Source organism: Micrasema longulum, unplaced genomic scaffold (genome assembly GCF_059751315.1).
Source record: "Micrasema longulum isolate JH-2025_06_02 unplaced genomic scaffold, ASM5975131v1 h1tg001307l, whole genome shotgun sequence".
NCBI classification, from domain to species: Eukaryota; Metazoa; Arthropoda; class Insecta; order Trichoptera; family Brachycentridae; genus Micrasema; species Micrasema longulum.
The window spans coordinates 1-483,905 of NW_028278494.1; the positions used below are offsets into that span (position 1 = coordinate 1).

Sequence of the window (483,905 nt, forward strand, 5' to 3'; positions counted from 1 at the left end):
TCTGGCCCTCGTTACGTCAAACGGGCCCATCTAATTTATGCATCGCTTGTTATTGTTGCGCGTCGGGAGTCGGGAGTGTCGCATGTCGCCTTCGCGGCACACGTCCTATGATATGATATGCAACTTCAGCGGGAGTGACGCTTCACGCGGGATTTTAGTTCTCAGCAGCGAGGGCTAATAAACCGTCCACTTTATTTTGATGCGATAACGTGTTGTCACGTTGTGCGAAGAGCGAACATTTTATTTACCCGGTTATCCTGTATTGTGATGACTAAAGCGTATTTTATACGCTGGAGATGTTGCAACTACATATATTATATATTCCCGACGGCCAGTTTTGCCTTTAATAATATTGACCTTTCGAATTTTTACGAACTGATATTAAAATAATGTTCGTGTCATATCAGGTTTCATTCAAGAACTGCGCCAAACTGGATACTCTATATGGCTGTATCTTTTATTGCAAAGCCTTCGGAAATCGCACTGGAGTGTGAATCGCGATTCCCTCTGAATGTATTATTCCTCTCAGATACATTATTATGTATGCATGTTTGCTTGCAAACTCAGCACAAGGATCACTCAACTTCTCAGCTACATAATAATATTGTGTATATTGGCGACCATCCAAGATATTACAATATATCGACAGATACACGGGTAATCAATTCTAGAATTAAAAATAACTCTTGCTTAGTATTGTACCCACACAATTATTATAATACATACATCGAGTTCCTAAATATTGGTGAATCTGACTTCGAACTTCTAACCGTACATCTTGGCCTATAAAAATGCCTATATTATAATATTTATTATGTATGTACTCGTATCGAGTTCAACAACGAATCTCTCACGAATCTTTATAAGTCGACTGGCAAAAAGTAATTGCGTACTAAGGTGAAATTCTACTGCAAATAAAATCGGATCATTAAGCTACGCGTATTGGCAATAACAAAACAACTACCAGCAGATGCAAGAAAAGCAGTATAAAGGGCCATAATAGGTTTCTCTATTCCTTTAACTGCGTTGTATCTCAAGTATGTTTATATTATGTATGTATATGTGTTTGCTTTCGTGCAGCTAGAAACAAAACTCAGCCCGATAAAATATGTAAGTCGTGATCAGAAGGTAACGCCCGAAGAGCTAATGTTAACAAATTATTTATCTTTCTGTTAATTGGATGCTGGGAGCGTGCGCGGATTTACTGTCCACGTGGAAACTTAGTAATTGTTTCGGTTAGAATTTTCTTTCAACATTTTCGTTTTAGTACTTTACTGGAGAAGAGGTGTGACGCTACCCATTACGATAGCGAAGAGATTAGGAAGTTTAGAGCTTTGTTCGTTACGCGTGTAAGGATAATAAAAACTTCGATAACTCGCGTTGTAACAATTAAAATGTCTGTACTTGGCAGATTACCATGATTCATGTAATCACAAATAAAAAGACCGTTGTAGGTTATCTAGTTTTCGTGTTCGGTTGAATCAGCGGTACTTATAATACTTATGTTTGTAGTCTGTATGTATACAGTACAAGTTGATCAACCTCTATTGGCTGTCTGCAGAATCCCACACGGAGATAAAATATATAATACAGTTATCTGGTGCCAGCCTGCCAGCCATCGACAGAATCGGGTGTCTCGCGATGGCGGCGCGGCGGCTAGTTCCACAACTTCCACCGTAATTACGAACACCTAGATGGAAACGTTTAATTATTATTATATTTGAAGCCGTGTGTAGTTTTACCGATAAGGAGTTCCTAGACCACTTTGAACAAAAGGTTAGGTATATTAAAACAAATTGCATAGCGTCAAAAAACACCAGTTAATAAGCCAATCGGGTGAAATAATTAGGTTTCTTTCCACGATATAAAGAGCCGATAGCCGATGTAATAAATGACGAGGATGTTATGGTCAACCAGTATCTCAATAGTGTAGGAAACTACGAAAGAAACAAGATGTTAAGACTAAATGGTTTTAGTTCTTCTATTTCCCTTGGCTATCTACTATATCTACATACTGCCTACATCTACACGTATCGCCACAATCGTAGATCGCAGTCAGTTCGCGAACCCTGAGCAGTGTGATGTCTGAATGGGCGTTTAAATATAACTCCTTCAGACAACTCACAATCTGACTTATGTTTCCTTCCCGGGATGCCGCATGCCGACTGCCGACTGTGGCTCGCAAGAAATGGCTACAGTATGTGTACCTTTACAGAAGATGCTCAAATGGATTCGGAAATCCTGGTCTAAAAATGTACATTTTCCAATCTGTTCAAGTCTGGGTGTGTTCAAATTTAGTAGAAACGAAGTAATTAAAATGAGATATCTAATATTGTTACTATTTAAATTATTCGTAGATATAATAATAGAAGGTTGAGGTGCGGTACATTTTACAATAAAAATAATCCACTTGACCTATCTGTCGGTATCAATAATTTTGCTAATTATCCCAACGAAGGGGTTCTACCATAGGTTCTACCTTTTATTATTTTACGCACGCGATTTGAGAATAATTTCGCTACGTGTTCTCTAAGCTTGACTTTCTCGGAGAATAATTAATCAAAAATAATTGTTTAAAAGAGAAAGAATACCATTTATTTTCTATATGCTTTAAGGCGCGGATAAATTGCTCAATAAAATAGAGCGGCATTAACATTCTTCGAATTAGGTTAGGATTCACTATTTCTAGAAGGCGGAGAAAGTTCCAAGCAGGGGTCGACGTTATAGGAATATCGATAGAGAATTAAACCAATAAGAGTCAACTTAAATTAGATTTTAATAAATTTCGAGAATTCTTGTCAATTGGCACGCGATTCTAGTTTCGTGCGTGTGAGCATTTAATAGACAAATAACGTCTCAAGTAGAAAACACATCAAAATAAATGTTGTGTTTGGATAAAATTTAATTTTAAGTTGACGTAAATACATAAATCACTATATTTAAAAGAAAAAAAATAACAAATTTCTGTAAACCGGCAGAAAATTTGGAATACAAAAAAGTTTTAAGTGATTTATGAAGTGTGGTTTATTCGTGAAATCACCAAATTAGAGAATCAAATGTTGAATCCTTCACCGAGGCTTTCTAATTAAAGGTCAATTGTGATGCGATTATAATATATGAGACTTTTGACATTTTAAAATTTGCGGAAGTCGACCTATGAATACGCAGTAGACGCGTGCGCCAAGCCGGTATACTATACGAGTATACTTCTTCTAAGCTAAAAGGCGTCTTGTAATAATTAGAAAACGGGAATCAAGTTGGAATAGAGTGTGGCTTAACCCTTAGACCTCGGATGCTTGAGTCCGCTAACCAGGGACAACAAATGGATTCAATTTTCACTGTTGATAATAAAGGAACTAATATCCTATAAACTTACATAAGTTAAGTTTATGTTGCCGATAAGGAAAAATATATGACATCACGATATAATATTATCCATTTCTCTAAAATACACACAATACCTTTTGTATACTATATATGTAGGTACAATCGTGATGGAATTTTCCAAATATTTAGTTTTAATTATTTAATATCATAAACAGCCGAGTAATTGTTATCGGCATCGCGGTGTAGTGGTCAGCGTGTTTGCCTACCATTCACGAGGTCTCGGGTTCGATTCCCGGTATGGTTGACATGAAATATTTATTTAAAAAGGTGCTTTTACACTAGAATATTTTATAATCCCTGGACTGGCACCCGAAGCGTAAGAATGATCATCTTACATTCATGTAGTAAAAAATATCAAGATACGCTGCGATTGGTGTACCAATGCGCAGTGCCCATTAGGTGCGGAAAGGGAATGATGATGATTTTTTAAGTCTGGTAATAATTAAGAGAGTTCATCTATGGATTTAAGAGAAAAGAAAAATACGCCTTTTTGTCTATGATTTATGTCAGTTTTTCTCTAGATGTACATACTCTAAGGTTTTTCTGGTGTTTTGTAAAGGTTATCATAAAAAAAATTCAGGTATTATAATCTTTTCGGAGCAAAAAAATACATAAATGTTAGTATTCATACATACATATAATATATATATTGTGTTAAAAAATAAAATTCAATAAAGTAATTGTGAATTATAGTACAATGTAAATTTACATAATCATGTTTTTTTTTTTTTAATATTTTTTTTTATGACATTAGGATTTAAAAAAATATTTTACGCCAAATACACCATAAAACATTTTTTTACTGCAATACAAAAAATCTTGCATTTTAGGGTTAGTATTCATAAAATGGTGTACATTTAGTGGAGTATTTATACACTTTGGTCTAACAAAATAAAAAAAGTATTCAATTAAATAATCCATTTATTTGACAAATTGTAGTCTGCATTTCTTTACCCATTAAACCCGTTAAACCCATTACACAAAGCAGACTGTAAATATAAGTTAGAAGTTAATGAACAGATAGCAGAAAGCTGAATTAAAAAACTTTGCATGATGATAAAAATGAGAGAAAGTTCATTAGTTTTGCAAATATAATCGTAAATCGTAATTAATTATGGAGATATTTTAGTCAAGGAGATGTAGTAAACTTATGGAAAAGTCGGTCGAAGTATTCCGTGAAGTTCATATAGGTATGTACACGTTCATGGCCAGAAATAGTGAAAATAATGTAACGTTTGAAAGACACAAGCGTAGCGTGTGGACATACATACTATTACAGAATGGAGGAAAACCTGATAAATTGCCGCCTATAATTATTAATGTTTATGAGCTAAGTACTAAAATCTCGCCGGCCACAAAGGGCGGACTCACAGCCGGAGCTTGTAGCTCAGATCAGTTCGGTACTAGCTTACTAGTTCACTTTAAACGTGCCAGATATCTCGCCAACTTAACTCAATTCTGCGCGAATAATTCAGGCTTTGATTTATCTAGCGCTCACTTAAAGGAATTCCGTATGCCGAAAGAGGAAACAAACCCGCTTCACCGGTCGTAAATTACTAGCCTTCCGTGTCAAGATGTCACGGCTACATTTTGGTAAACAAATAAGACAACCTGAGTAACATCTCTTTAGTGAAAGATTTGCATATTCAATAAATATTTCATTTTGGAAAATCTGTTTTTCAGAATCGCGCGATTCCTATAATATAAAAAGAACCATTACGAAACGGTACAGTGTTGTTGGATATTTTAAAAATTACAGTAAATAAACCAATATATCATAATCATTTTGACAGGGCACGGGGCTATTAATTATTTTAAAGGTTATATTTTATTTGTAAAAGTAACAACAGAGTACTAACCTGATGAATGTTTTCCGTCAAGTCGTAGAGACTGAGATTGTGTATCGCGTTTCTGTAAATAAAAAAATACAAATAAAAAAAAACATATTCTCAAAATATCAATAAGATAAGATGGCTTCCATAAGTGACACAAATAACCCTGTTCATGTAAACAACGGTCAAGAGCGTTAAGCCATAATGGAATAAAACAGCGTCCGAGTTCTTTGTAACAAAGCCAGTTAGTAGAGTCCCGGGAAACAAAGGGACAATAAAAAGTGAATGAAAACAGTTTTATAGAGTTTTGCACGGAAGGGGCAGATGAGTGCACTCAGCCATGTTGGGGATTAGATTTACCGTATCAAGGCTGAAGAAAAGGAAGGAAATTCAGTCCACATCCTAAATTTAATATAACGAATGAAGAATGTTTGAATGTGTCGACGGATTGTAGAAGTATAATGTACTTAAAATAAATATAATTCTATGTTGCACCTCCAGACAGAGGTAATAAAATAACAAAATATTCACCCAAGATCTCCATATAATTTAATGTTTGAATACATGGAATTATAGATACCCATAAGCGTTTTGAAACACGGTTATATATTATAATACTGGTACAAAATTTTCATTCATAAGTACATAGTACACGGGTACAAAACACATTATTTGAATTTTTATAATCGTGTGAAAATTATGGCGCATGTTTTGAGATCAAACTAAAATATTCATATTAATTATAAGAGTAGTGGGGCTTACCTCGCACTAATATTATTTAGAAATTACGATATGAAACAACTTGAAAATACGTAATTCGTATTGTGGCTCAAACAGTAGTAAGGGGTGAGATCAATGGACCAGGTAAGTTATGTGCAATCAGAACAGCATGTTTACGAAACAGTTTGCTCCATATTTCTCAAGTACTCCAATCCTATTGCGCCAACAAGTCTTAATGAATCTAAACTCTCGTAACCTACTCTACTACTTTAGCTAGGAGTGACGATGATGCGCTGCAATTTGGCAAGATTCCTCTCATAATATTCGCTCAACATTTAGAGCCCTAGACTTGATGCTTACTTCGAAGTGACTTGGCTTACTGACAAACAAAAATTGCTGCCAAGTTTAATCCGCGGTACTCAGCCTCTTTTTGGGAGATTCATCTTCCGCGCGGATGCTCTCGACGATTTCAGGATAATTATTCGCACACGGCAATCCAAATAAACTGTTTAAGATATAAATTTTTAAGCGAATAATTAATGAAGGTGATGAATTTGACTTAATAAGAAAATTATTCAAGTAATGCTTTTATAAATTGTAAAAAATTCCTATACTTTCCTCGAAAACTGTAGTGCGTAGGTTTCTTTTTTGGTCGCGAGTAAATAATGAGCTACGGAGTTAATCTGACTGTCATAAAGTATGTCGGGCACATTTAAACTAAATTAAACGCTGTTAAACAGTGACGGAATAATATAGCACGACTGGGGAGGGCTTAATCGCATAAAGACATTTTTAAATACATGCAAATCCGTAATCGTAGTAGAATTATACAGTGAGGTTCATTACAAAGAGGCGTCGCGGAGTGTGGTCGCCTTTGGCTTTGAGAATATTATTTGTCTGCGGGGATTATGGAGCGGAGTACTTACCCATCGTTGGAAATTTAAACCAGCACTGAAGATGTAAATTTGACAAAGAATTTTACTGAGAAAATTTACAAAAAAAACCGTAGTGTTACAATTATTACTTCATTCATAAATATGATTTAAACTAGATTCGTTGGTATTAACCAATCCTATTAAGGAATATTGTTTTCAGATAGATGATTTAATAATAATTAATACTGGATTGATCGTTACCTGCCACCGATGAGTATTGAGTAGTTGTCCTTATCTAGAACTTTGAAGAAATCTTTGGCTGTTGCGTTTCCTAGGAACTGGTCAGATGGTTCTTCTCCTGAAAAATAATATTTTATCAGTTAAACGATAGTAATTATAAATTTGATAAGATATTAATTATAATACTTTCGGTAAAATAAAATTAAGGGATAACTCATAATCTCTCTTAGTGATAAAAAAAGAATTTAAAGGGCATAAAAATATTCAAAGCAAAGCAAGAAGATAAACAAGTTAGATAATCAGAGTTATGTAAAAAAGAACAATGTGATTTTTTTGGATAAGAGAATATCTAAGATGTCCTACATTTCTGTTGTGATATTTAACAATTTCGATAAACTTCCTAGAGGGTAAAAATATATTGTCCGATAAAAAAAAAGGAAAGACAATTAACAATACAAAATAAAAAACGTATCATTTTTATGAGCACCAAAAGTAAAACAAAATGGTAAAGGTTATGCGCCATTCGAAGGAAAATTTCGAAAATAGATGTCCTACATTTCTGTTGTGATATCCAACAATTTCGATAAATGGAAAGACAATTAACAATACAAAATAAAAAAAACGTATCAATTTTATGAGCGCCAAAAGTAAAACAAAATGGTAAAGCTTATGCGCCATTCGAAGGAAATTTTCGAATATAAATATCCTACATTTCTGTTGTGATATCCAACAATTTCGATAAACTCCCTAGGGGGGTAGGTAGGGGGGTAAAAATATATTGACCGATAAAAAAAAAAAAATGGAAAGACAAAATTAACAATACAAAATAAAAAAACCTATAATTTTTATGAGCACCAAAAGTAAAACAAAATGGTAAAGGTTAAGCGCCATTCGAAATAAATTTTTCTGCTCGATCATACATTGTGTTTCATGTGAAAACATGACACAGTCAGCTCATGGTTCGCACGTGTACAACGGTCCAGCATCCGTGAATGTATTGTAGTCATTTAGGGGGTTTGCTGGTTTAAGAGATCATTTCACGCAATGTGTGTAACAGTCACGATTCTGTCAATTTTCCACCCTTCTGTCACCAATTTGCCACATTTCTCAAATTATATCTTTTGTTGATTTTTCTGAGGTAAAAGAGCCTCATTTCTTTATGGACGTGGGTGAAATTTAACAGAATTATTTCACATTCGAAAAAAAACTCATAAAAATATTTTTCGATTTGTGTCTGTTTTTTCCCAAACAAAGAGAACAAGAGGACAAAAAAAACGAAATTGACAATAATGTATTATCCTTCATTATTTTACTGCAAAAAAGTCAATAATTCATATCACCTTCACCGTGCACTACGTAAACATCGCGAGCAGCTTTGGTAGCTTTTATTCCTCGATTGAACGCGAACAGAACGAGGTGTCGAAAATGCTCACTTTCGTCAACTTGACATTCTATTTTGAAGGCTTCTAATCGAGTAAACTGATACGAGTATATGTGTTAAGATATTATAACAGGGACGAAGAACATTTTAGAAAAGGGAATATATAAGTCTGGGCATCTACAGGGCTTATGACCTGTAATGGCTGGTTTAAGTGGCCACTTTACACATTGTGTAACATTCACCATTCTGCCTATATTTACATACATCTATATTCCTTCAATTCTTCCATCCGATGATATTCATTATGTTAAAGAGTATCAACAGATGGAAAGTATTTTTGAGAAGGAATATGGAAGTCTAGGCATTTATAGGGCTTATGACCTGGTTGGCTTGTTTAAGTCGTCACCTAACACACTCTGTAACATTCATAACTCTGCCTATGCTTAAACATCCACATTTCCTCAACTCTTTCATTTTTTGACATCACGAAATTTTGTGAACATTCGTCACGTTTTGTCAATTTTGTGAAATAAAAGAGCTGAAGCTTTTGAGAAGTCAGCAGATGGAAGAGTTGAGGAAATGTGGAAGTTTAAACATAGGCAGAATGGTAAATATTACACAGTGGCCACTTAAACCAGCTAATGGCAGGTCATAAGCCCTGTAAATGCCTAGACTTCCATATTGACTTCGCAAAAATGTTTTCCCTCTCTGTTGCAACAAAAAATAGATATAAAAACCTACTCAAAACATTGCTGTGTAAATTTCTATTTTGTCCGCCTCTTGCTCCACGGTCAGTGTGTTTGCTTACCATGCAAGAGGTCTCGGATTCAATTCCCGACCCGGTTGACATGAAAAATTTTTTTTTGAATTGGTGTTTTTACACTAGAATATGGAGTAGCATCTTGGAGTGGCACCTGTAGCGTAAGACTGATGATCTTAATGTAAGAAAAAATGATCGAGATACGCTGCGGTTGGTAATGCAGTGCCCTATGCACAATTGGGTCCGGAAAGGGAAATTATGATGAAAGATTTCTAAATAACCTTAAGACAAATTCCCCTCAAGCCACCTTCAAGAAACGCTTGAAACATAATTATATATTCCCAGGATTCTGAACTTAAGTATATATTTTTATCCCTTTCTCTCTCCATCCAAACTCATTATCTGATCCCACATTCCGCATCATTTAATATGTATAACATAATGTACTTTATTGTGCATTTTTTATTAAAGTTAATATGTGCAAGCCAACAAAAAAAACGTCTAAAAAAAAAACCGCTGTCATTTTTAATTGAAATAGTTTTTTTTTGTTTTATGTATGTTTTTTTTTATATATATTTATGGTTTTTTAGTACAAATTTTTAACTAATCTCTCCTTTTGATCAGTCTGTATTTTTGTTGGTTGGAAGATATTGATTTTTAAGTCCGCCAACGTACTTATTCTTTGTACTTGAAGTTTTAAATAAATAAATAAATTCTCCGTCTCTATTGAGATAGATGTAACATTTAATGGTGCTTTTAACGATTCCAACCTTTATTCTATTGCGGAAAAACTTTTCGCATTAAATCTCATTCGCAAGAATAAGTCGGATGTGTTTTAATTTGTTTTGTGCCGCGAAATCGCGGTGGTTGCGGCCCGGCAGCTTTCCGCGTCGGCATCGCGACGGCGACGCTAGGAAACTTTTTATGAGCCAGTCACGGCTTTCTAATGCAAATCCAGGCAACTTCCTGCTGAATGTGATCGGAACTCCACGGAGTCAAATGGGAAATCAGCTCAGAGTTCATAAAAACTATTTCCCGCCTCCTTTTCACGGAGGGGAGTTCTAACGAGTGGAAATTAGGAATAATTCAGATATCAACAAAGCAAGGGAAACGTTTCGATGATGCTAGTCAAATGTAATAATTTCTAATTAAAGTCAACAATATTTTGAGTTCGTCTTATTTTCTGTAGTGGGATTCCACCCGCTAGGGAGTTAAAAAGATCAACATATTACAACAGACATGTAAATCATTTTAGAGAAGGAAATATGTCATGTAATAAGTCTAGACATTTTTACAGGACGTATGACCTGTCTTTGGTCACATTAAGCACTGTGTAACATTCACCATTCTGCATGCATTTAAACTTATAACATATATATTTCTTCGATTCTTCTAACTGTTGATTTCCGTGGAGTTATTGAGCTGAATCCTTTATTGATGCGGGTGAGATTTATCAATAATTCAGTCCGATGAATCTCACCCGCAACAGTACCTATAGGTTTCAGCTCTCTAGCTTAACAAAAATAAACATTAAAAGCGCTCCACCCACTTACCCGGATTTTTTTTAGAGGCTTTTTTTTAATTCGCCCATTACAAAAACATTTTTTTTTATTTTAGCTTTAGTGTTAGGTCAATGATTTTTTAAATATTTTAATAATATTCTTTGTTTGTAAAATATTTACGTTTTATTAGAATTTACAATTGTTTAAAAATAAACAGAGAAAGTACTTCTTCCACATACCCAAAATCGTTTTAAAAACCGTAGGTCTTTCTGCCGGTATTACTCATGCAAAAAAGCAATGTTTTTTTTGTCAATAAACCAGTTACTTTATTAAAATGTTCATTTTCATATAATATCACGATTTGAATTGAATTAAACTACCCTCTTTCTCAGCGTGTTTGGCAAATTATATGGAGAGCCTTTGTCGGATATTGTCGTTCATCCCCATGCCCATATTGCAAACACGATAATTTTTGGTATGGGATGGTAGCAAAAACTGTATTTACGCGTTTCACAATAGCCTATGTCCATTTTATGTACAAATATCAACAAATGGAAGAATCTAAGAAACACAAATGTTTAAACATTGGCAGAGTGAATGTTACACAGTGTGTGAAGAAGTCATTTAAATCAGTCAATGACAGGTCATAAGTCCTGTAAATGCCTAAACCTCCGTATTCCTTCTCTAAACTTAAGTATTGTTGTAGGAAAAAAAATATACGGGCTCTAGATTCAAGCATCTATTGCAATTTTGTGTCTATTTTCAATTACGCGTGCAGAAATATATAGATTATCGGGTGTTTTTTAAGGCGTAATAAAACTTTAAGTTGAAATAAAAGAAGCGTTGTATTGAATTTGTTTTTATTGCATTCGAATGAATGAAATAACACTTGGCTCACTACTAAATACTATTCTATGCACTATTGTCGACAATCGACTAAGTCGAGTTGTTTTATCGTCTCTTTGTACTCGAGACCCTGAAGGATATGTTACTCTATAATAAACTACAATGAAAAAACGCGTAATCGCATACTTGTAACATAAACCTTTTGTTTTATTGTTATTTGTTTTTTCCGGTTACTTGGAAGAAATTGCTCGTGGCAAAAGGTTGGTTATGTTTTCTAAACAACAAAGACAAAAACACACAATTGTGTTTTGCTTCGGTACAAACGGACAAATATAAATTTCTTTAACAGTGATTAATGATGCACACGGCAATAAAACATATTTATTTCACTATCAAAATAAAATAAAAAACAATAACAATCGATATCACGAAGGGGAGGTGAGGCACTTACGCTTCAGGTATCATCTTAATAATATAGTGGTAAAAATCGATACTATACTGACAGAATGCATAAGATCAACAGTCTTATTATATATATACATATTTTTATTTTATTATAAAGTTATTTAAATATAGGTGTAAGATGTTGATTTCTAATTTAATGCCTAGAATAAAAGTTGGTCATTTGAAGCTTAGAAAAAAATTGTCGGAGATATAATTCGTTGAAAGAATAAAAAAGCTTTAAATGCGATTATCTCGGAACTTGTTTTAATGACTAAATGCATTCTGTCAGTAAAGCCTCGACATTTAACACATTTTTTTAAAAGTCCAAATCGGTAATGAGGAAGTTCAGTGGTTTTTTATTCTTTTTTAATAAATGAAAAAATAATTTGAAAAAAATCTAATTTTTCAATTTAAAATAAATTGCTAAATTGAAAATATTTTAATTTGAATACAAATTTTCATTGAACTATTATCGAATTTATATATATAAACGAATCATTATGACTATTTTTTTTATTTATTTCAACTATTGTATGGAGAACTATTCAAAAACAAAAATTTAAAGAATACAGGTAAAAATTAAAGGTCAAAGTGTAATAATAATACACAAAAATAAAACATTTTTTACACTATAAATGTAATTATGACAAGTAAGGAAATTAAGGAAACGGGTGTAAGATGAGAGTTGTAAAATCACGAAAATAAAACGGATAGACTCAAAATGCAAGTTTAATTTCAGCTGAATAACATCCGAATTTCACCATGGCAACTAGTGTGTAAAGATCATCAAAACATTGGTAGGCAGATTATTAATAAACTTAACGAGATAATCAAATTCATGTTTATGGTAATTTGATATTCGCCATGCGGTATGAAATAACATTTTCATACTTATATTGTGGTTTGAATATCAGATTGCAGAGAGGACATACAAAATGAACGCAATTTCTTCCCCTATCAGTATGATCTATGCTGAATACGAGCGTAATGTGTTGGACCATTAAGTGCAGATAAGACCGCTTTCTGTCTTACTCGAAGGTTTTTCTTTATTAATTAAACCCTCAATTGCAAGACACCGGCATACAAAACCAGTATTCGTCATGTCGCAAAGAGAGACATCTCTATATAAATATTATTTTATATTATACAAGTAAATTTTACACAACCAAATACATTACTTAAGTTTACTAGCATTACTAATTACTATCCAACATTGCTCAGGATCGATTTAAATTCAATTTTCAATCGTTACAATTTCAAGAATCCCTTGCAGAACGGCAAGGGATTCTTGAAATTTTTGTCGCTACGACTTTCCGTTAATGAGTTTGATTTTTTACCGATTACGAAGTTGATATTTTTTTTTAATACGCGTTGCAGATTTTTTCATGTACCTATTAAAAATTTATAAGACGTACAAAACATAATTTTAAAAAATTCGCTAAACTGCGAGACTGGCTTGTTGCCATGTTTTTATTTTTTCAACAGATATAGATGTAAAAACCGGTTTCATAAATTAAAATATCAATGTATACATAGCGTAAGAACGAAAAAATACTTTTTTTTATTGTACTTACAAAACATAGTGAATGTGTAGGAATGGCTATAAAAGAGACAATAATTGTCCACTAGGCGAAAATATTAATTAATCAAATAAAAAATAAAAAAAATATGAGACATTATTACATTATATTAAAATAAAATTGTAATTTACTATAATATAAATACCAGTTTTGTTAATAATTATCAAATTAATTAAGAGTCAAATTATTTTTTCAATTTAATTTTTACTTCGTATTATTTATAAAGCCTTCTTATCAATTGCTCAAATATATTAATTTGGCGTACATTTTCAGTTAGCCGTATAAAGTGGAAAGCGAATCTAGGACCTCTCACCTGAGCCCCGATTACAATGGGAAGTTAACATTTATCTTCAATTTTATCTACAAAGTTAAATTGAGATTTCTGTATGAAAATCAGAATGCGTATACAATTTTTTCTTCTAAACATGTTCAATTATAGGTTACCGACGAAGACATTTTAAATGTTCATGCAAATATACTGATTTTCGTACACAAATATCGGTTTTTCTTTATAGTCGAAGATAACTCTGTTAACTTCCCATTGTAATCGGGGCCCTGGAAGAAAGTTTGTTGTTGAAAAAGTCGTCAATTAATTTAAGGAAAAAAATTATTTGGTTATATATTCAATATATATACGGCCTAAACCAATCACAACAGTTATATGAAGAAACATATGTACAAGAAACTGAACAAAAATAATAAAACTATGTGGCATATATACATAACACCTATTCTCCTCTACGGATGCGAATTGTGGCACCTCACTAGGAAGTAAAAAAACAAAATACTGAGTTTTTGGAATAGGTTTCTCAGAAGCATCTTGGATGTGCGGTGGTTTGACTTTATATGGAATGAAGTAATTAGAGAACGGACGCAGCCAACTCCGGTGACAACTTTCATCAAGCGGAGGCGATACGGTTGGTTGGGCCATTTACTACGGATGCCTCCTGAGAGCCTTAACCACGCTTGCCTACTTTACAAGGAATCAGGTTCTCGACGTCCTGCACGTCCGCCGCTGACGGTTCGTCGGCAGTTTATGTCAGAATTACGGGACGCGAACCTGACTTGCGAGGACGCACAGGAGCTGGCAGCCGATAGAGGCAAAGAGGCTCTTTATGGACACCATATGCTCCAACTAGGGAGCGGATATGGAATGATGATGATGATGATATATTTATAATAACACTCAACATGTAAGACTTCGAGCTAACCCATGCCAATCCATCTTCATCCCACAATGTGTTAATGGCGAAGAGATCTACGAAAAGTAGCAAGATCTATCCCAAATAATTTAAAGTTGTGTGACGAATCAACTAATCTACGCATTCTTTACGTAGTTACTCACAGAAGATTTAATAAATAGTAGATTTTGACTTCTGGTGACACGATTGGGAACACGAAAAGAAATTCAATGCAACAATGATGCAAATTATAATTATAGGTATTTGCAAACACAGTAAAAGGCTAACTATTATATTTAAATATGTACTTTTAATTTTAAGCTCGGTAAAGTTTGCAGTCACAGAAGTATTTTTAAGTTTTCAGAGATGGTTTTTTTAAATAGCAATTTAAAGCATAAATGGCGCAAAAATAGTCACTTTTTATTGATCGACAAAATGTCACTTGCACAATGCTTTGATAGGGGCGTGGGGGTATTGTCAATACCCCTAGGATTACGTGATGCGGGACAAATTAATGAAGTCGGATGGAAAGAGATCCATGGATACATTTAAAACATTGGAAAAATTTGGTAAATTCAGTTAAATGTTAAATCTTGTTACAATGTTCTAGAGTTTTGAAGTAGATAAAATGAAAATGGCCGGCGCATTGTGGCGATAATCAGGAACGACCCAGTACCTGTATTTAATATTTAATTGAAATTATTCCAATACAAATTCTAATAGAGATGAAATAATGCTTTGAAAAGTTGAAAAGTATGGCATATTATTATGATTAAAGTTATATTAATTTATTTTGTGAAAATAACAAAAAAAAAAGTATAATGCAGAGATAATAGATTATTAAAAAAATATAAATGGTAAAAAAAAGTATTCATTTATTTTCCACAATAGTAATGTTTAGTAGTAAAATTAAAAGATCATTGATAAAATTTGCATGACGCAATATTTATAATAGAAAATATAAATAATTGAAAAAAAAAATTAATTTTAAGGATTTTTTTTTTCTTTTTTCAAACAACAAAACACAATAATTGACATACAACAAAGTACGTATTTGAATATTAAAATAACAATGGATTTTATTGTAAATATAGAAAATAAGGAAAAATCATAAATTTTAGAAATGAGGAAATAAAAAAAAAGTATTTTATGTTTTTTTTTATTCAATGCTAATGTGAAATTCAAGTAATTTTTGGATTTCAAATGTAAGACTTGGTCATGCCTTTATGAATCAAATAATCAAGATACAATATCATTCGATATTTAATAAAGATGTTATTTATTAGACAATTATGCACGTAAAATGTTGTTTTACCATAAAACTCCTTGATATTAATTTTATATCTGTCATGTAAAAGCCCCGTGATCTTATATTAATAATAAATGAATTAATAAATTGGAGTACCAATGCAATGCTCTATGCACTAATGCGATCGAGTTGATAGGGAAATGATGGCAACCATAGTATAAACAAATAACCAGACTTAAAACATGAATTATTGCAATGCAGTATCTCCTTTTTCATCTATATTTTAATTAAACCCGGGACCTCAAATATGGTAGGCGAACGCCCTAACCATTAAACTTCGACACCAACAGACGAACAGATCTCCACTTGATTTCCTCATCAGGGATTTTTACTTGAGAGTAGCTATTGCGCCGAAAGCGCTCGTCCAGGATTCTGGTTTTATTTCACACACATAATTGTATCTTTAATCCGCCCGGACACAGATAATATTATTTTAAAAAATTATCAAGTTTTTCTTTGCATGGCGATTATACGAGAACATATACGAAAGTAATGTGTATACAGGGTGTTCATTAAACCCTGTCACATCCGAAACCACGATGATCAGTGTGAGTAAGAAGACATATTGGCATATTAAAATATTTTTTTAGAATAAATAAAATTTAAAAAAATTAAATATTTAAAAAAGCAAATGGTTGCTTACTTCTGCAGGGGAGTAACGAAGAGGCGGAGGGGGGAGTCTGATACTGCGCCGCGCTCCCCCCACTTCTCCCCTGCAGAAGTAAGCAACTATTTGTTTTTTTAAAATTATTTTATTTAAAAAAAAATATTTTTCATAATATTTTTTTAAATATGCTAATATGTCTTCTTGCCCATAATGATCATCGTGGTTTCGGATGTGACAGAGTTTAAGACCTCAAAACTTCAGAGGAACAAACCTCATAAACACTCTTTTTTTAAAGATTTTTTTATTGATAAATTCTGAAAACGGAGTAAGTCCCTATTTTTTTGGACTAGCATCCCTTCCACAAACCCCTAACCCTCCCCTACCCAGTCGCTTCCCTTGTCCGCGTCCGGTGCGTATCGCTTCGCTGGTCAAATACATTTCTTATGATTTTTTTGTAGGGAAGGTAGGGGTTAGTGGAAAAGATGCTAGTCCGATAAATAAGAGATTAAATAAATTTTCAGATTAAAAAAAAGAGACGGAAAAAAATAGGTTTCCCATGAGGAATGAACTAAAGTTTCGCGGTCTGGCCCTAAAACACGTGTATATAGAGATGCGGTAGACATTATACAATGTGGTAAAGTAAGTTGTGCTAGTTTTCTCCAGGGTGCGATATAGTCCGGCTGTAAATTGCCGGAGTACGATTAATCAATCATATTACATACAGACGTTACAAAAATATGATCTCGCCTGTTACACCACTAATACTTCCGTCGATAGTAAAAATAATATTCCGTGGCGACGTTTTTATTAATCCGAATTTTTGTAAAAAAAACTGTACATTGTATTAAAATAAATATATATCAAACGCATTATCATTTGAACCATTAACTTTTCTATATCTAACGGTTTCGATATGCATGCGTCCCTTCGTCAGGACACTAATTTTGCTAACGTGCAAATCGCACTTATTGCTGGATTCAAGATCAAATTACTTTTAATTTGACTACTTAATATTACTGTTGCATATTTTTTGTAATTATATATGATAATTTGATATAATACATGTTTTTTTTTTATTCATGGCACCCTGAAAGTTTTATAATTGTTAATTTCATTTAATTACGAAGTATATTATATTGTAGTTGATTAATAATTCAGAGTAAGTAAATATATGATAGAACTAAAAACTAAGCAATCCAAAGAGATTTAAAACGTTTCGAAATTTCCCTGAAACCGTTATCAAAATAACAAGAGCAAAAATAAAATAAAAAAATAAAAAATAACCAAAATCCATTAGGCATTTTGGGTATGTAAAAGGCAAGCTACTACAATGTTTTAATGACCTACTATATTTATTTATTTGGAATCTTGAAAGAGGGCACACATAAATAATATCATTGAATAATAATTATAAAGTCATTGAGAATAACTGATTTTTCCGGATAAGAATATCGGGAACACATTTTAATGCGTAAATTATTTTATTAATTTGTTTATAAACGCCATTAGGGTGTGTAAATGGACTTATTATAACAAACACAAACATTATAGAAATATAAATGCAAACTCAATAGAGTTGATTTCAAATTATTTATTAAATCAATTTCCTTTCTTAATGACAATTTAAATGATATTTAAAATATAGTCATGATGCGGCGTGTAATTTTCTTCAACTTAACATAAGAGTGGTTTATTTACACTTTATGTCACAACTTGAAAAAGTCCGAAAATACATAATTTAATACTTTGGTTAGTTTTATATAATATCATTTATATATTTTTCCAAACCTAGAATATAAAGCCTTTATATAAACTTATAAAGATCAAATATAAAAGAAAGTCAACGTCGACTTTTTCGTACATTCTTCATTGTTCTACGATCACGACGATATATTCATTTATAAATGAAAAAGTCAATTAATAAAATAAATAAATTGTTTATTTTAATTTTAAAAAGTTAATAAATAAAATACTAATGAATAAAAATATGGCCAATTCTCGTAAATTGCGTAAATAATGCGTTAGAAGATGATGTCTCGTGCTTCTAGTAAGAATTCGTAAATAATTTAGTCTCAGCAAGTCAGGACATTCGATAATATTGTTTAATATCATAAATAACAAAAATAAATCAAATATTGTTACTGTCTTACAACCTTATTAATTTCATCTCGCTTTGTTGTGCATTGGAATTCTTAATTTGTAATTTATTGTTTTAAAAAATATTTTAAACTCTTTCAATATTTATGGTAGTCTTAAAAATCTAATTTTATTAAAATCTCTGGAAATCCTCAATATGAAACTGAGTATTTTTATTCCTGCTTTAGCAATGACATTTGCGTACGAGCATTTAATAAACAATCATGTTTGTAAAATAATATCGATATCGGTCTGCATTAAGATTATTTTTTAAAATTTTGTTTTAGGCCTAGAGACCTAATTATAATAAAAAATAATGATTTACAGAGAGGTACATTAAGGTTGTGAAAATTCCGTTTATTTCCGAATCGAACCCAAGTTTGAGCATTATTGTCTTTTTTTGTTTTATTTATTATATATGCAGCCTAAGCCAATTACAACAGTTAACGTGAAGAAACATAAATACAAGAAACTGAACCAAAAGAACATAAAACTATCTAGCAAAGACCACAAGGACAATATAATAATGGTATACAATATATTCATAAAAACGAAACACATAAACCATGCCAATCCAACTTCATCCCCCACTGTTTTAGTCGCGAAGAGATCTACAAAAAGCCGGAAGATCTATCCAAAAGAATTCCAAGTCGTGTGATGAATTGACTAATCTACACATTCTGGACATTACGGCATAAAAACATAATAATACAATAGAATAAATAGCAGATTTTGACTTCTGGTGACATGTTTGGGATCATGAAAAGACATTGATTGCAACGGAGTTGCAAGTATTTTGAAAATGCATATAAGGTCCATCTCAGTTCTACGTTTCTCCAATGAAGACAGATCAAGAGATTGCTCTATTTCAAAATAGGAATAATTACCCGTTGTAATCCGAGCAACTATGCCACTTTTCTTAGAAAACGGTGTTGGACAGACTCTGTAGAATGGAGACCAAATACGAGAAGCGTATTCTTGATGTCACAAGGATGCCAAACATACATTTTTTTTTAAAAGATAAAAAAACACATAAGTGTTTCAAATATCAAATGTTGATTGAAAATATTCTTAATTCTTCGTGAAGTAGTTGTATGTATGTTAAAATACAATAAAGGGTAAAAGACGAAAAATTATCTGTGATGGTGATTTCTTTGGTAATTGGATTTTCCTTTCAAATCGCTTTCTGGAAGGTTCTCGACGTTTAAAACGTTAATTCTAGAATTTCTTAAGCGTTCTTGCGTTTTTTATTATTCACTACACGTGCGGGATTAGTGCTTTCTTCTGGCCACTGAAGGTTCGAGTTCTGGAGAGAGGTATGATGGATGATTCTGTAAACATTTTAGTGGTCTGAACAAACAGAGTCTCCCTACAACGTACTTAACTCGGGCCTCACCCCCCGCAAAATATTAACGATATAGCCTGCGAGGGGTTGATTGTTGACGCAGGCATTGAACCAGTAACCTTTGCTGGCTCGGCAAACAACTTAGCTACCTCACGTTTTATTGATAATTACTTGAGATAAGCGGAGGGAAAACTTCTTTAAAACTATTAACTATTGCAGTATAAGATTGACAGGTATTTCAACCGAGCTAGAGAATCATTTTGAGGCGGTATATGGAAGTTTAGGCATTTACTGTGCTGGTTCAGTGATTAATCGTTCTGAGTATGCTTAAACGTCTACATTTTCTAAATTCTTCTGTCTACTCAATAAATGGGGATGTACAACAAACAGAAACGGAATGGTGAATGTTACACGGTGTGTAAAGTGACCAAATAAACCAGCCAATGACAGGTCATAAGCCCAGCAAATGCCGAGGTTTTAATATTACCTTTGCTAAAGAAGTTCTTCATCACTGTCGTAATATATTAATCATATACTCATCCGTAAAACAATCTGAGACGGCTCGTAATCTCGTGGTAGTGTCGCAGACTCCTGATCAGGAGGTCCGAGGTTCAAACTCCGCTCTACCACAAGGTTATTTACGACTAAAGTAAAACAATTCCGTAAAACATATGAACTAATGAAGAAGTTCAGCGCAACGGGAAATTGGATATAAAAATGTTTTCTTACGCGCGGTAAAAATTAGAGCAATATACGGTGAAGTTTCTTGAAAAAAACAATTTCGAACGTCACTAGTTCTCCAAAATCAACTAATGATAGAGTATTATAATACAATTCCGGTTACCGGGAAGTCAACCCACCAATCAGGACAACTCACCGCAGAGAACTTGAGATGTCACAGGCGGAGAAATCACAAAACTTTAAAATATTATAGCGCTAACAATACGATACATAAAAATATAAAAAAACACTTTTTTGGCTTATTTTGGAAGTCCTTTAACAAATAAAAAAACACTGAACTTCCTCATTAAGGACTTTGCAAGAAGAAGCGGCTAGATCTGATTTTTTACCGTTATACTTTTTTTCACCTATTTGTAAAAAAAAACTATCGTTTGATGCGCAAGAGTGTTAATTCCGTTGAAAACAAGCGACATATTACGAAATTTAGTCACCATGTATGGATGTATAGTGCATTATATACGATTATTGATTTATTTATGCTTTAATTAAGTTAGTTCATAACATCTTAAGAACAAATATAAACTTTTAATATCATTACATTTTTTTTATCAAAATTTCTCGATAACATATTTTTTCAAATTAATTTGAAATATTTCGATCTTTCCTATCCCCTTTATTCCTTCAGGTAACTCACTGTACGGCTTCAATCCCTTGTACAATGAGTTTAAAGATTCTGTTTTTCTCCTCATTGGTAATCTTATCTTTTTTATATCCCTTGTTTCATATGCGTGACATTGTTGGTTAAATTTTATTATTGTTTTTATGATGATTCATTTCATTGATTGTAGTGCTTTCACACTTATAGATCACGCAGACAGGGTATAGTCTAAGCTTATAACCGAGTTGCACAGTTTAAACCCGCGCTGTGCCAGCGGGTGCCCTGCAAGATATCGGACCCTCCCAGTGCAATACGGAAACAAATCCGGATCTGCCCCTTTTTTGTAACAATCAATGATTAACATAGCGTGAACGAATGATTTTTGAAAATAAAAATACATTTCTATTTGTGTGGTGGTCCTTTTTACATTTTGGTGCAAAAGGGGGTAGATCCAAATTTGAAACTTGCCCGAAGCTTTAAATAAGTTATAGTAACTTCAAAAATCATACTAAAAATTGGTCTATTTTTATTTTGTGCATAATTGATAAAAGTTTTTTTATAATTTCCTGAACTTTTTGCAAACTGGATCTGCCCGCCTCTTCATGCAAGGTCCTCAATTATGACGACAAAATTTATTGGTACGGTTAGATTCTTACCATAATTGACGTAAAGCTTGGGACTGGAATCGGGAGACCAGGCCTCGGTAGCCAGGACCAGAACCAGGAGGAGGAGGGGGGAGGCTGGGGTCGCCATGGCGCGGGAGGGGGGGACTCCTCCTGCTCCTCTCACCACCCGACCCTTGCCTCTCCCGATCCACTACTGGACATCCTGTGAAAAAGAAAAAATCATTAAAAAACAGAAAACATTCAAACAGGCATGTCAATATATTTGTAGTCAATATGTACTTAATTTCAACGCCAATGAAACATTAATAAATACAATAATAATCAACAATTATTCGAGTATGTCCAAATGTTGGTAGACATGCTGCATTTCCTCCCCAGGGAATTATTAATATCTAAATTTGTTGCAACAGAGAGGGAAAACATTTTTGAGAAGGGTATTTAGAAGTCTGGGCATCAACAGGGGTTATGATCAGCCAGTTATACCAGCCAATGACATTTACAGGGCTTAGGACGAGCCAGTTAAACTAGCCAAAGACAGGACATAAGCCATGTACATGTAAATGCCTAGACTTCCATATTTATTTATTTATACTTTTACAATGTTTGTATTCTTTTTTTTTTTCATGATAATGTTCCCTCACTGGTGTGTCCCGTGCCGAGGGAAACATTTTACAATAAGTAAAACATGCCTTAAATTAGTTATTTAACAAAGTTAACATAATAATAAAGAAAAAAAAGTAAATAATCTAGTTAACCTAATTGTCATTAACATAATAAGCAATTGAAACTAAAATAATCATAAAAAACATAACCAATTTATATGGACCTGTAGACCAAATTTCATAAACAGTACACAAATTTTTACCTATTTGGCTTGATCCACTCATCGATCCGTGCGCAACCCACGTCCACTATCCATTTCTTTAATTGTGAGTACTTACTAATTGTCCTTAAGGATAATGGAAGTAGATTGTACACTTAAAATGAGTAGTAGACCAATCCTCTTTGACCGAAAGTTGTTTAATTTTTAATTGTTTTTGCAGCATCAGGGTGGAGTATCTAGTAACTATTATATTTGTGGAAGGAGTTATGGTGGGTAGAGAATAATGTTTGTGTGCGTACAGTAACAGAGCTTTTACATAAAGTTGTTTTACAGATGTTTCATTAAGATTTACGAATATACCGAGGGAGCTAGTTCTGATTGGGACTCTTATATATCTTCACAAAAATGTTTTCCCTCTCTGTTGCAAAAAATTGAGATCTACAATAATAATATTTTTCCTACCCGCAACCAATGGTACATAGGGAACTCGCGAATACAGTATCCTATGCTCCGTCGAGTGGGCATAGAGTTTTAATGATGATGATGAATTTATATTCTAAAAATGTTTTTACATAGAACTTTTCATTATTTATTTTTTAATGTTTCGAATGAAACCGTTTGACTACTTACAAAGAAAAGTTTTTATGCTCGATATAAATATATACTAAACATATTACAAAGAAGGTGGATAATATTTAGGGCAGCGCTTATGACTAGTCATTAGCCCATCTTAGGTGATCAGTAATAGAGTAACGATTGCCAGGATCTTCCTCAAACCTTTAGAACGGATAATGCCTAAATAAGAAAGGACGGGCTAGCAGGGGCTAAAATACTGGTTATAAGTCAACCCTGTCTCCGTGGTGGTCAGGTTTATCTTTCTGCCGTAAAGGGTTACTTTTAGTGTAAACATGGTTGAAAAATGTTGATAAGCAGTATTCAAATTAGCTTAATTTGAGCTAACGCACCTTGTGTGTGTTTTGCCACGTGGCGTAAATATTTACGCAGAGAAGATGAATTTCAATGATAAACAAAATTTTGAGTTTAAGTTCTTATATACAAGAACTGGATCTCACACCCTAGGCTTAAGGAGTTTTTAAGGTCATTTTTTAAAACCGTAACAGGTCAGGAGGCCCAATTACAATACAATGGTGAACGGTGAAAAACCGCATTTATTTTTTGTGTTTTCACCGGGAATCAAACCCGTAACCTTTCGCGCGTGAGTTAAATGTGTTAGACGTTTCACCATGGAGGCCGCCATGTGTTAATTTTCGCTGAATCTAGTTTTCTCAAAAATATATTCAGTCGTTGCCCATAATGTAATATAAATAATTCAGTCAGATGATTCTCTCCCGCATCAATAAAGGTTTCCAATCTTTAACGTCACCAAAATCAACAAATTAAATAATTTAATATAAATTGATGTTCAAACATAAGCAAAATGGTGAATGTTACCAGTGTTCAAAGTGGACAATTAAACCAGCCAATGACAGGTCATAAGCCCTGGAAATGCCTAGACTTCCATATTCTTTTCGTTTAAATGTTCTCCATCTCTGTTGTAATGTGTTAAATTGAATTTACTCAGAGGATAAATATTTAAAAAAACTAAATAAAATAAAAAATGTAACAGGAAAAACGTTATAAAGCTGTAGGAATATATTTTTACAAAACTAAAATTATGAAACAATGTAAAAAAACCTCTGGAAGATACCGTCATGATTGTAGAACAACGACGCATATGATTTTCTTCAACGTTATATGAGAGGGGTTCAACTTTTTTACATATAATGTCATTACTTGATAAGTACAAAAGTATATCCCTTGATATTTGGGTTAGTTATATATATAAATATACACGACGGGCCAATGCCAACGTCGCGAATCTGCATTTTTGAGTTAAATATACCACGAAAGTTCATTTTAAACGAAGTACGCACTACGAAAAGAGCAAATTTGAAATTGTGTAGCAGAACCCAGATCTGACAACCAACCATTTTATCAATCTGACTAAATACTCATCTAAGCAATGCCAAATTCGCGAATATTTCTTTCGAAACTTTGCCATTAAATGATCAAGTATAAAAGAAAGTCAAAGTCGCATTTTTTCGCACATCCGTCGTTGTTCTACGATCACGACGATATACGAGTATGTATAGTAGAAGCGCATAATATGTTGATAGAAAATACGACTCATTAGAATTCGCTACGGTCCTATAGATAGATTTTGCACAAATGCATGCAAAAACCTTAATGACAGTGGTGAATTACGGCATAAAAAGGTAGATATGAGAAAAATAAATCAATTATTAAGATCTCAATGGGAGTAGAATCCAGAACCTTCACGAGTTAGACGAACGTTTTACCCATTTAACTTCAGGAGACGTGAATGCTAAAAAATATTTTTAAATACCGATATTTTGTTTTGAGGAACATAGAGGTAATATAATTAAAAGAGGTTATTAATAATAAATTAAATTGTTGAGGAATGATATTTTACAAGTTTTGTTTTTAAATTTGTATAAATCATCCAATTTTTTAGTTTGTATAGTTTAAATAATAAAACGAAATTTTAGACGCATCATATAAATAATTACTACTGACTTCTTACTATTGCGTATGCATTTATAAGAAATTGTAATATACATGTACACATATCGAAAATCTTAGATTATTATTTTGAATTACATAATTCATTTACTGTATTTATGTGACTACACGTGAGTAGTTTTGATGCTTTGAGAAGTTTGGGTACCTACTTAAAACGGGATATTGTGCTAACAATTATGTAAATTATCTATTTATATGATACAAGAGCGGTAAAATACCGTTCCGAGATTGCCGGAAGAAATAAACTATATGTATGAACGTAGAGACAAATAATACTCGATTCCGTTAGCTTGTCACACCTGTCAAATGAACACGTACGAGAAAACGCTGAATACGATTAGCGGCACGCTTCTCGGCGGCTATCAAGTGCATGCATCGTATTCATCTTTAGTTCACTTTTAGGATTCTAAAATCTGCAATTCGAAATATAATATATAAATTAATTCGAGAAGCTGTACCTACTAAGAGGCAGGGGCGAAAATATCTATGAAGTGCGCCCAGCGCCCAGTTCGTTATCGGTGAACGATGAAACTACCCGATTACCCCAGCTTATTCTCCATACAAAAAAGTACACTATATTTTAAGTCTTTAACCAAAATCACCTTTTTTAGAACCGAAACAAGCTTGCAGATTACAAATATTCTTTGAAGATTCTCCATTTGGAAACTAGTAGTACCTACTTAGAACATTATTTCCGAAGGACTATTTTTCTTTGAGGATACCGTTGACATATTATGTATCACATAGGACATGTGGCATTCGCAGTGGTCGTTTTTGGCATTATTACTTTAAAAAGGAATCAGCCACTATTATCCACAATCAATTACTGCTTAATGTCATTGTGGTATTTGTTAATAAACTTTTGTACAAGAATAGTATTAAAATAGTGTAGAATAAAGCTACGTTTATCGCGTGGTCAATAATATTTGTTGTTTGAGTTGATTTTCACAGAACCACAGAAAAAATAGTCGTTCATAATTATATAACTTACATATTATGTAATTATATGTTGGTACAAATTAATGGAATTTTTTGTAGGTTACCTAAAAAATAAATCACGGCTCGCACTGCTAAAAGGCAGAACGAGAATTGTTTCAGTGTTCTAAAACTAATCTTTTGATAAACATTTATATGTATCAATTACAGCGTAGTAGAATTTCAATAATGCCATTTGTCCAAAATTATCAGATATAAATATTACGAAGAATCGATAAACATTAATATTATTGCAGTGCGTTCGATTATTCGGTAAGCCCATTGTTCGCGGAGCAGTCGTACCTCGCAACGCGATCGAGTCGATCTCGCAACTGAGAAAGGATCTACAAATCAAAATTAATAACAATGTAGTCCCATTTGGTGCGACAAAGCGAATTGATAGTCGTATTATCAATAAGTCAAATAAGTGGGTTACGATAGGCGAATAGACGACTTCATAGACATTAAGCATTTAGCCACGAGTTCATAGTAAAATTACACAGGCACGTTTACCAAGTACCCGAGAATGTCGGGTTTCAATACCGGTCAACTACTTAATTTCAGAGTTCATTGTGAAATAACGCCATTAAGCAATAACTCACGATTATCGTTATTGAAATAAGAAAAACGATAAACAATATCGTCACTCGAAACACCTGTTTGGTGGAGTCAATGGGAAACTAGCGATATTACGTATGAAATGATATAATAAGTAAATCAAACCGGTTAGCAGTTAGTACCATTCTAACATCAGTAAATGGTGAATCGTTGTGGGACCACACGAAGTCAAGCGATGACAGGAGAAATGGTCCCGTACGCAGCACGGTGTTCCGAGAGCCGAGCGACGAACAGTCGTAATTATGCGCGGAGCGTCATATCTCACAGGCACGCCGCGGCCTCCATTGTTGTAGGCTTTGCGGAGATACGAACCAGTGCGCAGATAGTGGTGCGAGCGAGGTGCAGCGCGGGATGAGCAACGCGCCGCGCCGCGCCGCAAGCCGCCTCGGGGCGTCACGAAGCGGGCGCGGTGTCAGCCGACAGCAGGGTAACGTCGCACAGATACAGAGAATAGAGATCGTCGCGTCATAGACGATTCGCTTAAGAAGGTGCCTTTTATGTGATGGTAGACTATTCAATATCATTTTGCCAAAATAACATACTACCGGAGAACCTTGGCGGAGAATCACAGTGGCGAATGGTGATTTTATTTACAGGTAAGCTATAAAAAATATCATATATTTGTACCTACATAGAAGGTAAATAATATAATGTAAGTCATATTTACTATAAATTCATATTTTTCTGTGGTTCTGTGTGATACAACAACTCTCATCCATGAAATCAAATCAAAATAAATAAAAAATACCACTATGAATTCAGTCGATATTAGGTATTCAATTGAAATGTTAACTGGCTGCATTGTTCTAGTAATTAATAGTGCTAAAAACGGCCAGGTGGAGCGCTATATGTCCTGCAATATGACGCATGAAAGTAATTATGGTCTTATGTCAAAAGTACCATCTTAAAGAAAATAGTCCTTAAGAAACAATGTTTGAAATACTGTTTTCCATATCAAGAATCTTCAAATAATTTGTGTAATCTGCAAGTTTAATCTAGGAGAAAAAACCCGCATTGGGGTTAATACATTAAAAATAAAGTATACTTAGTTGTATGAAAAAATAAGCTGGAGTAAGGCTAGTTTCTTGGCTCACCGCAGGCGCTGGGCGCGCTTTATTAACATTTATATTTATATTAGGATAAAAATACAAACGGTGGAAATGATTTAAAATAAATGTTAATTATTTATTTGTTTTTCTGTAATAATAAAGTTACAATAAAACATTATTATGGTTAGTCAAATATAATGGTAAGCTGCGCATAATCGCTTCTATACACGGTACGCCCCTGATATATCACATATATGATTCTACTAGAATACTTAACTAAATGATATTTCATTAATGTTTGTGTTAACTGTAGGTACATTGTACATACGGAATACTCAGTAGGGTACAAGTATGTTTTATAGTTATTAGCAGAATTTGAGCTGAAGGAATAAATACCCGAATTGATGATACAAGTCGGCCGGCGCGGCGGCGTGTTCGACCCTCGCCCGCGTGTAGTGCGGCGGGCGCGGCGCTTCGGGGCTCCGGGAGTGCGGGGCTTGGCGCTCGACAGATCGGTGGATTGTGTTTCCGACGAGGTGAATACTCGAGCTTTATTTTCTCCATAAAGAATACACCGTCTGCAACCGCAGATTTATTACCGTCTAGTACGGACGAGCCTGAGCTATAAGTAATTTCGCACGAGAACGAAACAAACGAGTATTCATTACGATGGAAAAAGTACAACCGAAATACTAACCCGAGGTGACAACGGTAACAATTTCGGTATATTTTGGGTAGACAAATATTTTTACATTCCGGTTTATTTTTTCCTCAGACTTACGGATCCCTTTTGCTCGAACATTTGTCACGAGAAACAAATCGATTTTGGAAACTACTCGAGTTGGAAGATAAGGTGAAACTTGTCTCATATTATAATGCTGGCATTTCATTACGATAATGTCAACGTTTCGCCGCATTTATCTTGAGGAAGGAAGAAATTTTTCGGGTTTTCTTACACCCGAGATAGCAAATTCTCCAACCAGGATGGTGCGGATGGTCGCTGGGGCGACACATAAATAATCGGCCAGGAACTGAACACAATTTCATTTCGACCGACGGCGCTCCGCTGAATGCAAAAAAAGTCCTGACACTAATTACGTGAACTCGACTGTGATCAAAAGAACAGAAATTTCGGACGAAAGCTCAAAAGAAATTGAGAGCATTAAAGTTGCACTTATTATGAATGATAAATATATTTAAATGTTATATTTGAAGTACTAACTTTGTGGTTATTAATCATAATAAAATAAATAAAACAACTTTGTTTTTAACAACTATTTAAAAAAATAAAAAATATCAGTATGCTGTGAAGGTAAAATAAAATGAAATAGGAAAGAATTTATTAGTAAAGTATTCCTTGAGAAAAAGGCATGTTTAGCTTTGAAACCGGTAGGTGGAAAAAAAATAGCGGTAAAAAAAAAAATATTGTTTTATTATTTATGAAAAATATATACATATGTTTATTTTATTTAAATTATTTATTGACAATTCTTGATGGAATTCTATTGTAATGATGTAATAAGTTATAATTAATTTTAAAATACTTGGTACACTTAAACTTATTTATTTTGACCAATTAGCGCTTTCACCCTCTAATGACCAGTCTGACCAGACTGACCAGTCTGAAGATTTTAAAATTAATAACTTATATGTAAATATAATTTATCACATCATATACATATGTATTATAAATACTCAAAAATTGAAAAGCAAATCAATATATTTACACGCTAAGGTTTCAGGAATTATCGAGTAATGGAAATTCTAAATAGATTCGAAGAGAACTTAAAAAAAAACTGAAACTGCCACGAAGCTTGTAGGATGTTTTTTTTGCTAAAGAAATTTCCAATACGAGTCAAAAGAGGCAAAGCACCCACGTCTATCACCCACGCTTAGAATCGAACAGGGAACTGTAAGACTACGAGTATAAGAGATCACGGTAACAACATGTGTGGTGAGCGTCGAGCTCCAGTTCTCAGTTCCCAGTACGTCACGACTCGACTCTAGAAAGACACAACATTATATGTGATAAGATGAATAGTGATTGATAGCGGCGCAAACATGAGAGGTGCCGGGCCTATGACACGCTAGCAACCAGCTACGATCCAGCGTACCCAGCTACCCAGTACCCAGCACCCAGTACCCACGTTATGGGGTAATGTTTTCAGATTATCTAGCACTTTATTTACCGAGGCGGGCAGGTACTAAACTATTAAAGTTCAAGTTTATATTTTAGGGTGATCATAAATACACTATTACGTGACTGGAATCTGATTCTCGTAAGAAACGATTTCACTCGACATTGTTACGTTGATTTGTTATCACTTCCTTGGCGTAGGACTAGGAAGGATGAAGGAGGAAGGGGGCTTCGATCATTTTAAGGGTAAGGTTGTCATAACTTGGGAAGATTTATACAAATAATAATAATAACACCGGCCGAGTGAAATCTTTTCAATGTACCGGCACGTTACGGCAATACAAAACCGTTTTCATACCAGTTAATGCGCCATTAGCTCAAGTTCTATTCAAAATAATATTATATTCATAGAATTGATTAACGTTTCAAATGCTAAAACTAATTAAAAGTATTACCATATTAAATTAATAAAATAATTGTCATTTATGAAATGAATGGTCGTATCGTGATTCTGTCCAATTTCATTTATGGCGATGTAAAAATATAAAATGTGTGTAAGTAAATAGAGCCTTCCTTTTTCATACGGGAAAAATAATAAAAACATCAAAGAAACATATGTCATATACGTATTTATTGAAGACGCCGTATATCTTAGGCGTATAGGGAGCCCGCACTGACCGAAGAAATGTCAATATTGCGAAAGATTTACGGCAGTGGCTGGGGACTATAGGGAAAACACATGTTTCTGCTACATATTACTATTGATAGCAGTCAAAGGGAAAATTTATTTATTTATTTTACAGAAACAAACAGTCGACAATGATATAATAACATAAAAAAGATACGGTTTAAAGACAGACCAGCGAAGTTTCTAAATAAAAATTATACATATTAAATTTTGGTACAACAAAAGGGCGTGTTTATGTGTATTTGTATAAGAGTAAGTGTAGAAGTGTGTTTGTGTGTATTTGCGTGGGATTAAGTATTCAGGTGTGTGTAAGTGTGAGCATCATTAAATAGCAAGTGGAATCGTATTGCAACTAGAAAGAATGAGTCTGAATGAGTTTGGAGGATTAGCAGTGAGGAGAGAAGAGCGGCGCACAGAACAACTACACGCTGAATAAAAAATTCGCCAATTCAATAAAATAATCGATTTGCGGTTCGATTAAGAATACAATTAAAATAATAATGAAAAAAGCAAGGCGGGCAAAGAAGGTAGATAATGACAACATTATATCATATGCATGCTAAAATGTATCAGTAAATGAAGCACACAATGGCGTAGACACGATGGGTTCAGATCTTTCTTTTTATTCTCAGGTCCACAAAACGGTAAGTGCAGGTTTCTTCCATCTCCGACAAATCAAATCCGCACGGAGAAATATTCCTACAAACGCAACTGAACCTCTTGTGAATGCTTATGTCGTTTTGCGTCTAGATTACTGTAATGGGATATACGCAAATCTCCCAAAATATTAAATAGATAAACTTCAATCTGTTTTCAATGCAGTAGCGAGGCTTATTACGGGAGTCAAAAAATGTTCCCACATCTCACATCTTCGAGATTTGTACTGGTTAAAAAACCCAGAGAGAATCAAATATAAGCGTTGCTGGACAGTATTCAAATCCTTTCATGAAATGGCTCCAAGATCTACTCTTAGGTCAGCATTTGATTCAGGCAGAGAACAACTTGTTGAAATCCGGCGCTCCCCAAACACTAGGTTCGGAGATCGTGCTTTTGCCGTTGCCGGCACCTCTACCTGGAACCAATTGCCTTCAAATTTACGAATCATCGATAGTCCCTGTCAGTTCAGATCTCAACTAAAATCTCACGTCTTTAGTTTACCATACCCTCAATTTTAAATCAGAAAATATAACATGTAACTTAAGTTTAGTTAGCATGTCAGTTTACGAATGCAATTTTTTTATTTTTTATATAGAAGTTGCATTTACCTTGCTTATAATATACAAGGTTTATATTTCAAAAGGGGATTTTAATGCAATTAAATTTCTTTAAATTTATCTTAACTGTTGGGATCAGGAGGGATATACTAATGTGGGCCAATCAGGAACTTCTCAGCATTTGATCATGTGGAGAGGAAACCACTCAAAATTCTTCAGGAGAAGCCGGCCTGTTGGCAGTAGTCAACAGGCCTTCCGTTTCACTAGAGGAGTGTTCGGCATTTTTTTCCCTACTTTGGTTTAATTTTAACAATTGCCTGCACTATATTGACCATGTATAATACTACCTCTCGTGTGAGTTCTTTAATGCAATTGTAAAGCGTCCTTGGGGTGATTTTTCACAAAAATGGCACTTTTTAAATCAGCCTAATATTATTATAATTACAATAGTAAAGGTAGTTCATACCTAATATTATGACTCACAATACAGAGTTTGGTAGGCGTCGCGTCGAGTTTTTGTGGTAATAAGGCGTGAAGTGTTTGGCAACTTTAGCCCCTGGGTCGGATAACGACCTCGGGTCATTGGGTTAACAGGTAACTTCTTCCTCCAGGCGGGTAAGTTTAATGAGAACATTTTAAATACCGTGTCACAATGCCATTTATTACCGTCATTTTATTTACATGGATCGCACACCTACGAACGGGTAAGCCCATCATAATAAAAATTACGTAAGTTTCTTTTCACTTTCCACGCTGATGTATTTGTTAATAACGCTCCACAATAAGCACGCGATTTCTATATTTTACGAACCTCAATCTGACCAATTAATTAAAATACTTATAATTGTTGTACAATAAAGGTGTAAAAAGATTGCGTATTAGGAAAGGGAGACTTGTTGAATACAAAGTTAGTAATGCTTGTTGAAAGTTGAAACCTTTTCCGTGTCCGAGTGCTAACATTACCATATCAATATTTTATCTCCGCGTGAGAAAGTTATGCCGAATTATTATCAGGGGTGAATTAAAGGAATTAAATTATACCATAGGCGATGACATTTTTTGAGCATACCAGCTAAAGTCAGAGGCGCGGTCAACCACAACGATAGTTGGCATGAAACGGCAAAAACCCGTTTAATTATTAATTCGCATAATAATCAAATCGCGTGAAAGTAAAACAAACCGTGGGGTAAGGTGGAACATAGAACGGGCGAGGCTTTAAGTGAATTATTATCGTACCTTTTGTGGTCAATTGTAGCGCTTTCCCGGGGAGCTAATGTGATTAAACGCGATACACTTCCCCGCACGATTGATATTCCACACATAGGAGAATGCTAATATCCTCTTAATTAATTGATTTAAGGGGGATGCGAGTGGATGTGAAAGTTAATACTTTAGACTGCGCAAGCAAACCCTACGTTATACAGCGCGCGTATTCAAAAGAATCTGAAGAAAAACAGTAACAATGCGAGAGACAAGATATAACCTTTGTAGTACTTCAACTATGAAGTAAGATGATGTGTTAACGGAATTTCAGAGTTATTATATTTCCTGGATGACCAAACTTAAAATCAAGATATTCGTCTGACAAGGGAAGCAGATACATCTCGCAGTAGATTTTTCTTTACCCGATTTTCCAAATGACCTTTAAAAATCCGATGTAACATTAACGAAACTTCGATTAAAGGGCGAGTCTTTTGTAATCACATAGAAAAATGATAGGCTGTAAATAAGTTCTGGCAGAATTTGGGCGCTGCGTTGTGGTAAATAATGATGGTAGAAAAATGAATATAGGCCTTAAGTGATTCCCCAATTCAATGGCATGAACATATGAGGTATCTGACAAGCAAAGGACGATTTTACTAAAAATACACAATAAAATTATAATTACCGTCGAACATTAAAAAAAATATATATTAATAGTCTATGGGTAGATAAGAAAAAAAATATCAGATAATTTATATAATGTTGAAAAAAAGGCTTCGTAGGTGTTTGGATTCAGACAGTTAAATATTCAGAAAGCATCTTCCAAAATACAAAAGGAAGATTTAATTGACTTTTTATCGTAATGTCGCTTTTAGTGTAAATTATGTCGATTATATCAAAAGTAAATGGTGCCATTTGGCAGGAAGTCAAAGGGATAAAGAAACAATAAAAATAAATAATATAATTTGAGAGCGTTCCTCGGGTGGATTCAAATAAAGAGATATACAAATTTAAGCGTGGGAGAGTCAAATATAATATTGTACATTTAATGTACTTGTATGAATTCAATTTACTATTTACACAAACATTCGTGAAGGCAAGTAAACAGAATTACCATCAATTTAATAAAGTATCAAACAACACAGAAATCTAAATTTATTTAAATTGTTAAATACGTTGTTTATTTATAAGGGCACCGTTAAATCTACTGTTTTCATAAAGCATATTTGTCTTCTGAATATTAATTAGGGAAACGATTCTGGATTTTTTCAAAGTAATCCGCATTTATGATAGAATTTTGTTTTAAAGGCGAACGGAAAATTTGTATTTTTATAAAAATATACTGAAAGTGATGAAAGCAATTTTTCGCAAGCTGCAACATTAAATTATTTTCTAATTTGTAAAAACACGATTAATTAAACATTTTTAAAAAATCAGTTACAACATTAAACCAGTATTCGTATTTTACAAAAATTAATTTGTTGTTGAATTTTTTTTGCACTTACACTTACTTGACATACTGAAATAGTAACGTAATCAAAATATAATTTTCATTTGTGGCTACGATGTGTGTACCTTTATAAATTTATTTAAATTTATATTTAATCCTTTACAATAATTTCCTATACTATTTTAATATATTTACTATGAACGAATCAACATTCACCGGAGATGGATGTAATCAAATAATATTAATGAAGTATATCAAATAAAATACATAACTTTAATGAATAATTGCCGTAATAATTTTAATAAGCTGGGAAATTTCTTATTAAATGTGAATAAATTGGACACCGAATGTATTATGGGCGAATAATTTCGAAACATTCCACAAAATTAAGTTTTTAATATGCTGTTTTGATAAGTTACGTAATTATATCGATGCCTACACAGATATTAGCATAATTAAACAATAATAATATGATCATCCGAAGTGTTGACTATCGTCCAGAGATAATAAAATCGTACACATAGTAATTCAGTCAGTGTTGTATGCGCAATGTTAACATTTCCAAAGACTCGTTATGTCCATTAAGGAGAAACGCGACAACTCTTTCGGAATAGCAGTGACATTTGGGGTTATTATTGATTTTCTGTAATTTATTAAAAGGCGCAATCATTATTTCTCGGAGTGACGCCCGGCACGGATTGGCGCGGGAGCTGATTCCGAATGTGAGAACGGCCATTTATCAGCAGGGGATGGAGTAAGATATCACGGTGGCTTTAGTCAGAATGTTGACAGCGTAGCACCAGCTTCCGGATTGATTGGCATTTCCGGAACCCGACTCGTAAATTACAAGAATGTGTGGAGAGAAAATGGCTCAGCGAGCATCGTCCATATTTCAAGATAACGAACCAAAGCTCGGCTTAAAAAATGTATTAGTGTACCTGTGCAAATATAATTGGAGTACTAAGATTTACAACTAAAAATATATAATACAAAATTAAGGTTCGATAAAAACATGACATTCATAAATTGGTCAAATGATAGAAATATTTAAGATGACGAGAATTGTTAAGAGTTTTTGTTATGTTTTATTATATAAATAAAAGACGAGTGATACTTTGATCCACAAATTTCGAATATCCAGTGACCGGTTTCATCGCTTTCGCAACATCTTCGAGAATAAAATACTTAAACTCATTAAAATAGCATTATATCAACTCATCACCCAAAAAAAATTAATGATAATGATCCTTAAGATAATAACTTTATTTAATTTACTTTCATATAATTTTGAATTATCTATCCTTGCCTCTGTTTTGTATAAATACATTGAACTCCTTAATAAAGATACCAGTCTCGAAGATGTCGCAAAAGTGATGAAACCGGTCACTGGATATTCCAAATTTGTGGATTAATATATCACTTGTAGTTTATTTTACAATGAATTACAATGAACTTCCATTAAGAATTTTCACTTACAAACTTAAATGTTTTTGTTATGTATAATATATTTGGTGATACGTACATATGTTGTTACAGTTTTACACATAAATTCGTCCTAACTCAACACAGGACTTAGGTTCAATGGAGTAAGGATTTTTGTCTCAATAAATGTTACATAAATACACTGTGAATAAAATAAATAAATAAATATTTTTTGAAGCAGAAACGTTATAAAATATGAGATGTTTATAAATTTTAAGTAAACAATTATTTGCGTCTAAAAACATGATTTTTTAAACCATTTGGCAATGTGAAAGGTCGACATTTAGGATATAGGTCGACATAATTTTTCTATTTTATTTTGTAAGCATCACCCCATCCGATTATTCGAAGTTTTTACGTACCTAATTTATTTGTATAAAGTATGTAACCCGATTCATCGAACCGTGCGCAGCTTATGGGTGCATGGATAATAAAAGCAGTAAGTTTCCCTATGTCCTTACCGAGTTTCCGTGGCCTCCTTCTGGACCCCCTTCGTCATTCATCAAGCTCAGCCCTAGCGAGGATTATATCTGTCTTCACCATTAAACATTCTGGAAATTCGGTCGCGCCCCCCCGTGCGGGGAGTGTGTAGGCCCGCGCCCCCCGAGTCTCCGCGCCCGCTCCGGAATAAGATCCCGATACACGAGCGTTTATGTAAAGGCGGGATAAGCGGCTAATGCTTTTGGCGGAAAGAATGAATTATGTAACTTCTCTCTCTGGATATTTTTATGTGAGCTGCGAGTTTGTTTTTGACGTTTAGTTGTAAGCCATTTCTTCGCAATCTTGACGAGGATTTGGGAGAACGTCGCTGCATTCAGAAAAATCGAAAACTCGATCATAACGTGGAAATTCCAAACGTCGATAGAATTATTCATGAGGTTCGTGGGAAATTTAGTATCGCGAAGATTGTGACGTATGAAATAAACTCGGTATTTAAAGAAAAAATAAAAATAATATTGTATCGGAATATTTTAATAAAAAAATAATAAACGTAAAATTTTCATTCAAAAATACAGAAACCCGACGGAGTTATAAAAATTTATATGTTGATCAAAAGACTGAAGAAACAAAGTAAGATAGACATTGTAAACCCTTAAATTATTAGATAGGTCATCATTTATATATGATCGTCCATTTCCAAAATTCATGTCTAGTTTTTACCAAAAATGAACAATAATGATAATCATAGTTTATTAACAAAATAACAAATGCTTTATCTACTACATACACACTTAGGTAATAGATTTCTCTGGATCGTGTCTAGTCTGCCTAACTAGGTACAACCTGTTTTAAGGCAGATATTTTTATGCAAAAATAAACAATAACTTCACTACCTACTAGTTACTTTACTTAACAGTTATACAATATCAATTTATACCATTTATTATTTAAGAATGTATTTTGAGTAAATTTTCCGATTTTTCTCGACCCAGTAACCAATTTTTTACATTTTTAAAAAATTGAATCCGGGTCATGGTTTTACAATGTTCGGGTAACATATTAAATATTTTGGGGCCCAGAAACCTGAAATTTCTTTGCCCAAATTCAGAGTTTGTGGTAGATCCCATGACCAATCCTCTTGTTTGACTTCTGGTAGTGTGGGAGCGTTCCTTTTGGGAATTGGTAGAATAATTTGCTTCCACAAACATTATTTTTCTAAAAATATGTAATTGCCTTATATCTAAGATCACAAATTCCTCAAATAACTTGATGCTGGGGTACCTGAATATAAATGAGTATGCCATTTAATTGGTTATTATAAAAGGTACATACATTAAATAAATAAAAAAAACTAGTCTTCTACAGTCAGTATAACGGCTGAAAAACGTAGTCCAATTCCCAAACGCATCTCGTACGTTTGCTCTCCATCTTCAAGTAATATCATGTTGTCTATTTTGAGGTTAAATATTTTGCTTACTATTGTACTTGTGTGTTTGTGATATTATATATGATATGATTTGTGATTATGATAAATAATAAAATGAACAAAGTTATATTTTCTCTTCTAAAACTACTTTCGAAAATATTACCATAATAATGTCCCTTTAAAATATTTCCAAAGTGGCATAAAACATACCCATACAAAAGTTATCTTGATGATATTTCCTCAAAAAATAAAAAAAAACTATACAACTTTAGAAATGTCGAGTTTTTTGCTAACGCTATATTGTATTCAATTTAATTAGATATTTTTTTTCATATTAATTTGTCGTTTTTTTTATATACTCAATATGTTGAACTTTGGAAGTGGGTGACTCAAATATAAATACTAACGGCCCGATATAAGTGTAAGAAAGACAAGTGATATGTAGCTTAACATATTACAACAGAGATGAAGAACATTTAAGAGAAGGTAATATAGAAGTCCAGGCATCTACAGGGCTTATGACCTGTCAATGGCTGGTTTAAGTGGCCACTTTACACACTGTGTAACATTCACCATTCTGCCCATATTTGAACATCTATATTACTTCAACTCTTTCATCTGTTGATGTTTGTGAAGTTAAAGAGCTGAAACCTTTATTTATGCGGGTGAGATTCATCTAATTGAATTATTTCACCTACATACAAGGCAACGCCTAAAATTTTTATTTTTTCAATTTCTATACTTCTTCATGGACCAGGTTGTCTACAAAAATTTGGACAAACTCAAAATATTGTTGATATGTAGCTGTTTTGAAAGGTGTACACGGTATTATATCCAAATATCGCATACTTGTAGAATCGCTGCAATCAACATTAATATGTAAATGCACGATTCCTAGTCAAAACGTAACGGCAAAGTTAATGCCTTCCAATAGAGAGTCGCCTTTTCTATTTTAAGGAAACGAGCCATAAAGCGGAGGAAACCATTTAGTAAGATTGTTAAAAATATCTGTAACTAATGTAATGGTTTTTCATTGAAAGTGATGATTGAAAAACTGATGAAAGAAATACAGTTAAGTGCACCGGCCGATGAAAAATGTTTCACGTTGGTCTTGCCAACAAACTTGTGGAATAAAATAACAGCATCAAATAAAATGAAATTTAATTTAAAAAAACGCAAAATAATAAGCTCGTACTTAATTGAAGGTTATTCTGTGTCCAGGCGGATAAAGAATACAGTTCTGTGTGTGGAATAAAACCAGAACCCTGGGAAAGTATTTTCGATAACTTTTTGGTAGAAATCCTGAAAAAGAAAATGTTGTTGGAATAAGTTCACCCGGTTGGTGCGTTTGCCTACCTCGCTTGAGGTCCTAGGTTCAATTCCTGGAGGGTCGACGTGAAATATTTTTATAGAGCAATATTTCACTGTCGCTGGACTCGCGCATGAAGCGTTTGACTGATAACCTCACCATGGGTAACAGATGATCGAGATACGTTACATTTAGTGTACCAATGTAGTACCTTATGCCCCTCCAGGTGCTGATAAGGGAATTATAATAATATTTTATAATACACAAAATTAATCAATTGTTTTGTTACAATATTTGAGTTTGTCCAAATGTTCATAGACAAAAGACTGGACTTCCATATTCCCTTATTTAAGGTATTCTCCACCCCTGTTGTAATTTGTTAATTGTTATGTCATGTTTTTCAACTGGGATTTTGTAAGCACTTTAATAAGGAAAAAAATATTCGTTAATTCAATCAATTTCCCTTACATCAGTATAGTTGTTATGTAACGGATGATCATAATATACTGCATTTCATGTTTCAATGCAGCACCCTATATTTAGGGGTTTTGTAGATATTTGCCGATACAATTTAACTATAAATACAATGTATCAATAAAATTCCATGTTTTAATTTTATTTAAACATTGATCACTTTTGTTTTAGGAGAGATCTTCAGGAATGGTGATTCCATTCCAAAACCATGAATATAGAAATAAGTAAAAAATACGTTTTTTGATACTTTGTATCAAAATTATTAACAATACTACATACGAGAACGAGTACTACATTCAATTTAAAAAAACATCAATTCCTCAAATGACACGTTCTACATAAATATACCGATTATTATTAATGCCTGCGAATTATTTATCGTAACAACTTTTACCGATATTTTCCAAACATAAAATTTCATCAAAAATTCAATACGGTTGATTGAAATGATGCGTAGATTCGGCACTGCAATACATTTTATAAAACATTACTAAAATAAACATATTTTTAAAAGCTATCAATGAAATCAAAACCAGAGCTCGAGAAAACGCATTTTCAATGAATAAAATTGAGATGTGAAAATATACACAAAAAAATACTCATAATATTTTTAGTTGTGAATAGATTACGCAAATAAAGAAAAACTGAGAAAATCCGTATTTTTTTTTTAATTAAAAAAAATAAATAGCGGGTTTAATTTTTTTGACACTCACAGCTCGATAAGCACAAAAGTTCTTTGCTGCTTCGGTTAGTTATATATATTTTCAACCCAGGAATATAAAGCCTTCATAAAAGCTTTTCAAGATCAAATATAAAAGAAAGCCAATGACGTGTTTTTCGCATATTCGTCGGTGTTCTACGATCACGACGATTTGTGTTCTAATCCAAATATTTAAATTTTGGGACCATTTTCTTTTAGTCATAAATAGCCGTGGTAGAAAGCGGGAAACAAGTTGTGGTAGAAAGGGGTTCGAACCTCGGTCCTCCTGATCCGGAGTCCACGACACTACCAACGGGGCCACACCCGTCTCAAAATGAATAAGGGTCAGTTGCACCAAAAAAAGTTTGACGTTAAATAATAGTTGTGTTTTCGTCAAGAGAAAAAATGCGTTGTATGAAAAAAGTAAGATAAGACGTCCATCTTGTCAATTTTGGCCGAAACGTTTTAAACTTTTTTTAAACTTTCATCATCTGGCGCAACTACCCTTAAGACAGCAGAAACTTTATGGAACTTTCTCGAAATTTTTATAAGGTAGTATTGTTTACGTAAGTATCCATTAATAAAAAAATATCTGCTTTTCTCAGTTCATACTATTGTCTACGAAATAAAACATTCTTTAATGTGTGAGTAATTTGGCAATTACTCGGCATTAAGACACTTATGCAAATTACTAAACATCTCATTCTCTAAATGTAAATAATATCAATGCGCGATTCTTGATTGAATTTAAATTAATTCTCAGTATTTAAGACATTTTTTAAATAATCCTTAGAAGCGTTGTCTGCCATTAGACAATATTATGTATGCAAAATGTACACGCATGTGTCGGGTGTGGGCGTTTATTACCGAACTTCACCTGTTGGACAATATTAGCATAGTTTTGTATACGAAATAAATCATTTTACGCAAATGCGAAATCTATTTAATGTGTACCGCCTAAAAATTCCCGCCAAAACCTGCTGATGAATGAAAATATTTGTTTTAGAAAAAGTTTTCTCGCATAAATCGCCCAAGCGTAGGAATTATTTATTTATGTTTGGTGTGTTATATTACTTTTATCTTTTTATATCTCGCGAAAAATACAAACCATAAAAATTTACATATTGCGTAGGTGAACAGTATTTTAAAAATTTATCAAAAACCCGTCGTTATATGTTGTAGTGTGGATATTTCAAAAGACGAGATCAACAAATTTAGCTGATTTCTTATGCCTTAATCAAGCACAGGGAAATAAAATCCATAATTGAGGTAGAGAAATTGATTATCAATCCATCACAGCTGATAGCAGGAGTATTGAATATTCACATTATACTGGCTGACATATAAACTCTGCGTCCAGGCGGATGAAGAATAAAGTTTTTGATGTGAAATAGAATCAGAATCCTGGACGAATGTTTTCTAATCGATGGCAAATCTCAGGTAAGAAGCAAAAATATAAAGAGATAAGTCCGCCTCGTTGTGTAGTGGTCGACGCGTTCACCTACCATTCTTGAAGTCCTGGATTCGATTCCTGGCCGGATGGAAGTAAAATACTTATTTTAGTGTTTTTTTTAAACTGCTACTGTCTTTATTTTTTATTTTATTTAATGCACAAAATACACAATTTTACATAGACACAATTATATGTTTTTTATGTCCCGACTTGTTAGAAAATTCCGTGTTAAGTCGGGACTCTTCGGTATATTAATCAAAAATATTTATTTACATATTAAAACAATATACAGGTAATTAAAACAATATGCAAAATAATCAAAACAATATACAAAATATACAAAATAATAATAGAAAAATAAAAATAATAAAAATTTATAATACATGTCGAAAATGGAATCAAAAGTTATAAAATAATACGTATGACAGTGATGACATTTATTGTTCCTGGACTGGCACATTAAGAATAAGACATACCACTTTACCTTCATGTAACATACAATCGAACTACATTGCATTTGGTTTACTAATGCAGTGCCCTATGCACCACTGGGTGCGGAAAGAGGGATGGTGATGATTATACTGGTTGATAAAGGTGGTGAAATTATAGTCTTACCAATTTCGACATACACCAAGCAGAAAGGTAAATAACAAACCGAATTAGTAATTTATTATATAAATAAAAGACGAGTGATACTTTAATCCACAAATTTGGAAAATCCAGTGAACGGTTTCATCACTTTCGCAATATCTTCGAGACTGGTATCTTTATTAAGGAGTTCAATGTATTTATACAAAACAGAGGTAAGGATAGATAATTCAAAATTATATGAAAGTAAATTAAATAAAGTTATTTTTATCTCAAGGATCACTATCAATTTTTTTTCGGGTTAACTAATGAGTTGATATAATGCTATTTTAATGAATTTAAGTATTTTATTTTTTGTATACTTATATTTAAAAAAATTACAATGAACTTCCATCAAGAATTTTCACTTATTTCACTTAAATGAATTAGTAATTCTTATTTAATAAATAAACGATGGAATTATTATAAGATACGCACAGACGTACAGGTATTTGTATGTAATTCTCGATCGCGTCGAGATGGGCAATATTATTACCTCTAAACATGGACGCCTTGTCATATTACGGGGGTGTCGGATCTCAGATCATAGATTCAGGAATCCCCGGTCGCATTATAATTATTGACAATGCATAGCGAACGTCTGGCGTGTTCTGCAGTCGAGTTTAGCACGGAATGACGTGACGCCATTCCGCTGAACAGATTTCCGGGAATCCTAATGTCGGAGAGGGTGCACCGCCGTACCGCTGATTCACCTGCAACAATGGTCACCTGACCGCCATAGTGTCGCTTCACAATAGACAGTTGCAATTAGACGCGGGCCATAGACAAATGCTATACTGCCGCGCCGTAGTAAGGCTCAAGGAAATAAATGGACACTAACTCACACGAGCTACAAGTGCATCGTGCTTTGCAATTAACGAAGGACGTACATACTACGTCTTTTTATTAGAGTTTAAATAAGAACATAATTACCATTTGATTATGAACAAATGAGCAGTGAATAAATTGACATTTTCAATGAGAATGTTGATGTTGATAAAAGGAAGACATCGAAATACATGGTAGACCAAGTCCAACAAATATTCGAAGATGGACATGACAGGGTGGTGCGGCGTTCTATCCTGTCTGCCTACTCCTATAAGGAGATGGTTCGTTATTTAATTAAATTTAATCGGATTTTGGTCCCGTGGCTAGTGTCGTGGACTCACGGATCAAAGGTCCGAGGTTCGTACTCCCGCTCTATCACAACTTGATACTCATTTTCTAACAGTGGCCCCTGAAATTGAAATATTTAGGAAAATCGAAAGAACTCAAATGTTTCTTTTTTATATGAAAAAATGTTAATTAGATCCATTTGTATGTATAACTATCGTTCTTTTTTTTAAAAAAATAAAAACCTTTATTAGCATAAATAAACAATACATTCAGTTAAAAAAATGGAACACTTAAGGTTAAACTTGCCAAAAAAGAGTCTAGCTCTTGTGCTTGGCAAGTTTACAAAATAACATAAAAAAGAAACAAAAAATGCAGAATAAAATAATAAAATCAATAAAAAATTAAACAATTTTAAAATTTGAGAAAATATAACACTAAAAAATATTAAATAAAAACACAAAATTTATAAACACAGGCACATATTAAACATATTTATTATTTAAATATTAAACATATTTGCATTCATTCGGATTGTTGCATTTTAAAGAAATGAATTAGCGTTTTATATTTTAAATAATAAATATAATGACGCAAATATTTATACTATAAACAAGATCTGATTGATTCACTTTTAAGAAAAAGATAGGTGCCGCTATTTTTCTAAGTGACAAAGTTCCCAAAATGGGGGAAAGTAATCGTAACACGAAAGCAAGCAAGAATAAGATTGAAAATATTATGTATGAGGGATTCAGGACACGTTTCCTATTGCTCGCAATATGACATGCACCTGAAGATATTTGGAGTAGAAAAATGACGGACAGACAAAATTGTGTTGGAGAATTTATGATATTCGATAAAAAGTAAAAAAACTTTGCCCACGTTTTTCATTTTCCCGGCAATTCTGAACTTCTGAACAACAATGACGAGGAAAAAGTAATTTATCAAAACGAAAATTTCTTTACAAATAGGTGCCTAGCTTCATTACGGCCCGAGGAAGAGGCTTCTAATCGTCTGATTAATGTGATTTATATCACCGACGCAATCCATTTTGTATCGCGGAAATACTGAAATAATATTTATCTCCTCACGGTGTATCTCGTGTGCATAATTAAACCATTACTATTTTTGTACCCGGTGATACTGAACAGAATTATTTATTACTTATTAACATAGACGGAGAAAGAGATATGCCAGTTTATATACTTTCCATTTCAAGATATTGTAGTAATGTATAAAGCAATGGCTGTCCCATGAATTTAAGAGGAATTTCCCGATGTAACCGTGGCTATTTTACGTTTACTAACTAGGAGGAAATTGTATTAGAGATATATCGCTCAATGGAAGTATCTGATTTGAATGTAAGAATGATTAGATTCGCAGTACACTAGATAAATAATTTGGATTATTTAATCGATAGACATCGTCCAATATACATCTATCGCATGCTGGGCCTATCAGTGTCAATCATTAATACAAGATGCTCCGGGTAAATTAGTTAGTGTCTGTCATATTTTACAAAAAACTTAACTCTGCATATTACGTACGAGGGTAGGCTGAAAAGTGATGCACAGATGCTTGTAGAACACGAACAAAAACAAATAGCAAGATCGAGCAAAAAGTACAACTCCTAAGCTTTAAAATCACAAATTTAATATTCAATCGTCATCAGCAAAATAGTAATCATATTTCACCAACGTAACAAATATTTGAGGTACAGTGCAATAGCTGTTACAGTAACAGTGCACAATCAGATACGGATTAGAAGAAACCAAAGGATACGTTTCATATTGTTCAATGATATATGTTTGTTTTAATGAAAATCATAACCAAACAAACAAAGCTTTTTCCTAAAGTCGAGCATTTTATACAAGGACTCATCTCTTAAATTTTTAAAATTGAAATAATAAATTGCCAAATGAATAATATTCGTCCGAATGTTATCCGTGAATCTGAAACAACATTGTCCCCAAAGCTCTCGCTCGGCGGGGCGTTGAATAGTTAGCAACTCCCGTTAATTAAAACAACACAAAAAATAATCAGAAGCATCCCTCGCGGTGATATTTTATTCAGGTTTGAATTGAATTATTAAACTGGTAGTAAAGGCCCTTGAATTTGAACCTGGAATGGAATATTACGTAACACAACACACAATGAGTCTCTATCGACGCATAACACACGGAACGAATTTCAAAAACGAGCTCACAAGCCAAGGTATCCAACCATTAGGTGAATTGTAATAGCCGAAGAACACAAATATTTTATTTGAATTGAAAAAATAGACACATGGTCAATTTATCTCGAATACAGGAAGATTCCCTGTCTTGCATGCTTTTCTCAAAGAAATTATCCATTCCTCGACATACTACAGCAATTTATTTATGTTTAAGCTACTAGACTCTGAAATGAGCTACCTCTTCATGTGAAAAATGTACTTTCTTTACCATCTTTTAAAAACGTTTTAAATATTTTATATATCCTTAGAACCCTTACTTTATTCCTCTTGTTTCCTAGATCTTTTAAATGTTTTTTTCCAAATTCCTTGCCCGATTCCACATTATGTGTAGTCCTTATCTTATAATGTAAAATGTTACAGAAGTATATGTACAAGCTTTATCTGCCCATTTAAGATAACTGTAATAAAAAGTACTTTTATATAGAATAAAATAGAAAGTGCAAATCTTGAATAGGTTTTTTTTCCGGTTGGTTGAAAGATATAACTGTTAGCAATAAGCCCCCAAAAATGCATTTATTTCGTACGCGAAGTTCAAAATAAATCAATAAAGCACACACAGCATTATAATAGAATACAAAGACAACCAATCTGAGAAACATGTACCTATATATGCTCATTATGTTAATGATAATTAAGTTTAATAGATTAATTAGGTTTTTTTTTATTATCATGCTGACTTTGTTAAATAATTAATTTAAGGCATGTTTCACTTTTTGTAAAATGTTTCACTCGGCACGGGACACCCCAGTGAGGGAACATTATTCTGTATTAAAAAAAATACAAACATTGTAAAAGTATTAGTAAATAAATAAATATCTTTAGAGATACCTTGACTTAATTCAAAAGATTTTTTTTCTCGTATTTTAATTGCCACATTTTAAAATATGTTTTGTACGCTTTAAACAAATGTAAAGAATCACTACCCCGGCGATATTTTGTTTTTTGTGTGCTAAAAAAAGTTTACAATAGATATTAAATAAAATTATTTTAAGTGGCATCCTTTATTGGCAACCTGGGGTCAGAAACGATCCCTGTCATTCGTAATTTTAAATGTCGCATAGGGCACAAAGGGTCAAATGTCAATTGACAAACATGTTGAAATGTCTATTATTGCCTTTATCACTTAATGTATCGCAAGTTTGTACGGTCCGTTGCTTGCTAACTAAATTAAGCCATGGGGGCAATCAATTCCTTCAAACGCCAGTGCCAAGTATCTAGTTTAAAAATGCTAACGAAGTGAATAAGAACTAAATGAGTCACAGTGAGAATGATTTACGTAGATTGCTCAATACATTCCGATAAATACAAGAAATATAGAGAAAAGACTCGTTTTGAAGTGCAGAAGCGCTTGCTCTGTTTAAGTCTTGCGAAAGACACGTTTTTAGGCTGATTTACGTAAATGGATAAATTTATGTAATCGCTTGATTTAAAATGTAGCATAAAAACATTAAATTTTAATACCAAAAACTTAAATTGAAAGGAAGCGTTGAAGCGTAATTAAGATAAGCCGTAAAAATCGTGAACAATCCAAATTTATTACTTAAGAAATAACGTAGATATAAAATTGACAGAAATAATTCGTGGATTTAAGCCACGGTAAATAATGCGACTCCATTGTGAAGAAAAATATATTCAAAGCGATTGTCCGTGAAATATTATTAAGAAATTGAAGCGGATCGGTGCGTGCTAAAACTCACACTATTGTTACAACAGTTATGGTCTTGACATTTTACTTATATTTAGATAATCTGACTATGTAATAATACATTCGCAAAATTAGTGGCACTTTAAAAGCAAACGGACTAAAGTAACCAAACTTAAGTGCAATAGTAATAGGTACGCATCGATTAATTTTTATTCATCCGAATTAAGATTTTTACTCTTTAATGAGGACGTTGTTATTAGTAAGTGCTGGTTTTAGGAAATTCCAGTATTTTATGGCATATTTTATTTATATTAAAAAAACGTTGATTCATCTATTTAAGTCGGGATGTGATTCCGTGGTTGCGTTGTGAATTCGTTCCCCGTTTAATTACAACTTGATTGCTATTTTCAACTAACTAAAATGGCAAGGATTCAAAAAATATTTGAGTAAATTATAGCAAATATTTCTTTAAAATACAAAACGAAATATTTACTTTGAAAATAAAAAGTTACTAGCAATCAGTCTGTCACAAGCTACCTGGTCTTACCGGTGCCATATTCCGGAGGAAGTAATGAGCCCAGCATCAGCAAATGAAAGCTAATACTGGAAGAGATCATACAAAAATGAATCTTTTGAATACGAGTCACCATTGTGGACAGCGTCAGGGCCTGTAATTAATAGAATAATAATTACATTGATAGATTCGTTACTTTACGTTTCGGCACGATTGCAATCGGATGTCTGATAAAATCCAGTACTAGATACCTTAAAACGGTACTAATTTTGAAGTAACGAGGGTACACAGTTAACATTGGCCTGTAATAAAAAATAAATAATTAATTTACTTTGAAACAATATACAAAAATGATACAATGTTTTTATTCCGTGACTTTGTGTTGTGTTAGCACGCCAGCGGGTTTCTATTTTAAATACATTTAATACCAGTCAGCTTAAATAATGGAGTTAGTAGAAACAGAAACGACAGTAAAATGTGAAATGGATAGAATATGAATGCTGAGCTATTTTTACAAGGTGCCAAGTATTGTTTATAAAATTTCCGATGACAGATTTATACGAAGCGTGCAGAAGATGAGCGGTATGGAAGTATAGAGGTGAGAGTGACCCACGGTGGTATTATCCTCAGCTGCAGTTTGCTTTGGAGATAGCATTTAGTACGAATCAAATTAGCATACTGCAATTTGATTATTTCATTATGAAAGGAGTTCTCATTTGTTACGACCTAGTAATTTGCTAATAATTAAATATAGCAATAGCCTAAAATCCAAAATGTGGACCTTAAGGCCTACCTTATACAAGCATTATATACTAATCAGAAGATTCGTGGTGTAGTGGTTAGCGCTGCTGCTGCGCGTTCAATTCACGATAAAAATAACGTAAAATGTATTATAAGAAAAAGCGTTACTTCTAGCGTTTTTTTGGGTAGTTTTAGTATCGTATATTGATAATGGATTACTGAGAGAGGGTATAATTACCCATAAAAACAACGTTATTACTACGTCGCCTAGTTCTCGGGCATCTATCTATGGCGAATATATTTTTCTTTCGCCATATGATGCAATTAGTTAATTAATACAGTGCCCTATGCATCATTAAGATTTTGATAAGGGTAAGAAGAACTAGATTGTTTTAATGGGACAAGTTGTAGTCTTATGGTAGTTTTCCGAAATATGGATTATAGGCCAGAGGATCGAATCCTGTTTAATCATATCTTTTTAATACAGGTTTTTACTAGGTGAAAAATTAGGAAGAAACATTTTGTCAGTGGAATTTATTCCTTTTTATTATATGTTACGCAGCAAAAAATTGAAACGGTTCATGTAATTATGGGTACCTGTATATTTATCACATTTACGTACTTCAAAATTTAAATACTGTACTTTGCGGGCGATAAGACGCACCGGACCATGAGACGCACCCCAATTTTTGGTTGAATTTTCAGAGCAAAAAAGTGCGTCTTATGGTCTGAAAAATATGATATTTGCATTACAGTGGAATAGCGTGACATTATTTTCAGGGACGTAACTTCGTAGTTAGAAGAGTTTTTGTGTTTTAATAAGAAAAATATAACGCGAGATAACTCTGCTACGATTTATTTCGGATAGTTTACTTTAGTTTCGGAATTCTCCCGGAGTATAATAAGATTCTCAAATTCCTCCTGGCATAAATCATTTACCGGTAAAAAGAAACGAGGTGGAATTGTAGATTTTTAATAATAAATAAAAACACCGAGTCGAAAATTCGTGTTCGGAAAGTCAACACCGAAGTTTAATACTAGTTTTATGCTCTTACATGTGACAGAAAATGTTTCAATATCTTGTAGAAGATTTTACCCAATAAATATTAATATGGTGGAATACACGAGTTGGCTGAAATTTGTGGTCAAATTTATAAAAAATACAATACGTCTCTAGCAAAAATTAAAAACTGCGTTTTTTTAATGCCATCTGATAATTATAATCCTTTTAAACAATTTACTGTTGTAAATACACAAAAAAAATTCAATAAATAAAAACAACTTCGTTTTTTACCCACTATTTTTTTATTTTTTCTACCGACCGGTTTCAAATCTATGCACGCTTTTTTATCGAGGTATCAAGGTATTTAGAAAAAAGTGGTTTAAAACAAAAATGTTTTTTATTTATTTTATTATAATCGTTAATGCTTAAACATAAAAAAAAATATTTCAAAAAATACTTTTAAAATGTTTTGAAAAACATGCGGGAAAGTATACCAAACACATGAAACCTCCATTTACTCAAAACTTTTTAAATGTTGGTTATTGACTTCTTGCTCAGAATGGGAGTACTATTTACTGTTGCTTGTGTCACAATATGTAACCTCGGTCTTTTTTGTTTTACTGCACTTTTTCACTTGACGCTTGTTTTTCTCTTCTTGAAATATTGATTTTCAACAAGGTTCACGACCCATGTTGTTGTAGAAACCTGATGTTGATTATTGACAGCAGAACAATATTTTTGGTTGTAAGTAGTCGCGTCGTCACAAGATGGTTCGTTTTGTCAACTATGAACCTGCCCGTTATCTGTCATGACGCCGAAAACATCTACGTGCTGCGCATGCTTAGGCGCATTATTCGATCCCAGAAACTGCCCCATGTAAAACAGCAAAAGAAATTTGGCAAAATAATGATTGAACAAGAAACTTGCACAAGATCTATACGAGCTTTATATTTAACTCAGTGACATCTAAATAAAAAAACATATTAAATTTGATACAAACATATGTTTTATTTACGTCGTGACCGGTGATTTTTTTTATTTTTTTTATTTTTTATTTTATTAGGGAAATCAACAGTTCTACATACATATTTTTAGTAAACAAACAGATATAGTGTATAAACTCAGAACTAATAACAGATTTCCACATAGTATACAAAGTTAGTAAAGAAAATATATATTACATATCAAATAAACACATACAATTTATACATATAAAAATGTTATTTTCATGTACTCAATAATCAAAGATTTTTTAAATATTAATTTTAAGAACATTAAGTTACTGTAAATTGGGCGGGATAAGGACAAAAATGCTTGAAGAGAGGATAAGGAGGGGGGGGGGGGGGAGATGTACATATTTATTATTATAATGTCTACTAAGTTACATAATACATTTTTAGTGTAAATTTTAAATCTGACAGAGTGATGTTTGTATAATCTATATTTTTAAATTTTGTATTGTACATTGAAAAAGTCCTACGAAAAAAAGCATTTTTAACATACGATGTTTTACTTATTGGTACATGAAACAGGTGGTACCGTCTACAAATCCTGGCTGGCACATGTATTGTTATTAAACCAAGCAGCTCTGTACAGTCAACCATTCCTGTCACAATTTTGTAAAGCAGTAGTTGGTCCGCACACACTCTGCGGTATTGTAGAGAAATGATTCCATGGAAGGTGGAGGCAGTGAGAGTAGATACATAAGAAATACCGGTTTTGTATTTAAGGTACTTTATAAATTTGTTTTGAATATTTTCTATTCTACTTATATATATGGCATACTGGGGATTCCATATCTGAGAGGCGTATTCCAAATGGCTTCTGACAAATGTATAATATAATGAATTAAACAATTAAACATAGTATTTGAATTTGAAATTCATTATGAGCAAGAAGTTATAGGTAACGAGGTTAATTAAATGTCTGGTTTATTTATAATTTCTTGATTACGAAAACAACCTTTTTGGTAGTGAAAAACATAAATAACCAATCTGAAATATTTGCCATTCATTTGGAAATCTAAAAGTTACAAAAACCGCATAAACACAATTACAATTGAATTCTTAACTTCCCAGAAAACAAATTGAATCTGCAATACATTCCATTCCATTTATATGCCTGGTAAAGTAAGCGGATTATGTACATATATTCCCATTTCAAAATAAGGAAACGAAAAATATTTTTAATTTAATTGGAATCAACGTCAGAATTAACAACGGCGTATTAGTCGACTTTTGACGGAAATATATTTTGAGGAACATTCTTATTTGCCTCAGAACATTATATTAAATTCAAAGCTCAATAAGTTGAACGCGCGTGCACGAATTTTCATGAAAAATCAAAGAAAGTTTTATAAGTCAACACGAGAACTTGATATGACATGTTGACTGCTGTATGGACACATGATTGATTGATATAAAAAATATAAAAAAAGCAGGTAGGGTTTGCCTTAAAAATATTTTCGTATAATAATTAATAACTCTATGTCGATGCCGCCAATACGCGGGAGGTTAACGTGGAAGACCTCCAACCGGCACAGCTCTCAAGCCCAACAAAACATATTCGATCAGTTATATTTTTTGATAGGCTCATGAGTGTATTTATATACAATTTGAAGTGTCAATCAAAATGGTAATCGTATAAAAACTACAAGATGGCAATCTCAGCGCTTATGTATGTGCACGATCCTTATTTTATAGCAAGAAACGCCCACACACGCCCGCAAGAATGAACAAAAGAGTTAACTTCGCAAAATACTCACCGCAAATAACAAAAAAAGGAGTCGCTTTAGCTTTTCTTCCCAGGTTTTCTTTTATTATGAAGTGCGGTATTTTTGTAGAAGTGCCTCGTACGTGATGGTGTGGTTTCGTAATATCGAAGATTTCAAAGGTCACAGGGAGATATAAAGTTTTAACTAGATCAGCAAAAGGTTGTGTTGCTAGTATAAGACGTAGAATAGTCAAACAGGATAAAATGTGTGTTTTCATTCAGGCTCCGTAAACGTTTTCAATAAGGATATTTTGCGACGGTTTTAGTTCCAAAGAATAGCAACGGTGGATGTGACAGGAGTAGTATACGGGTCGGGTGATAAATGACTCGGCTTATTAGCCACAACTCGATATGGCAGTTCTTTCTAGAGACGGTAATACCAGGCCAATGTATAACACGATGTATTTTTGATCTTGACCGTAAAATATAAAATCGAAATTGCTCTAAAGTCGTATCTTAGGATATTGCTACAAGTTGCTATTCGAGAAGTTAGAGCGGCTGTCAAATTTCAAAACCCAGTATGGGACAAAATTTTAAAAATCCATGTTTTTACTATTCTGTAGTTACTAGGTTATAATGTGGTTATAATTCACATCGCTGTTAAAATTTTCATGAAATCAAATCGTATAAGGGCAAATTTAACTGTCAGAAATCTAGCATGGAACATTTCATTCCTCGATGGCAAATGTAAAAGCTAGTACGTCAAAACAAGAACATTAAAACATACTAATAAACGTTGACTTACTTGGTTATGAAATTTCTACAGGTACTTCTTGCGATTTCCACTGCTTTCGTCAATAATTCAAGTGAATTCGTGTCGATAACATTTTTTCCTGAGCCATCGAATCATTGGACATGGATGATTGATTTTGAAGGTATAGATATCAATATTTCATTATTCCTGGACTGGCACCTGGAGCGCAGGATTGATCCCTTACTTTCTATGTAATAACAATAATCTAGATACACTGCAATCGGAGTATCAATGCAAAAATGAACCTTTGTTGATTTCTGAGGCAAATATGAAATTTTATAAAAGTGTTTAAAAAAAGTGATAATTAGAACAAATTATAAATTCAAATGGTTCAGCATGCACATTCAGATATTAAAACCTAGTTATACTATATAAAAATATAGATATTTACAAGAATTGCAATATTTTAAATTTACAAATTATTTTCGAATAGCCGTAGGCCAGGTTTGAATGTTTTTGAAACATTTTCCCTTAAAACACTAGGTTTTGACATTTAACAGCCGAGATTTACGCATTCGAAATTTCAGTGAAAGATTTCGTTTTTACTTCTTGTATGTTTCGTTTCAAGGTTGCACACGCAGCAGTGGCGTGTGAATACCGAACGTGTTATGCACATTTATTCCACGTTTAGGAAATAGTTGACAGTCTTGCCAAATATTTAGAGAGCGCAGATGCAAAGGGTAAGTATCCTCATCCGTGAGGAGCGTGCCGGAAAAAGAATTGTTTACGAGACAAAACTGCCAAGTAGAGGAACGGAGTAAAAATTTACGGACAAAAAATGCCTGAGTAAAATGGAATGTTTTCGTGGGTTGGTTTATTTTTATATTTATTTTGCGAGCATCTGTATTGAAGGGTAGACACTTCAACATATTAAAGACGTAGTAAAACAACAGTATTGCATACTAAGAACATAAAAGAAACTAAATTACCTTCAGTTAAAGGTTAAGAGCTCGTAAAAACTGGAGATTTCTACAAAAGATCACGTGATATAAGCCGAAAGTTGCATGTTTTGCAAGAAATTAATATTTTGGTTAAATTTACGTGAACACCTTTTATTTTCAAAGCGGTTTATTTTTAAATTATCATTTTTATATGCACCGCATACAATCCGATAAGATTTATCATACATAATGTGTTTTTTTCAGTCAGGTGAATATAACCATTTGTGAAAGTATATGTTAGGAAATTATTTGCAGAAAATTTCATTCAAACACCATAGTCAACAAATAAGTTCCTTATAAGCTTTTGATAAACGTCTTAACTGGTAAAAATATCGCATACATTGAGCGTTAATCTCAGAAATACCATCTAACTCTACTTTTAATGACTAATTGCTTTTAAAAGTTCTACCGCTTGGTAGACGCGTATTTAATAAATATTACATTTAAACATGAAATTATTACGGCACGTATTTCTATTACACGCATTTACTCTGTATCCTAACTCCCGAATGTCCACTGTCCATCCATGCGCTCTGTATTTATTTATTATCTGAACAGCGTTCGGTGGTTTTACAAGAATGGCGCTTTATAATTCTTATATATTATTATATTAATTTATATAAGTTTAAACGTTACTATTTATTTGAACATAATCACATTAATTTTTTGTGTTCTCATCGCGAAAGTGCTCGTTGGTCAAAATAGAACAAAGTTAAAGTTAGGCAAATAATTTTATTTATGTTTTTTATCAAAATTATTAAAAACATTTTGTTTAACATAATTGAGATTTGAAATATAATATAATGTTATTTATAAAGTTCGCAAATATCATATATTGTGAAAGCGGTATGTAATTTCGTCGGATTTGTTTTGTATTCATTAGCAGTTTTTATACCCCAGCTGGATTTGAAATATAAAAATGATAACGATTCGCACTGTTTGCCAAAAAGCCACATGTTCTTTTTTACACCCCCCCCCCAACCAGTCAGCACTTGAAAGCGGTTTGGTTGGGACTTTTTGCTCCGTTTTTACTTGACTTTTTCGTATTTTTTGTCTTCTGTTCTCTCTACTTCAGAAATGTGAAGTGTGAACGCAAAATGCAAAGTGGCCAACAGTGAACGCCTCACACCGAGTCATGGTTCAAACGGGAAAAAAACGTTGTCAAGGTGTGCCACTTTCAAGTGATACAGTTTCGATATTAATGCATTGGACCATTCTTGTATTTGAAGGAAACCGTAACAAAGGAATAGCATTTACTATTACATATACGTTAAACAACTTTTACAGACGCTACGTCACATCTCAAGTAGCAGGTATTTAAAACCTGTATATTTAATTAAGGTTATTTAATATCACGATGCCCAGTAATTCATTCGCTTTACATTTTATTTTCAAACTATTATTTTCATTAGAAGTTTTAAAAAGTTCCGAATAAAATTAAGATTTAAATGCAATTTTATATTTATTTTCAGGGATTATAACCAAGCATTTTAATATGAGTATAGAAAATCTTCTGGTCATTTTGGCTAACCTAAACCTAAGTTTATCTAATGTGATTAGAAGGATAAATAAGATAGAGATTTTTTGTGTTTTGAATGATCATCACTTCTGTACCAATATCAAAAGATCGTTATTAAAAAAAAAAAAAATTAATTGTAAGTAAAATCACACTTAATCATAATACGCTATCGTTCTTATCACCAGTACAAATTTGAAATAAATATGTAGCCCTTACAAAAATAAATAATTACGATAATTATTATTTAGTAAAATGTACGATTACATTTTTAATATACATTTTGAAAAATTGTGTTGAAAACTGAGCACCCTTGGTAAATATTCCATTTGATATGAAAGCGAAACAGTATATTATTTTTACTCGACTTCATAAATTAGCTTGTGAAATATTTGCAGCCATACAATGCTTAGGGGTTGGCATTTATGTTTAAAAATAGGCCTATTTATTACGTTACGTCCTGAACTTAAGCCGCTGGAATTTTTGTACTTATAAATTTATATTATATCCGCTGAGGTAGTGTCGGATGTAAAAAAATAATTAATGCATGGGAAATTCAAGTGTAAAATATGTAACGTTACGGTAGGAATGGTTCTTCTCGTAAGTACAGAATGAAATTCAGAATATTGTCATATTTGTAGTAAAACAGTATATCAACAATGTTTCGAGTTTTTCCAAATGATTGTAGAAGGACTAGATTTTACCCCATAGGGAGTTATTAAGATTATAATGTTAATCTTAAAATCCAGTATTTTTCTACAAACATTTGAATAAACTAAAAAAAGTCGATTACAACTGGCCCAAGAAGAGGCATAAAAATTAAAAATGTTGTCAGGCGTAGCATGTAGATGAAATAATTCATTGGAGGAATCTCACCCACACCAATAAAGGATTTAGCTGTTTAACTACAGAAAAAATAACAGATGGAATAATCGAAGAAATATATGTTCAAACATGGGCAAAATGGTTAAAATTACACAGTGCGTAAAATGGCCACATAAACCAGCCAATGACATATGCCTATCGCCTCATATGTTGAAATTGGAACAATTCTATCTAGTTTAATATGACGCTTTTCCATGCATTTAATGACAAGGGAATTTATCAATGTTATTAATAAATCTTTATATATTTTATATATTAAGATGAGTAGAATTTTTTTCAAAATGTAAAGTAGCAACAAATATGGAAAAAAGACCACTCAAATATGTGGTTCCAGTTGTGTTCAATTTGTTGATAAATCAACCTGTTCTTCATCTCTGTTGTAATCTGTTAGTATTTATGTTATTAAGAAAAAAATACCTTATAGCTGAAATTAACATTAAACGTAAGTAAAAGAAATGTTTATAAATTACAGTGACGAAGGAATTATCGATACATCAACACGCCTCGAGGCAATCGTGTTAGGTTAAAATTGTTAAGTGCATCAAAGTGCAATCTTTAGTTTATTGAATTCGTGTCAAATAAACAAAATAGAAATATCACCAACGTAAACTTTTACGATTTGGCGAAATATCCATCGAATAGAAAAAATATCATCGAAGCTATCGAACAGGTTGTAAGATAATGTTAAGAGTAAACACAATTGCTTTCAAATCATATAAGATAAGCAGAAACACTTGAAAAATGTAAAGTAGCAACAAATATGGAAAAAGAACACTAAAATATGTGGTTCCAGTTGTGTTCAATTTGTTGCTAAACGATCTAATCAAGAGAGACAAGGTCAAAATAAGAGAATAGCCATTCGATCGGGAGATTATACATGAATAAAATATGTATAAATACATAGAAAGAATGTTAAAAAAAGCTTTATGCCTATTATCCACATATTTCTATTTTAATTTTTGGTATTCCCGTTTAGCATTTTTTCACTATTTTATCTTATTATTGAAAGATCGTGTATCTTTTTAAATTTATTTAAACATCATTCTTACAAAAAAATATGTTTCTTATAGTTAAGTTGGCAGTTATTATTATTATACAAATAGTGTAATTATATGTTTTTATGTAAAGGATTTTCACCGACATGCCATATAAATTGGCTCGGTGAGTCTTGTAATTAAAAAATAAATATATGTATAACTAATGCTTTTAATGTATCAAAAAAAGTTTGCGTAAAACAATTTTTTTTTTTAAAACCTGTAAAAAAACTAATGAAAGGCATGTAAAGAAAATATACCATAATCGAATTCTATGAAGGGAGTATCTACATATTGTATTAAAAAAAAATACCCATTTTGTCAGATGTTTTGTTTTCAAAAAATAAAATTAGTGGACTTAAATCTGTGTGTGATTTAAATATTAATATTGCAATATTCAGTTTTACAAAATAAAATCAATAATTTAATAAAAAATACCCGTTTAAAAACAAGTTTTTTTCGACACTTTTGAATTAAAGGGGTTTATACAAATTTAAAAATGTTTTTGATATAAAAATGTGTTTGATCCTGTTTTGACAGTACCTAAATGACTAGACCAAATAACTGCTGAATAACATTTGTATAAATAACCTGGGATGCATTAAATCATCAGTGCGGTCACATATGAAACAAAGTGTAATCGCACGCAACAAATAAAAATTCGCAAATTTCTTTTTACTCTGCACCGCGATAGGATTCGAAATCGCACCCCAGGGGTAGTATTCTGAATTTTTTCTACCCCCTAGAGAGTGGTTAATTTAGGGATTTTTATTTTTTAATACGACGACACTTTGCTTCATATAATGGCCACACTGATGATTAAACGTTAAATGATGGATAAACCTGTAAAAATACTGATAAAAACGAATACGGTTTGGTCAATTCAATTTAAATTAGTGTTTCGGGTAATGCTTAAGGTCGCAACAATGTTCAAAATGAAAAATATATGAAGAATAAACTAAGAATAAATAAATGCATGAAAAAAAAAAAATCCAAAATTAATCACTCTCTAGAGGGGATTCGGAAACTCACCTCTGTTATATTATTAAGGGTGATTATTTGTCTTAAATTAATATATAATTTCATTCTTTAGCTGTTACGTGTGTTCACATAATTATATAATAATATGTTGTACATGTATGTTTGAGCGACAGTCTGACGTGTTTTTTCAGGATGTCATTCACGAAAGATTCCTTTCAGAAAACGCCTTTTCATTTCTTATAAGTTAGTAGAACTCTGGGAAATGTCAGTCAGCTTTTTGTTCTTATAGAAAAAGTGGTCGGCGCGTTTTCCCAAGCTTTCACACACGATTGGCCCTTTGTGAAGCGGAAAAGGAAAGCCTTCGGACGCAGCCGGAGAACAAATTGAATCACTAAATTAGAAAAGGACACATCGAAGGACAGTTTGGTGTTTCGATACTGGCCAGGTTACTAGCAGTAGAATGGGTGTACATATTCGTGTGCAATATGTATTACTGAGAGAATTGTTTCCGAATGAGCCCTTTTCGAGTAAAGAAGGTAAACATTTGGATTACTGAAGATGTGTTCGTGATAGGGAATTATTATTTTTCAGGTCAGGAAATCTTACTAATCCTGCGATGTCTCAGCACAGTACGAATAAAATAATGTACCAAAATATACGCCACATTTTTTTTATTTACCTTTGGAAGAGCGCATTAAGCTCTCAAGGACAAAAAACATTTTCAAGAGAGGAGTTAAGGATTGGACTTTCCTTAGTGGGAGAGATTTGAGTGGGAAACTCCTTGATGATTTTCCGAATGTTTGAGTTTGAAGTTTACCATATTGAAGTGCCGTAATATTTTGTTTTTAAAAAAAATATATATTGTTATGTTTCTGATCCTACATAATATTTGTGATGATATACTCACGTGTCTGTGTCAACTAGGTAATTTGACGTCCCAACTCAACGCAGGACATTTAGTCCCATGGAGTTGGGACATATGTCTCAAATAATGTGTAGTAAAAAACCCAAAAGTAAATAAATAAATTTAGGTAGAAATCCATTTGTAATTCTATTTTCATGTCACGGACGCTGGTCGAGGATCTGAGCAATATAAACAGCTCCAGTTTAATCCAGTCCCTATCTACAAAAATTTGGACAAACTCAAAATATTGTTGACTCTAATTATTGTTTAGTTTGCACTCAAAACCATGAAGATCCTAATATTGTCTAAAAACAGCAAACGTCACACATACATGATATTTCATATTTAAATATACATACAATATTTATATAATGTTAAATTTCTATACAGTGCATTTAAAGTATATCCATGATTTTATTTCATTAACAATCATATTAGGAGGGTCCGATGTCTTGCAGGACACCCGCTGGCACAGCGCGGGTTTAAACTGTGCAACTCTGTTATAAACTTAGACTATCCCTGTCTGCGCCATCTATAAGTGTGAAAGCACTATAATTAATGATGCGAATCATAAACGTATATATATTAAAAGATAAAAACAATAGTAAAACAGTGGTATTCAGTTTAAGCATTCTCTTGAAAAATTGTTGGTTTGTGACTTTTGACGTTTTTAAAACAAGGTTTTCAATTGCTGTACAGTTCCGTACGGCACAGGATGAACGAGTGTGGGAATTAATGATATGTGTCCACGGTCGATTTAGTTATTAAAACGAGCTTCTGAACTAGATTTCTTAGGACGTTGTCCACTGTCCATTCACAAAGTGCGCACGTGGGCGTGCGCGTGCGGAGTGCAAGGGCGGGTTATACCGGTACACGCGCTATACGAGCCGAGTGGGAGTACTATATGTGGTGATGGAAATTATTGCTATTTTTACTCAATTTCATTTGCATAATATCAAATTTATTAGCTTAGCATGTGAAATAATTTTGCTACTCTGAAACGTTAAAATAAATCGTTGTGAATTTATTGCAACACAGAGGGGAACTATTTTTGAGAAGGTAATACGGAAATCTAGGCATACTGGGCATGACCTGTCATCGGCCGGTTTAAGTGGCCACTGTGTAAAATTCACCATTTTGCCTATCATCTTCAAACATCCATATTTCCTTAACTCTTTTATCTGTTGACTTTTGTGAAGTGAAAGAGCTGAAACCTTTATAGGTGCGGGTGAGATTCATTTTGCTGAATTATTTCACAAAAAACAATTCAATTTTAATACTTCTTTTTATACCAGTTCAACAATGTTTTGTCCATATGTTTGTGGACAGCCCGTTTATTTACTGAAATAAATGTATCTCTCTCTTTCCACATCCACTTCTAGGCGGAGCATGTGAACATCACCAAAAGCTTCCGGAGACGTCCCTTAGTTCCATCGAATGAAGCCGAATGATCGTCATCGACGGCCTTCCAGGACGGCGGGACCCCGCAGGTGTGAAGAAGAGGCAACTAGGGTTTAGGTTCCCCTGAGGCATGTGCAGCACGTGTCCAGCCAGGTCCACCGCCACCCTCAAAACGCTCGTTATCGGAGGCTGCTGCATCCGTTCTCGGACCAATGTTAGTTATGAAACCGAACCGAATATTTTTTCTCAAGTACATTTTTTCAAAGCTCAGAAATAAATTAAGATCTTAATAATTCCATAGGGACTGAAATCCAATCTGTCTACATACGAGTAATAAAAATATCGTTAAAATTTTACAATACGAAAACCTTTTTTAAAGTATCAATTTAAAAAAGAAAATTACACCATTTCTTCGAAGTGGTAGGCGGATAGGATAGTACGCCACATCACTCTGTCATTGCATACAAACCATGTTTCCTCCACATTCATTCATCTTTTCACGCACGCCATTGACATGTCCATCTTCAAGTATTTGTCGGATTTTGTCATGGCAAGGACTTTTCGGTTTTTATCGTTTTCTGCATCCATCAACATTCACATCGTAAATCGTTTTGGCCGTTCTTTCGCTGTCCATACGCTCTACATCTCCAACATAAAACGGCATTTTTTTCGTGATTTCGTCGATAATGCTGTCAGCCGTACATAATGCACGATATCGAAACTTTACGGGATATTTCATTTTTAGAAAAAATCGATAAACACGATAACCGTTTAAAATTACATTGCTTTATGAGGAAAAATTTGCTAAGGTAGAATTGCAAGAATAACATACCTACTATATTTTTAAAAACAAATAAAATTAGCAAGCATTTTTCGCAGTTATTATTTTAAAATTTTAGTAACCTTTTATGTACAATTTTTGGGGACAGAAACACTGTTTACAACTACACAATCAGGAACGACCCATGCCTGTGAACCAGCCCCGAATCGCTAGAAAATCGGTGCACTTACAATGCATTCATAAACATACACACACATACATACAAACATATGTATTCACAAATACATATGCATGTTATAATTTAAACATATATATTAAGTTTTTATTATACTAGCTGAACCCGGCCACTCATCGCTGTAGCTTTGTCTGATTAGTAATTATTAGGGGAGTAAATAAAAATAGTCTAGCAAATATACATTTACCGAGAAAATACCTTGCTTAATTTATTATCTTTACTTGCGTTGCTGTGATTATGCTGTAGAATATAAGGAAAGAAAATTGTAACTTTGGCTGAATTTTATAAAATGGTAGCACTGTGTAGAACTGTCATTCAGTACTTATTAACTATGACAAATTAAGAGCCAATTTAAAACGCATAGAATGTTCTGTTTCCGCGGAACTTCCGAATAAAAAGTAAATAGAAACACTCACATATTAAAATGCAATGTTCTGTAAAATTTTTGAGTAAACCCATCGATTACTTTCGGAGATTTGCGGCCACAAACATACGGAACCGAATTTTTTATATATATATAGATTATTTATTATATTTTTCATTACACTTTACATTTATACATACATATTGGTCATTCCCCAGTTATTCCACATTATTATTGTAAATAATTTATAAAACACACTGTGTAAGCAAAAACTAAGTCAGGCGGTTTGCCCACCTTCCTTCGGTTAGTTTATTACCAATGTGGGAGAGTGGAGAGAAATCGCCGCAATCCAAAAATACTATTCTCTGATATGGGTTCTATTGATTTCTGAACATTCACCTTAATCGTGAAAAGATTATTTCTTAGATAACAGCCGAGTCTCGCAGTTTTATCCTTGAAACGAATTTCTCGATAAATCAAATCTCCAGAGAGAATATTACCAACAGTTGTTTAGACAGCGCAGATATATTTATTTACTTTTTTTGAGTATTAAAACGAGTACAACAGGCGTTGTATGTACAAACACATAAGATAGGTATTCAAATCCGAAATAATAATGTGTTATTTCGTGAACGTCAAGGCTAAGCGTATTAAGGTCATTTACTTGCATCGAACACATAGATAATACATACAACACTAAAGCGAGAGGTCAGAAGTAGTCGTGCGTTAACTCGGACCAAAGCTAGAAACTATGTTCCGACCACGGGAGAAGCGATTATCTGCGGATTCTCGTGTCCTGTGAATAAATACAGATCGTGTGTGTTGTGTTGTGTTGGGTTGTATGCGTACGCATACGCTGCCACGCCGGAAAAAACTATTTTCTGATTCAAATGTCAACAAAGAATAATCAACGGTCATGTTTTCAAATTTGTTCCGCTTTTCACAGACAATCATGCTCTATTCGCTCCACTGAAGCGCCGCGTGCATCCTCAGTAATGTGACATCATCTTCCGCGTATCGCGTGCGTGTACATGAATCTTTTGTCATCGTTTGATTAAATAAAACATAGAAGTACGGAATATTTTTACGGTCTTTTGAACACGAAAGACATAAATCGCACAAAAACGGTCGTGGTTTCGAAGACATTCTAATCCTATCCCGTTTATTTCGAATAGGTACCCTAAATACGTACGATTCCGAAAGATTTCCCTCGCTATACAGTTGGACGGGTATGAATAAAAGAAAAACATTAGCAACCCAAATTGGCGACATTTACTGAAAAAAGAACCCCGGAGAGGAGAGGGATGTTTTTTGTTTATTTAAACAAGGCCGGTTTTCGCGTTACCGTATATTAATCGTGTTTCACGACTCCTAGGATAACGAGTCCTGACGGGAACAGACAAATTACGGGAGAGGATTTCCAGCGAACAAAGTCATTTGTAAAGCTTAGCTCACTAGTCAGTCATTATACTTACAACATTTACTTTTGGCGAATTGGTCGTTATATTCATTTTTCAGCACATCTACCAGAGATTAATTTACTTGAAATGTCAAGCTCGTTTTTATCCCTAAGTAAACACGCCTTACAATAAGCACATTTTAACTGTTTTCAAATTAAAATAATTTTCTAAATGTTAAACCAACCGCTCCACAATTGTACAATTCTAGCGGTTAGCTTATCAATTACAACAGTTAATTTCTTTACTGTTTTCTAAGAGTTTTTCATTTATTTTTGTAAATTAAAGGTTAATTCAAAAAAACAAAATTCGTAATATGACACTATTTTACAACATGAAAACGGCCTTCACTTGTCTAAAACAAGTCATCGATGTTGTACAAGTACCTTCTCCGAAAAATGGTTCGAATTCTTGGATAGTTACCAAATTCAAGACTAAAATAAAATTTTACATCGTGTTAACAGAGGCACGGCAATTCGATGCATGTTTAGAAACACGTATTATAATGTTGGCTGACCTTTAAATAGAACTAAAAAAAATATGTTTTAAAGCACAGTAAAGTCATGATACGACAATGATATTGCAGGGGACATGTCGCTCGCAACAATTGACCAGTGAAAATAATTATTTTGATAGCAAAATTTATTTGATTAAAATACTTGTAATGCATATCCAGGACTGGGAAATAATAGGAATAATTAGGTACTGGTGATGGTTTTTCTGGATGCCGTGTGTCATTTGTCTTTTTTGCTGATGTTTCGAACGGCATAATTGAGTTCATCACTTGGATTTATGACGGTATAATGAAATAAGTGTGAAAATCTAAAAACATGAGTATTTATGTATTTATATCAAAACGTTGTATTGTGGGCCAGGATGAAACAAGCAGTTAAATAATTAATAATAAATTTGATTAAAATTGTTTATTGACAATTCTTGATGGAATTCCACTGTAATGATGTAATAACTTATATTTACTTGGTACAAAACACTTGGTACACTTCGCTTTCGACAGCGCCAATTGGTCGAAAAAATTAGTGGAAGTTTACCAAGTATTTTTGATTAGTAACTTATATGTAAATATAAGTTATTAAATCGTAATAAAAAAATGTTGGATTATCTCTTTGTATCGGATTAGAAGTTGCAATAACGTACGAATAAATGAAAGGAAAACAATAATTATTTTGAGCTAATACGTGTAATAAATAAAAGCTGAATGTAGATATATTTTTGGTTGGCTGGAAGATGCTGCCCTTTTTTGAGCTTGAAGTTATAAATAAATAGGTATTCTTTTATAAATAGTTAAAATATGCAAAAACAAAACAATCATAGGAGTAAGGAACTATCCGAATGATTGATCGGTAGGATAAGTTGGAATAGATTACTATTACAATAAATTAAATATTGGCTACTTTTTTCTATGTTCTGTATCGAATAAATATTTTTTAGACATACCAGTAAAACAATATTTGGATGCATACCCTCATGCGAACTAAATTTAGTATAAAAAATCATTGGTATGTAAGTATACACTAGATGCAGCAGTAAGTATCTGTCCCGTCTTGTGTTCCATTCAACTTAAGTTCCAGAACTTAAATTGTATTCAGTAAATGTAAAGCAAGGTAAAACAGTAAACTGGCATGGACAGTTAGACTTTTTTACTCTACTACACGTTTTGCATGGCAGCGTAGACGCGACTACGCTCATTTTTAGAACATAAATTCAAACTATCGGTCTATAAAGCATTTAATTATATCTCAGCGTAAAAAAATACTTTTGTTTTATTAAATACATTTAATTATTTCTTAGTGATTATTTATTATTATCGATGATTGTTAGGTACAGAGCGCAACGTAGGAAATCCTTAAATAGACTGATCGTCCATAAACAAGTCAATCTGATATCTTCGTGTCTTGCATTAAACATGTTATAGGTAAAAATGCATAATTAGGTTTACAATGTAAACATTAAATTAAGAAAATTCATCATTAACTTGTTTGATAAAAAAACGTGCAAAAGGTAATAATATATAATCTAAATTAACCCATTTTGTAAAGTTATGAACATATGGACGTTAAGACATATGATATGCATGATCATATACAGGGTGTTCTTTAAACCCTGTCACATCCGAAACCACGATGATCAGTATGAAGACATATTGGCACATAATTTTTTTTTTTTGAATGAATAAAATTTAAAAAAATAAAATATCAATAAACGCAAATGGTTGTTTACTTCTGCAGGGGTGAAACGAGAAGGGGGAAGGGGGGTGTCTGATACTGCACCGCGCTCTCCTTACTTCTCCCTGCAGAAGTAAGCAACCATTTGTTTTTTAAATATTTTATTTTTAAAAATTTTCTTTGTTCTTAATATTTTTTAAATATGCTCTTCTTGCCTTTACTAATCATCGTGGTTTCGGATGTGACAGGGTTTAAAGAACACCTGTATATATATATACATTTTACTGTATTAAGAAACACTGTTTTATCTATACATGGACAACTGTATGAAAGAGATAGAATGTATGGGAGTGGATCCAATCACCGTTGTTCAAGCGATGGCGCGATATGTTAAGACCACCATAAGTGCTGCAATATAAAATTTTATTTTATGTTTATATTTATGTTTATTGTTATATTTATGTTTATTGTTATTATTATGTTTATTGTTATATTTTTGTTTATATTTATATTTATGTTCATGTTTATATGTTCATATGGTAGAATTGGGCTCTGCACTTTATAGCCATTTTACTGGAATAAAAATTTAAATAAATAAATAAATTGGAGCAAAAATGGATAATTTTTCAGTAAGCTGCTTGTTGTATGCTGACGATGCAGTTCTGTTAGCAAGCAGCAAGGCTGATTCGCAGCAAATAGTCTCTAGAATGTATGATGTATGCTGGAGAGCGAATTAGCGATGAACGAAAGTAAGTCAAAAGTGATGGTATTTGAAAGGGATAGTGAGGTTACTGACTGCATAATAAATGTAAACAACGAATGTCTCGAGCAAGTAGAAGAATTTGTGTATCTGGGAAGCATGTTTTCAAGAGATGGAAGAGTAGAAAAAGGTGTTGAAAGAAGAGTGAATGCGGGCAACAAAATGAACGGAGCACTAAGCACAGTAATTTCTAATAAAAATATGTCAATCGAAGCTAAACTGGCAGTGCACAACGGAGTTTTAGTCCCAACACTTATGTATGGAAGTAAAACATGGAACTGGCAGAGGAAGGATGAAAGCCGAGTGAACGCGGTTGAAATGCGATATCTTAGACGAATGTGTGGGAAATCAATGTATGACAGGGTTACGAATGCTGAAATCAGGCGAGAGTGTAAATCTGAGACAAGTATAATTGATAAGATTAAGAAAGGGTCTCTGAGATGGTTTGGTCACGTAGAACGAATGGACGACGAAAGGATGGTAAAACAAGTATATATGGCGAAAATGAACGGCAACGTTAGACGAGGACGACCAAGGAAGACGTGGCATGATCAGATAAACCAAAATCTTAAGTCTGGTCATGTGAAAAGCAGACAGAACCGAAGGGCGTGTATGACAAGATGTATGAATGTGGAAGAGACTAGGATTGTATGCCAGGATAGACGTGTGTGGCGGTCCATTCTCTCTGCCTACCCCTACGGTGAAATTGCGTGATGGTAGTAGAAGAAGAAACTCATAATTTTTCTCTTATTATTATATTATATGTATGTATATTATTTATAACTTTTTTTTAAATGTGTAAAATCTACTAGGTGTAATATAAAGATGCGGATGTAATTACATCAATATTAATATAATATAAAGATTTTATGGGCTTACTTTTATTGTAGGTAGCGCCGAGAGCTAAATATCTGTTATCCCATATTCCAAGAATTTTACCTGCAACAAAAAAGAAACAAGTGTTAAATTAATTAACATACTGACTTAGTACTACAAAATTCACAAAACAAGGCATAAAAAACATCTCAATCGAACTACGAGGAAATTTTATTTAAAATAACATCACAATATTTTGTCCGCTTTCGGGGAATCAATTATTTACTTGCCTAGGCAGGCATTTGAATAAATTGAATTTCCCGTTAGTCGAGTCGCTTAGTGCTGAGACAAGGAAGTGCCGGGTCATGGTTTGTGTCGGTGGAGACAATAGGAACAAGGCTGTAGCTTGTGAAGAGACGCTAATACATCTCACCGACGCGCAAACCACGACTCTATCCGTACTTCAGTTCGTTCTGCAATGAAGTGACTGCAGGTAAGTGCAGTATCGCGTGTCCCCGTAATAATCTGTAAGGGATTATATTAATACAAATTATAAAAAACAGTTTTCATTTACGATTTTCGGATTTATAAACTAGCACCTACAAAACGGCTCGCAGTTGGCTTCTCGTCATTTTGACGCCACACGTCATGCTCACCGAGTGCTTTTCTAACAAACATTGCGTAGTGCGTACTAGTATGACGCAGTAACGTAATGTTGTAAACGTTTGCCCCATAGGACGCAAAATGATTAGTTTTAAAGTAATTTGGAAAATGCATATTTTAAATCTTAGTAAAAAAAATATCCGGAAAAAAATAATAAAACTGTTATAATTTTTATTTTTTTAATTTTTACTGATTTGGAAATAAGTATAAAGAAAAAAAAACTGAAAATACCCTATTGCTTTAACTAAGAAGACGCTTGTTTCACGTACGAGGATTTCTTTTGATTCCCGGAGTGATTTTTTTTCCAACTCTCTCAATTTATTGTGCTGCAAAAAATAATGATATGCGTAAGATTTATGTGCACGTGCTAAAAAATACAGTAAAACAATTTCGAAGTAACAAATCAATCAATTTTAAAATTTTAGGCAAAAAAATGAATAAGGAAAAATAAATATTATACAGGGAAAAAGTGCTAAAAGTTATTTTACAAAGGTTCGCAACTTAATACGTACCCCTTAGAAACATAAACATAATTCTAAGAAGATGCCAGCAATCCTCACGTACGTTCGCGGGAAAAAACTGCTATAAATCAACCCTAACAGATACATAAAGAAACTCGGTTGCTCTGGTCGAGGGGAGTGGCACAATTACAGCGGAAAGAGGTTTTTTCCTCTTCGGCTGTGTTCAATGGTCCGAAGGGCGACTTCACAGCTACTCGAGTAAGGCACTCGGATGAAGAAAGGGTCATCTCGGGCCTGGACCAATATAACACGACCAATAGGATCACTGCCATAGCTCGCAAACTGTTCATTACAGAGAAAACTATTTTCTTTTACTGGACCCTTTTACGTTTTTCTGTTACGGAAGTAATGTGAGAAAAAAAATCGATAAATTTGACTTTATATACGCACGAGGAAATGTAAAATGGTCGAATATACTGCGAACATTATTACACAATGAACGAATGCTCGCGATCGAAATAATTTTGTAATAAAAAATATATGCGAATACTGCTATAACGAGAGCGTTGATTTCATTCATGTATGCGTTGTGCCGGAACGAACGCAGGCATTGTGGACAGCAATTTAAAATATCGCAATAATTTAAGATGCAAGGTAGAATTAACTGGAAGCAACAACAAACAACGGTTTCAGGCATTGTAATCGACTCCAAAATGTTAAACGTGCGAAGCGTTAACTTATAAATGGAAAAAGAAAAAATGTAACGTAATCAGAGGCGGTTCCTTAGTATGTGCATAAGTGCAGTGCACTGCAAAAGTAAAAATTTGTGTAAATAAATGAATAATTTTATTGATAGTAAAAATATGTTATAAGTAGGTAGAAAAAAACAGGGATTCGTTGCAATATTATACTCGTAAACATCATAATATTCAATACTAGCGCCGAAAGATCTAGCGAAATCGACTCTAGCGGACGATTTTCTCATCTTGTCTACGCATGCGCAATCGTCCCAGTGCATATTCTGTTTTGCACAATCTTTTACCGTTAATTTGTAAGAACTATATTATATCAACTAAAATCGTCATTTAAGCGAGACAGACAATGCTTCATACCGATGAATTGTGCGTTAGAGGGAGAAGGTAATACACATATTCCGGGCATTGCCGACGCATGCGCAGATTTAGAGTTCGTTTGAAACGTCACTTTGAACATGCGTAATGACATGATATTACTACAAATTTAGTTAACTATAACGTGCTTATTATATTGGGCGCATTTAGCGTTTCTAGTTCCGATGCGCGGGCTGTCATACTAGTACTCGTTTATCACGTCAGACCTATCGTATATTATAATATTATTGAACTGAATAATATACAAGTTGACAAAATGTAAAAAAATGCACTGCCAATGTTTTCGGTCAGGAGCCGCCAGTGAACGTAATCGATTATTTGAACAAAGATAATTCATTTTATTAGCGGATGGACAAAAATAACTAATGTACTTTTCGCTTCGTGTTTAGGTGTCAAAAATCAATAGTGTTCATCGCGGCCATTATATTACACATCGCTTTGAATTTAAGCGCGTCGGTCAGTTAACACGGTTTTAAATTCGTGTCTTTTCTTCACCGTGGACGGAAAACACAATCAGAATTATTAAGTTTAGGCTTAGCGGTCCAAGCAAGGAGAAGCGGCCACCATGAAATCCTCTTTGCCATGGAAGACATTCACATGCAAAGCAACGAGCGGAACCATTGCATAATCAGGGGTATGAGACTAGTGAATGCTTATTTACGGAATCCACAGAGCCTTCGTGCTCACATAACTAAGCTTCGTTAAGCCTAATCGCGCACGAGAGTCACTCGGTATACAAATATAGAAGTCACAATGAATAAACCATTCATTTTTGGGGAACCAAGAGAAACGTATATATTTTTATATCAAGTAGATGGAAGCAAAACTGTTTCGGAATGCATTACAAATATCCTTATATAATCGAAACGAAACCGAAAAGGTTTTCTGCCTCAACCAAAAGTCGAATTACACATTGTTTCTCTGATTCGGTTCTTCTAAGTATTCCCGTCACGTAGTTTATGAAAATTTGTTTTGCGTCAACGTTTTCTGCGCTATGGGAAATGTTAACAAAGGAGTGGTGGTCAGAGCGACAGTAAGGAAGTTCAGTGGTTAAAAAAAATAAATTGTTAAAAGACTATCAAATTAAGCACAGTTCAAGATTTTTTGTACCGTTTTATTATTGCTATGATTTATTTAAATGTTTTGTAATTTAGGAGTTAGACGTAGCGTAAAAGTACACTAATTTGTAAAAGTACACACATCTGTCAGTGTGTAATAAGTTTATGTTCCTTTAATTATTTTTATTTTATTATAATATCAAAATTTTGAATTGGTCAACTATATTATGAAAATCCCTCTCCTCCACTCTATTTCCTCACCCCTTAACCTTCTTTCGAGCTCTTTTTTTTTCATGTCTTATATCATATATTCTTTTTCTCTTTACTGTGTAACATGTTCTCTCATTATATTTGTGAAAAACTTTACCTGGATGTATGTACTGTTTTTTATATTTTGTATTCTTATACAACAGCTGTTGTTTTTCCTTAATAAATAAAAATTAAAAAAATAAACGGTGAAAAAAAATGGGCTGGAAACCGGAAATCTATCACAGCACATAACACCGCTGTAATTGATTGGTTGATTTTAAAGAATTTGTGACGTAGTTCACGTAGTCGGCCTCGTGGTGTCATGTTCAGCGTATTTGCCTACCATGCAAGAGGTTTCGGGTTCGATTCCCGACATGGTTGATATGAAATATTTATTTGAAAACGGGGTTTTCACACCAGAATATTTTATAGACCCTGGACTGGTAGCTGAAGCGTAAGACTGATAATCTTACCTTCATGTAACAAAAAATGATCAAGATACGCTGCAAATGGTGTACCGATGCAAAGCCCTATGCACCATTAGGTGCGGAAAGGGAATAATGATGATGAGTTCAAAGTAGTAAATTTTTCATGCATTTAAAAAAAATTTCGACACACAATTAAATAATATAATTTTTACCGCGCGTAAGACAACATTATTTTTTATATCCGATTTCCCGTAGCTCTGAACTTTCCCATTGGGGGAACGTTTGTTATATTCCTGTGCTGGTGAACTTTCCCATTGGGTGAACGTTTGTTACATAAGAAAATTTCAAAAAAGATTTTCTTCCTAGGAAGAATTCGAAAAAAAATAAACAAAAAGAGTGCAGAACTTATATACAAAACAATAATTGCCCCTCATTGGAACTATTGCTCTACTATATTATATTTAGCTAACGAGGGAGACATAAACAAGTTTGAAATACTACAAAATAGAGCAATGAGAATTATACTGAAAAAAAGCAAATATAATAGTGTTGAAAAAATGAGAAAACAATTGAACTGGATAGGAATAAAGAAAAGACTATTGTATAATGTATTTGTATTTATATATAAAGTGTTTAATAATCTCATGCCAAAGTATTTTATAAGTGAAATTATATTAAATAGAAATGTACATAAATATAGGACAAGAAATAGAAATAGGATAAGACTACCACTTAAGAAAAAAACAAAATCACAAAATAGCTTAATGTATAAAGGGTTAAAACTGTATGATGAGATGCCTGAAAGTATGAAGAATGAAAGAAAACTTACGGATTTAAAAAAAAATGTTATGTTTATTGTAATAATGTAGTTATGTAAGAAATATTTAATAAGTATTTGTTATAATTGTAAATATATTAGTTAATATACAATGTAATATTAACTAACTTAAGTAAATAAATAAAATAAAATAAATATTCCTGTGCTGGTGGACGGTAGGCGGACAGTACACAACCATAAAGCACACCAGCTACCTTCGCGGCTAGCGAAAGATTACAGCGGTTAATTGACAAAAGTTTATTCTCCACTAAAAACAAAAGCTTTCAGAAATATTCAATCTTCGACGTGATAAAAATTGTTGTATTCCGTCTGATGTTTTTGTTACTTTTAATTGGAATTCCTCATAAAAACCAAACCATTTCTGAGAAGTCTGTCATGTAATGGCGTAATGACGCAGATAGTAGCAACATTTTTTAGCGTGGTTAACAGTTAACTATTTTTATCTTCTCGAATTGAGCGATCTCGCAAATAAGAAGACGTAGGACACGGAATAAAACTGTCATGTCACTCGAGTGTGAGGTCTAAGTAGGCTTACCATGCGTCCCGGTTTGACCGGGATTGTGCCGGTTGTACGCACTTGTAACGGAGTCCCGACCGATTTCGCCTTTTGGCCACGCGAAAATTAAAAAAAAAAAGTGAAATGCTGAAAAAAGTACATTCCAGGGAAAATTGGTAACAATACAATACAAAAGTAAATAAAGTTTATTCGCGTTAAATATAGGATGAAGAATAAATGATCTTCATATGTTTTACGTGTATTTGTCGTTTTAACGCATTTGACTAGAATTACATAGATACTTAATTAATAGTAAATCTAAACAGACTATTATAAATCTTGCAGAATAGTAATAAATCCAGCTTTTCAATTTTTTATTATTTTGATTTTATTGAAATTTAATGAATCATGAAGTAAGACACACATAAACATATTCTTATGTGTGCTCTAATAATAATAATATTTTATTTAAAAGTTGCTCGTTTAACACATAATTGTGTTGAGTTTTTCTACTGACATTTCTTGGTGGAACTGCATTTTAGTTATAATAATAAAAATACTTTATAGTTTTATTCCACTTTTATTTATAATTATTTTATGATTTTTTTATAACTTTTTTTACCAGTGACCGGGTTTCGTCGTGACCGACATCACCAGTCTGACGATGATAAAATAATTATAAATAAAAGTGGAATAAAACTATAAAGTATTTTTATTAACATATTACAAATGAGATGAAGAACATTTCAGAAAAGGTAATATAGAAGTCTAGGCATCTACAGGGCTTATGACCTGCCATTGGCTGGTTTAAGTGGCCACTTTACACACTGTATAACATTCACCATTCTGCCCATATTTGAACAACTATATTCTTTCAATTCTTTCATCTGTTGATGTTTGTGAAGTTAAAGAGCTGAAACCTTTATTTATGCGGGCGAGATTCATCTAATTAAATTATTTCACCTACATACTGAGCAACGCCTGAAAATGTATTTTTTTCAATTTCTATACTTCTTCATGGACCAGGTGAATTTATCGCCAATATTTTGAGTTTGTCAAAATTTTTGTAGACAAGGACTGGATTTAACTCCCCGGGGAGCTGATAACATTAACATATTATAACAGAGATGAAGGACATTTTAGAAAAGGTAATATAGTAGTCTAGGCATTTACAGGTATTTACAGTATTTTTATTATTATGACATAATTATGTATTAACATTAAGTTTGAATTTGAATTTTATTTTTCTTCATAAATATTTTTTTTCATGTCAATATTTTTTTACTGAATTATATAGAATTTAATTTTATGACTTCACCTTTCCTACGTGGGAGTCTGATTTTCACCTTTTCTCTGGTATTGTGATCATGTTCATGTTGGCTTTAATCAATTACCATGCTGTGTATCTATATATTTACAATAAAGCAACATTCGGGGTTTTTTTTATTTTATTTACTTCCCCCTCCCTCCATGGCGACAAAAAAAATCTGTCCCGGTTTAGAGATTCGTAATTATGGTAAGCCTAGGTCTGAGTATTGTGCGCCATCTTCGACGCTAACATGAACTCGGACAAGGTACGCGACATAACACATAATACGGGGTACTTGGTACTTTACGTTTAGTACGTGGGCCACGTACAAACAGTCGCAAGTCGCCATTCGCGCACACACGCAAAATTACTAGATGTAAAATTCCCAACAGACTCTCGGAGAAACGTCTCAAATATCAACAGGCTCGTAAACTGCGAACAAAACGATGCTTTTTAGGCGCAGAACTGTCAAGACACCCGAAACAGGTTATAGGAAAGCGCATACTACCGATATATTATCCCCGAACTTCTGACCAGGTGTGTGTGTTAACAGCTATGATTTCGGCCATTTTGTTCAACTCGATTTTCCAGTTAAAATGAAAAAAAAAACAATTTCGTATCGACTATAGCAAAATCAAATTGTGTACAGAAAATATGAATAAAAATGTTATTCAAAAAGAAAACTTTTCGTGTAACGACAGTATTTGTGTTACGGGCCGCAAATTTTTAAATTTCGTTTAAGTTACTTTTATAAAGCACTTATAATTTGTAATGAAATGAAGTTTGGTAGTACCTATTGAACACTTCAACTTTCACGTCAACTTTTTACTAACAAGACCCTGTTATGATAGTGGTTTCCATTTAAAATTTACGCAACAATGAAATTAATGAAGAGGCGAAAAGATTCGACAGAGAATATATTTCATATAAAACTAAAGAGCGATAAATCTCTCGCGAAGCTCTGACCAATAAAAGATAATTATCAAAGATAATTTACAACAGATGACTTCTCATAATTATTTTACATGCCTATGGGAATTGAGTAATATTATTGATAGTTAATTGAGAAAAAAGAAGGCGATGAAGACTAAGACTTATCTTGTTTTGTGCTAAAACCAAACTTTCACATAGATATTATGTAAAAAAAAGCATTATAAAATCCATTTGATTTGTATCAGCAAGATACGTAATTATTGTAGATTAAATCTTCATCATGATTTGTGATATGAAACAAAATTCTATCATTTTCTAATTAAGTAACGTTAACACTTTTTTTAGAATTTAACGTGAACTTAGTTTAAGAGATTATATCATCATTGTCAGTAAAAATGACTGGAAATGGGAAAATGCATTCACGGTCGTGAGAAAATACTGACATTTTTCGAATCAAATAAAGTCAAACATATATTATGTTTGTACGTTGTACAAGGATACAGAAATAATTTATTTTTACATTGCCGATTTTGTAACTTGTAACATCAAACCCCTTTATTGTATATATACGGATTTGTATATTTTTGTCAAATCAAGATTTTTAAACTATATTAAACGACACTGGCAATGAGGTCACCAAATATTAATCACTGGAAAGAACAGTAAATACAAAAATATCCCGCCTTTAAATAGACGCCAGTACGGTTTACAACACAAAGGAATATTCTCGACAATGTTTTAAGAAACAACTATTAGTGCAGAAACCAAAATCCATATACGAGTACAAACATAATCACTGGGCAAACATTATTCTAAGCCAATGTTTGAGAAGACACTCAACACAAATACGTAGAATCGCTTCAAATTTTGCTGAATTATCATAACACTTAAAAAACAATCGGGTAAACTTACTTATCTATGCGTCCGAGAACGTCTACTCGGAAATATTTATTTAAAACAGGAAGATATTACTTTCCTATGCATTCGAGAATGTTCACACAGAGATAAATATTTAAAATAGGAAGATATTACTTACCTATGTATCCGAGAATGCCTACTTTGAACTATGAAACCTAATTCAAAATAGGAAGATATTATTTTCGTATGCACTCGATTTAAAATAGGAATATTTCTACGTATTCAAGAATGTCTACTCAGAAATAGTTAGGTATTTATAATGCGATACTCGGACAAAGCTTTTTAAAGAGGTTTGGAAAAATGTAAATATTTCCAATCCAATACTACAAAAATTTACCATAACACAATATATGTATGAGTGTACGTCCTTCTATTATTGACAAAGCATTCATAAAACAATTAGACCTGTGTACCTTATTTTAAAATTGATTTTTTAAACAATGAAAAACATTATAGGTATTAGGTACTTTGAGTTACAAAATAATTAACATATCAAAATAAAACAATCGTTGATCCGTACCAAAAAATTGGCTTTTGTGTTTGCGAGGGAGTCATATAACAGTATTTTTATTTCACAGGGATAGAAGACGGTGGGGTTTAAAGTTAATTCAATTAAATAAATGTAGGGAAAATATAAATAAGAAAGTATTGAATATAAATAAGAATTTTAATCAGGTATTTGAGATGATTTCTGCATTCCGTTTGGAATTCTTATTTTCATTTTGGTATCGTCTCCTTTTTATTAGTTACGTCGAAAATACATTCATTTTATTTAAAAATAATTTCAAAAACTAATATGGTTACAAAAAAATATAGATTTTTTCTCCTAATACAATCTACTTTAATATAACATTTAGTTAATCTCAAAACTGCAACTTTTCAAAAAAGAGACAAGATCTTGTGCTTGGAAAGTGGCACACATTGTTTTAGTTATTTAGTGGATTTGAAGTTGTATAATTTAAAATCTTAATATTTAAAATCTCCCCATAAAGGCACGACGTCAAATACGGCAGTTTTTGCTTTATTTTGTCTTTATGATGGTTGTTAATTATAATTAAATACGCGACATAAGTTTGAATAAATAAATTATGATCAATGTAAAGTGGTGGATCGCGAATATCCATTAAAAAGATATTCAATTGGTATTAATAACAGCACATTGATGCTGTGTTCATTATTTATGACTTTTTCCATAAACCTATGTTTATATCGTCACCGACCTCTGAATGTCGACATTTAGCTGATGTCGTTATACTCCCCGTTTATCTATAGTCAGGTGTGTCACGGACAGGTTGTGAATCTATTTTATCGGAAGAGTAAATCGTATCTATGAAAGAGCGGTATTTATGTCCGAAAATACCATTGACAGAAATACAGTGATTCGGAGAATAGAATGAATACATAAATAGGCAATTTTCGAATGAAACTATACTTAGAATTTGAAAATTATTTTACATTTATTTTAATTATTTTAAATAACTCTATAAATACATTAATCGAGTACAGAGACATAGTTTATAGTGATAAAACCAGGAACGACCCATGCCTGTGAACTTGCCTCCACTCGCTAGAAAATCTGTGTTGAGTCGGGGCACACTGCAAATTGGTTGTTTTTAAAATAACAATTTCTTCTAAATTTGAGCATTCTTTGGTTTTTTTTAAAAATAAGCTTAAAATACTGGGTGAAAATATAACCATTTTTATGTCAATGTATGTATTTGATATTTTAACATGTATAGACCATTGTTTTGGAGTGTAAGCATATAATTCAATTCTTGACGAATATGCCGATACAGTGTCTTTATAATGGATATACAATGCATACTCGCATTATGCACTGAGAAGTAGAAGTAATCCCATTGGGTAATGATTTTTTAATTCTGACTTCTGACACATTGAAGCTTTTTATTGTCGTCGTTTTTGTTGGTGATAAAGTATAGATGAATAGGCGCTTCCTTAAATGGCTGAACTCCATCGCAGTAGGGAAATTATAATTGGATTCGGCAATTTATTAGTTTTGAAGCCTTTTTTCGCCTCATCCCAAATTGCCACAATCACTTACCGCCTGGCAAACTGTTTATAATGATGTGCGCTTAGCCGCTTAATGTTGCCTAACAGAAAAATGCCGTGACATTTAAAAGCTAATCTTAATTACATATGTCCAGATTCATCTGAACCGCGCGGGCGATAATGTCACGATTAGAGGCGCAATAGAACCACCGGTACTGGCTATTCTCTTCGCGTTTCGGCCTTAAAAACTCAATTACCTTTACTGGGTGAAAAACTCGGTGAACATAATTTTAATTATCTCAATAACATCGTAAATATTAGCGTAGCATTCACTTAATAGACTAAGATATTTTCTGACTGAAAACATTTGGTAAAACCGTGTCAGCTGGTTAAACTGATCAATACTAGGAAACCCTCCGTTAGTTTTTGAAGTCTGGAATTCCGTGAAATAGTGGCAAGAAAACTTCTGGGCCTCATAATAAAACTCTATCCGTGGAAACAACTGAATGGTCCAAACATAATTGTTTCTCTCAATCTGTGATTATTGTAGAATTTCGATAAAGAATAATCCCACCTCGGATTAGATACTATGTTTAATTATGTCATTGTATAATATGTAAATATATGTATTTGAGTTTATCCCCGTTATGGCGATTTCAATACAATAGAAGATGATGCATATTATATTATTTGTTCATGCTTCACAAATTAGACAAGGAAGTTAGGATTGTATTGTAACAATGCTAGTGGGAAAGATGCACGCACGACAATTGTACAATTTTGCGGTGAAAACTTTCTAGTCAGTTGAATATAAGTGACTTCTTCAAGATGCTTCCTGGTTCTCTAGTTAAGTTTATAACCTCTGTGACACCTTACAAAATAGTGTCCTGAACCGTAATTTAGAATGTTGTATGAAGCGAGCGACCCTGCATATGTACAATGTACACAGGAATATTACATATGCTAAATAAATTCAAAGTCAAGAACTAAGTATTTATTTACAAACCGGAGAAGTAGATATTTACTTTATATTTTATACGAGATAAAGCCACGACAAATCGATAAATTTATTTTACCAGTAAAAATGGATTAATAAATATGCAAATAACAATAATTTATAAACATATTTTTCGAATTGAGAACTGTAATACTTTAATTAGAAGCACGAACAGCACGAAAACGATGGTTGACAAAAATTCCTCAAAAATATGGAAATATTATATGATAAGAAAATTACCAAGATACTATGTTATCTAGATTGAAAAGTAAAGGAGCTCTTTTGCACTTCGAATTTTGATTATATGAACGCAAAAATAAATGGAACAAATTTAAACCAACAGATATTTTCGATTTATTCACATTTCATTATTGATTAGCTAACGAATTGGATAGTTTTTAAAGTGTCCATCGAAGTCCATCGAATGTCCCCGAAGAAATGGTTCAAATCTTCAATTCTTCCGTCTGACAACTGTTCCTTTACACCACTTACACTGTTGCGTTGGTTGCAAGTTGCAACTTAAAACCATGCAATTAAGAAAATAAGCGATCGTGCACGACACTGTCGATAACATTAAAATAGATTGATGTGTTTACTAACAGAGTAGTAGGGTTTTAACTGCAAGAGGGTCGACCTTACCCATCAAGCCAAAAAACTGTTAAAAGATTTTATTTTCGACCATTTTCTGTTCATGTTCTAAGCGTGGCAATTGTGGATTGCGTGTAAAACAGTCATCTCAATGAAAATAAAATAAATATTACGCGAATGAATCCAGAACATTTTTTCCATGAACGGTGGTCCATTTAAACGTATTTTTTTTAACAGCGTTACCAAAGTTGTGTAAAAGTCTAGAATTTAAAATTTAGATAATGCGTAATACCATTATCTACCTACGTAGATATAACGTAAAAATGTAGAGCAAAGGGCAGAATTGAAAGAAATGGCGTCACCTCAGTGTCAATATTGAAATAAATCGTCGGCATTACCTCGAAAGCGAAGTATCAGCATGTTCTAATACAGAGAAAGGGAGAACAGGAAGAACAAAGGGAAGCGGGTGTTACAGGTTCCTTGATTGATATTGATGAGGTCAGGAGGATTGGTGACAATAAATGGAGTGCGAAATTAATCCAACTTCTACCGGAGTAATATTAATTTTTCTATTTAAACTCAACGTGGAAAAAACAGTAAAGAAAAAGCGGAAGCATTCCCCGAGGCACGAGAACAACCGGAAAACCAAAACATAAAATCGGAATTTCAAAAAATCTATATTTGATAACAGGAAAAATATGTTTGTAAATACGCGGAGATTTGTTTTTTTTTTTAATAAAGGCTTCCGCGCTGAATGCGAAGGAGACCCGTATTTTTCCCGAGATATCGGTTTTCCCTTTTCCCGAAAGGTGAACACAGGAATGTTTTATTTGTTTTTGTCTTACAGGGATTGCTTATTAGATTTGTAAATGACCGGCGCCACCGGTCTAATAAATGTCCACCTCTGTTATGTCTCGTATATGTCCAAGAAGTTGTGATAAGGGTATGTTATCTGCTGTTTGTAGTTCTGCTGAGAACATGGGATCGAATTACGGCGGGGGCGGGCGGGGCATTATTACGACTTAACAAACGGTTAAAGGTTTGAAGCTAGGTTTAGATTAATTTCTTTTACTACCGTTGGGGTAGTCAAAAGGGAGCCACGAACGACTCGGTGTGTTCGGTTTGATAACTACAAGTATCGTTTGAGTTCGATTTAACATTCATCTATTATTTATTATTTCGTAATGGAAGAAGTTGTAAGTTTCGGCATCAGCTACAACGAATGAAATACCGTATGTAGTGTATATAAAGTTGTAGTATACATTCACATTACACATACTTTATTTCACTTTTACAACCGAGTTAATTAAGATTTTGTTGAATTGATTTGTATAGTTTTCTAAATAATATAATGGCGTATTACAAAACATAATTAAATTATTGCATTCGCTGAAATATACATAAATCGTGTTGCAAGTCTATCGAGTATGTTATTTCTTATGCCAGATATAATGACTTAAAATGGACGATTCATCACGTTCTAACATAGAGCAAGTTCGTTATTTAGTTCCAACATTAATCTACTTCTAACCTCACGGTGCCCGAAGGAGAAGGTTGAAGGTAAAAAGCAATAAGACCCCACTAGAAGGATTAAATAGATCAAATATAGGCAGCCGGCGTAATAGATATTTTGTGTTTACTTAAGCTAAATACTGAATTAAACCATTTTGCCGTCGTCACGAATCCATTATCCATTAAGCTCAGTGTATCAAACTTTCATTATTCTCGCAACAGAAAATCTATAATTATTATGCTTTAATAAGATATACTGTTCAAAGAGATATATGTGCCCCTTTTCTTAGCGATTATGACAAGCGGAGTTACGTGGACGTTCACTTTATTTCATACAAATTATGCAAACTTCATTCTGTCTGAATTTGATGACTCGATTGACTAATGGGTAGTATAAAATACGAAATGATATTAATTTTACGTGAACTATAATATATCAACACGAACAGAAATAAAAATATGACAATCATAAACCTTTAATGGAATTTAATTCATTTTTGTGGTTTCAGAATATTAGGATTGTGTTTTTTTGAGGTAAACAGAAAACATAAAATATTACATGAAAGTTATATTAAACTACCGATGAAAGAGTATAATAAATGAAATAGATACGTCATTCCTATTTCCTATACTCATCATCATTCCCTTTCCGCATCTTCATCATTTTTGTTACAATAAGGTAAGATCAGTCATACACTTAAGATAGCAGTCCAGGGACCATAAAAGATTAGTGTAAAAACATATTTTTAAAATAATTATTGGATAATATGTCAGGAATCGAACCCGAGACGTCGTGCATGGTAGGTAAACGCGTTAACCATTCGATCACGAGGCGAAATCAGTAAAATTCTAAAAAATAAACTTTAGATGTAATCAATTATCTACTTAGCCAATAAATCGGATTGTATTTAGGAATGAATTGATATATCTGCATTGTTTTTCACAGTTACAATGTAATTAAAGCAATTTCTCATCACACGAGGCGGCATTATTATTCATAGCACGAAAGTAAGTTGGAGAATGAAGGCAAGGAAGCCAATTACCCACGAATTAAAATGCCACATATTACGCGCTTGTAACTTTATTTATTTACTTATTTTACAGAAACATACAGTCAACAATTATCAAATTACATAATAAAATAAGGTTTAAAGACAGACAAGCGAAGTTTCTAAATAGCAATCATACAGATAGGATGAGTCCTAATGTATTTTTTAAATAAATTAAGAGGCAAGTTAAATATTTCAATAGATGAAAAAAATGGAATTATAATTTGAGAAAGAACGATGGAGGAGAGAGTTGCGCATAGTTAGTGCTACAGACTGGCAGATGGAATAAATATTCATTTCTTGTCACGCGAAAGGAGACATTAAAAATAAATTTGGAGAGTAGATTTAAAGAGTTTTCTTTATTATTTAATAATTTATATAAATGGCATAGTTCAAATAAAGTGCGTCTATTTTCAAGGGTGAAAAATCAATTTTGTTTAGTAAATAAGATTTATTTAACTAACAACTATAATAATAATAATGTCCCGTTTGTGAAACATCGCCTCTAATCTAACTTGTAAAATGTGTATATTTAACACAATATAGGTACAATACAGTCAAATAATTTCAACGGGTACCTACAAACACTTATCTCCCATCTAATATAGTGAAATACAGTATACATGTGCGTATATTGAGACACAATCCTATTAAGTAGAAGCATTTTGATCCGTCGATCAGTTTGAATCCTTACTTCGAGATTAGGTACGCCTAAATAAATATAAAGTACCCCCAGGAAGTCACATATGGCGGGATGGCTAGGAACTACCGATGATCGTAACAAAGCAACATTTGGTTAAGATCCGCGGTGTTTGGAGGGCAGAACAAGATATCCCGCTTTGCATAATCTTAAGAATCAGCATACAAACTGCGTGGGGAGGAGAAGCAATGGTAGTAGAGAGTTGAACGTTTTCTGTAGGCAATCGAGTGTACCAGGGCCGCGATTACAGTAGGAAGTTAAGTACGTCATACCTTCACCGTGACGGTAGAGTTGAAGATAAACTCTCCCGAGCGATTACGAAGATACATTACCGAGCCCCCCCCTTCATACATCGATATGTAACAAGAGGAAACGTGCGCCACGGTTCACATATTTTATTTATTTTGATAATATATACAGCTAAATTGTCTGTAACGAAACTTACAATATGAACATATTTGGTTTTATTATTTAAAAAAATCTTTTTACACAAGATTTAGAAACAAAAATTAAACCTAAAAATTAAATAACACATTGAATATTACATATCTACGCACTAAAGTGACATACCTTCATTATGACGTCATAGTTGAAAATAAGTTCTCCCCAGCGAATACGAAGATACACTACCGACTACCCACCTTCAAGTTATGAGGTAGGTACATCGGTTTGTATGGACGGGTCTAGTACCCCTTCAGTACGCATACATAGGCATTAAGTGTCAAAAAATTTATTCCACCGAGCAGTTTTTGCTTTGATTATGATGTATTTATTTTTTTAATCGTTCTGAGGTGGCCAGTTTTTTTTCTTTTAAGTATATTTTAAATATGAGAGAGACGTAAGTAAATTTTGAAGTAGAATTAAATTCTCACATGGATATCAGTTTTGAAAACGAACGGCTAGATGCAGAGTTAATATGGATAAATTCTGCCCTAATTGTATTTAAGAGCATCTAGCCGTAAAAATGTTGCCACCATAAAAAAATAAATTTATTTTAATTACATTTTTTCCACCACCTATTTTACTTTCTTCCTGAGTGTGCGTATTGAGATTTCAAAAGAACCGGCTTTGTAATCCATCGGTAGTCAAATACAGACGAAAGTTAAGTATATCGTCTAGGTAATTGTCAAAAGTAATATGAAAATCGTGTTCAAGCGAATTTTTTTTCTTGGATTGGGATTTATTGGAGATTATAATCACTTTGAAGTGGCCACTTTTTATCACAGAAACCTTTTTAAAATATAAATTTTAATTTAGTAAGGAACGCGGACTAAATTTTTGGGGTCATTCATTAGTTGGATTCGATCATATGACGTCAAAATGACAAATCTGTAGAACATACCGAGGTAGACAGAGATAGTTTGTACTTACTTCTGTAAGTCGGTATACCGTCTCGGTATGTAGCGATCAAAATAGCCTTTATAATCGCGGCCCAAAAGCTAAACCATTATACACAATAGAAGCTAAATCTCATTTGGATTAGCTGCACGGGTTTGCATATGCTAATGGTAACTGAATTTCAATTCGACAGCGTGGACTACCAACGTTTTGGAAACACGAATTTGATTTGAATGAGCACATGCATTGTATGCAGCTTGGGGATAATTTTATTAAACTGTCTGTTAAATGTCATAGAGATCTAAAATCTAGGTTATCAAGTTTCGCGATATTATATTACGGCACGATAGAACAACAGTTTATTAGAAGTACAAAAACAACACGATCACAACCACAATAAATATGAATGTAGGAATCAGCTTTTCAAAACAAATTCAAAATGTGTCAAACTAAATTAGTATTAAATCCGAGGTTGTGTCTTAGACAGTTAGCTGGAACTTGGAAGAAATCGTTGAAAACATGATTAAATCAGAACGATAAATGAAATAGTATCCGAGTAGCGCACAAAAAATTGTAAAACTATATCATTTAAACACGACAGGCAGAAATGGACAGAACATGACAACTACAGCCATGACTTGATACATTCACCGAAATATCGTAATTTACTAATTTGCTTGACCTTTCGTGTTTAGTTTCAAACAGCTAATTACTTTAAAATGTTTCTTTCACAGACTGTCCTGTTTTATTCACAAGTTTTATCGCAACAATAAATAAATAAGAGGTAATTTGGGACGTGAAATACAAAAACGGCTATACAGCGAAACTGCGATATTAAAAAAAAATTAATAAACAAAAATTTTCTCAATAAAGTTGCATGCAATATTTTTTTTAATTTATTGCAACAGAGATGAAATACATTTTTTAAAAGGAATATGGAAGGAGAGGTATTTAAAGGGCTTATAATCTGTTTTTGGCTAGTTTATGTAGCCACTTTACACACTGTGTAACATCCATATTCCGTCAACTTTTCCATCTGTTAAAAAAATGTAAATGCCGAAACTTCCATATTCCCTTACGAAAAATATTTTCCCTCTGCGCAAACAAATAAATTTTTCATATCTCTCTGGGGAGTGGAATCCAGCCATGTCTACAAACATTTGGACATACTGAAAATATTTCATGACCAATGTATATTATACATAAATTAATGCAATATAATAATTTTGACGTGTTGTTTGATGTAACTGTTTTATAACTAAGGACATTAATTTATTGTATGACAAGGATAGGTTTCAATTTATAATTATTAAGTCATCCCTTTTGGGGTATTCTGACATAGCTCGTGATGTTTCAATTGAAATTAGTCTTAATTTACATTACTGTTGTCCAACCCTTGTTCTGATGTTGGATTGGTCAATAGCCATAAGATAAATTCAACTGTTTGAGTAATAAAAGCAGATTGAATACCCGTAGCTCAATATTTATTACTAAGCCTTCTGACCCTAACTAAGCGTTGCCGAAGTATTAATTAGACAACAATTGAATTCAACTATAGTACACTGAACACCATTATAGAATTAGCGAATGCGTAATCCTCTGGAAAATGTTTAAAAGTAGGTAATTGAAAGTAATATTTCTCTAATAATTAACAAAAAGTAAATAAATGAATATTTTGTCTGCGTCTGAGCGGCTGAACAATACAGTTCTGCGTAAAAAAGAACCATAATCCTGGACGAGCGTTTTTGGCTCGATGACTACTCTCAAATGAAAATCATAAAAAAGAAATCGAGTGCAGAAAAGTTCCTCACGCAGTGCAGTGGTTAGCGCGTTCGCTTACTATGAACGGTATTTCGTTTCCTGGGTGGGTCGACAATATGAAATACTTGTTTGTACGGTGGTTTAACACTACCAGCGAATTATCAATATTTTACTGTTCCTGGACTGGCACCCAAAGTGTAAGATTGATCACCTTACTTTCATGTAACATTGTTTTTCTTTTACACGGCTTACCGCCACTTGTTGTATATAGTAATACAACATTAAATATACTCACTATATTGGTACACGAGATGTCAAACAAACAAATAACATTATATAAACCGAATACAATTAAGAACCAAATTAAAATAAAAATGAAGATACAATACAAAATACACTTGTATATGAGAAAAAAACTAAATATTATTAACGTAAATTTAAAGTAAAAATTGGTTTCCAGACATTTTTTGATTTGTGAATCACTCGTGTTAAACTTATCAACAATATTTAACTATGTCCATATATTACCAATAATTGCCAATCTATTAATAACGTTATTGTAATTGACATTGGTACGGCAGCTTTCTTTAAGAAATAAGATTTGTTGTCTTGTACGTCTTTGTGGTACATGAAACCTTATTAATTGTACATAATCCTGGGTTATCAAACAGAGTGTTAATTATTTCATACAGTAACATTAAACTAAACATTTTCTATCATATCGTACTATGGAGGTAGTTAAAGTTCTGCTCGTAATTCTTTATATTAATCATATCTATTAGGATGTATTTAGTTTTTATTAAAGTTTTTTTATTGCTTACTTCTTGGCATGAACACTTGACAAATTTATTACTATGCTGTATGTTTACGTTATTTTTTAAAATTTATTGATATAATTTTAAGTTGCTAGAATTCCACTCGTCCGTGCGCTTTGTAGCTGCACGTTGCGTGTATTGGCAATCGAGCTTACATATGTCAATTTTATCAACTATAAAATACCAAAATGTTGTAAATGGGATCTAGAATTCCAACCGTCCATCCGCTTAGTAGCTGCAAGACGTGCTGTAATCTTACTCCGTTTTAGTAATATTTACTTTTTTGAAGTTCAATTAATGCACTAAATTTCTTCGTCAATTTTTAAAATGTGTAAATGGGGGCAAGATTTCTTACCGCCCATGCGCTCTGTAGCTGCAAGACGTGTGTATTCAATCTCCTATCTATTAAAATTTAAAATGATCGTAATTGGAAATGAGGAATTAGAATCCCAACCGTCCATGCGCTCTGTAGCTGCAAGACGTGCTGGGATATTTATTTATTGTACAGCGCCCTTGAGGTGATTTTCACAAAAATGACGCTATTTAAATTATATAACTAAACATATATAAATACATACATTTGCGCATTTGTTATTCCAATGAGGAAGTTCAGTGGTTTTTTATTATTTTTTATTTGTTAATAGACTGTTAAACTAAGACAAAAAGTTTTTTTTCATCAACGCTATAATTTTTTAATGTTTTGAATTTCTGAAATAACTCCGAGTGTGACGTCAGAGGTTTTCTTCCACTTATTCTCGATCAGTTCTGACCATCGGTCCATTGACGGCAAGGAAACCGGAAATCTTCTGTAACTCTCTTATCATTGGTTGATTCATATAAACCAGTGACGCCGTTCAAGGTAGTTCGTTTTCATTAAAATATTTTTTATTATTTTTTCGTGCATTTTTAGGAAAGTTTGCCGTTTCTATTTGTACCGCTCGCAAGAAAATATTTATTGTCTCCAATTTATTTATTTATTTATTTATTAACGGACATTGTCCATGTATACAATTTATAAGGTTTAAATATTACAATAAAAGAATAGTTCAAAACATTTAAAAAAAAAAAGAAAGAAGCATTGACAAACATAAGGGACATCGAGACAAGATCTGGACTATTTATTTAGTGCTCGTTTAAATCGTTGTAAACTTAAACCAAAAAAGTCCAGATCTTGTCTTGAGTTAACAATACGACAAAGGCGGGTCATTGGAGAATTTAGGCCATAGTTTGTTCTATGCTGATCGATGAACAGTACTTCATTGTTTCTCAATCTACGAGTCGGAATATTGAATTTTACTTGTCCCAGTAATGATAGAACATCGATTATACCATTATACCAATTTCCCGTAGGGCTGAATTTCCTAATCGTTTTTTTGCACAGCATCGGAGAGGCGTCTGCGAGAGAGTGGCCGAAAAACTATATTCAAAGATATATTTATCAAACTACTCTTCCACCGCATATCCTCTTAAGTATCTCATAGACTCAAAATAACTAAAAAATATTTTTTGCATATTATTTTTCGTATAAAAAAACGTCCACTCAAAAAAACTTATTCCGAATCACGTGACTTTTGAACTGAAAGGTTAATTTTACTAACGATATAATGCAAAACGCAAGTAAAAAGAATTAAACATAACCGCCTTTCCAATGATAAAATTTAAGCTCCTAAATAGTAATTTTAAAATATGTTAATGCATAATGCGTTTATTGGGAGTTTTTGTAAAGTTCGTGACGTAGAAGACGAAAAAAATGAATAATTTCTAAAGGAAGATTTTTTATATGTTCTTACGTAACAACCGCACGCTCGATAATCGTTTAAAGAAGAAAAAAAAAGACATGCACATTAAGCGTAAAAAAAATAAAAGCATTTTTATTTCATTCAAGATCTTCGGTTTTTCAGAAGGCACTTTTTAAGCAATCCAACAATTTAAAACTAGCAAATCAAATTTGAGAACGAACTTTTTACCCGGAGAGTCTTGACATCTAAGTACACCTGCTTTGAATACTATCCGTAAGAAATAAAGGTTCACGACTTTATTTCAAAAACTTTATTGAAAAACATAGTACACGAAAACAAAGTGGAGTAATTTGAAATATGATTTTTTGCCACTCTTCTAACGGTTGTTAAGATTTTTTGGCTACGTGGCTCACATTTCTCTAACTTCCCAAACTACACGTTTGGGAAATTCACATTAAGGTTTTGCTCGCGGACCGTAAGGGGCAAAGAAAAAAAGAGTTCAATGAACAGCCGCAGTGTGCTGACTTCATTTTTCAGACAGAAGATAGAAATAGAGTTTCAACAATTCGGAATGGATAACTTTGCGGGTTGATTGTAAAACGGAAGCACGATATGCACGACCATTGGACATTTTAAATATCTGTTTTATCGAAATAGACAAAGCCATTAAGCTATTTATATATCTGATTAATTGTAGTAAAATAAAACTCGGAATTTGAATAAAAGGCTCAGCAAATATACATTTTATTTTATTTAAACGCGGAGAATCCAAATGTGGATAGAAAAAAGTAGAGGTCGAAATATACAATAATAATACACAGAAATAATATTACTTTTCCTCGAATAGCTTCCTTCGAATGTGCTTATTTGTCATAAACACTGTTTATGTTCACAATGTATCGGGAAAAGCACATATCACATGCCTTTCTTTGGATAAAAAAGATTTTTCCAATTTCTAGACAATATTCTTGTTTTTGGGTAAATTACTAGACGTTTGTTTTGCGACCAATTGCAATTTTTGGAAATGTCCGAACATTTTTAAAAAAAAAAGGAAAATTTATCAAATTCATCAACAACAACAACAATTTCTGGTGCTTAATTGATTTTTGATAGTAATGCTTCGTTATCCGGTGTAGTTTCAAATGAGTAAATGCGAACAGTAATTATTATTGGCTTTAAAATACAAAATAATTGAAGTGTATCTTACAAATTCAGACAGTTCTAGATACGAGTTCTTGTGTGGGCTTAATTTACACACTAATTACGGAGTACTTTTCATATCGTCCGTAGACTTCGAGTTTAGGCTGTGCTCGATTCGAGAGAGCCACGACGTAAAAGTGCGATTCATGAACTTGGGTTTTTGTCTTCACGGTCTATGATGAGGTTTTCCTTTCGAGAAACAAAGGTTCTCGTCGAACGTTTGATGAGATGCGGACGAGATGCAGTCTCGAGGCTTTTCTTCACCGGTGGTCCCAAAGCGAGGGTTAATGCCGGGGAAGCCGTACTATGTCAGTATGGCAAACGAGATCCCGCAGTATCCGCTGCACGCTTCACTTGTTAATTAAGCGAAGAGCCAATTAGGCATGCGACTAGCAAACTAAAATATCATATCAAACCTTCCTCACGAATAATATTGAATATTAATAGGCGTTGCGAACGTACGGAGGTAAATTCATCAAAACATCCAAAGTTGGTTTACTGCTCGTCTTAATTATAATATAATCTAAAAATTGCTTTATTCAACGAAGTGTGTCATAGGTGGAAGGTTCATACTAACAGAATAGACACTGAATAACATAATTTAATACCGCTGTAATATTTCAATATTTAAAGTTATTTATATTGTAGGTTTTCGGTATGCACCTCAAAAACAGAAACGATTCCCGGAAGATGCGCAACAATCTCCTACGTAAGTTCACCTCCTCGCAGAAACGAGATATTATTATATTACAGAAAAGTTCAATCTCTTATGACATCTCGCACGACCCAAGATTATGCAATGTGATGAAAAGTCACATTAATCGAGCGTGCGAATGGCAAACTCTCCTTAATGGCTGCCGGAGAAGTCTCGAGCTAAAGCTTGGGAAGTAGACAATTTACCCTCCCTTTCCACGAACGAAACCTAGAATTATTCCGTTTCATAAATCTAAGAATGATCATTTCGCCTTTGTACTTTTCTTGCGGGTCAGAATACTGCGGCGATGTTTTTATGTTCGTAAGAGTATGTATATACATATTTGTACATTAGCTTGTGAGTGACTTGTCATTGTAAACAGGTACCGCGTATTACAAAAGTAGTCGCTCCAAATATAACAGGTTGGCAATACTCTATAGTCTGTAATGAGAATACGATACACACATGCGACGCTTTTCTGTGTATTTATTCGATGTTCGGGTTCGGCTTCACAAAAAAGTGCAAAGAGAAAGTCCACATGCTCGCGCAAGGAGGCGTTGCCAGATCCATCTGAAGTTGCCTAAGGTAACATAAAGCAATAGACGAGAACGTCATACTCGAGGGAAATAATTATTTAACTAATTATTAGTAGCGGCTTGATTTTTAAACCAGACCGGTGAAGCGAACCGTAATTTGGCAATTAAAATAATAAACGTAATTAAATATACTTAAATGTAGCAGCGCTACAAACGGCGACATCAATTATTTATACCTATATATCTAGGCGAATTTTACTGTGTATATTTTATAATCCAGTGACATTAACAGTCACAATATAACATTTTAAATTGCCGACATAGGAATAATAATATTGTACAATCAAAATAATTGTATATGTTGAACAAATGTTTAAAGACATACAAGGAATAGAAACGATATCAAAATTGTAGAACTAACAGTTGTCGGCTGCATAGAACAAACGACTATAAATATTTATGTTTGTTTAATATTATAGGAAATAAACTATCAAGTATAATATATAACTGTTATTGATTTATGAAATGCACACATCGTGTGGGATAAAATTCGTAGAAATATTCAGTACTTTATTTTTAAAAATTAAATTACATTCCGAAATAAATAGTATTGACAAAATAAAGAATCATATAAAACGCACTCCTCGCTAACTTCCACGTTGTATTAATTGATTCTAGTAATAAAAAAAATAATTTGAAATGATTTAAAATTATAAAAGTTACATACAAAAGTCATCATCATCATCATTCCCTTTCCGCACCTAATGGTGCATAGGGCACTGCATTGGGACACCAATCGCAGTGTATCTTGATCATTTTTGTTACATGACGGTAAGATGACCAGTCTTACGCTTCAGGCATCAGTCCAGGGACTATGAAGTATTATAGTGTAAAAATACCTCATTAAATACACATTTCGTGTAATCCATGTCGGGAATCGAACCCGAGACCTCTCGCATGGTAGGCAAACGCGCTGACCACTACACCACGAGGCCGACATACTAAAATTACTATAATAAAAATTGACAGCGAACTTCCTTTCTAAAAACAAGCATCTTGCTCTATTAGTGAGCGAATTCGCATACCATCTGATAGAGAATAATCATAATTATAATAAAGACACAAGAGTAAAGGTATCTGCATGTTGAAATAAAACATTAAAATGAGACAACTTTGAAATCTAAGAAATTTTAAAAAAAGGTGAAAAATAAGAAAAAAAAACATATTTCTTATAGTCAACAAAACAAGTGCAAATGACTAAATTCCAATCTACCTTACCCCTCACTCCATACCCTTACAAACACAAAATACTACTTGACAAAGACTTGGCTTAGCGATTGATTTCCACATTCATGGAACGAGAAGTGGAGGTGATTTTAGGAATCCTTTTTTACTATTTACTATAAAGGATTAAACATATTTGAGTTGCCAGAAAGTCTCAGGGAAGCTGGAAGCACCTCCACCTTTTGAGCGAGATGCTGTTTGTATATTAGGGAAAGAGATAATTAATTTGTGTATTATGTAGATTTTTAGATAAATTTAATTAAGGTATATTTAGTTAAATAATTGATTAATCAAAATATTATCATAGTTATAGTTCTGACTAAAGCTCGTTGAATTATACATTAAAAGTGATGTGAAAGAAAATTTAATATTATTAGGAAGCTTTCGTCTTTGATCACTTGTATTTTTTACACCGAGTTGATTTCGGCATCATGGCACGTTTGCCTGCCATGTGAGAAGTCCCGGGTTCGATTCCCGGCATGGTTGACATGAAATATTTATTTAAAAGGGTGTTTTTTCACTAGAATATTTCATAGTCCCTGGACTGCACCTGAACGGTAAAACTGTCCATCTTACCTTCTTGCAACCAAAATGATCGAGATATGCTGCGATTGGTGAACTAATACAGTACCATATGCATCATTAGGTGCGGAAAGGGAATGATGATGATGATGATTTAAAAGCTCGCGCATATAGTAAAATGCGAGGTAAAAACGTATTTGCGCATGCGTAAACTTTCAAGGCGAGAAGAGTCAGCTAGAAGCGATTTAACTAGACTTGTTGGCGAGAGAATGAATAAAAAATAAATATACTCGTATCTACATCTATTTTATCTCTGGGTAAGTATTCTGATGAGAAGTTAAAATTTATCTTCAATTTTATATCTACAAAGTTAGGGTATGAAAAATAGAATATGCTTACAATTTTTTTTCTAAACATGTTCAATTGGGTAGGTGGTAAGAAATAGCCCTAAGGAAATATGCCCGCCCTTATATGTATATAAATTGTATATGTATGTAAAGTGTAAAATAAATTAATAAATTACCGGTTACCGACGAAGATACTTTGATTTTCATACAAATATACACACATTCGTTCATAAATATCGATATTAGTTTATACCGTCTCAGTATACACCGATGAAGATAGCCGTTCATAATCGCGGCCCAAGGCCCCGATTCCTATGGGAAGTTAACATTTATCTTCAATTTTATCTACAAAGTAAAATTAAGTTTTCTGTGTGAAAAGCACAATATGCATACAATTTTTTCTTCTAAATATGTTCAATTATAGGTTACCGACGAAGATACTTTAAATGTTTATGCAAATATATTCATTTTCTTACACAAACATCGGTTTTTCGTTATAGACGGTCGAAGATAACTCCGTTAACTTCCCACTGTAATCGGGGTCCATATGCCCTCTGTTATCCATTTTTATTAATATTCATTATTGTTTGTCCACTCCACCGACGAACATACAGAGAAATCGCCTCTGGTGATAGATATATTCAGGTATAATGCGGTGGTAGTTAACATTACCGGATATCGGTAATAGCTCAGGTGCAACCGATCTATACCGAGTTTATGTAAAGGAGGAGGTTTGGTTCCATTCAGTAGCCGCAGGGAAAATGAAATTAACCCGGGCCACCAAATTGCAATCACGGACGATAACTGTGCTATTATTAGGTATCTGAATTTAAATATTGACTTTCGTATTAGAGCGAGACACAGGTAATCGTTTAACTAATTTGAATTATTTATTGCTGTCTGAAACGATTTCTAGAATAAATTATTTTAAATCATATAATGTATTTATTACATTATTACATCATGCTCTAGAAGGACTTACCTAAGCATTTTACTAAACAGAATAAAAAATAAACAATCGTTATGAAAAACGAGTCAATACGAAGCGTTTAAAAAAAATAAAACAAGTAGGTGGGTGATTTATATTACTAGTTACTGTGGACGTAGTAAAAAAAAGATGATGATGATCTTCATAAAAAAGGTTTGCGAAGTGATGTCAGCATATTATGTTTGAAAACATGAACAGGTAACAGTATCAATAGAAAAAATATAAAACTAGCTATTCGTATAAGTGAATATTTTTTACCTAAGAATATACAACCTTTCTACCTGTTGCGAACTATTTCAATACCGATCTGGTTAGGTTAGTTATTTAATTGATAAACCGATAATTAATCGAGTAGTTTATTAGAAAACTGAGTAATTTCAGGTAGGTGATAATATTGAAGGAGCTGAGATGTTCCCACAGGTGGCAGCCAGGATAGGATAGACCTGACGGGATCATTAATCAATCTATCAATTAACTTTAATGAACCTTCTAGTTGGCGATCTTAGTCTATTGACGTAACATACTATCTAAATAACATACACGTGGATCAAATGAACGCGTAAACTTTATAAAAGAAAATTAATAATTAAGACAGTACGAATTTAAAACAATCACATTATGTAAACAACTAAATCTTATAGTTTCCAACAAAAGCTTTCTACCGCGACATAACTTGTGCGCTGAATTTATATTTGAAGAGAAAAAAGAGGGCTAAAAATCAAGCAGCTTAAAATCGTAAATCCATCCACAAAACACGCTCCGATAACTTCGTATCACAAAGCGGGCTCCTAAATCTTAAGTATAGATAATCTTTATTTAGTAGGAGTGTTAATGATTTTCTAAGGAGTATAAAATTTCGCCCGATCATCAAGTTCGGATAAAAAACGGGCTTTCGTGAAGCTAGCTAAAGGAACTGGCGGCAATTTATTAAGGTTTAAAAACAAGTCTATGCTGTCCTATGCTGTCCCGGATGGCCATAAAATTTTCTTCCGTTAATTCGTTTGAACGGGAACCTTAGAAGAAATAATCCTGTCTGTAAGTCGACTTATAACACTAACACATTTCACTCGTGAGCGGTGAGAACAGAGCTTCGGGCTATTCGTGGATCAAGGTGTTGATCCTTACTTACACAGATTGGGTACTATTCTAATTAAGGACATAAAATACTGAATAGTGTACACAGTTAAAAGCGTAATATTTCAGGAGATTAGCCAGCTTTGTTGCGGCGAAGTTTTCATTAAACGAAATTCGGAAGATTTACACGCTGATATAATTGGAACATAAATAATTACTTTCACGTATAAATCACTAGAGACCGTTTGTAATGATATCTTGGTGTTATTTTAAACTTTAACGCCCAAAACACAGCGAATAACGCTTACTCATCGACAGACTTCGGCCGGTGTACGAAAACCCATTTAAATAAATCTAAAAAAAACCGCTAGTAAAAAGTTAATTCCTGCATCCCCATTTTGAAAACTGAGCTGTCTGCTGCAAAAGCATTTTTATTGGAAACGGAAATTTATCATGAAAGTTGTACCGTCGTGTGCTTTTATAAGACAAATTAAATTTTCCTGAAAATGGTATTACTACTTAAGAAGAACGGGAGCAACTTTTTTGGCAGAGGAAGCGGGTTATGTTTCCGTCTAGCTTATCAATAAATGACGTAAGCCGTAAAACTTGAATAACGAATGGCTCCGAATTCTGCAAAATAAGATATGAAACCTTTCTTGGCAAAGAGCCAATAAATAATATCGATGTCGTAAAGAGGTTTAAAATCGAAAGCAATTTTAAATACCAATTGAAGTCGAGATTCGGCGCTACTTGTAAAATCACACAACAAGAATTATCAAGGCACAATCATGGATCATCATGTTCAAATGGGTTTGGTTATGTAAGTGATATAATAATAATAATTGTCGGCTTTTGAATATTTTATTTCATTCAAAATATCTATATAATTATTATTGCTATTAAAATCAATCTCCACGGCTAAAAATAATCTGAAATAAAATTATGGTTTTAATAAAGTCTTTAAGATATAATGAGTACGCGTGGTTTTACAGAAAAAAAATCATATGGAACTTTGTGGAGACGTTAATTTGGTTTCCAAGGACTGTGATCAACTCTAGAAATCAAATAAAGGATAAATATGTAAAATATTACCACAAATACGCACTGTAATAAATGTTTATACTAGCTTTCAACACGACTGTGTGATTTGAAAGATTTTGACATTTGGACATGTTAGTAACATTGATCGATGAACAATATTAGGATCAGGGTTTACATTAATGTCATGTTACTTTCCATCGAACTCAGGTTTTCATGTTGCGATTTCAACACTGCAGCTCGAATGCGATTTGTTGATTCCGTGCTAAAAATTTTGCACGCGAGACTTGCATATATCCTCGGGGTGATGGGCCTCACTAATGTCCACGGTCCACGTACGGTGGAGTTTCAAGGCTCCGAACGTCACAATGTATAATGAATAGCCGTGAGCCGGGAGCGAGCGTGAGAACAAAGCATAAACAAACTGAAGATAACAAAATGGCGGCGTAATTCACTTTTTTCTTCTTATTCAATCTCCTTTACCCGGCTCCCATTTTTTAAAGGAACGGCGGCGATAAAATAAGAGTATGCCCGCGGAATGCGTATCGAAGTGTATTTGATTGAAGCGGTAAGATGGGTCGGGCGGGCGGAGAAAAAATGTTGGTACATCAGTACTACATACTAGGTCTCCGGTTATCTGGCAATGCCGGGTATTCTACTTGGACATTGCTGGGAAGGGACGCGGATGCCTGATGTCCGTGTCAGGTCAACAATGCGCGAGCACATCGGGTTAATGCATAGCCCGCGTCTGTTTAGGATGCCTCTCTAACTTCGTGATGTAAATTACAAACAAATTTCTCCATTAAGTTGTCTTTATTTAAAGCATTCGTAAAATAAACACGTTAGAGAAACAACATGTAAATAGTATATTTGTTTAATCGCGGTTTTAAAACAAAACGTGAAAATTTATGTCAGTTTACCAATTTAAGCGCACGGTCAAAAAACATTCTGCGATGTATTTAGGTTCCTAGTACTCAGTATACGTGAGGATCCCACCACGGCACGAGTTTTGTTAATAAATCAGGACGCTATTGGTGTTCCACAATTCTCTAGGGTCCGTAGGGCATTTAAATAGGTACAGAATTCAACTGCTAAATAATTCAATTCTCTAAGCCCTTAAAATTAATCCACAAATAGATGAATTCGTTCCTATTGTTTAAGGAATTAGACAAGCTTTCTAAATTCAAGAACGATATTATATTCAGTTTATAAAATTATTGAGTTCATTACTTATAATATATTAAGTGTGTAAGTTTGCGCGAACAATGGACTAATGATTAATGGAGAAAGCCGTTGAGCACATTTATCAAAAACTTTTTCATATTGAGAGAGATAGTAACGCGCGGTATGTATAGCGTTCTGATAAAGAAACTTGGTTATATTTTGGCTGGATAACCCGAATTTGTCGATGAAAGAGTTGCCCTTAAATTAATCACGATAAACTCATACATTGTTTCGGAAGCGTCGTGGGGCAATTCTGTGAACACGGTTAGAAATTTTTATAGAACGCCAACAGTTACTGTTTAGTAAATTGCTTTAAGGTCTACAGCAGAGGAATTCCCATTTAAACTTCAAAATATCCCGGCGATTTAAATGAGGTATGCTGCAGAAGCAAACCTACTTTTCAGCTACATACATAATATTATATTGTTTGTGATTGTTCGAGTAGTGATTGAGGGAGGTATTTGTATAGTTCATTTCCACTAGCCCTGAATAATTCCTGAAAATTTTGAATTATCTCCTTTTTTGATTAGGAAAATCGACGAATTTATACAACGTTGAAGCAATTAAAAAAGGCGATTCGAAAACAAATATGTATATTTGTGTATATTATGCATAATTTTTTTAATGTACAAATTTATTTCTTTTTTACATTTTTGGTTTTTGAAAAATATCGCCTTTAGCAATAACCCAGCCAAAGTACATAATTTTTTGTATTTGAAGTTTGAATGAATAAATAAATAAAAATAGAGAATTTACCCAAAAGCTGCAACTTTAGACGATTTTCTGTCTGATGAACCGTTATTTTATAACATGTTTGGAATTCAATTGAGCTCACTGACCTGAAAACAAGAGAAAAAACAACTTTATTACTGTAATGAAATACGCAGCAAATTTTCTAATGATTATAAAAAACAATAAATGTATGCAGTGTTCGATTGGCACACAGTAAAAGTAAATGTCATCATTTGTAATTTTTAATACAATAAAATTAATATAATATGTAAATGAAATAATCTTGTAAGAGTATTTCGCACAACAAACAGGCGTGTACCGCCTGAACAGTAATTGCAAAGTAGAAAGTATCTTCTTATATAAATTACACCATTTGCGAGCCAATAGTAAATTATATCAAATAAAAAGGTGATTGATAAATACATATTTTAGGTTCATAAGCGGTGCTGAAGGCGAGTTCGGTGACCCGAGTCTTTAAACTTTCACTCGCGAATTATACTTTACACATAATGTGTAATTAATATTCGCGAAGAAAACTTATGATGTGATCTCAGCGCAAAATGGCTAATGAAAGTTATATTTTTGCCGACAGCATTAAATAATGAGATGGATAATGTTATTTAATTGCGCATAGAAAGCAGAGAGATCGGGAGATATTAGAATTCCAAGTCTCAAATTATTCTTCATCTACTGAGAGATAATTAGCCACAATAATATTTAACAATTAGCTATAGAGTACATAATAATGTTTTGAATAATTTTGAAAATATAATTCCGAAGTTTCAGCGGTTCGCCTACTAATATTATTATTTGGTTCTTCGATATTATTATTTGTTATTCGTGTTCAGAGAACATCAGCAAAAATGATAATGCAATTTGTGGGGCACATCTCAGATCGGGTGCCGGTTTTTTTGGCAGGGCATTATTTGTCGTGAAAAGAACAAGCGCAGTTTGCCTCTGATTTTACGTGGATATTCATAATGTATAGTTAATTGTTTGGATATACACAACAGAACAAGTAAACTCACGATACGTTCGAAATGTGCATACGAATAAATTGCATCATATAAAACATTATTTGGTTTTGCGAAACATCAATATCTTATTTCTATTATGAATCAAAAGTACTTCAAATCTTTCAAACTAGGTAAATCCTTTAATAAATCAATTTTATTTTCAAAGATTTGTAAGAGATCATCGTTAAAAGGGTATTCGCCAAGTTTTGCTTTTGATTTAACAAAGCTCAGCCGAAATCGAGTGAGGGATATCACTAGAGCACTTACAGGGCACTGCAGATTGAACTAACCATCTTGCTAGAATGAACCTTTCTGAAACTTCTAGATGTAGGTTCTGCAGTGCAGATGAGGAACACCTATACACATTATATGTGAATGTGATGCTTTTCATTTTTATTTTTTTTTTATTTTCTTTTATTCAGGAAACATACAGTACAGTTACAAAGTTTAATATTTTACACAATTAGACTTAAATTTAATGGACCAGTGAAGTTTCCATATTAAAAAGCAATTATATGTAAGGTTATTTATGAAAGTATAAAAAAGAGAAGGAAAAAGAAAAAGAAAACATAAATGAAAGTTGTTTAAAAATTAAAATTTAAGTGAAAAAAAAAATATTTTAAAGTTTGTAGTTTGTAGTGAGTATTTACAAATGGAAATAATATTAAAAATGAAGAAAATTTGTAAGATTAATTAAAAATTAAGAATGGAAATAAAGAATGAAAAACATGCTCAGATGTAAAAATAAAATAAAATAGTAATAACATTTTTTTTAAAAAAGGAAAAACATATACACATATTTATTTTAAGGGATTCAAAGAAACGATGAGAAGAATCTTTAACCCTTACGCTGCTACGCAGTTTTTCAAGAATCTAATCAGAAATCTTATTATTAATACATTTTAAAAATATTTTATCGAATACGTTGTTTTCCAAACACACTACTGTTTTAAAAATTAATAGCAATTCCAAGAAAAATCTTCCATTTCATAAATATCTAATTCAAGCCCAGTGGAGTGAGCGAGATAGACAATTCGTGCCGCAAATAGACAATTTTCATACAGCGGTTGTAAACCCTTTCTTAATTGAAAATAAAAACAAACAAAACTGATCTCGTACAGCAATCTCAAGGCGCATTGTTTGAATAGTTATTATTGAAACGAAATAATAATGATAGTTTTTTGCTTATTGCGGGGCAAAGTGCTCTGTTATATATTATCAAACCTACCACTTCCATCAATGCATGCTAAACAAAAATTGTGTAAAATATATCTTGAAATTAGTTGCAACAGAGAGGGAAAACATTTTTGCCAAGGGAATATGGAAGTCTAGGCATTTACAGGACTTATGATCTGTCATTGGCTGGTTTAAATGACCACTTTACACACTACAAAATATTCACTATTTTAGGGGTATGTTTACACATCCACATTCATGACTATTTTTACATTACCTCAACTCTTCTCTCTGTTGACTTTTGCAAACTAAAAGAGCTGAAACCTTTATTGATGTCGGTGAGTTTTACCTGGATAAATTATTTCACCTAGGTAATGCCTAAAAATACTTTAATTTTTTTATGCAAGTTATTTTAATCAACAATATTTTGAGTATGTCCAAATGTTTGTAGGGAGTTATTTAGATTGAAACTTAAAAGTAACCGGTAAATGTACTAAGAAGTGATATTATTTCTTGGTAGATGTTATAATATAATTTTAAAAAATAATGTTTTTGTACAACTGTCTCACAAATTGATATCTCTTCTAAGAAAAATATTCCGTTTTACTAATAGCTAGTTCACGCATAATGGATTGAGCGAGATAGACAACAGTTGACGAAATTACAAACAGCTTAGGTAAATTACATATTTTTTACATTTGAATATATTTTTAATCTTACTTTGTTACTCTAACTAATAATTTTACTCTGCAAAGCGTCCTTTTTATTGTGAATGAATTTACAAAATATATCATTCAAAATGATAACGGATAGTGAAAGTGATAAAGAAATAATAGTACCTCACCGAGAAACTCAGAGGCTTAGCAGCTAAACCTATTCCGAAAGTGAATTAGACAATAACGATCATTTTTTAAGTGATAGTGATAATAATTTATAATATGACTCTTACGAAGAGCACGAAATCGAAGAAGCTTTTTCTAAAGTATTTTTGGATCAATATCGAGCTGATATACCTCATTTACGTTTTGTTTGTAGAATAGAGTTTGTATAGTAATAATTACGTTTTGTTAGTAGAGTAATAATTACTACCTAATGAACAGCTAAAACATTTGAATTTCCCATTGCTATGGGCACCCATTATAATAAATGAACTAATGTTTTTTTTATATTCAAACGTCCTAATTGACAATCATTAGGTTCCATGGTGAATTATTTTTATGTTTTATGGCTCTTTAGTTATTTGTTTATATTCTTAATTATGGGGTTTTCCGGTGATATAGGGACCTCACTAGATAAGATTTATTATATTAAAAGTAAAGTATTTAATTAGTTATTCATTACGGAAGTACATCAATATTTTCTTAATTATTGGATCGGGTTTAATCGCGGGAAAAACACCGAATGCAATTATTTTCTTCAAATATTATTTAAGTGATTAAATAACTAACTATTAACATTAATTTATTTTTCATTTGACTGTTTTTGCAATGTAAAAAAGTTCACTGTTTCAGGTCCCGACTAGCTATAAGTTTCCTGTGTTTAGTCGTTTCTCTTTTCTTAAAAGCACTGTGAATTTAAACATCATAAGTAAATTTATAATGAGGATGTTTAGTGGTTTAAAAAAAAATTGTTATTTGACAAAGCTTTTTTAATTTTTATGTATCGTATTATCAGCGCTACGATCTTTTAAATTTTTGTATTTCTGACATTAACCCGCGTGTGACGTCGCAAGTTCTCTTCCGCTTCTTCTCGGTTAGTTCTGTTAATTGGTCCATTGACGATTAGAAAAACCGGAAATCTTCCCCAATCCTCTTATCATTGGTTGATTCATATGAACAAGTGACGTCATTCAAAGTAGATCGTTTTTATTTAAATATTTTTTATTAATTTCAAGAAACTTTGCCGTACAATTTAATGCTCAAATTTTAACCGCGCGTAAGAAAACATTTTTTGTGTTAAATTTTCCGTGGGGCTGAAATAGGTACGAAACTAAATGATAACCCGTCGAATAAGTAATTTGTATGTTTTGAAAATGTTTTATACCACTGACGGTTAAGTGCAACAAGCAGTTCCCGAATTCATTTACCCTTTTGGGGATTATGACGTCAGCATCAGTCTAGTTGGAACTTTATGATAGGGATTAACAACAACGATATATCGTTGTTTAGCAGTATAAGGGTTAAGTGAAATATAAGACAATAAATTTAGGTTAATTTAAAAAACATCTTCAAAAAGGAGCCTCACCCTCGGGGGACCACTGGTAAAACCCGAGGATGTTAAAGAGCTCGCCCCCTACTTAATAGCCCGATACTTCACGGATCTGGGCTTGGAGGGGGAGATTTAGCAAAATGTAAACTCTCGAATTCCACACAGTAGCCAAGCTCTTTATAGACCTGGGCTTGGAGGGCGAGAACTATTCACGGGAACCCGTCACAATAGATCTTCACAGGTAGCACTGACCCTCACCACTAAAAATAAGAATAATAAGAAGAGATCACCGTAATTCCTAACAACATGTGGCATTGCGCTCGGAACAAGGAAACATTTGAAATGTTTTATTGTAGAAAAAAACATATTTATAATAACGCTATTTTTTGCGACTGACGCTCATTAGATTTCAGTAATACGATTATACGTGATATGGGTAAATGAATTATGTACTATTGGTACATAACTCCATTGTCTGCAAATGTTCTTGGCATTTACAAAAAACCTCGTTAAAGATACATAAAATTAGTCATTGATATTATTTTAATTGGCTAAAATAAAAGTAAAAATAATTATTGTCCGGCCTTGAGGAACAAATACCTTTATTACTCGGGACTTAGAAACAATATCGTAGTCGTGATAGTGGGTTCGATCATTAGAAACTAATTACAGTGATCATCATTAAGGGTATTGAACTGGATCTACGGGTAGTCATTAATACAATATAACATCGATAACGTGTTCTACTCTTCCTAGGGTTTCAACTTGACTTAGGACACAATAAACAGACCAAAATAAACAAGTTTATTATCTGAGTTTGTTATATGAACTCAGGTGGAGGTAACTTTATATGAAACTTAGGGATATTTTGTATTATATTATGTTGACTACTGTTCTGTGCTAAACGCGATGGATATTTATTTACTAGAACCGAATATGTACGAGTAGAACTCTACTTATTTATAATATTCCCATGGAGTAGAACCAAAGAAAAGAGACATAACAAATTGTCATGTTATGTACAAGTAAAAGCAAGCGTTGTCCATCGTGATTTTTTTACAAATAATGGGAATAAACGATGCGAGAAACATAATGTTATGAAGTTTTATAGTAAAAGTGTATTTTTAACAATAATGAAATTCATAAAATATTCATAATAATCACAATTTAAATGTTGACGTTAAATTTCGTTTCACTTGTTTTTTATTGAAGTAAATAAACGAATTGTGAGAAAAAAACGTGATTCACTGCTGTAATTCACTACCTACTTAATAAATTGTAACTCCTTGTAGCCTGCTGTGGTGAAACGTAAAAATAAAGATAAAGTAAAATATTTTCAAATAGACATTCGATTATTTGCAGTTGACAGAAGTAAACTTTGACAAAAATAATAGAATCACGTTATTACAAAATAAGAGGTTTATTGTTCAATAGGTCGTTAATAGTCTATTGTTTGGTAAACACCGAAACAAAACGTTTACAGAAAATAGTCTTATACGCTTTAGAGTTATTAATCTAATCTTATTAAATTGTTTAAATGTATTTCACATACCCTGATGTAAGTTCAATATATATTGGTAGTTACATTTTCCTATTTCCAATCTCGAAACACCACAGTGACGTTACTGTAGTTTCGATTCAATTGATTCTGTGGATTATTGAAACAAGGCTGAAGTGGATATAAAAATAGCATTTGTACGGTATCAAATGATGGATAAAATCAATCGCGAAAGTAACGAGAAACGAAAGCAGTAGAAAATCGTGTCATTCGCATGAACAAAAACCGCTTTAAAAATAATACACCCTAGAATGAGTGAATTCGAGCCATTTTAAGTCAATTGCAAAATTAAAATATTAACGCTGATATGAAAAATGAATAGATAATACCACGAAACATGCCAAAAACTTTTCCGGTGCTTGAAAAAGAAAATCCCGGAAATAGAAACGTGAATGGCGATAGATCGCCGGAACAAATTTGTGATATCGTTTTTCATCAACGTCAAATGCCAGACTTTGGCATTTTTAGGAAACGCTTTTCCTATCTCTGTAATTTATCAATATCGTTTTTCATAAATGCTTCAATGAATAGAACAAATTCACGAAAGTAGGAACACGGGCAAAAGCCTTTTAGCGGCTTTGGAATATGGTTTCCCTTTAAAATATTCACGTCACTAACTTTTGACGTTTCAGTTGAAATGGCTCTGACTCAAATAAGAATAGTCACAATTATTTCAAATAACAAGGGAATCATTTTAATGGGGACGGAATTGCGTGCTGAATTTTTATATCATTACAAATACAAACAAGCACTGTAGATACATACGTTTACATATCACATATTCAAGGTATATTTCACAGAGTCCAGATATTTTATTATTATTATTATTATTATGGATAACTTATAAAGCGCCATTTTCGTAATATAATACCAAAAGGGCGCTTTACATAGTGATTTTATTGTTAAATAAATTTAATTGAAGCTTTTAAATTTGTAATTTAATTAAAGCAATTTATTTTGTTGTCACATAATACGGATTTATTCAAATGATTTAGAGAACAAGTGGGTTTTAAGTTTTTTCCGAAACATCACTTCACTTTCACAGCCTCGCACCTCTGCTGGGAGAGCATTCCATGCCATAGGGCCTGCGACCGCAAATGCGCGTTCACTAAATTTAGTGCGCTGTTTCCGTAGAGGTATAATAACTTTTCCTCTCGCCGTAGACGTAGCTGATCTAAGCGTGAGACGCCTGTCAGCTAGTTCATCTGGAATGCATAGTTCCCTTAGATATTCCGGAGGAGAGTCGTGCAGTGATTTATATTATACATAATTCTTACTTAAATAAAACTAAGCTTAAAATCAATGTATGACTCCGCGGTGCCATGGCTAATACGCCTGACTCACGTACGGAAGGCTCCAGGTTAGATTCTTGGGGAGAACACAAAAATTAAATATTATGTTTCTAAGGCAAGGGTGTTTCGTGTTGTGATTCACCGCTGTTATTGGACCTCCTGGCTTGTTGTGTTGCAAAAGAATAACTGAAATTGATTATTAGAAAACATAACATTAATTTCTCATCGATTTTAAAATACTACAGATAGCCATTGACCGGAATTTGTAAAAAAATATCGAGTTGACTTATAAACTCTTTCAAAACTTTGCGGAAAAACTTCATTTTGAATTATTTACGTCTATGTGCAACATGTTGATGAAAACTTACCGCAATACGAGTAAAAGCGTTTTTCGAATACTCGGTTGATGCCGCGTGAAAAACATAATAAAATGCATTTCGTAAATATTTAGGTCAATGTAAACCAATCTGTTGTAAAATGACTTAAAAAACAGCCGGCAGGGCAAATTATGACGAAACGCTGCCATATTTGCGGGTAAAATAGGGGAAAAGTGATTCCAAGGCCAGGTAAAGCCAGGGTCGTGACAAAGTGGCCAGATTTCCTAAGTATCTACCTCTGCGTCTACCGGTTCACCTCGGGGACCAACTTACAACAATTTGTCACGATTTCTTTGGACCGCTTCAAATCCGCCCTATCTAATTGAATTATCAAACCGAAATCTGACTCGTTGGGCTGTAGAAACAATAAATTATTTTTTCGTTAGAAATAACTGTAGTTTTACTTTGATATAATTTTGACACGATACAGTTATTAAACCGTGTCAAATACCAAACACTGTAATCACAAGATGAGTGAAATTTGAGTTAGAGGTTTTAGCAAATCGACCTTTTTTGCTGCTCTAAAATCTTAATGAACCTAATGCATTAAGTTAAAATACTGTTGAAAAATATCATTAGGTTTGTAATAACAATGTAACGTCTGTTTAACTAGCAAAATAATAATCATGATTTTATAAATACATGTTAGAATACACATATATATATATTTAATAATTTATTTATACTCTATTCGAAACAACTTTACTAATCGTCAGAAGGTTTAACAAGTTTTTGGTGTTCAGTAAAGAATAAAACTCAACAAAATATTAAAACAAGATATGCAACGAGCATAAACTTTGGGGTACCACAAAGTAAAAATTCCCTTCTCAGGGGTATTTCACAATATTAAGCCCTGGGGTTTTTAACACGTTGGACCCATATAAGAAAATGGTGAACAGGTGGATTAAGAGTAGACCTCTTTATATCCTGTATATTATTTCTATGACTAAAAATTGAGTCTGATTTAATTATTAAATATCTCCTTGTTATATTTATTTATACATGTATATTATATGTTTCGTAATTTATATTTGTTTTAATTGTTATTATTATTAGTAGTATTTACATTTATGTCTAATTTTTTAATTATCAATGGCATTTTTTCTAATTTATATATATGCTTTCATTTTTATTATTAAATATATGTTTTCTAATTTATATTTATTTCGAAAAACTATTAATGAGATATTTTCTTATAAATATTTACGCTTCAATTTGAATTATTTTCGGTATGTTTCCCTATGTATATTTATATTAGATTTTTTTATATTATTACTTTAATTATTTAAGCATAATTTTATTCGAAAAAACACGTAAAAAGTAAGGTCCTGCTAAAACACGGGAATTTCTGAGTTAGTCGGGACCCGAAACAAAGAACTTCTGTACATTTTATAACTGTTAAATAATTAACGATTGAGAGTCATAATTAAGAGTTAATTAATGGTTGTATAGTAATAGTAACTTACACAAGTGCGTAAGAAGACATCAATTGAGTTTTATAATAAGATCTTATATTAGAAGTAACCTTAGACCAGTGTTTTGGTACAGTTTAGTTAACATTCGAAAAATGATTGACGCCGCCATAGGTCAAACGATCAAACGTAAGTATTGAAAAGCGTAACGTAAAAATATGTATAATTTGTTAACCCGGGCGTCGGCAATTCAGATTTCATTAAAAGCGAATGGTTTATACATATGTAGTTTGAAAATGTTTGGACGTGTTCACACGCCGCGCCACAGCTATTAATTCTCCCAAGTATCGAGGCGTTGCACAATATACTGCGGAGGTAATCATATTAGTGAGGAATTCTCAGGCGATGCGATGATAGAAGAGGTCGCAATGGACAGACGTTATCGGACCGAGGACTGAATACTGCGCACGCGACACGGACACGACATGCGACCTAGATCTTAACATGGCAAATATGCACGGCACGTGTGATACAGTCAAATATGAAAAAAAACACGCCTATATTTTTCGTCAAAGTTAAATTTTGGATGCTAACAAAGCAAAATAAAAGAATTCATTTTCAAACACTTCTTGGAAATTATAAGACTCTCAATTTGATAAATATATCTTTATTTCACCTTTGTGCCATAAAAGTTGATGGATGTAATAAAGAGACTCATGGCTTGTGTGTATTACCGATCCAATTATGGGGAAATAATGAGGAATAAGTTTTTTTTTATTTAAAACGTTAGTTTCGGGAATTCAAACTTCGCATCGTGCCGCATATATTATGTATCTAATTGTTCTAACTGTCCACGCATCAATTTTATACCCCCGCCTTCTACTACAGATAGAATTGAGTGCCGTCAGTTTTATAAAGCGTAAAAAATACCAACAATATTTTTCGGGCCGATTTTATGCAAAATGAAATGAAAATGTTTTTGAGTATTCAAAATAATGCCGATGGTAAATCACGCGTGATTTCTATTATTCACATTTGAGAGAGCAAAAAAGCATTAACCGACATGACAAGGCGTGATTTGTTTTCCTTAGAACATAAACGTATTTCATGCAAAATGCCGTAAAATGAATTACAAAAATATTTCAAAGAGTAACATACGAGTATAGGTTGAATCGTCAATCGACCGAATGTTTATCGACCTCGTTTGTCGGTCAGCGCGTTAAAAGGAAAGGATACGAGAAAATATTGTTAAGTGATGATCGCTATAAATTTAGGAATACTAGAATTTTCATTGGTTTTGCACAACACCGATAAAAATAAAAACCTATGAAAAAAAAAATGCATAAAATACAATAATAGCTTGATTGTCTTCTTAAAACCGTTATAATAAACATGATATTCAAAATATTATAAATTATTACATTAATATTAAAAATTCTGCATGTAAAATTTATTCATTTGCTCTTAATTTCACACGTGCAAAGCGCAGAAACCGTTTTTGACCAGGTTTCATAAATTTAGAGATGAATAATATAATTTAATAATGTAGTTATAAATTGCACATGATGCATATCAACGTTCAGAATGTCAAAATTATAGAATGGAATTTATAGACGTTCAATTGGAACGATTCTCCAGTGTGTAGAATGGAATGACATTTATTTAGTATGTGATTGGATCCGTTGAATAAAATAAACAGGACTGTAGTAGAAAGATTAAGTAACCTTTAAAAATAAGTAATATTTATTTCGGTTTTACATTAATTATATTATTATTATACTTTTAGTACGTCGACGGCAGTTCCTTTTAGTTCAGAGTTATATCACAACATTATATTATAAAAGCACTCTTTTTCAATTCTAAAAATGTATAACTCTTAAAAAATATTGGTTTCCTCTTGCAAGACAGATATTTTCATTTGGAAATAAATAAACTTAACAATCTCTCAGTTTAAAACTAGCTGTTTCTATTTATAGCTGTATGGAACATGGCACTGAGCTATCGATGTATTAATTTACATTAAAAAAAAAGTAAAACCTTAGAATAATACATAATATAATATATACATTAAGAATACATAAAAATACCTAGATGAATTTTCTGACATATCTTTTCTTAAATTTTATTTATTATTTTTTGTATAAAATTTTATTGTTAGGTTATTTGTAATTATTTATAATTTACATATCAGAATGATAAGTCCGTAGTCTGTAGGATTTTGATAGACACGTTATCATTTGATTTGTGTGTCATCCGATGTCGTCCACGGTCGAGTTTATCCGAATTCATCTCTGGTAAACGGTTCTATTGTGTTCCCGTGTCACACGAGGCCACCTCATCTCGTCAGAGTCGGAAGCTGCCGGGCAATTGACCCTCGGACCATCAGTAATTGACTTCCATTGATGACAAACCAGGCCGTCAAATCTGGTACGTGATCCAGCCTACCAGGCTGGACACGTTTCCAATAAATTCATAATAGACATGCGGTCTACCGACCACTGGAAACTATCCTGGGACTTCAATATGGATCTTATAAATCATTCGTTTTCCTGGATTCTTAATTTTCTTTTATCTGGCGTACATACGTATACTTTTCAATATCATATTCAATTGTTAATATTAATGCAAAATGCACGTAAAATAACCGCATATATTAAAATAGTTTTTCAATTCCATTACGATGTGCAATGCACTTTGAAAATATTGAGCATAGGTAGTGTTGTATTAGAAAATTATTTTTGAAAAAAATATGTTTTAAAGTTGTTTTTTTAGGGGTAGAAAACATAATGATATGAAAATAAATAATAATTTAATATTTTAATACGAACCTAAATGAAAATTTATTTGGAATACTCATTCCGTGGTCATTAACTTGCAGAAGAACTTTAAAACAAATGAATAATATTTACCTACCTTTCGAACTATTTGCAAAGTTAAAATGAAACTTTTTAAACTCATTTTGAGAGTTTAATATTCAGACAGACACGTAATATTGACACAAATGCGTAGTTTCGATCATTTTTACTACTTACTCGTATATCATATTTCATTTAAATTTTAAAAATCAGTAAAATGCATCAGACTGGCTGAAGATACTCCGTTCTGGTTTAGATTTAGAGTGATAAGTCAGAGCGGCCCATAGCTGAAGTTGTCAGGTAGATAGTGGCTATCCAGATTTATCGTACAGAATCGGAGGTTTGACATGGAGAGGAGAAACCATCTATCTTTGACAGGTTCAGTTAGAAGTTTGGCTGCCATTTGGCGCAACTTCCGAACTTCAATCCACAGAGATAAACAGTAAACAGTCCCTCGGGTCTTCAGATAGAAGTTTTACTAAATTTGCACATATTAAACGAAGATCGACTAAATTATGTAATGTAATAACGAAAATTTATACATAAAATCATATTCGATATATAGTATTAATTTAAATTTGTTTTTTTTTTAAATTTGTACTGTTTTAGTATTCCGCCATACTGACGGTGATAAAACGAGGTTAGCGGTAAAAAAAAATGAGCACATAAAATTACTTACAAAAACATTTCAATGAATATCAAGTAAGTAATACAATACAACGGATATTTCTTCAAAAAAAAACTGATAATAATATCACTTTTAAAACACTATACCGTTTTGCGTGATTAAATTTATTTTAAATCAAAATGATTACATATATGATACTAAATTAATGGTTGCTTATACGTTTCATAAACTACTTATACTCTAACATAACTCAAATACTGTTATTTTTACTTACTTAAAATAATCCGAATCGTAAATAATTGATAAATTTTAGAGCGATTTTAACGGAGCACAAGAAAAAAAAATACCGTACGAACATTCATTATAACTGAAATATTGGTGATTTTATGAAAGTTATGACACTGCTGGTAGCTGAAGGCAAGATTACATTGTTCTCGTGTGTTGTGGAGTGGCGTGTTGTCGAGGCGACTCAATACGAGAGCAATGTAATTTTACCTATACAATATCCATATGAGCGCTAGATGGCTCCCCAACACACCACTCCACATCACACGAAAAAATGTAATCCTACCTTTAGCCATGCATTTGAAAAAATCCATTTATTGCAAAAAAAAACTGAAATTATCTATCGCCTAAAAATATCTACTGATCAGATGTAAAAATATTCACAGGCTATAAAAAGGCTGTTCTGACGCTTCCAAATAAATCGTAATATTCAGAAACCCTATTAGTCAATAGAAGTATTTTTAAAGGGTCTACAAAAAAACTACTTACTAACTTTTTTGTTGCATGAAGGTTTCTACATTTTTATAACGATTTCATAGAAAAAAATAGAATTCCCATTTTATTTTTAAAATCTAGACTGTCAAAGAATTTTGAGTGGCTTGACTTGTGACATTGGTTAATGATTTAAAGGGTTTCCGAAAACAACAATTCTAATGAACTGACTGAAACCAATTAATTAAACATATAAATTTATAATAATTTCAGAAGTTTTAAATGAAACGTATGTATATATGTTATAAATAATGTATATATGTTATAAATATATAGTGTATATATATATGTTTTATATAGTGCATATATGTTTAAAATATATAATATTGGAACCTTAGAGTATATACATTGGAACTAACTTCATAACGATGTTTCTAACATATTTTTTATTTATTTTTATTTATTTCTTTTATGTATCGTTGAATTTGTTGTTTAATTGTAAATCGTCACTTTTTGGTTATATTTTAGTTTTATTCGGTTGTTTTGTGGATGGCTCGGTTCCATACGGAGATATCTAGAAATTACTAAGTTTTAGTAACGGCTGACTAAAGTTTCGACAGATCTAAATTGATTTCTAACAAATAATTATTTATTTCATCTAAAGTGAGATTTAAATGTATATTGTGTATATATATTTATGTGAAATATATACAAAAGGTTACTTGTTTTAGGATTATCACAACTGCAATAAGATGCAAATTATCACAACGTTTCAATTAGTTATGGAGCTGAGTTTATTTATTTCCACAAAACAAGATAAAACCAATATTTTTTTAGAGTTATACCATTGTAGAATTATTTTTAGAAAAATAAATATTTGCGTTCTTATAATTTACGCAAATATTTAGTTTTGAGGGCCATTTTCAACGAGTTGGAAATTACTCATTATTAGAAAATGGGAATAAAGTTGGGGTAGAGTGGGATTCGAACCACGGACCTTTGATCCGTGAGTCCGAGACACTAGCCACAGGACCACAACCCGATTTTAAATTTTTAGTTATTCCTCTATGGAACTGAGCCATCGATATGTAAGGTTGATATTTATATTAAGTGCTAAATTTACCGAATTGATAGACATTTCCTTATAATTTGTTATGTTGTATTACAAAACTTATGTTTATTCCCCAGTATGGATATATGTAATTTGTTGGATAATACAAATATTTTGTGATCGAGAAGAATAGGTAATAAGTACCTTGGCAGCGTACAATTGGCAGAGAACTTTGCCCTTCCCGATTGGAGCAATCTCACCCGTCTTTAAACGTCGACAAATAACAACTGGTACCTAACAAATCCAGATTGATGTGATTCGAGTCGGTATTTGTCCTCGTTTCGGAGCTATCACGCCAGCTGTAGGCGCAGGCTTCCTAATTGAATGCAAACGGCATAATCTGTTTACTGAGTGAAATAATACTGTCGTTACTTCACACTCCTGGGCGGGGTTAAGGAAGGCTGGAGGAAGCTGAGCCCATTATCTTTAATATTTCCCTGGCGGCTCCAGACTGCTGATTGCTGCTAGAAATTTCTAGCGTTTGACATTGTATCTGCGCAGACTTGGCGCAATTCGCTTCTGGATTACTTGTCAGCGGGATTCCGCGGACGTACAATAATCGTGATCAAATTAATTTCAATTGTTTGAGATTTTATCAGCTTCAAGTCCCAGATTGCTTAACCTATATTTACAATAATAATTAATCCCGTTAAAACAGTAAGAAATATGTCTTGATTATTTTGCAACGCTTTTCACCGGTTCGCGCGCCTGTTTCCGTTCATTCGGATATCGCACAACTGTGTAAGATTGTTAATTATGAGGTATGTAGTTAATTTGTACTTTTTGAAAAACGTGAATTCGGTTATATGATTTAAGAGGCCAAGATATCGCCGTTAGACAATACCTAGACTATGGTAGATGAATTGTTTCTAAAAAGATTATGTAATTCGATGGAAATTTGATTGGACTTTTATAGCTTTGTAAAAATATACGACCGTTTTAACTGGCATTATTTTTGTGATGTATCTTACAAATCCTAATTTGCTGTGCCCGAGGCTTTATATTTATTACATGTGAAGCAAGACTACCTTGTATTATAATTTTATAGTAAAAACATCGAAATATTCTGTGCATGTACTTTTATTCATATCGAAACAATAACACTTATTACTGCGATATGAAAGATCGACTATTGTTGATGGCGATAAAATTCACATGAATTATACGATATTTTATAAATACTATTTAAGGTTGAAACAATTAATTACAATATGAGAACTGTTTGACGGCTTTTTAGTGGAGGCGGTACCGTGACACCTATTATATATATCGAGTACCTACCTACCTAACCCACCTACTCTGTGGTATTTTCCAATTTGAAATCGTATAATCATACCTTCAATACAATTGTTGGAGTTGCAAAAACCTGTAATTTATTTCTGAATGGTCAGCGAAATTGAATGGCAATTTTCAATTTACAGGCGCGAGGAAAAGTGCATACATATTATCGCGGCTATTGACATTCCGACCATTCCGAAGTATGGTTTAGAATTAGACGCTCCTCTTTTTATGACGGTCGGTTCAAGATTCTTGATGGATACTGGGGGAAATATTATTATCTCTAACCATTAAGGAACGTCATAGTGCAAGCCAATGCAATGTAAAGATTTCCAGGCAAAACAATCCTGCGAAAAAATGCAAATTCTATTGTTGACAAAGACAGAAGTTAATAAAATAAAAAACACATGCAGTTACCGCTATAATTGCAAGAGATCGCGTTCTCACTCGCTGCGAAGTAATATGCATTTATTTCCTTAAAGATAAATTAAATAGCAAATAGGAATGAGTGATTGTCCAGTTTCTTGTGTTTGTTTCGCGTTCAGAATGTTCGGATGAATTACGCGGTGTAGAATTAATCGGGTCGGCCAATTTCTACAGTCGCCTTAATCTGCTAGATGTTGGGCCGGGGGCGGCCATTTTGAAGCTCCGACGCATCGCTCCGATTTAAAATACGGCAATTTGTATCGAAACAGAGTGGAAAGGATTAGCCATTAAGAAAGAATTAGTACCTAATCGGCCCCCAATTTCCTCGAGCCGCGTGTAGTGTAGTGAACCGCGGACGTACGACAGTAAATTAAAATTATAACATTTATTTCACGGACCACTATCGGATCAGTGCGGCTGCGGGCTAAAGGTGAACGGGCCTTATTAACGTAAGTATCTTTACATAATAGAAATGGACCAGCATTGGCCGAGTCGCGAGGGTTCGCATTAATTTACGATCAGGATTAGATAGCAGGAAGTGGAAGGTTTTACTCATAATTAATTCTACGATCGATTTAACATCTGACCTCATATGTTTGTATCAGAGGGAGGATAGTAACGCGAGGTTTACGCCAGATGGGAAGGTGAAAATTAATGATGCGTAAAAAATGGTTGTTTGGTTAGGAAACTCGTGGTTTTGCTATACTTCCCTATTCGGGTTCGAATGCGAAGAGGTTTTCTGGTTTTCATCGATTAAGTCGAGGTTAAGGGTCATGTTTGTGTGGATGAAAACTAAGGAGGAGAAATTAACAATATAATCGGTCAAGCTGCCGAAGTGCGCATTGCGTAGTACGAGAAGAATGAACCGTTACAAGTCGGGTAGTCTCGGTAGATTCTTGTTACAGGCGCACCTTTGTTCCTAATAAGCGTGCTGCAATAACAACAGTATTTCGACTACTGTAATAATTTCACATCAATATCTGATATTGCATACTTGCATTCATTATGGCAAATTGATTGTTTCTATCGTGGGCGCTTGATATAATTTGCGAGAGAAAATAAAATGCAAGCTGGTGTCTGCGTACTTTGTGACCAAGTAACGGTAAAGTGGGTAAAGTATCAGGTTACCAGTTACCACTGAAGGCAATTTGAAAGTTGTGATGCGAAATTGATATGCGTTATTATAATCGAGGTAAACCCATAAACAAATACTGTATAAACAATAACCTACTCTGATATCTATAAATATATTTTAATTCGTTGCAACAGAGAGGGAAAACATTTTTGTGAAGGGAATATGGTAGTCTAGGCATTTACAGGGCTTATGACCTGTCATTGGCTGGTTTAAGTGGCACTGAGTAACATTCACCATTCTGCCTTTGTTTGAACATCCACATTTCCTCAACTCTCAAGAGCTGAAACCTTAATCATGTGGGTGAGATTCATCCGGCTGAACCAATTCACCTACTAGGCAACGCCTGAAAACAATTTTCCAATTTTTTATACTTCTTCTTTTACTAGGTATTTAAATCAACAATGTTTTAAGTATGTTTTCCCTCTGTGTTGCAACAAATTCAAATGTTTTCCCCCTCTGTTGCAACAAATTAATATGTGAACAACTCCTTAGGGAGAAAATCCAACCAGTCTACAAGCATTTGGACATACTCAAAACATTGTCTATAAATATAAGCTACTTGTGTGCATTAAAAGCAAAAGTATATACGAATATTTTTTGGATCATTTATCAATTTAGTACATGTTACTTAAAGCGAAAATCGAGCTATTTCAGAATAAATCTTTGTAAATGTTCGTACCACGTAATAATTTTTAAAAAAATACTTGTATTTTCATTGAAAAGATATTTCCTTTCTATTTTTATTTTTATGCACATAACACGAAATTTTAAAACTCAAATAAAAATTCAACTCGTTTTAAGACTTTGTAAAGCAACGATGTAAAATTAGTAACACTTGAAGAACGAAGGCTGATTGATTCCTTGTTTTTACAATAACGTCATCGAATAAACATCGAAGAGCTAAAAAACCATAATAAACAATTTAACGCTCTTATAGATCGATACAAATCCGACCGTTAAGTCTGTGTCAAGTGACGCTCCACTACTAAAGTGCGGAACTAAAGTTTGACATTCAAACAATATTGTTTACGTTTTGGCATTAATGTGCCCATCCATCGATCGGTCTTTAGAATCGCAGCAACTCAAACAGTAAGCCGTAAACAATACCATTATGTAATCAATAGTCCATATTGATAATGCGCCAAATATTATACACACCCGCTAATGTATTGAAATCATGTACAGCGGAGTCTTCCGCAACAGAAGGCTAAAACAAATATATCATCACGAGTGGCTTCAAATAGACCAAATGGCATGAAAAAAATATCATATTTTGTAATCATGTTATGCCAGAACCGCGGAAATGCACTAAGAACCTCAAGCTGAAGAGGTTACCGACTGCTATTCTTAGTACAATTGGTCGCAGAGTCTGAAAGGTTATACATGAAACATGTTTTTGTTTGAATTGTTATTTTTTGTTATTTTTTTTTTAAAGTACTTTATTATTTTATTGTGCAAACAGTTTTAAAAAAAAGAGTTTTTTATACATATAATGTATTTTACATATTACTGTGTTTTGTAATACTTGTATGTATAGTAAGATAAATAAATATCAATATATGCGGAGCATTAGCTTTTATGTTCCGGATAATTACCTTAGACAGCGTCAGCATAGACTGTTTCACATTCCAATATACAGGACCAACCTGCCAATGGTTATGCCTGTTGAAAGGGCTATCTCTATGTTGAACAATATTACTTTAGACATTGACATTTTTCACGTCTCTGGGGGAGTTTTTCGTTACAAGATTCTCTTACTTTTTTAACATATTATTCTCTGGATATTATAATTTATTTTTTTAAATAAATATTTGCGTTCTTATGATTTACCCAAATATTTAATTTTGAGGGCCATTTTCAATGAGTTGTAAATAACTCACTATTACAAAATGGGAATCAAGTTAGGGTAGAGTGGGATTCAGACCTTTGGTCCGTGAGTCCGAGACACTAGCCACAGGACCACAACCCGATTCTAAATACTATGTGTTTTTTTTTATATATACCTAATTTTACCTAATTACTTTAATTATTTCTATATGTGCGAATTAAGATATTCCATTTTGTAATGTATATATATAAGAATAAATAAAATTGTAAAAATTTAAAATTGAATTACCAGGATATACATAATACGATATTTCATTTGTAATAATATAAAATAAAAACTATTTATTTAGTGTATTAAAATGTCCGAACATAAACAACCCTTGTACTGCATTTATTTCTTTGCATATCAAATTAATTATTGGTAGTGACGCGGTGAGTTGGGACTACAGAAAATTCGGAGTTTGAATAGAGGTTTTATGTTTTTCTACTTGTTTGCAAATATATTATTTTTTAAACAATTTGCTCAGCACTAGTCGTAATTTTCGTACGTGCAAAGTTTCGCAGATAAGTATTATTTAGCTAACTTCAGCTTAAGAATAAATGTCTGCCTGCACTAATAATACGCATTTTAAAATGAAAAGCAAAAGACTCGGCAGCCAGCAGCCAGCAGCCAGCAGCCGCGTAGACGATGCCCAGACGTAAATTCTAACTATACAAACAAACATGAAAGCGAAAAACCAAAATGTTTTGGCAAGACTTGCTCGAATAAAACTAAAAATAAAAACCACAGATTCGTATGACGATGCGTCGCTATTATTGTATCGATGTTCACTGAAAATGTAGTTACAAATAGGTGCGTGCTGTTTCTTCATTACTGCGTACGCTTTCTGAGATGTAGCGCCATGGTACAAATTACACACAGTCGAAATATATTGTCACTGACTTCGCGTACTGTCGGATTCCTACAGAACTAGTATTATACGAATATTCAATCAAATACGAAGAACGTAAGCGTATTTAAGTATTGAGATTCTAGCGGAAAATGTAATAAGGCACATTCTCCATGATTTATTTATTCAGAAATATTTTTACACGTCTACTCATTAAAATTGAATGTATTTTTTAGCTTTGAATGTATTTTTTTCCCTTTAATGATCGCCCTTTGTAACCACGCAAATAAATTTAGAAAAATAATGTTTAACAATAAACAAGTTTTAAGCCCTCAAAAAATAATTATTATTTACTTTAAGTACTGAAGCGGGTGCATTGTATGCCCTAATCGGATCTCCCTTGCCACTAACCCTAACCATTTACAGCGGACCTTTTTGGAATAATTCCTCGGGAGTGGTTATCCAATTATTGCAATAAATGGAATAGCGATAAAAAATTGAATAACAGGGGATGATCGGATCGATTAAACAAGGGCCCAAAACGAACGATAAAATAATTTACATTATCGAGCAGATGCTATTACTTATCGAATTTTTTCAATAGGGGTGGAAGCTTTGCGTTAGCTTAAATGAAATAATAGGTAACAGGTGGTATAATTCAAATGGCAATTTTGTACTTTGTTTTGGTCACGGTATGAATTCGAAACGCGTGTTTTGCTGGGTGAATCATAATTGGAAATTGAAGATGGAGGTGTGATTTGCAGGAAGAATGGCGAAGATGGCGCTAGATCGATATCGAGCTTCCTACAACAATGGGAACATAACGGTGCCGGTTATTTTCTCCAGGAAGCAGTAAAACTTGATTGAATATAAACTTTTATTGCAGTACTATCATTATCGCCAATAATTGACTTTTTACGCCGCTACGACAATAGCAACACAGAGTCTAGTCGGCGGGCAATTGGCAATAAGCTGGTCAGATATAACTACGAGAAGACTCGTTATGAAGATATACTTATATATTTTACACTAATATTTTTATGAAGCATGATTGGTGTTGGCTGCAGCGAAGTAGGTATGATTAGAAATAGTAAATAATAAAATTAGAATATACATCAACTACACATTTTCGGGTGTATTACGATGGAACTGTATTTTTAATCAGTGCAAATGGTATATTGAATTATCTCGATGAACAAGAAAGGTGGCTACGGAATACATGTAGAATCAGTCCATAACTTCTGAGACTACAATGGCAATGGTGCAACGTGCACTTACAGGCGAGTAAATGTCTCCCGAAGGATCGTAGTTAAGAGTTCGATTGAAAACGATTCATTAAACCGGGGACTTTGGGTTCATTTCGTGCTCAACCATCCGAAGCAGGAACAAAGGGACTGTAGGTATCAAATATTAACATTCCCAGGAGAACGACATTAATGGATTGTCGTTTGATACCAGTACAATACCACAGAGAGAAACTATCATAGATTTAATAGTAAATCAAGTTTTTGAAACTATTATTTTAAAATAAAAACGATAAACCGACCTTACTTCTTAAAATAATTATAATATTCTAAAAAATCATTTGAAAGTAAGATATATTATTTTCTTTATATCAATGTTTTTTTGTAGATATTTATTGTTAAAACTCCACAGTGAATGATTTGGATAAAATTATCAATAACACTTCTTGGTTTAGTTTCACTTTTATTTAATTTGAGCAACGAGCGCTTTGGCCTAAGAAGGCATCTTTAGTACTGGTAAATTGTTAACAACATTTTGAACTTATATAATATTTGTTACAAGTTTTGGACACAATAAGTTTTATTGATAAGTTTATTTGAATCATTATTATTTTCTTACCTAATTCGTTGTCTTTAGAACGTATTTATACGTAACGTAGAACGTAATATATATATATATATAATATTTTTTGTTACATGAAGGTAAGATGATCCGTCTTACGCTTCAGGTACCAGTCCTGGGACTATGAAATATTCTGGTGTGAAAACACCCTTTTGAATAAATATTTCATATCAACCGTGTCGGGAATCGAACCCGAGACCTCTCGCGTGGAAGGCAAGGGCGCTGGCCATTACACCACGAGGTCGACTTTACGAGGTTATTATCCCTGTATGTAAACATGTTAAACTTGAATGATCTCTACACTCCCTTCTCTAAAATGTTCTCCATCTCTGTGGTAATATGTTAATTTAAATATGTAGGATATATAAAAACGTCTTTAATATTTAATAATATTGTTCGCATGATACGGTTTCTTTAAAAATAAATAACCGGTTCCCCGGCATGTTAAGGTAGGCAAATCAATGGAGGCAGTATACATACTAGTTTCAGTATGTTATATAAGTTTTAAAACTTTCAATGCATGACGATGTTGACATTGACTCAAATACTACAATTTCACATGATTATTATGCAGATTGATATATTTTAATATTTGTAACATCAAAAGATGTGCCCGTTTTCAGAGGTGCAGTACGGACAAGTACAATGTTGATATGAAATGCAGACCTAATGCATGGCTAGTGAGCAGTGAGCAGTGAGCGCAATCTGCGCAAGCCACGACGATGTGAAGATTCTGATAGCGGAGACTGAGGGAATGCTAACGAGTTTCCAACGTGATGTTACATAGTTGATAGGGTGATGAAGGGCAAATATAATAAACAAGGTGCGATGCAATGAACACGGAAACATTGCGATAATTCAGCCAATTGTGCGCAAAGAGAAATAATGCATAACTAATTTAGAACGTAATAAGCTAAACCTAAGCTGAAAGTAAATCCGTTAACGGCAGCCTTACTTTATACACAATATCTCGAGCGATATAATGTGAAAACAAGTTATGTACGCATGTATGTACATGTATAATGTCTACAAGCTTATTATGTGTTATGTTTTCCAATAGTCCCTTCGTAGATTGATGTTCCGGTCTATAAATAACGCGGGCGAGTGATGTGAAATTCTTAGAAAATGCCTCCGAGCAATACTGCACTGAGATATAAAATGATAATGAAAGAGACTTGAAAAATTGGAACATTCCAGACGTCGGGTATCGGGGGCGGACATTATTCATTTGATAACCCCGAGGTTCATCATTCTGTACGAGAAGGGGTGGTTTACAAAGGAACAAATGACGGGAATAAAATAAATCTGTAGCACATTCGGGGTAAGAATGATCATCCTCACGGAGGGAAATCAACTAAGGTTATGATCATCAAATATGTTATCTCGTGTATTTCACCACATTTCGGAATAAAAACGAGCATAAAGCCGGTAATATAAAAGTTACTTTAGACATCTGCTGGAATATAGAGAAAACTTTAAGAACGAGAGTTCATCAAAGAGCATGGGAACAACGTGGCTGTATAAAGAAGTTGTAAACAGCGAAGTAAGCGGGACTCAGTGTTAGTCAAAAACAAATACGGCAAATTAAAGGCAGTGCATTGTGTTCTCTTCCGTTAAAGTTTAGTTAAACAAGAGAAGTGCATTAAAGTTCAAATCGCATCAACTTTTCCCGAAGTTGGAACACAATTGTATACACTGACACGAGTAATTCCGGAACTAGTTCAGCGCTAATCGGCTGCACCAACATGACATTCTCTATTCTATAGCATTCGTCGGGCAGATTTCGTTTCCCGACTGCCTTTACGTGTCTTTCTTACGCAGATTTATGCACGAGTCATGCACGCGTATGTGTTCGCAGCAATTGTATCCGAGAGAGAGTGATAGTGAAAATAATTTACGTGGCGTGTTTCTATTTGATAAGTTTCAGTATCGTGGGATTACACAAATGTAGACATAGGTACATACATCTGTTGAAGCCAGTTGACAAAACACACAGCGAAGTAACACAATTAGTCCGTGTAACCGGCGCTTTGTGATTAACGCAAACCTGGATTTACAAAGCAACCGAGCGTCTAGTTTTAAAGTCGTTTGCACTCGTCAGTTGTTGTATTGTTTGGTTGGCGGCTCCCGAGGGCGGTAATCGCACAAACACAAGAAAAGCCTTTGTCCAGGTTATAAGCTACATAAAACGAGGGGTTTCTACTAATTTCATGACCAATTCGTCCACCTTATGAGGCGACAGGTGTAGAGATACAATTATAGCATTTGGACCAAAGATGGAATTCATATTTTGAACACGTACATTTGTTCCGAAATCCGCACATTTTTCAAACGAGCTAACGCGAGTAATTAAAAAAGGTACCCGCAGTTCACGCGTTCACTGCGTACAAAAGCATCAATACTGATTTTTTTCATCAGAAGAACGTGAGTTGTAAAAGTTACTACGTTGGTGAAAACCGAAATTATATTTTTATACTAAAAATAAACTACTTCGTTTATGTTTATTGCGTTTTTTAATGTAAACAAATATACTTACACCACAATAAATATCGAAATCCTCAAAGCTCGAAACAACAGAGATAAAATCTACTATTAAGAAACATACTTTGAGAAGCCGGAATAGTAAATCCGAACGTTAAATCTACCTGAGTCAAAGTTTCTGGCAAAAGAAAGACTTTACGATCATAGTGCTGAGGTACGTAACAAATAACTAGGTGTGTAGACAAAGTCGTACAAAGAAATCCGCTGTTCGCTCGCGGGCCGTTTGTTATCTCGGCTCACTGTATACCGCGTACTACAAATATATGTATGGTATGGACAAACGCTGCAAAATACTTCAAAGGGCTGGAAAATTTCCCTTTACATTTCCCGGGACAAAAAAGCGCTACGCCACTGTTAAAAGAAAAATTGGTAGAGAAAGTTTTCATATAAACGCAGTGTTGTTCAAAAAGAGACGATTGTTTCCACAAGAAAACAAGTGTCAAAAAATATAGAAGCGTATTTGGTGAGAAAGTTCCAATTAACTTGAATGATATACATTTGCAGTTATTGTAGGCATACGAGCTTACAATATACTATAGATATTTCATAAAACGTTCTACACTTTCGCTGTAGTATGTTAATCTTGATAACTCCGTTGGAGGTGAAATCCAGTTTTATTAAAAATAATACGTCCATCTACGGTATTCGGACAAACTAAAAATATTGTAAGTACAAAGTATATTTATTATAATATAAACATTATATTAGTCTTTATATTGTAAATTAGATTGAGCAAACGAGAAGCTTAAGGATAACATAATATTATACATACAAAATACCATACAGCATCCATTATATGTTTACTTTTGAATGGGTACTATTGTGTACCATATTTACGTGTATACTTATTTTTTTAATGTCTTTAATTGTTATTATTATAACAATTTTTTTGTATGCATATTTTATTTTTGAGACATAAGAATTTTATTGTTTCTAATATATTTATATTTTGTACCTCTTGAAGAAAAAAACAGATATTTTTTTTCCTTTTAAAATTTTATCTGCACACATTGTTTAACATTATATTGAAGTGTGTATATTATTTTAAAAATGTATCTTTGTAAGGTAAAAGGCACTGAGTGCCGTGTATATTAATAAATAAATAAATGAAACGGTTAAAAAACAGTACACTTTACCAACGTTAATTCAACTCGCCTATATTATGTAATATGAGATTAACAACGGATTTTAAAAAAATAACCATAGTATAATTAACTCATTTCTACTTATTGTTGTTGTACTGTTGAAATCCCGTATAAAAAAATAAAATTAAAATAATATTGCTATGCCCAACTGTTATCGAAATAAGATGTAGGTTAAAAAAAAGACAATTGTAAAAAAAGAGAAACTAAGCTGCTGGGTAGTAAAATTCACATGTTAAGAAAAATCTTGACCGTCTACAAAAAAGAATAAATTACCTAGCACAGTTTACATTTTTACATCCAAGTTCCTCACAATCCTCTTGACCTGCAAACCGGATACCACAGCAATTAAGGGCCAAGCGCCTTACCCGAAGGACATGCTGAACATCTTGTCGTCTCTGTCTGATCCCATTGATTAAAGGGAGAAGTCCTCCGAAGATGTAGTCGCGTCGGATAAACTGTTCGGCTAACGTGTGTGATATGTAATGTACCAGAGGACCGGTTACGTATGCCAACAAACATTATATGTTTCTCAATTTTTTAAACAAACAATATTTAATTTTACAAAATGTTTCAAATTTAAGATGATTTTATTTTATGAATTATTAACACCATTATTTCTTTATACTATCTTTATGTTCCCTGGTCACAGCATGGCAGCTTACATCAGTGACGCGAGGTGTCGAAGAGTAACTTATATTAATTAATAATCATCTTACCTTCATGTCGCGAGTCGAGACTGAGAGATAATAAAGGCTTATGTCCAAAAGATATGTTTTTAAGTTAAGTATCCAGGAATGTTTCTAAATAAATATCCTATCTGCACAACTAACAACACGATTCTTAATAATATTCGTATTGCACTAAAAGTAAAAATATCAGTTTTATACCATACTATATTTTTTTTTCTTCGAAAACATTTAAAAATACGAAGATGGCACAAGTGAGTAAAACTTTCAGTTGTGCCATTGTTCTTGAAAATTAATGTCAGTTTACTGATGCGCAGGTGTTTGTAAAACTGCTCTCGCGTAAAAATGAGTTCTGTGAGTTGTGTCACTATTATCCCGGGTGCGATGTAACCAAACAATTGGTCCATTTCATACGTATTGTCCAAATTTATAAGGGATGGAAAAATAAGGGTGGATTGACATTTATTATTTTATTTTGTATTTATTTCAAATTTATTGAGAGCCGCACTCAGGTAAAAATGCTGCAAAAGGATATCGAGTGGAGATTAGTCGGCCTCGTGGTGTACTGATTATTGCGTTTGTTTAGCATTAAATAAATAAAAATAATTATTATTCAATAAATATCAATTATCTCTTTGTTATTTTTATGTATTTGCCGTGTGGATTTTTACCATGGTGCAAAATGGGCTATTATAGAGATAAGTGCAACTGGAATATAGAAAATGGACAAAAGACGCAAAAACCTAAATGATTTCAATAAAACTAGATGTAATTATCAAGCCACAGAAATGAAAAAAAACAATAATACCACTTAATTCTGACCAGGGCCTCGATTATGATGGGAAGATAAAGACGCCATACCTTCACCTTTACGGTATATTTGAAGATAAGTTCCCTCTAGCGATTATAAAGATATACTATATTACGACTACAAAGGCATAGTACCTATACTCCCACAATCAAGTTTTGATGAAAGTACATCATTTTATACCGATGGGTCTAGAACCCCTCGATACGTTTTTTTACGCATTAAGTGTCAAAAAATTTTGTTCCACCGAGCAATTTTTCCTTTGATTATGATTTATTGAAAATTTTAACCGTTTTGAGGTTGGCACTTTTTTTCTTAAAAGCCTATTAAAAATATGAGAGAAATAAGTAAGTTTTGAAGTTGAATTAAATTCCGACATAACTGTCACATTAATAAAACGAACGCCTAGATATGAAAATAATGTCGCTAGGTTATGTCCTATTAACAAATAAGAGTATCTAGGCGTCAGACACAGATTATATGCGTCAGAAAGTTACCACTCTAAAAAAATAATTTAGTTATTATATTATTTCCATCAGTTTTACTATCTTTCCGAGTGCATGTATCGAGACGTTAAAGGATCCGGCTTTGTAGTCGATCGGTAGATACATACAGACGATCGTTAAGTGTACCGTCTAGGTGATTTTCAAAAGTCATGCAAAATTCATGTTCAAGCGAGTATTTTTTGCTTGAATTGGGATTTATTGGAGTTTATAATCGCTTTGAAGTGAGCACTTTTTATTACAGAAGCGTATTTAAAATATAAATGAGAACTATTTTTATTGTTAAAGACGTAAGGAACGCGGACTAATTGTTTGCGGTCATTCCATTGGCTTGTTTCGATCATATGACGTCGATATGACAAGTGGGTAGAACATACCGAGGTAAGATACAGATAGTACAGAAGTTAAGTATACCGTATATATGATATATACAGATGAAGATAGCGTTCATAATCGAGGCACAGCATTCGGTACTAGAAGCACGAATAAAAGTTTGAGAAACTATGGAGAACGCGTATTATCGATGCGGTCGTTGTTCGCTTGAGATCAGTGGACGAGTGGACCACGACCACTCTACAAGAAGGGATAGACCGACATAGGCACTACGCAGCATCTAGCTACTCCAGGTCTGGGCAAACCTTTCGAATGAAGAGCTGCATTAGCAATAAAAAATAAACGGCGGGCAACAAGCAAATTATATTTATAAGATATCAGTAGCGAGCGGTTATATTTTTATAGGTAACCTACAAAAAAAATCATAAATTTGTACCTGCATGTATGTAGGTACATATAAGAAATATATTATATATGGCTATTTTTTTTGTGGTTCAGGGAACATTATCTCGCAGCTGATGACAACAGAAGATTATTACCAATAATCTATCGACTCAAACAGCAATTATTATTTTAGCGAAATATGTAGCTTTATCATACCAGCACTTTTGCTGTTTGGGAATATTTCGTACAAAAAAATATGTAATGTAATGTAATATGTAAAGTTAAAAAAAGCGATGTAAAATTTTTTTTTTTTTCTAAGATTATTATTATATATATTATCTAAGTTTATTAAACAATATTACAATGACATTTATGAGATATTGTTTTCATTATGATTGAAATGTCTTCACGAAGCTTTGTGCCGACTCCTAGAAATGGATGTCAAAAACGACCACGTCGAGCGCCACATTTCCCGTGCCATATGTCAACTGTATAATATTAAAGGAAAATAGGCATTTTTCAGAAAAAAGAAATCATGTTCGAACAACAATTTTTCAAATAGACAATCTTCAAATTATATCTGTAATCTGAAAGCTTACTTCAGGAGGAAATAACAGCAATTAGGTTTTACAAATTTAAACATAGTATACATACTTCTATGAAGAAACAAGCTAAAGTAATCTGTCAGTTTCTTCATTCACCGGGAACAGGCTGGGCGCTTATGAATATTTACGTTAATTTTCGAAAGAATATATAAACAGTGACAGTAATTTATAATAAACTATTTTACTTACTTTCCCAGAAATATAACTACTACAAAACATTATTATCAATAGTTAAATATAATAGTAAACTGCGCATAATCGCTTACATGGATAATTCGCCCCTGTAGGATATACATAGTTTGTTGTCATAAAAAGGAATTTCAATGAAAAAAAAAAAAACAACAATTTAATAAGAAGAATAGAACTGGTTTACATCTATTAACATTTTTTTTTATTTCAGGTGTTTAATTTTGTAGTTAGTCGAAGATAGATTTAGCTGAGTCAGAACATGGTTCATAATTTTTTTCCCAAGAAAAGGGCATACTACCTAATTAATATTAAAACTTCATTAAGTGATATTGTGGTAGATCTTTTTAGGTGGTCTTTATTCCTCCCTACCCTGTGATCGTTCGCTATAAAGATCGGTAAAATTAAAATATTTTTTTAAAGTTTAAAAGACAGGAAAAAGACACTTTTTAAGAAATACGATTATAGCTCACGGACCGCACAAAAATGCGAATCAGGCCGTATGCGGCCCGCGGCCGCAGTTTACCCAGGCCTGGGCTCATCCAATCACAAAACGTCACATCAAATCAACAGAACAATGAATATTTATTCAGTATTTATATGTATACATGTTTTTGTTTTCATACTCTACAATACACTGTGTATTTATTTGTATGTTTTGTTAGTAACTTTAGAAAAGCTTCAAAACCACATTGAAAATAAATAAAAAATAAAAAACACTATATTTCTCTTATCGTTTTATTTATAATGTGTTACTATTAAAAATCGGCACGAAATGAGTATTTTAGCCATCCTCGTGGTGGTAATAGATAAAACACTTGACCCACGGAGTAATCCGGGTTCAATTCCTGGTGAGATCAGATTACCTGTTATATTAATTCACCACTGTGGAAAATATACATATTTTTTAATAAAAATAAAATAGTAAACTGTGAATTAAACTGCCCTATTTTGAAATTGGTGTATCGTTTATGTTTATTGGTACTTTTCATTATTTTTCTTCTTTTATTTCCCTAAATTAATAAATGTATCATCATCATCATTCCCTTTCCACCCCTAATGGTGCATACGGCACTGAATTTGTATACCAATCGCAGCGTATCTTGATCATTTTTGTTACATGAAGGCAAGATAATTAGTCTTACGCTTCAGGTAACAGTCCAGGGAAAATGAAGTATTCTAGTGTTAAAACACCTTATTAAATGAATATCACATATCAACTATGTCGGAAACGAAACCGAGACCTCTTGCATTGTAAGAAAATGCGCTGACCATTACACCACGAAGCCGACGATAATTAAACGAAAATAAATTAAGATTAAAATGTAATTTCCTAGCTGAGAACGGGGTATTAAGGCCTGAGGCCCTGTTAGGCGGGCATAATTTCAAACAAAAAGTGTGAAAATGAAATACAAAATAAATTACACAAAAAAACCAATGTACTTTTCGTCATAAATTACAAGCAAAACGAAAAGAGAAACCGAGTATTATTTCATGAGAAAATTTAGTTTAGAATCAACAAAAATGTGAAAAAATCTCAGAGTAATAACGCGCTACCGATATAGAGATGCAAATTTTGCTCTATTGCATGAAAAAAAAGCGTCGAAATTTTTCCGGTTTAACAACAAACGTGTAACGGACGATTTAGTCAGTGTGGTTGCTATTTTATCACATATTTATAATAGAAATACTTTGAAAAACGGAAGTAATTTAAAAGAGCTGTATGGTTTAATTAAAAAAAAAACTGAGCGCTATATTCAAAGGATTAGTAAAAAATATACGAATAATATTTTTAGGGTGGCAGATTTATATGGCACAATCTTAAATCTATTTTGGGGCAAGCAAAGTTCCCGATTGAGCGAATGTTTACGTGCTTCACAATAGTAATGCTCCAAAGTTTCATGTTTATGGGAAGTTAAAAATAAGTCAATTTTAATATGCACTCATTATAAACTCGCTGTTAATAAAGTTATTACGCATTACAAACTGTAATCTAACTTAGTTGTTTAAGACATTACACTTAAATATAATGTGTTCAAATTTTTGTGGGTAAAATAAGGAAAATTCCACATTTTCGCCAAGAGAAGCTTCCATATGTAAAATTTAAGGAAACGTCGTTCAGAAAAATGTTTCTATTATTTAATGTACGTTCTGAATAGTGCATGTATTTTTATTTATTTTATGATTTTTTCACGCCCATAAAGCTTTTACATGAATAATAGTTATATAAATCACGAGGATATAAACAAAATCAAATTTAAAAAGTACAAAGAATTTTTTTTTAAAACAGTGTTCAGAAATATAGTTGGTATAAAAAAATTAATATTAGAGAAAAAAATGTACGAGACACTAAAAATAAAAAAAATAGACCTTTTTTAACATGGGTTGTTTTTAGATCGTTACGAACTTTAAAAATTATCTACAAAGCAGGGGCATGCGGTGAGGTTTTCGATTAGGGAATCAGCCACTTGCTACGAAGTACGAGTACATAGATACAATGTATACCTACTACCGACACAGTAATTCAAGGTAAGTGCTTTGAAATAAACGAAAAAGTAAAATAATTCTATTTCATAGGTCAATATTATAATACATTCGTGTCAACTGATTTAAGTGTTCTTATTTGTTATAGAACCAGCTACTGGATTGGTTTGTAAGAACTGTGAATTCAGCACCTACTGAACTCAGATCCTTATTCTAGAATTAAGCGAAACGCACTTGATTTGGTTACAGTTAGCGCGTAACTGGGCAGGCGCGTAAAGTTGTGTGAACATCGAGCTCTTCTCAGATTACTATGGTCAACAACCAACCAATCAAAAAATATGTGTTGTAGTTGCTAAAAAGATTAGTTAAGTCATAGCTGAAGTCAAAAGTCAACATTTTAGGGAAGCATTGGTTTCGTCCAATCTATAGACGGACCGCGCGTGCTTCAAAGTACAGACCTTAGTTACTTGTGGATTAAAAAATAAATAAATAGCGAAGCGTGTGTTCAAATCTTACAATCCAATCAAATAAGTTAATTTTCAGTGAAATATATTAATAATGCCGGCTAATAACTTAAAAAACTTCACTTTTTTAAATTTCGGTAGGTTAGTGAGTTAGTAAATCGTAAATTTTCTGTATATTTGAATAACATCCGGGCCGAAAGGGTTAAGCATAAGGCGTATTAACATTTCGCTATTTAAATTGTTAGTCATGCGTTATTCCATTGTTGTGAACGTAAAAAAACGTAAGTAGTACAATCATTAGATAGACTTGCCATAAACACCATAAAGGTGAAAGGTGGTGTATTGTAGGATCTCATAGCCCGCGATGGATTGGACTCATCTCTTCCTCGAAACGCTTACCTGCAAATAAAAGGAAAATGTTATAAATAAACTATTCTGCGAAACGAACCGCGATAGATCTGAAAAAGAGTATTAGAGAAAAAGAGAAAAAAAACCACCTCATGGAAATTTACAGTAAAAATACACGTACATATTGTCGGACTGCGAGTTATTACATTTTTGTATTTATTTATTTTGCCTTTTACCTTAAAAAGATACTTATTCAAAATAATATAAACACTTCAATATAATGTCAAAAACTTCGAAATTAAATTGAAAAGTATTATGTTACATAAATAATATATTAAACACAGCAGTTTTGTATAAAGAACATATTTTTTTATATTTTTTTTATACGCCTCCACTCGTTTGCGAGTGATTTTGGTAAAAGAACATATTTAGATATAGAAAATAATTAAACAGTGTGTTCAGATAAAATTTTAAAAGGAAAAGAATTTGTATATTTCTTTATTTAAGAGTTACAAAATATGAGTGTATCAAATACAATAAAATTCTTTTGTCTCAAAAAAATAAAAAATATAGTAATAATAATAACAATTTAAAAAAATTAAAAAATAAGTATACACGTAAATATGGTACACAATAGATAGTTTATAAATGCTTGTTTTTGCGCGACTATTATTTGACAAGCCGGCCTCGTTGTGTAATGGTCAGCGCGTTTTCCTACCGTGCAAGAGTCTCGGGTTCAATTCCGTGATTGACAAAAATGTTCGAATATTCTGCTTTTCATACATAAAACTTAATTTTTACTTTGTAGATAAAATGGAAGATAAATATTAACTTCCCATTGTAATCGGTGCGGCTCAGATAAGGAAACGATTGCGAAAATAAGAGTCTCTTAGCTTGTTGAGAGGCTAAAAAACGGCAATGTTCTGACGCCGCATATTATGATCGTTTTTTTGTTATTACATATGTTGGTGATTAAATTTTAATTCGTGTATTAAAAACTAAAAAAACGTAAATAAAGTAAAAATTAATTACTGTAAGTTCGCCTCGTGGTCAACGAGTTTGCCTACCATGCAAGAGCATTCGGGATGGTTGACATGAAACGTATGTTTGAAAATGTGTTTTTGCACAAAAATATTTTATGGTTTCCGGGCTGGCACCTGAAGCATAAGACTGAAACTGAATACAACAAAAGCGATCAAGATACACTGCGGTTGGTGAACCAAAGTGTGTCCTTTTTCGCAAATAGCGCAAGGGCACTGTACCGTATTTGCGGAAAGGGAATAATAATGACCTACCCAAGTCAGATATTTTATGTAAACATTTTCCAGTCCATGTTAAGTTCCTAATTATTTTACATATTATAGTTCAGTTAGCCTTTCTCTGTTTTTGTAGGCTTCAATTTGATGGTATTTTTTCGGTCTCATATTGTACGATGTTGCATTTTTTTCAGCTAGTGTTTAATAATTCATGCTCGTCCATTTTGTTATTTTATGAGTTCATTTGAAATGTCTTTATTTTTGGAATTTAAAAGAAAACTCAAAGCCATATTCAATATTTTTTTCGTTTTAATCACACAGAAATCGATTATTGATTAATAAAATATAAATGCTCATTTAATGGAGTACGCCGATGATTCATTTTATTTAGATTAAGGGCCCTGTAACAATACCGATAAAACATTTTCCATAAAACAGTTTTTATTTTTCGCGACAGCGCAACGAGTTCGTGACAAAAGAAAATGAAAATATGGACCCGGAAGGCTAAAGAAAATAAAAGGCGCGCCAACAAAACCGGAATAACACTGAAACCCAACACAAATCATAAAGACAACCACTAAATATAGGCTCGCTACTGCTACTGGGAGGCTGTAGGAATATAAAGAAAAAAAAACAGAGGTTGAAATATTATTACAAATCCCATGTCCGGAAAAACGATTTTTTCCCGGATGCAGTAAAAGAACATAATTTTAATAACAAACATCTCACTTCCTGCGAACGCGACAGAAAAATAACTTAACGTTATCCGTAATAAATAAATTGAAAACAGGGTACTGCAATATTGAAGCGCAACCGCCTGGCCGCGCTGCGCCGGTTGCAGGGTTTTGTTATTGTTATGGTAATATTTGCTTCTATATAATATCACGAGTATATGTTTATTTGTTATACACTAAATATATTGCTCTGAACTGATAAGTTTTATAAATTTCAGTGTCCCCCATAGACCGACTAGACTTATTTTTTGTTTCACAGTAATTATCACGACACATTTGAAAAAAAAAATTTTTATTTTATTTATTATTTATTTATACATTTTATCATATTATATACATTTTTTGTACACTATGCCCAGCTAACAAGGGTACATACTTCGTTCCAAGAAAGGCAATTACATTTTTATGCATAAAAATCATTAACAAGTTAAAAGAAAGAACAGACAAATAAAATATAAACTTACTAGTATACACATACATACAAATGTGTATATTTATGCATAATATTAATTGATTTAATTCATCATTTACCTGTGGAGCGGCTTGAAAAATAATATTGAGATGATTTAAATAGTACAAGTCCTGTGTACTAAATAATGAATTGAGAATTCAAAGAATAATTAGATTATTACTCTCGTGTTTTTACTTTATTTATATATCTGCAGTGTTTTGTATTTATATTTCATATAGTAATACTAGCGGACCCGACAGACGTTGTCCTGCCCGAACGTCGGCTTGTCTGCTATTACCTCGGAAAAAGTACCTAGGTACTTGTTAATGATAGAATTTTAAAATTAAAAATTATTAATGTTCAAATATTTCATTTAAGTAAGCTCTTCTCACCAACGGGGGTGCATGAATGCGATATTCAAAAATGTATTGAATGGCATTTAATAATATTTTAGTATTACCAAAAATCCAGTAAAAAGATATAAATGAGAAGAAATTAAAAGAAATGTAAGGAAAAAATCTGATTGGGATCCATAAAAAGCAAATATTGTTTGTAAACATTCAAAAAAAAACTTTTTACAAAACACAAAAAAACAACAGACTTCCATTTTTTTGTATTTACATTTTCGTCGAATGCAACCCTGGTAGGTCGATGAAAAAAATATTTGTGCTTTGAACTTTTTTTTTACAGATTCGATTGAAAATTTTAATATCTACGAACACGCGCAGCGCAAAGATCTACATTTCACTGAAAGCCGCACGTAAATCGGTTAAGCCGTTTAGGAGGTCAGTTACATCACACGTACAGAAGAATTATATATATAAAGATGGGTGTTTATAAATAAATAATCATTATAAAAAGTTGTTATGAATCATAGGAAACATTTAAAATATAATAGTGACCACTTTTACGTTAATCAAGATGAAATCTAATTTGAGACCTTATGTACAGTGATTTTAGAAAGTACGGCAACGCTATGAGACAGACAAAAATAAGTAAAAACTGCCATTTACAGCCAATATGTCACAGCCTTGTCAATATAGTACACAAAACTTTCAAAATACTTAGAAGAATTTTCTGAATACCCTGTAAGTGATATAAGTAACAAGACACTTCCGACGCACTTTATACGCAGTGAAGGCAATAAAAAGATAGTGGCAAAAACAAGTTCAGATTCTACAGAATGATGTAGACGGATGAAATAAAACAGCTCTATATGGAAGGGAGGAACACAGATGTCGGCAACAAGTACAAAACGATCAATTTTATACGATAAAGGCGGATGCAGACATCGGATAGAAAATGCCTTGTGTTTAGATGCTTTATTTTGTGGCCTTCCTTCCAAAACGAAATAGCTAAAAAGGAGTCTATACCATATTCGCAAACATGGCCTTTTGACACCCTTTCCAAAATCTTGTAGATGTAGAGAGAAATGTGTCGCGGGGGCTTTTTTATTGCTTAAATCAAATATTGTCAAGCAATTTTAGATATATGTATAAGTGTTTAATAATTGCGCTGTAGGAAGTAGGATGGCTCGAATACAAGGTAAATACGAAAATTGAGAATTCAGTGAACAAAATTCAAACATCAAGAGCATCGGCGCAGAATTCGTTAATTAAAAAAAATATGTGTAATTCTAATGATCTCGAGTCACCTAATGCCAGTGCCTCGATTATAAACGCTATATTAATCTGTACATATTGAGACGGTATACTTAACTCCTGTACTATTTGTATCTACCTCGGTATGTTCTACTTACTTGTCATCTTGACATCATATTATGATCGAAACCAACCAATGAATGACCTTTATGATTTAGTCCGCGTTCGTTACTACATTAACATTTAAAATAGTTCAAATTTATATTTTATATAAGCTTCTGTGATAAAAAGTTCCTCTTTCAAAGCGATTGTGAACTCCAATAACTCCCAATTGAAGCAAAAAATGCTCGCTTGAACATGATTTTCATATGATTTTTGGCAATTACCTGAACGGTACGCTTAACGATCGCCTGTATTTACTCGATTGATTACAAAGCCAGCTCCTTTAACGTCTCGATACTTACTCTCAGAAAGATAGTGAAACAGATGGAAAAAATATAATAATTAATTATTTTTTTATAGTGGCATCTTTCTTACGCCAAGATACTCTTATATGTTAATAGGGCAGCATCAAGCGACATTATTTTTTGCATCTAGCCGCTCGTTTTCAAAACCGACAGTTTTGTCATAATTCAATTCGACTTTTGCTCAACCTGCCAACCTCAGAACGATTAAAAATGTAAATAAATTGTAATTAAAGGAAAAATTGCTCGGTGGAACAAGTTTTTGGAATTTTTAACGCGTAGATAAACTTATCTAGACCCGTTGGTACAAACTGATGTACTTACATCAAAACTCGATGGTTGAGGGATCGGTAGTGTATCTTCGTAATCGCTCGGGAGAATTTTACTTTTATCTATGATGTCATACTGAAGCTTTGTCATTTTAGGGTGTAGATATGTGCACCGTGACGTACCCTTTTTCTTGTTTCATATCGAAGTACCTACCCAAAACTGAAGGTGGAGGGTCGGTAGTGTATCTTCGTAATCGCCAGAGAGAATTGATCTTCAACAATACCGTCAAGGTGAAGGTATGGCGTCTTTATCTTCCCATCATAATCGAGGCACAGAGAAGAGATTTATCAGTACCATATACTAAACCTCTTATCTTTGAATGTATGTATTATGACATGTACTCACAAGAGGAAACTATAGTTTGTTATTTTTATCAACGGAAATTACCCTATTTGTAAACTTGTTTAAGATAAAACGAGTGTGCATCAATTTACCAACTTACTTTTTGTTAGTGAAATGCATCCGTTTATTCATGATTTTTTTTAACCTATTTGAAATAACGATTACATTGAAATGTCTTTATATGAATCAAGCGTTTGTGAAATGTATTGTGCCCGAGTTGCAACTTTTATTATTCACTGGAAACTCGCGCGACGCCGGCGTTCACCCACATACGTATGTATTAGAAACTACCCAGCAGACTATTAAAACTACGACTTCTGTTCGCATTCAAGTTTTCCACTTTCCCGGAAGTTGTAATGGGAGTGAAAACTTTTCGCAGCAACAATTAAAAATAATGTAATAATCTGAATCAGGCGGGAATTAAAAACAAGCACTGGGAGATCTCATTAAGGCAAATGAAATAACTTTTGGTAGTAGGCTTCGTCTAATCAGTGACTCAATGGTCAACGGATTAACTTTTTGTGGAAAAGTTAGCGATCTAACATGGTGTAGACAGCTTGCGCCTTGAGAACTCATGATAATATCATGTTCGTTTTTATTTTTAAAATTAACTAAACTACAAGAATAAAATTTTAATAGATGCGTAACTCACGGGTTTCAGGGAAAACCGCAAAACTTCTGAGTAATATTCCTCATAGTAAACTTCCTGAATCCTAAATTATTTTTTCAAAAAACTCTTTTTTTATGTTTTGTTTTTTATGATTCGAATAGAGTAAATCCTTAGTTTCTCGGACTAGCATCTCTTCCTACCCTCTCCCACCCAGCCGCTTTCCTTGTCCGCGTCCAGTGCGTATCGCTTGTTGGTCAAATAAGTGTTTTATCCCAATTTTTTAGAGGTGGGGTAGGAGTTTGCTAATCCGAGAAATGAAAGATTTTCTCTATTTCAAAATATTTAAAAAAAATTGTGATAAAATATTTTTGGAAAAAAATATATCAAGTATAACGGATAAGATTAAGAAAGGGTCTCTGAGATGGTTTGGTCGTGTAGAACGAATGGACGACGAAAGAATGGTAAAACTAGTATATATGGCAAAAATGAACGCTAACGTGAGACGCGGACGACCAAGGAAGACGTGGCATGATCAGATAAACCAAAATCTTAAGTCTGGTCTTGCTAAAAGCAGACAGAACCGAAGGGCATGTCTGACAAGCTGTATGAATGTGGAAGAATCTAGGAATATATGTCAGGATAGACGTGTGTGGCGGTCCATTCTCTCTGCCTAACCCTACAGGGAAATGGCGTAAAAAGTTTACCATGAGGAATGTTCCTCTGAAGTTTCACGGTCATGCTCTGAAACACTGTATAAGAATTAAAATTCGATATTTATTGTTCCAGCAGTTTCAAAAGTATAATACTGAATAAACGGGGTTAGACGAGCACAGTTTGAATGGAATAGTAGTTGGGAGGACTTCACGATTAAAGTTCTATTGTAATTAAAGCAAAACCGATACGATTAGTGATACCGTTAAATCCCAATTTGGCTTGCAGCCTAAATGAAGCCAAATGCATTAAGGGTCTCACACACAGTAGTACAACAATCCCACGTGGATAATTGCAACGGATGATAATTAAAGTTATGCACACAAGCAACGCGCACTTAACACCGGTAGAAATCGCTGTTTGTTCAAAACAAACAGTGTTAATCCTGCCGTTTAAATATGATTAGACCTTCTGAACAAATTGATGGTTAATTTGAGCGTTTCGGGAGATGTGAAAACTGGAGCCGTAACGAATGTCAGCGGGTAAGCGTTCGCTTTCAGTTATTTCAAGGAAATAATATATTCTAACATGCAAATACTAATATACACCGTAACAAATACAGGTGAAAGAAAACTCATAGGGAATATATAAATGATTAAAAATCAAATGGAATTAGTGCATGTTTGTTAAGAACCGGTGTTTGTCGCATTCCTTAACTGTGCATGTAATAAAATATTTTCGCGAGTACTAATATATTCTACCTCAAAACATCCAGTTAGGAAATGTAACAAAAAGATAAATTTAGAGGTTTTTATGTAACCAGGAAACGTGGGTAGAATTTTAGAGTCCATATTTAAACAAATAGGTCGAATTTATAATATAATACAATGCGAGAGTGACTGTTATTACAAAACTGCCATGGTAGGATTGCGCGTTGCCAGTTTTTAAGGCCATTAAGAAAATCATCGTTTCCAAAAACCCATTCGATTGCCATTTGGCCAAGGTGAAACCGGAGTGATCAGTTTTCCATTCGCCACATAATATCTCATTTATTGCTCAACTCCATTAGCGCGAAACAGGTTGCAAAAATTAAACGACAAGTTGTTAGTCGCTTTAGACTAATGTGTTCATTGCATATCCAAACAAAGTGGATAGACCCAAAGCGAACTCGACTGTATTTTCCTCGACAAATATTGTGTATTGCTGAACTTACACAGGACTAAGGATTGTTCAGAATTATGTTTTATCCTTACGGATTTGTGAGATACGTCAAAACATAAAATTTGAAAGATAGCTCTTAAGCAATAAGAAGTGGGTGTTTTCAAACACAACAAAGGCGTAGGTTCCTCTTCATTACCCATTGAAACAATTAGTACATTATTTACGAATGCTACTTAAGGCTGTCGTCTGGTAAAACGAACGCAAAATTAGGAAATCATACGATTTTAAAACGAATAATAAAAAATAAAAAAATTAGACAAAAACAATATTTTTTAAAGGTATTTCTGTTAAAAAATATATTTAAAAGTTTTATGTCACTAAAATGTAATTACTTTTAGACCGGCAGATTACGCTATTTTAAATTTAGACTAACTTAGGTATCTGAAATCTCAATAAAAACTAAGTATTGAACTAAAATTTGTCGTAATAATTTAAAGACAATAAGTTGAACATAAAAGTGGTCTAATTTTATTTTTTTTGATTTTGAAAAGAAATACAAGCATTTTAAATCACACACATTTTTGTGTCACTTTCTTTTATTTATAGGTAAAATTATGCCTTCGGTAATACTTAAAAAATATAAATATTGAAATATTTTAGTTGATTTTTTTTTATATATAACTGTATTATCTTTTTTTTTAAAAAGAAGATAATTCTGGTTGTAATATTTTACCGAAACCCATACCAAAAACGATAAGGAAATACGATTATAATATAAACTAAGAAAAATTAATATTATTGCCGTGTCTCGCATAGACCAAATAGACTTTTTTTTATTTATTTCGTAGTCATCATCATAATACTAGTTATTCAATAAATTGCATGCAGCGGCTTGCAAATTAACATACAAATTATTCTAATCTGTTTTATATCTCGCCGCAAATAATTAAGTCCTGTTTTAAAAAAAATCAATTATGGGGAAATTTTCAACTAGTTGTAAACTCACTATTAGAAATTGATTAGGAGTTGGTGTAAAGTTCTGTTGTGTTTTTTGTTTTTGAACAGCCTTTCGTATTTATATAATACTTATATTATTTGTGTGTGCCCTATAGGCGTTTATAAATAAAACAAATGAACAGAATTAAAAAAAATAGTGTGTTAAATGATCACTAAAACTAGCCAATAATATATGTAAAATAAATAAATAAATAAAGATCTTCTTTATATCGAATTTATTTTAAATGAGACACTTTGTAATTTATACCATATAATAAAATATAAACTTTTAAAGTTTGTATTTACAACTGATGATGGGTAATTCAGAATACCTGAAAGTAGTTGTATTATAATATATTTGGTTATTTTATTTCTTTATTAAGTTAGTTTATAACATTTTAAGAAGTAATAAACATTTTTAATAATATCACAATTTTTTATAAAATTTTCTCAATAACATATTTTTTAAAATTAATTTGAAATATCTTGATCTTTTCTATCTCATTAATTTCTTCAAGTAATTCATTGTACAGCTTTAATCCCTTGTACAATACGTTTAAAACTCTCATGTGGTAAAAATTAAGAAGTGTTTCATTTTAAATAAATTCAAAACGTTTTTTCCACAAAGTAAATGCTAAAACAATAAATAATATACTTTTTTATCTCTGTCTAAATATTCTGTCATTCTCGATAAAATGCTGAAATCTAGTAAAACCATACTTCAAACTAAATATTTTATACACAATACGTTAAATCCATTCGCCGCAAGTTAAATCAGATATGAAATTTCATCTTGTTACGCTAGTAATTAAAACGCAGAGGTATAAATGGGTATCTCCTCAGGAATTGAAGTCATTAAATGTCAGTTCTGATGATGACAGTAAAACCTTAAGTGCCCCGTGAGAAGAATATGCAGTTCTCGTCTTATTCAGGACACAAGCGATGCGTCAAATACTCGTTTGGAATCATTCTCATACATCAACGAGTTTAAAAGAGCTGGTTAACGAAACAGGCCTCGAAACACTCACCCTCGCCAGAAACACGATATAGAATTGAATCATTGGTAAAATGTGATTCACATTACTATGATTATTCGTGATTCAGACAATATGATAAAAGTAAAAATAGAATTGAAAACACTCCAATACATTCGGATGCTAGGCACTGATTTTTTCTGGGGTTTAGGATTGGTCGATGTTTAACTTATATACTTTTTAAAAAACGTAGAAATACAACGAATACATTTACTTCCCGTGACAACTGTCATCGAGTGAACGTAGTTATGCAGAAAGCCATAGAAAAGTGAAACTGAGATATATATATATGTTTGGATAATTTATACAGCGCCATTTTTGTGAAAATCACCTCAAGGGCGTTGTACAATAAATAAATATCCCAGCACGTCTTGCAGCTACAGAGCGCATGGACGATTGGGATTTTAGTTCCTCGTCTCTAATTATGATATATAGGAGCCAGATAACAGCACGTCTTGCAGCTATAGAGCGCATGGACAGTAAGAAATCTAGCCCCTATTTACATTTTTTTTATTTTTTTATTTAACAGTGAAGTTTAAATTTAAATGATATTTAAAAAACGAAATAAAAAGAACCTTTGCGAAAAGAGTAAGTAATTCAATCTGCACAGCAGTTGGAATGTTTTTGACTTTGACAAATGATAAACAATGAATGTATTAGTTTTTTTATATCACAAACAAGAATCAAATAATGTATTTAACCACTTTTAATGATTTTTAAAGTACCGTAAAATTAAAAAGAAATACCGTTTTTGTAATCGACACTATGTTCAGAAGGTGATTATTACAGTTTTTTTTGGATAAAAGTGGTCTGGCTGTTTTAGCAGAACATAGAATTGACCTTACTGCACCCGATAACACCAATATCGCATTTTTTCAAAATTGTGGACTGGCTGCTTTCTGCATAACTACGTTCAATCGGAGATGATACAAACACTGGTTTCAGAAGGCCTTAGCCATTAGAGTGGGCCGATGATGTATGAACTTTTTAATTTTTTTAGACATCAAAGTGAAAGGGGTCTAAAAAGTTGCATTTTGGATCACTTTGAACGTAAAAATTATTTAAAAAAATATTCCATACTACTTTTGGCCCTCGACCGAGGTTTGAAGTTTATCACTGTCTGAACATTTTGTTTATTATCTACATTAATGATGTATTTTTTTTTGTTAGCAAAGATATAACTTAATCACATTACAAATTCGAGCACGTTTTAAAACTACCGAAATGCAAAAAGTTTACACTCCGCGGAACTGATTCCGTTGAGCGCTTGGCTAATATTGACGAACACAATGGCTCATAAAAACAATGCTACCCATTTATTACAAAACAAAGTGCAACTCACGCCCATAGATGCTTATTTAATAAGGGTTAATTCACATTTTATTGGACTGATTTTATTACTTAATTACGAAATGAGAGCCGGTTTAGCGCAAAAAATCGACTTCTACGAAAACTTTAAGCTCTGGTTGAGGGCCAAAAGTAGTATAGAATATATATTTTTTTAATTTTTGCATTCCGAGTAATCCAAAAGGCAACTTTTTAGACCCCTTTCATTTAAAATTGGAAAAAAAAAATTATCGGTCCACCCTATTAACCATGTTTGCCCACTTTACATGGCACCAGGTTCTCGGCGTTCTAGATGTCCACTGCTCGTAGTAAAGTTCATGCTCCAACTCGGGAATGAACCGAAATGATTAACGTACTACGTAAAAGGTATTAACAATGTTTTTCATAAAACAAAATTGTAGCACCGTTAAACTCCGCAGATAAAAAAGTTTGACTGCGTTTTAAATATCCCGTTTTATTATCATTACTGCACGCACAGTAAAAAAGGTTTTTTTTTAAAATCATTAAAAAAGAGGCAATATCACAGAAACGTAATACAATATTTGATCTAAAAGCTACGAAAAATCGTGACCATGGTCCAACAATCATAAAGCACTTCGCTAATCTTCGCAAAGCTTACTAATGTTGTCCATAGCTGGTCCAGGAATAGTTGTAAAGGTAATTCGGAGAAAGAACGATAATGCAATTATTATACTGTATGAAACACTTAAGCCGGGGCATTAATAAGACATTAGATTTTTTTAAAAGGCTATCATCATTTGCATGTGGGGAAAATAAACGAATTTGCATGTTACGGTCTACAATAAAAAATGCGCAAAAGACGTTGAATATAGTTGTGTGAAATTGAAATACCGTATTTATTATGAATTTTCTTTGAAAAAAGTTAATTTGTTGTAAACCGGGTTCTCGTGCCATTAAAGCGCATCGGCGAGAGAAATTTGTTTTTGTCAAAATACAGTGGTTCAGTTTTTGCCCGTTATAATTATTTGGCTTCAAAAATGTCATAATTATGTACAGAAGATAAGGTAATTTTCAATTAACATTGTTTTTGTTCAAGAATCAGAGATATTTACATAGAAGCAAAAAAAACAGACCTACAAAGAAGGCATCTCCAATTTACTCGAATAGAGTTTCGTAATCTTGAATTTTACAAGCGTATAAATACATCGAGCGTTTACTTATACTCCAAATAAATGATATTGCAGTTGATAATTTTCACGACTAATGATATTGTGATCCATGCATCGTAACATAATTAAACTATAAAAATACATGGACAATATTGCGTATTTTTATCTCCGTTTGTTGTATTTACAATGTAAACAGAAAAGACCTTTAAATCACATTACAAAAGAGAAGCCTTCGTCATTAAGTACGCTGTTTGAACAGTGTTTCCGCGTAAGAACAATAAATTATTAATCTTTAAGAAACAAACGCTTCTTGTTATTAATTCATATAAAGCTATCAAGTGTTTAGACCCGCTGGCGCTGTCGGAATACTGTTTAGAAGATATTTTTTTTACAAAATGTACCATTTGTGCGCATTTTCAAAGTTTTATTTATTTATTTTATTTTATTTGTTTATATATGGGCATTTTTATGGACACATTTATACATAGAAAATTATTATAACAAAATTAGAAAGACTCAATGGTTTATAGTAGGCTTTGTGGGAGTGGAAGCGGGAGAGAGGTGTTTATAATTGAATTTGATTCAGTGATCGTTTGAAAAAATAAAAAATAAACAGTTAAGAAAGTGTCAAAATTAAAATCCTCTTTACCTTCATCGCATAGACAAACATGGAATACGATAGAGAACGTGGAAATACCTTAGCGATCATATATTACAAATACAAACCTTCAAATTTTACCTTCATAAAAGAGTAAATAATGCAGGTTGTTTTCGTTTCGACTATTGCAACAAAAGCACGGTCGCACCATTAGTACTAATGATGAAGGTACACACAAAACTAAAAATCCCGAGTAAAAATAACTCATAAATCTTTCATTCCTAAGTGAATAAGTTGTCCTTTATTCCTCGCTACGCCAAGTCGCTGGGCATATGCAGGGTCACGTCCGTTTTATGATGGCGGCTATTGAATGTTCTTTGTATATTATTTCTTAATGGCTTTCACACAATGACGAGAATCGCAAACCGTGGCTAGATAGAAGGATAAATGAGAAAGCAATGGCTATAGAAGCGAGCCCGATCAAGTTCAACTTTACATTGCGCAAGTTGCACCGGCTACTATATTATAGTGTGTGCCCTGTGTGCTTCCATTATTTTCCAGGTAGGTGTGGTAGTCAGTGTTATCTTACTTAAAAAAATAGCGAAAGTTGAATTGTGCAGATATAAAAATACCCGCGGGCAGATAAAAACAAAATTATTTCTTACTTGTACAATCGACAAAAATAACAAGAGACCATAAATATAAGATATGAAACTCGAAACTAGCAATAAGTGAAGCGAAAAACCTTTCTACCCCACATTTTATACATATTAAATTATGCCTACCGAATACATACATACGATATTTACCGGGTACACGAGACGAATCGAAATACGCCCGGAAAACAGAAGTCGTAGTAGATTGGAAGTTTTTTCCGTTTGGAGTAGAATTGTTTCCGGAATGACGGATCAAAACGTCTTCTGCTACTCTGGTAGAGCGACAAGCGGCGTCACACTGGGATAGTAACATTATTATGGGAACAGTAACAGTGAGAACACACGCACCGAGGAACACACAGACTTAAAAATCGTCTACATGTTTGTAGCATGTCGCACGGTGAAGCGGTTCTCGTAATTGGACGTTTCCTGAGTAAAACACTGTGACGGAAGTATGCTAATACAGTAGGCACAATATCTTCCATTTATACTGCCTTTCGACGATACAGTAATTAAAAATCCGAGACGAGGATCTGCATAGCGAATGAACGAAACCATTAATGTACTAAATTATTATAAAAAGCTATATTTCAAACAATTTATCATTTACATACGTGCATTAATCATATTAAGCAGGTACTTACACAACGACAAAATTAGTTTAAAAATCCCGCTGCGATTCCGAACAGAATGAAAATACTGTTACAATTATTTTTATTCTGTTCTAAACTGTTTTAAACTAAAGATATGCACTCTTTTTTTCTATGATATATTTTGTTGCCTTTTAATAATAAATAATATTTGTATGTTTTTTTTTTCCTTTTTTAATTATAGAATATTTTATTTTCTCTTTCTTATGTCACACTAAAATATTATAACTGTCCATTATTTATTATAGGAGCAAAAACTCATTAACATTTTCTTGTATACCCACGAACAGGCCATGCCTTTGTGGGATTTTTTCGTTTACTATTAATATATATTTCATTTCTATGTAATTATGCATAATTTTTTAAATACTCTGTTTTACCTCTTATGTATTGTAAAAAAAAAATATTAAAAAAACCATTATTTTTTTATGCGTTTCCACATAAAAGCAATGTTACAAACAGTTATATAACAAAACCTAGTGCATTTTTTTTATATTGCATAGTAAGCGTAGCGGCAGTCATAAAAATAAAACAATTGAAAGCGTGCATTCACCTTGATTATTATTATAATATTGTAACGTACATATAAAGTAGACGTTTTATATAAAAGGTCAGAAGCGCGGTTCAGTCCAATCGAGCCACGCGTCATTGACCGTTATTATACATAAAGGTGCCCCGAGGACTGGCCACTTAGCCAATTTCCGAAATGTTATCCGCTCTGTTGACTTTACCTGAATATAAAAAAGAAAGATTTTTAGTCTGAGGGGTTCGGGGCGCCAGACCGTAACTTCGCCTCAACCTGATGAAGCAATTTCTAAACAAAAATACGACACGGAGTCGAACAGACCTTCTTTACAAGTGCAAAAATCTTGATAAGCCTTTTTAGTAATTTTCTAATATTATTTTTTGTTGTTCCAGACGGAATAGTTTCAAAGGGCTCTGCATTATGGCGAAAGACAAAAAGGCTTTTACGTAAATATTTTATAAAATGATACGGTGGTGGAAGAGGTGGCAGTTATGATCCGCTAACGCTAACTAATAAGAAATTTACGACGCATTTCAGAAATTTGGTAGCCATTTTTTTTTGTAATTAGGAAAACACACAGTACAATTGACATAATTTAATAGTATTGAAAATTAACATAATTCTAATTGACCGGCGAAGTTTCCATATTATATTGCATGCTAAGGTTATCTACTAGTTAATTACACGAATAATATTATAAGTGGAAAAAAACAATACAAAAATTAACAATTAGAAAAAAAACAACATTTAAAGTAACTAAAAAATAACAGGTCAAAAGATGTATCAAAAGCAATCAAAATTAATGTTTTAATATGAATTGATAATGAACTATTATTAACTTATAATATTAGAAATCAAACACTGATTTGAGTCTACTGAACACTATTTTTTATTTTTACAAATATTAAAAATATAAAAACCAAAATTTCGTGACAATTGTTTCGCCTTGTTAGGGAATTTTTAAACGAATGCGAGAATAAAAGGATAAAATGACCTAATATATAATATATATATATCTGGATTATTTATATAGCGCAATTTTTGTGAAAATCACCTCATAGGCGCTGTACAATAAATAAATATCCCAGCACGTCTTGCAGCAACAGAGCGCATGGACGATTGGGATTCTAGTTCCTCGTCTCCAATTATGATATATTGCAATTCTGATATATAGGAGCTAGATTACAGCACGTCTTGCAGCTACAGAGTGCATGGACATTTAGTAATCTAGCCCCTATTTGCATTTTTATTTTTATTTTATGTGACAATAAAGTTAAGAAATTAAGTGATATTTAAAAAAAACTAACTTAAAAACAAATTTATTAAAACAGAAGTTAGATTACAACAAGTCTCGCAGCTACTGAGCGCATATAATTATATAATTCAAGGTACTTAAGTAGAAAATAAAAATAATCTTATGAACTATAGCATGTAGATGTAGGTACATATCATGAACTATTATGTATTATACTTAATGCAGAAAACGTCAAAACGCTAAATAGAATTCAAAGTTATTCAGTTACCGCTAAAACTAGTAAATTCAGCTTGCCGAAATAATGAAGTAGCGAAACAAGCACAGATGCTGCGGTTCGGTGCCGATTCTCAGCTCGCAGAAGTGTTCATGAAATAACTAAATTTTAACACGCTGTGAAAATAAATACAGCCATAGTTTCCTGCTGACGCGGATGCAATAGGCGCAGGAAACCTTTTAACGAGTTACCAAAAGGCTCGAGGCAGTTCTTGTCGCCGTGGGGTCGAGTTTATCCAGTAACCATTATGCACCCACGACTGCACTCGGAAGTGCACCAAACTTAAGTCATTTAACTGGCAGGAACCGGCAGAGCCTAATAAAGTTGGCGTCAGGAGTTCAGGAAAGCCCACTTCGATCAGGACTTGTGCATTTTCAACCTGCGACGTTTGTTACTGTGATTTCGAATCGACTTTTGAATAAATTTGCATTAACAGCTCGGCTATGACCTATTTTCCAAAGGAGTAAAACCACTACCTTAATGATATATTTAAAAAAATTGACGCATAAATTGATGTATGTGGCACGCAAATTGTTCTCATTTGAGCGCTATTTCGAAGTGTTTTTGACAGTAAGGATGATTTGGCAAAATGTTTGAGTTGTAGATCTTAATTATATTATTGAAAAGTGTTTTTAAAACCTCCCACAAACTGGTCAGCTTCGGATGTAAAGGCGTGTTTTATTTTAAGGAGTCGGAGAAGACAGCTTAACAATCGAAAAAGTAAACAACTTAAGTAACGATTTCACTAAAATGTTAGACTGAGACTTTAGTTTGGATTATGTAATTACACAGTAATATTAATAGAATGGTAACCATTAATCAAAAAAGTATATTAACGTGTCTTAACAAAAAAAAAAAAAAAATCTGCAATTTTATAAATAATTGTACGAGCATGTTCAATATATTATTATAAGTTTCCATGTTATTTAGCAAAATTAATGAGCGCAAAAAGTATTTTTTAAAGTCCACGAAAAGGAAGGGAAAGTTCTGACAAGATGTGAAGCGGACATTAAATTGACACTCGTGACGTTTCTGCACCAAATAATAATAAGCATAATATAGTAATTACAAAAAATACCGGACAGGCTTCGGGTTATTAACCTCTTCCGTGGAATGATCCCGGTGCTGTATATTTGTTGTTAATTACATCCGGTTTAGTGGATAGGATTCTACAATAAAAACGGAAATTGATAAATTGTATTACTAAATAAACAAACAATTCAGCGGCGTAATCTGAATGATTTTAAAATTAAAAATGTTTCAAATTTAAATTCTGGAAGCGTTGCACTATTTAAAAAAAAAAATATATTATTTTATTTTACGAAGTTGGTCGTAGAAGCATTAAAAAACTCGAGAAATTAAAAGTCATAAAATTATTTTATAAAAAGCACAGGGAAGCAAAAGCTTAAAGTTTGTGTCAATAATGAATTAAATTGAATTTCACAGTGCGCGGATACCTTCCTTATTTTTAATACCACCTAACTTTTTCTTTAGAATTAAAATGTTCGTAACAAAACAAAGAAACCTTTTATGTAAATGAATCTAGAGTGTATATTGTAAATAACTGGGCCAATGGAGATCGAATGAAAGTATAATGAAACGTGTTTTCAAACGAATATTCTGATACGTACCGTCTATAAAACCTGAATCCAACGATCCGTAAAAACAGCTTGAATTATAACAATTTCCTAAAGACATTTGTATGTTAAGTTTATTAACAAGCCTGACATAATAAATTTTTTGGAGTATTTACAGTATATTTTTTTACTTTGATTGCATCTTAAAGTGAAATATGAACATACTAAGGTAGTCATATTAATTTATACTGACAGATGTACAGGTACACAGTAGCGATAAATACAAATGTGTCGAGAAGAGGCCTAACATTTGGGCTTAGGACAAACGGAAAGAATTAAACTGTCTACCTGCTTTTATAAAAAACATTTTTTGTTTCCTTTTTGGTGCATTCCCACGACGTAAATGGATTTGGAAATTATTACTATAGCACCTGTCATCTTAAGGTCTTGGGGAATTTGGAAAACATCATAAAATAATAGTAAAATATTAAGAATTTAACACCAGAGTTTCCAAGCTTTTGCACGTGGGAATTTATTTCGAAGGTTTACGAAAGCCCGTTATTACGGCTAGTTATAAATTCAAAATGTCGTTTATTTAAATCTATTCTTAGAAAAGCATTTACTACAGTTATAAATTAAAGAAGGTCGCCTAGAAGTCATCAAAACAAATATAAAAATTTATATCGTCGTAGTTCTAGCGGTTATTTTACGAATCGACTTTTAAGTACGCGTTTCAATTTCGAAAGACCAAACAAATCAGAGGGGAGGCCAAAAACCCATTAAGTGCAGTGAAATGTGCATCGACCAAAACGAAAAAGTTTATAGTCGGCTAAACATACTTAATATCGTATGGTGTATGGCTGGAAGGCTCCGACTGTGCATCGCTTTGGATAATAATACAAAATGTTATACAACCTCTCTACTGAACTCCGCTACCTGGAATTAGTGCCATCCCCTTTCAATGGACTGAAAAGAGAGGAAAAGAAGGACTGTTGTGCGAGTGTCTACAGTCTACAGCATTGTGGGTGAGTTTTGAATACTAAGAATCGGCAGGTAACCAAGCAATAACCCTGGAAAAGACACGATCAGGGTTGGTCCCAAAAAACAAAAGAAAATAAAATGAACGCACGAGTAAAAAGATTCCATTTAACAAAATAAACGAAAAAAAAACGCTACACGTAGAATAATAGTCTTTTGCGATTGACGTTACCAAGTTTTCTACATATAAAATGACTATGCTTGAATAAAGATTTTTGACATTATTTTACATTCACGTGTGATTTAAAAACGTCAAGTATTTACATAGAATTTAGAAACCATGGGGAAAGTTAAACATATTTCACGTTAAAAGCGGTGGGTTTTGAAATTATTATTAAATAATTCAGATGAAATATCTACAGTGCACTCTTGGTTTGTTTACAAAAAGGTTTCTTCCGAAGACAGGTAAGTTGGCGAAGGTAACGAGGGTATTTTGGGATTAGAAGCAGGAGCAGGTATATTTTATTGCGTCGCGTCGTTTTGTGTTTTGAATATGGCTGCGATGCGATGGTGACATTGTTTGGGACAGCGTCAAATAAACACTTAGGTATTATTTTTTTACGGTTAGCCCGTGTGTCAGCATACAGATATAATAAATTATAATAATACTAGCGTAGATGATCTTTTCCTCCAATACAATCGACTAAAATACCGGTAAGACTTCCCTTATAACAATTTTGTATGTTAGTATAATAAATTTTGGCAAAATGTTTTCTAATTTCCAAATTATTATAGTCAAAACAAGTTATCAAAAGTGTGTATTTAATTGTAACAAAACATACATTGTAGTTTTTGTTAAGGTAAAAACTTTATCACGTGTAGAAAGGGCAGAACAATATATAAAGTAATCAATCAAACGATATTGTGAATAATGGGTCTTTGTACGCTTTGTTACGTGATACTTAAAGTACGTAAAATGTGTGAAACACGAATTGTGACAGAAGTTCAGTGGCAAGAATTCGTTATTCAATTAAACTAAACACTAATTCTAGGAATACCGATTATTCATTGGATTCTCACACACTCATTCTTAGTCAATAACTCATTCTTATACATTTTCGATAGATTGATAAATTAAGGTATTTCACCTCAAGATCATAAGTGGATTTTAGTAAAATTGTTGAAAAAATTGCAATTAAGTATAAGGAATTTTATATTTAAAGTTACTTTTTGGTATATTATATTGGGAAACTTTACCGACGAAAATGCAGCCGTGAAAATTTCGCGATTGCCAAAATTTTTCATTGCTATAAATTACAATTTGCTTGTTTTAAAAATTTTCGCTGATTAATAATTTATTTTGAAATCTACCTATGAAAGGGACTAATAAAGAATGATTTAATTCTAAAATACTGTATTGAAAATAGAGTAAAACAGAGTTATTATATTGTATAATTACATCCACAAGTAGAATTGTATTCATACCTACAATGTCAAATTTTAGTTGGCAACAACCTTAGGTAAAAACTGTATGCTTTCGAACGAATTTGATTGGAATTTACCTTCAATCGTGCTGTTAAAGTTATCGTGCACCCAGTACTAATTACTTCTTGACACTATGAATAAACTGGGCTTCGAAATATAAGGTGATCGTTTAAAGTGGTTTCAGAGAGCTAAAGGTTAATATTGAGTCACGCAAACAATTTGGATACCTTCGGCGATTTTAATGGAGTCAATAAAGTGACCAGATATGGCTCGGAGTAAATACTATAAACGTATTATATTAACTTAATTAATATAAAAAGATGATTTCGCTAGATGCTTACAATTAAAAATGGTGTGAAGTGATATATTCTTTAATTGTTATTCCGGTGAGATAGTGATTAAAATAAATCGGTTTTAAGAAATATTTACAAATTTAATTAATTATATGGACCAGTGGAAATTTATTTCGCAATAACGTTTTTGTGCAACAGCAATAAAAATAGTGCAGTTTCATTTATCTTTCGCGTTGTTTTGTTCTACTTTAGTTTAATTCAAACATTGCAGTGGGTTATAAGCGAGTTAACCAATAACTGTCAGGTAGTAACCTAAATGAGAGTAATTGTTTAGCGGTTATATAATATATTCTAATATTACATTCGGATCCGTAGTTTTTCAAGTATTTTATGCAACGAACTTGTCAGATACAAGTCAGATAAAGATCCTCGGGGTAATAAATATTCCATAGACTCAAATTGTTTCGTTACCGAAATTCCGGAGGCTAAAAATGCCGTAACATAAATCTTCGTTCAGCTGACGAGACGGGAGCATTTTTCACATGCTTATCCGATTTGCCTCCCACTCGGTTAAAGTAAGACACGCATTGGTGATGGCGGTTCCTGATGAAGGTAGGAAGTACCGCACTCTTAATCTGGAGAGAAAGTCGGGAGCAATCTTCCAGTTGCGAACAAAGGAAAGGAATCTGCAGCGATACACTACGTGACAAATGGAGTTGTTAACGTATAAAAATGGGAATTTGGATGGCGCATTCCGATAGCGGGTAGCCTTATCTGGGACAATGAAAAGAGGCAAACGGGGGATGGTTTCCATCTCCTCGATCGTCTCGAAACCCACGGCGAGATGTCTGACAAAGGCAGGAATTCTCGACGATACATTACGTGACATTTGCTAAGGATACTGAACAAAGTATTTTACACATTGATGAATACCACGGAAATTCACTGTAGCCACTTAAACGAATTTCAACATTACATAAAACGACAAAGCTATCGGGTGAGTACTGTATGTATGTTTTTTGAATTGACTTAAATTTATTGTCTTATATTTCACTTAAAGATTCTTCTCGTCGTTTCTTTGAATCCCTTAAAATAAATATGTGTATATTTATGTTTTTCCTTTTTTTTTTTAAATGTTATTACTATTTTATTTTATTTTTACATCTGAGCACGTTTTTCATTCTTTATTTCAATTCTTAATTTTTAATTACTCTTGCAAATTTTCTTCATTTTTAATATTATTTCCATTTGTAAATACTCACTACAAACTTTAAAATATCTTTTTTTCACTTAAATTTTAATTTTTAAACAACTTTCATTTATGTTTTTCTTTTTCCTTCTCTTTTTTATACTTTCATAATTACATATAATTGCTTTATAATATGAAAACTTCACTGGTCCATTAGAATTAAGTCTAATTGTGTAAAATATTAAACTTTGTAACAGTACTGTATGTTTCCTAAATAAAAGAAAATTAAAATAAAAATGCTGCGTCGGTTCGAAAGCGAATATACTCTTAAGCTAGGGTTTCCTAAGACAGCGGTGGCCGGATTTTAACGGCCGTAGTGAACGGTGATGCGGTGGACAGCCGTCGTAACGATGACTAGAGTGTGGTTTCCTAGGAAAACGGTGTTATCAACACCATTTAACACCGTTTCCCTAGGAAACCACTCTCTAGACGACGTTACGACGGCTTCCCACCGCATCACCGTTCACTACGGCCGTTAAGATACGGGCACCGCTGTCCTAGGAAACCCTAGCTTTAGTGGTATAGAAACATTCGGTACATATTTCCCTGTTTGTTATTATATATATATTGTAACACAAAAATCCGCCCTTGTTTAAAAGATCGATGATTCGTGCTGGGTGAAATGTTAATGTATTTACATACCGACTAATTCTAACGAGTTCAGTGGCATTATATTCAAATTAATTCACTCATTCGCTATCAAAGGATTCGTGAAATAGAATGCCCGTACCCGGGAAAATGATTTCCTTTGATAATGGTGTGAAGTACTCCGAACATGGTATTAAACATACCAGGCATGTATCACATACCCCGTAGATTAATAATATCAAGAACGAACAAATTTACAGAATAATAATATACCAGACTTGTACAAGTTCTAGAATGACTCAACTCGCGTGACTGAAGTTCTTGAAATATATTAAGTTGTTAATTTACAAAAAATATTGTAACACGATTAATGTGTTGGATTAGTACGAGTCTAAAACGTGTTTAGGGGAAATTAAAACTCGGAATAGTTTTGAAGTTTTAGAAATGAAATAGCTGTTCTTGATAAATAATTATTGTTGATTTACGAAATATGTAAATCATTTGGGTACTTTAATATCATGCGCGGTATATTATCACCAAAATTATTATGTAAATACGAGAGTAGGAAAATGATTAATGAACGAAAAGGTAACTGAGATCCGAGAACGCGATATTTGATAATATTATCATATTGGAAACATTCATTGACAACTTGTAAAATAATGAAAAGAGTTCAGTTTTCGTTAAACATAATTACTATATTTGAGCAAGAACAAATATATTGTGGAAAGTTCGTTTTTGTTTATGCTTACAAAGTAAAACGACGTGACAGTCACGTGAATAAAAAACCACCATTATTACATATTTCATTTGACGATTTTGCAATTATTTAGAGGATTATTAATTATTCCATTTGTATTGTAAATAAACTCCTGTGAGGTCGCACATCCCAAAATCTCCACCACAATTATATATCAAAAGAGAAAATATTTACAGTTAAAATACAACAACACAAAGCCTTATTTAAGTCATTTGAATGCAGAAAGATCCGCTTTTAAAATAAAAGAAAATTTGTAAATGCAAGTTTCAAAGAAAGAAGGGTTAAAACGGCTTTACACGAAAATTTTTGACGTTAAATCAACGAGGTGAAAAGTTTATGTAGATTTCATAATTATTTTGTGAATAATTTATATAGTTGAATTCCCTAGGCACAAGTTACTAGATCCCAGCCTTACCAGTGGCACCGCGAACCAGCACGGTTCGTATCGCGAAAGGTGCATAATAAACATTTACTGAAGGTGACTTGGTGAAAAGTTATGAAGGGGTTGTTTTAAATGGCGCGGTCACACACGAGCTTTAGTACAATTTAAGGGATGAAACAACTTCACAAAATACGTACGTACATTTTAAGCCACGAAAAAAAACGTGATTTTTTTTTCAACACCATATTTATCACACTATTTAACGCGTAATTTTTACACAAACGTAAGCTATAATATTACTAGAATAAAAATAAGCTACTTTAAAAAAAAATTGTTTACAACTCTGAATTAGTTGATAAATTAGAACGATTGCAGAATATTTGTATGCGTTATACCTTTGATCTTCGCAAATTTGACCACATAACCGAGTATCGCACGCAACTACACTGGCTCAGTATCAGGTATAGAAGATACATTCACATTCTATCACTTCTTCTCAATATTTTAAATAATCCCACTTTGCCGGTTTATTTAAGAGAGCTCTTCCAACCTCTTTTACAACACGGACTATCTCTTCGTTCTAGTAACGAGAGAACCCTTTTAATACCCTGTCATCGCTCTAATTTTCTTGCCTTCTCTTTCACAGTAGAAGCCGCTCAATTGTGGAATAATCACCCACTAATGTTAGAGACCCTTCTTTCTTTACATTTAAGTCAAGATTGAAATGTCACTATTTAAATATTCAAATTGTTCCTTTATCCTTCTTTTTTCCTTCCCATCCCCTCTCCTCTCTTCATAGAATAGTGTTAATTTTTTATATTTGTAGTAAAGTGTTAATTTTTTATTTTGTTAATCTTTGTTTTTAATTTTTGTATAAAATTGTAAGATTCAATATGTCCATGTATTTGTAAATTTCTCAAACTGAACGGTTTGCGTTGGTAGGAAAAAATTGCCTTAAGGCAATATGCCCGCCCTTATATGTATGTATATTGTATATGTACATAAAGTGTTAAATAAATAATAATAATAAAATTTATTGAAATATGATTTAACCGAATTTTTATTGAAAATTGCCCCAAAAGTAATAAAAAAAATTAGTTTTTATATAATATAATATACGATATATGAAAAATATCACCAAAGTCACGAATCATCCGCATTAGATGGATATCGAAAAACGTGTTCAGTAAAAATGTGAGTTTACACAAAACAAATCAATCGGTGTAAATGTTCGATTCGAAAAAAACAAAATGGTTTATTCAACCATGAGTGATTTTTAGAATGAAAAATGAACCTTTCATAGAATACAGAAAGTATCAATGTCAATATTAACATAATATATCACAGGGAGTTAATACTTACGGAACATTAGGCGGGCATATTATGAAAGGTTGTGGCCGAATTCGGTGACAGGGGCCACCAAATTAAAAGTGAATGTCAATTTTAATCGGGTAATGTATCTTGCTGTCCGGTTAGGTTAATCTATCAAAATACGTGTAATCCGATTGACTGGCAGCCTTTATTACAAATAGTAGAAGATAATATTTATCGTTAATATTAAAGTAATTGATAGAGAAAGATACTCGTCGTGTGCTATTTTTATTCGAATATTATTCATAACGCTCGATCGTAACGTATCTCTCATAAAGTCAAACATAATATTGTTTATAAACTTAGTTTTTCTCATCTAAATGAGTGAAATGAGGATAGAGCTGTCATATCCAAAATCTGATCAAATTCGTGAAAAATTCGAGTGCTTGTAAATCGAATACCGTACGCGTTGTATAACATTAAAATTAAATTAAAAGCAATTTTCAATAAAATATTTTTGACTGTTAGAATTAGAATTTTCGTTTATTTTTTTCAAGTACTTTTTGTAGCAACCCTGCTTAAAAACAGGGTTGACTCATAATGTATAAGGGGTTGGATGTCTGATTCACGACTACTCGCTGAAGGTACCTACCATTAATTAATGTAAAATATTATGCACGCGATGAATGATGGCTCACCTACTGCAATAAATAAACAAATAGTTTCCTGGAGATATTTTTTCTCGTATGTATCATTATTCTATGGATATTTTATTTTTTTCACATTATACATCTATACAAACATTTCAATTCAATTTTCAATTCAATTTATTTATTTTAAATATAACATATACATTACAAAAATATATTCAATACGTACATATTATAAAAAAGGAAAAAAAAATACACGAAAGAGACTCATGTCAAAGGAGTCGAAGAATCCTGCTCCGGAAAACCCCTTCGGATACATGGAATAGATCAATATCCAGAGCGATGTTGTTCAACATAGCGGTAGCTCTTCCAACAGGCATAACCATAGGCAGGTTGGTCCTGAATATCGGAATATGAAACAATCTATGCTGACGCTGTCTTAGGTAATTATCAGGAACATACAAACCAATGCTCATCATAATTTCAGAATTACTGATCATACCGCGCAACAATCGATAAAAATGTGTGGTCAAATACACATTCCTTCTAGTCTCTAAACTGTTGTAGCCAAGCATACCCTGGAGAAACTCGGTCGGGTAGAGCCAAGGATAATACCCGCACTCTCTCATGTAGAGATATCTCAGAAACTTCTTTTGGATTTTCTCTATCATAAGAGAGTACTTCAGTTCATGTGGCCCCCAAATCATCGAGCCACTCTCGAGTCTACTTCGCACCAAGGAGTTGTAAAGAGTTCTCAGTACGCGGGTATTTTCGAAAACCCTGGCAGTACGCAGAACAAATCCTAACATCTTCAATGCATCACCACTGATTGTCTCTATGTGTTCATGAAATGTCAGAGTGCTTACAAATCTAACGCCCAGATCCTTAACATTCGATGTTCGTATCAGATTCTGGTCATTCATTTTGTAGCGAAAAAAAAGAGTTTTTTGGGCCCTAGTGAAGGACGTGACCGAACACTTGGAAACATTAAACCCAAGTTTGTTTCGCCTTCCCCATTCAGATATATTAGATATATCCGCTTGGAGAAGACGAAAATCGTCAGAAGTTGTCACCTTTAAAAACAGTTTTAAGTCATCCGCAAACAACAGAAAACGCGAGGTACATCATCAATGGCGCTACAGCCCGTTATGGGCCCTGACCTCCCCTAGAATCTGTCTCCATTCCTCCCTGCACTATGTGGCTCTTCTCCAGTTCGTCAGGCCAATTGCTCTAATTTCACTTTCCATATTATCCTGCCATCTTAATTTTGGTCTGCCTCTGCTTCGTCTGCCTTCCGGGGTGGTATAAATAATCTTTTTTGGGGTACAATTATCATTCATTCTGTGCACATGGCCCAACCACGGTAACTTTTCTTATTATGAATTGTGCAATGTTGGGTACGCCGTACAGTGCCTCTAATACATTGTTAAACCGTCTTCTGCACACTCCGTTTTGGTTGACAGCACCAGATACCTTCATTAATATTATTCTTTCAATTACTAATACCATGTTTTCATCTCTTTTGGTCACAACCTAGCATTCGGCACCATATGCAATGATCGGTCTATGGAGAGTTTTGTAAACAATGGTCTTAGTTTTTCTAGAGAGCAATTTGGATCCCAGATGTTTAAACAAGCTATATTACATCTGTTTGCTGCCGATAGCCGTGCTCTAATCTCAGTTCTATAATTGTTATTATTATATATACATACATATTGGTAATTCATCAGTTATTCCACTTTCTATGACAGTGATCCATTTCCGTAGGTTCATAGTTTGTAAACCTTATTTAAATGACGTTTTTGCATTATTTTCTAATTTCAATGATTCTGTGTTATTTCGTATATTTAATTATGTATGTATCTAAATATGTACATAAATATATATTGGAGAAGCTTGTTGTGGAAGGTAGCGTAGATGGAAAAAGAAGACGAGGGAGGACTTCCATGCGCTGGTTTGACCAGATAAAAACTGCAACAGGCCTTTGTGACAGCTCTCAGAAATGCAAGTGCCGAGACAAGTGTAGGACTGCAGTTTCAAGAGTAAGACATGGTAGTCACGATCCTCTCATGAGGAAGAAGAAATATGTATAGTTTTTGTATGTATATTTTATATATGTAAATTGTAATGCTTTTATTTAGATTGTTGTAAAATAAAACTAAAACAACTAGTTACGAGTATAACTTACATTATAATCAAAATATATAAAAATAATTTCAGTTACTATATTACAAGTTATAAGATTCCTAATTATTATTTTTTTCGTATTTTCCATTCTTCATTTGATTGAATTCTTTAAGTAGCTTTGTGCGTATCTCCCCGTTTTTGAAGTTCACGCAAGGGTTGTTGTATACCACTATTGGTTTGTTCGATTAAATTACTATTTGCATTCGATTATTTTTTATGTTATTCCGATTTTTGGATTGTAATTCTTTGTATTACTATTGTGTTTCAAGTAATTATTATATATTTATTTGAGTTTACCATGTTTTTCTAGTCAATTATTATGGCTTAACACGGCCACAACCTTAAAAGTCATAATAAGTTCGTGAATTTGTAAATGTAATTTTAAATGAATACATAATGAAAACGGAACAACGAATGCGTCAAAACGTTAGTAATCAAAGGTTTTGTTTAAAAAAATTCGAAAAGTTTCGAAAATGGCAGTATTAGACGGATATAAAGTACAAAATACGCCTTTAGCCTTTTCCGGATAACCTTCAAGTCATTTTTTTTCTGGTCTGGAACCAGGGATGCTGTAAATAATTTTCGACAAATTCAGAATTCCGACTCTGACAAAAATTGATATTGAGATCAATAACATTTTAGAGAAGGAATAAAAAAAATCTTTTCATTTACAGGATTTATGACCAGGAATAAAATCCGGAATTTTCTACAAATATTCGAATATACTCAAACTGATTTGATTTTTATTATAAGTACGAGTATGTAACGAATAACCATAAAGCTAATGTTTCAAACGAAAATCTTTAAAATTGGATTTGGAAGTTGTTTAAATGACGTCTTTTTGCCGCTTATTTTGTTGTATGGCGCTTAGAGCTTTTATCTACGCTGAAGTGTCGATTTCGATTCCCGATAAGTTGTAAATGAAAAAAATATTTCAAATAATGTGTTAATGCTACATATCGCAGTTTCAATTAACTAGCATTGGAAGCGGAAGGCTGATTATACTACTTTTATGTAGCAAATAATCGAGATACACTGCAATTGGTTAACCAATATTGCGTGTTTAGCATAAAACAGCGTTTATCGATATTATTCCTGGGTACGTATTCAGATGGGAAGTTAAAATATATCTTTAATTTTATCTACAAAGTAAAATTAAGTTTTCAGCATAAAAAATATAATATGTTTAGTGTTTTTTTCTAAACATGTTCAATTACCTGTTACCGACGAAGATATTTTGAATTTTTATACAAATTTACACACTTTCGTACATAAATATCGATATTAGTTTTACCATCTCAGTATATACCGATAAAGAAAGCCGTTCATAATCGGGGCCCTGTTCGTCCTTGACGGAAGTAGAAGATATTCAAAAATAAAACGTTTGGATTTGGAACAAAACAAACATCATTTTGACATTGCATTAATCATTATCATCATTCCCTTTCCGCACCTTATTGTACATATCTTAATTTTTTTTTGTGACTTGAAGGAAAGATGATCAGTCTTACGCTTCAGGTACCAGTCCATGGACTATGAAATATTTTAGTGCGAAAACACCCTTTCAAATAAATATTTCATATCAACCATGTCGGGAATCGAACGCGGGACCTCTTGCATGGTAGGCAAGCGTGCTGCCGATAAACACCACGAGGCCAACATTACATTATTTTTTTTGGAATCGTCGCGCGTCGTTTGAAAGTTATTAGAGTAAGTCGTGTATTATCATAATTCATACTGAACTTTTATCATCCAGTGCCCAAAATAGAAGAAAATCCTCATAGCATCAAAGGTAAGTCCATTTCCGTGCTCCTTTCCTTTCTCCAAATATATCCGACCTTTTACAAAACTAAATGAAATGAGATTTTTCGCTACAGTCCGCTTTTCGTAAACAATGTGTCGTAAGAAAATAAACGGAAATATCAAAAATATAGTTTGAAATTATAAAATATTCAGGAATGACCTAGTGGAAGAGTGATTAGCCCCCGATTTCCTTAATGGAAAGCAAATATCACCCAATTTTATTCAGGCATGCTGTGAAAACATTATTCGAATGTTACTTGACTTGTCCAAATTGCTATCGCAGGTCAATGCTGGTTTAAAAATAGCTTGTATTTACCAACCACAGACGTCATTTCAGTATATTTCTATAAAAGGCGTCGCGACGCCAGTCACATGTAGGCATTATGCATTTGGCAATCGGCGCCGGTCAAACCCCCGAAGGAGGTTTCACCCTGACTTTATTAAGCTATAACACCGAGTATTGGCGAATATAATATGTATAAAAAAAACACACACAAATTAGGTGGTTTAAAAAAAACGCATTGGGGTTGTGATTGTTTTCTAGCAGATGGCATGCGAATAAAGAAAAAATATTATTATTTAGGCACCATAAGTGTCATTTTAATCTAATATGAAAGTTTATTTTAGTTTTTCTAATGTAGATTGAACGCAATAATTACAATTTAATTGGTATATGCCAGATAAATTATATTTAGGGACTTTATCTTTGTGATTTTTTAACAATGTTCCTAGATAATTAGATGTGTAGAATGAAGGTTTTATGTGTGATGGAAGGGAATGAGATAATTGTTTAGAAAAATTGATAATCGGTCGGCAGAAAAAACAAAGAATAGGTGGCTAAAAAAAAGTTATTTTATATTTATTTAATTAAAACAAAGAACGGTGTCAAACAAGGAAACACAAGATCGCCCAAGCTCTTTACGTTAGCCTTAGAGCATGTTCTTGAGTCAGATGACATAGTGGTCATAAGTAAGGACATGGATGAACTAGGCGAAATGATTATGAAACTACATAAGGCTTCAAAGATTATGAGTCCAACAGGGAGAGACATTTTCATTAACAATAATAAAATCGAAGTGGTTGATGAATACATATAATCTAGGACACAAAGTCTAACTTTGTAAAAATAACCAGACATTGGAGTTACCAAGAAGAATAGGGCTAAGTTGGGCTGCTTTCGGCAAACTAAAATATATTTTTGAAAATAAAGAAGTCCCTATATGCTTAAAAAGACAAGTATATGAATCGTGCATATTACCGGTGACAACATACGGACTAGAAACCATGTCTGTAACACAAAAAAAGAGCCAGAAATAATGCACACAACGATCCATGGGAAGACAGATGCTCGGTGTATGTCTAAGAGACAAGAGAGTAAGAAATGAAGAAATAAGGCGCCGAACCGGAGTCGTGGATATCATGGATCGAAATGGCATTGGGCAGGACACTTGGCGAGGCAAAATGATCGCAAGTGGACACCCAGAATAACAAAGTGGAGACCATCGGCAAACCAAAGAAGTATTGGAAGGCCACAGAAAGATGGGTCGATGACATCGCCTCTATTGCCAGTAAAACATGGATGATGAAAGCGGGTGATAGGAAGGAATGGAGACGTTTGGAATAGGCCTTTATCCAGCGGTGGAGAAAATAAGGCTGAAGAAGAAGAAGAAAGAAAGATAACAAAGAACTAGTTCATAAAACAAACAATTTATTTTATTACGTGTAAAAATAACTGATTTTGATAGTGTTTTTAATGCTTTGTAGGTAGGTAAGACACGCGTTGTTTTTTGAGTCGCAACATAATTCTTGGTTAATGTAGATATAATTTACGGTTACTCAGATTATATGGGTGTTGTATTTCTCTGTTGTGCAACTATTTGCTGACACCTTTGACAGCTATTTTAGTGAGTTGGATCATAAAAATGATTTCACTGCTAGTTATATTGAGTCATTGTGACTATATATACAGATAATGTAATCCTTTCAAAAACAAATGCAGGAAGTTGTCCTTGAGTTACGTGCGAAGGTAAAATATGTGATTTAATTTCGTAAAAAGTTTAATTTCACCAAAATTTTAAGCATGCCTAAATTTTGAGATTCTACCGTATGGGATATTTAAAAAAAATATAAAACAAAGTAACCGAAAAATTGACAAGATCGGTTAAAATTTGTGAAAAAAAAGTGGGATTTCACAAACGATGTTTCAGCACTTTTACGTATGTAATTATAATCCACAGATAAGAGACTGAATGTTCAAATATGGGTAAATGGAGAATGTTACATAAAAAAGTAAGATTACTTAAACTATCTTTTAACAGGTCAAAAGCCCTTATAATGCCTTAACATCCATATTTTCTTTTCAAAAAGCTTTTCTATTTCATTCCCGCGTATGTTTAAATTTTTTTCACTCAATAAAAAAAAATATGTTTCATTGTTTAATTTCTAATAGCTCCTTAGTCTTCGATTTTAATGTGAAGGTATATTTCTCGATGGTCAACATTTAATCCATATATTATCAACTATTTAAGTCATGGTACCAACAAAATGTTATTTAAATGTCAAACGTTTGGCTTGGAAAATTATTCGTTAAAACATTGAGATATAACATATACAGATGACACTCCATACAAATCCGAGCTAAAAAGTCGTCCCCAAAGGAGAGAGAATGGCCAGCGGGGGGTGCAAGAGTTATCACGTCATATAACATCGGCTTTGGCTAGCAAAACACGTAGTACAGTAAAAAGCACGGACTGTTTATATCGGTCTACTGTGAGTTCTATTCAGTATGTCGCTCCCTTCCATGAATCTTTTAATTTACGCCCGAATAGCTGAGAAGGACAAAGACAAGAGACAGCTCACGACTAATAAGTACTGGTAACAGTGGTAACAAAAAAAAAAATAACATGAACATAGGTATTTTAAACAAATATTGACAAAGGTAAAAACATTACTTACGGATGAAAGGTTGTGCCAACACTTTTTCTATCTTTTTTATTCTATTTATTTATGAAAGAAATTTGCAAATTTTTCAAAATTTATTTATTCATATAAAAATACTTTTTACAAACAAATAATAAGTAAACATAAATTTTAATAAACACCTGGACAACACGCTAAATTGTATGGTGTAAAAATAATTATAACAAATGTAAAGATTCCACTAACCATATACCAACATAATTATCAGTGGATTTATATGTTGTAAGTTGTAACTACAATCAAAGTAATTAATCAATTGTAATTATGTATTAGTATGTTTTGATATTTTCAATTGAATTTCAATATATTGTCGCCGTTCAGGCAAAAGTCACTAACTATAAAACGGTCAATTTTGAGTTAAATATGCCATCGAAGCGTGAAATTATGTTTTTCAAGAGGCAAACGTTACCAAGGTAACTAAGTTAGATAAAAATTGTATAAATCCGAATTATTTGTTATTTACTATGTGATATATATATATTTATACATTAAAACATAAAAAAAACATGTTAAAAAACTTTTCTTTAAATTAAAATTCATTTTTAACCACAACATTATAATAATTATTTCTAATACATACCTATGTGTATCCTTTCACTAACTCTTATAACTTGCATTCATCATTCAACCTTCCAAACATTTTTTTATGTATCTGAAGAAATTTTTTTCTTTCAAAGCAATGAAATTTATTATAAATACACGAATGAATTATGTTGTGTACATAAAACCCCAAAAACAGAAAGAACAGATTTTTTCTTGGTCTCCAAACTTACAAATTGCGATTTCCCAAAATGACGTTTTTTGGGTTAGTGTTTTTTGACTGATCGGCGACGATATACAAGCAAATCTTATAAACAATTATTTGTGGAAATCAAAGCATATACATATGCATGTATTACATGAAAACAGTTTTATTCTAAAAGCAATGTCTAGTTTTATTAAACATGCAGATTAAAGGGGTGAATTAAACCCTTTTAATGGAATGAAGGGGCAGTATATCAAACAATATACGGCCTAATGCAATTGTGCGTTATATGGATTAGTGAGCCGTATAAATAATGTACTGCATATATGATATATGATATATGATACTCGTACATGTCAAGAGGATTTGTATAGTACACTGACACGTTTAATGAGTTTTTCGTTAGTGTCTATGTTATTATTTTATTTGTACATTATTTTATGTTATTAGTCTTTATTTTAAAGAACTTAAACTAATGAACTACATAACGGTTTAGGACTAACTACAGGTTTACGGCTTGAATTATATATATATATATATGTATTTTAAAAATATTTTGATGTTTAGTATAATTTTTTTTCTTTGCATATCTATATGTTCCTTCAATTTTGTAACCAGCAAATCTACGATTTGTTACCCTAAGAACAGGCTTTTGTCTAGTTGGGCGGAAAATTATCTATTAAAAATGTAAAAAAATATATATATATATATATACATATGTAAATTGTTTAAATAAATAAACGTCTAAGAATTTCATAACAAACTGCTAGTTAATACTTTTTCGGGATGAAAAAATTAAGCCCAGTAAATGTCTCCCTAGAGGAAGCTGTGAAAAAGAAATAAGATCCAGAACTTGTCAACAAACATTTTGACATAATCAAAATAGTGTTTATGAATTACATACACGGATAAAAGAATCAAGACAAAATGTAAATAATAGATTAATAACACCTTCATGAATATTAATATATTGTTCAATGATAAATAGATTAAGAATGTTTACTGCGGTAGAAACCCAAATGTTCATATTACACAAAATATGATAGTGCCTGACTCGTTTGTCAATACAATATTCGCAACAATCCATTGTATTCATATTAGCAAGTGGGGTCAAGCAATGATTGCCTTTTACAAACAAATATAATTAATAAAATAATCATTTTGAAAAAAAACAGATATACGAGGGTAAAGTCGATGGTAAATGAAATGAAATTATTAACATATAAACAAAGAATATTTTACAATACAATGATATTTGTTCATAAAATTATAAACTCTTATAAAAAAACAGAATTTTGGAAAAAAATTGATCAAAAAAGAACAAAATTAGACTTCCATTTAGGAAAAAGGCAAAGTCACAAAATTCAATTTTATTTAAAGCAATTAAAAAGTATTACGAAATGGAAAAAAATATTTATGAAGAAAAAAACATATCAAAATTTAAAATAATGGTCAAGACATATGTGATAAACAATTTATAAATTAAATATATTTGCAATGTTATTATTAGAACACACATAACAATATGTATGATATGTGTGCCCTATTTTAAGATTTAAATAAAAAATAAAAAAAATACAATTTTTATTAAATGACAGGTTGGCACATTAATATATTTTTTGAAACACCAATAACCTGTTTCATGGCTTCCGCAATATCGTCAGACGGATCCGGTTTAAAAAAAACTATATTTGTATTGTGAAGTTTAAGTAGGTATGTGTGGAGGGGGGATTATGTAAAACCAGTTTAAGCAATTTTTTATGTATTTTTGTGAAATCATTATTTTTAATATCGAATACTACGATTTGTGGGTTTGTCAATGTTGTTGTTATTACAAGATTTTTTTTAATACAACAAAATTTTTGTTAAGTATGTCATTATGGTGCTTTTAATTTCACTGGCATTTAAAAAAAAATGCAATGAACTTTCACAAAGAAATTTCACCAATTTAAATGTTTAAAATAAAGCTAACAAAAATGTGAAAAAATGAAACTAATACAAAAACTTAATTTCTGACGATGAGGCAGTAACCTCAAAACCGGTCGAAGTATAACTCAAAATTAAAGTGGTTTATACAAATTTATAAACATTAAATTTAATTAATTATTTATTATTTGAAGTCTTTGATTATGGCTTTACTAATTTTTAATCGTTCTCAATTGTCTAAACCATTTTTATTGACATGCAAAATGTCTACATCATGTTTCAAAAAAGACAAATGTACCCCGTGTGACCCTACAAGATAGGAAGTGTAATTAATCGAGTAGGCATTGCATTTGCATGCAATCTCTTCGGACACAATATGAATAGATACGAAAAGATTATATTATATTTGTTTAGTTTTTATTTGATAAATCGTCATCTGCCAGTGTATGATTACAGATGTAGGCGTTCAGTTCGTTACGAACTCCAACTTAGGAGCGCTGTGATGAGAGAATTAAATGATCGACGGTAATAAATTATTAAGGTTTTATTTTCAATTCATATAAATAAGAACATCGGTATTATAAAAGTAAACGCCATTTTAGTAGCGTGTAAAGAGGATAAATGTAAGAAAGTTTAATCATCATTGAAAACAATAAAATCACATGGTAAAAAACACAGTTTTAAGATCAACTAACAAGAATTTACATTCAAGTATGAATATTTAATAAGTATAAAATTTATATTTGAAGCACTCATCATCATCATTACCTTTACGCTCCTAATGGTGCATAGGGCACTGCATTGACATACCAATTGCAGCGTATCTTGATTATTTTTGTAAATGAACGTAACATGACCAGTCTTACGCTTCAGGCACTAGTCCAGGGACTATGAAATATTCTACTGTAAAAACACCCTTTTCTATAAATATTTCATATCAACCATGTCGAGAATCGAAACCGAGACCTCTTGCATGGTAGGCAAACGCGCTGACTATTACACCACGAGGCACTCACTTTGTGGTTATTCATAACAATAATAATAATAATACAACCTTGTTTTTGACAACTTAACCGACCGGTTTCAAACAATCTTATTTATCAAGGTATAATTTACTAATAAATCTTATCCTATTTTATTTTTACCAGTGTCTAAAACATATGGAGCTAATAAGTCAAGTCTTTTTATCATGGATAAGATTCATTTGTAAATTATACCTTGATAAGGGTGCTTCTGTAGCTTTGAAACCGGTTAGTAGAAAACAAAATGGTTAAAAATAAAGTTTCACATTTAAAAAAGATCATTCCCCTAGTAAATAATCAAACATCTTTTCAATATAGAGCACTTTTTGATTTATAAATTAACCAATTATGTAACGTTCAACCTCTTAGCCCCTCCCCTTCCCTAACCCCCAACCACACACATTTTGCAACATATTGGTAAATATTATTAACCAAAATTTTAGTGCATTTTCGGACATGGTGGTGTTTGTATCCTTTTTAACTCTGCACGAATTATTTTTTTTCGTAAATAATATGCATACTGAGGTGATGGTAAAGTACACGTACCAAAAATAATGTTGTGATGGTAAAGGTGAAAGTGTATTTTATTAGTTGCATATTAGTGTAGTGAGTGTCCTGACGAATAGACGGGTGCGTTTCGAAACCGGTAGACATAAAAAGTCAGAAAGTGATTAAATACTAATATATACTAACATAAGTTAACAACAGCGTTCTTTTATTACTGTTATTTTATAAGTAGTTGAGGAAGAGTTTGTTCAAGTTTGTAAATAACTGCTAAGCGAAAGAATCGACAAAATAACCTGCCCGTATTACCTACTAATTGAATTGTGTCCATCATAAAAACGAAAAAACAGTTTTATTTAAAAGTAAAATGGTTTATATAGCAACAAGGCACCATTGCATATTGTGAAATAAATAATTCAATAATACTATAACATTAACTTCTAGAGCTTTGCCCAAAAGTTTTTGTTGAATTACTATAAAAATAAACAAAATCGAGCATCTGTTGCGACATTTTAATCGTTCGAATTTTTTTCTCAAAGAGTTTATTTTAGAGTTTTTAGCCTCGAACATCAATTTGTCGCGCCCGCCACAGGCCTCGTGCGTTGTGGCGTTTTTCATACGTTTTCGTATGTTTGAAATTAACGCGCCCGCTGTCGCCGCCGCCCTAGGCCCCCACTGTGGACGAGCCCTTAAGCCCGATAAAGCATACTAAGTGAAGCATGTTGACATCACCAGTTACCTCCAGGAGACCCTATCGCCAGCCAGCACTCTCGCCTCCTCCTACGCCAATACAGCGCTGCGCCCCTTAGGTCCGCCGAATAATGTCGAAAGATCGTCATCGACGGCCTTTCAGGACGGTGTGAGCCCGAAGGTTTAAAGAATAGGCAACTTTTAGGTTCTCCCGAGGCTTGCACAGCACGAGCCCAAGCCAGGTCCGCCGCCGCATCCTCAAGACATTAGTTATAGGAGGCTGTTGCGTCCGCTCTTGAACTTCAATGTAAGTTGTAAAATCGAACCACCTTAATATTCTCCTTAAGCATTTACTCTCAAAACTCAAAAGTTTGGCGTTCTGAGCTTTGGTAAGGTGCCAAGATTCGCACCCATATAGAAATACTGGCATTATACTAGAGTTGAATAAGCGGCATTTCGTTTCGACCGAGTATAGATTAGAGTTCCAGACAACGCGTCAATTGTTAAAGGTTGCTCAAATTACATGTTAAAGAACATATAGAACAGCATCTACAACACCAATGCGCAAAAATTGTGTAGATTTTTTTGCAAACACATCCGGATCATAAATTAGTCTGCAAAGCAAATAACCAAACGATTAAATGTCATCACAAAACAATGGTTGGTAGTTTGCGTATTTACACAGCAAAATACAATATGTCAATGTTTTTGGTATAAATTGCATTCGCACATCCACTCGCAATCACTTTACCGGGGTTAAATTTATGTGACAGGCGTAGCAATTTATTATTCAGCAACAAAATGAACCAACGTGACGTCCAATAGAGCTGCAAAAGGAAATCTAAAGGTAAACATATCACATCCCCGTCAATAGTGCCCCAAGTCTAAATGCGTCAAACTGAGAAAAACGACTTTGGAGATTTTAACATTCGCAATTTTGACCACAAATCAATATGAAACAATTTACTGAAAATAAAAATTATTCAATAAAAGATAACTTTAATTGTTTATTTTTTTACACTTAATAAATATGGTTGACCGCAACATTTCGGATTATGGCAGTCTTGACGAATTGTAAAAGATTATAGATAAATTTGATGTTAATGCCATAATGCACCCCGTATGCGGTTATAACCTCTAGCGTCCCGGTATTTTTTTTCCAACATTGTAAATGATTTTTTTTACTAAAAAAACTTTTACACAACTCTGATATATTTTTTAAGTGCAAAAAGTCCACATAGCATTTTTTCAGCAGATTTTTATTATTATTATTCTTCCCTTCAAAAATTCTCGAGTAAGAATCAATAAAAATGGCTTCTAGTTTTGCAACTTTTTGCGTTTAGTAAAACAACACAGTAGTTAATAACGAGGATAAGAAAATGGAACATAAAATTATTCAATTGACGTTACATAAATTGAATAGTTTTTAAATGCACAATGTTTGAGTATGTCCAAATGCTTGCAGACTGGCTGGATTTCTTCCCTAGGGAGTTATTCATATTTAAATGTATTTCAACAGAGAGGGAAAACATTTTTGAGAAAGGAATATGGAAGTCTAGACATTTGCAGGGCTTATGACCTTTTATTGGCTGGTTTAAGTGGCCACTTTACACACTGTGTAACATTCCAGCCAATGACAGGTTATAAGCCCTGTAAATATCTAGACTTCCATATTTCCTTTTCAAAAATGTTTTCCCTCTTTGTTGAAATAAATTTAAATATGAATTACTCCCTAGGGAGGAAATCCAGCCAGTTTGCAAGCATTTGGACATACTTAAACATTGTTGAATTAACTACCTGGTAAAAGAAGAAGTATAAAACTTCGAAAATTATTTTCAAGCGTTGCCTAGTAGGTGATTTGGTTCAGCCGGATGAATCTCACCCACGTGATAAAGGTTTCAGCTTTTTACTTCACAAAAGTCAACAGATGGAAGAGTTGAGAAAATGTGGACGTAGATGTTCAAACATGGGCATCATGGTGAATGTTACACAGTGTGTAAAGTGGCCACTTAAATCAGCCAATGACAGGTCATAAGCCTGTAAATTCCTAGACTTCCATATTCCCTTCTCAAAAATGTTTTCCCTCTCTGTTAGATAAATTTTAAAAAAATAATGACTTATTTTTGGTTTTTCGGATGTCTGTAAGTATATGTCCGTGTATACACACATTACACAAGTACCCACTTAAAACAATAAGAAAATAACATGTGTTGATAACTCTAAATTATGAAAAAATATTTCGTAAGCATTTTATAGAAATAATTATAACTGTGATCTAGAAATAGTTTTACATAATGGGTATTGCATTACGCTTTGATTCGTTGATTGGTATGAATTAAGCTGGTATGCTTATAGTCATTTATTAAATGGTTTATAATATCGTGTTGTAAAAATACGATTTGCATGAACGCCGATTTGGCTAATTGTGGGATTGGCCAAACATATTGTTAGGAAAGCATTCGCTAAGGTAACTTAGGAAGAAATATTACATTTCTGTATGCGGCGCTACGCACGCAATTTCATTCCAGTTTGACGAAGAAAAATCTATAAAAATGCAAGCCAGAGAGTTGGGAATTGATCAATTGAATTTCGGAATGGTTTAGCATGTTTTGAGGTTTTTTGGAGTTTTAAATAAGTACGGATATACATAATTTGTTCTTATGTCTTCGGTTCTCTTATTTAAAAAAAAAAAATAGCGCTAATAAATGTCTGAACACCTGATGACACACTTTTCCATATTTGTTTGTTCATGAGCCTTCTTTTCACCATGTGAGTGTTCTGTAATAAATATCGATATTTATGTTTAACGTAGACTAAAAAATAATGGAATACTGTTCCTTGGTCATCATATGACTAATTATGGTTTCCAGGCCACTCTACCCAGAATGATCAAACATGTTAACGAAAATCAGGATCTGAATTATAACAATATTCAATAAATTCTTAACACCTATAATTCAACCACGATCCCCAATATGTCCGTTATATTTATTTGTTTTAGTTTTTATTTTATTGTTTAGTTTCTAGTTTTATGTAACTGTCTAATATATAGATTGACAAATTAATACATATACATGCCCCGAGCCCTCAAAAATAATGACACAAATTCTTGCTCAAACGCTCAGTGATGCCGAACGCGTATTTAGTCGTTTTTCGACCGCCAGCTAGGCGTTTATAGAATCGAACCAAATTTCCTACTTGTATCATGAAAATGTGTAAAAAAAACCTTTCGGATAAACATTGTAAAAATGATTGTGAAACTTTTCATTAGAAAATATTATAAACGTGAGTTAATATTATCTTTTCGATTTAATGACAAAAAATAGGTCAAAATTATAAGGAATTTAAGGAAAAAAACTGATTGGGATCTACCAAAAATGAGTACCATTCAATTTTTGGTAGCATATGCATGCTCGTTGAATGCAGCCCTGGTATAAAAAAATTAAAAACAACATTACTTAGTAACTATGGGTACGTTTTCGTGTCAACACTTTAAAAAATATTTTTCTCTATAGGGCATGTCTATGTATATGCCAAAGATTATATACGTTTGAAATGGACTGTCGGTAAATTTATTAAAAATTAATAATTACAATATCTAATCGAACACTACGTGAATACTTATAATCTATTATTTTCTCAGTAATTATTACATTTAATATAAAGTTTCATAAAATATATTGTTGAAAGTAATTCAAGGCACAAATAAATATTTAATTTACACGAATAAGCGAAAAATCACACGCAAGTAAGACAAACAAGTTCATTACACACATATTAAAAAAATACATTTAAGCTTCTCGGGATCTCGAGCGAGGCGAATACATTCCCACGGTTCTTTGCATAAACACTGCAAATTAACCTGATGAAAAAGCATGTTTTCAAACGATTCTTTCTTGGTTCTACGCGTTCGGCAAATAATTAATGCCCTTGTTATTTATGATCTAAATTATGTGTTGAAATCAATTCAGCTAAGTTAAAAATGATTTATGGAATCGTTGGCCATGCCAGAGTTCCTGCGAGAACACATAACATATTGATAGCTCGATTTCACACCGGTCATTACAAATCCACACGACACGGTAAAATGAGGGTGGATTGATTAAAAAAAATACAAATGAAAGGAATAACCCGATAAGCCTCTATTCTAGAGGCTTGTCAGCAGGTGGAAAATATTGGATGTGGAATGAAGTTATAAAAAATATTCCACAACACCCAGAACAATCGAGAAATAAATCTTTCTTAGATTTCTTTCTTGCAACTGGCGGGAATCGAACCCGCGACGCCAGTTTTACAGTTTGCTGTCTAATCAACTGCGCCACGGTGCCAGTCTTAATATTTAATTAAATAAATACACTTTGTTTTGAACCATTATTACCGACCGGTTTCGGAGTAACACGTGCTTTATCGAGGTATAATTGAGAATTGAACTGAAAGGAATTTGAGTGTGAAACTCCTTGATGATTTTCCGAATATACATATAACCACGTTTTTTTTGTTTTTTTCTCTCTTTTTTATTAAATGTTAACCAAACGTTCGAGTTTGCTGTTTACCTATTGAGTTTGCTATTGATGTGCCAGCTATTCATTTTTTTTAATTTGTTTGTGGTGATATGTCTGTGTAATTTAATTACTCGTCCCAACTGAACACAGGCCTTTTGGTCCCCCAGAGTTGGGACTTATGTCTCAAAAAATGTGTATTAAACTGTTAAAAAGTAAATAAATAAATGCATTGAATATAAATCCCCTTTTCATAATTTTAACAATGCTTTTAGTCTAATACATTATGAAGGAAATAAACCAAATCACGTCAAGTAATATTCTGTGCTTGTGGAAGTTAGGAGTGAGGGGCAAAAGGGGTTTAAATTCCATAATTTGCATTTGTTAAATATATTAAAATGTATTGTTAAAACTATAAAAAAGGATTTACATTTAATTCTCAATTATTATACCTCGATAAAGGAGCATATGTTGCTCACGAACCGGACGGTAATTTAATAAATAATAAATGGTTTTATGCAAAGTGTTTTTATTTGAATCATGTAATATATTATTACAAAGTTAGAGCTTCAAATATATATTTATTTTTCATATTATTTTTATTTCTTTAGTGGCTACTCTCAAAAAACTTGCAAAAATAAATCAAGGCGAGATTGGCCGGCTTGATGTACTAATTAGTGCGTTTGCCTTCCATTAAATAAATAGAAATGGGCCATATACTGATGTATACTATGTTTGTTATTACCCAATGGAAAATGTAACTTCAAAGCTATAATAGAAATAAATTAGCTTGCGATATTAGAAGTACTAATGACATGTTTAAAAAAAGTTTGAAATGTAATGGTTCATTGGAAACTCATAAATAACAACTGTCATGCTTCCACTTTGGATATTTTATGAATTTAAAAAAGTAATGAAATTTTAAGGCACATAAGAACAAAGGAACGTCCACATTGTAAATTCGCGGGAAATACTAAATGTAGGGCCTTTCCAATAAACTTGGTATAAAGTTACGCCTAGGCATAGTAGTAGAATACGGATGGGAATACCATCCTCATTAGAGTGGTAGAATTAGAATGTCATTCCCATCATTTTTCTAACACTATGCCTAGGCGTAACATTATACCAGGTTTATAAGTAAGGTTCGTAGTGTTTTACGTGGGTATATTTTAACTGTATTCCCAATTTTCACGCTTACCGCTGTTTTGGTGGAAACTTAAAATATCACAAGATAATATAAAATATAACCGTAAATATATTCAGACATGATTGTTAACTTTGGGTATGGGATTTCAGAAGCATTACCTCGTGTATCAATTATGTAGACTAATTGTTTTTTCTTATAAAATAATTTCATTTGTATTGAAAATATCTCGCGAAATGCGAATCATTGAATGAAATAATGAACAATGTGACACAATAAATCATTGTTATGAATACCTCGACACAGGTTGTGTCAAGTTACGTATTCATATATAACAAAAGTGTTATGCAAAATAAATAAAAATTAGTTTTTGTAAATAACAGGTAGTATGATAAGGGTGTAATCACAAAATATTTTTTTTTCTGCAATACGTTTATTAAGTAAAGAGTAGTTTAGAAGAATGTCAATGTTCTGTTTTAATTGAATTTTGTACATAATAACATCAATACATGTCTTGGTTGACGTAAACAATAACTTGTATTTTTTCATAACTAGTTAAAATACTTTACAATGTTATTTTGAGTAATATGAAATTGAATATTTGAAATGAACACAATTCAAATATTTGCTATAGATAACTGAAAATCGTGAATTACTAGGATAATTAAAAGTTCTTTGCTTTGGTTAAAGATATTACTTTTTCAGAAAAATATGTTTTTTTACGTTTTTTGCCGTTGTGGCCATACCATTTTTTAATGAATACCAAATCTACAAGAAATTTGCATACATCTTCATAGTTTTAATAAATGAAAAAAAATGCACCTTTTCATCATTGTTTTAAAATTTAAGGTGGAAATATTTTAATAACAAAAACAGTTTATATTTAAATTTATTTCAACAGAGAGGGGAAATTTTTTGAGAAGGGAATATGGAAGTCTAGGCATTTACAGGGCTTATGACCTGTCATTGGCTGGTTTAAGTGGCCACTTTACACACTGTGTAACATTCACCATTCTTCCCCTTTACTTCACAAAAGTCAACAGATGGAAGAGTTGAGGAAATGTGGATGTTCAAACATGGGCAGAATGGTGAATGTTACACAGTGTGTAAAGTGGCCACTTAAACCAGCCAATAAAAGGTCATAAGCCTAGACTTCCATATTCCCTTCTCAAAAATGTTTTCCCTCTCTGTTGAAATAAATTTAAATATGAATAACTCCCTAGGGAGGAAATCCAGCCAGTCTGCAAGCATTTGGACATAATCAACACAATCAACATTGTTGAAAACAGTTTATGTTTGTGTATTTATTATAATATTTGAAATATCTATTCTAATAAATAATTAGAATTCTCCTTAAAGCCGTATCGTAAATAAATATTTAAAAAATGAATAAAATGTCAATACAAACAACACGGTCACAACTGACTCACCACTGCAAATGCGGCGGTCTAGCACAGACATTTTTGTTCCACATACAAAAAGTTTTTGTATCAAAAAGGCCAGATAATGCCATGTAGTTTAATTTTTCAGATATAAAATTACCATATGAGCACAACTCTTTAGGAGACTATTGCTTCCAAGATGCAAATAATTCCATATAGAACTAAAACGGTTTTATTTTCTCTACACAACTCCATTTTTGAACTTTTTTGGAGATGCGGCCCTTTATTTCTCACAGTGGGTTATATCCAAAGCTCTTTTCAGTATCACAGGAAGGAATTAATAGGCACCTGTGTATTAGTGTACATATAAATATATAGTATTACATACAAAGAAACATTGTTTTTTGATATACGAAGACCTCCTCTACGGATATTGGATTATTTTTAAGCGTTCATATGTTACGAACCATGATAAATACAAACATGATGACGATTTGACGTACTCCGAAAGTACATTTTGTTTCTTTTTTTAACATTTCGTCGAGATTAAAAGCATGTTTAGAATAAATAAAACAGTTGTAACATTTAAAAAAAAACAATGTTTTCTTACCGCACGAGTTGATAATGTAAGGGTTCATCATATACCAGAGTTTGTCAGTCAACATACCTGGAACAACAAAAAATCGTTAGATAACTAATAAAACCATAGAGGCAAACAAGGACACCATGAATATACATGAGAACAAGCGACTACCATGGCCGTCCATACACGTGAACAAATAGTACGTATAAAGTAAACACAGACTTGGGTGTGCATTGTACCTGAATGACCATATTTACCTTCATAATGTATGTGCTAGGCGTGGAAGGTTGAAAAAACTCTGAATAATTTGACAATACTACAAATTACTTATCCTGGGATAAATACATAACGCCACCGGATAAATACACACATGCAGCAGATTATACGATTTTAATGTTATGTGATAACTTTTAACTTTTTAAAAGAATGATGTCCACAAAAAGTTAATAGCATAGTTTTGACTAAACTACTACTCTGTCGTCCCTACGAAGAGTGCAGTTTTTGCGGATGCGGAATCACAAAGAAAAGATCTTTATTTTAGTCTTACTCATGTATCATTATTCCTTCAGGAACCATGAAATCCAGAAGGAAAAGTGTAGTAATCAGATTTTCAGTTTATAATTGAATGTAGTTATGCAGAAAGCAGCCAGTCCACAATTTAAAAAAAGTGAAATACTGATGTTATCGGGTGCAGTAAGGTCAATTCTATGTTCTGCTAAAAACAGCCAGACCGCGTTCATACAAAAAACGGTATAAATCACCTTCTGAAAATGGTGTCGATCACAAAAACGGCATTTCTCAATTTGCAGAAAACACCTTCAGCACTAAAAAAGTCTTACGGTACCTACTTTAAAAATCATTATAACTGGTCAAATGCATAACAGGATTCTTGTTTGCAATATAAATGAACTAATGCTTTCATTGTTTATCATTTGTCAAAGTCAAAAATATTCCAACTGTTGTGTGGATTTGATTATTCACTCTTTTCTCAAAGGTGCTATTACCTCAGTTTCACTTTTCCATTCTGCTTTCAGCGTAACTACGTTCAATTATCTTTAATTAAGTTTAATTTAAGTTGAATTTACCTATTAAATTTAAATATCAATATGAAAACTTAATTTATCTCTCAATTTTCTCCTTTCTTTTGATACATGGCATAGAGTAATGACATTTTGAAACTACATTAAAAAAAACATTATTTTCTTTCACCGCGTTTTTCTCAGAAACATGTCTACCTGAGATAATGCACTCTTCATATGAAGGGCAGTACTACTATCACGCTATTTCCTCGTGGGGTAGGCAGAGAGGGTGAAACGCCACACGCGTCTGTCCCGAACAACATATACCTTATCAATTGTGCATTAATTTGGATTGTGTCTGCTTTTGACACGGCCATACTCAAGCTATTGGTTTATCTGACACGCCTCGTTCTTCTTGGCGATCATCGACCATTTAACCGATATTATATCGACAGTAAAAAGACTGATGTGCTACTGTTGCCGAAATTGAGTTATATGTACCACTATTCTCAACATTTTGAGCTGCGTCGTATGAGCCAATACCTATGGATATCGGACTTAAATTTTTGACGTTTACTTTAAAAATCCTCTTATACGACCAAAGTTCATAAAATCAATGGATTTATTTTTGTGAATTGTTGTTTAGGTTAACATAAACCATGTAATGTACATGGATTAAAATGTATTTTTGTAGTTTATTCTACATAGACCTAACATATTTAAATAACACGTGTCTTACCTTCATTGTTTTAGAGTTAATTAAAAATAAAAAATCATTAATAATACTAATTACGATTTATTAACAAAAAATACAATTACTTTATCTACTACATGTCTTATGTGATAGATTTCTTTGGATTATGTCATTGTGTTCATATTTCATTTTAAAACTCTTTCATTGACGCTTCTGCAGAATCCACTTTATGGCGCAACATACAGTGGTGCCTCGCATAACGAACGCCTCGCACAGCGAACGCTGCACACAACGAACTTCCTTTTCGTTCATTTCACGATTCATACAACGAACTTCGCTTCACACAACGAACTTCGCTTCACACAACGAAGTCGCCCACTTCACACGATCACTGCCGATTTATTGCATCCTTCCGCGCAGGCAGTCGTTAGTCACTGAGCAGTACGCTTAACTTACGCACGTGTCGCAGCAATCGTTGAAGAGGATGTAGAGGAGCTTATTGAGGAACACAAAGAAGAGCTGACAACTGAAGAGCTCCAAACACTTCTGGCCCAACAACAGGACAATGCTCAAAGGGAAGCGTCATCTGATAACGAGGAGCAACAATCAAACAATCAACCAATTCCAACTGCTGACATCAAGAACATCCTGGTCAAATGGAAAGCAGTTCAGGAGTTTACCAATGCCCACTATCCGGATTCCGCTGAAGCAAACAGGATCAACGACCTGTACTCCGATACTCTTGTCCGTTATTTCCGGCAGATGTTGAAGAAAAGAGAGAAACAAACGACTTTGGACAGGTTTTTCACTGCACCATCGGCCAAAAAGCGGAAAATGGATGAAGATGTGCAAGATTCGATTATTTCTTAAAATTAAAAAATGTGTTTTTTTCATTATGTTTTTAGATGTATCTAAATAAAAATAATAACAAAAAATTTATCTTTTTTTTATGTCATCTTACCATATTTTATGCTACGGAACGAATTATTTTTTTTAACATGTATTGTTATGGGAAAACGCGTTTCACATAACGAACTTTTCGCATAACGAACTTGCTCCTGGAACGAATTAAGTTCGTTGTGTGAGGCACCACTGTAGATTTAGCTATTTTGCCGTCGACATAAATCTGAGCAAAACTAACGAAAAAAACAATGAAAATATGTATAGCCAGAAACGTTGTTTGGTACTAACCCAAATTTTAAATGTGAAAATGAGTTTTAATAATAAAAAATACGTACTAGTATATGGTTTTATTCCACTTTTATATATAATTTTTACCAGTGACCAGGTTTCATCGTGACCGGCATCGTCAGACTGGTGGGACACTAAACAAACTTCTTAGTTATAAACAACGATCAGGTAACACACGTTCATCCTACATTATTGTATCCATTAAAATACGAACAATGACACTACTCGATAAGAATTAACTGCCGGGAATTTTGCTTTCAGAAAATCACTTAATTACCCTCGGGCCCGGGGACATGGCTGTCGAAGGAACTACCAACCAGCGGCCCTTGTTATAGTTTCAATAAAATTTCAATAGGTACATATAATTCAAATATTCTTTTATTATACTTCATAAAATTATACATTTTACATCTGTTTTTATAATAAACATGCAAACAAAACATAAATTTATACAATTGTTATTACTTTATACTTAAGTTATTTTACTTTAAGCTGTTTTCTTCCCATCATTATATAAACTCATGATTTACAACCCCCGCTCGCACTGGTATATTATAACATAGACATTTGTTTAGTCTCTCACTAGTCGGTCACGACGTAACCCAGTCACCGATAAAAATTATAAATGAAAGTGTAATAAAACTACGGACGTATTTTTATTATTATAATTAAAATGAATCGGGTTGTGGTCCTGTGGCTCGTGTCTCAGACTTACGACCAATGATCCGTGGTTCGAATCCCACTCTACCCCAGCTTGATTCCCATTTTCTAATAGTGAGTTATTTACAACTCGTTGAAAATGGCCCTCAAAATGAAATATTTGTGTAAATCATAAGAACGCAAATATTTTTTTTAAATGCAGTTCCACCAAGAAATGTCAGTAGGAAAACTCCATCCAGTAAAAATATATACTGAAACAATAATAGTATTAATTAAAACATTGTTTTAGTGAGATAACAATGGGCGTACTAAGCAGACCCTTGAAACTCGTAAAAAGTATGTAGGATGCGTAAAAAATATGTTTCCGCTAAGCATAAAGGTGAATTTTGTGTGGCAGACGAAGATATCTTCCGAGCTTAATTTCTTCGTTTTTCATTATTCCCTGTAAGTGTTGCCCTGTAATGACACAGCTCCGCGCTTACGGAAAAGCCACCCGTAAGGTAAAAAAATAGCAACACTGCAGATCTCGTGGCGAGATTATCGGATGGGAGACACAATTTATTTCCCTGGATATGTTTTTAATTAAAGAACCACTTCGTAGCAAAGGATAAATAAAGTATAAAATCCCCACCTTCAGAAAAACAAAACGAAAAAAAAACCGTATAGGGCAAATATTATCGTGTTTGTGGTTTCACAATTTAATTAAATTTAATTTTTTATTAATTTTTCATGCCCATAAGGCTTTTTACAAACATGGAAGTTATATAAAACATGAACACATACAATTTAAAAAATACAAGATAAAGCAATAAAAGATAGAACAGTGTTAAGAAGTAAAGTTGGTATAAAAAAAAGATGAGTATATAAACAACTTAATTTTAAAAAAATCAATTTAAAGAAATAAAATATAGAACTGTTTTCAGAAGTATAATTGGTTTAAAAATAATAGAAGCTGTAGATAATAAAAAATATTAAATAAATATCAGTATAAAAATCATAAAAATAAAAAAAGGAAACTAAACAAGAAGAGAAACCGCATTCCATTTGAATTAGTGTTACTGTATTATTTATTATCTTCTGTTTTTCTTTGGTATTTGTTTTTTTGCTCATGTATATTCGAAATGCTTATATAAAAACATTTTTTCTGAATTCGCAAACCATCTCATAATAACTATAACTTCAATAAAAACACTGGATTAAAAGTACTTCACGTTGAAAATAAAATGTTGGAATTAGACAACTTGGAAATCTTAGAAATTAAAAAAGTGATTTATAATAATATAAAAATAATTAACAACCAAATAAACAATATTTCTTTTAGTCCACACCTGTCTAGCTTTGAAAATAATCATATCAAATTACCATATTAGGAAAAAAAGACTTGATTTATTGGCTCCACGTGTAGTATTTAGTAAACATGATAAAAATAAAATAGGAAAGGACTCATTAGCTACGTAAACCTTGACGAAGAAGCTTTTTGCTTTGAAATCGGTCGGTGGAAAAATTAAAAAAAATAAAATTAGTGGTAAAAAACAAAGTTGTTTTATTTATTTTATTATATGTATAACTTTAAATTACTAAATGTAAGTGTTAGTCACTTTCCAAGCACAAGAGCTAGTACCTTTTTTTGAAAGTTACAGTTACAACATTAACTAAATAAATAGAAGTAGATTGTAATAGAAAAAAAAACATGTATCATTTTATGTAACAATATTAATCAATAATATTTTTTAAAAACATTATTTTCTGACATGCAGAATTGAAATTTAATACAAATAAGTCGGAAGTCAGTTATTATTTGCCCAAAGTATGTAAAAGTCAGTATAAAACAAACTGTCTGGTACGAACATCAATTTCAACAAAATCTGACAATAAAAAATAATAAAAAATAGGTTTTCAGGTATTTAATGGCAATTATTAAAAATATTACATTAAAATTTATTCCAACAGTAAGGGAAAACATTTTTGAGAAGGGAATATGGAAGTCTAGACATTTTCAGGCCTTTGACCTATCATTGGCTGGTTTAAGTGGCCACTTTACACACTGTAACATTCACCATTCTGCCCATGTTTGAACATCCACATTTCCTCAACTCTTCCATCTCCATCCCTAGGGAGGAAATTCAGCCAGTCTGCAAGCATTTGGACATACTCTAACATTGTTGAAAAATATTACAGTTTAGTTTTTAAATAATATGAAGTATTTGAAGATTTACAATAAAAATTTGTGATTGTCAATGTCAACAATAAAATATTATTATTTGAAAAATGGCTGACAAATAAAACTGCACGGTTTTTTGCTCAGAATATTAAAATCTAGATCAAAGATAAAGCAAAAAAACGATGTATTTTTATTAAATATACAATCTGCACGCTCTGTTAACACAAACAGGCGTTTATTGATCTAACTCTCAGTTTTTATGTTCTTCAAATAAATTGGTGAATCACGAAATGATAAGAATCGTATTATTTCATAACTGTGGTAGACAAATAGACTGCCAAACTGGGCTAAGTGACTAGACAAGTCCTTCATATTATACACTTGTTACCGTTCTGTTGTATTTATATTGCTTGAAGAAAAAATAAGGTGCGTACGTGGTGATAACGCTATCATTTACGATAAAACTTAAATTAAACCGTGTAAATATTTTCAGTTTTACTTCTATCAGTGCAAATATGGTTTAAACGATAAGATAACATAGATGTCACTTGTAAACGATTGTGAAAGAAAAACAAATATAAAGAAAGCCACTTTTCGAAGAACTGATTTGTGAAAACAAAGTTTTAAATAATAACTATATATTAGTAGAATATTTTTCTTTAATGAAATGAACAAAGATAATAAAAAGTACAGTCAGGAATACAATATATTTAAGAAAGAAATAAAAAATTACATCTATAATTCTTCTTTATGTAACACTTATTGAAAACATCGTTAATATCTTTTTTATAATTTATTTAAGTTATTCTAAAAGTATTATTGATTAAAATAAAATAATCGTTTGTTAGACGTCACTCCTCATTATGTACACAAGAATTGTTTATTTATTTTACGTAATGGGAAACGTTAATGAAAATATATGTATTTGATTAATGTAAAAAATTGTATTTAGTTGTAATATTGTATTTTAATTTGTTATTAATAAATAAAAATTAAAAAAAAAAAAAAATTATACTTACGAGTATACGTACGAGTATTAGGGACTATTTTATGTTATTTGTTTCAAATCAGCAAAATATTAAAATTGTAACGGTATTTTTTTTTTCCGTGCGAGGTCCGATAAATTTTCTAAATAGGTTTGAAGTATGTGTATTTTGAATAACCTCAAACTGAGATATTTTGTGCCACATGGGACAAACGGCACATTTAATGTTACGCACCATACTTGCACGCAATGGTTGTAAGAAGCGCACTCGGAGGGCATAACGTGTGACGTGAATGACGTGACGCTAACTGCGAGCCGCTATGTACCTATGTGGTCGTTTTAAATCCGAAAATTATAAATAAAAACTGTTTTTTTATACATTGATGGTCATATAGTATAATAGAATCGTAAAAATCCGCTCGAAATATTCAATATGTTTTCAAAGCTATTCCCGATTTGCGAAAATACCGAACATACATGATAATTGTATGATGACGCGAAATTAAATTGTTGGGTAATGAACAGAACAAAAATGACGTTTTTAATTGGCAATGTTAATAATTCGATATTAATTTAATCAAAAATCGAAGTGTGGAAATAAATAAGCATGTTGAGGTAATTTTAACATTATGCAAATTTAGCTCAACGTATTACTTCAAAGGGTCACGTAGGTTCATTTACCTTGTATGTATGAACTTTTTTAGTTTGAAATATCCACAAAATCTTAAAACAATGGCCTATATTTCTATCACAATGGATATTCAGAGACTCGTCCGTCATCTTGGAAACTATAGGGAGCGATACAAGCGATAATTACGAAGTAAACCCAACATAACACGTCCGTTTGTTTGTTTTATGTATCGATAGATGGTTTCCATTTTATGGAGAATTCCCTGTCCGTCAATATCACATTGTATAATACAACGAGGACAATCGGATTCCGCTAAGTAAAATCACCAAATATAATACAATAGTTCAAGGACTTTGTGTTTACGTAGACAAGTACCATTGTCAATTGATACGCCTGTAATTCAAAGTAACACATACGTAAGCTTGGACGGATAATTGTTTTAAAACTTAATGAATAATTCAATCATTTGGATTTTATGGGTATTTTCCAAAAGTTGGTTTTGATTTCTCAGTTTACGTACTTACATTAGAATTGTGTGTGTATGTTATGGACAATAAGTGTGAGCGTTGCAACATGATTTAATAAACGGCATAAATGCTCTAACAAATCATAAAACACACAGATTTAAAAACATGAATATTGAACCCGGAATGACCAAGTGAGAAGCTAGTATTTTAGTTATGACTCATTTCATTAACTACACATATTGAAATAAGATTTAATTAGGAGCTAGCAGAGCTAGGTATTTACAAATATTCGTGTATTAATAAAATTAAATAAAAATGTTTGTTCTTAAATACACATAAAATTGAATGACCACAATCGCTAAGACGTACACAATACTATGAAATATATAAAATCTTCAAACATGTAATATGTCAATTCAGATACCTTAGAATTCAAAAGCATGGTCATCGAAGTTAAGTACTTGTTAAAAATAATATATTCAAAACCAGTTTTAATGACACGATTACAGCCACAAATAAAGATTCAATTAATTTATATTCAATTAGTATATATATATATATATGTTATATAAATTAGGACTATCAAATATCCTAATTTAGTAAAAGAGATCTAGAATTCCAACCGTCCATGCGCTCAGTAGCTGCAAGACTTGTTGTAATCCAACTTCTATTTTTATAAATTGTTTTTTTTTTTTTTTTTTAAGCATCACTAAATCTCTAAACTTCATTGTCAAATAAAAAATGTAAAAAGGGGCTAGATTTCTTATCGTCTATGCGCTCTGTAGCTCAAGACGTGCTGTAATCTAGCTCCTGTATATCATAATTGGAGACGAGGAACAAGAATTCCAACCGTCCATGCGCTCTGTAGCTGCAAGACGTAGTGGGATATTTATTTATTGTACAGCGCCCTTGAGGTGAATTTCACAAATACGGCGCTATATAAATTATCCAAATATAAATAAATAAATAAATAATTTTAAAAGACATGTAGGTAAAACATAATATACTTAATTTCAACTAGGGGTTTTTAATTTATACCATAAATTAGCCCACTGCGGGGTTTTCATATTTTAATGAGTAACCTTTTATATGCTCGATAAAATATAAAATAAAATTATAGGTATTTAATGTGTCCAATACAATGTTGTACAGACGTGGGCGAAGAGGTAAGGGCTTTCAATAAACCGCTTATTTCGAATTACCGGTTTGAATATAGCTATTTTCGATCACATAAAACCGGTTAGAACGAATGAAATGAATAAATAAAATCCGTATTTATTACAACAGAGATCAAAATAACGGTAGGTACGACGAATTATCTAACATGTCTTCTATAAAAACATAATTATTTTTCCTTTCTAGAGTTCCTACTTTTGATTTAAAATAAGCAATATTTTTTTTTCGCCTACCGGATTTTAATAAAGCAAGCTATGTATTCTGGAAAAAAATTCAGAAAAGACACGTTAAAATAAGTATTTTTTATTACAATACCACTATTTGTGGTTTCTCTAAAAGTTAACAACTAATGATAATGTTGTATTTGTGTAACAGATGATCGAGATGTACTGCTTTACGCAACAAATAGTTACAGATAAGAACGAGTGGGTTTAAGATCGAATACAACCCCGTAAGATTGATAATAAAACGGTTTTTAGTTATAATTGTTATTATCATCATCATATTCCCCTACTGTCTTAAAAACCGGTATATCGGTTTTGATTCGTAGGCCCTGGTGCAGGCTCATTAAAATACAAATAATTTAGTACATTATGCCCCACGGTGTCCGAACAATGGAGTAAAGCAACGCTCTTCGCTTGTTGGCGTTGCTTTCTTCCAAGCTTGCGATCTATCCACACAATTTATTCCTTTTTAATGCACGCTCTCTCGCATAAATTACCCGTGATGGCAGGATGTGGACGGAGCTTTAGGAGCGAGGCGCTATTTACCGCTTGTAATGTTTCAATTTACACTCTTCGTACCAGTACTGACTTACCCGCTATGCAGGAATTCAGAATGGTGTTCGATTAATGAACTTCTTGAATCGGTAGGTACCCAGTTTCTAAAGGAAACGCTCTAGAACTAGAAAAGCGACGCTATTTCGTGGCCAAAAAGGTACTCTAATTTTCCGACGGGTTAAACTAAACTGCGTGTTAAATAGTATGGACATAAGAGTTTTTCTCAGCGCACGCATGTAATTTATACAGAAACATCAGATAGTGAAGACACAAATATACATTTATATATATATATATATATATATATATATATATATATATATATATATATATATATATATATATATAATATTTTATTTTGGAAAAATAACATACTAAGACTTGTTCTCCTAATACACTGCGTAATCATATCTGTAACTTAAAGGATAAACCACGGGAGAAACTAGCCGATTGCTACAGCTTATTTCTGTGCTGTATTTTGAACATATTAAACCCAGTAGCGGGATTTTTCTCTTAGAGTTAACTTGCAGATAACACAAATTCTTTGAAGATTCTCGATTTGGAAAACAGTATTTAAAACATAATTTCTTAAGGACTATTTTTCTTTGAAATGATACTTTTGACATATGACTCGCAATACACGTGGCGCTCGACGCGGCCGTTTTTGGCATTATTCATTTTTAGAAAAAATCAGCCAGTTGACATTTGAATCGTTATGAGAATAACTAATACTGAATGAATTGTAAACTTTAATATAAGTTATGTGCTCAATTAATGGATAATATATCACGAAGTTACGTAGTTTGAGTTGATTTTATAGATGAGAGTTTGGTATCACACAGAATCACAGAAAAAATAGCAATTTATAGTACGTAAAACTTACATTATATTATGTACCTACTATGTAAGGACAAATAAATGATATTTTTTTATAGCTTACCTGTAAATAAAATCACCGTTCGCCACTGGTACATATTGAGGGTGGAAAAGAAAAAATTACTAAGCATCATGTAGCAACTGTACAGAAGAGCCATTTTAAGTTTTTTTACTAATAAAAAAAAACTCAAATATACTTCAAATATATCACATTAGTGTGAATACTAATAGATAATAATATAAATTTAAAATATGCGATTTCTGATTTAAAAAAAAACTTTAATTGACTATTCTGTGAAGTTGTCTACATGTCGCTTAGTAAATGTGGCCTTTCTTTAAAAATTGTGTATTTTTTAGTCAGCGTCCGTTGAGATAATGCTGTTTGACTTCAAATACACTGCATTAACCAGGAAACCATTAAAACATGTTGTCAGTCATTTTCATTACGGTCAAAAATATACTTTCAAGGTGACTTTATGACAGTAATAAAAAATAACAACTTCGATGATGTAATATAAATACATATTTCTCTGCTCCATTGCATAAAACAGTAACATGAAATCAACAAAACAAAAATAGAAAATTAAGTTAATATAGGTTTTAGTTTTCATATAATTGAACGGTTGAGAGTGTTCATTGGTCAGACAAATGACACAAATCATTATTGAGAACTTTTCGTCATTAAAACATAATTTTACGGGTATATGATCACTGAAAACATTACTCTCACAATATTTTAGTACATTATGACTAGCTGAATCAATAGTATACGCATGTCTAATGATCCATAGATTAAGACTTACTTCGGCATAATCTAATTCACGTTATTATTTTATTTAGGTAACATTTTTTAAAACAGACATGCTAGAGTATATTACCTTCTTCCTACCTACCCAAACTGTTTGATTTGAGAAAATACATATTGAATACTTATGAATACAATAATTTTAATTATATATTTATTTATAAAAACACTTTAAATATAAATAAATAAACAATTAAAATTAACAAAAGGGCGGGCATATTGCCTTAAGGCCATTTCTTCCCACCTACCCAAACCGTTCGATTTAAGAAAATCAGTGGTATATGAACATATTGTTGGTTTATTGATAATTTAATTATGGAAAAAAATATTGATAAAAATTGACTAAATATCTACACTACTATGAAGAGAGAAGAGGATAAAGAGGGAAGGAAAGAGGGAGGAAAAGGAAGAACTGAAATATTCAGGAAGTGACATTTCAAACGTGATTTGAATGTAAATAAAGAAGTTATTTATTATTTATGTACTATTCCCAAACATGGTTTAAAAACATAATAACGGAAATTTTGGAGTTTTGGAAATTAGAAAACAAAAATATAAAACTAACACGAAATGCATTTTAACAAGCAACCTTACATGCACTGATTAGGTTATGAAAATAATTTATGTCGTTGGAGAAGTAGTCGAAAAAAAGGGAGGGGATGAAGGGAGGGGCGTGAGTTAAATAGGTATAGGGTGACTATTACAATGGAACATCGTGGGCTATATTGAAAGGTTATTTCATTATTGATCAAAGGACAATAATTTTTAAAGCTTTCCTAACGTGAAATATTTCCATAATAAAAATGCATGTCGTGTTGTTTTTTTATTCTTGTGCAACAACTATGGTGAAGGTGAATAGTGGGTTTTGCATGTTGGTTCGATTGGTGTCCTGACGAAGAGACGGGTACGTCTCGAAACCGGTAGACATAGAAAAGTCGGTAAGTGGTTATGTACAAATATTTAAAAACATTTAGTAAGTATGTTTGACCACAAAGTTAATGCTTTAAATATTAACAATATGTATAGAAAATCCCTAAAATAAATACCCCTCAAAAAGGCAGTTTAGGATGCTGTATACCAAATGACTGAACATAAATAACGCCTCATATTTAACAAGACACTACAGTAATTAATACACTATAAAGGTGGACCGCAATTGACCCGAAGAAATTCTATACGCACACGAATGCAATCGATTAATAAAAATATAATACTTAACCCGCCTAGCCTATCAACCTAATTTCTTATATGGTTACAAAACCTTCTTCAGCATGACTATAAATTGTTAATGAAATACGTGAGGAGAATCTTGGAGATGTGCAGTCTAAAGGTACCAGTGTTTTAAATAAGTAACTAGATATGCGAACAGTGCAGTAGAACCTCAGAACGGAGAATTAGTAGAACAATCGCAAGTAAAGTAGGTAGAATATAATGATGCTAACGTCATAATCTGCACCTTGAAATGCTAATTGAATAAGCAACATTCCTCAGACAAGTAGTGTTCCTTGCTCTAGTCTACTTTTGAGTAAGGGTTTAGTACTACAAGTTTGTATTATTCTAATGCCTCGGTTAGAATTTACATTTACACTTGAAGAACATTTCTTGGAGCAATTTTCTCATATGAAATTTTATTTTATTTTATTTATTTCGAATACAAACAGATGTACAGGTTTAATGATTATAAATAGAAACTATAAAAAAATGTATACATAAAAATTGTAGGGCCTGCCAACCAATAATATGTATTCACTTAATTATACTAAAATTAAGTGACGACGGTTTAAACTATATAAAGAATAAATATACTACATATTAAAAGTAAAGAAATATGGACAAAATAAGGAGATAGAGGGAAGGAAAAGAAATAAACTGATGAGGAGTGCTGAAGGATGAATGAAGGAAAGTAGTAGTGGAAAATTGCATTTGATTTAATGATAAAGAGCAATAAAAGAGACAAAACGACTATTCTGAATCAAACCAATTAGTTCTCTTCTGTACTTATTATATGGAGTGTTAAATAAATCAGAACTACTCGTATTAAAATTCTAGTTAAATGTTTCACATATACTATGTATAATTGTTTTTTTAGTCCAATTATTTCGGATACATAGCCGAGAAATTGTATTATTTAACTAAATATGTTATGGTATAACTTTTTTTGGTACCAGTAACCGGGTAAAGTTTAAGAATCCAAATTTTAAATCAGATTGTGATCACGTGGTAGTTTTTTTGGACCAATAATCTTCGGCAACTGAATAAAGAAATTCAAATGTGAACGCAAAGACATATTATTTCGTCTACCTTTACCAATTTAAAATGTTAATTGGTAGTATGTAAATTATAACAAATAAGTCTAGACAGTTAAGGCATCTTAATGTTTTTTTAATCTTTATAACGACTACTCAAAACATTTTATTTAATTGTGTAACCCGAGTAGGTACTGTCGAATATTAAACAAACACAAGTTCTTCGTCGGCCACGTGTGTTTTATAACACTATTCGGATTCAATGTGCCTCCATAAATATACTCCTTCGTCTGTATTGTTCAAGATGATGAAGATCGTTAGTTATCCAAGAAACAACAATGAAAGCGAAATTTGAGAGCAAAAAGAAGGAATCTGGGCAAAATCTAATTTCTTCTTAACAGAACACAACGGATAACAGTGAATCATTATTTTAACGATTTATACAGTCCTTTCTTTAAGGGAATAAAAAAATATAATGTAATAAACTACTAACGAAATTATTCACAACGACATAAGCTAATCGTTTATCACATAAATAAATCGCCCAACTAATAAGTTTTTTCGGTATCCATTAAAAAAAAAAATATATCATTATTATTATGGATAACTTATACAGCGCCATTTTCGTAATAAAATACCTCAAGGGCACTTTACATAGTGATTCTATTGTTAAATTAATTTAATTGAAGCTTTTAAATTTGTAATTTAATTAAAACAATTTATTTTGTTGTCACATGCTACGGATTTATTCAAATGATTTAGAGAACAAGTGGGTTTTAAGTTTTTTCCGAAACATCACTTCACTTTCACAGCCTCGCACCTCTGCTGGGAGAGAATGCCATGCCATAGGGCCTGCGACCGCAAATGCGCGTTCACTAAATTTAGTGCGCTGTTTGCGTAGAGGTATAATAACTTTTCCTCTCGCCGTAGACGTAGCTGATCTAAGCGTGAGACGCCTGTCAGCTAGTTCATCTGGAATGCATAGTTCCCTTAGATACTCCGGAGCGGAGTTGTGCAGTGACTTATACAAAAGCTAACAGAGTTTGTATTCGACCCTCTGTGGAAAACGTAGCCAGTGTAGTTCCCGAAGTAGTGGAGTGATATGACTGAACTTAGAGTTATGTATCATGTAATGTTAAACATTATCGTGTCTGAAAACTTGATCATTATTTTAAAAGCACTTTTACATTTTAAATATTCTAGTAAGCGAGAATGTCGGCTTGCGAGATAAATATTTCAACAACAATGAATAAATTTTTCGAGGAAGATTTTTTTGGATAGAATCCTGATTACAATATTTAGACAAACTCAAATATTGTAATAAAACCAACTGGTCCAAGAAGAAGTTCAAACATTGGAAAATTGTTTTCAGGCGTTGCCTAGTATGTGAAATAATTCAGTCAGATGAATCTCTTTCCAACAATAAAGGTTTCAGCTCTTTAACTTCTCTAAAATTAATAAATGGAAGATTGAAGAAATATGGACGATGGAAGGGTGGATGGTAAAATGGTGATTGTTACACAGTGTGTAAAGTGGCCATTTAAACCAGCCATTGACAGGTCATTAGCCCTGTAAATGCCTAGACTTCCATGTTCCCTTCTTTAAGGTTTTCTATATTTATTTAACTTTTTGTACATAATGTTATTTGTACATTGGCAGGCTTATTGCCAAATGCCAATTTCTTTCAACCAAACAATAAAATTATAGTTTAAGAAAGATAAAAGGATTAAAAAGCTTAAGATATATTCTCCATCCCTGTTGTAATTTGTTAGAATCCTGATGTTAGATATGGATAACTTTAAAGTCCCTAGTATCGAACAGTTAAAAATGTTAAGAGTTTGAAACGTTTTTTATTTATTAATTTGATATGCATACGAATAGATAGTTTATAATGATGTTAAATGGTAGATTGTTGGATAAAGTTCATTTTTGGCAATCATATTTAGTATCTATAATAATCTATAGCCATGGACACGTAAGGAAATTGGGATTTATAACGGGTAGAGACCTACAGACTACAGACATTACTTGGAGTAATCATTAGATAAAAATGAAGATATCTATTTATTATAAATGCGTAACAATCATATGAGGGACGAGCTTATTTCGGCTTGATCGTTAGTCGATATATTTCATCAATTATAATAAGGATCTAGCCCCTATAAGAGGCCCATTAAATGATTAAAGATAATTGAACGGAATTATGGTGCTCGGTTTCTACAACATATTTCTAACCAATTAATTTGGGATATTATTCATCAATTTTTCGGTTAGAAATAATTCCTGCTTATTTATTTTATTTTATTTATTTTATTAACATAAACGACAAATCTGCCTTTTACAAATATTTATAATATTAACATATTTGGCTTAATATATTTTTTTTTTCAAAAACACGAATATTAAAAACAAGATTTATATTTTTAAAAAATAACCTGAAAATTATACAGCATATTCAGTAGAAAGTTTAAATAATAAAACATTCTACAGTAAAACAACAAGAAAATCATAAGCACTGTTTCACACAGCTAGGCAAAGTGAACAAAAAAATGTATATGAAATGCATGAATAAATAAATATAATTACCATTCACCATCTTTGAAAAAGTTCAAAAGGTTTGTTCTATAGGAACAATACCCTACACTAAATATATCAGATACGTGGGAATAACTATTGCCAGGTTCATGAAGTCTATTTAATACTGCATTACAAGTATACACTGTCGCTACAAAACTGAATTGAATTGTTGCTACAAAACGGTGGAACCTGTCTAGTCATTCTTCCAGGCACCCTGAAGTTGATGAGAGATAACAGTTCAGGGCAATCCCATATTGAATTTACAATTTTAAATCAATTTAAAAGGTCTATAATTTTTCTTCTATCGTTAAGTTTTAACAAATTTAATGATTATCTCAGAATATTTAGTCTCAAACACTTGCGATTGGAAAAACAGTTTAGAGTTCTAGACCGAGAAGTTATTTCTTCCTTTGAATTCGCGTTACAGCAATAATGATTGTTAAAATATGAAATTAAAATAAACCTTTGAATGCCATGCGATATTTTAAATGTATTTAAACTTATAGCCTCGTCGAAAAACTTATAAAAATATGCAGTACATCAATAAATTAATAGGTTTGGAATTATAGTTAACAATACAAAAAATCTTAGGTTTATACATTTCATAAAGTTTGGAACAAGTTACTAAAGTTTTGTTATTTTTATAAAATCCGTTAATTATAAAAAAAAGCAGTACATTAAAAAAAATTATTTATTTTTTCAGTATATATTTTTACTGGATGGAGTTTTCCTACTGACATTTCTTGGTGGAACTGCATTTTAAAAAAATATTTGCGTTCTTATGATTTACCCAAATATTTAATTTTGTGGGCCATTTTCAACGAGTTGTAAATAACCCACTATTAGAAAATGGAATCAAGTTGGGGTAGAGTGGGATTCGAACCACGGACCTTTGGTCCGTGAGTCCGAGACACTAGCCACGGGACCACAACCCGATTATTATTTAATTATACTTTCAACAACAAATTGAATAATCACAAATATCACTGAACAAAATAATATACAGACAATATAATTATATTATATAGTCTCGGAAAAAGGCAACACATTTAAATAATTTAAAATTTGTTAAAATTGAATTATTGATTTAATAAATTCTATGATTATATACACTGGAAACTCTTTTTATACGGGGATACTTTGCACACCTTAGAGTAATATACGCTACTGGCTATGAGAGTCGTCCATACAGACAAAAACCATTTTCAACCACGAAGTAAGCTGCAGTTCAGCAATACAACCGGCCGTAGGTACTAAGGTCACGAATTGGAAGAGCAAACCGAAACCATCCGTTACACGTTTGTTGTTAATAGAGCCAAAGGGCTTCTCTAGCGATTACTCTGAGTTCCATACAGAGCCGCGTAAAAAAAGTTTGATATAAGAAGAACAATGTTTTATATGTTACCCTGTGTAAAAATCAATTTGGTATTTTAAAAAAATGACATGACATCAATATACTTTTAAAAATCGTAACAAAGATTATTTATATTATAAGCCTAGTAAGTAAATGAGCAGGGCATTCCAAAACGGAAAAGTATAATTTTATTTCTTTAGCAAATTATTTAAAAAATGTTATAAAAATACGTATTTTTGTACCGTGCTTTTACGAATCAGTGTAAAAAGAAGTTCCGGTGTATTATTTATCTTAGGTTTAGTTCTTGAATTAGGATTCGAATTGTGAGCCATAAACGGTGCGCCAGCAACGTTTCTTCGATACCGTGTTATAGCGCCATCGATAACCTTTTCTCGGGGGTATGATTTAAAATCGTTTACAAAGTGTTCATTTTATATCCTCGATAGGGGGTTTGTGCGCTTGTGCAAGCCGCGGGGCGCACGGAAGCCAAATGTTTATCTCCCGCGATATGACACTTCCAACACGTTTTACGATCGCGCTACGAAAGATAATACCGTCGCGGGAGAAAGAACAGCAACGTGAATAGAAGAGGAACAGCGAGAATAGAGATGACTAAGTACTGGTTTACATAATCGGTTGATAATCGAATGATTCGAATATTTTCAAAAAATGCTTAATCTTCATAATCATCATTCCCTTTTCGCACCTAATGATGCATAAGGCACAGAATTGATGCACCAATCGCAGAGTATATTGATCATTTTTGTAACATGAAGAGATTTTGTAACAAAATGACTCGCCTACAATCTGTATTGAATGCCGCAGCGAGACTTATTTTCGGAATCTCTAAGTTCAGTCATATCACTCCACTACTTCGGGAACTACACTGGCTACGTTTTCCACAGAGGGTCGAATACAAACTCTGTTGGCTTATGTATAAGTCACTGCACAACTCTGCTTCGGAATATCTATGCATTCCAGATGAACTAGCTCACAGGCGTCTCACGCTTAGATCAGCTACGTCTACGGCGAGAGGAAAAGTTATTATACCTCTACGCAAACAGCGCACTAAATTTAACGCGCATTTGCGGTCGCAGGTCCTATGGCATGGAATGCTCTCCCAGCAGAGGTGCGAGGCTGTGAAAGTGAAGTGATGTTTCGGAAAAAACTTAAAACCCACTTGTTCTCTAAATCATTTAAATAAATCCGTAGCACGTGACAACAAAATAAATTGTTTTAATTAAATTACAAATTTAAAAGCTTTTATTAAATTAATTTAACAATGGAATCACCATGTAAAGCGCCCTTGAGGTATTTTATTACGAAAATGGCGCTATATAAGTTATCCATAATTATAATGGTCACTCTTACGTTTCAGGGAATATGAAATATTCTGGTGCAAAAACAACTTTTAAATAAATATTTCATATCAACCATGTCGGGAATCGAACCCGAGACCTCTCGCATGGTAGGCAAACGCGCTGACCATTACACCACGAGGCCGACAAATGTTCAGTACTTTTTAACGCTTTTTTTCTTCTTGTTCATTAAGGTAGCTTGTACTTTTACATTATCCGAAACGTGTCCAGATGTGTCAACATTGTTGAAAAATGAATTTGAAGGATATCAACATTTATTTCTTTTTTATTTCTGAAACAAACATTTCAACAGTTGAAACATATTATATTTTTTAAAGAAATAAGGAAAAATAACCTTAAGTAATATTTTTTATTCGAATGGATCAAGGAGGTTTCTATCATTATGTAAGTAATATTATAATTATGTTATGTACTATGGTAACGTGGGATGTGGACAACCAATAAAGACGAGGCATGATCAGATAAATCAAAATATCAAGTATGATTACGTCAAAATCAGACTCAACCGAAGGGCATGCATGACAAGATGTAAGAATGGGAAAGAAGCTTGGCATGTATGTCAGGATTGACGCGTGTGGCGGTCCATCCTCTCTGTCTACCCCTACGGGTAAATGGCGTTATGGTAGTGGTAGTAAAAACAAATAAATAAAATAGCAAGTCTTAGGTTTAGAAGTTAAAATAAATATAATTCTGATATAAAAAAACAACTGTCGAATGGATTATTCAATCCAATGAAGTACATATTATGTACTTCTGGATTACTTGCTTTCAGCACAAAGATGCTAAGGCTACCAGATTTCAGAGAGCTCCTTCGGGCAGCTTTTCTCGTTTGACAACGAGCAAATTTTCCGTGTATGTGGGCACCGCCAAGGAGACTTATGTCCTCAGATGCGGTGTGCGGTATGTGGTGGGTAAGCTGTCGAATGGATTATGAAGTCGGCCACCTTGAAGAAATATTGCTTCAAAATGGAAGGCAAAAAAGCAATATTATCTGACGATACAATAAATTATTATGGCCATAATCGATTATCTCGTGACTGACTGAATTATTATCTTATGCGCAACACTATTGAGAAGTATACGAGACCATTGTAAAACAAACATCACAGAAGAGATGTTTCCTGCAAGATAATACTGCAACCTATCTTGAACACGCATTGTTATTAACATTATATTCGGAATCTTCATTTTATGGTTCCTCGACTCGACTGCTTTAAAATGAAAACATTTATTTCGGTGCTAGGTACTAGTAAGTACCTTGTAGACTTGTACCCAGTACTCTTACCACCTACTGAGTACTTAAAATGGCGGAGATTAGAATTGCTCTTAATATATTACTATCGAGTGAACGCGGTCAAAATTCGATCTCTTCGACGAATGTGTGGGAAATCAATGTATGACAGGGTTACGAATGGTGAAATCAGGCGAGAGTGTAAATCTGAGTCAGTTATAATTCATAAGATTTAAAAAGGGTTTCTGAGATTGTTTGGTCATGTAGAACGAATGGATGACGAAGTAATGGTAAAACAAGTATATATGGCGAAAACGTGAGACGAAGTAACGTGAGACGAAGACGACCAAGGAAGACGTGGCATGATCAGATAAACAGAAATCTTAAGTTTGGTCATGTCAAAAGCAGGCAGATCCGAAGGGCATGTATGACAAGATGTATGAATGTAGAAGAAGCTGGAAATGTATGCCAGGATAGACGTGTGTGGCGGTCCATTCTCTCTGCCTACCCCTACAGGGAAATGGCGTGATGGTAGTAGTAGTAATTGCTTAATTTATTTATTTTTCCCGATTATTAGAGGTGATATATTTTTGTAATTTGAAACGTTGGACATATTTACTTAAAATTATTTCTAGGACAGAGGTTTATTTTTATTATTTCTACGACGTTATTTAATGAATTTAAATTTCCATTTAACATATCCTATTTCCCAGAATATCGCTTTTCATAAATCAAATATGAAATATGTACGAAAAATCTACATACACAAAAACCCATAAATAAGAGGTAAACAATATTTTTTATTTATTTCTAAATCTAGTCATACTTTTTAAACTTAAGTTGCAAGTACTAGTACTTACTTTAGAAATAAAAATTGTTTTTTTTTTTACAGACAGTCCCCGTGGCGCAGTTGGTTAGACGGCCAACTGTGAAACTGGTGTCGCGGGTTCGATTCCCGCCAGTTGCAATCAATTTTTTTTTTCAATTTGTCTGGGTGTTGTGGTGTATTTTTCATTACCTAAAACAATATTTCGTGAAATGAATGTAATCCGTAAGGGTTTTTTTTAATAAATTTTAAAAATACACATATATTCATATAGTGTTAAAACATAGTTGAACTCCGTTCATACAAACTCTAGTCATCGGATTGCCAAATAACTAGATCGTTATCAAGAAATAAAAAAATAAAGGACAAGTTTTTAATTTTGATTTAATTTGGCGAATGTTTAAGTAATTTTTTAATGTGATTCAAAATCGCTGTACGATTTCAAAAGAAATAAAATCAGGCACTCGTTAATCCGGATAATTTGAGTTTTACGCTGTATGTAAGAAGAGTATCAATTTTTAGTCATCACTAAAACGGGAGTGCCTGTTTGTCCAATTTATTGATATAATTTCATTTCGTATCTTAATTACTTACTGCATACAATTTGAGACCCAAGACGATACTTATTGCGATGTTATCAGTACTCAGTATTTGTTTAATTGATTGATTTTATCATGTAATAAAAATAATCAAAAAAGGAAACACTATCTAACAGTTAAGACGTGTAAAGGTTTAACAATGTTTTTAAAAACAAGCAATTACTAAAAATGGAAACCACAAAAAAGTCTATTCAGATAATTACGAGATAGTGTCAAGATTTTAAAAAATACGCGAATGAAAGGTTTGCTTGTTCCGAGGTGTCATGGGAACGAACGTTGACATTAAGTGAAATAAACTGTGTAATCTTAACAACATATCACCAGGACGAAATGGTTCGCTTTGAGCTTTCATCATTCAGAAATCGTATTAACAATTGAGCCGTTGTGGGCCACACAAATGCAAGATGATTATTGGTGACGGAGATAGATTAAGCTTTAACCACACACGATGTGAATACAAAAATAGTGTATTGTTGCGTAACAATACTTATACGTAGGTACTTAAAATACGAAGCCTTTTTCTCATAATCTTATCTGTTGCATTGCTTTTGCATATTGTACATATTTGCTACGGTTGTCTGATATCCTTCAACTTTCTTAATTTACAATCTTCATTTTCAACTCTTCTCTTTTAGTACATTGCATGCATCACGCCGATCACGCATTACACAATAGTATTATAATATTATAATAATGAAAATGAAAACCAAATTTAAAATAGATAGAGTACAGGGTATTTTATAACAATGTGACGTGCATTGTTCTAAATGTTGCTAAACTTTATTGCATTAAGGATTTCTGCCATTTAATTTAGGAAACAATTTATTTATCCATTCGTTTAAAATTACACCTGTTTAAATATTAATGAACTAATTAAGGCTTTTTAGGCTGTGCCCGTATCAAGCCATGATAATTAACAATAAAAAATACATAGTAAAATTAATTACATTAAATTATAATGACATGTGATGCAATAGAATAACAATCCAGAAAAACAAGGTATAATTAATAAATAATACAATTCCAAAGAATACAATGTAAAAATAATAATCCGATATAAATATTATTATATAAATTTTACAAATTTAGATTCATACATAATCAAATATACCAAATAATTGTATCATTGAAATCAATAGAAAAATAATATGTATATATAAAAACAAAATTAAAATGATAATTGAGATCTGGTTTCTAGAAACTCATTCTATACTATAGTAAGAAATAGGAGTAATACATAATATGCCAAACAAGAGTGAGTATCAAATTAAATAATGCAAAAATACATAATGAAAAAACATAGAAATTACTAATCTCGAACTTTAAAAAAGTTGACAACCTCGCCCTCGTTACTCGTGGTAAAATGAGGACTTCTTGTGTATTACATAATTTACTATGACAGAGCTGAATTTCTCACGGAAGGATAGTAATGAGGAATTCCACTGTTTTCTTATTTATTTATTTTCTATTAGCGTACTATTTAACTAAGCGAAAATATATATATATTTATTTTTGTGCGTTATTTACAAAGATATGATTTTTTAAAGTTACATTTATTAAATACCGCGCCAAATGACTGTAATAAGTGTGTCGCTTTTCAGTAGTGACGTCATAAAACGGTTGGCGTTCTTACTTTCACTGACCGCGGTAAGTTGTATTCCTCCAGCCAATAACAAAACTGACAAAAGTCTATGGAATATTGCTTTGATTACTTCATTTAGTTGATCGTAATTTGCTCATTTCTATGTTATGGTTGTTTTTACGAACGTTTCGATTTAGAAAAACCTAGAAAGTTGACATAATCTCTGGTTGAAAAAAGAGTATAATGAAAATTATACTCTTTTTTTTCTATGGTCAAAACGTTCCTTACAAGGTGCGGGGGCTTTAAAGCGGAAACCGGAAATACTACACGTGGATATAAGGAGTGACGTCATTTTTTTCGATTTTAAAATGAATACTATTTTTAACATTTTTTATTTATTCTTGCGTGCGTTTTTGAGATATTTCATCCTACTCCAAAAATTTTTAATATTCACGTGTACACGAAAACATTTTGAAAATTTAATTACGGGTTGGGCTGGAATTCCTCATTGGAGAATTATTCGGTTAAGATATTAAGTTGACTAAAAATGAATTTGATGATACTTTTTTAACAAATGCATTAAAATACTCGAAATGAAACCGCTAAAACTAACAAAGTAGGGTAGAAATATTCGGGTAGTCTATGAAACAGCTTACAATTCACACATGGCCGCTGTCCCTTTAACCCTGGTCACGTGGTGCAGAAGGGTTATGATTCCATTAGGGGTCGCGGGCGGGGAGAAAGGGGGGGGGGGGGGAGGGTCACACGAGCACTATTTAGGGGCATAGGAGCACGTGCGGATCGAAAGGGTTAGACCCTTGCTGGCGTTATTCAGATATGTGGTCCAGAAAAACCCCCCGATATTTTCGGCGGCAATTTGACGAAAAGCTCATTTAAGAGTGAGGATCGGCTTCGGGATACCACCCCCAATAACCCCCTTTCGGTTGTGATATCCGAATCTCGTAACACCTCTATGAATACAAGAACCCAATACAGTTTGGAATCCAGAATGTCAAGAGCCCACGCGCAAATTGTTTTTTTTTCTTTTCTTTCATTCGCACATTTTGATTGATTCACCTAGCTGAATAGGGTTTTTACTTAGAGATAAGAATGATGATTTGAAAGGGTTTTATCATTGGGAGTTCTTGAGAAATAGCTCGGATCAAATTGGGTGAAACTCTGTATACTCAGATAAGGGTTTAGGATTACATGTAAATAAGAGGAAGAAGCTTTCTTATTTGGAACGCGGATCATTCATCAATAAATATTGCGATCGTAATAAGGCAAGAATAACTTAATACCGCACAAAACTTCCTCCATATTCGTTGTTATAAGGGGACATAATAATGAATAGAATGTTATTTTATTAACATTATTTATTGACAATTCGTGATGGAATTCCATTGTTATCATGTAATAACTTATATTTACATATACGTTATTAATTTTAAAATACTTGGTACACTTCCACTTATTTATTTGACCAAGTAGCGCTTTCACTCTCTAATGGGCATCTACAGACTGGTGAATATTATACAGTGTAAGGATAATTTATATAAAACGAAATATTATCTTAAGTGTAGGTACATTTAAAAATAAGTGGAAAAAGACACAATACGCAATATTTCAATGGAACAGAGTGAGACAAATTATTGAAACATGTGTTGGCGTTGTACTTTAAGAGAGGATTCTAATCTATGAAAAGCATTTATTGTTTTATTACACTGTACAGGGTCCAACTAATGGGGCTAATAAGGGCGAGTTCTTGAATTCTATCTGCCAATTTATTAAAATTCTATCGCTATTATTTTTTATCCTATTTTTTTATAAAATTTCTAATCCATCTAACTTTTGACCTTTATAATAATAATACATTTTGTCAATTTTTATAGCGCCGTTTTCGTGAATAATCACTTCAAGTTATACTTAATTCTACATTATACTCAATTCTATCAGCTTACTCTTAGTTACTATTCACTTACACACTAATTTTATAAATTACCCATACACATATGTTTTATGTTTGTATTCCTTTTAAGCAGTAACACTTTTCAAATCAGGAAACGATTTCACAAAGAAATGTTTTTTTTTTTTTTTCTAAAAAGCGATTCTGTTGCACAATTTCGTAGTTCTGAAGGTAAGGCATTCCACGCCAAAGGTCCGGCTATTGCAAAAGCTCTATAACCAAATTTGGAACTCTGGTTGCATAATTGGGGTAGTATCACCTTCCCTACAGCAGAACAGGAGGCTGAGTGGAGAGTGAGGCGCCTATGTGCCAACTCATCCGGAATGCAGAGTTCCTTAAGGTATTGAGGAGCTGTGTTATGCATTGTTTTATACATTAACCAACACAGCTTATACTCAACCCTTTCAGGAAAACGTAGCCAGTGCAGACTTTGAAGCAACTGTGTAATATGATCGTACTTTGATACACCAAAGATCAGCCTAGCAGCTGCATTCAGAATCGACTGCAATCGTTCCATTTTATATTTAGGGAGGCCAGCATATATTCCATTGCAGTAATCGACTCGTAATATCACAAATGCGTTCACTAAGAGACGGGCACTTTATGTCCTACATGTAAAATTTTTATGTTTTATTATTTCAAATTTATGTTTTAAATCATTTAAATGCGATGCATAGTTTGATACATCGTTATTTAATCTATGTGAAGCTAAATGTTCTGTCAGTCTATATTTAATAGCTTATTGTGTCTTTTTCTACTTATTTTTTTAAATGTAACTACACTTAGGATAATATTTAGTTTTATATAAATTATCTTTACACTGTATAATATTCACCAGTCCGAAGATGCCAATTAGAGGGTGAAAGCGCTAATTGGTCAAATAAATAAGTGGAAGTGTACCAAGTATTTTTTAGTTAATAACGTATATGTAAATATAAGTTATTAATCGAATATTATAATTCATTTTGTTTAAATTTGAAACGCAACGAGAAAAGTGAACAATTTTATTATTTTGGCCGGTATTTTGACAATCTTATTTAATAGGCGTTTCAGGCTAAACAGTTAACCGCAACAATATAATAAATAAGGATTAATCATTTTAATACCTTCAGAAAAGATAAACTTTTACTGTTTCGTAAAGGGAATTCACAGTAATGTTGGTGTGGTATTCGCTACGCAGTAGACGCGTTGGTTAAATTTTAGATCTTGATAATGTTATCCGTTTGGAACACCTATTTTTACACCCCTATTTTAAAGGGACAGATTCAAATGAATGGTTTGAATTTCAACTAGTATACGGAGGGAGAAAGTCTACATTGAGTATGAATATAATATTTATATCTGACGAAAATTATAGAGAATTTGTCTATCCTTAATATGAAAAGCAAAGGGGAGAAATTCTAACAATGCCTCGTAGGTATGTAGTTGTAGGTGGTAGAGTAATGCTATTCGTGTATGTTGCTTGGTTGCGAGAATTCAATAATAATAACAATCAATTAAATTGAAGATGGAACTATCTAGTTTAAATTTTTAATTCGCTATAAAGATAAGGAAAACAAAATTACTGTAGAAATAGTCGATAGAGGAAAAGATTTATGAATCATTCAAATTTCGTAAAAGCATAAATTCGAATAATATTGAACGTCTCTTCGCGATAGCAAAATTTATTCCGTTTTACGGAAATAGAGGCGTTTTAACTTACAAAACGTCACATCAATGTTATAATGTATGAGCGAACTGCGTGACATAAAACTTTATTAGTTTTTGATGTGTTAAAATGTCGAAAGTGCCTCGTAAATCGAACTTCTTGCAATTTGCAAGAATAAATAGGCGGTGGAGGTCTAAAGATGGTGTTGTAGAGAAGAACACACATTCTGGCGATGCAAGTTTTCAAAATACGAACACTAGTTAATAGTAAGATATTTTGACATACCTGACACGATCTTCAAAAATAATTTGAGCGCGTCTAAAAGACTTGTTTTGAATTTTAAATTCATGTTCACTTGCGCCAAGAATACTATCATAAAATGACGCCAGAAAAATACAATAAATTATTAAATAAGTTCAATAAATTATTTAGTAAGGAAGTTCAGTGTCTTTTTTTTCTTTTTCATTTGCTAAAAGAATATTAAACTAAGCCAAATTTTTATTTTTTTTATTTTTATATATCGTATTATCAGCGCTATAATTTTTTGAAGTTTTGTATTTCTGAAATAACTCCGCGTGCGACGTCAGAGGTTGTTCTATAACAGTTCTTCCGATTGGTTCGTTTACGCTGACCAAACCGGATATCCCTCAATGCTCTCATATTATTGGATGGTTCATATGAACCAGAGACGTCAATCAAAGTAGTGCGTTTTTTATTATTTTTTTTCGTACATTGTAAAGAAATTTTACTGTACAATTTAATGCTCTAATTTTTACCGCGCGCAAGAAAACGATTTTTGTATCCAATTTCCCGTAGGGCTGAAGATCCTCATTGTTAAAAAAAACCACTTATTTTACAAGCCTGAAAATCACTAGTGGACGTGTCTTTATTATTATTGCAGTTGGACATTTTTATAGCGCAATTTTTGTGAAAACCACTACTCCTACTACTATCATACTTGAATGTTTTTTAATTATAGAAATAAAATACAAGTGATATTTTACTACACAAACTTGAACTTGTGTGTTTTATACCGAATCGAACCAAAATAAATTGTATGTTGGTATAATGTTTACGGCACGGGAATGGAGAAACAAATGGGGTTAGTAATACCAAATGATGGGTGTATTTACACAAACTAAACCAAAGGTAACCCACATACATAAAATGTCCGCGTTAACTGCCGTCGCGAATATATCTTCCTTAACCACCCTCGGTATTAACTTGGGGTGGCTTCGCGTGTGCTTGAAGACGCCCATTCCTCTCACGGAAAAATTAGAATCCCCAGGAGGATTGCAATCTTGAGGGGGTTTAATAATTACATAGAAGTCGTATTGTATTCGGGGATAGGAAGTGCAGCTGTATTATTTCAAGTTCAGGCGTTAAGGTTAAGTGTTTCCGTTAGTGCGTGAATATGAGATATCGTATTATTATTATTATTATTGATGGATCATATAGTGCCATTTTTGTTAAAATCACCTCAAGGGCGCATACCTACATATATACGACTGATTAGGGAATATACAAAATAAATATACGAATAATAGTGCGTTAAAGTATATTTGATAGTAAATACAGTATAATATAAAACAGATAGTAAGACGGGATTGTCATCTGGAATTCACTTAGTATAAACAAGTGAGGTAAATAAAATAAATTGACAAATAAAATTCTCCCCTTTGTCCATCTTGGAAACCAATCCAAAATAAAGTTTTCATGTCTAAAAACGGAAATAAATGAAGATACTAAATTCTTTGTACGATCGACGTTACGTGAGGTACGATAACTCGATGAAACCATTTACGGGTTGGATATAACCGAGTAGGTACAGGGTACACTTATCCATTAATAACCTGAAATAACTCGTCTAAAGGAGCTTTATAATTGCAGGCTCCGTAGTAAAGTACAGCCTCCGCCGGGTTTCCGGTCCACATTCTTGGACGGAGACGAACTCGGGCGATAGGTAGAATTTTGATTACGATGTTAGTCGAGATTCCATTCCATATAAACCGATCTTCGGTGGGATAATTTATTCCTAGGGCGTGAAGAGCAAAACCAGCCACCATAATGTAATTACACATATAAATCATATCTAGAATTAATTTAAAGAGTCAAAGACACGCTGCTAAAGAATTCCGTCCTTGTACCGATGATGCTTGTTAAGATACAAAACAAAAAATCTATCGAAAGAGCTTTACTTTAGTTTCGGAATAACAGTTAATAAGCGTTATGGGTAAAATTTGTTATGCTGCCATGAAACAATATTTGAAAATCAAACTTTTTGACTCGTTCTTTAAAACACGTCGCCTATAAAATATGATAAGACTCATTTGGTTATCGAAATTAGGAAACGATAAAAATGTTTGCATGATCAAGTCGTTAAGTCAGTAAAATTTATGGACTTGAAGGGAAAATTTTCGCAAAGATATCCAATTTATGGAAAATCTCCGCTTGTGGATGTTTTCCACGCAGCAACAATAAAGGGAAATTGTTATTTACGACTTGGAAAGTTTAGTGTAAGAAATAGCCGCGGCTTAGTAAGTTTGAATACGAGATAAAGTATAAAAATGGCTTGTCGCTGTAAGGCTCGGATTTGTGGTCCGCCATTGTGAGCCAAAACAGTTTATTGTGTGGGTGTGTGCGGAGCGGGTGCGGTAAGCCCGGCATTGAAAGCATTTTCAAAGGAGCCGCGTGAATGAACTGAATAGGCGACATTTCGAGGGATTATACAGTCCACGGCCATCTCGCAAGCAGCCCCAGCATCTCCAGAGGAGACATATATAAACTTTCAACGAATTATCCAAAGGGAAGCGTTGCGAGGCTGCTAAAGAAAGAATTATAAGGAGCCATTAACACTGCCATTGATATAAAATAACGCTTTTCTTACTGCATTGTGCATGAAATTTTAATTTCTTTCCAGTAGGTATGATAATTCTCCTAGTAATATTAATGTTTGGTCGTGCAGGCTTCGTGTCCCTGCCCATTGCTCTGTCCCGAAGTTAGTTTAGTAGGGAGGTACCGAGTGTGGTGACTCATATTTAATGCATTGGTGCGGAGGGGCAGCGGACCTGCCCGCCCACGGGGCGCCGCGCGTCGTGTTCGACCGCGTGACGTCACATCCGCAGCGAAGCCTTCGTGAACGATGGTCAGGAAATGCCGTTTCGAAACTGTAAGCCCCGCATGTTAAGATCATTTTGTTTGGCAGCCGTTGACAGCACGTTGCATAAAAATTGACAAAACATTTATATTGTATTCGAAGAAAAATAAGTGAGTTGGTTGGTTGCATTCATAAAGATAAAATGTTATCACTTACTTGTGATGAAAACGAACATTTTTAAACTAACTAACTAACTAACTAACCATCACGCCATTTCCCCGGAGGGGTAGGCAGAGAGGATAGAACGCCACACCACTCTGTCCTGGCACACTTCCTTTGCTTCCTTCACATTCATACATCTTCTCATGCACGCACGTCGATTATTCCGACTTTTCACATGACCACTTTCAAGAATTTGTCAGAAAAACTAGTGTAATGCGTATTGGAAGAAACACTATCTAATTTATTCATAAGTTTATATAAATATAGGCGTATGATTCTAACATTTGATAGGTGTTGGTTCATAGAACAAGTTATTTAAATTAGTTAAACAAACGAGAATAACAGCCTGATAATTAAATTACGAATGACAAACGTAAGATACCCAAAAGCTTTTACCACTAGATCAATCGTTGGTTATTGATAAATTAGAATATAAACTATTATTACATACGCCTGAAAATGTAATGAGAAAATACCGGTATTGAATATTGATTTTGGATAGATTGGATATCGAAATATCGATACCATAGACCACCGTGATTGGTTTGGAAAATAAAACAGTGAAAATGGAGCGTTTAATAATCGCCTGCTCATCAAATTTGGGTAATCAGCAATTAGTTGTTTGTTAGACACAACTGGTTTGTATACCGTGGTTAGTGTTACATTTGGTTGGAGGGTAGGATGCAATAACCTAACGCGTTGTGAAAGAGACGAATTGGTCGTTACGGTTTCCATAATTACAGTGTGTGAACTGAACACAGAATGTAACTCACGTTCAACGTTTTAATTATAAGACCTAATACCCTTTAGGTATTGGTAATAATACTATTTAGTGATTGAGGTAAACATTTGGCAAAAAAATAATAAACAAAATAACCGTGTTATAAAAATCATTTTTTCCATAATTGAAAATGTAATTCATTAGATATATTTACACTATTCGTTTACTGCCCTCATTTAATTATATTTACTGGTTAGCTAATTATAGTTATATCCATATACTATTACATATTTATGTGAAATATTGGCTTCGTATAAAACTCCGTATACCGAGTTTGAAAAATTCATGAAACTACTTCATTTTAAGTTATCTAAGTGTAGAAAAAATCTAAAAACATTTTTCAGACGTGGGTGAGGTACCTGCTACCAAATTATTTTACTTACTAGAAAACGCCAGCATTTTACCATAACATTAAACAATTTACATTTATCATAACATTTTATAAGTCATTCTACGGGGAACGAATGAAGGAAGACGCAGTGCAGGTAGAAGGCGCATCCCTTGGTTAAAGAACTTGCGTGACTGGTTCCATTGCAGCACTCGGTCCTTGTTCAAAGCAGCTGCCACCAAAGTAAGAATTGCTGCGATGATTTCCAACCTCCATCGAACAGAGAAAAGATAAAAAGAAGAAGAGAAGAAAACGTTTTCAGCCCTCTTACTTATGGAAGATTTTAAACTCAGTAACGATCTAGACTAACTAGAATTCCATACTCCCTTTTATAAAAGGTTTTTAATTTTTGTTAAAACATGTATCAATAGTTTTGTTTTTTTTTAGTCCGGCGCCTTTCTACGTATTTCTGCGCGTCTTTTTACTATGGTCAACCGATAGTAAATTATCAGTACAAAGTATGGTAGATCATCTCCCGATCGAAGATATAAACTTTTATATATTCCCTGAGGCGGATTTTCGAGTCGCGAGATGACATACAGATTTGTGAAAAATAACGTATCGCCACCCCCACTGGAGAAATTCCAGGAAATATCTCCCGGACAATTATTATATCCCGAAGATTATTTTATTACATCCCCAACGTAAATGATCGCTGACTATTGCTATATTAGATAATTGTGTTCATGTACCAAATAGTTGGCCAACCACGATAATTGAACCATAAATGAGCCGTTAATCATAGGAGATAAAAAATAAAAACAGTGATTATCTCATTTAAGTTCGCTTGAGTAACAAAAGTAAGTGATGTGAAGAAAGACATACGAACAAAATAATTTGATTAGGTTCTACATAATTGAAAATTATACACAAAACGAACATGATGTCTTTAGAAAGTAACAATTAAGTATCAAAAACAATCTGACCACACTAACGTAATTTGTCAACGTCTTAATCGAATTAGAAACGGAATGCTAGTTTGTAGTTTCAATAATTTAAAAAAAAACTATTGTAATTGGTGTAAGTATCTAACGACAGAGAGGATATTGCGATAAAGTTGAGGGCAGAGTGTTCAATACGAAGGAAAGGCGAACTCCAGAGAAACATTTTATCCCGCCATTAAAAATTTGTCTCGCGCGTTCTCGTCTATTACACATTCGCGGAATCGTTCATCTCCCGGTTGAGAACTGAGACCGACATACCTAGATCCCGGCTCGTTTTTCAGCTGAATATTGTCCTGACTTGGAAACTCTCGAATATATAGTACACGATTTCACAATTTCAAAGTTTTAGGCAGAGAACAAAGGATATTTCCCCACTTAAGGAAGAGTAGGAAACTTAAGCCAAAATTAATGACGTTTTCAAATATCATCTTATCAGAACTAAAAATACTTTTATGTAACACGTATCTGTAATATGAAGACTGAAAACGTATTAGTTCATCATTGTAAAACAATGTTAAAAAAACAATTATTACAAAATATACCGCAATAGCATGCGACACCATTGGGATTTTCGGATGAGTCAGTGAGCAGATAAATCGATTGGATACTCTTAAAGGTTAAAGTTTACTGGTACAAGATCATGTCGAGTTTAAAATTGCAATTGAAAAATCTAGTCGAGTTCACTGCCGCGATGGGCGGGAAGGAGCGGTTGCACGAGAGATGTCCGCCTTAATAAGCGTGTCAGAAGTCTAGCGGCTAATGGCGGTCATCAGCCGCGTCCTGTTAGACCGCTGGCACTGCGTTGTATTGGCTCGGACGTGGTCTCCGGATGATTGTACTTCTACCTACTTTACTGGATTTGCAAGCACTTCGTGGAAGCGAAAACGGTCGCTGAGGTTTATTGCAAAAGCGTTTTCTGCTTAACTAAATAGTTTTTTCAGAGTTCGCTGTCAATTGATAATGTAACGAGTTGCAATCAGGCGGAAATGGGGAAAAACGCTTTAAACGAACATATTACTAGACAAATTAAAGACAGATAATATCTTAGGTAAAAGGTGTGTATGTTTACGACATGATTAACTTTTTCTGTAATATCGAACACCGTGTTTTTGTTTTGCTTTATGACAAAGCATTTCGTGACATTTATTCGAACCGGTTACCGCAACCGTTCGAACAAAACCCATTATTTAGGGCAATCTTACGGGTATTTTGTGTTTTGTTCTCTCCGGTCCGGGTCCGGACCAACATTACGTTCCCGCGCTCGGGGACGCGGCAATGCCGGTAACGTTGCTGCAAATGTTACCGGTTACCGGTATCGCTCCGAGAGCGGTGATATTTAGACATTCGGGCCTCTGAGTAAGCGGGTTATGGCACCAGCGGCCCTTATCAAGGTATAAGACGGGCACGACTCCGATGACATACATCCACGCCACTCCCAGGTCGTGTGAAGATCTCGGCTATATTTATTTACTTACCCTCGCGCTCTTCTACTCTACGTTCTGCTTAAACCTTCAACTCTTGTGACAATCATTTTGGAAGAGTCACTCGAGGAATCTCACCACGATATTTCGCATTGCACATAATAAACAATATAACTATACTGATGATAAAACCGTAAATTATTTCAAACGAAACAAAGGATACTAAAAACTTTATTTGAAACAAAATTAAACAATTTAAGCAACGTAAATTGTGTCTAAATAGAAGAAGCACAATATCAGTTTGTTAACTTTGTCAGGAGTGTTGGGACTCGTGGCCGATAGTAACTTAATTTAAATTTGTTGCAACAGAGAAGGAAAACATTATTGAGAAGAAAATATGGAAGTCTAGGCATTTACAGGGCTTATGACCTGTCATTGGCTGGTTGAGTGGCCACCTAACACACTGTGTAACATTCAACATTCTGCCCATGTTTAAACATCCACATCCAAATTGGAAAATTGTTTTCAGGCGTTGCCTAGTAGGTGATTTGGTCAAGTTTCAGCTCCTTTACTTCACAAAAGTCAACAGATGGAAGAGTTGAGAAAATGTGGAAATGTTCAAACATGGACAGAATGGTGAATATTACACAGTGTGTAAAGTGGCCACTTAAACCAGCCAATGACACTTCATAAGCCCTGTAAATGCCTAGACTTCCATATTTACTTCCCAATAATATTTTCCCTCTCTGTTGCAATAAATTTAAATATGAACACCTCCCTAGGGAGCAAATCCAGCCAGTCTGCAAGCATTTGGACATACTCAAACATTGTTGATAGTAACTTAAACCTAACAGCATTTACAAAGTGTAAGCAAATGATAAATAAACGAGTGAGCCAGTAATAAATGTAAATAATGTTTCGTATATAATATCACACTCGTAGTTATCATTTAAATTAGGCAAAAATGTATATTTAATGCTTTTAAAAGCCAACCGGTTTAAAAAAGGCACTGTTATCATTAAATGAAATAACCTGGCTTTTTACTTAACCACATAAAATAAGAACAAAGAAGATGGAGGGGTTAATTGCGCGATACAAAGCCGACGCCGAGGTTAATGGAGTATATTCTAAATGCACTGAGAAAATATTTCCCGATTTAATGAGCCCCGTTACAATTCTAGCAAAGCCGGTAAACTGCAATAATTGGATCAACTAACAATGTTCTTATGAACTTTTAACACAACAGCCGTGAATGTAAACTGCGAAACAAACCTTGTCTCGTTTGAAATATCGTATTTAATTGCCAAGAAAATGTGTTATGGTGCGATCGTGTTAATGAAAGATATAAAAATAATGTATTTCTAGGCGCAACGCTATGAGACACCATAATGGAGTCTAATGATCGGTTAAATACGCCCGTAAATAGGCAAGTACATCGTAGGAAGATTGACGATAATTCACAGACACTTAATCTTCAAATCGTGAACAACGACGATAAATCATGAATCAGAAAATGCGAACGGAAAATCAACGTGTCGGCAGCAGAAGGAGGAGGCTGCTCTAATGACCGAACCCGAGCTGCTCCACAGATAATAGTGCCGTGAAGATGTTGCGGTACCTGGCGCTGTACAAACCGACCGACCGACGCCGACGTAATAACGCTTTCCCCGTAAAGCTCGGGTTTCCTAGGACAGCGGTGCCCGTATTTTAACGGCCGTAGTAAACATTAATGCGGTTGACAGCCGTCGTAACGGTGACTAGAGAGTGGTTTCCTATAAAAATGGTGTTGATAACACCGTTAAAAAATAAAACCACTCTCTAGTCACCACTACGACGGCTGTCCACCGCATCACCGTTCACTACGGCCGTTAAAATACGGGCACCGCTGTCCTAGGAAACCCTAGCTTAAGAGGAATTACGTCAATATGCTTAGGTGCAAATCACGGTAGTGCGTAATAAATATTCACACTAGTCGAGTGGCGAGGTAAGCGCATTGTCGTTCACAAAACACCTCGCAGCCAGAAATGTCAACATGGAAATATAACATATTGAATAAATAAACTACTTCCCAGGACACACTTAGCGAGAACGTAGCTCCGAATACCGGCACCGCGCTGTGCATACATATTCCATATCCAGCAACTCTATACCCGCACTCATCTACAGAGATGAGAGCGAGGGTAAACATCGTCAACACCAGAAATAAGTCACTCTCTCGTGGCCCACATAACGGGGGTGGACAAACAAAAAGCGAAAGAGCCGGGTGACGTCACGGAATCGAGAAACATATATTATATAGGTACGGGAAACTTTCGAGAAAGGGTGAAGAATAACGAATGTCAAGTAGTTTCAGAGAGTCTCGCTTATTAGTTTGGAAAACAAATATCGTACACAGAAAAAGAAATGAATGAGTACATTATTAGGGAACCCAAAAACGGGCATTGAGTGGCAGGTCAAAAAATAACGCGGTCGGAAAAGGAGTATAATTTATTGGTTGTAGTATTTCAGAAGCGGGTCCAAGTTTAGTTACTTATTTTTCATAAAATAAAGACGGAAAAGAATCTTATAAGAAAAGTGTAGATATTTTTACGTTATAAAATGTTTAGCATCATGAAAGTTAATGGGCTCAGAGAAAAATAACGTTAAAAATAAAATGTGCTTCCATAATATTTCAGAATAAAGCCTGAAGTGAATCAACTACTTATTTCTTAACTGCCATATTACTTATATATTATATATTTTTAATTCTTCGGTCAGATAGTACTAATACCCCGTAATTGGTAACGTCTTTAGGAATATTTTAAGCAGTATTGTAGGTATGTATAGAGAGAAATGTTTAATTATATATTTCTCTCCCGAAAAAAATTTTTCGTACATGTCTTCAAGTACGGTTAGCGGGTTTTACCTTTATTGAAATTTGCTGTCGCAAAAAACGAGGTAAGATTGTTTCGTGGAGTTGAAGTGGGTCTTGTGAAGGATGACACAGGGGAGTAGAGAGCGGCACAGAACACCTTAGTGTTAGTGTCTCGAAGGTTCTACAGAGTCAGCTACACTTCTAGTTACCAGGGCTCCGGGACAAGTTGACGTATACTTAAGCGTGGTAACCTAGTGCCTTTAGTACAATAGTTACAAACACTACACATTCACAGTACATACTTTCTCAGCTTCCTTCAATTCAAACACGTTATCAGCGGTTTATTATAAAAATTGATACATTTATTTATTTACATGTATTTATTTTATTATTATTATTGAAATCATACTGCCTTTTACAAAATATAGGGTTTAGTAAAAAAAATTGAAGAAATAAGACAATTACAGATTTCGCCTTACATTATATTATTTTGGATACGGGAGACAAAGATTTAAAAAGTATATTACAGGGAGAAGACGCGGAATATTACCGATTAATAAAGAAAATTATGGTACCTCGTTTAATACTTTTCTTCTCTCCGTCTGTTTCCGTGTGCATTCATATTTGTAATTAAAATTTCAAAACAATTGATTCGTTGTAAAAGTCAAGGTGAAGACAAATTTAAAATTCGTTTATTAGATCTGATAAAACCTTGTATTTACAGAGTAATATGTCGATGCCACTTAAACTGTCATTGTATTTTTCAAAGAGTGCTGTTTTTCATGTAATTAGTATATGATTGTGGAATGTCGAAGAATACATAATGACGAGTTCTACGGACAGGGACTTGAAACGAAAGTTCCCGATAACTTGTGGGCGATCCATTATGTAATTTACAATTTTATAGAGAAAGCTAATGTCCAACATGTTACGCTGAGTTGCGAGATTTTGAATTTTGTGAAAACTAGCGGGAAAAAACTGACAGTTTTGAGGTCTTGCGTTCGATTTTCTGATCAATCAGCAACTTTTACATTCTTACAAACACGATTACATAATGTCGTGAAGAATCTGCGGTAGGTTTGAAAACAGATTTAGTCAGCTTTTTATACGTATTGTCTTACGTAACATTTTTTGCATCACCTGTATATTTGCACGCGTAATTTATCAATATGGAATATCAAAACTTTCACCTTTATTTTAATTTGAAATATGTCTACATGCATCATTAATGCTTAGTGTGGCAATTTAATATTTTATCGCTCGCCAACAACAATAATTTGGCTGGGAATTATGGAGTCAGAGTGCGAAATATAATAGAGAATCAGCGAGTAATGTTTGTGTGGGGTTCTTGCAAATAACATACTCCAGATGAGCGCGACAGATAATAGGTAATCCGGGTAGAAAGCGACTGCTGTGTTTATATGAGTTTCCTCTATAATTACTCCACGGGCCAACTGTCCCTACTTTCCTCTTGCCACTAAACATGGTCAGATAAAACACAATATGGACGGCTGGCTACATTCAGCAATACTCGCTATTGTTTCAAGCAGAATTCTAGCATTAGTAAAAAATATAAATTTAAAGTTTATGTTTTTTTAACGTGTATTCTCGAGGATGAAAACCTTTTTACGGTAAGCTAATCCCCTCAAGAGAACTGTCACACGGGGTGAATAGGAGGTGAAGCTAAGCTAGTTACGTGCGATTATATTAGCACTACGAGTGGTGAGTATAAAAAAATAACTAAAAACAAAGCTCCCGATAAATTTACTTATATTTGTACTATAGTTTACTAAAGTTTATTATTACAAGAATTTACAAATAAACAAACCAGCCGCGTGATACCCGAAGGAGAAGAGCCTATTTTACACATATCATCTTAAGCTAAACGGATTTACATTCGTTAGTACCTATTTAAATTTGATAATATTTATATTTTTCGTTTTTTTTCTCTCCTCCAAAACTCCATAGTTAATGACTTTAATAAAGGTATCAATAAAAACACCACGGATAATATATTGTTTAAAGAAAATAAAAATATAATCGTTTTTATAATTTACCTAAATATTTAAATTTTGGTGACCATTTTCAACGATGTGTAAGTAACTCATTTTTAGAAAATGGCAATCAAGTTGGGGTAGAGTGAGGTTCGAACCTCGAACCTATGATTTGTAAGTCCGCAACACTAGCTACGGGACCATAACCCGACTGAAATAATATGGCAAAACTTAACAAAAGAGATGTTAATGATAATTTTATTAAAATCATTGAGTACTCTCAGGAAATCAATTGGAGATTAGTCGGTCTCATGGTGTACTGGTTATTGCGTTTGCCAGGCATTAAATAAATAAATAATTGTAAAAAAATAAATATCGATCCACCGTATTGTATTTTATCACGCCGTGTAGATTTTTGGCGTGGTGTGAAATGGGCCAATCATGCGATATCACGCAATGGGCTCGTGGTTTGCACGTGCACAGCGGTCCAGTCTCCGTGAAAGTACGGTAGTCTTTTCGCCACTTTTATGCGGGGAAGGCTAAGAGGATGGAACGCTAAACGCGTGTGTCTTGCTAAGTATATCAGCTAGTTTAATTTTAATAAACAAACTATACAATTTTATAATTTTTCTTTTAAAGTTAATTACAATTAAAAAATACAGGTTTCGAATGTGCACAAAATAAACATAGTTCATGCTTCTACCAGCTGAGACAAATTAAATGCATACGCAAAAATTTGCCGGTCGATGCCGCCCGTCAATTAATAAATGCGTTTGTAGTGTCTAGAGTCGATTATTGTAATGGTATCTATGCAGGTCTACCAATGAACAAAATGACTCGCCTACAATCTGTATTGAATGCCGCAGCGAGACTTATTTTCGGAATCTCTAAGTTCAGTCATATCACTCCGCTACTTCGGGAACTACACTGGCTACGTTTTCCACAAAGGGTCGAATACAAACTCTGTTGGCTTATGTATAAGTCACTGCACAACTCTGCTCCGGAATATCTAAGGGAACTATGCATTCCAGATGAACTAGCTGACAGGCGTGTAACGCTTAGATCAGCTACGTCTACGGCGAGAGGAAAAGTTATTTTACCTCTACGCAAACAGCGCACTAACCCCTTCGAGACGTCAATTTTGACGCCTCGTTCTCCCCCTATCATTATTAGATCGAAAAGCAGCCCGGAACTGAAGATCAAGAAGGACCAGCCGAAGAAAGGAAATCCCGTCATGGAAAAAAAGCCTGAGCAACCCAAGAAGCTGCAGCAACTGAAGAAATCGACTCGCCAGACCCAAGCCAAGGCAAAAGAGGCAATCCCGAAGACAGCCGATACAAAGGAGCCGACTCCCTCTTGTTCTGGGACAACGTCCCAAACAGCACCAAGGTCAAAGGTACCAACCCCTTCGACTTCGCTAATCGCTTCCCAGAGGACCCCTCCGCCCACTTCGAGCCAGAAAATAAGCCAAGAAAGTAAGTCAGAAGACATGCCTCTCGACGCCATGTCTTTGAACATGATAACCCTTTCGACCAAAGGCTTGCGCATGGTGGACCCTTTGAAAGGGAATATTACAAAAGAGACCCGCGAAGGCCTGATGAATCTGTTTACAGACATCATCGATTTGGCCTCCGCGATGTCCAGAAAATCCCAGCAGCAAGAGACGACTTATTTGAAAGAAAAAATCGCTCTGATGCAGAGAAGTGTCTTCGCCAATGCTCCATCTTCAGCCAGTCCGAAAAGCTATGCTTCCATGGCAGCATCAGGATCCTCCCATGCTGTCATCATCAGTTCTTCGGACAAATCCAAGACGAGCTCTGACATCATGGCTTCATTGAGACAGGATGTCAGACCATCCGTCTTGAAGGTCGGAGTAAGTGCCATGATTCCAGCTAAGGATAACAAGGTTATCATTAAGCTCCCAACGTCCAATGATGCCGAAACTATAAGGGCTGCTCTCCCAAGGTTGACCAAGGGAAACCTGGTCGCCAAGGAGGGCAAAAGGTTAATGCCGACAGTCCTGCTGAAAGGCATTGAAAAAGAAACCCACGATGAAGACCTGATCGAATACATTCTCCAGCAGAATGACTCGATCTTCGAGGCCGCGGGGGAAAACAAAGACGCTTTAAAGTTGCAAAGGTCATTCCGCAACAAGAACAGTGAGCGTTTGAGAAATGCCGTCCTACTTGTGAGCAAGGAGGTGAGAGAAGCCATGATCAGCCAAGGCCGAATCAGCATCGGTTATCAGAGGGTGCAGGTCGAAGACAGCTGCCCCTTAATGCAATGCTACAAATGCATGGGCTTTGGTCATTCTGTGGCAAGATGCCTGGAAAATAAAGACCGTTGCTTGCATTGTGCAGGAGACCACAAATCTATAACCTGCACCAAGAAGGACAAAGAAACCGATTATCGATGCTGGAACTGCATCAAGATGGCTAAGGGTAAAACCGAGGCATCTAAGCACAGGGCCAACGATAGGGAATGTCCCTATCGAATCAAAATGATGATGAGAACTATGGAGAGAGTCAATTATGGCTAGCTCCATTCTGACAACCACAACCGGGATCCATTCACACATCGCCGGCGCGACTAAAGTTATACAATGGAACCTGGGCCGCTGCAAAGCGGCACAAGAAGAAGCACTGGCCAACAGACGGGGGGCGGATATACTGCTGCTTCAGGAGCCTTACACGGGCAACACAGGCAAAATTAATGCATCGGGAATTACCGTCTATCAATCGGTAACATCATCGCAGCATGTCTGTAAAGCAGCGGTTATAATCTGCAAACCCAATTTAAATGGAATTCTGTTGAGTAAATACAGTGACTCTAATACAACGCTGGTTCAAATAACAACTGACGCCGGACCCATGGTAATCGGATCCATGTACGTGGAACCAACCTCGGATGTTGCTCCCGCACTAGATAAACTCAGGCTCCTGGGAGATGTTCCCATTCTCATAGGAGGTGATCTTAACGCCAAAAATGTGTGGTGGGGAAGCGCAAGAACGGACCGAAAGGGCGAAAAAGTTGCAGATTTCTTGTCTGAACTTAATTTGCACACCTTGAATGAAGGTAATCGGCCCACTTTCGAGGCCTTTCGCGGTCACCTCCACCTCAAGAGCGTTATTGACATAACATTCTGCTCTTCAAGTCTGATAGACACCGTCGACAGATGGAGAGTGGAGTCTAACAATAACCATCTTAGTGATCACAATCCTATATACTTCGAAATTTCAGCCAGAATATGGAACCCTACGGAAACCAAAACGGCCATTTATAACAACAAAAAGGCCAACTGGGAGAAATTTTCGAAAGAAGTTCGACGTAAATTAAAGGAACGTAAAATATCACAGATTTCTTTCTCCGAAGTAAGTAACTCGCTGGATTTGGAGAAGAAAATCATTTTGTTGATGGAAATTTTAGACGAATCGTGCAAAGCAAGTATACCAATCAGGAAACCCTTCAAAAGGCAACCCTGTCCTTGGTGGAACACTGAGCTCGATAAACTAAAGAAAGTTGCTAGGAAATGCAGGCACAGGCTTCAGAACTCAAGTTCTCTCCGTAGAGAGACTAAGACACTTCCTGAGTACCTCGAGGCTAAACAAGCCTACAAAATCGCCATTGAAAAAGCAAAAACGGAATCCTGGAAGAATTACTGCGGCTCTCAAAACAGAGAAACCGCCTGGTCTGCAATTCACAGAGTGCTGGTCAACCGGAAAAAGACTACTCCATTAGCGACGCTTAAGGATGGCAGCGAATACTTGGCTTCGGCTGAGGAAAGCGCTAGACGTCTATTGGAGAGGTTCTTTCCGGACGACAATACACAACAAGAGACTAGTGAGCAAATCGACATCAGGCGGATAGCAGAAATCATACCTTATACAGAAAGCGACCCGATATTTACGGCAGAGGAGATTGAGGATATAATATCAAATATTAATCCAGAAAAGGCGCCCGGTGAAGACCATTTCACCGCGGACATCTGCCTTCACTTCTTCAATGTGAACAGGTCTCTGGTACTGGGTATGTATAATGCATGTCTCAGAGTGAGCCACTTTCCATCTCAATGGAAAATAGCGAAGGTCATTGTCATACCCAAACCGGGAAAGGATGACCTTCAAGACATCAAGTCCTACAGACCGATTGGACTTATCTCGGTATTTGGCAAAGTACTAGAAAAGCTGATGATCAATCGGATCAACTGGCATTTTCATCGCAAAGGTAAGTTGAGTCAGAAACAATACGGATTTACACCCCAGAAATCAACAGAAGACGCTCTTAACGCATCAGTTAAGGTAATCAGGACTGCACTGCATGACAAGAAAATGATCATAGCGATCTCGCTCGACATAAGAGGAGCCTTTGATAACGCTTGGTGGCCATTTTTAATGTGCCAACTGAGCAATAAGAAGTGCCCTCGAAACTTGTTCATGTTGGTGAAGAGCTATCATCAACAAAGGAAAGTTGTATTGTCACACTTCGATGCCACTCTCGAAAAGGTAACGACCAAAGGATGCGTTCAGGGATCCTCCTGTGGACCGAGCTTCTGGAATTACATCTTAGATGATGTACTCCAGAAAGACTTGGGTGCGGGAGTCGAACTGAAGGCATTTGCGGACGACCTTCTCTTGACAGCCGTGGCAGACAATACAACAGAACTTGAGAGGATGACAGACAATGCGCTGAAGATTATCACAACATGGGGCTCAAAAGCTAAACTCCAATTCGCTGAAGACAAAACCAACGTGATGTTTATAACCAGAAGAAAGGACCGCCAGCCAACCATTCATATGAACGGAGTCCAGTTGAACTATGTGGACCACTTTAAGGTTTTGGGTCTTACCATAGATCGCAACCTAAATTGGTCCAAACACGTTGACGGTGTTTGTAAAAAAGCCGCAGGTATTACAAACAAACTCGTGAGAGCCGCCAAACCCACATGGGGTGCATCGCCGGAGGTTATGCAGCAAATATACGTAGGCGCTGTAGAGCCTCTGATTACGTACGCCTCAAGCGTGTGGGTGGACGCGGTCAACAGGAAAGTCAATCGGAAGAAATTGAACTCCATCCAACGACAAATAGCCATCAGGTCATGCAAGGGATACAGAACAATCTCCTTGGTATCAGCACAGGTTTTAAGTGGATTCATGCCACTCGATTTGAGAATCAGGGAGCTTGCAGAAGCATATGAGGTGAAGAAGAGCCTCACTTTGCAAGACTTGCCACAGGACAGATTTTACCAGGGAGTGGGAGACTATTTCTCACTTCCTCATCCGGCGGAGCGCTATCCGATAGATCACGGCTATGATGATCAGGTTCTGCCTGGGACGGCGCAGGAAGAGTTGAGGATCTACACAGATGGCAGTCTCTTGGACGGCAAAGTGGGTGCAGCGTTTGTACCTTACGATGGCGTCAGAGAGCTGCCGTCGAGAAAGTTGAAACTCGGCGATTTCTGCTCCGTGTTTCAGGCGGAACTCTTTGCGATCAGAGAAGCCCTGGTCTATGTTTTGAAGAAACCACCAAACAGATGGAAGAAAATAACGATCCTGACAGATTGCAAATCTGGCGTCCATGCAATAACTGACCGAAATTCGGTCAACCCTATTGTAATGGACATTAGAACAGATATCCAGAAGCTTCGATGCAGACACCAGGACGTGTACATCGGCTGGATACGGGGACACTGCGGAATCCTTGGCAACGAAAAGGCTGACGAAAAGGCTCGGGAAGCTACACTCAAGAAGACAGCCCCCGATTTTGCCGATTTCCCGCTCAGTTTTGCCAAAAGGAAAATAAGAAGCAGAACCCTTCAAGTCTGGAACGATCGTTATTTAAGTGAACCTACCGGAAGTATAACTAAAATGTTTTTCCCTACCATTTTCCATGCCTATGATTTCAGGAGAATGCAGAATGCTGGCTACGAGCTCACCCAGATGCTTACGGGTCACGGTGGGTTTATGAGCTACCTGCATCGCTTCAAGATCTCCGAAATCGACAGCTGCCCATGCGACGATGAAACTCCTCAAGATGTCCCTCACCTGTTGATGCATTGCCCCCTTTTCAGCTTTCAAAGACAACAGCTGGAGGCGCGCTGCAGAAGCTTGGGTGAAGATCTATGCGACATCCCATCGGTGATAGGTAATAAAGAACTCACACGAGAGGTAGTATTATACATGATCAATATAGTGCAGGCTATTGGTAAAATAAACCAAAGTAGGGAAGAAAATGCCGAACACTCCTCTAGTGGAACGGAAGGCCTGTTGACTACTGACAACAGGCCGGCTTCTCCTGAAGAGTTTTGAGTGGTTTCCTCTCCACATAAGCAAATGCTGAGAAGTTCCTGATTGGCCCACATTAGTATATCCCACCTGATCCCAACAGTTTAGATCAATTTAAAGAAATTTAATTGCAGAAAAATCCACTTTTGAAATATAAACCTTGTATATTATAAGCAAGGTAAATAATAAAGCAACTCCTATATAAAAAAAAAAAAAAAAAAAACAGCGCACTAATTGAATGCTCTCCCAGCAGAGGTGCGAGGCTGTGAAAATGAAGTGATGTTTCGGAAAAAACTTAAAACCCACTTGTTCTCTAAATCATTTGAATAAATCCGTAGCATGTGACAACAAAATGAATTATTTTAATTAAATTACAAATTGAAAATATTCACTATGTAAAGCGCCCTTGAGGTATTTTATTACGAAAATGGCGCCTTATAAGTTATCCATAATAATAATAATAATAATATCTAATATATTTTCTTGTTGCAGGTAAATGAGTACCCACACACTTTTCTATTACCACAAATAGGTAACCAATAATCCAGAGATACAAATCCATAATTACCTTACCTATGTTAATATAGTTACAATGCCCAGAAAAACCCGAAGGTCCCAATAGAAAGAAGCAAAGCCTCCGTTCGAATAAATATATTCGTTTTACGCATGCTTTTCGGTTTCCCCTGAGAAATGGGAGAAAATACAATATATTAATAAAAAAAAGAAGGATTAATATTAATCAATTATAGCATTATAAGAGTTTATTTATATTTACTGTCTATTCAATTGAACATTTATGTATTATAATATATTAATTTGAGCTGGCCATGTGAACCGCTTTTACAGTAATATTTTATGGAAGTAGTGATATATAAATTACCCTTTATTATTACTATACGGCACATAGGACGTCTTGTCTCAGCTCCGTGAACAGCCTCGACCGCGCAGGATAGGACGCTGGAACACTACTAAAATTCGGCCGTAGTTCGTACTTGAGCGCTGCGAAAATGAATACAAGACGACGTTTGTTACGAGCGAGTTCGTGAAAAAACACACCCTTTTTTTGTAACACAATCTAATAATATGTATGATTCTTTTTTGGAAACTTTGCTGGTCTGCCTTTAAACTGTTTTTTTTTTATGTTACTTTATCATTGTCGACTGTTTGTTTCTTTAAAATAAATAAATTAAATAAATAAATAATAAAAATATTATTGATTTTGTACTAAAATGTATAGTAATTGTTAAAGGACAAATTACATTATGAAAAGGCATTTTTCTGTCCACCTTCTCGGGAGAAAAAAATACGCGTCGAGCTTTTGTCCTACGGTCCTGTTTGTGCGCGTTTACACGAGGACAATGTGGGCGCGCGCGGTGGTGGGAGTAATTATTGTCCTGCGGAGATAGCCTGCCCGTCTAACTCTGTGACAATGTCTCGAAACAATGTCCTGTTCTTCAAATTGCTGTTTAAACGTGATCAAAAGACGTATCCTGGGACAGAACAATATTGTATTGTCCACGTGTAAACGGTACGAAACGAGAATTAAGCCCTTTAATCCCCAGGAAGTGCCGCAATAGTCTCAATTTAAAACGCTAAGAAATCACATATGGTGAAATCCTTTCAAATTGGGAAACTTTTGAGACTGGTTTTTCGATCAAAGGGACTCGCGTACTTTTCAGATTGGTACGATGTGTTTGCGTCCATCAATGCCATCGCGTAAGTACTAGGTTGAAGTAGGTACTGAGCACATTGCGTGGTGACTACATTCAGCCTTCGATAGCCGGTCCATATATCACTCCTATGCCGTGTATCGATACCGATGCCTGTGAAATGGAAGTATACATTTACGCATATTACATTTACGCGGTATCTTCCCACGTGTCGGGTGACGTACGGCACGAGATCCGTAGATCAGGAGATCAGGAACAACTAGGGAATGGAACCTAATCTCGGCAGATAGCGCCCGATTTACTCTCGGCTAACCCCGAAGGTCGGTGTTAATCTCGGAGGTGGGATTGGACCGTTATTTTTTCAGGCAATTGATGAAAATTGGGAAAAAGGTTCGCGGAGCCTGTGTAAATATTTCCATTAGGTCGGAGATGCGGAAAATAACCGCGGAACCAAGTGAGGTTGGCCAAGTAAATAACACCTGAACAAGTATAATATGGCGGATTTATTAGATTTCAAAACCTCCTTTGTTTTGATATTACTTCAGTTGATTGAAGTGTACAAAATACATTTTTTACAAGTCAGAGCGCAGTACTGTATGTATAAAAACGTGCTAAGCAAATAAACAGCGACGACAGTCGGTAGATAATCGTATTGAACATATTCAAAACTGTTTTCTTGTACAATTAGATTTCATAAATAACGTTTCATTTTCAAGTAGGACTAAGTCCGCTAATTTTCATAAGGTTCAAAATCTCGCAAATAGACGTACCATGTTGGACATGAGCTTTCTCTATAAAATTGTAAATAACCTAATTGATAGCCAAATTTTTTTTAGAAGCATTTCATATCGAGTCCCTGCCCGTAGAACTCGCCAATCTGTACTCTTCGACATTCCTAACTCGATGACTAATTTTATGAAAAATAGCACTCTTCGAAGAATACAGATTACCTATAATGACAGTTTTAGTGACATCGACATATTACATTGTGAGTACTTTATTTTTATCAGATCTGTTAGACATTTTAAATTTATATCCTGCCTAACTTTTAACTTTTAATTTTTACTTTGAATTATAACTTTTAACTTCAATTTTTAACTTTTAATTTTAATTATAACTTTAATCAATTTTTTAAATTTTAACTTTGATTTTCAACTTTTAATTTTGAATTATTCATATGAACATCTACTACCTGCATCTAATTCATTATTGTTGGTTGTGAATTTTTACTAAGAAATATAAATGTTCGTGGAAGCAGAGAGAGAGGGGAGGAAAGTGTAGTTGGAGCTATACAACTTCTCCCTTTTATGTACTTTTTATTTTATATTTATAAAACTCTTTATTGCTCAACTGTTCGCCCTCTTCTAGAATATGCCTCCGTGGTCTGGTCTCCATTCTATGTCAATCGCATAAATCACATTGAATCAGTCCAACATCGCTTGCTTCGAAAAATAGCGTGGATGCTTGGAGTAGAGAGAGATAATTATTCTTGTGCTGAAATACAGTCAATGTTGAATATTTCTAGTCTACAAAAACGTAGAACTAATATTGACTCCATATATATGTTCGGCATACTAAATGGTATAATCGATGTTCCATCATTACTGGGACAAGTAAAATTAAATATTCAGACTCGTAGATTGAAAAAACAATGAAGTACTGTTCATCGATCAGCATAGAACAAACTATGGCCTAAATTCTCCAATGACCCGCCTTTGTCGTATTGTTAACTCAAGACAAGATCTGGACTTTTTTGGTTTAAGTTTACAACGATTTAAACGTTTACTAAATAAATAGTCCAGATCTTGTCTCGATGTCCCTTATGTTTGTCAATGCTTCTTTTATTTTTTTTAAATGTTTTAAACTATTCTTTTATTGTAATATTTAAACCTTATAAATTGTATACATGGACAGTGTCCGTTAGTAAATAAATAAATAAATACATATTTATGTATATATTTTTAGAATTTAATTATTTTTCCCCTCTCCTCCTACATTCATAATAAATTAATGTGAAATCTGTAATTGGTCTTACTCTTTTTACTTGTTTTTTTGTACCTTGTATTTATATAAAGACGTATGATTTCTTAATAAATAAATAATAATTATCGTAAACAAATATTTTAAACAAAGGTAGAGTACGTCATAAAAAAATAATGGAATGAATAGGTAAAACTGCATTTCATGACGCAATTGTGAGTATTCGGTTGTGAAAGGTAGCACTCGAGTTCTCAAAATTTAATATTAAAATGTCGTTAATTCCAGCAAATTGGAAAACTTGTACGGCGCTCCATTATAATTTACTCGGCGGAGTCATTGTAACATATGGGAGGTGTGAAAGTACGAACGTAGTAAGCGAGTCTAGCAAAGAAGCTTGAAATATGGCTAAGTTATTGAATTGAAATTAATAAGAAGCTTATGGCGTTGTTTTCCGTTTCTTCATAATGTATATGGTTTAGAGTAACATCTGTGAAATTTGATCGCATTTGAAATTAATACACTTGTGCACGTGATGCACAATAACGTGAATCAAAAGAAAATACATTTATCTTTTGCGTAGGTAATAAGAAATTGCTTTAAGACGACAAACCCGCCTTTATAATTTGTAAATTAACATGAGGTGTGTAAAAAATGCAAACAAGTGAATATACTACATATTGGGTTAGAGTTAGTTTTTTTTTTATTGATTAATTTAAGGATTAATATTACCTGCAGTGCCCTATGGATTACTGGGTGCGGATGGGAAAATGATGATGATGAAACCTCCGAGAATATAATATATATTTAAAAAAAAAAAAGAAAACTGTACATTTAATCACTCTGAATAAGAGTTTAAATTTTGAGTTAAATTTAAAACTAAAATTGTTGCAATCTTTTTGAGAAGGGAATATGGAAGTCTAGGCATTTACAGGGCTTATGACATGTCGTTCGCTGGTTTAAGTGGCCACTTTACACGCTGTAACATTCACGATTCTGCCTATATATAAAACATTCACCTTTCCATAACTCTTCCATCTGTTGTCTACAAACATATTGACATAATCAAAACAGTGTTGATAAAATGTATAACTGAAGTTTCCTGAAAAATAAAATGTCTAGGTTCCCGAGTTGAGATCATTCTTTTATGGTGGCTTTAAACGATTTTTTCCCCTCAAGCTATTAAGTTACACAAAAAATCTCCAATCGTCTAGGATCGAGTTTGAATTCGTGTACATTTTTATTTTTGTTCAAGTTTTCGCAAAGCAAAAAGACACGCTCACTGAATTTTTTAAAAAACAAAGACGTTCAGAAAATAATTGTTCTATTTTAAGTCAAACGCAAAACAGAGGCGGAAAAGAATGAGAACAAAAATAATCGACTGTAAGAATGCGACGGTAATAAAAGCGAATGACAAAATAAAATTCTCTCTAAATTTACATGCGAAGAGGATCTCTGCTGTAATTTTGCTCTCGTGTGAAATGAGCAGATGTTCATGCTGTGTACAAAGTTCCTTGTTAGCTACGTAAGCGCGTTTATATAGTACAGGTCCTTTGGTCTATTGGTACCTACTCGTAGCTACAGGGTGCCTCACTCCCCGCGAGAAAAAAATATCCCAAACTTTGCATACTTCCACATCGCTAGCTGGCCGTAATTAAATTATATACCCGCAAGTTCAATGCTAGCGGCAGATTTAAATGTCTAAATACTTTCACTTTCTTTCGAAGTAATTAAAATATTCATAGAATGCAAAAGAAACACTTTGAATATTCACGAAGCGAAACGAAACGAAACGTTGCTCCAAGATGTAAATATTGTTTCGTGTCATTTTGTCGAGTTTTGAAATATTAATGTCATTCGTCGAGTTTGCGAAAGCTACATAAACGAATAATAAACTGGACGGATTTGCATAACCATACCTGATTTAGGAACATTCGAGAGACGTAAAACTAGCTGTATTTTTATTACTTTTTGTTTGTAACTAAGAGTTGAAGGGGATTTGTATCCGTAAATGGCGGGGCGAAGCTTTAACTCTAAACCTCACGCGTCATTCATAGGACACCGGCTCATTAAGTAGGTACCTACCTCGGGATTAGGAAATAGTATTGAATGAGCGGCGTGTGGCGTGGCGATTGGCAATACATAATATTACGTCGGTCCCATTAGTAGCCGCCATTTGCCAGACGCAAGAACGCCCACGCGAGGGCTTCCTCGGGCTACTCAACTCGCTGTGAATTTCTCAACTGAAACCAAAATAAATCACCCATGTGGATTGAACTCGGATACCGGCTGTCATAATCTCCGACGAGGTCCAGTCGTACGAGGCCGAGCCACGCGTGAGACAGTTCGATCTCACACGAGGCAAAGACCAGCGTTATTTAATCCATTAAGATAAACATACGAAGACACTCTTCCAAATTAAAATAAACATTTTGGTTTTCTTAGAAAATACTGAAATTACAGCTCTTCGAGATAAACCACTTCGGAAAACAAGGGTTTGTCCGTTTAGTCAAAACAATATGTGAGGAGAATTAATCTACGATAACATTTAAATAAAACTTATTTTTGTGTATTGTAATCATACGAAGGGTAGATAGTCATGAAATATACAGAAAGGTACAAAAGGTACATACAATGGATTCATATTTATACACAGGAACCAACTTAAATTTATGTTGGAATAAAGATATTACAGTTAGCTAGGCAGTGACTTTGTCAGAAAGGTTAAAACCAAGGTCGCGGTATAAGGCTCTACGTACCGGATTGAAAGCACCCCTCAGCGGAAATGGAGTATGGAGTAAGATGAATCTAAAATTCATCCTTTTGTGTTTCCTCAGCGATCTTTGTTCTCCTATTTGGCTCAAAAATAGATATTCGACATGAAGAGAAACAATACAGACAAAGGGATAAAACGAAATGTGATCACTACTAATAATGCCTTATTTTAATGGAAGGTACGAGTAACAACGGACGAAACTAGGACAATATAAATTTATTACGAAATTACTCGAGTGCAGAATATATTAATTTCGGAGCGATTTTTTATTCTGTCATTGATTGTCTAACGAGTGTAAATAATAAACTATTGGTGATTTTTATTGCGGGGTTCGTTAGTGAAAACTTTGTAAAATATCTGCATGTTCCTTATTAGTCGGTACTGGGTAAACCCCACAGCGGATAAGAGTAAATAGCTCGTATACAAATGGGTCAGAGGAGTTATCTTAATTTTTAAAAGGAAACAGAGATTCAGTGACTACTTTAAAAAAGGCCGAAATAAACTTTGAAGGAACTGAGTACACCCTCGAATGCTACTGAAATAATCGCCAAAGGCTTTAATTACTATAATAAATTCAGCCTTATAGTTCGCGGTAGCAAAAGAAAAGAACAATACAAATCTACTCATTTGGAGCTAAATCCTCTAAATTTATTACTTCTTTAAATAAACGAAGCAAAAATATATAATGGAATAAATCGGCCGTTTTTAATTTTGCAATGAATCATGTTGACGGTCATTTATTTTTAGCGGACCACCACCAAGGAAAACAAAAAGTTCTAACGGTGATAATTCACTGCCGTATTTATGCGGTTACAGCAAGAAAATATTCTCCAGCATTAAGAAAAACCTGTAAAATTCTACTGAAATAGAACATAGGCAAAAGCCACTCAAAAGAAGCGCATTGACTTCACATTTACATTTTGAAATATACATATAAATTATATTTCTGCATTACTGAAAGTATTGATTACACTGCCAATTGATAATGCATACTTGTCACCATTACCATACAAATATGCGTAATTGAGTCATATATTATGTGCATCGTACAAGACAATGATCACAAACAGTTCATGTAAACCATACTTGTCAAAACAATGGACATTCAAAATGCAACCTCTTTAGTATTGATAAATATGGCCGAAGCTATGTTGAACGAAGCATTTTATTCGTAAACAACGAAACAACCGTTGTACATTCTTATGCCTTATTGTCTTAGCGTGACTAGAATACTAAGTGTCGATATAACGCAATACAATAATAAAATCAAAGTTTCATTAACTTCAATGCAACGAATAAATTCTACGGACGTACTTTTTTATAAACATACATTTTTTTTATAAAAGCTATCATATTTAAAGATTTATCAATTTAGACGAAGAGTAGAAAGTTATTCATATTATAATATAAAAGAAATTTTGAATAGTGTATTAAAGACAAAAACAAAGAAAGAAGATTACAAATATTTTGCTCATAAAGCAAAACGCAACCACAAAAACAAAATGTAGAAAACAGATAGTGGTGTAGGTGATCGAAATGTAAATAAATAAATAATCAACGAATTGTCAAACCTTTCAAATGATAATTAATTTAGAATAACCTTATGGAGTGCAAAACAATATTTAGGCAACAAATCTATCAAAAATTCTCTCGCGAACTTCCTGAAGCAAGAATTCGCACGAAATTGAAGATAATATGATTTTCAATTTTATACAATGAAATTGAAGATTACAATTGTAATGAGATTGCACCCAATTTATTCTTAATTCGCAGCAAAACGAGATTTCTTTTATTAATGATTCAATATAGTAAGTTGAATTCACGTTTCCTCCAACTGAGGATACTCTGGAAATAGTGGTCGTGCGGTTTGCGAAGTAGCAGTCGTAGCAGGTAACCACGGGAAGGTGGTACGGCCTGTCATACTCGAGGACATAAATATTTCGACCGAACAAGACACGCAACACGTTTTAAATACAGCCATGTTTACGACACTTTTTGTCAAATGTATTGTAGTTACGTAAACATGCATGATATATTAGTCGAAACGCCAGAATTTGACAAAATACCCCATGCTTTTGACTGCTTTTTCAACAAAAATACTACCTTACTCAATCATCACACGAGGACGTGAACACTTTTTGCAATCAATCATTCTCATTTTCAAGGATAGAAATATAATTCTAATGATTATGACAACCTAAATCCTAGACAGCAAAGATGATTCAAACATTTTGCCACCGACGCACTTTAAATAATACATATATCGAGCCATGATCGCCAAAACATCGTAACCGACAGAATAAATATTTTTGGGTGAATATTTATTTCTTTTTCTCGATTTATCAAGGAATACACGTTGGGAACCAAGTTTTGTTTCGAATATTTATTTAATTGATATCAATAAAATACATATTCCAAACAGAGTTAGACTCTTGAGAGGAAGAAGTGTTCTTCCTTAAATGATTGTTTTTGCCGGTTACGATGTTTTGGCGACGACGATCACGACTTGATATATTAAGCAAAACCTAATGTAATTTATTGTAGTAAACGAGAAATGGTTACCAACTACCCGAATAAACTGTTATGATGTTTTCTAATAAACTAAAAAAATAATTTGTTAAAGTCAAAGTGATAAATGACTATGCTATCGTGGTTCAATTAAATATACACATACTTAAATATTTGTAAGCGCTTTTTGACGCTAAGCCAAACCAAAATACTTCAAAGGCGAGCAAAACGTAGTAGCCTCTGTAAACAATTCCATTTGTTTTGTATTAAGCAAACCGCTAGCGCGATCATGCAAATATTTATTACTCGAAAGGCTTCAAAGTTTTCAACAGATGGTTGAAAAATAATATTCCACCACAACAATATTACTGATATCAATTATCGAACAACCGGATTTGATGATAAAACATGCTCGGTTGTTTGCACAATAAAATTAAATTTACGACAGTGCAAAACAAATATTATTCAATAAAACTACTGAAATATATATATATTTTTTAATTTAAATTTTTCATTAATAAACCCAACATATTTTTACTTTTGAAATTCGCATTCTACTGTAAATAATAATATTTTCAACATGTTTTGTAAAGTTGTCTTTTGTTTAGTTTTGTCTGGTAGTTTATTGTATAATTTCAGTCCATGGTTCATTAGTGTCGATTGTCCTTTTCTCGTTTTAGAAGGTTGTATATGATATTTTTCTGATATTCTCGTGTTGGGTTCATGTTTACTACAGTTTTTTTCAAGTTTTAATTCTTCGTCTACAATTACATCCGTGGCTAATTTATAAATACATTTTAAGGATTCTAGTTTAAAGAGTTCAGTTACATTTAATTGTTTAGTTTGTTTAAAAAGTTCTTAAGTTGTTGTTAGATAGGGTAGGTCATGTACAAACTTTAATATTTTATTTTGCTGTCTTTGTAGTCTGTTAATGTCATTTTGATTTCATGTTCCCCATAGTAGTTGCATATAACATATTTGAGTTTTTACATAGGCTTCGTACATTGATTTTTTTTCCGTTTTTGGAACCAAGTTTTTGATTTAAAAAAAGACTCGATAATGTCGCCACTTTGCTAAATTGTTTATATGAATTTTCCATGTCAGTTGTCCGTCTATTGTTAGTCCTAAGTATTTAAAATGTTCAATTTCAAATGAGTATTTTAATTTTCTGCACTTACAGCGGTGCATGGTGCGTGTTATAAGAACGGAAAGCGAACTAGGTATTACGTACATACACTACACACATAACTTATATTAATTCCAGATGGTTAAATCCAGAAATATCCAAAGGCCAGGTTCCCGTGGGTTCGGCTTCAGAAAACATAAGGGGAAGTGATCTCCCGCGTGTGCGGGACGCGGGTCACGCGAAGTGCTAAACGGTTGTTGTAATTTGGAACACGTGGCCAGATTTCACCGGTCGCCAGCAATAAAACAAGTAATCGCTCTTCGCGTCGGATGAGTTATGTACGAATGAAGCCATTTTGATCGTCAGTATTTTACAATCCGCGAAAAGAAAATTTTAAAGATGGTTCAAACACGCGAAATATTTGATTTAAAAAGTTCTATTACGCACGTCGGCGATGTACGGCAAATTAACAAATATGACGAAGGGAATATTTTCCCCCAGACATTTTGAAGAATGGAGTGCGGATTTTTCTTTATAATAATAAAAAGGTTCAAACTTTTCCACACGCACGTCGAAGAAAAAATATAGGTAAGTTTAATTAAAACTCAAATATAAATCTTCGCTATCGTATTATTTGTCAAGCGAACATGTTTCTAACTACGCAGGACTTGTTTTAAAAGCAGTTATATATATTTTGAAAAATAAACTAAATAATTGCTTAATGTAAAAGTTCAAATCATTTTCTATCATGCTCGATCGACAAGAGCTCGACTTGTAGTATTCTAAATGTATGTAAATAGATACAGTTTGAGACAAGGGTAAATCAAGACTTCAAGTCTCCGGGAAGTCTAGTGATACAAAATCTTGTAATTTGTATTCGTCCAACTGCTTCGGGTTGTTATTTTAGCAAACACATGTGCTGTCTGCTGATGTGGGTTTAATTACATGGGCTGTGTGTTGTATGGTCTAAATCTGTCTCTTTTGTCATAAAAAGTGGTTCGGTAGGTATAATCACAATAATTAAAAAAGCTTTTGCAATAAAAAAAAAAACACATTTGCATTTATCGTTTTTTTACTCGATGTTTTCCGATTAAAAAACGTGAATCAAATTAAAATCAGCACTGAAAAAATTAATGTGAAACAAATTATTGGGAGAAAAAACATGTTGACATCTCGAATACAACCCGTTTAAATTTTAAACAATGTTGAAAATAGCGTTTGATTTTTATCATGGACGACATCTATAGATAATACAATACATACAATTAAATTCTAGCAGTGTTTTTAGTTTCAAGTTTCAAAATAACAATTATTATTCAATATGAGGTATTATCTTCGCTAGTTTCTCGAATGAACAATAATAACAATTACGGATAAATCAATCTGTAGGTGTATTAATGTAATCACAATACGAGAAATATGAAGTTAGAACGTCGATATAATATCTAGTATGATTAAATTTGCATGCATTAGTTGGCACCGCCAGTCCCGAGGGAAATATTTCATCCCGTGTTAGTTGTCTCGGGTACAGTAAGGAGACTGCGGAAAACGCTGGAAGTTAAATGAAGGAAAGAAGGAGTAGTCAACCCCTCGAGATATCATCGCTACGAGAGATTCTTAAAGCGGTTTATCATTCGCTTTTAAAATAAGATCAACGGCAAGCGAGAGCATTACGGAACCTCGTTATCGACGTCTGAAACTCAACATTTCTGTGAATAACTTTTAAATCTGTAAAAATCTTCTTTATCGCACCAGTTTTTTCTAATATCTCGCAAGTGAATTCTATTTTAGAAAAACAGGATTATATATATAGTATTGTTTGTTTTAAATTGGTTTTGTCAAGAGTATTCTTATTTTTAGAGGTTTGGGTCAGTGCTATGCTTTAAGCTCCTGACGTCAAGGAAAGTTTTGATGATATATTTGGATGTACAAAACTCAATCGTGATAATGAAAAAATATAAATACAATAAAAAAATATCAAAGTCATTTAAGTTTCTCTATCGTCTGGAGTCTTATTTTTGTAATGCCTTCAGTTAACTGAATTAGAGAACATTGATTTGTCTTTGTAGTCTGAAAAGCGTGAACTGAATATTCAATGTGGAGATGTGTGGATTTTCACAATGGATACGGCGCCATTGAACTGTCTGTTTGATAAAGAGTAAAGAGCCTATACTTTCTAATTACCGTGTCTCTCATTTAAAATTCATAATCAATGCGCTAATTTATTGCGCCACGGGGAATTTATTTAAGATCCGACAATGTGATTAATAAAATACGCAATTTATTCAAACTATTTAAACTTCTTGCAAATGAAGAAATACATTTCAAAAGAATGACATTTATTATTGTCACATTAATTCCTCCGTTTGAGTAGCATGTTAAACGGCTAACTGGTTTTAACCTAACCAAATATTTACAAATAAATAAGGGTTACTAGAACTCGAAGGCAGACACAATCGCATGCCGAAACGGGGAATAATATCATAGCGTGTTCAAAAACGTCATGTTGCATTTCAATAACGAATGACCGGATGCAACAACAGAATGTCGTGTAGAACTGTACATCATTATAAGAACACTTCTGCTACGTACAGGCAACCGACTTTCCAAAACATGGATGCTATAAAACGCGGGCGTCTAGAGAGACAAAAAATAGATCAGACTTAATCGTGATCTCGCTATTCGGGAACTTCATAAAAGGCGTTCACTAACATTCATATCAATAAGCGCCAGGAGGAAAAATGAAGTCGATAATTAGTGGGTAGGACGATTAATTAAAATGTATTTGTACTTCAACTGATGCGAGTTTAAACACCCAAGATAGGGGTACTGTGATTATATTACTAAATGCGATAATTTAGTATTTCGTGTTTTACCAGAACACAGGATTAATAAGCCTACTTAATGGCAGATAACAACGGACACAGATGATGGCGGGACGTCAGCGTCATTTTGATAAATTACCTCGAGAAAAGAGAAAATATAGTATTGTGCGAATTAATGGAATAAGAGTAATTTTTGATATTTTTTACGTATAGCAAGACTCATATATTATTTAAGCCAATCAACAGGGTTAAGTAAGCGCTAATAGATTGGCATTAATGAGTAATACTTAATCTAAACAGTCTTAAAATCTACTTAAATTTACAAAATGTATAAATATGGCATGATCTAGGCGGAAATGGCAAGTGTGACATCGCGAGCCAGGAGAGACAACACCGCTTGCTTCTTAAATGCCTGCCCTTGCTGTAGGAACACATCGACAGTACCGTTTAGTGAGATTTCGTTCACTGTTCTGAGGATCCTTGGCAGAGAGGAAAAGATTTCGATGTTAGTTTTATAATTTCCCACAGCAAATACAGGATTGGTACGCAAGTTACGGCGATATGTTTATTTGACAGTTGTTTAGCGCCAAAAATTATGACATTCAGTTCATTAATCCTTTGGGAGCTCATATTGGTGTTTGTTGGTGTTCTATCTGTTGTTTTTTTTTTAATTTTCTCAATAAAGGACTAATTTTACAAATTGCTTGCATATAAATCGTCTGTCACGAATTACAGACCTATTTGTATTCTTTCATGTTTTGCCAAAGTTTTTGAATCGTTAATCTATAAAGTTGTTCTGGAATATGTTAAGCCATTAATTTGTCCCAAACAACACGGTTTTCTTCCTAAAAGATCTATTAATTCTAACCTTCTGGAATATTGTGACTATATTTGTTCATCATTTAATAAAAAATGTCAGGTGGATGCTGTGTATACAGATTTCCAGAAGGCCTTTGATAAAGTTAACCACCATATATTGATACAAAAGTTGGAAGCAATCGGTATACATGGCAATCTTCTAAATTGGATGATATCTTATTTGAAAAACAGAACCCAAATTGTATGCATAAATAAATTTGAATCATCACCTTTAACTGTAACATCTGGTGTGCCGCAGGGCTCTAATCTTGGACCATTATTATTTTTAATTTTTATAAACGATCTTGGCTCCCTCTTAGAGTGTAATTATCTTTTCTATGCTGATGACTTGAAAATATTTCGTAAAATTGAATCAACAGATGATCACGCAATGCTTCAAAAAGATCTTGATTCCTTAAGTGAATGGTGTAAACTGAATGATATGCACCTTAATGTTAAAAAATGCTATCAAATAACGTTTACAAGAAAAAGAACTCAAAACTGTTTTACTTATAGCATTAATAATATTGACCTCAACTCAGTAAGCACAATCCGAGATCTTGGAATCACATTTGACTCACGTTTAACTTTTTCCAATCATTTCAATATTGTTAAAGAGAAATCTTTACAAATGCTGGGCTTCATACACAGAATATCCAAGCCATTTAGAAATGCAGCATCAATAATTTGTTTGTATAATTCTCTCGTACGTAGTAAGTTGGAATTTGGAAGTATTGTTTGGTCACCTCATTATGTGATTTATAAAAATATAATTGAAACTGTACAGAAAAAATTTCTTCGTTCTTTGTCGTTTAAGTGTAACATGGGCAGAATACTTCAATGTTATGAAGAGCGCTTGGAGTATTTTAAAATTGAAAAGTTAGAAACTAGGAGACAAATTATAGATATGATGTACTTGTATAATATAATTCACAATAATGTTGATTCAGTGTTTTGTGTTCAAAGTGTGTCATTGTACGTTCCCCGTAGGCGCCTTAGATCACCTAATACATTTTACCTTCCAATTTTTACAAACAATATGGCACATTTTAACCCTCTTGCAAGTATGTTAAGACTCTATAACAAAATGGAAAAAAAAGTTAACATTGACATTTATCATGATAGAGCAAATAGTTATAAAAAAAACATTACTATGTATCTTAGATCAAATGCCTAATCCTTAGTTTTGTGTATGTAAATTAATTTTAGTCTTTTTTTATTATATCTTATATGTTTTTAATTTCTCTTTTCTTTTCTTTAAAAAAAAAAAAAAAAATCTTTCTTTATTTTTACATTTCACTAAACTTAATCTTTACCATTACTTAAATTGAATTTACACTCTTATTTTATATAATTTATGAAAGATGTTGAAGTTCTGTAATTGAGAATATATGTAAAGAACGTTAGTTATGCTCACTTGAAAAATGTATGTATTGTATGTATTCTTGTTGAACTTCCAAATAAATTAAAAAAAAAAAAAAAAAAAAAAAAAAAAAAAATAAAACATTTTTTTTTGAGTTATTTTTTTGAGTGTTTTTGAATTGACAAACAACTCGCATTAAAAACATAAATAATAATTTCTTTATAAAAAATAAAAATGTAGCGGTTAATTAAAGTTACGTGTATTAACGGTCATCGAAACCACAATATTGACAAACCAAAGTAGAGGATCACCTTGTAATGCATTTGTCGTGTACCCATTGTATACATGAAGCACACTAGACCTTTCTCTCTCGGCAAACTCTCATGCTGTGCAAAAGCTTTATCTTCAGCGCTCGCTTTTTTTCTTCACCAGAGATTTTTTTTCTCTGGTTTCCAAAACCCTTTATTATTTTATTGCTATAGTACGAAGGCTGATTTTTCGGGAATATGATTGTAATGAATACAAACATTTTAAAAGTCTCAGGTTCTCAAAGTAGCACTGGCTTAAATATAAAAAAACAAGCAACTAATTCGAGTAAAACTTACATGATGAGATGTTTTTAAACTTGGAATCTATTCAAAATTCTTTGCGATCCAAAAAAAAAATTTTTTTAGACAAAAAAAAATCTACACGCTCATGTCACCGCTAGGACCGATGAGTGGTGAGAAAACCAAATCATAAGCCCCTGGGCATGTTCTGATGTCCATGAGAAGGATGCATAATGATAAGGATATGGGCGTTAGATTTGTGACCACTTTGACATTTCATGAACACATAGAGACGATCAGTGGTAATGCATTGAAGATGTTAGGGTTTGTTCTGCGTACTGCCAGGGTTTTCGAAAATACCCGCAAACTGAGAACTCTTTACAACTCCTTGGTGCGAAGTAGACTCGAGAGTGGCTAGATGATTTGGGGGCCACACGAACGGAAGTACTATCTTATGATAGAGAAAATCCAAAAGAAGTTTCTGAGATACTACATGAGAGAGTGCGAGTATAATCCTTGGCTCTACTGGACCGAGTTTCTCCAGGGTATGCTTGGCTACAACAGTTTAGAGACTAGAAGGAATGTGTATTTGACTACACATTTTTATCGATTGTTGCTCAGTGTGATCGATAATTCTGAGATTTAGATATTGATTGTTTCATATTCCGATATACAGGACCAATCTGCCTATGGTTATGGCTGTTGGAAGGGCTACCGCTATGCTGAACAACATCGCTCTGGATATTGATCTGTTCCATGTATCCGAAGGGGTTTTCTTGGAGCAGGATTCTCCTACTTTTTATTATATGTACGTATTGAATATATGTTTGTAATGTGTATGTTATATTTAAATAAATGCATTGAATTGAATTGAATGCTGCTTGAAAGTGCACATAGGCCTAAACGCACCAGGTGGCATTTCTTACCCGCTTCACTTTTCTCCCCACCCAACTCTACGCCGTGCACCGTTCAAAACAGGACATAAAAAAGTAACAGCTAAATAACTGTAATAAATTTAATTATTAATTAAGTGTTTACTCATGGTTTAGTCCAATTAACGATAGTCAAATATCAGAAAAAAGTGTCAACTATTAGGGAGAAATGTAATCACGAAATCTCGCGCTCAAAGCTAGTATGGAAAAATGCTTTTGTGGCGTGATTCGGATATTTGCATGAAATGAATGGCGAACAAAGTGCGGGGAAAGTGCCATAAAGCATTGTACCTCTTCGTGTAGAAGGTTGGGAGAACACGCCGCGGTAGACGGTGACACCGCCCGACTACTTTGTATGCGCGGGGCTGGCACATACACGGCTGAAAAAATACTCCACGCCTGCAAAGTCCGCGAGCTCCGGACCGGGTACTGGGTACTAGCGCTGGTATTGGGTACTGTGTACTGGGTACGTCCACTGAATATTAATTGCCTTATACACGAGCTCGAGGGGCGCAGTCCCGAAGGGTCACTCTGTACCATCCGTGATCAATAGAGACATGAAAGTGGCGATGGAAGCGATTACGTACGTGATATTCAAAACTGATCAAGTACTTACGTAACATACACAGGACGAAACTCTAACCTAAGGTATAAGTAATAACGGCACGGTGAAAATACTATCCATTTTATGGAATTTCTGACGTTAGGAAATAACGCAAATAAATATGTTTCAAAATGACTAATACGGAGATACCCTAAAAAGCAGCATTGTAATTTATAATAATTGTAATTTATAATAATTTTAATAATATAAACGGTGGATAGTCAAATTTACAAATATAAACACTTTTCCAGAGAAATAAAAATTTGAGAAATCTTACCAATCATATTTTCCAAGAAAAAAACTTTATTTTATTTTTCCAATAAAGATGATTCGCTCATCCATGTTTAGTACTTTAGGACATACAGGCGCTTACATCTATGCAGGGTGTAGAATGCCTTAGGGAGGGCCAAAAGGTTAAACATTTTATGTAGATGATTCTCGTGTGAATAAAGCGGCCAATGATCGATCGATATTAAACGTATCTAGCAGTAGGCGCGCCGGAAAAAGAACAATCCTTAACTAGGCAAACAATGAAAAACTTTCACCGGTGACGAGGCTAATCGAAGTCAAATAATCACTAAAGGTCAAGTAGTCATGGCTCATGGCGATATGTATCGCGATGTTTTCTTTACATGAGATATCATCTTTATTTAATATTCACAGGTATGTTGGTTCATATTGAAGGCACAAGAATCAACATTTCGAATATGGATTTTTACTACTTTTATGATCTTTTGAAGTGTTCCTGACACTTCCGAATTCAGAATCACGAATTTGATAAAAGCAGATTTAATGGATTCTCAATAATCGTTTGATTGAGAAATAAAAGTTACTCTGCAGGAAAACCGTGGCTGTTTTAAGCGTGGCTAAAATCATCGTAATCAAATCGTGTAAAACGCGTAATCAAAGATTTCATTATTAGTCCGTGCTTTACGTGTTCACTGCCATTTCAGTTGAGATGAATACATATTATAATCGTTTCTAATGTTTGTGCCGTTTCTTTACAGTTACGGCCACCGTTAAAATGAGACAACCTACAAAAACACGAAACAGTTTGATTTATTAATCTTAAATAATATATGCTTACCTTACCTACGCTTTGTTTTTGGCGTGCCGTCTCGGAGTTCATCTAAAGAACATTCGCATGTCAAAAGCTATCAGACCTGTTTGTATTTATTGAATCGCTTATCCACCGACGAAATACTACGGTCGATAACAACACTCACTCTCATTTGCACTAAACAAAATGGCAACGTTCGATTTGAAAATGATTACATGAACTAGAGATACATTCCCATTACGCAAATACGGAGCCATTAGTGCAACAGGGTTTGTCTAGCAAGGGGAAGTTAGCGAACGAGAGGACAATACGATGTCCTATAGGGATGGGGACCCTCGCCAATAAAGTTTATATAAATATATGTCTTAAGTATTAGTCAAATGTTTGTAAGTAAACAGAGAAAACTCTCATTCGCAAACACCAGATGCAAAGCTGAAATGAAAGTCATGTAGAAGAATATTAAAACCGCATGGTATAGAGATTTGAGATTCACTAATTCAATATGTACTGTTGCTCCGGGATATTTTTTTATTATAAAGCGGCTTGAGAAGAAAAATAACTGCAGTATTATAATACCTTTCCGAGTATTATTAATCCCCGCAACGTTACAGAATTATCAGCCTTATGAACGGTTAGAGGAGCATTTATATTAATGTAATCCGTAAATCGTGAAATGATTCAGTGATTAGGGCACTTCATGAAATCCACCCCGCGATTATAGAACCCATTTAATTTTATGATTTTACGGTCCGCTGTGCCAATATGGCGGATGGGCTGCCCCTTACTTCATTACAGAATACTGAATACTAGGGGCTTACACTAAATACTCTGGGTACAAGAGGAAGGCGCAGAAGGAGAGTTCGGCCAGCGAAAACAAACCGATTCCAAATGACGCTTTTACCTACTTAAAACTCCAAAACTTTCGCTCTTGCTGGAGAAGTTTTAAGTCGTACTAATATTTTTCTAATAGGCTTCTTTTTACATTTACTTGAGTCCCTCGGAATTCTAAATGTGTACATACCTACGTTTTAAGGCTCAATTCAATATAATTTTAATATCACTGAATTTAAAAAAAAAAATATTTTTTATTTAATAGCATAATTATACATTTTTACAATTTAAAAAAAAATTCACTTGTTATATTTTTACTAAAACTAAAATCCCACCAAGCCACTTTTTGTAGCTTGTTGGTGTATTCTACAAATTAATAAGGAAACTTCGGTTAAGTCACAAATTAATCGAGATATAAGTAAGTATAATACTTGAAGCACTAGAAAGGTTCATAGTATCGCAGAAGCATTTGCTTAAATATGGTAGAATGTAGAATCGTTGGGGTGGGGTGAATAGCACTTTTAAATGTTAGAGTAAATAAATGAATCGGCAAGAGCGACCGCTTTATGTAATAAAATGGCCAAATATCGCGAGGGTTGTTTTACAGCGGGGATGGAGCGTGGGTAGGTGGTACCCTCGAATAGGCAGGCTTATCCTGGAGTGAAATATAGTGACTGCGATTGTTGTCAAGTTAATCCATATTTGAAATATGATTCATTTCCAGAGCGAATAAAAGCAAATATAGGAGCGCGGAAATCGCCAGAGTTGAAAGGTTTCACTGTGCAATGTTTGATTAATAACCGCGTTATCCGGTCAATCGCGCTCGATATGAACAGCTTGACCTTTGTTTATATCGATACGGCCACTTTAACAGTGTCCTGCGTGCACATTCAAATTTAGAGAAAAGCGGCCGCGATATTTCTCCTCGTTTTGGGAGTATCGCTGTATTTTACACGAGATAATAGTAAAACCAGTACGCAATAGAATCAGTAAAGGATCTTCAAGATGACCGCCGAGATAGGTCTTCCGGTGTCCCTAGATGAAACTGGGGCAGGAAAGAACATCAAAAGTGTTCTCCGCCACTTATTCTCGGTTATCCGAACTTGTTCGCGGGAGCACCAGCGATCCTTCGGGAAAAGGCGGTGTCAGAGAGAATATACTATCAGCGGAATGAACAAGAGGAAGTACAAAGAGTAGTGGAACGAGAGCTGAGATGCTAATCGGGATAGTGCCAGGTGCCAGGCATTCTCTTCCTTCTCTAGAGACTGAGAAAAACAAAGAAAAAGCCGTTTTTAGACTGAAATAAATTATGCTTTCTTACATCGGGTACATGATTTTTTTTTCAAATTTCATACTTGGCAAAGTATGAATTTGAGATATTTTATTTAAAATCGACTAAAAAAATGTTTTTTTTTTAGTTATAATTCAGTTTTCATTATGTTTGTAACGTCATGTCAAATGTATAATCTAAATAATACATATTCCTCTAGCTGACTCGAATGTCCAAATATGCATGCTGAAAAAGAATAAGGGTTAAAAAGTCGCCACGCGACTTAAGTAAACAATAAACAGTAGGGGTGTTATATTTAATCGCCGATGCAAGAGACGCAGAATACAGAATCACGTTAGAATGTGTCTGTGTAGAGATTTAAAGTGTTTTAAGTGTTATTTTTCTGTGGGCATTAAGCCGAGGCGAGGATATCGGTTTGTAACAGGGATCCTCCGTGGATCGCGATACCGCAGTTGCCGCGGCCAGAACGAATTCGCCTTCGCTGTAAGGGAGATGGTATCTTCATATCGCAGTCCGCATCTGCTCTGGCCGTAACTCAAGCTTTTTGTTCGTCCACCAAGAAACGCTGTACCATTACAAAAGCCAACTAATTATGACCCACTGTGGGTATGTTTTATCTGTAGAGATAAGCTGCTCCTCTCAGAATGTGCACTTACTTTCAGACCCTACTTATTTATATCGTTCCTTGAGCTTACACTTAGATGCGCTGCGTAAATCAAATTGACTAAATCATTGAACTCATCTGAACATACACAACGGACATTTTTTACATAAAGGAAAAATATATCATTCACATTTTACATCGTTTCGAACGAACGGAGAAATTTTCGTGATATTTAATTTATTTAATTTTTAAATTTTTTTTATTTCAATATTTAATTTTTTTCAAACGTTCGTAGAAAAAAAACTGGATTTCACCCCCTCGGGAGTCATTAAGATTAACAAATTACAACAGGGATAGAGAATACCTTAAATAAGGGAATATGGAAGTCTAAGCATTAACAGGGCTTATGACCTGTCATTGGCTGGTTTAAGTGGCCACTTTACACACTGTGTAACATTCACCATTTTGCCTACGTTTGAACATCCAAATTTCTTTAATTCTTCCATTTGTTGGTTTTAGTGAAGTTAAAGAGCTGAAACCTTTATTGTTGTGAAAAGATTCATCTGACTGAACTATTTCACATACTAGCTAGGCAACGCCTGAAAACAATTTTTCAATTTTTAAACTTCTTCTTGGAGCAGTTGAAACCAACTGGCCTAAGTAAAGTGGCCCTTATTTAAGGTATTCTCCATCCTTGTTGTAATTTGTTAATTTATTTATTTCGAATTATAACAGATGTACCTACCGGTTAAATGAATATAAATAGAAACTTTAAAAAATGAACGCAAATATTTATTAAAAAAAAAAAACGTCTATTCTCTGTTATTCTGAATCAAGCCTATTAGTTCTCTATTATACCTATTTTATGGAGTTTTAAATATATCAAGACTATTATATTTTTGGTTAAATGCTTCACATAAACGAGGGATGGTAGAATGTTTCCGATGGTTAGTTTAAATATTACGAATATAGAAAATATCAGTCTTCTTGTATAAGGAAAGGCGTTCAGTAAGTATCTCCGTCTGACTTTGTGTAGGTACAGTCCTTCGCGTGACTAGATAGTCTACTCATATCTAAGTCCTTGGAAAGCTTACGGGATGTGCTTTATCTAATAAGTTCTTAGTACCTACGCATAGTGAATAATCTAGGATAGATGTTTTTGGGTACACAAATAAGGCAGTGGTTCTAATTGTGCCTACATAATCTAAATTAGAAATAAATCTCATCTTGAGTTGAGAGCATTAATAGACTATATATAGATACACCCGCCCGCCTATCAATAGAACTTACAATGTCACAAATAAACACGTACTTACATAACAGTATATTGAGCCAATACGTATTTAAAGATATAATGCTAGGAAGGTAATATAATATAATATGCGTCAATACAGGGCATAACATAATGTGACTGGGAGAATCATAAAACTTATCGTAAGTATGTCATAAAGTATCCATTATTTTGTAGATAAACAAAGAATTGATAAAACTTCTGTCCATCGATTACACGGATAAAACAACTCGTAAATTCAACAATTGGTAGAGGCTAATTATTTCGATTGAGTAATTAGGGTTACAGCAAATCAAACATTTTCTATATCGGGTTGACAAAGAGCTTTTATAGACAGTTGGATGACTGAATGAAACACAACATGTTTTGCAATTTTCTAAATAAAACACGGATGAACCAATTTTTCAACTAAATCGTGCGGTATGATATAAACTATTAGCCTAACGTGAGTTAATTTGGTATTCAAAAAAAGAGAGTCGTAACAGTACTTGGGATCATTTAATTGTGAAACTACTCACGTTTGATGTAATACATAATAATAAACTTCACTATTATCTCGGACTTTAAAGTAAAGTAAAATGCGGAGAAACGATTCAAAGTTTATACAATAATACAACAACCCAGAAAAAATACAACTTTTACTATTTATTTTATTTTATATATTACATGCAATTAAGTTCCCTTTATTACAGTTTTTATTACATTAAACATAAATTTATTATTTTGTTATTTTAATGCTGTTCCTCTCCAAAAAAAGACGCTCTTGTGCTATGAATATTAATGAATTATTTCAAACGTTAAAACTTTTTTTATACGTATAAAGTTGTTAACAGTGTGTTCTTAGTTCACCAGAAAATAATATTATAAGTAGGATGTAACTATGTAAAAAATATAAATATTTATAAAAAAACGAACAAAAGTTATAATTATGCATATTGATTTATTTTTAAATGTAACCCGCAAAAAGCCCCTGGCTTTGCGGAAACAAAAAAAAATGTATGTACTCGTATGCTAGTTTTGAGATATTATTTTGGAAAATATATTTTTTTCAAATCAAATAAAAATATTTAAATACGTCTTTTCTAATATGTCACAATAGCTAGTCTCTTTTTTGGAAAGTAACAGCTACAACATTAAAACAATTATAAAAGTAGATTGTATAGAAAAAAAATAATGTATCAAGTATGCATATATATTAATCAATAAAAAAAAAATACGAATATGTTTGCACGCTGAATATCAAGTTAAATTTACAATTATTTCAACAGAGAGGGAAACATTTTTGAGAAGGGAATATGGAAGTCTAGGCATTTACAGGGCTTATATGAACTTTTTCTAATTTTAAGATTCTCTTAATAAAACTTATACGAAAAAATGCACTTCGGTTATTCTCCAGTGCTATATATGTATGTATTATTATATGTTATGTTTACTCATATATTTTCTACTAATATGTAATTATTATTTAAATATTTTTTTAATTTTTCTTACTCTTCTTAATTCATTTTGATTTTTTGCTACTTTTGTGTAAAATAATATATGTGTCTTTATCTATAAAAATACACTTCTGTTTTTTCTACTGCAATATATGGATGTATTATATGTTTAGTATGCCCATACATTTTTACTAATATGTAAAGATGATTTTTTCCATATTTTTATTTTTTGCTACATCTGTGTAAAATACACGCCTGTCTTCATTTGTATGTATATAAAATATGTTAAAGCCTGCAAGGCGTTTAAATAAATAAATATACTAATATTTCATTTACAGAAGGTTACTAAAAATTAAAATGCAGTCTTTTGGAGTTTTACCTATGTGTAAACATTTTGTTTTGTGTGTAAAATTGTATTGACAAGGTTTATTTTATCGTTTCCCACATAAAACTAAAATATAGGTGTAAAAAAATAGGGACCACTCAACTATAAATCTATCTATCTTTCCATATCCGTCCCACTTCCCGTTTCCTAGAGTACCTACTTCAAGTAACGATAATTCTACGTGTGTGCCGGAAAAAACGTTCAATATTCAGTACACAAATAATATTCTACGAGTTAAGTGCTTCCAACACACAAAATCTACAACTGAACTGTGCCAGCGTCTACTCAGACCGCCATCTCTTTACAAACTGTGCCAGCGTTGCGAGACCGCCGGCTTCTCCACCAGTGGTGGTATTCTAAATCTTCTCTGCCCCCTATAGAGTGGTTAATTTGGTGATTTTTATATTTTGAATACGACGATACTTCGCTTCCAATAATGGCCACACAGATGATTAAACGTCAAATCTTGCATAAAACTTTAAAAAACGTATACGGCTTAAGTTCGCAATGATGTTCTAAATAAAAATCATCACGTTTGATTTCACGTGTTCACATTTATTAGACGTTTAATCACCAGTGTGGCCAGATATGAAGCAGTGTGTAAACGCATGTAAAAAATAAAAATCCGTAAATTAATAACAGGGGGGGGGGGGGGTAGAGAAGATTCTGAATACTACCCCAGGTTCCCCAGCGTAACGATACGATACTTTACATATGTTTAAATATCACATTTTAAAATTTCTAATTTTGAATTCCCACAAAAACCGTCATTGCATTGGCCACGCTCCTAATACGTCACGATTCACATTTATTTTTAATTTTGTTCCTTACCGTTAATTTTTTTATAGAACATCGTCACGAATCTTGACGTTACAATTATCAATGCCAAATATATCGCGTTTTTATTTTTTTATAATTTATTTTTAAAAGTTATACATGAAAATATTTCTCCACAATATCCATGTTGATTTTGAAAATACAATTAATTATTGTAAATCCATTTCATACATTTTTATAGGTATTTGTATCATGTGATATTTCCCTATTCAACAACAATATTATTCTGACACTATTCCATGAGTTCATCTATACGTTGCATTCATACGCATATTTCCTCAGAGTTATAACGCGCTACAGCTATGGATAAGCCATTTCGCTCTTTTGCATAGAACAAAAGCGTTGCACATTTTCGGTTTGGATTAACAAACGTGTAACGGATGGACGGTTTCGTCGCTGCGATTGCGATTCTCGACCTTTGTAACTAGGGCCCATTGATTTGTTGTAAACTATAGCTTACTTCGTTATTAATAATCCTATAACGATTGTTTTCCGTATGGGTGATTGTATTTCGGTAGCGCGTTATTACTCTGAGCACACACCTATCTGATTATATTAATTTTAAGCAACCTTAAAACTTATGAAAATATAAATAGGTATATTATGTAGAATCATTTCAAAGTAGGTAATCTATCGAATTGGGTCCCGGGAACAGAGGTGGACTACATAGTGTTGCATTGTCTCACGTAGGGCCAAAACAATTGCATCCTAAACCTATAAACAATGGGAAGGATAAGGATCGTATATCTTGTATAAAATATCCTAGTCTAGCCGGCGACTTGGCTTCTAGCCATGTATGGAATAATGCGTGCCAAGCCAACGCAGCATATAGCATAGCGCAAAGCACACAGCGTCTCGACCTATAGACTTCCAGAACTCTATAGATCCAAGAGATTCTTTATCCATATTGCTTAGTACATGCTATCTTTTCTAGCTAAGTTTGATGGCGAGTTTATTGCTTGTTTAGCGTTGATTGGAGGCCTGCAGCATAGAACCGCTAAGTGCATGTCGGAAATTTTGCGTGCACCAACCCTAGAAGATTGATGTCCGTATAATGTTCACAAGAAATACACGCAAATCCGTTCATTATACCGTCTTGTCAGTATGTAAAAATATGTAAAAATAATTTATCCATATTGTATTAAAATCCAGCGAAGTTAGTGCACTTTCAAATAGGTAAAACAGTATGTAATTAAATTCTTAAGGATTATAATTTTACATTGGTTAAAAATAATAGCGTTAAGTAAATATAAGGTTTTTAAGGTAAAACTAATCAAGCTGTCACTAGTCGAACGACAGATAATTATTTTACTTTTTTTTATTTAAAAAACCGGGGTAAACATACTTTGTTTAAATTTTCATAATTAATTTTAATATACAATACGTAACATTCTAATTACACAATACAATGCGCTGTGATTTTTCGGACCCCTTTTTACTATGAAAATTTGAAAAGACGATTTTTTCTTATTCTGAATATTCAACCGAAAATTGGGGTGCGTCTTATGGTTCGATGTGTCTTATCGTCCAAAACATTTTAAATTGATAGATAAATTTTAGGGTGCGTGTTATCGTCCGCAAAATACGGTACATAGGGTTTGCGAAAATATCTTTAACATGCATACTTTCTAAAAAAAAAACATTAGAGAAGTATAGTATGTATGATGTTGAATTATTGATATTAAAATGATTTACATTAAACACACTGCCATTCGCGCTTATAACGTTTCTATTTAATTATACGCCATTGCATACAACTCTATATTAGGTTCACGGTCTCCTAATTTATGTTTTTACTATCCGAGTCATAATTTATTATTGAATGCAGTTATGAAGCATCGACGAACATATTTAAATTACGGGCAAACCTAAATATTACTTGACAAAAACAGGTAAATTTAAAAGTAAACGCAAATACAGCCTAAATACAACATGCTTTTGTGTAACATGCAGCTCAAGGACACCGATTTTTTGTGCGATGTGCAGTTAAAGAACACTTTTGCAATATACAGTCGAGCTTTTATGTATCATAGATATTGTATAGTGCCCTTGAGGTTTCTAAAATGTCGCTTCATAAATTATCCATAAAGCAGTCCAAATACGTACATGTTTTAGTGCAATATACATTCCAAGAATACTTCTTAAGATTAATGCAATATGTAGTCCAAGAAAATCAAAATTTGAGTCATGCATTCCACAGCATTCATTTATGCAGTATCCAGTCAAAGAACACATCTTAAAAAATGAAATAAACAGACCCAGAACACCAAACTTTTGAACGTCATGCAGTCCAACTGTCTACATGCTTTTATGCAATATGCCGTTCAAGAACACAAACTCTTCATAGAGTTAACAGTCTTATTTATTATGCACAAATTTCGAGTGGCTGGAAGCAGGAGTAGATTGAAGTAATCGTATTTATATCGGATTAGCTCGGCTGAACTCGTTTGTATGCATACACGGATAATATCATAATATGTATGTATTTGTATGTATATATGTGGTCACGGGTGTCATGTATCTACTCAGGTATTTTCTTTGCCCGTTTGGCGTTTATTGCTGATTCTGACGTTGCATATCAAATATTAAGAGGGTTTACCGCAGCCATCTTTTAGTTTTGCTAACAGAGCGCTGACGAAGGAAAGCGTTATACTTATAACTCACGCCACCAAAGGAAAACAGCAAAAGTGCGGCTTGGCTATAAAAACAACCGAGTAGGTAATTAGGTTTTATAGAGAATAAAAAAAACAAAAGGTAAGTGAAAAATATTGCCCACTAGTAGAGTAGGTACCTAGGTATGTATTCAATTGAGTTACATATATATATTTACGCATTCAATAGAGTTAATTATAGGTACATCCAAGTTTGTTAGTAAAAATTCTTGGTAGATTGGTAGACTTATTTACTTAAAAATATATATATTTATTAACATATTACAACAGAGATGAAGAACATTTAAGAGAAGGTAATATAGAAGTCTAGGCATCTACAGGGCTTATGACCTGTCAATGGCTGGTTTAAGTGGCCACTTTCCACACTGTGTAACATTTACCATTCTGCCTATATTTGAACATCTATATTCCTTCAATTCTTCCATATGTTGATGTATGTGAGGTTAAAGAGCTGAAACCTTTATTTATGCGGGTGAGATTCATCTTGTTGAGTTTTAATTTGTCTCCGACAGTGTAATTTTTTAACTGGTAAGGTAAGTCAAGTAAGTGTTTAAGTTTATTGTGTAGTATTTTTAGCTGTCTTACGTTTTTTAATTATGTACATATAATACATATAGTAGATATTATACCCCCAGGAGTTATTAAAAAAACTCATTTGGGACCGTACATAAAAAGAAAACATTTTTGTGACAATACATACATAGTAAATCATCCGAAATAGTAAGAAAACATAATATATGAAACATAAATTTTAGTACTTTACACCATCTATATAAATGACAATTATAGCAATCACTATCAAAACGATTTAAGTTATATTTTTTCGTTGCGACATTTTCGGATTTGCTATTCGACTTTTCGTGTTTAGTTTATTAAATTCGGAATGGCCAATATTTTCCAGAGACCTTTTGCCGAACTTCGTTGAGCGAAACTTACGATACATGAAGATTCCCTGAGTTACCTACGCGTATTGTAGTTGTGAATATCATGACCAATTGTCTTCGCTTTTTTAATATGGTAGTGTTGTTGTTGTATGGTATTTCGTATAAGCATTTGTTAAGGTCGCATTTTTTGTTGTGTTATGTTTTATGTCGATGTCTTTAAGTTTCCCGGCACAATTTTGTGTACAATTTTATGGTAATTTTCGACAAAAAAATTATCTGGTGTGTTTTTTCGTACAGTTCAGTTTGAATACTTGCTATGTCTGTTAAATGTATTTTTTTGTGTATTTAATTACGTAGATTTACTTGCATAAAAATCAATTCGGGTTTTTTTTATGTTTAGTTTTTACTGTAAGTACGAGTACCATAATTTTAGATGGCGTGTTATATTTTCTTGAATACTTTTAAAAACTCTTAAAATATGTTGTACGCCAAATAAGTAAAAGAGCCATGTAAGACATTCCAATAAGGAAACGGAATTATATTACTATAACGCATTTTAAAAAAAAATAAAATTGAAAAAAATCTTTTGAACGGTTTTATTTCGAAACCGTGTAAAACGAAGTTCCAGTGTGTATTATACTTTTAATGTAATCAATAAAGTTACCGAGAATCATTAATTAGAGTTAAGTGTGTTTAGAGGCTTTCTTAGAGCCTAAATGTAAACTATTTTCTTCTTCAAAGTCCTAATGGTGCATAGGTCACGGCATTAGTACACAAATAACAATGAATCTCAATAATTAATTATTTCGAGATGCAAGTAGGTAATATGAAGAGATGTAATCAAGTAAAATATGCCTTACCTTATAATAATTGCTTATCCATAAATTCCGTTTGGTTTGCGGCAATGGTTGGTCCTCTTAATGTCTTCTGTTTTAAAAGTTTGCAACACGAATGTTACTTATATTTTTCCACATTCACCACTGTTACGTCACTGAATCTTCTATTTTAGTAATTATTTGAGTGAACACTACACCAAAATGCTACGTATTTAGGGATAAAGACGGTACCTAAGTTAAAACTTTAAACGAATAATTTAACTTGGACGCCCCTTGTCGGCTTCAAAGTGACTTAATACCTGCGACGGACAAGTTAAAATGCAAGTTTCACCAGCAAAACTCAATACTAACACATGAACAGTCGTCAAGCTAACAAATTCAGTTAAACTATGTTAAAACGAAGTAAAACAATTGCTAACTGCCACATAGGTACATACAAACAAACAAACACTTCACAAGAAATACGGTGCTCGAGATTATTGTGCATTCATCGAACAATTTGTTTCGAAGTATTGTCAAGAATCACAATAATATAAAAACACACGCGAATATTTATAATTCAAATGTTTCCAAACTTTTAGATAAGTTTATAAAAGTTTGTATCGCAATGTTTACAAATAAAAATCGGCGTTCACTACAACCAAACACTTAGCGACTCGCGCGCCAACTGACGCGTACGACACGCGGCCAAACGAATTTGCCGTTCGGAAGAGCTCGTGTACCTCCGTCTGTCTTCGGATTGCCTGCGCAGTGAGCGGCGCGCATCTACCACCTGTCTGACTAACCAATCGGGAAACAGAAAAAGAAGATCTAAACTTGTAAAACTTTATAATTGGCGGGACGCATAGATTTTTCAAATCGAACGCTACAGGTGCATTTGCCTTATTTAAAATACAGGTGGTAGCAAAACGATCGTGAGATTACCAAGGAGCGGCTATTGTTTTGTTTTAAGGCTTTGCAAAGAAGGATATAAAATATTTTAATTACGGGATGCTCGTTAAAACACAATAAAACTACTACGTTCATTTTTAGATTTTAATGTGATATTAATCTTAAAAATTAACAAAAGCAATTACGAAAATTGGTTATAATATTGCATAAATAAAAAAATATTTTTCTTTGTTCTTCTTTCTTAATTCATCTATTTTAAAAGCTTTTTTCTATCTTGTCCACATAGCATAAATGTAATAAATGTTTATTTAATATTAACTCGCTTACAGATTCAAAAAGTATTCGCACTCAAACGAAAGACCAACAATACAACACATACAAATTATATAATCACTTGATCCTCAACACAAAGACAAACTAATACCACTTTCGGACAAAGGGATTTTGAGTATTATGCAATTAAAAATTAAAACCTACTTCCATTGTCTATTAAAACAATTAGTAAAGAGAAAATGTTCAAAAAGGCTATAAAAATGCATGGTGGATCTGGGTAGAAGTAAAATGGATTGTCTAATTCATCCTAACCAATTTTGAATGAACTGCTTGCTCCACAAATGTATAGTTGATGTTATATTTTTGTTATTTTATTATGCGATTTATAATATAAATAATATAGCTGTATATAAATGAAATATGAACGTAAATACGCAGTGCTTAAAACTCTTTGAACATTTTGTAAATTATCTCTGTATATTAAGTCGTCTTTGTATATTCTCACATGTAAAAATATTTTAAAAAAAAAAGTATATTGTTAAGTGTCCTCGTCACGGGAAACCTGAGGTCATATTGATTTAATTATATTTCATTGTTAATTATGTGAAAAAAAAACTAAAAAAAAAAATGAATAACCGTATAATAATGCATAAATTATTCGTTATCATGTTTTGATATATTTAATCATTTAATTATTTTTTTACAATTCAAGTTTCTCTTATTTTTATATTCTGTACCTATGCATTTTATATTTAAAAAAATATTTTCCCAAATAAACATAACATATATATACTCGTATACGAATATTGTTAAATATTATATTTCAATGCGTATTTCTTGTAACAAAGTATATATGATACATTATCGTCTCTATAATCCAAAGAATCAAAAACCGAGCCTGTTTGGTCTAACGAATTATCGACCTGTCTAAAGGACGCATAGGAGTGGGCTGCTGACAGAGCCTTTGTGGAGAGAATTTGTTGAAAATACGCTGCAATTGGAGTACCATTGCAGATAGGGAAATGAAAATGATTTTTAAAAAATCCAATTTATTACCGGGAATCCACAAAAGTTTATTTATAACCGGGATGTGGTCCTGTGGCTAGTGCCATGTGTCATGGACTGACTTTCTACCACAACAGTTTTTTTTTTTTAATGAATTAAATATGGGAAAATGTTCCGTAAGAAATTTTGATTTTTTTTGCATAACAACAGGCCAGGAGGCCCAAGTACAGTAGTAAATTACATTACATAACACCCAGGATCGAGAAAAAACACATTCAGCTTTTGTGTTCTCACCGAGAATCGAACCTGGAACCTTCCGTGCGTAGGTCAAGTATATAATCACACCACGGAGGTCGATATATAAACAAAAAGCAGTAAAAAATATTTGAATTCGAAAATGTTAATGCGATAGTTTTTTTTGTATTTGTAACTTATGTGTATACCTTTTGTAAAATGCAAAGAAAAAAAAAATAAAAAAAAAAATTGCATTCTGTGGGTTTAGTTATGAATATTAACGGAATTTTTTAATTTGCTTACTTGAAGGTAAGGTGATCAGTCTTGCGCTTCAGGTACCAGTCCAGGGACTATGACATATTCCAGAGTGAAAACACTCTCTTATAAAATATTTCATATCAACCATGTTAGGAATCGAACTTGAGACCTCTTGCATAGAAAAAGTTATTTGCAATTCATCGAAAATAATCCCAAAATGAAAATGTTCGGATAAATCATAAGAACGCAAATATTTTTGAAACATTTATAAAAAAATAAATTTCATGCCCCGATACAAGTTTTTTCTAGGACTGTCTTTTGAAGTACCTACGCAGTGTGAGCACTAATAGCCTAGTTCACACGTATCTATCAGAAGATTAATTTATTATAACAAAACATTTTTTATGAAGCAGCATTAGCACTATGTAGCCTAAATAGATACTTTTATTGTTAGAGGAAACAATGATTTATCTAGAAAAATATAAACACAATTACCGTTACAATCAAATGTGTTTTTTATTATTCCTTAATAATATCTGGTGAGAGTGAAAAAAGTTAATGGATATAATATTTGAGATGTCTTGTTGCAAAAAAAAAACTTGTAATCGAAAAGTGGTTTCTTATTTTTATTAGTCCGGGCGAACAAAGAATACAGCTTTAATTGGGGAATAAAACCAGAACCCCGAACGAGTGTTATAGGCCGTTTACACGTGGACAAAACAATATTTTTCTGTTCCAGGAATCGACTATAGTCTATAATAATAATAATAATAATAATAACAATGTTTGGATAATTTTATACAGCGCCATATTTGTGAAAATCACCTCAAGGGCGCTGTACAATAAATAAATATACCAACACGTCTTGCAGCTACAGAGCGCATGGACAGTTGGGATTCTAGTTCCTCGTCTCCAATTATGATATATTACAATTATGATATATATGAGCTAGATAACAGAACGTCTTGCAACTACAGAGCGCATGGACAATAAGAAATCTAGCCCCTATTTACATTAAAAAAAAAGGATATTTGACATTGAAGTTTAGAGTTTAAGTGATATTTTAAAAACGAAATAAAAAGCAAATTTATAAAATTGGAAGTTAGATAACAACAAGTCTTGCAGCTACTGAGCGCATGGACGGTTGAAATTCTAGACCCCATTTACTAAATTTAGATATTCGATAGTTGATAACATTTACATAATATGATAAAAATAATATGATAGTTAACATCACAAAAAGTCTTGCAGCTTCAAAACGCATCGACAAATGGAATTTCAACAACATAAGAATGATTTTCAAAAGTTAATAATAAAAAATAATTTTAAAAAACGCAATAATAATACATTGAGCACAGAACTAGTAAGTATGGCAATTAAGTGAACATGTAACAGCACAAAAAGTAAAATAGAAAAAACTAAACAAAGATAGCATTCTTTAACTTATTATTAAGGTTAACAAGACAATAGACGATACTCAAACTCAAACTCGTCCCTGCTTTATTTTGGTATGCAGTAAACAGGATCTATTGTTTTTTTCCCGGTAAATAACTGTAAAAACACTTGGTTCACATTTGGCTGTTCCCTGGGAGATGATAGTAGAAACGCATCTGTGTGCGTAGTGTAGAGTGTAGGTACAAATGTTATAATCCCTTTTTTTCTAACCAAGTATTCTTGCCAAAGGATATACATATATGTAGGTTAAAGACGATCATAAAATAAAGAGAGGGTTATAAAAATAATGTTATGGTAAATTTGATATAGGAGGGTAATAAAATTGATCTCATGGGCTGGTTTTTAGATTATAAGGAGTTTAGAAGATGGGTGAAAATTGTGGTTGATCATACTATCATTCAAATACAAAAATATGTTTTCAAAATTTCACATGTTAAAGGTTGGTGGAGCTCCTACCCCAGTTATAGATTGACAGAAGACAAGAGGTTGCTGTTTAATGCGTATTTACTATATGGCGAATAAATAATGAATTATGTCGCGCGAGTGTTACGGCTATAGAATTAAGAATAGTCCAGAAACGGCATACGCACATCAAACAGAAAGCGACTAAACTACTCATAAATGAGTAGGTTTATGTTTTTACCCATTAGATTATTTGTAGACGTCGCTCAGTACGCAACTCCTGATTTGAATTCAACTATGCCATATTGGGTCTTTTTAAAGTGTAGAAATACTGCTAGGATCTTAAAGAAACGGAATACAATCACATTTCATGTGTAATTAGCAAATGAATGTGTATGTCGAAGATTGTCGAAGAAACAAAATGAACACTTCGTTAGTGTTGCCAGGGTAGTAAATTTATTCACCCTACTTTGCTCATCTAATGAGAGAACTAATGAACATTGGATCTCGGATTAAACAACTCTATCGTAAACATTTGACCGACATTATCTTTAAAACATCAATAATTATTTAACATGATATAAAAATATCCGTTTTATGTAAAATAAAATTTGTTTTATATTTTAAGTTTAAAATTCATCAATTCAATGAATAACTCTTATTAAAGTACCTTTTACTTATCTACTCTGTTGTGTCAATCAATATTTTCGCGTGAACAATTAAATTTTAGAGAAGTTAACAGATTGTTTTTTTTTTACCTTACATTTGTGTTATGATTATATTTTTTCCCATCGTGCAACATTACGCGGTGGCATCACGAATGCGCGCGGTGAAAGTGAGGCATAGTGGGGGAATTATTGGACACAGTTCGATGTATTCAAATATGATTCTACGCTCCTTCTGGACTATTCTTAGTTCTATGGTTACGCTGATGAGGAGTTGAACTGGCTGCACTTGAATTACTTGCTGGAACTGAGTGACGGGTGCGTTGAGTCTTTGGGCTGGCTGTGCGGACTGGACTGAATAAGCGGTACCAAGTCCTGTGGTCTCTTTATAGGCCACGTTCCTTTGTTCATGTCTCTATGGCGTGAAATTACTGTATGACGTCGCTCTACTGTCTTGCACCATATAATGTATTGTATTCAATATAAAATATGACTTGCTCCATCATTTTCATATAAGTTTTAAGTAAAATGAAACTATTCAATACTACATACCATAACAATAAGAATTATTTTAAGAATTTCCAAACCTTTTAAAAAACCAAGTACATAAAAAACTTCATATAACACTTTTATAAGCACTAATTTGGTGTTTGCATTCGTTGTGTGGAGCCCACAATAAATAACAAACTTAGAAAGGATTAAAAATGTTCAATACCTAGATTATAAAAACAATAAAACGCTTTGTACTTACAGCCATTCTGCTAAACAAAATGGATTTTTTACCCTTGAAAATTGACGCAATGTATCTAAATTATGCTATTTACATGAATTATTAAATAATAAAGAAGACTCTTTTAACCTACCTACCTACCTAACCTTAAAATTAATCTAAATGTCCCCTTTCGCGTGACAAGAAATAAGTATTTATTCCTTCTGCCAGTTTGTAGCACTAACTATGCACAACACTCTTTCCTCTATCGTTCTTGCTTTAACTATAATGTTTTTTTTTCATCTATTTCATCATTTCATATATTTTACATGCCCCTTAATTTATTTAAAAATAAATTAAGACTTATTATTTCTGGTTGCGATACGATCCCACTTACTATTTAACGATGCACACTCCTTAACACTTACTCCCACACTAATACACAAACACATCTACACTTACTCTCATGCAAATACACAATTTTGCGCTACTGATCTAATTTTAACCGCGCGCAAAAAAAACATTTTTTGGATCCAATTTCCCGTAGGTTCCTCATTATTAGCTTAACCTAATCAGTATAACTTAGGGATGCTTATTAAAATGAATGCCACGTTTGTTTTATATATTTGCGCAACGACTATGGTGAAGGTGTTTGGTGAGTTTTGCATGTTAGTTTAATTGGTGTCCTGACGAAGAGATGGGTACATCTCGAAACCGGTAGACATAGAAAAGTCAGTATCCTGACGGGAATCGAACCCAGGACCTCAATGGTAGACGAAAGCGTCAACAGCTACGCAAGGAGGAAGTGGTTGTATACAAATATTTAATAACGTTAGTAAAATGTTGACCACAAAGTTAATGCTTTTAATATTAAAATTATTTTTACTAATTAAATTTATTTTCACCACAGATCTACTTATATTTGCGTTCACCGAATTCATATTGACACCTTAGAAGAAAAAATAAATGATAATTAAATAAAAAATATGGTTCCTTTTCCTATTTAAAATTTTATAATTATTACAACTTTACTTACAACTATATTTGTGCAGTGCCAAGAACAATAATTATTGTTAACAACGAGGAACTTCAGCCCTACGGGAAATTGGATACAATTGATGCTTTCTTGCGTGCGGTAAAAATTGGAGCATTAAATTGTACGGCAAAGTTTCCTGAAAATATACGAAAAAAAATAAAAATATTCTTATAAAAACTAACTACTTTGAACGACGTCACTAGTTCATATGAATAAAAAAATATAAGAGCTATGGATAGAGATTTCCGGTTTGCTTTCCGTCAATGAACCAATGGCAGAACTGATTGAGAATAAGCGAAAGAGAACCTCTGACGTCACACGCGGAGTTATTTCAGAAACCCAAAACTTTAAAAAATCATAGCGCGGATAATACGATGTACAAAAATTGTAAAATTTAAAAATATAAATTTAAAAAAACCACTGAACTTCCTCATTGATAATATTGACATTGGTGTTGACAAATTCCATATTCTCTGCGTTACAAAAATCTATATTGCGCTATTTTTTATATTTTTTGATTACAAATACACATTTATTACAAAAAAAATAAAAACGTATTCCTCACTCTATGAGGCCGAGAGCCCTATGTTGAGTTACGATACAACATAATGGAAAGTGGAAGCATGAATATTATAGAAGAATACAAAAAAAAAATATTACATAAACATTAATAAAAAAATATATATAGACAACACGATTAAAATTATATAAATCAATTCAATGTCTCGCAGCTGTCTCCTGTTTGTTTTCACGAATCTTGCGTTCCTGTATAATTTATTTTTTTCACTTTTATCACCAGGGTCCTCAAAATGCCCATCTGTCTTTCCGCAGTGTCCTCGTTTCCTATTACTTCCTCTGGACGGTAAAAAATACGCCATACCTCGAACAAAGAAAACGGTGAAAATGTAGCAAAATTTTCCTTTGTATTCATTGATTCGGCAGTATGCAAGTTTTCCACTTAATTGGGCATTTTCCATTATGACTCGCCAGTTGAACGGTGGTACGTTGTAGCCAAGCATTTCCCACAATAGTAAATGGTGTTACGAATAATCCAGTCAACCCACACAACATATAATTGGTGTTGGAAAAAAATGAATTTTTCACAAAATTAGTTCAGCCGGATGAATCTCAGCCAAATGATAATGGTTTAAGCTCTTTTACTTCTCAAAAGTCAACAGATGGATGAGTTGGGGAAATGTTGATTTTTAAACATAGGCAGAATAGTAAATGTTAAATCAGACAACGACAGGTCATATACCCTGTAAATGCCTAGACTTTCACATTTACTTCTCGAAAAAATTGTCCCTCTCAGTTGCAACAAATTTAGATCTAAATAACTCCCTAGGAAGGAAATTCAGCCTGTCAACAAACATTTAAGCTTATTAAAAAAAAAAGATTATTATGGCTTTTTAGACAGCCCAGCCCGTGTTAAGCCAATAAACAGGGAAAAAACAGTAAATTACAAGAAAAATGTCATTTTTGACAGTAACAGTAATAATTATAGTCCAAAATATTACATTGAATACTTAAAAAATAATGCATAATATATCAACAGAGTTACCAATGTAATCTTGAAAACTGAATATAATGGAAAATTAGTATCCTATTGAAATAATAAAAAAAAATAGCGAAAAGTACACATGAAAATATGTACTGATGATTATCATAATAATGATCAATCTTATCCTAGTAGTGGTAGTTTTATCCATAATAACATGGTAGGACGAATTTTGCATAACACCATAGGGAGGTAAAACGTCCGATTTGACAGGGGGTTTCAGCGTTTTAGTTTCTGTGAAGTCGCGTGCGAAAAATAATAACCTCATTATTATTAGTATTATTTGCTTTCCTATGGAAATTAACCGAGTCTGACGTTCCGGAGAAAGGTTTGTGTCATGGCTGAGGCTGTCACGACGAAGAAAAAAGCTTCAAGGCACTTCACCAAAAGTTATGACTACTTATATAAAGAGTGTGATTCTGATTATTTTTGAATTTTTAATCAAATTTAAACCAAAGAATCTACCAGAAAAATAATATGTGAAGTGCCAAAAGCTTCTAATATTAGGTGTTATCATAAGCTTTATCCATCTTTCCGTCCGTCCAAATGAAGAGATCTTTTCCTCTTTTCCAGAACAAAAAAAATATATAACTAATTAGTCAATGATGCATTCTTCTTCATTATTTTACAAGAAATTCATCAATATTTCATAGCATCTTCACCGTGCATTATAACCGGGGGAGGTTGGCACCAGCTTAAAAAATCTTAATTATTTATTTCGACGGCTTACGCATTTGACAAAGTATAAATCAATATTGATTAACAATTATAATGAAACAAATCACATGTAAACAAGTATAGAAAATATAGATACATAAAATAAAATAATATAAAATCAACAGAAAATAAATAAATAATTAAGGAAAATTAAATAAGAAATTATAACACAGGTATGCAGCAAATTAACAATAAATACAGAGTTAAAATATAAAAAATATTGAAGTAACTGAGACGACGTATCATAGTATAAACAGTTTTTATTTGTTTTCAAGTACATTTTTTTAATTTGGAAAAGAAGTGATTAAAAAGTAATGATTTTGATTTGTATAAAGATAAATGAAATAAATCTATGTTTCCATGTTTGTTCGCTAACATGTGGAGCCGTGGAAAAGGTGAGTATTAAGCATAGTTTGAACTATGCAAATCAACAGCAAAATAAGTATTTTGTCTCGTTCCACGCTGTCTCACATAAAATTTCACACAATTCAAAAGTTCGGGTCTGTCAAGAACATTATTCAATAACTTGAAAATCAGGACTAAATCGGAAATTTCTCTTCCATCACTTATACATATTAATTTTAACTGCTTCACTAAACATTTATAGTCTAGCTCTTCAATTGGAATGTTTAATTTGAAATTCATGAATCTTAAAAACTTGTGTGTGTTAACAACTTTAATCTCTTGTGTATTAAAACTTAACACCTATTACAAACACGACGGCATGTTGAGAAGATAAAGGAGAGTTTAAAAGGACATATATTTATCAAGACTATATACATAAAATAATTGAAGATCTAGGTGGATAAGGGTGTTATGTATCAAAAACAAAAAACAGAGAACTGAGCAGGATAACGAAATATTGCACTATTTTTTTGATTTTGCTTTGGGAACAGCAAATCACATAATGACAGATCGTAAAGACTGAAATGTCAAATGTCACTTAGAATATGTACAGTTTATCGAAAATGCGAATATAGAAAAACCGTTTGCTGAACCAGCTAACAGCAGGCAAGCTAACGTTCGGGCAGGACACCGTATGTCGGGTCCGCCAAAAAACCACTCTTTTTTTTTTCTACTGACCGATTTCAAAGCTCACACTTTCCATTATTAATAGAACAACATGACAAAAATACTTGACCTATTAGCTCCATATGTATCGGTGAAATATTAAGTAGTCACTGAAAAAAAAAAGGATTGAATTCATTAGTTAAGTATACTTCGATAAAGAAACGCTTGTGTAGCTTTTAAACCGGTAGGTAGGAAATAAAATTGATGTTTAAAATTAAGTTGTTTCATATTTATTTTACCAAACACTTGTTAATAAAATAACACCTTCATTTGCTCTCAGAATTGCCTTTTACTATGTTTGATGGTGTAGTTGGCTTTATGTGAAAGGGCTGTGTGTAAAAGCTTCATTTATGTGAAAAACTGTTTTTTTTTTTTAATTTGCGACATAACTCCTTCCTCAACTCATGTCTTCAATTCAGTCAGCTTTTTAACTTCACTAAAATCAATTATTAGAAAAATTGAAGAAATATGGATGCTCAAAGATTGACAGAATGGTAGTCACTTCCTAAACGTGATCAAACCTTGCCACACCCATATGCGGCAACAGATATAACCATGTCGTTTGGCATAATGAGGTTCTTCAGAGCTGCAGCGCTCTTCCATCAACGGGCATATCATTAAAGGGACCCAAATTCCTTTATCTACCCGCAGCCGTTAAAGAGTCCCGTAAGACTCTCTAAAAGCTGAATCTAGAGGAAAGTTGGCTAAAATAATCCAAAGGAATACAAACTCTATGCGAATTATTTAATTCCGCAGGATCCCTTAAATGCCTTTGATTTTTTATTAAAAAATAAAGTACAAAATTTACAAACATTAGTCAGTTGAGGGTGAGTCATACAGAAAAGGGTAGATGTTCGTATACCCAGAATGGTGAATGTTATAAAGTGTGTAAAGTGACAACTTAAACCAGCCAATGACTCGAAACCGACACTTTTGGGTAAAAAATAAAAACAAAAATATCACCCTGAAATCCGTAAAATAAAGTTTAAAAATATCGTTTAATAAAAAAACACAAATGTAAGTTGCTCCTGTTTTTTCTTTTTCTTTTAAGTTTATTCAGATAAAAAAAATATAAGTATTTCATATAAATAAAATAAATTTAATACACACATTTACTTTAACGTTTCTCATTACGTAAAAGAAAAAAAATAATCTTGTGTATATAATGGGGAGTGACGTCTTACAGAAATTCATTTATTTTATTTTTAATTATTGATATTTTCAGTGTAACATATAAATTACAAAAAAATAAAATAAACGGTTTTTTCAATTAGTGCTACGCAAAAAAAAACATTTTGCCTCTTTCTTAACTATGTTGTATTCCTGACTGTACTTTTTTATTTCCTTTGTTCATGTCATTAAAGAATAAAGAAAAATGAAAAGTTGATTTTCAATGACACCCTTCTAGTAACAAGTTTCACAGAAAAGCTTTCATTCGAGACAGTATTGGGCTACTCAGTGACATTGCACTCACTGAAGTTTCTAGAAAACTTACCCCGTGATTCATTTCATTTATGATTTCATTTTATGAATGTTAATGTACTGAAAAATATTTTTTTACGTACGGTGAACATTTTTTCGGAGATTTTGTTAGAAATTTGGTGAATCAAGTTTTATGAGCATTTTTGTTTGTCAGCTTGGGGTGGCACATAAACACGATAACGCACTCTACGTAATTTATTTTGAATATTCGTAAAAACTTTTTGGTATTTCGGTGTTAATTATTGGTTAGGTGGTTAGACCTGTCCGCATTTACATATCAAAGAATATTTAATGAATTTTTATTTAGTTCCATGAAGAATATAATAGCTATATGAAAGAAAAGGCATGATTATACATGATGTTTCTGGACCAGACCGCGAAACTTTAAAGGAACATTCCTCATGGTCAACTTTAAACATAATTCTAATACTTTTTTTTCAAAAACTGTTTTTTTTAATAAAAAAAAACATGGTGTCATCAGATATTTGATGGAATTTGTACTTTCTATTACTGGGCATGCGCATACCGGATTATTGCATTCTTCTACATGCAGCTTCATATTAAGTTCTACGGCAGGTTGTCCTTGTTTTGTAATACTAAAAGTTATGAATTTTCTTTTTTCAGTATTAAGTGTCACAGAAATTTCTGTCAAACCTTTTTATAAAACATTTTAAAGCACTTTATATAAGTTTGATGTTTTCAGTTTGATAAGGCGCCAAGATTCGCACCCGTATAGGAGTACTAATATAATTATAATACATATATATTACATTTTAAAATATTTTGAGTCAGTTCAAATGTTTATAGTCGTAGCTAAATTATACTCCCTGAGAGTTATAAAGATTGATATTAAATTGTTAGTAGGGTCTAGACTTATGTGTAACCCCTTCTGTAGCTGTAGTACGTGTTGTGAGATTGATTTTATCGCTAAACATTTAACTTGAAAATTAAAAAAAAAATGTTTTTAAAAAAAGTTAAATTTTTATGTATTTTTTATATGGAAATTCCCTCGGGGTTAAATTCCAATCCTTGTCTATAAACATTTGGACAAACTCAGAATATTGTTGATTTCTATCAATGATAAAAAGAAACGCAACGGCTCCTGCACCAATACAATGCCCATAAGGAGCGAAAATGAAATAATGACATTGAATGAAAACTGTAAATTGAACAATATTTTGAGCATGTATAAATGTATGTAGGGAGGCTGAAGTTCACTCCCTAGGGGGTTCATTTACTAAAATAATAAATTTGTGCGTTAATTACGGGAAATCAGAATAACTTCTAAACGTCGTTTCGTTGTAGGTACTAGTTAAAAGTTATGATCCCACTTCGCACCATCCGAAATGAAGAATTGTTATGACTAACTTTCCAAAAATTTTATCAGATATCCGGTCGACTCGAAAATTTTGGGTGTTATGCCGTAGATCTAAATTAATTAATTACAATATACTATAATCTATGGATTTGAAACCCAGGATAACGCAACATATCATAATTAATTTCTCAGGACTAGCGTTAGTATGATCTACAAGCTTAGTGATTAACGATCACTGTAATCTTACATTAATCCAGTAATTAACAATCGATTGCTGACAATTTTTTTAATTCAGTGTAAAATTTGTCAAATGTACGTTTGTTTTCACAACGTGAAGGCTTGTCAGAATCGAGGTTTGTAAACAAATATGGTTAAAGAACACTTTGCAATTGCTAAAATTTTCAATAACATTCCTAAGCAGATTTTAAAAGAACATGTGGGCCAAACTTTTAAGAGATAAATAATTAAATGACTAATATGTAGCAAGGCTTTATATTGATTATTATTTTATGTTAATATTCATCTATTTAATTTTTTGTAAATAAATTTTGTGTAAAAAATACGTATGCTTTTAGTTCTTAATAATGTTTATATTACTTTTTAAATTTATATAATTTCTCTTACGTTTTTCTTTGTAAAGGAAAAATTAGAAACCTGCTGTCAAGCCGGTCAAGCCGGTTTCGTTTCAGTGGGTTTTATTATTTTTCCTTTTATATTTTCGGTTCATGTTTACCTTCTAAAATAATAAAAATATATACATATATAATATATATTACAAAACAAATGGTGTGGTTGCGTAAAATTAGTTTGTGGTTTATGTAAAAATAGATTTAAATGAATTTGAATTCAAGGAATAAGTAAATAAAAGTTATATTTACAGCACTAACTTCGTGGTTATTCCGTATAATAAATTAAATTTGAAAAAAATAAGTTTTTATCCACTGATTTTAAATTTTTCTACCGACTGGTTTCAGAACAACACAAGCTTCTTCATCAAGGTACATTTAACTAATAAATTATATCCTCTTTTATTTTTACAGTGATTACTAAATATTACATAGAACTAATAAATCAAGTCTTTTTGTTGTTCTTTTAAAGATGAGATGTGTGAAGTGAGATGGATACGATCTTTGTCAAATATACATCTGCTTCAAATATACATTTTATACTAAATACTTTATTTCGTGAATACACTAAACCACATAATAATGCAGTTGAACAAAAAATGCATTCCAAAAGTGTCGTTTATTTTTAAATAATTGGACTAAATTTTTTGTCAAATTTTAAAATGTTAGTTTTTTTTTTGCATAGAACAATAAATATGATGCTGATTCTGAGTAAAATGAATATTATTCTCGTAGATGGGAGTCAGTGCTATATAAGCTCTAGGGCTCTGATTTTAATGGGAAGTTAACAATTATCTTTAATTTTATGTACAAAGTAAAATTAAGTTGTCTGTATAAAAAACATAATATGTATACATTTTTTTAAAACATGTTTATTTATTGGTTACCGACAAAGATACTTAAAATGTTCATGCAAATAACTAATTTTCGTACACAAATAACGGTTTTTCTTTATAGACTGTCTTATTCTTCTTCTTTTTTGGCTTTTTTCACCCCCAACTGGGGTGTTCTAGCCAGTGTCAATGAAGTTTTCTGCATGAAAAATGGAATACGCATACAATTTTTTTTCTAAAAAAAAAATATTTGCGTTCTTATGATTTACCCAAATTTTTGATTTTGAGGGCCATTTTTAACAATATGCAAATGACTCATTATTAGAAAATGGGAATCAAGTTGGGGTAGAGTGGGATCCGAACCACGGACCTTTGAGCCGTGAGTCCGAGACCCTAGCCACGGGACCACAACCCGATCCGTTGCAATCCGATTTTCGTTCATAAAGTCGATGTTAGTTTATACCGCCTCGATATACAGGGTGTTCACTTATCCCTGTCACATCCGAAACCACGATGATCAGTATGAGCAAGAAAACATATTAGCATATTTAAAACGAAGAAAACTTAAAAAAAAAAAAAAAACAAATGGTTGCTTACTTCTGCAGGGGAGAAGCGAGGGGGGCGCAGCCGTGCGGTTGACAGTGTATCAGGCTCCCCCTCTTCCTTCTCGTTTCTCCCCTGCAGGAGTAAATAACCATTTGTTTTTTATTTATCTTTTATTTTATTTTAGTCGTTCTTAAAATTTATTTTAATGTGCCAATATGTCTTCTTGCTCATACTGATCATCGTGGTTTCGGATGAGCCAGGGTTTAAAGAACACCATGTATAACGATGAAGATATCGTTTGTAATAGCAGCAATGATGCTGACTAAAATTGTGTTTTTTTTTTATGCAAGGCACCGGCTTTTGTGTTTCTTTAATGAATAAATTCGAATTATTAATTTTATCAAAATACCCAGCGTTCAGATTTGTGTACATTTTACTATCGCAACATGCATTATTTTCAAAAGTGCAATAAATTATATTGTAACGTATAAAACACGTCGACTTCTCAGAATCGGAAAATCGAGAAGACTTTGAATGTTCCTTGTTGTACAATATTCTAGCAATATAATGTACGAAGCCAAGTCCATTTGAAGTAACGGAGCAAATGAACCAGTTTCTTAAGAAACCAGCAAACAGTGATCCAGATTACAAGTCACAGAATTAAATTTATACTCCCTGCAGATTGGTAACGAGTTCTCATACACATTGCATTGCAGAAATATTCAAACTTGTTCAACGTGCCATTATTTCTTGTACACCTATTCAAACGGTTGCACGAATAAATCTGACAAGCGGTGAATAATAAACGAGATTAACGACACAAAGACACAACTCCTGTTAAAATTACTTTTAAAAATGTGGCTGTACCTGCTAAAAAAACATCGTTAGTCTGGTTCGTAGATACATGTTTATGACAGTGATGTTTTAATCAGATGAACAACTATTCTTCTTCATGAATTTTGCTACCTGGTGACGATTTTACATTCGATTGTATTAAACACAAAATAAAAAAGACTTTTTTTCTTAACAAATTACAACAGGGATGGAGAATACCTTAAAAAAGGGAGTATGGATGTCTAGGCATTTACAGGGCTCACGACCTGTCATTGGCTGGTTTAAGTGGCCACTTTACACACTGTGTAACATTCACCATTCTGCCAATGTTTGAACATTTGTTGATTTAAGTGAAGTTAAAGAGCTGAAATCTTTATTGTTGTGAAGAGATTCATCTGACATAATAATTTCACTTTTTTTCAATTTTTAAACATCTTCTTGGACCAGTTGGTTTCGTTACAATATTTGAGTTTGCCCAAATGTTCGTAGACAAAAGACCGACTTTCACCCTGGATTTCTCAGTTTAAAATTACAAAAACAATCCTTATACATGAAAAATGCATACATAATAGGGAAATATCACAGAATACCGATAAAAACATGTAAAAAAGATTTTAAAAAAAAGATAATTGTATTTCCAAAATCAAAACAGCTATTGTAGAAAAATGTTTTCATACATATGAAAATAAAACTAAATTGTTAATAATATGTTTTTACAAAAACGCGACATGTTTGGCCTTGACAATTGTGACGTCAAGATTCGTGACGATGTTCTATTTAAATTTAAGCAGTCGTAACCAAAGTTCAAAATTTAACCGAATCGTGACGCATAAGGGGCGTGGCTAATTTAATGAACCGTTTTCTCGGGAATTTAAAAATATTTGTTTTGCTTTTAAAAAGTACATTTTTTTTTTTACTCGACAATACTTCATAGGCCCTTTTAATAAAAAAATAAATAAACGTGATGTGTCGTCTCTATTGACCTTATTTAAAAAAAGTCAAAATGTTAAATGAAAATAAAAAAATAGTTTATGTAGAAATAATCGCCACTTTGAAAGACAATTTTCTTATACCAAGTCAATCAAAAGATATTCTTTTAAATTAATTAAAATACATTAAAGCTCATTGATATACAAAAAGAAAATTTTTAACCTAAGATTTGGACTAAGCAATTTTTTTGTTTATTTATTAAACGAATTTCATATGAAACGTATTTTTTTAAAAGTATATTATATATATATTTAAACAAATTTACATATAAATAAGACTTTTGAAAAAAAGTCTATTTACATTTTTACCGTTCCAAGTAATAATAAAAATTATTAATAAATAACAATACATATCCAGTAATAATATAAAATTAACCATGACAAATTTGCAGAATGTGATTAAAGTAAGAAAAAAAAATTAGAAAAATTTACCAAAAAATAAATAAAAATATTTGAGAATTGCAAAATATGATTTTTTGAATAAAAATAACAGACGGTCATGTTAAAAAGTATAAAAAATATTTTTTATGTATGTAAAGTGCATTCAAATCTTTAATAACTACTCGTATATGTTTGTCTGTGAGCTAAGTAAAGATACAAATTTTCATTTGCGTCACTAGGCACACTAGAATGATTTATTTGAAAACTTATTGTAATGAACACATAAAGCAACTAAAGTTACGCACACATAATTAAAGATTTGAATGCACTGTATAAACAAATTAAACCCGCTGAGGTGCGAAGGTTAAATCCTGTACTTGTCTGGTAAGAGTTGGACTTACTTCAAAAATTGTCGAATAATTAGATTTTTTGCGAAATTATTCTGAGCGGCCATTGATGACCCAATTAGTCAGACGGCGAGACATAAATTAATACCATCTCCAAACTGACCTGAAACTATTACAATCACGATGAAGCTTTTTTTAACCGGTTGGAGAAAAAAAAGCAACGTGATACAGGTGGCACTCCATAACATGGCCTACAAACTCGATTATATAAAAAATCACAACTGTTATAAAGCCAATTCCACAATCATTATGTTGTCGTTACGTATTATAAAGCAGGGATAGCCAACTAAATCAGGTCGTGCATTCTCATGGGAAGTTTAAATTTATCTTTAACTCTTCATTTTCTTCTCTTTCGAGAGAGCTCTTCCAACCTCTATCACAGCATAGGCTAATTGAACGTAGTTATGCAGAAAGCAGCCAGCCATAGAAAAGTGAAACTGAGATGATAGCACCTTTGTGAAAAGAGTGAATAAACAAATCTCCACAACAGTTAGAATGTTTTTGACTTTAACAAATGATAAAGAAGGAATATATTAGTTTTTTTTTACATTACAAACAAGAATTTAATTATGTATTTGACCAGTTTCAATGATTTTTAAATTCGTTAAAATTTTTTAGTTTCTAGTTTTATTTTAATACTTTTTTTTCCCTTTGTAAACAATAATAAATAATCAAAATATAGTGACCTCACTGGGGTTTTTACTCCTGAAAATAAACAAGACTTTATGTACAGAGGGAAATATGAAAATGTATAGACAGTTAGACTAATAAGTCTTGAAATATTGTTTTGTGAAAACAAATGTTTAACATCGACCTTGCTAGGATTTGAAACCTTGGACCTCAAGAAGTCGAAAATACTCGCGTAAGGTACTGGTTCTCTTTCACACTCAGTACCGATTTTTCTATTTTACTTTACATTTAATTTAAAATCTATTTTAAAATCTAATCGCTACGATCGATCAGTCGGTCGCGATCAACCGGTTGGCCACCACTGTTGTCTAGAATACAGACACACAAATGTATTCGTAATACGTATGTGTTCCTCTGAATGTGTTGATACGTGTAAAAATAAAATATGTTGTGGTTTTCTGACGATGCTTTTCTGTGGCTGGTCTATATTTTACCGCTTAATTGAAACGTGGGTACTTCTACTTTTTGATGAAATAACAATATCGTATGAACGTGTGTATAATTATTCTATCTTAGAAATTGTTTTATCGCTGTGATAAATTTGAAAAAGCGCGTGAATAGTTCTAGGCGAAATTTCATAAAAACATATTTTCAGCATTTAATGAAAAGGTGATTTTTAAAAATTTAATGAATTAATTTGTGCATTAAATGCATTTAAAAAAGGTGAAAAGGTAAAAAATTTGGTTCTTTTATTTATTTAAAAAAAAAACAAATTTTTTCACAAGTTGCCACCCCGCTACACTAACAATACATCACACACATACATACGTAAAATTTTAGGCGGGGATTAAAAAATAAAAAAATCAGCATTATGTAATTCCAAATATTTGTTCGGCTTATGATAATTTGGAACGATTGCCGAATGTTATATCTTAAATCTTCGAAAATTTGACCACATAATCGAATACCGCCATAGAAGAAACATTCACATTCTCACCTCTTCACAATATTTGGAATAATCCTATTTCGGCAGTTTTTTTGAGAGCTCTTCCAACCCCTTTCACAAAATGGACTATTTTTTTGTTCTAGTAACAAGAGTACCTTACCATTTTAATACCCATTCAGCGCTCTAATTTTTTTGCCTCCTCTTTCACAGTAATAGCCGCTCGATTGTTGAATAATCTACCCACTAATGTAAGAGACGCCCTTTTTATACTAACATTTAATCAAGATTGAAATGTCTGTACCCAAATATTGGAGTTCTTTCTTTCTCCTTCTTCTTTCCTTTCCATCCCCTTTCCTCTCATCATAATTTAGGGTAGATTAATAGTTAATTTTTGTTTCAAAGATTCAGTATATACCTAACATATGTCCATGTATTTCTTATTTTCTCAAACTTATCGGTTTGGGGAGATATGCAGAAATTGCCATAAGGAAGTACGCCCGCTATTATATATTATTTATATAAAATGTACATGTTCTTAAAGTGCTTTTTTTTAAAGTGCTAATTAAAAATTATCAGAAATTGTCATCATAAAACATTATCTTTGCACCATTGAGTATGAATAAGGGAATAATAATTGATAAGCATGTATTTGTCATTCATTTATAAATTTATTGTATTTCAGCATGTGCATATATGTATATTATGTATGTATGTGTGAATATATATGTATTTGTATGTATATGTGTGTATGTATGTGTATATGTATGTATATAGTATGTATGCGTGTATGTGTATATATTTAATTTTATTTTTACATTTAATGTAAACTGTACTTTTTTTTTATTTTCTTCACTTTTGGGCTATAACTGTTTTTTTTATTTCTTCAATACTATTTTTATTTATAGGAAACATATTCGAAAACCATATTTGCCGCAAAAAATCGGTTTCTTAGAACAGGCATTTGCCCATATAGGATCCAATTGAAACATTAGGCATACTAATATATCTGACTTGCCGACCCTTCATATACTGAGTCTACTCCTAGTACAAGCAGAATTTGCCAGAGTGTTTTTGTGCCATTTTTGTAACAATGTATGTATAAACTAATAAATAAATAATTAAATTCACAGCGTGCCTGCTTGTATAATTTGTTTATAGCATTGTTTACATAACGAAATACGGTAGTAACGCCTACCCATTGATCCTTACTAAGTAACAGTTCTGATAGCGATGTATTTTGGTCCTTCAAGAAGAGCTATTAAGGTAGTCCATTCGTCCATACCCTAGTTAAGGTAACTACAGACATACTCGATAGTTGGCGCAGCTTGATGATCGTAAGAAATCACGAAATGCGATGGGACACGCACGATCTTTGACGATAGTCAAATGTCGCCGACAAATCTTCGCCTTAAAGTTGCACAAAAAAATAAGATAAAAAAGTTATGGTTATATTGTTTCTTTTTTCGATGATTTGAGTTGTTTTGTCGCACTTTCTTCATATTTTTTTTTTTTACTTTGACAAAAATGCAACAATGAATTTTTTGATTCAACTGCCTCTAAATGGTAAAAATGACCGAACCACAATGTTGAAGTTTGAGAAAAAAGACTTTGAAGCGTACCAGTTGACATAAAATACATCGTACCTTTGTTGTATCGATATTTTATTCAGTTAGGTCAGAGGTCGGCTAACTGCGGCTCGCGAGCCACATGCGGCTCTTTAGCCACTTGACCGCGGCTCACATAGCGCAAGTTTTACTTCATTCTATTTAGTTCGTCTACCGGTTGGTGCATAGGGCACTGCATTGATACATCAATCACGGTGTATCTTGATCATTTTTGTTACATGAAGGTAAGGTGATCGGTTTTACGCTTCAGGAACCAGTCTAGGGACTATGAAATATTCTAGTGTAAAAACACCTTTTCAATTAAATATTTCATGTCAACCTTGTCGGAAATCGAACCCGAGACCTCTTGCACGGTAGGAAAATGCGCTGACCATTACACTATGAGACCGACGAATGATTCAATGATTCAGATGAAGCAATTTTTTTTTTCAATACTTTGAAGTCAAAAAATAATCACGAGATACTTCTTTTCCATTGCATCATTCAACAAGAACCACTTTTCCAGAAGAAATGTTTTAATGATCAATATTGTCATCACAATTTTAGCTTAAGAATTTCTAGTTGAAATGAAGAGCGAATACGTATATTTTTTGCTTCTTATACACGTAATTTATTATTAAGGAACGTTGGTATTACAGAAGAAACAGTTTAAAACATTTAGGAATTTGGCTCAAAGGAAATCTTAACTGTTTAATTGCTGATCTTTGGCACCTTTGACTAATAAGTTTGCCGACCACTGAGTTAGGTGAATAAAACTTTACGAAAAATTAAAACCAAACAATTTACAAAGTTCATAAAAAAAGCGGCGAAAAAGTTAGATGCGGAAGATATATAAGGTCGACGAAATATCGCAAGCCCTTGTCGGATATGCTCAATTATTGACGAAATATTTAATTAAGAAAAAACTTACCTATTCACCATCAATGAGTCAATGCTGACCATAAACTGTGTTGTTTAATGGGTTTGTATTATAGAAATATAAAATAAAATCATAACCTGTTTAAAATATTTATTATTTATGCACAAACATAGCAAAAAACAGTATTATGTATGAGTGCACAAGTAATACCATAAATATGACAAAAATATTCAATTATTAAGGAAAAACACTAAAAAAATACGTTTTTAAGGTTTTACCAACTTATCTGGAATAAAGTCCGTACTACGGCGGAAATATTGTTTTTTGTTAATTAGTCAACTTAAACACATTTTTTCTCAAAACTGTGATATTTATACGGCACGGTTCTTTTCGTCACCAAGAAGACGATATGTTCAACATTTGGCGATCGTCACGTGTCGACGACAAACAATTTTGAGTATGTTTGTAGGCACCTTTGGGTCGTCGTACCGCGCTGTAGATTGATATAAATAGTAAGAGAGAAGGGAGTCGGGTCTCGATGTGGTCCCTTGCTTGTTAAGCTGTGAAGTCGATTAAAGACTATTATCCAATCCTTATTGTGCTTCCATATCCAATTTATCATACTTCACAAGATCAATCCTGAATAAAGTCTTAGCATCGAGTAATGGCCACGGTTATTAGCGGCATAGAACACTAGTTTCCGCACTTCACGTACGTATAATAAATACACACGTTATTCTAATACAAGGTATATTTTATTTTGATAATTCACATTGCTAGTTTTATTTCGATGCATATTTCATTACTTTTTTTTTACGGTTTTTATTAGTTTTATTGAATGATTTTTTTACAATAATTTAATTTTGATCAATTAAGTGTAAATTTTATTTAAATATGTATATCGTAACATCGTATGTTAAAAATGCTTTTTTTCGTAGGACTTTTTCAATGTACAATACAAAATTTAAAAATATAGATTACACAAACATCACTCTGTCAGATTTAAAATTTACACTAAAAATGTATTATGTAACTCAGTAGACATTATAATAATAAATATGTACATCTCCCCTCCCCTCCTTATCCTCTCTTCAAGCATTTTTGTCCTTATCCCGTCCAATTTACAGTAACTTAATGTTCTTAAAATTAATATTTAAAAAATCTTTGATTATTGAGTACATGAAAATAACATTTTGATATGTATAAATTGTATGTATTTATTTGATATGTAATATATTTTCTTTACTAACTTTGTATACTATGTGGAAATCTGTTATTAGTTCTGAGTTTATACACTTTATCTGTTTGTTTACTAAAAATATGTATGTAGAACTGTTGATTTCCCTAATAAAATAAAATAAATAAAATATTTTATAATGTAAACATATAAGATGTGTTTTATATCAATGAATAAATTTTTACAATTAAATTATTTTTTTTATAATTTAGTGTGTAAATATAATTTAAACAAGCGTTTACATGTAATTGATTTGATTTTGATTTATTTGAATATTTCTGTGTATTATATATTATTTTTCATATGTATACCAAATAAATCTGAGATAAAGTAAATATTGCGTTGCCCTTAACTATTTGAAAAAAAGGGGTAGAAAGTTTCGATACGGATAGAGATATAGTCGGGTTCTACGTCCAGGGAGCACGGAAGGAATGCGGTAGTGTGTTGTGTTGCTCTCCGGTTACCTGGTCGAATTTCTCGAATGTGATCATATTCTTGAATATTGATGGGCCATTTTTTGTCGAAACTCAACCAGGGCCCCGATTACAATATAAAGTTAACATTTATCTACAAAATAAAATTAAGTTTTCTGTATGAAAAGCAGAATATGCGTAATTTTTTTTCTTCTAAACATGTTCAATTATAGATTACCGACGAAGATACTTTAAATGTTCATGCAAATATACTCATTTTCGTACAAAATTATCGGTGTTTCTTTATAGACAGTCGAAGATAACTCTGTTAACTTCCCATTGTAATCGGGGCCCAGGCAGCGTTAATACACATTACCGCATTCCATTAGTGCGCCTTGACCTTAGACCCTGCCATCATAAGAAAAAGGGCAGTAATTTGCCAAAAGTCATATTTTTATGTATGACACTTTTTTGTATTTATCAACCTTCTAGCAAATAAAAAAAAACTGTAAATAGTCATAAGTAAAAACATAGAATTTCAATTGTTTCTAGCTTTAGATTTTATGCTTATAAAACCTGTGTATATATATTATATATGTTATGTTTTGTAGGGATTTTTTTGGTTGCAATGAGTTAGTAATTTTAATTAATTTAACATTGCCTTTCCTTATTTTTTTCTCTATGGATAATTTTTGGAGCTTTGTTTTCTAATATATTATTTTATATAATAGTTTATTTTTTTGTTTGTTAATAGACTATTAAACGAAGTCAATTTTTTTCAATTTTTATATATCGTATTATCAGCGCTACGATTTTTTAAAGTTTTGTATTTCTAAAATAACTCCGCGTGTAACGTCAGAGGTTCATTTCCGCTTATTCTCATTCAGTTCTTCCCATTGGTCCAGAAGCGACAAGCCGACCGGAAATCTTCATATCTCTCAGATCATAGGTTCATTTACATGAACCAGTGACGTCATTCAAAGTAGTGCGTTTTTATCAAAATATATTTTTATTATTTTTTCCGTACATTTTCAAGAAACTTTGCAGTACAATTTAATGCTCTTATTTTTACCCCGCGCAAGAAAACATGTTTGTATCCGATTTCCCGTAGGGCTGAAGTTCCTCATTAGTAGTGGTTAAATGGGATAATGCGCTGCTGCAGTGGTTGGTGTGTGGTTCAGTGATTGTGTTGTAGGCGATTTTGCATGAACCCTTATCAACAATTCTTCTAGTTCTTCATAAAATTGAAAATGTTTTGTTCTTTGCACTTTTTTTCGTTACCTAAGTGTTGTGATGAAATTTAAGTTTCTAACTAACTAACTAACTAACTAACCATCACGCCTTTTCCCCGGAGGGGTAGGCAGAGAGGATAGAACGCCACACCACTCTGTCCTGGCACACTTCCTTTGCTTCCTTCACATTCATACATCTTCTCATGCACGCACGTCGATTATTCCGACTTTTCACATGACCACTTTCAAGAATTTGTTATACTTGATCATGCCATGTCTTTCTCGGCCTTCCTCGACTTCTACAACCAGACACATTCGCATCATAAATCTTTTTAGCCGTTCTTTCATCATTCATTCGCTCCACATGACCGAACCATCGCAAAAGACCTTTCTTAATTTTGTCGATAATGCTTAACTCAGCCTTGCATTCTGCTCTAATTTCAACATTAGGGCACCTATCATACATTGTTTTTCCACACATTCGCCTGAGGGATCGCATTTCAACAGCATTCAGTCTACTTTCGTCTCTTTTTTTCCAACTCCATGCTTCGCTTCCATACATTAGGGTTGGTACCAGAACTCCAGAAAAATTTAAGTTTCAAGTGTACATATTATATAGTTCGGAACTATTGATAGTTTAAATAGTTAAATGATAATTATAACTAAAATTTTCATCAGGTTCCAAATCTCGTAACTCGGCGTATCATGTTGGATATGATTTTTCTCTATAAAATTGTTAATAAGCTAATCGATAGCCCAGAATAGATAATTGAGGGATAATCAAAAATGTAGTCATATTTTCTAAGACCAAAAATGTACCTTATGTATGCATGTATTCTGAAGTCGTTCAAGTTTATCGAGTTGCTCACAGCTTAAATCAGTCATGGAAACATCACCGTAATCTAGAATGGGTAGTAGTAATGCTTGTACAAGGGTGCATTTAGTATTAATGGGTAAGAATTTTTGCAATCTTCTAAGTGAGTGTAGAGTGAAAAATATTTTGCGGCTTAATTCATTAGTATGAGCTCGCCAGCAGAGATGTTAATCCATTTGTACTTCTAGATTTTTTACGGATTACCTGTATTGAATATTGGTATCATTGACACTAAGAGGATTGAGTGAAGATACGTCTAGCTTACTAAGCAATCTTTGACTACCCGCAAACATAATTTGTATTTTAGATTTATTTAATATAATGTCCTTGTGCAAAACTGCAGCAAGTATAGAAATGTGAACGATTAATAACTTATAACATTGTGTTATTTAAAGTAGCAGCAATAAAGTTTTGTATTATATTATGTTCAAATTCATATCTTTAAAACTGGTTGCATTTACTGGACGAAGTGGCCACCATGTTTGAAGTCGAGAGATTCACGTTTTTACCAAGTGTGTATATGCATAACATGTAGGTACTATCAAAAGACAACTCTCACCAGGAATCTAACATGGGCCTCGATTACAAAAGCAATCTTCATCGGTACATATCGAGACGGTATAAACTAACAACGACATTTATGTACGAAAATGTGTATATTTGTATGAAAATTCAAAGTATTTTCATCGGTAGACTATAATTAAACTAGTTTCGATAAAATTATCATGTTACAATGTAATATGTTAGCATAAATTCATGTTAATACGTGTAATACGAAAATCTACGAATCGAAAGAAATTTTCAAGAAATGTTTTTTTTCACTGATTTATATGTATAAACACTAGATGTAAAACTAAAACACTTGACTTGTGTGCCATTCAACATAGGTTCCAGATCTTATCTTGTATTTGGTGGGAAATAGTGTGTTTCCTTGTATACGCTAAGCAAATGTGAAGCTGTGCGAAAGGACGCGACGACAGCTTTGAACTCAGAGTAAGTGGCATAAACAGTTATTCCTTTTTACTTTACTACGCGTTTTACGCTTTTTTCCAAAATTTTTAGAACACGATTTCAAATTCCCGTAATATGAAACGGCTTTTCTATTCAATTATACCTCAGGGTTTTTTTTCATTTTTTCCCTGTCAATTCATAACAAATAATGAGGAATTCAAACAAAAACAAAACTATTGTGAAAAGAAATACGCCGTTGCAAGAAATTTAGCTGTTTAAAAGGTGATTTTATTTCTCATTACGACTGTGTATAATTGAAACAATTGCTTACCTATTTAAATTGGTAATTACTTACCTATCCATCATCAATTACATCAGACTGTCAGCGAAACGTTCAATTGTTTTTCATCAGCACTGTGATGCAATTATAATGCGGATAATTTGTTGGCAAGTTGTACTATGTTCTAGAAAAAACTAACAAAACAGCGTTTTTACAAATAAATATTTTAGTACTAGAGAGCCGTGAACCATACTAAAAAGTAAAAACAAATAATTGTATCGTACCATATAAACTCAGGTATTATTGCCTAATGTAACAGGTGTTTTTACATAAAATTTGCTAAGAATTTGGGCTAGATGCCTGATTTCTAAATTTTATCATTTTTACAATACTCATAAACAATCTAGTAAAAATAAATATTCTAATGAAATAAATCTCAAATTATTTTATATTTATTAATTATTATAAACAAATTAAACATGACACAACAATTAATCACAATGCTTGATATTTCGTCGTAAAATTTCGTACCTTATTAAGTTGTTTTGGTCGTATTATAAATAATGGTACGGAATTTTCGCAAAAAAAAGACAGAAATAAAGCAAAAAAATGAAATTTCGTTAAAATCCGCATACACTACCTACTATATATGAAATAAAACAACTTTTTTATACATTAAAAATCAATATTTATTGTTAATTAAAAGCTAACATTGTTTGTAATTTCAATATTGACTATTTTAAAGTCGTTCATCCGCCCGTAACGAAAACATTATAATATCATATTTACTAAAGAAGCGCTCTGCGTCTACGCTGTCAGTTGGACTTCAAATGCTCTGTTACGCTGCTTGCGCAAAGCATTTAGTAGTCCACAATAGGTTCTTTACATTGGGATTTTTATTCCTGTTTATTAATTGAAGCACTAGGCGATGAATGTGTATACCCATCGATAAGCCCATTTTAAAGAAGTACTCAAGAATATATTTTTTTATAAGCTTTCGAGTAATGTATTTTGATTAAAGGTGGTTATCCTTGCAGCCACAAATGGATAAAATAACTGAGCAATATAAAAGTAGGCATCATTGGAAAAAGTTTGTTGAAACTTTTTTTGTTTGGGTCATTTTAAATGATTCATCTCTTCCCACTATCTTCCCGCCCTGATTCATCTTTCTAGGTGCTTATTTTTTTAGTAAAATAACACAAATTAGTATATTTTGCATCTATTCTCAAACATAATACAAAAAACCTAATAATGTGTGCCTAAAATGAATCTCTCATTAACTACCTTTCTTCCATACTTCACTGTTTTACTATAAATCCTGTATTATTTTTATTAACTTTACATTACTTTTATTGAATTAAACCATAACAATTAACTATGTTTTTTTCTATTATATTTATTTTATTTTATTAACATAAACGGCAAATCTGCCTTTTACAAACATTTATAATATTAACATATTTGGCTTAATATTTTTTTCCTTTTTTTTCAAAAACATGAATTTTAAAAACAAGTTTTATAAAAAATAAAAAAAATCAAACCAAAAATTGTCAAGATTTGTATTTAAAAAAAAAATATACAGCATATTCAGTAGAAAGTTTAAATAATAAAACATTCTACAGTAAAACAACAAGAAAATCAAAAGTACTGTTTCACACAGCTAGGCATAGTGAACAAAAAACTGTATATGAAATGCATGATTAAATAAATATAATTACCATTCACCATCTTTGAAAAAGTTCAAAAGGTTTGTTCTATAGGAACAATACCCTACACTAAATATATCAGATACGTGGGAATAACGATTGCCGAGTTCGTGAAGTCTATTTAATACTGCATTACAAGTATACACTGTCCGTGAATTGTTGCTACAAAACGGTGGCACCTGTCTAGTCATTCTTCCAGGCACCCTGAAGTTAATGAGAGATAGCAGTTCAGGGCAATTCCATATTGAATTTACAATTTTGAATAAATTTAAAAGGTCTATAATTTTCCTTCTATCGTTAAGTTTTAACAAATTTAATGTTTTTAGTAAAAAATCGTAATTTAAAAATTCATGACTGATTCTAAGTTTAAAATTTATATACCGTAAGAATTTTTTTTGGACTCTTTCAAGAATAACTTTTAACTTAATATTTCACTTCAATTTTGTATAAAGTGGCTACGGCCGTTAGTTATAATAATAAATAAATAGGTAAGGTTAAAACGAAAATTACGTATTTTTAATTATAACGTTTGCTTCCAGAGAGCTTCAGGCCCGTTTCACACGTGTCGTCCCGATCCACCCGGCCCGATATTACTATAGGATACATCTCCGTCTATACGATGTTGAGAGCATCTACCCGATAACAATATCGGATAGACGGAGATGCATCCGATAATCGGGCCGGGTTCACTACCAACAGTTCCTTTTTTGCGAAGCACTTTACTAACTTAAATGTTTCCCATCCTGATGGGCCGGGCCACTGAATTTAGATCGGTGTATCTGCGCTATGCGCATTTCCACTATTACATAACCTAAGTTGAATATTTCAAACTCACTTTCATTGGAAAAAATATAGAATAAAAAACCCTATTCGAACTGTGGGACAAATGAATACGCGAAATTTAAGCATTTCACACCAAGATTGAATTGCTGGAGCTAAGTCGAGGCAATACGGCTTATGTAATATTTATCGCGAGTCAAATATAGCACAACTAACAGTTTCTCCGCAGTGCAGTTGATATTTATCAAAATGAAGAAAGGAAATCATTTTTGAGAAGAGAAAATGGTTGCTATTTTTTTTTGTAAATATCACTCCCTGTGAAGTAAAATCCAGATTTGTCTATGAACATTTATACATACTCGATATATTGTTCAATCAACTGACTGGTATAAAAAGCAAAAAAAAACTGAAAAGTACTTTCAGGCGAAACCTAGTAGGTGAAAAAAAACATTTAAATTAATCTCACCCACATCAAAGAAAGTTTCAGCTATTTTATTTCACAGAAGTAAACTAACGGAAAAGTTGAGGAAATGTGGATATTCAAACAAAAGCAAATTGGTGAATGTAACACAGCGTGTAATGTGGTCACTTAAACCAGCCAATGACAAGTTATAAGCCTCGTAAATACCAACACTATTTTCCTTTTCTGTGGTAACAAATTTAAAAAATCAAGACATTATTTGAGCCTGTAAAAATGTACTTTAATATGTGTAATAATGTTTGGCATCAAATATTTTTTTTTTTTTCGATGCGTTATATTCTTGTTATTTTTTATTGCGAAAGTCTGATGATGTTTCTAACTTCCACTAGTCGCCGGCTTGTCTACTCTAACTAATTGCACAAGAAATAACAAGAATCAGAAGTTGCGCAATATTCGCTCGACGGTAACTCACGGCACGCTTTACCAGAATATTAACATTAGTGCAGTGGTTTTTGAAGTTTTCGCACGAAACTTTACTCATAAATTATTAAGCAATAATTAGTGAACAATTTGTTTATGTACGTATGTATGCATAAAAATAAATAATTATCAATACTAATCTTGAACAGGACAAAAGGAATATTAGGAGACGAAAAGAGGAAAGCTTACGGTATAAATAAGAATCTTTCTTCACACGTGATTTAAACTAAGTTTCTGTATTTTCTGTTTGGCTCATTTCACAAGTGTCGTCCCGATCCACCCGGCCCGATAAAATTAGGATGTGAGAGTGCTTTTTTATTATTTTATTTTTTCGTTTTATTTATTTAGTTTCTACTCGTGGGTGAAAGTTTTGGTAAAGGAAATCGAGTGGAGATTCGTCAATCTCATGTTGTATTGGTTAGTGTGTTTACCTGTCAATCGATTAAAGTCAATCGACCCTATGTTATTTTATCGGGCAGGGTGGATTTTTGCAGTGGTGTGGAAACGGCGTTTCTTTGATGGTCGGTGGTAGAAGATTTCATAATTTTGTAGGCAAATATTTGTTTCACCTAATACGGAGTTTATTAGGGAGAATGTTTATTGCAACAGCTCTGGAGAATTTATTTATATTTTGCAAAAGTCAAATGATAGAAAAAATATGAATGTTCATACATAAGAAGTAAGGAGAATGCATGCATAAACAGCATGTGAAATGATTACTTAAACCAACTCACGATAGGTTATACACTCAATAATTGTCTTGACGTCCATGTTCTCTTCTTTAAGAGGGATGTCTATCATTGTTGAAATATTTATCAAGTAGTTACTTACTTGTGTTATTTAACGTCATAACATTATTTTGTATTTATAAAAAATCACGGTAATAACAAATAAAATATGTATTTGAAGGTTTTAAATTATTTTTTTGTTTGTTATGTATGTGTTTTTATTTGTTTTCTTACACACGTAATTATAAAATGATTTATGTAAACGTTCTATAAAAGTATGTAGGCTAATTTGATTTATTCAGTTTATACTTACATCACTGAATTACGCTTATTATGTTAATGTTAATTTGAACATAAAAATAGTATTTATTCATCCGCTGTTACATTAACAAAAATGTAAAGTGTATTATCATAACAAGTATTAGTCTGTTTAGAATTAGATTCTAAATAAGGCCAATATATGCATAAATAACAACGACGAGATGTAATCTTCATCTTTCTGACCTTAAACTGTTAAATCTTTCATTATTTTTTATATGAACGTAATGATGTTTGCCCACGCCGAAGTGTATCGCGTTCTGTAATTTTCAATATGTCGTAACTCAGTCGATACTTTCAATCAAGATAAAAACTTTTAAAATTAGACGCGGAAGCGTGTATGTTCTAGTTTAATGAGAGTCAGATCTTACGAAATATGTTAGTACGCTTTTAATTTGAAAATTCCGCTCGGACCTGCAGGAAATCTGATTCAGTCCAATGAAAAATATGCCTTTTTAAAGGTTTTCTCGCGGAAAGTGGTTTGACCAAATAGGATAAGAGTATCCGTTCTCTCAAATGTCACAAGAAGTAAGAATTGGACATTTATAACACCGGTAAAGCCAAGGGGAAGAAAACCGCTAAAACTCGCCCCGACTTGGTGAATGAATACTTCTACTCGTCTCTTTTCTTCACTTCTTCGTATTTTACGTTTATCTCAGAAAATGTTCAAGTTTATCACGCCATTATAAAATAAGCTAATGCTTTATAAGGTTTTCGCCACCTATGCTTTGCCTTGTTACCGAGATGGATAAAGTCTTGTTTTCTTCATACAGATTTTATCGGCAGGCAAAACCAATTTATAGCCCGATAAAACTAAGCTGAAAAGAGACATTTTCCATGATAATATTTTTTATGATGGTGAAACAAGTATTCACAGTAAGCAAGATTTATTTATCGACATCGCTCTCTTAATAATACCATCCATTTTGAATTAGAAACATATTTTTTCTGTTTGATGTGAGAACACGATTTTTTAGCTTGATGAAATAATTAAACAATGCAGCTCTGCGAAAAATATTCATTAACATTTATGTTTTCTTTTCATTTCCCATTGTATATTGACACCGAAAAAAGAATAAACAAATGATAAAAAAATAATAATAATAAGATGTAATGATTATAATCGCGAGCGCATGATTTTTTACTGAGAAAAACAGATAACAATAAGCTCTATTTTACGAATGAGTATAAAGATTTACGTTTTCACATCGTAAACCAAATAGAAATGCTATTCTCAGCCAGAAAGACTTTGGCTAAAATCTAATCAAAAAACTAAAACGATCGGTTTTGCAAAAGTTTAAATTAACTGCAATAATTTATAGCCAATATTCGCATTCACGAATTCAAAAATCAATTGATTGAATAACGTGACGGAATAGTAACGCAGACTTGACATAATGGCACGATCGATCCCTGTAGATCACAATCGCCATTAAATCTGGTATAAAATAGATCATGCGGCCCTGTTAGATTTACCAAGAAACTTAATTAAACCACGATCGTTTTACTTCGTAATGCAAAACAAAAATAATTAATTGAAATACTAGATACTTATATTTACAGTGTGCATTATGCGATGGGTTAAACATCCGTAAAGTAATGAAGGGTACAATTGTCAATTAAAAATAATTAAATAAATAAAAACACAAAAACAACTCGAAGACTCGAGCATAAAATGGCCAAATGACCCAATAAAGTATTCTACCATTAATAAAACTCTTACTTTAAATTTCGATATGAACACCAAAGATATCAATAGAGCCAAATTCATTACCGCATACATTATTTAGTCTCTGAATAGGCGAGTGAATATAATAATCATTACTAGATTTGTTAATACTGTATAAAATAACGCTACCTGTGTTTGTTGCGTAAGTCTTTTAGAAAAATTAAATGTTATTATAAACGTGTTATTTTGACTATCTGCATCCTAGTTTAAGCATTTTTTATCATGGCTCTTAGCAATAAAAAAATGCCCTCTATTACAGTTGTAGTGCAATTAGGACATTTTATGACCATACATAACTGAATTTTCTCGCCCATATTTGAGATTACAAAGATAGTCCGTGTTTGTAACGTATCTGTTTTACTAAACTTAATTGATAGTAAATATTAATGTGAGTAAATATTAGTATTTAAACACATACCGATTTTTTTATGTCTACCGGTTTCGAGACGTACTCGTCTCCTCGTCAGGATATTCAATACACCAATATCCAAATACTAAAAAAACACCTTATAGTAAAGATAAAAATAGTTTATTAAATAATGCAGGTGTTTACCAATTAAAATGCAATTCTTGTCCTTCAGTTTACGTTGAAAGAACATTTGTTTTTTTTTTTGATATTTGTGTTAAAGAACATATGAGGTGTCTTCACAATAGTAATTTCTCTGAATTCACTTTAATAATTAAGACTTTAATAAAAAAGACAGGAGTTAAACTCTTACATACAAATAATAAAGGGTTAAAAGTAAATAATATGAAAATATTTCACTTAAGGAAAGCTTTAAAAAATAATGTTCCTTTTACCCATAATCAAACAAACTTCCAATATAGTCCTTTATACGATGTTCCACTGTAATGGTCACCCTATTAAACCTATTAAGCTTAACCCCTCCCTCCATCCCCTCTACTTTATAATTAATTCTCAAACAAAATAATATTTTCATAATTAAATCAGTGCATGTTTGCCCTAATCAGTGCATGTGCTTATTAAAATGCATGTCGTGTTGGTTTTATATTTTTGTGCAACAACTATGGTGAAGGTGTATAGTGAGTTTTGCATGTTGGTTTCATTGATGTCCTGACGAAGAGACGGGTACGTCTCAAAACCGGTAGAAAAGTCGGTAAGTGGTCATATTAAAATATTTAATAACATTTATTAAAATGTTTGACCACAAAGTTAATGCTTTAAATATAATTAATACTAAAAAACACTTTCACCTTGTTTACCTAAAAAGTCGATAAGAGGTTAGATACTTATATTTACTACTTTTGACCGCAAAGTTATTGTTTTGAACAAAAATAAGTGAGTACATTTATGTTGTCCTTTGTAAAAAATAAATAATTATTGTTTTATGTAAAGTAAACCATCTAGCATCTAGAGTTTTGGAAATTATTTTACCATTATATATTGTAAAAATCATCAACTATTTTACCGTGGGTTAAATAAACGGGTTTGTAGCGACTGCTTTATCTTATAATTGGTCTTTAAAAATACGACAATTTATTTTGTATGAGTAAATACATTTCAGAGTCATGCAAGTTGCAGAAAACCTGATTGTGCATTGCTTGCGTTAATTGCAGTCAGGTGGACAGCGGACAGGGAGATAGGTATTTCGGATTTGCGTATTGTTTGATATATACGAGATAATATTTACGTAAGCAGATACGCAGTTAGGCCTATTACACAAAGGCTGTACAAATACATACGAAACGGTAAGATAAGGTTGGATTGTTGGTTGGAAAATTAGGTTGGGTTACTTTAAAAATCTGCAAAAGAAAATCAACTTTAGATTAGTCGGCGCAATGGTGTAGGTACTGGTCAATGCGTTTGTTTAACATTAAAAAAATAATTTTAAAAAGTTATTATAACACAGCAAATTGATGTTATATCAATCCAGTATTAGTAATTTTATCGTAGAGTGTAGATTTTTATGATCGTATAAAATTAAAAATTAAAAAAAATTGTTAAATGCACTATTTTTATTCAAAAAATAGTTTTAAGAGTGTTTGTCTAATCTAATAATAAAAAATGCTTACAAAAATATAGTGTATTGTGATGTAACTGGCGTTGCAAATTAAAATAAATAAATAAATATTTTGGCAACTACTCAGAATAACACCACGATTTTTTTTGTAACCCTAAAGTAGACCTTAACACGCAAGAAATAAAATCACATAATTAGGTATACCAAACAATTTTAAATAAAACATTTAGTCTATCAGGATCTCCAAAAATTACAAAATATGGAGTAATCTAATTTTAGTAAGATGAAAAGAGACAGGGATTTTCAGGCGATCATTTCCTATCCCCAGGTTACGACCACATAGTGACTCAAGTTTTTTCACACAGTATTTAAAGTAAAAGATATTTTTATTTATTTGTTGACTATACAAAAATAATATGAAACTATGTAGCAAAGACAAACAAGGGCAATAAAATAACAGTATACAAATATATTAATAAACCCGATAAACATTTAAGAATTCGAGCTAAACTATGCCAATCCATTTTCATCGCACACTGTTTTAGTGGCTAAGAGATCTATAAACAGCCGGAAGACCTATCCCAAAGTTATGTGACGAATTGACTTATCTACACATTGTCTACATTGAGCCATAAAAACAAAAGTTGCTCTTAAAAGATTTAATGAATAGCTGATGGAACGTGAATAGAAATTCATTGCAACAGAAATGGGACATCACTTATAGCATTAAGTATTTTGAAAATGCATATAAGGTCCATCTGAGTTCTCCAATGAGGACAGATTACGAGATTGCTCTATTTCAAAATAGTAATAATAACCCCTTTGCAATCCGAGCAACCATGCCACTTTTTTTAGAAAACGGTGTTGGACAGACTCGATATGGTCAATATGAGTCGTATAGAATGGAAACCAAATAAGAGACTAAAATGTATTGCCTACCTATTAATAAATGTGCAACGAAAATTTTTAAAATCGTTAATATTTAGAATCGGATCCAATACTTTCATAATCAACTATAATGATCGTCTATAGTACTTTTATATCTTTAGTTTAAAATTCAGAAGGATTTTGGCTGGTTTGATATTCTTGCACAAATTATTATCTAACTGTATAGATGCCCATGATATTCTTGCTCAGATAAACCTTAATGTACCTCGCCTTTACTTGCGTACTAATCCTGTCTTTGTTGTGGGAAATTATAAAACTAACATCGGATTATTTTCCCCTCTGCTAAGAATCCTCAGAACAGAGAACGAAATCTCACTAAAGGGTACTGTCGATGTGTTCCAACAGCAAGGGCAGGCATTTAAGAAGTAAGTGGTGTTGTCTCTCCTGACTCGCGATGTTACACTTGCCATTTCCGCACAGATTATACTATATTTTTAATTTTTATTTATTAAGGAAAAACAACAGTTGTTATATAAGAATACAAAATATAAAAAATAGTACATACATCCAGTTAAAGTTTTTCACAAATATAATGAGAGAACATGTTACACAGTAAAGAGAAAAATAATAAATTATATAAGGCATGAGAATAAAAAGAGCTCGTAAAAAGGTTAAGGGATGAGGAAATAGAATGGAGGAGAGGGATTTTCATAATATAGTTGACCAATTAAAAATTTTGATATTATAATAAAATAAACATAATTAAAGGAACATAAACTTATTACACACTGATAAATGTTTCATTTTACAGTGTTTCAAAAAGCTTTTTTTTTGAAGTCACAAAATTTTGTATAAATCTAAATGGGGACAAATTAAATTAAATTTGGAGCAGCTACGATAAATAAACGAGTTTTGAATATAATTTTTTTAAAACATAGAGTTTTTAAAATAAAATATATACACAAACCTTTTGTTAATTTAAGTAGATTTTAAGAATATTAAAATTAAGAATTACTCATAATGACAATCTATTAGGGCTTACTTAAGTCTGTTGATTGGCTTAAAAAAATAATAATTTTAGGTCCGCAAAATTGACAAAGTATTGTGTCTATAACAGGTCTTCCCACCTCTTTTGATTGTCTTTATTTGGTAGGCAAATCAGCAGCGAGGGGCACACGGCACACGGCACACCGCACACCGCACACCGTTATAATAAAGACCATTAGAGAGGAATGTTCTCTGTATCTTCTTTAGGCGTAGGATCGTCTCGAGTGTGTCACTAGAATCGTGCCGTGAGGCGGGGTCGTAACAACACAGCAACCGTACACGGTACACAGTACACAGCGTGACACCTTCAGTGCAATATATTGTATTAAATAAACATTCGTATTTAATTGACGCAACTTGTGAATGGAGGTTTATTTGTACAAGGTTTATTATACATATTATTTATAAGCACATTACAAAAGAGATGGAGAACATTGTAGAGGAGGGAATTCGGGAGTGTAGGCTTTTGACCTGTTTTAGTATTCAGATTTTAGAATGAGCTTTGATTTTCGAATCCGAATTATAAAAATAATAATAATGGTTTTTTAACAAAAATAACAATTACTTCATCAACAATATTTTGTGTTTGTCCAAATTTTTGTAAACAAGGGGAGCTGTTTATATTAATATATTACAACAGAGATGAAGAACATTAAAAATAAGGTAATTTAGAAGTCTAGGCATCTACAGGGCTTATGACCTGTCAATGGCTGGTTTAAGTGGCCACTTTACAGAATTTTTAAATAGACCACCAAACTAAGCCGAAAAAAAAATTTGTGTTTACTGTATTATCAGCGCTACGATTTTAAAGTGTTGTAATTTTGAAATTACTCCATCTGCGACGTCTCAAGTCCTCTACGGGAAGTTGTCCAGATTGGTGGGTCAGCTTCCCGGTTACCGAAATTTATCAGAACACTCTGTTATTGGTTTATATCTGAGAACTAGTAACATCGTTCGTAGTAGTTCATTTTTATCCAAATCATTATTATTATTTTTTTTATTCATTTTCGAGAAACTTCGCGATACAAAGAATTTTTTAAAACATTTTCTTTTTCTAATTTCCCGTTGGACCAAATTATTTCAATGAAAAAAAACATCACAGGACACTATTGGTTTATTACTGAACAGAAACTGGCTATCAATCACCTTTGAAATATAAATGTATATGTTATATGTCATAACTATTAATTTGGAGATAAATGAAGGATTTACATAATACATTATGTAAACATGTGCGTGTGACTGAATCAGCACATTATAATTTAGTCTGAGAAAAATGAGAGCAGTGGTCGCGAATCGGATGCAGAGTCTGCGATATAAAGTATTTAGTTCATTTCGAAAAAACAATGGCCTCAAAAGCTAACGTAGTTTTTTTACCCAGGTATTCGTCATCATCATTCCTTATCTGGACATAATGGTGTACAAGACACTGTATTGGTACAATAAAAGCAGCGTTCCTTGATCATCTGTTACAGGAAGGTAATACGCTTTAGGTATTATCTATGGATAGTGAAATATTGCTGGGAAAGCACTCCCTCTACATAAAAACACTGGTTTAAAGACGGCTTTGCTATCAGTTTCGTTTATATTTTAATCCTTAAATGTGTCGTGATATAAATGTCCATCATACCAAATATTTAGGCATAATTATTTGAAATCATAAAGAGTGGAGCATAGAATTAAAAATAGTCCAGAAGAAACGTAAAATCATATTTGAATACATCGGACTGTGTACAATAATTTCCCCACTTAGACACACTTTTGCCAGGCGCAAACTTGAAGTCACCCAGTAATATTGCCAGATCGCGAAGAATATAACCATAACACAAATGTAAGGTAAAAAAATTGTTAATTTTTCTAAAATTTTATTGTGCACTCGGAAACATTGATTGACACAACAGAGTACATAAGTAAAGGGTCATTTAATAAGAGTAATTGAATTCATGAAATATGAACTAAAAATATAAAACAAATTTTATTTGACATAAAACGGATATTTTTATATCATGTTAAATAATATTTTATGTTTGAAAGATGGTTCAATTTTCATTATTTCTCTTATTATATGAGCAAAGTAGGGAAAAAAATACTACCCTGGCAATACTAACGAAATTTCCATTTTGTTTCTTCGACAATCTGACAGAAAAATAATTCAATTTTTAAGTAATGCATTTGCTACTTTAACATTCGTTTGCTAATTACACATGAAATGTGATACCATCCCGTTTCTTTAAAATCCTAGCAATATGTCTATAATTTAAAGGACACAATACGGCATAGTTGAATTAAAACCAGGAGTTACGTACTGAGCGACGTCTACAAAGAAACTAATGGGTCAAAACGTAAACTTACTCATTTATGAGTAGTTGAGTCGCCTTCTGTTTGATGTGCGTATACGGTTTCTGGACTATTTTTAATTCTATGAAGTGGAGTATTTTTTAACTCTGGTAATAATTAACAGAGTTCGTCTATGGATTTAAGAGAAAAGACAAAAATATCCACCATCTATTATTTATGTCAGTTGAAATGTTGACCGCGCGTGTTTGTAATTTTTGGAGATTTGCAAAGTTTTATATTACAATTTGTCAGTTTCGAAGGCGACGAAAATCAAAATGAAGATCGAAAACGTTAGTATTTATACATGTATTTTTGATTTACGTTAAAAATATCAAGTTCAATAAAGTAATTGTGAATTATAGTATGATGCAAATTTACGTCATCGAACTTCTTTTTTTAATACGCTTTTTGTGACATTAGAACTGAAAAATATTTTTCCCTAAAATTATATCTTAAAATACACTAAAAAATTTTTTTTAGGCAAAAAAAATTATCATGCATTTCAGGGTTGGAAATCGAATTTTATCAACTGCGATTTGAATACAATTGAACATTATTGTTTTCATTGCACCTTTCACTCTGAGTTTGGCAATTTTAATAAGGCTATTTATTTATTTGTTTGGGGGCTTATTAGCGTTATATTTATTTATAATTCTAAAATGTATCCAGTGTGAAATAAAGTTTTATTATCATCTCCTCATCATCAACTTTTTCACTTTGGCTAGATTGAATTGAAGTAGGTAGAAAGTTTGAATTAAACAGTGTTAATTGCATGATTACTGAATAAATCGTCTGGAGACTTGTTTGTTTAAAAGGCGTTGTTAGAGTGAAGGCTATATTTAAAAAATAATAATTTATATTGAGTATGTACCAGTGGCAAATGGAGATTTTATTTACAGGTAAGCTATAAAAAAAATATCATATGTTTGTACCTACATAGAAGGTACATAATATAATGTAAGTAATAAATAATATAAATAAATATTTTTCAGTAGTTCTGTGTGATACAACAACTCTCATTCATGGAATCAACTCAAACGACGTATCTTCGTGATTTATGTATTATATTTTATGGATAAATTATCCATTATTTTAATACATAACTCATTAAAAATAAATTAAAAATAGCACCATGAATTCAGTCGATATTAGGTATTCAATTGAAATATCAACTGGCCAGATTGTTCTAGCCGCGTCGAGCGCGTAATATGTCCTGCAATATGACGCATGAAAGTAATTATGGGCTTATGTCAAAAGTACCATCTCAAAGAAAAATAGCCCTTAAAAAATAATGCTTGAAATACTGTTTTCTAAATCAAGAATCTTCAAATAATTTGTGTAATCTGCAAGTTTAATCTAGGTGAAAAAACCCGCACTGGGGTTAAGACATTCAAAATATAGTATACTTATTTGTATGAAAAAATATGCTGAAATAATCGGCTAGTTTCTTGGCTCACCACAGGCGCTGGGTGCGCTCTATTAATATTTATATTAGGATAAAAATACAAACGGTGGAAATTATTTAAAATAAATAGTAATTATTTATTTGTTTTGTAAATTTGCTAATATAACAACTCAATTCACAAAAGCTCAACGAATTTATCAAACTACAGGTTTTTTGTTGGAAAATCTTCGTTCTTTAAAACAAAATTCGGTTATGTGGTGGGAGTTTCTTTCAATTTGTTGTTCATTAATTTTTTATAAGTATAAATTCTAAAAACTAGAAGATTTTCATAAAAGCAAATGTGTCCCCTTAAATCGTGCCAGGCCATTTTTGGTACGCGCACAGAGTATTTTCCATACCTGCTATATAATTTACAATGAAATCATTATTCATTGAGTGATCACAGGAAACTAAATGTTGATATATAGCTTAAGCTTATGCGTAAACAGATTGTTAATATTTATTATAAGTACATTCTTGGCATGTGCTAATCGTTAAAAATAATAACGTACATAGTAAATATTAAATTCCTTGCTAATAGGACCTTGCAACTACGTAGCTATCGCATAATGATTATAAATCGATTTGAATGTATAAGTACTTATTTAACAAAGCAATAATAATACATTATGTATTTGGCTTATGGGGTATATTCGAAAGGACCTAGGCAAATAAGGTTAAAGTTACAATGTTGAATCATAAACACATTAATTAATGTTATTATAAGTATGATATGTTCATTGTTTTGAGTTAATTTGAGAATCTTCCATAATATAGGTGATTAAATATATATTTAATGAAAAAAATGCCCTTGGTATTTATTTTGAATACACGTTGGTATAATGAATCATTCAACGAATAAAAAAAAATATTTTTAACAAACATTTGGAGACAGACTGGATTTCACTCCCTAGGAATAAAATTTTTTGCAACTGAGAGGGAAAGCATTTTTGTGAGAGGAGTATGAAAGTCTAGCCATTTACTGTGTTTATGACCTATGTAGCATTCAGTGTTCTGCCTATGTTTAAACATTTACAATTCATCAACTCTTTCATTCGTCGATTTTCGTATTTGATTTAAAAATAATGATAATAATATTGATTGACTTTATTAAATTGAAAAAATTCCTCTAATGGACAGAGGTTATTGTGATATAAGGAAATAGAGTTTTTGCTACTATGTGTTTTATTTTTTGTTTTTTTTTAATTATTGATAAAATTATTTACAAAATAAGAATATAATTCTAAATGTTTTGTTCACACATAATGAATTTCATAATTAACCTTACATATGATTGCTTTATAATATGGAAACTTCACTGGTCCATTAGAATTAAGTCTAATAGTGTAAAATATTAAACTTTGTAACTGTACTGTATGTTTCCCAAATAAAAGAAAAAAGAATAATAAAAAAAAAAATAACGCTTGTACCTCTCTAATAGAGTAAAAACTCGTGTTTTGAGAGGGAGTTTGTTTTACATTCATTTTACTTTTATATGTAACATTTTATTTACATTTCATTTTACTATCCAAAACAGGTTCATTAAAATTTTTATTATCTTCTAAAAATACACAATTTCCTATTATTTGGAGTTCAGGATAGGAAGGATCACATGTGTTTTGAAAGAAAAATTGTACATGAAAATGTTTTGATATTTTTTGTTTGCAATATTAGTCATGAGGATAAATGACAATATCCGACAAAGACCCTCCATATAATTGGCCAAACACACAGACGGTGAGACGGAGAAAATAGTAAAATTCAATAAATATCCCCAGAAACGAAATTGTATTTTTTTGTTTATTTTATTTATTCATTCTAAATTACACTAATTTACATATTAATGAATGTTATGCTTTTTAGACTGTGCCATAAAAATTGAAATGCATAGTAAAATGAATTAAATTACAATAACATGTGATGCAATAGAAAAACAATCCAGAAAAATAAAATATGAATAATAAATAATAAAACTCCAAAAAAGACAACGTAAATAAATAATCAGACGTAAATAAAAAAATATAAATTATACAAATTGAAAATATGAAAACAATAACTCGTTTATTGACAGAAAAACATTGCTTTTTTGTATGGGTAAAACTGATAGGATAGATACATGGCACATCATTTTTCAGTCATTCCTTTTCTGTTCAAGCTGCTAGACTTTGAAATGAGTTACATTTTCATATAAAAAATGCACCTTCTCTACCCACCTTCAAGAAACGTCTGAAACAGTATTATATATTCCAAGAATTTAGACCCCAGAACTTTTAATTTAAATGTTAACATGTGCAAGTCTTACCTCCCAATTAATAAACAGCTGTTAGTTATCATTAATTAGGTTTTTTTATTTTATGAATGTATCTTTTGATATATATTTGTGCTTTTTTTGTACAAAATTTCGACCAGTCTGTTTTTGGTTGGCTGAAAAATATTGCTTTTAGCAATAAGTCCGCTTAAATACTTATTATTTGTACTTGATGTTTTAAATAAATAAATAGGAATACCCACGGTCTTCAAAACGGTTTCGCGTATGTGGAGAGATGTACTTTTAATGCTGGCTTTTGTAAATTAAGCTTTTAAAACAAAATGATAAATGTTACACAGTGAGTAAAGTAGCCACTGAAACCAGCCAATGAGAGGTCATAAACCCTGTAAATGTTTAGACTTCCGTATTCCCTTCTCAAAAATATCCTTCATCTCTGTTGTAATATGTTACATACAAGAGTTCTTGTTTAGAAATCTGAACAGAATAATAGCTTGGTCAATTTCGGTTACCTATTAAACTACCACTAGGCAGGCATTACATATTATAATAAATTACGTTATGTACAATGTTTGTAGCAGAGAAAGTCGCATAGTTTATGAAGACGGAAATCTCAGTTTATAATGTATCTAGTTAGTTAGATATCGCATAACTTGCCTTTGTTGTTGTCACTGTGCCTTTTAGACTATGTAGACAAGCTGGTGACATCTGTAACTTAACTCTCAAAAGGCTGAGCAACAAAATTCCTTTACACGCGGTGATGTAACATTGTGTTACCACAAGCAAATCACAGAATATTTTGAAGTTCAGACATTTGAAAAAAAAACATAGACATATTATTTATATTTTAATGTATTTCATTGCTTTATATTTGTTTTTTATTATATTTTTATTTTGATTTTATTTATTGGGGATATCAACAGTAATACATGTAACAAAAATATAACAAATAAAATATACAGAGAATAAAACCAATGAGAGATATCCACATAGATACATTAAATACACGTACAATACATACTAGTGTGTTTGAGTGAGTGTAAGTGAGTGAGAGGGTGGGTGAGTGGGTGTTGTATTGGAATGAGGGTGGACATTTGTGTAAATATTGCACAAGTGTCAAGTGTCAAAAATTTATATATATATAAAATATTAAGAATTATTATTAAGAATATTATACTATATTATTTATTTTTAAGTAACATGTATTCTTGGCACATATATATACTTTATATGTACAATAACGATTTTTAATTTCTTACATTTGATTAGCTAGGCATTTATAATCAAGTAGTTTTAGTTTTTCATTTTTAGGTTATTGTTTTATTAGTATAGGACTACTTATGCTCTAAAGATAAAAAATCTCCATCTTAGAACAGGCTGAGCCATGTTAGATGGAAACTCATAAACAGAGAACACTCCGTTTTCATTTCACATTAATAAGTTTTATATAGATTCCCTGTAATTCAGTATGTACACTTATTTTTCGCAATAAATTAATTAAATAAATAAATACTACAAGATAATTTATTAAAAAAATATATAATGTAGGGCTGTTATAGCAAAAAATTATAAATGCGTCAGTCATATATAACGAGCGTGCGCTCCTGCTTACTGCCAATAACCGACTGATTAAATGTTTTTATTTTTATTTTTTCTCTTTCACACAAATACTGGCCACAGAACAGCGTCTCTGTCTTTCTTGTTATAAGTTATATTCTTAGAGTCTTTCTTATACAATTAACCGATTTATTGTGGTATTGGCATCACTTTTAAACAAATCAAAAACACCATCACGCCGTTTCCTTGTAAGGGTAAGCAGAGAGGAAAGAACTCCACAACGCTCTATCTTTGCATACATATCTCGCTTTTTCTACATTCATACATCTTCTCACCAACGCGAGCCAATTATTTAGACTTTCGATATGTCCATCTTCAAGTATTTGTTGGATTTGGTCATGCCATGTCTTTCTCGGTCTGCCTCTATTTCTGCATTCGCATCATTCGCATTGTAAATATTTTAGCCGTTCTTTCGCTGTCCATTCGCTCAATATGTCCAAACCAACGCAGCGCTTCTTTCTTGATTTTATCGATAACGCTTATCTCAGCCTCACATAATGTACGGATCTCAACATTTATTTATTTATTTATTTTTTACATATTTATTACAGCAATTAACAAGTAATTATTTATACAACAAATTAATTAAGTAGTAAAAGTAAACATGCATTTTTTTTATTTTTGCTGTTGGTTCATCTCTGTTCACTCTGTCACATTGTCTATCAGCTCATCTGAGTTTTTTTCCACAAGTTTTTATTCCCTCGCAACTACAGTTGTTTTAAAACAACGCTAAATAACTCTTGGATTATAATTTTAAAGCAATAACTTTGTCGTCAAATATTTTAACTAAAGTTAGTAAATATTAGTATACTATCACTTACCAACTTTTCATATTGATCAGTTTTGAGACGAATCCGTCTTATCGTCAGGACACTCACTACACTAATATGCGAACACTACAATACATTTTTTTCTTCACCGTATACATAGTATCAACGAAAAAATACAAAAAGGCATATAATAAATGTACCTGTATGATCAGCTATATAAGTAATATATATTACATATTTTTTTGACAAAATTGTGAATCAATTTTTCACTTTTTTTTTTGCACCACAACAGGCCAGGTAGCCCAATTACAGTGTGAATTACAGCACAGAACACCCAGGCTTGAGATTATGTGAGATGTGTTCTCGCCGGAATCGAAACCGAAACCTTCCTTTTGTGAGCTAAGTGTCTTGACCACGAAACCACGAAGGCTGCCTATATACATATATTATAATGTGCAACTGTGCAAATTTTTATTCCAGTGTAATTTTTTTTTTAATAATACAAATTGGAATCCCAATAATTATACTAGAACGAGATCTCATGCACTGTTTTATGCATGCAGGTGCCGTACAAATGCAATTCAGAATTCACCCATTATAGTTATTTGTATGTACGAAAAGATAAATAATTACTTTTTAATAGAAATTCTTTGTCTCTGTTAAAAAATACATCAATCTCAATAAAATACCCAGTGGCTTAAATCCTGTATTTGTCAGCAAAAAAATTGACATAGGCAAGCAAAAAATTCTGAATCATCATCATTATCATCCCTCTTTTCGCACCCAGTGGTGCATAGGATATTGCATTGTAAACCAAATGCTGCTTATAATAATAATAATATTTGGCGGATTAGATGATAAAAAAATCACCTCAAGGGCGCTTTACAATTGTATATCTAAACTTGCTCATACATTCCAACTTAACTTAAGTGATATATTATATTTACAAATTTAAAATTGAGGTTATGATTGTTTGAAGAAGTGGGATTTTAGTTGGGATCTGAACTGACTGGGACTATCGATGATTCGTAAGTTTGAAGGCAATTCGTTCCAGGCAGAGAGACCGGCGGCGGCAAAATCACGATCTCCAAATCTAGTGTTTTGGGAGCGCCGGATTTCGACAAGTTTTCCTCTTCCTGAATCAAATGCTGACGTAAGAGAAGATTTTCTTTGACATGTATTTTCCCTAATACAAAGGTCCGATAGGTATTTTGGAGCCGTTTAATGAAGGGATTTGAACACTGTCCAGCACAGCTTGTATTTTATTCTCTCTGGGCTTTTTAACCAGTGCAAATCTCGAAGAAGTTGTGAGATGTGAGAATATTTTTTTACTCCCGTAATAAGCCTTGCTGCTGCTTAGTATTATATATTGTTTTATTAAATGGTATAAACTATCGATTTATAAGCGATCGAGCTTGAAACTTTGAGCATGGTTGTCAAAAGTAGAACCTCCTTATAAAAACACTGCACACTGTTATTACACTATGATGCTGGGATGAGCATTTTTCGAATTTATAATATGAGTACATGTAGCGACAAAATGTCTTGTCAGAAATTAATGAAACACCAGTCATTTTGTTTTTACTTTAAACTTTAGTATCCTTTTAACGTGACATTCCATTATTTAAGGCTCCGCGACAAACATTAATCATTCTGCCTTTGTTATATTGAATAGAAACTCTTTATAGCCATCATCACTATTACAGAATATACATAAATGTGTAAAGGAATACTTCCGTATTTTGTAACTAGTTACTACATAATATTGGTAATTTACACAGATTAATTAACGCGTATTTAAAATAAATAACAAAAAATATTTTAAATGGTTTAAGCAAATCAATAATGAGTCAAATATCCGTACTAAAGTAAAAACAAAGATTAAAAATGTTGTTTTTAAAATCATTATAATTATAGTAAATTTTGTCAAATTGAATTTTTTTTTACTTAAAGAATGGTACTACGCATGTGTTTTGTCGAAAAATTGTAAATTCTATAGATAACAAGTTATTAAAAAATGGCTTATTATGTTTGTATGCGTATAGATAGTCGTTAGTCCGTATTAGATTGAGACAAAGTAAAGTAAAATCGAATTCTTTTCATGAATTTTTTTATATTTATAGGAACAAATGAAGTGTCTTCGTCGACAACCTGTAATAAATGTACACGTTTAAAAAAAGGCAGATATAAAAATTTCCATAAAAAATTCTTCAAATTTATCTATAAAGAAAAATTTAGTTTTCCGTATGAAAAATATTTATTCTAAACATGTTTAATTACAGATTACAGGTGATACTTTAAATTTTCATACAAATATGCACAATTTCTTTTATAAATTCGATTCTACTTTATAGACAGTCGAAGATAACTCTGTTAATTTTCCATTGTCATCGGGCTTGGACGTAATCGTAGACAGTTTGTCGATAACGGGGGATGCGAATCTGAGTTAGACTTCGGAAGATACACGGGAGTTGGTAACCAATTCAGAGCTATTTTAAAGATACCGTATGTTTTAAATAAAGAGCGACATGGAGTTATAATATAACTGACAAAGATAGCCATATTTAAAACACGAGAAACGGGTCTTTTTTATTGTGATAAAATAGTAATGAATCATTTAATATTAGAGTAAAATTTCATAACCGATCATCAAAAACCAGCGAGAATATCATAACTTAGTTTCGAGTAGAAGGTATGATAATTTTGTCCATAAAATTGATTATTCATACGAAATACAGAATAAAAAAATCTCTATAAAAACTTTAAATGTCGTCAAACCTGTTGTCGGCTACGTCTCGAGGGTATAAAGCCAAATTATGGAGCAATTATTTGTTATTGAAATCTGATGCTGAATCAATAAATCACAAACATGTCTTCTCAGAATCGATCCATCACTTCTGATGTTGAGTCTTAGCCCATTTCTTCACCGCTATTATTATCCATATTATTCCGATCACATGCCCTAACATCGTGGGAATCAGCTGAGAGATTTGTCACGAAAGTGAAATCAATCTTGCAAAAGGGAAATATCACATACTACAAATACCGTTAAAAATATATGAAACGGATTAAGAATAATTAATTTTCAAAATCAAAATGAATATTGTGGATAAATGTTTTCATATATAAATGTAAAAAAGAAATATAAAAAATACGTTGCTAGAAAAACGCGACATGTTTGGCCTTAGTAGTATTGTCAAGATTCGTGACAATGTTCTTAACAAATTTGAATGGTTAGGAACATATAAACATGAATCATCACGTATAAGGGGCGTGGCCAATGAAATGACCGTTTTTGCGGAAATTCAAAATTACAAATTTAAAAATAAATTTTTCGCAACTAATAATTATCAAAAAATATTTTTTTTACTGTGCAGTAAAAAAAAGTGATTTTTCTCAACAGAGACGAAAGAATTATTGTCGAATGTTGAAATCTAGCACTCAACAGGGCTTATGAGCTAAAAGTGATCACCACAATTTTCAAAAGTTGTATATGTCTAGTTGTCTAGTCAAATCAGGCGTGCGTTCACATTATTTGATACTTCCCTTTAGGTGACATCTGTTGACTTCTTGTTGAAACTTTTCATATCGATCGAGAAATCTCTCTTTCTAATATTTGTCTAAAGAGATATGGACGCACTGAAATTATGACAATGGGGGTAGCAACTAGGTTGGTTAAAAGATTATTGTTAATTATTAATGTACGTTTAATATTTAATACGACGAGAAACATTGACTTGGCGAGTTGAATCAACAAAGACGAGGTAATGCATACTAAAAAGGTATGGCCATTTAGCGAGGGGATGAAGAAAATGCGGTGCGTACGACGCTAAAACTTCATAAAGGTCGAGGAGCCAAGGTTGACCCAATGGAACATGGTGGAGTGCAATGAGAAGGGAGATGAAAGTGGCCCGTTCGAATGAGACGATAGCCTAGAGTAGGGGACTGTGGAGAGTTACGATAAGATGAATTTACCTCAAATGAAATGAGATAAAAAATAGGACGAAGAAAAAGAAGATACGGAAAAATATACTTATTATTTATAATATGTACAGTACAGTACAGCGGCTCGACTGTGGAATCATCTCCCATCCACCATCAAAGATGTTACTACATTATCTCTGTTTAAATCACGTCTGAAGAAACATCTCCTTTCTCTTCCTTAATCTCTCCTCCTTTTCTTTTTCCTCTTTTTTTCTTTTTTCCCGTTGAGTAATAGTTTTGATTCAAGGTAATTTATAAACAAATATGTTTATTTCTATTTTTATATATCTTGAGCTTTTAATCTTTATTTTCTATTGAATATGTTCTGTAACTTGAATTATAAAAAAATATATATATTTTATTCGTTGGTTGGAAGAAATTTCCATTTGGCAATAAGGCCGCCAATGTACGAATAACATTATCTACAAAAAGATAAATAAATAAAAAATAAATACAGTAGAACTCCGTTTATCTGAACTCTAGTCATCCGGGTTGCCAAATATCCGGCTTCTTGTCAGGAAATAAAAAATAAAGGAGATGTTATAATAATAAATAAAAGCTGCTAATGAACTGAGCTGGATATTTTTTTTAAAGTTTTAAATGTGATTCCAATTCGCTGTTTTATTTCAAAAGCAACAAAAAAGTAATCTAAGAGTAAATTTTATGTTTTCTTTCAATAAATTTGCTTCAATTTATTAGTTAAATTGCTTCAATTTATTAGTTAACTCAATTATTCGGATTTCTGCATGTCTAGATAACATCTAGCACCCATTAATCCGGACAATTGGAGTTTAACTGTATGTTCGAATGTACGGTATAAGTTCCGCAATAAATTTTATTTTTATTTTTTGCTGCCAGTAAAAATCGGAATGGTATTTTGTGAAAACAACTAGAAAATTCGTCAGTAAAAATACGTTTTACAACTGTAAATAAATACAACTTAAGTATTTGTTTTCTTACGAAGTTTGATTGTCCAATAAGGTACAAGTTAGAATCAGAAAAAAATGTTATTCGACAATATTTGAAGATTTATTTATTTTTTACTCTTCGATACTTCACACAATACTCCGTTATCTAGGATAAGATTTACAAATTTACGTGCCCATTCTTCAAACCCAAATTAGTCCATAAGTATGCTTGAAGCTTACTCTAAGAAATTCTTTTCCTTTTAAGTCCCTAATATTTGTTCCATTCAACCTGCATTCTACATTTATACAATTCTTGTAAACGGCAATACCTCACATATTTTTACTTATTTCAATACACTAGTTCCATAGTGTGAGACTTAAAAAACAGTTTCCTAAAAATGAATTTCCATATAATCCGAAAATATTGAATTGCTCGGGTGTGTGAAAAGGTTGGTTACTAATTCCTGGTTATCTTGTCGTGATATGATATACTTCTGATTTGTTATACTGTTCTTGTCAAACTGTAGTAAAGGTTTTTTTTTACATATGAGCTCAATAATAAGACTTAAATCAAATATGGAACTCCTAACAATCGAGCAATGCTTGAAAATCTCAAAATTTATTTTAAATTTCAGTCTTCAATTCGCCAAAAATATAGGGCTCTTCGTTTAATCATGAATTTACTGCGCGATATCATTATTTCAAGAAATATTCCTGTTGATTGGTTTCCACGATCTTGTAATTTGAGGCCATTTGATTATATGCTATGGGGGTAAGTCCAATGGACTATGGAAACAAACCATTAAGTATTAAAAGCCAATATAACAAGAACCATTTTCGAAATAAAATTTTGGAAAAAGTGGCGAAAAATTGAATCGATGAAATGTACTACATGTCACGGAAGTTATTATTTGTCAGATGTCATTTTAAGGATGTTAAAGAACTCAACCCCTACCTAATAGCCCAATTTTTTTTACGAATCTGGGCTTGAAGGGGGATATTTAACAAAATTAGAACTCTCACTTTCCACACAGCCAGACTCTTTATAGACCTGGGCTTGGAGTGCGAGAACCAATCACGCGGACCCGTCACAATAGATCTTCACAGGTCGCAGTGGTGTCAGGAACTTTCATGGTACTGACCCCAATCTCTAAAAATAAGAATAATGGGGCTACGTTAAGTTCGTAGACTATGAAAATAAACCCGCAACATCTGAAGCATTAGAAGCCAACATAACAAGCACCATTTTGGAAATAACGCCGGAATTGTTGGAAGAAGTGGCCAAAAATGGACCGACAAAATATGCTACGTGTCACGGAAGACATTATTTGTCGGAGGTCATTTTCAGCAACTAAATAAGTATTTTTATTCTTTCATTTTTTATATTTTTATAATACAATATAAAACACCAAATATTAAAAAGTTAAAATTAGAATAATTTGAGTTGATATAAATTTCCATAAACATAGTTGAAAAATATTCTATTATGGGGTCAAAGCACCAGTAAACGACCACCCCCCAGTAAATGACCATTGGTTAATAAAACATAATATAGTTAGAATCGCTACATGTGACCAGTCAAAAAACTTTTAACACTAGAAACTGTGACAAAAGTAGTAGGCGGACACATCTTTTGGTAAGAAACAAATATATCAGTTTTGAACTGTGTGTTGTCAAAAGGTAATAGTGCGTCTTTCCGTTATTGTTCTAAGATTGATAGTGTTTTTATAAGGAATGATGTGGTAAGTGTTTTATTTGATGCTATTTCTTATCCAATCTTTGAATATATCCATATTTTAATGTGTTAGGGTGTTTTATAATGTTATGATGTAACTAAATCTGAGTATTATTTATACTGGGGTAGTAGTGGTCATTCACTGGTGATTTTGATTTTTTTTTTGAGTAATAATAATTATAATTGAACGTAGTTGTACAGAAAGCAGCCAGCCATAGAAAAGTAAAAATGAGATAATAGCCATTTTGTGAAAAGAGTTAATTGTAAATTCTACACAATAGTTTGAATGTTTTTGACTTTAACAAACGATAAACAATGAATACATAAGTTTTTTTTTAATATTACAAACAAGAATCTTATTGTGTTCAAAATATTTTTACCAGTTCAAAATATTCTGAAAGTACCATAAGATTTTTCTAGTTTTGGGGGTGTTTTCTGCAAATTGAGAAATGCCGTTTTTGTGATCGACACCCTTTTCCGGAGGTGATTAATACAATTTTTAAACATTAAAGCGGTATGGCTGTTTTTAGCAGAACATAGAATCGACCTTACTGTACCCGATAACATAAATATCTCATTTTTTTCTAAATTCTGGACTGGCTGCTTTCTGCATAACTACGTTCGATTGTAATACTCGTATTTCAATAAAAAAGTAAAAGTGCTTAGAAAAATTAATGTGTTTTTTATTGTTTACTTTTATTTTGTACGCTTAAATAATGAAATGTAAACCTTTGTTCCAAGAAGCTAAACTTTTAGATCTAAGACAAATATATTGTTTTCAATGTTTAAAATATGTATTTAACAACCGAAATTTATTTACAAGTAATTCAAATAGATCAAGTCAAAGAAGGAATCGTGTGTTAGAAATACCACATTGTAAAACGAGGCTCGCAAAGAGACATGCATATTTTATAGGCCCAAAAATGTTTAATTCTTTTTTTACTGATAATATTTCATCGATTCCAAACTTTCAAACTTTCAAAATTTTCGTTTTTTTTAAAAACATGCACTATCCTGGATTCAAACTAAAAATATAATCTCTTTTTTTCTATGATTTATTTTGTTGCCCTTTAATAATGAGGAATTTTTTTGTGTTTTTTTTAAAAATATTTTTTATCTCCTTTTAAATTACTATGAAAAAAAATACCATATTATCTTTTACAAAATATTTTATTTTTTCTTTCTTATACAAAAATATTATAACTGTCCATTATTTATTATAGCAGCTAAAATTCATAAACATTTTCTTGTATACCCACGAACATGCCACGCCTTTGTGGGATTTATTTGTTTACTATTTTTCTATTAATATGTATTTCATCGATATGTTATTATGCCCTATTTTTTAATACTCTGTTTTATTTTTATGTTTTTCTGTAAAAACAACAAAAAAATAAATAAATAAAAAAAACATAAATTAATTTAAGTTTTAATATAAAACAAAAAGCGTAAATATTCTTCAATTAGGAAAAACGTGTAAAATAATAATTACAAATTTAAACAAATTTTTTAATATTATTATTAAACTAAAAAAAATAAATTATTACTCTATCTTATTATTATGTTTATTGTAAAAAACAAAAAGAATTTAAATAAAAATAATGTGGATTTCACTACAAGCTGAACCTTAAACGGTCATTCATTGGTGCTTTGACCCTAATTGTCGAAAAATGTACACGTTAACACATACGTATGTGTTTACATATGTCAGGATTAAATTTAATTAATACTCGTTGCCTTATAGATTAAACTCATACATCTGTGAATTTGTACATATGTACATTTGTACTTTGTACGCAGCAGTAACGTAGGAAAATTGATGATTTGAATTAGGCCTCGAATCTATATGATCTGAAAACCAACCTGTGTTCCAGCACGTTACTTCCCTTCATACAACCAAGTTCTCATTTTATCTATTTACTAACCGGGATCTTGATATCATTGTGCTTTGTGGGAAAATTATTCACATTACGAGAATTGCTATTATATCAGTTATTAGAATTGGGCGTCATAAATCATAGAACAACATTATTGTGCTTATCTCGAGACTTTAATGAACGGACTTTACAATCTTCTATTAAGGAACAGATTTTCATGCATCATTAATCATGACAGTTAATTTCACATGTAATGGGCCTATGTTTGACTCGATCTTTTCATACAATGCCTAGTTGCATTCATAGGAACATGAAACCAAAATTATTCCGTTAATTATCCTTCTACCTTGGAATTACGAGAGCTAATTATTACCGAAGCGATGTTGAACTTTCGACATTAAAATGACTTACAAAAAGCTACCGGTTGTGTAATCAGACGTGAAAATAGATAAAACTCGGTTTTATAATGTTATCTTAAGTTATTTTGAAGATTGACAGTGAAATCATCAATTTATAATCAAATATGCCGCATTTTAAGAATACGTAATCTTTGGTGTCAATTTCCGCTTGATTTAGATTTTACTGCTTATTTTTAAATAATATATTATAAAAAGTTTCACGTTGAAATCTATTTTAACAAGCTGTTCTATCACGAATATAATAAAATACGAATAATTTATTATTTTATAAAGATGTAGCATTCACTATCTATACTATCTCGTCAGTTTTTATAACTATAGAAACATTAAACAAGTCTACTAAGTTTTTAAAATCGAAAGATGATATTTTAATATTTTTTTAAAAGTTTTATTGAATAACTAAAGATAATATCACCTTAACTATATTTAAATAATTAAATTTTAATGAAAAATCATGCTTTTTTCACTTACTTACACAACAGAGATGGGAATATAAAAGTCTAGATATTTACCGGGCTTTTGACCTGTCATTGGCTGGTTAAAGTGACTACTTCATTTTTTAATACAGGTTTCTGCAAATCACAAAAATCAACATATGCAAGGACTTAAGAAATATGGATGTTTAAACAAAGGTAGAATGGTGAATGTTACATATTAGAAATGAACATTTTATATTGGCAATATAAAGATCTCCCTCAGTAACAAACATATACACATTTCTCGAAACATTAAAAAGTGTGCTCCGTTTAAACAAAAATACAAAAAATATATTTATATTCTAGGAGATATTTACCTACAATATGTGTATTGTAGGCCAGTTAGCCATCCAAATAAATATGAATACCTACAAAGTTTATCTCACCGTGGACCAAGAAGACTAATCAATGTTCTTATAAGAATTCCAAAAAGTAAAAAATACTGTATCATCTCCTGTGGGTTCATATCCCCTGTCGGACGTCTGCGATCATGCTAGCCACCCTTACTTTATTTACGTCTGCCCGGAAAAGCTCCACTGAAGACTTGGCAAACCACTGTCCCAAGTTCTTCGGCCGGGAAGTACTTTTCCTCCCGAGCCTCCTTCTGCTTCTAAATTTGCTTCACACAATGATATGTAGACCACATAATGAGTAAAGCTAAAATGGTTACAAAGACTGCACTACCATAACTGGTATTTTACTCGCATAATAACTGAACACTATTCAACGATTTTGTCAATTGAAATAAAAACAAAAATAATTAGACAAGACAGAAAAATCTATGAATCAACAATAAACTGGACCTCTAATCGGTACAAATATAAAATAATTGATTTGACTTGATAGAATTATATGGCATAAAATATATTAACATAGACTAGATTCACTGATCTTATATAAAGATATATAAATTTATTAGGCATATCAACAGGAGGCTAATAAAATCCCTAAAAGATTGGCATTAACAAAATATACAATACATTGAATCTGAGAACATTTTTTAATGTATAGTCATGGGATGATCTAGGCAGGCATGACAAGTGTGTCACCTCATGTCAGGAGTGATAACCCCGCTTGCTTCTTGAATGCTTGCCTTTGCTGAAGAATGACATCGACAGTAATGGAGCAAAGTTTAGTGAGATTTTGTTAACCGTTCTGCAGATCCTTGGCAAAGGGGAAAATAATCCGACGTTGGTTCTAAATTTTTTCACAGAAATGACAGCATTGGTACGCAAGTTGCAGTCAGGTGATTGTAGTAAACGCAGAAGTAACAAATATAATACGTACTCAAAATAAATATACAAAATTATGGATTAACCGAAATATAATTGATTTTATAAGAAAAAGAGATGTTGAATAAAATAAAAACTATTGCGTTTCTCCTTTCTTCAAGTATCTTTAAAATCTCAAGTTCTTCAAGTATAATTTAGTTTGAAAAAAGTCAAACGATCTTTGTGGTTAAGTATGCAGATTTAGATTTTTTTCAATTTATGTTAGGTATAAGGAAAAAAAATATTTTCAGATTATTTATTATATATACGGCCTAAGCCAATTACAACAGTTACATGAAGAAACATAAATGAAAGAAACTGAACAAAAAGAACATAAAACTATTCAGCAAAGACAAACAAGAGCAAAACAATAATTATATACAATATATTCATAAAAACGAAAGACCTAAGACTTCGAGCTAAACCATGCCAATCCAACTTCATCCCACACTGTTTAGTCGCGAAGAGATCTACGAAAAGCCGGACGATCTATCCCAAAGAATTCCAAGCCGTGTGATGAATTGACTAATCTACACATTCTGGATATTGGGGCATAAAAACCAAAGTTGCTCTTAGAAGATTTTATAAATAGCAGATTTTGACAACTGGTGACACGGCTGGGAACATGAAAAGAAATTGATTGCAACATATATGGGACATCACTTAAAGCATTAAGTATTTTGAAAATGCATATAAGGTCCATCTCAGTTCTACGTCTCTCCAATGAAGATTATCACGGATATTCACCATCTTTCTGTCAGGTATGCATGTGTATATTGTGTACAAATGTACATGTTTATATATTAGCCTCGCCCATCTTTAGAATGATATGTAAACTAGTTTGATGGGAGAATTGCATCGTATTTTTAATTTATTCATTTGCAAAGCGCAATGGTTATAATTTATATGTGCAGATAAAACAACAGTTGTAGTGAGAGGTAAATCTGACTGATGTGACGAGCAAACGAAGTAATTTATTTCAATTCTTACCCACTTTGGTAAATACATTATGCATGGAATTGCAATAATTTATAATAATTAAATTGCGGGTCTGCACGTTTGCGGGTAAAATTTATTGCTCGTGTTCCGCAAATTACGGATTTGTTGTTGGCATTGAGTAAATCTATCCCTCGGCATTTATAGGACATTTGAGAAAAGGAAAATTTGCATTTTGCAATAATTATAATCGGTAACCTTCTCTTGTTTATAGTTTTTTTACAAACTAAATAATTGTTTAAGATTTGCTCATCTATTACGCATCTCACGATGCCTGGAAATATTATTTTTAAGTGATTTTATTATGATTTCATTCAATATTCATGAAATCGAGGCGTTCATTTTATATATTACAAAGACACGATAGCAAAACTCGTCGACATTTTCAAAATTATGTTTGGATGGTCTTATAGATCATTTTAATATCAAATGTAAATAATTTTTAATAATTCTCTTAATATGATGTGATTACAAATAATGTCTGTAATATATAAGTGTTTGATCGATTGAAATAATATGTAGTAGGTTTTTGAAAGCTTCAAAATACTTAATAAAAAATTCAACAATAAACAATGATTTGCGATCACAATCCTCTGTGGTTAATTATCAATGTTCGCCAATAACTTCACCAAATATCACATATCCCTTGTAAACAAACTACTATTTGGCTACAAACTATATGGGAAAATTGTCAATCGTTCAATGAAAGCAAGAGATTTGGGTGTACTGATGGATGATAAGCTTTTATTTAGAGATCACATAAATACAATAGTAGATAAGGCGTACAGACTTCTAGGGTTTATCTTACGAATCTCCAAGCCATTCTCATCACCAAATACATTAAAACTTCTTTACTATACTTATGTGCGAAGTCAACTCGAATTCGCTTCATTAGTATGGTCCCCTCAATATAATGTATATATTAATCAAATTGAAAACATTCAAAAGAAATTTATAAGGAGCCTGGAATATCGTTTTGGTAACATTGAAAATGATTACGGCGCATCTTTGATCAATTTTAATATAGAATCACTACAAAAAAGGCGCCTTAGATATGATTTAATTTTTCTTTTCAAAATTCTCAGTAACATAGTTGATTCGCCGTATCTTTTACAAAATATTGGTTTCCGTTGTCCTCTTCGCTATACTAGATTAAATTCCCTTTTTTATGTACCAACTTGTAAAAACAATTATACCTTGAATTCATTCATTAGACGTACCTGTAGAAATTATAACGGACTCAGTATTGATGTAGACATTTTTAACTGCACGTTGCATTTGTACAGAAAATTTCTTCATGGGGTCGATTATTTGGGATAGTTGCTGAATGTACATCTTGAGTGGTTTATGCTATGTATATGTGCCGCATGTAATGTATATGTTTGTGTATGTTTTATATGTGCGTTCATGTGTGTGCGTGGATGGCTCGGAGTGTACATTCAGTATTTTTATTTATTTTAATTTATTACCTCCATGGAAAACGCAAATGTCAACAATTATCCTTTTTTCACTTAATATTCTTATTTATTTTTTATTTTTTGTCACATTTAATGTTTATATCTTTTTAATTTATGAAAACTTAATTGGTCTTTTTATGTTTTTTTTTTTTTTTTTTTAATACTGATTTTGTATGACTGTATGTTTTCTAAATAAAATAAAATAAAAAATAAAATAAAAACACTATGCATTCTTTTTCAGTATAAAAGGGATCTTATTTCATCAATTATCCAATTTGATATTCTCTTCATGATCTCAATATATCTAGGAGTCTTGTGTTTTGTGATTCCTAGTGATGTCGAAGGGTTTATGTATTGTGATTTTTTGAAGAGACATTCCAAGCATGATCTCGCAATTTTCATGTTTTTTTAGGGTTTACCTATTAGCGTTCTCTACAACTCCTACATTTAAATACTGTCAAAACGTAATACTTACCATTAATTCTGTTCGTTGAATAAATAAAAGAAATCTTAGATTTTTAAGTAATCCGATGGTGTCATTAGTGTCATACAGTCTTAAGCATAGGTTTAATATTAAATAGATTCAGTATGTATTCACAAGAATAAAAAATCTAATTTATTCATTTATTTAAATAACGCAAATGTGGCTGTTTTTGTGCATTGCAAAAATAAAAAACATCATTATTTGTTCATAATACGCTAGCCGTTCCCGCGTAATTTTTAAACATAATTACGCATTTTAATGAAAAATTATTACTATCGATTACATTAAATCGATCGATTTATGATAATTTTCCAGAAGACGCAATATATTCCTGGTTATTAAAAAAAAACCTTTAAGTTAAATAACTAAAATGTGTACAATTTATCTTATGGTGCTATGTTCATTTACACTTACATACTTGTAACTTATAAGTGAAAAGCTCAGATTGGGTATATTAGTTTATTCTGAATTGTTGACTATTCATTTATTTATTTAAACTTTAAGTACAAAAATACATGTAATTGGGCGAATTTACTGCTAAAAGCAATATCTTCCAGCAAACCAAAAGCAGACTGGTGAAAAAAAAAACAATTTTGTACTTCTTAAAAAAGTATTTTTAGTGGACTAACAGAGCTTGTACAATTGTCCATGTAAATGAATTAAATAAAATATTTTTCTTTGTATATACAAATTATATGATAAGGAAATAAATACAACATATAATAGAATCAGCGCCCTTGAGGTGATTTTTACAAAAATAGCGCTATATAAATTATCCAACTATATATATATGTGGGATTAAGATTCGGATTTGGAAGAAAACAGATATTTTCGACTGTAGGCCAGTTGTACCCCAAAAACTTAATTTGAAAAAAGTTTAAATCAAATGATTGCCAAGGTTTCGTCAAAATAGCTTGTTTTATTATCCTAAACGGCTTGACCGATTTACGTGCGGTTTTCAGAGAAATATAGATACTTGCGCTGTGCGTGTCGTAGATATAAACATATTCAATCTGATATGAAAAAAAGAAGTAAGGAGCATAAATATTTTATTAATCGATCTACCAGGGTTGCATTTGAGGAGAATGGTAAAAAATGGTAAAATGTTGTTTTTTTGTGTTTAAAAAGTTTCTTTTTGAATGTTTACAAATAGCATTTGTTTTTGGTGAATATCAATCAGATTTTTTCCTTAAATTCCTTATAATTTCTACGCATTTATGTCTTTTTACTGGATTTTTCGTATTACAAAAATAATATTAAATTCAATACATTTAAAAAATCGTATTCCTTTATGAGTACACCCCTCTGTTGGTGAGATGACCGAAGTTTGACGTTTGCAAAAAGAATGTCATGTTTATTTTATGTTTTGGAATTCAACCATTAACAAGTACCTAGATACCTACTTAAATTCAATATTTAAATTTTAACTTTTTTTAGTTTTGGAATTCAATCACAAACAAGTACCTAGGTACCTACTTATCAATGAAAAGTAATTTTCCAAACTAATAGCAGGCAAGCCAACGTTCGGGCAGGACAACGTCTGTCGGGTCCGCTTGTTATATATAAAAGTGTGTTAAATAAACCTGTTCTAAAAATCGTCCCACCGAAAAGTCTTTAGACTTAGTAAGTAACTAATTAGAATATGAATATATTACAACAGAGATGAAGAACATTTAAGAGAAGAAAATATAGAAGTCTAGACATCTACAGGGCTTATGACCTGTCATTGGCTGGTTTAAGTGGCCAATTTACACACTGTGTAACATTCACCATTTTGCTCCTATTTGAAAATCTGTATTCCTTTAATTCTTTCATCTGTTGATGTTTGTGAAGTGGCCACTTAAACCAGCCAATGACAGGTCATAAGCCCTGACTTATATATTGCCCAGACTAGACTTTAAGACTAAGCCTAGACTTTTATATTGCCTTCTCTTAAATGTTCTTCATCTCTGTTGTAATATTTTAATGTTAACAGGTCCCCAGGGAGTTGAATCCAGTCCTTGTCTACGAAAATTTGGATAAACTCAAAATATTGTTGATAGTTAGAATATGTTTCTAAAAATACCAAATAAAAGCCGTTCTGCAGCACTGAAACTGAAGTGATAGATAGGTCTCCAATAATAACGTGTATCATTATATTACAGGTCAGTGTTCGTCAGTCAGCGGTGGCGTTTCTAGTCCACGAAGACGCAAGCTCAAGTCACATCTTTCCATTCACCGGTGCCCACATGTTTCGCCACTAAACACTGGTAGTCCTAGGTACATATATTATGTATTCACTGCACTCTTCTCAACAGCGATATCAATGTACGAATGTACCAATCGACCACATCCGTCACTTGATCAACCCACTTGACAAGGCTTGTGAAAGAGGTATCGTATTCAATAGATTTATTTGTTTATTTACCTACTTATTATGTGGACTACCGTCCGAAAACTACAGGCAGCAGTTCTCCACTCTTTTAGAGATTTATTCGAGTGCTCTCAATTATCTATCATGATAAATTAAATGATAAAATCAAACCGCAATTTGAAGATCTTAATTATACAAACCTGTTGTTACGAAATTCCAGTTAAAACCAATAAGAAAAACAGAAATTTAAAAAAATCATATAACTTAAAAACAAACGACTCGAGAAATGTACCAAATATAATTTGTAAATTAAAGGATAAACCACGGGAGTCACATTAAACGAAATGTTTAGGAAACAAGATTTTGTGAGTGTGCGATTTCCAAAACATTATGATGTTTTGGAAAAATGTTTTGGATACTGTATGCAGTATTGTGCGAATTAATGAAATAAAATTCCTTGTAACCATCCAATACGCTTTTTATATAATTTTGATTTAATAAAAAGCATGTTGGATTTTAGGTGACGTAAAATCATAAAATATTTTTTATTTAATGGGATGTATGTCCTTTTTTGCTTTTATAACAGCCTGAACACGTTTTGACATGGAATCAATTAATCTTTGGCAATTTTCTTTTATTCTGTCATTTTGAAACCACATCTGAATAATAGTTGACATCATCTATATCTTGGTGGTGAAGTTAAATTTTGTATATTAGATTTACAAATAACCCACAAATTTTCTATAGGGTTAAAGTCAAGTGAATTTCTAGGCCAGTCTGACAGGTCATACGCCCTGCAGATGCCTAGACTTCTATATTAACTTCTCTTAAATGTTCTTCATCTCTGCTGTAATATTTTAACAGTCTAAAAGAGTTAACTTTTTATCATTGAAATACTTAGGCATAAACCTCGAAACGTGACAAGGAGCTGAGTCCTGTTGAAATACAGCCCCACCATTACGACAACATTTACTCAGTTCTGTACTCAAGTGTTGCTCCAATAGAGCTTTATACTTTAGGCTATTTATCATTCATTCTATTGGTATCAATGATCCAGTCCCCATATACGAAAACCCGTCCCAAAACATCCTCTTCACAGGATATTACACCGTTTGGTCAATATGAGCCACAGTAAGTTTTTCATCCCCATTTTTTCTAACAAATTTTGTTCGCTACCTCTGCACGAGAAAGTGGGTCTCATCTGAAAACAGCACCTTCCTCTAGTCTTCTACAGCCCATTTGGTATATTTTCTAGCCTAAACGAACTTTTGTTTTATCATACGTGCCATCAAGAGTTATTTCTTATGTGGTCGAATTGCTTTTCTTCCAGATTCAATGAGTCTTCTTCATACTGTTGAGTTATGTATCATCACCCCAGTGGCTGCCAAATCTCGTTGAAGTTCGTAACTTGTTTTTCTGGGGTTTAACCTACTATTTCTGTTTAAAGATGTTTCATCTCGGACACTAGTTTTCCGGTTTCTTCCACATTTCCCAATTCTCTTTGTTTCAACTGACCCTGTTTATCTTTTCTGCTTAATATCTTCCTGACTGCTCCCTGACTCACAAAACATTCATTTGCAATCTCTTTCTGAGTCATTAATGTATGTTCACTTAAGGTCATAGTCTTTTCCATTTTCCTCGGCGTGATATCCATGATTGAAACCAATTCAAAATCACTGATTAATATGCAAGCAATTTATAAAATTAGTCCTTTATTAAGAAAATGTAAAAAAAAACAACACATAGTACACCAACAAACACCAATATGAGCTCCCAAAAAATGAAAGAAGTGTAAGTCATAATTTTTGACACTAAACAACTGTCAAATTGACATATGAGTGTTGTTATACTTAAAAAATGTAGAAAATTTCTCTTATTTTATTAATTTTATTAAATAATGCTTATTTTGATGGAACATAACAGTCTCGTATAACTGAATTTGATGGAACTGATGAGATATCGATTAAACATTCGGTTATTATTCGGTATTCACAAAATTTGGTTAAATCGGATAATACGAGTATGTACGTAGAGAAATTTCTAAAAACATTCCTGCATGACGAAATACAATACTTAATCGAGGAAGTATTTTTTTTTCTTTTGCTTCCTCGATTATGAAGAACATTAAGTTCTTCTCGTGAAAAACGTTTCGTTGCAGCTATCTGGTAATACAAAAAGTATTTAGGTGATGATAAAGGGGGTTGTTGTGTAATTGTACACATTAAAATAGCGTATATTACTCATGTTTTTTTGCATTAAAGGGGACTTCAGATTTTTATTTTAACTTTAAAAAAAGCATTTTTACTAGGAAAGTAGACTTTTGTGTTTTATTCACTCATATTTAGCGCATTGCAATAATTTCTAAATTGTTTATTTCAAAACGGCAAAAAGTGGACTCCCGTGTTTTATCATTTATGGCACAGAATAGATATACCTATTTACAAACATTGAATAGTCCGGGCTGAAGTTCATATGTGTAGTTTTTGAATAAAAGTGGATTACTCTTCATAATGTTACCCATATAAACAGTACGGAGAAGGTCCATCACAAGTTTTTAAGATTTATAAATTTCAAATTAAACATTCCGATTGAAGAGCTTAACTATAAATGTTTAATGAAGCAGTTAAAATTAATATGTATTAGTGAATTTCAGATTTAGTGATACTTTTCAAGTTATTAAATAATATTCTTGACAGTCCCGAACTTTTAAATTGTGTGAGTTTTTTATGTGAGACTGCGTGGGACGAGACAAAATACTTATTTTGCTGTTGATTTGCATAGTTCAAACTATGCCAAATACTCACCTATTCCACGGTTCCACATGTCAACAAACAAACACGGAAACTTAGATTTATTTAATTTATCTTTATACCAATTAAAATCATTACTTTTTAATCACTTTTCTAAATTATAAAAATGTACTAAGTGTTATACTCGTTTTACTGTTTATGCTATGATACATCGCCTCTGTTACTTCAATGCTTTTTTATTCAAACCCTTTTATTTTTGTTAATTTGCTATTTATCTATGTTATAATTTCTTATTTATTTTTTCTTTATTATTTCCTTATTTTCTGCTGATTTTATTTCATGTATCTATATTTTTTATTCTGTATTCAGGTGTTTTGTTTTATTATAATTGTTTTTCAATATTATTTTATACTGTGTAAAGTGGCCACTTAAATCAGCCAGCTACAGGTCATAAGCCCTGTAGATGCCTAGACTTCTATATTACCTTCTCTAAAATGTTCTTCGTCTCTGTTGTAATATGTTAATAAGCTGATAGCAAAAAGATTTTTAATATACAGGAAATTATGGTCACTCAGTTAGTATAAGTTGTAATAATAATAATCCGTCTTTTGGCTGTGTGTGCCATGCAATCTTTGTGCATTTATTGTAAATTTATATTATAAAAATTAAAAAAAAACTGTTATTTAAAAAAAAATCTTCAACAAAATGTATTCGTTGGCTCAGGGTTTCCTAGTGAGTAATACATTTTATTCACACATATTTTTAAAAACAATGAAATAATAAATAAATAAAAAAACGCATATTTTGTCCATAATGAGGAAGTTTCGAGGTTTTTTGAATTTTGAATTTTTTAAAATATATTATCAAACTAAACATTTTTTTTAATGTATTAAAAATACATCATCGCTAAGTTTTCCAACATTTATAATTACTCCGCGCGTGACGTCACTAGTTCTCTCGGTGAGTTTTCCTGATTGGCGGATTGGCTTCTTGGAAAGCGGAGATCGATCATTGGTTGATTTAGAAAAACTTATGATGTCATTTCAAAGCAATATTTTTTTTAAATAATTTTTATGTAGCACTGAACTTTTTCATTCATGAGATATATAGTTTTCACTTTATTTTGACTTATAAACTCCTAAACGGTAACATTATTCGACATCGTTATTTTGAATTCAAATCAAAGTAAAAACAATACATAACAAACATCGAAAGGATTGAAAACGTTTTTCGATTTTTTTTTAATACCTAAATTATAAAAACAATAAAACTCAAGCTACTAAACAAAATGAATTCTTTACCCTTGAAAATAAAAGCACTATATCTGAATTATGCTATTTATATAAATTGTTAAATCATAAAGTAGACGCTTTTAACCTACTCTCCAAAATTAATCGTAATGTCCCCTTTCGCGTGACAAGAAATAAGTATTTATTCTATCTGCCAGTCTCTAGCATTAACTTTGCACAACACTCTTTCATCTATTGTTCTTGCTCAAACTATAATTCTTTTTTGTATATTGATATATTTAACATGCCCCTTAATATAAAAAAAAAATAAGACTCATTCTTTCTGACTGCGATACGCTCCCACTTGTTATTTAGTTATGCTAACGCTTACACACACCTAAACCCCACTCCCATACAAACAAACCTCTACACACCTTTTCATACAAATACACATAAACACACCCTTTTGTTATACCACAATTTTATATATATGATTTTTATTTGAAAACTTCGCTGGCCTGTCTTTAAACCTTATCTTCATTATGTTATTTAATATTTGTTGACTGTTTGTGTCTGTAAAATAAATAAATAAATAGCAAAAACAAAAAAATCAAATTATTTATTTATTTATTCAAACGGCTTGTAAGCTTTTACATGTTTTACATATATAAATTTAAAGACCGACATGTATTTTACACAAAAGTTCTAAAAAATATAAAAATTATGAAGAATAAGAATAAAAAACCGTCGCTACATAATAGTAAAAAATATATGGGTATAGATAAAGTACGTACATATATTGCAGTGGAGAGAACAGGAGTGCGTTTTTTCCTATCAGTTATATTAAAAAGAATCTTAAAATTAGGAATAGTTAGAAAATCAATGATTAAGAAAACAGATATAAGTTAATGAACGATGCACAATTTAAATCAACAAACTATTATTTAGGTATTTAAATTTAAAGATAATAAATTGATCTACTGCCTTTCAAATTATGCTCGTTTTTCATTCCAACTATCTTTAATCGTCTTTGGATGAATTGTGTAAGTTTATTTATATGCGTGTTTGTAAGTTAGTTATTACCCGGAGAGGTCTATTTGAACATGTTTAGTTATTCCATTAAGACATCGAGTCACAAATCGATTCAATGATAAGAATAGAAAGAAAAATCAATCAGTGACTCGAACAAGCATCGTGTGACTTAGTTTCCTCCCACATAAACAAGATTATAAGCAATGGATAAAGTTCACTACACTAGTTACATATTGCGTTGAATATTTCATTGTAAGCGGCGTAACACCTGGCATTACGGAAGTGGACAATTATAATATAGTATTCACTTACGTATAATAACTAGACAAGCTATTGCATAACTATGCGTATTCACATTTGGCAAATAATGCATTGCCATCAATAAAAATCAGTAGACCGCAAATCAAAAACAATTAATAAGTTGGCTGTCTCACAGTGAAGCAAAAAATGAAGAATAAGGCTGAAATTATATAATAACGGGTTAAATCAATCATATATCTTCTTGTGCGTGCGTGCATGAGAAGATGTATGAACGTAGAAGATGCGAAGTCTGTATTAGTGACCGACTGAAGTTTTGGTCAGTAAAACAAGTTTCAGCCACGGTTTGCTGAGGCTCAGCTGAAACCTGCGGTCGAGATGGATCAGATTACGCTCGGCTGTATAAGTTATATATTAAATATCTCACCAATATAAATTAAATGTCCATAACTCCTTCCACAAATACAAAAGTTACTAGATACTACACCCTGATGCTGCAAAAAATAATTATTAATACAACCCTCGGTCGAAGAGGATTGGCCAACCACTCGGTGAAAGTGTACAATCTACTTCCATTATCCATAAGGTCAATTAGTAAGTGAGGGTATTACTTGCAAACCCGGCAAAATCCATCATTCTTTAGTTTGAGCAAATCACAAAAAACGGATACAATACCGAACTTCAACTTTAAAAAAAAAAAAAAATTATAATTATAATCAGTCAATATTTTATACGTAAGCAGTAATGACATAAGCATGCTTATGTCAAGAAACCGTAGTGAAATAATAAATTTTATTTTATACGTTACCAACCTTGCTTTACTCAAGTAGAGGTTGCTATGTTTGCAACAAAGCCGATAATTAAAAAGTCCAGTCTTACAAATTAAGCCGTATTTTTAACAGACAATGTTAAAATTATTGTAAAAAATTGTATTCTGTATAAGTTTCAATTAACATATCACTTTTTTTCAATTTTGGATTTTGCCGGGTTTGCAAGTAGTACCCTCAAGTACTCACAATGTAAAATTGCTATTAAGAAATGAATAGTGGAGGTGGAACTTATTGATCAATATTAAAATCAGTCCGACGTGCAGTTGTATCTTTCGCACAGTATCTCAAGTCATCTCAAGTCTCAATATAAATGAAGGAAAGTAAAATTTGACTGTGAAAAAATAAGTAAATAACAAGCGATATAAATATCAAATCATATCACCATGACAAATAATATAAGTATCGCCGAGCACGGTGAGTATGTATATTGAAATATGGGAAAATAAGTATTAATATCGATCGAAATAATGAATATCTTCTAGAACTGTTTACACCTACCTTAATGTGGAGGGCCTAATCCAGTATCGCTTCTGACGGATACTTGGCCTTCAATTCTAGTCTTTTTTTTGTACGGCAATTAAAAATATCTTTTACGATCATGTCAAGTTTCAATCGTAATGGCCGCCTTGACTTTATTCACGATGGTTTACGGTTAGTGCAGCTTGAATGTTAATCTGATATACGTTCAATAAAAATCTAACGACATTATATGATAATTAGTCAATGAATTTGTTGCGTTAAGCTGTTAAGCAACAATAAATTGTTGAAAGCAAAATCCTTTTTGACACTAATAATTCTGCGATCATTAAAATCCCCAATTAAATATGGCAATTCGGTGGTCGAGAAATACAAGAGTTTTTTTAATTGTTTGGAAGGTTGAGTCACGTCAATCTTTGAAAAAAAAACACATACATATACATATTGACAATAATACATTAATGTATATGAATTACAGTCACTTGCTCAGAGTAATAATTCGCTCCCGCTCAAAGAGAAGTCCTTTAGCTCTATTGCATAGAACAATTTTTTTCCAACTTTGTAGTTTGGCAACAAACGTGTAACGACCGGTTTCGGTTTGCGTTTAAATTTCTCGACCTGAGTACCTACGGCCCATTGTATTGCTATAAACTGTAGCTAACTTCATGGCTGATAAAATCATAGAACGGTTTTTTTCCGTATAGGTGACTATTAACCTCACCTCATCTAATGGATTATACGCAAATCTCCCAAAATATCAAACAAATAAACTTCCATCTGTTTTCAATGCAGCAGCAAGGCTTATTACGGGAGTAAAAAAATATTCTCACATCTCACAACATCTTCGAGATTTGCGCTGGTCAAAGAGCCCAGAGAGAATAAAATACAAGCTTTGCTGGACAGTATTCAAATTCCTTCATGAAACGGCTCTAAAATACCTATCAGACCTTTGTATTAGGGAAAATACATGTCAAAGAAAATCTTCTCTTACGTCAGCATTTGATTCAGGAAGAGGAAAACTCGGCGCTCCCCAAACACTCGATTTGGAGATCGTGCTTTTGCCACCGCTGGCCCCTCTGCCTGGAACCAATTGCCTTTAAACTTACGAATCATCGACAGTCCCAGTCAGTTCAGATCCCAACTAAAATCCCACTTCTTCAAACTACCATAGCCTCAATTTTAAATTTGGAAATATAATATATCACTTAAGTTAAGTTAAAATGTACGAGCAAGTTTAGATATACAATTGTAAAGCGCCCTTGAGGTGATTTTTTTACAAAAATGGCGCTATATAAATCAATCCAAATTCATCATTTGAATTTTTTTTTAAAATAAAAAAATCGTACAGTACGGTACAGTTTTTCATTTGTAAGTTTTTTTTATCTCCTTTGTTATATGATTGTTTCACCATATTAAAATATTTTAGTCAAGATATTTTCTTACAGTTTACGTACAGTTCTGGGTGTGAGATAGAACCAGAATCCCGGACAAGTGTTTTTGACTGGATTGTTGGTCTCATGTACAATTCCCGAAAAAGGAAATCGAGTTGAGAAAAGTCTCCATCGTAGTGTAGCGGTTGGCGCGTTCGTTATCCATGCTTGAAGTCACGTTTCCCATTCTTGGAGTGGAATAAAATATTATTTTTTAAAGGTAGTTTTATACTGAAGTATTTTATTGTCCTTGGACTAGCACCAGAAGCGTGAGACTGATTACCTTAGCTTCAAGTTACAGATTATCGATATACGCTGCGTTTGGCATACAAATGTGTAAGCTCAGTGGTTTTTTATGTATTTTTTATTTGTTAGTGGACTATTTAACTAATCCAAAAAATATATTTTTTAAATGATGTATTATAAGCGCTGCGATTTTTTAAAGTTTTGTAATTCTGAAATTACTCCGCATGTGACGTCGCAAGTTCTCTTCTGCTTCTTCTCGGTTATTTCTGCCGATTGATCCATTGTCTTACTGTAAACCGCAAATCTTTCAAAACTCTCTTATCATTGGTTGATTTAAGTGAACTAGTGATATCATTCAAAGTAGTTTGTTTTTATGAGCAAAATTTTTTTTTTCGTACATTTTCAAGAAACTTGGCTGTACAATTTTGCAAAATGTTATATGTTAATCTTCGCTAATTCGACCACATAACCGAATATCGAACGCAACTAGACTGGCTCTGTATCGGGCATAGAAGAAACATTCACATTCTATCACTTCCTCACAATATTTTTAATAATCCCACTTCGCCTGTTCATCTGAGAGAGCTCTTCCAACCTTTATCACAACATGGACTATCTCTTCGTTCTAGCAACGAGAGAACCCCTTTAATACCCTTTCACCGTTCTAATTTTTTTGCCTCCTTTTTGCAGTAGTAAGTGCTCGGTTGTGGAATAATCTACCCACTTATGTTAGAGACGCCCCTTCTTTATTTACATTTAAACCAAGACTGAAATGTCATAATCTAAATATTTGAGTTGTCCCTTTCTCCTTCTTTTTTCCTTCCCATCTCCTCTCCGCTTCATAGTATACTGTTTTTATTTTTTTGTTATTACCTTTTGTTTTTAATTTTGTATAACATTATCGGATACAATATAATTCCTTAGAATATGTCCATGTACTTGTAATTTTCAAAAAACTGAACGTTTGGGTAGGTAGGAAGAAATTGCCTTATACAGAGGCAATATGCCCGCCCTTACATGTATATTTATTACAGGGGCGAACCGTGTTTAGAAGCGATTATGCACAGCTTACTATTATATTTGACTAACCATAATAATGTTTCATTGTAATTTTATTAACAGAAAAACAAATAAACAAGTACTATTTATTTTAAATCATTTCCACGGTTTGTATTTTTATCCTTATATAAATATAAATTTTAATAAAGCACGCCCAGCGCCTGCGGTTAGCCAAGAAACTAGCCGATTATTCCAGCTTATTTTTTCATACAAATAAGTATACTATATTTTGAATGTATTAACCCCAGTGCAGGTTTTTTCTCCTAGATTAAACTTGCAGATTACACAAATTATTTGAAGATTCTTGATTTGGAAAACAGTATTTCAAACATTTTTTTTAAGGACTATTTTTCTTTGAGATGGTACTTTTGACATAAGACCATGCGTCATATTGCAGAACATATAGCACTCCACGCGGCCGTTTTTAGCACTAGTAATTACTAAAACAATGCGACCAGTTGACATTTCAATTGAATACCTAATATCGACTTAATACGTAGTGGTACTTTTTATTTATTTTTTAATGAATTATATATTAAAGTAATGGATAATGTATCTATATAGTATAATATATTACGAAGTTATGTAACTATGTAGTTTGAGTTGATTTCATGGATGAGAGTTGTTGTATCACACAGAAACACAGAAAAATATCAATTGATAGTATATATTACTTACATTATATTATGTACCTCCTATGTAGGTACAAATATATGATATTTTTTAATACTTACCTGTAAATAAAATCACCATTCGCCACTGATTTATTGTAATTGTATATGAAGTGTAAAATAAATAAATAAATGCTTAAATTTTTACCCGCGCGTAAGAAAACATTTTTGTTTTCCGTAGGACCGAAGTTTTTCATTCAGCGCCAATAACATTTTTTTCTTTTACTATGAACGTATCGATTTGCTAAAAAAAAAAAGTAGTTGCCTTTCGAAATATTAAACGGAGAAAGAAAGTTGCGACATCAATATACTATGAACATTGTAAATTGAACGGACAATGGATGGTGCCTTTAGACTTGGACCATGACAAAAACGAACGCTGCCATCTTGGAAAATATTTATTTAAGCTTAGAAAAAAGGTCAAGAACACATGAAGTAGTTAGCGGATCATGGAAGATTGAAACGTGCGTTAGAGTGCCTACTTGAAGCTGGTAAGGTAGCCAGCACGAAACATTAGTTGACTGTTCGTTTCTTTTCGTCCTCCAGAATGTTTGGATTTGACTTTAATACACCGCCTTACAACACGATCTTTCTATTTCAAGTTTAATTTTAATTTTAAACATATTATACCATAGAATTAAGAATAGTCCAGAAACCGCAAACGCACATCAAACAGCGATTAAACTACTCATAAAAAGTGTAGGTTTACGTTTTGACCCATTAGTTTGATTGTAGACGTCGCTCAGTACGCAACTCCTGATTTAAATTCGTGTTCGTGTTGTGTACTTTTAAAGTGTAGAAATACTGCTAGGAAAGAAACAGGGTGGTATCATGTTTCATATGTAATTAGTAAACGAATGTTTAAGCAGCAAATGTATTACTTAAAAATGAATTATTTTCCCATCTGTCAGATTGCCGAAGAAACAAAATGAACATTTCGTTAGTGTTGCCAGGGTAGTAATTTTTATTACCCTACTTTGCTCATCTAATGAAAGAACTAATGAAAATTAGACCTCGGATTAAACAACGCCGTGGGAGACATTTGAACGACATTATTATCTTTAAAACATCAAATATTATTTAGCATGATATAAAAATGTCCGTTTTATGTAAAATAAATATGTTTTATATTTTAAGTTCATATTTCATAAATTCAATTACTCTTATTAAATGACCCTTTACTTATCCACTCTGATGTGTCGATCAATGTTTCCACGTGCACAATAAAATTGTAGATACATTAATAGAATGCATTTTTTTACCTTACATTTGTGTTATGATTATTTTTTTCCCACTAAGCAACATTCCGCGACGACATCACGAATGCGCGCGGTGAAAGTAGGGCATAATGGGAAGATTATTGGACACAGTATGTATTATACATAATTTTATAAAATATTCTTAAAAAGTTTTTGTAAAAAACTCATTTAGGGACATGCAGATAACAATATTTATTTACAGACGTTTTTATATTTTAAACTATAACATTATTTACAAAAGCAGAATAAAATTTATGATACACTACAAATTACAAAATAAACATAATACAAGGTATGGAAATGAATTCAAAATGATACATACATAATAAAATCTATAAAATGAAAAAAAAAAGAAAAATTAAAAAATATAAAAAGTTTTCAAATTGCATGTATGTATATGAAAGTGAAAATTAATATTAAAAAAATAGAAGAATGAAAGAGTTTTTTGAATTAACAAAATATACGCACCCAATATAGGTTTAAAAAGTATAAAAAGCTTATATATGAACATAATACAAGCTAAAAATGTATGGAAAAGCATAAAAATCATTTCAAAGGTATTAAAAATTACAAATACAAGCAAAAACGGTAAAATATTAAAAGTGATATTTCAAGATGCGCGTTCTCTGGATCAACTAACATTATTCATTTCAAGTACTTCTGGAAAAAACAATTCTTCAATTCGCCCGTCCTGTTTCTGTATTTTGAAATAGGTACTTCAAATTTTTGTGGCAATTTATTAAATTCCTTGAAACCTATGTATTGTAAAAATCTAGTACCAAACTTGGTAGACTTCACAGATCCAATAAAAATATAATTTTTTGATCGAGTACTGTACTGATGGATGTCTGTATTGAAGCTATCTCTATCTCTGTTAAAAAGATAACGAAGCGTTGACGCTGAAAATAAAGTGTGTAAGGATTCCAAGTCTCAGGAAGCGTGCTTCAGCATAGGAGGACTTTATGAATACAATATTGTTGTTAACACAATCTTTTGAGCAAAAAACAACACCCATTATTTTTCTCATATGACACACAGAAAAAATACTTACAATATTTTTCTCCAGGATACTCAAATATTAAAATAATATTTTTCTAATTTCGCTACATGTTAAAAACAAAGTAAATATGTTTTGAAAGTATCAAACTGTTGTTTATTATCTTATAATATAAATACTGTTTTTTTTGTTGTTTGAAATTGTTTTTTTTTTTGACAAAGTAAATATAATGTTATAAATGTTTTGACGTATATAGTCAATTATAACGTTTTTACCTCACTAATAAAGTGAAAACTCGTGTTTACAGAGGGAGTTCGTTTTACATTTATTTTTATTTTAATATATATTTTTAAAAAAAAATTTTTTTGTAAGTAATTTACAACTCGTTAAAAATGGCCCCCGAAATTGAAACATTTGGGTAAATCATAAGAACGCAAAAATTTATTCTTGTTGAATAAAATGAGCCGAAACCTTTATTGATGTGGGTGAAATTCATCTAGCTGAATTATTTCACCTACTAGGCAGCGCCTGAAAATATATTTAAACGTATATACTTCTTAGCGTAAGACTAATCACCTTACCTTCATGTAACAAAAATGATCAAGATACGCTGCGATTGGTAAATCAATGCAGTGCCCTATCCACTATTAGGTGTGGAAAGAAATAGGATACAATAAATGTTTTCTTCAGGCGGTAAAAATTGGAGCATTCAATAGTACTGCAAAGTACTGAAAAAAAAATCAATAAAAACGAACTACTTTAAACGACGTCACTAGTTCATATGAATCAACCAATGATAATGGAGTTGTGGAAGATTTTCAGTATGTTCACTGCCAGCGGACCAATGGGCAGAACTGATCGAGATAAGCGGTAGATAACCTTTAACGTCACACGTGGCGTTATTTAAAAAAATCATAGCGCTTATAATACAACATACAAAAAAAATAAAAAATTGCGTAGTTTAATAGTCTGTTCACAAATTTCAAAAAGCCGCTAAACTTCCTCATAATACCCCTTTTAATTATTTTTTTAAAAATATGTTTTTTTGTAATTCATATTCATGTTTAAATTTATATTATCATAAAAAAATATTTTTAATATTGTAAAGCATTAGTATTAATTTGAACTGTATCAATTAAATTAAAATCATCCAAAAAAAATATACTTGTAACAAAAAATTCCTGTCTAAACACAAAAAATCATAGTTAGTCGGAACCTGAGACAATGAATCTCTGTACATTACAAAAACAGTGAAATAAATATAAGTACAGTTAATTGGCGGACAAAATAATTAACAAAAAAAAGTAAATTTTATTAACAAAAATTGTCGGTGAACCGAGCAAACATTTTTTTTTGCTGGTGTAAGAACGAACATTTGAACGCTTAAATGAAAACTTGCTGTTACGCATACATATTATTCCACTTTTATTTATATATAAACTATATACGTATATTATATACGCATATATATACGTATACTATATTAAATTTATTTTTGACAAAATACAAGGTTTTTAAACTTTACACATTACAGTATATTACATATTTTATTGTACGAAATATTCCCAATCAGCAAAAGTGCTGGTATTGCTGGTATTGGGGGTATATATAATAACACAATAGTTTAAATAAAAATTCGATAAAAAAACATCACATATCATTCGTCACACGGGCTGTAAGAACTGTTTTATTTAGGTGTTTTTTAAATACGCATATGTTTTGTATATTTTTTAGATCATTAGAAAGTGAATTGTAAAAATTTATTGCTGTATCCAAAATTTATATATTTCTTTTTCTGTTGGTCCTAGGTTGTTCGCAAGTCAAATTTTTGATGTTCTTGTATTTATATTATGTATGTTGTAGTTAAAATTAAATTTAATATTTGTCTTTATTTTATTCTTTTTCATCTTAAATATCATTTTTATTTTTTCTGTGTAAATCAATTCCTCTAGATTGAGCATTTTTGTTATTCTATATAAATCTAGTGGTTCTAGTATATTTATTTAAATTAAATGTTACTTTAAGTGCTTCCTTTATTGTTCTTTGTATTGATTCTTGCAAAGGTTATTAAAAATGGACTGTACCTTTTTTTACAACCTACTAAGCATAGAAGTAATAATAGTTATATTCACAACAATTTAAACACTATACAATACAAAGACACGAAGGATAAAATTTGAATATATATATATGTACGTGAATGCAAGGGATTGTACGTATATGTGAGTGTGTGTGTATATATATGTATGTATGTGTATGTGGGTATGTGTATATGTAAACGATATGCATGTATTTGTGTGTATGTGTATGTATGTTTCTAAGGGTGCACACGTGTGTGTATGTATATGGAGCTATTTCAATAAACATTTATCCTACTAGGCATTACTTTATAATATTAAAGGAAAATATATATATCAAATAAAATAAAATAAAATTCGAAAGTACGCAATTTAGTTCTTACAAAGTGTAAATGAATAACAGAATGAATAATACCGAAACAAAAAAAAAATACCCGTACATATTTATATAAACAAATGTAGAATAGTAAATTTCATAATATTTTAATAATTAAGTAGCAAAGGAGTGTCTAATTTGAACATTATTTTTGCTCATAACTTATTATGTTGTACCTACTTGACATATTTTTTTATTTAATTAAAGCAGGCGAAGTATTAAATGTATCAAAAAGATCGTTAAGTTTATTCGCATTTAAATGAAATTGCACTAATGGATAAATTAAAATAATTTTCCAAAATACAAATGGTATAATGAATTAATATTGATAAAAACCAGGTATCTAAATACATTATATTATAATGTACACTTTTAAAAAAGAAATGGTGATGTTTTCTGTTTTCGGCACTGAAATAAAAAATATGTCCAATTGATATTGAAATTAAACTTCGTTTAAGTAAATCAATAAATATTGAATACGCAATTTTCTGATATAAATCTAAACTCAACCAATGTTTTTCACTAAAAATGACTCCTACATACAAATTTTGCCGTTGTAGATTTTTTATGGATGTCATTAGTAGGAATTTGTGCTTGTATTTTTTATTGATGGCATTAGGCGGAATCACTTTTAGTATTTAATCACACAGAAACAGAAGCAAATCATTACAAAACGATCAAATAATTTAAAAAAATAATTGCTGTAATTGGCTGAAAACAGATATAAAAGAGTCTACGCAATTATCGTCTAATTCTTCATCCCACAATTTACTTGTTTAGCTGATGGAGCAACAATGAGTGGGAGTATCTTGTATCTTTATATATCCATACTTCCATACTATGAATGCCAAAGTGAGCTAGTCTGTTTGTTTGTGTTTCTTTAACGTCGCAACGGAGCAAACGATCAACATGATTTTTTACATAGGTATAGTCGGAGAGCTGAGAAGTGTGACAAGCTACATTTTATCCGGAAGAAATATCATTCCTTCGAAATTACTTTGAAGTGGAAAAATTAATTAAGAGTAAAACAGAATAATGATGATAAGTCGCCGTAGACAAATGGAACGTCTTTTTTTCATAGCTCAGTTGGAGGGCCGGCAACCGATACAGGCTAATTTTATTCGGAATTTTTTTATTATTAACTACAAAACTAATTAATTAACTAATTTCTCCCAACACTACGCGAGCGAGGCCGCGGATAAAAGCTAGTAGGTATATATGGCAGACATAGAGTATATCATTATCATCATAATATCCCTATTCGCACCAAGTGGTGCATAGGTACTGGATTGGTCGTACGATACACAAATATGATCAATTATTTAGAAAATCGTAAAAATATCAAAAACAAAATTATTTCTTATACTCTTTCTTAAAATAAATAACCAAATCGGTTCAGTTTCGGGGTGCGGAAAACGGGACAACAAAACGTCGATTTGTAGATATTAGATGGGCAAAACTAGTCCAATGTGTAGTTGTCTTTTTCGCACAATATAATTCGCAGGCGTCTGCGAGAAAGTGACAGAAAAACTATGGACAACTATTCATCAAATTTCTCTGCCACCGCATTTCTAGCTGCATATTTCTAGACCAGTTGGTTAAGGTTGGTCAAAGACGAAGTTTAAAAATTGGAAAATTGATTCCAGGCGTTGCCTAGTATGTGAAATAATTTAATCAGATGAATCTCTTCACAACAATGAAGGTTTCAACTCTTTAACTTCGCTGACATCATTATAATTCATTATAGAAATAAAAGACGGTGATACTTTAGTCCAACAATTTGGAATATCCAGTGACCGGTTTCATCGCTTTTGCAACATCTTCAAGACTGGTATCTTTATTAAGGAGTTCAATGTATTTATACAAAACAGAGGTAAGGATAGATAATTCAAAATGATATGGAAGTTAATTTTTTTGAATTAAATTTACTTTCATATAATTTTTAATTCTCTATCCTTACCTCTGTTATGTATAAATACATAGATTTTTAAAATAAAGATACCAGTCTCGAAGATGTCGCGAAAGCGATGAAACCTGTCACTGGATATTCGAAATTTGTGGATTAAAGTATCACTCGTCTTTATTTCTATGATAGATTGTTAGTACATAAAGTCATTACAACACCAAGGGTTGAAAAGGCAACATTATTTCCCTTTGATGGAAAAGGACAGGATAAAAATATTTGTTCAGTTGATTCCTAGATAAACTGGGCACCTTTGAAAATAATATAAATATTAAAAAAATATATATTTACTGTACACATTTAAAATAAAAACGGGAAAAGTTAAATGTTGCCGTATGAAACCACATTTAAAACAAATTTGGTTTGACACGTTGATCCAGCCAAGACTTGAACCTGGAACTTTCAGCATGTTTCGTTAATGCGCCAACCACTACGATACGTGGAAGAAATATCTCAACTCGATTTTATTTTTCAGGATTTTAACCCGAGAGTGGGCACCACGTCGAAAACGCTCGTCCAGGGTTCTGGTTCTATTTCCGACACCTAACCGTATTCTTCATCCGCCTGGACACGGACACTTATATTTTCTTTGGGCCCCGGTAAGGTCACATGATTCACATTCATCATCATCATAATACCCTTGTCCACACCTGATCGATTATCTGTTACATGAAGGTAAGATGATAAGCCTTACGCTACCAGATACCAGTCCACGAACATGAAATATTGCCGTGTAGAACCATAATTTTAAACAGTATTTCATGTCGACCTTCCCAGGAATCAAATCTGGGGCTTTAAGCATGGTAAGCAAACGCGCTAACACTACACCACGATGCGGGAGAGTTGCAATGAAGCTGCAAATATTCATACACATTTCTGGTTTTATTTTCCTTATCCAACTGTACACGAAAATGACATTCGGAATATATTGCATCTTTTTTACGTTCCTCAAAGTTAGCAATTAATTAGTCATAGACGTCCAGTACCTTAAACACATTATTTTTATATGTGGGAGTTGCTTTATTATTTACCTTGCTTATAATATACAAGGTTTATGTTTTAAAAAGTGGATTTTTCTGCAATTAAATATCTTTAAATTTTTCTAAACTATTGGGATCAGGAGAGATATACTAATGTGGGATAGTCAGGAACTTCTCAGTATTTGCTCACGTGGAGAGGAAACAACCTTATACTCTTCAGGAGAAGCCGGCCTGTTGGCAGTAGTCAACAGGCCTTCCGTTCCACTAGAGAAGTGTTCGGCATTTTGTTCCCAACTTTGGTTTATTTTACCAATTGCCTGCACTATATTGACCATGTATGATACTATCTCTCGTGTGAGTTCTTTATTACCTATCACCGATGGGATGTCGCATAGATCTTCACCCAGGCTTCTGCATAGCGCCTCTAGCTGTTGTCTTCGAAAGCTGAAAAAGAGGCAATGCATCAACAGGTGAGGGACATCTCGAGGAGTTTAATCGTCGCATGGGCAGCTGTTGATCTCAGAGAGCTCAAAACGATGCAGGTAACTCATAAAACCACCATGACCCGTAAGCATCTAGGTGAGCTCGTAGCCAGCATTCTGCATTTTTCTGAAATCATAGGCGTGGAAAATGGCAAGGAAAATATTTTAGTTACACTTCCGGTAGTCTCACTCAAACAACGATCGTACCAGAATTGAAGGGTTCTGCTCTTTATTTTCTTTTTAGCAAAGCTGAGCGGAAAATCAGTGAAATCGGGGGCTGTCTTCTTAAGCGTAGCCTCTCGAGCCTTTTCGTCAGCCTTTTCTAACCTAAAACACATTAGGCGCTACACTATTGGTAATAATTGACGCGATAAAAGATTCTCACCGAGATTTTTTATGGTTTAAGCAATTTCAATGGAAAATCGATTTAAATTTTTTGATCGGGGTTTATTTTAATTTATAGCGTTTAGCGTTTGGCCACGTGACCAATGACAAAGAAATAAAAAATCTCACCAATGCGTTTGCGCAAGTTCATTATCGCGGTCGGGTTCCACTGTGATCGGTCAAGTTGCTTATGGAGTTTTAATCGGAGATCATATATTTTCTAAAGCACCTGTTTTGAGAAATCAAAAGTATGCTGATTTGGACCCCGGTGAGGTCCCACGATTCGCATTCAAACAATATACCGGTACATATTACTTACCGTATAATTTTTCGTGGGAGTAAGCAGTTGAATAACATGACTAAAACACCTCCTTACATAAATCAGACGCTTCCGATTTTGTATCAGATTTCTCGTATGTCTAAATACGAGTAGGAAGTTCGGACCAAGATGGCGTGCGGCTCATGTACCCTCGAACCAAGAACACTTGTAACCGACGTATCAATGAGTTGCACAATTTATAATATCAAATTTGACCGTCGCTTCGCCGAATTAACATACAAAGTGTATTCATGTATGACAAGCTTTTAAATTAATTTAAAATTTGATATTTTAATTTCTCTCATTCGCTGCTACGGTGCTTCGTACTCAAGGTTCTGAAATCACTTCCTGGCTCTGATCATGAATGATTTCAAAGATTTATCAAATTTTCATTGGCAAATTCAGGTATTTTGCATCCCAGAGAGGAAATAGTTGGCTATGTCTAATGCACAGGGGATCCGGGTTAGATTTTGTTATTTCACTTTTTGGTTTGTTAAAATTTGATTGTCATTTTATTATTCGATAGATTTTTTTATTTAAAACAAATTAAATTCATGTATTTAAACTAATTATTTTACCAGAACGCAAAAAGCGTAGACATAAAGAACATTTATTTGTTTATAAATTTGTATAAGCCACTTTAACTTTTGAGTTATACGTCGACCGTTTTTGAGGATACTTCCTCATCATCAGGATCTTAACTAACTTAGAATTACTCGCGTTGTTATTTAGAAAGGAACACAAGAATAAAAGAAGGACAGAGAAATAAGATAATATGAATCATAACGGAAATATTTAAAGATAAGGACTCGAAGCTAAATTCAGTAAACAATTTATTACGGAAGTAACCTCGAAACCGGTCGACGTATAACTCACAAGTTATAACTCAAATTTACAAATAACCAAGCGTAAAATAAGTCAAAATGTTTTGATATTAAAAATATAAAAAACATTTGCTAAAAATATATTTGTTTATGGCAGGAGGCGAAATTAGCCGTTCACAGTTGAGTCCTGGAGCAGACCCTTATGTGTAAAAGTGAAGTATTAAATTGGAAAAACAAGGATGAAATTAGGGTGCTGTCGAATGCGAATCTCTCAAGCGAATGTGTGGTAAAACTATGTATGATAGGTGCAAAAATATCTAGATCCGTGCATTGTGTAAGACTGAGACAAGCATTATTGACAAAACCAAAAAGGGAGTGCTGCGTTGGTTTGGACATGTAGAGCAAATGGACGGCAAAATAACGACTAAACATATTTGCGATGCCAGTATTGACGGGTGCAGGAAACGAGGAATACTGAAAAATATATGGTTTGATAAAATCTAACAAATACTTGAAGATGGACATGTCAAAGTCGTAATAATCGGCACGCGTGCAGGAGAAAATGTATGAACTTAGAAGAATCGAGGTCTGTATTCAAATATAGAGTAATATAACGTTCTATCCTATCTAACTACCTCTCCGGGGAAACAAAGTGAAGGTTTGTTTGTTTATTGCGTCTTTTATGAAGTTCTGCACAGGTCGTTCTAATGTTTAATTACCCAGTGTTGATGTGTTAGTGCCTGTCGGTGAACCGAGTAAACAGATATTTTTTCAACAACATTTTGAGTCTATCCAAATTGTTGTAAACAAGAGCTGGATTAAATCAGCTGGTCCAAGAAGAATTATGAAAATTAAAAAAAGGATTTTTCTTTGCATACAGATCTCGCTTCATCTACATTCATACATCTTCTCATGCACGCGCGCCGATTATTCCGACTTTTGACATGTCCATTTTCAAGTATTTGTTGGATTTGGTCATGCCATGTCTTTCTCGGTCTTCTTATATTTCTGCATCCATCAACATTCACATTGTAAATATTTTTCGATGTTCTTTCGCTGTTTAATCGTTCTACGTGTCCAAACCAGCGCAGAGCTCCTTTCTTGATTTTGTCGATAATATTTGTCTCAACCGAGAATAGTGAATATTACAGTGTGCGAAGTAGCCACTTAAACCAGCCAAGGACAGGTCATACGCCCTGTAAATGACTAGACTTCTTTATTCCTTTTTTTATAATGTTCTTCTTCCCTGTTGTAATATATATTGATACAAAAACCACAGTGGGACAGCCCAAACAAAACCTTCAATAAAAAATATGCTCTGAAGAACTTAAATCAAGACAACATATACATTATTTAGGAATAATAATTATTGACAAATGTTTTAGATAGACAGAACACATCGAATATACATAAAACACAAAAAATTAGAAAACTTTCTCATATTCTTTTCTTTTCCCGTTCTTTAAGTCGATACGTAACATCTTACCCCTAATTAAACTCAAACAAATATATTTAATTGTATGTATCTCAATTATAACTTATGGCATAATAGGATGGGGAGACACAAATAAATCAATATTAAAACCTGTCGAATCTGCTCAAAAATCAATATTTAAAACAATTTTTAAAAAGCCCTTCAGGTACTCCAACGTCAATTTATTTAAGGTTTTGTAGAAAGCGAATTATTCTACCAAATCCCAAAAAGAACACTCCCACACTACCAGAAGTCAAACTAGAGGATGGGTCATGGGGTTTACCACAAGCTCTGAATTCAGGCAAAGAAATTTCAAGTTTCTGGGCCCTAAAATATTTAATATGTTACCCGAACATTGCAAAACCATGACTCGGATTTAATAAAAAAATTGTATAAAATTGTTTGCTGGGTTAAGGTAGAGAAAAATTGGAAATTTTACTAAAAAGCATTATTTAATAATAAATGGTATAAATTAATATTGTATAACTGTATAGTAAATTTACTAATAGGTAGTAATGTTATTGTTTATTTAGCATAAAAATATCAGCCTTAAAACAGGTTGTACCTAGTTAGGCAGACTAGACATGATCTAGAGAAATCTATTACCTAAGTGTGTATGTAGTTGACAAATAAATTGGTATTTTTGTTAATAAACCATGTTCATAATTTTTATTGTGCACATATAAATGTTTTTTTAGAACACTTATTGTTAGATATAAATCTTCTTCTACTTTTCCACATCCGCTCCTACGTGGAGAATGTGGACATCACTAATTGCCTTCAGGAGACCCTATCGCCAGCCAATCAAAACTCAGAAACTGGTGTTTTGAGCTTTGGTAAGGTGCCAAGATTCGCACCAATATAAGAGTACTGGCATTATACAAGAGCCTCTTTATAATAATGGACAGAGGATTGAGGAAGTTGATAGATTTAAATACTTGAGAGTTCACATAACTGAGGATGGAAGCATGCACAAAGAGCTCGCAATCCGCCTAGGAATTGCTGGAGCAACTTTTAACATGGTCTAGTGGTCTAATGGTCTAATGGTCTAGTCTGCTAAAACAAAATGCCGATTATTGAACACATAAATAAGCAAAGTTTATGACAGATTTAAATGGAATTAGATTGTAAGTAATTACAAAGAAAAACGAACGAATTACAAAAATAATAGATCATCAAAGTGCGTAAAGAAATTTTTAAAAATTATTTTGTTCAAAAATAGAAAAAAAATATTTTTGTCTCGTTTAATGAAAGAATATATTATTCCGATGGAATAACCCTAAAGTACTAAGATGAAGTACAAGAGTGCGTTTTATCGCGCGGGCGTTTCAGACACTGTGTCGCCAATGTCGCCAATGCCGCCATACAAGTGGACGCGTGGGACGCGGTTAGTAGTCGCCGCCGCGCCGCACCGCGCCGCGCCGCACCGCGCCGCGCCGCACCGCGCCGCGCCGCACCGCGCCGCGCCGCACCGCGCCGCGCCGCACCGCGCCGCGCCGCACCGCCTCAATCATCTGCCAGCATTGGGGAATTATACTATGGGCATAGTCCTATACTGAGTCTCAAGACTTACTTGAATAAACGACACCGAATTTGCATTTCGACGTAATTGATAGCCGAAGTGATTTCTACTGGAATAACAGGTTTTTTGGCCAATATATTATTATTATAAAAAAATACTTATAAGCTGTCTAGACTTGCAAATAAATATCAAAGTTTGTTATTCAACTGGGACATATAGCCAGAAAAATAATTTATTCAATTAAAAATTTAAAAAAAAAACTGAAGGCCTTTAAAAAAAAAAATATTCAATTTTTTGTACATAATGTTATTTGTACATTGGCGGGCTTATTGCCAAATGGCAATTTCTTCCAACCAACCAATAAAATAAAAGTTTTATTTTAATAATTCAAGTCACAGAACATATTCAATAGAAAAAAAAAATAAAAAGCTAAAGATATATAAAAATAGAAATAAACGTATTTGTTTATAAATTACCTTAAATCGAAACTATTACTCAATGGGAAAAACGAAAAAAGAGGAAATAGGAAAAAGGAAAGGAGGAGAGATTAAGGAAGAGAAAGGAGATGTTTCTTCAGACGTGATTTAAACAGAGATAATGTAGTAACATCTTTGATGGTGGATGGGAGATGATTCCGCATGTATCGAGCCGCATGGACACTGTATGAGTAAGAGAAGAAATAGGAATTGTGGATGGGTATTAAGGAAGTGGCTTGAGAATTAGAACGAAGAGGTAAACCATGAACTGATAAGCGTTGAAATTTTTCACGCTATATAGGAGCGTTAGGACTATGAAGTACATTGAACAGAAGTGAGAGGGAGTGATAGTCTCTCCACTGTCTACTTATCTGCGTCCAGTGGCGCATAGGGCACTGCGTTGGTACTTCAACTTAATTGGCGGCCTCTAGAAGGTTAACGGTTCGATTCTCGTTGAGATCATTAAAAAAGCAAATTTATATCAAGCTTTGGATTAGATATGGGCTTCTTGGCCTGCTGTGATACAATTTTTTAATGCATTTAAAATGGCGTTATGTAAGTTATCCATAAAATAATAAAAATAAATGTGTGTGAGAGTCGAGGGGCTAAAATCGATTACATTAAAAATCAACTTTATAATAATCATTTCATCTTGACCCTGTCGGAAATAGAACCCGAGACAGTGGTATGGTAAGCAAACTCAGAAACCAGCACACCGCGAGTTATCTCAGCGACTTTTCTCCACTCGATTTCCTGTATCAATTTTTTTACTTGAGAGTAGCCATCGAATTAAAAACACTCGTTTATAATTATGCTTTTTATTTACACTCAGAACTGTATTCTTCATCCGTCTGGACACAGACCAGTCCGTTTCTTATGAAAATCTTTTTCAATTTTGTAATAATTTACCTAGCTATAAAAGATACATTAATTTGAACATTTAGACACATGCATAATATTCTTGATCAAAATGTCATTGTGAAATAAAATATGGAATGGAAGATATACATTTTTTTATTGGCATTGATTCATTTGACCGATCATGGTCATCAACATGTTTCTTAAAGTTGATATTCTCTGTCTCATAAAACAGTAAAATGACGAAAATGCACAGATGATTTCTATATTACTCGTAGAATGTCATGGTTTATACATAAATGTTTTCAATATGATATTTACATTTCAATAAAGCATTATGTTAATTCAACCCATTTTTACAACTTTATGAGCCTCATAGCCGAGGGTGGTCAGAAAATGTCACATTATTTTATATAATTTATTTAGTTATTGAGAAATCATACAGCTTGAGCGGAGGAGAGCAATTCAATGAAAAGGTATTGAAACATATATTTTCTGCAACATTCTAACAGCTGCCTTTCCGATACTGTGTGAAAAAGACAACTGCATAATTAGTCCAACGAGTCAGACTAATATTATTTATTAAGCTTAATGCCTAATTAAAATTGACCGAATCAAGGTATTCATCCCGTTTTCCGCAAGGTGAAACTCAGATTATCTGATAATCAAAATTTTTTTTTTGTGGCTGTATTTTTTGCGATTTTCTAAACTATTTGTCATATGTGTATGTCTTACATTTGAAGACGCTAAATCAAACTGGGCGCTTTTAAGGGTTTTCGGATGGTCCTTGTTCTCATAAGAAACAATTTATAAAAAAAAGGACACGCCAATGGTTAGTATCCATGGAGTGTAAAAAATCAATGCTCTAGTGCCATAATCTTTATAGAAAATACGAGAATACGTTTTTAATGAACAAAAGCTTTTCCACGTTTCCTCTTACATTGTTTGTAAAAATAAATTAAATTACGAGCAAAATAGATACATACATATTTTCATTTAATTAATATATAGTGGAAGATACAAAGTAACTATGTAAATCTTATTGAAAAAATCATTTTTGAGATGTGAATGCATAAGGCAAAATGATGAATGTTACCCGGTGTGCAAAATAACTACTTTAACCAACCAATAATAGGGCATAAGCCTTGTAAATGCCTAAGAGTATCTAATACAAAAAAGTGAAAATTAAATTACAAACAATTACTATGGCGAATGCTTTTTTTGTCATTTGGCTTGCCAACTGCCGGCTAAATGCAATAAATAAAATGATAAATTAATTATGAACAAACAAATAAAACTTTATAAAACTAAATTATTTTACTTCACTCACAGTTTTGGAATATTTTCCATATTTACACCGGTGAAATTCAAATATTTGATTGCGCAGCAGGATTTTTCGTCGCGAAATGTAAATATTTTGACATTTAATATTAAGTGTTGCCAAGCATCAGGTTGAAGTGTGACAATATTAAAAAAATAAAATAATCCCGATCGATAACTTTCGCGGATATTCCATTGTAATCGCGAATACGATAAACAAACATGATGAGAAATTGTTATCACGTCGCTTATTAGCACGTCGATAGTCATTTGTGATTGAGCTAGTGGGCACTATTTCATTGGCCCTTATTACTTTAAAAATATAAATAAGGGGGTATTTCCCTATTATGTTGAAATTTATCGTTATTCATTTCAGATTCACCGAAATTATAATATTTACGTACGTCCTGACATAGAAACTAGGATAAAGCATCTGAAATGGGCGGTAAATTAAAGTTTTTAACGTTTGACATCAAATATGTCTACTGAAAGAAATTGACTACATCCTGATAAAGCAAAAAGTTGTTAGTTTAGTATGTAAGCCGCGGGGGCTTGCGAGGCGACAGACCATGTAACTACAGTTATGGAATTTTCATAGAAAACAGAAGATAATTATTATTAATATAAAAATTCCAAAGAATTGAAAAATGTCGAAGTGGATAACGAAAGACTGCTTATTTTTTGTTTACGTTACTATGTGTTAATCATAATGTTTTCATAACATTTTCTTCACTGCGCTGTGGAAAAGTTTTAAAATGCCGTTAATAAACTAGAGTTAAAATTTAATAAAACAGATTACAGTACATACTAAAGAACACTTACAGTACATACTAAACATACTAGAAGAACATTGATGCTGAACGATTTACCAGAATATGAAATGCCAGAAGGCATCTATGAAATCAGAAAAAAAAAACAAAAAGTCGCATCATCCTTCAGCTCTTACACATTACGTCTTCTTCTTCTTCTTGCAGTGCCTTCTCAGGTCCCCCCGACGTTGGCGATCACTACGGCGAAAGCATCTCGGTCCTGCGCTACTCTTGCATTCCGCAGCCAGGACAACGGCTTATTGGATGTACTCGCCATGGTGATTCCTGGGAATAGATGACCAGAACGCTAACGAGTAGGACTAGTCAGCAGTGTTGCCGGTGGAATGCAACTGGGCGTTCGCAGCATTTTGTAGAATCACACTCTCCAGCAAGATGTGACTCATCATCATCATTACCTTTCCGCACCTACTGGTGCATAGGGCACTGCATTGGTACACCAATCGCAGCGTATCTTGATCATTTTTAGTACATAAAGATAAGAAGATCAGTCTTACGCTTCAGTTACCAGTCCAGGGACCATGAAATATTCTAGTGCGAAAACACCCTTTTTAAAAAAATATTTCATATCAACCATGTCCGGAATCGAACCCGAAACCTCTTGCATGGCAGGCTAACGCGTTGACCATTACACCACGAGGCCGACAAATGTGACTCAATGCGACCCTACTGACAGTTTGAACCCCTCCTTTAAATAATCAATTGTTATACATAACGTCTTGTCTAACAATTGATTATTTAAAGGAGAAAAACATGGAATTAATATCTCATTGCCTGTATTTATCTGATTTTTCAGCCAATTACTTATTTTCGTTCCCTAATGTCAACAAAAAATGCATGGACAGCGATTTTCATCACAAGAAAGCCTTCCAAAATTATGTTTTAGTTTTATCTACCACATTTAAAGTGGATTTCGAGAATAGGTTCGAACGCATGCAAACGTGTACAAAACTTCAAGGCAGATATTTTGAAAAGCAATAAAACGATTTGTAACGAAAACAAAATCTCTCATTGCTTTTTTAAAAACATAAAAGGCAGTATATGTACACAGGAGCTTTGAGGTTGTAGTGTGGCTAAAAAGTTAGTTAATATATGCACAATATAAATTAGAATATTACACCTATAAAGTTCACCGGGTCGCTGAACACAATGAAAATTCTTATTCAAACACAGAATTTCAATTAAAGTATATCCCTTGTTGTAAATCTCTTGATTATGCTCATCAATCAAGAATATTTATGATTCTGAGTTAACTAACGAGCAAGAATTTAGCCTTGTATATAATTTAATACATTAATGTGAACACGGCTTGATTGGCAGATTGCGTCACCAATTAACTAACCACGTGGTACCAAAGGCTCCAGTTTGTCTACTTTGTTCTCTAGCAGTCTACAAGTAACCAGTATTTGAAAAAATAAGTAAGTATTCGCCTCTTGGGTGTAAGAATTATTAGTTAGTTGGTTTGAATAATTTTAATGACCTATGCCTGGTTATCTACGTAAGATCTTACGTATTTTTTGTTATTACCCTTCGCTGTATTAATTAAGCAATTTTATTCGTTGATATCAAGACTGCTATGATTACTGAGATTGGTGGGAAAACACGGGAATAGAAAAAAACTAAATTGTAGTTTGGTAAGAATGATTTAGATTAAGGAGTTATAAAATTTATATCGCTTGCTTATCGCTAGAACATTTTATATTCCACACATATTGCCTACTTACATGGTTGAATTAAACAGCAATTAATGATGGCATTCAGATAATATCTCTTTATCTGACTTGGTCACGCCTTTTAGGTAAAATAAACAATATTTGTTATTAAATGTGCCAAGTACCTAAGGCAAAAGTAAAATGATCTCATGATTTATAGCGACCAAAATTGCCCGAAATTCTTTTATTTTGTCACAAACAAATACTCATTTTCACAAGAGACATTATAAATTTATTAAATATCTATCTTATTTGTCACTTGTTAATGAGGAAGTTCAGTGGTTTTAAAAAAAAAAAATATTTGTTAGTAGACTGTTAAACTAAATCAAAAAATTAAAAAAAAAAATTTATGCAGCTTATTATCGGCGCTACGATTTTTCAAAGTTTTGTGTTTCTGAAATAACTCCGCGTGTAACGTCAGAGGTTCATTTCCGCTTTTTCTCATTCAGTTCTTCCCATTGGTCCAGAAGCGACAAGCAGACCGGAAATCTTCCATAGCTCTCAGATCATAGGTTGATTCACATGAACCAGTGACGTCATTTAAAGTAGTGCGTTTTTATCAAAATATTTTTTATTATATGTTCTGTACATTTTCAAGAAACTTTGCACTACGATTTAATGCTCTAATTTTTACCCCGCGTAAGAAAACATTTTTTTTATCCAATTTCCCGTAGGGCTGAAGTTCCTCATCGTTTTAATATTTGTTACTTTCAGTCCGTAACCCTGAATATCATTAATTCCATGTAAATAAAATAAATTAAAAGAAAATTATTGCTACATGATGGAGCGTAGTTTGATAAAAAGAGAAGTATTTTTCTACTTCAAAAATTACTTGCAAGAATAATCTCCTCATACAAATTCTTAAAGTATTTATAATAAAGATAAAATCCTGAGTAATATAAAAATAAGAAAGATATTTGATTTTATTTATTCAGAAAAACAACAGTAATACAAAAAAATATACACAACATTATAATAAAAACATAAAATAAAGCCAAATCAGTTTTCCACATAAATACAATGATAAAAATCCAGTTCAGTTAGATATAATTCATAGAAGTGCATGTGTGCGAGTTTTTTTTTGTGTGAGGATGCGTGTGTAAAAAAGTGGAGTGTGTAATATGTGTGTGATTGTATATGGGTGTGAGGGTAGGTTTATGGACAGGGTGAGTGTGTGTTTGATATGAGTGAATAGAAACAACTTAAATTTATAATGTAAAAATATATTTTTTTTATAAAGAAACATATTTTTTTTTTATATAAGAGTTTTTTAATTTTGGTTTTAAAAGTGAGTTTACTGCAGTTAAATATGTCTATGTTATTGAAAAAAAAAATTACAATTACGCGTCATGCGAATCAGAGGAGAGTTCTGTGCATAGTTGGTGCGAACTATAGGTACATGGAAAAGAGATAGATTCGTGTGACGGGTGCGGTAGCCAGGTACATTAAGGGCCAACTCAGAAACCAGAACAGGACTATCAAGCAATTGATGCAAAGTAGTTTCTGTGAAAATCAATATCGAATTACCAGCTGCATAAAAGTACATATACTTTATGTTATGTTTTGTTATTTTATTGTGAGTTTTATAAATAATATAGGGTAAACAGAAATTAAACATTTTGTAATTTCTCTCAGTATATTAAATCTTTTTTGTATATTCTTACATGTAAAAAAAATAAAATTTAAGTATCGTCGGCACGGGAAAGGACACGTTTTTTATTATTATTGTTTATATTGTGAAAAAAATGAATAAATAAAAAAAATAAATACGAAATTCGAGATTTTTTCGATATATTTTAATGGAAACTTAAAATTATAAATCTCAAATTTTATTCATTGGGAACCGATATTTTTCGATATTATAATAATTGTTAATTGTAAAACCATTGAGGTATATAACTTAAGTAAGCACGAGCGTTCAAAATATGATCCCTCAACCTGCGGCCAGTTGGCATATGTTTGATAGAACGGACTTAAGTCTGTTGCGAGCAGTCCCCGGCTACTTTTCTCCGGGCAATTACTAAAATGCCTATGTGTTCGCTAAGATACTGCACAAATCGATCTGGAAAAACGATGGAATAACCTTTTACCGGTCAGTAATGTTTTTATCTTAATCAATATTTGTTTAAAATAGCTAGTTACCAGTTAGTCATTAGTAGTGAGTTATCTCCTGTCACTGTCCTGCTTAGTTGATAGGGTGTACAGCGAAACGATAAACAAAGGTGACGCGTATGCGGAAGGGAGCTACATACTGAATATAACTTACAGTAGACCGATATAAACAGTCCGTGTTTTTTACTGTACTACGTGTTTTGCTTGCCAAAGTCGACGTGATATGATGTAATATGACGTGATATGACGACACTTGCTCCCTCCGCTGTCATTCCCTTTTCTTTGGGGACGTTTTTTAGCTCGGATTTGTATGGAGTGTCATCTCTTTATATTATTCCTTAATGTAAGTCCCAAGCTTACTTTTGTTCAGGGGAGAGAAAATCAGTTTTGACTTCACTAGCGAATGGTAGCCAAGTTCTTTCTTGATATATATTTTTTCAAATAATGGAGCATTACGAATAATGCTCAAATCCATGTAATTTTAATTCCTAACAGGAAATGCCACTATATAGTTTTTGACCATTTGTGAACTTTCGAGTTTTACAAATTAGGGTGACGAAATGCGATGTTTGTTAACCCAATTTTATTTTGAAATTATGACTTTGAAGTGATTTTTTGCATATCGTTTCAAATAGTCAGAGGTAGGTTAACTATATTTCAGTAAACAAAACACTATCCTAAAGTTACATTGAAATAAAATGGTATAGGTAATTTGCATAACAAAATGTACCTTTGCCAAATGGGCTGTTAACGTTTCCTGGTTGATTTGATGTATAAAAAGCAATCATGTTAAGTTTATTCATACGAATATATTTTATATCGTTTACTCTAAGATCTAATCTCCTATTTTTTTAGCCACAAGCCACAAAATACAATCATAATAACATCAAACGATATTATGATTAATCCGATGGAAGGTAGGTTTTCGTATTTTATGTACTTACCGATAGCTCAGTTCCAAAGAACGACAAGTCAAACATTTGAAGTTTTATTGATTGTTAAGATATATTACCCATTTTATTAAAAAACACTCCTTTTCAATTCTACAAAGGCATAATAACTCTTTAAAAAATAAGTTATCTAATGTTAGAAAAAACGTTTTCAAATGGATTAACACTTTGTATCCCGGAGCCGTGTAATCACGTGATTATATAACCACGCGTTGTGTCCCGGTCCCGTGTTTTCACGTGATTTACCAGCTGTTCATAGAAGTGCATTTTATTGGCATCTAGTGACATTTATTAGTACTTTTTCGCTGCTGGAAAACTACGTGAAAACTACGTGAAAACACTGGACCGGGACACAACGCGTCGTTATTATAATCACGTGTTTACCCGGTCCCGGGATACAAAGCACCAAAAAAGAAGTAAAACACTGTAAGTATATGTGCAAACATTGCAATGTGGCTCTCCATAAAGGCCAATGTTCACAAAATTATCATATGAAAATGACTCATTAAACTGTTTCAAATAAATATGAGAAGTAAGAATTGATTGAATTAAGTATTTTCATAAATATGACACATTTAAGAAACCTTTCACAAAGCATGAAATTTCACAAAAATGGGCCGGGCACAGGGTAAATTCTATGTGTATTCGGCCGGTGCTTAAAGTGTTAAAATACACTGAACACTCTACTTTTCCTACTTTAAAGATGTAGCAGAAAACGATAATTTTAGCCTCACTTCTTCTAATAATTTATTTATAAACTGGGTCACAAAAATAAATGACAATTTTTTATTTGCTTTTGAATTTTTTTATAATTTAATTATGTTCTTTTATTTTATAATTTTTAAAATCTACATCTGTTTTTGATTCTCTATTTATTATTCTCTAATTTTCCACTGAAATCTTTTTAAGTATTTAAAAACAAACAAAAAACTCGAATGTAACTTTCCGTATTTATTGTACATGTCTCTATTTTACATTCTTATCATTGATTTACAAATATATTCAAGATTAAGTATACCCAAAAACTGTAGGGGTAGGCAGAGAGAATGGACCGCCACACACGTCTATCCTGGCATACATTCTTAGCTTCTTCCTCATTCATACATCTTGTCATACATGCCCTTCGGTTCAGTCTCCTTTTGACATGACCAAACTAAAGATTTTGGTTTATCTGATCATGCCACGTCTTCCTTGGTCGTCCTCGTTTCACGTTGCCGTTCATTTTTGCCATATATACTTGTTTTACCATTTTTCGTCGTCCATTCGTTCTACGTGACCAAACCATCTCAGAGACCCTTTCTTAATCTTATCAATATTATCTCGCCTAATTTCATCATTCATAACCCTGTCATACATTGAGATCGCATTTCAACCGCGTTCACTATGCTTTCATCCTTCCTCTGCCAGTTCCATGTTTCACTTCCATACATAAGTGTTGGGACTAAAACTTCGTTGTGCACAGCCAGTTTAGCAAAAAAATGTATACACCCCCTATGAAAATGAAAAACATACAAAAACCTTTTTTTTTAATAACAGTTCAAATCATTTTTATAAACCTGCTCCAGCAGTTGCTTGTTCCAGATTTTTTGCCCACGCTTTACAATCATTATTTAGAAACAGTTTCACCAAAAATTTTAATTTGTGAAACGTAAACTGTCGTTGTTGCTTTTCTTTAATCCGTTTCTGGTGGCCTCTTGGTGAGAGACGCCAGTCACTTCTTTTTCCAAGTCTCTTCATCTGGTAGGACTTCTTCCGTGCGATCGAGTTACTTATACTCGTCCTCGTACCACTGATTTTTCTCTATTGTCTCTTCGCCTGGTAAATTGTGTAACCATTGTGTATGTATTTCACATCTTTGTATATATAATTCCTCTGAACTCTCTGAACCCTTCTAAACGGCCTAACCGATTTACGTGCGGTTTTCAGAAAAAAATAGATCTTTGCGCTGTGCGTGTTCGTAGATATTAAAATCTTCAATCTAATATGAACAAGAGATGTAAGAAGCATAACTGTTTTAATTATCTATCTACCAGGGTTGCATTCGAGGAGAGTGCATTTACAATAAAATGGAAAGATGTTGGTTTTTTTTGTGTATAAAAAAGTTACTTTTTGAATGTTTACAAACAGCATTTGTTTTTTGTGGATCTCAACCAGATTTTTTCCTTAAATTCCTTATAATTTCTACCCATTTATTTATTTTTTATACTGTATTTTTGGTAATACTAAAATAATATTAAATTCAATACATTTTAAAAAGTCGTATTCATACATAAAGTACACCTCTCTGTTGGTGAGAAGACTTCTTCGTTCGTTTTTTCATGGCCTTTGGTGAGAAGACCGGAGTTTGACGTTTGCAAAAAGAATGCCATATTCAAAAAAATATTTGTTTTATGTTTTGGAACTCAACCATAAACAAGTACTAAGGTACCTAATTCAATTCAATACTTGAATATTTACAATTTTTAGTTTTGGAATTTAATCACAAACAAGTAACAAGTACCTACTTATTACTTATCAATGAAAAGTTTTTTGCCAACAGGCAGGACAACGTCTGTCAGGTCCGCTAGTTAATTTATATAAATCACGTAAGCTGACATAAATAATTCGTTGATACAAATCCATTAAGATTCCAAGTTTTGGTCAGCAATTTCTTAAAACTAATAATTTCTAGCTAAAGTCTTATTGAAGTAAGCCATCGATATATACTCTTAGATTTATCTGACATCTGTGTACGTAAGTTGTATATTCAAGGGCAAAATATATTTTTATTTATTAAGTAGAGCAGCTACCTGTACATTACGCGAACACCTTTAAACTTTTGTATTTTTGATGTGTAAAGTGGCCAGTTGAACCAATCAGGTCATAATCACAATTATTTAATCACTCAAAAACATGAGCAGAATAGTGAATATTACACAGTGTGCAAAGACATCCCGTGGTAGAGTCACGGACTAGCAATCAAGGGTCTGAGATTAGCTCTTCTTGATTATTACTTTTTTACGATTATTTAAAAAACTATCAAATATTTCAATATTTTGTTTAATAAAATGAATGTAAACTATACTAAAAGTAACAAGAATAGGTTATAATTTGCATTTTACAAAATATTTTCATTCAGCAATGTTTTCAGTATGCCCAAATGCTTGCAGACTGGCTGGACTTTCTCCCTAGGGAGTTGTTCATAATGATGTATAAACAACTCCCTAGAAAGATAATCCAGCCGGTCTGCAAGCATTCGGGCATACTCAAAACATTGTTGAATTAACTACCTGGTAAAATAAGAAGTATACAAATTTGGAAAATTGTTTTCAGGCGTTGCCTAGTAGGTAAATTGGTTCAGCCGGATGAATCTCACCCACATGATGAAAGTTTTAGCTCCTTTACTTAACAAAAGCAAACAGATGAAAGAGTTGAGGAAATGTGGATGTTCAAACATAGGCAGATGGTGAATGTTACACAGTGTGTAAAGTAGCCACTTAAACTAGCCAAAGACAGGTTATAAGCCCTGTAAATGCCTAGACTCCCATATTGCTTTCTCAAAAATGTTTTTTCTCTCTGTTGCAACAAATTTAAATATTTCTTTTAATCGGTATGTTTAAATTTATAAAGGTATTTAGTTATAATTATTAATATACAATAAATCTCTAGAAAATCTACAGTATAATAATATCTTATAAATAAAACTATACAAGCGTTTTAAAATATCGCAAATTTTTTTAGGTTTTATTAAAAATATGGAATTTATCTAAACCGATCTAAGTATAATTAAATAATAAAATACATACATTGAATAACATCAAGCGTTTGCTTACATATAAAATGTATCGCCAATTCAATTTCCCAAGAACATTTATTACAATAATACATGTAAAAATTCAAGTTTATTCAAATTTTATTACTTCTATACTCATTAGAACTTAATTAATGTACTTTTGTTTTCGTTTAAAAATTTACATATTTGCGTGAGGATTCTTAGCTTATTATAATAAATTTATGAAAATTTAAACACAAAATGTGTTGTGATTAAAATTCATTGTATTCGTGACATACATTATTTTTTTATTATTTATATATTTCTACTATTATTTTGTTTATTGTTTTGTTATTTTGTAAATTGTTTAATATGTTTATGAATGTTTTTGATTGATATATAGAAGAGTCCCGACTTAACACAGAATTTTCTAACAAGTCGGGACAAAGTCGATCAAAAAATATATATGTGCTCTATGATTTAATTATGTATTATGTGCATTAAATAAAAAAAAACATTTCCTATTAGAACATTTTTATAAAAAATGAAATCAAATAAATAAAAATCACCACTTATTTTTTATTTTTTCTACCAACCGGTTTCAAAGCTATACAAGCTTCTTTACCAAGGTGTACTTAACTAATGAATTATATTCTATAGCGCAATATAATTCATACCTGAATATAGATCATTAGTTAGTATACCTTGATAATTGTTTTTTTTATTATAATGGAAAACCACAAAGTTAGCTTCAAATATAACAATTATGAAATAAAATCATTTATTTTCTTGCACCATAACAGCCCATTAAGCCCGTGATGAACAAAAACACAGAACACCAAGGCGTAATAAAAATCACAATGATTTTTTAATCTTTCCGGGAATCGAACCGGGAACTCTCCGTGCGTGAGGCAAGTGTCTTATCAATTACACAACATGGGTCTTAAGAAATATACAAGTAAACAATGCCATGTTTTTTTTGCACCTAATTGCAGTGTTACGTGTTACTGATTTACTTTTGTTTTAGGTGCCAGTCCAGTAAAATGTTGCAATGTTGAACCACCCTTAAAACCACCCTTAAAACCAACACTTCATGTCTCCCCTACCACGGCCCCGATTACAAAGGTAAGTCAATATTTATCTTCAATTTTATTTACAAAGTAAAGTTGAGTTTTCGATATGAAAAACAGAATGTGCACACATTTTTTTCTTCTAAATATGGTCAATTATAGGTTACCGACGAAGGTACCATAAATGTTCATTCAAATATATTTATTTCCGTACACAAATATTGGTTTCGGACAGTCGAAGATAGCTCGGATAATAACGAATCTGAGATTCTATTCATTCCTGGGCCTCGATTACAATAGGAAGTTAACAGAGTTATCTTCGACTGTCTATAAAGAAAAGCAGATATTTGTGTAAAAAAATGAGTATACTTGCATGAGCAGTTAAATTATCTTCGTCGGTTACCTGTAATTGAAAACGTTTAGAAGAAACAATTGTATGCGTATTCTGCTTTTAATACAGAAAACTTAATTTTACTTTGTTGATAAAATTAAAGATAAATGTTAATTTTCTATTGTAATTGAGGCCCTGAAGCGGAAGGCTGATCGCCTTACCTTCAAGCAGTAACATAAAAAAATAATTAAGTAAGCTTAGATTACAATTAGCATATAAACCAATATCAACACTAGCTTTACATACATATCAATTAACATCGTCTTACAGTAAAAATAATATTTATTTTTAAATGCATTCAAACACCTTTTTTTTATTATTCATACATTTAAGCATCTCTGCCCGTGCAATTTTGGGATTTCGTTTTTTTTTTTTTTAAATAGCAGTCTTATTTTTTTGATATTTTTTTAGGTTAACCTGTTCTTTCAATTCTTTCTTATTTTATTTACACTTTTTTGATCTTAATTTTAAAAGGTACATTAAATTTTCTTATTATTTTTATTTTTTCTGTAGATATAAATTGAAATTTTCTTTGTTTTATTTTTTATCTTGTTTTGATTACATTTATGAGCACACACTATTTATGTGTTTATATTTTTTTCCTATATTTAAAATATATTTAAGTATTTTCTTATTTACTGGCCATTTGGCTTTTCTTTTATTTTAATGGTATTATTTTACTCTATTTCCTTACTTTAAAAAAATATTCCTTTAAACCATTCTTTTCTAGTTTTGTTGAGTTTTTTCTTCTTAAGAAAATTTTTCAAAGCATCAAAAATAAAATAACATATGTTCATTACTTTATACGTATAAAGGATTATGTCTGTACTCTTTTATTTGTTATTAATTAAAACTAATGTCTGAGCACCCGATGACAAATTATTATTGAATACTTTATCGGTACAAAATATGTTATCAAACTTTGTTTTCTTTAAAACGTATTAATATTGTAATAATGTGTATATTTTATTGAAAAAAGACTCGATGAAAAGAAACATCGAGCGAAAAAAAAAATTCTTGTAATATACGTAAGATTTTTTTTTATTCAACACTGTTTTATTAATTAAGTATTTGAGCATTCGATTGTTTAAAAAAAAAAACAAGAATATTATACAGGTGTTATTCAAACCCTGTCACATCTGAAACCACGATGATCAGTATGCGCAAGAAGACATATTGGCACATTAAAATATTTTTTTAGAACGAAAAAAATTTAAAAAATAAAATATCAAAAAAGGCTAATGGTTGCTTATTTCTGCATGGGTGGAACGAAAAGGGGCAAGGGGAGAGTCTGATACTGCACCGCGCTCCCCTCACTTCTCCCCTGCAGAAGTAAGCAACCATTATTCAATATTTAATTTTTAAAAATTTTCATTGATCTAAATATTTTTAAAAATATGGTAATATATCTTCTTGCCCATACTAATCATCGTGGTTTCGGATGTGACAGGGTTTAAAGAACACCCGGTATATCAATTCAATTAAGTTCTTCTCGCATTTTTTTTATTTGAGTATGTACCTTTTAATGTATGATGTATTACGGCATTAATGAGTAGGTGAGCGTTACAAGTAAGCACTCACACCTATGCGCAAGTGCGTAAGTACATTCGCCTTGTAAGTCATGTATGAATTGGTTGACTAAGAAATAATTAATTGGTAGCGCATACGTAAGGCGAGATGAAAGCTGTATTAAACGGATCAGAAATATATCTGCCCAGAAAACTAATTAGATTTTAACTCTAATTAGATATTCGTCTAAAAATACATAACTTGGTCAAAATGTCGTGTGAACACCGATTTCACGAAGGTTGTTCAAATTTACACAACGTGTAATAGAAAAATTAAGATGTGTTCATATTAAGATCAAATTTCGTGGGACCATAATGGTTAATGTTACACGATGCGGATATTTAATTTTCCTATATTTTGACGAAAGCTATTGCGTTATCATGTTATGTTATGTATCTTATTACTTTTAACTCTGTACAAATTGGCTGCGGCCGTTAATAAATAAATAAAATACCAAATACGGCCAAGTTATACTTCCGGTTTTAAATTTATATAAGACTCTGTATGGCGCAACTTATATTATTTTATAATTTTTAAAAAATAAAAATATTTTCGCTGATCATTCCAAGTCTCCTTTATCAAAAATAAATAATTTAAACTGAAAAAAACTCATGCGGTAAAGCTCGGGTTTCCTAGGACAGCGGTGCCCGTATTTTAACGGCCGTAGTGAACATTAATGCGATTGACAGCCGTCGTAACGGTGACTAAAGAGGGGTTTCCTATAAAAATGGTGTTGATAACACCGTTAAAAAATAAAACCACTCTCTAGTCACCACTACGACGGCTGTCCACCGCATCACCGTTCACTACGGCCGTTAAGATACGGGCACCGCTGTCCTAGGAAACCCTAGCTTTAGGGATTAAAAACTCCCTAGGAAGGAAATCCAGTATGTCTGCAAACATTTGAATATACTCAAAACATTGTGCATTAATATTCTTCGTTTTATTTTTTGTCATTTATATAATTACTTTATTTTTAATGCATATTTATTTATACATATTATCATATTAACAAGGGTACATACCCCGTTCCAAGCTGGCAACTACATTTTAAAACATAATAATTATTTTTAAGTTAAAAGAAAGAACAGAAAAATAAAATCTAAACTTACAGATATTGACACATACACACATAAACATACACATATTTATATATATATATATATATATACAGGGTGGCCGGAGAAGTGACGTCCGAAGGAAAAATGTAGGTGCCTCGTGTTAAGAGGTATTCGAATCACCCCCATGTATGTTCCGCGATATTGCATAGTTTTCGAGTTATGATTTTTTAAATTGGTTTTTGAAAATTTTTGACCCGATCGGTTTTAATTATTATTTTTTTAATTTGTGGAAGGTTTTTTTGAAATATTTTCTTTGCATTTTATTAAATTTATAATTGTCTTTTTACGCATAAAATAATCAGCTTCGTAACATAAATGAAACCTACGTTACTGCCCTTGCTGTAGGAACATATCGACAGTACTGTTTAGTGAGATTTTGTTCACTGTTCTGAGGATCCTTGGCAGAGAGGAAAAGAATCCGATGTTAATTTTATAATTTTCCACTGCAATGACAGGATTGGTACGCAAGTTACGGCGAGGTACATTAAGATTTATCCGAGCAGGGGCATCTATACAGTTAGATATTAATTTGTGCAAGAATATAATATATTTCAGAATAAGAATATATATTAGGCAAAATCCTTCTGAATTCTAAACTAATGAAATAAAGGTAATCTAGACGATCGATCATAAAAGTTGATTATAAAAGTATTTCATCCGATTCTAAATATTAACGATAAAACGATATCATTTGAAATTATTCCGCTTTCGATGCCACAAGTTATCTTTGGTTAGTTGTCCGGATCAGTGAGTTGGCTATTTGGTAGCCAGAAATCTATCACAACACTCTTTCATTGGCTGATTTCGCAAAACTAGTGACGTCTTTCACAGTAGTTCATTATTATTATTTTTTCATGTATTTTCTAGATACTTCACTAAACAATTAAACGCTCTAATTTTTACCGCGTTTCAGAAAACATTTTTATTATCAATTACCCGTAACACTGAACTTCCTCATTGGCTTGAAACAAATTACGGTACGGAGTACCATGCGCGTGTACTAACGTAACTCTTTATCGCACGCATAGTTGTGATGGTTTTTTGATTGTTTCAATAAGTTGTATTTGTAACTTCAGAGTTAATAATCACTAATAAAAGACATGTGTTTTTTTTATGTGGAATATATCCAATATTTTATTCACATCACGTTGGTATACATACTTCTTCTTCTTCACGTGTCATGTCAGGTCCCCCCAAAGTTGACGATCACTTAGAAGAAAGCTTGCCTATCCTGTGTAAAGTGCAAAACAGCTCCTCCACAGTTCTAATCCTGGCCTATGCTCGGATGTTTCGAAGCCAGGAAAGCTGTTTTCTTCCGACCCCTCTAGATCTCTCGATCTTCCCCTTCATGACGAGCTGAAATATGGCATATTTATCATCTCTCAACACATGGCCAAAATATGAAATCTTACCGAGCTTAACAGTGGTGAATAGTTCTCTATTAGTATTGGCTCTACGTTATACTTCATTGTTGGTTATCATATCGGTCCAAGATATAGGTATACATACTTAACAAATTTATTATTGTGATTTTATTTGTTTTAAAATATTAAATGCAATTAAAATAAACAACGTTAATTTATAAAAAACAAAATTTGGCTTACTAAGTTTTGCTTTTATTGTTTAAAATTAATACTACTTACCTAAATTGATTTGAGTTATTAAACTTGTCAGCCTCGTGTTTCTTTAAGATTTATGACCAATTTCTTGTACAGTTTTCCGATCCGTGTAACAGGCCTTAAGTTACTTTGTGGCCAGTGGGCACTCCCATCCCACACGTGTCTCCATTCATCTAGCTCCACTGTAATATACTGAATTCATTACGTATTAACTATATAACTACTGTGGAAAAGACACGGTAATCATCAAACATGTATCCTACTTTTTTTTACTGTTTTACTCTTTCGCAATAAAAAAATCATCGGATTAAAAAAAAATTAACAACTTTGATTTATTATTCATTATTCGTGTTGAAGAACATATGACGTGTCTTCACATTAATAAATTCGCAAATCACATGATCAATTTAAATCATGACATCAATAAAAATACATGAGTTAAAATCTTACACACAAATAATAAAGGGTTAAAAGTAAATAATGTGAAAATATTTCACATTAGGAAAGTTTTAAAAAATAATGTTCATTTGATCAATAATCAAATAACCTTTTAATATAGTCCTTTATACGATGTTTCACTGTAAAGGTCACCCTTAACCTATCAAGCTCACCCCCTCCTTCCATCACCTCAACCCTTTTTAAAACTATTTCCATATATATACGTTGTTTGCAACGTAGATTATTTTCATAATTTAATCAGTCCATGTTTGTCCTAATCAGTGCTTATTGAAATGAATGTCGTGTTGGTTTTATATTGTTGTGAAACAACTATGGTGAAGGTGTATAGTGGGTTTTGCATGTTGGTTTAATTGGTATCCTGACAATGAGAAGGGTACGTCTCGAAGCCGGTAGATATAGAAAAGTCGGTAAGTGGTTATTTACAAATATTTAATAACATTTAGTACTTTGATCTACGTCACTAGTTCCATATAGTCAACTAATTAATTACAGCTATGTTATGTGTTGTGATTGGTTTGTATTTTTTTTTAACGTTTAGTGTAATTTGACAGCTAAGGAGCTATACTTTTAAATGTCAGAAGAACTCACCGACCACTTATAACGTCACGGATGGAGTAATTCTAAAATTACAAGATTTAAAAAAAACGTAGGGATGATTATATGATACATTAAAATATTTCCATTTTTGGCTTTTCTTGATAGTATATTACCACTTCCATCACCCCGTAGGGGTAGGCAGAGAGAATAAACCGCCACACTCGTCTATCCTGGCATATATTCCTAGCTTCTTCCACATTCTTGTCCTACACGCCCCTCGGTTCTGTCTGCTTTTGACATGACCAGACGTAAGATTTTGGTTTATCTGATCATGCCACGTCTTCCTTGGTCGTCCTCGTCCCACGTTATTGTTTATTTTCACCATGTATACTTGTTTTTCCATTCTTTCGTCGTCCATTCGTTCTTCGTGACCAAACCATCTTAGATACCCTTTTTTTATCTTGTCAATTATACTTGACTTAGATGTACACTCTTGCCTGATTTCATCATTTGTAACCCTGTCATACATTGATTTCCCATACATTCGCGATTCGCGAGATCGCGATTCAACCGCATTCACTTGGCTTTCATCCTTATTCAGCCAGTTCCATGTTTCACTTCCATACATAAGTGTTAAGGCTAAAATTACTATGGACTAAAGATAGTATATTAATAAATTATAATGTTAAAAAAAAGGGCGGTGCTTCCTCATTATTAGTAAAAAATACTCAGAAGTCAAATCCTGTGTAATGCAAATTAAGTACATAAGTGTGCTATAATCGGTAATTTAATGAACGCGGTAAAAGAGGATTTTTGATTGAAACTACAAAATTTACGCCTGATTTTCATGGGCGTTGGTTCATACGACGCAATTTAATATTCTGAGAAAGGTGGTACATCGTATTTAATCGTGAGCCATCAATAATTGTTTCATCCTATTTTAAACTTCCGATAAATACCTACAAAGTTATAATTTTCAATTAAATCATAATTTATTTATTAAAAATGCTTCCGTTTCAACATCTGGTACTCTAATAAACAAATAAATATAATGTACAACGGTAGTAAAAACAGTTATACAACATACATAAAAATATTAAATTTGTTTTAATATTATGTAGGATCTGTGAATTATAATTTATTAATAACATTATTATGAATAAAACATTTTTCAATAGTGATTAAGTAAAGATATAAAAGTTTTTTTTTTTCACAAATTTTACGGTTCAAATATTTTTTAACCACCGTGTTAAATTAGAGCTATGCACTTAGTTTGAAAGTACCTATACGACTTAAAATAAAATGCAATCTTTTGAATGAAATTTTAAGATTGGAAGAAAAACAAAGTAATTTTAGGCACCGCATAAAAAGTAACATATATTCATTCAATGGGTTTTATATTAAAGGCCTTTGTAAAAGTGTCATTTTTATAGATTTATAAAAATGAACGATAACAATTTCACTTTCTATCATAGAATAGTTTGCAACAGGTGTCTTATTGAAAACGCTGAGAAAATCAGGTATTTATAAAATCGGCCTCCGTGGTGTAGTGGTCAAGACGCTTGACTCACGCACGGAAGGTTCCGGGTTCGATTCCCGGTGAGAACACAAAAACTAAAAAAGTGATTTTTCTCAAGCCTGGGTGCTCTGTAATGTAATTCACCACTGTAATTAGGCCTCCTGGCCTGTTGTGGTGCAAAAAAATGCAAAAAAAAAAAAGTAAAATTTTTATTTTTTTATAAATATTTGTGTGTTTTCTAAATAGCATCAATTAGATTTAAGGTTTTTGAGTTATGCGAAAAAAAAAAATATCGTTTATATCAATGGAAAAGGATTAAAACGTTCAATACTCTCGTATTCGATAATAAAATGAATATCTTATTATTGCACGACTCTTAGCCTCATAGAGCTAGGGAAGCGTTGTTATTATTTTTTGTGATGTACATATATGTATTTGTGTGAATAAACAAATAAAATAAATTAATATTACAGTCGACTAGCCCATGCTGTCGAATTTGTAAGACAATTATGGAATTGAAAATGAACAAAACGCAAATTCAACAACTTATCGAGTGTGGGGTGTGAGGTCTCATTATCACACTACAATTTGCATGCTATGGTGCATAGAACACTTTGTTAAAATACCTCATCTGATACATTTATTTATATGATTTACTATTGCAGTCAGAATGACTTTAGATTTGTTTGACACATTACCCAATGTACAATATTTGAGTTTGTCCAAATGTTTGTAGATAAAAGACTGGATTTTACCCCCTCGGGAGTCATTAGGATTAACAAATTACAACAGGGATGGAGATTACCTTAAATAAGGGATTATAGAAGTCTAGGCATTTACAGGGCTTATGACCTGCTGTAATTTGTTAATCCTCATGACTCCCGAGGGAGTGAAATCCAGTCTTTTGTCTGCAAACATTTGGACAAACTCAAATATTGTAAAGAAACCAACTGGTCCAAGAAGAAGTTTAAAAATTGGAAATTGTTTTCAGGCGTTGCCTAGTATGTGAAATAATTCTGTCAGATGAATCTCTTCACAACAATAAAGGTTTCAGCTCTTTAACTTCACTAAAATCAACAAATGGAAGAATTGAAGAAATATGGATGTTCAAACATAGGCAACATGGTGAATGTTACACAGTGTGTAAAGTGGCCACTTAAATCAGCCAATCACAGGTCATAAGCCCTGTAAATGCCTAGACTTTAATCATCCCTTATTTAAGGTAATCTCCATCCCTGTTGTAATTTGTTACCCAATGTAGACTGCAAATATCGGGTAGAGTAACATTTATATTTACAAGTTTGTGAATAGAAAGCAGATAGTCGTTTAGCTGCCCATATGTGCTGAAAAATATGTCAATATTATATGAAGAAGCCGTATTCGATTTTAAAATTGCCCTAATAATGAGTAAATTCTGACTTAGGTGCGTAAACGGTCATCTGGGTGCCTTAAACAGAGCATGATATTTCGCCCTAGTATAAAAACATAAAAACATATATGGCAACATAAAAACCGATCTCTGATCATTTCTATGCAGCAAAAGAAAAAGCACTCCCTCCACGTACCCGAAAACCTCTTTAAAGACAAAGGGTCATTCTATTGTTTTCGCTCTCACAAAAAAACTTATTTTGCTCACAATAATCCAGTTACTTCTAAAAGTTTTGATTGAATATGCTATAAAGTTCTCTCGCTACAAAAAAATACATATTTTCGTTAAGAAATTATTTTTGAAATAGAAAAATAAATCGTTTTAATAAAAAAAATGGGGTTCTTAATTCTAACTTAACTAGTTATGGGTGTTAAAAACGAGTAAAAGCATTTTTTTTAGTGCACTTTACCCTGCGAATAAATGAAGTTTTATCTACTTTATTGGTACTCTTTTAAGTATATTGAAATACCTGAACGTGTTGCCAATTAGTACGTTCCTATTGATTATCCTTCAATTAATAATATTAATCGTACGCTTACAAATTATAATGGCTGACTCTGGTATTTAAACCTGTTGTAATACACAAATTTTATTACATTTTTATTAATACGTCAGCTAAATTATGCCCGATGAAACGATTTTAATTGTAAATGGGAGGATATTATTCTAGTAGATTCAAGAATTTATTATTCAACTTTAATATCGTTCAGAAAACGTAGTTTATAAGACAATCTGGACGAGGTGATATTTTACAGATTTCAATGAATAAATTCGTATTCCAAAGAACGGTATCCAAATAGGAAGACGGTGATTTCAGTTTTAAACAAATATTATTTACGGATGTTGCCATATATATTTTTATTAATTATTGTTGAATTCACAGTTTTGCTTCAAATTATTACTGATATTTAACCATCTTTTTATTCATCGCTATTTATTTTCTTCACCTTTTTGTTTTTTCTATTATTAGTACCTACATTTACATTCATAATAATTCAATAAAATATTCATTCTAACTTAAATACATTTTTTGATTTAAGCTACCAATATGTAATTTTGTTTTTTTTTTGTAGTATTGTAAATTAAATAATGGAATGAATAATTTTAATACAATGCTTTTTTTTCTTTCCTTTCTTATGTGAAATGCATTTTTCAATCTCAATTCGCGAATCATTTTTTAAACAGGTGCGTAGATTTTCTCGGTCACTGTTATTAGTATATATTGGATTATTTCCGTCGCAAGAGCCATCATCAGGGTAAACCATGTGTCGATGCTGTTTTTTTGCATTGATTTTGTTGGTGTTTATGTTGTTGATGTTGCAATTAGGTAGCCGATACGTCGAAACGAATCCAACCTACACGGGATCTCCCAAAAAGACGACACATTTGTATTTTTTTATTGAAATTAATAAATAGTTAGATAAGGTGCAAGCGGCGGAATCCTGCACGTGCACAAAAAGCTGTTCGTCATCTTGAGGCATCCTCACTACGTATTCATGCTAGTATGCTTTTATGGACTGTATGTTGGACATTAAAAATCTGTTGCGCTTTTTTTTAAAAACGTGTTTTTGTAATTACTTAATAATATCTGTACCTTAAAGGATAAACCACGGGAACCATCATATTGATCGAAATGTTCAGGAAACAAGATTTTGTGATTGTGCGATTTCCAAAACTTCATAATATTTGAACCAAATGAGATAGTTTCAAACTATACAGAACATCAAAGTAAAATAATGTTTTTTTTTATGGTTACGCCACATTTACTTTGTTGGCTTTATTTGTTGCCTACTGGGCCCTGGTTAAGATGTTGCAATTTTTACTGTGGGTAGGTACCACATTTTAGTCCCCGGCCCAACATATTCAAAGTGTAACATAATTCAAATGTATAGAACAAAATATATTAACCGGAATGTCTGTGTGAATGTGCTTGAGATATTGTCATTTTTCGCCGTGATCGCGAATCAGTTATTTTTGCGTTTAATAATTAATTAATCCACAGTGTGGTGTAATAATAATAATAAAAAAACGACGTCAAGTGCTTCGTCTTCGTGACCCCAGGATCTGATCTGATCTGATCTGATCCTGACTGCCGCAAGACAAAATCCAAATAATAGGGTACCAGAACCCCAGTGCAAGGTAGGAAATTGTATTAGGGTTCGGTGGCAAAGCATACAGATAACGCATTTCGCTAACCAGACAATTTCGAGCGTTTATCTGCCAACGGGCAAGTGGCGCGATCAGATAATATTAAAACATATTAATAAATCATATCTGGGACTACTGATTTTTTTCGCACGAAAATAAGGAGAACTTCAAATTTTTATTAAAAAAAAAAACATTTTTAATACGAAAGTGGACTTTGGTGTTTTATCCACGTATAAAATAGCTATTTGCAATTTTTTTTTGCTTGTTTAAATTCAAAGTGGCAAAAAGTGGACTCCTGTGATTTATCCTCTTAGGTACAGATATAATATAATATGTACACTGTAATTGGCAGTAGTGCTGTATTGTTTATTTAAATAAATAGTGATTGAAATTAATGATTTTTTTTCACGTCGTTTTATAAAGTTTTCCTGTCTAAAAAAACATTTTTTTATAAGTCACAAAATGCTAATCACAAGTAAAAAAAAATATGTAAAAAATGCATTTTTGATTCATAGATATTTAGAGTACATATGTAGAAATGCTATGGACTTTTTTTTATTTGATTTAAACTGAATGTATTTATATTATTACGCTTGTTACATATGCATGTGGCGGTTAGAAATACGGAAATAAAAATGACGGTCAAATGATTTAAAAAGCTCCGCTCTATTGTTTTAAGTGATTTTTTTGTTCGGCAAAAAGATCTTGAAGTTATCTGGGATAATAAATACTACGTAGATTATCCACTACATATGCTATTGGAAGTTTCGACAATAAATCTCCATTAGTTTTGCTTTAATAATGATAACAGAAATGAATTAATCATTGCGTAAAACAATCGAGGCATAGCCCTGAATGTTGATCATGTGTAGGAACTGTAATAATGATCGTTTGTTTTGCTAAATGTTTCCCATACGCCTATAAAAGTGAGTATGTTGTATGGCAGATTAAATTTGATTTGAGAAAATCCCATAAAATGCTACTAGTCGCATCTTTAATTCATGCAACATTAAATTTATGCTAGGCGGGTTTTATTAATGTTTCATGTTAAAATTTAATAAAGATGTTTGTTAATCAAAAAAACATAACAATAACATTTATATTTAATAACAACATATTTACATATATAATTAGCTCCATGCGAATTTGGAAAAAAAGGCGTGGGCGAATTACCGAGGGTTTAGGGGAACGATTGTTCAATTACTGTTCCTTCGCTGTTTTTCAAACAGGTTAAAAAAGAAAATATCACGTAGCTTTACCGTAGGGGTATAACTTTTTAATGGTATTTCTAATTATCTCACATTTTCGCTTTGAAAGACCGGCTTTGATAAATATTGATAGCGTTGGCACACTTAAAATAATGGTAAATCATTCCCTTTCCGCACCTAATAGTGCATAGGGGACTGCGTTGGTACACCAATCGCAGCGTATATTGTGATCATTTTTGTTACATGAAGGTATGATTAGTTGTACGCTTCAGGTACCAGTCCCAGGGAATATGAAATATTATAATGTAAAAACACCCTTTTAAATAAATATTTTATATCAACCATGTCGGGAATCGAATCCGAGACCTCTCGTATGGTAGGCAAACGCGCTGACTGTTACACGAGGCCTACGAATGAATTCACAAATAAATAATTATTTCACAACATTATTTTTGGTACGTGTACTTGTACACACACAAATCTGGATTTTCTCCCAAGGGGGAGTAGGTATATATTTTTATTTATATCCCTACAGAGATGAGGTAGAATTTTTTCAAATTCAGGATTATGGATATTCGAGCGTTTACAGGGCTTATGACCTGTCATTGGCTGGGTTAAGTGGCCACTTTAAGTAGGTACTACAACATTCCCCATTCCGCTTATTAGCGAAATTAAAAAAATAGCGTCTTAACTACATAAAATAAAGTAATCTACTAATTAAAATACTTAACTTAAAAAAAATAGCGTCTTAACTACATAAAAAAAAGTAATCTGCTAATTAAAATACTTAACTTCAATATCAATAGATAGATGGCGCTCCAACTCGCTTGTGGATGGTTTCTCGATTCGTAACATAAATACAAAAATCAAAAATGTTACCCGGTGTGGATATTCGCTAATAAGCGGAATGGGGAATGTTGTAGTACCTACTTAAAGTGGCCACTTAACCCAGCCAATGACAGGTCATAAGCCCTGTAAACGCTCGAATATCCATAATCCTGAATTTGAAAAAATTCTACCTCATCTTTGTAGGGATATAAATAAAAATAAATAATTATTTAATGAGACAAAGTTCACAACTGATTATTTTTTTAAAATACAGGGCGTGATTATCAACCGTGATACTTTTATCTTTTCTGAGAGTTTGTTAGTCGAAATTGCTTTTGGGAAACAGAGGCACTGTCCTTAATTTGGTTCAAGGCGTCCTTAAATGGATCCTTACTAAAATGGAGCTAATTTTTAGACGAGTTCTATAATAGTCAGTGTTACAGCTAAGGAAAAATATTTTAAAAGAATGGCTGAAATGGTCTCAGTAAATTTGTTAACCTATTTGTTAAGTACCTAAGAAACCATGCGTTTGTAACTTATAATTATGATATGATTAATAACTATTAATATGTTCGTGATTAAATTGAAACAACGAGGAAACAATATTTGAAAGTTCGATATACTTCACGAATAACAATAATTATCGACACTTTGGTGTGATTTTTCATTACGCAATTAAAGTTTTTTGCTAATGACAAGTACACAGTACATACTTAAATGTTTGAAATGAAGTGGGTGTGGTCGGATTTATTACAGGTGCGTCACGTTTCATCGTTTATATAGAGAGTGTTTAATATTTTGGAAGAGCGTATTAAGCTCTCAAGGACAAAAACATTTTTTTAAAAAAGGGTTACAGGACTAGATCTTTCTTAGGGGAAAAGGATTTGAGTGAGAAACTTCTTGATTTTAAAAATATTTGAGTAAGTTTTTATCAATTCCATTTTTTTTATGTACATATAATGTTTTTTCATTGTATGTTTTTTTATTTGTTAATATGCCATGTACTTTTTAATGATGTTTTTGTTCTGTATACTTTATATGGTGATGTGTTTACTGTCAAAGTGTTTTACATATATTCGTTCCAACTCAACAGAGGACTTTGGTTCCATGGAGTTGGTATTAGTGTTACAATAAATTTTACATAAATGTATTGTGAATAAAATAAATAAATAAAAAATAAATATCGGTGACTAGGTGTTTAAAAAATCAGCGGCGATTATCTTATCGAAATCCAAAGATTTTTGTACTACTTAAAAAAATGATCAGCAATATTACTAATATGTTAAAATTTTTGTAGACAAGTACTACACTTGTAGTACTTGTTGCGGCCTCCGTGGTGTAGTGGTCAAGACGCTTGACTCACGCACGGAAGGTTCCGGGTTCGATTCCCGGTGAGAACACAAAAAAAATTAAATGTGATTTTTCTCAAGCCTGGGTGCTCTGTGATGTAATTCACCACTGTAATTAGGCCTCCTGGCCTGTTGTGGTGAAAAAAAAAGTAATGTAATGTAATGTAATGTAATGTAATCTGCCATCATTATTTTCAACCCCCTACTGAAATCGGTCGGTATAAGTGAGTATATGAACAAATGTTTAGTTTTAGTGACTTTTCCTGCAAATAATGGTGCAACCTTTACAATTTGTTCCATATATATAACACCTTCCACTGACCCGGAAGTGTTGCTAAGGCCTCTTGAGATGTATTTACATTCGAAACCCGTGAAAATAATAATCGGTGGTGACCTAAATGCAAGAAGTACTTGGTGGGGTTGTCCTGAAAACAATTCACGAGGAAATCAAATAAATGATTTCGTAGCAGGCAATCATATGTTTATTGCAAACCAGGGAACCACGCCAACTTTTGAAACTACTAGGGGGTCCTTGGTTCTTAGCAGTATTATTGATGTGACGTTTGGTAATATGACAGAAAAAGTGTTTGACTGGTCTGTTAATCGTGCCGTCATTAGCTTGTCTGACCACAATGCAATAACCTTTAGAGTAAGCTTCCAAAAAGTGAGTGAAGGTCTTGAACGTAAAACTAGAAAATACAACACCAACAAAGCTGACTGGAACCAATTTACCGGAATTCTTATGAAAAAATTTATTGAATATGGTTTAAATGTTGATAACATTAACCAGATTTCATCCGAAAATGAGCTAGAAGGTGTCATTTATAACTATGAGGAATCAATCCGTGAATCATGTGAAGCTGCTATCCCTTCCTTGAAACAACAGACAAAAAACAAATCCAGTGCATGGTGGAATGATAACCTAAACGAACTGAAGGCAAACTTGCTTAAACTGAAACATAAAATTAGGAACGCCAGTGATTTAAGAAGACCATTTCTAATTGAAAAGTTACTAGTGGATAGGGAGATATACAAAACAGCAATAGCAACAGCAAAAATATCTTCATGGGTCAAATTCTGCGAAAATATTGATAACCGAAATCCTTGGAATGGTGTACAGCAAATACTTTCAAATACTTCTAGGCACACCCCAAGCTCACTCAAAACTTCTGATGGCTACACGAAAACTCACAGGGAAACAGCCGAATTATTGCTGAACACTTTTTTCCCCGATGATAATTCCGATGATGATACAGATGAACAAAAGACCACTAGAATTGGTGCAAAATCTGCATGGAAAAATGAAATACCTGATGATCCACAAATTACTGAATTAGAAGTCACGAACTCTGTGTCATCTTTCAATGCTAAAAAGGCACCAGGAGAAGATTTCTTTACTGCAGATATCTGCCATCGAGCCATCAACACGAATTTATCCATTTATCACAGTATTGTTAATAAATGCCTGATTATGGGATATTTTCCAAGAAAATGGAAAATCGCAAAAATTATCGTTATCCAAAAACCTGGAAAAGACCCAAGCGAACCGAAATCATATCGCCCTATTGGGCTATTATCAATTTTTGGGAAAATCCTTGAAAAAATCATTTCCAAAAGAATCTTATGGCACTTCCATCAAAGAGAATTCATTTCATCATACCAATTTGGATTTATGCCACAAAAAAGTACAACGGATGCACTAATGGAGGTGATTACACGAATAAATAGTAATACAAAAAACAAAATATCAACTGTTGTGATATCTTTGGATATCCAAGGAGCCTTTGACCATGCTTGGTGGCCCTACATTATTGAACAATTGAAAGAAGCTCAAATTCCTAAAAACTTGTATAATATAATTATAAGTTACCTTGGGGATCGTAATATCACATTGAGTATATCTGATAGTGTATGCTCTAAGAAAAATAATATAGGTTGTGTTCAAGGCTCCGTTCTCGGACCACTGCTATGGAACGCCGTAGTTAACAAAGCCTTGAAAGTCAATAGTGAAAATCCAGATGTTCACATACAGGCATATGCCGACGACATTATTATTCTCATATCTGGCAATGACACTGACAAATTGGAATATGTGGGTAATGACACTCTTAATAAATTAGTAGAATGGGGACATCGAGCTCGACTAAACTTTGCACCGCAAAAAACAAATGTCATGATCTGTACGAGACAACGTGGTATAACGCCTAAGTTTTACATGCAGGGACAAGCGTTACAAACTGTCTCAAACTTCAGATTCTTGGGAGTTGAGATCGACAGAAAATTGTCATGGAATGAACATATTAAATACCTTATATGCAAATCTACAAATTTATTTCAGCGGTTGACAAGAGCAACAAGATCTACTTGGGGTTTGAATCCGAATATTTTAAGATGTATATATAATATGATAATAGTTCCTGTAATAACGTACGCAGCTGCCGTATGGGGTTCTGCGATAAAACGTAAAAAAAATATTTCAAAACTCAGATCCTTACAAAGACTATTTGCTATACAAATATGCAAGGGATATAGAACGATATCTTTTTATGCAGCTCTGATAATTGCAGATCTTGAGCCCATAGATCTCAAAATTGCTGAAATCGTGTCTTTGGATGAAACGAAACGTAGTGGAGTAAGCGAATTACTTCCAAATGACCGTGTATGTCAGCGCCGGGTTGAATATTGCTCACTACCACATCCCGCTAAGTGTGCTAATATACAAGTGAATCTAGAGGAAAATACAAATACGCTATCACTTACTCAAACTAGCCTTATCCATATTTACACTGATGGCAGCAAACTGAACGGACATGTTGGAGCGGCCTTTGTTGTATACAAGGAACTTAGGGAGATAGACCAGCGAAAACTTAAACTTGGAAATGAGTGTTCAGTCTTCCAGGCAGAGCTGATTGGTATTGAAAGTGCAATATTATGGATACAAAGAAAAATAACTAGTCCTGCAATTATCACAATTCACAGCGATAGTATGTCTGGACTGCTCGCGCTCAAATCTGTTTACTCCACGAATGCCATTATAAGCAACATTCAAAAACTTCACTATGCTCTCAGCATACAAGGCATATATGTTCGATTCTGCTGGGTTAGAGCTCATGTTGGAGAAATCGGAAATGAGAGAGCAGATGAGCTAGCCAAGGCTGCTACAGTCAAAAAAGTGAGGCCGAACTTTGATGAAGTCCCAATAAGCCATGTAAGGTGGTCCCTTTCAAAAGATAAATTAAATGAGTGGAGGAAAATTTATGAAGAAAAAACTGCCAATAAGTGGATCAAGCAACTTTTGAGAAGCACAGACGAGGCCAAAACATTTTGGAAGCATGAAACGCCTACATATGAATTAACTCAGGCTCTCTCGGGACATGGATGCATGAGGGAATATCTGCATCGCTTTGGGCTGCGAGACGATAGTTGCTGTCCATGTGATGGCATCACTGAGCAGACTGTGGAACATCTTCTTGTATACTGTCCAATGTTTGATAGGCCGAGGTGGGAGCTTGAATGCAAAATAAACACTCGGATTGCTGCGACTAATAACCTAGCTGAGCTCCTGAACTGTAATGATACACGAAGAGAGACCGTTCGATTCATTACAGGGACGATCAAGCAGGCTAAGTTATTCAATGGTGGTATCTAGCTCCTTTTGTTTTTTTTTGTGTCCAACTTTTACTTTTTTTTATTTTTTATTATTTGTTAATGTAATATTTCTAGAATTTTTCTGTTTATTCTGATTCTGCTTTATTTTTATTATTGTAAGTCTACGGTGAAAAATTTTGAAGTCAACGGAATATAATTTAAAGATAAATGTATTCGATAAAACCTTGCACATAACAAAAGCAAGGTACAAATAATTTGCAACTACAAAAAAAAAAAAAAAAAAAATGTAATGTACACTTGTCTGAGTCTTCTTTTCTGTGCCCAGTTAGAAGAAGATTTAACGATAGCTTTCTTTAACTGATTTTACACATGAAGTAACGTTAATCATTCTTTCTAACTTTGAACATCTGTATTTATTAAATACCTTTGCTGATTTTTGTATCGTAAAAGTTCTTCAAATATAGTTGGGAATGCGGCTAGGATTGCCCAGCGCCGCATTCAACAGTGGGAAAGCTATCTTGAGACCAGACGTTTACTTGGTGAAAACTAAATGTCGCCTATAAAATGCCTGCATAGCATCTATTCACTTCTACGGATGCGAATTATGTCACCTCATTACGGCTCAAAACAGCGAATTATTTAATTTTACGAAAAGGTGCCTTAGAAGAATACTAGGTGTGCGGTGGTGGAATGACTTTAAAAGGAATGTAGAAATAAGACATTAGCGACAGCAACCTCCTGTCTGCAAACGGCTGGCTGTGCCACATAATATTGCAGAAGCCTGCCTACTTTACAAGGCATCAAGTCTATCGCTGTCCTAAACGTCCACGGCTGTAAGTTCATCGGCGGTTCACGTCTGAACTCTAAACTACAGGACGCGGACCTGACTTGGGAGGACACATGAGAGTTAGCGACAGACAGAGGCCTGGAGAGATTTCGTGGACACCGTATGTTCCACCAAGGAAACAGACAAAAATTAAAAAAGTAGAAAACTTTTTTTTAAGTGGTTGAGATTTGACCAAATTATTGAATCTAATATAGAGAGTCTCTAACTACCTGATAAAATTGTATACTTCTTTTTAAACCGGTAACATATCAGTGGCGAATGGTGATTTTATTTGCATCTAAGCTATAAAAAAATATTCATTTGAAATGAATCGCTTTGTAATTTTTACCACATAAGAGTTTAATATATTATGACGCAACTAGTTTCAGGTATTCTGAATTACTCATCCTCAGGTGTATAAATATACTTAATCAATTACAAAGTGTTTCATTTCAAATAAACTCAAAATGTTTTTCCACAATGTAAATGCTGAAACAATAAATAAAAAATAAAAAAATAAATGTACCTACATAGTAGGTACATAATATCATGTAAGTGATATATACTATAAATTGCTATTTTTTCTGTGGTTCTGTGTGATACAAAAACTCTCATCTATGAAATCAACTCAAACGACGTAACTTCGTGATATATATTGTGTAGCTATATTATCCTTTAATTTAACACATAACTTATATAAAAGTTTATAAAAAATAGCACAATGAACGCAATTAGTGTTAGGTATCCTCATTACGATTAAAATGTCAACTGGCCGATTTGTTCTAGAAATGAATAATGCCAAAAACGGCCGCGTCAAGCGCCACAGTGTTGCGAGTCATATGTCAAAAGTATAATTTCAAAGAAAAATAGTCCTTAAGAAATAATGTTTAAAATACTGTTTTCCAAATCGAAAATCTTCAAATAATTTGTGTAATCTGCAAGTTTACTATAGGAGAAAAATCCCACCACTGGGTTTAAGGTGTTCAGAATATAGTACACTTATTTGTATGAAGAAATAAGCTGGAGTAATCGCTAGTTCCTTGACTCATTTCTGGCGCTGATTTTTATTAATATTTGGAGAAGAGTACAAATGGTGGCAATGATTAATGAGAAACAGTAATTTTTTATAAGTATTAAAAACTACATTTTTTAAACATACAATTGACCAATTAAATTTTCATAAATTATGCAAAAGATATAAACATTAAATGTGACAAAAAAATTAAATAAATAAGACATTTAAGTGAGAAAAGAATAATTGTTAACATTTGCGTTTTCCATGGAGGTAATAAATAAAAATAAATAAAAATATCGAATGCACACTCCGAGTCATCCACGCACACGCACATGAACGCACATATAAAACAAACACAAACATATACATTACATACGGCACATATACATAGCATAAACCACTCAAGATGCAAATTCAGCAACTATCCCAAATAATCGACCCCATGAAGAAATTTTTTGTATAAATGCAACGTGCAGTTAAAAATGTCAACATCAATACTGAGTCCATCATAATTTCTACAGGTACGTCTAATCAATGAATCTAATGTGAGCATATGACCGTTAGTTTTAAACCTTAAATTATGCTTTGTCTTGAAAGTGGTGCCCACAGATAGTAATAATTACGGGGGTAGGTCATATTGCGTTACTTGCAAATTGCATTTCCAGCGAATTAGGACACGACCGCCTCAAAATGCACATTATTTGTCAACATAATAATTTATTTGCTCGCCTTTGCGCTCGGTTATAATTACCGGTTACTGGTACAAGGAACCTTTATTCGAATCCCCCTACGCAACAGGTGGCCTATAAATAATTAATTGTAAAGTATAAAGATATATACTATCTCAATAGAGACGAAATGTTGAGAAGGCCATATGGAGTCAATGCATGTAATAACGATAATCTTTCATATACATATATTTATTTTTCTCTGCCAGTTCAAGGAATTTTGTGGTTTTGAATCATTTTAGAGCAGTATAATTCTAATATTTTTAAAATTTAGCATAATCGTAATCATAACACTCGCTTTCCTTATAATGATGGTCCAGTGATCCCTAAAATTAGTAATAAATATTTTTTATTTTATTTTCTTTTTATTCAAGAAACATACAGTACGGTTACATAGTTTTACATTTTACACAGTTGGACTTAACTCTAATGAACCAGTGAAGTTTCCATATTTTATTATAATTATATCTAAGATTATCAATGATCAGTCTTAAATTCAGATCAGACCAGTCCAAAAAAGCCATTTAAAAAATAATTAGACGAACTGTTATTTTTCTTTGATTGATTTAGAATTTTTGTAACCACTGTTCTTTATAAGAATATTGTTTTCAATTTTTATTTGTATAAAGGTATTGTGTTTCAGGCTCTTGTTATATTTTGAACTGTCTGTCTTAGACTGTCCTGGTTTGATAGCTAAAGTTTATTTTATCACGGTACCCGATACATCATTAAGCATGAAAATTAAAAAAACAGTTTTAAATGGCATACTCTGCGTCTAAGCGGATGAAGAATGGAGTTCTGTGTGTCGAATATAACCAGAATCCTATATTTATTCCTGAATAGTATTTTCGACTCCATGGATGCTCTCAGGAAAAAATCTTAAATATGGAAATCAAGTGGAGATAAGTCCTCCTTGTTGTCTAGTAGTTGGTTCCCGTTTTGTATATTTGGATAAGTTTATTTATGTAAATTGTTTGTGTAAATACATGTTTTTGAATAAAAAAAATCAGAGGCATTGAAGGGATTCTGAGAGGTGGGAACGACGTGTTGACCTCTGTCCCTCCTCCCCCCTCCTTAATCTGCATAGAGTTTGTATTCCTTAGGAATATTTATAATAACTTTCCTCTATGCGCAGCTGACAGAGATCCCCATAGGACTCTATAACAGCTGCGCATGGATAGTGGGCTTCAGGATTTCCCCTCAATGCCCCTGGTCTGGTAATTGAAGTGTGATCATAAGACGATGTTATGGTTTACTAAATAATAAATGAATCATCATTAATAAATGTTATGAAATATTTGAATATAACCACTTACCGACTTTTCTATGTCTACCGGTTTCGAGACGTACCCTTCTTTTCGTCAGGACACCAATCAAACCAACATGCAAAACTTACTATACTCCTTCACCATAGTTGTTGCACAAAAATATAAAACCAACACGACATGCGTTTTAATAAGCACATGCACTGATTAGGACAAACATGCACTGATTCAATTATGAAAATATTCTGTTGATTGAGAATTAATGAAAAAAGTAGAGGGGATGGAGGGAGGGGGAGGGCTTAATAGGTTTAATAGGGTGACCATTACAGTGAAACATCGTATAATGGACTATATTGGAAGTTTGTTTGATTATTGATCAATGGAACATTATTTTTTGAATGTGAAATATTTCCATATTATTTACTTTTAACCCTTTATTAATTGTGTGTAAGATTTTAATTATTATTATTTTGAATCTTGAAACAGGTCAAACATAAACATATTCTTATAAAAGCTCCAATAATAAAAATTTACAGTAGGCATTAAATAACGTACATCGGGCTTAAGAAAGAGAATCGGCAAACTGCAGCTTTGTAGAGCGTCGTTTTGTCATACATACATGCATACAGATTCCGAACTCCTGCGACAGAGACGACGCTCTACAAAGTCAGCAGTCACATTCTTAAGCCCCATGCATTTTATTTACTGTAGGGTACTGTACATATATTTCATTTATAAGTTGTTTAACATATATTTCTTAACCTTCCGTTTAAATTTAATTTATTTTTTTCTTCATAACTGTTTTTGCTCATTTCATAATTGATTGCGCCACTAGCCTGTTAGCAGATGCACTCTCGAAATTGCTGGTTCGCGAGATGCGTTATCCTTTATTTATTTTGCTACAGAGCCCTAAATACAATGACTGAATTCCTACCTAATTCTGGGTTCTGGAACCTTTATTGCTGGTACTTCTGTCGCGTGGCAGTCAGGATCAGATCCGATCTTGTTGTCAGGAAGAAGGGGTACTTGACGAATTACTCAACATAGTGGACTGAATAGTTATTGATCGCAAAATATCTTGTTTGTGATCGCGGTGAGAATAAAAGAAATCACATGTACACACGCCTAGTTCGGTTGTTGTTCTTCTGGCGCCGGAACAATCTCGGTACCCACGATAGGCAAAATGCAACATCTTAACCAGGGTCCCGTAGGTAGTAAATAAATCCGAACGCCTCATCCTAGCGAATGTGCTATGTCCATAATATATGTAGATGTGTGAACATATATTCAATGTGGCGTAACCAATAATATTTGTTTACTACCTTAGGTATATAAAATTGCATGTTGTGACTTCGCCTTTTTTCTAAATGGGAGTCTGATTAATACCTTTAATCTGGTATTGTGATACTATTGTTGGTTTTAAACAATTTTTTTCAGAAATTCTGTGTTTTTTTTTATTAATAATATTATACACAAACAGTATTTTGAGTTTGTCCAAATTTTTGTAGACAAGGACTGGATTAGACTCCCTGGGGAGCTGTTTATATTAACATATGAAAGAATTGAAGGAATATAGATGTTCAAATATGGGCAAAATGGTGAATGTTACACAGTGTGTAAAGTGGCCACTTAAACCAGTCATTGACAGGTCATAAGCCCTGTAGATGCCTAGACTTCTATATTACCTTTTCTTAAATGTTCTTCATCTCTGTTGTAATATGTTAATTATACACAAATATAATCGTACTGCAAAAACATTATTTGCTTATAAGTTTGTACGAACTTTTAATTTATTTAACATCAAATTTATACTTGGGAATCGGTTTTTTATCAAAATAATCCTTAAAGCTTTGAATTGTTATAAAGAGTTACGAAGTAAATGTCGATTTAATGAATAACTTCAAGATTTGTTTTGAAATTATTAAATGATTATATGGCAATTAAAAGTTCTAATTATAAATTTTAACAAAACAATGCGAAAATACGACACTCGCTATTTCCTTGTAACTAATTGATAAAATAAAACAAGTTTCTGTTTCTTATCTGTTATATTATATGTTTCCTCTTTTTTCTTTTTGTTACTAACGAAGGCAACTTGATCACGTTTTGTACTACGACGTCTGTATCAATAATTAGTTCTGAAATAACAGCATTCTAATTAGCAAAGCAACACACTTCTGGTGATAGATTAATTGATTGATTTGCTACTGAAAATAGCAAATACGGAAGGGAGGTGCAGTTTTGAGGACTTAAATAAAACGTAGAATTAAAAAAAACTCCATTTAACCCTGTTTTGATTGTTGTTTATTAATTAAGTTCTAAAAATAATATCAGTCCAATACAATTTTAAAAAAAGTACCTACTTACAAATTCTAACACTAATATATTTTCTCAGTGAAAATAAAATACAGCCTATATAACGCTTGCATACCTCAAGTGGCCACTTAAACCAGCCATTGACAGGTCATAAGCCCTGTAAATGCCTAGACTTCCATATTCCCTTTAATGTATTCTCCACCCCTGCTGTAATTTGTTAATATTATTCTATACATTTTTCCTGATGAAGAATATTTACGCTTTTTGTTTTATATTAACACTCATATTAATTTATGTTTTTTTTTATTTATTTATTTTTTTGTTGTTTTTTTACAGAAAAAGATAAAAATAAAACAGAGTATTAAAAAAATAGGGCATACTTACACATCAATAAAATACATATTAATAGAAAAATAGTAAACAAATAAATCCCACAAAGGCGTCGCATGTTCGTGGGTTTACAATAAAATGTTGATGAATTTTTGCTCCTATGATAAATAATGGACAGTTATAATATTTTTGTATAACATAAGAAAGAAAAAATATAATATTCTGTAAAAGATAATATGGAATTTTTTTATAGTAATCAAAAATATTTTAAAAAAACCACAAAAATATTCCTTATTATTATATTATTAAAGGGCAACAAAATAAATCATAGAAAAAAAAGAGTTCATATCTTTAGTTTGAATCCAGGATAGTGCATGTTTTTTAAAAGAAGGAAAATTTTGAAAGTTTGGAATCAATGAAATATAATCAGTAAAAAAAGAATTTAAAATTTTTGGGCCTATAAAATATGCATGTCTCTGTGCGAGCCTCGTTTTACAATGTGGTATTTTTAACACACGATTCCTTCTTTGACTTAATCTATTTGAATTACTTGTAAATAAATTTTGGTTCTTAAATACATATTTTAAACATTGAAAACAATATATTTGTCTTAGATCTAAATAATAATAACTTATTTTTATTCAACCTAGCATTTTTGAACTTGTAAAATTTTATTTTTGTTTGGCTGACGCTGTCAGGTACACCAAACTAGTACGAAAAAAAGTAGTTTGAATCAAAATGGAAGTCCATAAAGAAATGCAAATGAAAATCTTTTTTCTATTTTGGTAACACACATTTTGATGTAAAATATTAAATGTTCAAAATATTTTTTACAGTAAAAAATATTAGGCTGTCCCGGACGTTATACCTTCGCTTTCGGATTGAAAAATGTTACACATAAACTAACATATTTTACGAATCAGAACTACCAAAAGGTTGAACATACACGTAAGGATGCAGTAAATCATCGATGACCCCCGTGGTGTAATAGCTTAGATGCTTGCCTCATACACTGGTTGTTTGAGTTTGATTCACATCCATTAAATATTTTTTTCTCGATCATGTGTGTTTGTTCCGTAATTCATCGTCTAATTGTGCATCTCCATCACCGTCGTTTATTTATCCGCATCCATCTGTGCATAGGGCACTGCATTAGTTGATAACCAGAATCTTATGCGGATTGCGAAGGTTGAAAATCTAGGCATCACTTTTGTGAGTTCCCTGACATTTCATGATCAGATCGAAACAGTTTGTAGTAATTCATTGAAGATGTTAGGATTCGTCTTGCGTACTGCTAGGGTTTTTGGTAGTACACGAGTACTGAGAATTCTTTATAACTCGTTGGTGCAAAGTAGACTCGAGAGTGGCTCGATAATTTGAGGACCGTGTGAGTTGAAGTACTCTCTTATGGTAAAGAAGGTTCAGAAGAAATTTCTTCCGATTCTCTACATGAGGGAGTGCGGATATTATCCATGGCTTTATTCCACTGAGTTCCCCAGGGTACTCTTAGTTACAGCAGTTTGAAGACTAGAAGGAATGTGTATTTAACAACGCACTTCTTTCGATTGTTGCGCGGTATTATTGACAACCCTGAAATTATGCGGAGCATTAACTTTTATGTTCCTGATAATTACCTTAGACAACGTCAGCATAGACTGTTTCACATTCCAATATACTGGACCAACCTGCCAATGGTAATGCCTGTTGGAAGGATTATCTCTATATTGAACAATATCACTTTGGATATTGACATTTTCCACGTCACTGAGGGAGTTTTTCGTTACAAGATTCTCTTACTTTTTTAACATATTATTCTTTGGATATTATGTATTCTAATGTGTTCTTTTTATATATATTCCTAATTTTACCAGGAATCAAAACCTCAACATTAACCGTTGTAGGCGAACGCGCCAATTACTAAAATACGAGGTGGACTTATCTTTATTCGATTTTATTTTGGATACTTACTGATAAACAGCCATCGAGTATATTTATTTGTTTATTCCAATGCCTCTTCAAGTAGTGCACTCATAAACATATTCTTATGTGTGCTCTGATAATTACATTGTACACATATATATTATGGTTTATTTCACACTTCTTCTTCTTCATTCTTCTGTTCTCTACTACTAGATATGGGCCGCTTCCATATCCTTCCATTTCTTTCGGCCGGTTGCTGCTTGCAGCCAATTTTTACCACCCACAGCGGTCATGTCGTCGGACTATCTTTTATGAGGTCTTCCAACGCTTCAATTATTCTCCCAAGGTATCCATCTTAAAATTTTAGGAGTCCATCTTGTGGGGTCTTGTCATGCAACATGTCCTGCCCATTGCCACTTTAGTCTTGCTACGCGATCCGTGATATCCGCTATTCTGGTTCTGTTCCTTTTATTTATTTCACACACCTAACTGTATTCTTCATCCACTCTAACAGAGTCTTAAATCAATAGGATTTGATAAAAAGGTGTCCAAGATTTCAGATATGTACACTATACGATGCATTTGTTGATTCGTGGTGAAGGGTTTATCAGGATGTGTGTTAAATATTCATTTACACCACCCAATTACAGGTCGTAAGTCTAGTAAATGTCTCAAGTTTCATATCCTCTGTTAAAATATCCAATATTATAATAATCTCTATTTTTTTGTTGAGTGACGAATCTGTCTATATCTGCAGGTATCCTTCGTTTCCCTAACAGACCTCGCGTATAAAATGTCGATTATATAAAAAATGTGAATATTATTTTCAGTAGACAAACGGATTTATCAATCTCTTGACCACATCAACGAGATTATTCTTATCGCCCCTACTTCCGCCGGGTGATCTTCAAGAAACTTACCTGAACGAACTATTTAAATAACCATATTTATGAGTTTGTGAGGTGAGATTTCCATATTCAATAGATAAGGATATCATTTTTCCTCTCTTCATTCCGTAAGTGCTATTTTATGACCCCATTCTTTCGTACTATAAATTCCTGGTCATCAGAATAAATTCCAAAGGTCAAAGCTATCAAAAAATATATCTTCATCTAATCGTGCACAGAGCACTGCATTCGTACTCTAATTGTGGGGTATATTAATTATTGGTATTGAAGAGTATCACCAGAAGTCAAAATCTGATATTAGTGCTGTGGTCTCACGAATTAGAGGTCCGAGGATTGAACTCCTTTCTACCCCAACAAGATTCCTATTTTATAATAGTGAATTATTTATAACTCGAGAAAAATGACTCCAAAATCGTAATATTTGGGTAAACTACAAAAACGCAAATATTATTTTCTTTTTTTTCTGTTTTTAAATCTTCTAAATAAACCAATAAGTCTCATAACTTGGAGTTCTTTGTGATGGATCTTTCAGCTTTAAAAAATGATTGGCATACCTTAGCTCAAAGTTTTATATGTAGATCGTGTTTTTGAATATGCTATGTACTGACTTTTATTTTAGTATCCTTGTTGTTGTTGATGTATTTATGTTCTGTTTGCTAAGTTTCATACAAATAAACGTTTTTACATTAATACACTTAGGCCGTAAGTGTAAATAAATTGGTTACGTGAAGACAAGATAATCAGTCGTATGCCTTGTGAAGATCCACAGATTGAAATATCGCACAAGAAATATATTTGTGTTCTTTTAATTTATAAAAGCCCTAAAATTAAAATATTGGAACAAAAAAAACTTTATGGGCTCGAACGTCAAATATTCTGGTACAGGATCACGACACTACCACGGAACCACAAACTCTTAAATTGGAATTGTGGTAATCACTTAACCACGAAGCGAACTAAGCTCCACTTGATTTCTAATTTCAGGATTCAACTGAAAGTAACCATCGCACATCGGGTTGAAAACGTTTATCTAGGGTTTTTATTTTATTTCACACACATAACAATTTTTTTTTGTTTCACCCGGTCATAGAAAAATAAAACATTCGCTCAAAAATTATTACTTTTGACCATTAAATCAACAACATCAACACTTACGGAGAAATGAAGTCAATGTTAAAAATCTCAAGTCTACAAATACGTAGAAATAACATTGACTCCATATTTATGTTCAATATACTGAATGGCTTAATTGATGTACCATCGTTACTGGAACAAGTGGCATTCAATGCTCCAATCCAACGGTTGCGAAATAATAATGTGCTGTTCCTCGATCAACACAGCACAAACTATGGCTTGCATGCACCAATGTCCCGATTGTGTCGTATTGTAAACTTGATACAAAATCTGGACTTTTTTGGTGTAAGTCTTCATAGATTTAAAAATCACTAAGATAGACCGGATCTTGTCTTGAGGCAGTATTTTTTTTTCCAAGCTTTAATTTTATTTAGTAGTATTTTATTTTATTTACCATCGTTAGAATGGACTGCATCAGTCCGTTAAATAAATAAATAAATAATCATTGAAGTTGTTTTAAAAAAAAGTAATATCACATTGGGTGATTAAATCTAAATCCTAAATCTTGATTTTCATCATTTATTAAAAATTTGCTATTGACTACGTTTTTGGGCTAACACAAATACCAATCAAGTATTATTTCCAAGACCTTCAAAATGACACACTTTCGGCCTGTAAAAAATGAAATCAATATAACATTTTGAATTTAAATACTATTTTAAGAAGATAGAAACATCGGGTAAGTATTTTCATTGAAAACGCACCGTAAATGAATTTAGGAAATGGATACAAGTTTTAACAGATTAAGGTAGCAATACCCGGTCTGCTAATCCTAACGCTTTTGCGGCCGTAGAAAACGCATTTATAGCGAGGAGCAAATATTTAAAAGTGATTTTTCACAGAAATATAGAGTTTGAAAAATGAAGACCATTTTCTTAACACCGTCTTTTGTTTAAATGTTTGAACCCGAAGACATATTTAACATAAAAAACACGTTTTTGATAAATAGTGTTTTTTTTCTCTTAAAGATTTAGATTTGATCAATACAACTTAATATAAATGATTTTTTCTTCCGATTAGGAGAAATCACTTTTTGAATATTTGCTTCACATATAAATCCGCGACAAAGTATTATAAGTTACATGTTACATTTCTCTCAACCGTCCTGAGTGATTATTTAATATTTCTGTCTAGTATTTGTTTTGACGTATATTATATTAAGATCTGTAAAAAGTATCAAAATGTTTATAAAAGCGTAAATAGTAAATGAATAAGTACTATTACATACATTGATAATAAAAAAAACTGATAAAGCAATGACTCGTAGGAGACCTAGATCCATTTGTCTTGAATAACATACCGATTTATTATAACCAGTCTTTAGGAGTACCGACTTTCATTTGTGTTTGTATTATATCATCTTAGTGGAGAGATTGGCCTAAAAACACCCCCCGGTCGAGTGGACATTACATTTCCATAATTTATTCTAGGGATCCCGTGTAAGGCTGCATTGAAGGACGAATCACATTGAATAAGGTTTAAAATAACTTTTTTTTTTCCTTGTTGAGAAAAGAACTTTATCCAAAAGCATTCGGAATAAGGGTGTAAATTGTTCAAATAAAACATTTTTTGCGTTGTTGCGTCGTTTCAGGGTTCCTTATCATCATTATAAATATAAATACTTTTGGTTTATTAGCGGTGTTTGTAATTACATTTATTGGGAAGAATATTTGTAAATAAACATTTAATTGCTATGATCTACAGTAATATATATTAAAATATCATATTACTGACACTTCTGAATAAATTATCCTTAGGTATATCTTTTTAGTTTTGGATAAAAAATACACATTTTTTATTAAAAATAATTTATTTTATCAGATTGAAGCTCTAAAATAAGCCACAATTACGTATTGTAAATATGTAAGTGTTTGAATTGAAACATTTTCGTTTTAGATAATAGAAGATTTGAAAATATTTCAATAAGATTTATATTTTGCCATTTAATTGACTAGTAATCGAATGTATTAAAAATAAATGTAGCAACAAGTCTAGTTTAAATTTTCTCAAAATATGTTATTAAAGTTTACACCAGAGTTCTTACTGTGCTTCAAAAATATGTCATAATAATGCAGCTACATATAAATTAAATGTGATTATAATTTATGCCAAAAGCAAAAAAAATGCATATTTTAGGAACAAATACGTAAAAAGTTTTTTGGTGAAAATTGGTAGCCCTGAGATTTGGCGACGACTTGTCTGCTTTGGTAAATTGGATCAATTTGCATAGATACGTATGTATATGTAGGAGTATTATTTTCGCATATACGAGTACATGTTTTATGGTATTACTGTTTTTACTCACAGTCGACATAATACTGTCGCCTGTCGCCTATTTTAAAGGCTAAAAATATCTGTTGGTGATTTTACCCAAATAAATTTAAGTTGTCTGAATACAAATGAATGGTTTTACAAACAATATTTATTATTGCGTACAGGGAAAGCGGGGCAAGTTGTATCAACAAAAAACATTACACAAATTCACGACTCAACATAAAATGGAATTATTTATGGTTTAATACGTATCAGAGTCTGTCTCAATGTCGTCATGCATGAAGTCTCTTGTTCGATTCCTGATAAAACTGACTTGTATATATTTATGTAAAGATAATTTTTGACTACATAGTTTCATAGTAAACTAGCATACAAAAGACTGATCATCTTTTAAATATGTAAAAAAATGTTTTATATAATTAGCAACGGTATTCGAACACTGCCCTGCAGATAAGGGCTTTATTTTCCCATATTACCTCGTCGGAAATGACATACCAGAGGAGTGGGAAAAAAATCGATGCGGTTCTTTTACTCTAAGATTGCACCACTAACTGCTATAGGGTGTTTTCTAAGGCGGGAATAACGTTAAAAAATATTATATACATTTAGAGCGAATGTTTACTATTCTAATGATATATGTATTATAACTATCAATGTATTCAAAATATGTTGCATTACGTCATTTTGACGTCACGCGTTATGACCGCCGACTGCACTTCTAGTAAACATTGCCCACAAGTTTAGCGCCAACACGTCATACGTACCGTTTGACCCACAGGGTGCGAAACGTCTCGTTTCCGGGTAATTCAATATATACATATTTGAAACCTTTGTAGAAAATTTATCCGACGTCACCCTAATTTTTATGTTTTTTTTATTGAAAAAAATATTTATTAACCCTTTTTATTTTTTTTAATTTACATACAATATTAAATTTTAGTTATTTTAAAAACATTTTAAAAATTATATTTTATTTTTACAGGACTCATTAAGCCAATTAATATGGCTTGTCGGTAAAGATCCTTTACATTAAATCATATGATAGTCCTACATAGTTATTTAATTATAATTACTTCTAACTTAAATATAAGGAGCGAAAAAAAGGACATATAATTTATGCTTTCAAAAAAATATTTAGAAAAATGTAAAAAAAAGCAAAAAATAAGTGAATGATAACGCTAATAATAAATTATAAGATAAAAAAAATAAATACAGAACCGGAGTACCAAAATTTAAAACAGAAGGGTGTACATATTTAATAGGCACGGATTATTACATTAATTTTACAAAAATAATATGTATTTTTTTATTCATACTCTTGTTCATAATAATATTTTTTTGAGTCTTTTGTTTAGTTTAATACCGTAACCATCGTAATTTTTGGATTATTAAAAAAACAAGAATAATTAAAAAAATTGAAAAGGCCCAATTGCAGAAATTCATGATTATTGGCAGCTAAAAGCAAGGTTACGATGTCCTACGCCTAAGGTGCCGCCCGTCCACAGACTACAAGATCTTGGGGAAAAGCCAATTTATGTCGATCTAGTCGGATACGTCTTAATATGATTTGTCCCTTAAAGAGTTTTGGTCGAACACTCCTGAGAAAAATATATTTAAAAAAAAAATATTTTCAAGTAAAAATAAAAGAATATTTTTTAATCCAGGTCTCGTTTAATATTTTTTTTAATCCCTTTTACGCCAATGTTTGAATGGTTTTGTTAGAAAAAAAGTTATTTTTTTCATTTATCTGTTTAAACTTTCATACGTTTTATAATAATGTTGCGTTTTAATAATTATGAGTTCATTTATTGCTATATTAATCAAAGGGATTTTTTTATTTTTTTTATTAGAATACCTAATATTTTAATATGTTTCTGTTATATCAATAGTTTATGTACCTACCTAAGTATATCAAAGTGATTTAGCTAAAAAATAGATACTCGACTCGTTTAGGTGCAGGTGTTCGTATTAGCATAAAATCCTTGGGTGTATAATGTTTTATGAGCAACACGAGTATTTGATTTGCATTGAAAAGCAGAGTTGCATAAAAATATACCGTAATTCATAAACACCTGTGAAATCTTAAACGATAAAATCAAAGATCACAGATTTAACGTCATAATTAAAACTTACATTTTTTAAAGAGGAAATTTGATATGGATCACAGTTTATACATAATCATCAACATAAATTACCTACCCGCACCCAATGGTGCATAGATTAAATTAAAATAGCATAATTATTAAAAAAAATTAGCGTATCGCCATTTTTTTTTTACATAGAAGCACAAGCGGCTTCTGGCTAAAAGCAAAGGCAGTGCATTTCCTCACATTTTGTCAACTTGAATATTATGGGCCTTACTTATGAATTGCGCTTGAGAATAGTAGTAGAATAGTGATAGTATAGCAAAAAGTATTACTTATAAACCTCGCATAGAGTTAAACTAGGTTTAAATCGGGGATAGCGACCATAGAAATTTATGCCTGCACATAATGTGGTATAACGCTGGAATAAGCACGCGATCTGTCAAAAGTCATATTTTTCGGTAATCAAAATTGATAGTTTATCAGTTTTTTCCTATCCTGCGACCTTCTCAATGCGATTCAAGTGATTTTTAGTTATTTGTTTAAATAATATCTGAAATGCTATATGTTTGTATGTGTTTGAATTAATTGTGATAAAAAAGAAACACGAATAAACTATAGAATTCGTTTTTAACTTCTCCTCTTCTTCCTAATTTTGATTTCTTTTTCTAACGGTATTCTCCAAGTTTGTTCTCGATTACACTGACAGTAGTCTCGATTTGACTTTGACGTTTGTTTGTTGTTATAAAAGTTACTGCGCATGCGCACATATCAATGTTGACTGTTTAAAAAAAATAAACCAGGAAATAACCTGTGAATTGTTATTCTCGGTAATAAATAGTTAAACCGGGTATTGTTATTTCTTAATATAAACCTGGTATAAGGAAATCTAATAAGTAAGGCCCTAAGTCTAATAATATGACGATATTATAATAAGTCTGATATGATTAACGAGCAAAAAAAAATTGTTCAAAGACAGCAACTAAGCCCAAATCCACCATTGTGTTTGTTCGCATGCTGTTATTGCTGTTTTATACGCATTAACATTGTACGCATATTCAACGTAACTAAATCACTTAAATTCCTACCAATATTCTGTCAGTACGCACGCTCTAAAATGACATAGCTTCAGTATGACGTCATAGTTGAAGATTAAAGTCTCCCGACCGATTACAAAGGTATAGTACCGATACCCCCCACCATCAAGTTTTGATGTAAGTACATCGTTTTATACCGACAGGTCTAGAACCCCTGGATACGTTTATCTACGCATTAAAAGTGTCTAAAACTTTGTTCCACGGGGCAATTTTTCCTTTAATTTTGATTTATTTAAATTTTTAATCGTTTTGAGGTTGGCACTTTTTTTCTTAAGAGCCTATTAAAAATATGAGAGAGAAATAAGTAAGTTTTAAAGTCGAATTAAATTCTGTCATAACTGTCACTCTAATAAAACGAACGCCTAGATGTGGAAATAATGTCGCTAGGTTCTGTCCTATTAACAAATAAGAGTATCTAGAAGTCAGACACAAATTATATGCGTCAGAAAGTTACCACTCTAAAAAATTAATTTAGCTCTTATATTTTTCCCATCTGTTTTACTATCTTTCCGAGTGTGTGTATTGAGACGTTATAGGAGCCGGTTTTGTAGTCGATCGGTAGATACATACGGACAATCGTTAAGCGTACCGTCTCGGTGATTTCCAAAAGTCATACAAAATTCATGTTAAAGCGAGCATTTTTTGCTTGAATTGGGATTTATTGGAGATTATAATCGTTTTAAAGTGAGCACTTTTTATTACAGAAGCCAATTTAAACAATAAATATAAACTATTTTAAATGTTAATGACGTAAGGAACGCGGAGTAATTGTTTGCGGTCATTCCATTGGCTTGTTTCGATCAAATGATGTCGGTATGACAAGTAGGTAGAATATACCGTGGTAAGATACAGATAGTACAGAAGTTAATTAGTATACCGTCTGATATATACAGATGAAGATAGCGTTCATAATCGAGGCACTGGTATTTTTTACACAAATTCATAGTAAAATCTTGTGCAAAACAAATGCTCGGTGACGATTGCGCGTGCGCAGACAAGATAAGAAATTCGTCCGCTAGAGTCGACCTTGCTAGATCTTTTGGCGCCAGTATTGTATTGAATACAATGTTGTATGAGTTTAATGGCGCAAAGAATCCGTGTTTCTTTGTATTACGTATTTTTACTATTCATTAATAATTTATAAACACAATTTTTTACTTTGCAGTGCACTGCACTTATGCACATACTTAGGAACCGCCTCTGCATACAAGGTAAGATGATTAGTCCATTAGTCGTATGCTCCAGGTGTTTCGCTAGTCCAGTACTGCAGTGAAAAAATACTGCATTGTAGAATTACCTTTTAAATCAGTTATAAATTAGACTGTATCTCTCTGTTGAAATGAAAGAAACCACACTTTTCATCTATGATTATAAAAATAAATCGTTGAAAATCTGTTCAACGATTTATATATAAAAAAAAGAAATAAAAGATCAGAGGCAGCGCCATCCAAAAAATGGTAACAAAATGTTTGTTCTACAATGGGTAATCAAATCAGAATGTGATTGGATAAAAGACTGATGTCATTGAATTTGTAACTGAGACCAATGATTTACTAAGCCTAATAAGATTTGTCAGTCCAAAGCGCTAATTCTCAACTGTTTCGTTTCTTATACCAATTAATCTTACACATGTATACGATTTCAATTTATTGCTGTAGAAAGTCATAACGAAAGCTGTTTAAAAATGATTTCTAACAATGTCTACGATTTTACTAAAAATAGTCATAAGAAAATGCACTTAATGTGTTGAAAAATACAAAGAGAAATCTTAAAATAGACTCAACAGTTGCCAAAAATGGAGTTAGTTTAAGAAATTGTATCTATGCCAATTTTCCGACCGAATAAAAAATGCAATTTTAAAATTTAAAAAATAATAATCTAAGTTAAAATTATTTTAGGTAATTTAAATTTTAATTATTTTTAAAATCAAGATTGATTGAAATACAGATATAAAGAACTTTTTAGCTACAAGTCTTTGAACGAATTCCCGGTAAAAATTATGTGAGTAAAAAAATAAAATATCTTAATTTCTTTTGAAGTGCGAGTATTTATTTAATTTCATTTTCGACAATATATCGCTTATTTGAAATTATTAACTAATTATTTAATTAGATCGTAACTTGGAAATACATCAAATTTTCTCAGAAATATTTTTGCCAGCCAGCTTTTTTGTCTGCTCAAAATTTATCTTGTTTGTTTTATAAAATAACTATTGACTAATTAAATTGTGAGAATGATTTTAAAACTTTTTGGCGTATCTTATGTCATTGATTAACCACGGTATCAAATGAATATCCTGTCTGATTAAATTGATACGTATTTTTTACAATTCAATATACACGCCGGTTATGAAATAACCCGATGCATAATAGATTATGCAAAAACATACATACAATCAAATTAATATTTAATATTAATTGTGTAACCAGATTAAAGTGTCTTATGAAGCGGAAGATATGTCAGATTTGACAGGCAAATAAATGGAATATTTTAATGATTGCGAAAAAAAAGACACGACGAAATAAATAAAAACATGTGAATTTAGAATTTTTAAAATTTAATTATCACGTACGTGTAAGAAATATTTATTTATTCTGTCAGGAGCGATTGCCACCCACGCTTAATTGTGCCGCTAAAGAAAGAATCCACATCCAAACATAGTTCACTACATTTTGGCAAGAGTAATATTGTTTTGTCAGAACTTCTATACACTTTTTTACATTATTGAATTTGATTTTATAATAACAATAATTTCATGAAACTGCATTGAGGCTGCAGTCGTATAGTTTTATCGAACGATGTACAAATATTTAAACATTAAAAAAAATACAGAAAATTTGCCCTTAGTATTAAACTTTTTTAGAATCACCGATCTAATTTTTGATTGAACTTCTTTTTCATGCCTCTAGTTTAAAAAAAGTTGGTTTCTTAGCTTACTATACGAAATAATATAATTAAAAGCCCTTTGAAACATAGTTCTGGCCAAATTATTATTAGATATTATTTAGACTAAGACCTTTTTTGTATTGTGTATATATTTTTTCACAAATATATTTCGACATTTGTAATAAAAACGTTAAATTATTTTAAAAACTTTTTCTTAAATTTTAAAACATTTTTTTTTTCAATATTAATTCTGTAGTAAATATTCAAAGGAATTTTTTTTAAATTAAAAAACTTAAAACATTATGTCTCCCGAAAAACTGTCTTATATTTACAATGTAACGTTGCAAAGAATTTAGTACGATTTTTTACGCTATAACTTATGATTTGCAGAAATGCAAATTCAATAAAAAAAATATCATATTCAAAGATTTAAAAAAAAATTGTCTTTCAAATCATCAAAGGTAAATATTTTTATATTTACCCTTTTTTTAAATACCAAAGGTAAACAAAATAAAATTTAACGTAAAAAAAATAATAGTTTATGAAAAACGTATTAATCTAATGTATTTTTTACTAATAGACATACACAAAAAGTAAATAAATAAAAATAATCATAACAATATTACTAATTCCCTTACTCATAAAAAGCTAAGATGAATAAGCTAAGGTTGAAGTTACTTCATCATACTTTTCAGACTAGTTAAATACTCATACCGATTTCTGAACTAGGTATCTCGTGGGATTTGATTGCTCATTGAAAAAATACTAACAGCCAAAGAGCTGTCTAGCTTTGCAAAAAAACTTGTTAAACTAGTTTGATAAACCTCTTAAGGCTCAACTACACACCGTTAAATTAAGCGAAAAATAAAATAAAATAAAATTACATAAAATTGACTTTCTGGCGCGCGTTTGTTTTTACTTTGAAGTTATGTAGCAAGCTTGAAAAGTGATAGTAAAATAAGTGGACTGTAAAAAGTATTTTTGTTTAAAAAATAAGACCCATAAGCGGATTTTTTAGAGCTAACTATTCAAATAATAACCGACTTACTCAGACGTTTGGATTATTAATTTATTTTATAAAGCAGCCGTTTATTTTTTAAATTATATGATTATTTTTACTAAGCAGGAAGTATTTTTAGTAATTCTCTATATGCTTCAAACCATGTTGTCAATTTTTATTGTCTTATTAAAAAAAGTTCAATATTTCTCTATTTAGCCCTTGATAAGGATCAATTATAAGATAAATTACATTGTACAGATCTAGTCCCCTAAATTAGAATATTTGAATTCAATTTTCGGTGGTCTTTTTTTTACACAAAAAATATGTGTTTCGTTCGGGAAAATCTAGGAATATACCGAGAAACATAGTTTTATTCTATCTAATTAACATATTATGAGAAAGAATATTTAAGAAACATTAAGCTTAGAAATAACAGTGACTGTATTGTTGATTGAATCGACATTAACTTTGTGGAATAACATGATTGAATATATAAATAATAAAACACTTTAACATATTACAACAGAAATGAAGAACATTTAAGAGAAGGTAATTTTACATTTACATTTTTTACATTTTTTTTTTGCACCACAACAGGCCAGGAGGCCTAATTACAGTGGTGAATTACATCACAGAGCACCCAGGCTTGAGAAAAATCACATTTTAATTTTTGTGTTCTCACCGGGAATCGAACCCGGAACCTTCCGTGTGTGAGTCAAGCGTCTTGACCACTACACCACGGAGGCCGTCTAGGTATCTACAAGGCTTATGACCTGTCATTGGCTGGTTTAAGTGGCCACTTTACACACTGTGTAACATTTACCATTCTACCCATATTTGAACATCTATATTCCTTTAACTCTTTCATCTGTTGATGTTTGTGAAGTTTCTTATTTTAATATTTTTTTGATCGGGTTGTGGTTCTGTGGCTAGTGTCTCGGACTCACGGACCAAAGGTCCGTGGTTCAAATCCTACTCTACCCCAACTTGATTCCCATTTTCTAATAGTGAGTTATTTACAACTCGTTGAAAATGGCCCTCAAAATAAAATATATTTAGGTAAATCACAAGAACGCAAATATTTTTTTTTTTTAAATAATAAAATGGTAATAAATATATAAGATTTTAAAATATATTTTTTTACATAAGAAGACTTCTATATTACCTTCTCTAAAATGTTCTTCATCTCTGTTGTAATGTGTTAATGTTAACAGCTCCCCAGGAAATGAATTCAGTCCTTGTCTACAAAAAATTGGACAAACTCAAAATATTGTTGATAAAACACTTTGTTTTTAGACCAAATTTATTTCAAAGCACTGGTGTTTATAATAACACACGTAGATGGAAGAAACTGTGCCTCCCGAAACTAGTAGTGCTTTAAAATTAACTCAAGTAGTATAAAAACAAAGTGTTTTATTAATTACATATTTACTTATAACCAATTGCATAAATTTTTATTATTTTTCAAAAATATTTACAAAATAAAATAAATTAAAATTAAAAAAACTTAAATTAAAGTCCTGCTGAGTTGCATATATACAACTTGTCAGCAGGTTCTTATAAATTGCATATATTATTCACACTTATTGAAAGAATTATTTTGTCTGAAGGACCCTTTCATAAATTATTACTAATTTAAAATATTTTGAGTACATCTTTATAAATTATTACTAATTTACAGTATTTTGAGTAGATATTTATATATTACTGCTAATTTATAATATTTTGCGTATATCTTTATAAATTGTAACTAATTTACAATATTTTTTGATATCCAAATGTTAGTAATTAAGGCTGTATTTCCTAGGGAGTTTAAAAGAAGTATAAACATTGAAAAATAAATTCAGGCGTTGCATAGTAGGTGAAAAAATCGAGTCAAATAAATCTCACGCACATCAAATAGACAGAATGATGAATGTAACAGAATGTGAAAAGTGGGCCTTTAAACCAATGAATGTTAATGCCTAGACTTGCATATTCACTTCACAAAAATGTTTTCCCTCTCTGTTGCAATAAATTTAAATGTAAGTAATTTGTTTACGAGTCTAGGACTAAACTAGTTAAAAATGAACTAATTCTTTACGTGTCGAAGATCGCGTCATTTGCAGGAAAAGGACGTAATTAATAATATACAAATGATACTCATTGTATCGTTAAATATTGTGTTTACTTTTGCCGGTCATGTTTTGCTTTAAATAAAAAAATAATATATTGTATCAGATACTATACATACAGGAGAACAATGCGTTTTTACAGACGGTGGAGTTTTTTCATCGTTTGACCTCGCAACGAAAATTTGTATTGTCAGATCGATAGGGCGTAACCATAAATTAACAATAGCGAATATTAAAAAAATAAATAAGTCGACTTAAAGTCCTTTTTGACTACAGTTAATTGCACTAACCGTGAAATTAGTAAATTGTGAAATCACTTTTATCAATAGGTATGGTTATTTAAATATTATTATGTAACTTGTTTATTCATTTGATTTATTTGATACATTTGCACCTTAGATGCATAAAAAATAAACAAAAGTTATTTACTAGCTAGAAACTGTATTACATATTTTTAAAATACAAAAAAAGTTTGTGAAAGCATAAAAATGTAATAGAATATTTCAATTATAAATCACTACAAAATTCGTGCATGCAATAAAACTAGAAAATAACGAACACAAGTAAATTATATGTCGGCCTCGTAGTGTAATGGTCAGCACGATTACCTACCATGCGAGAGGTCTCGGGTTCAATTCCCGACATGGTTTTTGTTTTGTTTTTTATTTATTAAGGAAAAACAACAGTTGTTATATAAGAATACAAAATATAAAAAAATAGTACATACATCCAGTTAAAGTTTTTCACAAATATAATGAGAGAACATGTTACACAGTAAAGAGAAAAATAAGACATGAGAAAAAAAAGAGCTCGTATAAGGTTAAGGGGTGAGGAAATAGAGTGAAGGAGTGGAGAAGAGGGGTTTTCATAATATAGTTGACCAATTCAAAATTTTGTATCAAAAATATCTAAATGGGGATAAAGTAAATTGAATTTGGAGCAGCTACGATAAATTAACGAGTTTTGAACATAATTTTTTTTGGGCAATGAATTATAAAAAAAATGAACTTGTCGTGTTGACTTTACGGGACAATTGATTGAAATACGCTTCAAGAGATATGGACTATCGATAAAATTGTTTGGAATTTTGATGAGGAAAGACAGGTGAGAAATGCTTTTACGTTTAGTAAGGGAAGTTAAACTATGAAAAGAAGAAGAGTCTTCATACGAGTCAAAATATGTAAGAGATTTACGATCCAGAAGTTTAAGGAATCTATTTTGTATTTTATCTAGTTGTGATGTATATATCGAGGATTCCAAACAACAGATGCAAACTCAAAATGGCTTCAAACGTATGCATTATATAAGATTTTGAGGGTTGATATGAATATTTTATAGTCCCTGGACTGGTATCAGAAGCGCAATACTGATCATCTTAATTTTGAATGATGAAAATGAAATTATGTACAAACTGAAAATAGCATTGAGCATAAAAAAGTGTTAGTGTACCATAAATGGCGTGGCGATTATAATTTGCGTGGGTATTTCTTAAATGCATCGTTGATCTGTGTTAATTTTTGCGGGGTGAGAAAATTGCGTTTGCGCGGTGATGGCAGATGCGGAAAAGAACAGTATGCGGCGAAACAAACCACAGCAGACTAAAATCCTACTTCCAATTATATTTTTCTATAATTTTCCTATATATCTATTTTATAAAACTGAAAATACATGTGTGTGTTTATTTTTTTATTTATTTATTCATTTTATTCACAATATACACAATGTACCAAAGTCCTGTGTTGAGTTTGTTTGTTTGTCCGTCACATCTCCGAAACGGCGAGTCGTAGCGGCCTGAAATTTGGATACGTCATTTTAGATGCGATTTTAAGGTTAACGTTGCTATTTTCGAGTTAAATTTTAATCGACCTCTACTCAATAAAAACTCAAACTTTATATTTATATTGCCCATAATCAACTGTCATTATCAACAGTAAACATACTTTAATTCACAAATTTATCCCTAAATTGAGAAAAAATAGTATCTGAAGTGAATATTTTGTTATAATGAAAGTTTTTAAGCAACATAATACACGTGTCGGAACAAAATGTTCTAAAAATCAATGTAAATCATGGGAAAATATTAGAAATCAATTACCTGTGAAAACTAACTCCTTTAACACCTTTGACGCTCCTATTGCTACAACCAAATATACACCATAGTCGATTTTTATTTATTATAACGTAAATATCCAAGTTATTTACAAACAAAGCCAAGGACAGTGACAAAAGCAGCCGATCAAACCTTTATGTTTATTTTGTCAAACAAAACAAAATGGTCACCAATCTGTTGCTAACCAACAAACCAACATCGCTAGCGTTCTATGAAACATAGTGATAGGACTTCTCTATAGGATCACGCATGAGGAAATACCTCATATTTTCACATGTCATCAATTAAAATATTTGCTACACTATCGCAATGGAATTATATTTAAAAAAACATAATTCTAAAAGAAGTTATTGTTTGATAGGACAAATAATAAAAAATAATATATGTCATTATAGACAAATTCGTAGAAAATATCGCTACTGCTTTGTTAAACATATAAATTTTTCTAAAAATTCTCCCGGTTTTCGTTTCCTTATTTATACTTGTGTGTGCTTAGTTCTTTTGTTATCAAATTTATGCATCCGTCTGTAATAAATACGCTAAATGATGTTTTATGGGCTGTGGGTGGCTGATTTCCAAGAATAACCTTTTCACTATCTTATTGAACACTATTCAAATTCGCTAATCAAAAAAGGTTTGTTCAACCACACTCATTCGAAACATCTTCTTATTTTACATAAGATTAGAACACATAAATATGTTTTTATCCTGCCGACTTGTAAACTTTCAAAGAGATAACGTCAATGTGCAAATGTTAACACGTAAAGAAAAGTGGTCAGAATAAAATTTTTATGTTTTCCGGATAAGTATTGTATAAATATCCTGTCGAAATTCTTCTAGACAGGTTTGCGTAGGTGGAGATTGAAAAACTAAAATGAAGGAAGTAGTAAACCACATCATATAATAAGAATGAAAGAAGAAATAAGAATTTGACACAGGAAAAATAAATAAAAAAAGATTTTGGGTGGTAAAAATGTGATTCATATTAGATAATCATTCATTATCTTTATACACGTAATTCTTATGTACGTGTGATGTCACTGAACTCCTAAACGACTTAACCGATTTACGTGCGGTTTATAGCAAAATGTAAATCTTTGCGCTGCGCGTGTTTGTAGATATTAAAATTTTCAATCGAATCTGTAAAAAAAAGTTAGAAGCATAAATCTTTTTTTCATCGACCTACCAGGGTTGCATTTGACGAAAATGCACATGCAAAAAAATGGAAGGATGTTGTTTTTTTGTGTTTAAAAAATAACTACTGACATTCAATACATTTTTGAAAATCACATTCATGAATAAAGTGTACCCCTGTTGGTGAGAAGATCTGAGTTTGACATTTGCTAAAAGAATTCTATATTTGAAAGTGAGTTATTTGATGTTTTGGAATTCAACCATAAACAAGTACCTAGGTAGGTAGCTACTTAAATTCAATATTTGAATATTAATAATTTTTAATTTTAGAATGCAATCACAAACAAGTACCTAGGTACCTACTTATCAATGAAAAGGCATTTGCCAAGGTAATAGCAGGCAAGCCAACGTTCAGGCGGGACAACGTCTGTCGGGTCCGCTAGTATTATATAATAAAAATACTTGTAGCTTTTAAAGGGGTATTTTTTTAAGGCGAATAACATAAAATTTGAAGGGAATATGAAATTTAAAGGGATATATTTTATTAATTTTTTTGAAAAAAAACGAAATGTTTGCGTTCTTATGATTTACATTACTATTTAATTTTGAAGGGCATTTTCAACAAGTTGTAAAAAACTCACTATTTGAAAACGGGATCAAGTTGGGGTAGACTGGGATCCGAACCACGGATCTTTGAGCTGTGAGTCAGAGAAACTAGCCACGGGACCACAACCCGACTATGATATGATTTTTTTGCGCAATTCTGAACTTCATTTTTAATTTTAAGAATGATTTTTTATCTAACTATTCCTTGAGTTTGTCTAAATCTTCGTAATCAAGAACTGAATCGAATAACCGCATAGGGATTTTTTTTAAATTCAGAGATGAATTAAGAGAAGAGTCAGGAAACTAAAAAAATAGATTCATTTAGTTATTTTTTTATGCATGTTAAATTCTTTATTTAAATATCCAACATCTACAATTATTATATATTTTTTAAAAAGACAAATAACAAATAAGCCTATTACAGGTTTTCAAAAGTAGTATTACTTTATATATTATAAATAATAATATGTACTTGTATTAGATTTTTGTACTGCATTAGTAACACATTGGCGGGCTTATTTGCAAACGGCGAATTCTCCCGACCAACCAAGTAAAAGAAGTGTAAGAAAATAATGTAAGCAAGCAAGCATGATCTCAGGATCTGTAATGGGATTTTTTACACTTTACACAGTGTGTAAACATTCACTATTCTCCCCATGTTTGCAATTTTTCTTATAAACAAATATGAAGAATATTTTCGAGAAGAGTCTAGGCATTTAGAGAGCTTATGATTCGCAATCAGCTACTTTACACGAGATGTAAACATTCATCATTCTGCCTTTGTTTGAAAATCCACATTTGTTTTATTTTTCAGTTTTATTTTCCATAAAATGTTTTTTCATCAGACAAATTGCATATATCGACTTTTTATTTCTCTCCGAAAGACCAAATATTTTTGATATTTCGAAATATCGGTAGAAAATTTATCATAATTAACTTTTTTATACATATATGATAATTTTTACTGTACCAAAATCAACATGCCTTTTTAGGGAAACATTGATAAATCTCTTACTTAGGAAATAGTTGATTGAAATTCGTTGAGAGATATATGAGGTATTGCTGTTCACAAAAATGTTTGAATTTCAAATGCTGGTTAATTTGAAGAAATACTAGCGACTTAAAAGGAAATGTATTTCTTAGAGCTGTTTTAAGCTTGGAGCGTACTTCTTATGGACTGATTTGGAATCAAAGAATGGGCACATAAATTTGTAAATCTTATCTCAGATCGTGGAGTTTTACTTCTAATAATGATATCTCGATCACAATCGGTATTTGTTCAACGGCAAATCTATTTCCGCACGCAAATATACCTACATTACATACATACCACTTGTATTTGTAAGTATAAGTTCTTGTGTATGTACTTGTTACAAACGCCGAAACAATTTAACATAAAAAAACTTAGCTAACATTATTTATGTATTCATCTTCTTCTTCTTGTGTCCTATCAGGTGTACCGACGTTGGCAATCACTTCTTTTAGTGATATTCTGGGAAATAATAATAAGAGTGTTTTCCCGTTGCTTTGTCTGATAGGTTTTCTATCAGGGTCGCTTCTCTTTAGCTGGCCCGTGATTATAAAAGTTTTCTTCAACGGTACATACCAAAAAAATATACTTAACTTCTGTACTATTTCTATCTACCTCGAATGTTCTTCCAACTTGTCATCTCGACATCATATTATCGAATCCAAACAATGAATGACCCAGAAAATGTAGTCCTCGTTCCTTACGTCATTAAAATTTTCAATAGATTATTTTATTATATTATTTAAAGCGGGTTGTGGTCCCGTGGCTAGTGTCTCGGACTTACGGCTCAAAGGTCCGTGGTTAGAATCCCACTCTACCCCAACTTGATTCCCATTTTCTAATAGTTTTAATTTTTGGGTAAATCATAAAAACGCAATTTTTATTTAAAAAAAAAAAAAAAACTCTATTAAATCCCAATTCAAAAAATGCTTCTTGAACATGATTTTTATATGAGTTTCGACAATTAATTACCAATGCGGTATGCTTAACAATCTTCTGTATTTATCTACCGAGAAATTATAAAGCAGCCTCTTTTAACGTCACGGTACGTAAACTCAGGAAGATAGTAAAATAGATGAATTAGTTTTTTTATAGTGGCAACATTTTTACGCCTAGATGCTATTTTATGTTAATATGGCAGAATATAGTTACATTATCTATGCATCTAGCTTTTCGTTTTCAAAACTGACAATTTTGTCAGAGTTTCATTCGATTTCCAAATTTGCTGTTTTATATTTTTAATAGGCTTCTAAGAAAAAAAGTGCCAACCTCAGAACGATTAAAAATTGAAATAAATCGTAATTAAAGGAAGAATGGGTCAATGGGACATAATTTTTGTCACTTTTCATGCGTGTATAGTGTATATGCGTACCGAGGGGTAATTACCCGTCGATACATACCGATGTACCTACCTCAAAACTTGAAGATGGAGGAATCGGTAGTGTATCTTCGTAATCGCTCGGGAGATTTTTATCTTTAACTCTACCGACACGGTGGAGGTATGACGTCCTTAGCTTCCCATAATAATCGCAGCCCTGTTTGGGTCCCGTTATTTGGCGCCGGACATTCGCCTTTCGCCCTCTCGCTATCTACTATGACACTGATGGTAATGTCAGTGGTCACACTGCCCGGGGCTCGCGGGGCCTAAAGACCACTCGAGGACACTCATGCGTAGGACTTGTTGGTATAGCTGCCAATGTTATGCAGTTTGGCTTGTCGTGACCCTTTATAGAAACCTTCCAGCAAGACATACTCCATTACGACCACACTAACCATTAGAACCGTTGATTTATTATGAAGTATTATATTTAAGGCATTACCTTTTTGATCGAAAATTTAAAAAAAATAAAAGTCGGCCTCGTGGTGGGATGATCAGCGCGTTTGCCTTCCATGCAAGAGGTCTCGGGTTCGATTCCCAACATGGTTGATATGAATTATTTATTTAAAACGGTGTTTTCACATTAGAATATTTCATAGTCCCTAGACTGGTACCTTAAGCGTAAAACCGATCATCTTACCTTCATGTAGCAAAAAATGATCAAGATACGCTGCGATTGGTGTACCAATGCAGTGCCCTATGCACCGTTAGGTGCGGAAAGGGAATGATGATGATGTTAGTATTTTTTTTAATACATTAAACGCCTAGAGAGCTTTTAAAAATAAACAATAAAGTTTACGGACAAAAATGGTTTTTACTTATGCTTCCTTCACAGTGAAGGTTATAAAATAAATATATATTTAATTAAACATATTATATTATTAATATTCAAAGCATCAACTTTGTGGTCAAACAATTTACTAAATGTTATTAATTATTATTTATCACCTGGCCAATATAGATTTTTCTTGTTTTAGTTGTTATTATTTGTGTTTCGACAAAATGGAAAAAATTACAGTATCTAAATAACGAATTAAAAAAAATATTTACTAAATTTTGACACGGACGCATATGTAAAAGGGGCAAACCATATATAAAAGTGATTATGCACAGCTTACCATTATATTTGACTAACCATAATAATGTTTTATTGTTACTTTATTTACAGAAAAACAAAAAAATAATTACTATTTATTTTAAATCATTTCCACCGTTTGTATTTTTATCCTAATATAAATATAAATTTTAATAAAGCGCGCCTAGCGCCTGCGGTGAGCCAAGAAACTAGCCGATTTTTCCAGCTTATTTTTTCATACAAATAAGTATACTATATTTTGAATGTATTAACCCCAGTGCGGGTTTTTTCTCCTAGATTAAACTTGCAGATTACACAAATTATTTGAAGATTCTTGATTTGGAAAACAGTATTTCAATATTTTTTTCTTAAGGACTATTTTTCTTTGAGATGGTACTTTTGACATAAGACCATAATTACTTTCATTCGTCATATTGCAGGACATATAGCACTCCAAGTGGCTGTTTTTAGCACTAGTAATTACTAGAACAATGCGGTCAGTTGACATTTCAATTGAATACCTAATATCGACTGAATTCATAGCGGTATTTTTTATTTATTTTTTAATGAATTATATATAAAAGTAATGGATAATATATCTTTATAATATAATAATATCACGAAGTTACATAGTTTGAGTTGATTTCATGGATGAGAGTTGTTGTATCACACAGAAACACAGAAAAATATCAATTGATAATTGATAGTATATATTACTTACATTATATTATGTACCTCCTATGTAGGTAGAAATATATGATATTTTTATAACTTACCTGTATATAAAATCACCATTCGCTACTGATATGCATGTATTACCGTCATTATCGTTCTTGCCTTAATTACATATGGTACTGAGCTAATTCACTAATCGCTAGAAAATCTCGATTGTTTGTACAAATAAAAGTTTTTTTGTTACCTGATTCAAAGTTTATATTTTTAATGTTAATAAGTAAAAAAAAATATAAACTTCACCGTTTTAAACAACATAAATTGCACAGGGATATAAATTTAAGATCTGTCACCATCATCATGGTATCGAGTTGTTTGAAAGATAGATTGCCAATTACAGATTCAAGGCTATATTTGCGTGGAATATAGAACCTACATCATCCAAAAAATATCGCTGTGAAGAATTTAACATAGGTATCCATGGGAAGATAAAAATATTTCATTGATTTGATCGCCTTCTAATGATTTACTGCATTTCAATTTATTTTTTATTTAAGCAGACTAATAAAATAATATGATTAAATTGATCGAAAATTAAATCCATACTAATCCATATCCATGCTTAGTATTATAAATATGGTGGCCTCCGTTGTGTAGTGGTTAAGACGCTTGAGTCACACAAGGATGTTTCCGGGTTCAATTTCCGGTGAGAAGAACACAAAAATTAAATGTGATTTTCCTCAAGCCTGGGTATTCTGTGATGTAATTAGCACTGTAATTGGACCTCCTGGCTTGTTGTGGTGCAAAAAAAAATTAAAATGCCAAAGTGTGTTTTTTTTTTGTTTGCGTTACATTCACGTCTCAACGGAACGACGGATTGACATATTTTTTTGCAATGGGATAGCCGGAGAGGTGGGAAACAAAACAGGTTACTTATTTTTTATTACGAAATATAAAAAAATATTAAAGCAACAATGAGCATCATTATTTGAAAATGAGTATGAGGTACGGTGGGGTGGGATGATAAAAATAATCCATTTAAAACGAATTGTTTAAATTTCTATAACTGACTTGCTCTATCCATGGTTGGTTTTGTTTGTTTTTCGTTTTGGTTTTTTAGTAGGATTTTGGATTTGTAAACAGAATTACGATGCTACGTCGCCATAGACTAACGGATCGTCATTTTTTTATTCACAGTAATAGAAGACCGGTAATCGCACAAGCTACTTTCTACCTCAAAGAAAAATATTATTCCATCGGCAATATTCTTATTGATAAACTTTAAACGTAGTCAATTACCTTACAATTTAAAAGTGGAATAGTCTATCTATTTAACATATCCCATATAATATTTTACTTAACATAATAAGTCAATTGTGTTACTTGTAAATTTATCTAAAATTTTGATTACGTGACTTTTTTATTTAAGATTTTTTATTTATTTATAATATTTTTGTTAGTTAGTATGTTTCAGCTTAACACGTTTTTTATTTCTGATAAGTCGGGGCATGAACATGAAAAGAGTTGTGTATTACTGAGAAGACTTGTAATAAAAATAATTATAATTCGCATTTTTATGTTTTCGTATTCATTTACGAAAGAGGTAAATCAAATAAAAAATGGGAAGTAAAATTGTGATAGACATCATTTATATTTCTTCCATATAAAGTAATACTAGGATCCCAATTCGGAAACTTGAATACCACTTCCTGATCTAAACTGAATAATAATCAATAAGTATTTTTTTCTGATAAATTTGATTCAATCCTGTCCCTACTTATTCGTATATGATAATTAGAACGGAAAATCATTGAACTCGGAATGATTGAAATAATTATAAACGGTATCGTAATGTGATATTTGAGAGACATTGACTATTACAACTTGCCATGAACTATAATATACAAACAATATTAATTAGCGTTACAAGCTTAACATTCTTAAATATGTTAATTGTTAATAAATGAAGTCACCATTATTGAAATATTATTTACTACTGTTAAAATTATGGGTGTTAATAATTAAATATCAATAAATGATTTGACTAATAATAAATTATAAAAATTAAAACTATATTTACTCACCCTATCCCGAACTTCATGCAGTAGAAAAATATGTTAATTTTGGAATCTAATTTTAAGGAATCACTCACACAAGAGGTAGTATCATACATGATCAATATAGTACAGGCAATTGGTAAAATAAACCAAAGTAGGGAACAAAATGCCGAACACTCTTCTAGAGGAACGGAAGGCCTGTTGACAACTGTCAACAGGCCGGCTTCTCCTGAAGAGTTTTAAGTGGTTTCCTCTCCACACGAGCAAATGCTGAGAAGCGACTGATTGGCCCACATTAGAATATCCTTCCTAATTCCAACAGCTAAAATAAAGTAATATAATAGCAGAAAAATCCTGTTTTTGAAAGATAAACCTTGTATATTATAAGCAAGGTAAAAAATAATGCAACTCCCATATAATAAAAAAAGTATATGTGTTTCGCTTAAAATGTTGACGGTTTTTGTATTGCCTGTTTTATTTAGTTACAGTTATTTGATTGTAATAATTTTACATTTTTATTTCATCATCATCATCATCCTCCATTCCGCAGCAAGTGTTGCATAGGACATTGCACTGGTTCACAAAATGCAGCATAGTTTGATCATCTGTCACATGAAGGCAAGGTGATGAGAGACAGTGAAACATTGCTACGGAAAAACATTATCTTCTTCTTCTTCTTCTTCTTCTTCAGCCTTGTTCTCGTCACTACTGGATAAAGGCCTCTTCTAAACGTCTCCATTCTTTCTTATCACCCGCTTTCATCATCCACGTTTTACCGGCAATAGAGGCACTATCATCGACCCATGTTTTCTGTGGCCTTCCAACACTTTTTTTGTTTGCCCATGGTCTCCACATTATTATTCTGGGTGTCCACCTGTCATCATTTTATCTCGCCGAGTGTCTTGCCCCCTGCCATTTCAATTTCGCTGTACGATCCATGAAATCCACGACTCCGGTTCGGCGCCTTATTTCTTCATTTCTTACTCTGTCTCTTAGACATACACAGAGCATCTATCTTTCCATGTATCGTTGCGTGCATTTTAATTTCTGGCTACTTTTTTGTATTACAGACATGGTTTCTAGTCCGTATGTTGTCACCGGCAATATGCACGATTTATATACTTGTCTTTTTAAGCATATAAGACTTCTTCATTTTCAAAAGTATATTTTAGTTTGCCGAAAGCAGCCCAACTTAGCCCTTTTCTTCCTAGTAACTCCGCTGTCTGGTTATTTCTTCCAAGTTTGACTTTGTGTCCTAGATATATGTATTTATCGACCACTTTGATTTTATTGTTGTTAATAAAAATATCTCGTCTTGTTTGGACTCATAATATTTGTTTTATGCATATTCATTTCCAAACCAATCCTTTTTGAAGCTTAATGTAGTTCTATAATCATTTCGCCTAGTTCATCCATGTCTTTACTTATGACCACTATATCATCTGTGAATCTGAGGTGACTCAGGTACATGCCATCGATCTTTACACCTTTATTTTCCCAATTTAGGGTTTTAAATACATCCTCTAAGGCTCACGCAAAGAGCTTTAGCAATATTGTGTCCCCTTGTCTGACACCTTTCCGTATTTTGATTTTATTCGTTTTTGCGTCCTCATCAATTTTCACATACATAGTAAGGTTGTCATAATTGGATTAATCTGATGTACCTAGAATCAACTCGGGCATTTTGAAGTGATTCAAAAACAGACTATATTTCAACGGCGTCAAACGCTTTTCATTTGTATTCAGTTGACTTTTCTATGAGTAGTCGAATTGATTGGATATGGTCTTTAGTTCCAAAGCCTTTGCGAAAGCATGCTTGTTCAACAAGTTGACAAGAATCACGTTTTTGTGTCAATCGGTTAGTTAGAATTATTGTTAATAATTTATAGAGGTGTGACAGTAGACTGATTGGTCTATAATTTTTGAGATTTTCACTGTTGCCTTTTTTAAACAATATTTTGATTATTTTTGCCAATCGTCAGGTATTTTTTCCTCTTCTAAAAATTTATCAAGTAATATTTTTAAAGTAATTTTCAAGTAATAAGTAATAAAACATTATGTTTTTTATGAATTCAATAAATTTAGCCTCATAAAAAACAATTCATACAGATTTGTCGTTTTTTACACCAGATTTTAGAAATTACAGCTTTTACTGTTAACATAGACTGGACAAGTCATTTAAGTAGATGTGTTTGCCAAATTGCAAAATTATGGAGTACGAGTAGTATTTTTTAAAAATGCGACTAATTAATTTGTATTCTAGCAGACAGTACAAATAAATAAACTCAGTGAATTCTGTAAGAATATTATGTTCAACATATATTATGTATAATGGAGAAATTTAAAGAGTATCTTGAAAGAACAATTGTGGGATCTGTCGTAGGCTTCCACAAATGATCCGGATTAGTGGAGGCGTATTGTAAATCACAAATCTCAAGATTAAGGTCAGTATGCTATGTCAAAGAACACATAAAAGAATAAAATAAATTCCTATATGTAGGCTTTTTGCCCAAAAAATCCAATATCGAAACTCTCGATTTTTTAACGTTTTCTCGGTATTTCAGATTCTAGTATTTATCAGACTATAAAAGCTGCAGTGCTTTTCAAAATTTCAGCAAAAAGGACAAACAAAACGTACCATAGTAATAATTAAAAAAATAACAACACCATACATATTATATACTCGTATTTTTAAAAATCTGTTCCAGCGATTCACAATATACCTTTGTAATTATTTTGTCTATAACGCCATATTAATAGAAAAAAAAGTATTTTTCAGTCGCAAATATTTATCTTTTAATTGAAAAATTAACCAATTGTACAAAATAATATGCCGATCAGTGTTTTGTGACCTCATCGAAAATATAGCCCGAGATCTCTTGAATGGAAGGCGAATACGCTTATCACTTCATCAAATAGTCGAATATATATATATTATATACGCTACTCGTATATGTTATTAATTAAAATATAATTATCCTTGAGTTTTACATACCAATAAAAAAATCGAAACGTTCGTTGTACTTGATTCAAGTGAGCCTAGGACATCAACGACGCCGATGAATATTTTCATTGAATTAACAATGTTTTAAAAAGTTGACAAGGCCAAGAGAAAGAAAAGAACGATCCTTTTTATTTGAAGAGTAGGAAAAAATTACACACTACAAATACCGATAAAAATATGCGAAACGGATTTAATTGTATTTTAGAAATCAATATGAATATTATAATTATTTTTTAAATTTATTTATTTGGAAGTTCAACAAGGATACATAAAAAAAACATACATTTTTTAAGTAAGCATTACTAACGTTCTTTATATATATCTTCAATTATAGAACTCTACCATCTTTCATAAATGATATAAAATAACATTATTTGGTACGTGTATTTTGTACATACACAAATCTGGATTTCTCCCAAGGGGGAGTAGGTATATATTTTTTATTAATATCCCTACAGAGATGAGGTAGATTTTTTTCAAATTCAGGATTATGGATATTCGATTACTAGTACTTAATTTAACTCGGAAGAGTCTTAAATACATAAAATAAAGTAATATGCTAATTAAAAATACTTAACTTCAATATCAATACATAGATGGCGCTCCAACACGCTTGTGAATGGTTTCTCATTTAATAACATATATGCAAAAATCAAAAAAATGTTACCTGTGTCGATATTCGCTAATAAGCGGAATGGGGAATGTTGTAGTACATACTTAAAGTGGTCACTTAACCCAGCCAATGACAGGTCATAAGCCCTGTAAACGCTCGAATATCCATAATCCTGAATTTGAAAAAATTCTACCTCATCTCTGTAGGGATATTAATAAATAAAAAAAAAGATATAAAATAAGTTTGTAAAATCAATTTACGTAATAACAAGGATTGAGTTTAGTGAAAGATAAGAATAAAGATTGAGTTAAAAAAATTAAATTGATTTAAACATAAGAAACTACATTTATTTTTTTAAGAAAAGAAAAACATATAAGATGTAATAAAAAAGGCTAAAATAATTAAAATACACAAAAATAAGGATTAGGCATTTGATTTAAGACACACAGTAAAATTTTTTTAATAATCATTTGCTCTATCATGATAAATGTCAATGTTAACTTTTTTTCTATTTTGTAATAGAGTCTTAACATACTTGCAAGAGGGTTAAAATGTGCCATATTGTTTGTAAAAAATATGTATTGTAAAAATTATAATTACATATTGTGAACAACGTTTTCGTTCTTAATTTTTAAAACAAAATTGTTTAAAATACGTCCCCACGAAAACGCGATAGGCTTTGATAATTGTGACGATGTTCTATTTTAATCGGTCACAAACAAATGACAAAATTTAATCGAATAGTGACGCAATGAACTGTTTTTGAGGGAATATCAAATTATAACTTAAGAAGACCTTTTATGATATTAATAAAAAGACATTTTTTTTTACTCGACAGTATTTTATCGACCCTTATTAATTTATAATTGTTAAAAAAACGCGGTATTTCCGTATTAAAAAACGCAATAAAAAAATGATAAAACCGGTGGCAACGATAATAGTCTATTCGTATGCGAATAATTTATTGAATATTCTACTGTGCACTTATTCCTTATCTACTAAATTTAATATTTGATATTATACATTTTAGATTTGACTCGTTTTGACAATCAAGGCTACAAAAGACAATGGGCCTAAACAATATTAAAAATATTAATTAAGTGTAATAAAATGCAAGGTTTGTATATCTATCAATTTCCTCCGATCTTGAATGAAGATCTTAACACTTGTGGGGTAATTAATTATCCGACTGTTGTTTTTACATTTGCTATTATCGGCGTTGGCGTTGATTTAAGAACCGCCGGCTTATCTTTAATATATTTCTTTAGTCTATTATGTCACGAATGGCAATTAAACAATTAAGATCAATTAGCTACATTTCCTAGAATGAAAAGTTCAGTTTTATTTCACAGTCGGATAATGTGCAAAAATCTACAAAAGAGAATAATCATTAATCTTAACACTTTGTTCGAGGCATTTCGCAAAATAATTTGAGAACACAATGGAAGCGGTAGTTATTTTTTGTATTTTTTCGAGCACAGTAGATAGTATTAGTTAGAAATATAACTGATTTTTCAATCTTTAATAATTAATACTTTTGGCTTAGTTCTGATGGATGGCTGTCTATGTCTATACAATTTTAAAACAAACCGAAGATACCTATATTATATTATGTTTTTGTATAATACTAGCAATATTAAATCTGTCGCTTGGATGTAAAAGGGCGAACGTTAGATATTTTTTTATTAAGCCAACGTTTTGTAGAGGGTCGATGTCAAATCAACCTTATTGAACTATATAATACACGCATGCATATTTTTTGACATTTGCTTCAAACAGTTTATTATGACGCCACAAAATGGCTGAAAATGTATTCTCCTGCAATATTGCGATTGACGTTATTTAAACACTATTACATATACAGTTTAAATACATATGTATAAGGGCGGGCGTTTTGCCTTAAGGCGATTTCGTCCCACCTACCCAAACCGCTCCATTTAAGAAAATCAGTGGTATATCAACAAAATGTTAGTTTATCAATAATTTCTTTATAAAACAAAATATTAATTAGTATATTTTTTTAAAGTAAAAATTTACTTAATATCAATACTCTACTATGAAAAGACGATAGGTAAAGAGAGAAGGGAAGAAGGAGGAAAGGGGAAAAACTGAAATATTCAGGAAGTGACATTTCATACGTGATTTGAATGTAAATAAAGAAGGGGCGTCTCTGACATTAGTGAGTAGATTATTCCATAACTGAGCAGCTATTACTGCGAAAGAAGAGGCAAAAAAATCAAATTTTTGCAAATTTTTTTGATGGTAGCTATTTACATAAATATATTATTTTGTGTTGAAATATTTTTTTTTGTTTCAAAAAAATATTTGCGTTCTTATAATTTACCCAAATATTTCAATTTTGGGGGGCATTTTTAACGAGTTGTCAACGTTAATTTTTAGAGAGTACGAGATAAAAACGTGGACATATTGAGGTAAAAAACGATTGTAACGATATTTGATATCACAATACATGATAATTATTGACATCACAACAAAAAACAGGCAGTGAAATAGATCGGAACTTTCTTGACCCGATAGCATTTTCTGGGTAAAAATTCTGAAAAAAAAAAAAGACAGGACTCAAGTCCGCCCCGTAGCGTAGTGCTTGAAGCTTTAGTCCACTCCGGTGTTCGATTCCTGGAAAGGTCTACACAAAATGTTTATTTAATAAGTTTTACTATGCCATATTTTTTGGTTCCTTTGCTCAATAGTGCTGAAAAACAAAACGGATTACTAAGCCTTTAAAAACCGACGATTGACGTATGCTGTATTTTGTGGACCAATGCAGTGCCCTATGCAATAGCTGGTACGAATAGGAAAAATAAGATGGCAATAAATGTTAATTGATAAATAATTATAACACAATTATTATATAACATTTGTAAGTTGAACACGAAGATATATATTAGTAACAACTATAATATAATAATAATATCTACATAAAAAGGTAAACATAGGTAATAACGAGGCATTTTGTTATTTTGATTGTCAGCTTCCAATTGTTTATTTGAAGAATTGACAATAGATTATTATGATTATCTCACAGATGGAAATTATTGATGGAAGTTTATTCGCAATGCGTCATCTCCTAATATAATCTCAACACCTGTGTTTGCACAAGGCTAAATGTAACAAGTTCGAGCGGCCACGATTAAAGGCAGCGGAAATGCCAATGGCTGCCAAATACTGCCTTCGGAAAGCGATAAATGTGAGTCGTTAAGGGTTTAATCATTAAGTGCAATTAAAAAATGGTCTCGGATCAATAAAACATACTGACGAAAAAATCTGGTACTTGTAGATGTTTTTACACCAGAGATGGAGAAAATTTTAGAGAAGAGAATATAGAAGTCTAGGCATTGACAGGGCTTATGAAGAATGTTTTCAGGCGCTGCTTAGTATGTGAGTGTAATAATCAGATAAATCTCAAACACATCAATATAGGTGTCAGCTTGTTTCGGATTCATTTTCTTTTATTCAAGTGTCAAGCCCTTCCTTTGGTTCCGGTGGTCCTTGTTTTGAATCCCAATGTACCTACTCCTCCCTGACGGCGAGTCAAGGAAGCAACGCGTGACAACACAACAAAAAAACCGTACCGCGAACAACAACGAAAACCGTACCGCAAGCGTGACAGTGATTTCGAATCACCAACATATAAGAAAACGTGCAAAGTGACCAGTGCAAACGATAACGGTGTCTTTCTGGACCAGTGCCAAAGGGAGGAAACCGTAAGTCCTTACTCCTTTCATTAATTCCAGGATTGACTCTGAAAACCATAACGTCAATTAGTTTACCTAAAATCAAACGTTCCCTGTTTTCTTCGAACACGCGTATCGCGAGAGGGCAGGCCTTGTTTACAGTCCCGAGGTCGAAAGTATCGAGCATCCAACACAGCTCTTTCAAAGATCAACAGATGGAAGAATTGAAGGAATATAAATGTTCAAATATAGGTTGAATGGTAAATATTACACAGTGTGTAAAGTGGCCATTTCAACCAGCTATTGACAGGTCATAGGCCCTGTAGATGCTCAGACTTCTACATTCCCTTCTATAAAATATTTACCATTTCTGTTGTAATATGTTTATCTTAACAGCTTCCCGGGGAGTTGAATCCAGTCCTTGTCTACAAAAATTTGGACAAACTCAAAACGGTTTTGGTTTCACTAAAAGTTGATATTAGTTTTAAACTTAGTTTTAATATTTAAATTAGATTTTTTAAGTATTATTAGGGGCTCATAATTAAACAATTACATGCGTTTAGTTTTGTATGAAATCCTAAATAAAATAACAAGCCCATCGATTACAAACATACAAACAAAACACCCCTTAAATTTATTGATAATTTTCATACATGATTTTTTGGATGTACATTTTTATGTTTTTGTTTAAAATAATACTTTTGTTTTCTATATGAACACCTTCTTTAGTATCTAAAAATTACAATACTACTAAATAATACTAAAAAAACGATACTATTATAAGCACAGCAAATAAGTATTGTGCAGATATTGAGCGCAGAAACAAGCCACTGCCGCCAGCAATATTAGGCACTTCTACACCGACAAGATCCTGAGAGTCCAAGATCCGCACAAATACTTATGTAATATACGACAATCTTATGAATAATGAATTGATAGTAAAAATACTATATATCCATCCATTTAAAAAATGCGAAAGTGTGTTTGTTTGTTTGTGTTTCCTTCACGTCTTAACAAAGCACCCGATTGCTATATTTTTTTGCAGAGGAATAGTCGTAGAGGTAAGAAGTAAAATAAGATACTTATTTATTATCTCGAATCAAAAAAGTTCAATTAAAAAAATATGTAATATATTAACAATGAGCAACATTATTTGAAAATGAGTAGGCGGTAAAGTGAGAGTCACAAAGTGTCAATTTGAAATTAATTGTTTAAATTTGAAAATTGCCTTTGATTTATCTATGGTTAGTTTGGATTGCTTATGCTTGTAACGATGGATCATCGTATTTTTTTTTCATAGCAATTGTTGGAGTACCGACAATTGATGCAAGCTACTTTCTATACCGAAAAAATATGTCATTTTATCGGGAAAATTCTTATTGCTGAACGACAAAACAACATTTTAAATTAAAATATTTTTTAAATAGATTAAAGCTGAAAGCGTTTATATTTTCCTGTAATTTTTAAACACTGTAGTATCCTGAAAATGTTCTGTGGAATAAGCTAAAAAAAATCCATTGACTTCTACAACTAATTATAAACTTTAAAAACAAGTAAAAATTGAATTGCCACTACTTTATGCAAAACAATAATAGTTGATAAATATGGCATTGAAATTTGTTTATAAAATCTTCAGTTATTCATAATATATTTGTCGTATTAGTTTTACAAAACGATTAGAATAAAATATCTGGTTGGTATACAAACGAATGAATAAACGGCTTCATAAATTTTAAAAATAAAATGCATAATATAAAGAATTTTTGATTTATGGCCAACATGCTGATATTTTAACAGCATTTACTGTGCTGTAAAAGTGAAAAAATGACACGAAGACCTTAAAAAAGTTTAAACGTAAGTCAAAAAACAAAAAAAGATACCTGCGTTGACATTTATCGAGTCATGACAAGTCGGGTATAATTAAAATCAATATTGCTTAGTAATTAATCTATTTTATATACGTAATTTATGAATTCGCGAGTTTCAGATTTATATTTAAATATTACAAAACATTTGCATAGAGTGCATAATATGAACACAGGTATTGCAATGTTTAAATCAGCAAAAACTGCATATTAACTAATGATGATTATATATGATAATTTATTCTTCACCTTAAAGAACGCATCGAATATATTTATCACAGTCGTTACATGATAGAGCATTAAGGATAATCAATATTGACATTATTTTATCTTTTTTTATATCTGCACTAGTCACATATTATTTTATAATTAAATTAATTAAAAGTTCAACTTCTTTTTATAAAGCTTCTTGTGCAGTCTCGTGGGATATTTAATAAAAACAAAAGTAAAAGTCTAATTTGCTGTCTACATTTTTTGATAAGGTGTTATTTGATTTAATTTGTATAAACATTACAATAAATTGGGAAACTTACATTAAAAATTGTCTTTAAAATGTTTGGAATACAAATAGAAGTTTTCATCGAAGATACAAAATTGAGAATGAAGAACTTAATGTTTTCTTGCGCCCGGTAAAAATTGGAGCATTAAATTGTACAGCAAAGTTTCCTAAAAATGTACAAAAAAAAAAAAAAAAAATATTTAGATAAACACGTACTACTTTGAACGACGTCACTGGTTCATATGAATCAACCTATGATGAGATAGTTATGGAAGATTTCTGGTTCGCTTGCCGTGAATGGACCAATGGGCAGAACTGATTGAGAACAAGCGGAAGAAAACTTCTGACGTCACACGCGGAGTTATTTCAGAAATACAAAACTTTGAAAAATCGTAGCTCTGATAATACGATATTTAATATAAAAAAATATTTTTTTCGCTTAGTTTGATAATCCATTCACAAATAAAGAAAAAAAAACACTCAACTTCCTGAAAATGATATTATTTATATTGATTTGCATGTGTTTATGATAAAATAATTTAATATTAATAAAAATGAGTACAGCAAGATATTGTGTCTAAGAGCATAATTGAAATATAAATTAAATATATAATACTGAATATACATGTCAAAAAATGTATTTGTAACAACGAAAAATTATTATATCAAATAAAAAAATAAAATAAAAAATTTAATCGGTAATATAATATCTAGTCAAATGTAACAATTACTGATAAATAAACTTCAGATTTAGCTTTGACGCCATCTTTTGACATACCAGTAACTTTGTTTCGTCATAAATAAATACAAAAATAAAGCTTTTTACATGTATAATGAACATGCCACTCTACCAAGAAATAATGTCAGTAAATGTCAATAAAATAAATAAATAATATTTTTAAGTTAAAAAACTTTAATTATCAAGTTCTTAGAATACACACTCACTAACAGTAATGCTTATTTTTATTAAAAGATAATCTCTCATTAAAAGTGATATCCAGCTAAAATTTTATTTAAATTTAAAGAACAAAGGGATAATTTTTTGTTTTTTTTTAATATATTTATGTTACACGAGACAAATCCCAACTCCATGGAACCAAAGTCCTGTGTTGAGTTGGGACGAAAATATGTATCAATTTCACCATGTATATTGAACAGAACAAAAACATCATTAAACAATACATGGCATATCAGCATATAAAATAAACGAGAACTAAAATCGGAAAAGAAAAGAATAAGTTTAAATGATTTTTTTTTATGTTTCGTTTCCTATTCGATTGAATGGGAGCTGGAGGCCATCTTGTCAGTAGTTGGACAGGAGGCGTGACTTAATTACTATCCATCAGTTGGGTCCATTATTTGGAGATTGTTTGGCAGCCGGATGTTGGAGTGCTGGAGGACCAATCACTTGTCGGGGGACCTAAAGGTAACGAAAAGTACCTAATAAATACCATCGATGTTGTATTTTAGATAATATGAGGCTCCTATGACACGAAAAATAAGATTTTTGGTTTTTCAACATGTTTATTTGAATACGTACTTGTAAAGAATTGTTTTAATTGTTTAGCTTTTCTGTAATATTACTTAAAATATAATTTAGGTTTTATTGAAACTTCTGATATGTAATTTTGCAATAACATCAATAGACTGCAACCCGGTTGGATGTTTTTCATGTTTCTACTACTAGGAACTTGATGGAACAAATCATTGTTATTTTTATGCATCCTACAATCACGCCATTTCCTCGTATGGGGGACGCAAGGGGACGCCAGGGGACGATCGTGTCATATCTTTCTTGGACGTTTTAGTTCTACGGTACAACGAGGAAGTTCAGGGTTTTTGCTTGTTCATAGACTTTGAAACTAAGCCAAAAATTTTTTTTTGATGTATTATGTTATCAGTGCTATAATTTTTTAAGTTTTGTAATGTTAAAATTACTCCACATGTGACGTCACAAATTCTCTTCGTTGAGTTTTGTTGACTGGTGAGTTGACCTCCCGTAAACCGAAAATCTATCGCAGCACTCTTTCATTGCTTGATTCTTTAGAACTTTTGACATAATTAATTTTGATTAAAATATTTTTTTGTATACATTTTTGAGAAACTTCGCCATAAAATTTAATAAGAATTTTTACGGCTTGCAAGAAAACGTTTTCAAATCTAGTAGCGCTGAACTTCATAATTCAGTTTCACATGACCAAACTATATTCTTGAACGGTTTGTATTATTTCTCATTCACGATCTAATGAATTTACATAATAACCACTCGGCTTTCGTTTTTTCTTGCCAATATTTCTTTAAATCTGTTGAATTTTTTTTTTAAATTAAAATTACTGCATGATCAATATTGTTATCTCTCTATTTTGCCATCCGCGTTAAAACTCCTTTTTTTGTCTTTGTCTTCATTTTTATATTCATACGAGACATTTGTAATTTACATTAATGTATTCGTTTTACTGCCTAAAACGCTATACAATCAACAGTAATCGCACCTTATGTATGGAATTTGACGGGAGATGTCTTTATAATTTTATAACTGTTATATCGTCCGTTAATTGAGAAGATGTTCTTGAGGCGTGTTTATAATTATTCACCATTCATTAAATCCTCAGAACGAGAACTGAATTCGGAGTTTGTTTCGCCCACATTTCGAACGTTGCAGAAATAGACACCTACATATGAGTTATATGTACTAAATACAGACTAATCCGTATTATCGATGATTTTTTTTTATTTACTTAAAACTTTACATTTCGCAACATTAAGCTATACCATAATTACGACAAAATTTACATCAAAGCTTTCTCTTTGACTCCTTTCCCCTCAATATTATGAAAGTATTAATAAATATTGATTTAAAAAAACGGCATGACACACCATTTAAAGTTAATGATGATGAATAATAAAAAAATATCAATGAAGAGAAAATCAACGTCAGTACAAAATATCCGTAAATTAGACCCAATCATGATTCAAACACGATTTTTGTAAAAAAAAATATAAGCTTGTAAACTTAAATGTATGAAAAAAGTTTGACTTTTAATTTTTTTAAACATCTTTAAGCTACCTCTATTGAAATTTTATAAAGATAGGGAAATTTAAAATGCGGTCAATTAATATACTGCAAACTGATAAAAAGTTTAGTGAGTTTGTATCCCAAGGTATAATGCAGGTTGGCGAACTGGTAAATAAAAATTAATATACTCAGTCGCGTTTTGTACAAGGGGTTATATCTTTAAGGGAATTCTTAAATACGAATTTTGATGATGTTGAAAAATATTTTTCAGAGAGACTTTTATGTTTTTGAAAATGTACAAATATTGATAAATTAATAATAATAATATATTGTTTGTTTTCACTTTCCATAAAGTTGTGTCCCAAATCAACACTAAACAGCTCCCCAGGGAGTTGAATCCAGTCCTTGTCTACAAAAATTTGAACAAACTCAAAATATTTTTGTAAGATTTATTAAATTATATTATCACTGTTAACTGTTAACCTAGTTTACCGCCTGCTATCAAATATTGTTATGGGAAACTGAATGTCAATCAGTATTATAAAACAGGTTCGAAACAATAAAAATAAACATTTAACCATAAAAAAAATTAGAGACAGGATTTACAAAATACGTAATGCTGCTTAGCTTAAAGTCCAATGTCTTTTTGCTTAACTTACCTAAATATTTACAAATTAAACATGTTCCACATGATTGTAAAGCAGGCTCCATAGTACAGATGTAATTTCATGTACAATTGGGAACGTATTGAAACGTCGTATTAAAATTTTAATATCAAAATCAAACACTGATTTGTGTAAACTAAAAACTGTTAATTTTCAAACAAAAAAACTGGACAATTTGCATGATTCGTTTTTGAAAAGTAAATCTTTAAAAAAATGCATATATATTTATATTAAATCTTTATAATAATTTTAATTATGTATTTGAACTAAATAATTCTGTACCTTAAAGGAAAAAATACGAGAGTTTATTTTTTGTCGTTTAAAACATCTAGAAATTATCGCAATAAGCTATTTTAAACGTTTTAAAAATGCTTTTTAGGCTGAAATAAAAACGTTTTTGCAAAAAATTCCACTTTGCTTTAATGCAAAAAGCATCAGTAGTCCCAGATACACTATTTTAATATGTAAAATTAGTGCATAAAAATAAATATATTTTTATTAAATGTTCTTTATATACACCACATGTTTGTAGACAAGGACTGGATTCAACTCCCTGGGGAGCTGTTTATATTGACATATTACAACAGAGATGAAGACCATTTAAGAGAAGGTAAAATAGAGTTAAAATAGAAAGAATAAAATAGAGACTCTATTTCACCTTCTCTTAAATGGTCTTCATCTCTGTTGTAATATGTTAATATAAACAGCTCCCCAGGGAGTTGAATCCAGTCCTTGTCAACAAAAATTTGGACAAACTCAAAATATTGTTGTTAAATTACCTGGTCCATGAAGAAGTATAGAAATTGAAAAAATAATATTTTCAGGCGTTGCCTAGTATGTAGGTGAAATAATTCAATTAGTTGAATTTCACCTGCATAAATAAAGGTTTCAGCTCTTTAACTTCACAAACATCAACAAATGAAAGAATTGAAGGAATATAGATGCTCAAGTATAGGCAGAATGGTGAATGTTACACAGTGTGTAAAGTGGCCACTTAAACCAGCCATTGACAGGTCATAAGCCCTGTAGATGCCTGGAACTCTATTTTACCTTCTCTTAAATGGTCTTCATCTCTGTTGTAATATGTTAATGTTCTTTATATGTTAAAATTATCTCATTTAGTTTAGAAGTTATGATGTTTTAGAAATCACGAAATCGAAAAATCTAGTTTCCCTCTTTAATGTGACTCCCGTGTTTATCGTTTAAGGTAAAGAATTTTATATTACATCAATGTTTATATAAATTCTTCATACTATTCAATTATGAACTTTAACCATGGAACTTTGTAACTTATTGCATTATTATCAATAGAATTTTCTAAAGGTTAATAATTTTTTTTATTATTTCACAATACATTTGACAATAAATGTTTGCTTTAGTTTTTAGAAATGTTATAAATTTCTCAAAAACACAAATATATACCTTAATTCCCATCACTAAATAAATACCTTACCATAACCTAACTTTTGGTTTTTCCCATAATTATAATCAATGCACATGCTGAACTTCATACATTCAATTTACTATCACTTTAGTACCTAGAATAACATCACTATATAATGACCTATAGGCCATTTAATTTTCACATTCGTTTACAAATGCCCCAACAAGGTGAAACAATGGTCCATTTTTTTGGTTTTTGTGTTCAAAAATAAAACTAACGGGTTGAGTAAACTAAAATCAGTGTTTGATTTTGATATTAAAATTATAATATGGAGTTCTACAAAATAAACACTAGTCAATAAATACTAAATATTAATGTAAAATTATTAAATTGCATCATAACAAACATAAATAAATCATGGATACCTGTTAGAAATTTTTAGATTTTCAGTGAAGCAATCTCGCATCTCGCAATTTTTGATACGCCCTTTGCAAACTGTAGTGGGTAAGTGTAATTTATTTATCTGAATATTATGCACGACTCGTCTCTCTACTCTCTACTCACTAGTCACTACTCACTACACATCTCGAGACTCAGGTGAGTCAAATATACAGAATTTCAATGAACTTGCGAACCGTCCAACTCACAAGTCTAGTGTGTTGCTCTGCATATTATATTAGTGATGTGATATCCAAGATGCAAGGATGTTTTGAAAAATATTAAAAATACACACCCTTTTTCGTGTTCAGTAGCAAAACAAAATTCGTTAAAATACGAATGAAATCAAAGCTTTTCTGACGCAATAAAATATGACAATTTTTTTTTTATGTTTATATTTTTACTCTCGTCAAAATACGTAGTTATTATTTATATATATATATAAATCGGTAAAGAACTAGCACCAACTGGAAACGCGAGTTAACTGCAATTTTTTATTGATGTCAGCCTCGTGGTTTAATGGTCAGCGCGTTTGTCTACCGTGCAAAAGGTTTGATTCCCGACATTTATTTAAAAGGGCGTTTTTACACTGGAATCTGGGCTGGTACCTGAAGCGTAAGGCTGGTCATCTTACCGTTTTGTAACAAAAATGATCAAGATACGCTGCGATTGGTGTGCCAATGCAGCGCCCTATGAATTAATAGGCGCGGAAATGGGATGATGATTATGATAAATTAATTTAATATGTGACATTTTTTGGTTTATTTATTTGTTATTTCACTGTTTTAGGTTCCGTGTCCTGACTTGCAAGGAAATTTCTGTGTTTTGACAAGATTTTTTTTGTTTAAGTTGGGGTTTTTCATTGGATGACGCAAAAAATAAATCATCCATCATACTACTGTCCGCGCTTGATGGTGTAAAGGACACTGGATTGTTGCGCCAAATGTAACGTTTTTTTATCATCTTGCATGATGGTACGGTGTTTAGCCGTACGCTTTAGGCGCAAGTCCAAGAACATGAAGTATTCAAGTGATAACCAAATTTAAAAATTTTAAATTCTGTGTTAAAAAATTCCTTTACATGCGGTGATGTATCATAGTGTTACCACAAGCAAAAGACAGAATATTCTGAAGTTCAGACATTAGAAAAAAAATCATAAAGACATACTGTTAAATAATTCATTTTCTATGATTTATTAGAAAATATAATTAAATTAAGGTCTGTTTTTGTTAAATAAATAAAAAATTATAAATAAGCCGGTCATTTAAGTGGCGCGCACTCTCTCTCACTCCCAATAATGAACGAATTTCTTCCATGGGTTTTGCCGTTTTTACACATACACCGGCCACAGAACAGCGTCTCTGTCTTACAAGTTATAAGTTCTATTCTTGTGCTCTTTCTTACACAGTAAAAGAGATTTGATATGGTATTTGCATTACTTTCATTCGTATGGTTTTTCTTCGAATGGTAAAGATATTTTTTTTTGTATGAAAATCCAGTAAATTTATACAAGTTTGACCTTCTTAATCCGACGCGTAAATGTCCGTTTGAAGATTAAGAAAAATACGGTATCTATAAATATACCAAAAATACTGGGCAATTTAGTGTTCTATATATTACTAAATACAATTCCAATAAAGCACACTTGTGTAGGACTACTCCGGCGGCCTCCGTGGTGTAGTGGTCAAGACGCTTGACTCACACCCAGAAGGTTCCGGGTTCGATTCCCGATGAGAACACAAAAATTCAAATTTTATTTTTCTTAAGCCTGGTAATACCATGATAAAATTCACGACTATAATTGGGCCTTTTGGCCTGTTGTGGTAAAAAAAAAAAAATTAAAATAAAAAAAATAAAAATATATACATACATATATATATTTAGAAAAAAGTTTTTTGTTTACTCTGTCTTAAAAAATTATATCTAATTTATGCCAAAATCCAATCGTTTTTTTTGTCAGTAGGTATATGGTTTGCAAAAAATAATGTCATTCGAGCTTATCATATCCGATTATTAACATCACTATAAATTATTAATAATGGCGCGTTCTTCAAACGAAATATGTAAATATTACGTAAGCGTAGGAAAAATAATTCGAAAATCTCATTCATATCGATACAAAGTTTATCTATAATAATGATCGACAATCCCACACAAGGATTGACAGGTAACGCAGCAGCTGTCATCTATTTGCCGCCAAAACTATTATCCGCTTCCTGATTGGCCATATTCGGCACAGCGCTCATTAACAAGTTCGATTATTGGTCGATTCGTGATTCAGTGCATCGAAAATGGAACACGAGCAACAAAATATGGCGGTGTCAGTTACGTTCGACGCTGTTGATAGCTGTCTTTTATTTCTTGGTGCATAATTGCGCGTGTTTAACATAATTTGACGTAGTAAACAAGACAACCAACTTGACTCAGTGTATCCGTCACGTAACAAAAACGTGAACTGGGGTAAGAATTTGTATTTTTTGTCCATAGAGTCCTTGTAGATAAATATATTTCGTATTCACTCTTCATCAGAGCACACGGCATGCACAAATGGCTACATCTTTCCTTTTTGGAAAAAAAACAGTTGAATTTTGGAGATGGTTAGCATTGGAAACTCTTTGATTATTCTTTAATTATTTCAGTTGATTGTTTCATTTGAATCAAATTGTAGAATTTGTTTTGCTCTTTCTGTGTTTAGTTTTTTTATCCTAAAGTATGTTGTTTTTCCTTCTTTGCTATACACCTCTATTAATTTTATTTAATTTTGATAATTTTTATTGTTAATTTTATTTAAATACGTATTTTATTCATGTTTATTTTATTACTAATTCGTACAATTTTTGCAATTTCACTGAAAATTTTACAATAATTTTAATTCAATTTAATCATGAATTTTGCTCATTTTATATAAATATGTATTTGGTTAGTGTTTACATGTAATTGGTGAAAAAAGTAGAGTCTATTTTTATTATTGTTTCAATATTTATGTGTATTATGTATTATTTTTTTATTGTTTGTAAACCAAATAAAAAAAAAATTCACCATTCTGTCTAACGTTGAACATCTATATTCCTTCAATTTTTCCACCTGCTGATGTTTGTGAAGTTAAAGAGCTGAAACCTATATTGATGTGTTTGAGGTTCATCTGATTAAATTATTTTACTCACATACTAGGCAACGCCTGAAAACATTTTTCGATTTTCATACTTGGACCAGGTGGATTTATCAACAATATTTTGAGTTTTTCCAAATTTGTATAGACAAGAACTGGATTTAACCCCCTACAGAGCTGTTCATATAAACATATTATAACAGAGATGGTGAAGATTTTAAAGAAAGGAATATTGAAGTTTAGGCATCTACATTCTGTATTCTCTGAAACGTTCTCAATCTTTGTTGTAATATGTTAATATTATGCATTAGTCGACCCAACTCAACACATGACTTTAGTCCCGTGAAGTTGGGACTTGTGTCTCAATAAATATAAATCGATTATTTGTAAATTAATACAATAAATAAACTGCTTTATCGAGGCCTGAGGTCTGCAGACGACGGTCTTGTTCAAAATTACTATTTTTGTACAAGTCAGTTATTGTAGTTTTCATTCTGTATATTAAGCCTAGATATTACGTTGAGGCTATATTTATACTAAATACAAAGTATTTACCAAAAAATTTGCCTAAATCCTTAATGCATATTATCTTTATTAGTTCAATTTTATTTGTTAAAGAACTAAAAAAAGTAAATCATCATAGTATGCTTTTGCTTTTTTTCTAATGTTTTATTCAGTGTATAATACTAAATTTATATATAATTATTTTATAAATGAATATCACACTGAATTCATAATGGAGTCCTAGTCTCGACTCTGATGTATGGGAGCGAAGTATGGACTTGGAAAAACAAGGGTGAAAGTAGGCTAAATGCTGATATCTCAGGCAGATGTGTAGTAAAACTATGTACGATAAACAAATGTTGAAATCCGTTCATTATGTAAGGCTAAAATAAGCATTATCCACAAAATCAAAAAAGGAGCTCTGCGTTGATTTGGACATGTAGAGCGAATGGATGGCGAAAGAACGGCCAAAATGCAATGCGAATGTTGATGAATGCAAAAATAGAGGAAGACCAAGAAAGACCGAGAAAACCAATAAATACTTGAAAATGGACTTGTCAAAAGTCGGAATATCAGCGTGCGTGCATGAGAAGACAGATGAATTTAGAGGAAGCAAGATCTGTATCATGATATCTTTAACTTCAAACCTTTTACTGGATGAACGTAGTCTGTTCTAAAAGTATCGCGAATTTTGTGTTTTTTCAAAAAATATTTATTTAGTCCTCTTCAAAGTAATCTCCACCAGATATTACGCACTTGTGCCAACGTTTTTTCCAATCTTTGAACCACTTCATAAAATCGTTTTTTGTGATTCGATGCCGTCTTTATTTCCTTAATCGTACCGTAGCGTCGTCTTTTCATGAGTCTCTTCAGTTTCAGGAACAAGAAAAAGTCACAGAGGGCCAGATCTGAGGAATACGGTGGCTGCGGCATAATAAGTGTGTTGTTTTTGGCCAAAAATTTGCCCACAGTCAACGATGTGTGAGCAAGGGCGTTATCATGGTGCAAAAGCCAATTTTTGTTCTTCCACAAATCTGGGCGTTTCTGTCGAATTGCTTCGCTCAATTTGCGCATAACTGGCAGGTAATATTTCTTATTGACCGTTCTACCCTGTGACAAGAATTCATATGCACCACGCCCCTGCAATTGAAGAAAACTGTAAGTAAAACCTTTACATTCGACCAAATTTGGCACGCTTTTATCGGTCTTGGCTCGTGCGGCAGCTTCCATTGGGATGATTGAACTTTGGTTACACGTCATAACCATAAACCCAAGATTCGTCACCAGTTATGACCCTCGTAGCAAATTTGGGTCGTCGCTGACAGAGTCCAACAGCTCCTGAGCAATGTTTTTGGGATGCTGTTTTTGGTCGAAATTGAGCAATTTTTGTACGAATTTTATGGCGACCCGTCTCATGCCCAAATTATTGGTAAAAATCGAATGGCAAGAGCCAATCGATATGTTTGGGTCCTCAGCAACTTCTCTGATTTCGATTTGAACTTCGGTGATTTGACGATCGGCCAATACTATTTTATTCACTTCATGAATATTTTCGTCTGTTGTTGACGTGCTCGGGCGTCCGGCACGCTCTTCGTCGTTCACATCTTCTCGGCCCTCTGAGAACATTTTGTACAACCAATAAACTTTGTTTTGGTCCAAGTTAGCTTTACCACATACCACAGTCAACATTCAGAATGCGCCCGAGCACTTAATTTTGTTTTCCACACAAAATTTGATACAGTTTCTTTGATCCATTTTTTGCAATAGGCGAAAATCAAAGACGAGTCGAAACACGTGCAAGCAAAGCAGCTGTCAAAAATTAACTGAACATTCAAAATAGCCAACATGGCCAGTATAAGTTTGCCGACATAAAGCCACAAAAAAAATGAAAATCAAATATACGTAACCAGCGGAAATTCAAAATTTGCGATACTTTTTGCGAAATATTACAACTGTTGTTTTTCCTAAATAAATAAATAAAAATAAATTAAATAAAGATTGAGCGATGTGGCGTTCTATCCTCTCTGCCTACTCTAATGGAGAAACAGCTTGATTATTTGTTTATATCACACTATCAGCATTGAAATTAGTAGTTAGCAGCTTAACAGGTATCGTAAAAGTAAATATGTTTATTTTTAAGCCTCTCTTCCCACTTTTATACTCTTCCACAACACCGTCCAAATCCCTCCCATTTTTCAGAATTAAATTTGAGTATTATTAATTTTTTGTAAACATTTTGTAAATTAAATTTATAAAAGGAGGTGTGAATAAATCAAAGCTAGTTATAGATTTCAATAAATCTCCTACATTAAAAAAACAGTAGTCAAGATAAATAACGAATCTGTTTTTTATAATTTAAGTGAAGCAGAAATGAAAGTCAAAAGTAAAAACTAGTTATTGGGGAATTTAATTTGAAGAAATGGTTTCACAACTTTCTTTTCTCTCAACTGGGTTTACGAATACAAAATACAAAAATATGCATAATTCCATGACGTAATATTGGTTTACTGTAGTTTTCTTTGGTCAGACGCCTTACAATGGAAGAAAAATAACTGTGAAAATGATGTCTCGGGGGAAATAAGGCTGCTTTTGATGTGTCAAAACGAAGTTCAGTGCGGTGTCGGTGGCTTTATCTCTTTGGAAATAATTCATCTTTTCATTTTGTTCACTAGAGCAAGTGAAGCGATGTGTCCCGCTTCTCGCCTCCTAACTCCCCAGCAAACTGTTAGCTATGCAGACTTTTTACAGAGGAAATTATTTTTGTAATTTCAAATAAACAAGAAAAAGGAATCTTACCTAAAATATTTTAAGTACAAAATTTATTATTTCGGTAGTAAGACATTGGTGAGAATTGTCATCGTAAATGAAGGCGTAATCAAACTAAATAGTTTTTTTTAGTTATTTGATTTCAATAAAACAATTTTGTTTTGATTTAAAATACAAATTTAAATATTTTGAAATATATCATATTACATAAACAAAATTACTATCATATTATATTACATACACTAATATACTATTGAAAGAGTTCAAAATTTTTAAGATATGTAAATTTTAAACTTGGAATCAGATGTGAATTTAGTAACTATGATTTTCTATTAAATACTTTGAAAACTAACCGGGAGAAGAAAAATTATAAATTTATTGAATTTATTTAAGATTGTTAACTTTACATAGGACTGCCCAAATCTTTTAGCGCTCATTAACTTCAAGGTACCTGGACGAATGACTAGTCAAGTACCTCCATTAACTTGCAACAATTCGCAAATGATATACTCATATAATGCTATTCTGTACTCGGCAATATCGACTTCATGTACTCGGCAATAACTATCCTGACGTTGCTGATATATTTAACATAAAGTATAGTTTATATAAATCAACTCTTTTTAATTATTTCAAAGATGGTGAACTTTAACTTACATTTATCAAACTATAGTTATGTACATGTACCTATACTATATTTTAAACATTTTAATTGCTTTCTCTTTACTTTTTTCAAGTTTTTGTATATTTTAATGAACATATATTAAATGTTTATTGGATTCTTATTTTTAACTAACTAAAAAAAAAAAATTCTCCTTAACTTAGATTTTGTAATTTTGTATTTTTAGTTCAATGTAATTATGATTAATAGATATAGTACCTACCTGTCCTTTTTTAAAAAAAAACAATCAAAGAAAAAAAAAACCATGAAACATTCTTCGTATTTTTTAATTTTTATAATCCTTTTAATGTTTTTTAATTTATTTTTTATTCGTCATAATGACTTTTTATTTTTTTACACAATATGTTAGCGTGTTCGTTGAATAAAACCATTGTGATATCTACTTTTATCTACTGTATTGATGTGTTTATGTCTACACAATATTATGTTCTTTATAAAGTAAAAGGCACTAGGTTCCGTGTATATTAATAAATAAATAATTATTTATACAAAGTTGCTTTGACTGCCTAACAAGGGTTATTTACCCCGTTCTAAGGCAGTCAAAAAAATATGAAAATAAAATATGACAACGTGAAAAACAATGTAAAAAATGGAGTAAAAACATAGTAAAAATGTAGTAAAAAAACGATGCAAAAACATAATAAAAACAAAGTAATAAATGTAGTGAAAATACAGTAAAAAATATTAAAAATATTTAAAAAATAAAAAAATATTTTAAAACTCAGTAAAATGCGAAATTAAAACAAAATACATAGTAAGATGCACATTTAAAGTCATAGTAAAAAAATGAATGTATGTGCATAGCAAAAAGCATAGCAAAATACAGAGTAGAATAAGAAAAAAGAAAAATTTTAAAAAATAAAGTAAAAGATGTAATGAAAAAAAAAAATACATAGTAAAAAAAAATAAAGAAGTCATAAAGGTCTTATAAAATTAAACCAGTAAAAAACGATTTTTTTTATTAACAATTCAAATTAAAACATGTCTTGGCCATCTAACAGCCACCATCCACTACTCAGACTCTCTGCGAACAATTTCTCTGAGGAAAGTAGTCTGCAACCTCTTTAGCTTGTGGTTCTTTCAACATTTCCATGGCTCGGCATTATGTTATATAGCTTTTGTCTTATGTAGGAGTATTGCCTTTGTGCTAAAGAAGTTCTAACTATTTGTCGGGAAATCAGATCGTTACTGGAACTCCGAGTCTCGTAACTGATAGGTGTATATCTCTGTTAATGTAAGTGACCACCGCTGCTCTCAGTAAATATTGCTGTCTAATTTCACTGCAAATGTGCAAACTCCTTGAATGAAGAATCACTCTGATATCTAAAAGGCTTTTTTAGAATGGTTCTTATCAACGACTTTTGGGTTTTTCTGCTGGGTCCAACTCTGTCTTATAAGGCTTATTAGGTACTAAAAACTTGTTTATTATAAATAAAATTTAAATGTAAAATTATTAAAATATCATAGCGCGACTTTATTTGAATAAACATTTAAAAATAAAAATATATTTCTTAACGTGTGTAATATTAACAGCGGTTTATGATTTTTCTATAGTTATGTGTTTACATATATTTGAGTATTTTAAAACTAATAAACCTGATTCATTTAATGACTTTAAATACCTTGTTTAGCTTAATCGTTCCGAAATGTCAAAATACTAATTCTAGGACTTTTAATTTAGCCGACACATAAAATAACTCACCAAATGATTGAACAATATTAAATAAATAATCGGCTACTGATAACTAACTGCATTAACTCTACTGGTAGATAATATTGAAAAATTACAAAAGCGATGTCGAACTTTTTAGAGAATGGAATATGAAAGTCTAGGCTCTTACAGGGCTTATATCCTGCCATTGGCTGGTTTGATTCACCACTTTACACACTGTGTAACATTCACCCTTTTGGCTTTTTTCGAACATCCATATTTCTTGAATTCTTCCATCTGTTCATTTTATTTATTTATTAATGAAATCATACAGTCTTTATATAAAACAAGGTACAAATTAACAATTTTAAAAAGTAAGACCAATTACAGATTTCACACTAATGAATGCAGGAGGAGAGGGGAAAAATAATTTAATTCTAAAAAAGTAAAAATAAAAATATTACATAAAAAGTTCATTTTAAGGATGTTATAGACATGGAACCTTTGGAAAGAGATTCATCTGATTGAATTATTACACATACTAGGCAAAGCCTCATAACAATTTTAAAAAATTGAAACTTATTCTTGGACCGGTTGGTTTCATTACAATATTTTTAGTTTATACAAATGTTTGTGGACAAACTGGATTTCATCCCCTAGGGCGTCATTAAGATTAACAAATTACAACATAGATGGAGAACATTTTTAGATGGTAGACAATCGTTTGTTTTAGAAAAATTAATGAATTATTATTTTTAGTAAAATAATGAATTATTTATGTAATCAGAATATCATGTTAAACGCAATTCCTAAATACTGATTATTTTCTGATATGGTTTTCTCTAAAACAGTTTTGTTCATATACGAGCGAAAAAAATGTTTTCTTTCTGTGAAATAGAATCGAAACCCAGTGTTTCGATTTGATAGACAATCGAACAGAGATAAATCCGCCTAGAAGTGTAGGTAGTGATTGGGCCATTCAAATTCGGTCCATTATTGAGGTCCCGGGTTCGATTTCTAACAAGGTCAACGTGAAATATTGGTTTGAAAGGTGGTTTTAAACGACTATATTTCATTAACAATATTTTGAGTTGGTCCAAATTTTTGTAAATGAGGACTAGATTCTCCCTGGGGAGCTGTTAATATTAACATATTACAACAGAGATAAAGAACATTTTAGAGAAGGTAATATAGAAGTCAAGGCATCTACAGGGCTTATGACCTGTCATTAGCTAGTTTAAGTGGCCACTTTACACACTATGTAACATTCACCATTCTGCCCATATTTGAACATCTCTATTCCTTCAATTCAGTTATCTGTTAATGTTTGTGAAGTTAAAGAGCTGTAACCTTTATTTATGCGGATGAGATTCATCTAATTGAATTATTTCACCTACACACAAGGCAACTATTTTTTTTTCAAATTTTATACTTCTTCGTGGACCAGGTGGATTTATCAAAAATATTTTGAGTTTTTCCAAATTTTTGTAGACTAGAACTAGATTCAACTCCCTGGAGAGCTGTTAATTTAAATATATTACAACAGTGATGAAGAACATTTTGGAGAAGGTAATATAGAAGTCAAGACATCATCAACAGGGCTTATGACCTGTCATTGGCTTGTGTAAGTGGCCACTTTATACACTGTGTAACATTTACTATTCTGTCTATTTTATTGTCATTGGACCCACTTAAAGCATGATTGAGGTAAGGTTATAGATGCAGAAGTGTAAAATGAAGATAATAATGAGGCAGTTTTAAAAAGTTTGTGATCGCTTTTCCATCAATGATTTTAACCTCTTTAAAAGAGGGTAATGATTTTTTTTGACAAATTTGTCACAGATATTCCTAATTGCGCTTAACTTACCTTAAACAACGCTTATTTTTAGTTGGTAAATAATTAACTCATCATAATTTTTTAGTAGTCAGATGGCAGAGAGTACAATATTTATTTTTTTTAGTTTTAAATAGTTTTAGTAAACATTTTATTGAATACATATAAATGCAAAAAAAACGACTGCAATATGTAAAAAGGTAATTAATGATTTGAAAATAAAAAAAACAGTTCAATATTTTAAATTATGGATTGATACACAATATATTTCATAATGTATTATGGATTAAGTATACCCACGCACAGGCCATTCTTATGTGTGATTTTTGTGTTTTCATGAATAAAGTGATATATCATGTAAAAAAAAAATACCAAACCTGAAGATAAAATATATAAATAAATATATCAAAAACTTATTTTGTCGTCATTCAGAAAAAGTCATTAACCCTAAACATAACAGTTTTGAGTTGAATAATATGCCATTCAAAGCGTAAAAATCATGTTCTTTAAGTGGCAAAAGTCACCGAGGTTACTTAGAATAAAGTAACGTTAGTGGAAATTATTTATTGTTAGTAAAAAAAACAATGGCGTGACTTTTAATAAAATCTTATCAAGCATAAATCATTAAAGGAAAATAGAATTTATCATTTTGTTCGTGTTTAGGTATTTTTGTAGTAAAAGAAAACAATAAACATGTTTAAAAAAATTCGAACTATAGAAACATTTTTTTTAACTATAAAATTTGTAATATTTCCTTTCTGTCACTAAATTTTTGGGTTGCGTTGTCCAGATTATAAAAAAACCTTTTACAATTATGAAAATGCAACAGTGAAAGTTATCAATGCAATTTATAAAAAAATATAAAAGAATTGTGTTGTTTGTTGAACGCATAAAACTTACAAAACACAAATATATGATTTTTCAAATAGCAATTTTTTAAAAAGGTGTTTTTTGGGTTAGTGACTTGCCTAAACGGCGACGATTTCAGTTCTCTTGCATATTTTTTTTTGTCCCTTTTGCTTTATTTCGAGTTATTAAAATAATTTCCATATCTGTAAATAATGTATAAGGCACTTTGCAATTCAATTGCAGTGCCCTATACACCACTTGGTATCTAGATATTTTTTGTTAAATGCAAGGTATGGAGATAAGTCTTACGCTTCAGGTGCTAGTCGAGGAACAATGAAATATTGCAGAGAAGATCCAACTTGAAAAACAACAATTCACGTCTGACCGTCCAGGAATCGAATCCTCTAACAAAATAATGATAGATGAACGCGCCAACCTCTATACAATGAGACGGACTGATTTTGAATCCATTCATTTTCAATGTTTCAGGATTTTAACCTGAGAGTAGCCATCGGGTCGAAAATACTCGCTCAGGGTTCTAGTTCTATTTCACGCACATAACTGTATTCTTCATCCACCTGGACACAAACAGCTATATTCTATGACGACTCTTAAATTATTGCTATTATTTTCCTTATGCTTGCATTCAAACTAACATTTAATTAAATTTAGCAACGTAAATTAGCATTTTTATTATTGCAACCACAGTGCTATTTTATTATCAATTTCACGATGTTAATGCTAATGCTTCCATATCACATATCATGTTTTGTAAAATTTTGATAAAATTTATGATGAACATAACCATTGAAAGTAAAGACAAGCGTCAAATGTCTCAAGTGCCCATTATGGTTGTTTATTGGTGAATCTATTAGCATAAAAGTCTCGTACGTATTAATATACGACCAAGTTAAAAGGTAAAACTGATATCTTATTTAAATATTTAATTTGCGTCTATAAATAAGTATTGATTCGATTGTGGTCTTAAGAATCTTTGTTATGTTTCAGTCGTACCACGCCTTGGAAATAATTTTGGAAGTGTGACTTAATCAATATAGTGTGAAGTGCGATAGTTTTGATAGTGTCATTCGAATGTCGAATGATACATAATTTATTTTCTTATCTCTATATTATTAATCTACAGTGGTCGATACAATTATTTTTCATTTATCGTACTATTGACCGAAACTAAATTTAGAAAAAAAAAAGTATAAAACCAATGAGTGTTCTCTAAACTATTTATTGATTTGGCGTTTATTTTGTAGAACTCCATATTTATACTTTTCATATAAAAATCAAACACTGGTTTGTTGATCACGTCATTCGTTTGAAAATGCCCTAATAAGGCACAACACAATAAAAATTATCACAGAGTTTTTGATTTTATATTTTTAAAAATAAAATGAAGTATTCAGAAGACTCAAATTATTGTTTGATTTTTATATCAAAAGTTGTCCAAACTATTCGGATAATCTCAAAATGTGAACACGCATTTTTTTCATTTATATTTTTTACCATTATTTTCTCTAAATTAATTTTGTAATTTAGGAACCAAAGGAAAGCCGAACTCTAAAATATATATTGTTAATATTCAAAGCATTTACTTTGTAGTCCAATATTTTCAATAACCACATACCGATTTTTCTATGTCTGCCGGTTTCGAGTTTGCATCCGTCTCTTTGTTTTGACAAAGTTACAACAATAATTACACTAACACATAAATCCCACTAAACACCTTATCATTAAGTTGGATAAAAATATGAAACCAACGTAGTGAGCTCGAAGTGATGCAGGTAGCTCATAAACCCACCATGACCCGTGAGAATCTGGGTGAGCTCGTAGCCAGCTTTCTGCATTCTCCTGAAATCAAGGTCATGGAAAATTGTAAGTTTAGTTTGATTATCTCTATCAAAAAATAGTTTATTATTAACAAACAGTTTTTTTTTAAACCACTGAACTTCTTCATTGAGATTTATTTAATGAGCCAGTTCATAAGCCCTGTAAATGCCTAGACGTCCATACTCCCTTCTAAAAAATGTTTTCCCTCTCTGTTGCAACATTTTTTAAAAATAAAATCAAGTTACGTCCTTATTTTATCACTTGAGCCCTTTCAGGGTACCGCAGATTGAACTAACACCTTGCTAAAATGAACCTTTCCGAAACTTCTAGATGTAGGTTCTGTAGTGCAGATGAGGAAATACCTGTACCCATTTTATGTGAATGTGATGTTTTACATTATACAAGGAGCTTCTTCTTTGGGATACCACTGGTTAAACCTGAGGATGTTAAAGAGCTTGACCACTACCTAATAGCTCGATACTTTACGGATCTAGGGTGGGATTCCAAACGCTCTTGCGGTCGTATTATCTCGTGTATTTTGTATGTAAATACACGAGAAAAAAATGTTTTCTTGTGCCTCGGGAGCGGTTCGGAATAGCACCCCTGAGCTTGGAGGGCGAGATTCAGCAAAATGGGAACTATCGCCTTCCACGTAGTAGCCAGGGTCTTTGTAGATCTGACTATATCATTAACAAATCTCTTAAATTTTATGGATTTGTTAATAGAGATACATCCGATTTTGAAAATACATTAACTCAAAAACACTTTACTGCTCATTGGTTCGTCCCATTTTTTAATACGCCTCCGTAATATGGTCACCTTTATATGTTACTCAAATAAATCGCATCGAATCAGTTCAGCATAAATTTATAATAAAAATAGCGTTCAAACTAAAAATCACAAGAAATCAATATTTCTATACCGACATGGAACTTTTCCTTAATATATCCAGTCTCTCACAAAGTCGATTTAATGCAGATTTTATTTGCATGTTTAAGTTAATAGTTTATTTGATGTCCCGACTATTCTCCAGCAAATATCTCTTAATGTTCCTTCACGTAGACTCAGAAATAATGAAATTCTGTTCCTTGGTCATCATAAGACTAATTATAGTTTCCATGCGCCTCTACCCAGAATGATTAGATTTGTGAATGAAAATTAAGATCTAAAGTATTTTTATGTAAAATTGAGTTTTTTTACAAATAGGCTGAAGAAATATTCCCAATAAATTGACTGTATATTTGTAGAATAAACCTGGATTCTTTTCTTTGTTGTGTTTCTTCTATTATTTGTTACTCTATTATTATTGTTTTTAGTTATATACTTAGTTTAAATTGGACATTGTCCGTAAATTTATTAAACAAATAAATAAATAATATGGCGGCAGAATACCGGTGTGTTTATGTTATTTTCTCTCAAAAGTAGGTTGAATGCTGTCGAAATGCGATCCCTCAGGCGAATGTGTGGTAAAACGATGTATGATAGGTGCACAAATGTCGAGATCCGTGAGGTGTAAGGCTGAGACGTGCATTATCGACAGAATCAAGAAAGGGGTGCTGCGTTGATTTGGACATGTAGAGCGAATGGACAGCGAAAAAACGGCTAAAGGGATCTACGATGCAAATGTTGATGGATGCAGAAAACGAGGAAGACCGAGAAAGATATGGCACGATCAAGCCCATCAAATACTTGAAGATGGACATGTCAAAAGTCGGAATAATCGGCGTGCGTGCATGAGAAGATGTATGAATGTAGAGAAAGCGAGGTCTGTAAGCCAAGATAGAGTGTTATGGCGTTCTATCCTCTCTATTTACCCCTACGGGGAAACGGCGTGATGGTTTGTTTGTTGTTTGTTTTGTTTGTTTTGAATGAATAAAGGATTTAACAATAGCATTCATGTTATTTTACAGAATTGCTATTTTACTATTTACTGTTTTCGTGGGCGGGTAATATCACATTCTTATTCCCGACACTCTGTCTGGCGAGTCCAGCGTCCCACTCCGTGAGCCAATCTGTGTTTCCGATACTCTGCCATTATATAACTGCGATGGTATAATTCACTTAAGCATCTGGAATTTACAATAGCAAAAGCAACTGCTAAATGGAAGAATGACTAGACAGGTGCCACCGTTTTGTAGCAACAATTCACGGACAGTGTATACTTGTAATACCGTATTAAATAGACTTTATGAACTCAGTTATAGTTATTCCCACGTATCTGATATATTTAGTGTAGGGTATTGTTCCTATAGAACAAACCTTTTGAACTTTTTCAAAGATGGTGAATGGTAATTATATTTTTTTTTTCATGCATTTCATAATATATATAAATACAGTTTTTTGTTCACTTTGCCTAGCTGTGTGAAACAGAACTTATGATTTTCTTGTTGTTTTACTGTAGAATGTTTTATTATTTAAACTTTCTACTGAATATGCTGTATAATTTTTAGGTTAATTTTTTATTTATAAATCTTTATAATTTTTGGTTTAATTTTTTTAGTATAAATCTTGGGTATAAGGAAATTCATGTTTTTAAAAAAAATATATATATTAAGCCAAATATGTTGTTAATATTATAAATGTTTGTAAAATGCAGATTTGCCGTTTATGTTAATAAAATAAAAAATGTAATTTATTTTTCGATTTCGAATAAAAACTAAGAATGTGCTAATAAAAAAAAATCAGTAGTATGTTCAAAACATACGAGTACTTATTTGAGCTGTCTCAGTATGACAATATCTCAAAAAGGAAGAAGATAACAAACATAATCCATGCAGTGTCAGCGCATGCGTAAATGTAGTTCACTTCCAACATTATTTTAAACATACGTACCGACATCGACAGAACGTTGGTAACAATTTGTGTAATTTAGACCCCCCCTGATTGTGACAAGTCACGGTGACTTTTTGTCACAGTGTCAAGTGCTATGGAGATATATGAGAGTGCGCTCACTGTGGCGGCATGACAATACAGTGACAAAAAGTTCCAGCAGCTGGCGACATTAGCATGACGTGACTGTCACCCAGCCCTGGCCTATTCATTGCTATGGGAGTGCGCTCGCTAGAAACTTTTTGTCACTCGCTGGCAGACGCCTACCGAACGGACGTGTGTTGTGAATTTTGCAGTTATATTTAAGATTAACATATTATTACAACCGTGATGAAGAACATTTTAGACAAGATAATATAGAAGTCTAGGCATTTACAGGGCTTATGACCTGTCGTTGGCTGGTTTAAGTGGCCGCTTTGCACACTTTGAAGTTAAAGAGCTGAAACTTTTATTTATGCGGGCGAGATTTAAGATGGCTGCTTCTCTGCAAGAAGATGATATTGACAACGAATTGTCAATATAATACATAGAGAAAAGGCCAGCATTGTTTACAAAAAAATTAAAGGAATTCTCTGATGTTCATTTGAAAAGAAATTTGTGGGACGAAATTTCAATTCAATTATTAAAAACCTGTTTATTGACAAACGAAAATATTTTTTAAAGGTTGAGAGGATATTGACGTAATTCAGAATACAGGGAGTAAAATTTTCCTTTTAATAATCGTTCATAATATATGGGATGTACCCAGTAGTGTTTCTTTTGTTTAATTTTCCTTCTGCGTAATTCAAGAGCGCAAATCATTGCGACTTCTTCAAAATCCATCGCTAAATGAACATTTCGTCACCAGTAGTGAGTAGTGAGCACACCCATAGTGACACAACGTGACAGTGACAAAAAGTCACAGTCAGCGGGTGGTGTTAGTTTCGTATAATGTGCGTACAATGTTAGTGTGTAAACGTAAAAACAATGACGGATTGAAAGTTCCGATCTGGTTCCTGTTTGTCATTGCCAATATTATCGCACGTTTACAATATTATTAAACTTTAAAATTATAGAACAATTTAACAAAATATAAATAAATGCTCTGCCAGTGTTTTTGTTCGAGAGCCGCCTGTGTTCAATTACAGATTTTCGACGATGGTGTTTCAAATTTTCGTACAGAAAAATCGAGTTTTCTTTATCGGCAATAGGGAAATTTAAAAAAAAAAAAAAAAGTAAAAATGGTCCATGAAATACTGTCTAGTAAAAAAGTAATATTTTTTGTTACTTATTAGTGGCATAAAAAACATTTTTAAATTTGTAACTTTGATTTCCCGCAAATACGGTCATTCCGTTGGCCACGCCTCTAATATGTCGTGATTTATGTTTATTTGTTCCTGACTATCCAGATTACTTTAGAACATTGTCACGAATCTCGAAATCACAACTATCAAGTATCAAGGCCGATGTCGCGTTTTTCTAGTGACGTATTTAAAAAAAAATCTTGTTTAAATGTTTATATGAAAACATTACAGGACGGAAGCTTTCCAATAATTTACCACAAAATCTACGTCAAGAAATAAATTACGGAAAATTTAAGGATAAATAAAAGAAAAGCTTCTTGACATAATTAACATTAACTGTATTTTGAAAATAAAGATGTATGTTTAATATGTGCCTGTGTTTATAAATTTAGTGTTTTTATTTAAAAATTTTAGTGTTATATTTTTTCAATTTTTAAAATTGTTTAATTTTTAATTTATTTTATTATTTTGTTTTGCATTTTTTGTTTCTTTTTTATGTTATTTTTTAAACTTGCCAAACACAAGAGCCAGACTCTTTTTTGGCAAATTCATCCCGAAGTGTTCCTTTTTTTTACTGAATGTATTGTTTATTTATTGTTTATTTATTATTATTTAAATGTTGATGGATGCAGAAAACGGGGAAGACCGAGAAAGACATGGCACGATCAAGTCCATCAAATACTTGAAGATGGACATGTCAAAAGTAGGAATAATCGGCGTGCGTGCATAAGAAGATGTATGAATGTAGAGGAAGCGAGGTCTGTATGCCAAGATGGAGTGTTATGGCGTTCTATCCTTTCTGCCTACCCCTACGGGGAAACGGCGTGATGGTTTGTTGTTGTTGTTGTTATTGTTTATTTATGCTAATAAAGGTTTTTATTTAAAAAAAATAAAAATTCTCCACAATATCCATATTGATTTTTAAAATACAATAATTTATTTTAAATCCATTAAATATATTTTTAACGGTATTGGTAGTATGTGATATTTCCCTATTGAACATAACTCTGATATTTAAATTTATTTCAACAGAGAGGGAAAAAGTTTTAGAGAAGAAATTTGGAAGTCTAGGCATTTACAGGGCTTATGACCTGTCATTGGCTGGTTTAAGTGGCCACTTTACACACTGTGTAACATTCACCATTCTGCCCATGTTTGAACATCCACATTTCCTCAACTCTTCCATCTGTTGACTTTTGTGAAGTGAAAGAGCTGAAACCTTTATCACCTCGGTGAGATTCATCCGGCTGAACCAAATCACCTACTAGGCAACGCCTGGAAACAATTTTCCAATTTTTATACTTCTTCTTTTACCAGGTAGTAATTCAACAATGTTTGATTATGTCCAAATGCTTGCAGACTGGCTGGATTTCCTCCCTAGGGAGTTGTTCATATCCAAATTTCTTCTCTAAAACTTTTTCCCTCTCTGTTGAAATAAATTTAAATATGAACAACTCCCTAGGGAGGAAATCCAGCCAGTCTGCAAGCATTTGGACATAATCAAACATTGTTGAATAACTCTGATAACTTAGGGCTCAGATTTTATTTTCTAACAGTGAGTGGCCTAAACTTATACCTACCGGAGATGAGTCTAATTAAACCCGTTGTTACTATTATTATTCATATTAATGTTGGTGTTAATATTACTATTTTCATTTAAAAAAATTATCCATCATTTTCCTTAATTTCATCATTAAAAATTGTACACAAAACTTTACCAAACTTTTTTTCGTGATTCAGAGCATATTATGATAAAATAATAATAATATAAAACCCACTAAAATGCCCAAAAGGTGACATTGAAAACTGGGTCTAATTTGACTCAACACCACCACGCACGTATTTTTTTGAGCCAGAGGAGAGTTAATAAATGAAATATTTTGGTAAATCATAAGACAGCAAATTTTTTACCAATGTAGTGGCAGCAATTCAACATAAAATTAGAAACAGAATTTCACGTGTTCAGTCAATTAATTTAGCAAGACAGTAATACCTATGTAAGCAAAAATAACAATAATTCATAACAGGGTAATTCATTGTAAGACGTTAGTTAACAACACTACGCTAATACGATACAATTGAATAGATCTGAGATTTTTTATCTATGTAAATCCGAACATCTGTTGTTTCATTGATACTCGTATAAACCGATTAATATGGAGATTTTCGCTACACGAGTTGTGGATTCATTGATTATTCTTAAAATAATAAAGTAGTTTCACCTTGTTAATTAATTTTATTACTGTAATTTCCGCTGGTTTTTCCAGAAATTGAAATTTATTTTTAAATAAAATCGTGTGTGGTTTGCTTGACCCTTAAAAACAAGTTTTGTTATAAACATTGTATTTATAACACATTGTTATATTTATATTGAGGTAGAGATTTTCACCCGCTGACATGTACCAAAAAATTAACATTTACGTTTTTGATATCCAAAACATTATTCAATTAGTGGGAGGACATTTTTAACTTTTTTGTTTGTAAAATTGTTTAAACCCCTTACGTTAAAAGCTATAAATGGCTTGACTGGTTTCGAGATTATTACCACATCGTCATGGCTTAGTATAAATCTTGACGAATTCACAAACCAAAAAGTGTATATTTTACGTATTTTATCATAAATGAATATGTATAATTATTGATAAAAAAGATGCTATAAAAAAAGCCTTTTTGTGTATATATATATTTTTAAAATGATTTTTAAACTTATTATCTGACAAAATATTTTAATTTTCAGACCATTTCCCTAAAGTTGTAAATAACTTGTTTTGGGAAAATTAGAATCCAGTTGTGGATTTAAACCTCGGACTTTTGATCCCTTTATGCACAATACTTCTACTGAATTACAACCCGGCTTAAATATTTTTATATTAATGATTTTAATTTACCTAAATCTTTGAGTCTCTGGGCCATTTTCATTTAGTAATTAATAGCCGTGTTAGAAAATAGAAAATGAGTTGTAGTAGAGCGGGGTTTGAAACTACGGCCTCCTTACTGGAGTCAGCGACACTACCCACGGGACCACAATACGGTTCTTGATTAAAAATTTAAAAAATGTGTTTTTGAGGTAATTTATATATATATTTTATTTTAATTGAAAACATACTTTACAAAATTTTGTAAAATATTCCCAAGGAGTTTTTGTAAAAAAACTCATTTAGGGACATACAGATAAAATTTTAAATTTACCTCTTCGTTCTAATTCTCAAGGCACTCTCTTAATATCCATCCACAATTCCTCTTTCTTCTCTAACTCTTATAGTGTCCATGCGGCTCGACTGTGGAATCATCTCCCATCCACCATCAAAGATGTTACTACATTATCTCTGTTTAAATCACGTCTGAAGAAACATCTCCTTTCTCTTCCTTAATCTCTCCTCCTTTCTTTTTTCCTCTTTCCTCTTTTTTCCTTTTTCTCATTGAGTAATAGTTTTAATTTAAGGTAATTTATAAAAAAAATACGTTTATTTATATTTTTATAAATCTTTAGCTTTTTAATCTTTTTTTTCTATTGAATATGTTTTGTAACTTGAATTATTTAAATATAACTTTTATTTTATTGGTTGGTTCGAAGAAATTGCCATTTGGCAATAAGCCCGCTAATATACAAATAACATTATATACAAAAAGTTAAATAAATAAATAAAAATATTTATTTATAGACGTTTTTATATTTTAAACTATAACATTGTTTACAAAAGCAGAATAGAAATTATAATACGCACAAATTAAAAGGGTGTGAAAAAGTAAATAAAATAAACATAATGCGAGGTATGAAATTAATTCAAAATGATATAAACATAGTACAACCTATAAAAGAAAAAAAAAGGTTAAAAATTACATTTATGTACAATATGTACATATACAAGTTGAACGAGTAGAAAAGTGCAAATGTTAAAAAGTAACAAGAATGGAAAAGTTTTTAATATCAACAAAATGTATATCAATTCAGGTTAAAAAAGTGTGAAAAAAGTTTTTTTCTGTTTTTTTAAATTATATATACATAATACCAGATAAAAAAGTGTGAAAATGCATAAAAACGATTTCGAAAGCATTAAAAATTACATACATAAAAACAGTAAGATATTAAAAATGATATGTTCTAGATGCGCATTCTCTGGATTAACTAACATTATTTATTCAAAGTACTTCTGGAAAAAGATATTTTTCAATTCACACGTCCTGTTTTTGTATTTTGAAATTGGTACTTAAAATTTTTGTGGCAATTTATTAAATTCCTTGAAACCTATGTATTGCAAAGATCTAGTACCAAGCTTCGCAGACTTCACAGATCCAATATAAATATTATTTTTTGATCGAGTACTGTACGAAAATGGCATTATGTATACTTAAAGTTATTAATTATAATAATTACATGATTTATATTTTTGAACGTGATTTTAATTTGCCTGCAACTGTTCTCAGTACTCATTACTGTTTTGAATAACGCTTTTAATTTTGAAACCAATTTAAATCATGACTTGTTGGTTACAGGTAGAGGAAATCCGGAACAAATTGTGCCATATAAATCAAGGTGGAATCTTTTTCTACTAGAGGTTGGACATTTAATTTGGATTTCAAATGACGTTAGTTCATTTTATTTGGGAGTCAGAATTGTATCACATAAAAATGTCATGCCCAAGGCGACTGTTTTAAATATTTTTACCATACTAGTACGGATACATAAAATACTTATGTTTTTTTCTATGATTCAAATAAATGCAAGCATAATATGAATAACATGATTTATTCATGTAAGAGAAAATATCAGTTATTTCTTTGTTTATTTGTTTAAGTACATGAACTTTTTTTATTTTTTTAATATTTTGAATATTGAAATAGGACACAATTAAATTTATTCAAATATTTGCTCTAATAATAACAATGTACATTTATTTACTTCTATATTTGTTGCAGTAGAGGAGGAAATATTTTGAGAAGGGAACATGGAAGTCTAGGCATTGACATATGACCTGTCATTGGCTGGTTTAACTGGCCACATTACACACACTGTGTAACATTCACCATTCTGCCTATGCTTAAACATCCACATTTCTTCAACTGTTCCACTTGTTTACTTTTATAGGGAGATGGACGTGGTTTTTTTTACATTTTATCAGACACAGGATGTGTTATAAGTTCTTGATGTTTGACTATCATACCGCACAAATGGTTTTAGGATATGGGGAGTTTAAAGACGAGCTTTGTAAGCTTGAACTTGCCGCTGTCACAAGCTGTGCTTGCTAAGATGACCATCAATCGACCGAATACATACTGTGACACTGTGTGCTATTGGATGATGCCAGAGATGAGATGCTGAATGGTTTGACAGGGGTCATGCGACCGGCGTGGAATGTGGATCTGATGGCCAACAGTACGAATTTTGCGCCGGTTCTTAGGTCAACTTGTCCGAATTTGGGTATCGCGTTAGGAGCTTCTCAGATGCGCAGACGCCTGGTTAGGTTAAATATGGTGGGACAGGCAACTGTTCCTGTGGGATGCTGATACAGTTGGGACTGTGCTTTTTTCCAAGCGGAACGCACACGTTCTCTTGTTTTGTCCTCCCCTTACGGGGGTGGTATTCGGACCCTCTGCCTCTGATCACCCAAAGAGTCCTCATTTATTCAAGGTCGTTCTTTCATTGTAAATATCCGTATTTTTTTATTGAATTTGTTGTGTTAGTATAGCTTCAAGTCATTATTTTTGTGTATTTGTATACGTATATTTGTGTAAATTTTATGTAGATATGGATATTTTTGAATAAATATACAGAGGCATTGGGGGATCTTCAGGGGCGGGGACGACGTGTTGGCCTCTGACCATACATCCTCCTCCCCCCTCCTTAATCTGCATAGAATTTGATTTCCTTAGGAATATTTATAATAACTTTCCTCTATGCGCAGCTAACAGAGCTAATCTATAACAGCTGCGTGTGGATAGTGGGCTTAAAGATCCCCCTCAACGTTGACTTTTGTGAAGTAAAAGAGCTGAAACCTTTATAATGTGGGTGAGATTCATCCGGCTGAACCAATGGCAACGCCTGAAAACCATTTTCCAATTTTCACACTTCTTCTTATACCAGTTAGTTTAATCAATATTTTTTTAAGTATGTCCAAATGTTTGTTGACAGGCTGGATTTCTTCCCCAGGGAGTTATTTAGATTGGTCAACTCCCTGGGGAGAAAATCTAGCCTGTTTACAAACATTTGGACATACTCAAAGCATTTTTACGTATATTTCATTTATGAATTTATTAACACATATTTTTTAACCCTTTGTTCGAATTTAAAATGAGTTATTCTTCATAAATGTTTTTTCACATATTTTCTTTTATTTTTGCACCACAACAGGCCAAGAGGGCCAAAATCAGTGGTGAATTACATTACAAAACACCTAGGCTTGAGAAAAATCACATTTTAATTTTTGTGTTCTCACCGGGAATCGAACCCGGAACCTTCCGTGCGTGAGTCAAGCATCTTGACCACTTCACCACGGAGGCCGCATCATAATATTATTTTACTGCCTTCGATAAAATTGCATTTTGTGACTTCGCCTTTTGTTTGTGACTCCAATTTTAACTACGCGTAAGAAAATATTTATCGTATCTGATTTCCCGTAGGGCTGAAGTTCCTCATTCCTATACTTTGAATCATTTATCTATGTACCCTACTTGAAAGGGCCCTCCTGGCCTTTGTGTGAATTGAATAAATAAAGATTTTCTACGATGTGCAATGTGAAAGCAAGTTTTACAATATTTTTCACAAATCACTAAAAAACAATTGAAGGTCTCCCGGACCGACCAAACAAATGAACTATCCAGATCCTTACCGAATACTGCTCTCAACTTGGCCCAGGGAGGGTCTTGGGGGGAATGGAGGCGGTCATACACCTGATACTTGATATCCCCAGAAGACGCTTAACATACGAATAAGTAACGAAATAAGACTAACATTTTATGTTGTGGTGCTTAATTTATAAAATTTTAGAAACAAGAAAACAGTTTTATTTTGGCAATAATCACCGAAGACTGCTAAATCTTTTTTCTAAATCTTTTCATTTAATTCCAAATTGTGTTTTTCTCCGTAAAGAGCGCGGAAAGTTGTAAAACCGTGGGCGAGACAGGGAAAAAGAGAGTACGCAGATCGGCCTCTATATCATACTAATTGGATTACTAAAAGAGCGCCCTTTTATAACGACTGTGGCCTAAATGCCTCCCCAAGTAAAAGTAATGTGAAATAACGATTGTTTTTTAAATTTAAATTACTTTTGATATATAACGTTAATTTTATTTTTTTTATCTTTTAAATAACAAAATTTAAGAAATCGAATTCAGCGCCAAAGAAAAAATCTCAAAAACAATTAATTTATTGTTTTTATACAACTTTTGACTCAGAAAATTTAATTGACCGTCGAAAGCGAAACCATAAGTCGTACGATTTATGTCCTAGGTTATTATGTCCGAATTTTTTCATAGAACCTATCAAAAACTATTTTTAGAATCTGAAAAACAACTGAACGTAGTTATGCAGAAAGCAGCCAGCCATAGAAAAGTCAAACTGTGATGATAGCACCTTTGTGAAAAGAGAGAATGATCAAATCTACACAACAGTTGGAATGTTTTTGACTTTGACAAATGATTAACAATGAATAAATTTGTTTTTTTTGGTATTACAAACAACAATCTTATTATGTGTTTGAACAGTGTGAATGAATTTTAAAGAACCGTAAGATTTTTCTAGTCCTGTGGGTGTTTTCTGCAAATTGAGAAATTCAGTTTTTGTGATCGACACTATTTTCAGAAGGTGAGTTTTTTGTATGAAAGCGGTCCGGCTGTTTTTAGCAAAACATAGAATTGACGTTACTGCACCCAATAACACTAATATCTCATTTTTTCAAAATTGTAGACAGGCTGCTTTCTGCATAACTACGTTCAACTATAAATGCGTAATAAAAATAATAGTATCACGTATTACTACTTTTAATCAAATTCAATTACTATAATTTTCTCTATAAACAAAAATTAAATTACTTTACTTAAAATTTACAACTTATTTGGTTTCCACCAACGGTTATAGTTTGTTGATTACATGCTCATTCATAATAGTACATATTTATCTTTTAAAAAATCATCAAAAATCAGTTAAATAATTTATTTTATGGCGTTAATAGTGCTGCGCTTCAATAAAATTTATTTTATTTTTTTGGTGTCCATATTATCTCATTTTCCTACGGAAAAAACTTATGTTCGATGACAAGGGCGTGTAATTAAAATGTTTTGCTTCAATGCGGTGTTTACTGTAAAACTAATAAATAATTCATTTACGATTATTCTGAAAAACTATTTTTATTATCATGTAAGGTAAATATCGTTACAAACTAATAAAATATTCAGAAGGTTGACAACATAAGCGTATGTAAAAAACATGATTTGTTACTATAGGAAGTAAAATTATACATCTGATACACGAATTCCTGTGAGATTCCACCTTACTTCAAATTTAAATGGCAGATATTATCATTAATGTTGAATAAAACAGCATGAACAGAATCTATGTCCAAGATTCCGAATTTTGTAGTTGCAGGTAACTATGTACTTTATTGTAAAAAAAACCTGCGATGGATGTTAAAAATTTATTGTGTCTATATCTTCCACAGTTCCACAGTATCTGGCCTCACGCAACTTTACGATATGAACAGGTTGATAGTAAAGTTACAGGCCCGGATAATTCTTGAATTTATAATCATTACATTCATTAATATGTCATCCGTTGCGTATTAATCTGGATTTGCAATTCCAATGATCGGGTCCAACCTTCTATTGGATACAAGTTTTATTAGATCAGCTCGGTCTTATGTAATTCCAATAAATGTAATTTCAACGGCAACTCGTCAAATTCACAAATACTACAACACAGCTGCCTAATTTGAATTATACTGAAACATCACAAGTTTCGATTTGAAGACTTGAATTTCACATACGATGCTTGCAAGTTGTAGTCTGTACTTGTCCATACGGTTTGTAGAATTTCGCATATTTATAATTGCAATTATACAAATTTATAAAGATTTGTCAGTCATTATTTAATTGTATTGGTTGCGCGAGTAGTTTGTGGGATTAAGTGGTATGTGGCTGGATGGACTGACAGTGGATGAATGTCCACCTATCCTACCCATCCTGTGATCTCCCAGCTTTCAATGCTTGTTATTCCCTCGTCTCTATGGCCATGGGTAGCTACGGTTGCTATGGGAACAATTTCCCAACCAACCAACCAGTAACCAACATCAAGAATCACACATTTTTTCTTCTTCTTGATCATTTTGGTCAACTACCGCATGTTCATGATTTTATCTGCCCGCATCTGCTCGTCCTTTAATCATCTGCCCGCATCTAAACACCATTACATTTTCTGATCGCCGCTCCGCATCATTCATCTATATATTTTGCAAACTATAGTAAAAATTGCCGTGTTTACCAAAAAAGAGAAAAAACTACCAAGAAGCCAGGACTTGGAGATATCATCCAGATTCTTGTCCCCGATTCCCTTTCCTGTCTTCCTAAATGTAGGATTTTGGTTTGCTGTAGTTTGTTTGGCCGCATACTGTTTTTTTTCGCATTTTCCATCTCCGCGCAACGCATCTTTTCTTCCCCGTAAAAATTAACACAGATCAATGATTCGGTCAAAGCTCACTTAACTTAATTCAGTCAAAAATCAAAATTATAATCGCCACCCCCCGAATTTTGAACTCACCTCTCCTACTAAATTGAACGATGGAGGTGGTGACCCTACTTAAAAACATAAAATTGTGTTTGTCTTTAGATTTAATTGTGTTGGTACTTAAAAAAACTTAATTGAACAGAATTTTAACTTGTTGCTTAGATAAGTACCGATGGCATGTGAGGGAGATTTTGCAGTAGCTTTCCATTTCACCTTGTCTTGTTAGTCATATAGATCCTCTTGTCCACTGCTAGGCTCCCTAGTTTATTAGCTTTGGTCATGTCCTGTGGTACACGCCCAGATTACATACCCAGATTACTCCATTGGGACCGATCTGCACTGCTCCACTTGTGTTGCAGTTGTAATTCACTTACGGGGCGTAGAAAAAGAAAACATCTAACTCCAAAAAAGCATTATTTCTGAAATTATTTATTTTTTAGAGTTTACATTTATTTTGTACGGTTTGAAGAATCTTTTACACGATAATATTACTAAATAAATTGTATTCACATTAGTATTAAATAACGCACTGCATATTTTAGTATAATTCACAATTGTTTTAACTGTAATATTTTTGTTTTTTAAAATCTTATTTTCTTGCATAACTATGTCATCTACCTTCACAATACCTTTTAAATAACTTTATAAATAATCTAGTAAAATTTATATTTGATTGTATAAATTGTATCTATCTTAAATTAATTTTATTACAATTAATCTTATATAAGTAGCCACATTACACAACATTCATCATTCTACCTATATTTGAACCTCTTTATTCCTTAAATTTTTCCATCTGTTAATCTTTGTGAAGTGAAACTGATGCTGGTGACATTCTGATGGAAGTTTTTCACCTACATACTAAAATATTTTATTTTTTTACCTGTGTATGTTTACACTTTGCAAAGCTTCACTAGATACAAAAATACCAGTGAAACTTTATAAATAATATTTATTTATTAATTATTTTACAATGTTTGTATTCTTTTTTTTATACATAATAATGTTCTCTCACTGGGGTTTCCCATGCCGAGAGAAACATTTTACTAAAAGTGAAACATGCCTTAAATTGGTTATTTAACAAAGTCAACATAATAATAAAAAAATTAAAAAAACCCAATTAATCTATTAAACCTAACTATCATTAACATAATGAGCAATATAAACTAAAATAATCATAAAAAACATAACTAACTGATTTAGACCTGTAGACCAAATTTCATATAAAGTACACAAATTTTACCTTTTTGGCTTGATCCACTCATCGATCCGTGCGCAACCCACCTCCACTATCCATCTCTTAATAGCAATTTTATATTGTGAGTATTTACTTATTGTCCTTATGGATAATGGAAGTAGATTGTTCACTTTTAACGGAGTAGTAGGTCAATGCTCTTTGACCGAAGGTTGTTTTAATTTTGAATTGTTTTTGCATCATCAGGGTGGAGTATCTAGTAAATCTTGTATTTATGAAAGAAGTTATGGAAGGAAAAGAATAATGTTTGTGTGCGTATAGTAATAGAGCTTTTAAATGAAGTTGTATATAGATGTTACATTAAGATTTACGAATATACCGAGGGAGTTAGTTCTGATTGGGATTCTTAAGATAATTTTTATTTAAGTTTATTTTTCAATTATTATTTGTTTGATCAGTGTGTCATTTGCACATATATTTACTATATATACACTATAAGTATTTATGATTTTAATAATATATTGTAATAAACTTGAAGAAATTACAAAAATACAATACTTAAAACATTAATGAAAAAGTAAAAAAAAATAATGTAAAATTAGAAAATATACGGTAAACTTAAAAATAAAATAAAATAATTTAATAATTCTTTCAAAAATGGCAATTTATAGTCTGAATTCCAAAAACAAAAACCAAGTAAAGAAAATTAAAAAAAAAATTCAGGTAATAAAAATTATATTTTAATTTAATGAATGAAAAATAAACATTGATTATTGAAGGCAGCATGAAATCCTTATTCTTAAGACCTCATACAGCTGTCTTCTCCATTTTAATAATCATATATTCTTAACATTTATAATTCATGTCCATCCTGTCAGGAATCGAACCTTTGACCTCACGCATGCCAAGCGAACTCGCCAACCACTACATTCGAGGCGGACATATCTCAACTCTACTTACTAAAAATACTTGAGAGCAGCCAGCGGGTAGAAAACACTCGTCCAGACTTCTGATTAAATTTCATATTGATGGAAAGGCAAAACTTTCTAAACGACACAGCTTAACAAAAAAGCAAATTAAAGTTTTTTTTAAATAAATAAAAAAAAATCTCAAATGTACCAGTTATTTGGCGTGATTCCTACATAATTCAAAATTTGAAATTATTTATTAATTAAAAAAAAAAAATAATTTGCTCTCCTAGAAATTGGTTACATGTTGCTTAAGAACTTTTGCCTTTCTAACGTCGATTTATAAAACTGTATTTTTTATCCGCCCGGACACATAATGACACGGAAACCTGATTGAGGTAGCCATTTTTTATGTAGTAATAAATAATTTACCAAACAAGATCAAAATAATCAATCGTTTTGTATTTACAATTCAAGGTAAACGTCTCATATTGGTTATGTTTAAAAAAAATTCTGATAAAACTAAGATAAAAAGGTATGTCATTAAAAAAAAGGGTTCGTCCAAATGTTTGTACACAAGTCCTGGATTCAAAAGTCTAAAAAATTTATTAGAAGGTTATCTCTGTGGAAATATTTCACCTTCTTCGTTTTTTCATCTTAAATATTTCATCACATTATTTTAAGTATTTCAAATGTTTTTCCTGTCTTTTGCAATAATTTAAATCTTGAAAATTTAAATCTTGGATTTTACTAATTAGGGAGTAAAATCTAGTCTTATCTTCAAACGTTTAAATTTATTAAAAATATTGTTGATTAAACTAATTGGTATAAAAATAAGTTTAAAACTGAAAAGTATTTTCGGTAAAATAAATCAGCCAGATGAAATCTTCGTAAAAGTTAAAAGATGGATGAGTTGAGGAAATGTAGGTGTTTAAACCCAAGCAAAAGGGTAAAAGTTACACAATGTGTAAAGTGACCACTTCAACCGGGCAATTTTTTGGTTTATTTTTATTTTATTAATTTTTTACGCCCATAAGGCTTTTACAACATAAAAGTTATATAAAACATGATTATATAAACAACATAAAATTTTAAAAATACAATATAAAGCAATAAAAGACTGAACAGTGTTAAGAAGTAAAGTTGGTATAAAAAAGATGAGTAGGGGAAGGTGGGACATGATGGGGCCATTAAGGTAATATGTCAATAAAACGCGTTTCTTTTTTTAAATCCTATAAAAAAAGTTTATTTTTAAAAACTTTGATCTTTAATCTAACAAACGTGTTACAAAAAAACTAAAAATAAGATTAAAAAAACTAGTGAAATAAATCAATTAAAAACAGTCGTAATTATCCCGTCTTGCCCCACTGGTGGAGAAAGATGGGGTACCGCCTACTGCGGTTCGCAAGTAGGACAGACAAGGATGGTGTCTTGGTTTTTTTCGTCTACTCCAGCGCATGAACAGTGTGCCCAGCTCTGGCACATTTGACACGCTATCCAGCCTTTATTTGACTCAACGTATGACCCTCTACAAAACAGGCACTCTGTATCATTTTCATCATTTATGGAAGAAGAGTTACGTCTTGATCGTTTCGATGGCTATTTCATTTTCATTAAAAACTATATGTTTAGGACCCAAAAAAACCTTCACCTTATCTTTCTTGTTATATTTTGCCTAGCCAACATAACTTTTCGCTCCAAAGTAGTTTGAGGAATTGAATAAAATCTTGCAGCTAGTTTATATCATTTTCTCCCTTCTAAAATGTCTTCTTTATCTCGATTCATGCATTCCTTTGACCAACTCCCCCTCTTGGTCTTTCAAACGTAGTTTCAGACCATATTCTGATTACACAAAGAAAATAAAAACTCTAACTTCATTGTGTTCAAGCAATGAGGTAAGATGGGGTACCGATACCCTGTCTTGCTCCTTTTACTATGTTTGTTAACAACGCTTATTGTTTACGAAATACAATTTCTCTGGAAATAATTAATGAACTTACTGTAAATTACAATACTTTGAGCTTGTAAAGCGACCATCAGCCAGTAAAAATCACGATATGCTTCCTTTAATGTCACAAGCAGTAAAACTCGATAAAATAACCAAAAAATTTACGAAAAAAACATTTAGTAGCGCTGCGTATTGGAGCGTGCACACATGTCCGCTGCAATTGCATCATTGGTGGGAGGTCTAAGGAGAGCATCAAATGGCGCAATGTGCTCGGAGCTACTCGGCAGATTTCGGCTTTTATCCCAGGGCCCCATCTTGCCCCACTACCCCATCATGCCCTACCTTCCCCTATATAAACAACATAAATATAAAATAAAACAATATAAAGAAATAAAAGGTAGGAATGTTGTTAAGAGGTATATTATATTAACAGGTCATAAGCCGTGTAAATGGCTGTGTAAACGTGTAAACATATTCCCGTCTTAAAAAAAGTTTTATTTCCTGTTGCAATATTTTTTTATTTTGTATTGTAATTCGAGATATTCGAACAAAAATCGAGTGCATTCGATTACTAAAATCATTCGCAGGAAAGTCCGAATGCAGTAATTAATTCGCGTGAACGAATAAATGATTGAATGAATGAATGACTAAATAAATTATTGAATGAATGAATGAACGAATGTTTAAAAAAATAAATGAATGAATGGATGAAATAAGTTAAAAATGATTGATTCAATGAACTTTATTTGTTTTTTATTTTCATACAACATTTGTATGGATATTCTAGTGTTATGTTAGGACATAATGTTAGTACATAATATGTTTTTTTTAGCTGTTCAGGTGTAAAGTCATAATAATTAATAAGAACAACATATTAACATAATATATGTGAATTTAATTCAATTACTATGAAAAAGTACTTATATGTACTGTAATTTTATTTAAAAATCATAAGTTGAACCCCTGTCCCATTATTATTTTCTATCTTAAATTTAAGGAACTAAATAAGATAAGTACATAGATTAACAAAATTGTCAACATTCGATTTTTCTGGGTAACATCCCTAGTTGGGGAATGTTGTAAATACGTAAAGTGGCCACTTAACCCAGCCAATGACAGGTCATAAGCCCTGTAAACGCTCGAATATCCATAATCCTGAATTTGAAAAAAAAAAATTCTACCTCATCTCTGTAGGGATATTAATAAAAAATAAAAAACATCCCTAGTGTTTAGAAAGAAAAAGGGTTCACTGATGCAACATTGTAACGACGCGACGTTTAGAACAAAAAAAGTTTATTATGTTTAGAATGGTTTATTAGTGAAAGTAAATCGTAAAATTACCTTATTTTGTCGTTATTACGATAAATATGTAATCGTAATTGAAAAAAGTTAAGCAATTGTGCAGTTCTAAATTCGAAAAAATAAATCATATTTTATTACCGCCCTTACAAGGTTATGTTGTTGAATTTTGATGAAGTGTCAAATGTGACCTATTAAATTGGCCCTTCTATACGTGAAAATTAGGGAGTGAACGAGAAAGGGATAGCACCGTACGTCCTTATTGTTTTGCAATGTTTGTTATGAAAATTTTCAAGGAGATGGCCCTTCACCAGAAATGTTATTGATAGAGTTTCAATGTGATTTGTCGCGTAAGAGTGTTGCCTCAACTATAGAATCTGTATGGCCTTTCGTCTCAATAGAAAAGTATCCAATTTAAGTTAAAAATGGGCCCAAAATGAAGGCATTGTTTTGTTTTACCTATTTATGTGAATCAACGTTTTTCACTACGAAGGTTGTTAAAAATAAATATTGAAACAGACTCACAGATTTACATCTTGATAATTGCATTCGGATGGGAGTGACAAGTTACAAGGTGCTCACCGAGAATTGAAAAAAATGTGTAGGAAAGTGAATGCCATTCTTTTCACTAATTATTTTTTTACGCCTATTTTAAATTACTATTTTGTTTAAAAATAAATAATTAAATTACTCATTTTACTGTTAATCTGATGTTCTAATTTATTTAAACTAATTAAAAAATATTATGTATGAAACGATAAGGGCCGATGAAAAAAAACTGTAAAGGAGGGAATTTGTAAAGGTAGCTCACCAGACAAGTTCAGTTTCTGAAAGTGGTTCACATCTTTATTGAGATTGGAGACTTCTGGTATAAACTAATAAACTGTGGTCGAATATACCATAAAAGCGGTTGAAAATTTACATAGACATTCAAGTGTTTTTTTTTTCCACAACTTTGTAAATTATCATACATTGTTAAATATAACTTACTATTTTATTTTACGAGTTATTATTTATAATTTAAGACGTTCGTTACTCGTAACTATCATAGCGTTCGTGGGCGTAGCACGAAACTGCGGTAAAATGGCGAAGTATGCAGAGAGCGCGCTAGCTTTGTTTATGTTAATATGTAATGAGATTCTCAGCATGTGCTGAATTGTGCTGTGCTGGGCTAGAACATTATTACATGCAAGCACAAGCATATCGCGTCCAATGAGCAGGAGGCCTTAGATTGTTGCATATTTAACGCGCCTTGAACTTCGTGTAGCCGATTTGACCGATTCGATATGCTAAAGCGAGTCATAGTCAAATTACTTCATTTTATATTCAGTGTTCTTGTATTTTATACGACAGCTTGTTCGAGTACTAATAATTTGCCCGTAAAATAAACCTCACGTGTGCAAGAAGCAGCGTCTATCGACATAGCGATAACCTCCACTACCTACAGGATAAAATAATACATATATACTCGTATGTAAGTGTAAGTTTATTAAAAAGTTTAACCTGAAGACCTGAATTAATTCCTTAATTCCTGTGGATAAGGAAAATAGTTTCCATTTGTATGGCATCATTATTATCAAACCTTAATCAGCACTCAACGGTGCATAGGTCACTGCATTGTTAAATCAAATGCACCGTATTACAGGAAGGTAAGATGATCAGTGATCAGTTTTCGCTTCAGGTGCCAGTCCAAGAACTATGAAATATTCTAGTATAAAATCGCCTTGGTAAATGAATGTTTCGAGAATCTTTGTTGAATTTTCAAAAAAATAATTTTAGTTACCAAGATTTACCCAAATATTTCAATTTCAGGGGCCATTTTTAATGAGTTATTTTTTTTTGTTTTTGTGTGGTAGGTAGTTGCGGTAGAGCGGGATGCGAACCTTGGACCTCTAATCCGGGATCCGCGACACAAGCTACGGGACCACAACTCGGTTCAATTAAATTTAAACAATAAATAAGTGAGGACATGGAGAAAATTACTCGATAACAGTATGCACCTATAGTTGGAGTCTACGTTTATAGCGCGCGGTAGGAATGCGATAGTGTGTTGTGACGCTGTCTAGTTGAGTTTAGTTAAATTACCTAAAAGTTAGTTTAGATAAAATAAGACGGTTGATATTTACGAATAAACTATATTCTTGAATATTGAGGCGATAATTATCAATGACAAATAAGCATATTGGACAAACATTATGGGATCCAGGTTAAATAATAACATTAATCTTTTTTTAGTTTATTTCTTCTTTCTTCTTGAGGTGCCTTGTCAGGTCCCCCTGACGTTGGCGATCACTACAGCAAAGGCGTCTAAGTCCAGCACTACTCTTATATTCCGCAGCCAGGACAACTGCTTATTGGATGTATTCGCCATTGTGATCCTGGGAAAAGATGACCAGAGTGGTTTCCCGTTGCCGTTAGTTTATTAGTAAAGTTATTTTATTTACAATCGAAATAATACAGATTCTGATTTTCGGTGTCTGGAAACCATAGTTAGTTAGTCTTATGATGACCGAAGAACGGAGGAAAAGAATTTCATTATTTCTGAGTCAACGTGAAGGATAAGTATTGTTGAAGAATAGTTGTGACATTATATAACCATTAGGGATTTTAAAGATGTAAAATTAAAAATATCGGGTTGTGGTCCCGTGGCTAGTGTCTCAGACTCATGGCTCAAAGATCCGTGGTTCGAATCCCACTCTACCCCAACTTGACTCTCTTTTTCTAATAATGAGTTATTTACAACTCGCTGAAAATGCCCCTCAAAATGAAATATTTGGATTAATCATAAAAACACTAAATTTTTTTCACCAAAAAAATTATTCCGTAGCACTGAACTTCCTTATTAAAGTATATATGCAATCGTTATTTAGGATACAACTTAATTATTTAAGTAAAGCAAAACTGTTTATGTCCTGTTTGTCCACCTCGTTTGCTACCATGCAAGAGGTCTCGGGTTCGATTTACGACACCTGGAGCGTAAGACTAATCATTTTCCGTGTAATGCAAATATGACCAGTATACGTTGCAATTGATGTACCAATGCACTTCCCTATGCACCATACGGTGCAGAAAGGGAGTGATGATGATGATGAATATAAGTTGCAGATATTTTACACTGCAGAATAAAAGTATATAAGTATTTTTATTATTATAGGAAATATTTGAGTTCTTATTATTTACATTTTTTTATTTTTTTTATTTGAAAATTTATTTATAAACCCTTACGGATTATTACATTCATATTACATAAAATAATATATACATTTTTCATTTATACTCTGTTGTTCAAGATAATATTTTTTACGTCTTTTGAAAAGTTTGTCTGAGTCTTTTGTTTAGTTTTGTCTGGTAGTTTATTATATAATTTCAGTCCCTGGTTCATTAGTCTTGATTGTCCTTGTCTTGTTTTAGAAAGTTGCATCACATAAATATCACATTTTCAATACATTTCTGAAAAATGGGAATCAAGTTGTGGTAGTGAGATTTGAACCCCGGACCTTTGATCCGTTAATCTACAAGACTGTAATTTTACCACAACCCGGCTCGAAAATATTATATCCTATTATGTTCTCTGTAAAATTCAGGCTGCCAAAAAGCTAGGATATTTCTTCCCTCGCTAAACACAAAAGTGTCCTATTTTCATTTGTTACAGTTTTCCACTGTAGAAGCGATGTTATGTATGTTGAATCTAATATAAATGTAAATGGAACTGTCTTATGTGACTAGCATATGAAATCACTTATTTATTTCTGTTGTCTAGACAATATGACGGCAGCGACTAGGCAAAATACTCGGTACGAACATGTTTACTACAAATTATGGTAAATACTTTGAAAAAAACTTGAAAACTACATTATATATTTTTTCAGTGACGTTTAGAATAAAAACTTGAAAAATTTAATGCCACTTGCTCCAAAAGTAACAGATGTTTTTATTATGTACATAATGTTATAAATAAATGTTAAGGATTAGAAAGCGTTAGATTTGTGAGTACCCTGACATTTCATGAACACATAGAGACAATCAGTGGTAATGCATTGAAGATGTTGGGATTCGTTCTGCGTACTGCCAGGGTTTTTGAAAATACCCGCGTACTGAGAACTCTTTACAACTCCTTGGTGCGAAGTAGACTCGATGATTCCGGGGCCACATGAACTGAAGTACTCTCTTATGATAGAGAAAATCCAAAAGAAGTTTCTGAGATATCTCTACATTAGAGAGTGCGGGTATTATCTTTGGCTCTATCCGACCGAGTTTCTCCAGGGTATGCTTGGCTACAACCGTTTAGAGACTAGAAGGGATGTGTATTTGACTACACATTTTTATCGATTGTTGCGCGGTATTGTCGATAATCCTAAGAATATGATGAGCATTGATTGTTTCATATTCCGATATACACGACCAACCTGTCGATGGTTATGCCTGTTGGAAGATCTACCGCTATGCTGAACAATATCGCTCTGGTTATTTATCTGTTCCATGTATCCGAAGGGGTTTTCCGGAGCAGAATTCTCTTACTACTTTGGCATGAATCTCTTTCATGTATTTTTTAAAAAATAATATGTACGTATTAAATGTATGTTTGTAATGTATTTGTTATATTAAAATAAATGAACTGAGTTGAATTGAATTGAATAACATTATTTTAATTGAATTAAACCGTGTATTTATTGTAAGAGTATAATAAATTATACGAGTATAAGCTTTGGATTAAAAAATATTTATGGGTGATTCTAGTATTTGATTTGAGCAAATAAGTTTGCATTCGAAGTACGTGAAAGTGTATTATTACCTATAATTTACGATTAAATATTTGTACAAAATACAAGTCTACTTTATTAGGATTGTTTTATTCATGTTTACTTTTTCTGGGCTCGTATTACAATGAGATGTTAACAGTTACTTTTAATTATGTATAAAGTAAAATCGATTTTTTCGAATAAAAATGTGTACATTTGTATAAAAAATAATTATCCGCGTGATTTACCTGAAATTAAACATGTTTTAAATAAATGAATCCTATAAATAAAACAAAAAGGTCCACTGCGGTGCAGAAATCGATGGCAAACTACTGCACTATTTTGCCAAGAAAACCACCATGATCAGAAATACTTTAGAAAATTACAATATGTCTGGAAATCTGGATATAGAAAAATATTTCTTATACAAAATAAGTCGTCAATAAATAAAAAAATTTTTAGAACTTTTTACATATATTTTTCCGTTTATACTTTTTTATTTTTATTTATATTTTTTTAAATAAAAAGAAATATTTGTGTTCTTATGATTTACCCATATAACCAATATTTCATTTTGACCAATATTTATTTCATTTACCCAATATTTCATTTTGAGGGCCATTTTCAAAGAGTTGTAAATAACTCACTATTAAAAAATGGGAATCAAGTTGGGGTAGAGTGGGATTCGAACCACGGACACTTGAGCCATGAGTCCGAGACACTAGCTACGGGACCACAACCCGATTCAAAGAGACTTAAGAATTTATTTAAAGTATTTTAAGTCAACACTTTCTCAAAAACTGATAGATGTATTTTCAATCAGACAAGTTTAATTTTATTAAAATACATTTAAAACATCCCTAATATATAATTTTTAAGAATGACAGAAATTTGTTGGAAATTAAACAAACCAGCTATAAGCCAGCGGTCAAACCAAAAAAAAACAACGTTTCTGCGTAATACCGACTGCCAACATACGCAGAAAAATAAAGGATATCGGCAATTGAAAAAGAACTCGTTGTTATTTCATATAAAGTTAGTAAATAAATCTCAAATTTATTCATATTGGAATGAACTTCCAGAATGAATGGGTTAGGTAGGTTTGATAACTGTTTTAAGACTTAGTTTTTATAACAAAAACGTTGTGTTACTTACTATTTATAATTAAAACGCAGTTTCACTTAGAAAAAAAAGACGTTTTCAATTATAAGTATATTGAAACGCAATCTGTACCTGTAGTTGATATTTTCTGCTAATTTGAAAAGTATACTTTCCACTCCGATGATCATTGAATTAAATTCAATCAACACTAAGCGTGCCGTTCTGGAAAATTAAAAATATATAAATTTTTTCTTCCGCTTTTTTCATTCCGAGTTTTTGCTTGTTTCTTTTATATCTGGTTTGCCATAGTCCGTATTTTACAGCTCATAAATATATTAAGCATTGCGTTTTTAGAATGAGTACACATGAAATAATAGGGAAATATAACGTTTTTTTTAACATTTTTAAAAGTCTATGAAGTATTTTCAAAATGATTTATTTTGGATTTGTGCAACTACCAAATTTATCCGTGTTAAAAAGATAAATAATAATAAAATTAAAAGCGTGATGGTTGATAGGTTGTTTTATGTAATGAAAATATGTTGTTTATGCAGTAAGAAAGCTCCCGACTCGAGCTTAACTAGAAAATATCTATTTTGTATTGATCAGTGTCAATTTATCAATCAATCGATTGATCATATCAATTATCGCTGGCTTATGCCTCCATGTTAGCGGGTAGCACCGTGTCATTCAACTTATAAAAAATCTAGTCGTGATTTAACCACACGATTCCAGCCCGCCATTAGGAGAATGCGCGCATATAAATTCGATTATCTGTAATACAGATAGGTACTACGTAGTATTATGTATAATATATAAATAAACAGTTCAAAACAAAGTCCCTCTCACGACAAAATGCGCGATATCAATATATAACACAGGTAACAATATTAATTGGTTTTCGCACTTGAATTGCGTCAAAAAATCGATAATGTCAAGGCCTTCTTGTTAAATACACCGTCGGCGTCGTATTTAATTGACTAAGTATTTCAACAATTGACGTGCAACATTTAGAGTAGATACATATTTTATAAGTCATGTGTTAAATACTTTATCATGAACCCTTTCACCACCAGAACTGATTCTACATCTTGCATAATCATGTACCTAGTGGTGCATAGGGTACTGCATTGCAAAAGTAACAAAATTCAATTTTATATGTGTGTGTATAATTATACATTCGTGCGCACGCATGCGCATTTGCACGCATATGTGTATAAACTTATCTATAAAAAATGTTTCATACACCTCTATTTAATTTTTGAAATATATGTGTATTTTTTTTATTTATATGGGTAAAAAGCCATGAGTAAAATTATTACAATGGGAATACACGTGTGTTAGCTGTTCATTAAGTAATTCTACGTCGGGTTAATTTTTGAATCTATTAATTTTGAGAACTTCCTGTTTGTCAAGTTTATGGCTTTAAGATGCAATATGAATTATTTTTACATTGTTTTTTAAATCAAAGGAATGTTTATGTTCTATCAAATAATTGGCAAAATTTGAATTATCATTATAACTTCCCTTTTTACCCTAAATAATAATTGAAAGAAATCAAACTTACGATGGATGGGACAATTAAAAATAATATATAAACAATACTTATACTCATAAGAGATATCATAATATCAACTGATTAGTTAACCTGAAACACTTATACCCGTATGCAGAGACAAAACTTAAGGTGAGGAAAGTACATTCTAATTTCAAATGCAGAGAATAACCCGAAGGTGAAGACAATAGAATGTACTTTCCTCACCTTAAGGTTTGTCTCTGCATACGGGTATTAGTTAATGATCCTTAAGACTAAAATAATTTAATTTAATTTACTCGTTTATAGTTTTGAATTCTCTATCCTTACTTCTGTTTTGCATAAATACATTTAATTTCTTTAACATCAACAGATGAAAGAATTGAAGGAATATAGATGTGCAAATATAGGCAGAATGGTGAATGTTACACAGTGTGTAAAGTGGCCACTTAAACCAGCCATTGACAGGTCATAAGCCCTGTAGATGCCTGGACTTCTATATTACCTTCTCTTAAATGTTCTTCATCTCTGTTGTAAAATGTTAATATAAACAGCTCCCCAGGGAGTTGAATCCAGTCCTTGTCTACAAAAATTTGGACAAATTCAAAATATTGTTGTTAAATTTTTTAAATTATTAATATTGTAATCCCACAGCAAGCACAAGAGGTTGCCTCTTTTTTGGCGTTGTATTTCGTTTATTTCTTTTGGTTAAAATGTTGTAACTGTATATTTTATTGATTAAAAAAATATCTTTTTAAAATAAGGCAGTAAAAAAATACTATGTAATGGGAAAAAAACATTTATGAAGACGAAAAATATCAATATATGTTAAATAACTAATTAATGAAATATATCCACATTGTTATTATTAGAGCACACAATATGTTTATGCGTGCCAAATTTCAAGATTCCAAATAAAAAATAATATTAAAATAAAAAAACTTAAATTGCAGCGTAGGTGTATGGATCGTTTTTGTTGTAAGGAAGATATAGTATTAAGCAGTCGAGTCAAAAATACACGTCCAGGGTGCAAGTTCTATTTCACACAAATAACTGTATTCCTCATCCACCCGTATACAAAAATGATTCCTATAAATATAAGACATACTATTATATGTATATTAGAGTGTCAAGGCGGATGAAAAATACAGTTTTGTGCGTGAAATGGTACATGAACCCAAGAGGACTGTTTTTGACTGGATCGCTGCTCTTGGGAAAAGTCATGGAAAATAAAATGGAGTGGGTAAAATTCAGCCTCGTAGCGTAGTAGTTAGAGCATTCGCTTACCTTGCTTGAGGTCTCGGGTTCGATTCCTGGCTGTGCTGACGAGAAATATTTATTTTAAATGTGGTTTAGTACTGAAATATTTCACTTATGAATAACTGTGTTTATATTTTTTTTTACCTGTGACCGGGTTTCGTCGTGACCGACATCGTCAGACTGGTGGGAGACTAAACAAATTTCTATTTTATATACAAGTGCAAGCAGGGGTTGTAAATCATGATTTTATATAATCATGTAAATAAAAGAATTTAAATTAAAATCCTTTTAGTATAAGGTAACAATTATAAGATTATATAACGATGTCGGTCACGACGAAACCCGGTCACTGGTTAAAAATTTACATAAAGATATTTAAAAAAAATAAAAGTGGAATAAGACTATAAAGTATTTTTATTATTATAATTAAAATGCAGTTCTACCAAGAAATGTCAGTAGAAAAACTCAATACAATAACCGTGTTATTAATTATGTTTGCTGTCATTTGTAGAACTCGTACCTTATTCTTGTTTCTTTTTTAATATTAAATATGATTTATTTTTATTTACATACTCGTACTTATGTTTTAGTATTTTCTCTAACAGAAAAATATTTTTACTGTTGTACTTTAGTCTTCAGGCATTATTTTTGAATACTTTTATTTGTGTAAATTGTTAGTAAATTTTGTACATACTTTAGTTATAAATAAAAAACAGAAGCATTGGGGGGATCCTGAGGGGTAGGAATGACGTGGTGGCCTCTGTCCATACATCCTCCTCCCCCCACTTAATCTGCATAGAGTTTGTATTCCTTGGGAATATTTTTGCTAATTTTCCTTCCAGCTGACAAAGAGTCCCCCAGGACTCAACAACTGCTGGTGGATGGTGGGCTTTAGGATCCCTTCAATGCGATATTCTGTCCCGCAAAAGAACACGACAGAAACAAACAATTTACTATCCTGATCAATGAATTTATTTGATGCAAGTATTTTTAGCATTGATCCCTAGACTTTAAAAATATGTATTCACAAAAAACCTCATATTGCACGTTGAAAATTACAATGTTTCTAAGATGATTTAATCAATTCAATGATTCATAGTCTCACAGGTAAGCGATAACGTTGTTTAAATGCACGGAAGATATCTACTATAGTAACCTGTACCAAATTGCATGCACCACATAATATATACCTGAGTAGAGTCCTATTATACCAGGGCATAAATCTACTACGATCCTTGCCCAACATAATATATGCACAAATGCACACTGCACATTGTTTCATTCGCCCAAGAAGTGATTTAACTCCTTGCAATGGTTGAAATGTTTATTGAAATTAAGCGTATGCATAACAATAGTTTTAGGTAATCGAGCTTGTTAAGAGGGATTAAAATATTAACCACATTAATGTTATTCGTAGACAAAAAATATATTTTAAGCCAAAATATGTATTTTTCAAACCCGTATTTTTATTTTAATGTCATTGTAATGTTTAATAATTAATATTTAACATTTTCACTTTGCCAATGTTCAAACTGACATTTCATCGGTTTTTAACGGATGGTGTGTACAGCTACTATTGTCATAAACCCAGTATATACCTGGATTTCATTTTCCCTCCATTAAATTGTTTTCCATTTTTATTGTAATATATATCAAAATAATGGCTAAGCACCATTACTGTGATTTTATTAAAAATCTAACATAGAACCCTTACGCCTGAGCAAACCTTTTACTCATCGCGCTATTTGGGTAGAGACAGTGTAGTTTGGCACTGTGTTGTGCATAAATGGCTCGATATACTGATTTTAGATTGCTGAATATCTAAGCTAGTCTCCCATGTACAATAGGCCCACTTCGTTAGCAGTTGAATATGGTAAACTGGCGTATCTCCAATAATATACTACAGAGGTGTGGGTAGACCACGGCATAAACAATATTGTAGGTACAGCCTGGAAAATCGTCGTTTTGCACCACCGCAGACTAGTTGACGCTAAAATACCCACACGAGAGTAATGTGCGTTAATTAATTAAAATGGAAGTAAATAATGTACCTAATCAGTTTGTTTTAAAGAATGCAGTCATTTTATCGTAACCTCATTTGCAAATATTTTTATAAGCTATTTGTTTTGGTTATGTTGTGTGCACGTGAGGACATCTTTACTTAATAGTTTGATCCACCAGGCTTAGAGGTGAAACGTCCGTTTCGGTGAATTTGGGTGAGTTGAGAAGCTGAGCGGCTGTAAAACAAATAGCCGTGCTTAGTTTAGTCAATAAAGTTTTTATTACATCAATAAAATGCGCGACTGAAGTGAAACCAACTATAGTATATATATATCAATATATATATAATTCCTCTGTACGTGTGATGTCACTGCACTCTTTCTAAACGGCTTAACCGATTTACGAGCGGTTTTCAGAGAAATATAGATATTTGTGCTGTGCGTGTTCGTAGATATTAAAATCTTCAATCTAGTATGTAAAATAGAAGTAAGGAGCATAAATGTTTTATTCATCGATCTACCAGGGTTGCATTCAAGGAGAATACATTTACAAAAAAAATGGAATAATGTTGTTTTTTAGTGTAATAAAAACGTTTGTTTTTTAATGTTTACTAACAGCATTGGTTTTTTTGTGGATTTAAATCAGATTTTTTCTTTGAATTCCTTAAAATTTCTATTAACTTATTTATTTTTACTGGCTTTTGGTAACACAAAAATAATATTAGATTCAATACGTTTTATTCAAATCATATTCCTACATAAGTACACACCTCTGTTGGTGAGAATACCGGAATTTGACGTTCGCAAAAATAATTCCATATTTGAAAAAATATTAATTTTATGTTTTGGAATTCAACCATAAACAAGTACCTAGGTACTTACTTAAATTTAATATTTGAATATCAACAATTTTTAGTTTTGGAATTTAATCACAAACAAGTACCTAGGTACCTACTTATCAATAAAAGTATTTTTCCAAGCTAATCGCATGCAAGCCAATATTCGGGCAGGCAACGTCTGACGGGTCCGATGGTATAAATATATAATGTGATCGCGCGTTCTGAGGCTCATAATTTTTTTCGAAAATCAAGAATTTTCACTTGATTGTTTTAATTTATTTATTTATTCATTTATTTATTCAGTTATTTTACACTTTTTGAGACGTCCCAACTGAGTTTGGACAAATAATTAACTAAAACATCAAAGCACAATAAATATTATACAAAATAAGACGATTTGTTAAAAAATAACCCATGGCACATCAATATTTGATGAAGTTAGGTTGATTGTCATAAATGCAAACTACCAATTTTTTCATTGCTGTCCATTGGATTATCTAATCAACAATAATTATTTTTTTTACACCTACCTAATTATAGTGAATTATGTATTAGAGGGGAGTGAAATATCGCACTACTTAAAAAGTATTAAAATATAAATAAATGTTTGTAATACCAACTATGCAAAGAATTTGATAAAATATTTTTCCTTCCCACGTTCTATTAAAAATATACACAGTAGTGTAAATATCTACGAGTACCTAAATTATATGGAAATATTTTTTTTTATTTAAATTCTTGAAAGTGCATAAATATATTTGTTCATTGGCGGACAGATTGCCAAACGGTAATTTCTTCCAATAATTATGATCTTAATCAAAATTCAAAACCGTGTTGTTAGTGTTTATTTAAATAAAAAAATTATCTCTGTTGTAAAGATATATATAATTTATAAACTGTTGAAATTTAGGACTTGGGCATGGTGCCGAATATTTGTAAACGAAATGAGTTAATTAATCGGCCAATACTCAATGGTATTTTTTTTCTAATTTTCTATAGAAATTGTTATCCAAGCATTAAAATATGTCCAAATGCTTGCAGACTGGCTAGATTTCCTCCCTTGGGAGTTATTCATATTTTAATTTATTTCAACTGAGAGAGAAAACATTTCTGAGAAGGGAATATGGAAGTCTAGGCATTTACAGGGCTTATGACCTGTGTTAGTTTAAGTGGCCACTTTACACACTGTGTTACATTCACTATTCGGCCCATGTTTGAACATCCACACACCTACTAGGTAATTTGGTTCAGCCGGACGAATCTCACCCACGTGATAAAGGTTTCAGCTCTTTTACTTCACAAAAGTCAACAGATGGAAGAGTTGAGGAAATGCGGATGTTCAAACATGGGCAGAATGGTGAATGTTACGCAGTGTGTAAAGTGGCCACTTAAACCAGCCAATGACAGGTTATAAGCCCTGTAAATGCCTAGACTTCCACATTGACTTCACAAAAATGTATTCCGTTTTTGTTGAAATAAATTTTAATCTTTTATAGTGCCGAAAACTGTATCCTGTACCCAAGATTTACAGATTCTTTTACATAGTAAAATGTCTAAACTTCCAATTTTTATTTAAAAAAAAGTACAAATTCTTAAAATATCTATTGATTGATAAGTTTAAAATATGCATTGATTGCATGACTATCGTTTATCTTTCTATTTTTAAGATGAAAACCAAGTTGTGTGAAGTTTAAATAATCTTGTTTCAGCAATAGCCTCGTCTACTATAAATATTATATCGGCTGCTGTTGAGTTGCAAGTTTCAAGTCGAAGGTCTCGGTCGGTGTTAACTCCTCGGAGTTCGGTGTAGCTGACACTGACACTGACTATAATAATTATTAAGTTGCTACTGTCAGCTACACTGCTACTCAATCAATAAAATAGAATCATTAGTTAAGAGAGATCCATCTAACATCTAACATCTTCTGAATATCAATTGCACCCAATAATGGTCAATAAGACCAACAATAATTGTAGCAAATTTTGATCAATTATGACATGTACATGAGTTCCTTAAAATATTTACAGATTTACTTATTTACCGACACATACAGTAACAACAATTAAATTACAAAATAACGATAAGATTTAAAGACAGGCCAGGGAAGTTTCAAAATAAAAATCACACCTATTAAATTAAGGTACATTTTTAAATGTGTGCGTGCGTATATATATATATATATGTATAAAAAGGTGTGTTTTTGTGTATTTTTGAGTATATTTTGATGTCAGTTGGTATGAAATTGTGTAAAAATAAAACCTGTGCATCAATCTTTTTATTTTTATTTATTTATTAATTTAAATGTACATATTTATATCGGTAGGCAGATGCCAGAAGAGCACATCTGTTTTTTTAAATGTTTTTTAGTTTTCAAAAGTTTTAGTAAATATTTCAGTAATTACACATAGAAAAAAAACAGCATCATTAACTCTTAAAAGACTGTGGTAAATAATCCCTTTGCGCGCGGTGATGTAAAATCGTGTTACCACTAGTAAAAGACGGAATATTCTAAAGTTTGAATATTTGAAAAAAATGAAAAACATATAGACATACTGTTTAATAATTCCTTTTCCACAATGTATGAGAATAAACATTTAATTTTGCTCTGTTATAGCAAATTAAATTTGAAATCAGAAATACGCCGCTCACGCTACGCGCGTGCGTCCCCCATCATTGCCATCAACCGACTGAAGACTAAATCTGTTTTAGACGACACCCGCCGCAGAACAGAGTCTCTGTTTTCCTTGTTATGACTTTTATATTCGTGCTCTCTCTTGTATAAGGTATCTGTATAGATGTTTTGTTGAATTAGCGGACATTCGTTCTTCGCGTAGCAAGGATAAATATTTTTTGTATTAACACTAAACATAGTTATACAAATTTTACTTTGCAAATCAGATGTAAAAACGTCCATTTGATGATTACAAAAAATACGAATTCATAATTTTAAAAAAATGAGAGATATATCAAGTCTTGTGTCGTATGTCGACTAGTGTGACATCACAGCCACACAAGAGTTAAAAATGGTAATTTATAATTGAAAAATAACATTGAAATATTTAAGTTTGCTGATTAAAGTCATGAAATTGAGCAGTATTTCAGCGGTCCTGAACATTTTTGAAAATTACAAATGGTCTTTTCTGCCATCTGACTTCCGATATAGATTTACATTTTTGTGATTGAACCAAATATTCCACGTTGGGGCCATCTTTAACGAGTTGAAAATACCTCACTTTTAGAATCAAGTTGGAGTTAAGTAGGGATCGAACCTCGAACCTCTGATCTGTGAGTCCGCAACAGTAGCCACGGGACCATACACCGATTTCATATTAATGCACGACGTTGGAAATCGAATCCGATACCTCTTGCCTAGTTCCTTGTTGCGCTAACAAATACGTAACAAAACTTAAAATCGAATAAATGTCCACATAAGAAATGTCAGATAAAAAATTAAAAGAATATTATTTACGATACTTTTATATTACTTTATTTATTCATTTAAAATTACAAAATTAAATATTTATGAACTTATTAAGGCTTTTTAGGCTATGCCCGTGTCAAGCCACAATAAATAACAATAAAAATACATGGTAAAATTAATTAGATCAAATTATAATGACATAGAATCACAATCTAGAAAAAAAGGTAAATGTAATAAATAATCAAATTCCAAAGAATACAATGCAAAAAAGATAATCAGAAATATTTTTTTAAATATAAATTATACAAATTAAGAATCACACATAATCAAATATACAAAATAGTGGCATCATTAAAATCAACAAAATAATAGTAAAATATAGTAGTATTAAAAAAAAAAAATAAAAAAAATAACACAAAATAAGAGTATGATTTAAATCATCAGAAAAAGAATAAATATATATATAAAAGCATAATTGAAATGATAATTCAGTTATGTTTTCTAGAAATTCACTCAATTATAGTAAGAAATATAAGGAATTGGAGCAATAGTTGTTCGAAATATTCAAATTTTTTAAAGTTTGCAGCTAAACCGTTTTTTTTAGTTTATTTGACTCGTATTAATTTATTAATTACGTTTTGGAAAGCATTGAAGCGTTTATTTTCTAGGCGGATGTAATTAGAATAAAATGAAGCAAGTAAAGAAAGGTACAGTAGTCGGCATTTAATAAAGTACATCGGGCTTAAGAAAGAGACTGCTGGCGTAATCGGCAAACTGCGGCTTTGTAGAGCGTCGTCTTTCTTATACATCTATGCATCTATACAGATACCGAACTCCTGGGACAGAGACGACGCTATACAAAGTTGGCAGTCTCATTCTTAATTCGATGTATTTTATTTATTGCTGGGTATTTGTAATCACAATAATGTATTATTTAATATTCAGTTGCGTCATTTTACATTTTTTGAAAATTTTCATTGGTGACATCTACTGTTCATTTGGTGAAGTTTTTCTATTATTTTTCATGGCAAAAGCACAAATGAAATGAAAAATGACCACGGGTGTAATACAAGAAAGTACATTATAATAATTTGATAACACGACACATTTGGAAAATAATAACGTTTCACGATTTAAAAAACGCTTCTTTCACAAGAAAAACCAATTAATCGGGTTGTGGTCCCGTTGCTAGGTGTCGTGAACTCGCGGATCAAAGGTCCAAGGTTCGCACCCCGCTCTAGAGTAATACAATTCCCACCTTCTAATATATGTTTATTTACTCGTTGAAAATGGGCGCTAAAACACAAATATTCAGTTTGGTCATTGGAGCGCAAATGTTTCTTTTTAAAAAACATGCCAATGTAACTCTTTCAAATTAAGAAAGGTTACAAAATAATATTAAACCTTCAGCGTGCGTAGATATTTGTGGTTTAGTTTTTCTCCTTTTCCGACATTTTAACCTCTATTGCAGTAACCTTTTTTAGAGTTTGACAAATCACATAACATCATCCTGAAATAACCACGGAAATAATGTCAAAATATCGGAAAAAAAAGAAATCTAAACTTGATTGGATCTATGATAACACGATCATAAGAAATCGTGATTTTTATACTAAGATGATCAGTTTTACGGCACAATTTTATAATCATTTAGGTATAAATAGAAACAAAACTCTGCATACAAATTGAACAACGTGGTTTTTTTAAACAATAAAAGTGAAATCATGCTAAAAAAAACAAAACCTCATAATAATGATGATACTTGACCCCATTTCAAGGTTAATAATAGCCAAGCTTGTATTAGTTGAATGAGTAAAATATTATTATAATAGCCTTAGATTTATTGTCTTTGTTTGGTTTATTTTTTGGGCAAGTTTACATAAACGACATTGTGTACAATCATTAGTCGCTAGAAAATCTAAATTAAATTTATATTTGAAGCACTAACTTTGCGGTTATTCATTATATAATGAAAATAAAAGCATTTTGTTTTTTAACACTTATTATTTATAGAATAAGGAACTTCAGACCTACGGGAAATTGGATTCAAAAAATGTTTTCTTGCGCGCGGTAAAAATTAAAGCATTAAATTTTACAGTTAAGTTTTTTGAAAATGTACGAAAAAAATAATGAAAAATATTTTTTTTAAACTCAATACTTTGAACGACGTCACTGGTTCATATAAACTGATCGTCACTGGTTCATGTAAACGAACCAATCGGGAGAACTGACAAAGAAGAACCTCTGACGTCACACGTGGAGTTATTTCAGAAGCACAAAAAAATAATAAATCGATAAACGATATTTCAAAATATTTTTTTTTTGTTTGGTCTATGCACAAATAAAAAAATATTGAAAATACACTGAACTTCTTCGATACTAACCGGTTTTGTAGCCATACGTTCACTTTATTTGAGGTATAATGAAGAATTGAAAATTAATCTCATTTTAAAAGGGTCTTAAGTCTAATACATATGAAAGTATTAATCAAATCTTTGTCACGTAGTATTTTTGTTAGAGGGGGGATAAAATTCAATATTTTGCACTTAGTCACTATGGGGAATGATCTTTACTTGTATTGTTATTATTGGTCGCTTTTTTTATGTTACCTAGTTTTAATGTTCGGGTTTAAACCTTTAACCCACTGTCTTTGTTAAAATTATGCTTATTTTCTGTCAGACAGTGTGCGAATTCGAAAAAATAAATACTTATCCATTTATTTTAAAGGAACAAACAGTCGACAATAATATAGTACCATTAAAAAAAAATACAGTTTAAAAGAAAGACCAGCAAAGTTTCTAAATAAGAATCATTCATATTATTAAATTGTGTTACAACAAAAGGGTGTGTTTATGTGTATTTGTATGAGATTAGGAGTAGATGTGTGTTTATGTGTATTAGAGTAGGATTAAGTGTTCAGGTGTGTATAAGTGTGAGCATCATTAAATATTAAGTTGGATCGTATCGCAGACAGAAATAAGGAGTCTTAATTTATTACACCAATCGTAGCGTACCTTGATTATTTTTGTTACATGAAGGTAAGATGATCTTAGATGATCTTAGGGACTTTGAAATATTCTAGTGTGAAAACACCCTTTTAAATAAATATTTCACATCAACTATCTCGGGAATCGAACCCGAGACCTCTTGCATGCCAGGCTAATGCACTGACCATTACACCGCGAGGCTGACAATTCGGAACAATAGATAATATATGTATTTCCCAAAAAACACAAACATTTGTTTTTTAAAGAAAAGAATATGAAAATAAAAATAGACATTTACAGAGCTCTGACCTACTTTTGACTAATTTAAGTGATCACGCAAAACAGTGGATCTAACATTCACATTTCGACCATTCTTGAACATCAATAGAGTTAAGAAGTTTGGTGCGTTCGTTTTTTTATTTGTTAATATACTGTAAATATAATAATAAAAAAGAAATATTTTGTGTATCCTACTATCAGCAATATAACATTTTTAAGTTTTTTTAATTTTGAAATAACTCCACCAGTGACGTCACAAGTTTTTTTTTTGAAAAATAAATATTTGCGTTCTCATGATTTATCGAATTATTTAAATTTGGGGCCATTCCCAAAGAGTTGTAAATAACTCACTATTAGAAAATGGGAACTAAGTTGTGGTAGAGTGGGGTGCCAACGCTGCGAACCTCGGACCTCTGATCCGTGAGTCCGCAACACTAGCCACGGGACCACAACCCGGCTTTTCTAGTTCTTTCAGTTCTAGTCTGTGAGTTCTGCTGATTGGTGAATTGGCTTCCTGTAAACCGGATATATATCCGGACACAAAACTCTATCATTGGTTGATTCACCAGAACTCGTGACGTTATTCAAAGTATTTCGACTAAATTATTTTTTCATTTATTTTCGAGACACTTCGCCGTACAAAAGAAATTATTTAATTTTTAAGGGAACAAAAAAACATATTTCATTTCCAATTTCCCGTTGCACTGAATTTTTCATTGAATTAACTGATCTCAATTTATTGATTTAATATTATTGAACGGCAAAATTTATCAAATTGAGATTGCTAATTATCGAGTGAATGAAAACTCGGCTTAGAAAACGTTGATTGAAAACCAAAGGTGGTGTTGAGGTTTATTATGCAGAATTATTAAGGCAATTATATGGACCACACTCGGATGATCTATACACTAATGACCTAACTCTCGTTCTATACACTAATGACTTAACGAGACCGTGTTAGGTCGATGTTGGAATATTTCATTCTTAACGATTAAAACCGCATCAACGTGTCGTAGACAGAAACCTTATTTTTATTAATATATTTTTGTTTTATTTTTGCATTACTGCACATCAAGAAGCTACGGGGTATCGGATATAAAAACGCTTTCATAAACGTGATACAAAATGGAGCATTTAGTTGTACTGAGAAGTATCTCGAAAATGTATAATAAAAAAATTAAAATATTATTATAAAAATAAACGATTTTAAACTTCGTCACAAATTCTTCCGAATCAACCAATGATAGGATTTTGTAATAGATTTCCGCTTTCCGGGAAGCCAAGTCACCAATCAGCAGAACTCACCGTCTAGAACTAGTAACGTCACGGGAGGAGTAATTTTTAAATGACTAAATTTTAAATGGTAGCAATTTTTTGGACAATTTTTATTTTGTATATTTTATACAGTATTATGTCTGTGCTCACTTATTTTTATAGTATTTAACACTTATGTCTGAACATCTTATAAAAAAGTGTTTGTTCATTGTTTATGGGGACGAATATTGTATGATATTTAACTTTTTTATGCAAATAATATTGTAAGCCTTGAAATATTTCAAATCAACAACAACACAAACCATCACGCCGTTTTTCCGTAAGAATAGGCAGAAACGATAGAATACTACATCAATCTATCATTGCATACATATCTCGCTTCCTCTACATTCATACATCTTCTCATGTACGCGCACCGATTATTCTGACTTTTGACATGTCCATCTTCAAGTATTTGTTGGATTTGTTCATGCCATGTCTTTCTCAGTCTTCCATTATTTCTGCGTCTATCAACATTAGCATTGTAAATATTTTAATACGTTATCTCGCGGTCCATTCGCTCTACATGTCCAAACCAACGCAGCACCCCTTTCTTGATGTTGTCGATAGTGTTTATCTCAGCCTTACATAATGTATGGATATCGACATTTGTGCATCTTTTGTACGTAGTTTTACCACGCATTCGCCTGAGAGCTCGCATTTCGACAGCATTCAGCCTACTTTACCTGCTTTGTCAAGTCTATACTTTCGCTCCCATACATCAGAGTCAGGACCAGGACTCCGTTGTGAACTGCTAACTTTGCGTCTTGCGACAATCATTCATTTGCCAAGGTTGTAAATTTTGTTACGTTATTGAAAGTTTATATTAGTTTTAGAGATGTTATAAACTTCGCGAGTAATAATTTGCGGTCAGCTTATAGAGGCACCCATACGGAAAAAAAACTGTTCTAGAATTATGAATCACAAAATAAGCAACAGCTTATAACAAAATAACTGGCCGTAGTTACTCTGATCGAGAATAGCAAGCGTAGTGACGAACCGTCCGTTGCTTGTTTGTTGTTAAACAAAAAAACTTTTGTTCTATGGAATCGAGCGAATGAAATTTTTTGGCAAAACATACAGTTTACCCTGAAGATGGCTCCTGCAATGGTAGCCGAAATGTCAGAACGAATCCAACTTACTCGGCAAACTTCCGTCATCATCACCACAGTACTTTCGAAACGACCCAAATTTTTACCGGACACGGAGCTATGATAAGTTATCTATATAGGTTTAAATTAAGTAATGATGAATGCAGGAAAGATGGAATATCCTTAACAGATATCCACACTGTAGTTAAAAGTAGTTATCACGCGCCATTGTTCTTGAACTTTTCAACAATGGTGATTGGACTCATAAAGGTAATAAACCAAAATCAGTGATCGAACATCCCATTTCCATGACAAACAAAAAACGATTTTTTCCAAGTACTTTAGCCTTGTACATGACACGTAAGGCTACTAAATGCAGGGGTCCAAATAAATTTAAAAAAAAAAAAAAAACTTACTCGGGTTCGCCCAAAAAATATAAATATTGGTATTTTTCTTATTTTTCTGTAAAATAAAAGGCACCGGCTGTGGATTTGAGAAGTTTGAAAGTGGTGATAATTATTGATACTGTCAATATAATTCATAATTTCAGAAATAACGTTATTTTACGAAATATTTTTATGAATTCCTAGGAGCTTTAACAAAGGTATGCGAGATTGCCGTTATTGCATGACTTGCAACATAACATAGTTACCCAATGATAAATGACTGATCCAACTGAGTGATAAGTTGTTATTACATTTTACGGGTCGATAAATGGGTGCAGTTATTTACATCAAAAGCTTAACATTTCAATGAACACCTTTGTTAAAAACATATCGAGCGCATTGGCAATATACTAGTAAAGCAATACTGCAAGGGAGAGTTTTTACTGACAGGTTCAGGAATCGTACATTTTTTCTGACAGATATTCCAATAAAGACGAGGAACCCATTTTTAAGGAAAAAAGTCCATGTAAATAAAGAGTTATTTACTTATAGTTATTTTTATTGATTATTAGTAATTAATCAAACATTCCCCTTTTCACTAGAATTCATAACAAAAAAAACAACAACAAACCATCACGCCGTTTCCCCGTAAGGGTAGGCAGAGAGGATAGAACGCCACATCACTCTATCTTTGCATACAGATCTCGCTTCTTCTCCATTCATACATTTTCTCATGTACGCACGCCGATTATTCCGACTTTTGACATGTCCATCTTCAAGCATTTGTTGGATTTGGTCACGCCATATCTTTCTCGGTCTAGCTCTATTTCTGCATCCATCAACATTCGCATTGTAAATATTCTTAGCAGTTCTTTCGCTGTCTATTCGTTCTACATGTTCAAACCAGCGCAGAGCTCCTTTCTTGATTTTGTCAATAATGCTTGTCTCAACCCTACATAAGGTATGGATCTCAACATTTGTGCATCTATCGAACATAGTTTTACCACACATTCGCCTGAAAGATCGCAGTTCGACAGCACTCAGCCTACTTTCGTCCCTGTTTTTCCAAGCTCATACTTCGCTCCCATACATCAGGGCTGGGACCAGGACTCCATTGTGAACTGCTAATTTTGCCTCTTGCGACAAACATTTATTTGCCAAGATTGATTTAAGTGCTCCGTTCACTCTATTTCCAGCACTCACCCTCCTTTCAATATCTTTCACAGTCATTCGATCCCTAGTAAACATACTTCCCAGATACACAAATTCCTCTACTTGTTTTAGTACGAGTATAACTCCATTCACAGTGATTTCACATTTAGTCATACTTTCATTTCTTTCAAAAACCATCACATTCGATTTATCGACATTCATCAGCAAATCGCCTCCCTCGCATACATCGTAGACCTTTGTTACCAAGAATGCTTGTACATAAAATCTCCTCATGCCAAAAAATATGTTTTGCCTAATATTATTGCTCATTGCACAAATTGCTTGCATGATGGTATTTCTAACACATGTAATTGTGAACTCATAGAATTTGTGGAGGAGTATAAGTATTTGGGTATTTTTATTGATCATAATTTTAAATGGGATCGTCATATTTTAAACTTTGTGATCGATTGCGGACTCTTGTGAGTACTTTTTATAAGTTATCTTTTATTTTGCCTAAAATCACTCTTAAAATTATGTATTTTTCTTTAGTAGAATCTATAATAAAATATGGTATTAAGTCGTGGGGACATTCGACTAAAACTAATATTGAAATGATCCAGGGTCTACAGTATTCTATAGTTAAGCGAATTTTACCTGCAGAGATTTACGAACAAAGAAGTAATAATGATCTCCTGTACAAAACAATCAAAACTCTGCCTGTTCGAGGACTACTGTGGCTTTGCATCATTTTGGAACAATTTAATAGTAATACATTCAAGTTTCCTCTCAAACATAACCATAATACACGCTTCACGTCTAATGATGGCTTGGTAGTACCAAAAGTATGTAATAAATATGGAAATAGAACTCTCAAATATTTGGGACCTAGAATTTTTAATTTTATCCAAAAGAACTTAAATTTAACTCACATTGTAATAAGAGCAAAATAAGAGAGTGGCTACTCGATCAAGAGTTTATATATGAATAGTAGCTTAGGTGTAAATATTTTTATTTTTCATATATTTTCTTGTATTTAAAAAATAAATTTACATATTACTATTTGTATATACGTGTATATTTTGATCTTTCCGGCTGTTAATTTTTATCTGTTATTAATTTTTTTCACAAATGTTAGTAATATTATTAAGTTAGTATAAATATAATCTTCACCAACAAGCTACAAAAAGTGGCTTGGTGGGATTTTAGTTTTAGTAAAAATATAACAAGTGATTTTTTTTTTTAATTGTAAAAATGTATAATTATACTATTAAAAGAAATAAACAAATAAAATTGCAGTTCCTTTAGTTTTAGTAAAAATATAACAAGTGATTTTTTTTTTTTAATTGTAAAAATGTATAATTATATTATTAAAAGAAATAAACAAATAAAATTGCAGTTCCTATTTGTTGTTAGCAAGAATTATAAGTATAAATAAAATAAAATTGGTAGTTAAATCCACAAGTATGGAATAACCGGTGACAGTATTTCATCGCTTTTGCGATATATAAAATGTGTCAACATGTACATATATTAACACATTACAACAGGGATGGAGGACATTTTAGGGAAGGGAATCGCAAATTGGAAAACTGTTTTCAGTCGTTGAGTATTACGTGAAATAATTCGATCAGATGAATCCCTTCACAACAACAAAGGTTTTAGAACTTTCACTTCACTAAAATCAACAGATGGATGAATTGAAAAATTATGGACTTCAAACATAGGCAAATGGTGAATGTTACACAGTCTGTAATGTGACCACTGGACAGATCATAAGCCCTGAAAATGCCTAGACTTCTATATTCCCTTATCTAAAAGGTTCCCCATCCCTGTGTTATTTGTTAATCTTAATGACTCTCTAGGGGTGAAATCCAGTATTTTATCTACAAACATTTGGACAAACTCTAAATATTGTAATATACATACATATTTGACTTATTTTATTTTATTTTCAATCTGCGCCCAGAGCGCTTAAACATGCTATGGAAACAAATACATTTATTGTAAATTATAAAATGTGCAGAATATGAACTATGTATACAGGGTGTGCATTTAACCCTGTCACATCCGAAACCACGATGATCAGTATGAGCAAGAAGACATATTGGCACATTCAAGTAAATTTTTAGTACAAATAAAATTTTAAAAAAATATATAAATAAAAAAAAGCAAATGGTTACTTATCTCTGCAGGGGAGAAACGAAGAGGGGGAGGGGGGAGTCTGAGATACCGCCAACCGCGTAGTCACGCCCCCTCAATTCTCCACTGCAGAAGTAACCAACCATTTGTTTTTTTAACATTTTTTTTTTTTAATTTTTGTTCTAAATATTTTTTTAAATATGCTCATATGTCTTCTTGACCATCCTGATCATCGTGGTTTCAGGTGTAACGGGGTTTAAAGAACACCCTGTATATCCTCAAATATTTATGATATAACAGTTTCAGTCTTTCTCTAAACACAAGAGCTCGCACCCTTTTTTGGGAGGATCTGAAACAAATACATATTTTTTTTAATTTGGTAAAAAAAAAAATCAAGTCTCGTGTTATATTTTAATTTTTAGACTATTTCCTGAAAGGAGTAAATACCTTGTTACGAAAAAAATGGAATCGACTTGTAAAGTAATATTTAAACCTTGGACCTTTGATCCGGGAGTTCACAATACTACCACGGAACCACAGCACGGTTCGAAAATCCTTCTTAGATATGTACATTCTATAGTAAACTAAACAAATAAATCATAATATAAACATTATTATAATTACGATTGACCAGACACAGATCATGCCAATAATACAAGACATGACGAGTGCCTAGGATTATATTTAAAAAAAAATTAAATCCGCTGAAAGATGGATATCAAAAAAATTCAAAATGTGCTAATATGCTAATATTAAAACAAAAATGTTTGTTAATAAAAACAAAATAATGAATAGTATATAAACGTATATGGTATGCATGAAAAAAATTAGCTATCTATTTCTGTATCTTTATCTTTAATTTAATGGAAACAAATTGAAATGATTGATCATATAATGGTGTCTGATATTGTTTTTTCAAACTATCAATTGAAAAGTGATTTTCAAAAGAGTTCTTTTCAAGAATTATGAATTATGAAAATGAGAATGGCATTGTTGTAATCAAAATTAAAAGATGTATAACCAGCTAGAAAATTTGTTTACTAACCGTTACTATATCCGATATACAAGAAATTACAATTTCACATAATTCCTCAAAATGGTCTCAAAAATTCTTATCATACAAAGTTAGCCGTAAACTTTATGGCAGATTGCACTCTTTTATTAGATTACAGAATTTCTCGCTAATAAATGTAAAGCAAACATTATTCCAGAGCTTACTTCTTCCACTCCTTGATTATGAAGATGTATACTATCCAGATTCTAATTCTGAATTGCTTGATAAGTTGGAACGATGGCAGAATGTTTGTTTACACCATATATTTAATATTAACAAAATTTGACCACATGACCAAATATTGCACGCAACTACCTTGATTCAGTATCAGGCATACAAGAAACATTCGCAATCAATAACTCATTTATAATAACTTAAATAATCCCACTTCGCCTGTTTTTCTGAGAGAGTTCTTCCAACCTTTATCACAGCAGAGGCTGTCTCTTCGTTTAGTAACGAGAAACCCTTTAAATACCCATTCATCGCTCTAATTTTTTCGCAACAAATTTCACAGTAGTAACTGCTCGATTATGGAATATTCCACCCATTAATGTCAGAGACGCTCCTTCTTTACTCATACTCAAATCAAGAATGAAATACAAATTGATACGTGATTTGAATATTTAATTTTTTTTTTCATCCTCATTCTTCCCTTCCCTCTTTACTACCTCCTCTTTTCATAGTATAGTGTAGATATTTAGTCAATTTTTTAATTTTTTTAAATATAAATATATATATATGTATATAAATTATATATCAATGTTTCTTTATAATGAAAATATTATGATGTAACTACAATTTGTTCATATACCACTGTTTTTTCAAATTGAACGGTTTGGGTAGGTAGGAAGAAATTGCTTTAAGGCAATATGCCTGCCCCCATACATATGTAAGTAAATTGTAAACGGATATAAATGTGGCTATGGTTAATTATCAAAGTGTACTTAATTAATTAGATTGCATGACTCAAGTCTAAAATACTTTGACATATCATAAAAAAAAAAACACTTGATCTAATAAAAACGGAGAAAACACAAGTAACTGTTTTTCTCTAAACGATTTTTTTTGATTAAGCACATTTTGAAAAATATTTTTTCAATTATATTCTGCGTGATTGTTCTCGAAACCTCTGTCGTGAAAACTCGCCTCAATAAAAGCTTGATACGGAGATTCAATCAACATTGCTGACTATTTAATAAACAATATTCGAAATTCCACAATTTGGTATGCGCTGCAATCAACGCATTTTATTACAAGTTTGTTCACAATATATTATATTGAATACGAGAATAAATAGTGTAATGTTCACTTAGCAATGAAGAATGATTTATGTTTGTAATCTCACTTAACGTAATTTTAAAATCAAAAGTCGTTAAAATTAATAGCGCATTGAAGCATATTTGCTAATAAAATTTCGCATACTTTTACAGGTGCGAATAAATAGTGTCATATCATAAACACTGTGTATCTCAAATATAAAATGTGTCAGGTATGTTGTTAAGTACTAACACTTTCATACCGAGTATTCATTAAAATATAAACGCCTTGATTTATTTACTTCCGCACTGCCGAAATTAAAAAGCTGCGAGTTTATTTATTAATGACTTGTCTCCTTAAGTCTCTAGTCTCTCTCTTACATCTCTAGTTGGCATTATACAAAAAAGTTGTTTTTTTTTCGCAGCTGATTTTTGCAGCTAATTTTTGCTGGTTCGTTTGTTTTCTAGAAAATTTCAGACGTCTTGTAAATGATATTTTAGCCAGGTTTTAAATATATTTTACCAAAATTAAACTAATTTTGTTTTATGTTTGCAATATAAAAATTTCCATATATTTTTATATACTTTACTGTATGTATATTCAAACGAACACTAAATTTGCGATTTTATTATATGATTCTTATTATTATTAAGTAATAATGTTAAATTTTTGTTTTTGTTTTCGTTCGAAATACAAAATATTTTTATTGATTAATTGTATACCCACAAACAGACCATGCCTTTGTGGGATTTATCGTTTACTATTTTTACTTTTAATATGTATTTTGTTGCTGTGTAATTTTATTTTATTTTTTTAATACTCTGTTTTACCTCTTATGTATATTGTAAAAAAAAACAAATTTAAAAAAAAGCAGGTTCTAAAGGATGAATAATTATAAGGTATAGTTTTTTGATGTAAATATTTTCAAAAAATTAAGAATGCAAAGAAATAAAGCACTTGTAAAACTTTCAGTTACCTTGGGGATTCAATGAAATTTGTTAGTACTCGTATCTTCGCATCGATAAATTAAAAAAATACAATTAATACATTTAAAGCAAACGACAAGATTATAAAAAGCTAAGTTTCTCTGATATTATGTCCTAATTAAATAACCTTTAATTTTCCGTGTGAGAGAGTTGAAGAAAATTTCCCAATCAACATTGCATTTGAAAATTTCTTGAATGACGTTATTTTGCAAAGACAATTCGTGTGACAAGGCTTTCGTTTCTATTTTAAAATAAAAAAAATACGCCAAAATGACGGAAAATGTATTAACTGGTGTAAAAATTTAAATTTTTTATTAATGATGGTACCTATATTATTGTTCTCAGTATGCCTTTATGTTTCCTAGATGTATATTTTATCTTGAATTTAACACCCTAAGTATTTCATTTTAAGTTTACAAACATTTGCAGATACTCAAAATATTGAAAATATAACCTAGTTAAATCAGAAGTTTATAAACTTAAATATATAATTAATAATTATTTAAAGCGTTCTCTAACGGTAGACTACAACAATTCCATGAATCGAACCCAGGACCTCAACTACTACAAGACGAGACGTACATATCTTCACTCGATTTCCTTTATTATGATTTTCACCTTAGGGCAGCCATTTAATCGAAAGCACTCGTCCAGGGTTCGGGTTCTATTTCACACGCTGAACTATATTTTTATCAACCTGCACACAGAGTCAAATTAAATGCAGATTAGTTGGCTGTAACCTAGTAGAGAATTCAACCCTTCTGGCCTCATGTAATCGGCCTTTCGGGTCTCAATTTTCGGCTTTTTGCGCCTTGGTTGATTAGAATCTTGGTTAGCTACATGTATCATCCCTTTGAGCCAGACTTTTTTTTTGTTTTTTGTCAGAAGTAATCTAAACGCAATAAATAATAATCTCTCACTCAAAACAATGCTACAAAAACCACACAAAATTTACAGAAATATTTTATATCTACGGAAAAATGTTAGTATGCAAGTGATTATAATATATAAAAATAAAAAAAAACAGTTAGCTGCGGCCGACTGTTACATACACTTTGAACAGATAGAAATAACCCTGATTTAGCGTTAATACTACGATAGTAAGGCTCAAATTCCTATGCGCGAGAATAAGGGACAGACGCAATCAATCAATGTTATTATTAAAGAAACTTGAATCATCATAAGCACCCTGGTGTCAAATGTAAACAAAAGCCTCCTACTTTAGATCTCCACATCTTCTTATAATTAAATAAACATGTTTGTATGTAATATCGCAAAACCCGTCGAGCTACAAAAAAAATAAAACTGTCCACTTGACACGCCGCTCTCCATTAATACAAACAAAAAAACTTTTTTTTTGTTCGCTGATAAATATTAAATGTAAATAAATTTTATCGGTCCAAAAGAGGAGATAAAAACCGACTAAAAATCTTTGATAGATGGACATCTAAATGTATAAATACACGGCTATGCATGTCTCAGTTGGTACTTAATAATGCGTGGTCTTTTCATCTCATAAAACAGGTTCCTTTCATTCGAGTATCAGGCGTATATACACATCAGTATCGACTCGTTAACCCAACCAAGAAAGCGACCGCCAAATTGGAGAGAAGCCCTGAAAAGGCAACCTGCAAAGAAATCGAGCGTAGTTTTTATAATCGGAATGGACGGGTTTTTTTGGTAATGGCCATATTGATCAGATGTTGATGTAATGAGATGATGTTGGCAGTAATAAAGGTGGAGTCGAAGAGTTTATGGTTGAAAGACAGCGCTGGAAGGGAAGTAAACCGGGCATTTATTCGGGGCAAGAATAAATATGACTCCAAAAATTAATTTTAATATTGCTTGTTTCGTTAAGTTATGAATGAGAATGATAGATAATTAATACATTTATGTATGTGAAATAAAATCGGAATCTGTTTCACCCCCAAAACTGTGTTCTGTATCCGCTCAGGAACGGACTATAATAAGTACTTCATTAAAAATTGTTTAGTAAAACTTGGAAGTTTTTTTTAACCCTAGATAGATATAACCTACGTCAAATGAGGAAGTTCAGTGTCTTTTTTCCTTTCTTTATATGTTAATAGAATATTAAACTATGCCAATTTTTTTTTTTTTTTATGTAACCTCTTATCAGCACTATGGTTTTTTTTAAGTTTTGTATTTCTGAAATAACTCCGCGAGTGACGTAAGAGGTTGTTCTATGACAGTTCTTCCGATTGGTTCGATTACGGTGACCAAACCGGATATCCTTCAAAGCTCTCATATCATTGGATGGCTCATAGGAACCAGTGACGTCATTCAAAGTAGTGCGTTTTTATTAAAATATTTTTTTTTTTCATACATTTTTAAGAAATTTTACTAACTAACTAACTTACTAACCATCACGCCATTTCCCCGGAGGGGTAGGCAGAAAGGATAGAACGCCACACCACTCTGTCCTGGCACACTTCCTTTGCTTCCTTCACATTCATACATCTTCTCATGCACGCACGTCGATTATTCCGACTTTTCACATGACCACTTTCAAGAATTTGTTGTACTTGATCATGCCATGTCTTTCTCGGCCTTCCTCGACTTCTACAACCAGACACATTCGCATCATAAATCGTTTTAGCCGTTCTTTCATCATTCATTCGCTCCACATGACCGAACCATCGCAAAAGACCTTTCTTAATTTTGTCGATAATGCTTAACTCAGCCTTGCATTCTGCTCTAATTTCGACATTGGGGCACCTATCATACATTGTTTTTCCGCACATTCGCCTGAGGGATCGCATTTCAACAGCATTCAGTCTACTTTCGTCCCTTTTTTTCCAACTCCATGCTTCGCTTCCATACATTAGGATTGGTACCAGAACTCCATTATGAACTGCTAATTTAGCCTCTTGCGATAGACACTTATTTGCTACGACAGACTTTAAGGCACCATTAACTCTGTTATCGGCACTAACCCTCCTTTCAATATCCTTGTCCATATTTCCATCTCTAGTAAACATACTACCCAGATATACAAATTCTTCGACCTGTTTCAAACTATCTCCATTTACTACAATCTTACATTCAGTCATAGTTACATTTCGTTCAAAGACCATGACGTTCGACTTTTGCACATTCATTAGCAAATCACTCTCCTTGCACACTTCGTAAACCTTTGTAACCAAGGATTGCAGTTCCTCTTCGCTGTCAGCTAGGAAGACTGCGTCATCGGCGTACAGAAGGCAACTGACAGTTAGATTACTCATTTTCGCTCCCACATCCATACTTTTCAATTCTTTCATACATTTATCCATGTATATGTTGAATAACCACGGTGACATTACACATCCCTGTTTGACTCCTTTAGGGATGTCAAACCAGGAAGTTAATGACCCATTTACCCTTACACACGCTACACTATCTTTGTACAAAGAAGCAATAGCGCGGACAAGGTTGTCACTCACTCCATACTCCGATAGAACCATCCATAATTTTTCCTATCAACTCGATGAAATGCTTTTTGCAAATCAACAAAAGCGCAAAAAAGCTTCTGGTTTTTCGCCAAAAACTTTTCTGTCATATTGCGTAATGCAAATATTTGATCCATACATCCTCTACCATTCATAAATCCACTCTGTACATCCCATACTTTCTCCTTGGTCACGTTTCTTACTCTTTCTATCAGTATTCTTCCATACATTTTGCCGACAGCGCTCAGAAGACTAATAGCTCTGTAATTCCCACACTCCACCAATTTTACTGTACAATTTAATGCTCTAATTTTTACCGCGCGCAAAAAAACATTTTTTGTATCCAATTTCCCGTAGGGCTGAAGTTCCTCATTGATATAATGGATACAATTCGCTAGTACATGGTGCCACTGCGCTCGCCATTCTCGAGACACCTGTGCCGCCCAAATAAGTGCACTACTTTTGTAAATATATAACTACCGTACGTCTAAATGGCGTATGGTTAACTTTAATGTAAGTAAATAATGTAATGTAATGTAAAAAGCAAAATGAATAAAAAAAATTCACATACGTTCCTCATATTAAAAAGATCAGAAAAATATTATTTTAAAAAGTTTAAAGTTAAAATTATAAGCCTGAAGAAGATATCTCACTATTTTTTACTTTTTTAAATTAGAAATATCTACTTTTGTTATTTCAAGATTGTTCATAACAAAAATACAAAAAAAAACTTAACATTTTTCAATTATCCATGACAAAATGAAATTTATGGTGATAAATTACTACTGACACAAATATATTATATACGCAATCTTAAATATGTGTCAAACCTAGACAATATCGTTATCTTTAATATACTATAATCTATCGTTATTTTTTTAGGGTTGATTTGTTTACTCTTAAAATGATCGAAAACCGTTTAAATGAAATTCGGAATTAATAAGGGTAAATATTATAAACTATAAAATAAATTAATAATAAATTTAACTCAATGCATTATTATTATTATTATTTGAGACTAAATTTAGATATTATTTTTATCAAAAAAAAACAAAAGTAAATGTCGAGATAAAAATGTAATGAAAACGTTTTTATATACCTTAAAATGTTATTCAATGACATTTACAAAAAGTAAAATCTTCATTACGCACAATTATACGATCAAAGATAACTCCATATTATGGTGTAGCGAGATTAGAGACGTAGGGTTATTATTGACAGTAGATAACTGTTTGGGTCTCACATAAACCCTATCATTGGAAAAGCTTACAAAATGCTGGGCTTCATTTTAAGAATTTCCAAACCCTTTAAAAAACCCAATACATTGAAAACTCTATACAACAGATTTGTGCGCAGTAACTTGGAGTTTGCATCCGTTGTGTGGAGTCCACAATACATAACAAACATTGAAAGGATTGAAAATGTTCAACGAAAAATGTTGAAATACCTAGATTATAAAAACAATCAAACGCTTTGCACCTACAACCAACTCACTGAACAAAATGGATTATTACTTTTTTAATGTTAATTACAAGCTAAACCCGGCAATGCTTTGCTTTTGCTATATTTCAATACATCCTCGTATATTGATTAAATTAACACAATCGAAAGATTGATATCAATTATTGTATTAAGTCCAAATAAGTTATGTACGTATTATTTTTGTGTTCCAGCTTACACAAATTGTGAAGACGGAAAATTTTGATAAATAGTTATTCGAACATTGTTTTTCTGTCACTGTCTTGCAGGTGCCTTCCCGATACTGTGCGAAAAAGACAATTGCATGTCAGACCCTTGCTTTATAATGATGCTCACGCCTACACACACCTAAACACTTACTCTCACACAAATACACCCTAACATATATCTACACTTACTCTGATACAAATACACAGAAATGCACCCTTTATATATACAGGTGTTCTTTAAACCTTGTTACATCCGAAACCACGATGATCAGTATGAGCAAAAAGACATGTTGGCACATTAAAATATTTTTTTAGAACGAATAAAATTTCAAAAAATAAAATTTCAAAAACAGCAAATGGTTGCTTACTTCTGCAGGAGTGAAACGAGGAGGGGGGAGGTGGGGAGTCTGATACTACCCCGCGCTCTTCTCACTTCTCCCCTGCAGAAGTAAGCAACCATTTATTTTTTTGAATATTTTATTTTCAAAAAATTTCTTTGTTCTAAATATTTTTTTAAATATGCTAATATGTCTTCTTGCCCATATTGATTATCATGGTTGGACGTGACAGAGTTTAAAAAACACCCTGTATACGCACGCACACATTTAAAATGAACCATAATTTAATGTGTATGATTTTTATTTCGAAACTTCGCTAGTCTGTCCTTAAACCTTGTTTTTATTATGTAATTTAATCATTGTTGACTGTATGTTTCTGTAAAATACACAAAATATAGAAATATTTTATAAATTTTAAGTTAAGTTTATTTCTCTGATTTTTTTTTATTGGAATGTTTTATTTTTGTATCTGAAAGGGATAAGTACGTACTATTATGTATAATGAATTACGTGCCGCTAGTTAAGGCCCCGCTCTTGCCTCCGTAACCCTGAACTGTGTCCATAACCCCATGCGCTGTTTGTAGACAAAAAGTAAAGCCTTAAATCCATATATGGTGGTATTATTAACTACCGCCGCCGGCCACTCTTTTACGAGGAACCGGCCGCGCCGAGTGCTAAATGAACAGTGACATGCAAAACCTACTCAATCCACCGCACTTTAAAATAACAATAAATCGAGTTAAATACTCAAAAATAACAATAAATCTATGGAAACAAACCAACAACTCTTGTAACGTAAGAAGCTAGTATATAACACGCACCGTTTTGGAAAAAACGCGGGACTTGTTTGAAAAAATGGGCAAAAACTGCACCTACAGAAACGTAAATGTAAAAAAAAATCATCCGAAAAAAATCAGCATCAAATAAATCAACAAAAGGCATACTTTTAAATATTTGTGGTGTAAATAATTATGTATCTAAAACCTACCGTCAGCACACTACCCGAACGCAATAACCAATTGTGAACAAACACATTAAAAAAATAAACTACCGCTCTTGGAATTTCTTGGTCGGAAAAGCTTGCCCACTACATCCACACATCGCATCTGAAGACATAAGTCTCCTAGGAGGTGCTCACCCATGTTGCCGAACGAGAAAAAGGTGTCCAAGGGAGCTATGTTTAATTTTGTAGCTTTGGCATCTTCGCGGTGAAATAATGTAAACTAGAAGTACACGATATGTACTTTATTGGATTGTGGAAAAGAGCGAAGTGAATTTTTCACGGACTGGGATTAAATTGATTAGACACTATCCGCCAAAATTAAAATGATTTTTTTTTCGAAGCCACCAGATCTGTATATCTGACAGGACCTATAACAGGTTCATGGATAGTAGATAAGAAGATTAAATAATAAGGTCCTAGGAAATCAAAATTCCTTTGCCCCAAACTTGTAGTCATAAAAGATCCTGAATAACAGATAACTCCTACCATTCAGTAATTGTTATAATGCATCGTTAGTATTTCAGAAGAACATAAGTGTTTCTTTAATAATAAAATGATTGCTTCATGTCTAAAAAGTTAAATTTTTTACAAAGATCGTTTGTTGGATGGCTCTGAAATAATTTGTTGATTATCTTTAAATTTTGTTCCTAAAATGGGATCAAATATAGTTTCTGCACCTCCTCCCCATTCAATAATTCCATAAGTTGAAATTGACTTAAAAAAGGCAAAGTAAACACTGTAACGTTGTAAAAAACAAGTCTAACGTACCCCGTTTAAAAAGTATTTTAGTACTGGATTATAATTCTAAATTCCCTGATTTAGCGCCATCTGACGGCCGCGGTAGTAACTCATCCATACGATATCCGTGCAATAAAAGTAGATTTCTTTCCATTTGAAAACTCGAGACGAACAGTCCATTTACCGCCCAAAGACTCGAAGAGAGGCGATCGCACACTTCAAAAATGTAGTCCTTCAAGAAAGGGAACGTTCAACGTAACGTAAGCCTATTTGTTTTAAATTTATTACCGAAATTCTTGTAGAAAGAGATATCACATTCTAATGAGATTGTATTTTATACAGGTTCCCTTCTTTTCTTTACCTACCTTTTTTTCTCTACCTTTTTCACCTTATTTCATTTTGTTTACTCCATCTTTTATCTACTTTGTCCGATGATAAAGATTTTACAATGTAGTATATTTATTCCATAATTCGAATGGATCACTAATTATTACGAAGTTTATTCGTAAATATCTGGAAAATTCGATGTCAGCATTTTAAAGTTTTCTTCAAGATCATGAGACACAAAATTACAAATGCAAGGAAGCAGACGGTCATTTACTGAATTAAAATGTCGAAAAATAATCTTCTGGGAAATCATCAACTGAGGCAACCCGGAGTAAAAATACACCAACCGAAGACATCTTAAATCGAGTCCCATCTGCGGATATTATTTTGTAAAATCAACATTATTTCATATCAGCTCGAGAAGAAAACAATCAAAAATCTATTTCACTTGTCATTATTGTCGTTACAAATATTTATTTCTTAGATAAACTTTTGTTAACCACTTACTCATATTAGCTAGGCAGAATTCTGAATTTTTATATTAACTAATCTTGGTACATTTGTAGAGAATTTCTTCTTTTGTTAAAATTTTGTATTTCACTAACGAGTTGTTTATTTCATAAAATCCAGATCTTTAAGTCATATTTGTTCCATTTTAAGGTATTTTATAGATAACGTTTTTGATTTCATTTATAAAGTTAAATCTTTACAACATAATCTTATTTTTGGAGAAATCTCACGTTCTTGCCGATTGAGCGAAACTGGTGAAATGGTAAGTGTTTGTAGGTATTTTATTTGGTTATCTGCATTATTTCTTTTAAACTTAAAAATTTGCTTATTGAGTTTTGATAATCTATCTCTATAATGTAGCCCACCTGGGACCAAATATTTTTTTTTCAACCTACACTGAACTCTACCGTTTACAACACTTTCATTGTTTAAATTTGTTGCAACTGAAAGGAAAACATTTCTTAGAAGGGAGTATTGGAGTCTAGGCGTTTACAGGGCTTTTTAGTTTAATTGAATTTAATGTATTACGTAGTAAAATATACTACAAAATAATGTATTGATTTTTACATTCACTTTTTTAGCAACTTACACATCTGAAGAGATTAAAAACAAATTGTTTTTTGCCTTTCACATCCAGTGGTGTATTTGTCGCCCTGCATTACACAAATCGCACTTATCAAACAAATGATTTTTGGCACATGTGAATTTGTATGCCATAAAACCATTATTACCTTAGTACTTGTTTGTCATTGCTACATACATAGTTTTATGTTCTTATTGTTGAGTTTCATGTGTATATATTTCTTCATGTAGTTGTTGTAATTGGATTAGGCCGTATGTATAAAAAATAAATAAATAAATAATGCACTAATAACCATACAACAAAAGGTCTAAAACTAACAATTCAAATTTTTATAAACAAAGGTTAACTGACTTTTGCAAAACATTGCCCAAATAATGAATATCGAAGTGCAACAGCCATTTAAAATACCACATTGTAAAAAAAAAATTTCATGTATTTGACGGCCAAATGATCAAGCACTAATAACATCTACATTTATACCTCAATGTTCAATTTCGCTTACCATTTCTAGAGAAGTTGCGTCTTGATGTATCTTAATTAATTTCAGTAAGATTTTTTTATTTGTTCTTGCATTAAGTATGTTTTGCGGTTACCATAGGACCTTAAAATAGAGTAGCGTGATATGTTCTGTATTTTTAAATATCTACTTCCTATATTATGTTATATGTAGTTTGTGGGGAATTAAACCGTCATGCCTGCATTAGGTAAATAATAGGTTGATATAGACCGAAAGTACCGCTGTGCCAAATCCATCAATTCTATAATTTCTTGTTTAAAAATAATTATTGTGAACGCGTCTATATTTTAATAAATACCGTTAGATTATTTTGGAACCAACAAGGACCCGAATTGCGCCTTTCGCAAGGGTCGCTGAAGGTAATAAAAGTCCGTTCGCCCAGGCAATCGGGAGCCTATTGTTCTTGCCGAGAAGGTACCCCCCAAGAACCAGCCACATGTCAATACTTGTGAAGCTCAGGACACTTTTAAAAACGCGAATAATAATAGTTTAAAATAATATTTATTTTGAAATCCAAATCACTTTATTTCCATGAATAACATATTTATATTTTACAATTTTACATGAAAATTATAACAGCAACCATCACGCCGTTTCCCCGTGAAAGTAGGTAGAGAGGATGGAACGCCACGTCACTCTATCTCATCATATAGACTTCGCTTCTTCTACCTTCATACCTATTCTCGTGCACGCTCGCCGATTATTCCGATTCTTATCATAAGTTAATTATAAGACTAGGTTAATTTAATATTAAGTTTAGTAGAATAAGTTTTAAGAACACAATTTGGCGGGAAAGACGGAATTCGGCGGGAAAAGAAGACCGCCCCGACCGAAGCGTGCGCCCGCCAATGAGAGCGACGAGACCAACCGGGAAGGGGGGACGTCGAAAAGATGATAAAAACCGTGACGCCCGCTTCCCGGACTCTCTTCCACCCGGACTCTCTTCCTTGTTAGACTCTCTTCCTTGTTAGACTCTCTTCCACTTAGACTCTCTTTCACTTAAACTCTCTCCGGACTCTCCTCTTCTGCGTCAGTTGACCTCAAGGGTCACGGGCGGGTGCCTTGCCATCCCCGTGGCCCAGTCAGCAGCTCAGTCAGCAGCCCAGGAGAAAAGCCACCACGCTGGCTAACCAGCCCTGACGCCGTAGCCCCAACGCTGCCGCCTACGACGTACCCCACGCGCTCACGTCGCCGCACCACGGTGACGCAGCCCACGCGCCCACGCGCCCACGCCGCTGCGCTCATGACGAGCCGCCCACGTCGTGCGTCCCTCCACGCACCCGACGTCACTTCTCATGCCCCGCCATGGGACAGGAAGCCACGCCGCCGCTCATGACGAGCCGTCCTCGCGGCATACCTCACCGCAGCTGGACGCCGCCGTCCCAGCTACCCCTGTCGCCGCAGCCAGATGCCGCCTCCCCCTACGATGCACCACGCCGCCGCCCCCATCGCGTCCTGTGCCCACGCCGCACGCCAAGGACCCACGCCGCCTTCGCGTCACCACGCCGCGCGCCGCATCAGGGCGTAAGGTTAATTTTAAGTTTATTGTTTAAGTAGGTTAAGTCTAATTCTAAGCTAGGTTAGATATTGTTCATAATTTAATTTAATTACATTTAATTTCCACATTTTATCTTTATTCCTTTCTTACCCCTCCACATTGACATAATTAAACTGAATGCAACTTTAATCTAATTGTTATTCTTTACGGATAACTGGCGCCCGACTAAACCAAACGTCTCTCACTCTCTTAATTATTGATTTTTTTTTTAACAATAATTTTTATTTCATTTCATATATTTTTATTTTTATTTTTTTTAAATTACTTTTTCGAGGTTGTCAAGGTTTATTTTTTTTATTTTTACGAATTAGTTTAAATGACCATGAAGCATTCGCCAAATTAATTTCCAAAACAATGAAACCCAACTGGTAAAAATATATGTAATGAATGTTACCTCGATTACAGTGGGAAGATATCACCATGGATGTCGAGGTAATATCTCAAAATTTCAATATTTTTATTACATTTTTTATGTCATTTTTCTTTCATGTAGAACCGACTAATCGTGTTGCGGACATGTTTTTAAGGATTTTTTCTGCGTGGAAAATTCGAGTTTATTTTTATCGGAGTCAGGAATTAAAAATAACATTTTACCATGGAGAGGAACATTTAAAAACATAATATCGTTGGGTTCCTGGCACAAATTGGTAACTACAAATTTAAAAAAAAAAGATGTCTTTGTTAATAGCACAAGGTTTTAAATAATATATTTTTTAAAAGTTAATTGAAATATTTTGTATTTAATGAATACAAAAAATAGTTTTTTATAAAATTCAACTTGCGATTTTATTTAAATTGTCGATTTGGGGTGAGTTTTTAACTTTGAAAGTGCAATATCTCGCCGCTAGTAAAATGTAGTTACCAATTTTTGCCAGAACCCAACGATACAATTAGATCGCAATAACCCACAACTAACTTTTGAATAAGCTATTTGATATTTCGTGATAATTTGAGATTCGAAAATACAAATTTATTACACAAATCAAAATTATATTGCACGTGTTTTTAATATTTTAGTATTTATAAATTACTGCAAATGATGAGATACTAAAATTTTAACAAAAAAAATAAAATTTAATGAAAAAATAGACTAAATGTGAAAAAAAAGCCTGTAACTATATGAATCTCCTTTTTCACGAAAATTTCAGTAGACTGAAATGAAAAATAAGCATGCTACTATCTTCTCAGAATCAAAGTTCGGAGGTTCGTTTATTTCAAATAACTATTAACGACTTAAAAAAATAAAGCTCTTATTGTATTTCTATGTTAGGTGTAAGGCATTTAAGACTAGAAGTAAAGGCTTTTTGCCTATTTCGTAATAATGCATCTAAAAAATAATGTTTTAAAAATATTATATTATTCGTATCGTGTGTGAGTAAAAAGACAAGCATGATCTTAAATATATTGTTAGGTTGTACAATTTTAAAATATAAAATGACTTGCAAGTTTGCAAGTGGATAGATATCCGTGAAGCTTCAGTGTAAATACTGCAGACTAATTTCATGCTATGAACGTGTTCAATTTCAGCTTCAAACAGTTGAACTATTTAACACGAACACGTTTTTCATCAACATTCAAGTGAGTCACACTTTTGAATCGCATATCTTTAAAGACGACATCAAACATTATATAATTATATTTAAGTTCATTGTCATAAAAAACACAACAAGAAAATATTTTTAGGTAGGCTAGATTTTGGTACGCGAATACTGGACGTAGCCCTCTAGATA

The 483,905-nt window shown here is 32.4% G+C and overlaps 1 protein-coding gene and 1 long non-coding RNA gene across 2 annotated transcripts; one reads left to right on the plus strand and one right to left on the minus strand.

The window, feature by feature from the left end:
- Window positions 1–4,105: 4,105 nt before the first annotated feature.
- LOC148275977 (semaphorin-1A-like) lies at window positions 4,106–250,329 on the minus strand. Its single transcript, XM_088234953.1, has 4 exons — window positions 249,685–250,329; window positions 22,141–22,312; window positions 7,076–7,172; window positions 4,106–5,298 (listed from the first exon to the last, which is right to left on the minus strand). The coding sequence occupies exons 2-4, from the start codon at window positions 22,235–22,237 to the stop codon at window positions 5,202–5,204; spliced, it is 291 nt and encodes a 96-aa protein (XP_088091079.1). The 5' UTR covers window positions 22,238–22,312; window positions 249,685–250,329; the 3' UTR covers window positions 4,106–5,201.
- On the plus strand, window positions 199,138–201,453 carry LOC148275978 (uncharacterized). The gene is made up of 2 exons (XR_015823895.1): window positions 199,138–200,389; window positions 200,927–201,453. It is a non-coding gene; the product is annotated as an uncharacterized LOC148275978 (long non-coding RNA).
- Window positions 250,330–483,905: the final 233,576 nt, after the last annotated feature.

Bases quoted from the DNA above. Each gene is read 5' to 3' on its own strand.
- LOC148275977 (XM_088234953.1), bottom strand. From the start codon at position 22,237: ATGGCGACCCCAGCCTCCCCCCTCCTCCTCCTGGTTCTGGTCCTGGCT. The intron at 7,173-22,140 runs GTAAGAATCTAA...ATTATTTTTCAG, and splicing joins CAAGCTTTACGTCAATTATG to GAGAAGAACCATCTGACCAG. The intron at 5,299-7,075 runs GTAACGATCAAT...TTTTATTTACAG, and splicing joins TCAATACTCATCGGTGGCAG to AAACGCGATACACAATCTCA.